We start from the raw sequence: 576,716 nt of genomic DNA, 5'->3' as shown, positions 1-576,716 counted from the left end.
AAAGCCCTCAGAAAATACTGTGGCTCTTGGGCTTCCAAACACTATTAATTTACAATTCCATAAAAACGTGCCTTAGATTCCATGGCCCAGTAAAATTTTCGGAAGTGTCAGAAAACACCTGATGCATAAAACGATATTAGTTTAACGACTCCGTCGAAATTCACTGAGGAGAAGTGGTCCATTAGCACGGTTAGTCATAGTTAGGAGGCATGCCATTAGAGATGTGTAGCATGTACTTGTTATAAATACACTTCTACAGTTATTGGCACGTCTTACAATTAACTACTGTGATGGCATGGTAAGTGATTATAATCTCCCAGATACATGATGGGTCTTCATATACCTCTTTCTCTGACATCCTCTTAGTCATCCTTCACTTAAAATAACCTGTTTCTTGGGATTATATTTGGCACGACAGGCCTGAAATACACAAGGATCACGAACATGATATACGTTTGATGACTTCAGGAAGCATGATATTTTCTTATTTCACTCATAGTGATTTTACTTCTACTAGTCCCCATACGTGTTCTAGTCTGCATATTACTTTTTTTACCAACTCCTATCGCTCATGGATGGTACTATCGCTGTAAAATGGTTTATTGGCCGCGTACCATGCGAACAGTACATACACAAAATACACAAACAAATCATACACTTCTGATTTCAGATGTATGCAATTCCTTGTGAACTGTGTCATCTACACTACTGGCGATTAAAATTGCTACACCACGAAAATAACGTGCTACTGACGCGAAATTTAACCGACAGGAAGAAGATGCTGTGATATGCAAATGATTAGCTTTTCAGAGCATTCACACAAGGTTGGAGCCGGTGGCGACACCTACAACGTGCTGACATGAGGAAAGTTTCCAACCGATTTCTCATACACAAACAGCAGTTGACCGGCGTTACCTGGTGAAATGTTGTTCTGATGCCTCGTATAAGGAGGAGAAATGCGTGCCATCACTTTGATAAAGGTCGGACTGTAGCCTATCGCGATTGCCGTTTATCGCATCGCGACATTGCTGCTCGCATTGGTCCAGATCCAATGATTGTTAGCAGAATATGGAATCGGTTGGTTCAGTGCGGTAATGCGGAACGGCGTGCTGGATCCCAAAGGCCTCGTATCACTAGCAGTCGAGATGACAGGCATCTTATCCGCATGGCTGTAACGGATCGTGCAGCCACGTCTAGATCCCTGAGTCAACAGATGGGGACGTTTGCAAGACAACAACCATCTGCACGAACAGTTCGACGAGGTTTGCAGCAGCATGGACTATCAGCTCGGCGACCATGGCTGCGGTTACCCTTGATGCTGCATCACAGACAGGAGCGCCTTCGATGGTGTACTCAACGACGAACCTGGGTGCACGAATGGCAAAACGTCATTTTTTCGGATGAATCCAGGTTCTGTTTACAGCATCACGATGGTCGCATCTGTGTTTGGCGACATTGCGGTGAGCACACATTGGAAGCGTATATTCGTCATAGCCGTACTGGCGTATCACCCGGCGTGATGGTATGAGGTGCCATTGGTTAAACGTCTCGGTCACCTCTTGTTCGCATTGAAGGCACTTTGAACAGTGGAGTTACATTTCAGATGTGTTACGACCCTTGGCTCTACCCTTCATTCGATCTCTGCGAAACCCTACATTTCAGCAGGATAATGTTGCAGGTCCTGCACGCGCCTTTCTGGATACAGGAAATGTTCGACCTCTGCCCTGACCAGCACATTCTCCAGATCTCTCACCAATTCAAAACGTCTGATCAATGGTGGCCGAGCAACTGGCTCGTCACAATACGCCAGTCACTGTTCTTGATGAACTGTGGTATCGTGTTGAAGCTGCATGGGCAGTTGTACGTGTACACGCCATCCGAGCTCTGTTTGATTCAATGCCCAGGAGTATCAAGGCCGTTATTACGGCCCGAGGTGGTTGTTCTGGGTACTGATTTCTCAGGATCTATGCACCCAAATTGCGTGAAAATGTAATCACATGTCAGTTCTAGTATAACATATTTGTCCAACGAATACCCATTTATCATCTGCATTTCTTCTTGGTGTAGCAGTTTTAATGGCCAGAAGTGTACCATTTCCACGAAGAGAATGTCGACCAAGCCTGACGCAAGGGCACGTCTAAGCAAACCTCTCGATCACCAAGAACGTATAATAGCGTCAGCGCTTCTGCTAATTGCAAATGCATATTGCGCGACCCTGCGATCAGTAATCCAATTTAACTTCTAATCAAAGCAGAAAGCGATCTACATCTGTTTGCAATCATTGACACATGTCTGTGGCGCTGCCTTGGGACAGATAAATCATTACTAACAAATTCTCTCGTCACACCGCGACCTTGCAACTGGCATACATAATTATTCACAGATGTGCGGAAAATTCTGCTTGTATGTTGTCTGATATTCCAACTTTTAGCAGTTACCACACATCACAGCGTCCAATATTCCATGTAATTCACCATCTAAGACCCCCCCCCCCCTCCCCAACGTCATAGTACGGAAACTGACACACATCACATGCTATTTGCACATAAATTGTACATCTAGTCAACACACGCACGATGATCACACTTATAATATAGATATCTTATAGACGAAATCCACACATACACAAATTTCACGTCCTAAACCTATGTGTAACACAAAATGTCCTCTGTTCTACTTAATAATCTTTGCGTGACGACTTCCATTCGCCTATTTCACGGTCAAACCCTAACTCTCCCAACAATTCCCGAAATTTGTTCTCTGCACACATGCATCTACTGGTCAACACGATTCCTCTTCACACCCGTTGTTGTAATTTGACGAAACAAAGACGTAGAACGTCCTTTGATTTAAACGGATCATCTAACATGCTATTTCCCTTGACCATAACCTCGAAATATTCTCTTGTACTGTTCCATTCCGATCTCAAATACTTCGGCAACAAGAGTAATTCACTTTTTCCCGTTTATGCTCTACTACCAGTCAGTATCAGTATTCCTCAATGAAACGTCGTTCGCAGCTCGTGGTCTAGTGGCTAGCGTTGCTGCCTCTGGATCACGGGTCCCGGGTTCCATTCCCGGACGGGTTGGGGACTCGCTCCCCGAGGACTGCGTGTTTGTATTGTCCTCATCATTTGATCATCATCATCATCATTCGCGACAGTGGCTAGATTGGACTATGAAAAGAAATTGGACTTTCAGGCGGCTGTCAGCCGTGATACCGTGAGGATGGGCTCGGCGCGCCGGGCAGCGCTCCGCAGCTGTTGTTGTTTACCCGCCAGCGCGCGGTCGCGTCGTTGTATTGCCTTATAGTATCCGTACCGACACGCCATGACGTTCTCATATCGACAAGCTACAATCTTACTAACGTTCAACGCATCGTACACGAGACTGAAGGCCCTTGATATTGAACGATTTTTTCGAGGCATCATGCACATAGAACCACAAGAGCTCATAGGCATTCATTTGTCTATTGTATCCAGCACAGTGTACCTCAAACTGATTGACGAAGCAGCCTGCGACAGACTCCTCCAACGATCTGCAAACAGCTTACGCTTCTGTCACGCAGACGGTAACGTAAGCGTGGTAGGAGTTGACCATGCTGGTCTGGGGGTGCGTAACGTGCGCATCTTTGAACTACCGTTTGAAGTTCCTGCCAACCTTGTCGTTGACGGGCTGCAGCCATACGGTACAGTTCTGAGCCAGACAGAGGAGAAATGGAACACATTCGAATCGTACCCTGCCCTTAACGGGGTACGACAAGTGCGCATAGAATTTAAGAAGCACGTTCCATTCTTATGTTTTCGTTGGTGGCCTCCGCGCAATTGTTATATATGACGGCCAACCGAGGACCTGCTTGGGCTGCTGTCAGGAGGGCCATGTTAGAACTGTCTGCAGCGCCGCCTCGTTCAGGTGCCCAGCAATGAACTTCCCCAACGATGCACGATGACCTCTCTCTCGCTAACGTATGTGGAGGCGGCACGACATGATGTGATGGGTGATCAAAACCTGCTACCTCCACAAGCCGCTGCGAGCTCCGTTGGAGAGTCAGCGCCGCCGCCAACGGCGACGACGACGACGACGCCCCAGCCAAATGGTACGGGGGTTCCTACAGCCTCTGCCCACCGCGGCGTCGTGGGCACGCAGTCGCCGTCACTGTCGGGATCGGACACAGGGATTCCCGGTGAGCGAGAACGTGTCGAGCCCCGCCCTCCAGTGGATGTCGAATCTCGGCCCCGCAAGCAAAAATCACCCAAGCGACACAAGAAGAGGCGATTGTCAGTCGAAGAACGGCACAGGGGTGTGAAGAAATCGACTTTGTTGACGCGTCTACAGTTGCAATGGAATTCAGTGGCCTCATTCACCAGAAAGCGCCTGAAGATAAGGAACACTCTCCTACATCTGGTCGCCCTGAAAAGGAGGCGCATTGCGTCGACTCCCAAAATGTGGGCTCCTGTGAAAGCGACCAGCCACCACTGACGTCGCAATCCTCTCTTGGTGATTGGGCAGACGATATGGAAGTCGATGACGCACAGCAAACATCGATACCTGCACTAGAGCCCATGGCTGACGTTGAGCCCGGAGGGCTCTGCCAGTCAGGGGATCATAAGGCATAGTAATGCACAGCATGCGGCTGGATGGCTGTGTGGTGTGCGAGATCACCGAGTGGTTGCACCAGCACACTACCTACACCTCTTTATATGTCTCAGTCATACCGTGTGGGAACAGTCAATGTCAGTGGTGTCCACTCCAATGTCAAGACCTGCATATTACACGACATGATCAGAGCGGCAGACTTGGACATTGCCCTTCTCCAGGAGGTCCGTCCCGAGCTGCGTTTAGACCTATATGGCTACACCACCTACAGCCTACCCTCTGGTGATGGTGCAGGAGGAACGGCCATCCTTCTCCGAGATGGCATAGACGCGACGGACGTGAAATACTTGCCGGACGGGCGAGGCATTGCTCTCACACTTGGCGCAGTACGCCTCGTTAACGTCTACGCTCAATCCGGTAATACGCACCGTGGTGACAGGCAAGTTTTCCATTCGGAGTAGGTAGCCCCTCTTTTGCAAGGAAATGTGAATCATTACATAGTGGGCTGCGATTTTAACAGTGTTCTGCGGCCCGAGAACCAGATACCGCATTACGTCCCATGCCCGGCTCTACAAGCACTGATACGTGACCTCGCGCTCCACGGCACATGGCTCCTACATCACGGGAACCAGCGTGGATATACGCACTTTACCAGCCACTCTGTCAGTCGTCTCGACCTGATATACGTCTCGCGTGCCCTCCGCACAGCAACCCGTGATGCAGAACTCTGGCCGACGGCCTTCACAGATCATCTCGCGTATATCTGCACTATCACCTTACCCCGACAATTCACAAGACGCAGCAGAGGCCCGTGGATGCTGAACGTCTCCCTCCTTCCCGAGGAAGCGTGTCGGCAAGCAGTTACTGACACTTGACGTCGTTGTTTCTGGCGCCTGCCCACGTAGGCTTCCACGTTGCTGTGGAAGCTGGAATGTGTCAAACCTGCACTCCGAAAGACACTGATGGCCTACGGGCGTGACAGATCGAACTGCCAAAGGACGACATAGAAATTTTACTATACAGCGTTACGTGAGCTGGCGACGCAACCGCCATCTCCAGAACGTCAGATGTCTGTACAACGCATCAAAGCTCGTCTACTTCGCATAAGGGCAGAGCAGCTAGAAGGTGCAAGACTGCATCCCCAACGAAACGGCATCAGTCTATCACATTGTGCGTGAGAGGCGCCACCGCAAACGTCAGCTCATATCGGCGGTAAACACGGAGGAGGGCGGCCGCACAGTGACGAAAACGGACGTAGCGCACACATTCGCTCGGCACTATGGGACCTTGTACATGGAAGATCCGCGAAACGTACGTGATTATGACGAACTGTTGCACGATTTTCCCGCCCCAAGGGACGTGGCACCTGATGATACTCTGCTGTTGCCCATTACATCCGACGGGCTGACATCGGCCTTGGCACGTGGAGCACCGAACAAGTCGCCTGGGCCGGACGGTTTACCCCTGGAATTCTACCGTACTTTTTATGACCTTTTGGGTGACAAGTGGCTCCAAATGTTTCAAGAACTGATCCGTCCTGATTTAACTGTCCCCACAGAATTCACAGACGGCATCTTGATCCCAGTACCGAAACCGAATGGTGATTGTAGGTGGCAGGACTTTCGCCCACTCACACTCCTCAACAACGACTACAAGGTCTTCGCCCGCATCCTCCCCGCGCGTCTCCACACCGCTATCGGGAAAGCCATCCACACCGATCAGACATGTTTGGGTGGTGTCAGCAACATTCATACAGCGTTAGGAGCATACCGCGACGTAATTGCTTTGGCGACGGTTTGCAAAATACGAGGCGCCCTTGTCGCCGTCGATATTGACCACCGATTCATACTAGCTGTTTTGCAACACATGGGCCGCTCTCCAGAGTCTGCACAGGTGGTCCTTCGACTGGCCCACGGAGCGCGCTCCCGCATGATGGTCAACGGTTACCAGTCTGGTCACATTGTTGTTGGACGGTCGGTGCGTCAAGGATGCCCCCTGTCGGGTTTATTATTTGCGGCTGCGCTTGAACCAGCTTTACATGGTCTACGGCAGCAATTAACAGGCATTTCCATGCGGGACGTGACCTTTCGTTGTGGTGCATTCATCGATGACGTGGTGTTCCTGGCCAGATCAGAAGATGAAATACATATGGCGCTTCAGTGGCTACGCCAGTACGGGGCGGTCGCTGGGAGCGTCATCAACACGAAGAAGACAAAATACATGGATGTCGGAGGGGGGCTTTCCCACGCAACGGCCGTGCCCTTTGACAAGGTGCCCGTACTCAAGTGTTTAGGAGTGCAGTTCCATAGCAATGTTCGCCGCACGGCGACGGCTACGTACCTCCAGCTCCTACACCATACACGTGCTCTGCTGCGGGACAACAAATTGCGTCGCATGGATATGCTCCTCAGAACACGTTATGTCAACTCCTATCTTGTTTCCAAACTGAACTATTTTGCTCGTGTACTTCCCTTGACGGCTACGATGGCCGACAGATTTCAAGCAGCATATGGACATTTCGTATGCACCGGCCTTGTTTTTAAAGTCCGATACGCCACTCTGACACTGCCGCAGCAGGCGGGCGGTATCCGTTTAATTCATGTAGACAACCGTGCGCGATCGCTTTATCTCAACACTATGCATCGCACGTGTACCTCTGCCCACGCCACTCTGACGGGCACCCTGATACAGGAAGTGGCACCACCCTCTCTGCATCCCTCGGTTTCTGTAGGACACATTTCACCGGCACTCGCCCACATCAGAGACCGCTTATAAAACACTAATACGACCTATTCTTCAGCACTACTCAAGCGTTTGGGATCCCTATCAGGTCGGATTGAGGGAGGACATAGAAGCAATTCAGAGGCGGGCTGCTACTGGTAGGTTTGATCATCACGCGAGTGTTACGGAAATGCTCAGGAACTCGGGTGGGAGTCTCTAGAGGAAAGGAGGCGTTCTTTTCGTGAATCGCTACTGAGGAAATTTAGAGAAACAGCATTTGAGGCTGACTGCAGTACAATTTTACTGCCGCCAACTTAAATTTCGCGGAAAGACCACAAAGATAAGATAAGAGAGATCAGGGCTCGTACAGAGGCATATAAGCAGCCATTTTTCCCTCGTTCTGTTTGGGAATGGAACAGGGAGAGAAGATGCTACTTGTGGTACGAGGTACCCTCCGCCACGCACCGTATGGTGGATTGCGGAGTATGTATGTAGATGTAGATGTAGATGTAGATGTAGATGTAGACTTCAGCTACTTACGGTCAGACCTTCCGACGACACGGATGCTCAGCACGAAAGACTATTATTGTCTCTATCAACAGCAGCAACCTATAAATACGGTCGCCCACAGACATCCTGAAGTTGCCTGGAACACAGTGTGGCGAGCAGTACACACGCCTTTTCTACTTACAACCGTGCGTTCATTGTGGTACGTGGTTGTGAACAGGAAGTTCGCTACTCGTCAGAGGCTACATTCCATTCATCTGACGGACGACCCCTTGTGTCCGACATGCTCGGTCGTTGACTCTGATGCTCACCGCCTGACTTGTACCGCGACCAGCGAATGCTGGCTACTGACGCAGAGCATGCTGGTATTACTCTTGCGGCGATTGCCGGAGTCTATCTCCCCTGATGATATATTGCGCCCAGACGGCGTATACCTTCCATCAACCAGGACGAACGCCGTTAACTGGCTAACAGGCATGGCCCTTTACTACACATTTTGCGGTGCTCACAAAGACACACTCGAACTTTGGTCCCTACTGATGACGACACATGCAGCTTTCAGCCGCCACCCGAAGTACAGGACCCTTTTCGCAAATTATTTAGGTTCATTATTTGCGGATCCTCCTGCTCACTGGGGCGTTCCGGGTATGAGGCGCTGAAAATGAAGAAGCATCTTCCAGCATGTTGATCCTCTACGGACGGAATAGGGGGGGACCCCTCCCAACAGACGAGAAGACGACTCGGACTCTCCGCTACGGCAGTTGTAGGATCTTTTTTTATGCAATGAAACAAAAATAAATCCATAAATACAATAAGAAAGGTGGCTAGCGTTTCTGGCTCTACATCACGGGGTCCCGGGTTCGATTCCCGGCCGGGTTGGGGATTTTCTCTCCCCGAGAACTGCGTGTTTGTATTGTCCTCATCATTTCATCATCATCATCATCATCATTCGCGACAGTGTCTAGATTGGACTGTGAAAAAAATTTGACTGTGTAAAGTTTGGGACTTTGTACGGGAGCTGATGACTGAGCAGTTGAACGCCCTACAAACCAAACATCACCATCAATGAAACCTCGTCGAAGTTCATCCAAATTTTGACGTGCAAGTGCTCTGACTCTCAGCGTTGTTCCAGATTCTCCACTTAAGTGTGCTCACACGAAGTTTATTCTTTGGTAGTGTTACGAGGACAGCGGCAGAATGTTATCAAACTCACAGATCCAAATTCTTGGGTGAAGTCCTACAGACTGATTCGAAAAAAGACTTACATGCTGCATTCCAATATGCTGTCTACGCACAACATCCACTTCGATAATTGTTCCACAGTATTCAACTAACTCGAGCTCCTTTGTAGTGCAATGGCTATTAACATTCTCCTCACGCCTTTCACATGCGAATTCCGTCCAGTTCTTATTTTCCTCTCTCATATTAGGCTCCATATCCAGACTAGTCACTGCTTTTTTTTGCTTGTTGTGTCTTTACTCTAACAGCTTCAGATCTTTCTTGATTTTATTTAATACCTCCATCAGTGCTTTAACTTTGCTGTGTACACTCAGATGACAAGTCATATGGTAGCGATATGCACATTTACAGCTGGCTGTAATATCGCCTACACAAGGTATAAAAGGGCAGTGAATTGGCGAAGTTGTCATTCGTACTCATGTGATTCATGTGGAAAGGTCTCTGGCGTGATTGTGACTGCACGACGGGAATTAACAGACTTTGAAAGCGGAATGTTAGTTGGAGCTGGACGCATGGGGTATTCCATTTCGATAATCGTTAGGGAAGTTAATATGCCGAGCTCCACAGTCTCAGTAGTGTGTCGAGAATATCAAATTTCAGCAATTATCTGTCACCACGGACAACGGAGTAGCTGACGGCGTTCACTTAACGACCGAGGCAGCGGCGTTTGTGTAGAGTTGTCAGTGCTAACAGACAAGGAATACTATGTAAAATAACCACAGAAACCAATGTGGCACGTATGACGAACATATCCATTACAACAGTGCGCCGAAATTTGACGTTAATGGGCTATGGCAACAGACGAGCGATGCTAGTGCTTTTGTTAACAGCACGACATCACCTGCAGCGCCTCTCCTGGACTCGTACGCAGCTCGTGGTCTCGCGGTCGCGTTCTCGCTTCCCGAGCACGGGGTCACGGGTTCGACTCCCAGAGGGGCCAGGGATTTTCACCTGCCTCGAGATGACTGGGTGTTTGTGTTGTCATCATCATTTATGAAAGTGGCGAGATTACACCGAGCGAAGACTGGGAATTTGTACGGGCGCTGATAACCGTGCCGTTGAGCGCCCCATAAACCAAACATCATCATCATCGTCAGCTCCTGGACTCGTGACCTTACCGGTTGGACGCCAGCCGAATGAGAAACCGTGGTCTGAGCAGATGAGTCCCGATTTCAGTTGGTAAGAGCTGATGACAAGGTTTAGCTGAAGTGCAGACCCAACGAAGCCATGGACTTATGTTGTCAACAAGCTACTGTGCAATAGTGTAGGCTGTATTTACATGGAATGGACTGGGTCCTCTGGTCCATCTGAACTGACCTATGACTGGAAATGGTTAGGTCCGTCTACTTGGAGACTATGTTCCCAAACAAAGATGTCTTGTCACAGAGCCACAACTGTTCGCGATTGGTTTTAAAATCATTCTGGAAAATTCGAGCGAATGACTTAGCCACCCAGAACGCTCGACAAAGGCCCATCCAACATTTATGGGACATAACCGAAGGGTGACTTTGTACACAAAATCCCTCACCGCGAACAATTTCGCAGTTATAGAGAGCTGTAGAGGCAGATTAGCTCAGTATTTCTGTCAGTGGTGTTCCAGCGACTTGTTGAGCCAAGGCCACGTGGTGTTGCTGGATAACGCCGGGCAAAAGAAGGTCCGACATGATACTATGAAGTATCTCATGACTTTTGTCACCACAATCTGCACTGCTCACTTCCTACAGCTAATCTGTGACAGCGCTGTGGTTGTGCTTCCGATGCTGTTGCTAATTCTGAATCTCCTCGGCACAACCCCTCGTCTAACTTTGCATAAATTCTTTCCTAGGCCCGGTGGCATTGTCCCATATTCCACTCCTCCAGATCTGTAAATCGTTCTTCATTGTATTTCCTGTGAATCTCCAAAGTTTGTTGAATTTTGGAAAACCGCTCTACGACTTTTACTTCTAAACGGCGCCAAATATTTCTTACGCGCCACCTTGTCTCTCTAAAGCGATCCTTGGTCCTTCCATCGCTCTAAACATTTTGCTATTCCTGATACTGTCCGCCTCTTGTTGCATCGCGATATTTCCCCATAACTCTTTACTTTTCCGATATATCTACGCCAAATACTCTACATTATTTTATGTATTTTCCATTAACTTGGTATTTGTGAATTCTCTCGATACTGATTCATGGAAAAACACACAATTCGTCACTTTCATTTCTGTCTTTTCATTGGTGGTTACTGTAGTCGTAGTTTCAGCTGTTTCAGTTTGACTAAAGGTTTGTTCCCACATCATCTGTACTTTTCTACGTTTATCTTCCTCGTTCTTTCTCTCATTTTCACATTCGCTATTTCCATGCTGATCAGCTGATCATCCCCGTACCCTAATGTTTCACTGACATATTTCCCAAAGAAGTGTCGCTATCAAGTTAGTGGTAAACATAACTCCTTTGATGCGCCTCCTGCAGTGCGGTGCCTTCGTTTCCTGGTTTCGGCACACTACCAAAGAATATTTCCGCATTTCCTTAACACGTCACATAGACTAAGGTGACAGGAATCATGAAATTCCTTCTAATATCATGTCGGGCCTAATTTTTCTTGGTGTAATGCAGCAGGTCCACGTAGCATGGATTCCAAAAGCCCTTGGAATACCCCTGCAGAAATACTGAAACATGCTGCCTCTATAGCCATCCGTAACTGCGAAAGTGTTGCCAGTGCAGAATGTTTTAAACGAACTGACCCCTTGATTATGTAGCATAAATGTTGGATGGGATTCGTGTCAGGCGATCTGGTGGCAAACTCATTCGCTCGAATTGTCCAAATGTTCTTCAAACCAATCGGGAACAATTGTGGCCTGGTGATATGGTGCATTGTCATCCACAAAAATTCCATCGTTGTCTGGGAACATGAAGTCCATGAATGACTGCAAATGTTCTCCAAGTAGACGCACATCTACATCTACATCTACATACATACTCCGCAATCTACCATACGGTGCGTGGCGGAAGGTACCACAACTACAATCTTCTCTCCCTGTTCCACTCCCAAACTGAATGAGGGAAAAATGACTGCCTATATGCCTCTGTACGAGCCCTAATCTCTCGTATCTTATCTTTGTGGTCTTTTCGCGAAATGTAAGTTGGCGGCAGTAAAATTGTACTGCAGTCAGCCTCAGACGCTGGTTCTCTAAATTTCCTCAGTAGCGATTCACGAAAAGAATGCCTCCTTTCCTCTAGAGACTCCACCCCGAGTTCCTGAAGCATTTCCGTAACACTCGCGTGATGATCAAACCTACCAGTAACAAATCTAGCAGCCCGCCTCTGAATTGCTTCTATGTCCTCCCTCAATCCGACCTGATAGGGATCCCAAACGCTCGAGCAGTACTAAAGAATAGGTCGTATTAGTGTTTTATAAGCGGTCTCCTTTACAGATGAACCACATCTTCTCAAAATTATACCAATGAACCGAAGACGACTATCCGCCTTCCCCACAACTGCTATTACATGCTTGTCCCACTTCATATCGCTCTGCAATGTTACGCCCAAATATTTAATCGACGTGACTGTGTCAAGCGCTACACTACTAATGGAGTATTCAAACATTACAGGATTCTTTTCTTATTCATCTGCATTAATTTACATTTGTCTATATTTAGAGTTAGCTGCCATTCTTTACACCAATCACAAATCCTGTCCAAGTCATATTGTATTCTCCTAGAGTCACTCAACGACGACACCTTCCCGTACACCACAGCATCATCAGCAAACAGCCGTACATTGCTATCCACCCAATCCAAAAGATCATTTATGTAGATAGAAAACAACAGTGGACCTACTACACTTTCCTGGGGCACTCCAGATGATACCCTCACCTCCGATGAACACTCACCATCGAGGACAACGTACTGGGTTCTATTACTTAAGAAGTCTTCGATCCACTCACATACTTGGGAACCAATCCCATATGCTCGTACTTTAGTTAGGAGCCTGCAGTGGGGCACCGAGTCAAACGCTTTCTGGAAGTCAAGGAATATGGTATCCGTCTCGTACCCTTCATCCATGGTTCGCAAGATATCATGTGAAAAAATGGCGAGTTGCGTTTCGCAGGAGCGATGCATTCTAAAGCTGTGCTGATGCATCGACAGCAACTTCTCTGTCTCAAGGAAATTCATTATATTCGAACTGAGAATATGTTCGAGAATCCTGCAACAAACGGATGTTAAGGATATTGGTCTGTAATTTTGAGGATCCGGCCTTCTACCCTTCTTATATACAGGCGTCACCTGCGCTTTTCTCCAGTCGCTCGGGACTTTACGTTGGGCAAGAGATTCGCGATAAAACCGAATTGGAATCCCATCAGGACATGGCGATTTATTTATTTTCAACCCATTCAGCTGCTTCACAACCCCAGGGATGTCTATCACTATGTCCTCCATACGGGAATCTGTACGAGACTCAAATGGATGTATGTTTGTACGATCCTCCTGCGTGAATGATTTCTCAAATGCTAAATTTAAAATTTCAGCTTTCGTTTTGCTGTCTTCCGTTGCCAGGCCAGCCTGATCAGTGAGTGACTGGATGGAAGCCTTCGACCCGCTTACCGATTTTACTTAAGACCAGAATTTCCTTGGGTTTTCAGCAAGATCTTTTGCTAAGGTATGACGGTGGTAGTGATTGGTTCAGTTGGACCACAGGACTCAGTCCATTCCATGTAAACACAGCCCCCAGCATTATGGAACCATCCCCAGCTTTCACACTACCTTGTTGACACATTAAGTTCATGGCTTTGTGGGGTCTGCGCTACAATTGAACCCTACTATCAGCAGTTACCAAATGGAATCGGGACTTCCCTGACCACACCATGTTTTTCCAGTCCTCTAGGGTCCAGCCGATAAGGTCACGAGCCCAGGAGAGGCGCTGCAGGCGATGTCGTGCTAAGGCGTTCCCGTGGCTCGTCTGCTGCCACAGCCTATTGATGCCAAATTTTGCCGCACTGTCGTAACGGATACGTTCGTCGTACATCCCACATTTATTTCTGCTGTTACGTCACGCAGTGTTGCTGGACTGTTCACACTGACAACTCCACACAAACGCCGCTGCTCTCGGTCGTGCAGTGAAGGCCGTCGGCAACTGCGTTGTCCGTGGTGAGAGGTAATGCTCGAAATTTGGTATTTTCGTCACACTATTGACACTATGAAGCTCGTAATAATTAATCCTCTAGCGATTTCAGAAATAAAATATCCCATCCGTCTAGTGCCAACTACTATTCAGCGTTCAAAGTCTGTTAATTCCCTTCGTGCCACCATAATCACGTCGCAATTCTTTTCGGATGAATCACTAGAGTGCAAATGACAGCTTCGGCAATGCACTACCTTTTATACCTTGTCTATGTGCACATTGCTGTCCGATGACTTTTGTCATCTCAGTGTAGTGGATAATGATTATGAACCCTGGTATAGGAGAAGAGTGGACGCGGATATTTCATATCCGGCGATATTAAAGTCACAAATGGTACGTAGGATCACAGACCAAACGAAAAATATATTGAGCGAAAAATATTTCCCGACAGTGCCAGATTCTTATGCTGGCCTCGCCATTTTGTATGATCGGTACAAGTTGCTGCTCAAATTAACAACCAACAGCGCTTCCATAAGTAGATGTACCAAGATTATTAACTTGATCCATAGACGATGGGTCTCCATACGTAAACAATGAGTTCGTCTCCACTTTCTCTTCCGAAGACATAACGAAGCACATTCTTGACAGTCGCGTGCGGAGTGTCCATAACGTCTTCACATTTCACAGAATGCGGGTACAGGTTGCTTACAACGTCCACTATAACCAGTAAGGCTGGACGGAGTGCACCTGCTTGGACGTAAAATATCTATCTCATGTGTGTTTCCCCTGTACCGATGTACAGTCTAGTTTCCTTTACTAACCTCACTAAAACGATTTTGATACACTCCTGGAAATTGAAATAAGAACACCGTGAATTCATTGTCCCAGGAAGGGGAAACTTTATTGACACATTCCTGGGGTCAGATACATCACATGATCACACTGACAGAACCACAGGCACATAGACACAGGCAACAGAGCATGCACAATGTCGGCACTAGCACAGTGTATATCCACCTTTCGCAGCAATGCAGGCTGCTATTCCCCCATGGAGACGATCGTAGAGATGCTGGATGTAGTCCTGTGGAACGGCTTGCCATGCCATTTCCACCTGGCGCCTCAGTTGGACCAGCGTTCGTGCTGGACGTGCAGACCGCGTGAGACGACGCTTCATCCAGTCCCAAACATGCTCAATGGGGGACAGATCCGGAGATCTTGCTGGCCAGGGTAGTTGACTTACACCTTCTAGAGCACGTTGGGTGGCACGGGATACATGCGGACGTGCATTGTCCTGTTGGAACAGCACGTTCCCTTGCCGGTCTAGGAATGGTAGAACGATGGGTTCGATGACGGTTTGGATGTACCGTGCACTATTCAGTGTCCACTCGACGATCACCAGTGGTGTACGGCCAGTGTAGGAGATCGCTCCCCACACCATGATGCCGGGTGTTGGCCCTTTGTGCCTCGGTCGTATGCAGTCCTGATTGTGGCGCTCACCTGCACGGCGCCAAACTCGCATACGACCATCATTGGCACCAAGGCAGAAGCGACTCTCATCGCTGAAGACGACACGTCTCCATTCGTCCCTCCATTCACGCCTGTCGCGACACCACTGGAGGCGGGCTGCACGATGTTGGGGCGTGAGCGGAAGACGGCCTAACGGTGTGCGGGACCGTAGCCCAGCTTCATGGAGACGGTTGCGAATGGTCCTCGCCGATACCCCAGGAGCAACAGTGTCCCTAATTTGCTGGGAAGTGGCGGTGCGGTCCCCTACGGCACTGCGTAGGATCCTACGGTCTTGGCGTGCATCCGTGCGTCGCTGCGGTCCGGTCCCAGGTCGACGGGCACGTGCACCTTCCGCCGACCACTGGCGACAACATCGATGTACTGTGGAGACCTCACGCCCCACGTGTTGAGCAATTCGGCGGTACGTCCACCCGGCCTCCCGCATGCCCACTATACGCCCTTGCTCAAAGTCCGTCAACTGCACATACGGTTCACGTCCACGCTGTCGCGGCATGCTACCAGTGTTAAAGACTGCGATGGAGCTCCGTATGCCACGGCAAACTGGCTGACACTGACGGCGGCGGTGCACAAATGCTGCGCAGCTAGCGCCATTCGACGGCCAACACCGCGGTTCCTGGTGTGTCCGCTGTGCCGTGCGTGTGATCATTGCTTGTACAGCCCTCTCGCAGTGTCCGGAGCAAGTATGGTGGGTCTGACACACCGGTGTCAATGTGTTCTTTTTTCCATTTCCAGGAGTGTATATTTCTGCCTAATGTAACGAACTGATACTCAACATTTAGTCTCTCAGGCAACTTATAGTTCACTAATCCGCCATACACGAAACAAAATCCACAAAAAAACCTATTAGAATTACAAAACACTTCACGAAACACAATAAATTTGTAACCAGACTCAGACACATTAAAATATTTCCACCAACATTTGGAACGAGGAGAACTCAAGGCAACGATGGACTTTTACTCATCAACCTTTCCTAGTAAGAAATACAAATTAGAAAAGTGCATTCAACTTACAGTTAAATTAAAATTCTTGATGTTCATGTAATATAAAGTGTTTGTCCTTATCTTTCCGGTGACGAATACAGTCAGTTAAAAGAAAGTTTGACTACAAAAATTAGAAGATCACGATCTATAGAAATTAATCCAGGCCAGAATCTTATCCTGGTGACTCATAAGGCGGCTGTGTAAGTCATAAAACTGCCAGAGTTTGGTCTCCTGTCCCATGGTCGACAAGATCTTATGTGGGATATCGGTTGTGCTGTAGTGCATACCCCGATGAAGCTGAAGTCCGATCACTGGTGACCTACTGAGAAGAGAACCACCCGATGTGGTCACGCAGATGAGTTAAAAGACTAATAATATCCCGAAACGGATACATTTTACGGGATGTGGTTGTCCAGTCAAACACCACAATATGGCAAGCACACTCCTTGAATACTGCTCAGCAGTGTGGGATCCGTACCAGATAGGGTTGATAGAAGAGAGAGAGAAGATCCAACGGAGAGCAGCGCGCTTCGTTACAGGATCATTTAGTAATCGCGAAAGCGTTACGGAGATGATAGATAATCAGCAGTGGAAGAGTCTGCAGGAGAGATGCTCAGTTGCTCGGTACGGGCTTTTGTTGAAGTTTCGAGAACATACCTTCACCGAAGAGTCAAGCAGTATATTGCTCCTTCCAACGTATACCTCGCGAAGAGACCATGATGATAAAATCAGAGAGATTAGAGCCCACACAGAAGCATACCGACAATCCTTCTTTCCACGAACAATATGAGACTGCAATAGAAGGGAGAACCGATAGAGGTACTCAAGGTAACCTCCGCCACACACCGTCAGGTGGCTTGCGGAGTATGGATGTAGATGTAGTAGACACCACGCATATAGATGTATTAGTGAGAAGATGGATCATCTAATCTATAGCGAAAACCAGTGGTGACTATCACAATCAGAGATATTCTCGTTATAGTAAAACACATGAGTTACTCACTGACAATAACAAATCAATATGAAGTACCTAGACAAGGACTTCTAATTGTGAACTGTAGCCTTAGCACGAGTGGGTGAGCGCGGTAAATGCAAAGTTATGCAGATAATACACGAGTATGACAAGTGACTCGAAGCATGGTTAGTAAGTTACAGGAAGAGCACGTGAGCACGTAAAATGTTGGATCGAACACCAGTGAGATCACGAAAGCGCATACTTAAAGCAAGCTAGCTGTCTGCGAAATGTTAAAATGGAATATCGGGCTCCTGAAGGGAGTGGACTGATATCGCACCCACACATTATTGCTGACTGCAACAATGGCACATCTTAACATAAGCGCAGCGTAAGCGGAAAGCAGCGGCTGTAGCGGCTGGCTATTCAGAGTTCAGATAATTTTTTGTGCTTAGTACTCGAGTGGCAAGACCATTGTGTGCAGCCGCAAGGCTCCTCTCATCAGTCACCCAACAGCCTCTGTCATTACTCTTCCGTATCCCTGCGTTAAGTCATTACTCTTCAAAACCCTAACGAAAAGTGTGCTCTTTTAGGACGTTCCTTAATTTGACTGCTTTTTTGCCTGCTCAGGAACTCGCCGACCAATAATGCCAACAATTTTGAGTTCTGTCCGATAAAATTTAAGTAAAGATATCAAACAATTTGCTATTCCTGCGGAGTTTTATTATTTTCAACGAACAGTGCTCCGTGGTGAGGAGTGCGAAAATGACTGCCACTACATGGCACAATATTAAAAAGGACCTATCAAAAGCCTGACACGTAGGTAAGTCCAAGGAACTGCCCGCTCTACGAAAAAATACAGTAGGAACCAACCATCCAGTATCGCTGGGTTCTGAAAGTTCAAGCCGAACGTTATTTCGAGGCATCGTGACGAATATTCATATTGCGCTCTGGGAAGCGACACCTGGCTAGAGATTTCTATCTCGTTAAAGGCTTGTGCAGAGAATTCTATGTTTTTTCGATAAAAGGCGACCGTCCTAAATCTTGACTGGATGGCCTGCAATGAGGGAACCGAATGCTTGTTCGTCTACCTGTAACTGCCCCTTCGGCTGGTCTTTGGAACATTTTTATGGTAGCCAGCTTCTCCTAAAAGCATCCTTATCCACCGCTAGCTAAGTCCGTAGGCATCTAACTGATCAGTCCCTCCACAGTGCTAAAGAGAGAAGCCAGAAGAAAGCAATAAAAGGAACAGTCACTGGAGGTACTGAATCTCGACAGCAATTGTAATATGTACTGTCGGTAATCGACTACTTGATGTAGGGGAATGAGCTTGAAATATTCTATAATATGCTGGGGAACAGTTTCACAGATGACTGGTCACGTAACAAATCGAACAGTTCACCTGCATGTATTGTCTGCAAGATGTTTCCTGTGCGGAAAGCAAACTGTGTTTCACACGTGTGGTTTTTCTGAATCCTTATTGATCGCTGAATTGAAGCTTGCTTTCCTCCAGCATCGTCATAATGCGTCAGCTTAGAATATGCTACAGCATTCTGAAATAGATGTTGTTAACAAAAGAAAAATTAAATAAGATCGCAATGGATAAATCTTCTCGCATATCTCGATCGTCTGTGCCAGGTGATAGCCTCAGTTTCATTAAGTTATAGCTTGTTTATGAAATAAACGTAAGGAAAGGCTTGATGGGGAACAGGACCACCTGAGTAGCCAATTTTAATCGTGCTTCTGGTGTCCAGGTAGAAAGACGTTTCGATTCGAGGCTACTGTCCATGGTTATCGAGCTTCGAGTGGTGACGATGTGCTGTCCATGTAGTCTGAGAACGTGTTGGCTCGACCGTACTATTAATTTTACCTTTTTACTGCAAAAGTGTCATGAGTCTTGAGATGGCCCCAATTGCATTTGCATCTGAGGAGGCTCACAGAGACCGTTGCTTTTAGTGGCAGGTCTGTTGTGACCCACAACAACTAGCATTACTTTCGTGGACTTCATTGGCTTTAGGCCACGCGTTTTCTCATCTCATCCTCTTGGAAACCCAGGCGGTATCTTCATGTATGGTTAACAAGTATTGACGCAATTTCTGTAATACACTTAAGAGTCATAATGTTATGACGTCTGACCACTGCAAGACTTAACGCCGTCTGGTGCCGTTGTGGAAATTTCACACGGCGAGGAAAGTACTTAAGTGGAATAAAGACAAATGGTGAATCGCTCTAGCGGAAGCACGGGCCGTAAATGTGGAAATCCCCTGATATAAGCGCATGTGAGAATGAGCAGAGTCTTTTGGATCGATGTCTGTGAACGGCGAAGCTGGTTGGCTGTCTACGTGCTACTGCCACGAGCATTTACTGAGAGTGGTTGAAGGACAGTGACACAGAAGTAGGCGTCAAGGTGTTCGACGTCCACGCACTACAAAATGCAGAGGTCGGAGGCTGGGTCACACGTCAAAGTAGGATAGGCGAAAACCATGTTCCAGATCCGACGCCAGAGTACAGCGCTTGTGCAGACATAAGCAATTCACTGAAGATTGCTTAACAAGGAGATCTGCTGTAGTCGATCCCTACATGTTCACATGTTGATGCAGTGACGACGTCAGTGTGCACGGTATCATCAAGGTGGACCAGTGGAAACGTCTTGCCTCTTCGTGTGAGTAAAGTTTCTTCTTTCAGTAGGTCTACAATCGTGTGCAGGTACGCTATCATCTAGGCGAAAAGCTGCTTGAAACATGCAGCATGTCACGAACGCAGGCTGGTGGGGGTAATATTAAGCTGTTAGGGACTTTCACCTGGACTTCTATGGATCTTGTGTTAGTAATCGAATGAACCTTGACAGCTGTAGTCTTCGTGAACATTAATCTGTACCATCTGGATCCCTTCTAGGGAGAAGTCTTCTCTGGCAGTGATGACACCTTTCTGCAGGATAATTGTCCATGTCACAAGGCCAGAAACGTGATACAATGATCTTTAAGGAGAGCGGCATGATTATGAACTGACGTTGATATCTTGGCCACCAAATTCGTCTGATCTGAATCCGATGGAATAAGTCTGAGACGCTAACGCCCAAGAGGACAAACATATTGCTCGCTCGGCAGCGTTACACCACGTGCCATGAGTCAGGAAGTCAGCTTATTTGCATCAGGATAGTTCGACGACGTCTGGAACACCAGGGACAGCGAGCAAGGTGATCAACGCTGAGAGAGGACGCCGTCAGTGGTTTTCTCAGTGGTAAATCCGGGCAAAGGAATGGCATCACGTCGGCATTTCAGTCCAGTTCCAGTTCTGCGGACAGCATCCTGATGGAATTATCCATATCTGAAGACCCTGAAGGAGAATGAACGTTGCCTGATTGAATTTTTCAACTTCATATCGGTCCAGTACCTGGTGTGATGTCATGTGATGTGATACGATGGTATGAGATGCCACTGGAGCGCAACGCGATCACCGCTCGTTTTCAAATTCGATAACTTGGATAGCAGGCTACACAGGTACGACTCGTTAATGTCAGTGACTGTGTCATATCTTCGTCTCTGTAGCGATATCTTTCATCAAGAACAACTGTTGCCGCAGTGGTGGCAGCTTTGAGTACCAAATTTCACTCCTTCGACACTCCCAAATTACCCACAAATTTAGTCACGCGTTTTTCCTACTATATGTTACATGCACAATAATAAAAAGCTGTTATAACCGATCCTTCCCGGTGTTGAAATTTTCTTGTCGGGCGGTATAGTAAAGGTACCGAAGAGAGAGAGAGAGAATAGCTTAGTCCACTAGCAGTAATAACAAAGAATGTCTTACAAGGCGAGTTTCAGACAGCGAAAACAAGTACATTAATTTCATTTATGGCTGAACTAGTGACACGTCTATAAATTCCAGAACGAACTAGAACATGTGAAACACGATTATTGGAATTCAATAAATAAAATTCTATCATAGACGTCAAAAGAAAGATCCGTTGCAAAATTCATTGCATTTCCAGTCCTAATTGACAGCAAGCTGATGATCCATAACAGATCGTACAACATCTTAAGCAGAGATTGAGGATCCTAAACATTCATAACATTTCTATACAGGATTTCCATCACAGAAAATATTTATAACGGTCTTTTGAGAGGTACATAACGGGATTTACATGCATACTTAATATGGATTAGATTCATGTCGCAGTCGTTATCACAGTGCAATCCGGAAAATGATTAAATTGGAGACTGTGATTTTAAGCACGCAGCTATGAAAGAAATATACTATCATGAAGCATGATTTGACTTTCAAAAAACAGCAGCACTGCTTAAAGGGGCCGTAATATATGAGTATAATGGCATTAGCGTCATAGAAGATAAAAGACTGAATATTACATTGTTCGCTAGGGAAATATAACGCCTGTGTTCCTCATTTGCCTTATTTAGTAGCATCAGATTGCTTCCAGAAATAGCTGGAGACTTCTACAGCTCCAAAAACCTGAGACAAGAGGTACTAATGCCTTCAAAGTTTTCGATGATATTTTCATGTAAATACCACCGCTAACATAAAACTGCATACACACGTGACGAAAGAAATGGAAGTAAGAAAGATGACATCTACATATAAAGAGGTGCACTGGATTTTGTTTGGCTTATGTGGCTTAAAGGTTCTTCTTTTTCTAGGATTGCTTGATGCTCTGGGAAAGGTTACAATCAAAAGTGAAGCTCAGATTAATTGCTCATACATAAAAGAAGTTATTTTCAAAACTTAAACTATTTTAACATTATTAATGAATAGGAACAATAACATAGGCCTACTGCTTTGAGGTTCTTGTTAACGGTAGTACTAGAACATAAAAAGAACATATAACAAGGAATCTTAATAATAAAAACGCGCCTACTCTCCTTTTCAGTAGCGTATTTTGTTTGAAGCAGAGCTTCATCTTCTTCAGTGCTTCAGATGTCTACTGATGGATGTTGAGTGTGACGTCACGCTACAGAAATGTCTAACTGTGGTATTTATAGGTGTAACGACCTAACGGTTCAGTTTGATATCATCAGTTGTACTAGCATCGATCAGTGAAAACTGTCTTTAACCACCTACCCCACGCTATTTCTCCGCCTCATCGTTTAAGAAAATTTGTTGTTTTCCTGCATGTAGTTAACTAATCAAGATTGTGTGCCTTTATTAACTGAGTAATTATTAACATTTATCTATGAATTACGATCACTTTTTATTAATTAGTTTAGCTGAAACAATATGCTGCAAATGGAAAAATTGTAGAATAAACTATTACTAATATGAAAAGCAGGAGAGCTATTTTGGTTGTTTTTACTAGCGCACAATACTAACGAGCTAATCAATGTAATATTTTACAGTGTGCCTAAATCGTGACCTAGCTCTAACATGTAGATAAATGTTTGCTCACATTTTCGCTGACCGTAAGATATGAGAGATGTACTATTCTTTACTGTCATAAAATAATTCTTTTAAACTTCACTAGTAATCTGTGCATAATTCTTTCAACAGCAATAAGCTCAACAACTCACGTAATTTCTGCTTACTTTTAAACTTTCAAATAGTTTTGTTTTCATGAAATTCTGTTGACTTGAATTAGTATTGACCGCGCTTAAGTACTGTTACTGTGTTAGCTTTAAATCAGCAGGAACACTTTTCTTATAAAATACTGCAATAAAACTTTTCTTACTTTAGTGACTAGCTATATAATTACCTGATAGAAGTAATATATCTTATTCTGACCTCACACACATCGCATCTTTTTCCTGCTTAACTGATTCTATATACAAATTATTATACTGTGTGGCTGAAGGCCTTTGATGTATCAAAGCGTTGCACTAAATTGTAAAACATTCAGTCTGCGAAAGTTCACTGTAACCAAGTACTGTGAAGCAGTGCTAACTTTACTTTTATAGGCAAGTAAATAAAGCTCCTTATATGCAGGGACAGAGTTACAAGGATTAATAGAGTGCTTTTCAGCAACACTTATTATCGCAAACAAACAAATACAATATTTCAACCTTTTTGCTACAGTTTTCAAAAAAAGCAATAGTTAGATCTTGCCTTGTCAAGTCCGTGCTCGACGACTTTAGCTCTCAAATAGGGTTACTTTTTACATGTGGCCCCATGTATTTTTGATCACTTTCAAAAAAGCTCATTCTTTCCGCTGTGATTATTCTGTGATTTACCACTTCTCTTGCTGTACGTGAACTGAGATATGTATCAAAGGCTGGCAAATAATATTCAGAGCAGAACCATCTTCGTGAATACTCTGTCCCAATTTTCTTCTCGCCTCACGAAGTCGCCAAGCCACATACTTTTGACAGCACAAATTACTACACTTTATACACGTAGACTATACTTCATCCCCAAAATAGTTTTACTTATCGCTGCTCAGTGTTTCACTGAGCACGTACGATCATTTTCAACATAATCCAACTGATAGCTGCACATAGTTATGAATTTTAGATGGGACCACTCACTCGAGATGTTAATCACTGTACGCCGTGACCCCGACTGTCTTTGTTCCTTTCTGCACAGAGGCGCGCGCACTAAGCTGTAAAGCGCTCCTCGGCCCCAGTACTTTACCGTCACAGATACGATACAATCAGTACCGATCGGGTGAAACTTCCTATGAATTTTTACAAAGGTACTTCGTTCGACATAGCATTTAATAAGTTCACTTCACAAAATCATCGCAGAAACATTTGCAAAATTAATTAGAAACTTACACAGAAGAATAAAAATCGAGATAATTCAATTTAAAAACTTTAAAGATATTTTATATTTTTTTAGTAAATTTATATATACCTTACACAAGACGTTGTTAATTGAAATTCGCAAACTCATGGTAGAACGTAAAGAAAATTACGGTAGAATATATACAGAATTGGTTAAAAACTATAACATACTTGTGACTTTTGCTGCTGCCGTTGCCTGTGACATCGCCATGGAGTATCTTCCTCATGTTACTGTACTCGTATTGCTTATGTATTTTTCAGAGAACAAAGTAAGTTGGAAGGAATATCACAAGAAGTTTCGTCTGTTCAAAGATGATAAACAACTTGCATGCCACGCATACATATCATATAATATTTTAATAATGCTATTGAAATATTGTCATAAAAATAATAATACCGTTCATTCTTGCTAAAGGTTAAAATCAAAGATGAAAACTAATATTAATGGTTTCGTATAGAGTATGGTCTAATAACTTGTCTGATGTGACAAAATTAACAAAGGTCTTTAAAAAAAATAGTAATAATATATAGGTGACATTAGACGGAGAAATGTGAGACAGAGAGTATGTGTGAAAAGAAATAGAGGTGGTGAAAATTGTAACAGTATAATGTGTGTGTTCTATATAGTGCGTCTGAGAAATAGAGGGCATAATTTCCAGTATACATTCCCCAAATTCATCCAATAACAAAAGTTCATTACATTACGTGTCAAGAAATAATTGGTTTCCGAGTTATAGCCTTCAAAACAGTGATACCCATAGGAAAGTTTTCCTTCCTGCAGGTTGCGTTTATCTACATCCACATCCGTACACCGCAGACCACTGTTAAGTGCATGGCAGAGCATACTTTCTATTGTACGAGTACAAGTTACTATGGCTTCTTTGTTTTCCATCCGAATATAGAATGTGGGAAGAACACCTTTATGCTTGCTGTAATTAATCTCGCTTGTCCTGAAGATCCATAGTTGAGAAATATGTAGAGAGTTGTATTATATTACTAGAATCGATATTTAAAATCGGTTCTTGGAAGTGTGTAAATGAGCTTTCTCGTAGCAAACAAATAATTCTGAGGTAATAAAGAGCATCAAAACAGATACGTCGGGGACTGTATACTGTAACTCCCAAATCCCACAAGAATAATCGAAAAATATACCTATTCAAAAAGCAGATAAAAATTAGCTTAGCGCCTTCCTGAGAGACAACCTCCATTCCTTCCAAATTAATAATGTAAGTGTTGACTAGATGTTGCTTGAATTCAAAGAACTAATATCGGCAGCAATTGACAGATTTGTACCAAATAAACTAACAAATGACGGAGATCATACCCCTTGGTACACAAAACGGGTCAGAACACTGTTGCAGAAACAACGATAAAAGCATGCGGAATTTAAACGAAAGCAAGATACCCAAGATTGGCGTTTTCTGCAGAAGCTCTAAATTTAGCGCGGACTTCAATGCGAGACGCTTATAATAGTTTCCACAACCAAACTTTGTCTCTAAGAAAATCTGAAGAATTCTGGTCGTATGTGAAGTACGCTGGCTGCAATATACAATCAGTGCCTTCTCTGTGTAGTAGCAATGCAAATACTATCGATGACAGTGCTGCGAAAGTAAATATTCCAGAATTCGAATCAAGAAATTTGCGAACACGAGTAACTTAGACGTAGATATCCTCGGAGCAGTGGAGCATCTCAAATGACTTAGCATGAGCAAGTCTTTCGGTACAGATTGTAAACGCCCACGAATTAGTCTCTGCCTCAGTCGCATGCTGGGTCAACAAATAAAAAATAATTAAAGGCTCTATGCTCCCTATTAAGTCCTGCATAGGTGCCTTCAGTAGTGGTTTCCTTCAAATTTTTATGGGTAGGTTAAACCCACCCACTAAATGTTATTAATACCACAGCAGTAACTCGCAGGGGCCTGTAATTTCGTGAAGCACACGAGTTTTGAAAACCAGTACTACAGAGGGTAACCTGCAGAATCATTAGAACACGATAAGCAACTGCAAACATCCTACACTGTAGAATTTTATCAGTACCATCAGTAGGCTGGTTACGTTGCATTGTGACTAAATGAAAACTGCACAAAACACGATGGACAGTACATCACTATGTTAATGAGCCAGAAAATCTAAGTGCTCTTGTGAGGTAGTATATGTCGCTGATGCTGTGTTATGTGTTAATTAGTTTATTGATTACGTGTTACGTGTTCAGCTGATGGTGTGCACGATATTTCGCTTCGTGTTACAAAACGTTATGTGACAAGACATTCTTTCTTTACAACATGTGGTATCTCTCTCCCTCTCTCTCTGTCTCTCTCTCTCTCTCTCTCTATTTTACGCACGCATGCAAACACAAACACACTCATACACACACACACACACACACACACACACACACACACAAATATCAGCCATGCAAGAGTCCTTGTATTGATTATAATGTTATGGAGTGCGTTCGTTGTCAAAAGTAACGATAGCGAGCAGAAAAAAAACATGGAAATTGGATATTTAAAAATATAATATCTCCTCCCAGCTCGATCGTTTGTTAGTGTTCTCTGTAGCTTAAAATTAAGTATGAACGTAACATATGTGCCCAACATGCAGAAGACTAAGTTTATAGGTTTAAAAAAGCCAAAGATTCCTTTCTTACACATAATAATTCGTAGCACGTTACTTTTAAAGCATAATGTTGAAATAGAATGGTAATGGGTAGAGTGTATTAACAACTTGCTCCAGCCGGGACTGAGCGAACTTTCTGTCATATAAATATGTTAAGAAAGGTATACAGTCGTTTAATGATAGCTAATAAACTATCAGATATAAGTTATGAGCAGACACTATGATGATATTACAGCATATTTCATTGTCATTTAATAGTGTCAGAAGTGATTTTAACATTACAACAAAATGTGGGGGTCATTCTGGTACTTATGTCTCATCAGAATATGTACTTGACTACAATAGTAAAAAAAAATGCATTCATACATACTTTTAAAATATACATATCAAATACAAGAGCTGTTCGAAAAGTAAGTTTAGATGATGTATCAAATAACCACCATGACATTAAGAGGCAATTTATATCGTACAACTGTCAACTAGGCGACTCCTGATTTTCTCCCGGTGTATACAATATTCAAATAACTGATGAGAATGCAGCCAGATGAGGTTGTCGACAACCCCAGCAGGCAGTTTCGTCTTGAAAATGAGAGGATGTGCACCTGTTGAATTATCGCCAATTGCCGATGTCACAAGGCTGTAGTCCCGTAAGTTATTTGAAAACTGTCAACTATTTTTCAGCGTAACAGATCTTCTACATTAAGGTACGAGGTGCATTCGAGTTCTAAGGCCTCCGATTTTTTTTTCTCCGTACTGGAAAGAGATAGAAACATGCGCATTGTTTTAAAATGAGGCCGCGTTCATTGTCAATACGTCCCAGAGATGGCAGCACCGTAAGGCAGATGGAATTTTACCGCCAGCGGCGAGAATGAGAACTGTTTTAAATACTTACTTGGACAGCGTGCAATCATTCGTTTTCTGAAATTGCGTGGTATGAAACCAACTGAAATTCATTGACAGTTAAAGGAGACATGTGGTGATGGAGTTATGGATGTGTCGAAAGTGTGTTCGTGGGTGCAACAGTTTAATAAAGGCAGAACATCATGTGACAACAAACCGAAACAACCTCGGGCTTGCACAAGCCGGTCTGACGACATGATCGAGAAAGTGGAGAGATATGTTTTGGGGGATCGCTGAATGACTGTTGAACAGATCGCCTCCAGAGTTGGCATTTCTGTGGGTTCTGTGCACACAATCCTGCATGACGACCTGAAAATGCGAAAAGTGTCATCCAGGTGGGTGCCACGAATGCTGACGGACGACCACATGGCTGCCCGTGTGGCATGTTGCCAAGCAATGTTGACGCGTAACGACAGCATGAATGGGACTTTCTTTTCGTCGGTTGTGACAATGGATGAGACGTGGATGCCATTTTTCAATCCAGAAACAAAGCGCCAGTCAGCTCAATGGAAGCACACAGATTCACCGCCACCAAAAAAATTTCGGGTAACCGCCAGTGCTGAAAAAATGATGGTGTCCATGTTCTGGGACAGCGAGGGCGTAATCCTTACCCATTGCGTTCCAAAGGGCCTACGGTAACAGGTGCATCTTACGAAAATGTTTTGAAGAACCAATTCCTTCCTGCACTGCAACAAAAACGTCCAGGAAGGGCTGCGCGTGTGCTGTTTCACGAAGACAATGCACCCGCACATAGAGCTAACGTTACGCAACAGTTTCTTCGTGATAACAACTTTGAAGTGATTCCCCATGCTCCCTACTCACCTGACCTGGCTCCTAGTGACTTATGGCTTTTTCCAACAATGAAAGACACTCTCTGTGGCCGCATATTCACCAGCCATGCTGCTATTGCCTCAGCGATTTTCCAGTGGTCAAAACAGACTCCTAAAGAAGGCTTCGCCGCTGCCATGGAATCATGGCGTCAGCGTTGTGAAAAAATGTGTACGTCTGCAGGGCGATTACGTTGAGAAGTAACGCCAGTTTCATCGATTTCGGGTGAGTAGTAATTATAAAAAAAAAAAAAAATCGGAGGCCTTAGAACTTGAATGCACCTCGTACTTGTCATATCGAGGAACAAGATTTTCAACGTTCTGATAGAATTCTCCGACATGTGAGATAACGCACGCTTTGACACTCTCTAATTCTTTGTCATCTTCAAACCACTGTGATGCTATCCACTTTTTGAACCTTCAATAAGGTGGAAATCAGTGTATGACAAATCAGGGCTGCATGGAGTGTGGTGTGCTGTGGTCTTCGATTAGGTCATGATTTTTGCTTCTTGTATTTATAATCTCCTCTAAGTCTGATAATATTAATCTCCATTCCTTTGCATTTGCAGCTTTCTACAGTGTGAGATGGAAAAGATAACAGAATACGGAAAGCAGAAATGAAGACTGTGACAGATTTCGAAAGTACCTGTCGTCAATAGCATTCATTATTTCGCCAGTGACTGTTAGAGCAATAAATAAAATTCTTCTCTCATGTAAAATATATTAAAACTCTTAAAAAACCATTACTTTTTGTTCAAAATTTTTTGTATGGAATTCCTCTGACTTTTTAATTTATAAAGAAAATATATTACTTGATAAAAAATGATCTTTTTCCCAATAAACTGGTAAACGACTTTTCATTAATACATAAATAGATGTGAATAATGTCAGAAAACCATAACCTTTTATATCTTAGAAGTTGCACTGACAAAGTCCCTACAACATCACGTAAATATCTGAATCCAATTACATTAACATCAAGTTACCAGTTACAAGAAGTACGGCGACAGTGCCTTATTGTTGCTCTGAGGGACAATGGCTTTTCTCTTGTTATGGCTTGTTACCAGGTATTCGACAGTGCAGCCAGTCTTTAAGGCATGACACATTCCCTCCTTGACCTACTGTTATATGAAAAAGAGAAAACTACAGGTAATGTAGTCACATAAGCTCCTGCACACAATTCAAAGATAATAAAATCTTGAGTAATATATGTCGAACATACAACAGGTCAGCGGGTTCGATAAACGAGTGTCACAAAGCAATTTTTTACGCTACAGGAGTATGAATAATGAATTTGGAGTTGAAGTTATGAAGCAAGTATGTGTGCTTGTGTCAGTTTGTGGCCTAGATTTATCGTGCACCAAGGCATGCTAGAACTCAACATCCCACGATTTTTGTGTGCTGGATGGGTCTTATGAGATATTTTAGAGCAGCACAATAAATTTCGGAATTTTATACTAGTGCCTCTTCCCAAAAAGTCAAAAGGCCATTATTAGTTAGCTAAATGTCATGAAGAGGAAAATCTGCAAGTTTCATCAGCTGTGCTGTATCCAGCTGAAGACACTCATTGATGATTAGATCCCACTGAGTTACCAAACTACGAAGATTTTGACTGCTATGATGTATTCACACATTTTCTATGGGATTAACATTATGTGAGCCAATTAAAGTGCAATAGGGTGACTGAGTTATTGTCGGATGTGGATTGTATGGGACGATGTGCCCCCTGGTTCATGTTCATGGTAAACTAAAATGAGTAGACCACATCTGTATGTAAGTTGGGAAATAGACAAATGCGTATATGACAGCACACTCTGATGCATGCATCAGGTGGCAAAGTGTGCTACTAGCCATAAGTAATGTCGCCAGCTGCCTGCAGTCGATGGGGTTGGACTGCGTGCCTCATGTCAGTTCAGTGTGTTTAAAAAGAGATGGCACGCTGTGTTCAGCTCCCATACATGCAGGGTTATTGGAGTCTTAACTCTACTGCTGCTTTTAGTTTTTCAGGTTCAAATGCTGCACATATCTATGCTACAGACTACCAAAGTCGTAAAATATCGTTCTTTTCGTCATCTGTGTTAGCAACGTTCTTGATTGTTACGATTTGACTTGTAAATAAGTATAAACGTTTTTCGTTCTCAAATGCGTTTGACACATGCCTGACGAATCGGAGTGAATGTATGCCGATGTTGCAAACTCTTAGGAATGATGTTTAAGGATAAAGGTACCAACGTGGGGCAAGGGACCCTGGTCCAGAAAAGAATGAGTTGAAAGTTATAAACGCAAATCGTTCTGATACTTCCCAACTGGAAAACATGTATTGGTACTTTTGTTGCTAAAATTTCAGGAGAGGCAACTCTTAGACGTGGTAGTATGGACCAAAGCAAGAAGAATATGTATCGTAAACATTAACTATAAAATGCATACCTTAAGCGGTATGAGCACTTGTCTATCTTTGGCACTGTGATACGCATCCTCTGTTGGACAAGCGCCAATAGCTCTTAAGGTGTGCATTTTGCAGCTCATATTTACTGTGTGTTTTTTCTTGTTTTGGTCTATACTACCACCTCAAAAAATGTGGAAATAAAACTTACAGCAGAAGATACGTATTTTACAGTGATGAATACTAACAAGTGCTCATAGCTCTTGGGGTATGCATTTTAGAGCCCTCGTTTACTAGATATTTTTCCATCTGTTTTGATCGATACTTGCACCTCTGAAAGTTGCGTACCATTCAACCGCATCGACAATGGTACCAGTAAATGTCTTTCACAGACAGCAGTATCAGAAAAATTTCGCTTATGACTTTCGACTCAGTCGTTCTTGGATCAAGGTCTCTTCCATCCAATTGATACATTTGCCCTTCTCTGTGACCCCTGGAAGTTTTTAAGATCATCACGTCATTACCCTGTATAACTTTAAACGTTTCTGATGGGACTAGTAGCTACGGTATTGATGAGACATCTTTGTTTAATAACTGCCACTCCACCTACATATTAATAGTTTGGTCGTGAATGTTGAAAACATGGGAGCTGAAACTTTTTTTATATGGTCCTGATCCATTTGTACAAATTCTTCCACAAGTACGTTTCAGGTTTTTAATTTCCCTGCAGAATATATGTGTGGACAATTTTACACAGACATCATTTTAAGCTTATTATAATTTTGAATTTCTCAGCGTTTTTCAAGAGGAACTAAGACATAATTGTGCTTATTAGGGGAATCGGAACTAGTCTTTGGTTTTTGGATAGTGTAGTGGTGATGGGACAGTGGCCTGTGGCGCTGGGGTCAGTGTAACCCTGGTCCAGTGTGGCAGAGGGTGGAGCTGTGCAGCACTCGTGAACATAACAACCAGGGAAAGGGAGTTTCCCCACATTTTTATTTGAAATAAATATTCAGTTGTTCCCATCGTATCTCTACTACACGCAGTTTTAAACTTAGGAGAAGAGTGTTCTTACCACAGGTGAACTCTAAACTCATAGGAGTGGGGAAAGCCAATGATTTTGAATTTAGCACCATTTTATACTTAAAGTGCGATTCTAAACGTAGAAGACGTGAAATCTGACGATCATGCAGCCTATACCTGCATCATTAGGTCGGTCATCTTAGGATATAAGCTATGTATATATGGACGGTCTAAAAATTGTGCTCGTATCCTGAAGAACACCGTCTTGGATCAGCATCTTGGACTGTGACATCATAGAGGCTGTCCTCGTTTCTCCAGGCCCACTATCTGGCACCCACGGAGACTGTGCTCATACCTCCAGCTCAGCTATCTTGGATTGTGAAGTCATAGGACTCGTATATCCAGGTCCGTCATCTTGGAACGCCATCTTGTATTGTGGTAACTACTGCGCAGGACACTTTGATCTTCCTTTGATCTTCAAGATGAGCATGTGATCATGAGGGTCATACATGTGTCCTTTATACACACACATATTACCGTCAATAACTGTGAAGGTATGATGTCTTCAGTCATGTTGCCCACATGACGTCATCAGTAACCTTGAATGTATGAAGTCGTCAAGATGACGGTGGGTGGGAAATTTAAGTAATAAAGAGGGATAGATATTTTTACAGCAAATTACACTGCAGTATTTTTATGTTAGATTTAATTATATTACAGCAGCTTCTTTGGGTGAAAAAACTTACGTAAGCTTCATTCAGTACACAGTTCTCTCAGCCATGTTCATGATGCAACTGCCAGTTTCTGTATAGTAACATATAGCCTGCGTATATGTCTGTGAGGAGCCTGACCAAATGGCGACGAGCCATCCGCACAAAGGAAGCACGTGGCTTTGAAATCCGACGCGCACGGCAGTACGCCGCATTGCACGCGCGAGATGAACATTAGCGCGTGGCTGCTGCTTTGCCTCTAAAAGGGACTCATAGGGAGCCAGGTTCGCGGCTGTGGCCCTGGCATGTGGCAGTAACATCCGATTCACTCAGACTACTGCTGTCAGCAACTCTCTCTTCTGTCAGCTGCAGTGCTGTGCGCACTGCATAATTTACTTCAACATATCCTGCACTGTTAAAAAACCATCTGAACATTAACAGCTGTTACATATGCGCCGCACCATTCGGCAACACAGCAAAATTAAAAGACACGTTACCTGTGTTCACATGTTTGCATCACTCCGTACACGTACACTATGTTACAAAGTATTTCAGAAATTGTGTGTCTTTGCGAAAGCATTGTTTCCTTTTCTTCTTATACTTTTGCAACTAGATAGGTAGAGTGGTGGGGTATTTGGTCTTTTGTAGTTCTGAGCTGTAGAAACCGCCTGCTACAGGTCGGAACACGTAAATTTCTAGTAGATACGTTCTGAGGTTCGTTTCATGACCTGCTCGAATTTTAAATATCTCAGCAGGCCAGTTTGGAGTGAAGGCTGTCACGAAAGCCGACTTAAGTTTAGCAATTCTAACAAAACTGCCGACTTTGAATTTAGATTTTCGTGGATCTGTCATGTTGCTCTGATTATACGCAGCAGACAAAAGACTTATCTTTCATGTCATTAGGTTCCATATTAATTGTTGTATGTGTTGTGTGATTACGCTGACTGACTAGATCTTGCACTATATCAATTCACTTGAGAGAATCCTCTGCAGTGAAACGTTTAAAAATCATTCCTTTCAGAGTTCAGTTGAATCGTTCCTCAATTGAAGCTTTCAAGTTAGAAATTGGTGAGTAGTGATTTATTTTACGTTTTTCCATTAGCCTCTAGAGATGAGTATTATAAAATTACCTAAGTCTGTTTGTGAATGTTTTGTGATTCTACTACTTTTTTGCATATTTTTCTAAACGAATCTGGACCTTAGTACCAGTTTTACTCTTCAGAGCAGCGACCCATGCGTATTTGGAGTACACGTCAGTTACTGTTAAAAATACAGGGTGACAATTACTGAACTACAAGGAAAAAAAGTAAGTTAGTTACAAACTACGGCATGCACACACTTTATTCAATATGTAAACGTCACTACAGATATTAGGATTTAGGTTATGACATGTCCGATACGTCTGCCATAATTGGCGATGATGTGGCGCAGACGAATAGCGAAATTCTGGATCGATGCTGTCGATGACCTCCTGAATAGCTGTTTTATGCTCATAAATGGTTTTGGGGTTATTGCTGTAGACGTTGTATTTAATACGTCCCCACAAAAAGGAGCCACATGTGTTCAGGTCCGGAGAATATGGCGGCCAATCGAGGTACATGCCAGTAGCCTCTTGGTACCCCAGAGCCAGAAAGCGGTCACTAAACTGTTCCTCCAGAACATTAAACACTCTCCTACTTCGATGGGGTCGATCTCCATCTCGCATGAACCACATCTCGTCGAAATCAGGGTCACTTTGGATAATGGGAATGAAATCGTCTTCCAAGTCCTTCATGTATCGTTCGGTGCTGACCTTGCCATCAAGGAATATCACACCGATTATTCCGTGACTGGACATTCCACACCACAGAGTCACCTGCAAAGGGTGAAGAGATTTCTCGATCGCGAAATGCGGATTCTCAGTCCCCCAAATGCGCCAGTTTTGCTTACTGTCGAACCCATCCAAATGAAAGTGGGCCGACAACAACTTGTTGGGTGCGCATGTGCATGCGCATACTAATTCTCACCATGCCCCGCGGCCAACCGTACAGTTTTTAACGTCCTAACGCAAACCGTTCAGACGTTATCACGATTTTATTTCATATAGTTCAATAGTTGTCGCCCTTTATTTATGATGTGAATTTTATTTGGAATATGATATTAGGTCAACCAAATCGGCCTAATGAAGGTTATCAATTCCTTTTGTGGTAACCGTTCTCCTACCACAAAACTTTGTGTGCTGAGTGATGGAGTTCTACAACTATTCCAGCTTTGATGTTGATTACAATGAAGTCAGCAAGCTCTCGCTGAAATGTTGCATCTGCAGTAAAGAAGTTCTTTGTATATAGTTCTGAAGAGGAGGTAAAGTCAAAATAAAGGACATACAAATTTTGTTATTAAAAAAATATTTTTTTGTTCATTTATTTTTATTTATTTATTTATTTATTGTTCCGTGGGACCAAATTAAGGAGAAGTCCCCATGGTCATGGAACGAGTCAATACATGAAATTATAACACGATATTAGAAACAGATAAAATGAAATATAAAAAAAAAACATATTCAGGTGACAAGTCGTAAGTTTAAATGAAGACAATCAACAATGTAACACTGGAATTTGCTTAATTTTTTAGCTCTTCCAGGAGCTCCTCGACAGAATAGAAGGAGTGAGCCATGAGGAAACTCTTCAGTTTAGACTTAAAAGAGTTTGGGCTACTGCTAAGATTTTTGAGTTTTTGTGGTAGCTTATTGAAAATGGATGCAGCAGAATACTGCACTCCTTTCTGCACAAGAGTAAAGGAAGTGCATTCTACATGCAGATTTGATTTCTGCCTAGTATTAACTGAGTGAAAGCTGCTAACTCTTGGGAATAGGCTAATATTGCTAACAACAAACGACATTAAAGAAAATATATACTGTGAGGGCAATGTCAGAATTCCCAGATTTTTGAATAGGGGTCGACAAGAGGTTCTCGAACTTACACCATATATAGCTCGAACAGCCCGTTTTTGAGCCAAAAATACCCTTTTTGAATCAGAAGAATTACCCCAAAAAATAATACCATACGACATAAGCGTATGAAAATATGCGAAGTAGACTACTTTTCGTGTTGAAGTGTCACTTATTTCAGATACTGTTCTAATGGTAAATAAAGCAGCATTTAGCTTCTGAACAAGATCCTGGACATGGGCTTTCCACAACAGCTTACTATCTATCCGAACGCCTAGGAATTTGAACTGTTCCGTCTCGCTTATAATATGCCCATTCTGTCTGATCAAAATATCGGTTCTTGTTGAATTGTGAGTTAGAAACTGTAAAAACTGAGTCTTACTGTGATTTAACATCAAGTTATTTTCCACAAGCCACGAACATATTTCATGAACTACATTATTTGTTACTGTTTCAATATTACACACAAGATACTTCACTATCAAGCTGGTGTCATCAGCAAACAGAAATATTTTTGAATCACCTGTAATACTAGAAGGCATATCATTTATATAAATAAGAAACAGCAGTGGCCCCAGCACCGACCCTTGGGGAACGCCCCACTTAACAGTGCCCCATTGGGACTGAACATCACTACCACTCTCAATATTGCGGAGAATTACCCTCTGCTTTCTGTTCTTAAAGTAAGAGGAGAACCAATTGTAAGCTACTTCGCTTACTCCATAATGGTCCAACTTCTGCAGTAATATTTTGTGCTCAACACAGTCAAAAGCCTTCGTTAAATCAAAGAAAACACCTAGCGTTCGCAACCTTTTATTTAATCCGTCCAAAACCTCACACAGAAAAGAGAATATAGCATTTTCAGTTGTTAAACCATTTCTAAAACCAAACTGAACATTTGACAGCAAATTATGTGAATTTAAATGCTCCAGTAACCTTGTATATACAACCTTCTCGATAACTTTAGCAAACACCGATGGCATAGAAATAGGTCTAAAATTGTCAACATTATCAATGTCTCCCTTTTTATAAAGTGACTTCACTACCGAGTATTTTAATCGGCCAGGAAACCGACCACTCCTAAAGGAAAAGTTACAGATATGGCTAAGTACTGGGCTAACATACATAGAACAATACTTCAGTATTCTGCTAGATACCCCGTCATATCCATGAGAGTTCTTGGTCTTTAGTGATTTAATTTTTAACTCAATCTCCCTCTTGTCAGTATCATGGAGGAGCATTTCAGGTAACAGTCTCGGAACACTTTATTCTAAGAGCGCTATATGATTCCCTGTTGGGACTAGGTTTCTATTTAGTTCACCTGCTATATTCAGAAAGTGATTATTAAATACTGTACATATATGCGACTTATCAGTAACACGGACATTCCCACTATGCACTGATTCTATATCCTCGACCTGTCTCTGCAGACCAGCCACTTCCTTTACGACTGACCATATGGTTTTAATTTTATCCTGAGACTTAGCTATTCTATCTACATACCACATACTTTTTGCCTTCCTAATAACATTTTTAAGCACCTTACAATACTGTTTGTAATGGGCTGCTGCATTTAGATTTTGACTGTTTCTAACATTTTGATATAATTGCCACTTTGTTCTACAAGATATTCTTATCCCTCTAGTCAGCCACCCAGGCTGCCTGTTTGTGCTAGTACCCTGTTTTAAACGTTCTAACGGAAAGCAACTTTCAAAGAGCATGAGAAAAGTCTTGAGAAAAGCATTATATTTATCGTCTACTGTATCAGCGCTATAAACATCTTGCCACTCTTGTTCCTTTATAAGGTTTACAAAGGTCTCTACAGCAACTGAATCAATTTTCCTGAACAGCTGATGACTATATTTAACACGTGTTGCAGCACAAAAATCTTTTAAAGTTAAAATTTGCGCATCATGATCTGAAAGGCCATTCACCTTTTTTGCTAACAGAATGCCCTTCTAGTAATGAGGAATGAACAAAAATGTTGTCTATGGTTGTTCTACTGTTCCCTTGCACTCTCGTTGGAAAGAATACGGTTTGCATAAGATTATATGAATTAAAGAGGTCTACCAGCATCCTCTTACTTGCACAATCATTTATACAAGTAATATTGAAGTCACCACATATAACTAACTTTTTGTATTTCCTATAAAGTGAACACAGAACCTCTTCTAGCTTTAGCAAAAATGTTGTGAAATCGGAGTCTGGGGATCTATAAATAACAACAGTTACAAGTTTAGCTCCGTTAAATTTAACCACACCTGCACAACATTCAAACACCTTTTCAGTGCAGTACTTTGAAACATCAATTGACTCAAATGCGATGCCGTTTTTCACATACATGGCCACTCCCCCACACCGCAAAGAGCTCCTCGAAAGGCAGCCAGCCAACCTGTATCCTGGTAAAGGAAGCCTCTGAATTATCTCCTTATTTAAGAAGTGTTCAGATATACCAATAATTTCAGAGTCAACATCTATAAGCAGTTCACTAACTTTATCTCTAATACCTTGTATATTTTGATGAAATATACTAATTCCCTCATTACTCGGATACCTAAGCTTTTGACAAAGTGATTCCCTTGTTAGAGAGACTTCCCTTAAGCAGGAATACCTACCAGCTGACTTCAATCTAAAAAAGGTGCAGCTCTAACACCCACTACTGCAGGAATTTTCCCATGAGTGATCCCACCAACCCCACCTATGCTGTCACCTATAAGCTTTGCCAACCTCCCCTTCCCATACCTGTTGAGGTGCAGGCCGTGTCTAGTGAAACCCGTCCTGCTGATAGACTCCACCGACACCACTGAAATGTGACCCATGCTTTCTGTCATCAGCGCACCCCCAAGTCTCATGTTTATCAACAACGTCATTGACTTCAAGACATAAATTTTAATATAAAACACACCGCATTTCTTTCATTGTTTAAAACATGGTCCATTTCACTCATTGGTGTCATCTTGGAGATCTCTCAAGTGGCAGTTACGCCACCACTGTACCAACAATCTTACACTTAACTCTGAAGTCGCTGGTTCGCATTTGTTAATACCCATTATCAGTGTCAGAGCAGGAAGTAAGGGACTCCGCTTGTCCTCAATATTACGTATGTCATATTGTGTTAACAAGTCTTTAAATCCGCTTCACTTTTTCCAAGCCAATCAGAAAGACTTGTGTCTCTGGTGCAATTACTGAGCGTATACCATTCAGCGTGTCTCCAAAGGTACAGTAGCTGAGCCTCTACTGTCGTGGCGCTGAATTGCTGTCAACCATTTTGTGGAAGTTAGATTCATCTCGCATTAGGGCGTCGGCCACTGTAGAATAAAACGACCAGAAGCAATTAGTTATCTTCGGGCACCACCCAACTTCGGAAATACAAGTTCCTTCTGAACAAATAGAGCGACTGTAATGCGGAATCCGTGGTCCTGAACAAAAAAATGACAATAAGGCATTTAATGCTAACAAAAAAGAATCCTAAGCTTTGAAAAGGTTTCTTTTTCATCCTTAGCTTCAGCAAAATGTCCAGCAGCTACTGATCTGTTGTAGTTCTTAAATGGTTCTTACATACATCATCATTAAATCACCTCATGTTGAGAAACTGCGAGATTCCTTTCATATAAAAATCATTAAACCTCATACATATATGTGTTACACAGCAGGTTGCTGGTGTGATTTCTATAACTAAGTAGTGAATAACCAGGTAGTATGCTATCATATTTTTTGGAATGGTGTTTTTTGTTTGCATTTCAATCCTCCTATCAATGACAGGCGTTTTCAGTGCTTCATCATCTTCATGCGAATGATCGGTGAAATACGTGGGGCATTTCTGGAATTCTGTGCGACGCATGAGTGGATTTCTCCTTAGTCCTGTCTCTCGATTACATAGCAACTGAAAACAGCAAAACATTTTACAAGTTTGCGCATTATTTTTTGTGCTGAAATAAAGTGAATAGCTCTGTTCAGGATATCTAGACGAATTCAGGTATACCTACAACTTTGTTATGTCCGCTGCGTCGAATAGGCTGAAATGGTTGTAATCAAAATCCTGTTTGGCTGGAAAGCTAAAATTACGTATCTTGCTGTTTAGAGCGCTGTACTGAATTTAGCTTGCCACGTCCTAGTACTGATTTCTGGTTCTATATACTCAATTAAATCTCAATGACGGAATAGTAGAGAGAGGATTAGATCATTTTTTAGAAGTTGCATGGCGATGTTTGCTCTTTCTCAGACACACTTTCTTCCGGAATTCCCCAGTACATTTTCTCGAACACAGTTTGGACTTCATCTCTGCATTAACTGAGATAATTTAATTACTGTCCTGTCTGCTGTGAATCAGTACAAGTTCATGGCGAGCGTTTAAAATAATCTTCCTATAATCCTCTGGAGTACAGTACTGAGCAGGATACAGAAACCAAAACGTCCATCAGCACCAACCAATTCTTTTAGTTCATTTCTTTTTCACAATCTACCTTTTGCAATGTGACTCCGTCATTTAGTGTAAAAGACGCATATCCTTTCATTAGCATTGCAGTTCCTGGATTGTGCACATGATCAAAAATTTGGTTATTCAAAAGATATTGATTTCTGAACGCAAGTCAAGTACGCAGTTTTTATTTAAATCAATATCAGTAGCTTTCAGCCCCATTCTTCACTGGGAAGTCTTCCTTCAATATACAGACAACTCTGGCATGAAGTAAGTTAGTGTTTTCATTTTGTACCACAATAGATACAAAATTGTTGTGTGCGTAAACTGCTTGACGCAATGGTTTGTATTTATGATATTCGGAGCTAGTTATAGAACTATCAGTAACAATATAGTCTCTCACATTCATTGTGTGATTCATCATCAGCATCTTCTTCAGTCACTTCAGCATCGAATGAGAGCTCACAGTGAATAATGTTGGTATCATAGCAATCTGATCCCTAATGATGATAGTATCTGACAATTTTGAGGAGTCAGCACATTATTCATTTTCTCCGTTTCTTCTTCTTCTTCTTCTTCTTCTTCTTCTTCTTCTTCTCCATCTTCCTTGTATTCTTTTTTCTCTTCAAACATAACATTATTTCTGAATACGATGTCCATTACGTTCCCTTATGTGTACTCGAACAGTTATTTGTTTACCGTCTAAATCCACAAGATTTCCATCTAGATCTCTGATTGACACACTTTATTCTGAAACGTATCCTATCACGACTGGCATGTAAATGGGTCGATTTGGTGTTTCACAACCTCATATCCAAATGGTACTGCAGGCCGCAACTGATTTATTTGTAGGAACTGCATTGTGGAATGAATCTCCAGAAATGTTACAGTCAAAGCATGGAACGTTAACGTTTTGAATATTTACTGGACTTCCTGCTGTCTTCAAGATCTCTTTTTCAGTTACATCTCTCTCAAAAACTAAAACGGAGTCTATATCAATAGCCCACGCGAAATGAACAAATCGTTACTCTTCATCATGCATCGTTTGAGTATATTATTCTAACTGATCTTAATTTTTACATTGATTTTCTTCTTTTCCTCTGCATTATGTGCGCGTTCATTCTTGATGTTGTATGACTATCTCCCTCAACAAGTTAGAATTACTGTCATTAATTGCATAAGTTCGATGTTTTAAATTGACTCTTTTCAGATTTTTTCTCATCGCATATTTAATTATGGAAGTAGAAGTTATTTTCCTCGAAGTAATATTCGGTACGAAACTGTAGATAAAGAAGTTAAGATAATTTCGTATGCATCCTGAGATAAATTTAGCGTGGGGTTAAAAGCAGCAGTTACAACAGTGTTTTTACCCTACAGGCTAAACGTCACACCAAGCTCGATGAATTCCTTTGTGATACTGTCAGTATGTGCTACAAACCTCGCTAATTTATCTGGAGTTTAGAAACTTTAAACAAAAGTGACCATAGCTGTGACTTTTAGATGATAGAAACGTGCTGCAGTTTTACTTTATTGTATAATTTTTGAAATACCGCACTTTTTCCAGTGGAGGCACTAAGCTGCCGAAGCTATCAAGATAACATACAACATTACCCCTTTTCTTGTAAAATACCCAAAGTGAAACGTTAATTTTCAGTCTGGAGATTAACAATCGCACTCTTGTCTTTTTTTTTAGATGTTTTGGGTTAAGTATCTCTCAAAAAATACCTCTAAAATGTGATATCTCCAGTTTATTAGCATAATTTTCTGTGTCAGTATTTGCAAGTGTTTTATTTAGAAGACTGCTTAAGGTGAACTTTTTTTGCCTTAAATATAGACCACAGCCGTTTTTCCTATATGGTCATAAATACAAGAACTTCCCTTCAAGAAATGCTATTACTTCCACTATAAGATTGTGCCTTTGCATCTTAGCTGGTTGTCTGCTAGCAGCTTTCACTTCATTTACAGCTTTAATGACTCCTGCTGCACCTCCTACCAATCCTCCAAATGCAGATAATGTAGTAGATATTGTAATGGGAGGTGATATTCTATCCGTTCGGGAAGGGGTATCATATGCTCCCTGTCGAGCAATTTTTCTATTGGAGCAACTTGTGAAGTATTTTACGAGCGACTTTCACAGCTGCTATGCCATTACTGTCTGGCTTCATACACTTTATACTAGTTCCAACTGTTTCATACGTTCTGTTCATTACGTTCATTCTCTGTATTCTTCTTCTTCCTCATCATATTCTTCTTCTTCGTAATCTTTTTCATACCCATACCCATTTTAACTTCAGCTTTCAGTGCACCAGTCACTATCAAGCAGCTAATTTTTCACTGAGGTTGGCGTATTTCGCCTTCACTTCTATGCCACGTCTTCCAGCCAGAATCTGATCCACTCGGTATCTGTCTGACAAACTGTATCGGTACACTGCATAATCCATATCATGGTCCCTGGATGCAGCATTTTATAGATTGATTCCAACATCTTCTCTATTTACTGTTCCACCAGCTTTGTTCCTGGCACGCAGCATGGGTAGGCATGTATGAGTAGTTCTACAGGTAAGTTGTTACTAACACGATTCAGGAGAGATCCACCTTACTTTCCCTTCCCCTTATTGTTCATCGCTAGAATTCCAACTCACGAGTGATACAATGCTCTTATAAATTGTTACAATGCAGAAAAATCTTTAGTGTGTACGAAGGTACGATTCACAAAGCACGCACTTCAACTACCCATCAATCCTACTACTGACGAAAGTGAGTTACAGACACAAAATCGCAAACATACCGATCTATCTCCAGACAAAATTGGATGCATTATATATCGTCCATCCAATTGCGGAAAAACGAATGTGATCATGAACCTTATCCTTCATGAAAATGGTCTCAGATTTAAGATACATACTCATATTCCAAATCACTTTAGTAATATAAATATAAATTTGGAGGACAAGTGTTTGAAAAATAGAATATTGTATGTTTCACATTTTCGAGCACAGAAGATGTAATCTCGCCCGAAGAAGCGCGACCGTTTTGGATTTTTGTTTTCGACAACATTGATTGTAATAAGCAAGAACATATGAAGGCTTACTTTTCGATTAATCGCCATTACGGTGTAGACAGCTTCTATCTGTGCATAACATACAGCAACATTCCGAAGCAACTGATGAGAGACAACGCTAATGTGATTACCATTTTCAAACAATACTAAATTAATTTGAGACATGTTTTCAGCAATCATTCAATCCAGATACGACTATTGATGCATTCCACAAAATGTGTAAATAAACATGGGAAGAGAATGCACACAATTTTCTGATTATTACCAAGCATGATGATTTAAGTAACAGGCGTTATCGTATTAATATCAGTAGTGTAAAACTGAGATGTTTGCCGAATTAATTATTGTTTCCTTTTTTTTAACTATTCACTGTCTTGAGGAAGTTTTTGGGGGTGTCGGGTTACTTCTGATCACGAAGTGTATGTTAATGAAATAATGTCCATTGAAGAAGAACTTCGAGAAGCGTCAATTATCGCCTGAAATTTACAATAATAGCTGCCGAAAATATTTAATTGAAGACATTTGTTGTAGCTGGGATTCACAGTCACAAAAAACTTTTTGAAGGACATCATATTTACGCCAGTGACTTGTAAATTTTTACTAGACACTATTGCAATTTCGGCCTTAGGCCATTATCAAGTGATATTACGGCTTTAAGCCATGTCAACGTGATGTAAGCTGACACATTTGTATGTCTTTTTTTTTTCCTTTATTGTCATTTCCATTCCCCATCGGGGGCGGGCTGGCAGCAGCCTAAGCGCTGCTCTTCAGCTAGTTGTATGTCATTGTCAATCCTGTTAAATACATTCCTGTCGTCGTTACGCATTGTGAGCGCACGTATTCAAACATCGTAAAACATCATAATCTGTAAATGCACATGTTCGTTAATCCGTCACTAGTCACACATGCATATGTGACTAGTGATGGGTTAACGAACATGTGCATTTACAGATTATGTTGTTTTACGAACATCATAATCTGTAAATGCACATGTTCGTTAATCCGTCACTAGTCACACATGCATATGTGACTAGTGATGGGTTAACGAACATGTGCATTTACAGATTATGTTGTTTTACGATGTTTGAATACGTGTGCTCACACTGTGTAACAACGACACGAATGTATTTAACAAGATTGACAACGACATACAAATGTGTCAGCTTACATTACATTGACATGGCTTAAAGCCGTAATATCACTTGATAATGGCCTAAGGCTGAAAGTTCAGTAGTGTCTAATAAAAACTTATAACAGTCACTGACGTAAAGATGAAGTCCTTCAAAAAATTTAATTGAAGATTCAACTGCAGAATGAAATGTCGCACGTGAGAACATTCCACCATTAAAAAATCTCCACAAAGCTACGTTTCGCAAACGAAAGATTGGGAAACTATTCAACTAATTATTGTGTGGAATTTTGTATATATACAGTCCGCAGCTCGTGGTCGTGCGGTAGCGTTCTTGCTTCCCACGCCCGGGTGCCCGGGTTCGATTCCCGGCGGTGTCAGGGATTTTCTCTGCCTCGTGATGACTGGGTGTTGTGTGTTGTCCTTAGGTTAGTTAGGTTTAAGTACACTCCTGGAAATTGAAATAAGAACACCGTGAATTCATTGTCCCAGGAAGGGGAAACTTTATTGACACATTCCTGGGGTCAGATACATCACATGATCACACTGACAGAACCACAGGCACATAGACACAGGCAACAGAGCATGCACAATGTCGGCCCTAGTACAGTGTATATCCACCTATCGCAGCAATGCAGGCTGCTATTCTCCCATGGAGACGATCGTAGAGACGCTGGATGTAGTCCTGTGGAACGGCTTGCCATGCCATTTCCACCTGGCGCCTCAGTTGGACCAGCGTTCGTCATGGCCGTGCAGACCGCGTGAGACGACGCTTCATCCAGTCCCAAACATGCTCAATGGGGGACAGATCCGGAGATCTTGCTGGCCAGGGTAGTTGACTTACACCTTCTAGAGCACGTTGGGTGGCACGGGATACATGCGGACGTGCATTGTCCTGTTGGAACAGCAAGTTCCCTTGCCGGTCTAGGAATGGTAGAACGATGGGTTCGATGACGGTTTGGATGTACCGTGCACTATTCAGTGTCCCCTCGCCGATCACCAGTGGTGTACGGCCAGTGTAGGAGATCGCTCCCCACACCATGATGCCGGGTGTTGGCCCTGTGTGCCTCGGTCGTATGCAGTCCTGATTGTGGCGCTCACCTGCACGGCGCCAAACACGCATACGACCATCATTGGCACCAAGGCAGAAGCGACTCTCATCGTTGAAGACGACACGTCTCCATTCGTCCCTCCATTCACGCCTGTCGCGACACCACTGGAGGCGGGCTGCACGATGTTGGGGCGTGAGCGGAAGACGGCCTAACGGTGTGCGGGACCGTAGCCCAGCTTCATGGAGACGGTTGCGAATGGTCCTCGCCGATACCCCAGGAGCAACAGTGTCCCTAATTTGCTGGGAAGTGGCGGTGCGGTCCCCTACGGCACTGCGTAGGATCCTACGGTCTTGGCGTGCATCCGTGCGTCGCTGCGGTCCGGTCCCAGGTCGACGGGCACGTGCACCTTCCGCCGACCACCTGCGACATCGATGTACTGTGGAGACCTCACGCCCCACGTGTTGAGCAATTCGGCGGTACGTCCACCCGGCCTCTCGCATGTCCACTATACGCCCTCGCTCAAAGTCCGTCAACTGCACATACGGTTCACGTCCACGCTGTCGCGGCATGCTACCGGTGTTAAAGACTGCGATGGAGCTCCGTATGCCACGGCAAACTGGCTGACACTGACGGCGGCGGTGCACAAATGCTGCGCAGCTAGCGCCATTCGACGGCCAACACCGCGGTTCCTGGTGTGTCCGCTGTGCCGTGCGTGTGATCATTGCTTGTACAGCCCTCTCGCAGTGTCCGGAGCAAGTATGGTGGGTCTGACACACCGGTGTCAATGTGTTCTTTTTTCCATTTCCAGGAGTGTAGTTCTAAGTTGTAGGGGACTGATGACCGTAGATGTTGAGTCCCATAGTGCACAGAGCCATTTTGTATATATACAACTGGCAATGGATGTTGGGAACAGATGTCGAGAGATTGTGTTAGATTTCAGATGAGAATTCAAAACGTAAGCACAATTTTAGAGGCGATATTACAACATGGTCGTCACAGATTGTGAGACCTTACGAGATGAACGTTTATTCTTACATAGCACATTTTATTTATGCTCTAATCTGGTAGGTTCCATGCTGTCTACAAGTTGTATCTGCTCCACCACTTAAAATATGACAGCAGAGAGGTGGAGCCCTTCCACGCCCACACCGGCATGATGGCCAACACAAAAGGTCTACTGCCATCTCTGCATAAGGGTTAGTATTCACTAAGGTGAGGTGTCGCAGGATGTGGGTACTGCGATGGTTGCGTACGTCTGGTTAGGATTAACCATTAATACGTGCTCATCTGGAGATAGATTGGTCGAAATCTGACGAAGGGTAGCGGTTTGAAGGGCAGAGGAAAGAAAGTGCCAAGGCAAGAGCCAAGGGAAAAAAACCTCTGCGAAAGTTAGGTCGGGCGGCAAGAGCAGTAGCGGTTGTCTTGCTGCCTGCGATAGGTTGTGCAAGGATAGGCTGTGTTAGTAGTGGGTATCATGCATGTCGATACCTTGACGTTGTGCGTTTGTGCTGCTCGGCGGCTGGCGCTGGGTGCTGGTACAGAGTCCTCGTTCAGCGTCAGCAACCTGCAACAGTTAGGTTTGTTATCGATCTTGTGTCCGATAGGTCATATACCGGAGGCACAGTGTGAGGGAATGTTGGCAGATTGTTTGTGCGTCTGTGGGCGAGCTCGTCGGTGTCCCTGCTGTGGCCTGTTGGTCGGCTCTAATAGCAGCTGGTAGTTGCCAGTCAGTGTTGCTGATATGCAGGGGCTTGCCGACGTTTGTCGATGTTTGCGTATGTTAGTTTACCATAGGTGGCTATGCCCTAGCTAGCAGTGTCTTTGGTCGCTTGTGCTTCCACCTGTGGTTGTGATCGTAATTTCCCAGAGTGAGGATGAAAGGATTGTTCGAGTGTGTCGAGTTCCTGTATAGTCGTGTGGCGTGCATGACAATACGTCACATTTATATTAAAACAATTAACTGTTGTCAGTTTGGTGTGTTTCGCAGCTACACTGTAGGGCGCAGACGCAGAAGAGAGGGTTTGGGTTTCGAAATGGTACGGCATACATCCATTTACAGACACAATAAGGTGCACTCGCTGAAGGCGGCACAAGCCTAGCGCCCGGTGGCTGCATAGCTGTCATGGCGGCTAGGGTTCAAGTTTATTCAGTGGAATATGATGACTGTAGCCACGCGCCGCAACTTTCGCAAAGAAGCAGCAAACGTTTACTCGCTGACAAGCTCAGACTTGATAGGACTTGACGAGATGGTGAAATATGGAATTTCATCACTGTGAATGTGCAGACACGTTTGCAGCTGCTCTGGAAATACTCTGAAGTATTCGGGACAATTGGGTTGGAAGTAGAGATTATAAAAATGAGAGCACCCACTCCTGGAGGATTATTGATGCCGAACCATCCTAGCCGTTGTTTCTACACTTTCTTTGGACACGCGACCAACTGTACAAAAAGAGCGCGCGCGCGCGGGTGCGTGTGTATGAGTATGTGTGTGTGTGTGTGTGTGTGTGTGTGTGTGTGTGTGTGTGTGGGTGGGTGGGTGTTCTGGATGGCAAAAATTTACACAGTTAAGGTGAAAAAGCTTAGGTGATTTTTTTCACCCGAAAAAGTTACTGTGGTGTAACTACACATAATGCAAAAACATGTTGCGCTGTCATTGGCTGTAAAAATATTTAGCCATCTTTACTCTTTAAATTACCACTCAACGCCATCTTTCATATGTAAATTTCCCACTCACTACTGCCATCTTCAACATTTAAATTTCCTGCCCACTGCCGCTTGATATCATACATTCAGGGTCATTGATGACGTCATGGGTGCAGCGTCATTGATTACATAATGCATTCAAGATGGTTGATGACGTCGTGTATTCACGTGATGGACGTGTGTGTGACCTTCATGATCAAGTGATCACCTTTAAGGTTAAATGTAGATCAAAGCGGGCTACTGCGATGTCATAGAGGTTGTGTTTCTATTTTCAGGTCTGCCATCGTGGATCATTATATTTGACCGTAGAGGCTGTCTTCAGTTCCACCATCCTGAGAACTGAACGTGATCTTCCACGTTGGCTTTTTAATTTCTTTCACCATGGAAATTGAATTTATCACCATGTTTTTGAGTTTCCCGCCAATTTACTCATAGGACAGTTGCCCTGTCATGTCAGGTAATGTCAGAAGATTACTCAGGGGACGAAATCTGGCAACAACGCATGAGTCATCGATGACGTCGTAGAGGGGGGATGTGTGTATGGAAACTGGAAGACCTATATGACACCTTAGATTGTGCTGACACTGGTACAGCCGCTCTACTTACACAGTGTTGCATGGCTGCAAGTGTTACACCAAATACCTGAAAATACAATGGACAGTCAGCGTTAAAATATCAACAAAACGGGAAATATCATTCACAGTGAGGTCATAAGCACATCCAAACACCGTTCTACCGCTCTATCACGTCTCCGAGTCAGCCGATGTTACTGTTCTGATTTCATACAACTGGCTGGCATATTCACACGAATTCATTGTTATGACTTGCATCAACAGTGGAGTGTCTCATGACTATTTGGTACAAGTTCTGCATCACCTGCTGCGCTACAAATCTACCAGTGTGCTTCTTTAAGGGAGTGACTAATATTTTATCCGGTACGTTTTTTATGCCCATCGGGAATTTGTACTAGTGTTGCTTGGCTAGTCAGATTCATCTAGCAGACAGAAAAGGCGGAAAGTGAAAGAGAAAGCGAGGTATGGGATGGCCAGTGTTAAGCTGATTAAAAGATTCGATCAGTGGCGGCGCCTGGAATACTCGTATTCTCATTACTCAGGATGGAGTGTCTGTTAACAGCATTCCATGATACATGCTGTTGATAACGGAGTTGTTTTGTGCTCCAGAGATAGTCGAGTGAATTCAGGTCCAGCCATCTTGTGGACTTCTACTGTTAAAGGAATGAAGAGCACTTCTCGGGCATTACAAACAGCAATATTGGTGAACGCTACAGCAGAAAATAGGGAAACGAATTGTTTAGAAAAATAGACGCGTGAAATTCTGCGGACTATCATCTATCGCATAGCTGATGTACTAACGCGGTCAAATCTTAGCACAATCCACATTAGACTTTCCTGTTGTAACAAGTGGTATGTTTTTTGTTGTAACGTGACTAGTGTGTACACAGCTCTGGCACAACCACACGATAATCAAGAACCAAATTCTGACCATCAGATTAAGTATACAAGAATTTTCTGCAATAAAGAATTAACAAGCATGACGGAGCCAGTGGGTTACGAACAGGCCAGATTTCAATATAAGACAAAAAGTGTGAGTTTCGGTGTTTTACTGTCTCATGGTTGCTAACTTTTAACATGTGAAGCATTTCGCATACTTAACCTCAGTGTGAGAACTTGTTTCTTGGAGCTAGTCTCTTGGCACGTCATTTAACACGCATAATATGTGGCTGGGTCAAACTTAATATTACACTAATTAGTTATTAAACGATGAAATCAGCAGTCCACGCATACTTAAAGACTTTGAGGTACACAAAGTTCTTAAAGGAATTCAGAAATAAATCAACAAAACGAGGATGCCATGGGTCGACTGCAGTGTCATTCACAACTCATAAGAATGAGGCCCCCCCCCCCCCCCCCCATGAACCATGGACCTTGCCGTTGGTGGGGAGGCTTGCGTGCCTCAGCGATACAGATGGCGGTACCGTAGGTGCAACCACAACGGAGGGGTATCTGTTGAGAGGCCAGACAAACGTGTGGTTCCTGAAGAGGGGCAGCAGCCTTTTCAGTAGTTGCAGGGGCAACAGTCTGGATGATTGACTGATCTGGCCTTGTAACACTAACCAAAACGGCCTTGCTGTGCTGGTACTGCGAACGGCTGAAATCAAGGCGAAACTGCAGCCGTAATTTTTTCCGAAGACATGCAGCTCTACTGTATGGTTTAATGATGATGGCATCCTCTTAAGTAAAATATTCCGGATGTAAAATAGTCCCCCATTCGGATGTCGTTAACAGGAGAATCAGAACTGGCGTTCTACGAATCGGAGCGTCAAACGTCAGGTCCCTTAATCGGGCAGGTAGGTTAGAAAATTTAAAATGGTAAATGGATAGATTAAAGTTGGATTTAGTAGGAATTAGTTAAGTTCGATGGCAGAGGGGAACAGGGCTTCTAGTCAGGTGAATACAGGGTTGTAAATACAAAATCAAATAGGGGTAATGGAGGAGTAGGTTTAATAATGAGTAGAAAAATAGGAATGTGGATAAGCTACTATGAACAGCATAGTGAATGCATTACTGATAGACACGAAGCCCACGCCCACCACAGTAGTACAATTTGATATGCCATATAGTTCCATAGACGAGGAGCATACTGAGGAAATGTATGGTGATATAAAAGAAATTATTCAGATCTTTAAGAGAGCCGAAAAACTAATAGTCATGGCGGACTGGAACGCGATTCTAGGAAAAGGTCCGAATTCCGGGTATAACCCACGATGGATCTTTTCCGTCCTCGGCACATACTTCTCCAGTCACGATTTACAATCCTTCAGAACCTTGCTCACAATTCCTCTGCGTCCGCTACGCTATAACTAAACGATATCAGTTCATTGTTTAAGTGGGAAGCAGCTGTTAGCATCGCACTTAGTCAATGAATTGACGTTATTTAGTTCTAGTATGAAGTCACTGGGAACAGGATCATTGCTCACGTGTTAAGAGCTTTACGTTCTGTTTCACTAGCTGTGTTGATCATCTAACAATTTTTTTAACAATTATCATAGTTCTGAATGTGAGCAACAAGCTGAAAGACACTGCCTGTGGATGGCATCATTTATAGATGCACGTTGTCTAGATATTACTTTACAGGTTATCTTTTGATAAATAACATGTTTTCATATGTCTTCCAGGACCTTGTAACATAAAAGTTGTGGATTAATGACCACAGCCGAGTTTTGTTTTCATGTCCCAGTATATTCTATTGCCAGTCATCTATCGTATCAACACCATTTCTGAGCGCCTCCGATGAGAGTAGGTTCTGCCTTCTACAGTCGTGAGGGATTTAAGGAATTGTGCTCCCCTTTCTTCCCACCACTTCACGTGTAGTGTGGGACCGAAACTATCTGAACATCTGGTAATGAGCCTAATCTTGGAACCGTGATGAGAGCAACTTACTGTCTCAGCGCCAGACACGAAGCAACACCATCATCTAGGCACTGAAAAGAAAGCTGCATACCGTTGGGTTCCAATCCTGGTAGTGCAGGAGTGGCTAACAGTTCATATATACCCTGGCTCGCATGCCACAGCTCTCAGCATAGCTGCACACTTTCCCCATATCTGCACCACGCTGAGTGGGAGGGGGTGGGTGGGGGGAGGGGGAAACAGGGAACGCGGCGTATTTAGATATCAATGCAGTCGCACTGCATAGACTTGGTTTCATATTTCTCAACAACATAGACCACAAACGAAACAAATTCTCAGTATTACTTAATTATTTTTGATGCGCTGAAGTACAAAATGTTGGCATATACAAAGACGCAGCAAATTCACAGAATTTTGCATTCAAGCTGCCACGTAATGACGATAACTGGAAGAAGATCTTTCACACACAAATGTTTATCGAAATATTGTAGCACTTTTGATAGCACAATGTAGAGAAGAAGAAACTCTACCTGAGGAAAAGAATTTAGATGTCCTGGACATTTTTAACGCAAAAGCATTTATTTTCAGAATGGGGATTACACTGCAGATCAATCAGTTACATCTACACATGCACAGGGGCTTTCAACTGAAGTGGCAAACGTTCTCGAAAACAGATGTAGAACTGGTAGTGTTCTCGAAAAGTTAAGGAAACTATCCTAGTAATTCTTTGAAGGTCACAAAGAATTCTTAAACGTTAATGTGAGTGAGCTTATGGAACTGGACTGTGTTTAAAATATGTTCAAATGTGTGTGAAATCGTATGGGACTTAACTGCCAAGGTCATCAGTCCCTAAGCTTACACACTACTTAACCCAAATTATCCTAAGGACAAACACAGACACCCATGCCCGAGGGCGGACCCGAACCTCCGCCGGGACCAGCCGCACAGTCCATGACTGTAGCACCAAGACCGCTCGGCCAATCCCGCGTGGCAGACTGTGTTTGCCGGACTTGCCTTTCCTACAATGCGTTTTTCTTTTTAAATGCAGCCCCATCAAGTAAGTTGCTTCTCACATAACACTGTCTTACTGTGGGCGGTGTGCAGTCAAATCCATTTAAAAATCGAGCTCTGCAGTCCATTCTAGAACTTCTAATTTTCGTCCCTGCACTTATTTTTCCTCCATAAATTCAGAAATAGCGGGTTTCAAATTGGAAAACGTTCCAGGCATGCCCTTTGAATTCAACAACGAACTTTGCATTAATATATAAATCTCCATATTCTTTATTCAGTTCCATTGAAAACTATTGTACCTCATTGTGGAATAACACGTGCAATTTCAGAAATTTTTCTGTTCGTGTCATCCATTTCTTGGCACGTTAAATGCCTGCAAATTTAGCATGAATTGCTTCTTGATGTACAGGACAATGAATCCTGTTTGTCAATCGCTGTAATTTTTTGCTCTTTGATTTTCATCTAAATCTTTAAATTTTTTTTGTATGGCATTGTATGTCGTTTCATAGCAAATTTGCATTACAGATATTGAGAATTATCATCCCTCTCGTCTGTGATCCACATTCATATATTGAAGCTTATGCCGATAGATAGCTAGACTGCCTCTGGGCTGCTACTGGACCTGTGAACGTTCTTCATGCCGACGAAACGAACAGCGAAGCGTAAACAGCGCTGACGCCACGATTCTGCCGAAGTGAAGAGAATTGCACCGACCGAAAAATGCCACACCGTCTTACTAAAGGAAATGTCGCGCTGTACAAGTTACTTGCAAGAAGGATTGAGCAAATCTGAGACATGCTGAACCTCGGCTCGCACACGGCCCGCACATCGGGCTCGTTGCAGTTTGGCATACAGTGGCCAGCCCTGTTGCTGTGTGTATCAGATTCCCAGCAGAAGTGGGCGACTAAGCGCCTGTAGCTCTATAGTTGTAACCAAATGACTAGCACCAGCCGTCGCCAAAAATGTAAACACGCGCAACCAGCTACCAGACTGAATGTCTTAAGGATTAAATTCTTCTTTCCCTTCTCGGTCACAGTTACTTTGCGTCTTAATATTCTGTCTTTTCTCTAAGTGGATGAGTATTTGCCTACTGTTATACAAACGTCGGACACTTCTCTTAACGGAAAAAACTCAAAAATATGTTCAAATGTATATGAATTCCTAAGGGACCAAACTGCTGATGTCATCGGTCCCTAGACTTACACGCTACTTAAACTAACTTACGCTAAGAACAACACACACACTCATGCACGAGTCGGGAGGGACCGCGCAAACCGTGCATGGCGCCTCAAACCACGCGAGCACTTCGAGCGGCGAAAAACATAAAACCTGGATCTCAGCACTAGTAATTATGAAACATTACGTGATGATGATACATATGACAGGAAGTATTGTACGAATTTTGTGAATTTACCGCTTTTAGCCTTCAGGATAACGATGTAAGAAGATACTGATGGTAATTTGATTAAACAGTTCCATTAATGTTCCTCTGTTGGCTTCCGAAGAGACGCGAGATGTATGTTTAGCGAGAAGTAGGTATTCATGGTGTGGGTGAATGGAAAGCTGATTTGCTGTAAGATTGTGAAACTACGTTTTAACTTATCCCAAACACCAAGTTTTCAGTCTACATAACATGAGTTTAATTTCTGTTCTACAACGTACGTACAAGTCAAGACATACCCGAACAGCCTCGATGATTGATGATATGTTAGCAATGCAAATGCCCACTTTGAAACCTCAATCCTCTAGCTTTTGCTCTACTCTTATTGGTTAAACGTGTGTTTTATTATAAGCCCAAGATGTTTATGCTACTGTACATAGTCGTATTTCCGGGCTTTGACTTTTTAACCTTTCAAGTAGACCACTGCGCATGGAAATTTGAATCATTTCTTTTTAACTAGTGTTGCAGTCCTTTGCTGTTAAGTCTATCACCTGCTTTATCATACCTATTTCTGTTCTTTTTGAAGGCGATACTCGTAAGAATTCTCTCTATTTGTTTGTGTTGTGGATGTTCCTTAATATTTATTTCCCGTAGGTATATTAGCTAGAGGGATAATTATCATGTATGCCTTTGGGCCAATAAGCTGAGACCGCACTGTACGATTTTAGACGTTTGAGGACATCCTCACTCCTTTACTGTATAGGTCACAACAAATTATTATTTTATCATAAAAAGCAGTTTCAGTATATATCCCCGAAGTGAGGAATAGTACTTTTTAGATGTTTATGTATTTGGATTATGTGTTGCTTGGAAACTAAAGAATGTATAGTCTCCCTGGAAATCCCTTTTCTAGAGTGCTACTTTTCACTCGTAAGAATTAAAAATAATGCACTTGTTCGTAGTTCTCATGTGTGCTGCGATTTTTAAACCAACAATTTTTGTTGTGCGGTTTTTGTAAAATTTTCCTGCAACGATTTTGAACGAAATTTATACGTACTGTCTCCTAATCTGTGTGCCTTTGTAACATTTTCCTCCAACTATTTTCTATGGAATTTGTACGTACTCTGTCCTTGCCTGTCTCTTTTAACCATAAACCTTAGCACTGAAATTGGTGGCTAACGTCTTTTGAATTTAAGGCTTGCTGTGGTTACACAAGGAAACTCACTCAGACTCCATCAAAATTTTAAATTGCATGCAATGTGTTATCTTGTTTCTGTTACCCGCCATTAGAAATAAGGCGCTGCAGTCATGGACTGTGCGCTGGTCCCGGCGGAGGTTCGAGTCCTCCCTCGGGCATGGGTGTGTGTGTTTGTCCTTAGGATAATTTAGGTTAAGTAGTGTGTAAGCTTAGGGACTGATGACAAAAATGTTCAAATGTGTGTGAAATCTTATGGGACTTAACTGCTAAGGTCATCAGTCCCTAAGCTTACAAACTACTTAACCTAAATTATCTTAAGGACAAACACACACACCCATGCTCGAGGGAGGACTCGAACCACCGCCGGGACCAGCCGCACAGTCCATGACTGCAGCGCCTCAGACCGCTCGGCTAATCCCGCGCGGCGGAGTGATGGCCTTAGCAGCTAAGTCCCATAAGATTACACACACATTTGAACTTTTTTTTTGAACGTTAGAAACAGGTGCACACATGCTGCCAACGTTATTTCGAGTACGGTGGTGCAGTCTCGTTGGGAATATTCTTACACATTCTCAATGCAGTTCTGATCTCTCCCTATGTGATTTCCATATCTTCGGAGCCATGGAGAAAGACATTCATTGGCGTCAATTCGCTTCGGACGAAGATTTTCATGCCTGGGTAACAATCATGGTTACGTATATGTTGTTCTGGACGTAAAAACAGTCGTCGGCACTGTGGTGGGTTTTTAGCATTACTTCTAGAGAAGGACAATTTGATACTAACTCACACACATGATATTAGAACTCTTTATTACAATTTGAACAAGATTAAATACGTAACATTGTAACAATCCACGACCACAGCAATGTAATTTGTATGTAGTACGTTCGCTGAAAAACTAATGTATCACCTAATACAGTACAAGACAATAGTCTCTTTTCTTAAAGTACAACAGTCTCTAAGCTTTGCTGCATAGTTTCTGTCTAATACAACTCTCGCAGTGCTGGCTATAGTGAGACGACGTTTGCAGACCGGGCTGAGCGGCACACCGCTCTTACGTAAGAAAGCATGCTGCAGCGGTGGCGTATGGAACTCTTGACGACGTGTCTATGCCGACTTTGCTTACTCGTTGCTGCGTCTGGCAGCGACTATGCTTACTTGGGGTTGCGTCGCGAAGTACCAACTTCACCATGGTAACTCATTCATAGGACAATACAACAGTAGGCAACCATGAAGACACTAAACTTTTTGTCTCACGGAAGGGGGGGGGGTAATATCGTAACAGTTATGGCGATAATAAACAGTTTACTTACATTTTATGCATCTGTTTCGTTTCCATTTGACTGCCCCTCATAGTAAATTCAAATCAAGGCTTACAATTACGGGTCAGATCTAAAAGTGAGAAGTTAAATTGTAATTATATATAAGTTTCCTCCTTCCAAATGTAAAGACAAATAATTGTAACACATCCTTACATAACATTTACGTCCTCAATGTGGGCAGCTGTATTTCTAAAGGGGGTCTGTCAAACTTGTAAACACCGTAACCGCAACCCCTGCGGAAGGGGGAAGGGGGAAGGGTAGTACAGGAAAACGGTTCAAATGGCTCTGAGCACTATGGGGCTTAACTGCTGAGGTCATCAGTCCCCTAGACCTTAGAACTACTTAAACCTAACTAACCTAAGGAAATCACACACATCCATGCCCGAGGCAGGATTCGAACCTGCAACCGTAGCAATCGCGCGGTTCCAGACTGTAGCGCCTAGAACCGCTCGGCCACTCCGACCGGCGGGTAGTACAGGAGGAAGACATACTCTGAGGATATTTTACGATTTTTATACAGAATTCTATTTCGAATGTAGCTGTATTGTCTTTCAAACACTCTTCCAGCGAAAGTTAGCACAGTGCATAACAGAATCTCTGTCATCATCATTACGCCACCCATTCCTCTTTTGCTGGCACAAAAAGCTGCGCTAGTCACCGAGGCACCAACAGGAAACGTGGGAAGTGAGTCACATCAATGGTTGCTGGCTGAGTCTTGGAGGGCAGAGCACAGTGTTGCGAGTCCCTTGATGATGATGATGATGATGTTTGGTTTGTGAGGCGCTCAACTGAGCGGTCATCAGTGGCAGTACAATGTCCCAATTTTTTTCACAGTCCAGTTTTTTACACCGTCCAATCGAGCCATTGCCACTACTAATGATGAAATGATAAGGACAACACAAACACCCAGTCCTCAGGCAGAGAAAATCCCGAACCCGGCCTGGAATCAAACTCGGGACCTCGTGATCCAGAGGCAGCAATGCTAGCCACCTTTTTTTTTAATTATCAGAATGGCTTGGTACTATCATGACACTTCAGTAGACCATAGTCAAATCATCATGTAACATAAGCTACAAATGGGAGAAGAATTATGATAACAGAATAATAATAATAATTAAAAAAGAAAAAAAAAAACGAGAACGTAGCCGGCAAACCACCACCAATCTGACATAATATGTATCAACAATTATTTTTATATGTTTTTTAGTAATTTTTTAATTTTTTGTGTTTTTTATTTATTTTTATACTTTGTAGTACAATCTAAAAGTAGAAGGAACACGAAACCAGATTACATTCGAAATAACAAACTAAGAAAAATCCCAATTTGATTACAAGGATTTTAGACGCTCATGTGTATCTATACTTAATCTATAAACATTTAACAATAGAACTGGAGCGATGCTGAAGCAATACACAAAACATAACGAAAAGGGAAACCAGGAGAGGACAAGCCGAAGCAAATCAGATGGGAACACACATAACACAGAAAAACACTGATCAGAAAAATTAAATTAACCAACACCTTGCCGACGGAAAGCAAGATTCAACATGTTGCCGAAGAGGTCTCGATATCGAGGCATTCGCAAGCATGTCCAACAGACAGTGATCATGTACTGCATGAAGTTCATGTGATCTTCCCCCTCGCCTTCTACAGCATAATGAACGAAGTGTCCCAGCAACCACATAACGGTATGGGTTTTCGACCATGGAAAGAAAGAAGAATCTGGGCAAAATATGGTGCCCGTAGTGTATGCACCCTCAGAAGATAAGTAAGGAAGGTCAATTGTGTCCTAATCCAAGACCAGTTTGCCATATGACCTCCACAAGTAAAGCGATGTCGTACCGTATCTGGAGACATACAACGACTACAAAAATCCGTTGCACTAAGCCCAATACAGAAGAGTCACTCGTTCGTTGGAATCAAGTTATTTACTACCTTATACCACGAGGACCAAACTGTCGTCCAGGTTGTATGCAGCGATTCTCTTTCAACGTGGTTCGGGCAAGGGACTGCTTGCCATCGAGTCTTTAGGAATTTCATGATGAGGACAGGTCTCCATAAGATGTCAGTCCCTAAATAGCTCACTCAAGATAGAAGTCAGGAATGTGTTTCAACATGTAATTTATTGGACTAACATCAATAGGGGGTTGAAGACTAGCAGGACGGACACACAGAATTAAACGAGACGTGAATGTGTGAGTTTCTCGAGTCAGCGTCTCAACAGTACGTCGAACATACAGCATCTGCTTCTTCCTTCGTCTATCATTCAGACCAAACCCCCTAAAGGAACGAGGCTTCGTGATCACCTCATACCGAAAGCAAAATATATGTCTCTTCCATAAGAAACTCCGCAGCTCGTGGTCGTGCGGTAGCGTTTTCGCTTCCCACGCGCGGGTTCCCGGGTTCGATTCCCGGCGGGGTCAGGGATTTTCTCTGCCTCGTGATGACTGGGTATTGTGTGTTGTCCTTAGGTTAGTTAGGTTTAAGTAGTTCTAAGTTCTAGGGGACTGATGACCTCAGAAGTTAAGTCCTATAGTGCTCAGAGCCATTTTTTGAACCATAAGAAACGACCAGACAATTGTTATAGTTTCTTCGCCATCATCGAGAGAAGCGGATAAACTTGGGCCACGTAATAAGCTTTGCATAAGACATATGTATCCAATATTCGGACTTTCTGGAGCAGGGTAAGAGAACGCCTTGCATGCTCTAGTACCGCTCCCTGAATTTTTTCCGTAACGGAAGCCCAGTTGAGCTTCGCCATTTTGAGTGGACAACGATCAATGATGATACCGAGAGATGTATGCCGATGCACCGCAGTAGCCCATGGAACAACCGCGTCATCAAAATCTCGCAAGGGAAGAAGCTTGCATTTACCTTCACTATGTTTTTCACCTGAACTCCGACAAAAATCATCGATTACAGCCTTCAGTCGAGGTATCTCAGCAGGACTGCGAAGTAGAACCATCACGTCAGCCGCTTATGCACGAACAGCTATAGTACCACCGGAAACCGTCCAACCTGTCAGCTATGATTCTAGCATCCGAAGTAGCGGCTCCAGAGACAACACAGTCATTGACAGCGGGCTTCCTTGAGGCACTCCCCTACGGATATTGATTTGGGGCATCAGTTGACCGCTAACCACCACCGAAGCCGAAATACCAGTAAACAGATTTGAGAGAACTCGCCATGTGTCAACAGTGAAACCAACTGCCTCCAGAATACGAAGCAGAAAGTCGTGATTAATACGATCAAATGCCTTATCGAAGTCTAGAAAAGCAAGGGTACCAGAAACGGACGTTACAGCAGCAACCAAAACCACGTCATGACACTCGACTATAGGAGTAAGAATGGTACGACCAGGTACGCAGTTTTGATCTTTTGCAACAACCGTCTCCACCAGAGCCAACATCCTACTGTTAATTGCCCTCGCCACAGTCTTATAATCAAAGTTTAACAAAGTAAGTGGGCGAAAGGTATCAGGGGCAGCTGGACCACTGCGTTTCGGGATTAAAACAATTTTTCCCATTTTGAAAGAGGTCGGCACTACTCTACCCTGTAACACTTCATTCAAATGGGAGGTAAAGGTAGTACCCAACAATGGCCAAAAGCGCACTTAAAATTCCTTGGGAAGTCCATATAGACCCGGGTACTTTTGAGAAGGCGATCCCACAATAAGTTTGTACACTTCCTCAGGCTGAAAGGCGGCTAGGTCGTTGCATTATGTTCAGGTGTAATTGTCGTATCCAAGATGCTGACAAATGGGTCGTAAACGGTTTCATTGGACGCATTGATGTCGTATATGCCAACACAGTACTGGTGTAGATACGCACTATATCAGGCTGCACCGTTACAATACGTCCATCATTTGTCGTGAGAGAATGAATACAAACGCGTCGGTGACGGGTCGGCAAATGATATAAGGAAGCCAGTTCTTCCGTTACCAGTGAACGCGGCTTCGGTCGGATTTTCAAACCTTCCATTTGTATTCTCTTCAAGTGCAATAATTTTGCTTTTACACGCCTAACATCCGCAATTCGCACCGAGCGGGGTGGCGCAGTGGTTAGACACTGGACTCGCATTCGGGAGGACGACGGTTCAATCCCGCGTCCGGCCATCCTGATTTAGGTTTTCCGTGATTTCCCTAAATCACTCCAGGCCAATGCCGGGATGGTTCCTCTGAAAGGGCACGGCCGACTTCCTTCCCAATCCTTCCCTAATCCGATGAGACCGATGACCACGCTGTCTGGTCTCCTTCCCCATACCAACCAACCAACTCCGCAATTCGCAGAGGGGCGTGATCCGAAGCAGCATTAAGTTCAAGCAGGATGGAATAGTAATATTCGTTAGTTCTCCGAAAGTCCCCCGGCTTGGAAGCACAGAAAATTATCAAAGTTTGCGTGAGCCTCGGTTTTGCTAGCTGTGTCCACCAGTCAAGAGTGGAAGAGTATTTCCCAGTGGACCGTAGAGTACTCTCTCACACGACTAGAGTCACGTACCGGCCGTTGTGGCCGAGCGGTTCTAGGTGCTTCAGTCCGGGACCACGCTGCTGCTACGGTAGCAGGTTCGAATCCTGCCTCGGGCTTGGATGTGTGTGATGTCCTCAGGTTTAAGTAGTTCTATGTTCTAGGGGACTGATGACCTCAGATGTTAAGTCACATAGTGCTCACAATCATTTGAACCATTTTTCGAATCACGTATCGAGTGAGGGGTCAGCTAGGTTTAACATCCACGGAAGGTGAAACAATTTGATTGGTTGCCGTTCAAGATTGAGAGCTGTGGGCAGAGCACAGTGACCCGTAAAGGAATCTGAGATGACTTCAACATTAATAATACTATCGCTCAGGCAGTCTGATAAGTAAAACCTATCTAGCCTGCTACTAGAAGTCGCAGTAAAGTGGGTAAATTTAACTAACGTCGGGTATTTACATATCCAGACGTCTTTTATGCGTAAAGAGTGGACCGATTCATGTAATACGCGAGAGAAATTAAAATTAGGAGATTGATCTACAGGACGCAACACACAGTTAAAAATCACCACCCAACAGAATACCAGGAGGACTCTTACGCAACAGATAAACAATATCCTCTTCATAAAAACTCGAACGATCCACTGCGTGACCAGCGCCAGAAGGGGCATATAAAAGAACCAAGGTAAGATTAAAAAGTTGACAACCTATGCCCCTGCCAGAATCCAACATTTACACCTTAGCAATAGGAATGCCTCCGCACATGAATCATAAATGAACAGACACAGCGAAGCCAATCGCAATTCAGATTCCACACGATTAACGTTTAAGGAAAGGAAGGTGTAGGCTTGGGTTATTGATCACAGCTGGACAGGGATGTACGGAACCTCCGAGTAGAATTAGGTAGACTGCTGAGAGTCAAGGTCCATTGCGGAATCCTCAGAGGAATCAGGCATCAGGAGACCAGAACCCCCGTCATCGCAACCTTTTATCTTAGATTTCTTACGTGCCACCACACGGTCGGTTGTATACGCTGTTTCTGTCGGCTACGTGGGATGACAGCTTTTGCAGACGGAGTTGGGGGGACATAGGCAAGCTATCCTCCCCCAATAACTAGGGTCATGTAATGCAGTTCCAGTTACTAAGGCGGAAGCATTCTGTGGAACTACCAATACAACAGGTGATACTTGGTCGCTAATTTTATTCTCCTCGGGAGCTTCTGTAATCGGCAAATGCAGGAAACCGTCGGCGGCTGAAGACGAAGGAATAGGAGGACATTGCATCGTCTCAGACTGTAACGGAGTACACAAAGACGACGGGGGGACTCCGCTCCCTCTCCACACACAGGCAGCTCAGAGGGAGGCACTTCGCGAGCAGGAGGAATGCTGGAGACAACTTCTTCGCCACTCACCGGACGGGAGGTATCGTAGCACCGAGAGGAGCAGGGGACACAAACGATGCGGAGGAGGCTGGCGCAGAAGGCACAGCCAAATCCTCACCATCACCTTCCTGATTACGACGTAGCTTGTTTGTCACCGTTATTTGTTGTATCCTTGGGCCAATAGGATTTTGAACCTATCGCGGAGCTAAAGGCGGAAATTCATTGACACTATTATCAGAAGTGACTGTTTGTTCAATGTAATCCGAAGCAGACGTATGGCCAACGGCGGGAGTGGAAGGAACAAGATCAACAACCGTCAATTTATGACGCTGCACTAATAACAACTTTAATACAAAAACCGCGGACAATTAGACCGAATGTGTCCACTTTCATTACATAGGAAACAGGTTCCCTCTTGATCACTATACATGACACGGACGCGGTAACCACACACTTGTAAATGGTATGGAATATTGGATTTGACATGCATTTCCACGGAACGAATTCCACTATAACACTGTAATCTGTGCTGAGTAGACCAGGGTTTAAGACGGACGTTTTTCACGTTAACATAAGGAGTCAATATGTCCTTTAGAAAGTTGTCATAAACTTCTGGCGGGAGGATGAACACTCGAACATTGGTTCAAAAATGGTTCAAATGGCTCTGAACTTAGAACTACTTAAACCTAACTAACATAAGGACATCACACACATCCATGCCCGAGGCAGGATTCGAACCTGCGAAGGTCGCGCGGTTCCAGACTGAAGCGCCTAGAACCGCTCGGCTACAACGGTCAGCATCTGCGAGTGACACTATACTAACGGAATTATCGCGATCCCTGAACTGTAGTTGAAAACTATGTCGCGACAGTAATCTTTCAACGTAAAGGGGATCCATAGAGTTCACGTAAAACACGTACTCGTCTGCATCAAAATAAGCGGTGTGGACCTAATCAGAGTTCACATGAATTGTGTCGACAAGCCAATCGTGGATTTCTAGAGACCCGGGCTGCACGTGTCGCGCTGTTTTATAGACAGTAAAGCTCGCAGTACCTTTTCGTGGAATACACGTGAATAACAAGGTAGCCGTAGCAGATCGGCCGACTTCGCTGCAAGTAGAAGAACACAAACAGACAGTAAAGGCTGAGCGGAGGCGCTGCGGCTCACTCGGCAGACAGAACAATACTAACGAGGAAAACTACACACAAGGGACGCTGCGGCAAGTGAAATAAACAAGAACCTTCCCTCTCGGCGCTCGAAGTGGAACTGAGCCATTGGACTACCCACTCCCTTGCGTTCGAGCCTTCTTGTAGAGCAGACAACTTTAAGCCTTCTATCGCTGTTTCTCATGATGTTTAATTTCTGACAGTTTCGGATTTAGTACTGGTAATATTTTCACAAACTTAGACAATTTCTCTACTTCTCTCGTAGGGACTTCATCAGCGAAGTGCAACCGCAATAAATTCTAAGCGCTGTGATTCCGCTGCAAACTTTGTAATTTAACGTCTGATTAAGAGTCTGGAATGTTGGTTCCTAATGCAGAACTTAACTTGTTCAAGTAATTGGAAAACTTTACGTTACATCTCAGACTTCAATTCGGTCAAACTTATCAATCTTAAATTTGTAGAACTCTGAAGCTGTCCTTGTTGTTGACTGCTCACTTAAAGAAGACGCAAGTTTGCTTATTTAGAAGTTATTGATTGTATTACGATAGAGCAAGAAGCATTACCTGTGTGACGTATACTTTGCTTACAATAAAACTTTTATGGTGTGTCTGATGTATTTTCGTCTGATATTTTCGTGGGGCGGGATATACCAAAATTATATATAAATCGTCAGAGATGACAAAGGACTAGGAAGAGCTGCTGAAGAGAATGGATAGTGTTTTGAAAAGAGCGAATTAAGATGAACGTAAACGAAAGTAAAACCCGAACAATTGAAAGTAATCCAATTAAAACAGGCGATGCTGACGGAATTAGACCAGCCTGGACAGCTGCGTGTGTTAACACACTGCTTCCAGGATTAGATGGGCACAAAACGAGCGGATTTCAGCGACAGGTGACAAAAAGGGAAAAGAGTTTCACAGGATTACTATCCAGTCTAAGGACATTTTAGGATTTTTATACACAACTCTTTTTCGAATGTAGCTGCGTTGTCTTTCAAACTTCAGCACTCGCGGTCCCAACCTGTGCTCTACATCAGGCACAACCTTGACACCGTTGCCTGCAGTTCTGGGAACTGGCGATCCGGCCTCACAGTAGGCACAAAAACGCTCGGATTTCTGCAACGGCCTTCTTTCGGGAAGTCCGTGAGCTTTCTGCGAACCGCTGGCTGACGCGCTGCTCCGGCAGAATGGCGCGCTCACGTTCACCATCCTGCTGTCTTTCTCACTCAATTAAAAAAAAATTCTGTAAACGAAAATAGTTTGTACGTTAATTATAGCTCTATATGTCAGATTCGTGGTGTAGTGGCTGCAATTCGTTAACTGTCATAGTTGTTGTGAGATTTCCGGTATAAGTGACACACTGCATGAAATTCGAATGCACTGCAGTGAAGAATAGGGATTGCTATAAGTTTGATTTTGCTGCATGGCTGGCTCAAATGGCTCTGAGCACTATGGGACTTAACATCTATGGTCATCAGTCCCCTAGACCTTAGAACTACTTAAACCTAACTAACCTAAGGACAGCACACAACACCCAGCCATCACGAGGCAGAGAAAATCCCTGACCCCGCCGGGAATCGAACCCGGGAACCCGGGCGTGGGAAGCGAGAACGCTACCGCACGACCACGAGATGCGGGCTTGCTGCATATTAAACCACATATTGCTGTATATGAAATTTAGGTAGCACATTGATTTTTTTTTTCTTTGAACTTGGTATGAGATAAATATCTAATTCCAATCTCGAGAAAATGAACTGTATGTAGCACGTCCACTTTCGCACACACACATGCGACAGTCAAATATTCACGATATCCCTCATATACAATAAACAGTTCAAGATATCGAAACGAGATTTTTGCAAATGGTGGCACGCGATAAGGGGAGTATTTTGCCATATGATAAACATGTGTAAATTTCTTATCTACCGAGATATATGAGTAACTGTTCGGGCAGTTGGGCCACCCCCAACGACGAGGGCCAGTGTGCCGGCCAGCCTGGATGTGCTTTCTGGGATGTTTTTCACACCAAACGCCGGCCGCGGTGGTCTAGCGGTTCTGGCGCTGCAGTCCGGAACCGCGGGACTGCTACGGTCGCAGGTTCGAATCCTGCCTCGGGCATGAGTGTGTGTGATGTTCTTAGGTTAGTTAGGTTTAAGTAGTTCTAAGTTCTAGGGGACTTATGACCTAAGATGTTGAGTCCCATAGTGCTCAGAGCCATTTGAACCATTTCACACCAAACTAGGTGAGTACCAGGCTGGTATCCACGATTGCCAAAGTTAGACACTGCATAAACATTTATAAAAGAAATGGTTCAAATGGCTCTGAGCACTATGGGACTTAACATCTGTGGTCATCAGTCCCCTATAACTTAGAACTACACTCCTGGAAATGGAAAAAAGAACACATTGACACCGGTGTGTCAGACCCACCATACTTGCTCCGGACACTGCGAGAGGGCTGTACAAGCAATGATCACACGCACGGCACAGCGGACATACCAGGAACCGCGGTGTTGGCCGTCGAATGGCGCTAGCTGCGCAGCATTTGTGCACCGCCGCCGTTAGTGTCAGCCAGTTTGCCGTGGCATACGGAGCTCCATCGCAGTCTTTAACATTGGTAGCATGCCGCGACAGCGTGTACGTGAACCGTATGTGCAATTGACGGACTTTGAGCGAGGGCGTATAGTGGGCATGCGGGAGGCCGGGTGGACGTACCGCCGAATTGCTCAACACGTGGGGCGTGAGGTCTCCACAGTACATCGATGTTGTCGCCAGTGGTCGGCGGAAGGTGCACGTGCCCGTCGACCTGGGACCGGACCGCAGCGACGCACGGATGCACGCCAAGACCGTAGGATCCTACGCAGTGCCGTAGGGGACCGCACCGCCACTTCCCAGCAAATTAGGGGCACTGTTGCTCCTGGGGTATCGGCGAGGACCATTCGCAACCGTCTCCATGAAGCTGGGCTACGGTCCCGCACACCGTTAGGCCGTCTTCCGCTCACGCCCCAACATCGTGCAGCCCGCCTCCAGTGGTGTCGCGACAGGCGTGAATGGAGGGCCGAATGGAGACGTGTCGTCTTCAGCGATGAGAGTCGCTTCTGCCTTGGTGCCAATGATGGTCGTATGCGTGTTTGGCGCCGTGCAGGTGAGCGCCACAATCAGGACTGCATACGACCGAGGCACACAGGGCCAACACCCGGCATCATGGTGTGGGGAGCAATCTCCTACACTGGCCGTACACCACTGGTGATCGTCGAGGGGACACTGAATAGTGCACGGTACATCCAAACCGTCATCGAACCCATCGTTCTACCATTCCTAGACCGGCAAGGGAACTTGCTGTTCCAACAGGACAATGCACGTCCGCATGTATCCCGTGCTACCCAACGTGCTCTAGAAGGTGTAAGTCAACTACCCTGGCTAGCAAGATCTCCGGATCTGTCCCCCATTGAGCATGTTTGGGACTGGATGAAGCGTCGTCTCACGCGGTCTGCACGTCCAGCACGAACGCTGGTCCAACTGAGGCGCCAGGTGGAAGTGGCATGGCAAGCCGTTCCACAGGACTACATCCATCATCTCTACGATCGTCTCCATGGGAGAATAGCAGCCTGCATTGCTGCGAAAGGTGGATATACACTGTACTAGTGCCGACATTGTGCATGCTCTGTTGCCTGTGTCTATGTGCCTGTGGTTCTGTCAGTGTGATCATGTGATGTATCTGACCCCAGGAATGTGTCAATAAAGTTTCCCCTTCCTGGGACAATGAATTCACGGTGTTCTTATTTCTATTTCCAGGAGTGTACTTAAACCTAACTAACCTAAGGACATCACACACATCCATGCCCGAGGCAGGATTCGAACCTGCGACCGTAGCAGTCGCGCGGTTCCGGACTGAGCGTCTAGAACCGCTAGACCACCGCGGCCGGCATTTATAAAAGGTTCACACACTTTCAAATGGACAACACTAGACGCAGACATCTGGGATACACAAATTCCATCCCGGTAGGTAAATTGTTGGCTACAGGAAGTACATCCTGTCATCCTTTAACATTAACAGTGTCTCATCGGGTAATTAACATGGCGACCTAGTGCAGGTATGGGATAAACGCAGAAAAGAAGAAAATGCTGAGGGAATTAGATTAGTAAATACTGATAAGTCGTTCACAGTAGGGAATGACATTTGCAAATGGCTCTGAGCACTATGGGACTTAACTGCTCAGGTCATTAGTCCCCTAGAACTTAGAACTACTTAAATCTAACTAACCTAAGGCCATTACACACATCCATGCCCGAGGCAGGATTCGAACCTGCGACCGTAGCAGTCGCGCGGTTCCGGACTGAAGCGCCTAGAACCACTCGGCCACCGCGTCCGGCAATGACATTTGCAATTTGGCAATTAAAATAACGCATGATGTCCAGAACAGAGAGCATGTAAAATGCAAACTGAGAATAGTAAGAAAATAATTTCTGTAAAGGAGGAAGTGGTTCCTAGTGAATATCAATTTTTACGTTGAGAAATCTTTTTTGAAGAAGCCTGGAGCATAGCATCGCATGGACGTGAAATGTGGATGACAAAGTGTTCTGACGAGAATACCTTTTATAATGTGATGCAATAGAATAACGCTGACGATTAAATGGTTAGATCGAATAACTAATAAGAAAGTGTTGAATCGAATAAGGAAGATAAGAAATTTATTGCACAACTTGGCTAAAGGAATGGATTGGTTGATAGTATACCGAGGCATCAAATAATCATCAGTTTGCTGATGGAGAAAAGTGTGTGGGGATATAAATTCTAAGCGGATACCAAGGCTCGAATATACTAACCATGCCCACATTGATGTAGTTTGCAGTAGTTGTGGCGAGATGATAGAGTCTCGCACATTGTAAGCTAGAATGATGGTGGCAGTGTTACTAAATTAATTGTTCTACCCTCTCGCAATAGCGTTAACACGTGTCTTTGGTTTGCATGTGTCGCTTAACGACTGCTATAAGTATGAAATAGGTCCTGGTGGGTTGTATAGGGTTAGTGGATGCGTCTACCATTAGAGTACGTGATAACGGAATTTAACTCATCCTCGCTTTACTGTTTACTTTAAATATTTGCCTTTAGTGCAGATTAACAGCACAATCAAAAGAAACGTTTATCAGAGTCAATTTACAAGTAGCACAAAGAAGTAGAGTGAGACCAATGTACAAGGAGCACATCGAAGAGAAAATAGTACAGGTTAACAAAGAATTCACAGGACGAGCTGAGTTTTCACATTTAGAATAATTTAAAACAAAGAGTGGATGGAAATAGAAAAATGAGTAAAACTGACCATGACTTCTGTTGGTAAAGTACATGGGGTATTGAAAACTAAACTTCCAATTGGTCTGGTAACGGAATTTTGCAGTCAGGGCGTATTACCAGTTCAGATTTACACTCACGCGCCAAAACATTATGACCAATGCCCAACGCAAGACTGAATGCCGCCTGCTGGCGTTGTGGACACGTGACGCGATAGCGAAAGTATACCTATAACTGGAGCAGAGACGAATGGAATATCATTCGGACCGCAAATTCGGTTATCCACTGACGTAAGTGACTTTGACAGAGAGCAGATTGCTGTGTATCGGCTCCAGGGAAAGAGAATCTCGGAAACTGCGAAGCTGTCAGCTATTCGGGTGCTACTCTCGTAAGCATCTATGGAAAGTGGTTGAAAGACGGCGAAACCACGATTAGGCGAGGAGGTTTTGGGGTCCACACGTCATCACAGAACCCGTCGGGCAAGACAGTTCGCCGGGTGCCGGTCTTTCATTCAATTTGACGCCACTTCGGCGACCTTGCAGTCGCATTATGAGAACAGCACAACACCCAGTTCCTGGGCGGAGAAAATTCCCCGACCCAGCCGGGAATCGAACCCGGGCCCAGAGGATTGACAATCCGTCACGCTGACCATTCAGCTACCGGGGGCGGACTTAGAGCCGATGACAGAGTACAATACTGGTACATTTACAGATTTTTCGGAGCACACCGCACAACACACATCGCTGAAGTTGGAGCTACATAGGCAAGGAGCCTTATATGTTATGATGTTGATCTAACAACCTCGTCAATTACAGGTGCAGTGGGCACGGGATCATCAATATTCGACCATACATGAACGAAAATGTGTCACTTTGTCTGATGAATCGCGTTTATTGTTACATTGGGCCGATGGCCGTGTCCAAATACACAACTGACCAGGTGAAGAGCTGTTAGAAACATACACAGCGCTACGGACACAGGACAAAGGTCCTTTTTATTTTATGGGGGACATTCGCATGGTATTCCATGGGATGTATGTTAGTAATCGAAGGCACCATGACCTTGATGCGGTCCACCTGCAATGATTCGTATTTTCTGTCTTTCCTGATGGTTATGGGAACTCCACCAGGACGACTGTCCGTGTCACAAGGCTACAGTGGTTTAAGGAGCATGATAATAAACTCACTTTGACTTCTTGGACACTAAATTAGCATAATCTGAACCAGATGGAACACACCGAACACACCTGCGACGCTCTAGGGCGCTAGAACGGCGCCCAGAAATCGCCGGCCCGAAATTGGGTGAAATGTGTGTAAACATCTGGGGTCACATACCTCTGGAACACTATCAAGTTCTCGTGGTATCCTTTCCACACAGAATCCCTGCATTATTGATTTCCAAATGTTTACCAACACAGTGTTACGCAGTTAGTTACAATGTTTTGGCTTATGACTGTATATGAAAACCATTCAAAAACTGCAGGTTGACGCATGAACATTTGATAAATACATATTGGGAGTTACTAGAAAAGACACGGAGAAAAAGGCATGGGTGAGGTAACGGACAAGACTGGAAAATGTAGTTCGACATCTATTGAATATGATGTGTCACGCATGGAATAGGACATGTAGTGAGACGAATGTATTGCTAGTGGAGCACACCACAGAATTTCTTCGCTGGTTCCCAAGAGATAAGGAATGGCATAGGCGACAACCTAACAAAAACCAAGCGGGGTGGCGCAGTGGTTAGCACACTGGACTCGCATTCGGGGGAAGGACATTTCAAATCCGCGTCCGACCACCTAGATTTGTTTTCCGTGATTTCCCTAAATCGCTCCAGGCAAATGCGTGGAAGGTTTCTTTGAAAGGACACGGCCGATTTCTTTCCCCATCCTTGATACAATCCGAGCTTGTGCTCCATCTCTAACGACCTCAATGTCGACGGGATGTTAAACCCAATCTTCCTTCCTTTCTTACAATCTAATAAAAAGTGGGTAGGAAACAGAAAAAAATTTAATAACAGTGCGGATGCGTGTAACTGAAGAAATAATGCGTGGAAATATCTAGTGCAAGCCTTTTTGCAGCAATGGATGATGATGATGATGATCATGATGATGATGATGATGAAGATAACGATGACGATGATAAGGACGTAAATGTACCGCACTGTCGCTATTAAAGTTAAGTTTTTCCAAAATGCAGTTGGAATTTTGCTACGATACTTTTGTTAGTTATGACTTAGGGCTTGTAATTAAGCTATTTTTAGGCCTGTAGCAAAACCAGAGCTAATTGGAAACTGGAAATATAAAACATTACTGCTAGTCTGCAGGGTGAGTTGGAATCAGAAATCACTGCTCTGCCCTCCCTGCCGAGAGGCCGTGGGCTGTACGAAACTGAATGGAAACGCTTGACAAGAAACAGTCGTTCTTCCTTGTGGCCCAGACAGGGACGTGTGCCAAGACTGGATCGAACTCCGCAGCAGGGTTAACGACATTCGTCTGGAGCAGCAGGCATTTGTTCCTCAGACACAAAATGTGCAGCAGTTGGAGCACGGCGATATGCATGACATATCAGAAGGTTCACAGACAGATTTATTAGTCGAATCGCTTCCCTTTTATTTTTGATGATTATATGTACAACACATTATCAATTTCCGAGGAGTCTCGGATCCAAAGAAGGGTGGGGTGGTCATTGTGTTCACAGACAGTGAAGACCGCCCCCCTCCCCCTCCCCCCCGACCCATCACCCCACTGAAATAACTGAACCGTGAATATGCTCTTGTTTCCGAGTTCTATAACCCTATCTTGATATATCCAATCAATGTCTCATATATTCATTTAAGTACTTGTATATTCAGAATGAAGCACTCTTGTGTTTCATACGATTGATTTTTCTTGAATCCGTACTCATTCTTCGAGAAAAGTCATAATATCTAATCTTAAAATACGCAGTAGGATCCTGCAGCAGACAGACGTCAATAATATTGGGCTATAATTCTATGTATCAGACCTTTTTTGCCATTTTTGTAAACAGTGGTAATATGCACTCGTTTCGAGTCACGTAGGAATATTCCCTCAGCAAAAGAGTTTTCAAAAAACTAAAAGCAAATCTAACGAGAACTCCGTCAGATTATGGTGCCTTGTTCGCACTTAGCATACTTATTTGTTCTTGAACACAAATAATGGTTATTTCAACGTCTTCTGTACTGGCATCGGAGGAGATGGCAGCAAAGTTTTACTTTGCTGTTGAGGCATAAAAAGACGTAGTACTCGGTAGTATGTTTCATATGATACGAAAGTTATATAAGACGTCTGTTCTGGGGCATTTGAGACGCAGTCGTATACTTTGTACAATTCAGTTACTAGTAGGACTTGTAGTTTTTGAACTAGCAATGAATTGTTAAATTATTGGGATCTGTACTAGCTTTCATCTTAAGTTTTACGCAATATCAACTGCTGTTTAATATTTATTATTCTATGACCTTGTTGAAGCATGCTTTGTTGGACCACCATTTCTGCATAACATTGCTTTATTTCTGGATAAAGTATCATACTTTTGCAACTCCAGACATTTAGTACCACCTACAGTAATTTGCAAATAGTCTATTTCCCAATAATATCATAATTTACTAGATTATTTAACTATTGGATGTACGTCTCGATCCTACCACACTATCGATCTACATTATCAGTGAGAGCCATAAGTAGCTCAAATACCGATTCTTATTGCTAACTGACACTATTGACATGGTTATTATGAATAATAGCCAGCTACACTGCTATGTAAATTGTTTATATTTTGTAACATTCACGATGAGCCCATTTCGGCAAATAGCTACCGTCAGGTGCTCTGTAAATACATAAGTAAGCAATGGTCTTCATATAATGGTCTTGTAGCTATGATCTGAAAAACTATAATACATCATTATATGTTTTTACCTTACATGTAACATCGTTACTGTCATGTCCGGTCTGTTTTAGAATTATTACTTTCTCTCAGGTATTCACTGGAGATGTATATCGGATTTTACTTGTTTCCCATGTATGCTACTTCTCCGACAGCGCCGCGCGGTTTGAGGCGCCACGTCACGGATTGCGCGGCCCCTCCCGCCGGAGGTTCGAGTCCTCCCTCGGGCATGGGTGTGTGTGTTGTTCTTAGCGTAAGTTAGTTTAAGTAGTGAGTAAGTCTAGGGACCGATGACATCAGCAGTTTGGTCCCTTAGGAATTCACACACATTTTAACATTTTTCTGACAGCTTGAATGACAGTGCGTCAGCGATATAGTTATGGACTAGAATGTCTCACTACTGAGTGTATAGGAAGAGTAAGAAGCCAGGTAAGTCACAAATTGTGAGTCTGAGCAGTTTTCAGCCATTGGCGTGGAAATATCCCCTTGCGCAAAAACACGTTTTAATTCTGGAAATTAATATATCAACTTTTCGTCTGCTGGCTTCAATTTCATCACCAAACCGATACACGAGAGACTGAATGGAAGGTTTGGATCTGTACACTGAATTAATGTGTCACCAGAACTTTCTAAATTTTTCTGATTGATTTTTAAAAAGTATCTAACTGTGTCAGTTATTGTAATTTTTCTTATAGATCTGATACTCTTTATTAGGTTTTACGTATTAATTTCCTTGTGATCTCTTTTGTAGTGGACGAATAGAGGTCTCTGTTTTGCAACATTCTCAAAAAATATTTCAGATGGCTCTAAGCACAATGGGACTTAACATCTGAGGTCATCAGTCCCCTAGACTTAGAACTACTTAAACCCAACTAACCTAAGGACATCACACACATCCATGCCCGAGGCGGGATTCGAACCTGCAACCGTAACAGCAGCGCGGTTCCGGACTGGGGTGCCTAGAACCGCTCGGCCACAGCGGCCGGCCAACATTCTCAGAATGTTATCATTAAACCAAGCTAAGTCTTTGTCGTGTCTGGTTACTTCGCCGGGCATTTAGTTATCTAGAGCGCGGTTTGAAACGCCTTTCAGCTTTTAACCATAACTGCTTTGTGTCCATTGGATCTGAAATAAATGTTCTCAGTTTTTACTTTAAGTACGTTATTAGTGACTGACGGTCAGTTCCACATAACACAAATACTCTTTTAGATTTCTTGATCATCTTTTATCCTTTCGTGACCATCGTTCCTGTAATAGCGTCATGATCTCTAATCCCTATCTCATCGCGACATTATTGAAAAGACGGTGTTTTTTAGTAACTAGGAGATCAAAAATATTTTTCCATGTGTAAAATGGCGGCCTAGACGTTTGAGGCAGTTTTGGAACATGTACTCATATTTACTATTACCTCACAAGACTGTTTGTCTTTACCACCGATAACGTGTGCGTATTTTTCGCAGTCGATACAGGTCAGGATAAAGTCACGAACTACTGTTGCCATATGTCACATGTTATCGACAGTTTCACTACTCTCTACATCGGATTTCAACCAGCCAGGTTCCTAGAATGACGTGGTGGTGACTGCTTACTAGGAGAACTGTGAGCTTTGCTAAGAATACTACAGTAGTTAACAACCAATACAAACAATCCGTGCATTCGCTATCCGTTTTTTTTTTGCAATAATTTCTTTATGCATTGAAGAGCCAAAGAAACTGGTACACCTGCCTAATATCATGTAGAGTCCTTTCTAGCACGCAGAAGTGCCGCAACACGACGTGGAAGGAACTCTTCTAACGTCTGAAGTAGTGCTGGATGGAACTGACACCATGAATCCTGCAGGACTGTCCATAAATCAGTAGAAGTACGAAGGGGTGGAGATCTCTTCTAAAGCTTTGTGTCGTGCAGTCATCAAGGGTACACCAATAGGGCTTCGGCTCCTAAAGCCCATGTCGATGATGTTTCGTTGAATAGTTCGCACGCTGACACTTGTTGGTGGCCTAGTACTGAAATCTACGGCAATTTGCGGAAGGGTGCACTTCTACCACGTTGAACAGTTCTCTTCAGTCGTCGTTGATCCCGTTCTTGCAGGATCTTTTTCCGGCCGCAGCAGTGTCGGGGATTTGATGCTTTGCCGGATTCCTGATATTCACGGCACACTCATGTAATGGTAGTATGGGAAAATCTCCACGTCATCGGTACCTCGGAGATGCTGTGTCCCATTGCTCGTGGTCCGACTATAACACCACATTCAAACTCACTTAAATAATGATAACTTGCCATTGTAGCAGCAGTAACCGATGTAACAACTGCGGTCGTGCGGTAGCGTTCTCGCTTCCCACGCCCGGGTTCGATTCCCGGCGGTGTCAGGGATTTTCTCTGCCTCGTGATGACTGGGTGTTGTGTGCTGTCCTTAGGTTAGTTAGGTTTAAGTAGTTCTAAGTTCTAGGGGACTGATGACCATAGCTGTTAAGTCCCATAGTGCTCAGAGCCATTTGAACCATTTGTAACAACTGCGCCAGACACTTGTTGTCTTACATAGGTCTTGCCGACCACAGTGCCATATTCTGCCTGTTACGTACCTATACCAGTTTCTTTGGCGCTTCTGTGCAAGGGAAACCAGTCTTCGCCTAACCTAAAATTATGTACATTCCACAAGTTATCTGCTATCTAAGTTTTCGGTACATACTGCACTGCTAATCTATCCAAAGTGACTTCAAAAGAGGCATCTACAGTTGATCTCGTCACAAAACCAGCGAAGCCTCTGGATTGGTCCATCTACTTGGCTCCAGGTTGAAGAGCCTCCATCGGCCCGAGGGAGATTACATTTTCGTCTCTCTTAACACGGGGTGAGTCACTAACTATTGCCACCTAGAATAACCCGAAAAGTATGATAGTAGCTGAAAACTTTGTGGGACAAGTGTTGCATGGGACAACGGTGGACATAATATGACGTTGGTCTTTTGTTGCTAGCGGGGGTCGCGTCAGAGATATGGTCAAATCTTTTTGTTTTTTTAAATGTGATGCTATAGATTGGTACCTATTTTCCGATAGCAGCTATCGAGACGAATCTAATGATGTGTAACAGTAAGGTCTTTGATGGTCAACGAAGATCACAAAGGTGGCATGAACGTCTATTTACAGAAGGTGTTCCAAGTGATGACTATTGGTATCAATGCAGTGCTGCAATCTTCTTATCATGGATTGAGTGGTATTCCTTATCACGTCGACACTTAATGAAGCACATGATATGTACAAACGATTAGTGTTAACTTTAATGAGCACTTATTTGTTAGTCCTACTCATGCAGCTATACTTAAAACTCTGTCATTATCAACAAAAATGAAAGGGAGTGGACAGTTTCTTCTTCTGTGATTATTCATAATGTGTAGGTATCATTTAAGACGTTCGGTCTTTGCATCCCTTACAAATGTGGCACTGATGATGACAACAACAGTGAACTCAATTATTATAAGAAACCTGAACCACGTAGCATCAACTAAGGCCTAAAGGTGGCGCATTGAAGAGCCGAACTGGTAGTTACAGAATAAATAAAATCACAAGGATGGTTGTGGGCGTTTCATTTTATTACAGTAATTAACGGCCGTGATCCCCCAGACCTCCAGTGCAAAGGATGGACACACAAAAACATGTAGGCACGTCTCAGAAAGACCACTATAATATTCCATATTTGGAAGGATAATAAAATAAAAACTCATAGTGTTCGAGAAACATAAAAACTGGGGTTTTTGATAGGCTGCACATGGGCAAACTTTATACAAAAACATAGAAAAATCGTCGACTGTTATCACATGAGAAATTAGATTGCGCCCTGATAAATATGAGTTGCAAAGACATCAGTTACCTCACATTTATTTGAAAATGTCTTTTTAAGGCTACCATCGCAGTCCGAACAGACTGCTGGAATGTGATCCCTAACGTGCTCGACCTATTCATGTCAAACTACGAAATTGGAGTACCACAGTAATGAGCAAAATATCAGTAAACACGAAACGCAGCTCCGCGTAATTAGATACAAGAATACTGTCGGCCCCTAATGTGCTCGACCTATTCACGTCAAACTACAAAATTGGAGAACCATAGTCAGAAGCAAAAAGGGTAGTGCAGAACCGCGATTCATCTCTCAACACAATGCGGCGCTATTGCTGAACAGTTCTGGTCACGGTAACAATCAAGTCGCAGCCGTTTGTGTTGTGGTTTTATCGGTAACCCATGCGTGGGACGGTAATTCCCTAGTCCGGCTACTACTATCTCCGACAATTGGTCAGGACGCCGGAGAATGTTACAGGGTGAGCATTACTTGTTCTCAGGTGGCAACTACGGTGCGGAAATACTCCCTTGTGGTGGTCAGACATGGTCGACAGGAATCTTTACGGTGAGTATGCCTTCCCCCACGTTTCCCTCCAGTCCAACTGATACATGTGTATCGATTGGACCCGTCAGTCGGCCATGTAGTATCGATATGGCTAAAGTCAGAGGTCGTACTCGTTCGGAGCATAGAAAAAGCACTCTGCCCTTGCTCTTGAACAGTGAGCTTCGGATCGTCAACAGGAGAGGTTACCAGTAAGGAGGTTTGGCGGAATCACGTGCGGTGAACGCGGCCGCGCCTCGGTAGTCGGTATTCGTCTGTTGTTTTGATACACCGGAGAGCTGTGAAAGCGGGCCAATGAGGTGCCCGTGTTCGACTGGGAGTGCACCACGAGTGTTTGAGTATTACTGTGTTCTGCTACGATCCACCACATTAACTGCATGTTGAAAATTTTGTCTGCTTGTGTTTTGAGAAGTGTGGCGAGTGGCCACTTCGCAAATCTGAAGCTGTACCCATCGTCTTTAGATCAACATGTCAGTGTGCCGGCCGGAGTGGCCGAGCTGTTCTAGGCGCTACAGTCTGGAACTGCGCGACCGCTACGGTCGCAAGATCGAATCCTGCCTCGGGCATGGATGTGTGTGATGTCCTTAGGTTAGATAGGCTTAAGTAGTTCTAAGTTCTAGGGGACTTACGACCTCAGCAGTTGAGTCCCATAGTGCTCAGAGCCATTTGAACATGTCATTGTATGTTATTATTACCTTGTTCTGTTTAAAAAATATATATGTGGCTAGACCCTCGAAGTAATTACAGAAACCTTACTAGTTTTGTTAAGAACATTGTAAGTGGCTTAGTGCCGCCAATCGGTTATGTTAACTGTTTTCTTAATTTGAGTAAAACGATCGCGATTTGGAATAGCAATAAGTAAACCGGTTGAATGCTCTAAGTATCAGTGTATGTTTCTTGAATGATGTTAATAACTGTTTTGTAAATCTACCGTCCAGTGGCTTTCCACTCAAGGATCGCTGTATCCAAGATTTCCCGCTCTAAAAGTTTTAAAAGTGCCGTTAGTTCCAAGTAATTCCATCGAAAATACACCAATTCCGAACCACACCCCTCTTTCTACCACTAACATCGGACCCCTTTCACATCTGAATACTCCACAAATCTGTATAAAGCACGATTCAACCGGTCGATCTAATGGAGATCCGAAATGAGGTCCCTTTCAAACTCTTTCAAGTACAGATAACGCTATCTCTCACGAGTATGCGTCAACTCCGTGTCCTTCGAAATGATCACTCAGTATGTGACGCTGTTCACGCCACTCATATACAATACTAGGCCTGATACTAAACGCGAACTAGTACAGTTCGGTGACCGTTCTACCTGTCACGGAGAATGCAACTCTAATGATCTACATCCCCCTGATGGTGTGTGTGTGTGTGTGTGTGTGTGTGTGTGTACGACCCAAAGTCCATTAACATTTGAAAATTCAGTACTTGACGGAATAATGCAAGTAGAGAGATAATAATTTACAACTAAAAAATATACTTGAAATGACGTGAGATTTTATTGTAACCCAAAAAGTTTGCAAAATGACCAACAGATAGCACTTCATATCATACAAAAGCAATGATTAGCATTACATTTACTTTTCAGCATAAATTATATTCTTCATAACAATTACTTAACATATCGCCCGTCATTCATGAGTAACACCTTTATTCGAGGCACAATATTGTGAACAGTACTGTACAGCATACCAATAGATGTGGTCAGATACTTGTGACTTCAGGTAACCCAATAACTAAAAATCACATGGATTGAGATCTGGTGATCTGGCAGCCAAGTTTGACGGAAGTGGCGGCTCAGCTTGCGACTCTCACCAAACGATGTGCGCGAGAAATCTTTCACACCTGTAGTAATACGGGGTGCAGCGCCATCCTGCTTCCAGCAGGGGCTTCTCAGTCTGGCTAGGTATGATGTGATTGTTTAACATATACGCGTACCTCGCACCAGCCCCACCCCGTAATTCATCGAAGAAAAGGGGTCCGATCACGACTGATTTGGTAAATCCACACCACACCGTGACTTTCTCGTCATGCAGTGGGGTTTCCATGACACTTCTAGGATTTCGGCAGCCCAGATTCTGCACTTTTGAGTGTTGACAGACTCGGAATGGGCTTCGTCGGTCCACAACACGTTAGACAACCAATCGTCATCTGCTTCCATTTTTTGAAGTCCTCATACCGCAAATGCTCTCCGCATCACAAAATTGAAGGCTAACAATTCATGACGCTGGATTTTGTAGTGATAGCATTGGAGGGTACGCTTTAGTGCTCTCCAAACAGTAGTTCCTGGGATGCCGGTGCTACTTGTGACTTCACAAGAGCTGACTCCACCATGCGGAAGTGAACCCGCTTATGTCACCATTTCATCCTGAATTGTCCGAACAGCACTTGCGGTTGGTGGCCCACTAAGGATCAGATCGTCTGAACAACCCATGGGTCCAAACCTGGTGATCATTTTCTTCATAAGGACACTTGTAACATAACTTTTACTCGTTTGAATACCCATGCTGGGTGATAGGGCCGTAAAGCTTCAGCAGCGGATTCTCCATTCTGATATTAACTTACTTACTTACTCCTCGACTCTACAGCCCTTCAAGGGCCTTGGACTGCATCACAATATCCTGCCATTCTATCCGAGCCATGGCTTTCCGTCTCCATCCTCTGACACCCAGCTTTTTCATGTCTTCAGAATGAGATTTTCACTCTGCAGCGGAGTGTGCGCTGATATGAAACTTCCTGGCAGATTAAAACTGTGTGCCGGGCCGAGACTCGAACTCGGGACCTTTGCCTTTCGCGGGCAAGTGCTCTACCAACTGAGCTACCCAAGCACGACTCACGCCCCGTCCTCACAGCTTTACTTCTGCCAGTACCTCGTCCCCTACCTTCCAAACTTTACAGAAGCTCTCCTGCGAACCTTGCAGAACTAGCACTCCTAAAAGAAAGGATATCGCGGAGGCATGGCTTAGCCACAGCCTGGGGGATGTTTCCAGAATGAGATTTTCACTCTGCAGCGGAGTGTGCGCTGATATGAAACTTCCTGGCAGATTAAAACTGTGTGCCGGGCCGAGACTCGAACTCGGGACCTTTGCCTTTCGCGGGCAAGTACTGGCAGAAGTAAAGCTGTGAGGACAGGGCGTGAGTCGTGCTTGGGTAGCTCAGTGGTAGAGCACTTGCTCGCGAAAGGCAAAGGTCCCGAGTTCGAGTCTCGGCCAGGCACACAGTTTTAATCTGCCAGGAAGTTTTTCATGTCTTCTTCAACTCCATCCACCCATCTCTTTCCGGGGCGTCCCCTCCGCAATCTGCCTTCAGCCTTGCCATCAAAAATCTTCTTACATGCTCTGTCTTCTTCCATTCTGACCACGTGCCCTGCCCACCGCAGTCTTCTTAGTTTAATGGTAGTGACAATGTCAGGTTCTTCAAAAAGGTGTTGTAGTTCTGCATTCGTACGAATGCGCCAACCTTCTTGATCATATATTGGGTCACATATTTTACGTAGCACCTTTCTCTCCCGTATGCTACGGATCCTTTCCTCATTTACAGTCATGGTACACGTTTCGGCACCATACAAAACAATTGGTCTTGTAATTATTTGTAAATGAGGATTTTGGATAGAAGCGAACTCCTAAGCATGGGTAATGCGGCAAAGTAGCATCTGTTACCTGCTGCTATTCTGGCTTTCACCTCACTGACAAAGTCATTTGTCTGAGTGATAGTCGACTCAAGGTACTTGAAGTCTCCCACCCTTTCAAACACCCTATCGGCTATCCTGAGATTTGGTAGGTTTTGTTGTTTGGTCATTGCCATGTACTTGGTCTTTTCGACACTGACTGTCAGGCCAGGTTCCCTTGCACCTTTCTCCAGTTATTGATAGGCTTCGCCTAGCACAGCAGTGTTTCGTGCGAGTAATGCCACATCGTCAGCGTAGGCTAGGTACTGTAGTGAACGATTTAAGAAGGTTCCTCCTTTATTTAACTGAGTCTGACTTATGGCTTTTTCTAGGCAGAGGTTGAATAGCAATGAGGAGATATTGTCACCCTGTCTAAGTACCTTCTTGACTTCCACTTCTCTGGAGATATCGCCCTGTGTTTTTATTTAGTAGGGAGATTCCTCGATAGTTCTGGTAGTTTAATTTATCTCCTTTTTATGTATGGGGCACATTATAGCTGTTTTCCACTCCTTTGGCATGCTCTCCTCTTGCCAGATATTCAGTATTATTTTATGAATTGCTTTCCACAGCATTCCCCCACCATATTTGAGAAGTTCGGCCCGGATCTGATCTTCCTCAGGGGCCTTATTGTTTTTTAAGGTCTTAATGTCTGGTGTTAAAACCGCTGGTCCACAATAAGTCAGTTCCACCAGTTCCTCTCGTTCTAACCCTTCTACTTCTAGGTTCAGTAACTCTTGGAAGTATTCTGCCTTTCTTTGTTCCTACACATATTTGTTCTGGCTTGGAACCCGGTCTTTCCTTCTTTAATCTTTTGGTACATTTCACGACTTTGCTTCTCCTAGCTGTTCAATTTCTTCCAGTTTTTTCTTTTCTAGTGCTTTTTTCTTCTGTCTGCATACCCTCTTCGGTACACGGCGCTTTTCATTATATTCATTCAGATTTGCTGGAGTTCTTCTCTACAATAATTTCATTCGTGCTATATTAAGTTCCTCAATTCATCTCATACATTCTTCGTCAAACCAATCTCCCTTCCTTTGAGCCAGTTCATGTCCTAAAACCTCTCCAGCTGCCTCGATGATTGCTGTCTTACATTATTTCCGCATGACTTCTATATGTTCAGTTGATGTGTCGGTCTCATTCTTAATCCCTTCTTCTATTTTCGTCTGATATGCTCTTCGTATTTCATCTAACTTCAGTTTCTTAATGTCAAACCTCTTTTGTTTGTGGCCTTTTTGTTTACTTAATAGTGAGATCCTTTGTCTATATTTAATTCTCACTAGGTGGTGGTCCGAACTGCAGTCAGCTCCACGTTGGCTCCTAACATCCATTATGTCCGATCCGTATCTCCGATCAATCAATATATGGTTTATCTGATTTCTGGTTTGTCCATCTGGTGAAATCCATGTTTCTTTGTATATTTTTTGTTTGAGAAACATGTACTGCCGACAGTCATGTTTTTGCTTACAGCAAAATTTACAGCCCTAAGTCCATTGTCGTTTGATATTTCATACAGGCCATGTCTTCCTATGGTTGGCTGAAAGGCCTCTTCTTTTCCTATTTTTGAATTCAGGTCTCCTGTTACTATCTTGACATCCTGTTTGGGAGCTTGATCATACAGTTGTTCTACCTTGCTATACAATTCGTCCTTTTGTTGTTCATCTACCTTCTCTGTGGGCGCATGTACATTTATCATCGTAATGTTGAAAAGTTTTCCCCTTAATCTTAATATGGACATCCGTTCATTGATTAGTTGGAAAAATATCAACGCATGTTTCAGTTCTTTAGCGACCACAACACCTGTTCGAAAGGTATTCATCCTCCCGCCACTACAGAAGATAGTGAAATTTCTTGCGTCCATTATGTCACTCCCCTTCCACATAATTTCCTGGAGAGCCAATATTTTTATACTGCAGTTGTTTACTTGCGTTAGCAGCTGACGTAGGGCTCCAGCTTGGTACAGGCTCCGCACATTCCATGTTCCTATGTACATATCTCTTATCCTTTTTTTGTATGCTGGGGTCGTCATCCAAATATCTGTCCGGCTTATTCCTTTGCTAGAATTCGCAACAACTGATGTTTTACAGGGGGAGATTGTTAATCTTCCGCCCAACCGTTTGGGGGGCTGCCCCTTACAGCTCGCAGGGTAGCTGGCTCCATGTTCAGAGGCGCATCCTTAGCCTTTGTAGATCCCTCTAGTAACTGCAAGGCAGCACGTGATTTGTATCTGGTTTACTCCCTTAGGGAGACTGGCTTCACCACGCCTCTAGAGAATTCCCTGCCCTATTCTGATCTTAAAGCTTCAATATAAAAGTCTTTTCTGGAAAAATCAACAAGCCGCCACTCTCTCACTACAGTTCTTTTTATATACGATTCTCAAGTGGTGTCGCTGACGTGATGCTGTCCAGTGCCATCTGTTTTTGCACTCGTTTTTGGTTTTAATAAAACCCCATGTAATTTCAGGGACGTTTGTCAATTCGCACCTCTCTACCTAGATTACTTCGTGAATTAATGGATGTTCAAAAGCTAACGGTCTCTCAGATCACACTGTACATTAACTTACGACCATATCTTCTGGGTGCTTCACTGTTTTTGGAAGGCAGTCTATGAGTGTTTAATTTTGTAAGCATTTAGCGCTCCATTCGTTTGATATTACGTCTTGGAGCAATACAGGAGTACTTTTTCTAGTATTCATCAAAGAAGAAGTAACAGAGCGAGCTCACACTGCAGATGGGAGCACAAAGAATCCCAGCGGTACTGCGTCGCTTTTACGCCAGAATTGGCCGAGGACGGTGGTAGCGAACTTACATCTCTCACTAGGGCGGAGAGGAAACAAGTTTCGTGTGGTAAAAGATTCTGGAAAAGTCGAAGGGTCAGTCTTAACTGAACCAGTGGTAGTTTCGTCGGCCGACACAGCGGTTGGCTGGTGAAAGTCTACAGAGACAGCGGTGATGGAGTTACACCGGCGGGCAGATGCGGCAGGAAATGGGGTCAGAAAGTCCTAACGAGTGTGACCTGCTTTTAGCTACTTCAGAGCCCCATTACAGCAGTCATCTTATCCTTTTCGTCTTAAACATGATCGAAGCATCTACATCATCATCTCTGTGTATTTTTAACTTCCTTTACAAATAATCTGTCGTTAAATCTTCTAAAATTTATGAAACTGTCTTATTTTAAATGATATTCTTGTGTTCTATGTACAGTACTGAAGACTTATTTAATAACTTAGTTGCTTTTTACATTTTACCACCATTGTAAAATTTTGACTGATAAGTGATCGTTCCCATCCGCAGTGTGGAAAATCCAGAAGAAACGCAGAGGAAAAGAAAAGTAGACGTACAAGCAGAGAGTGATTGGCAAGCGTCAAACGCGGCGATTCTACCAATTTGAATTCAGTTCTCCTGCAAGAATGCTACGAAAGTGTTGCATATGATAACAATTGCTCAGTATGGTGACAGCAAGAAACTGTCTTTATTTGTGTAATGTTATGAGCATAGCTACTAGTAACAGATGTTATTTGGCTTTTCCTGCATTATGCGTATTGCAAATTAAGAAAGATTTTTTTACCTACTACATTTCGTTTTATTGGGGAAACATCGTCAGTGGTGATTCTGTAAAAGTCATCTCAAGCATGAAGTTTTACGAAATTACAGTGAAGTGTAACTATAAACCAAATACACTTAAAGAAAATGTGGGCTTTGAAAGGCGACAAAAGCGCGCAATGAAAGTGATGCCATGCTCTATTCGACTGGAACTTCTGCTTGCAAATAGATGAAACTTCAGTTTCATGGAAACATGTGTAAAGGAGCAAAAAGTAACGAGTAAATAACATCTCATTCGTGAGCAAAGCTTAACGGTAATCGAATGTAGTGTCTCAAAAGAATTTACACCATTACCATTTATGATGCTTTACCAATGGAGTGAAACGCTTGCCGTAAAAACTGGTTTTAATTTGCAACAAGATGAAGAAAGGGAACTCCAACGCATACTTGTTATATCCCAGCTGCTACGTAAAATGGCCATTCCAACTAACATACACTTTCTGCTTCATTACCATTTGCTGCATATTTTAAGTGAATAAATTAGGTTTCCTTATAGCACTTACAAAATATCTCGTTGAGCCATTGTTGATATACTTTTGTAATCATCCTACACGCCGAATGTTACTCATCTTAAATTTAGGAAGCTTATGGCTTCTATTAACTTTTTCCTTCCAATGAAGGTGAAAATGTCATGTGGCAGAAGTAACTTTCTGTATGTGTGCCTGTCAAAGAAATAAAATAATTTAACATAAAAAGTAGCAACCATACTGTTGTTCAAGAGCAGTGTACTATCCCAGCGATCAAGTAATTTAATAGTCTTTAGAGCAATAAGAGTAATATATCAAGATTTTAAACTCTGAAATTAACTACACGGCAGATATTTTAATTGCACTTGAAAAAAAAATTATTTTTTTTTTTTTTGTGGTTGGGTCTTAATCCATCATCAAAAGTCAAGAAAAATTCCTTTATTCAAACTGTGTTTAACTATTCAGTTTTACATATAAAAAGTAACTGGAACATGAATTAATACAAGTGAGATAAATTCAACTGTCTATTTTAATTTCCTGTGTTAAGTATAAAAAAATGTATTCAGTAGTTTTATAGAGTTTTTAATTTGTAGTTGTAAGTTTGCTGTCAGTGCACTGAATAACGTTCTGTTCTCAAGGTGAAATTAAATTTTGTACGTTGTAGCAAGATTCTTTGGTGTTTACTAACATGAAGTTATGTAAGTCTGTAGGAAAGTACTTAATGGACAGCAAAAACCGTTCAGAGATTTATCTCCGTATTATTAGGATATAATAAGTATTGCAACCGCAGTTCGTTGTACAGGAACAAATTTCCATATTGTTGATAAGCTGTGGTAGAGTGGCGTTTGTTATTGTACCTGATGGAAAGCAAAACGAATTTGTCGTGGCCCAGCGAGTGCATGTCGTATTAATTGGAATTATGTTGTGTGATCCGCACAATGTGGCTATAGAAAGATGCAAGGTCGTGCAATACATAATAGCAACAACACATGCACCATGTGATGAGCCAGCGGATAGTGTCGTTCTGCCAATTTTGTAAGTAGCTTGTCATTGGGGCGTGGATTAATAATTTAGCATTCATTTTCGTGCTTATGCATGTATAGCGAAAGCTATTTTACCATTTAATTTAACACGCGCTGTTTGCAGAAGACTAGAAAGTATGGTGGAAATTGAAAAGCGTCGAAGCTGTGTGTTTCGTTTCTTTTCATTCCGCGATTCTGTAATATATCAATTAGCTACGTTTTTGATATGCAAATTAGAAGCAGTTTGATACGCAAATTAATAACATCTCAATTAAATCCAATCGAAATTAGTGAAATTACGGAAACGCATGTTTATTTGTATCTGCAATATAGTGACTGATTGCGTAGGTGATTTCCGTTTTTTCTTTTATTTTTGCACTTGCAGATGTACTGGTTACAGCTTAAGACGACTTCAGACAACTGTGTCCACCCCGGAGTAGACAGGACACTCCAACAGAGGGACCCTCATAACACCCGCTGGGCTTAGGAGGTCGAGATAAGGCCTGTCGGCAGGCCGGTGGGACCAGATCAAGCCATCTTAGTTTCCCACGCTAGAAAACAGTGCGTCATGGACACTAAAAAATACGACACATAAGTTGGTTGAAATATCATGCCGTAAAATTCTCTTACACAAGTTTATGGAAGTTGGACACCACTAAACTTGAGTGGTATGGCCGCATTTTTTCTGTTTTGGTGGAAGTAAAGCGGTGTTACTTTACTTTTTTCGTTGATGGAACAATAAATGTAGCTCTCCTGGTTGGCAATTGCCTACTTGAGGCCCGATAAAAATTAGCAGAACAGACGCGCTCTATGCTCTTTAGACTCTTTGGGTTCTGTTTCCGGTAGACAGACTTCAGTTTCTGCCTGCAGTAGAGGCACTTCTGGTTCTGATCTCAGCTGGGTTACAGAGACTCCTCGTTCAGACCTTGTCCAAAGACGATGCAGCAGCTGCCAGCAAACAGGCGCACAGTGAGCCATCGGCAGCACCAGCAGCCAACACATTCACACGGCAGGGATGGAGAGATTTGCGTGCAGTACCGGCCGTATAATTTGTGATGAAATGGGTAACACTGCATAATTTCACTGTTGGATTCAATTTGGCCACTGGGGCAGGCACATCTGCGCAATAACTTCACTTCTGTTACCAGAATGATAAGTAATCACTGTTGCCGAGTTGTGGATTTTGCTCAGTCAGTTTTAATATTTTAGGAAGCTGAATTTACCGTCACACACTTTCCTGTCCCAAACTTTACCAACCTCAGGTTATTTCAATTTTGATTTTTCCTTTTATTGTTAGTGTCTTTACATTAGCTGTAAGCGTTTATTGAAGTATTTGACAATGTTTAAAGTGAATCAGTTATTGTTAATAAACTCAGGGATTTATTTTACCTTTCATAGTTAGTCATCCCATTGCATTAGAGAAAATCTGTGATTACCTTCAACCATCGAGCCATTGCTGAGCCGAAAATTAGTGTTTATTAATTCCGTTGCAAGAAGTTTAAATAGAAGTGTATCATTGAGTACAGATCTATGTAGGCAACTTGATAGCATTGTTTATCTCTCTTTAACAGAGAGGAAAACCTTCAAATGTGTGTCAAATCTTATGGGACTTAACTGCTAAAGGTGATCAGTACCTAAGCTTACACACTACTTAACCTAAATTATCCTAAGGACAAACACACACACCCATGTCCGAGGGAGGACTCGAACCTCCGCCGGGACCAGCCGCGCAGTCCATGACTACAGCGCCCTAGACCGCTGGGCTAATCCCGCGTGGCAACAGAGAGGAGCTCTTGCAAAATGTATCTCGGGTAGGATCAGTTTGAGTTCCTAAGAACTGTAGCAACAAGTGAGGCAATACTGACACTATGAATCATCCTAGAATATAGGTTGAAAAAGGCGATACACATTTATAACATTTGTAGGTTTAGGGAAAGCTGTAGACTGGATTACATGATTTGAAATTATGAAGATAGGAGGGATAAAGTACAGGGTGCAAAGATTATCTACAACTTTCGCAGTTATAAGAAACAAGCTACATGAAAGCGAAGCAATGGTTGAGAAGGGAGTGATGTTATTAAATCTGTACTTTGAGAAAGCCATGTGGAAGGGAAATTAAAGTTCAAGAAGAAATTTTGGAATCTTTTACTGTACGCCAATGAGGTTGTATTGCTGCCGGAGATGACAGAGAACTTGAAAAGATCAGTTGAACGGAATGAGTAGTGTCTGGACTAGAGGCTGTTACATGAATGTCAGCAAAAGGAAAACTAGGGTCATGGTAATCGAATTAAATTGGTAGGCTCTACGGGAATTAGTAAATGTTCTCTGAAAGTATTTTTTTTAAATGTAACTTTGCATGGAAGTGAAACGTAGCCGGTTATCAGTACAGACTAAAAGAGAATAAAAGTTTCAGGAACGATGTGACACACATGAATGTTGGAGATTAGTTGGATAGACCGGATAAATAATGAGGAGATACGGAATAGAATCTGAGAGAAGAGAGCTTTATGGCACAACCTGACTAACCCATACGCTGCTGTGGACGTGTATACAAGTCCTGCTACGCCGTTGCCCAGGTGTTGCGGACGTGTATAAGCGCGCCGCTTTGATTTTGCTACAGTGCTGTTACTTCCATAGCTCAATGAATAAAAAAAGTTTCGAGTATTTATCATACAACATATGTACCTCACTGAGTGCTATGATTTTCAAACACCTTCGTTTCGCTGTTTTGAATTGTTTATGTGATATAAGGATTTTTATGATCACATGATTCGACAGGCACAAGCCTGTGAAGAGACGCGTCACCCGCGACTGTCCTTCAGCTATAAATCCCAATAACTCTAGAACGAAATGAGATATTCTTCTGCTCTCAGTTTTAAATAAAATTTCGATATATTATCAACGTTTCATTCACTGCAATGTGTAAGCTAAAATCAACCATATGCAAAGTTTAAGCAATGAGTTTTTTACCTCTGAGAACTCTTTAAAATTTCGTGCAATGTTTTACTTAATGAGCGAGAGAAGAAACAGTGACAAAAATGATGGTGCCCCTCTCACGGATCCCGATTCTGGAGCCATGGCTGAGAGCCAGTACACTGGCAGAGCCGAAAAGCATTCTCCGCCTGTCTACGCGAAAAATACTACCACACTACTTGTTTCGTGCCAGATACTTGCAGTTACGTAAATTAATTTGTGCAGAACACGTTTTGCTAGACGCATCACCGATACCCTTTACAAGTGTTAGCTGTGAAACTCTGGCCACATACACACTTACATGCAGTTAACATAGAAGATGCGTAGAAGCAATAAAACCTGAAAATGCAGTAGCGGATAGTAAGAACAAATATCAACAGGAGCAAACTACCTTCTAAAATAATAAATAAAGTAAAGCACAATAACGGTTATAAATAAAACGCACAAAATCGTGGACATTCTGTTGTATTAATTTATATAGTTACCCGGTTTTTCTGTCACACCAATATTGAAGACAGGTAGTAGGAGTAATCTACTAAATTACAGGTCTGCTGGCGTCTGTGTCCGGTTCTAGGTACTTCAGTCCGGATGCGCTGCTGCTATGGTCGCAGTTTCGAATCCTGCCTCGGGCGTGAATGTCTGTGATGTCCTTAGGTTAGTTAGGTTTAATTAGTTCTAAATCTAGGGGACTCATGAGCTCAGATGTTAAGTCGCATAGTGCTTAGAGCCATTTGAACCATTACAGGTCCGTGTCATTAACGTCGACATGCAGCAAAATTTTGGAACATATATTGTGTTCGAACATTATGAATTACCTCGAAGAAAACGGTCTATTGACACACAGTGAACACCGATTTAGAAAACATCGTTCTTGTGAAACACAACTAGCTCTTCATTTACACGAAGTGTTGAGTGCTACTGACAAGGGATTTCAAATTGATTCCGTATTTCTGGATATCCGGAAGGCTTTTGACACTATACCACACAAATGGCTTGTAGCGAAATTGCGTGCTTATGGAATATCGTCTCAGTTATGTGTGTGGATTCGTGATTTCCTGCCAGAGAGGTCACAGTTTGTACTGTACTGATGGAAAGTCATCGAGTAAAACAGAAGTGATTTCTTACGTTCCGCAAGGTAGTGTTATAGGCCCTTTGCTGTTCCTTACCTATATAAACGATTTGGGAGACAATCTGAACAGCTTTCTTAGGTTGTTCGCAGGTGATGCTGTCGTTTATCGACTAGTAAAGTCATCAGAAGATGTAAACAAATTGAAAAACAATTTAGAGAAGGTATCTAAATGGTGCGAAAATTGGCAAGTGACCCTAAATAACTCGCTACATCTGACAAAGTTAGATATTTCAAAATCCTCAAAAAAATAAAAGTCTTCTAGCACATGAAAAAAAAGATTCGGATAATATTCAAAATGGACAAACATAAATACGAAACATGAATTTATCCACAATTCCACAAATTTCCTCTTAAACAAGAACTTGCCAAGAAGTGAAATGACCTCACAAAGTCCACACAACCGAATTTACACAAATTACACTGAGGTGACCTAAGTAGCGGGAAGGCGATGAGCACATATACAAATATCGTTAGTATCGTGTACACAAAGCATAAAAGGGCTGTGCATTGGCTTAGTTGTCATTTGTATTCAGGTGATTTATGTGAAAGGATTTTAGACTTGATTATGCCCTCACGACGGGAATCAACAAACTTTGAGTGCGGATTGGCAGTTGGTGCTAGACGCATGGCATCTCATTTCGTAAATCATTAGGGAATTCAATATTCTGCAATCCACAGTGTCAAGAGTATGCCTAGAATGCCGAATTTCAGGTATTACCTCTCACCACAGACAATGCAATGGCCGAGGGCCTTCACTTAACGACCGAGAGCAGCGGCGTTTGTGTAGAGATACCAGCGCTATCAGACAAGCAACACTTAAGTGAAATAACCACAGAAATCAATGTATGACGTACGACAAACCTATCTGTTATGACAGTGCGGCGAAATTTGGCGTTAATGGGCTATGGAAGCAGAAGAACGACCCAAATGCCTTTGCTAACAGCACAACATCGCCTGCTGCGCCTCTCCCGGTCTCGTGACCCTGGACGACTGGGAAACGGTGGCCTGATCAGATGAGTCCTGATTTCAGTTGGTAGGGCCGATGGTAGTGTTCTACTATGTAGGCAGATCCCTCGAAGGCATGGACCTAAGTTGTCAATAAGGCACTGTATAAGATAGTGTGGCTCCATAATGGTGTGAACTGTGTTTACATGGATTGAAATGTATGTTCGGCTACTTGAGGACCATTTGCAGCCATTCGTGGACGTCATGTTCCCAAACAATGATACAATTTTTCTGGATGACAATGCGCCATGTCACCGGGCCACAGTTGTTCGTGATTGGTTTGGAAAACGTTCTAAACAATTCGTGCGAATGATTTGGCCACACAGATCGCCCGACATGAATCCCAACGAACATCTATGGGACCTAATCAAGAGGTCAATAGGTGCACATAATTGTGCGCTGGCAAGTCTTAAGCAATTATGGACGTCTATAGAGGCAGCATGAATCAATATTTCTGCGGGGGTCTTCCAACGGCTTGTTGAGTCCAAGTCACGTCAAGCTGCGCGCTACTCTGGGCAAAAGGAGGTTCGACACGATGTTATGAGTATCCCACTGCTTTTGTCACCTCAACGTATGTTTCATACAGTTTACTTCTATATTAATTTAGTTTTATGTGGTTTACTTTCAATAACAGAAACAATCAAATGACGAATATACACGTCACCTAAGTGACATAAACAATGCGAAAATTACACAAAATAGAGATAATTGGAACCTACAGTATCGACGTCTTTGACAACAAAATACTTCTCTGGTAATGTAAAGCACATTGCCTCACCTGTAACAAGGCGCGGGCCTGCTAAAATTTTTGCTTCAAATGGCTCTGAGGACCATGGTACTTAACATCTGAGGTCGTCAGTCCCCTAGAACTTAGAACTACTTAAACCTAACTAACCTAAGGACATCACACACATCCATGCCCGAGGCGGGATTCGAACCTACGACCGTAGCGGTCGCGCGGGCCTGCTAAAACCAAGTAGAAGATAAAGTAAGTAAATTATACGTAAGTACTCGGAAACCTAACGCAAAATCGTGAATACATTCCACAGCACAATTTATTGTGTATCTTTTGTAGGATCGTTGGAGTTTGGCACGTAGCCTGATACTGGTTTGGTAAAAATAAAAATAAACAATGAAATATGTAACCTTGTCTATGTATATACATACATCGCCATTCATCAACTTGTTACAGACTGCAGGAAACCGTAAATATGAAACGTTTATACATAATACAGTATTGAATTTTGTTATTTACAGTTTAAAATAGTTTTCGCAGATAAATCTGATATGTAATTTATCTACGGTTTGTATTCCTCTTTTTTACATGTTATGAAGACGAAGGATTTTTCTCATGTTGTTAGCGGATGTTGAACTGAAAAATCTTGGTTGTACTTTCAACCTTCTCAGTTTTTCGACTTTTAGGAACACCATTTTTTTTGTTGCACTTTTTTTGCACTTCATTCTTCTAAGACTTCACGAACATTTCACGGTAGGAACGCCCTGTGGTTTCACCTGTTTCTATGTCCTTTTGTGTTCATTTATTTTTCGTGCAGCTTATGAGCACTGGAAACCTTGTGGAAGCATTATTTTTATTAAAATTTTGTATTTATGTGTATCTGTGAGTGAGTGAGTGAGTGAGTGAGTGTGTGTGTGTGTGTGTGTGAGAAAGAGAGAGAGAGAGAGAGAGAGAGAGAGAGAGAGAGAGAGAGAGAGAGAGAGACAAAGTGACAGAGAGAAAACGTCTCAGACGGAAATGTGCTTATATCATAAAAGTAAATAATAATTGATATATAACTGCTGCTTGTGCAGATAGCCACGCAGAGGAACATATAAAAAGAGGTATATGTTTTAAGAGATGCTGTGCTGTAATACACAGAGGACGAGAATTTGTTTCTTTCCTGGTCCTCCATCACTACGATACCATCATACATAAAGTTGAAAAAAATTTCATGTTTTCCTTTTCTTTTTGGTTATCCATCTACAACTATACAGGGTGGTCCATTGATCGTGACCGAGCCAAATATGTCACGAAATAAGCGTCAACGAAAAAACTACAAGGAACGAAACTTCTCTAGCTTGAAGGGGGAAACCATATGGCGCTATGGTTGGCGCGCTAGATGGCGCTGCCATAGGTCAAACGGATATCAACTGCGTTTTTTTAAATAGGAACCCGCATTTTTAATTACATATTCGTGTAGTACGTAAAGAAATATGAATGTTTTAGTTGGACCACTTTTTTCGCTTTGTGATAGATGGCGCTGTATTAATCACAAACATATGGCTCGCAATTTTAGACGAACAGTTGGTAACAGGTAGGTTTTTAAATTAAAATAACGTAGGTACGTTTGAACATTTTATTTCGGTTGTTCCAATGTGATACATGTACCTTTGTGAACTTATCATTTCTGAGAACGCGTGCTGTTACAGCGTGATTACCTGTAAATGCCACATTAATGCAATAAATGCTCAAAATGATATCCGTCAACCTCAATGCATTTGGCAATACGTGTGACGACATTCCTCTCAACAGCGAGTAGTTCGCCTTCCGTAATGTTCGCACATGCATCGACAATGCGCTGACGCATGTTGTCAGGCGTTGTCGGTGGATCACGATAGCAAATATCCTTCAACTTTCCCCACAGAAAGAAATCCGGGGACATCAGATCCGGTGAACGTGCGAGCCATGGTATGGTGCTTCGACGACCAATCCAGCTGTCATGAAATAAGCTATTCAATACCGCTTTAGCCGGCCGGAGTGGCCGTGCGGTTCTGGGCGCTGCAGTCTGGAGCCGAGCGACCGCTACGGTCGCAGGTTCGAATCCTGCCTCGGGCATGGATGTGTGTGATGTCCTTAGGTTAGTTAGGTTTAATTAGTTCTAAGTTCTAGGCGACTGATGACCTCAGAAGTTAAGTCGCATAGTGCTCAGAACCATTTGAACCAATACCGCTTTAACCGCACACGAGCTATGTGCCGGACATCCATCATGTTGGAAGTACATCGCCATTCTGTCATGCAGTGCAACATCTTGTAGTAACATAGGTAGAACATTACGTAGGAAATCAGCATACATTGCTCCATTTAGATTGTCATCGATAAAATGGGGCTAATTATCCTTCCTCCCATAATGCCGCAACATACATTAACCCGCCAAGGTCGCTGATGTTCCACTTGTCGCAGTCATCGTGGATTTTCCGTTGCCCAATAGTGCATGTTATACAAGCGTTATGTACGCCGTGTACTTCATAGATCAGCTACACTTTCCCAAACCCCTCTCTGTACTGATAAGAATCTGAAATGTTTTCTAAGGAATTAAAATTCGTCTCAGGTAGAATTATGGTTTCTTGTATTCTGATTTACTGGAGCCACGGCATGATGTATGAGAATGAACGATGTTCGCAGCAGCGTGAGACGCTTACCCGTAGGACGCAGCTGAAGCATCCCTGATGCTTCCGATTAGAATCGATGCTCACCTTCTCAAGGAAACTATTTCCACCGGGAGATATGGAAACGCTACGCGGCCAACAAACACAGTTATCGACAAGGCCACGCGAACTGCGAGGGAACTTCCGAATGCGCCGCGCTCTTCATTTTGTATGTGCGCCTAAGACGACTGCAGTTCCAGTTAAGACCCAAGTTCAGACTTTAATATTTGCCTCTCTCCGGATTAATTAGGTCGTAGCGTTTCGTATCATCCAATGGCTACACCGTAAACGACTGCTCGTAAAAGGATGAAGGTAAATTGGAATTTACGAAGTTCCAAAACCTTTGGACGTAAAGTATGTTCTTTTTTTTAGGAATTGATAACTGGCTCGCAGAACTTTGCTGTCGAGGCGTTTTCCTTCGAGAATACAGTTTCAGCAGTCATCTGCCGGAGTCTATGTCTAAGGTGTCTCGTTTGCCGCGGTAAGCTCTACACTGCGTTTTCCTTAAGCCTTCCGCGGAAGTTTATGAGTGAAATCTATCTCCTACCTACTTCAAAAAGATACAGAAACGAAAGAAAGAAATATGGTTAGAAGCTAAGTACTGCATTAACTGGTGCAAAAAATTTTCGAAATCCACCTGAGTTGTAAACTCAGCTATCACCAAGACCGTTTACGATAATGAATTACGTTACCTCCCAGATCAACGGTAAGAAAGTCTTCGCCTGGTGAAATATTGTCTTTTGTCACATCGATATTTGTTACATTTTTTTTTCAATCGTATGACTAGGGGCTCCCCGTCGGGCAGACCGTTCGCCGAATGCCGGTCTTTCAATTTGACGCCACTTCGGCGACCTGCAGTCGATGAGGATGATAGGATGATGATGAGGACAGCACAACACCCAGTCTCTGAGCGAAGAAAATTCCCCGACCCAGCCGGGAATCGAACCCGGGCACAGGGGACTGACAACCCGTCACGCTGATCATTTTTTTCTTTTCTTTTTTTTCTTTTTTTTCTTATTGTTCATTATTGATCGTTGTGTTTGGTCGTTGCGGACGTCGCAGGACATTCTGTTCAAGTTCGGTGGTTGATCCTTCCACTCAGTTTTTTTTTATTACAGAGGCCAACCGGCTCTCTGACCGAACACGCTGAGCTACCATGCCGGCTATTCCATTCAGCTACCGGGGTCGGACATTTGTTACCATAACTTACAGAGATATCATGCGAACTTCGTGTATGACCTTGGGCATAATGCAGGAAGCTCTATGAAGCTTTTTGCCGATGATGCTGTTGTATACAGAGACGTCCCGACGCTAGATAATTCCAGCAGAATGCAGGCTGACTTACTGAGGATAGACACTTGGTGCAGGGATTGGCATAAAGTACATAAAAATGTAACGTATTGAGGATAAATAATGTAAGACTGGTCATTTTTTGACTACATAAACGCCAAATAGGCACTGGAAACAGTCACAACTATTAACTATCTTTGAGTATGCCTATGGAGTAATTTGAAATGAAACGACCACATCATAATAACCGTAGGAAAGGCAGATGTCAGAATAAGGTTTATTAGAAGATGCTAAGGAAGGATAGCCCATCCAATAGGAGGAAACCATCGTTCAACATATACTTGAGTATTTCTTGTCAGTCTTGGCCTCCTACCAGATAGCACTGATAGGGAAACTAGATCCTACACTTACCGTAATTTACGGGCGGTTGGTTAGTAGGTGCGGAGTTGGCACCCGATAGCGTTCCATTTGGGTTTCATCGGATTCAGATAAGCTCAATTTGATGGCCAACACATCAACGTGAGTTCATATCAGCACGCTCCTCAAACCATTTCAGCGCGATTCTGGAGTTATTACACGGGCAGTTATCCTGCTAGAAGTTTCCATCGCTGTGGAGGAAGACATTCAGCATAAGGCGTTACAGGTGTTCCCCAATAATGTTCACGTCGTCCACATCTGTCATGGTTACTTCGATTACTACCGCAGCTCCCATGGAAGCCCAGCATGTTTTGAGCAGCCTTTAGCTGGATAACGGCGTATCTCTCCACGACCATTGACCCGGTTTGAAAATAAATGGAATTCATCCGACCACGTGACACGACTCCATTGATCCGCTGTCCAATCTCGATGATAACCTGCGCACTGTAATCGTAACTTACGATGTTGTTGGGTCAGCATAGGTTATGGAGGGGTCTTCTGCTGCGCAACACCATGTTCAAAACTCTGCACTGAACGGTGTGCTCCAAAACGCTTGTGCCTGCGCCAACACTGTACTCTGTCCTCAGATCTGCCACAGATCTCTGCCTGTCCTGCTGTAAAGATCCTCCGATCCCTACGTTCTGTGATGAGGTATGGGTGTACTACTTCTTGTCACCTACTCGTGGTTTCAGCATTCTTCAACCACTTTCCATAGATGGTCACAATAGTAGCACGCGAACAGCCGACCATCTTCGCCATTTCCGAGATGCTCGTTCCCTGGCACTAGGCCACAACGGTGTGCCTTTTGTCAAAGTCGCTAAAGTTAGTGGATTTTGGCATCTGCTATGTACTGCTCTTACCGCGTCGCGCGTGCTCAGCGCCACCAGGCAGCATACAATCTCACTGTGGGCAATGGTCATAATGTTTTGGCTCATCAGTGAATATCACTGACGCTTCCAGAATGAGATTTTCACTCTGCAGCGGAGTGTGCGCTGATATGAAACTTCCTGGCAGATTAAAACTGTGTGCCGGACCGAGACTTGAACTCGGGTCCCGAGATCGAGTCTCGGTCCGGCACACAGTTTTAATCTGCCAGGAAGTTTCATCACTGACACTTGTCTTGTCTAAGACTGCAGATGTTCCTATGGGAAGATTTATTCTTCAGAGAGAGTTGTAAAAAGACTAGCTAGTAGAAATCAAATGTTTGTTTTGGCTACCCGTTACTGAAAAAGAACACAAAAATTAAGCAATATGCCAAAGCAACCAAAAGAAGGAATCACTAAAATATGGTGTAGAACACGATTCAGTTTCGCAGAGGTATATCTCTGCCAAAATGGTTATTCTGTCATTTATTGGTCGACGAAATCAGAGACTGAGATTTCACAGAATAACCATCTCTCGACGAAGTGGCATACAACTGAATTCGCATACTCGTGAAGTGTCCCTGGTGTCATCCTATTGCTAATGATAATAAACTACAGCTGATCTAAATCTCTGACTAGAGAAATATTAGTACAAGAGTAATGTGAACCTAGCTCATTAAGGGGAACTGTCATATATTATGAAGTGATTAATAAGGAATTAAAAGTGAATACCTCTGTTTTCTATGGTTATTCAGTTGATCTGTTTCCACTGAGTGGTTTCTTTTCTTTTCGCGCTAATATGTGGCAGGTAAAGCAGAAGAGTCCTCAAAGTGCTTCGTAAGATATAGCACTCCTTCAGACCACAATTGGCCCATCGGGACCATCCGACCGCCGTGTCATCCTCAGATGAGGAGGCGGATAGGAGGGGCATGTGGTCAGCACACCGCTCTCCCGGTCGTTACGATGGGTTTCTTTGACCGGAGCCGCTACTATTCGGTCGAGTTGCTCCTCGGTTGACATCAAGAAGGCTGAGTGCACCCAGAAAAATGGCAACAGCACATGGCGACCCGGATGGTGACCCATCCAAATGGCGGCCACGCCCGACAGCGCTTAACTTCGGTGACCTGACGGGAACCGGTGTATCCACTGCGGCAAGATCGTTGCTCCCTTCGTGAGATATAATGGGAAAAATGGAAACTAGATAAATTACTGTATACAAGCAATGTAATAACTTAAAGGTAAAATGAAACTACCACAACAAGATGCTATTGTGAAGAATGCCTTATGTTTACGTGTGTATTAGTTCTGTAAGTGTACTCGGGTAACGCTGAAGCCCGAATTTAATTCGAGATTATAAGTTAAATTGGTTGAGTTAGGATAATAAGTGATTCCTTTAATTTGTGAAATAAGTAATCTCACTTGCTACCTCAGATGTCTGGGAACATCAACGAAATGTAAAAGCGTTCACCTCTTACAGAGAGAAAAATTAAATTTAGGGTAATTTTGGGGTCAGGCGCAAATCCAGGGTTCAGTTCTTGGAAAGGGGTCAGATGTAACATTCTGTCTCGTTCACTTTCAACAAGCCACAGACCCATAAGATTTTAATAATAACAGGAACAGAATGTTTTAATGCAGTAATAAGGATAATAGTAACTTGTTTACACCCCTAGACAGTACACCGCTGTATCATAACTGCCAAGAAGTTGCAGTTCAGAGAAATACATCATCTGAAAAGCATTCGTTCAAATACTTGAGAAGGGGGCCGAACCGCACAATAACCCTGGGTTCTGTGTGAGGCGCGGTGGAGTGAGTAGACTGCTGTTGCCTGGGCCGGCCGCTGTGGTCGAGCGGTTCTAGGCGCTTCAGTCTGGAACCGCGCGACCGCTACGGTCGCAGTTTCGAATCCTGCCTTGGACATGGATGTGTGTGACGTCCTTAGGTTAGTTAAGTTTAAGTAGTACTAAGTTGTACGGGACTGATGACCTCAGATGTTAAGGCACATAGTGCTCAGAGCCATTTTGCTGTAGCCTGTTTTGGGGTTGTGTACAACTGAGGGCTACGGCAGGGACGAATCTTCTCCGTCGTTTCTAGGTCCCCAGTTCAATACATACATAAATACATACATGCAGTAACTAATGGTGAGGAGATAAAACACATATTGTGTGGAATTACTTATATTAATTCCATAAAAATCATTCCTCCGTGCTACGCGGCCGAGAACACAAACAGGAAAACTGCACTGAAGAGCCAAAGAAACTGGTACATCTGCCTAATATCGTGTAGGACCCCCGCGAGCAAGCAAAAGTGCCACAACACGACCTGGCATGGAGTCGACTAATGACTGAAGTAGTGCTGGAGGGAATTGTCACCGTGAATCCTGTAGGTCTGTCAATAAATCCGTAAGACTACGAGGGGGTGGAGGTCTCTCCTGAACAGCTCTTTGCAAGGCATCCCAGATGTGTTCAATAATGTTCACGTGTGGGGAATTTGGTGGCCCATGGAAGTACTTAAACTCAGAAGAGTGTTACTGGAGCCACACTGTGGCAGTTCTGGACGTGTGGGGTGTCACATTGTCCTGCTGGAATTGCCCAAGTTCGCCGGATTGCACAATGGACATGAAATGATGCAGGTGATCAGACAGGACGCTTACGTACGTGTCACCTGTCAGAATCTTATCTAGGCGTATCAGAGGTCACACATCACTCCAACTGCACACGCCCCACACCATTACAGAAACTACACCAGCCTGAACAGCCCCTGCTGACATGCAGGGTCCATGGATTCATGAGGTTGTCTTCATACCCGTACACGTCCCTCCGCTCTTTATAATCAGCAACGAGATTCGTTTGACCAGGCGACATGTTTCCAGTCATCAAAAGTCCAATGTCGGTGTTGATGGGCTCAGGCGATGCGTAAATCTTTGTGTCGTGCGGTCATCAAGGGTATACGGGTGGCTTTCGGCTCCGAAATCCTATATCGATGACGTTTTGTTGAATGATTGACACGCTGACACTTGCTGATGGTCCACCATTGAAATCTGCAGCAATTTGCAGAAGGGTTGCACTTCTGTCACGTTTAACGATTCTCTCGAATCATCGTTGGTCCCTTTCTTGCAGGATCTTTTCCAGCTGCAGCAATGTAGGAGATTTCATGTTTTACTGGATTAATAATATTCACGGTACACTCGTGAAATGGTCGTACGGGAAAATCCCCACTTCGTAACAACCTCGGAGATGGTGTGTCCCATTTCTCGTGCGCTAACTATAACACCACGTTCAGTCCCACTTAAATCTTGATAACGTGCCATTGTAGAAGCAGTAACCGATCTAACAACCTCGCCAGAGACCTGTTGTCTTATATGGGCGTTGCCGACTGCAGCCCCTTATTCTGCATTATTACATATCCCTGTGTTTGAATACGCATGCCTATACCAGTTTCTTTGACGCTTCAGAGTATATTACAATAAATATTAGCCGCGACTACTTAGACCGCACACGACAAGCAGCGCAAGGGCGGTATGAAACAGACATGACATTAGTGAGCTGTTTAAGCTGGAAAAGTGGGAAGTAACAGTGAAAAAAAATGAGCAGTCGGTTACGTAAGTCTAAGCTCAAGTATGTTTCACACCGCGCCTGCGCTATGGGTCGTGGGCGGCCTCAGTACTCACGGCTAGTATTTACTAATACACAGCTTTCCTTTTGTGTTCCTGGTCGCGTAGCACGGAGGAGTCGTTTTTATGGAGTTAATGTAAGTGATGCCACGTAATTCCTTTCCCACAATTTTTATTGTATTGTTGTGTGCATAGTTCCGCGTAGTCAGCGCGTACACAACTTCCCCACTAGAGCGCGCCCCGCTAAGCACAACAGCGCAGGCGCAGCGCTCGTCCGTCTCCACACTACGAGATGGCGTTGTCTTAGAGACGGACCAAATTCTGCTTCCGCCGATCCGCGTATTAATAAGTAACGCAGCCAATGAGATTGCTGCTAACGCAGAACTTTTTCTCCTCACGGACCACACTCGCGCAGTGATACCTGTAGTAAAGTTTCAGTCTGCGCCTAATAAGATTATCATATTCCTGTGCATAGCCATGAAGAGAAATGTATAGACACTTTCTCAAGTATCAGAGATATGTGAGAATAAGATTAACGTACCAAGACCAAAGGAACTTCAGATTGTCAATTGTAAACAGCATCCAGAATCAAGTTACGTAATGTCTACGATTTTTATTATTTTAGTAAATGTGTGTGAAAATTAATCAAGTTGTGTTTAAAGTTGGTCACCGTCAACCTGCTACTCTAAGCGTGCAAGTGGCATTTCTATCGTCTGACCTAACGGCAGAAGATAAACACGCCACAATAAGACCACGAGACATATTGCTGACACTCGCCTACTTCGCTAGAGCGACAAGTCAAATAATCTGATGGTGTGTGTACTGAAGGTCTTACAGTACGCACCCCACATGTATTTTATATGTTTCAATATTCTGGTGACTTTTGGTGTCCGGTCGTGATGTCCGTTTTGTCGAATTTCTTAGGTGCCTTTTGTCCTATTGACACGGAACATTTGGTTCAAATGGTTCAAATAGCCTTGAGCACTATGGAACTTAACATCTGAGGTCATCAGTCCGCTAGACTTAGAACTACTTAAAGCTAACTAACCTGAGGACAGCACACACATCCATGCCCGAGGCAGGACTCAAACCTGCGACCGTAGCAGCAGCGCGGTTTCGGACTGAAGCGCCTAGAGCCGCTCGGCCACAGTGGCCGGCATCATATTGTTCCATGACAGCATTGGTGTGAAGGTGACCTCAAATGGTTAAGTGATTTTATATGTAAATAGCATCATGTTCTGTCTTTTAATTCATTTTAATTCAGAAATTTTAGCTACATAGTTCCTTATCTGATATTTCGGGATTGAGAACCAATCCCATTCTCCTGTAGCACAATATTTCCATTATTACAGATTACACCAGGTGATTGAACTTTAAGTGTTCCGAAACCAGTCGTGTACACAATAAGAGATTAGGTGTTAAGAAATCGTTGTGTGGATTATTCATTTTAAATTTCGGGAATGTTGTTGTCCACAGACGATTGCCTCACAGATACTGCTAATTTATGCATGAGTTGTCATGCCGATACAGGCAACCATCGGCTCCGAATTGTTCCTCTACTGTACGCAGCACACAGTGCTGTAAAATGTGTTCATATCCTTCTCTTACTAGCGTTTTCTTAAGCGCAATAAGAGGACCACACCCTAACCACGAAAGACATCCTCATACCGTGACACAACCTCCTCTGTAATTCACTGTTATTGCTACACATGATTGCAGGTAACATTCCCTTGGCATTCGCCACATTCAAATCCTTCTTCCTCATTGTCACAGGGAATAGCCTGATTCGCCACTCCAAATCGCTTGTTTTCAGTCATCCACTGTCCAGTGGCGTCGCTGTTTGTACCACCTCGGGAATCGCTTAGTACTGACCTCAAAAATGCCTGGCTTATGAGTAGCTCGATGATAGTACCCCGTTCTTTTTAACGCCTTTCGTACAGTGTGCTACCTGGACTGCCGGTAGCACTTCGGAACTCACGAGTGATAGCTTCCGCTGATTTCATGCGATTTTTTACAGCCACCCTCCGCAATGTTCGATGGTGCCTGACTGACAGTACATGACGTCTGCTTGATCTTGAGTTAACTTTGGTTGTTCCTTCGAGGTTCCCACGGAGCGAGGTGGCGCAGTGATTAGCACACTGAAATCGCATTCGGGAAGACAACGGATGAAATCCACGGCCGGCCATTCAGATACAGTTTTTCCGTGATTTCCCTGGATCGCTCTAGAAAAATGCCGGAATGGATCCTCCGAAAGGGCTAGGCGGATTTCCTTTGTCATTCTTGAAACGATCAAAGCTTGTGCTTGAGCTCCATCTCTAACGATCTTGTTGTCGACAGAACGTTAAACCCTGATCTTCCTTCCTTTTTTGCTTTTCCACTTGATAATCAAATCACCAACATTCGACTTGGGCAGCTTTAGAATGGTTCAGATGTCCGTGATGAATCTGTTACCCAGGTGACATCCAATGACTAGACCACGTTCGAAGTCACCGAGCTGTCTTGGCCGAATCCATTCTGTTGTTAATGCGTCTCTATTGACAGCACAAGACTCCCCTCTTTATTTAAACTGGCGGTTCGGCTACTCGAGTCGTCTGTTGGTCAATTCCGCGTTACATAAGAGTCGTCCGGATATTTTTGATAAGATAGTGTACCTCCGCAACGGTGCACTTTCGACCCCTTGTTACCACCAAGAACATGGTACTGGATTCGATATTCCCAACACTGCTCTGAGTTTATAACAAGCGAGAATGGAGTACGTAGCGATACATGAAGAGACTCATTTTTCTCTCGCTCAGTATCCAATCGGGGAAGACCCGGGAGTTAGTAGTATTTATAGGAAGTAAACTCTGCGATGCACAGTGGCTTTAGGTGTATCTACAGAGTGTTTCAGGAGGAATAGTAAGTATTTTATGGGAGGTGCTAATGTAGAATAATTCGAATAAAACTATACATATAAGATGTGTTCAATTTTTATTGATTACAGAAAATTCGTTGATAGAATGGAACCCAAAAAAACACTCACAGGAAGTGATGACTTTTTCTCGGCTTATCAGCCGAGTGATGGTGTCTTCTTGTCGCAACGTTTCAATGAGTCTCGTACCAATCATCTTCTGGCGAAGAGGGTAGAACGTAAACCTTCAACAAGGACACGCAGAATTTCTACACGTAGGGGGTATCATTGTCCCATATACAATAACATGGCAGATATTATGTATCTATGGTCTGTATCTTTATTGCTTACAGCGGACTCATCACCTTCGTGAAGAAAATATTGATATACGCTTCTAATTTTGTCGTTGGCAACTTTGAAATCGCTTCGCCAGAAGATGATGGGTACGAAACTCATTGAAATATTTCGACAAGACGACGCCACCACTCGTCTAATAACCCGAGAAGAATTCATCAGTGGAATACGCTGGAAAGACTGCAATCGCATAAACTCACAGGAAGCGTTAAGTAAAGCAAATTGTTATGTTCAAAGATGAATTTTATAAATTCCATAAGTCTTCAATACACTTTCGAATTCTCTAGACATTACCATACGTAGCTTTTCTGATATCGTCTTTGAGTTCTTTTGTGAAGGGAGCTCTAGTCATAGTTTCAAACATTAATTTAAATCTTTTGTGTACTTTTTATTTGTAGACGTCGCCTTTCAACGATCCTCACAAGCAACCATCTAAAGGTGTTAAGTTCAAATGGCTCTAACCACTATGGGACTTAACATCTGAGGTCATGAGTCCCCTACACTTAGAACTACTTAAATCTAACTACCCTAAGGACATCACACACATCCATGCTCGAAGCAGGATTCGAACCTGCGACCGTAGCAGCACCGCCGTTCCGGACTGGCCTAGAACCGTTCGGCCACAGCGGCCGGCAAAGGAGTTAAGTAAGGGGACTTGTTGGCCCAGAAATGTGACCACTTCTGTAGATCTATCTTCCAGGGAACGTCAGGTTTAGATGATCTTGGCGAATCAAGTGTGTAATGATCTAATCATACTGGAAGGACATACCCATCCTTGTAGTTAACATAATCTATCTCAATAATGCCTTTTAAGAAAAGTGGCATGTCGGTCTTCACCATATCACCGATCTGTGTTACGAGTGTTGTTGATATTTTCACGAATGAAAGAGGCCTCACCAGTAAATAGTACTGATTGGATTACTCTGTGATTTGAAATTGGCCAACGACAAAATTACAAGCGTATATCTATATTTTCTTTTAGAAGATGATGAGTCCGCTGTAAGCAGTAAAGATAGAGACAGTGGATACATGATATCCGCCACGTTATTGTATATGGAACAATGATACCCCCTATGTGTAGAAATCCTGCGTGTCCCTGTTGAAGGTTTACGTTCTACCTTCTGAATAATGTCATCTACTCATCACACACTGTCCATCTGCATATTCCGCTTTATATAAAAAAAAACAATAAAAAAATGAACACCTAGCTACTGCCCAATCTCAGTCTCTCAGTAAAAACACGAAAAACAACCACTCTGGAGTATAATACTCCGCAATTAGGAACTCTTCTACCGTTTTCTCCACTACAAAACCAGTATATAAATGCCATATCAGCATAATCAGCACTGCGATATACGTGCGGCATACTTAAATAGTACAGCAGAAGTAGCCAACAAATGACAATCACAGTTCAAATATTCAGTTTTGTAATCTCAAGCACAATTTCACAACTTGAGCTTCGAAATTAAAATGACAATCGATGAATGAACTCGTCGAAATGACAAATAATCTCCGTAACAAATAAAAATTGGACAATCAATATGTGGAATGTTTTATTCTATTTAATCTGTGCTTCCACAACATAAAAAATTCCCTATTCCCGCTAAAACAGCCTGCATATGTAGATGTCGAATAAACATGTCCATTTCACCAATCGCTTGGCCACTGCTGCTGCAATTAAACCTCCGATAATCGGAGTACGCGCGCCTGGATATTTCAGCCGCATTCCTGCATGCCTCAATACACCTCCGCCCAGCCCGCGATTAACCGCCATCGGCGCCGGTCGACCCGCGTATCGAACGATTCAGAGTATCGCACGAGCTTTCCTCGCAATAGAACGTGTATTTATTTCAATGTTCAGCTAAATGAGCTTTTAAGTCAATGGAGATCTTTCGAAGAACGATGTCTCATTTTCTTTTTCAAAATAGGCGCCATATAATTTTACTCTCTTCATTCAGGGAAACACAAAAGAGCAAATTGCGTCTTAGAGAAGTTCAACATTTTGTGTTGAGCAAATTTTTCAATTGTATTTTTGTCACATTTTAATAAATCCATTATCATAATTGTGACCTACAGTCGCGGTAGTAACTACCAATGCTTCCTTTCAAGAACAAACATTCTGCCCATTCTTATGAAGTACACTCCTGAAAATGGAAAAAAGAACACATTGACACCGGTGTGTCAGGCCCACCATACTTGCTCCGGACACTGCGAGAGGGCTGTACAAGCAATGATCACACGCACGGCACAGCGGACACACCAGGAACCGCGGTGTTGGCCGTCGAATGGCGCTAGCTGCGCAGCATTTGTGCACCGCCGCCGTCAGTGTCAGCCAGTTTGCCGTGGCATACGGAGCTCCATCGCAGTCTTTAACACTGGTAGCATGCCGCGACAGCGTGGACGTGAACCGTATGTGCAGTTGACAGTCTTTGAGCGAGGGCGTATAGTGGGCATGCGGGAGGCCGGGTGGACGTACCGCCGAATTGCTCAACACGTGGGGCGTGAGGTCTCCACAGTACATCGATGTTGTCGCCAGTGGTCGGTGGAAGGTGCACGTGCCCGTCGACCTGGGACCGGACCGCAGCGACGCACGGATGCACGCCAAGACCGTAGGATCCTACGCAGTGCCGTAGGGGACCACACCGCCACTTCCCAGCAAATTAGGGACACTGTTGCTCCTGGGGTATCGGCGAGGACCATTCGCAACCGTCTCCATGAAGCTGGGCTACGGTCCCGCACACCGTTAGGCCGTCTTCCGCTCACGCCCCAACATCGTGCAGCCCGCCTCCAGTGGTGTCGCGACAGGCGTGAATGGAGGGACGAATGGAGACGTGTCGTCTTCAGCGATGAGAGTCGCTTCTGCCTTGGTGGCAATGATGGTCGTATGCGTGTTTGGCGCCGTGCAGGTGAGCGATCTCCTACACTGGCCGTACACCACTGGTGATCGTCGAGGGGACACTGAATAGTGCACGGTACATTCAAACCGTCATCGAACCCATCGTTCTACCATTCCTAGACCGGCAAGGGAACTTGCTGTTCCAACAGGACAATGCACGTCCGCATGTATCCCGTGCCACCCAACGTGCTCTAGAAGGTGTAAGTCAACTACCCTGGCCAGCAAGATCTCCGGATCTGTCCCCCATTGAGCATGTTTGGGACTGGATGAAGCGTCGTCTCACGCGGTCTGCACGTCCAGCACGAACGCTGGTCCAACTGAGGCGCCAGGTGGAAATGGCATGGCAAGCCGTTCCACAGGACTACATCCAGCATCTCTACGATCGTCTCCATGGGAGAATAGCAGCCTGCATTGCTGCGAAAGGTGGATATACACTGTACTAGTGCCGACATTGTGCATGCTCTGTTGCCTGTGTCTATGTGCCTGTGGTTCTGTCAGTGTGATCATGTGATGTATCTGACCCCAGGAATGTGTCAATAAAGTTTCCCCTTCCTGGGACAATGAATTCACGGTGTTCTTATTTCAATTTCCAGGAGTGTAGTTACGCCACAGGATCTGTTAGCGCTTGAGTTTTCAAAACATTACTATATGTAAAACAAAATGTATTTCTTATTTTTTTCTTTAATGAGATATTTGAAGGCAGTCCATGGGCATTTGAACATTCAAGGAAAAAAATTCACTATAGGCCTCTATCGATCCCCCAGATCAGAACACAGTGCTTTCATCTCCAGACGTGACGCTGTGTTAAACTCTCTTCTTGAGAAAGACATGAAGTTGATTCTGTGCCAGGATTTGAATACAGGTTTATTAGTACAGGGTGACAATTATTGAACTACATAAAAAAAGGAAATTAGGTACAAACTACAGCGTGCACATACTTCATTCAATATGTAAACGTCACTACAGATATTCAGATTTAGGTTATGACATGTTCGATATGCCTGCCACCATTGGCGATGATGTGGTGGACACGAACAGCGAAATTCTGCATGACCCGCTGATGTGTCAGAACATCAATGTTGTCGGTGACCTCCTGAATGGCTGTTTTCAGCGCAACAAAACGGAGTCGCATGTGTTCAGATCCGGAGAATATGCCGCCCCGAGGCCCATGCCAGTGGCCTCTGGGTACCCCAGAGCCAGAGTGCCGTCCCCAAAGTGCTCCTAGAGGACATCAAACACTCTCCTGCTTCGATGGGGTCGAGCTCTGTCTTGCATGAACCATATCTTGTCGAAATCAGGGTACTTAGGATAATGGGGTGAAATCATCTTCCAAAACCTTCACGTACCGTTCGGTAGTCACCGTACTATCAAGGAATATCGCACCGATTATTCCGTGACTGAACATTGCACACCATACAGTCACCCGTAGAGGGTGAAGAGACTTCTCTATTGCTAAATACTGATTCTCAGTCTCCAAAATGCGACAATTATGCTTATTAGCGCACCCATCCAAATGAAAGTGAGCTTCGTCGCTAAACCAAACCATGCATACGCATACTAATTCCCATCATGCCCCGCGGCTAACCGTGCAATTTGAACATTCTAACGCAAACCGTTCAGAAGTTATGACGATGTTATTGTATATAGTTCAATAATCGTTACCCTGTAAGTACCTGGGCTTTCGGAAGATAGCTGCGCGAAAACTACAAGAAATACAGAAAATAACACATGTCAGAGGATAGACCATCGCTCCAACTTCTTTTCTCACGTTACAGGTGCTCAATGTAGGCACCATCTGTACAGCGGCAAATGTCAATACGTCATTAAATGGCAGACCCTAACTGCCCGAGAAGACGTGACAGCTCCCCATATTGGAAATCTGTTCACTCCACTGTCTACCTGTAGGTGCGAACTAAGTCAATGCAACAATGTGAAGCATATGATTTTTCTTCATTTTCCGACACACCTACGCCCTAATGCGACTACGCCACGACCCGTATTACGAATATTAACTTGTAGAGATGCTCTGTCCACTGAAAAGTATTATATTTTATGCCTTGTAGTTTTCATGCAGACATATCCTGAAACCATGGAGGTTATTACAAATCACACTGTTTAAACTTTTTGCCCGATTCTCCAGAAAAAAAAGAATGATAATGGACGTACTTAAATCTTAAAACTTGGTACAGACAGTACAATTTCCAAGAAGACTTCGGGGAACAGCAGCAGGATCATAGACAATATCTTCAAAGTCTGTTGTCTAGTTGAAGTTAAAAGTGTGAGGGAAGTTAGTAATGACCTGTCGGATCAATATGCGCAGATAATAATAGTGAAATTATTCAAGGCAGAGTCATACAACAAACTAATAAACCAAAGATTCCACCTGCAGTGCACACATATACAGCCGATCTCGTATGGCTAACTTCGCAATATGTCTACGATACAAATGACTTGAACGACAAACGTAATACATTTATTCAAACATTTATCACTTTCTTTAATAGGTCTTCCGCATTAAAATATGGGGAAACACATTCAGCACAAATAAGCTATCGATATTGATACTGACATTGGCATTAGAACATCATCTAGCAGGAAACAGCGGGTATATCCAAAACTGATGGATAGTCTGAACCCGGTAACAGAATTTCACTACAAAAAAGGGTGCTCAAGATAATACATCTCTTTTGTGTGAAAGTGAAACTGTTGGTGATGCACTAGAGTTGTGAAAAACACACTGGTGTGCTAAATTAAAGGACTAAAGTAATTTTCACATGATGTGTCGCTGCCGAGTAACACAGCTCGATAAAACTTGGACCATACGTAAAAAGAACTGGTACAGTATAGGGCAGAAGGTAACTGAAATAAATGTCCAACAAGACTAACAGCAAAGACGCTTCCATGCAAAGACAATAATTACGCTGAAGTCACCGTGAGGCATGATGATCCCCTAGACATTACAAAAGGCGGGACATGGTTCATAATATGGTTTGTGATCACCACAGAAGGCAGTGAATGCACTGCAACGTGTTCCCATGCTGGACACAAGGTTGAGAAAGAATATTTTCGGTAGAGCGTTCCATTCCTCCATCAGCACGGTTTACAAAAGTGGGATGGTCGTTGGTGTATGTGTACGTACTGCAATACGCCTCCTTAACGCATCTCCCATGTGCTCGATAGGATTTAAGTCGGGGAAACGGGCAGGCCAGTCCATTCGCCGAATACCCTCCCGTTCCAAGAGCTCCTCCACCTGCGCTGTTCGATGCGGCCGCGCATTCTCATCCACAAAACTGAAGTTACCGTAACATCTGGACCACCGCCGGCCACTGTGGCCAAGCGGTTCTAGGCGCTTCAGTCCGCAACCGCGCGACTGCTCCGGTCGCAGGTTCGAATCCTGCCTCGGACATGGATGTGTGTGATGTCCTTAGGTTAATTAGGTTTAAGTAGCTCTAAGTTCTACGGGACTGATGACCTCAGACGTTAAGTCCCATAGTGCTCAGAGCCATTTGAACCATTTGAAACTGGACCGCCAAAACGATTGTCTTCGACACTGTTCTTGGTGTATTACGGGTTCCCAATTGTCGTTAAATGAGGGCAGGTCCAGCAGAGCTTCTTACCAAGTTGTGTCCAGAATGAGAGCACGTTTTAAAGCTAGCATTGCCGTCCGTGGTGATCACACAACCTATTAAGAATCATGACCAGCCTTTTGTAATGTGCAGGGGTCCAACACGAATCGTGGTGACTTCAGAGTAATCACTGCCTTGAATAAAACTACCTTCTGTACTATACTGTAGCAGTTCTGTTTATGTATGGTCCTAGTTTCGGCAAACCATGTTGCCTGACAGTGACACATCACGCGAAAGCTACTTTCGTCCATAATTTATGCACACCACCTTGTCAACAGTTGGAAAATAAAAGCCTGCCACTGTGGCCAAGCGGTTATAGGCGCTTCAGTCTGGAACCGCGCTGCTGCTACAGTCGCAGGTTCGAATCCTGCCTCGGGCATGATTGTGTGTGATGTCCTTAGGTTAGTTCGGTTTAAGTAGTTCTATGTATAGGGAGGGGACTGATGACCTCAGATGTTAAGTCCCATAGTGCTTAGAGCCATTTGAACCATTTGGAAAATAAAACTGAAATTTTATTGTTAAAGATAAGTATGCTGAGCTCTTGAAAGCTGGTGATCCGATCCAACTAGTTCACCTGTAGCTACAGGAAAGAAGGAAAGGTGAAACTTGAATCAATTATTAAGTCACAAAGAGCAAAGACTCCCATGAGTGTAATGAAATTTCAAATAGGGCTTTGAAGAACAAAGCTCCGTACGTTAGTTCTATATTCAGTCACCTGTTGAAACGCGGCTATTTTTCGCAACGACTCGTTTCATTCATAAGTTAATATGACCCTATCCTCTCTCACTGGAGACCCTTTGGTTGCGGCATCGAATCAGACGCTTGGAGTTAGAATTTGCTTTTACTGTAAGTTCAGCTTCAGCAGTGGGTAGTCCCAGTTTCCTTGTGTGACTGTCTTGGTTCTCGTCTTCCAGACAGACGTCTGTTGCTGCATTCACTTCATGTTGCTGCACATTTCTGTTGATGAGATTGCTACACGTTTTGACTTAGGTAATGCATTGCGAGTATAATCAGCTGCATTCGTGTTGGACGAACTTATTCTCTTATGTCACGGTTACATACAGTAAATGTTTTATTGTACTTGGCTCTCTGACTGAAAACGGAACTTAGTTCTTTGGGAACGGATTTGAATCGACTGCCCAAATGGACCGGGATATCCATGCGTTCTATTGGCATTCATGACCATACTAAATACTAAACCCTCCACTCATTCAACAACAAGTTATTTCGATGCATTGAAACCATTATTTTATTCACCACGGAAAGTGGTCTACTTCTGTTGTAACTTAAACTTCGGTGTGAATAAACGACTTTCAGTTTTCCTCGTCCTAATCTGAAAATAAATTGGTTTTACTAACAGAGCAATTTCTTAGTGAACTTCGTATCTACATGACTATTTTTTTCCGAAAGAGCCTTTGTTTCTCCTACAGCCACGTGCTTATGTAGCATCATGACCTGCAACAGGTCACACTATGATTCTATGCCATGCTTAACTGTACCGCCTATTCACATATGCACATTTCTCAACGCTACGAGAGTCATTATATATTATGCAAATTTCGGTATTTTTAGGTAACTAGTCATGCAGGAGATGTTAAATGGCAGCAACGCAGCCAGCACTCGCTACACATCATCTCTCACGAAAATACTCATATAAAAGTTCTTTTTGTATTCAGATGTTTGTATTTGAGTACTGTTCCAAATTGTCACAAATTTTACAAACCGAAAAAAAACAAGTGTACGTCGAGGACGATTTCTTATGAAGGATCTCCAATACAGTAAGAGTTAGCAATCTGTGCTCTTCCTAGTTGACGTTTTCTTCTGCTTTCTGAGAACTAAGCAACCATTACGACGTACAGTTATTTCCTTCTGAACCTTAAGAGCCCGTTTTCCGTAGCGCTTGTGAAAGTTAACTTTTAAACTTAAACAAATGTCAAATACATCTTCATCTGGGATTGTGCAGAAACGGTTGTAAACTATTGCAAATAGTTCAAAGTCTGGTTGATTTGTTAAAGCACAGGAAACGACAGTTCGCCTTCACAGCGTGTTTCAAGTGTGGTGAGTTCCGTTAGTGAAACCACTCCATAAAGAGTGTGAAAGCGATTACGTAGATATCACTCCTTTTCTGCCACTGCTTTCGAATGTTTTTGGAAAAGAAATGTATAAGACAGTAATGGAACATCTCGGCACATATAATTAACTGTCGGAACCTGTATCTGGTGTCAGAAGAAAGGGTATCCATAGAAAATGCAATTTATTCTTTCCCGTGTGAAGAACTATTAGTTCTAAACAAGTTGCGAACGGTTGGTATTTTCTTTGATTCGGTAAAAGCATTTCATTGCATGTATCCTGTATTACCTCTGCGTAAACTGGAACATTATGAGATTTGGGGAAATGCCCAACAGTGGTTCACTTCATATCTAGCAAGTAGGAAGCAGAATTTTGTCCTCCAGTATCAACAAAGAAGGAAGTGGTCTGTATCTAACTGGTGTCGTGTAAAGTGGTTGGTGCCACAGGATTATTTTCTGGGTCTATTGTTTATATGATGTACATCAATTATCTGCCACTAAACGTCACATGACACAAAATATTTTCTGTTTACAAACGATGCAAGTGTTATTGTGAAAGGCGTCCAACGTAATATAAATGATTTAGCTAGAAGGATACTCAGTAACATCAACACATGACTTTCAGAGAAGAGATAAACGCTGAACTGTAAGAAAACGCAGTGCACACAGTCACTGACACGGAACCCGTGTAAGGGGGAAAATTTACTGTCAGAATGATGTCATTCTGTGAAGTCGAACTTTTTTAATTCTTAGGATTGAGGGTAGATGAAAGCTTTTTTGTTTGTATCACGTCCAAGATCTTACGCAAAAAGTGAATGCTGCTATCTTCATTATAAGAGTGATCTTCCCTGTCTCTGACCTTTAACTGCGAAAGCTTGATTACTTTGCTGCTCTTTTACTCTATTATTTCGGATGGTGTTATATTTTGGAGGACCTCTGTCCAATCAGCAACAATATTCTTGGTCCACAAAAGGGTGGTCAAACTGATATGTGGCGTCAGTTCGTGAACTTCTAGTATGCCGCTACGCAGGTATCCCGGACTTTTAACTTCGTCAACCCTGTACATCTCTTCCATCTTGGAAACTGTTGTTGACAATACTGACGCATTCAGAAGAAACTGCGACATTCGTTGAGTGAATACTACACAGAAAAACGATATGCACATGAATAATATGTCCTTAAGCGTCACACAGAAAGGTGTGCGCTATTTAGCAGGCCTCATTTTCAATACATTTCGACAGAACTGTAAGAAAAAAACGAACAATAAACTCAAAGTATTAACATTACAGTTTTCCTTGGAGCACAACCCTTCTATTCTGTACAGGAGTTCTTTGCAGTATTTAAGAACATTTCTCTGTGGCGTTTTATTTATTCATACGAGGGCCTCCCAATCAGTAATGCAACATTCTTTTTTTCTCGGCCAGTTTCGGTTAAAAATGCGAACTTTGTTCTGGGACATCGTGGAATATTACTGCTTCAGCCCCTGAGGTTTCATGAAGTTCCGATTGGTGGCAGCGCTATACGTAGCCTTCAGAATGGCGTCTGTAACGGAGATGCGTTCCAAGCAGAGAGTTGTCACTGAGCTCCTTTTGAGCGAAAACCAGAGTATTACTTACATTCATAGGCGTTTGCGGAATGACTACGGAGACCTGACAGTAAACAACAGCATGGTGAGGCGTTGAACGAGGCGTCTGCAATCATAACAAGTCGTGCAGATCTGTCCGATCTCTCCTGTGCCGGCAACCTGCTAACAGTTGTGATTAAAAAAATGTTGGAACGTGTCGACACTCTCATTCGAGGTGATCGGCTGATCTCAATCAAACACCTCGCTGCACAACTGTACGTCTCTGTTGGTAGTTTGCTGACACACTCGTCCACCAGTTGGGGTACTCAAAGGTGTGTGTCCGCTGGATTGCTCGCCGCCTAACAGGAGACCATAAAGTTCAAAGAAGGGCCATTCGTGGCACAATGAAGGGTGCACTCCGCGGGAAGCAGTAAGTGGATGAAAAGCAGTTTATTGATGCAGAACGATATTCACTCCAACGTCGAGCAGTAAAGTGGTACAATATGGGTATACGGGCTCTCCCATTAAAGAGGCGTAACGCCGTCGCATTGCACGGAGATTATGCTTAAAAATAGGGGTTTGTAACCAAAACAATGGAAAATAATATGGAGTATTGGAAACCTGAATGACACCAAACTGCTTTCAGAACAAAATGTGTTGCGTTACTTATTGGACGTCCCTTGTATGTTCCCTTACAATCTTATTATGTTTTATTAATTTTTCGTTTACAGATTTGCTAATCAGCGTTCTATAAACTATATACCGACTCGTAACACGAAAAAATAGCGGTGGCTGTCATGGATCCACTAAACAAGATAAGTAGATAAACATGCGTCGAATGTACGTGTCATCGTTTTCGGTTTCAATTAATTTACGTAAAAGTATTGTAAAAATTGATGGTTTTTGCTTTGTTTTAGGCCTAAAAACTATGACAGGTGCATTTTTATTTTTATTTGATTGCTTATCTGCAACTACATTAACCTGTACAAATCGGTATTTATAATTGATGCACTTTTAGGAGAGCAATGGAAGCAAGATTAATATGCTAATGCTATAGTTTTTGGTCTAAAATTGAAAAGCAGTCATTAACTTCGTATAATAGTTTTATAGAAATAACTCGAGATACGTTAAAAATGACACTCAGGCCTAAACTGGTGACCCAAACTATTATGACCACTGCCCGCTGACCAACCGAATGCAACCAGTTCACTTTGCTGGTGTGTGACGCGTTGTATGTAAGTGTAGCGGAGACAAATGGGGAATCATTCTAGCGACGATATAAGCCGCAGATGGGGAAATCCACTGAGATAAGTGATTTTAACGAGGAAAGGTTGTTATTGGCCTGATGTCTGGGAACCAGCATCTCAGCCGGCTGTTCGCGTGCTGCTGTCGTAAACATACACTCCTGGAAATGGAAAAAAGAACACATTGACACCGGTGTGTCAGACCCACCATACTTGCTCCGGACACTGCGAGAGGGCTGTACAAGCAATGATCACACGCACGGCACAGCGGACACACCAGGAACCGCGTAGTTGGCCGTCGAATGGCGCTAGCTGCGCAGCATTTGTGCACCGCCGCCGTCAGTGTCAGCCAGTTTGCCGTGGCATACGGAGCTCCATCGCAGTCTTTAACACTGGAAGCATGCCGCGACAGCGTGGACGTGAACCGTATGTGCAGTTGACGGACTTTGAGCGAGGGCGTATAGTGGGCATGCGGGAGGCCGGGTGGACGTACCGCTGAATTGCTCAACACGTGGGGCGTGAGGTCTCCACAGTACATCGATGTTGTCGCCAGTGGTCGGCGGAAGGTGCACGTGCCCGTCGACCTGGGACCGGACCGCAGCGACGCACGGATGCACGCCAAGACCGTAGGATCGTACGCAGTGCCGTAGGGGACCGCAACGCCACTTCCCAGCAAATTAGGGACACTGTTGCTCCTGGGGTATCGGCGAGGACCATTCGCAACCGTCTCCATGAAGCTGGGCTACGGTCCCGCACACCGTTAGGCCGTCTTCCGCTCACGCCCCAACATCGTGCAGCCCGCCTCCAGTGGTGTCGCGACAGGCGTGAATGGAGGGACGAATGGAGACGTGTCGTCTTCAGCGATGAGAGTCGCTTCTACCTTGGTGCCAATGATGGTCGTATGCGTGTTTGGCGCCGTGCAGGTGAGCGCCACAATCAGGACTGCATACGACCGAGGCACACAGGGCCAACACCCGACATCATGGTGTGGGGAGCGATCTCCTACACTGGCCGTACAGCACTGGTGATGGTCGAGGGGACACTGAATAGCGCACGGTACATCCAAACCGTCATCGAACCCATCGTTCTACCATTCCTAGACCGGCAAGGGAACTTGCTGTTCCAATAGGACAATGCACGTCCGCATGTATCCCGTGCCACCCAACGTGCTCTAGAAGGTGTAAGTCAACTACCCTGGCCAGCAAGATCTCCGGATCTGTCCCCCATTGAGCATGTTTGGGACTGGATGAAGCGTCGTCTCACGCGGTCTGCACGTCCAGCACGAACGCTGGTCCAACTGAGGCGCCAGGTGGAAATGGCATGGCAAGCCGTTCCACAGGACTACATCCAGCATCTCTACGATCGTCTCCATGGGAGAATAGCAGCCTGCATTGCTGCGAAAGGTGGATATACACTGTACTAGTGCCGACATTGTGCATGCTCTGTTGCCTGTGTCTATGTGCCTGTGGTTCTGTCAGTGTGATCATGTGATGTATCTGACCCCAGGAATGTGTCAATAAAGTTTCCCCTTCCTGGGACAATGAATTCACGGTGTTCTTATTTCAATTTCCAGGAGTGTATATGGGGAGCGGTTGAAGGACGTTAAAACCACAAGTAAATGACAGAGTTTTGGAGGTCCAAGTTTCGTTACAGAACGTGAAGGCGACAGGCTTGCCTGCACTATAAAGAAGGACGAGCGGCTAACGGTGGCGGATCTGACGACGGAGTAAAATACTATAAAATGTCGAATTGAAACACCCTTAGCCGTCTAAATTTACAGTTGTTATTTTATTCGAGCAATCAGTTGCAACGCTACATGATACCGTCTTCAAGCCCCCTGACCGACGTGTACGAAGAATTCCACATCTGGTCCATTCAGAAAGGGGCCAGCGTTCAGTGACTGGTATCCGTAGATTTCTTTTTAACAACAACGATCTTTTCTATCATCACTATAGTCGGCAAGTGATGATCGAAGGGATAGCTGTTTTAAGAAGAAATCTATGGATGCAAGTCACTGAACAGTGGCCCCTATTTTGAATGGACCAAAGGTGGTAATCTTCCTGCAAGTCGGTCAGGGAGCCTGAAGATGGCGTAACGTAGTGCTGAAACTGGCTGCTCAAATAAAATAGCAACTGGAAATTTAGACGGGTGAAGGTGTTTTGATTCGACGTTTTATATTGAACAGTCGAGGTCGCGCAACCATCTGCGTAAATATGGATTTACAGAGTGTAAAATACTGATGCTACAGAAGTGTTTCGGAATACGCCGTTCAGCGCATCTTGTCGAACATGGCGCTCTGCCGCAGACGACCGCTGTGTGTTCCCACGTCAGCCCAACGGCATCGTCAGTTACGACTGAAGCTGAAAGGCGTCATCGAGATTGAACAGTGGAGCAGTGTACTCGTGTCGTCTGGTGGGAAGATTCACGTTTCTTGTTACACCTTTTCGATAGTCATGTCCGGTAAACGGCTACTCGAAACATGCACCACGAAAGGGACGCAATGCGGAGGGGGACGTGTTATACAATGAGGCTCATACACCTTGGCTTCCATGGAACCTATAGTAGTAATCGAAGACACGATAAAATCTGTGGTCCCACGTACCTCCGGAAACCTATCAAAGACTTGTCGAATTCATGCCACGCAGAATTGCTGATGTATTGCATTCCAAAGATGGACCAAAACGCTATTAAGGATGTAGCCATAATGTTTTGGCTGATCAGTATTGGTGTCGAAACATAACTCGGTAAAGAATAGAAAAAATAAATACGTTGTGTTTGACAGAATACCGAATTTTAATAACGAAATTTAATTCGTAAACTCGGAAGGAACGTCAACAAGAGCTTCGAACGCCAGTCACTTACCGCTGAGCGTCTGCTCTGTCGCTTGTCAACTTGGTTATACAAGAAAATTCAAGAATCGAAAGTTTTGATTGTGTGTAAAGTATCACAGAAATAAGATAAAAAATTTTTGGAAGACTTCTTTATTCAGCGTCGCATCCTGGAAGGGTTATCACGACCGGCGCTGCTTTCAAGACGAACCTCGGATAAAGATGTTGCACTTTATGCCTTGCATCATTTTGAAAGAGGTAAAAGCGTGGCTGATGGAATCATACTATACGCTTCTAGTCATCTATCCAGTTTGTGTTGTTGAGCCCTTTGAAGGCTTGCTGTTGTGTGTCGCTGGATGCAATGGCCTTTTGGAGGTACCCGTCCCCAAATGTCCACTCGCTGCGTTCTCTCGGAAAGTGATCTACATTCATTGATAGGTTTGTAAACGACTGTGAGTAACAAGGCTTTAGACAAGTTTCCCATCACTGTTGGTTAGGATCTCATTACGACCAATCTTTCTACGCCGTTTTACTTGGTAGCGAGTGCTACACCATTCTCGTAGACACGTTGGGCAGTCCTAGATGATACACCAATAAATCGGTCAACATCGTTGACGGTGCTCCTGGGCACGTCCAAACAGGGTAATTCCTTTTTGCCATTCTTTCACGACTCGAAGTCGAAACATCTTACTGTGCTGATCCATAAATCGACTGGCTCATTGGGGGTCACGTGACCGCTTGGTATCAGTTCTATAAACAAACAAACGCCGTCCGGACAGGCTTTGAAGGCCCATTGCTACCGACTGGCCGCCGTGTCATCCTCCGATCTTAGGTGTCACCAGATGTGGATACGGAGGGGTATGTGGTCAGCACACCGCTCTCTCGGCCGTTGTCAGTTTTCGTGACCGGTGGTATAAGTTTTATAGCGCTCCAAAACAGCCAGTGTGCGTTTTAAAGAGCGTGACTAAAGATTTGTCTAGTAAGCTTCGTGCGATATACAGTTTACATCATACTTCCAACATGCTTTTGTAACGTGTGAGTTGCACATGTTTTGTTATATATGGGGTTGGTGCGTAAGTTCGTAGCGTTTTCCCAACGTCTTTCCGAATACACGTAACAGAGATTTTGAGGCAACAATAATATATTCTCTATCATTATTTACAACTGCCAATCAACGCTGGGGTAAATTTCGATTCCATGACTGTAGAAATCACGTAGTTTTGAGGCAATGAACTAGTCGAGCCATGTTCGGAGCGCATTTTCATCCGGAAAGAAAATTCCTTGAAGGCTGTTCGATATAGAGCAGTAAAGGTGAAAATCTAAGGGCATAAGATCAGGTGATCACAACACAGTCTTCCTGTTCGTTGTTCTTAGATTGTGTCTGCAAGACGTCTCAGTTTCGACAGTTAATGTCAGCAGTAATGCTTACACCTCGGGGAAGCAATTCGTCGTACACCACACCGTCGTTGTTCCACTTGATGCATAATATTATCTTTTGTCGATAGACACAGGTCTTTGTACGTGGAATTGCTGCTTTGTCTGAGCTGAAACATTCCTTTCTTTTTCTTATGTTAACATAAAGACACCATTTCTTGTCAGCAGTAACAAAGCTGGATAGGAATAATCGTTTACGAGTCAATTGATGACGAGCAACCAGAGTTGCACATACGGCCAGCCGCAGACTTCTCTGATTTTGGTTTATAGTATGCGGCAGTCACGCACTTGGTTTCTGGACTTCCTCCATTGCTCGCAAATGTGGCACAATAGTGGAAAAAATCACAGTTCACCATATTCACAAATCACAGTTCTCGAGTACACAGGCGTTGATCATTGTGCATTAATGTGTTATCTACACTCCTGGAAATTGAAATAAGAACACCGTGAATTCATTGTCCCAGGAAGGGGAACTTTATTGACACATTCCTGGGGTCAGACACATCACATGATCACACTGACAGAACCACAGGCACATAGACACAGGCAACAGAGCATGCACAATGTCGGCACTAGTACAGTGTATATCCACCTTTCGCAGCAATGCAGGCTGCTATTCTCCCATGGAGACGATCGTAGAGATGCTGGATGTAGTCCTGTGGAACGGCTTGCCATGCCATTTCCACCTGGCGCCTCAGCTGGACCAGCGTTCGTGCTGGACGTGCAGACCGCGTGAGACGACGCTTCATCCAATCCCAAACATGCTCAATGGGGGACAGATCCGGAGATCTTGCTGGCCAGGGTAGTTGACTTACACCTTCTAGAGCACGTTGGGTGGCACGGGATACATGCGGACGTGCATTGTCCTGTTGGAACAGCAAGTTCCCTTGCCGGTCTAGGAATGGTAGAACGATGGGTTCGATGACGGTTTGGATGTACCGTGCACTATTCAGTGTCCCCTCGACGATCACCAGTGGTGTACGGCCAGTGTAGGAGATCGCTTCCCACACCATGATGCCGGGTGTTGGCCCTGTGTGCCTCGGTCGTATGCAGTCCTGATTGTGGCGCTCACCTGCACGGCGCCAAACACGCATACGACCATCATTGGCACCAAGGCAGAAGCGACTCTCATCGCTGAAGACGACACGTCTCCATTCGTCCCTCCATTCACGCCTGTCGCGACACCACTTGAGGCGGGCTGCACGATGTTGGGGCGTGAGCGGAAGACGGCCTAACGGTGTGCGGGACCGTAGCCCAGCTTCATGGAGACGGTTGCGAATGGTCCTCGCCGATACCCCAGGAGCAACAGTGTCCCTAATTTGCTGGGAAGTGGCGGTGCGGTCCCCTACGGCACTGCGTAGGATCCTACGGTCTTGGCGTGCATCCGTGCGTCGCTGCGGTCCGGTCCCAGGTCGACGGGCACGTGCACCTTCCGCCGACCACTGGCGACAACATCGATGTACTGTCGACACCTCACGCCCCACGTGTTGAGCAATTCGGCGGTACGTCCACCCGGCCTCCCGCATGCCCACTATACGCCCTCGCTCAAAGTCCGTCAACTGCACATACGGTTCACGTGTACGCTGTCGCGGCATGCTACCAGTGTTAAAGACTGCGATGGAGCTCCGTATGCCACGGCAAACTGGCCGACACTGACGGCGGCGGTGCACAAATGCTGCGCAGCTAGCGCCATTCGACGGCCAACACCGCGGTTCCTGGTGTGTCCGCTGTGCCGTGCGTGTGATCATTGCTTGTACAGCCCTCTCGCAGTGTCCGGAGCAAGTATGGTGGGTCTGACACACCGGTGTCAATGTGTTCTTTTTTCCATTTCCAGGAGTGTATCTTCGTCGAACCACGAACGTCTTCCGGAACGTGGAGAGTCACTAATCCAGAATGAGATTTCCACTATGCAGCGGAGTGTGCGCTGATATGAGACTTCCTGGCAGATTAAAACTGTGTGCCAGACCGAGACTCGAACTCGGAACCTTTGCCTTTCGTGGGCAAGTACTCTACCAGCTGAGCTACCCAAGCACGACTCAAGCCCCTTCCTCACAGCTTTACTTCTGCCAATACCTCGTCTCCTACCTTCCAAACTTTACAGAAGCTCTCATGCGAACCTTGCAGAACTAGCACTCCTGAAAGAAAGGATATTGTGAAATGGCTTAGCCACAGCCTGGGGGATGTTTCCAGAATGAGATTTCCACTCTGTAGCGGAGTGTTTGCGCTGATATGAAACTTCCTGGCAGATTCGTATCAGCGCACACTCCGCTGTAGAATGGAAATCTCAATCTGGAAACATCCCCCAGGCTGTGGCTAAGCCATGTCTACGCAATATCCTTTCTTTCAGGAGTGCCAGTCCTGCAATGTTCGCAGGAGAGCTTCTGTAAAGTTTGGAAGGTAGGAGACGAGGTCCTGGCAGAAGTATAGCTGTAAGGAGGGGGCGTGAGTCGTGCTTGGGAAGCTCAGTTGGTAGAGCTCTTGCCCCCGAAAGGCAAAGGTCCACAGGTCGAGTCTCGGTCCGGCACACAGTTTTAATCTGCCAGTAAGAAGTTTCAGAGTCACTAATGTCAAAACGGCCTTCCTTAAAATGAGGAAACCATTTTCTTACCATGCTGTGTCCAGTGTCATTGTCCCCATACACGGCGCAAATGTTTCTGGCTGCCTCCGCTGCTGTCACCCCTCTAATGAACCCAAACGGAAGAATATATCGGATATGTTCAGATTTCTCCACTTGGTACTCAATTTTCTAGCGTCCATAGCTCCACCTATTATCTCCAACTGACAAAATGTTAATATGTAAACTCAAATAACAACAGTGAGCTACAAATAAAAAATGACAATCGATAAATAACCCATAGCCACCGGAAATCAACATGCAAAACGAAAACGCTACGAACTTAACGCACCAGCCTAATAAAAAGGACATATTATATGATAAAATACGTCTACTGACAATAGTATTGTTTCACTACGTACTTGCAGCCCATCGAGAAAAATTAACAAAGACATGGAGTATTTTTTATTCAGGTCAGAATGCCCGGCAAGACCACAAAGGTCCGTCCTGGCTGTACGGTGCAGTATGTGCCATTAAGGAAAAGAGAGGAATGGAAGCATCGCCTGGCACTACTTCCAAGATGAACCTCAGATAAGAAAGTAGCCAGTAGCGCCTCGTGGGCGCCACCGTCGGTTCTCCAGTGCTCGGCCGTACTGTTTTTAAATTTTCATCAGGGGCGGCACGCAGCAACAGGTAAGTGGCCGCATAATCGCGCGCCATCTCCTGCAGCTGTGGCCCGATCAAGTTTTCATCGCGAGCACTGCCGACTACCCAGCCACTCGCTCCCCCTCACTCCCTCTTTTTTATTTTCCAGCAGGAACTGAAACTGAAAATGCAAATACGGTAAATTCGATTTTATGAGAACGTCATAAAAACTTCAGAATCTCTTATTACTTATGTATGGCCCACGTAAAATTCTGAAAATGCAGAATGTTATTAATTTCAGAAGATTACACAAGTTATATGCAATCCATTATTTAATAACAGACAAGGCGAGGCGCCGTAGTTATTAAGAATATTGCCCTCTTACTTTAGGGAAAAGGGATCGAATTTACGTCAGGTCATCCTGGGTTAAGTTGTTAGCAGCATGAACCATATGCCCCTTTAGTAATGGAAATGACGTGGAAAGAATCAATTCTAGAATACATATAATTATTTGTTTGTTAGTATGGCTACTCGGTTTTCATTTACAGATTACGAAGTGGCAAAGTGGCTTAAATTTCTAACTAGTCAGGAATAAACAAAAACCAGAAATTTGCTTTGCTACTTCTGAGACCTTTTATTTTATTTGGGATGTGATCAAGACTGTTTGAGGCTGCATGCTGTACTCCTTAGTGAGTCACTTACAACTTTAGTAATGAGGAATAAAGGTAACTTTTTTCTGCTAGCGCTCTAGCTGTGGACATTACAGTTCTCCTTGAATTGTGATTTTGTTAGCGAATATACATATTGTGAAGAAGCAATGGAAATACCAAACTCATGACTGGATGACTGTAGCTGAACACCACATTATACTCTCATTGCTCGTTTTGGTGCAGTCAGTCGTTCTTTCTTGGTGATGAGTTACCCACGAAAATTGTGTAATAAGTGGTTAATGAGTGGAAATCAGCAAAACATGTTAAAATGTTGATTTGTCTGCTTCCAGAACTAGTGATAGGAACAACCGAATGAGAGCGATTGATTCGGTCAGTGGTTGGAAAACAGTCGAATCGTTCAATTGTAGCTTTACGTAGCAGTCGAATTACTCATTCAGTCTTCTGAGTTAAAGCAGTCCATTGGAACTATAGAATGAAATCAGTCGATACAGTTGATTTTAGTCTTATTTATCAGTTTGATTATTATTCATTCATTTCTTTCGAGTGAAACGACTCTGTGGGAGCAATCGATTCAACACATTCGATACGGTCCAATGCAGTTATGCATACTGACTCAATTATTCGTTTTTTGTAAGTGCCAACTGGGAGAATGTTTGCTAATGATTGGAATGTCAGCTGAATATGTAAAAGTAGCCCTGTACATTTCACATGATTAAAATCGTTGCCTTCCAAAACAGTGGTCAAGGAATTCATTATCTGTGAAATTAAAATTGAGACAAAATTAGTTCAGTTTAGTACATAAAAATGCGAGAGAATCGGTTTGACAACCATTGACAATGCTAAGTTAATTCCTTAGAAAGCTTTCACAAAGAATCTGGAATATGACTGAAATGAAAGCAGAACTGGATAAAACCATTACCATAATTTTCGCATAAGTCATAACATGGCTGCCGAAGGGTTTGTGTTTAAAACAGAAAGCAATGCAGAAGGGTATGCATTTGCACATAGACTTCCTGTAAACTTGTGTGCAGTTCAGGAAACGATGATGAAGGTGGATAGCGATCAGGCAATCTTCGATTCAAAATAAACCACAAGGGATCAATAACATTGAGATATGGTAACTTTGGTGGCCAAAAAAGATGCGAAACTTCATTCTCGTGCTGACGAAAGCTGTGATGAATGATGTGAGCAATGTGAACGGGGGCCCTATCGTCTTGAAACACAGCATCTTTGTACCGTAGGATAGACCTGATCAGCCACAATGCTCACATCAACCTCACCAGTAATACTACCTTGAAAAATAACCATGGGCCCATGGAATACCACGATTTGCTTAACAAAATCAGCACTGAACCCCAGCTATATTTCACTCTTGGGACGCAAACTTGGCCAGACGTTGGAGACAGTGTGAAAGAAGACTCATCCCACCAAATGATATTCCTCTATTGATCCATATTCCAGGTTTTATGTCTTCATCACCACGTTTTCCTTATACCAGCATTTGCATCACGATAAGTGGCTTTGAAAATCCAAATCGCTCTGGAGTTCCCTCCTTATGGTGTTCTCTTTGTGCTGTTTTGGTGCTGACGGGGTTAGCGACTGCGATATTCTGTTCTTCAGTTGCTTTTACAGCTGTCGTCCTCTTATTTTTCTTCACAATTCTCTTCAATGACTGCCACGTTATGATCACAGACTTTCATTCACAATTCTCTTCAATGACTGCCACGTTATGATCACAGACTTTCATTCACATTATGACTTAGTTAATGATGCCCGCATCTCGTGGTCGTGCGGTAGCGTTCTCGCTTCCCACGCCCGGGTTCCCGGGTTCGATTCCCGGCGGGGTTAGGGACTTTCTCTGCCTCGTGATGGCTGGGTGTTGTGTGCTGTCCTTAGGTTAGTTAGGTTTAAGTCGTTCTAGGGGACTGATGACCATAGGTGTTAAGTCCCATAGTGCTCAGAGCCATTTGAACCATTTTTTAGTTAATGATGTTTTTTTGGGTTCCCTGGTTCCGGTATAAAGTTTCGATCGGTGACTTTAAACACTTCGGTTAGTTATGGAAGCACACACCATACGAGCACTAGCAATTAGCCGACATTCGAATAGACTGGGCTCGAACATAATGCACTCACAACTACACAGAACACTGTTCTCACAACCATGACATGACACAGGTGCCGTTCCTGGTCAAATACAACAGCGTAGCCTGCAGGCCTGGCTAGCACCTTCACTTATGTTGAAGCGTGGATTTATCACGGTGTTGCCAATTTTTTTATCGAATCCCTGTAACCGCCTGTGAAATCCTACTGCCGAGGCTGGAATATTGCTGAAACAGCAGTGTGGAAGACCTCAGTTCGCCGCAGTGTGTAACACCATTATCGATTATGAGTAGTTAGTTCAGTGTAATTATCTGCAGACAATTATGAAGTGTTTATTCTTTACGCGTTAAGTTCTTTGAATTGTTGGAAGGAAATGGAAATTCGTGATGTAAATTTTGTTTTAACTTAACAGTGTGCTAAAATAAAAAAACTTTATTAAATATGTCTGTTTATGAAAACAAAATTGCATGAAGAAAACTGGTTCATACTTAGGGATCTTGTATTGTGAAATAGAAAAGACGTAGGGAATCCCCTTCATTACGGGAGGGACTTGGCGCGCGAGGAAAGGGGGAAGTGGCGGTCAATCTGGCTGGCAAGAGAGAGAGCACGTTAGGCAGTCAGTGGCCAGCAGTCACGTAGTCAACACTGCAGGTGCCAAGTGAGGCATTCTGAAACCAAATCTATGATGGAATGGCCTCTGATGTAGTTCCGGCTGTATAATGGTGTACTCGCATTTGGAAAGGCTCTAAAGATGATGAATACGTCGCTAAGAAGAATTAAATAGAGCTTAAAATCGACAGAAGGAGACCTGATAACCACCACGTTTTTTCTGTTGCGCCTCTGCTTCACCTACCTTGGAAAATAGATATGTATGCCAGTATGATCCACAGTGCTTGTGTGTGCTTTTGCAATAACAATTCAAGTGTTGAAAAATTTGTGTTTGAACTTTGAAACTGTCCTCATAATGATACCAAGCAGGGTCCTAACATAAAAGTTCTGCAGACCGAGTATCCTGTTCATAAAGAAATGCAAATTTGTTTCTGTTTAAATGTGCCTAAGTTTCAGTTTTAAAGTAAATAAAAGTTGCTTGTTAAATCATTTGTTTCATAGATAAAGAGAGAGGAACATTATTTTAAACTTGTTAAAAAGCTTTATTTTGCTTTAAATTGCTACTACTTTGGTTGTGCCAAAGTTTAGTGCTAAAGGGTATAAATGTTTATAGTCAAAACTACTTGCATCACAAGTAGTAAAAGAGGTACATAATCTTGAACCTACTGAAAATTTAACTTGAACCTGAATTTATTTCCGAAGCTAAATAAGAATATTGCTGGTGTAAATTTTTATAAAGCGTTGAGAACTAAATAATCTTAAGTAGGGTTGTAGTTCAGCATTTATGCAATACAAATTGTTTCTGAAATGTGTGCATAGTTGTTTATAAAGGAAGGGATAGTTTAAAGGCCCCCACATTAATCTTTGCTCGTAGGAGAAAGTTAATTTGAATATGGTTCTAGATAATGAAATCAAGAACATTTCCACAGTAGAGTGAAAATGAAATGACTTAGTACAGTGTTAATTTATTGCATTTGTGAAGTGTATGTGTAAGTCAAACATGAACTCTTGTCGAGTGTCACTTAATCTTGAGATACCTTTGGTGACATTTGGTGCTGAAGTAAATACTGATTAAAGTGGTAATTATTGGGCGGCTGCTGTGGCCGAGCTGTTCTAGGTGCTTCAGTCCGGAACCGCGCTGCTGCTGCGGTCGCAGGTTCGAATCCTGCCTCGGGCATGGATGTGTGTGATGTCCTTAGGTTAGTTAGGTTTAAGTAGTTGTAAGTCTAGGGGACTGATGTCCTCAGATGTTAAGTCCCATAGTGCTTGGAGCCATCTGAACCATCTGGTAGTTATTTTCAATAGGAGTAAAAAGTCTCATTTATGTTTCTGTGATTGCCAATCTATGCAGTTGGTTACTACTGCTATCCTCTGTGCAGTTCGTCTGGCCGGCCGCGGTGGTCTAGCGGTTCTGGCGCTGCAGTCCGGAACCGCGGGACTGCTACGGACGCAGGTTCGAATCCTGCCTCGGGCATGGGTGTGTGTGATGTCCTTAGGTTAGTTAGGTTTAAGTAGTTCTAAGTTCTAGGGGACTTATGACCTAAGATGTTGAGTCCCATAGTGCTCAGAGCCATTTTTTTTTTTTTTTTTTTTTTGCAGTTCGTCTGGTTGCTTTGAGTGTTCATTGCACTTCACTAGGAGAGAAAGAATTAAAGTACATTTTGCTAAATTATATTTAAATCCATGGAGGATAATGTTTCCACATTATTGTGCTTAATTAGGCTGGCGACCGTTTATCATTCCATTCACGAAAACTTTCACTACTTTCATTATTTCCTAAATTAAAGTCTTTCTGCTTTCTAGTAATTGCCATAGTACGAAATTCAGGTTCGATACCATCTGTCCATTAGGTTAACACACGGTCAGTTTCAAAATTCCTCCCAGACTGTGTCCCATGGGGGACAACAGCTTCGTCTACTTCTACCCGCTTTATCTGCTGGTTGCTTGTCTGCCAGCTGGTGCTAGACTCGATGGTTCTGGGGCTCGAGTCGGAGTGGTACCTGTACGTCATTCTCATAGCAAATGTATGAATAAAAATTGAAAAGAGAATAAGTAGTACTTGTGTGACATCGACATAAATTTCGACTTTGCTGCTGATTTTTAGTTAGCGACGCCACCACGTAAGTGGAAACAGCGACGTACGCAGATGAGGTGGGACAAAATTGATTTTACAAAGCGTAAGCGACCGAGTTGCCAAGTAATTAATGGCGGCTGACATTAAAGTTACTATTAATTTTCTTCAAAATTTCGAGCCTCAGCATAATAAAACTGCCCTGCGTGTCAAATATTTATTCTTACGACTCATAACAATACCTATAAGTAGCTTATAGGTGCTGCAAGGTAACTGCATACAATATGTTACGGAATCAAGGCAAAATGGGGATGCCAGCTACGCAGCGGCGACGATGACAACCAAAGAGTGTTGACATTGTTTACTCTCGGCGGTTAAACCGCCAATTCTATTGTGTACAAACAAACAGTGTTACAACATCACATAATCACAGGGTATATGGGAAATTGCTAATTGAAAATGAATAACCGTCATAAAGTATGATGATGTTTGCTGATACCTCGTTTCCCGAGATCGTATTCTCTTGTTCACACGGAAAAATGCTGTGCTTACAATTTTTGGCTCATTTTTAATACATTTCAGGGTTATTTCTACCGAATGTTTCACTAAGATTCCTGACACGGCTATTCCAGTGCGTTCTTCTTTTTGTTGTTCTTGTGACCTTCAGTCTCAAGGCATGTTCGATGCATCTATCCATGCCAATCTATCTTGTGCAAATCTCTTCATCTCCGATTAACTAATGCTCACAGTATAAATCTCTAATTCTTCCTCTACCATTTTCAACCTCCACACTTCCCTAAAACACTAACTTAGTGGTTGCTTGAAATCTCAGAATGTGTCCTGTCAACATGTACGTTATGCAGCAAATTTTTTCTATAGCATCACGTTTCAAATGCTTCTAGTCTTTTGTTCTCTGAACAGTTTAGTGTCCATGTTTCACCTCCGTTCGCGGGCCGGGGTGGCCGAGCGTTTCTAGGGACTTCAGTCTTGAACCGCGTGACCGCTATGGTCGCAGGTTCATATCCTGCCTCGGGCATGGATGTGTGTGATGTTCTTAGGTTAGTTAGGTTTAAGTAGTTCTACGTGTAGGGGACTGATGACCTCAGATGTTAAGTCCCATAGTGCTCAGAGCCATTTGAACCATTTCACCTCCGTTCAGTCCGCCCCTGGTAGCTGAGTGGTCAGCGGGACGGAATATCATACCTAACGGCTGGATCGGGGATTTTGTTCGCTCAAGGACTGAGTGTTGTGTTGTCCTTGTCATCATCATTTCATTCCCATCGACTCGCAAGTCGCCAAAGCGGCGTCAACTCGGAAGACTTGCACCAGGCGAACGGTCTACTCGACGGAAGGCCATAGCCACATGGCATTTCCATTTACACCCGTACAAGGCTTCACTCTAGACAAATACCTTCAAAAAAGAATTCTTAGTACTCAAATCTATGTTCGAATGTCAAAAATTTTCCCGAGAAACGCCTTTCTTGTCGTTGCCAGCCAACAGTTGATATTGTGGTTTCACCGCCAGACACCACTCTTGCTAGGTGGTAGCCTTTAAATCGGCCGCGGTCCGTTAGTATACGTCGGACCCGCGTGTCGCCACTATCAGTGAGTGCAGACCGAGCGCCGCCACACGGCAGGTTTAGTCTAGAGAGACTCCCTAGCACTCGACCAAGTTGTACAACCGACTTTGCTAGCGATGGTTCATTGTCTACATACGTTCTCATTTGCAGAGGCGACAATTTAGCTTGCTACGACCTGGCAAGGCGCCATATTCAGTCACTATAATCTGAACAGTGAATATTGTGAATCATGTACCATCAAGAGCGACGCTCATCATTAATGGATTAAAATTAAGTATCAAACTAATTACGTCCGCTTACTAAATTCTCATTCCTTGTCATGTTCCAGACGTTACGTCAGTATAGTTCTTCCCTGCTCACACTAGCCTGCGTGAGCTAAAACGCGTGCATTTCGGCCTCCTCTAGTAACACGGTGTTGGCTTTTCCGCCAACACAACACTGGCGACGAGTAAAAACGGTGTTCTTAACTATATTGCCCTGATTTAATTGTGTAAAGGTTTTGCCACAATCTCCAGATGTACTGTCCGAATTTTATCGCTTCCAGAATCAGCAGACGCATGCATTACTGGATGCCCTTGGACAGCTCGTCCAGGGTCAACGTGCAATGCAAAACGATGCGGCAGCCGCCGCTCCACCGCTCACGCAGCCACAACAAGCAGTTGCACCGATCTTCCGACCTTTTGATGCTGCACTGGAAAGCTGGACGGAGTGGTCACGCTAATTTGGATTCCATCTCGCCGCCTACAGAATTCAAGGTAACGAGCGGCAGCCTTTTCTTTTGTCGTCCGTCGGCGTGCAAACCTACTGTGTGATAGTCAAATTATTTCCCCGACGCGACGTAGCAACTCTGACCTACGACGAAATTTTGCCTGCATTAGATGAATATTTCAAACAATCAGTCAACATAGTTGCGAAACGGTATACCTTCTTTCGTACAAAACGTATGGCAGGTCAGACTAATCGGGAGTGGGTTGCAACCTTGCAAGGCCTTACTAATGATTGTGCTTTTGAGTGTCAATGTGGACTCCCATATTCAGATACTATGGTATGATGCAATTGCACAGAACGTTTCTGATGTTCGTATAAGGGAACAGATTTTGAAACTAGTCAGTCCCTCCCTTCAACAAGTGATGGACATATTGGATCGGCAGGACACACTTGACTTTGCTCAGGAATAATTTAAAACTTCGCCAGCCGTGTGTCAGATTAACCGGCCCGCCGGGCGAAGCTGCACGGAGCAGTAAACAGCCTTCGCGCCCGGCCGCGCCGCTGCCGCCAGGCTCGCAGCCACGTGTGCCGCTCCAGCAAGCAAATGCAGAGCTTAAATCATGCCCGCAGTGCGCTACTAAACATTCGCGTGAGAATTGCCTGTCACGCCAAGATATTTGCTTTTACTGTAATAAAAAGGACATGTTCAGAGTGTTTGCCAGAAAAAGCTCAGCTCGGAAACTCAAACCTATTCCCGGCCCTTTGCTTCGCGCCGGAATCGGAATCGAACCAAGGATACTCAGGCTTGCGAAACTTTGCCCATGGAAATTCATTCCACTCCGCCCAGTGCCACTCTCTCTAACAGTCACTGTGTTCATCCCACACATAGTGTGCGTCGACATCGCCGGAACTCCAGTCAAGTCGCAAGTGATTTTGTACCAGTGTCAGTTCACGTTGCACGAGACAGTCGCTCTTGTTGTCAGCAGGACAATAAACCTTTTGAAGACTTGGACATTAACTGCACAGTGATACCATTCCAGCTTGATACCGGAGATGCAGTTTCACTGATCAATCAAGATACTTACAAACTGTTGGGCACACCTCCATTGCGTGCCTCGAATGTTAAGTTAACTAGCTATTCAGGTCAAGAGATCCCCGTGTTAGTGCAGCCTTCTTCCAACATACAAAGGCCAAACAAAACTTGTGTCATTTTGCGTCCTTCGTTCTTCTTCTGCAATGAACTTGTTTGGTTTCGATTTATTTCAGTTGTTTAACTTGTCTATAGTAAATCAGGTCCTATCAGTGAACGAGACTGTGCCTTCAGACAGTGTATCTTTTCTATGTGAAGAATTTGCAGACATTTTTGCACCAGGCCTCGGTTGCGCTAAGAACTACACTCCTGGAAATTGAAATAAGAACACCGTGAATTCATTGTCCCAGGAAGGGGAAACTTTATTGACACATTCCTGGGGTCAGATACATCACATGATCACACTGACAGAACCACAGGCACATAGACACAGGCAACAGAGCATGCACAATGTCGGCACTAGTACAGTGTATATCTACCTTTCGCAGCAATGCAGGCTACTATTCTCCCATGGAGACGATCGTAGAGATGCTGGATGTCGTCCTGTGGAATGGCTTGCCATGCCATTTCCACCTGGCGTCTCAGTTGGACCAGCGTTCGTGCTGGAAGTGCAGACCACGTGAGACGACGCTTCATCCAGTCCCAAACATGCTCAATGGGGGACAGATCTGGAGATCTTGCTGGCCAGGGTAGTTGACTTACACCTTCTAGAGCACGTTGGGTGGCACGGGATACATGCGGACGTGCATTGTCCTGTTGGAACAACAAGTTCCCTTGCCGGTCTAGGAATGGTAGAACGATGGGTTCGATGACGGTTTGGATGTACCGTGCACTATTCAGTGTCCCCTCGACGATCACCAGTGGTGTACGGCCAGTGTAGGAGATCGCTCCCCACACCATGATGCCGGGTGTTGGCCCTGTGTGCCTCGGTCGTATGCAGTCCTGATTGTGGCGCTCACCTGCACGGCGCCAAACACGCATACGACCATCATTGGCACCAAGGCAGAAGCAACTCTCATCGCTGAAGACGACACGTCTCCATTCGTCCCTCCATTCACGCCTGTCGCGACACCACTGGAGGCGGGCTGCACGATGTTGGGGCGTGAGCGGAAGACGGCCTAACGGTGTGCGGGACCGTAGCCCAGCTTCATGGAGACGGTTGCGAATGGTCCTCGCCGATACCCCAGGAGCAACAGTGTCCCTAATTTGCTGGGAAGTGGCGGTGCGGTCCCCTACGGCACTGCGTAGGATCCTACGGTCTTGGCGTGCATCCGTGCGTCGCTGCGGTCCGGTCCCAGGTCGACGGGCACGTGCACCTTCCGCCGACCACTGGCGACAACATCGATGTACTGTGGAGACCTCACGCCCCACGTGTTGAGCAATTCGGCTGTACGTCCACCCGGCCTCCCGCATGCCCACTATACGCCCTCGCTCAAAGTCCGTCAACTGCACATACGGTTCACGTCCACGCTGTCGCGGAATGCTACCAGTGTTAAAGACTGCGATGGAGCTCCGTATGCCACGGCAAACTGGCTGACACTGACGGCGGCGGTGCACAAATGCTGCGCAGCTAGCGCCATTCGACGGCCAACACCGCGGTTCCTGGTGTGTCCGCTGTGCCGTGCGTGTGATCATTGCTTGTACAGCCCTCTCGCAGTGTCCGGAGCAAGTATGGTGGGTCTGACACACCGGTGTCAATGTGTTCTTTTTTCTATTTCCAGGAGTGTATAAAACACATTTGGAACATAAAGTAAACTCGCAACCGAAATTTTTCAGAGCGCGCAATGTTCCCCACGCATTGCGTGATGAGGTTGCAAAAACATTACACGATTTGGAAACACAAGGTGTAATTGAACGTGTGCAGGCTTCTCTCTGGGCATCACCCTTAGTAAGTTTGCCAAAACCTTCGGGAAAATTGAGACTTTGTGTGGACTTCAAGGCAACAGTGAATCCACAACTAGTGATTGCCACTTTTCCTTTACCCCACCCGGAAGATCTTTTTGACAAAATGTGCCTGGGCAAATATTTTTCGAAGTTGGACCTAGCAGATGCCTATTTGCAAATACCGGTGGTCGAAGAATCCCAGCGCGTTTTGGTGGTTAACACGCATCTTGGTTTGTATCAATTCAAACGACTGCCATTCGCGTGTGCATCCGCCCCTGCATTGTTTCAGCAATATCTACAAACTGTTTGTGCGTCGGTCCCTACTGAAGCAAACTATCTGGACGATATTGTGATCCCCAAAAAGACGGAAGGAGAGCATTTAGCTAATCTCAGAACATTATTTCAAGTCTTGCGACAAAATAGTCTTCGCTTACGGAAGGACAAATGTGTGTTTTTTGCTCGTGATGTGCCATACCTGGGCCATGTACTCAATGCCCAAGGCATACACCCCAGTCCCACGCACCTCCGTGCCATACAAGGCTTGCCTTCGCCGAAGAATTTGAAGCAGCTACAGAGTGTGCTGGGAAAAATCAACTATTATCACCGATACGTACCGCATGCCTCATCCATTTCAGCTCTGCTTCATCGCTTACGCCGTACAGTTGTTCCGTTCGTCTGGACGACGGAATGCGAACGCGCGTTTCGCCGGTTGAAATCGGCGTTGCTTTCCAATACTTGCCTTACGCCATTCGATCCCCGGAAGCCCCTTTTGTTGATGGTGGATGCATCTGATTTCGGAATCGGTGCTGTGCTTGCGCACAAAGATGGATCGCACGATCGCCCTATTGCCTTTGCGTCTAAATTGCTCTCGTCTGCGCAAAGAAATTATTTACAGATCGAGAACGAAGCATTGGCTGTCGTATTTGGTGTTACGAAGTTTCATGACTTCTTGTATGGTCGTTACTTTACCATCATCACAGACCACAAACCTTTGACATCGCTTTTTCATCCGAACAAGCCTGTACCTCCACGTACAGCGCAGAAATCATTCGCTGGTCTATTTTCCTCTCGCAATACCGCTACGATATCTTGTATCGGTCCACTGCTAAGCACAGAAACGCCGATGCGTTGTCCTGTTTGCCTGTTGCTGAGGATAGGGCATTCGATTCCTCCGAACATGTTTGCATGTTCATTGATTCTGAAATCGATGACGTGGTCGAATCGTTTCCGATTGATTTTCGTCGTGTAGCTACAGCCACAACTGCCGACACTGTCCTTGCTAACGTTCTGTGTTTTGTTGCTAGGCAATGGTCCTTGTCAAAGTCACGGATCGGGGACCCGTTGATTCGCTGATTTTTTGCTCACAAGGCTAGACTTTTTGTTCGACGTGGTGTTTTGCTGTTGCGTTCTGATAATGATCAGTCCAGGGTCGTGGTCCCACGTTGGTTACAGTCGTTTGTCTTAAAGCTTCTCCACCAAGGACATTGGGGTATCGTGAGAACGAAACAACTTGCTCGTCAGCACTGTACTTGGTTCGGAATCGATGCCGCGATTACGAAAATGTGCTCTTCTTGCATGGTGTGTGCCGAACAACAATCAGCACCACCGCGGAAATTCTTTGCATTGCCAAAAGCCACTTTCCCTTGGCAACGCTTACACATCGATTTTGCCGGTCCGTTCTGGAATGCTCGATGGTTGGTTGTGATAGATTCATTCAGTAATTTTCCTTTTGTTGTCCGGATCTCTTCCGCGACATCATTTGCCATTATGCAAACGTTATCTGCTAACTTTTGCATTGAAGGTTTTCCACAGACAATTGTTTTGCGACAATGGCCCACAATTCATGTCCGCAGAATTTCAGTCATTCTGCAAGGCCAATGGTATTCAACATCTGACGTCCGCGCCGTTTTTGCCACAGTCAAACCGTGCCGCTGAACGGTTGGTCAGGACTTTCAAGTCACAGATGTTGAAGTTGAAAGAGTCGCATTCTCGGGAGGACGCGTCCGGTCAGCGCCCTGGCGACCCATCTACTGGTTCGCCTCAGCCCCAGGTGTTACCGACGCTGCCTTCCATTTTACCCCATGGCGACGCGCCATCGCCTGTTCTCCCGCCGGCAACGCCCGCAGTGGACGCGTCGCTGCAGCCGCAGGGCGCCCCCCTGGGTCACGCGCCGCCGATCGCTCCCTGTGACCAGTTGTCCTCCGACATGGACCTCTAGCCCGCTTCGGACCATATGTCGTCTTCGCCCGTCGGGTGCCCCGGCCTGATGGAGGTCGACCCTTCGGCCCCTCCTGTCTCTCTACGGGCGCATACACCGCATGTTGGCGTGCACCCTGGTGTAGGTTTTCAGGCGTTCCCTAGCTCCCCGCGGTCCGAATGGCAGGGTGCAGGTGGCACAGCCTCGCTTGTTGTTGGGCTCCCCACCTCGTCGCATACGTCAACATGGGGTCCTCCCCACGGTGGGCGGAGGCCTTATACCACAACCGTTCGCCGATTTGCGGGGGAGGAGTGTGGTGTCACCGCCAGACAACACATTTGCTAGGTGGTAGCCTTTAAATTGGCCGCGGGCCGTTAGTATACATCGGACCCGCGTGTCGCCACTATCAGTGATTGCAGACCGAGCGCCGCCACACGGCGGGTCTAGTCTAGAGAGACTCCCTAGCACTCGACCCAGCTGTACAGCCGACTTTGGTAGCGATGGTTCCTTGTCTTCATACGTTCTCATTTGCAGAGACGAGTGTTTAGCATAGCCCTCAGCTACGTCATTTGCTACGACCTAGCAAGGCGTCATATTCAGTTACTATAATCTGAGCGGTTAATATTGTGAATCATGTACCATCAAGAGCGACGTTCATCATTAATGGATTAAAGTTAAGTATCAAACTAATTACGTCCCATTATCCACATTTTCCGCTCCCACTTTCCGCCATCTCCCGCCCCCAGTCTTTCCGATTGTGTGTAGTTATGTTTTCCTCGAAGTCTGAAGAACGACTGCTCTAGTCCACAATACCGCCACTAGAAGGTGCTCAAAACTCTCCTATAGCTGCCCCACCCATCCCCACTTTCCTCCTCCCTCTGCCCCCACTTGTGAATTGTCAGTGAAAAGGCTGGAATGGAACGTACTGTCTTTATTTTTTGGCGGGAAATGTGTTCAATTGACGAGATGTTGCTGATAGACAGAGAGGAGTTAAATAAGTGTATTACCTGTATGAATTCCGCTGAGGATTGTGTTCATAGCCTCCTACATGAGAAATGGAAGGATGTGATAATGGATGAGCGTAGGGGGAATAGTTTTCAGCAATCATGATGATGTATCAAGATGGACTGAGAATGGATTTTGCAACTCATAGAACTACAATCAGTGCTGGAGCTGTTCTTCTTTTTTGAAATGTCAGGTCAATCCACAGTGCAGGAGAAAACTTTGCCCTATTCCACCAGCTCCGACTGAATGAACCAGGGATGTTCACCTCAGTGTACTGCGCAAAACTGAGGATGCTTGAAATGGGATTTAGTCCCCCTTCTGATTGTGTGTGTATATGTGTGTGAGTGTTTACTTGTTGGTTGCTCTAATCCACAATACCACACGAAATTTGCAGAGAACTTTCCTACAGGCACTGCTAGAATAACTGCATCCTACCGATCTACAGGGCATAGCTGCTGAGGAACCTGGTACACAGATACATGATAAAAAGGGACAGGAAAGCAAACTATTACAGAAATGTAGAAAGTGTTGCCTCGTATCGATCTACAAGTGAAATAGCTGCTCAGGAACTCAGGGTAAGAAGAGATAGGGCAGTGAAGTATCAGTTAGGTGTAGGAAGGCCAATACACACTATCACCTCTGATGGAAAATGTCTCACTGTTGTAATTACAAAGCGCAGTTGTGGTGAAGAAAGATACTCCACTCGCAAACAATGGATCATAATGCAACACACACACACACACACACACACACACACACACACACACACACACACACCACAGTCACACACACACACTAGGTATTGAGAAAAGTCATTGTAATAGCACACCTATCGCAAAAACCTACCCAAAAAGATCTCACCAGGAGAGAGTGGTGTCAGCTGGAAGTATGTTCTCCCCGATGTGCAGATACAAATTAACCAGCCTAGAACTAGTCTTACCTCCTCTCCTACCTTCCCTTCCTCCCTGCTCTCCTCCCACCATAGGTTGCGAATCAGTTTTTCAGGCCTGTTCTAGCTTGTCGCTGATGGTGCACAAGGAGATTCAGCTGAAACTCTTGATAAATACATAAGGTGTGGCTACACAAGCACTTTCCTCAGGTCAGAGCATTGCTTTGACTGGGAAATTCCAGACTTGATTCCTGTTTCTCTCTCTCTGTCTCTCTCTTTCTCTCTCTGTCTCTCTCCTCTCCCTCACTTGAAAACTGGCGAGAAAATCTCAGTCTGCATTGAGCTGCTGGACTGGGGAGATCTCCTGACACGTAATCGGCAATACACTCGAACGATGTATTGTTTATTTATTTAAATATTAATTAAATTATTTAATGAAATGGGTGGGAAATGCTGGACTGTGGTTCTCTTTATATGGGTGGGGGAAAAATTGCCCAGTGTTACGATTCCGTACGACAAAGGGGGAGCTGACAAAATTGCGATATCAGAAATAGCTGGAGATAGTCCATTTGCACTGCTCTATCAAATTAATTGTTTAACAATTTGCGAGAGACAAATAGATTACTTATAACACTTGCCACCACCTTACGATGAGTCTTCAAAATAATATAGGGTGTCCAGAAAAGGGCTCCCTGATTTCAAAATTAAAAATCTCGAAAACAAAGATCGATAGAGGAATGCAGTAAACGGTATGTTCATTGTTGAAAGCTGTAAGAAGTTTATACAGCAGTTTGAAATAATAGTTACAAAAGCTGCTAACAGATGGCGCTGTACGCTGTACAGCTCATATCAGCATACATAAGTGAAATACTCGTATGAAAACAATCTTTGCAAACAATCACATCACAATGTTTTCAAAATGTTCGCTATTGGCACTACAGACGTGGCGCAAACGAAGAATGAAATTCGCCATCACATTTCGTAGTGTCTCAACCGAAATGGATTCACATGCCACAGAGATCGCCGATTGAAGCTCGTCCAGTGTGGCGGGATGCTTCTGGTAGACCATGTATTTCACTGTGCCCCACAAAAAAAAGTCACAGGGAGTCAAATCCGTCGAATATGGAGGCCAATCCATACCTGCACCAGTAAATTTGGGATATTCCAAAGCAATGACTCGATTCCCAAAGTATTCCTCAAGAAAGCGAAACACTTGTTCGGTCCGATGTGGTCGGGCTCCATCTTGCATAAACCATTCAGTACCTGGTCGATCCTCTAACGCTTGCTGTGTAGCGACAAATTGTTCCACAACTGCAACGTAACGTGCACCAGTGACCGTTTCTCGAATGAAAAAAGGGCCAACAATGCCTCTGCTGTATACTGCAGCCCACACAGTAACTTTAGGAGAATACAGGGGTTTCGCTTCACACCAATATGGCTTTTTGAAACCCCAAAATCGCCAGTTCTGCTTATTCATGTATCCATTCAGGTGGAAGTGTGCTTCATCTGTAAACCAGATGCAGCCAACATCAAATCCTTCACTATCAACCATTGTGAGCATCTGATTAGCAAAGGCAATCCTTTGTTGCACAGGTCGTACAGCTATGGCCTGCGTTTGAATTTTGAATGGAAACATGTGTAGGCTCTTTCTCAGTATTTTCTGCGTGCTGGAACGCTTCAAACCAGTCTCAGATGCAATTCTACGGACGGATGACATTGGATTACGCTGAATAATTCCAGAAACTGTGGCGATATTTTCAGGCGTAACTGCGGTTTGCTTGCAGCCAACATGCCCCACTAGATCATCAGTTACGCTGCCTGTTCGTTGAAATTTTGCGAAGAGCGTACGAATGGTTTTCGCATCCGGTCCTTTTGGAACATTAAATCGTGCCTGAAAACTTAGCCTTGTTGCCGTAGGACTCTCTTCTAACCTGTGGTACTCTAGCCCCAGAAAAACGCGTTGTTCAATGGAGTACATGATTTTAATCTCTTCCTTCGGTACGCTAACCTCCTTTCACGTCTCAATAGTGGAACTGATCGCTCTGGGCCTCGGATCACTATTTATACTAGGCTTTACGTATGGCGATTACAGCGCCATCAGTTAGCAGCTTTTGTAACTATTATTTCAAACTGCTGTATAAACTTCTTACAGCTTTCACAATAAACATACCGTTTACTGCATTCCTCTATCGATCTTTGCTTTCGAGATACTTAATTTTGAAATCAGGGAGTCCTTTTCTGGACACCCTGTGTATACACTACTGGCCATTAAAATGGTTACACCAAGAAGAAATGCAGATGATAAACGGGTATTCATTGGAAAAATATATTATACAAGAACTGATGTGATTACATTTTCACACCATTTGGGGGCATGAAGCCTGAAAAATCAGTACCCAGAACAACCACCTCTGGCCGTAGTAACAGCCTTGATTCGCCCGGGTTTGAGGCATTGAGTCAAACAGAGCTTGGATGGCGTGTACAGGTACAGCTGCCCATGCAGCTTCAACACGACACCACAGTTCATCAAGAGTAGTGACTGGCGTATTGTGACGAGCCAGTTGCTCGGCCACCATTGACCAGACGTTTTCAATTGCTGAGAGATCTGGAGAATGTGCTGACCATGGCAGCAGTCGAACATTTCCTGTATCCAGAAAGGCCCGTACAGGACCTGCAGCAGGCGGTCGTGTATTATCCTGCTGAAATGTAGGGTTTCGCAGGGATCGACTGAAGAGTAGAGCCACGGGTCGTAACACAACTGAAATGTAACGTCCACTTTTCAAAGTGCCGTCAATGCGAACAAGAGGTGACCGAGATGTGTAACCGATGGCACCCCATACCATCACGCCAGCTGATACGCCAGTAAGGCGATGACGAATACACGCTTCCAAGGTGCGTTCACCGCGATGTCGCCAAACATGGATGCGACCATCATGATGCTGTAAACAGAACCTGGATTCATCCGAAAAAAATGACGTTTTGCCATTCGTGCATCCAGGTTCGTCGTTGAGTAAACCATCGCAGGCGCTCCTGTTTGTGATGCAGCGTCAATGGTAACCGCAGCTATGGTCTCTGAGCTGATGGTCCATGCTGCCGCAAACGTCGTCGAACTGTTCGTGCAAATGGTTGTTGTCTTGCAAAGGTCCCCATCTGTTGACTCAGGGATAGAGACGTGGCTGCACGATCCGTTACAGCCATGCGGATAAGATGCCTGTCATCTCGACTGCTAGTGATACGAGGCCGTTGGGATCCAGCACGGCGTTCCGTATTACCCTCCTGAACCCACTGATTCCATATTCTGCTAACAGTCATTGGATCTCGACCAACGCGAGCAGCAATGTTGCGATACGATAAACCGCAATCGCGTTAGGCTACAATCCGACCTTCATCAAAGTCGGAAACGTGATGGTACGCATTTCTCCTCCCTACACGAGGCATCACAACAACGTTTCACCAGGCAACGCCGGTCAACTGCTGTTTGTGTATGAGAAATAAGTTGGAAACTTTCCTCATGTCAGCACGTTGTAGATGTCGCCACCGGCGCCAACCTTGTGTGCATGCTCTGAAAAAGCTAATCATTTGCATCTCACAGCATTTTCTTCCTGTCGGTTAAATTTCGCGTCTGTAGCACGTCATCTTCGTGGTGTAGCAACTTTAATGGCCAGTAGTGTATATATGGCAGTTGTACAAGGCAAAGCTGCAACTTCCAGTTGGCCTAAGCCTCCTGTCCACTGGTGCATTTGGCTGCGGGAGACTGGGAGAGAAGCAAGCACAGCCTTGGCATATTGTTCTAACTGCAATTCCACCCCTGACATAAATTCCTCAGACAAAATGGTTCAAATGGCTCTGAGCACTATGGGACTTAACATCTATCGTCATCAGTCCCCCAGAACTTAGAACTACTTAAACCTAACTAACCTAAGGACATCACACAACACCCAATCATCACGAGGCAGAGAAAATCCCTGACCCCGCCGGGAATCGAACCCGGGAACCCGGGCGTGGAAAGTGAGAACGCTACCGCACGACCACTCCTCAGACATTGTTCTTTTCGAGGAACAATATTGAGAACTGACATTTGAAATAGACTGCAGAAGGATTCTGCTGCCGCCAACATACATTTCGTGAAAGGACCATTGAGATAAGATACAAGAAATTAACACTGTTATGGACGCATCTAGGTAGACTTCCTTGCTGTCGCTGTATTTGTGAGTGGAATATGAAATGAAATGACTAGTAATGGTACAGGGTATCCTCTCTTAAGCAGATGTAGATGTAAATTTAGTCTACCTATTAAGATATCAGACCGTCAATTTATAGCTTCATATAAATCAGGAAGAGGCTGACTCTTATTTATCGAGAAAACCAAAGACGGAACTTCGTGGCTGACTGTCTCTTAGTAAAAACCTTCGTATTAGTCTACAATTTTCCCATTTCTGCCACTCCCTGAAAGGTATATCAGAGGTTGTAGTTTACTGGCCCGCAACACTTAGAAGAAGAGGTATAGAGCTCACCTCTCAACTCCTCTTTCGACAGTGTATCGCATACCTGTCATATTCTCACGAACCTTAAAGTCTTCGCTATACAGCATTTCAATCCATCTGATTTTGACGAGTTAGAGATGAAATGAAGTGAGCGTATGGCATCGTTGGCCGTGAGGTCCCTATTCGGGGAAGTTCGGCCGCTAATTGCAATTCTTATTTCATTCGACGCCACATTGGGTGACTTGCGCGCCGGTGATGAGGATGAAATGATGATGAGGACAACATAACACCCAGTCCCCGATCGGAAAAAAATCTCCAGCCCGGCAGGGAATCGAAGCCGGGCCAGCTTGCATGGGAGGCAAGCACGTTACCACGCAGCTTTTTTTTTTTAAATAGTTCTTTGCGTTTTTTTCTTTTTTCTTTTCCAGAGAGCACGCAGCCCTCTGATCGAATACGCTGAGCTACCGTGCCGGCAACCTAGCGGACACGAGATTTCCCCCACCAAGTCACAGAACCATGCTAATTCCCTCGAAAGCGCATCTTGTTCCAACAGCATTGTTCCAGTAGTTATAAGGCTCCACCTGTCACTCACTAATCAGAGAGCTTCCACAAGGAGAAAAACAACACACTAACGTACAGGATGAAATTCACTACCATGCAAAGTATATGTGGATTGCACAAAGACATTCAGAAGCATAGCACCTACAATTCATCGATATCGTGAGAAATACATCACTTGCTTTCCATAACACAGATCTAGAAGTATCACAGAGCTATCAATGCACTCTACATTGAATCATTTATATTGATGTAACCACTCCATAGTACTTCTTACACCTTGATCCGAATTGTGGTGCAATAGTCTCCAGGTGACATACTGAAGGGATTTACAGTCACTCGTCTCTACACCATCATATCCTAGTGAGCGGATCACACCCCCTTTTAAAATCCGTGCAGATGCATTTAAGCTTGACATATTCTTCTGCTTTAGCTCACCGACTGTTCAGTTCTTAGAGCTTGAGTTGCTTTCCTTAAGATTACAGCAAATGACTCTAAACCCAACATACGCAACCTACTTCAGCTCGCTCCACATGGTTACTGCTAGGCGTTTTATGGCAGTTAACATTTTCAGTGACAGCGTAAGGGACTTCTAGTCCTATTCATTAACAACAAATTTAGCTTTGTGCAAGCCAACTACCAAATCCACCACAGGTCTTCCAGCCTGCTTGCAGACAAGTCCATCACCAACAAACATCACCAAAAAAATGCACTGCAAGCAGATTTACAGTGCATGGTGGAGAGTACATGACACCAGTATTATCTGTTACCCTTCCACCTCAGTCCCCAGGCTGATCGAGAAAGAAATTCCCTGTCTACTACCACACATACCTTAATCCACCCCTATGTTTCTGGGAGAACTATGTCGTCTTTCTGAGAGATTCTGTTTTCTGTGACATATTCGAATGGAGTTGGCCAACCTATATGATCCTAGCAGCAGCTGCATAATGCTTTTGCTTCACAGATCAGTTGCATAACACGAACAGATGTGGGCACACATGATTAGTACACAGTATCGAGCTGTCGAATCGGTGATCACCAGTAGGTATCATTTAAACACAGATGGATCTATGTGTGTAAATGTTAGGATAACAGCTAACAATGACCTCAAAGTTATAGTGGAAATAGAGAATGTATAGCGAGGTATGAAGGTGGGGCTCGTTCAACTAGAGTGGAGGGATCTGTGCAGCAAACTGACATATATATCGGGAGGGAGTTGATCACTAATTCCGAAACAGTCTGTCTCGGCATTCCAATCTTCGACAGCAGTAGTGTTAGTGCGTCAATATTCATTGGACTTGGTGTTGCTATATTAAAATTAACAGCTTGAGAGGCATCACAGGACCTATTTCTGAAGCAACAAAGTGCCATGAACACGTATGATCTACATAAAGTTGTGTGCACTGCAGTGGAGTGAGAGGATATCTGTCGTACTGTTTTGCTTAACGTAGTGGCAGCCTTGAAACTGAGATGTGCTGTTCGTGTTTTTGGCAATTCAGTCATTCTAAGATCAAAAAATGCTCATTCAAGATGGTATACCCACTCCAACAGGTTTTGCATGCAATAAATGTGGAAATGAGAGAATACAAAAACATTAATTTACGAAATACTATCACATAGCTCCCAAACGTTTCTCAGATCTGTTTAAGCAAAGTGGTGTTTTTTGTGATGCTCCCTCCCGCCATTAGCAAATGTGCTGTTAAAGCTACAGTCTTCCACGCCATATACAAGCATATGGATCCCCTTCTAACTCCGAAATATAGTTTGCTTAGGTAGAAAAAAATACCCAGTAATCCAGCGGTGCAAGGGAATGAGACACTTAACAGATCAATAGCTAGACACTAACCTTTTGAAGATTCCGTCCTCACATAATGTGAATGTGTTCTATGTTTGGGATAAGCTAATATAATCTCTAGCACATCAGATATTGTACTGTATAATGACGGTGATTCAGGAGACGAATGTAGGAGTATCTCCATTGTGCACAGGTTGCAAGCATCATGCAAAACAAACAGTTTGACCAACTGATATACCTCCCCCAATACCCTCTACATCCACTATTGCTCACTTATTCAGGGTGATTCACGAAGATATGCAAATATTTTAATACGCTATTCTACAAGTAAAGCTAAAGAAAAAAGTTCCTATAAACACAGGTCGGCAAATGTTTAGTTACGGCTAATAAAACATTTTGCATGAAAATTAGCAACTTCGCTGATATGAAACCATCACAAAACTGTGTGAGGTTAAAGTAAAGCACGATTCCCATTTATTTTGTTGTTATTGATCCGGTAAATCTAATAAAATATGTCCCATACGTGTATCTGCAGTTGTTAGAATGGACATTTACAAATTACACATGAAATACAAAATATAAAACATGGTACATTTATGAATATACTTCAACAATTTACAAATAGAATTATAGACTACAAATGGAACACATAAAGTACAAATTATCAGTGGCACAGGTGCGACTGTATATTTACAGACATCTCAACTCCTTGGTGAAGTGATTGTCTTGTGCATTCTTTAAAATATTACAATGAATTTGTTGCACGCATCACTTTCTTTCTTAACACTCTTTACACCTTAAAATTTGGGTTGGTTTTGGTTCCCAATGCTGCTGTCGATTAGTCGTGGTTGATGTTGCTAGTCAGTTGTAGACTTTGCACGATGTTGATGATGATTATCGACATTTACAGTTCGGAGTGTTCAAGTACAAATACCATTACATGGTTGATTCCATGTTGCTTTGTTTTGACGACAAACTGCTCGTCCAAGGCAATGCCATGATGTGACAATATAGGTGGCATAATGCTTTAGTGGCATAATGCTTTCTTGGAACTTGGAACTTCTCGGGCATAGGGACAGGATATGTTATTCAGCGAAAGTTATGCGGAAGGACTACCAGTAATGTTGTTATGAGATATGGTCAAGTCTGAATATATAATTTGATGAGAGTAGCGCCTCAATGGTTGCTGCATTTTGATGTCCCCTTTATGCGTACTCTGTTTGATGGTTTGACCGCCTTTGGTTGGTTTAATAGTTAGAATGAAATAATTGCCATGATTTTGTTGAATATTGTTTTCTGTTGATTGTGCCAAATCTCATACTGGTTTAAGGTATAGGATTTAGCAAGGAATCTTCCTCCCTTCTGCCCTCATCTTGGGACCCTTTCATCTCTTCATTGCTTGCTGTATCTTCATGTCTTCTTTCTTGGAAATTGGAACTTCTCGGGCATAGGGACAGGATATGTTATTCAGCGAAAGTTATGCGGAAGGACTACCAGTAATGTTGTTATGAGATATGGTCAAGTCTGAATATATAATTTCTGAAGTGATATATCTTTTCCACTTATCAGCTTCTCCATCTGGTATATTGAGATAAATATTCTGAGTTTATTTTGCCTGGCGGTTGTACCAATGAGCTGTTGCAGGCAGTTTGCTGTTGTGTGTCGCTGCTAATGGGTTCGCTTGGCCTTCCTCGCAGGTGTGCGGCCTTAGTGTCCCTTTCTGCTACTGGTTTTCCCGTCCTCTCGCTATTGGGGTGCGGCACGGACAATATTCTTCAAAATTCACCTGGCTCGGTCTCCGTACTAATGTGAAGCGTGAGACAGTAAATTCCTTACTTCTGTCCTCGGTTTGTCGCCTATGCCATATTGTGCCATCGTATAAACTCTCACACTCAGACCGTAGCAGCCCGTCGACTTTCTGCTTCTGCCGTCAGCTTGGCTTCCTTCCCCAGACGATTGTAGCGAAGTTGTGATGCGTGACTTCTTGTTTCAATTGTTTTACAGTGACTTTTGCTTAATGTTACTACTTACAGTTTCTTTGCCTAAATTTACTTTGAGTTTTACAGTTGGACATTTACATGAATTATACGCAATGAACGTTTAAATAGTTTTTTCAGTACTTTACATGAGAAATTAAAATACATCTCTGACACATTAAGTTACTCCATTTTCTAACGGTTCTTTTACGTCTTGAATGAGCATGGATTGATAATGTGTAGGTTAGTTAATTAGTACATCATGAAATTAATTTTCTTTTATTTTTTCTAACCTACTTTGATGATTTAAATGGTTAGTGTTATTGTACGTATATTTGAATAGTTACATGTCTGTAGTTCATCCTGTCTGCTTCTTGAGATCTGCTGCTACCTCAAACATATCTACATCCTTTTGCTGTATCATCTGTGGTCCATTTATATTTTAGTTTTCATGGCTAATTGACATATGACCACTGCAAGAATTATCATTCATTATAAACTTTAAGGAGCTGACGTAGACATATTTTTTTCCGTTCTTGGGTTCTCCAATTCTACCGCATTTGCATGAACCATTTTACTGATTAATATGAGTCCCTTATAAACTGGATAAAATTTATGGCAAACCTGTTTCCCTTTATTAGATAATAAGTGAGTTCTAACAAGAACCAACTATCCATCAGTGAATACCTGTGTGGATGCACCTTTGTCTGCTCTGAGCTTCATTTTTGCAGCTACTTGTTCAATGTTTTCGAGTGATAATTTTACTATCTGCTGGTGTGACGGTCTTCTGGATGGAGGGAACTGTGTAATTTCTCTTACCCTATCCAATGATCTTTTATTTTTGAACGCTGTGACTAGTGGTAATCACGTAGTACTGTGCGGCATATAGTTAATAACAGTCTGTAAATGATGTAAATTGGCATCCCATGTGGTATGTCGTGAACTATGGTACAGACGACACCATGTTCCAACATTCTTCACTGTTCATTCTGCACAATTGGCGCTTGGTTTATATCTGGATATGAAGATGGGTTTAATTATATGTCTTTTTAAAGTTGCCAACCAAGGTTTAGATCTATATTGGGGCCCATTATCTGAAATCAATCTTTTTACATAACCTACCTGCTTGAGGAAATCACGTTGTAGTCTCTACTGATCGTAACACCAGTTTCACGTTTCAAATGGATCAAAGTGACATGCTTTGATGTTAACTCTAAAACTACAAAGATAAACGTGTTCTCATTCCTTGTCCTTCGTAACGGTCCCATCAAATCTGTTGCTGCTCGATGTTCTAGTTTTTTCGGTATTATGTGTGATAATGGTGCTCTACTCTGAAATGCAACGTGTTTGGCTCGTTGGCAATCCTTACATTTTTGAGTACCTACCGAATACGTCTTTCCATGTTGGGGAAATGTGCGATCTCTTTAAGTTTCATAAAACATTTCTTCGCCCCAAAGGGCCCATTACTTCAGTGAGTGTACTATATATACTTGTTTACGAGTTCATCAGGAACACATACTGTCCATAAGCTTGTACTTGGGTCTCGTCTGTAGAACAGCAAATAATGCTGACGAATGTCAACCGAGTTTTTGTCTTTTCACTTATGTTTCACCCTTAACACTTCTGGATCTTTGTTGTGTTCGTTTGAAATGTTTGAGAAAGCTATTGTTATATAGTTTTCAAAAGGAACTCCCCTTATATAATATATACCAATTTCGTCTTCATCTGCACCGAACTTCATGTTACTTGGGGTTGCAGCATGTGGACACCGAGAAAGAAAATCTGCTAAGTTGTTTGCTGGTCCTGGGATGTGTTTTACACAGAAATCATACTCTTGCAAGACAAAAATCCACCTTGATAATCTACCATGTGTCAACTTTTCTGGGAGTAAAAACTCAAGAGCTTTATGATCTGTATATACGATAGTTTTCCTCCCGAATAGAAAATATCTAAACTTTCGGAAACCTCAGATTACCGCTAAAGCTTCCAGCTCTGTAATGGAATAATTTCTCTCGCTTTTTGATAAGACCCGACTCGCAAATGCAGTGGTTTTATGCGTTATCTGTCCATCTTGTTCGTAGTGTTGAAATAATACTACGCCTAATGCAACCTTAGCGCTGTCTGTTGTCATACAAAAATCTTGCGTAAGATCTGGGTGTGACAGTATCGGTGCTTCCGCTAACGCCTTTTTCAACTTCTGAAATTCTTGTTCTGCAGTATCAACCCATATCCATGGAGTGTTTTTACCAGTTAAACTGCATAATCATGGTGTAGCTAGAGTGTCTATACAGATGAACCTTTTAAAAAACATTACTAATTCCAGGGAATCTCTGAGTGTCTTCCTATTATATGGTGTTACAAAATTTCTTATTGCCTCTAATTGGTCTGGGTTCGATTTTATTTCCTGTGCATATATGATATGTCCTAGGAAGTTTATGTGTTGTGTTCTAAATTTGAATCTTTCCAAGTTTACTGTTACTCAATGTTCTTTAAGAGTTTTGAATAAAGTATCCAAAATTCCATTATGTTTCTCCCACGACGACTCTGTTAGGAGGATGTCATCCACATAACATGTCAATCGCTCCTGTAACTCTTAGGTAAAATACTTCCTAGACCTCGAATAAAAGCTGCGGATGGAATGTTCAGTCCGAAGGGGAGTCTTTTAAACCTATAACACTTTCCAAAATCAGTAAATGCAATAAATTTCCTGCATTCTGGAGCTAATTCAATTTGCCAAAAGCTCCTTCATAAATCAAGTGATGAGAATACTTTTACATTCTGAAATTTTTGGAACAAATCTTCTAGTCTCTCGGAACTATCTGCTTCTGTAACTATGATTGTGTTAATTTGTCTTGAACATAACACCAAACGTATCGTTCCATCCTTCTTTTTCACAACACGTAACGGGCTGTTATAAGTTGACGGTACTTGTTCCATATCACCTTCTTGTTCCATCTTATTTAACAACAAGAATATAGCACTTCGGTAACTCAATGGGATGTTATATGGAGCTACTCTAAAAGGCTTATGGTTCTTAACCTCGAATCTGTATTGTAGATCTTTAATTGCTCCAGGTTTCGGTTCAAATACAATCGCATGCTTGCATAATATTCCATCTAATTCCAACATTTGATGATCTGTTAACCCCTCTAGACTTCGTATTCTTTTCTTGATCTCTGTGTAAATGTCTTCGAGTATTCCCAAATCCGATTAGCCGAGCGGTCTAGAGCGCTGCAGTCATGGACTGTGCGGCTGGTCCCGGCGGAGGTTCGAGACCTCCCTCAGGCACGGGTGTGTGTGTTTGTCCTTAGGATAATTTAGGTTAAGTAGTGTTTAAGCTTAGGGACTGACGACCTTAGCAGTTAAGTCCCATAAGATTTCACACACATTTGAACATTCCCATATGGTGGATTATCCTGACAAGAAATATCTCCATCTACCTGCATTTGTAACTGTGTATAATTTCCTCACATTTCTTCATGTCTCAGGTTTTCTTCGAGATTTAAGGTGATATCTCCTGCAGTGACACTTCCTCTGCCCATATCCAACACATCTTTATGTTTCCAGAATGAGATTTTCACTCTGCAGCGGAGTGTGCGCTGATATGAAACTTCCTGGCAGATTAAAACTGTGTGCCCGACCGAGACTCGAACTCGGAACCTTTGCCTTTCGCGGGCAAGTGCTCTACCATCTGAGCTACCGAAGGACAACTCACGTCAGGTCTCACAGCTTTACTTCTGTCAGTGTCTCGTCTCCTACCTTCCAAACTTTACAGAAGCTCTCCTGCGAACCTTGCCGAACTAGCACTCCTGAAAGAAAGGATATTGCGGAAACTTCCTGGCAGATTAAAACTGTTTCATATCAGCGCACACTCCGCTGCAGAGTGAAAATCTCATTCTGGAAACATCCCCCAGGCTGTGACTAAGCCGTGTCTCCGCAATATCCTTTCTTTCAGGAGTGCTAGTTCTGCAAGGTTCAGAGGAGAGCTTCTGTAAAGTTTGGAAGGTAGGAGACGAGATACTGGCAGAAGTAAAGCTGTGAGACCGCGCGTGAGTCGTGCTTCGGTAGCTCAGATGGTAGAGCACTTGCCCGCGAAAGGCAAAGGTCCCGAGTTCGAGTCTCGGTCGGGCACACAGTTTTAATCTGCCAGGAAGTTTCACATCTTTATGTTGATTGAGGAAGTCAGCTCCGATAATCATATCGACTGACATCTTTGGTACTATGACCAAATTCGTTTCTATTACGTGGCCCTGGCAGTCAAATGCAAGTCTTGCCTGCCTTGTGACGTTCGACGAACGTCCCATAATTGGTCCGTGTACTTTGACTTTTCGTGCTTTTAACACTAATAAATCATTGTCATTAATGCAACGATTGAATAACGGCTCTGATGTCGCCGTTAATTCAGTCCTACTATCTACTATTGCGTAAACGACAATATCCTTAACTGTTACACGAAGTATCGGACTTATCTCTGAAGTACTCTCGCCTTCGACGTTCTCCATTAATATGTCCTCACCTCCTTCGTAATTTAACCTATGTATATATGTTTCTTACGTCACAGATGCATATTTATGGGCATCCATAGTTGCGTCATTTTACATCAACATGTGATGGTCTTCATCGAGAGGTTGGGGCGAAGTATTTCGCTTTTTTAAATTCTCCAACTTTAGTCTCTCTGCGTCAAGCTCAGATTCTACCGTAACAAATCCAAATTTTAAATCCTTATTTTCATACCTTGCTACTTCCTTTAAGTTTGTGTCCTCGTCACACATCCGCGTGATCGTGTTTAATTTGGATTTTAGAGCTTGGCAAGTATTCTTTAAGTGTGACAGTACTTCACAGTTATATTCTGGGGATTTGTCAGATTATACATTAATTGTGTCTGTACTCGCACCCTGACTCAACTCGTTATCATTTTTTTCTCTGCCACTAAGATTTGTTGATTCAAATTTTCAGCTGTGTCGTCATTTATTACGACGCTGTTTTCTGTGTCTGTTGTGATGATAACGTAGTCTCGGTAAAAAAATGCCGTACTATGTCCTCATATGTGGCAAAATTGTATAGTTTTGAATCTCATTTATCAGATTGTTCACGTACTTTATTATCTGTTCATTTTCGGATCCAGACGAAATATTGGCCCTGTTTTTTTTTTTACTCCATTATCGACTTGTTCTCCAGATTTTGTTCAATTTCCTCTATCCACAACGCCTCAGACTCTTTCTGCTCTTCTTCCAAAGTTTTGTTGAAGGATTTTAGCAGATCTTGTAGCGTGTCGTACTTTTGATCAGGTGTACTTATCCGTATTTCCCTCTTTTTTCTAAGACCTCTATTAACAGTATTTTGTCGGTTAATCCCATCGTCTTGATCAATCGTAGTGTAACCGGTTACAGTAGGATTTGTATTATCCTGCTGAATATCATTTTTCGTCTGTGCAGAACCAAACACCTGCACTATATACATTAATGCTTCGTCATAATCAAATGGTTCATTACTAGGTAATGCTGGGAGCTCATCTTCATCGTCAGTGTCAGTCCACTCTATCTCGTCCCAGCACTTCAGTTGTGACTTCCTCTCTATTCGTAGTATCTGTACAGATACCTTTGATGATCTATCTGTCGTTCCTGTACCCAATTCCAATTCTTGTACATTACACCTTAACCTATTTATTGCTGCGGTCGCCTTGTCATTCGTTTCTGCAGAAAGTATATAATCTGCTTGAACTCCTGCAATACCTAACGTCACTCAATCCTCACGCTTCCCAGGATTTGGTGGTCGTAGTTCAACCTCCGTCTGTGGTTCGTTTCTCCGGTAACTACCCAAAGTATTTGCCTGTGGCTGCATTCTCGCACCACCTCCACATCTGCTTTCTCTCCATGGACCTGGCGATCGCTGATTAAAGTCAGTCTGTCTGTTATCCCTAATTCTCCAATTTACACTCCTATTTTCATCTATGTTCCACCTATTCCAACCATTATTAAAACTACACTCCTGGAAATTGAAATAAGAACACCGTGAATTCATTGTCCCAGGAAGGGGAAACTTTATTGACACATTCATGGGGTCAGATACATCACATGATCACACTGACAGAACCACAGGCACATAGACACAGGCAACAGAGCATGCACAATGTCGGCACTAGTACAGTGTATATCCACCTTTCGCAGCAATGCAGGCTGCTATTCTCCCATGGAGACGATCGTAGAGATGCTGGATGTAGTCCTGTGAAACGGCTTGCCATGCAATTTCCACCTGGCGCCTCAGTTGGCCCAGCGTTCGTGCTGGACGTGCAGACCGCGTGAGACGACGCTTCATCCAGTCCCAAACATGCTCAATGGGGGACAGATCCGGAGATCTTGCTGGCCAGGGTAGTTGACTTACACCTTCTACAGCACGTTGGGTGGCACGGGATACATGCGGACGTGCATTGTCCTGTTGGAACAGCAAGTTCCCTTGCCGGTCTAGGAATGGTAGAACGATGGGTTCGATGACGGTTTGGATGTACCGTGCACTATTCAGTGTCCCCTCGACGATCACCAGTGGTGTACGGCCAGTGTAGGAGATCCCTCCCCACACCATGATGCCGGGTGTTGGCCCTGTGTGCCTCGGTTGTATGCAGTCCTGATTGTGGCGCTCACCTGCACGGCGCCAAACACGCATACGACCATCATTGGCACCAAGGCAGAAGCGACTCTCATCGCTGAAGACGACACGTCTCCATTCGTCCCTCCATTCACGCCTGTCGCGACACCACTGGAGGCGGGCTGCACGATGTTGGGGCGTGAGCGGAAGACGGCCTAACGGTGTGCGGGACCGTAGCCCAGCTTCATGGAGACGGTTGCGAATGGTCCTCGCCGATACCCCAGGAGCAACAGTGTCCCTAATTTGCTGGGAAGTGGCGGTGCGGTCCCCTACGGCACTGCGTAGGATCCTACGGTCTTGGCGTGCATCCGTGCGTCGCTGCGGTCCGGTCCCAGGTCGACGGGCACGTGCACCTTCCGCCGACCACTGGCGACAACATCGATGTACTGTGGAGACCTCACGCCCCACGTGTTGAGCAATTCGGCGGTACGTCCACCCGGCCTCCCGCATGCCCACTATACGCCCTCGCTCAAAGTCCGTCAACTGCACATACGGTTCACGTCCACGCTGTCGCGGCATGCTACCAGTGTTAAAGACTGCGATGGAGCTCCGTATGCCACGGCAAACTGGCTGACACTGACGGCGGCGGTGCACAAATGCTGCGCAGCTAGCGCCATTCGACGGCCAACACCGCGGTTCCTGGTGTGTCCGCTGTGCCGTGCGTGTGATCATTGCTTGTACAGCCCTCTCGCAGTGTCCGGAGCAAGTATGGTGGGTCTGACACACCGGTGTCAATGTGTTCTTTTTTCCATTTCCAGAAGTGTAAATAAAGATGGCCGAAGTATAAGAGATATAAAACGTAAACTGGCAATATAAAGGTAAGAATATCTGGCAAAGAGGAATCTGCGAAAATCTTATATAAATGTGCGTATCAGGGAGCACTTTCTGACTGTAATTAGTGTGGACTGTAATTTTGTAAGGAAGTGAAAAGTAGACGCTGAACATTTCATCAGGAAGAGAAATGTGGTGCTGCAAATAATGGTGAATCGAAATGAGGAATAAATAAATTTATGGCACAACCTGACACTCAAGACGGAAACGATTTGGAGGACACATCCTGAGGCTACAAGGAATCGTAAATTTGGTAATAAAGGGAAGTGTGTGTGTGTGGGGGGGGGGCGAATTATAGAGGGGTATCAGAGCTTGAATATGGTATTCAGGTTCAAGTTTTTATAGGTTTCTGCAGTTATGCGGAAATGAACAAACTTGCACATGACAGACTAGCGTGGACAGTCAGTAATGAGACTGAAGACTTCAGCAACAACAGTAGGTCAAAGTATACGTCAGGATTTTTCAGCATTAGTGTTTTCAGGACCATCTTGGCGCCGCCTCAGTGTATGATATCTTCCTGTTGTAACGGAATGCGCAAACGATCAGAAATGAGCAGCATATGCGAAACTTAGACCACTTCCAGAGGACGCATTATGTCAACAAAAGCATCCTGCCCAAATACAATCATTCAGCGGAGGTCTTCCCCAAGACTACATCCATCACGAAACGCACACAACAATCTGTGGGATGGTTCACATGGACTATAAAAATTTTCAAGATGCCCTTTGACATAACAGCAACCCCATGTTGCATGGCTAAACAAGGTCTATGTAGTCCTCAAAACAGCCCAAGTCGCTATACAGTATGTCTATTCAAAGTTATCCTACTTAGTGATAAATAAGGCTAGAAGAATGAAGGTTTCAGCTACTCAGAAAACAACAATGAAATTATGTGCAATTTAATAAAAATATATCTAATGATACAATTGTATATTTTATTATGTATGGTAAATTTAATGTAACTTATGATTCACAACATTGAATTATAACTGAAACTTTTAACTGTATAAATGAATAAAAAATTAGAAAATTTAGGTTTTGAAAAATTAAAAGTTTTTTCTAAAAGATTTTAATTTTTGAGAACTTGTATTATCAAAAATTTAGTTTTTTAAATTTCAATAAAATTTTTAAACCTGAATTTTTTTCAGAATAAATAAAAGCAAAACAAAATGAACATGTGTGGCTCTGCTGATGACTATGCAGAAGTATTCTCTAAATTATCAGAGGTGAAAAAATTAAACTTTACAATATTTCAAAGGCTGAAATTTTGATGACTAAATATGGAAAAAAGTTTTATTACTTGTTGATACCAAATATAAAATTACTCTATAAGATCATTATACTAAAATCTAGTTAGAAAATGATGGTAAATCAGAAAATATTCTTGGATTAAAATTTATTATCGAAGTAAAAGACCAAATAAAGATCGTTTGAGTCACATTATTGAATTTGCATACATTTTAGATTTTTTAAAATTTAGTTATATTTTTGTTGAATAAACTTATTTTTCAATTAAATGAAAATTTATTTAATGGATATATAAGTTTTTAAATGAGTGAAACAATAAAACTAAAGTGTTAGTTGCATATTGAGAAATTTTTAAATGGTGGAAACAACAAAACTAAAATCTTGTTTTTAAATCTACGAATTTTAGAAAAATGCTCTTTGCACCAGAAACCCCATATATATGTTACTCTTACTTGTGGGTTTAAATCTCACTGGTTGCCATATATTTTTACTCCTTGACCACCATACATTTCTATGTTGTTGTATTAAGTAAAATAAATTATGTTGTGACTAAAGAAAAGGTTTTATCAATCTTTTCGCTTCTGGAAATGGAGGAATGTGGTTGCACTACTCTTCTCAAGGAGCCCTGTTTTCTGATTTTGTGTCCAGGTATATGGTTTAAGACAACTAGGGATGGAATATGAGAGGATCAAAAACATCTCTATATATTTCACAAAACGTATGATTCATCAGACTCTCGGAAACTTGAATTCGGTTCTAAAGTTACGATCCCGTGGCAGTCTGAAAAATTGTGGCAATAATCTGGATGTCTGCAAAATGGGCCAGAAGGCTGAGGCAGCAGATAGAACGCATGCAATGAGGAAGATCGACAACATGGAAAAGTTCCCTGTATACTAGTTCCGAAACCCTTAATAGAATGGGAATTATTTGCTATTCAAACAAACATGCAATATTTCAAAGCAGCTAGACATCAGAAAGCTCCTCTTGTTTGAAGATTTATGGTGAAGTATAACTCTTATAACGATGGTATGTTATTTTTTTCCTTGAGCCGATTGATATTTTTACATGCACATCAAGGATAAAACCATCTGATTTCATCGCCTTAAGTATTGTATGTATTCAGTCGGTTTCCGTTGTAGTATTGTTATCTAATTACTTACTTAACAACATGAGCTCTGTCCTCAATGTATCAAATGTAAAACGTGTTCGTTAACCTACTCACTACAGTTTTGGAGTTTGTTTAGGAAACGAAACAGTATGCTAACAAAACATGAATGGTTGGTGGTAGATGTTGTAATATTTATTTAACGCTTGAAATATGCAAAATAAATGAAAACTGAGTGTTGCAACAAATAAAATAAATCATCAATTAGTCCATTTCAGACGTCTAACGAATATTCAGACATATGAGATTTCCTTTTTTTTCTCTTGTAGGTTTCTAGTTTCTCTTTTGATATTGAAGGAAACTGACGTGAGCCTTATAGTTTTGAATGTATCATATATTTTTACGCTAAACATTTTTCAAACAGTAGTTTTCAATAGGCAGTATGTTAAGTTATGTGTGCAAGTAGTGTGACCTTTGGTTGCTAGTTGCATTGCCATTGCAGCAAGTATTCTAACCTAAACTAGTGAGAGAGTCAGATGTTGAATGTGCTACTGACCGGATGGAAATGGCTTGCAGAGTTCAGAGATAAACATACATAGAAGGATAAACTGTAAATTACTGTTTTTTTCTAAAGATTAATTGAACAAATGAAGATTTTTTTTAATGGTAAAGTGTTGTGGTATTGCTCTGCTGCGTGTAATTGTGATGTGTTTGAAAAAGGAAAGTTTTAGTAATTTTTTCTTTGTGAGTGTGGGTTAGTTAGATTCATTGTTCAGACATAATTAAATAAATTTATTAGCTAACATGGCTTGTGCTCAGAAGTCACAGTTTTACCTCTCCTTTACCAATTTATAATTAAATTCATGGTACAGTAATATTTGTGCTAAAAAAGTCTTTTGTAAAGATCATTGTGATTGTTGAGGAATGACTATACCAGCTTTCGTAATACAGTTTTTAAAGAACAAATTACTTTCAATGATTTAATGAGTTAAATTTCCGCCACCGTCTCTTCACGAATGAATTACATATTTTCTGACTGCGTGTCACTGCATTGCACTCTGCTGATAACAGTAACATTGAAACATGATCTATTTAGAATACTAGCATGTCCCTGCATTGAAATGCGAAAGGCTTTTTCTTTTCTATTTAGCCTACTTGCCGCTGCACTGCATGTTTTACATCCATCACTTCGAGCAGTATCAAGATTCCTTTGCCACAGGTAAGCCAAGATCAACTGTTGGCGACAGTTTTGCCTTGCAGTTAGAACACAGCGAAATCATTTACTGTTGATATCGCTTTTCAGAACTCATTATCAGGTTCACTTAAGCAAAGTTAGGTTCAGATTTAATTTCTGATAAGAACAGTTTCATTTCACAGTATAGTGTTACCTTTGCAAGTGCAGTATTCAGTGTTTGGGATTTGCTTAGTCAGATTGTGTCGTGAATTTACAGGGTATTTTAGTAACAACAGTGTGATTATTTAGTATTTCAAAATTTTTATGGTAATTTATGTAGCATTTTTATTCTGTTATCTCGTGTGCGGGAATTACAAATCTCATACTATGATGTCACACGCTGTAGCACTGCTCACTGTACCAAACAATAGAGTTTCACGGGGCAGCTTATTTAATTTACGGCTGTGACTTTCTAATTAATGCGGTTGAAGTTGATTAAAATACTTATACTATTTCAGTTTTGGTGACTCATTTATTAGACGGCGTTTCCGCAGCTGCACCACTTGCATTGTTCACCATTGCAGCACAGATATACGAATTATAAAGAACAGCAGTTCAGTTTGCTCAAGCTCCAGTTCACAAGATCAAACGCAGGAAAGTTACAATACTTCCTGTGATCAAATAATCGTGCTGTCATAGACTGAATGCAACTGGAAATTAAAAAAGAAATTCTAACAATAATGTGTTTTGACGTACAAGGTTCTGTGAGGATTAATTATTGTGACATTATCAACATACAGCTGTAGTAGCAGAGTTAGTCAATGATTTATAGATACCAATAATTTTAGCCAGTGAGTTCAACTGTGTTTTCGATCAGGATGATCAGGCATCGAAAATCAAGTTTTACACTGAACTGCAAATTTTAATTGCCAAGTTCCACCTTGCAGACATTTGACTGCAAACAAACTTACATCATCTGTCACATACTCCTAACTGTCTTCCTCATCTGCGAGTCAAATTGATAATATATATGCCTATCGGTCTTTAATAAATAGTATCTATATACGAAGTTTGGCCAGTAGTCTTTTAGAAACATTCCGCTTTCCATATAGATGGCATGCAGTCTCTCGGTAGGCAGTGATCATAACTTCAGATATTGATTTATGGACGTAAGGCTGTGGTACAAGGCATAATTCTCTGCCTAACGTTTCGTTTTCCAATGATGGAGACATCTCCAGAGACTCTAGACTCAGGACGTAGTTACGCTCTCAGACAAATCGGATGGCTGAGCTCGTTTGAGACTGTAACTACTTTCAGAGTCATTAAAGCCTCTGATGATGTCTCCAGCGCTGGAAGGAGAAACGTTAGGCGGTGAAATATGCCTTGATCCACGGCCTAATGACCATAAAACAAATATCGGTAATAAAGCAAATACCGGCCGTGAAATCCTGCATTCAGTGATCATGAAGTTTTGAATCATCTGTGAAGAATGTACCATCGCCCTAGCGTGGCAGTATCTCCTATTCGCAATAGAGTATGTGCACAGAATGGCTGATTCAGCGCACTAAAACTAGACTGGAAACATGCTTAGGGTCCTATGCCAAAAAAGAAACTTTGACAACGCCATTCCCAGAAATTTTATTTTACGGATCTTCATGTAGTTTTATAACACCCCTTTGAAACTAAAATGTAACTTAGTATCCATCCGGCGTATCAAATAAAAAATTGTCAACCTTACCAGATAAAACGCTGCCGGTCACTGAATCCGTGCTGGTTGTTTTACAGATCGCAATTTGAAAGGGATGGAACATTTTCTGTTGTCGTACTGAATTTTAGATTAATACGAAGATGAAAGCAAAAGCCGAACGAAATTACAACGGCTGCAGAATTCAGGATTTCTGTTTTGAACATTTGTGCTTAGCAAGTGAAACAGACAATGTGTTTTATATTCACCACCGGTTTCTGACCGATAAATTTTTATTCTTTTGTTGCAGCTAGCAAAGTTAGGTCCGACCACAAAATACTCTCCGTCATATTATTTCGCCTCAACTGCGTACTTCAGCTTGCCTCAAGGTCTCTAATTGTTTGTGTCCTGATGTTCCATATCAGCGGCGCTTTCTGAATGGAGAGGGACGTTACAATAGAAATACATAACTTTGTAAAGTTCTTTCATTTCAGTCGCTGTCCATGCGAGTTTCGCTACTTGTTTGAGCTCGAACGCGCACACAGTAATCTTGTTCGCTACGCACCAAATGATATCAACAAATAAAATTGAATTTTCCACCTCGAAAAGCACTTTTACGAAGTGGATCGTGTCAGCAGTAACGTATGGCTGCATTTGATACGACGCTCGAGACGCACTAAAGAAAATAAGTAACTCGAATTTCTACCAAATAAACAGGAACGTGAAAACTGACGATGTGGGCAACATGGATAGCAGAGATGCTTCTCACTTCGTCTCCCGTTTCATCAAGTTATCTTTTTCCTATTTAACGAATATTGTGCACAATGTCGCGTTTTAAGCATCAAGTTTCGTTGCTTCCATTCCTACTGAAACATACCGAGGAGTCAAGGTCATGCAGGATAAGTTAGCACTATCCAGAAGAAGAGTTCTCGCACAGAACTTTCTGCGACTTCCTTTAAGTTTTCCGAAGAGGTGCCTGTCTCATTTATTTCATTATTCAGACAGGGCACTTCGAATATTATTATTGCTCTCTCTCTCTCTGTCTTATATAGCACGGCATTCATGTACTCAAACACAGCAGCTTTAGGGAGGGAACTTCATAGTCAGAAGGATGAGATATGATATCAGAAAATACTGTAATTATATTCATCTCCGAAGAATCTTCATTTATTGAACAGCACTTCTCCTACTGCAGCACGGCAACAGCGCCTTGTACTACAGGCCTCAGGAGCAACTTACATTAGGGTGACAGAATTTCGAGACATCAAGTGCTCCTTGTGGGTCAAGCCGGAATTACTAGTGATACATGCCTGAGACACCTATGTTTGTGAGGTGTTAACGAATTGTTTAACACAGACACATTTTCTTCGAAATGCATCTGATCTTCTTTGGGTAACATGCACCCAATCTGCTTCGCAATCTATCCCTTATGACGACGCTGTTGCAGAAAGCAACAACTAAAAAGGAGTCTCCCAGTCTAAAGAGAGGGAGACGGGAATCCGGTACCAACCTACTGAATGTGGGCTAGCTGTAAAAGAGGTTACTCTTTTGTCACCGCAAAGGGCTCGACCAAGTTCAGCTAACAATGACTTGGGGTGAACCGTATCTCTCCTGTACTGAATAACATGCGAGCATGACTGCCTCGAAGAATTGGCATTAAGTGAAACCTCGTTTTACGCTGTCATGTCTGCCAAGTCTGTAGGTGCCGTAGGTATGGAATGAATGAAATAATCAGCTTTATTGTCTGCCACCGTTTCCCTGTTAGGAGATAAAAGAATTCTCACATGCCAAGCCTCTGCTCGATGACCAAAGAGCCATCAGACCTGTTCACTTAATTCAAGTGTCTCAGCTGACGGAATTAATAACGTAGAGATTGAAGGGAACACGGAAAAAACTACACGCCAGTAACAAACAGCAGTTTTAAATAAATCAAAGCCTTTTGTTTACCTAAAGCTGAAAAAAGCGAATTAGTCTATTACATAGTTGGAAAGAAATCAGCCACTATTCTGAATTACTTAACAAGCGGTTTTCTTGCTGAAGGGCAAGAAAAATACTTGGAAAAACCATAAGAAAGAATGAAAACTCGTTCTGTTGCTCCTGGAGATTGCTATTTACAGAACTGAAATTAACTATTGGAGGTAAATAATGAGAAGATGTTAACCATGAGGAGTTATTCGCAAAGTCAGGGGCAGCGCGAAAAATGCTTACCATATCAGAATTAATGAAGTCGTAGAACCAACTGCTTGCGGTGCAAGCGGCATAATCACATAATAAAAACGATTGCAGTAGACAAGGGCATTCTATCAGCAAGCATCCTGATTAAAATTGACGGACTCCACAAAAGGCTGCTTCGAAAGTAATGGAAACTAGCACTTGCACAATGAAATGGCGGCAAATCCCGCATTACTGCCATTAACGAAGTGATACCTTCTATGATCTGCATGCGAATGAGGCTCGGAAAGCGTTTTGTAACCTTGGACGCCGTCCAGCACTGCGTCACCTCGTCTCGTCGTCTATAATTAATTTTACTGGGGGTGGAAGAGGAAACGACTCCTGTTGCTTCTGGCCGACAGGGTGGCTCGATCACATTGCGTTGAAGATGGGTAACCTTTTGTGGTGACAGGTCAACGATTGTGGGGCGAACTAGTGTCCCTACACAACGGCGTCTCTACATCCCGAGTTTGATCGTAACGACCGTGAACTTTACTGAATTTCGCCATCTTACGGTTATTCCAAACTAATTGATCGGTGGACATGAATGATGGTCCGCTGTCATCATTCGATGGTTCTCTACTTAGGTAACCCATCATAGTTTCCGTTGGCTGGGTAAAATTGTTATTAATGACTCAATTGACCATTTAATTTAAATGACTTTTTAATTTTTAATCGAGCAAGCCCGGGATTACAATAATTGAAACCGTGATTACATATGCAGTATGAATCTGTAATTGGAAAATAATTAATATGTAATTAAACTCTCATTATTTGTATGGAACTGGAGTCGACGGCTGATGAGGCTTCTCCACATGAGTTATGCGTCTCCAAAAACTCTCTGCGTTAGAATATAATGTCCGGCAAATTTACAGAGAGCGGCCAGTGATTTCTATTTGTAATTTCATCAAACCTTTTCACAAATTTAATTTGATCGAATGTAGGAATCGCTGAGATAATGTTTCGGAATTGCTTGTTGTATGTAACCTTTGATAATAGGTAACAAATTTCCTTCCCATTTTTTGTGTCAGCTGTATGAGGGCCTATCCGTTCAAATCCTCCAGTATCGTACTTTCTTTTGTACAATGTTTCATCAATTAACCTTAATTACCGTTTGACGGTTTCTTCCTTGTCAATGTCTCTACGGACTTCAGTAATTTTGGACTTCCCCTTTCTTCAGCCAGGGTGGTAATGCTCGTTCATTTAATTCCTCGAAACACAGTCAGCGCCTATTTGGTTGTTTGGTTTGTGGGAAGGGACCAGACAGCGAGGTCATCGGTCCCATCGGATTAGGGAAGGATGGGGAAGGAAATCGGAATTGCCCTTTCAAAGGAACATTCCCGGCATTTTTCGTAAGTGATTTAGGGAAATAACGGAATAAACTAAATCAGAACGGTGGGACGCGTCTTTAACTGTCCTCTTGCCTAATGAGAGTCCAGTGTGCTGACAACTGCGCCACCTCGCTCGGTGTGTCTTTTTGTTTGCTCCCATTTTGTACACTACTGTGACGCCATATTGAGTGCCAAACTTTCTAGTCGTCTTGATATACAAGTCGCGCTAGTAAGCAAGCATAAGAAATGGTGGTCAGCCACATGAATACGATCAGAACTTAAATTACCCAAATAACTGCAAGGCACTCATTCTCATTAGTAAAGCATTCTCGTGACTGGAGAATAGCGAAGAGAGTTGTGCCTGGAGGCTAATATACTTAGGAACACACGATGTCTCTTCGTCGGTTTTGCAATATTGTAACATTTTAGAATCGTATGAAGCGACACGCACTAGAGACCGCGGTAAACAGTTTTCAGCATTTCCTACTGTTTCTATTTTTGTGAGACATGAGGTTACGTCTTGTGCAGCGTTTGTAAATATTACGAATTCTACATACTGAAGCCCTAAATAATATATTTGAGCTATATGAAGGACACTGTTAATTTTTCAGTTAAAGAGTTTTATGGTTGTTTGTTCTTTGTTTATTGAGACTTTATGTGGCTCTTGCGACTGAACAAATTTCATTCCTTGTTTCCGGAGATATTTGACATTATGCACTGGCTGGAATAAAAATTAATACACCTGGGAACGCGACGTCGATTTTGATCCCATGATGGCATATATCCTTTAGAGGATAATACACGTACTAATAATGGTCTCCACGGCGCCCACTAACAGATAGCGTAATGGTATAGCTACCAGAACGCCATCTGTGTCTACCCTTTAACAGGGAATGCTCAAACAGAAGGCTCAATGTGGTGCAAACGTGTGAAGCAAGCAAGACAGAGATGCCACAGAGATGCACTCATGCTTCCTACAGACAACTGAGTGAGTTTGAAAGGAATCGAACTGTGGCATTCCGAGTGGTGGGATAATCCTTTCGGCCAATTGCCTCACAAGTTGGACGTGCCAAGTCAGTTGTGCAATGATGATGGTATCCGTGGTCACATGAACATTCTCACAACCCATAGAGTAGAGTCTACACTTCCACGCAGCACAGACACTGCCATGATCGTCCGTGTTGTAAGGGCAGGAGAGGCAGACTGTACACCTACTACAGCAAGGATAAGAGGACTGGTGAGACCAGATGTGACAACACACAACGTGGCAAACTGGTTATTAGCAGTCGGACTGCGGCCACGAACAACTTTAGCCTCTCTTCCACTCAGGTCCCAGCATCGACTTGCACAGCTCGACTGGTACCGTCAGAGGATCGCTTAGAAGGTGGAATGGCGTCCCGTGGCTTTCTGCAATGAAAGCAGATTCTGCCTGAACGCAAGTGATTGTCGTCTGCGCGTACAACATAGACGTGGTGAGCATTATCTCATAGAGTGCACTCGTTCAAAACGCACTGGCCCCACTCCAGGCTTAAATTCTAGGGTGCAATAGCTACAACATTAGTTCACCTTTTGTGTTTCTTGAAGGGACTCTAACCAACGCTTAGTACGTGCAGGATATTGTTAGATTCGTTTTTTTGCTGTTCTTGCAAAAGAAGATGAGCTTGAAAGGTGACGCTGTTTGGACTATATAAAAATCATTGAGAATGTATGCAAAATTTAATTTACTAACATTTATTTTCCCAAGACAAAAACAGACAGAAATTATGCTAAACAAGTTTTATTGTATACCGTAAACAACTAACAGTTGGTTTAAAACCACACTGGACAAGGACCCTGGGCAGCAGAAGTGAGTCAAGTGCTCTGGCCCTAAAAATCTGGATAACGCAATCTGAACTGATCTGACGCTGAGCAGACTTTGATTGATAATCTACAGACGTTTCTGAATATAGGTGCAGCTGAGAACAAGGGACGATTGGGATCTGTATGCTCTGACAAAAGCCGGAGCAGCAGTACATTACCCTGTTTGCTTTGTGGAAAAAAAAAAAAAAGTGGTTCAAATGGCTCTGAGCACTATGGGACTTAACGTCTGAGGTCATCAGTCCCCTATAACTTAAAACTACTTAAACCTAACTAACCTAAGGACATCACACATATCCATGCCCGAGGCAGGATTAGAACATGCGACCGTAGCGGTCGTGCGGTTCCAGATTGTACCGCCTAGAACCGCTCGGCCAAAACGGCCGGCTTGCTTTGTGCAGTGATGTAACTTGTAGCTGGCGAGATGTGTGAGACGGAGGCGAGGCGTAAGGCTGCACCTGTGAATCGATCGCGGCCACGAAAGGAATGAAAAAATCTCAAGGTCTAGCGATGAGGCAGACGGATCGCAATTTACTCTCTACCAGAGCCCTGAAATAACGGTATATTTCAGTGTGTGACACACCCGTTGGCCGGTCGTACCAAGGAAAAAACGAATAAGTGTGCCCTCGGCAAAAAAGTAATCCGAGACGTTTGAAGTCACACTGTCGGTACAGTAAGAACTTCACCAAAGGCTCCCCAGTCTAAACTACTCACAAGTGAAGTCAGTCTCAGGACAGGTCCCAAGCAACAACCACACATGCCAGAGCATCGACCAGAAGTCTTCTTACAAGCCCAAAGTCCAGCACCCGAGTGCCTCGCACCTCTTCAGAAGAAAAAAATCCGTTTTCGCCGCAAGGTGCACGAACGACACCGCCTTCTCGCCGTCTTGAGCCAATCATAGGGCTCTAGAGGCGCTAGATCTCCCCTCCCACATGACAGCACGAAGTCCTGTTGAACCAGGGCAAGACTTAAGAAACCTGCGTCTCTGGAAAAAGAAGAAACCACCAATTACTGGCTTTTTTAAGTTCTCTCGGAGGGGGAAGATGTTTTTCTCCGAAGTCATGTCGCTTCCCACGGCAACAAGCAAACAGATACAATCTTAAAGATCCTTATTTAAATCGCCTGTGCCTTGGAGCTTGTTAGTCCTAGCTGTGAGGTGCAATAAAGATTCTATCTCTAAACGTTTCTCAGATGCTGGAGTTTCTTATACAACTGAGGTGGCCAATGGAAGAGGGTCACAGGCCTATTTTCAGTATTGGCGAACACGAAAACTTGTGAATTTTTGTTATGCGTGGCTCTACACACAATGCCTGGTTTAGCACTCCACTGTGTAGATGCGTCCCTTCAGTCCATCGCCCCCTGCCCAGCCTTTGGCTGGCGCCAGTGCAGGTATGGGAGCATTGTTCTGCTGCAGATCTGTCTTGACAAGCAGCTGCTCTGTATGCCCTGTATAGCTGTGGGCCCGTCCGGCAAGATTTACTGAGGGATGGGCTCCCAACTCCCAAAATGCCATTTCTATGATCTAAGAACCATAAAAATACCTCATGCTTTTAGCGCCGTACCAGGCTCCATCAACGTCTGCTCAGGCCGTTAACTTTCTAGAGTGTCGCTCAAGGTGCGTCAGGTTGTAATAAAGTCTTTAATAATTTTCTATATACAAAAAATAGGTGACAGAGTAACTTGTCCTCTCTCAAGCTGTTGTTCTAACAGGATAATTCTCACCCACACTCTGCCTTTGACAGACAATGTGCTCTTGAAGAACTGCAGCAACTTCCCTGGCCAGTGCAATCTCCTGACTTGTCTCCAGTCGAGAACCTGTGGGATATGATGGGACGAGAAGTGTCCTACGCGACTTCTCAAACGAAAATTCTACGCGAACAGGTCGAGCAGGTGCAGAAGTAGTGGGGCAGTGGGGTATGAGGACAAATAATTTATTCAAAATGGCGGATGGGTATCCCCAGTTCTGTATGATGTAGCTGCCCCCTCCAGCCTATGGAAATGGCGGGAAATTTTGGTGAAAAACAGGGCAATTGGGGTATCTCCACTAACCTAACTCACATATCCCTTCCTCGACTCCTATGGCGTCTCCCCCACATTCTTTTGGAAATGGCGGGAAACAGTCAGTACTGCCCAGCTGCCAGAGGTGAAGGTTAAGTTGTTGTTGTTGTTGTTGTTGTGGTCTTCAGTCCTGAGACTGGTTTGATGCAGCTCTCCATGCTACTCTATCCTGTGCAAGATTCTTCATCTCCCAGTACCTACCGCAGCCCACATCCTTCTGAATCTGCTTAATGTATTCATCTCTTGGTCTCCGTCTACGACTTTTACCTTCCACGCTGCCCTCCAATACTAAATTGGTGATCCCTCGATGTCTCAGAACATGTCCTACCAACCAATCCCTTCTTCTAGTCAAGTTGTCCCACAAGCTCCTCCTCTCCTCAATTCTATTCAATACCTCCTCATGAATTATGTGATCTACCCATATAATCTTCAGCATTCTTCTGTAGCACCACATTTCGAAAGCTTCTATTCTCTTCTTGTCTAAACTATTTATCGTCCATGTTTCACTTCCATACATGGCTACACTCCATACAAATACTTTCAGAAACGACTTCCTGACACTTAAATCTATACTCGATGTTAACAAATTTCTCTTCTTCAGAAACGCTTTCCTTGCCATTACCAGTCTACATTTTATATCCTCTCTACTTCGACCATCATCAGTTATTTTGCTCCCCAAATAGCAAAACTCCTTTACTACTTTAAGTGTCTCATTTCCTAATCTAATTCCCTCAGCATCACCCGACTTAATTCGACTACTATTCCATTATCCTTGTTTTGCTTTTGTTGATGTTCATCTTATACCCTCCTTTAAAGACACTGTCCATTCCGTTCAACTGCTCTTCCAAGTCCCTTGCTGTCTCTGACAGAATTACAATGTCATCAGCGAACCTCAAAGTTTTTATTTCTTCTCCATGGATTTTAATACCTACTCCGAACTTTTCTTTTGTTTCCTTTATTGCTTGCTCAATATACAGATTGAATAACATCGGGGATAGGCTACAACCCTGTCTCACTCCCTTCCCAACCACTGCTTCCCTTTCATGGCCCTCGACCCTTATAACTGCCATCTGCTTTCTGTACAAATTGTAAATAGCCTTTCGCTCCCTGTATTTTACCCCTGCCACCTTCAGAATTTGAAAGAGAGTATTCCAATCAACGTTGTCAAAAGCTTTCTCTAAGTCTAGAAATGCTAGAAACGTAGGTTTGCCTTTCCTTACTCTTTCTTCTAAGATAAGTCGTAGGGTCAGTATTGCCTCACGTGTTCCAACATTTCTACAGAATCTAAACTGATTTTCCCCGAGGTCGGCTTCTACCAGTTTTTCCAGTTAAGTTAGTGCACTTTAAGAATTTTTTGTGGGAAACTGAAGTAAAAATCGGTCCTAATTAAACACCTACATACATAGTGCTATACAACAAGGGCCTAAAACAGCAATACGGCTCAAAATTAGAGATATCATACAACTGGCGTTATCATGATTGAGAAAAATTCTGATAACACTCGAAACTACTAAAAGGCGGACTCAAAACAAGTAGTAACTCAACATAGGATGCTCCCTTCATCTACAAGACGAAAGAAATCTCTGCTGCACTTGTGAATCAGTGGAAAAAAAGCTCAGTCTTAAATGATAACTGAGACAACCCCCTAAACTGATATATTCATAGAAATTACAGAGTGTTAAAAAACGACACCTGCAGTGATGTTAAGAAATCGGACTACACATAATTCTACTGTGGTTTTCACCACGATTCTGGAATACTGAGTGGGCTTAGTTTATATTTGTTGCTGGAGTCAGGGATGTTAAGTCACTTATTTTTTATTTTCCTCACTTTTCGAAGCACAGTTCTATAATGGGAAACCCAACCTGGTGTCTAAGTACAAAAGGAAAAATCAGAACAATTATTCATCTAAAAGCTCATGACATAATTCGAAACCCACAACAGATCTAAAAAAAAAAAAAAAAAAAAAAAACATAGACACACAGCAGATCAAATGCCTGGAAGATTCTCCTAGAATTTTGTGCGCTGTCCTACAGACGAGAAATATTGCTGGAATTTTCGGTGGAATTTCCATGTCCTACAGCTGCTGGTCTGGAGATGTCCTAAAGCGACAATAGGGGGCGGGGGACAGCATCCCACCTGTCTGAACCAGAGGCAGCTGGTCTGCCTGTACATGTCTCTGAAAGACGAACAACAGAGACTCTCTGTCGTCACGGAACTTTCCATAGATGCCTTGTTCTACCCCTGTCTTATTCAACCCAGTGTGTAGAGACTCCTACACCTCTCCCCCTAAAGAGGGGTGTCTTGTGGCTCTCTGACGCCATGGAACTTCCTGTGACTGGAGCATCTTGATGGGCTCATACTGAATTTACCCTCCCAAATGTTGCTGTTCATGTGTGAGCACTGATGGACAAATTATTAGAATTTCAACGGAAAACTATTTTTGGGCAGACGGGAAAAAAACATACAGTAGTCGTATTGGTCAGACAGTTAAACCCTGCAAAAGTATCTACATACCATGAAATACAGAAACTAATGCCAAACACACTTAATCAGTCACACCGCTCTGCTACTGTAGAGGAAAGCTTGAATTTTTCGGTCTGCAAACGATCTCCAACCAGGCTATATCACCACATATGATTGTATCACCATGTCATATCTCTATGTCGCTGTGGTATACACAATTCATATGCTGCACCATACAAAATCATGACACCAGCGTCCTGCATAGAGCTATCGACCGCCATGCGCTCCTACATACACTCCTGGAAATTGAAATAAGAACACCGTGAATTCATTGTCCCAGGAAGGGGAAACTTTATTGACACATTCCTGGGGTCAGATACATCACATGATCACACTGACAGAACCACAGGCACATAGACACAGGCAACAGAGCATGCACAATGTCGGCACTAGTACAGTGTATATCCACCTTTCGCAGCAATGCAGGCTGCTATTCTCCCATGGAGACGATCGTAGAGATGCTGGATGTAGTCCTGTGGAACGGCTTGCCATGCCATTTCCACCTGGCGCCTCAGTTGGACCAGCGTTCGTGCTGGACGTGCAGACCGCATGAGACGACGCTTCACCCAGTCCCAAACATGCTCAATGGGGGACAGATCCGGAGATCTTGCTGGCCAGGGTAGTTGACTTACACCTTCTAGAGCACGTTGGGTGGCACGGGATACATGCGGACGTGCATTGTCCTGTTGGAACAGCAAGTTCCCTTGCCGGTCTAGGAATGGTAGAACGATGGGTTCGATGACGGTTTGGATGTACCGTGCACTATTCAGTGTCCCCTCGACGATCACCAGTGGTGTACGGCCAGTGTAGGAGATCGCTCCCCACACCATGATGCCGGGTGTTGGCCCTGTGTGCCTCGGTCGTATGCAGTCCTGATTGTGGCGCTCACCTGCACGGCGCCAAACACGGAAACGACCATCATTGGCACCAAGGCAGAAGCGACTCTCATCGCTGAAGACGACACGTCTCCATTCGTCCCTCCATTCACGCCTGTCGCGACACCACTGGAGGCGGGCTGCACGATGTTGGGGCGTGAGCGGAAGACGGCCTAACGGTGTGCGGGACCGTAGCCCAGCTTCATGGAGACGGTTGCAAATGGTCCTCGCCGATACCCCAGGAGCAACAGTGTCCCTAATTGGCTGGGAAGTGGCGGTGCGGTCCCCTACGGCACTGCGTAGGATCCTACGGTCTTGGCGTGCATCCGTGCGTCGCTGCGGTCCGGTCCCAGGTCGACGGGCACGTGCACCTTCCGCCGACCACTGGCGACAACATCGATGTACTGTGGAGACCTCACGCCCCACGTGTTGAGCAATTCGGCGGTACGTCCACCCGGCCTCCCGCATGCCCACTATACGCCCTCGCTCAAAGTCCGTCAACTGCACATACGGTTCACGTCCACGCTTTCGCGGCATGCTACCAGTGTTAAAGACTGCGATGGAGCTCCGTATGCCACGGCAAACTGGCTGACACTGACGGCGGCGGTGCACAAATGCTGCGCAGCTAGCGCCATTCGACGGCCAACACCGCGGTTCCTGGTGTGTCCGCTGTGCCGTGCGTGTGATCATTGCTTGTACAGCCCTCTCGCAGTGTCCGGAGCAAGTATGGTGGGTCTGACACACCGGTGTCAATGTGTTCTTTTTTCCATTTCCAGGAGTGTATACCGAAAAGGCACACAGATCCCAAAAACAGAAGCACATCTGCCGTACGTAGTCACGCCGTTAGATATTCCCCAGGAGGTCAGTCAGTCATCCACCGCGGCCAACAGTTACGAGGCAACTGCCCCTCACACGCGCCTCGCCCTCCGCTAACAGCGGCTACCCTCGGAACTGGTGTCCAAAGTCTGGGTCGAAAAATGATGATATTTGCGACACTTTTATGCTGAGAACATACAGTTACATACCAGAATATCCAGAATGTCATGTATTTTCACGTGGTTTGCCCGAATATCATATCATTTACACGACTCTTCTCGATATGAACCACATATTAATATGCTACCGATCGCCTGCACAGTATAATTCTGAAGATAAAGAGTGGAAATTTTCTTAAGGGAGCCGAAACATTGACGTGGGACATGCTGCAAGCCATTAAGTAACTAGGATCTTACCTCGTCTACGAAAATTTTTATGCGAAATCTAGGAAACAGAGGAAAGTGATAGTTTCACTCGTATTTTTGTAACCGCATACTGCTATGTTTTTGATATCGAGAACAGTCGCGTAAATGATATGATATTCCGACAGACCATTTGAAAATACACGAAATTCTGAAAAATTTCATATGCCACTCGGTGATTTCAGCATAAAACTGTGGCAAATGTCATCATTTTTTGACGTGTAAAATCGGATACTACAGCTAACATCGGTTTCAAGTTCTGTAAATTAATTCGCGACTGATGAAGCATTTCTCATCAACAGAGCTCAGAAAGTAAATGTTTTTGTAATCCCAGAGTTTGTAGATGGTCGCAGCTTGTTGCAAAAACAATGGCAGCAAGGTGGCCCAGCGAGAAACAGTACTGTTTGCAGATAGACGCCTTTGTGCCAGAGGAACGAGCCCAGCCTTTGTACATTAGTTCGTAGAGGTGCCGTTGTCAGCAGAGGACGCCCCAATCATGGATCATGCCAACACGTGCGAGGCGCAGTTGCCTCGTGACCATTGGCTGCGGTGGATGACTGACTGATCTCGCGGGGGATATCTAGCAGCGTGACTATGTATGGCAGATGTGCTTCTGTTTTTGGGATCTGTGTATTTTTGCAGTATACATAGGAGCGCCTGACGGTCGGTAGCTACATGCAGGATGCTGAGATCATGATTCTCTATGGTGCAGGATATGAACTGTGTTTACTACGGTGATATAGAGATGTGACATGGGGGTGCAATCGTTTGTGACGATGTAGCCTAGTTGGAAATTGGTTTCAATCCGAAAAATTCAAGCATTCCTCAACAGTACCAGAGCAATGTGATTGTGTAGATGCATTTGGAAATAGTTTCTCTATTTCATGATCTGTTGCAGGGTTCAACTGTCAGTGCATTATGACTACTGAATGTTTCTTTTCCATCTGTACAAAAATAGTTTCCGCTGAATTTCTAGCAATTTGTCCATCAGTAGAAAGTGGAAGACCATGCTCACACACCAGTAGTAGCATTTTGATGGGTAAGTTCAGTAAGAACTAATCATAATGCTCCAGTTACAGGAATTTCCATGACGTCAGAGAGACACAAGACACCCCTTGTGAGGGGTGGTGTGTAGCAGTCTCTACAGACTGGTTTGAACAAGGCGTGGGTATAATATGGCACCTATGGGAAGTTCTGTGACGTCAGAGAGTCACGTGATGTCTTCTTTGTTCGACTGTTCAGAGACGTCCAGGCAGACCAGCCGCCTCTGGTTCAGACAGGTGGGATGCTATCCCCCACCTGCCATTGTCGATTTGGGGTATCTCTAGAGCAGCAGTCGTTGGACATGGAAAATTCACTGAAAATTTCAGCCATTTTTCTCCTCTGTAGGACAGTGCATCGAATTCTAGGAGCATCTTTCAGACAAGCGATCTACTGTGTGTCTGCGTGGTTTTTTTTTTTTTTTTTTTTTTTTTTTAGAATCTGTTGTGGGTTTTGAAATATGTCATGAAATTTTAGGTAAGTAATTGCTCTGATTTTCCCTTCTGTGCTCAGACACCAGTGTGTGTGGGGTGTTTTAGCATGGGTGGATACTATATACCTCAGAACCAATTGTTTTATTGATCTGTAAATGTAATGATGAAACTAACCCTTCAATTATTTTTATTATACACTGACCTACCGAATTTTTCCTGACAAAGACAACTCACACTTAACCTATTCATTTATTACCCACAATGTACAAGCCCAACGCAATCTGAGTGCTATACATCGACAACATGATTCCAATAATTAGCACAGAAAAATGCCCATGAATTGCAAGAAATCCTAACAATAATACACATCCAAAAAATATGAAATTAAAGAAATATGAAACTACCGCCAACTCTATTAATCGCCTAAACTCATTTCAATCACGAATCCATTTTGTGGAAACCACCATTCTTTTATTATAAGTCACTTACCTCACTGAAAATCTTCGTAAGACGAACTTCAGCAATTACAGCAAGTAGCAACAGCGGCCAGCTAAATAAAAAGATTCTAAATACTATAGAATCTAACTACTAGGAGGCATATGGTTAGCAAACGAAAGATTTTGTTGTAGAGCAAACCATGTATTTTCAAATTTTCATCTTATTCATGTGACATCCAGCTCAAAAAATTATATAGTTGTCAATAATTACACTATCCAAACATCAGCCATACATCCATTATCATACTTTTCCTTGCATCTTTTCTTATAAGAAATTTGATCTCACTTTACATTGCGTGTCCAACCAAGACAGAATCTCCACTTTGAAAAACATGTCCACACACTTCCCTATCCACTCGCTAACTGCTAGTCCGTCCAACCGCAGAATCTCCTACCGAGGGCGCAGGGTGCTGTCAGCGATATTAACACAGTCTACAGCGCTGCCAACACACAAACAGGCTACTTACACTCATTTCATGTACTCCATATGCTCTGCTGCACCAATAAATACAGGGTGAATTTCAGACCTCTAAATTGGTCTACTAATTTTCTTTTCTGGCAGAGTATGTTGTATCTGAATAACTGTCTGAACCACAACAACTTGCAGCTTGAGCAATATATGACGGACATTTATTTTTTCGGTTATAGACAGATTAACATTTTCATATGACACTTAGCCTGTATATCAATGGCTGATGTTTGTATTCCTGAGTTTCATGCTGTCATTGGCATTAACACGCCTAATAAACTGTGTATCTGTAATCCTGGGGTAAAAATGACTAGTGGTCAAAGTAACCTAGAAAATGAGTACTCATGCACAGAAATAGTAAGATAGTGGTAGACACATAGATGTGAACAAACAGCCAATCAGTCTTCTGTTTCGATAATTAATCAAGTATCATGCATGACACACGCTGGTAAACTAAAACATAATGACTACTGATCACCGCGACACTGGATGCCGCCTGGTGGACTTGGGGGCAGTTGACATGGTAACGTGTGTAAGGAAGCAGATGCGGATGGGCATCACCCTAGCGAAGACATGGGCTACAAATGGGGAAATCCGTAAAAATAAGAGACATTGACAAATGGCAGATTATTATTACGCAGAGACTGTGAACGAGTGTCTCGAAAACGGTGAAGCTGGTCGAATGTTCACCTGCTAGTCTCGTGAGCATCTACAGATAGACATAAGAGGACAGTGAAACTGCATTAGTCGCTCAATGGTTGGACGTCCACGACTCTTCACAGACGTTGGGGTTCGAAGGCTTGTCTGCTCTGCAAAGTAGGATAGATGGTAGACTGTGGCATCTCCGCCGAAACAGCGCAATGCTGTTGCGCGCACAAGTATTTCGGTGCACAGTGTTCATAGTACGTTGTTGAACACGGAGCTCCGCAGCAGACCACCTACATTTCTTCACGTGTTGACCCAACGGCTTCGTCAGTTACGACTGCAGTGGGCACGGGACCATCGGGATTAGACCCTCGATCAATGGAAACTTGTCGGCTTTTCGTACACTCCTGGAAATGGAAAAAAGAACACATTGACACCGGTGTGTCAGACCCACCATACTTGCTCCGGACACTGCGAGAGGGCTGTACAAGCAATGATCACACGCACGGCACAGCGGACACACCAGGAACCGCGGTGTTGGCCGTCGAATGGCGCTAGCTGCGCAGCATTTGTGCACCGCCGCCGTCAGTGTCAGCCAGTTTGCCGTGGCATACGGAGCTCCATCGCAGTCTTTAACACTGGTAGCATGCCGCGAAAGCGTGGACGTGAACCGTATGTGCAGTTGACGGACTTTGAGCGAGGGCGTATAGTGGGCATGCGGGAGGCCGGGTGGACGTACCGCCGAATTGCTCAACACGTGGGGCGTGAGGTCTCCACAGTACATCGATGTTGTCGCCAGTGGTCGGCGGAAGGTGCACGTGCCCGTCGACCTGGGACCGGACCGCAGCGACGCACGGATGCACGCCAAGACCGTAGGATCCTACGCAGTGCCGTAGGGGACCGCACCGCCACTTCCCAGCAAATTAGGGACACTGTTGCTCCTGGGGTATCGGCGAGGACCATTCGCAACCGTCTCCATGAAGCTGGGCTACGGTCCCGCACACCGTTAGGCCGTCTTCCGCTCACGCCCCAACATCGTGCAGCCTGCCTCCAGTGGTGTCGCGACAGGCGTGAATGGAGGGACGAATGGAGACGTGTCGTCTTCAGCGATGAGAGTCGCTTCTGCCTTGGTGCCAATGATGGTCGTATGCGTGTTTGGCGCCGTGCAGGTGAGCGCCACAATCAGGACTGCATACGACCGAGGCACACAGGGCCAACACCCGGCATCATGGCGTGGGGAGCGATCTCCTACACTGGCCGTACACCACTGGTGATCGTCGAGGGGACACTGAATAGTGCACGGTACATCCAAACCGTCATCGAACCCATCGTTCTACCATTCCTAGACCGGCAAGGGAACTTGCTGTTCCAACAGGACAATGCACGTCCGCATGTATCCCGTGCCACCCAACGTGCTCTAGAAGGTGTAAGTCAACTACCCTGGCCAGCAAGATCTCCGGATCTGTTCCCCATTGAGCATGTTTGGGAGTGGATGAAGCGTCGTCTCACGCGGTCTGCACGTCCAGCACGAACGCTGGTCCAACTGAGGCGCCAGGTGGAAATGGCATGGCAAGCCGTTTCACAGGACTACATCCAGCATCTCTACGATCGTCTCCATGGGAGAATAGCAGCCTGCATTGCTGCGAAGGGTGGATATACAATGTACTAGTGTCGACATTGTGCATGCTCTGTTGCCTGTGTCTATGTGCCTGTGGTTCTGTCAGTGTGATCATGTGATGTATCTGACCCCAGGAATGTGTCAATAAAGTTTCCCCTTCCTGGGACAATGAATTCACGGTGTTCTTATTTCAATTTCCAGGAGTGTATTTTTGCTACACTAGGTCGATGGTCGTCTCCACAAACGCCGCCATCGAGGTGAACGGAGGCTCGAAACGGGCAGTGCGTCACGGACGCAGGCTGGTAGAGCAGTGTTATGCTGTTGGAGACATTCTCCTGCGGCGCTTGCATGGGACCTGTGGTAGTAATCGAAGACACGCTGACAGCTGCATCCCTTCATGCTTGTCTTCCCCGGCGGTGATGTCATCTTTCAGCAATATAATTGTCCGTGTCTCGGAGCGAGCACTGTGATATAGCGGTTTGAGGAGATTTGTAGTGAACTCACGTTGATGCCTCGGCGACCAAATTGACCTGACGTAAATCCTATGGAATCCGTCTGGGTCGCAATCGGGTGCTATCATCGCGTACGCAAATCATCGGCCCGTTATTTGCGCAAATTGCATGACCTCTGCGAAGACATCTACTGCAACATGACTCCACAAACATACCAATAAACTGTCGGATTCCTGATACACAGAATCACTGATGTATTTTGTTCCAAAGACGGGAAAACAAGCTATAAAAAGGTGGTCATAATGTTTTCGCTCATCAGTGTAGCTGAAATCACCGATCGCTTTGCGATTAAATGGTATCGGGGGATCTACACAACCTTCTTGTGAAACACCTTTTTGTATACAATTATGAGTCACAACAGGTTCGCCAGCTGTTGCATAAGGCAATCGACACAAAATGGCACCATTTAGCGTATATTTATGGAACTTTAGCACCAAACAATATATATTATACACAGAGTCAACAGAGAGCTGTAAAACTTCACGTGTATGGGTGGAGAAAGTAACCACCGTAGTCAAAGTATACCCTGTTCACGCTAGCTTAGAACTGCCATTCAACTAAATTACAAAAATCAGACTTTTGCCATCATTCGGTTCGGTAAGAACTTTTAAAATGTTGAAAATGCTGGCAGATCAGACGATAATGAAAAATTTTGGAAAGCAGTATTTTTTGGTCTAGGTTAATGGAATCTATCGAATTTATATTGTTTTAGCCGTATTACTCAAAGTCAAAAATTTTGTTCGTGGGCTCTCCTACTAAAAATTGTGCGGATCGGGCCTTTTAAATCACTGGCGACTCAGTGCACAGACACGCTTCTAGATGAGGGGTGGGCCAATACGCGCGCTCGCACCACTTGTCCTCTGGCACAGGCTCCCTCCACCCCTCTGCTAACATTGCTCGTTTGTTGACGACGCAGGTGCGGCAAGACGGGCTATTCTACTTTGTGTCGTTACTGTTGTCGGTATCGAAATCTCATTGGCCTTCGTGATGGAACAAAATTAGTGAGAAGAAAATGGATGAGGAGGAGTTTAGATACATGTAACGAAAATGATGATCCTAAATGGATATTAGGTCTTGCATTTCTAACCGACCTTACAATACTCCTGAATATAGTGATTACAGCTTTGCAGGGTGGTCATCAAATAATTAACTACGTTTTTGATGCGTGCTATATTGCAGTGCCTGTGTTGTTCTAACGTACTTTGCAATGTCCTTCGGACATACATACATGTTACAAGGAACGGGTACTGCAACGGTCGACAGCCGTACGAAATACGAGAATCATATCTGCATTAGTGAATGTGCTAAACTTTCGCTGCACTAGACATCGGTGCAATGGAAATGTATACAAGGGCCGGACTCGAGCTCGGATCTTCCGCTGGACGCTAGTGGTCGGCTTGACCGCCTCGGTAACTCGAGCACTCTCCCCGGACCGACCCAAACTTCGATATGTCACACATTTGGTCTACATCACATACTCGCGCGGATGGTGTGAATCCCGTAAAGGAAGAGACGTATGATTAACGTCGAAGCCCAGTTATTAGGCGTGAAATACTGTATTTCAGTGCCTTTGTTGTTCAGATGTACTTTTGCCATGTCCTTCAGACATGCGTTACTGGGCACCCACTTTAATCATACGTCTCTTCCTGTACGGTACTCGAAAGTATCTGTGTCTGTTTGTGATATAGACACAAGTTGTGACATGTGGAAGGTTAGGTCGGTACTGGGAGCTGCCTCGGTTGGTCGAAGCGGTCACGGGACAGCTCGCTTCAAACGGACGGTCGGGTTTCGGATCCTAGCCCACGCAAATTTTCATTGTCACCAGTGCTTATTACAGCCAAACCTTACCAATATTTGCAAATGCAAAAATCAGTCCTGTTTTAGAGACCGTTTTGGGTTTTAAAAGAAAACTGCTCTTGTGGATAAAGCAACTTTCAGAAAGGATATTTGCGCACTTTTCGAATGTTGCACTATTTGTAACTTAAATAACTCTTAAAAATGAGACATTAAGCGAACAGTTTGATGAACTTGGTACGCTGCCGCAGGCTTTGTTAGAAAACCTTGACGATACATTTAGTGGCTTATACTGATTTGAAATTAATTTTAAGATTTTTCCAATTTCTTTTGTAGCGGGCGATCGAAGTGCATCTCCTGAAATTCAGTTGGAGCTTATTGACTTTCAGTGTAGTCGTGTGTTCAGGGAGAGCTTTCACATTGCAGAAAATACTGAAATGTCTTGCAAGAACTTTCATCGAGAACAGTTCCCGCAGTTGTTTCGAATAGCTGCTCGAATCAGCCGTATGTTCTGGACTATACGCATTTCTGTTTGTGTGAAAGAGTTTTTTTCCAACGATGAAATTACGAAAATAGACTTTCTGACTGCAGCAATGCGCTTAATGACGAGTAATCTCACTCCAAATATTGAGATGCTAGTAAAAAGACATTTAGAGACGATTGTACAGTGAGGAAAACAGACGTTCCTTTCTATTTCGTAAGTACTAGGGCAGAGCGGAACTTAACACTTCTGAGTAACTTTAAATGTATTAAATTAATAGATGTTCAATAAGGAAGCACGTGTTCTTTGGTTATTGCTTTATCTGGTATTTGTGACCTGGAATTTAAGTCGACGTGAGTGATATTTTATTTTTTCCCCTTGACGACCCTCCCCCCTCGCCACTCCCCCCCCCCTCCACCCGCCCCTCTACTTCTCAATTGAACTGAAAGAGAGAAGCTGGAACGTTTCGTACTGCTTTTAACTGCTGTCAGCCTGCGCAACGTATTACTTCGTTGCGCTCCAGTTCTCATTACAGCATTAAGTAGTGAAAAGAAAAGTTTTGTGCCTCTATCGAGTTTCAGATGGTTAACCGCTTTTCTGTCGTCTGCTGGTGCCTTCGAACGAAGCTGGAACTTTATATTTGCCCACAGAAGGAAGTTTAACGTGAAGTACGAGCTGGTCGCACAGGGAAAAATATCAAAAATAAAATTTCACTCACTGACGAACATAGAAAAATAACTGTTTTACAGCCTTATAACTGGCATGTAAAGCCTCATGTGAAGAGATGGCGAACAAAATTATGCACACTAATGTAAATTCATTTGATTTCCTTCACTACAGAATTGTTATAAGCTAACTTCATTCAACTGCACTTCTGTACAATACAGCTTTGGTCTTTAAGGCTACACTTCCTCAAATACTGTGCACATGATATACTGCGTCAGGAGGATTCCTTGCGTTGTCATATTGTAATAATTATGACAACGCAAAAAATTGTTCTAGCGTCGCTACGAACTAGAACTTCAGTTGTCAATCGTAACGGCAGTATTCAGTGCTACTCGCGGGTAAGAGAATTCGAGATGTGCGCGCAACGTGCCCGCGTGGCGAAACACGTGTCCACACTGCCCGCAGGCAGCCTCGCAGACAGCTCACGTGCCTCGCCTTTCGGTAGGAAGTTTATTTTTAATACATCGGCTATCATTATATGTGATGCAGAACTAGTAACTAGTAAGTTATGGAAAAAAGCACATCTGGATAACTGTGCGTGTTAAAGCGTCGCTTCCAGAGCCGTTTTAGTGCGCCGACCAGCCTCTATGTGACTTTTCGCAGTCACTTAGGAAAGTTTCGCTTACTTTCGCATGAATAAAACTGCACGCAGACAGTTCGGGTACATGTAGAGTCTAAAAATAAAAAAAAAGGACACGCCACGGAGGAGCTATGAAAATTTGACACAAACTGATATTCGTACAGGTAACGACGGAAAATGCAGAACTATAAACTCTGACGGCCGATGGACGTTGCAGCGTGCAATTTTGCCGCGCAGCTGCCAGGCAAGGATAGTACACAGGGGGCGTCTCGATACCAGGTTATAAAGTCTTTGTGAATTTCAATCCGAGCACTTAGGCAGACAGTAACTAAGCCTCGCAGACAGGCGCGTGAAAAATATACGTCGATGTCAGCATTTGAGAAAGGATGTGTAGTTGGGCTCAAAAAAGCCGGTTGTAGTAATCGGCAAACCGCTCGACATTTGAATAGCAGTGATGACATCCTTCAACGACTTTGGCAGGAATGGGTGAACCATGGCCGAACACAGCGTCGAGAGGGAAGTGGTCGACCTAGAGAGACGACAGGACTTAAGGAACGCACAATTGTCGGAAAAGTACTCGCAGCCCCGGATTCATCATTATCATCGATACGACGTGCAGCTACTGCTTCAGTGAGCACAGCGACCATTAATAGGCGGTACACAGAAAGGAGGCTGAACTCAAGGGCCCCTTGCGCCGATTACCACTGACCTCTGCGTATCAACAAACCAGATTGCAGTGGTGTCGGCCCATTCGGCCTGGAATCTCATTTCTCGGGGTAGAGTTGTTTTCAGTGATGAGTCCCGGTTCGAACTGAGCCACGATAACCAGCGAAGACGCGTCTCGAGACACCCCAGACAGCGGTGGGATACAAACCTGACTGTCACCCATCATACAGCCAGAGAGTTAGGAGTGTGGTCTGGGGAGCTAGTCCTTCACAGCAAGGTAATGCCCGCCCGGACACGACGAGAGTTTTCACCGCTTGTCCTCGTGCTTGCCAAACCCTACCTTGGCCGTCAAGGTCGCTGAATCTCTCCCCAACTGAGAAGGTTTGAAGCATTTAGGGCAGAGCCCTCCAAACAGCTCGGGATTTTGACTGTCTAACGCGCCAGTCGGACATAATTTGACACGAGATCCCTCAGGAGAACTTCCCACAACTCTTTCAATCAATTCCAAGCCGAGTAACTAGTTGTGTAATGACCAGAGGTGGACCAATGCGTTAATGACTTGCTCAGGTTGCGAGGCTTTTTCACTTGAGTAACTCCCTAACTTTTCTGCAATTGTAAGATCTTGTTTGCCCATAGATGTACAGCACATCTACCGATTTCCATCCCACTCTGATAATTCCTTCGTGGTGCGTCGTATTTTTGTATTAGAGTGTATTCCGTCCCGAGGGATAAATGGGTGGGAACGGGAAGGGTGTCGGGCTATCCCATAAATTAATCATGCCAAATCAATTCATCGGTATGCCGACCCTGAACTTATCAGGGACAAAGGCACAAGAAAAATAAAATAAACTGATAATGTACAGAAAAAAAGCATGCCACCACCATCTGTCCTGCCCCCCCTATAAAACCCTATACAAGCGAACTTAAAGATCCAATGAGTCTTTACATTTGAGTTATATATTGTTGTTGTATTATGGTGACAAATCCTACATCGTTATGAGATGATACCTGGACGACGATGTTGGGAATGCAGGAGGAGAGCGTAGGTTATCTTCAATCAGAAAGATTCCCAACAATTAGTAATAAACTGATATTTATTAATATGAAGAAATAGTCAAATGATGCTTCTGCTTGTGAAATGTCCAGCATAATTAGACGTTTGAAATTATTAGAAATCCTCGAAAACGTTAAAATCCTGTCACTGTGCCTCTGATTGATGTGTTTGTAGAGTCCAGAGCTGGCCTACGGAGCCTAAGCCTGGGAGATACAAATGAACACTGCAGCTTGTAGACTCGGCGGGAACTGGAGATTATACACGACTCGGCCCAGTGAGGAGAACTGCCCGCCGTAGCTCTGGTATTTAACGAGGCATCGACCAATCGCTACCCACACACGTGATGCCCATGGTTTGGCAGCTGCGGCCGCTGGCGGACCTCAGTATAGTCCGAACTGCCAACCCATACTGTTGGTGCCATAAAGGTCGAGCGCGGCTTATCGATTGTGGTGCGGTACTCACTGGAGTCGTGAATGCCGTCATCACAGAAGAAATAAATAAATAATAAAAAATCGAATCTGTCTAAACCAGCGCCAACTTTACTGCAGTGTGTGACGGGAATTTGATTCTGTCATCCTTTATGGCAGTTGTAGCACTGTTCCTGGAGAAGCCACTCACGACTGTGCCTCTTATATGGACAATTTGTCATTTCTCTTTCATTTTCTGTACCAGGATGGACTCTGTCTCCGTCAACTAGGTGCTCCAACATTTTTAAGGCACTGAAGAGGTACTTAGTTGGATGCAGACGAAGACCTACATCATGGACACACATCAGAACAATTGTCAAGCGGATTAGGCGCTCTTCAAATGTATACGAGAAAACAAAGTCATCTAGGTAGCAAAGATAATTCTTCCAACAGAAACGTTTAAATAGGTTATCCATCACTCTTACAACAGTGACCAAACGACGTAACTTTTGACTCAAAGCGTTCTTAAGGTGTTATGAAAGCAGTCTTTTCATAGTCAGCCTGAGTTACCTCGACCTGTCAGTAGCCAGCTGCATGTTCGTGGTGGAGAAATATTTCATTCTATTTAGACAGTTCAATGTGTCATAAATTCGTAACAATGAGAACACGTCCTTTATTATGATTCTATCCAGTTATCGGAAGATGCAGAAACGCCATGAACCATCTTTGCCCTTTATGAGACCTACAGGACAGAAGCAATGAGTCTCTAATGACAGACTGTTTATGTCTCGCCGCATATTCTTCACTTTCTTCTAAAATCCGCCAATTTTAGGGATTGATCCTCACAGATGATATTTTGTTTCACACCGTGTTATCGAGACTACGTTGTCTCCGCTCAAGACATTAATTTTCCAGGAAAATAACACTGAATATCCAAAAATCGCCGACGCAGGTCCTTCGTCAAGGCGGGACCTTTCGGCAGCATGACAATAGATTCTTTGGTGCGTAGTTCGGAATGGTTGTGTAACATGGTAACCAATCGACGGCACTGGGTCGACTTTCCTGAAATTGTTTTGTTGGCACTATGGACATATCCTTAGATGTTCCACAATTGGTCACCTAGTCTGCCTTGTCTCCACTTTAGCTGTTCGTGGCAGCTTTTGACACAGAGATGTGCTTCTGAATTTTTTATGGTTATAGTCGCTACTGACATACTGTTTTGTGTTGTGAGTAAAAGAATAATTTTGTACTTTATCAGAGCTTCAGAGTTAAACTGAGCATCCAGACTGCTGACTCGAACCTGTCTCGTTATTGATTGTGAGGTAAGTACGTCTTCAGTGGTAGACAGTCGCCCAGAGCAGTAGTTTTCACTTGAACCCTTCATCATCCTGGTGTCCGACTTTTCACAGTTTACTGCTGTTTGCGTTGCCTGAAAGAAGCCCCATTGAAGCATATGTGATGAAACTTCCACTTTGAATGTAAAGAAATATGAAACTTCCCCTTTGAATGTAGAGAAAGGCTGTGCTGGTAAGCTTCTACGTTATTTGATACAGAAACAGTTGAGTAAAACTGAACGTACTCAGACAGTTTTCTCTTTACTTATTCTGATCATTTCTAAACCTACACACAATATTTTAGCGCAACGCAATCTGACTTTCAATAATCCCTACAAAAGAATAGCTCTGACTAACAATACCCTATATCCTTCATGAATCACTTACCTCACAAAAATCTTCGTTACTCGAACTACTGAAATACAGCTAGCGCCAGTACTGCCATCTAAATAAATGATACTAACTACTGAAGGCACTAACTACTGATAGGCATATAGTTAGCAAATGTAAGATTTTGATAGAGAAAAAACAATGTATTTACCTTAATAGTGTTCAAAAGTCATAATATATATATATAACTTCTTGACATCTATTTTGAAAAATTTCCTTTTGCTGTCGGATACACGTCCAGATCGTCCGCTCATATTAACATCTCAAAACTCTGGCATCTCCCTCCCCACATCCACCACTGTTGACGGCTTAACCTCCAACTACCCAACGCTACGCTTTGATCACATCCAACTGCCCAACACTACACTAGCAAATAATCCAAGAATGAGACCAACCAGCTACAGATTGCACACAGCTCAGTCAGCGATTTTAATTCAGAGCGCTACGCTGCGTCACCAACATAAAAACCTAAACAGCCTACTTACAATGATAGCAAAAAATGTTAAGATGTATGTGAAATCTTATGGGACTTAACTGCTAAGGTCATCAGTCCCTGAGCTTACACATTACTTAACCTAAATTATCCTGAGGACAAACACACACACCCATGCCCGAGGGAGGACTCGAACCTCCGCCGGGACCAGCCGCACATTCCATGACAATGATAGCAGCATTATGTTAAAACGACAAATTCGAACAACTCTTTCCTGGCGTGCAAAGAATTTCCCTGTTTTTTGTCGTCTCGCATGGCATTACTTCGTCAGCAATGGGAACATACAGGCGTGTTGTCCTCCGTGCTCGAAATGTCCGTTTTTCTGCTCCGCGACTAAACTGACGAGGCAAACAATTGTTCTGGGTCCTCGCGGTCTTGGACGTTGTCCAATAGTTTCAGCATGAGTCTGGGGTTTCCGAATCTATTTTTCAATGTTGTTTGCCATGTAGAACTGGTGCTAATGATAGACGGGCGTCTTCTTGAGTCACCTGCTCTGGCCTGAGTTCGGTAGTCAACTAGATTAATGCACCCAAGTGGCGAAGCTGGTGAGTGGCAGTCATTCCCCATCATTCGCTACCCACGTTATCTGGTCTCGCTCGCCTTCACGTGGGCGAATACACTCTGACTGATTCAACATCCGTGTGACCCTTCCACACGACTAAGGAAATATGGCGGTTAGCTACGCAGCGCGGGGACTGAAAGAAAATTGGGCTTGTGAACCCTGCATCTCCGTAGCCTATTCCCCCAAGCCTCCCAAATGTAATTGAACTTTTCAATGGCTGACGTCGCTTCATCACTCAGTTTATCATTAACTGAGTTCAATGCTACGAAAGCGTAATTTTCTAAATTTTGATCTATCTATTTTGTAACATACGATGTGTTCCCGCTTTGAGAAAGAACGCATGGTCAATACATAAGGTGAAAAGTGAATTAACTCCTTATTATCAATCATGGTACAATACAAATTTGAATTATTTCGTGATTAACATATTTAAGAACAAAAAACATTTCAGAGAAGGTGAATTCAGGTATTTTTCTAAAATAGTTCAACCAACGCGTTTCGTTAGAAAGTAATACGCCGTATAAAAGAGAAATATTCAGATCTCAGTTGCACATGGGCATTGCATCAAATGCAGTGGCCATATATGAAAATTTGTGCAAGACTGGGAAGCGAACCACATGCTCCACTTCTCTAGAACGGTTGCCTTCATGACCTCAGTCATCCGAGCTCGCATTCCGTTCAGCCCACATTCCCGCATGCCTCACGCCAATGCGACGGCGCGGCTCCTTTCGTCCCTTACCTGCATCTACCTGTGAACTCGTTGCAGCAGATCGCCGGTAGGAAAGCCAAGCAGGAACCTACCGTACTGCAACTCGCACCAGGCTGCATACAACATAATTATTTCAAAGAAACGGGAAAAGCTCTTAATTTTTAATGAAAGGAGGAAATAATGGCAAAACTTCCCTATATTCTGAACCTTGATAATGTACACATTCACTGCCAAGCCCGTGCTAATTATAACACCCTCATGCACAAACCCTTTCATTCACTTTAGCAAGTTTATGGTAACGTATTTCCCGAAATGTGAATAGCTACTAAGCACGGATTGTTCTTAAATGAAAATGCTCGCCATACTACTACTAAGTTTATCAATGTCTATTGTACTCAAGTTCTTAGCCACCGATCTGCTCAATATGCCACGCGCATTCACTGTCTTTTCTCCTAGACAAAATTACTTAAAAAATCCGTACTTCCTAAAAGCCAAACGGGAATAAATATGCATTCATTTTTAAACACCTTTGAAACATGTAGCACAACTAAAACCGGCAAATTATAACTTCCTTTGGAGCTCATACTCCACACGACCATACCATTGAAAGGCTGGGCTCCGACCACTTTACACTGCTGCAAGCATTATATATATCCAAGGGAGAAGATTAGCGAAGAATACTCCGTTCTGATTGGTCAGTTTTCTGTAAGACCAATAGAAAAACGTTATTCTCCCGCGTTAGTCCGCACTTTTCATGCGTAACCAATCAACAAATAACACACTTTCGAACTGTACTTTTTCCCGAAATAAATATTTAACATTCTGATATCTTCAGAATGAGATTTTCACTCTGCAGCGGAGTGTGCGCTGATATGAAACTTCCTGGCAGATTAAAACTGTGTGACCGACCGAGACTCGAACTCGAGACCTTTGCCTTCCGCGGGCAAGTGCTCTACCATCTTTTTTTTTTTTGGCTTTGCTAGAAATGAAATGATAATTAAATGGACACCCTAGCTGCGAGCAGGCGTTGATATACTTCATTGGGGACATGTTGAAAATGTGTGCCCCGTCCGGGACTCGAACCCGGGATCTCCTGCTTACATGGCAGACGCTCTATCCATCTTTTTTTTTTACATGACAGACGCTCTATCCATCTTTTTTTTCCGCTCTACCAACTTTTTTTATTAATATTTTTTATTTTATTTTATGAGTTTTTTAAGATTACCACTTTTTTATTTTTTTTATTTTATTTATTTTTTTTATTTTAATTTTTTCCTAATTTCCAGTGTCAGGCTTACCACCTTTGCTGACATACATTTTGTTGTACTACCGCATAAATAGTGTTTAGAATGTCCATATGTTGACAAATAGTGCCTAATTAGAAAATTAAGTAATTAAGGAAATGAATTAAACTGAAAATGTCCAAATGAAAGACATGAAAGCATTGCGGATAGTACAAATGTAAAAGAAACATGCTCCTGTAGCAATGAAGTGAAATTCGTGTCGGGGGCGACACCTGCTCACGACCCGACGTTCGATAGAACAAGAGAGCCATCTATCGACTCGTTCTCCAGACGTTGGTGTAAGACTGGGTCGTCTTCTCGAAATCAACTAAGGGTCCATAAGTGTGATCGATGTCTATCTCGGCTTCTTCGTCTATCTCATCTCTCACCCGTCACACCCCATCTGGCCGGCGGGTCGGTAAATGTAAGTCGCAAGTAATTAGGAAGTCTTGCCCATATTTCTTACGCTGTTGCAGCTTCGTGTGTCCATCCAGGAGAAAATGCCAAAAATCAATTTTGTCCTTTTCCAATTCGTTATACACGTAGCCCACCACCATTCCCCGTACCCATGTCACTGCATTGGTTTTTTTGGACCGGAAAATAAGATTCTTGGGGGAACAAAAGTGTGTCTGATGAAATTGTGTGAGGGGCGGAGCGTAACAGGAACGCCAATATCTGTTGTGCCAAGTGCCACACTGGATCCGTCCCACTACATGCTAAACGATGTTCATCAGTGTCCACTGTTGCGCAGCCTAAACATAGTGGAGTGTCTGCCAAATGAATCGCGTGCCGCCGTTGATTCGTTGCGAACTCCCTATTTACCACCACATATCATGCTGAGCGTACCGACGTTGGGAGGTAAACGTTCCGTATAACGCGCCATATCTGTCGCCAGTTCTTGTCTGGTGACCGCGCCACTGTTGGAAAATCGTACTGACGAATAACGCCCGTGCCTTTTCATATACGTTCACTAGACTAAGTCCACCCTCTCCAGGTGGTAGCGTAAGCGTTGTGTATTGGATCTTAAATAGGTGTCCCACACTCACGTAGGTTCCGAAAGTTGCTTGTGTCCGTGATGCCATTGTGCGCGTTAAAGGCAGGACATGCGCTACGTGAGTGAGTCTCGGTGCTAGGTATACGTTAACATAGGTCACCTTCTGAATCATATCCAACGCTCTTAATTTCTGTAACAGCACCATTGTCCGCATCAGCTTCAATATGCGTCGGTATTTATCCGCTGCTGTCCGCTGCACATCCGTGTGGAACGTAATACATAGGCATTTTATGGTCTTAACTAACATGAGCGGGCCTTCCTCACCCGGTTGTAATCCTCGACCGACATTCATGCAGCGTGATTTCTGTAGATTAAGCACGCTTCCTGCCGCCATCCCGTAGCGCTGTATCCATGCCAACGCCGTACGTACTTCTTCGCCTGTCCGTGCCACGAGCATCACATCGTCAGCATAAGCGCGGCAATGAAAGGTCAGTTGTGGCAACGTCACTCCCTCCAACCGTCTTCAGAGACCATATAGACAGGGTTCCAAAGCCATTGCATACAAAAATATCGAAAGGGGGCAACCTTGACGAACTGACCTTGAAATAACAATGTAGTCAGTGCCCCGTCCATTCACCGAGACCCTTGATCGCACGCCGTGTAACAGTCGCATGATCACTAGAATGAAGGCCTGTGGGATTCCCAATCTGCCCATCACCGAATGCAAAAAGGTATGATCCACTCTGTCGAACGCATGATCGAAGTCAATTGCGACGAGTGCCCCACGCATCGGCATGCCGCTGCTAATGCGATGATATCTCGGTAGTCACCGAGCGCCGTATGTACGTTACTCTTACCGCCGAGGCAAGTTTGATCTATGAGGAGTCTATCAGAAAGTGAAGACCGCAGGCGAGCCCCAAGGATGCGCGCGAAAATCTTATAGTCGCAGTTCAAGAGAGTGAGTGGTCTATAATCTCCTGGCCTTCTGCCACCGCGTGGTTTGGGTATTGGGATGATGATACCCTCCGTGAATTCGGCAGGTATCTCAGTCTGCGGTAACAGGAGTTCGTTGTACATCTGAATCCAGGTACGTCCCATGAGGGATGCAAAGGCGCGGTAAAATTCAATTGGGAAGCCGTCCTGTCCTGGGGACTTGTTCGGAGCCCCCCTGGCAATTGCATCTGTCAGCTCGTCCTCTGTTATCGCTGTGATGAAAGTCTCTGCATCCAGTGGTGGCCCTCTATCTGGCATTTCCGAGATGACATCATGTAGTGTCTCGTGGTTCACTTGTATAGGTCCATATAACTGGCGGAAATAGTCAGTAAACACATGCGCAATATCACGCTGGTTCACAAGTTGCTGGCCAGTTTCAGAGATTAGTTCCCTGATCAATGTCCTGCGTCGTCGTTGGCGTTCACGTACTACGTGGTGCATGGAGGGGGTTTCGGCAGCAACTGTGTCCGCCAATCTCGCCCGGACCATTATACCTTCCATTCTTAGTCTCGTCAGCTGTAATAACTTGGCTTTTATCCTGCGCATGGCCGTGTGCCTTTCCGGCGATGGTTGTTGGGTCATCAGCTCCATCAGGGCTGTAAAATAAAAATCAGCCGTCGTGCGGTTCCACTCCGATTTGTCCTGCCCGTATCGTATCAACGTTCTCCGTAACATTGGTTTTGCGCATTTAATCCACCACTGGAGAACTGAGGTGTATGCTCGTTGGCGGCGAACGCAGGTCTCCCAGGCCGCCTCTATCGTCCGGCGACATTCAGTGTCACGTAAAAGTGAACAATTCATTTTCCAGTGACCCTTACTCCGCCGTATTTTCTGACGCGTTAGTGAAATCGTACAGACGTACGCCATATGATCCGTAAAAGCCGCTGGCCATATTTCGGCATCCAGTATCGCCGTCCGTAGAGCTCGTGTCACATACACTCTATCAAGTCTACTCGCCGAATGTCCCGTTACAAACGTATAACCCGGTCTGTCGCCATGCTGCAGTTCCCAGGTATCAAGAAGCGCCATTTCGGTAATCAACGCACGCAGTTCCATGCATGGCACATAATGAGGTACTTGGTCCTTTATATCGACGACACAATTAAAGTCGCCGCCCACTATATAGTTATCATAGCGTCCAGCGAACAACGGTGCTATCTCGTCGGTGTAAAAGGTCGCCCTTTCTCTGCGTTTTGTGGAGCCAGATGGCGCGTATAAAATGATGAAACGTACGCCGTCGACAGCGATCGCTATGCCACGAGCCGAAGGGAGGGACATGACGTCCTCCAGTCCTATTCCTTCCCTGGTGAGGATCGCCACACCGCATCCACTTTCATCGTGCACTGAATAATGTGCCTCGTAGCCGTAGAACTCTGGCGGCGACGTGAAACGCACTTCTTGTAGGAGTACAATATCCACTTCCGCAGGGCGTAACATATCTTTCCGCATTTGAATTTTAAGCGGTGTCCGAATGCCATTAATGTTTATCGTGGCAATGCGGTACGCCTGGCGTGTGTTCATCAGTTGTAGGGCGGTGTCATTAAGCGTCTATCTGCACCCACGGCGCTCCTCACCACACTAAGTTGTTCAATATTTCTCGACCCCTCCCGGCCTCTGGCCAGGACTATCCTCAATCGTCGCGTTCGTATTTTCATTCTGCTCTCGTTGGTCCATTTCTTGCGCCCAGTCCCCCAGCATATTTCCGGAACTGGTCGAAGGATGGGAGGCAACGTCGTCACCGCTCTGATGTTGGACAGTTGTCATCACCACTTCTGCCTTCCGGTCACCAGAAGGAGAGTTCAAGTGATCGTCGCTGTGTAATTCCCGCATCGTCATCTCGGTATCTGTTGAATCCACTGGTCTCAGGTCGATACTGTCGTTGTCGTCCACTGTCCCCTCGGGACTATGGCTATCGTCAGCAGAAGGCAGTCGACGCTTCTTTCTTCTCTTCGGCGAACACTGTTTCCGTTGCCTTGCTTCCGCATCGGCTGTTTGGGTTTCGTAACCTCCGTCTTGGTCCTGGCCTATCACGCTCTCGGTGGAAGCACTGGCAGCCACCACGGATGAGCCTGGAGTGGCCGCCAGCTGCATCTCTAGTGTGGTGTCCTGTGTCTGCTGTGGTGGAACCGGTGGTCGGAGTTCCAGTCCGTTGGTGTCCATGTTCTCTATTGGGGGCAGCTGCTGGTGCCCATTGGAAATCTCCCTCACATCGCCTCTCAGGGCTTCCACAAAGGTCAACGGTAAGACAGTCATCTGTTGTGGCGCCTGAACGTCATCATGTGGAGTTTGTACTAAACGTCGCTGGAGGCATTCCGAGCGGACGTGACCTTCTTTCCCGCACCCCGAGCAAGTGCGAGGTTGCCCATCATAGATTATAATCGCTCGACAACCTCCTATGTACAAATAAGAGGGGACGTGCTTTCGCAGTTCTATCCGTATTTGTCTCACCCCATCTAAAACGGGGTACGTGGTAAAACTCGTCCATTTTTCGGCCACATGGGATAGAACTGTACCGTATGGTCGAAAGGCGTCGGTAACAAGTTCAGACGGGACCTCAAACGGAAGTTCGAAGACTCGTATAGTGCGGATCCCCATTCCCGCGTGATCGACTGTAACCGCACCAACATTCCCGTCGGCATGACAGAAACGATACCCGTTCGGTGATCGTTGTAGAAGTCTTTCGCAAGCCGCCTCGTCAACAAGCTTGACATAGACGACGCTAGAAACGATCGATAAATTGATTCCCACGATTTCCTGTGGATCGATTTTTACCTCTTCTCTTAAGAAACGTTCAATCTCGTGTGCCTTTGGTCGTGTGTAGTCGTTCGCAAAACTGAACTTCAAAGTCGTTTTTCTGTATGAGTGTGCCATCTCGTTCTAGACTCACAACACCGCACACGCGAAGCTGCTCCGACGTAAACAAACCGGCGCGCGCACCACAGCGCGGCCGGCAGGCAACACGGTCCGCACTGTGTCACTGCCGAAGGCAGACTGCGTTTTTTTAAGGACATCACACAACACCCAGTCATCACGAGGCAGAGAAAATCCCTGACCCCGCCAGGAATCGAACCCGGGAACCCGGGCGCGGGAAGCGAGAACGCTACCGCACAACCACGAGCTGCGGACACCATCTGAGCTACCGAAGCACGACTCACGCCCGGTACTCACAGCTTTACGTCTGCCAGTATCTCGTCTCCTACCTTCCAAACTTTACAGCTCTTCTGCAAAACCTTGCAGAAACTAGCACTCCTGAAAGAAAGGATACTGCGGAGACATGGCTTAGCCACAGCCTGGGGGATGTTTCCAGAATGAGATTTTCACTCTACAGCGGAGTGTGCGCTGATATGAAACTTTCTGGCAGATTAAAACTGTGTGTCCGACCGAGACTCGAACTCGGGACCTTTGCCTTTCGCGGGCAAGGTTTGCAGAAGAGCTTCTGTAAAGTTTGGCGGGTAGGAGACGAGGTACTGGTAGACGTAAAGCTGTGAGTAGCGGGCGTGAGTCGTGCTTCGGTAGCTCAGATGGTAGAGCACTTGCCCGCGAAAGCCAAAGGTCCCGAGTTCGAGTCTCGGTCGGGCACACAGTTTTAATCTGCCAGGAAGTTTCATTATGATATTTTGTTTATTCTTCACGTTTTTAAATATTTTCAGTTGTACTCCAATTAGCTTTCCTTTTACCATAAACTTACTTAACATATTGTGATACAAAATTCCCCGTCGTCTGAATTCACTGTGTCTTAAAACTTTCTCACACTAGTTCGTACAGCCTTCGTCAGTAGAACCATGATCTATGTATTTATTTTAGACCACATTCACGCATCATTCACACTACTAAAAGCATATACAAAACTGTAAAAACAAAAATAAATAAAAAAGGCCTTCAAGAAATAAACAGAACAATTCACAAGAATCTTCACTTGACCTGTTTCTTAAATATCTCTGTGCACTACTGTCCTCTAGCAGATGAATATTAGAACTACGTACTCGACTGAACCCGCTTCAGACCATCTGTCACTGTGCATGCATGAGTTATTCTCCCGATACGCAGGCTCTAGACAGGAGCGCCACGCCTAGATACAAATGCAGTGTCTCTGTCCATTATCCCCCAGTTGCTCACAGCTATTCAGTTGAGGCCCGCAAGTGTTCGGATGATTGAGTGCATCCACACAGAAGATAGCCTTCTGTCGTCAATGTGCGTACACAGGGTATTTCACAGTTCGCGTTACACACTACTCGAGGTTGCAGATAGGACTTAGATTAAGTTTTACGAAGGAACCCATGTCCGAAAACGTTATCCAAAGATGCTACAGAGCGTCAAAATTATAGGTGTCGGCAATTGTAATGAATGTATGTATATACAGGTTGGTTCCATGATTATGTTACAGACTTTCAGGGATGATGTTGTTGTCGTCTTCAGTCCTGAGACTGGTTTGATGCAGCTCTCCATGCTACTCTATCCTGTGCGAGCTTCTTCATCTCCCAGTACCTACTGCAACCTACATCCTTCTGAATATGCTTAGTGTATTCATCTCTTGGTCTCCCCCTACGATTTTTACCCTCCACGCTGCCCTCCAATACTAAATTGGTGATCCCTTGATGCCTCAGAACATGTCCTACCAACCGATCCCTTCTTCTGGTCAAGTTGTGCCACAAACTTCTCTTCTCCCCAATCCTATCCAATTCTTCCTCATTAGTTATGTGATCTACCCATCTAATCTTTAGCATTCTTCTGTAGCACCACATTTCGAAAGCTTCTATTCTCTTCTTGTCCAAACTATTTATCGTCATGTTTCACTTCCATACATGGCTACACTCCATACAAATACTTTCAGAAATGACTTCCTGACACTTAAATCTAAACTCGATGTTAACAAATTTCTCTTCTTCAGAAACGCTTTCCTTGCCATTGCCAGTCTACATTTTATATCCTCTCTACTTCGACCATCATCAGTTATTTTGCTCCCCAAATAGCAAAACTCATTTACTACTTTAAACGTCTCATTTACTAATCTAATTGCTCAGCATATTGCTCAGCATCACCCGACTTAATTCGACTACATTCCATTATCCTCGTTTTGCTTTTGTTGATGTTCATCTTATATCCTCCCTTCAAGACACCATCCATTCCGTTCAACTCCTCTTCCAAGTCCTTTGCTGTCTCTGACAGAATTACAATGTCATCGGCGAACCTCAAAGTTTTTATTTCTTCTACATGGATTTTAATACCTACTCCAAATTTTTCTTTTGTTTCGTTTACTGCTTGCTCAATATACAGATTGAATAACATTGGGGAGAGGCTAAAACCCTGTCTCACTCTCTTCCCAACCGCTGCTTCTCTCTCATGCCCCTCGACTCTTATAACTGCAATCTGGTTTCTGTACAAATTGTAAATAGCCTTTCGCTCCCTGTATTTTACCACTGCCACCTTTAGAATTTGAAAGAGAGTATTCCAGTCAACATTGTCAAAAGCTTTCTCTAAGTCTACAAATGCTAGAAACGTAGGTTTGCCTTTCCTTAATCTTTCTTCTAAGATAAGTCGTAAGGTCAGTATTGCCTCACGTGTTCCAGTATTTCTACGGAATCCAAACTGATCTTCCCCGAGGTCGGCTTCTACTAGTTTTTCCATTCGTCTGTAAAGAATTCGTGTTAGTATTTTGCAGCTGTGGCTTATTAAACTGATTGTTCGGTAATTTTCACATCTGTCAACACCTGCTTTCTTTGGGATTGGAATTATTACATTCTTCTTGAAGTCTGAGGGTATTTCGCCTGTTTCATACATCTTGCTCACCAGATGGTAGAGTTTTGTCAGGACTGGCTCTCCCAAGGCCGTCAGTAGTTCTACTGGAATGTTGTCTACTCCAGGGGCCTTGTTTCGACTCAGGTCTTTCAGTGCTCTGTCAAACTCTTCACGCAGTATCGTATCTCCCGTTTCATCTTCATCTACATCCTCTTCCATTTCCATAATATTGTCCTCAATCACGTCGCCCTCGTATAGACCCTCTATATACTCCTTCCACCTTTCTGCTTTCCCTTCTTTGCTTAGAACTGGGTTTCTTTCTGAGCTCTTGATGTTCATACAAGTGGTTCTCTTATCTCCAAAGGTCTCTTTAATTTTCCTGTAGGCAGTATCTATCTTACCCCTAGTGAGACAAGCCTCTACATCCTTACATTTGTCCTCTAGCCATCCCTGCTTAGCCATTTTGCACTTCCTGTCGATCTCATTTTTGAGACGTTTGTATTCCTTTTTGCCTGCTTCATTTACTGCATTTTTATATTTTCCCCTTTCATCAATTAAATTCAATATTTCCTCTGTTACCCAAGGATTTCTACTAGCCCTAGTCTTTTTACCTACTTGATCCTCTGCTGCCTTCACTACTTCATCCCTCAAAGCTACCCATTCTTCTTCTACTGTATTTCTTTCCCCCATTCCTGTCAATTGTTCCCTTATGCTCTCCCTGAAACTCTGTACAACCTCTGGTTTAGTCAGTTTATCCAGGTCCCATCTCCTTAAATTCCCACCTTTTTGCAGTTTCTTCAGTTTTAATCTACAGGTCGTAACCAATAGATTGTGGTCAGAGTCCACATCTGCCCCTGGAAATGTCTTACAATTTAAAACCTGGTTCGTTAATCTCTGTCTTAATATTATATAATCTATCTGATACCTTTTAGTATCTCCAGGGTTCTTCCATGTATACAACCTTCTATCATGATTCTTAAATCAAGTGTTAGCTATGATTAAGTTGTGCTCTGTGCAAAATTCTACCAGGCGGCTTCCTCTTTCATTTCTTAGCCCCAATCCATATTCACCTACTACGTTTCCTTCTCTCCCTTTTCCTACACTCGAATTCCAGTCACCCATGACTATTAAATTTTCGTCTCCCTTCACTATCTGAATAATTTCTTTTATTTCATCATACATTTCTTCAATTTCTTCGTCATCTGCAGAGCTAGTTGGCATATAAACTTGTACTACTGTAGTAGGTGTGGGCTTCGTATCTATCTTGGCCACAATAATGCGTTCGCTATGCTGTTTGTAGTAGCTTACCCGCATTCCTATTTTCCTATTCATTATTAAACCTACTCCTGCATTACCCCTATTTGACTTTGTGTTTATAACCCTGTAGTTACCTGACCAGAAGTCTTGTGCCTCCTGCCACCGAACTTCACTAATTCCCACTATATCTAACTTTAACCTATCCATTTCCCTTTTTAAATTTTCTAACCTACCTGCCCGATTAAGGGATCTGACATTCCACGCTCCGATCCGTAGAACGCCAGTTTTCTTTCTCCTGATAACGACATCCTCTTGAGTAGTCCCCGCCCGGAGATCCGAATGGGGGACTATTTTACCTCCGGAATATTTTACCCAAGAAGACGCCATCATCATTTAATCATACAGTAAAGCTGCATGTCCTCGGGAAAAATTACGGCTGTAGTTTCCCCTTGCTTTCAGCCGTTCGCAGTACCAGCACAGCAAGGCCGTTCTGGTTATTGTTACAAGGCCAGATCAGTCAATCATCCAGACTGTTGTCCCTGGAACTACTGAAAAGGCTGCTGCCCCTCTTCAGGAACCACACGTTTGTCTGGCCTCTCAACAGATACCCCTCCGTTGTGGTTGTACCTACGGTACGGCTATCTGTATCGCTGAGGCACGCAAGCCTCCCCACCAACGGCAAGGTCCATGGTTCATGGGGGGGGGGGGGGGTCAGGGATGATGGAGAAGGATAAATGTATCAATTTGAGGTAACAGTTCCTGTACCGGAAACGAACGAGTCGAAAGTTACAAGTCAAAACCATTCTCATACGTTAACATTGTAATACACGTACCGGTACTGTAGTTGCTAAGATAGTAGAGTAGGGGTACTAGTATGGAAAAAAAACAAGGAAAAAGTGTAGTAAACCTTATGAGCTATGAGCACTTGTTCAATAGAAGAAATGTGTTTCACACTAGCGAAGACGATCAAGTGCTCATAGCCTCTCAGGTGTGCATTTTAGAGCCCTTGTTTACTAGACTTTTTTTAATTTTGTCCCGTACTACCACCTCTGAAAGTTGCATACCCTACGTTCTTAGCGACAGTAACACTACCTGTATTCCATTGTCAGAGGTATCAGAACGATTTTCGGTTGTAACTTTCAGACTCGTGCATTTCCTAACCAGGGTAGCTTACCTCAAATTCATACATTTATCCGTCTCAATCGTCCCTGAAAGTTTGTAACTTGATGACGGAACCATCCTTATATTACGCACTTTTTCAGCAGCCGGCGCCTCTGTGGCGTCGTTAGATGACGTTTCCGCACTTGGGTTCCAATAGAAAACGTGATCTACTAATTGCCCACTACAACCTCTAGAAGTGTGTGACATGAACTGTGAAACATCCTGTATGTATTTGAAACTTCCTGGCAGATTAAAACTTGTGCCCGACCGAGACTCGAACTCGGGACCTTTGCCTTTCGCGGGCAAGTGCTCTACCAACTGAGCTACCGAAGCACGACTCACGCCCGGCACTCACAGCTTTACTTCTGCCAGTACCTCGTCTCCTACCTTCCAAACTTTACAGAAGCTCTCCTGCGAAACTTGCAGAACTAGCACTCCTGAAAGAAAGGATAATGCGGAGACATGGCTTAGCCACAGCCTGGGGGATGTTTCCAGAATGAGATTTTCACTCTGCAGCGGAGTGTGCGCTGATTTGAAACTTCCTGGCAGATTAAAACTGTGTGCCCGACCGAGACTCGAACTCGGGACCTTTGCCTTTCGCGGGCAAGTGCTCTACCAACTGAGCTACCGAAGCACGACTCACGCCCGGCACTCACAGCTTTACTTCTGCCAGTACCTCGTCTCCTACCTTCCAAACTTTACAGAAGCTCTCCTGCGAAACTTGCAGAACTAGCACTCCTGAAAGAAAGGATAATGCGGAGACATGGCTTAGCCACAGCCTGGGGGATGTTTCCAGAATGAGATTTTCACTCTGCAGCGGAGTGTGCGCTGATTTGAAACTTCCTGGCAGATTAAAACTGTGTGCCCGACCGAGACTCGAACTCGGGACCTTTGCCTTTCGCGGGCAAGTGCTCTACCAACTGAGCTACCGAAGCACGACTCACGCCCGGCACTCACAGCTGTACTTCTGCCAGTACCTCGTCTCCTACCTTCCAAACTTTACAGAAGCTCTCCTGCGAAACTTGCAGAACTAGCACTCCTGAAAGAAAGGATATTGCGGAGACATGGCTTAGCCACAGCCTGGGGGATGTTTCCAGAATGAGATATTCACTCTGCAGCGGAGTGTGCGCTGATTTGAAACTTCCTGGCAGATTAAAACTGTGTGCCCGGCCGAGACTCGAACTCGGGACCTTTGCCTTTCGCGGGCAAGTGCTCTACCAACTGAGCTACCGAAGCACGACTCACGCCCGGCACTCACAGCTTTACTTCTGCCAGTACCTCGTCTCCTACCTTCCAAACTTTACAGAAGCTCTCCTGCGAAACTCTGGATCCTGTATGTACATATTTATATTTGTGATGTCTGTTCTTCCAGACATGCCCGAAAGAACAGACACCATTTTGTATGATTCAGCAGCAATGTACACAGGATGAAAGAGAGACGTTTTGCTTTCAGCTGCATATTGTTCTAGAGCAGCAGAGCATCTGGGTTTGAGTCTCAGTCCATCACAAATTTTCACATTTCGGCGTTGCATTAAATACAATGCCCATATGCAGCCGAGATCTGTACACATATGCACCTTGACGGCAAAACGATATCTTCTGCGCAGATAGACTCACTCGTCTGAACCCTTGTGGGACTCAGCTGAATAGGTTTGGGCAAACAGGGAGTAATGGACAGAAAAAATTTTGTGATGAGCTGCATATGGGAATTTGGTCTGAATGAGAGTTGTGTTCGGATGATCGAGGTGCTCAGCTTGCCTTTGGAAATGTAGTGGTGTGGACATGCTACTTGTGTTCCACGCATGGAGCGAGTGCTCACCTACACTTAATTTCTTTCGGTCTCTGCTTGCACGCCACCTTATCTTACGCGATAACATGACGAATAAGTACTGCAAATCAAACCTCAGGTTTACATCTGCTGTGGCTATGTCCAACCCAGTGCCCTCAAGATAGGACGATTTTTATTTGAATACGCAAAGATCCTGGCAGCCAACATTACAGGCATTCATCTCTCGATCGTGAGTAGCACAGTCTATGTCAAGGTCATTAACGACGCTGCTTGTGACCACGTCATCAAGAAAACGAGTCGCAGCATCCGATTTTGCTACATGGATGGCAACGTGGGTAACGTCAGTGTGGCCCACACAGACTTAGGCATAAGAACCATCTGTATATTGGAGTTACCTTTTGAATTACTAGCCGAGGAAGTTGTGGTGCTCTCTCCATATGGTACAGTACACAACCACGTTGTGGAGAAATGGATGCGATTCAAGACTTGCCTCATCCTGAACAGAGTCGAGAAGGTCCAGATCGGCCTGCACAGCCATATGCCTTAATATCTCGAAACCGGTGGGTAGTACGCCATTATTATGTACGACAACCAACCCAGGACATGCTCTGAGTACAGCAAACAGGGACATCTGCGGTCCGAATGAATACAGCACAGAATTACACAACTCCCACCCACAGACATAGCGATCACGTCGACACTGACCATAATGCCAGTGACATACGTCGTCATTCTTATATCTCCCACCACCTCATAGCGCTGCACAGACGAAGATTCAGTTACCACTTGCGATGCTCTGGGCATCAGATCTCGTCATCTCTTCGTTGTAAGAGGTGAGGCTAGACACACTCTCCGAACATTAGGGATACACTTCCTACAAATCCACATATTATCCAGTCGGTTGTGCTATGTGTGCGACGGCCTTCCTGTATCCTACGTGACTCTATTCTCCTCAACCAGGGGAATGGCTCTCACAACTTTAGGAACACATCGTTAACATATACGCCCCTTCAGGCACAACTCAGTGCCATGAGCGATCAAAATTTTACTCTGAGGACATTACCCGTCTTTTCCTGTAGAGGTACGACCACTGCATCGTCGGGGGTGACGTCAACTGTGTGCTGCATCCCAAAGACCATGTACCACACTACATTCCGTGTCAAGAAGTCTGTAAGGTGGTGCACGCCCGACGACTCACTGATATGTGGGAAAAGGTGCATGGTGACTGTCCCGGTCACACCTTTCTCACCACCCACTCAGCCAGTCGTCTCAACCGGCTATGTATCTCCTCCGAACTCCGAAATCCGGATGGGTGTGTAGGATGCCGTGTGGTGGCCACTCACTTTCTCGGATCATAGCGCTATGATCTGCGCAATGATCCTCGTTTGGGCCCAAGTTCTCTTTGTCAGGATGTTGACCAACACCGACTGACGTGTGCAAGGTACTACGAAGTATTGCAATTGGTGACAGGCATTCTACCATGTTATCTTTGCACTTCGCCCGTAGTTGTTGAATCACGGATGCTTAACTATACAGTGGGCTCTCACTTCCCACCCACCAAATACAACGCTCTCACATGATTTAAGGATATGTCCGTTGCTTATCTCATCCAGAATGATGAGGAAACGAAACTTTGTTACTGGCAGACGTGCAGGAGACCCACAATCCCGTCGAATGTACACCGCGATACCAAAGCTGCTTCGCCAACTACCTGAGAGGTTTCTTTCCGCCCCTCCCCCCCCCCCCCCTCCGCCTCGCTCTCTGTCAGTTGAGCCGTGACAAGTTCGTAGCAGGTCTTTACGTAACGGACCAAGGCCAGGGAAGCAACCTCATAACTGGCGAAGTACAACATCCTCCGCAGATGGGAGGACTGCACCCCCATTTTGTTCTTGTATCACAAATTTCTTTTTCTGGTTACGTAGTGTAACATCACAGGACGCGCACACAGTGTGTAGCCCAGCTCTTTAGTTCCATACCATGACACTGATTTCTGAAGAAAAGAAAAAGAACCATACCAGCACCTCTTACTGTATTCCGGTATATCCGGCAATATCCTTTACTAGCTGATTAACGCGGCTCGCTAACGGGTGAGAGGGACACCGTGGCCAGGCCTCGGGTTTCGACCGCTACCCAGCTTGCCCCCCAAACCCTGTGGCTTTGTTCCTTTTTGTAGAAAAAAAAGTGGTTAGCTTTCAAGCTCCGCAATCGGCGGGTAACTGGATCGAGTTGCGCTCATTTTCCTTGTTTCGTTTTTAAATGAATGTACAGAGGTATCGCATATTTAAAAAAGGAAAAAAAAGAAATAAAAAGACGTAAAAAAAAGCCGGTCAAAGTTTTAGACTATCACACCTCTGATGCGTGTTCGATTCTTGGGAGTGGAATTGGTTTTCATTCGGTAGTTATTTCGGTGTAGTTGATGATATGGTAATAATTGGAATATTTTTCTTTGCCTTTGTCTTAAGTAAAACTTCGTGAGGTGTGATAAATAATAAAAAAGAAAGAAAGCAAAAAGAAAAGAGGGCTGTTAAAGCGAACGTCCTGCAGAAGCAGAGCATCCACTTTCGAGTCCCGGTCCGGCTCCAATTTTCATATGGCGCCGTTGCATTTTAATGCAATGCTCATATGCAGCTCAGATCTTAATATTTCTCTTTTTTTCTGTATATACGGTTACTGAATCAAAATGGTGTCTCTTCTTTCAGATATGTCCATACGAACAGACACCACACTTATAAATATGTAATACGCTGAAAGCAGTAGAGGGCTTTTTCTATTTGGGCAGAAAAATAACTGTTGATAGCTGAAAGTGAAGAATGTATAAATTGGAAACTGGTAATTGTAGTTTCACCAGAGGCGCCGAATGTTTAAGATCACTTGACTGGAATGAATAATATAATATAATAAAAGGTGTATAACAAATGTCACAAATGACGTAGAATTATATCAGGTGATCCTTATTGAATTGGATTAGGTAATGACTCATTAACAGAAGTAGTAGTGTTTTGCTATTTGAGCAGCAATATAATTCACTGTAGTAAAAGTGAAGGGAGTACAAACAGCAGAGAAGCATCAGTAATAAATGTTTTTTCTGAAAAAAGAGAAATATTGTAACATTGAATAGAAAGCTCAAAATTTGGAAGTATTTTCTAAAAGTATCTGTTTGAAATGCAGCAATGTGTACAGTGTAATGACGGATGATAAACAGTACAGGCAAGTACATAATAGAAGTTCTTGGAAGGTGGTGCTGTGGAAGAATGCTAAAGATTAGGTGGGTATCTAGAGTGATTAAGGAAGAGGTACTGAACTGAATCGGGGAGAACAGAGCCTTACGATAAAATTTCACCTGCAGAAGGGATTAATGTAGTTTATAGAACACGACCTGAGGCTTCAGGGAAGTTAATTTGGTAACGGACAGCAGTGCGTAAGGTAACGATTATGGTGAGAGATAATGGCTATATATAAGTTAGCAGGTTGAAGAGCATGTAAGTTGCTTTAGTTATGTCGAGATGAAGATTATATCACTTTTCGAATTGAGGGCCACCGTATAACTAGCTTCATGATATTTCAGTCTCTAGAACCACTTTTTGTCAAATACTACAATTTTTGGACTTTCAGTCGCTTTACTTCTTATTTGACCAGTTTTTTTTATCATAGTACGGTCTGTATACTAATTCGAAAGACATTATGTAAGTAAATGAAAATATAGTGAGTCACTAAGCGAATGCTTCTCTGTTACGGTAAACTCAGTAGTCTGTTTGCCTGCAGATGTTTGGAACCCAGAGTGGCCCACGGTGCTGAACCAACAGCGCTGGCCGCCGGCACGCTAGAGAGCCGGCCTGTGCTTCTGGTGTTCCCCACTCGGCCACTCGAGCTTAACAGCCAGGCATGCGCCGCTCTGGTCGGATCAGCGTAGGCCCCATTCCAGTAATGCCCTGATTATTCCTCTAGTAGCGATATTCAGAAGATGGTCCTCGAAGGGATTCCGCATCGCGAAATGGACGTGAGAGCGGGTGCGTTCAGAATTAATGTGAAACCTCAGACGGTTTGATTACTGGCGAACAGGGGGCCACGCTGAAGCCATTCATCTGCATAACCTCTCTGACACGTTCCGTTCGGGCTCGAATTTTCCCTTTACTTATAATTATAATATGAGCAATGTGAGATAAAACTTTTGTGACACTGCGCGAGCACGAATTTTCCCAATTTTTACACACTGTCACTCGTCTTTATCAGTCAGTTTTCATGCGCTTGTAGATACCGGCCTCTTGCAGGCTTCTCCATACGCCACTATATTCACTTTTCGTATCCACGTTTTTCCTACTTTTCTCCATATGTTGTCAATCCATCTTGCGTTAAACCATCCTATAGGCGTTTTCTTATCATAATGAATAAAATAAAAAATTTCCTTCGTCCGTTTTCCATCATTCGTTTCACCATATGTCCGACCCATCGTCATTTCTGTTCACTAATAGTCACTATCAGCTCCTAGCTTCTTATGTTTTCTCTTAGTCATTTCTTGGGTTTTATATCCCTTTTTTGTTACGCCCAATATGTAACTTTCCATTTCTTTTTGGGCAACCCTCAGTGCCTGGACTATCTGAGCATTTAACGTCTATGTTCCGTAAGTAAGTTCTGGCAGTGTACACTACTTGTAAAGTAATTCGAAAGAACGCAAATGAATCTATTGTGTGCAAAGGTATTAATAATCAAAGTTGAATGACATTTATTTCTTTGAACAAGTACACTGACGAAACACTTAAAGTTGAACACATCAAAATGCTTACAAAAATCACTTGTAATTAGAATGCCAACTTGAAAAATTTTAGGTATCAACATTTTTGAACTACTAAAACAACTGAGTTCAGTCACATTTGCACTTAGAATTGCTGACAACCTTGGCGAGCGAGAAATGAGTAAGTTAAAATTTTTTACCAACTTTCCTTCAATAATGTCGTATAGTATGATGTTCTGGGAGTATCTCATCTTAAGGAAAGAAAATTTTCGTTGCTGAAAAAGGTATTGTAAGAGTAAAACGTGGTGCTCACTCACGATCTTCTTGTAGACACCTATTTGAAGTGTTAGGCACTCAGACCACTGCTTCAAAATACATGTATTTTCTCAAAAAGGTTTTTCTGAGTACAATCCATTACAGTTGAAGAGGAACAAAGATTTACACAATAACCAGAACAGAATGAAAAATGAGGTTCATTACTTCACATTAAGGTTAGCTTTAACGTACAGGAGACCGCACAATGCCGCCACCAAAATTTTTGTATCATTTACACAATGATATGAAATTCTGACAGGCAGAAAAAATATATTTAAAGAAAAGTGAGAAAATTTCTCCTTGACAACTGATTCTACTATTCTGCAACTTGTTCTACTATTCATGTAATATCTTAAAGGTGATGAGTAGGAATTTTTAATTTCCACCTGTACAGGCTATAAAAATAACCTGTAAACGGTCAGCACGTATCCACAATTATTTACAAATTTTTAATATGAATGTAAAATGTTTCGTTCCACATTATTACGATTAATCGTACAAGTGATCAATGTAACTTGAAACTAACTAACTAAAATTTATGGAAAAATCTATTTGTACAGTCTGCACATTATAAGTTATGAAAGTAATACATTACTGGGTTGCTATCAAGTATAAACGTTTTACTTAAAATTCAGTTTACATCCTGCTAAACTAACATAAACGTAACAAGGCTTTGATTGCAACACGATGTTATAGCAAAAAAAGAAAGTTTAAGGATCGTAAAAAAGGGCTGAAAAGGAACACAGACAGACACAGAAATATAGCACTCAGCGATTTGTACAGGACGTGAGCTACCTTATATGCCAGCCGTTGTGACCGAGCGGTTCTAGGCGCTTCAGTCCAGAACCACGCTGCTGCTACGGTCGCAGGTTCGAATCCTGCCTCGGGCATGGATGTGTGTGCTGTCCTCAGTTTAGTCAGTTTTAAGTAGTTCTAAGCCTAGGGGACTGATGACCTCAGATGCTGAATCCCATAGTGCTCAGAGCTAGAGAGCTACCTTATTTTCCTACATAGCAGACTGGGAGGAACATGTGGCAGCAGCATGACAGCACCCCAGCACGTAGTACAGGTTTTACGACAGCCTGTTTTCACCGATAACTTCCAAATCGATGGACTGGGCAAAGGGGACCTGTATCTTGGCCGCTCAGCTTAACAACTTTGACCTCCTAGACCCTTAAATTCATTTTTTTCTGTTGCGAGAGCTAAAAAGCATAGTCTGTAAGAACCTACCAACTGTACACACCATGATGTGAAACGACGTATTACTATTGCTTGTGCTCCAATTTCTGATGAAATGCTGGAACTGGTGCATGTCTTGACGTTGCAGTCTGGAAGCTTATACAGAAGTCGATGAGTGGTGGTCATTTTGAGCAGCGCTTTCGAAGCTCAATTCTCTTCCTTCTTTCACATACATTGTGGGCACAAAAGTCATGGAATACCTCCTAATGTCGTGTCGGACTTTGTTTTGCCTGGCATAGCGCAACAGCTCGACGTGGCGTGGAATCAACAAGTCTTTGGAAGTCCCCGGCAGAAATAATGAGCCATGCTGCCTCTACAGCCATCCACAATTGCGTAAGTGTTGCCGGTGCAGAATGTTGTGCACGTAATGATCCTTAGATTATATCTCAGAAATCTTCGCTCGGATTCATTTCGGGTGATTCGAGTGGCCAAAATCATTCGTTCGAATCATCCAAACTGTTCTTCAAACCAGCTGCGAGCAAATGTGGCCCGGTGACATGATATCGTTGTTTGGAAACATGCAGCCTATGAATGGCTGCAGATGGTCTCCAAATACACGAACATAACCATTTCTAGTCAATGATCGGTTCTTTGGGACCTGAGGACCCAACCAACTTCATGTAGACGCAGTCCACACCATTATGGAGCCAACACCAGCTTTCATAATGCCTTGTGGGTGGCTGCGATGGGTAGCCGAGCGCTCTGAGACGTCTGTCATGGTCAGTGCGCCCCCCCCCCCCCGTCGGAGGTTCGAGTCCTCCTTCGGGCATGGCTGTGTGTGTCGTCCTTATCGTAAGTTAGTTTAAGTTAGATTAAATAGTGTGTAAGATTAGGGATCGATGGCCTCAGCAGTTTGGTCCCATAAGACTTTACCACAAATTAAATCACTTTATTGAACGCTCCTCGTACACAGAGAAGGACAGCATGAATTGTTACAGGTTTAATTGATCCGTGGGAGAATGTCGCAGAGATGTTGAAGCAACTGAACTGGTAGAGTCCTGAAGATAGTTGTAAATCATCCAGATAAAGCCTGCTTACTAATTTCCGAGAACCGGCTTTAAACGATGACTCTAATGTACTACAACCCCCCTACATATCGCTCCCCTAGGCATCGCGAGAAGCAGATTAGATTAATTACAGCACGGAGGCGTTTAAGCAGTCTTTCCTCCCGCGCTCCATACGTGAATGGCACAGGAAAAATACCTAATAACTGTTACAATGAAACGTACCCTCTGCCATGCACTTCACAGTGATGTATCCTCTGCCACGCACTTCGCAGTGATTTGCAGAGTAGCGGTGCAGATGTAGATGTAGAGGTTTTTCTTAGCGAGCACGGAAAAAAGTAATGCAACATTAACAAGATAATCATAGAAAGACATGCTTGGAGGAAGGCAGAGTTCATTTCTTGTGCCATTTCGCTAGCAGGACGAGTTTTTCTGGCTCATTTAATAGCCCTAATGAGAGCAACACGTGCCGCGCAACTTGTAGACGTGTAGTGGCAGTAGTTCGATGCGATAGGAACGGCCCGGCAACTCTGTACGTGCGACAAATATAACAAAAAAATGGTTCCAATGGCTCTGAGCACTATGCGATTTAACTTCTGAGGTCATCAGTCGCCTAGAACTTAGAACTAATTAAACCTAACTAACCTAAGGACATCACACACATCCATGCCCGAGACAGGATTCGAACCTGCGACCGTAGCGGTCACGCGGTTCCAGACTGAAGCGCCTTTAACCGCACGGCCACACCGGCCGGCAGACAAATATAACAGTCTGAGACGGTTTCCAACTTCCCACACAAAATGTAAGGACGCGGCTTGTGCACCAACTCGTTGCAACTTTTAAAGAACACTGTGACTTGACATATGTTCATCCTGGAGAGGGCCTCGCAGAAGTTGTGTGTTTCCTGCTGCGTGTGAAAAACGTACTCCTGCACCTCTGATCACCGCAGAAGAACCAGCGGAAGATAGCAGAGGCTGCCGCAAGTCGGCTCGAGTCGTGATACTCCCTAATCTGGTTTTCGTAAACTGATTTCCCAAGGCCGCTCCTGGTAAGTCACGTAAAGATTGAGGAAATGTGGTTCTGGCTATCGGATTTCCTCTTCTGCAATCGATATTAGCTCCTATGTAAGCGCTCAACCGTGCTTTAGTTGTCAAGATCCTACTTTTAAAAATCTTGAATAATGCTGACGGAGCGATTTTACGTGTAGTGACGGAAAGGAACGAGTAATTCACTGAGCAGGAGTTAATCCTCTTTTTTTGCTTTAAGAGGAACACATTTTATGCGTATTTTACGCAAAGAGATATAAAGAAAGATATATTTGTAGCATTAGATAAACCGAACTGATTGGCAACAACCCTATGTTATGCACGGCTGGCTAATATGTAAATTGCTACACCCACTTCACCTTTCAGTGTCAAAGTCTCACGTCAGCAATCAATGGATGGTGAGGAAACTTTTTAAATTACATGCACAGGAGAATGAGTGTGTGTCTACTTTTCTAACGAGTCCAAGCCTCCAGAACGTTTTATTAGAATAATCTTCCACCAGAGATTTCGCAGTTTTTCCATATAGTGCGTTAGTTATGTGGGTTAATAATACAAACGACAGTATTATTTGGCATGGATGCAATTTTTAAACGTTTCTCCTTCTGCTTCTTGCGAGTTCACTGCCATCCCTCATGACATCGTATTCTGTCTTTATTAAAAATATTACGAAAGTGCTGATTACCTGGAGTCCTCGTCCGCAGCTCGTGGTCGTGCGGTAGCGTTCTCGCTTCCCGCGCACGGGTTCGATTCCCGGCGGGGTCAGGGATTTTCCCTGCCTCGTGATGACTGGGTGTTGTGTGACGTCCTTAGGTTAGTTAGGTTTAAGTAGTTCTAAGTTCTAGGGGACTGATGACCATAGATGTTAAGTCCCATAGTGCTCAGAGCCATTTGAACCTGGAGTCCTCTTGCAGACTAAATCAGCCAGTTTAGATACAGACATCATTCGAGTAAAAACAGCTGACGCTGTAATAACCGATATTTAATTGGGCTGGTGAATCAGATTCTGACCTAACACGTACACCAAAGGAAAAGCGGTTTCTGAAATACGAAACCATCTTCTGCAAGTTCTGCCGTATGTAGAATTGGCGTTTGTGTCTGTAGACAGGTGCAGTTCTCGGAACATTTTCTATAGTGCAAAGTATGTGTTTTACACTTAGACCTATCAGGTAAGTACAGCTCCTGAAGTGCAGCACTGTGATGACTACAAAAATTATTAGACCAGTAGTATAGATACGGAGGGTCCAAATTTTAGTCTGCTGTTTAATTTATGCTAGCTGAGTACCCGGCATTGCCTGGGTATGTACTCGGATCTATGCTGTCTTCTATTATTTCAGCTCCTCCTTCCTCCCCTCTCTCGCGATCTCCTCCTTTGCCACCCACTCTGTCCGTCTCCTCCTCCACCATCTCTCTGTCAACTCCTCTACACCCTACTCTACATCTACATCTACATCTACATCCATACTCCGCAAGCCACCTGACGGTGTGTGGCGGAGGGTACCTTGAGTACATCTATCGGTTCTCCCTTCTATTCCAGTCTCGTATTGTTCGTGGAAAGAAGGATTGTCGGTATGCCTCTGTGTGGGCTCTAATCTCTCTGATTTTATCCTCATGGTCTCTTCGCGAGATATATGTAGGAGGGAGCAATATACTGCTTGACTCCTCGGTGAAGGTATTTTCTCGAAACTTCAACAAAAGCCCGTACCGTGCTACTGAGCGTCTCTCCTGCAGAGTCTTCCACTGGAGTTTATCTATCATCTCCGTAATGTTTTCGCGGTTGCTAAATGATCCTCTAACGAAGTGCTCTGCTCTCCGTTGGATCTTCTCTATCTCTTCTATCAACCCTATCTGGTACGGATCCCACACTGCGGAGCAGTATTCAAGCAGTGGGCGAACAAGCGTACTGTAACCTACTTCCTTTGTTTTCGGATTGCATTTCCTTAGGATTCTTCCAGTGAATCTCAGTCTGGCATCTGCTTTACCGACGATCAACTTTATATGATCATTCCATTTTAAATCACTCCTAATGCGTACTCCCAGATAATGTATGTAATTAACTGCTTCCAGTTGCTGACGTGCTATATTGTAGCTAAATGACAAGGGATCTTTCTTTCTATGTATTGGCAGCACATTACACTTGTCTACATTGAGATTCAATTGCCATTCCCTGTACCATGCGCCAATTCGCTGCAGATCCTCCTGCATTTCAGTACAATTTTCCATTGTTACAACCTATCGATATACCACAGCATCATCCGCAAAAACTCTCAGTGAACTTCCGATGTCATCCACAAGGTGATTTATGTATATTGTGAATAGCAACGGTCTTTGTCTGTCTTCTCTTCCCTCTCTCTCTGTCCTTCTGCTCCTTCCCCTTTGTCCATCTCCTGCTCATGCACGCATCCATCTCGTCCTCACATCTCTTAGAGTATCGTATCCTCCCTCATTTAAGTGCATCTTCTCCTTCCTCTCCCTCTGCCTACCTCCTCCATCCCTCATTCCGCCCATGTTCTCCACTGCCCACACTCTGTCAATCTTCTCCTCGTTCTCTCTCTGTCCATCTTCTTCTCCTCTCTTTCTGTCCATCTGCTCCTTCACCCTCTCCCCATCTCCCTCCCCCACTCTCTCTGTGCATCTCTTCCTCCCCCTCTATCTGTCTATCTCCTCCTCTTCCCTACCTGTCCATTTCCGTCTCCCTGTCTCTATATTTCTTTTCCCCCTTACCTGTGTCCTTCTCTTCCTTCTAACCTTTCACTCTATCTCCTCCTCCACAGTCCCCTCCCTTGTCTCTTCATGTTATTACTCCCACCTCCGGATGGGGTTGCACGTTCTTAGCCCCATATTACCCCCACAGAATATGTTTCAGGTTAATACGTAATATGTGTACCAAGTTAGAAATCGATCCAGGATTAAACAGGAGCTTTTCTACCTTTGCCTTTGCCGACCTATGCACATGTCACATATGTTTCAAATATATTTATCATGTGTCACACGTACTGGTACACATATTTCATCTTATCTCTGTCGAATTTCGCCCTGCCGTTTCTTTTTCACGCAGTTCAGTGTTTTGAAGTCGTATCTCTGAACTATGTGTCATAAAATGGAATAATTTTGCTCGTACATCCAGTAGTATATGTGGATACTTTCTGCGAAATGTTTTAGAAATATAGTTAGTAGTAAGGAAGTAATAAATTAAAAGGTCATGTCTGATGCGGCAGTTTTACAGCATGAACAGTGGAAATGTAGTGAGCAATAAAATTTATCCTTTCATCCTTTCTTGTGGGGGGGGGGGGGGGGTGTCAGAGAGAAGGATTTGAAATTACTTTTATGTATAAAGTTGGTTCCAAGTCATTAAGCGCACTTATCCTCAGACACTGGAATACAGTTTGACTATTTGCATGAAGTGATCTACTCTTCTTTTTCACATCAAACCCTTTGCGAGATAGGTGGTTCTTACTCCCCCTCCCCCATCCTCACCCCTCTGGGGTGTCATTCCAGACGTTGAGTTATATGTGTGTAAAGTTCCTCTGAAATCGATCAAGTACTTTAGGAGGTGACGTGGGAAATAAGAGTTAATGCTGAAAATTAATGCCTCCGATTTTGTATATGAAATCTCTAAAGGGCTTTTTAATAAAACAAACGTTATAAACATTTTACGTCCCTTTTCTTCATGTCTACATATTCACCCGACGACGAACAGATTTCTCTCAGCGCCGGATCAGTTTGTTGATACCGTCAATGTAGAGTGTTAAACTTAGTTGAAACTACAACCATATATTTACTTGCACTGCTTCATCACTATCAAAGTGAAGTCTTCAAAGATGTTCTCTAAGTTTTGGAAACACACGAAAATCGGATGGGGCCAAGTACGAGGTGCATTAAAGTTCTAAGGCCTCAGATTTTTTTTCTCTGGACTGGAAAGAGATAGAAACATGCGCATTGTTTTAAAATGAGGCCGCGTTCATTGTCAATACGTCCCAGAGATGGTAGCACCGTACGGCAGATGGAATTTTACCGCCAGCGGCGAGAATGAGAACTGTTTTAAATACTTAAAATGGCGACGTTTTCCTTACTTGGACAGCGTGCAATCATTCGTTTTCTGAATTTGCGTGGTGTGAAACAAATTTAAATTCATCGACAGTTGAAGGAGACATGTTGTGATGGAGTTATGGATTTGTCGAAAGTGCGTTCGTGGGTGTGACAATTTAATGAAGGCAGAACAATGTGTGACAACAAACCGAAACAACCTCGGGCTCGCACAAGCCAGTCTGACGACATGATCGAGAAAGTGGAGGGAATTGTTTTGGGGGATCGCCGAATGACTGTTGAACAGATCGCCTCCAGAGTTGGCATTTCTGTGGGTTCTGTGCACACAATCCTGCATGACGACCTGAAAATGCGAATAGTGTCATCCAGGTGGGTGCCACGAATGCTGACAGACGACCACATGGCTGCCCGTGTGGCATGTTGCCAAGCAATGTTGACGCGCAACGACAGCATGAATGGGACTTTCTTTTCGTCGGTTCTGACAATGGGTGAAACGTGGATGCCATTTTTCAATCCAGAAACAAAGCGCCAGTCAGCTTAATGGAAGCACACAGATTCACCGCCACCAAAAGAATTTCGGGTAACCGCCAGTGCTGAAAAAATGATGGTTTCCATGTTCTATGACAGCGAGGGCGTAATCCTTACCCATTGCGTTCCAAAGGGCACTACGGTAACAGGTGCATCCTACGAAAATGTTTTGAAGAACAAATTCCTTACTGCACTGCAACAAAAACGTCCGGGAAGGTCTGCGCGTGTGCTGTTTCACCAAGACAACGCACCCGCATATCGAGCTAACGTTACGGAACAGTTTCTTCGTGATAACAACTTTGAAGTGATTCCTCATGCTCCCTACTCACCCGACCTGGCTCCTAGTGACTTTCGGCTTTTTCCGACAATGAAAGCCACACATTCACCAGCCGTGCTGCTATTGCCTCAGCGATTTTCCAGTGGTCAAAACAGACTCCTAAAGAAGCCTTCGCCACTGCCATGGAATTATGGCGTCAGCGTTGTGAAAAATGTGTACGTCTGCAGGGCGATTACGTCGAGAAGTAACGCCAGTTTCATCGATTTCGGGTGAGTAGTTAATTAGAAAAAAAAAATCGGAGGCCTTAGAACTTCAATGCACCTCGCAGGGGCTGTAAAGAGGATGTCCCATGACAGTGATCCCAAAGCAACGTCGGATTGTACCAGGTGTCGCATCGCATCGTGTGTGATCTAGCATTGTCATGCTCAAGTAGAGGGTACTCCATGTGTGGACGAACTCTTCGGATTCGAAACTAGTTTACAGGACGCTGTTCCTCACGCACCGACATAGTTGCGTTAAACACCTCAATGTTTATCGACACTATTCGGAACCCTCTAGCGGCAGCGAGTTGCAAATATGTTGACATGCAAAATAAAAATGTAGAATGTTAATAACATTTGTCTCGTTTAAAAATATCTGAGTGAGTGTTTTCGCTTGAAAAGTTTTGTGGCACTAGTTTTCAGCACGTCCTCGTACATACATACATACACTTTTATAATATGTACGGATATTGTATTCTTTTGAATTATATCAACTCATTTATGATACCGAAGGAGTAAATAAAGTGAATAGCCCAGTGATGAATCACCACTGTCCTACAGCTGTGTGTGCACCGTCGCAGTACACTCCTACCATTTTAAAGTTATGGAAAGTGTGTTAGACAGAGGACTCTATTTCCTCTCCGTAACATAAATTCAATTTCCACTCTGATATTGGCCCTCCACCAGTCTCTCCTACATCAGGCAAATTAATTCAGAATTCTTCTAATTCTTCGGCATGTAGGATTACAGATTTACTAATCGAGGCTATTCTCTCTACAAAGATTGTCTTTCACATTGATTAATAAATCGTTTTATGTCTTTTTCTGGAAAACAGTTGCTCATTGGTTGGAATAATTAAATTAAAGCAGTTATAGTAATTATTGTTTGCCACAGCCCCCCATATAATGGATAGATCACCAGAAAAAGTGTTGCATCCGGAATGGCTAGGATTCTTCAGAAACATAGGTAACGTCAAAAGTGCTCCAGAAATGTGTGAAAGGATCACACTAGTTTTGTATGTACATAAACTATCTGTCAGATAGTGGGGCAGTAACCCAAGACTATTTTCTATGTGGGAAAGTGTCGCTGAACAGGACAATTACAGTGTACAACGTTTTGAGAAGTGAGGATTATTTTTCTGTTAGAATAGCTCTTTTAGTTTCATGAATAGGTACGTTGCCAAATGTATTTGCCATTTCATCATCTTAGTAAAATGGAATTTTAAAATACGAGAGCCTTTATTATGATTCATTATATTACTTGCTAAAATTTTTTACCTTTTGCTGTAATGGTAATAGTAATGTATCTTTCAGACTATTTATCTTACACAATTGTCCGATTATCTTTATATAATTTAGTTATGTAATACATTGTGTTTCGTATTTTGTAATGAAGTCAGCAGATACCCTGTTTCTATTGGTATGTGACATAATAATATTTGGTGATGTGTGCTTTTGCATGAAACCAATAAAAATATTATCAAGTGTCATCTAATGACTATAGGGAGATTCAGAATCAATTACACAGAATTTCTGCTTTGTCGTTGCTTCATACGTGTATGATAATATAATGTAGATAGTTAGCAGAAACATCATTTCCGTTGTAAAGTGTTAATGTTGTATCAGTTCGTTCAGGCACGTTGCTTAAGTATCTATGTGGAAAGGCAGGAAACGACATGAAATGGAAATATGACATAAGGTCGGTTTTTGTCGACTGTAGTTCAGTAGGAGGATTCTGGGAAAGTGCTGCACACCCTTAAAGAAGATGGAGTACACAATGCTTGTGCAATCCATTGTATAACTCGATTGTTTGGAATATCCACAAGATCAGGTTAAAGGATGACATCGAAAGAATTTTGAGACGCTTTGCTATATTTCTTACCGATCGGTTCGGCGAATATGACAATGTTATGGAAATATTCTGTGCGCTTAGATGTAATTCCTAGGAGGGAAGAAAACGATCTTGTCGCTACTTACTATTGAGGAAGTTCCAAGAACAATCATTTGTGACTGCAGAACGATTTTACCGTCTTTGTCAGAGACAAAGAAACAACCGTTTTCTCCTAGATACATTTACGAGTAGAACGGGAAGGGGATTGAAATGATCGTATGGCATTGATGCCCTGTGGAAGCTAGGCCGTCGAGTTGCAAGTCTTTTCAGTTGACGCCACACTGGGCGACTTGCGTGCCGATGATGAGATAGTGATGAGAACAACACGATACTAGGTCCCTAAGTGGAGAAAATCTCTAACCCGGTTGGGAGTCGAACCTCGGCCAGCTGCATGGCAGGCAAACGTACTGATCACTCAGCTAAGGGGCAGAGAAGGGAAATGACTAACAATGGTACCAAGTACCGTCAGTCATGCACTCTGACTTAGGGAGTACTCAGTCATAAGCCAAAACCTTATGATCATTTCGTTAATAGCATGTTGGGGGTAGATATACTGTACCAGTTCTGACGCCGAGTGCATTGTAGCCAGATATCCACTTCACGTGTGAGGTCACTGATGATGTCATACATGGCTTCCAGATTTCTCCTAATGGGCGAATTGCCCTGTGTGTAAAATCTTGGGAAATTCAAATAAACGGTATGAAATTCAACACTTAAAATGTCACTGTGGAATTAGAGCTGTTGTCCTAAGTATAAACTGGCGAAAATTCAAGCTAGTGCATTGTCCCGTTGGTGTGAGAGTCAAGGACAGACTCTATGACCTCAGAATCCTAGATGGCTGACTTAGAATACCTGGACAGTCTGCATTGTTCCCAGACTTCCAGGGTACTCCCCCCCCCCCCCCACACACACCCACCCAATCCCTCAGGCCAGTTTGAGCTCGCTAGGGACGCTGTCCAAAATCAGGACGAAAGGTGTACGATTCTACCACACGACCAAGCCTGACTGATAGCCAGAAGATGTTCCTAGCTGCCCACTCTAAGCCTGTTGGCTATTTACAGGATGCATAAATGTGTTTTTTTCACCTAATCTTAGTAACCAGTCTGAACATGCCTGCTAACATACTTTCAGCGAGACGAAAAACCACTTAACATGTTTCCCCAAACCCATTATACATTCTGAGCTGTATGGCTATTTATAGTAGCCAAGTCACTTACAGAAATCAAGATGACCACTGAGTTTTTTCCCAAAGTCACACATACAGCTCATCCTACATTACAGTCCAGTTTCCCGAAGTTCGAATCTGTCAACTTGAGCTATACTGGCGAAGGATAGGGGTATTTATGCTTTTATTTTAAACAAACACTGCACTAGGGAAGAGGCATCCACCTTCTGCTCCACCTTGCCCTCCCCTCCTGCCACCATTGCCCCTGCCACCTCAACCCTCTGTGACACTCCACAGTAGTAGACTATAGCTGCACACATGCCTTGCCGCACCACAGCAGAGAGGAGGCTGAACTGTGTGCACTGTAGGGTCAGGCACATCCACTGCCACCATGTTGAGCAGTAAGATCCAAGCACTTCGGCATGTGGAGTACGACCAAATAGAACTTGAACTTAACGCGATACTGTCACACTGCCATTGCTTAAGCATCCGCTGCAGGCGATTGCATAAGCCTGCTCCACAGGGTGGCACACCAGACCACACCGGCAGCCTGCCTCCCCATCTGCCTGCCTGTCCTGATTCTGAGTGTAGTGTGTGACATTAGAAAAAAAAAAAAGTGTGAAATCTTATGGGACTTAACTGCTAAGGTCATCAGTCCCTAAGCTTACACACTACTTAACCGAAATTATCCTAAGGACAAACACACACACCCATGCCCGAGGGAGGACTCGAACCTCCGCCGGGACCAGCCGCACAGCCCATGACTGCAGCGCCCTAGACCGCTCGGCTAATCCCGCGTGACTGTGTGACATTACACATATGGTTGCTAAGCTTTCCCATTTCCCCCGCCACCCACTGATATTAACCACCCACTGCATCCCTGCACCCCACTCCTTCAAGTACAGGGCGCTGGTACTGTATGCAGTCTCTGCTCTGGCTTACAATGTGAAAGAATATGACTACGGAAGGGACCAGACCTGTTTTCTTCTGTTCATAGCTGAGTCAAAAGATGGTTTTCCCCAGATATGTTCATACCTGTTTGGGGGATTATTCACAGCCAAGGCAAAAGACGTTAGTGTCTCCTTACGGGTCCAAGCCTGCCTGTTGACAGAATGTATTTTTCTGCTGTCAGTATGAGCTTCTTCCATTTCTGTACAAGATTCCAACTCAAAAGTACATATAGAATTGTTGCTATTTATGGCTGAAACAAAGGTGTTTATCTAAACCTGCTGGCCTTCATTATCTACTATAATAGTCGAAGCAGAAGAAACTTTGGCCATCGTGCTGTCGTGGTGTAATGCTTTGCGTTTCTGCCTACCAAAGAAGAAGACCTGGGTTCGAGTCCCGTTTGCAGTACCAATTTTGATTCATTTCTTGTGCTTCGATCGTTAAATGACTCAGGGAAACATTTCATTATAATATCTATAAGATCACCTATGGTGCAGCACTTTCCCTTTACGCCCAACGCTGGGGTGCTATTCCATTGTCGGAGAGCCCTAGCAGTAGTGACAATGTGAGGGAAAATAGGAAGAAGATATGAAGTTTGTGTTGGGAAGGGCACTTAACTCATGTAGTTCGTGCAGCAATGTTGAGTCTTGTGCTGTGCTGGTGTAATGGTTAGCATGTCTGCCTAACAAGTAAGAATACCGTGGTTCTGGTCGCAGTCGCAGCACAAGTTTTAATTCATTTCTTCTGCTTCGAACATTATCCTCCTCTTTCCTTTCTCTGTCCATCACCTACTTCCTCTCTCTCCGCCCATCTCTTCTTGTTCCAATTCTCTGTCAGTTTCCCCTCCTCTTCTCTGTGTGTGTATCCCCTCGTTCCGCTACTGTATCCATCTCTTCCTTCCCCTCTCTGTCTGACCATCTCCTCTTCCCCCTTCTCTCTTCGCGTTATCACATCAACCACAAAAGGAGATTGGTGGTTATTAGCCCCACAGTATTTTTTTTCCAGATATTGGATAATGTGTGTACCAAGTTCTGCTGAAACTGATCCAGGTATTCAGGAGGAGGTTTTTCCTGCGTAAGCAACTGTCACATATAGACTACCGAAAAAAATTAATACACCGTGAAAGAAGAAGTCGATGTTTTTTCGATGACGGCATATTCCAACTGGAGGTTAGTAGATGAACTAATAATGGTTTCAACGCTGTCCACCAACAGATAGTGTAGTGGCGTAGCTACCAGAACGCCATATGTTTCTGTTCTTTAATAGGGAAGGCTCACAACCAGAAGGCTCATTGTGTTACAAACGTGAGAAGAAAACAGGCAACCATGCTATGGAGACACAGTCGAGCTTCCTACAGCCAACTGAGCGAGTTTGAAAGGGATTAAATTGTAGCATTCCGAGTGGCTTGATTGTCCTTGCCACACAGGTACTGCCACGTGCCGCGTCAGTTGTGCAAAAATGCTAGTATCAGTGATCACGTGAACATTATCACTCCCATAGTCCAAATTCTGGACGTCCACGTAGCACAGATGCCCGCCAGGCTCGTAGTATTCTAAGTGCAGCAGTGGCAGATCGTACGTCCACCACAGTGCAGATAAAGAGGGCTTCTGAGACCAGACGTGTCAACACGAACTGTACGAACCAGTTATTAGCAGTGGACGCACATCTCTAGTCCGTCTTCCATTCACGCCACAGTACCGACGTGCACGGCTCGACTGTTGCCATCAGTGGATCACTTGGAAGATGGACTGGAGCGGTATAGTCTTCAGCGATGAAGGCAGATTCTGCCTGCACGTAAGCGATGGGCGTTTGTACATATGACGTAGACCTGATGAACGCTGTCTCACGAAGTGCGTTCGTCCAAGACACACTGGTTGCACCCCAGGTCTTATGGTGTGGTAAGCTACAAATCTCGTTCACCTATTTTTGGAGGGTTCGCTAATCAGCGAGTGGTACCTACAGAATGTTGTTAAACCTATTCTTTTGCCATTGTTTCTACAGGAAGGTGATGTGTTGTTCCAATAGCATAATGCTCACCTACGCACTGCCCGTTAAACTCAGCGTCCTCTGAAAGACGTGAACATCTTCCCTAGCCAGCACAATCTCCAGATTTGTCTCCATTCGAGCACCTCAGAACCGCTTCTGCTACTGACCTGTAAATGTAATCATTTCATGTACCCAGTATGCACAGCTGCAACAATAAATCTTGGTTTAATTGGAAACCTCTAAAAGGGTGTACTAATTTCCTTTCTGATATTGTATTTAACATATTTCCCACAGATTCGTACACATATTTTACCTGTATCTCTAGCGAATTTCGCTCTACAGTTCCGTTTTCACCCAGCTAAACGTTTATGACGTCGTGTATCTTGAAATATGTGTCGTACAATGATACATTTTTGCAGGTACATCCAGTGGTGTGTGTGTACGGATATGTGTGTGTGTGTGTGTGTGTGTGTGTGTGTGTGTGTGTGTGTGGATAATATATGCGAAATGTGTTGCGAATAGAATTAGTAATAAGGAGGAAATAAATTAAGAGGTCACGCATGAGACGGCCGTTGTTCCCGCATCTCAGTTCTTATGACGTCAGATCTCCTGAATACTGTGTCGTACAGTCAAATATTTTTGCAGGTGTATTCAGTAGTTATATTTGAATACTGTATGCAAAATTTGTTCGGAATGGATATGGTAGTAAGACAATAATAAATTAAAAGATCATGCTTCATGCGGCAGTTCTGCTGCATGAACAGCGAAACTGTAGTAACTGATAAAAATTTTCCCGTTTGTCATTTTGTACGCGTGCGAGCGAGGAGAAGTCTCATAAATGTTTGAAATTATGTGGAAAGTTTGTTGCAAGTCACTAAGTGCTCTCATTCTCAAATTATGGATGTATATAGTATGGGTATTTGCACGTGCTAAGCTTCGATACTTCTCCACCCCCACCCGTTTCAGAGGGAGTTAGTACTAACCCACACAGTGGTTCTTTCAGGGCACTGATATGTGTACGAAGTTTCACTGAAATCGATAGCAGTGGCTTAGGAGAAGATGTGGTACATATAATATATTTATAATATATATGGATTGTTGCTCTCCAAAATGTGTTAATGCCTGTGCATAAAACGTTTCATAATACGTTGTCTGGCGGTAGTCGGTAACGTCTGTGGCAGTCATGATAGGTGTTCAATGACAGAGAGATAGGAGCATGACTGTATAGACATATGACATTCGCGCGTTTCTCATAATACAGTGATAAGTCAAAACGCTATGACCATTGCCCACCGCGACGTTGGATACCACCTGGTGGCGCTGCGGGAACGTGACGCCGTAAAAAAAGTATTTAAGCGGAGCAGACACGGATGGGGGATCACCCTAGCGAAAGTATGGGCTGCAAATGAGAAAATCCATTGAGATAAGCGACTTTGACAAAGGGCAGATTATTGTTACGCAGAGCCTGTGAACGAGTACATCGAAACCAGCGAAGCTGGTCGAATGTTCATGTGGTACTGTCTTGAGGATCCACAGAAAGTGGTAGAAGGGCAGTGAACTACCACTATGCGCTAAATGGTTCGACATCCACGACTCTTCACAGAACATGTGGTTCGGAGGCTTGTCTGTTTGTAAAGTAGGATATAACCGTGATCTGTGGTATCTCTGCCGAAAGAGCACAATGCTGGTGCACACACTAGTGTTTCGGAGCACACCGGTCATAGTATATTTTTGACACAGAGCTCTACCCCTACGTGTTCACTTGGCACAACGACATTGTCAGTTATGATTCATGTGAGTGCGAGACCATCGAGATTCGACCGTCGATGAATGGAAACGTGTCGGCTCTTCGGGTGAATCACATTTCTGCTACACTAGGTGGATGGTCGTCTCCACAGACGGCGTCATCGAGGTGAATGGAGGCTCGAATCGTGCAGCGTGCCACGGACGCATGCTGGTGGTAGCGGTATTCAAAAATGGCTCTGAGCACTATGGGACTTAACTTCTGAGGTCATCAGTCCCCTGGAACTTAGAACTACGTAAACCTAACTAACCTAAGGACATCACTCACATCCATGCCCGAGGCAGGATTCGAACCTGCGACCGCAGCGGTCGCGCGGCTCCAGACTGTAGCGCCTAGAGCCACTAGGCCGCCGGCGGTAGCGGTATTGTAGGAGACATTCTCCTACAGTTGTATGGGACCTGTGGTAGTAATCGAAGACACGCTGACAGTTGCGAACCACCTGCATCCCTTCGTGCTTGATGTCTTCCCCGACAGCGATATCATCTTGCAGCAGTATAATTGTACGTGTCTCGGAGCTAGAACCGTGCCACAATAGTTCAAGGAGCATTATAGTGAACTGACGTTGATGTGTTGGGGACCGAGTTCACTTGATGTAAAGTCTATGGGACCCATCTGGGTCGCTATTGGACGCCAACGCAGCGTACGCAAATCAGCGGCCCTTTATTTATGCGAATTACAAGACCTGTGCATCTACATCTAATGCCACATACCTCCACAAACCCTACCTGATACGCAGAATCAGTGATGTATTTCGTTCCAAAGGCGGACAAACAAGCTATTAAGCAGGTGGTCACAATGTTTTGGATCATCAGCGTACATTATTGAAACATTCAGTAGAACGTTCTCTCAGGTATGTCGCACTGAACAAAGCTACAAACTCAGTAATTCCGTTATGAACATCGAAAGAGAGATGCTTCGACGTGGCCTGACTCCAGTTTCGCCCGTATTAGTGAAACAAAATACCCTCGTACTGACTGCAACCACAGGGCAGGGTGGCATGTGGTTGCGAGCTCAGAATGTGAGATTAATAGGGGCAGGCTAGAGTTTATTAGGCACACGGCTTTGCAGCAATTTGCGGCCAATTGAAGGCAGGCGGTGAGTGCGGCCTGATTACCCGCGACAGCGACGGCGACAGCGGCGCAGACACGGACCCCAGCTATCGATCGGCCGCTGCAGCGCCCGCACACACCGTGCCGGCCGCGTTTAGGGAAACCGCCGAGGGCCTTCAGCTGCGTGCGCGGACAGGAAATCGAACAACGCACGCTTTGCAGGTGAAGTCACCCTCTTCATTTACATCTATATATATGTGATGACTCTGCAATTCGCACTCAACTGTTCGTCAGAGGGTTCTCAGAACTACTTTAAGATTATTTCTCTATCTGGTTAATTAAATCTTCCGCACTGACTGTTCAAATACTCTATTTAAATGTCACTACCGGTTTCGCATCAGTGGAGATGCATCTTCAGATGATCTGTACAAGAAATTGATACGTTACAGACTTACAGTGGTTTTAAAATAGATGAGTACTACCATAGAGCGTCATATATGAATGAGAGCTGAGTTATTTTTAACAGTCATGATGCAGCGAAGTGATTACTTAGAGCCAAGTCCCATCGTTCATCGTCAAAATAAAGCCGATAGCCCGCTAAAAGCGGTTGTCTATGATTTAATTTAGTGGGATTGCGTGGCACGTATAAGTGACAGGAAGCCGGATAAACCTATTTAAATTTCTGACTCCCCTGCAATTATGGGAACTAACTAAAAAACACCACATTGACATGTGTTACCTTCGACAGAGATGTATAATAGAGCCTTAAATGTATTACCACGCCGTATAAAGAATATAAGTGTGCACGACGACAGCGTAAACACTGCTGATGGATCGGTATGACGAGGCACGTGTGTGATCTGGCACCAGCGCGAGTCTCCGACCAAACAACGCTATGTATGACAAGAAAGGTGGGGGTTGGCTTTACAGTGCGTCTAGTTCACGTGTTGCATGGCGGACGATGAACGATGGGACATGGCTCAGAGCAATCACTTTGCCGTGGTATGACTATTAAAAAGATATCTATGAGTACTCAGCTCTCATTGATTTATGGCGCCTTATGGTCTTTCACATCTATTTCAACACCACTGTAGTTCTGTAACGTTTTAATTTCTTGTACAGATCACATGAAAATCCATCTCCACTGACACGAAACCTGTACTAACTTTTTAATAAAAGTGCTTTAACAGCCAGTGCGGAAGATTTTATTCACCATGTGGAATTTTGGATGCGGTTTACCGACCTCTAAAATATTTCTCTACCGTTCCACTCTCGAATAACACGTGGGAAAAACGAATAGCTAAATTTTTCCGTGTGAAATATGAGTAAGCAAGTGGTACTCAACAAAATATTTTGGCATTCGAAGCAGAGTGTTGGTGACTGAAATTTAGAGAAAAGACCTCGTCGCAATGAAAACCGCCATTGGTTGCGGCTCTAACACGCCTACCATAAAAAATTCGCGACGATACAAAACGAACTGCTCTTCTCTGAAATTTCTCGACGTCTTTCGCCAATTCACTCTGGCAAGAATCCCATACCGTGCAGCCGTATTCCAGTAGACAAAGGACAAGCGTTGTGTAGGCAATCTCTCTAGTAAATTTGTTGCGTCTTCTTTGTGGTCTGCTAATAAAACGCAACGCCTTCCACCAATATATACTATATTATGGTTCCAATTTAAGTGCTTCATGATTATAAACAATAAGTACTTAGTTGAATTAGCAACCTTTAAAATTTTGTAATTTATCGTGCAAGCTAAATTTAATGGAGATTCTTAGTACTGATGTGGAAGACCTCACATTTATTGTTCTTCAGGGTCAATTATGACTTTTCGCACCATGCTGATATCTTGTGTTAGTTATTTTGTAATTCGGTTTGATCTACTGGTTCTTTTAGTTGACCCTGACAGCATTATCTGCAAACAATGTGAGAAGACTGTTCAGATCTGTATTACAAAATGCCTACTCCAGAGCATGATGTCAGTTGCTGGTTGATTATCTGATTTCTTTCAGGGGAAACAAAAATTTGATTTTCAATATGTGATACAATTATAGACCGAATCTAAAAAATTACAATTCTGTCATGATATACTCATTGAGAGGTGCAATATTACCAGGGCTATTCGGAAAGTAAGTTCCGATTGATCGCCAAATGAATTGAAAGACGTGCACTTCATTTACCATTCAGTGCCCGTATTTCATATTCCTAATCCCAGCATTCTGGTATTCGGAGATATAATAATTCAGGCCCTGTTAATTATTTCTATGGGTTGCCTGATTTATTTGACAATGTTTACAGTTTTTCTCACACTGATCTGTGAGAGGAGCTTGGCGATAGGAATTTTCTTTATTTACGGGCGAGGGCAGCAGTCTTCCTAGCAGCCATGGTGACTTCCCGTTTCCCATCCTTTTTCCGATCGCCAGGGTAGCACGTGGTGTCATTTGAACGGTCAGTAGTGGCCCAAGTTTCCCCTGTTCTCAGTTCCCCAACCTGCCTTACCAACCTTGTAACTCCTATTTCTGCTCGATTTTAACGTCGCGAGGTCGCCTCCCTGTGAGATTCCGGCCCTCTGATTGACCAGTTCAGGTGCGCGCCCGTTTTTCGCGGGTAGGCGCCAAACGCTCTCCGCGGGTGGATAGTGGAAAAAGGGCCAGTAGGGCAGTTCTAGTGTGACTGTGCCTAAGCTCGGAGGTGCTGCTTGCAGGAGATGTCTTTTTACTGATGTGCGTTCCTTAAATTACGGTTTACGCAATTTTCCCGGGTTATAAGACTGTAGGTTTCCTTGTACAGTTAGGCATAATGTGCGAGATGTGTTGGTTAGTCACAGTAGCTGCAATACGGCACTAAAGTGTATACTTTCATGCTCACTTTTCCGCTTCGTCTGACAGTAGCTCTTTCAGTTCTCCCATACAAAATTCGACTCAGAATATAGGTCTTCCCAGCTTGAAAACTTGTGCCCTTTGTCCGACGCCACGTGGTGTGGGTCTGGCGCCCCTTCATGTTTCGTTAATGTAGTCGGACCGCGAGCCAAAGTTATCTAGAATCGCTGTATGAATAGTTTCGCGTCTTGCTGGTTTTATCTCTTTAGTACATGAGGCTACCTAGTGATTCACCCCCAGTATCATCTTTATTAGTCTTTGGCTGATTCATGGTGGTGGTCGTTGCATGCCTGCAAACCCCTTCTTTAGTAAATTGAACACCATTTGATAATACGGCGACCGTTCCTAAAATTCCTTTTCTCCTGCTATCGTGGCTTATTATGAACGTACGTTGGGGCAGGCTACTGAACTCAATTCTTTCTTCCCCCACCCCTATCTGATTGCATAATTGTTCAATATTCAACTATTAAATAAATGAGTCTTTTAATCTTTACATTATCCCTTTCATTACGTGAAATCACCCTTAGTGTCACAGTAGAATAATGCAGAATTATAACGGTTTCTATAAGGTCGTGCAAGTCTCGCACCTGTAATGATAGGATAAAGACTCAATATCACGCGCCTGGCACTATCACTGCACGCATGGCACCGATAATAGAATAATAATTTTCAGTTAACCCCCATTGATAAACTGGGAAGTGTTCACGGCTCAGTGTGAGTACATGAGCACTAAATCCACTTGATGTGGCGGAAGTAGTGGCCTCTGTTTTACCTTGCTGGTTTAGAAAAAAAATATCAAAATTATAACCCCTTCAGCAAGGGATAGTAACATGTAAAAATAAAACAAGCCACTGATTTTAGGATATCACTTTGAACATCAGAAATATCTTATCTGCAACAGTTAGCTACATCTACCAGCCACTGCTCTACATAGTCACCACTCCGACTTAGACATTCGTCGTAGCGTTGTACCAACTTTCCAATACTCTCGTCATAGAAGGCAGCCGCCTGTGCTTCCCGCCGATTCTCTAAGCTCATCCATAGCTCGTTGTCTGTGCGAAAATGTTGTCTTCATAGCCAGTAGTTAATGTGAGCAGAGATGAAACACAGAGGGAGCCAATTACTGGCTGTAGTGCAGGTGATCAAACACTTCCCATCGAAAATGCTGCAGGAGCATTTTCATTGCCCCTGCAGATTGTGACAGAGAATTGTTACAAAGTAGGAACCTTATAACACTTCTGTAATATGGGCTGCATTACATCAGGCGAAATCTCTCACTCGGACCTCATACTTGGCGGGAGACACTATTTTCTATGCATCTTTGTGTTCACCGTGAGCTCAGAACTGAAAAGAGCAAAGTGATGTAACCGACAGGCATACCAGAGAAAATGTCGAACATATATGTGCAAAGCTTTATTAGATTTTCACAATAGTTTCCATTTCTTGACCGGTCGGAACTTACTTTCCAAATATCCCTCGTATGTTAAAGGTTTAATTTGATTTTAAACATTTTATACAATTATTTACCAAATTTAAAAAATTAAAATTCTGTCTTGATGTACTCATTGGGAGCTGTAATATTCTGTTAAAGGTTTAACATAAAAAGCTGAGAATTAGAGTTATAAATTGTGTATATATTTTGAAGTAGCATAACTCACGGCGCGTGACTTTAGACTTCTTCGCAGTGGCACTGTACTGCCCTCCAAGAACTAAAATCGAAATTGCTGAGTGGCATAGTTTGGTTAATCAGCCCGACCCTCGTTTCCTGTTCTGTGGAGATTTCAGTGCGCACCATACGACCTGGGGATGCGAAATGAACGACAGATATGGATCGGCTGTTTTGGACATCTTTGATGAATTCAGTTTATTTATTCCTAACAACGATTGCCAACTTTCATCCTGGCGCCTGGAAGACTGTCTTTTACAATAGACATCACCTTGTGTACACCGAGTATCTCCCTAGAATTTAAGTGGGAGGTCTGCCCTACCCGCTGGGGTATGATCATTTTACCATTCGAATAAATATGATAAATAAGATGAAACATGGAGTAAAAGTAGACTGAGAGTCGTATATAACATATATCAACTAACACAACCACTCAGGTTTATTGCAAGGGCCCGTAGACGAACATTCCAAACTGTTAATTTGTCTGATAACTGAGGTGGCAATGCGAAGTCAAACCGATCTAGAAGTCGAAAGGTCTTTCTGATCCATGGTGGAATCAGAACCGATCAAGGCAAGTTGCTAAACCAAAGCGAACTTACAGTTTTATGACTTGGACTCTTTGTCGACAGCCCGCATCTCGTGGTCGTGCGGTAGCGTTCTCGCTTCCCACGCCCGGGTTCCCGGGTCCGATTCCCGGCGGGGTCAGGGATTTTCTCTGCCTCGTGATGGCTGGGTGTTGTGTGCTGTCCTTAGGTTAATTAGGTTTAAGTAGTTCTAAGTTCTAGGGGACTTATGACCACAGCAGTTGAGTCCCATAGTGCTCAGAGCCATTTGAACCATCTTTGTCGACAGTTGACTGACGTGGGCAAGCCATGTGGAATATTTTATTTCCTTTGGTCGGTCTATCACTCAGTATCCTACGAGCGGTATCCCGCGTATGGTGGTGAGCTGATGTTACAATTCTACTCACTCTTGGTATGATTCGGTCTATATTGGATTATGGGTGCATGTTATATGACAATGCCTCTTCTTCTCTACTAAGCAAGATCGATACTCTATGGTACACCTGTGAATGAGCTTTTGTTGGAAGCAAGGGATATGCCCATTCAATTCCGGAGGACTTTCTGGACTTGAAAATTCATCCTTAGTAGGGCAGTGCAAACAGTTAATTCTCTGCTTCAAAATCTTAATTGCGTCGTTGAGGACCACGGGTATGTCGATAACATTCGAAGGAGGAGGACATTTCTACTAATTCGAAGTTCCAGACAGCAAAGACATGTGATACCACCCGTCGTTAAAAGACTCTCTGCCTCCTGCATTTAGTTTGGAATACGAAGTACTGAAGTACTGCCCCATAATCGTCTATCCGCCTAGAGGGTCGAATCGAACTTTCACTGCTTCTGCTGGCGTTTCCCATCTGACTGCATCAGTGTGGCCCTCATCGATCAGAATATTCGTTGACGGCTCCAAAAAAGGAAAGGGCACCGGCTTTGCTTATTTCTGCGGAGATCCACTATCTTGGGCTATGTTGAGGCTTCGTACGGAAGCCAGCATATTCACTGGCGAAGTTCTTGCAGATGAGGTACGTCCTTCAATATACGGCAAATCACTTCGACGATATCCTTATTGTTACGGATTTGAGGAGAGCACTGAGAAACCTGTAAAAGCAGTGATGAGCCTTCAACACTGACAGTGTGAAAGTCAACATAAATATATCCAGTTATTATGGCGGACCACCTGGCGAAACAAAGTTTGATTGATGGTCACAATTACTACAGTTGCCTTCCACATACAGAGTTCTTTGCTGGCATCGCTGAAAACGTCCATCAAGAGTGGTCACAGGCTTAGGAGATCTCACAACGGTCCTAAGGAGGGCATTATGCCGCAATACAGCCGAGTGTTCCACGAAAAAACAGGTTCCCACAAATCAAGCTATCTAGATGTCACACCACAACTACAGAACAAAGAGCATCCAGCTGGGTCACGGCTATTATCCTTCACATCTCTACAGGTTGAAAGTTTAGCCACGTCCGTACTGCAACGCCCACCCAACTGTGATTGCAGACCTCAACCATGTGATACGAGTATGTTCAAGCTATGAGGTACAAGGGTGATCAGGCTATGACAGACAACGCCGCTAGTTTCTTAATGCCTTGATCAGACCATGAATTTCCCAACCTACGTCTGTGACAGACCTGTTTCGACAGCTGTCCACAGCGGACTATGTTAGTATTGTCCGGTTTCTGCAAGAAGCGGATATCCAGTTGTAATTCAGACACAGACGATCCAGTGTGAGGAGCTGTTACGTGTGGACAGTTAAGTGTGTGAATGTATAAAGTGTTTCATGAAGTTTACCTGCCAGCCGGAGTCGCCGTGCGGTTCTAGGCGCTTCAGTCCGGAACCGCACTGCTGCTATGGTCGCAGGTTCGAATCCTGCCTCGGGCATGGATGTGTGTGATGTCCCTAGGTTAATTAGGTTTAAGTAGTGCTAAGTTCTAGGGGACTGATGACCTTAGAAGTTGAGTCCCATAGTGCTCAGAACCATATGAACCATTTTTGAGGTTTACCTGGAATTAATGTAATTTTAATGCCTATGCTGTAAACAGGGTGTTACAAAAAGATACGGCCAAACTTCCAGGAAACATTCCCCCCACACAAATAAAGAAAAGATGTTATGTGGACATGTGTCCGGAAACGCTTAATTTCCGTGTTAGAGCTCATTTTATTTTCGTCAGTATGTACTGTACTTCCTCGATTCACCACCAGTTGGCTCAATTGAAGGAAGGTAATGTTGAACATGTGCATTTACAAGTACGACACAACATGTGGTTCATGCACGATGGAGCTCCTGCACATTTCAGTCGAAGTGTTCGTACGCTTCTCAACAACAGATTCGGTGACCGATGGATTGGTAGAGGCGGACCAATTCCATGGCCTCCACGCTCTCTTGACCTCAACCCTCTTGACTTTCAGTTATGGGGGCATTTCAAAGCTCTTGTCTACGCAACCCCGGTACCAAATGTAGAGACTCTTCGTGCTCGTATTGTGGACGGCTGTGATACAATACGCCATTCTCCAGGGCTGCATCAGCGCATCAGGGATTCCATGCGACGGAGGGTGGATGCATGTATCCTCATTAACGGAGGACATTTAGAACATTTCCTGTAACAAAGTGTTTGAAGTCACGCTGGTACGTTCTGTTGCTGTGTGTTTCCATTCCATGATTAATGTGATTTGAAGAGAAGTAATAAAATGAGCTCTAACATGGAAAGTAAGCGTTTCCGGACACATGCCCACATAACATATTTTCTTTCTTTGTGTGTGAGGAATTTTTCCTGAAAGTTTGGCCGTACCTTTGTGTAACACCCTGTATATGCTATTTTATACTAAATCTGTGGTTACTCACTTCTCTGGCTCACTTCTCTGGCTAAATGGTTACTGCCAAAGACCAATCAGTTAAGGCACTCAGCCTCGTGATACCAGTTGAGTAGCTACTTGACCGAATAGTAGGAGCCCTGCGGTCTGAAAAGCCGGCAAAACGGCCGGAAGAGTGGTGTGCTGATTACATGCCCATCCATGCCGCAACCACATGACCCCGCAAGGCAGGTGACGGCACAGTGGCCGGTGGACATCCCCTGGGCTTTCGCGGCCTGGACATGGGTCTCATTAATATTATGCTAGAAATTGAGAATGAGGCCACTTAGTGACTTGGAACAAACTTTCGCCTTACTTTCACACGTTCATGAAACTTTTACTCGCTTACAACCTCCACAAAATGACGAAAGGAAAAAAGTTTATCACTTACTACGTTTTTACTGTTCGGGCAGTAAAACTGTAGTATCAGGTATGCCGTTAAATCCACTACTTTTTACTGCTAACTCTATTTACAATACATTTTGCAGACAGTATCCACATATATCACTTACTGAATCTGAAAAATCACATCATTGTGTGACACGGCGGTACGCCAATTTACACATGGGAGTTCGATTCTATAACGAAACGGGGGTGGGTATTTACTGGTGTCTGGTTGTCTCTTAATTCCTTCATATGGATTGTGCTCTTCCTTGTGGAGTTCTATATACACACTTCAAAAAAAGTTTTGCATCACCCCGGTTCCCAGAATTCCTGAAGATAGACGTTGACTGTGGATATTGTATCACAGACACAGTCCCTTTGACTGTTCAGAGATGTCACTAAACTCGCCCAAAGATGTAAACAACCATCCATGAGCAGCGCCTATTAGACGAAGGGGGTCCGATAGCCGATCAGTTCCAGTCATTCCACCAGGAAGGAGGTACACGGCTCGTGTTGTCTGTAGTTCAACCATGCCTAGACGGTTAATACCGCGGTTCGATAGCGTCCGCATTGTTACTTTGTGCCAGGAAGGGATCTCGACAAGGGAAGTGTCCAGGTGTCTCGGAGTGAACCAAAGCGATGTTGTTCAGACATGGAGGAGATAAAGAGAGACAAGAACTGCTGATGACATGCCTCGCTCAGGTCACCCAAGGGCTACTACTGCAGTGGATGACCGCTATCTAAGGATTATGGCTCGGAGGGATCCTGACAAAAGGCCACCATGTTGAATAATGCTTTTTGTGCAGCCACAGGACGTCGTGTTACCGCTCAAACTGTGTGCAATAGGCTGCATGATGGTCAACTTCACTCCCGACGTCCATGGCGAGGTCCATCTTTGCCACCACGACACCATGCAGCGCGATACTGGTGGGCCCAAAAACATGCCGAATGGACCACCCAGGATTGGTATCACGTTCTCTTCACCGATGAGTGTCGCATATGCCTTCAACCAGACAATCGTCGGAGACGTGTTTGGAGGCAACCCGGTCAGGCTGAACGCCTTAGGCACACTGTTCAGCGAGTGCAGCAAGATGGAGGTTCCCTGCTGTTTCGGGTGGCATTATGTGGGGCCGACGTACGCCGCTGGTTGTCATGGAAGGCGCCGTAACGGCTGCATGATACGTGAATGCCATCCTCCGACCGATAGTGCAACCATATCGGCTGCATATTGGCAAGGCATTCGTCTTCATGGACGACAATTCGCGTCCTCATCGCGCACGTCTTGTAGATGACTTTTTTCAGGATAACGACATCACTCGACTAGAGCGGCCAGCATGTTCTCCTGACATGAACCCTATCGAACATGCCTGGGATAGATTGAAAAGGGCTGTTTACGGACGACGTTACCTGCCAACTACTCTGAGGGATCCACACCGAATCGCAGTTGAGTAGTGGGACAATCTGGACCAACAGGGCCTTGATGAACTTGTCGATAGTATGCCACGACAAATACAGGCATGCATCAATGCAAGAGGATGTGCTACTGGGTATTAGAGGTGTGTGTTTTCGATCGCGCTGCATTGCGGCCGACGGCATTTGAAATTCACTAGTGGATTTTTGAGGATTTGAAATTGCACGAAGATATAGTCGAAAGGTTTCAGTTGGACTTTGTGCAATACTCGTTATTTGTCAAATTTAATTCGAGTGAAGCTTACGAGAAATTCGTTAAGGAGCATGTTGGCATGAGACAATTTCGTCATACTGATGGTAGTATTAGTAATGTCCAGATTGTGCCTTCGGGATACGGAGTGAGAACTGTCAGGGTATTTAATGTGTCACCTGAGTGTCCTAATGAGCTTGTTGCACGTTCTCTGTCTCTGTACGGCGTTGTTTTGTCGGTTACCAATGAAAAATGGTCAAGTGCATATGGTTACCAAGTTAACAGCGGCGTGAGAAGTGTACGTATAGACTTAAAAAAGCATACACCTTTGTATGTTGCCATTGGCGGCTGTCGCGCGCAGGTTACTTACATTGGTCAACCTCCTACGCCAGCCGGGGTGGCCGAGCGGTTCTAGGCGCTACAGTCTGGAACCGCGTGACCGCTACGGTCGCAGGTTCGAATCCTGCCTCGGAAATGGGTGTGTGTGATTTCCTTAGGTTAGTTAGGTTTAAGTAGTTCTAAGTTCGAGGGGACTGATGACCTCAGAAGTTAAGTCCCATAGTGTTCAGAGCCATTTGAACCAACCTCCTACCTCTTCGATCTGCCATTCGACAGAACATCTGCGGATGAACTGCACACATCGATGTCCAGTTCAGCTTCCGCGGGAACGTCCTGCAGGCGATAGTGAAAGGCTTGTTCCATTATTGAGTGAGGTAGTCGCGGGGATTATACCACAACTCCGGCAGCCGGAACATATTAACGAAGCGGCACTACCAGCACTGGTGGAAAGCAGTGACAAAGACAATCCCGGTAGGACGGATAACACTTCGGCCCCGTCATCCACGCCAGGAGAGTTACCGCTGGATACCGACGCTTTGCCGGCCTCCTCTGAAACTCAGCCGTGTTAGACGCAGGAGCAGGTGCAGATCAGTTTGCCTGAAACCCACCTACCGAGACAGACTGCAGCAGACACGAAGATAGGACGTCGAAAGAGAAGTAAAGGGAGTAGAGGCAAAGAGGAAAAGTCGGATGTTATCATAACCGTACCCATGTCAGAAAATGGCAGCGAGACTGAACATCAGTCTTCTTGCTCAGTGCGCTGCGATAACACCGCGAGGCAAGAACGCATTCGTGAACAAACTAAACATTTGAAGGCACTTCTGAGTGCCGGGAGGGAACAGAACCATGTATCAGCTTAGAGGAATAGGGAGCAGAGCAGCGAGCAGCTCCCGCAGGAACTCGCTGACGTCGGTCGCAGCCCCGAGTGATGGCCAGGCGGATGCGGCCTCGTTGACAGACTCAGCCGGCGGTGGCGGGCAGGGCTGCGCGCGCACCGCACATCACCCTCCGCCACACACCGTCAGGTGGCTTGCGGAGTATGGATGTAGATGTAGACGTTGCAGTGAGCCGTGGTGGCAGCAGGACGAGGAGATGCAGCAGTAGCGGCTTTCGCGCGTGACCATCGCGCTGCTACCCTCTGCCACTCCCTGACACTTTATTGCTCTGATGTATCGCCTCATACTCCAGTTGTTGCAAAATGAGCCTGGTTTGAAGCTGTCGAGAAGGATGAGCCCAACACTCAGACCTCATCGCCCTATGTGCCATTATGTGCGATAGCCGAACGTACAATATTACCACACTTAACATCAATAGCATCCAAAGTGCGGTGCAACTCCTTTCGCTAATTGACTTCTTGTATGGTACCAGCATTGACATTGCCCTGCTACAGTCTTTGAAGTGCCCGGTTATGTACTTATTGTTAACGTCAATATGCTGGATGCCGTTGACACTGCCATACTTTTGCGCGAAGTACGTAGAAGAAACCAATTTATTGACACCTAGTCAACACGGATTCAGAAAATATCTTTCTTGCGAAACACAACTAGCTCTTTATACTCATGAAGTAATGAGTGCTATCGACAGAGGATGTCAAATTGATTCCATATTTTTAGATTTCCGGAAGGCTTTCGACACCGTTCCTCACAAGCGTCTTCTAACCAAACTTCGTGCCTATGGAATATCCTCTTCTGATGGCCGCGTGGGATTAGCCGAGCGGTCTGAGGCGCTGCAGTCATGGACTGTGCGGCTGGTCCCGGCGCAGGCTAGAGTCCTCCCTCGGGCATGGGTGTGTGTGTGTTTGTCCTTAGGATAATTTAGTAGTGTAGTAGTGTAATTTAGTAGTGTGTAAGCTTAGGGACTGATGACCTTAGCAGTTAAGTCCCATAAGATTTCACACACATTTCCCCTTCTGATGTGCGATGGATTCGTGATTTCCTGTCAGAAAGGTCACAGTACGTAGTAATAGACGGAAAGTCATCGAGTAAAACAGAAGTAATATCCGGCGTTCCCCAAGGAAGTGTTATAGGCCCTCTATTGTTCCTGACCTGTATTAACGACATAGGAGACAATCTGACTAGCCGTCTTATATTGTTTGCAGATGATGCTGTCATTTACCGTCTTGTAAAGTCATCAGATAACCAAACGAATTGCAAAATGATTTAGATAAGATATCTAAATGGTCCGAAAAGTGGCAATTGACCCTGAATAAAGAAAAGTGTGAAGTTATTCACATGGGTACTAAAAGAAATCCGATAAATTTCGATTACGCGATAAGTCATAAGAAGGCTGTAAATTAAATTAAATACTTAGGGATTACTATTACAAATACCCTAAATTGGAACGATCATCGTTGTGGGTAGACCAACCAAAGACTGAGATTCACTGGCAGAGCACTTAGAAGGTGCAACAGGTCTACTAAAGAGACTGCTTACACCACGCTTGTCCGCCCTATTCTGGAATATTGCTGTGCGGTGTGGGATCCGCATCAGATGGGACTGACGGATGACATCGAAGAAGTACAAAGACGGGCAGCTCGTTTTGTATTATCGCGAAGTAGGGGAGATAGTGCCACTGTGAATTGGAGGGGCAATCATTAAAACAAAGGCGTTTTTCAAAAAATGGTTCAAATGGCTCTGAGCACTATGGGACTTAACATCTGAGGTCATCAGTCCTCTAGAACTACTTAAACCTAACTAATCTAAGGACATCACACACATCCATGCCAGAGGCTGGATTCCAATCTGCGACAGTAGAAACAGCGCGTTTCCGGACTGAAGCGCCTAGAACCGCTCGGCCACAGCGGCGGGCAAAGGCGTTTTCTTCTCATGAAATTTCAATCACCAGTTTTCTCCTCCGATTGCTTAAACATTCTGTTGGCACCCACCTACATAGGGAAAAATTATCATCACGATAAAAGAAGAGAAATCAGGGGACGCAAAGAAAAATTTAAGTGTTCATTTTTCTCGTGCGCCCTTCGAGAGTGGAACGGTAGAGAGACAGCTTGAAGACGGTTCATTGAACCCTCTGCCAGGCACTTTATTGTGAATAGCAGAGTAATCAAGTAGACAATTGACAAAGGGTGGTTTGCGTTTTGAGTTTCTATTGTGCGGTCCAGTTACTTCTTATGTGTCGTGATTTTCGTCGAGAGAGCGGCGGCACTGTCTCCTCTCCGCAGTATTCAACAACGGCATAAGCGGTTTCAAGACTCTAGTTCTTTCGTAACGTATCGTTTCTTGGCCGAGCTTACGTGCTCATCCTGTTGCCTATTATGTACCTAGCGAGATGGAGCAGTGGTTAAAACACTTGACTCGCATTCGGGAGGACGCCGCTTCAAACCCGCGTCCGGCCATCCAAGTTTAGGCTTTCTGTGATTTCCCCAACTCGCTTGAGGCTAATTCCGGTATGGTTCCTTTGAAACGAGGCGATCGATTTCTTTCTCTATCATCGAAACGTGTACAGGATGTTCATCGTCTCTAATGACCTCGACTTCGACGGGACATTAAACTATATTCTCCTTCTTCGGCTGTGGTCGCTACGGTCAGGTTCGCTTTACACAGTGAAACGTGATTTACTTTGTAAGAAAATTAAGCACCTACAGCCGCTCTTATGATGTCATTTATTATGAAGCTACCCGTATCGGCACTTCAGTGCACTATCTTCAGACCTTAGCTGATGGTGTCGTGGTGATCACCATCCGTATACCCGATGCACCCATGGCCAACAACATCACTGGTTTATGCAGGCTACCTGTAACTGTGATGTCGTTGACAGTTGATGGTCGATCATATGCAGTATCAAGTGAAATTTGTGACTGGATCGAGATTTTCCTTTTTTTTTTTTTTTTTTTTTTTTTGCTAGAGAGAACACGGCAAACTATTTTATCGAGAGTATGTAGAAGTAACTTCATGTGTGGTCCAGGAAGGGTTTTCTGGCACCCTTGCTGTTCATGTTCTACATTAATGACCTTGCAGACAATATTAACAGCAACCTCAGACTTTTCTCAGATAAGGAAACTATCTATAATTAAATACTGTCTGAAAAAAGTTGCTCAAATATTCAGTGTTGCAAAGATTGGCAACTTGCTTTAAATGTCCGCAATAGTAAAATTAATGGCCTCACTAACGCAGTATTCTATGACGAGTCAGAACTGGAACCAGAATTCATACAAATTCCTGCATGTAACATTTTGTTGGGATATGAAATAGAACCATCACGATCAGTGATGGCTAAAGGAGGTCGAAGATATCGGTTTGTTGGGAGAATATTGCAGAAATATAGTCGGCCTACAAAAGAGATTGCTCACAAATCTCTTGTGCGACCCATCTTAGAATATTTACACAAGTTTTTTGAACCTGTACCAAGTGCGATTAACAGGGGATATTCAACGTTTACGTAGAAGGACAGCACGAATGGTCACATGTCTGTTTGATCCTTGGAGAGTGTTAGAGAGATGCCGAGGAAATAAACTGGAAGACACTTGAAGACAGAGGCAAACTATCCCGCTAAACCCTGCTTACAAATTTTCAAGAACCAGATATAATTGATGACTCTAGGAATATACTAAGCCCCCTACGTATCGCTTCCGTACTTATCGTGAGCCAAGATTAGGTTAATTACAGAGCGCGAGAGCCATTTAAACAATCACTCATCCCGCACTCCATACGTGAATGGAACCGCAAGAAGGCCTAATAACAGGTACCGTGGGAGTACCCCTGCCATGCACTTTGCAAGGCTTGCAGAGTATAGATGTCGATGTAAAGGCAGACATCGCCAGTTGTGCGTGAATTCTGGCCACGGTCGCGAATGTGATTTCGCGCGGCGCCACTGACGAAAGGAGCTTTCCAATTTACGTTTGAGAAAGGGTATACATCGTCCACGGGTCTTCTGTCAAGACGTAGCAAAAATGCAACAGAGTTCTCTCCTTGTTAGCTTACTGTTCGCGCAAGCTGAGAGCTAGCCATTCCTCATGTGTCTGTGCACCGTGTTTTGTGTTTCAAACCATACAGGTTTCAGTTCAAAAATTGGTTGAAATGGCTCTGAGCACTGTGGGACTTAACATCTGAGGTCATCAGTCCCCCACACTTAGGACTATTTAAACCTAACTAACCTAAGGACACCACACACATCCATGCCCGAGGCAGGATTCGAACCTACGACCGTAGCAGCAGCGCGGTTCCGCACTGAAGCGCTTAGAACCGCTCGGCCACAGAGGCCGGCAAAGGCGTTTTTGTTGCGACGGGATCTTCTCATGAAATCTCAATCACCAGGTTCCGGACTGAAGTGCCTAGAACCGTTCGGCCATAACGGCTGGCCAGGTTTCAGTTGCTGCAAGCTATTTATCATAGTGATAAATATCAACTGGTAGAGTTTTGTGATTCATACTGGGTTGGAGATGGAAAATAATAATATCCTTCCACGTTTAGTGTTTCGCGATGAGACTACCATTTCAGTGGCAATGCGAACCACTTAAACGTAAGGTTGTGGGAAACGCAGCAGCCTCCTATCATAGAGGAACATGAGAGAGGCTCCATTGGTCGATGTGTCCTGTGTAGTCTCCCGAGAAAAAATATAGCTTAAAAGATGGTGCCTGGATTTGTTGCTAATCTGGCTTTTTCTACAACTGTGAGAACAAGCCGAAAACTGCATTTTTCAACGTGACGGAACACCTCCGCAAAGCACCTACGTGTAAGAACATTCCTAAATGATGAGCTGTCTCTACGATACGGATCTCATACTGCACGATTGTCCTCCAAGGTCTCCTGTTGTCATGGTGTCTGATTTGTGTAAGCCTCTGTCTCTATTCTTCCCCTTGAGACAACTTCGTTTGAACTGTGACGCAGCGTAGTAGTAGCAGTGAATGCATTAACTCCAGACAGGTTCACGTAAGTGTGGGACGCATTTAGCTATTGTCTGGCTGTTTGCTGTACGTCCTGTGGGATGAACGTTTAAGCTTACGAAATGTGAGGGTAAGCTTTGATCCTAAATATAACTGTAAAGCGTACCTCATGGTTGTATGTGTGTGCATGTAACAGACATACACTTGTAAAATGGAATGGTTCTCTTGAAAAAAATATGTTTTTATTCCTGTGCGCAAGTTAAATTTATCCCAAGTTTCTATCTTTATTCAAACAAGAGGTATAGTCTTGTGAAATCGGATGAACCTTTTTGAAACGACATGTACAGTGGTTTGACAAGCAACTTTCTTACTTAAGGAGATCTCCAGTATATTCAGATGAGGCAATTTGTGTGTTCCTGAGGTATGTCAAGCACAGCCCTCAACCCTTGGTTCGAATGTAAAGGTTCTGGCTTCAGAAACCGGTGTATAACACTGACGTGCCGCGAAACACGCCTCTGAGAAAATTTAGAAGTTAGGTCGTGCGTGTGTCTAATGGACAAGGGTATCGGACTATAATTTCGAATTTGGTGAAATGAATAGAAAAACCAAACGGGCTTTAATCTTGGGAGTTAACGAAAGTGGTAAAAATCATAAATTAATTTAAAAAATGAACGGTCGCCAGCTCAATTAGGCACATTAATTTGGAAATATATATTTGAGAAAATTGGGTATTAGTTATTGACGTTACTTTCGTTAAGAACTCCATTTCAGTAGCAAACAGGATACAAACTGACACAGTGCTCTCTGTACTGTGGGTAGCAGCAGTTACCAATAACATACAAACCAGTAAATTATGGGGAGTAAATCTGCGCCAAGCTCATACTAATGCCAGCCACACTCAAGAGTATTACTCAATCAAATGCTGAGACGTCACTGAATGAATTGCAGAACTAAATTTGCACATGAGGGGCGGAAAACACAAAGAAAGGTGGTACAATGCCTTAAAACGTTAATTTACAGAATGAAAAAAAATTATAATAAAGAAATATCTATAGGATCTATAGAAATTTTGTTTGCTGTTTCTCTTCCCATTCCCTCTTTAGTATAGTCTTCACGTGGAAACGAATAAGGAATAAAAGCAATGAAATTTACTGATGTGTCTATAGTATTTGACCTAAACGTTTTTTTATGTATGTGTGTGTGTGTGTGTGTGTGTGTGTGTGAGTGACCGTGGGAGGGGGACAGAGAGAAAGTGAGAGAGAGAGAGAGTGAGAGAGAGAAAGAGAGATATTTTTTGATAAATAGGGCTGAGGGAAACTGTTGTACTGTGATAAGCTGGAAAAATTTCACGCTATCTTTGATTTTTGAATTTCCCACAATCCGCCATCTTGGATTGTGATGTCACGTTCAAAGTCACATTCACGGTCATAGATTATGGCATATCAAAAATGCCTTCACCAGATCCTGAAGCCAGGATCTCTAGTTACTGACCCACGCCTGAAGGGTGTGCCAGAATAGGCACTGCATTCCTATTTCGGTAGCGCAAAATGTAGCTCAAATATTCATTCGTAGCTCAGGTTTTCGGGTGATAATGGAAAGCTTAGATGGTCTGGAGTGCAAGCGCTGTTTCAGTTGCTAAGGGATACGTCTCATCCAAAGAGAGGTTTTTTAATAGTAAGAGTCGTATCACACTCCCCTAAAGTACGTCCAGCGCTGCTTTTGCCTCTTACGACATCTCCCCTTTAAGAGCGGCAAATGGCTAACAACTGCTCCTTCCACTCGCGTAGCTGGTCTGCTATTCTGCGAACGGAATATTGCATTTGTCGGGCTTCGGTATTCGTAGCAGTTTCTGGAAAGTGCTTCCATGACGGAATTGATTTTTGTTTGGAGCTGTTTTGCAGCAGAGAGGTGCAGTTCGCCGCCAGTCTGGCAGCGGGCAGGTGAATTAAGCGCTGCCTGCTCTTTCACAGGGAAGCTGGCGCTCAGCTGTTCTCACCCGCTGTCATCCGCTCGTCATTACTTAATACTCAGACAGCAGCATCGTGACTTGCTGCCACAATTTGGCATTCTCATGAAGATAGTGGGCTATATGATCGCTGAACAAATATCCCTGTTTCTGAAGTTGCAACTTTTGGTGCTTGTGCCATTTTCCTCTATTCAGATGCCGACACTCCGCCACGTTTTTCTTGTTCGTTAGCATAATCATCGCGTTTCAGTTGCCCTGCAGTCCTATTTCTCTTCCGTGGAAATCATGCTCCCGTCTGCTGAGTGATATTCGTAAAATTCACCGTCCTTTTGGCTTAAAATTCTTTGAAAATTTGTTATTGTCCATTTTTAGAAAATGTTCCCACTATTTATGACTTGTACTGTGTCACTTATATTGAAAATATCAAGCTTTCTCTTCCCCATCAGTTCTTAATTTTTTTTTAAGCGGCAGCTTGAGCTCCCCTCTGATTTCTTTCTTGTCCAGTTCTAACTTCAAAATGTTAACATGGGTACTGCCAGCACATTAAGCAACTTATTACGATGTTGCTTTCTGAGATTCCTGCTTAATGTCAAGTTCATTTATCACACGTTCTTTGAAATTTGCTTATTTTATTGCTAAACACCATTCTCTTGCAGTTCAATACATTATACCTTTAGTAAAAAGACTGTGTAGCTGTATAATAATTTTAATAACTACTTTAGCTTCTAAAGCTGTTCCCCTGAAAGCCCATCATCTTGGTGTTTGTTGTAGATACCTTCAGGTTTAAATCTTTGGCTATCTTTTTCCATTTATTCGCTGCTAACTGCAAAATTCATTCTGTATAGCTAAAAATAACCTGGTCGTCTGAATATAAAAGGGTATTTAAAATCACATTGTCCACTTTGAAATATTAAATATTTTATCATTCCTGTCAAAAACGTATAAAAGTGGACAGTTGACAGTTGTAGAATTACAAGCATTTAGACGAGAGCGTGCTGAAAAGAAATGCCTCCGAATTTTTTGTATGAAAACTCTTAAGGCTTTGTAAATAAAACACACGTTATTAACATACCACGTCCTTATTCTTCACGTCTACAAATTTGCAACTCTGCCGCTAGAGTACTCCGAACTGTAGCGTGTAACATAGCGGTGTGTAACGTCATTATGTCAGGACGTGAGAAACAGTGTGCTGCAATTGATTTCGAATTCGAAGAGTTCGTCCATACATGGAGCATCAGTATGACAATGCCAGACCTCACATGAGGGCTGTGACGTCATCTGCAACAATCCGACGCCTTCGGTTCACTATCATCGTTCATCCACCATATAGTCGCGACATGGCCCCATCCGATTTTCATCTATTTCCAAAACTTAAAGAACATCTTCGAGGACTTCTCGTAGATAGTGACGAAGTGGTAGAAACACAGGTACGGTTGTGGCTCCCTCAACAAAGTCAACCATTCTACAGTGACGATATCAAAAAATTGGTCTCTCGTAGGGAGAAATGTGTTGCTCGCCATTGTTACTGTGTTGATAATGGAATATGTAAACTTGAAGAATAAAGATGTAGAATGTTAATAACGTTAGTTTTAGGTTTAAGAGTTTTTATATGAAATGTTCGGAGGCATTACCTTTCAGTGATCCCTCGTAGCTACAGTTTGATTTTGGTTCCTGTATCTTTTACACGTTTATATAAACTGTGAGATCATAGAATCAGGCTGTGTGGTGCCAAAGCAGTTAACGGAATACTGCCGGACTCTTATGATGATCTTGTTCTTCGGTATCGTTGCCACGCATCCACAGAACAGCTGGCCCTCGAATGCCAGCTACTTACTACATGACACTTAAGTTATAATCTGCTTTTTATTATTTTATACTTCAATTTTACATCGATAGATTCAGTCTACAGAACTTGGCACTGTAAATATAGTCCATGGCATCAGCAGTGAACCGTCTTCGATAGTCAGTAGCGCCTCTCGTCGTTATGGCTTGTTTGCGAGCCCGCGTTTGTTTGAAGGAGGTTCGCTCATCGTGTATGAACACCAATAGGAAATATCACAGAAATGCAGTGTAACATAGCTTCTACCCTTGACACCAAGCGAGACGGAAGGACGGCGGTTGAAATCACCGTCCACCCACCTGTATTTAGATTTTCCGTAATTTCCCTAATTTGCTTCAGGGAAATGCCAGAATGGTTGTTTTTAATAAGTCACGGCCGATTTCTTTCCCGGTCCTTTCGTAATATAAGCTTGTGTTCCGTCTCTGATTGTGCTGTCGACGGGGTATTGAACTCTAATCATTCATTCTAGCCTAGACAGTGACCTTCATTCGAAAAGGTCGAGAATCAACAAGTCTCTTCAGGTATGGCACACAGCTGCCTTTCATCGATAATTATAGGTAGATTACGTATAACTACTAATTGTGAAGATGCTGGTTGCTTCTTTCGTCCGCTGTTCCAAAATGTCCCAGACATTCTCATTGGGATCAAGACTGTGTGACTTACCTGGCCAGTTGAGGTGTAGTAGGGTGCCTGTGACTTCGTGAAACAAGTAACGTATGGTTCCATCTGTCTCGTTTTCATTTGCCTGCCTGTTACTTTTTGAGTGATGAACGTATTTGTGTTTTGAGATTACTGAGACAAAAAGAACTATCACATGACACAACATTTATTAAAGCAGACAAATACCATATTTCATCTGCGTAACAGTTTTGTTAAATGAGTTTTTTAAACTGCGTCGGTAGAAATTTTAATAAGTTGTGAACTATTGTCTGTTACAAATCCATGCCATTCATTAAATTATTTACTTGACTATAACTGAGAACTTCCCTCGAACGTAACACTAAAATGTACATCGTACCAGCAACAGTGTAGAAGAGTGATAGAACCTGCAAGCAATTTAAGGGCGAAGGTACCTGTAAAATGATGGAAATATTGTTTTATTGATGTGAAGTACACTTTGTGTAAATATAAAAGTACTGTGCACCAAATCATTATTTAAAGTTCCTGTATCAGTTTTATTGGCACCTAGCAGAATGAGACACACATACTTACTCTGTGGCTTCTCTTCTTTGAATTCATAAGTGTGTGTGTGTGAGAGAGAGAGAGAGAGAGTACAGGCGTGAGTGCCTTGATAACTTCAGTGCGGATGCACAATTTGGTCCGAGCCTTTTGCGAGGATACAGGACTCGCTGAAAGCACTTAGGTGAATGCAGAGTTGACGTTACTACCGTGTGACAGGTTGAGTGTTTGGGTCGGCTGAAAACCGTATCCGGATGGCTAGGCAGTTAAGAAAACTACTTGCGTTCAGCGGGAGAGCCAGGTTCGGTTTCTGACCTGGCACAAATTTTCAGCTTTCACCATCGAATTATTTCGGTTCCCGATAGCTTATGGCGTCAGCCTTTCCTTCGAAATTTATTTCCGTTGCTTTGGGCCTTCAGTTATTGCCTGCATTGTTTGTTGTCTTACATTCGGTAGTTTACCATATTAATAATTTAACACGCGTTTATTTTCATGTTGAGCAAGTAAATGCCAAGATCCACGTCCTAAGTTTTTTCAAGACATGATCTGGGGGACCTGAAAGGAAGACAATAGTGAATGCAATGAAAACAATATTTAGTTTACACTGATCAGCCAAACCATTATGACCACCGACATACTATGGGTATAAACCCGCCTAGGCGTTTAGAGCGTCACCTGGCGTGGAAGGACTGCTATTCAGACAAACAGACGGTACATGTACTACCAGTGAGCGTGTTGTCCGTGTGTAGGAAGGGGAAGGCACACGAGCTGTCTGAGTTTTACCGAGAACAGACTGTGATGGCCCAGCGGCTCGACACGAACATTTCGGAAAATTCACGACTTGTCGGGTGTTCGACGAGTGCTGTGGTGACTGTCTTCAGCACGGGTCGAAAACAAGGTGAGACCATGTCCAGACTACGTTGGGTTGGACGGCCACTCCTCATTACAGATGTCTGACGTGGTAGGCGGGGCAGATTGGTAAAACAGGACAGGCGGTGAACTGTGACGGAACTAACATCAGATTTTGATGCTGGGTCGAGTACAAGTGTGTCTAAATACACAGTGCACCGGACACTACTAACGATGGGCCTACGCAGCCGACGACCCATGCATGTGCCAATGTTAATACACGACATCGGCAACTACGACTGAAATGAGCACGTGACCATCGGCACTAGACGTTGGCGCAGTGACAGAGCGTTGCATGCTGTGATGAATCCCGATAACTTCATCATTATGCCGATGCGAGGGCGCGAATCCGTCTTCTTCCAGGGGAACAGCTCCTTGACGCCTGTTCTACGGGACGGTGTCAAGCTGGCGGCGGCTCCATAACGCTCTGTGTAACATTCACGTGGGCATCCATGGGTCCAGTGGAGCTCGTGAAACGCAACATGACGGCTAAGGAGTATCGTGCACTGGTTGTAGGCCACGTACACCCCTTCATACGATCACGTTTCCCGACGGAAGTGGCATTTTTGAACATGATAATGCACCATGTCACAAGGACAGGAGTGTGATAGAGTGGTGCGAGGAACGTAGTGGGGAGTTCCAATTGATGTGTTGGTTCCCCAACTCGCCGCATCTGAACATGAAGTCCATGAATGGCTGCAAATGGTCTGCAAGTAACCGAACACAACCAGAGGACCCAGTCCATTCCATGTAAACACAGGCCACACCAGTATGGGGCCGCCAACAGCTTGCTCAGTGCCTTTTTGATAACTTGTGTCCGTGGTTTCGTAGGGTCTGTGGCATACTCGAAGTCTACCATTCGCTCTTACCAACTACAATCGGGAATCATCTGATCAGGCCACCGTTTTCCAGTCGTTTAGGGTCCAATCGGTATGGTCACGAGACAAGGAAAGACGCTGCAGGCGATGTCGTGCTGCTATAGCCCACTAACGCCTTATTTCGCCGCTCTAACGAATACGTTAGCCGTACGTCCCACATAGATTTGTGTGCTTATTTTACGCAGTGTTCCGTGTCTGTTAACACTGACAACTTTACTCAAACGCTGCTGCTCTCGGTCGTTAAGTGATGAGCGTCGGCCACTACGTTGTCAGTGGTAAGAGGTAATGCCGGAAATCTAGTATTCTCTTCACACCCTTGGCACTGTGGATCTCGGAATATGGAATTCCCTAACTATTACCAAAATAGAATGTCCCATGCATCTAGCTCCAGCTACCATTTTGCGTTCAAAGTTGTTAACTCCAGTCGTGCGGCCATAATCACGTCGGAAACCTTTTCACATGAATCACCTGAGCACCAATGAACACAACCGACAACGGAAGTCGTCTAACAATGACCTTCACAGATATGAGAACTTTCACTGGTCGATATCAGGTCCGGCAACAGAAGGAGGTAGATTCGGAGCAGTGTTGTCAACATAAACCTCGTTTCTTTATTGGCCTCCGTGCCTGTGATTCCCAGCAAACTTTCTGGGTAATAGGCCGCGTATTAGCTTCCAACTCTGCGGTAGAGGAAGGAGCGAACAGGAAAACTTAAAAACTGAATTAGGTGTAGCACTAGCAGAATAGGATACCGGCACACATCATTCATTATGCATGTAGTTGAAACTATTAAAGGCATGATAAATAACGCGTCACGTAAAGTGTGAATTAGACACACAACACTGAGTAGAATATAGTTGTTATGTTGAAGATGATTCCCATATACAGTAAGTAACAGAATCAATGGATCACGTTCCGAAAACCCGTAATTGTCTCCCACTCTGACACATAAGTTTGAAATTGGGCTCAAAGGTGTCTACAGACTTCCTCTGTATTGGTGCAAAAGCAGGGTACTATTAGACGTCACCCTTGGCCTCGAGGCCGCTTCAAACAACAAGGTATCGACTGATATGAAAAATAGGCCCCAGCTCACAAGTTCATGTGACCTTTAAGGTGTTTCAATCAAGTCACGTTGGTACCAAATTTCACGACAATTCTGCTCAGTACCACCAGGGACGTGTCACGCCATGGGAAGCCCCTCTTACTCGCATTTCACCCCTACTTTTGACGCCGGGCGAGCATGGTAGCGCAGTGGTTAGCACTATGGACTCGCATTTAGGAGGACGACGGTTCAAACCCGCATCTGGCCATCCTGGTTTAGATTTTCTGTGATTTCTCTAGACCGCTTAAGACAAATGCCGGGACGGTTCCTTCGAAAGAACACGCCCGCTTTCTTTCTCCATCCTTTCCTAATGCGAGCTTGTGCTCTGTCTTTAATGGCCTCGTTCTCGATGGGACGTTAAACACTGATCTCCTCCCATTTTGACGCCTCAGCGATGGAGGCAAAGACCACGACACCCAGAGATGAAATCACGCAGTTTTCTTACGAGTTGACGAGGAAAAAATTTCAGATACATCAAAGCTAAGATACGACTCGAAAAGACCTCAGGGGGTAGCACAGAGGTCGAAAATGACAGTTCTCAGTGTGGTGAGCAACAGGATGACTTTCTTGACATCCACACTGCTGACACCATGAGACGTTTCCACCCTTCTCTAGTGAGATCGTGGGACTGCAACCGCATTGAGAGTGATCGCGCCCGTTGGAGTGCAGTGTGACCGATATTTTTGCTCTCGTGTACAGGTTGCAACCACCATGGACATTTACAAATCATTAGACGGGTTTTGAACGTGATCTGAAGCAGAAAAGGGTGCTTTTGCTTTTCCAACCCTCCCGTTTAGCGTCCTTCTGTAGCGTTATCACGGAGGGGTGCGACATTGACACACGCGTGAATAAAACGGCTAAGTCTCCCTTCAAGTATCCCCAGTTCGGCAATACCTTCGGTGACGCCCTCCAACATTTATTGAGAATTTTAAAAATGAACGTGTACAGAGACAACCTGTAAAGGAGTCAGAAGCGTTTGCAGGCAAGGATTCAAGCGGTCGCCTACCTATAGGAGCCTGGGGCTACATCCTAGGCTCTCTCTGTAAAGTAGGTGTGTCAAATTTGAATCAGGCGTGACGACTGCGTGTCAGGGGATGGCCTGAGGATGATACTGTATACCGAAACCGGTAGCCAGCAGGAAAAGTAAGTAGACTGCCACTGTAGACAAAAGCATACACTTTTTCAATACTGTACTGGTCCCTTTTCCACCGGCAATATGTGGGGAACATACAATAAAAGAGAAGTTATAGCCCTCACAGTTATCCGAACCTCTCAGTGAAACTGATTTGCAATTAAAATTAGCTAAACAGAATATTTTGTGCTCATCTATATTGCCAAAGATAATTAATTTTCTTGCAACCTTGTACATCCGAGCGCGGTTTCTGTCAACACAGTCATTATCTGCTAATGATGAGTCAAATCTGACACACCTACTTGGGAAGCAGGCGTGACTAGTGTGTGCCAGGGTGATGGTACTCCGTACCGAAACCGATAACCAGTAGGTAAAATAAATAAATTGCGACTGCAAACACAAATATATGAACTTTCCCTTTTGTTGTCTCCTAAAAGAACCATGATGAGCATGAGCAAGTACTAGAATATCGTTTTTTAAATTTTGTACCCTCGTCTAAATTTCTAATCTTCTATTAGTATTCTCTACAAAACTGAGGGAGCTACTCTGTTTTGATACCAGAATGGCTTTTAAAGCCATCTGTAATGAAATTTTGATCATGAGAGCTGAATTTCCTATAAATTTTTTTCTTTGTTTTGAAAGTTTTTGTGGTATCCCGAATTGGTTGGTTGGTTTGGGGGAGGGGACCAAACAGCGACGTCATCGGTCCCATCGGATTAGGGAAGGATGGGGAAGGAAATCGACTGTCCTCTTTCAAAGAAACCATTCCGGGATTTGCCTGGAGTGATCTAGGAAAATCACGGAAAACCTAAATCAGGATGGCCGAACGTGGGTTTTAAACGTCGTCCTCCCGAACGCGAGTCCAGTGTGCTAACCACTGCGCCACCTCGCTCGGGGGTATCGCGAATTTAGTTATAGACTACCTCAAAGGGTTTTCATTACCACTATCAAAAGGTTTTCTGGAGTCAATAAACAGATTATGTAGGTCTTCATGTCACTGATGTGTCTTATCAAAAAGGGATCTTAGTTTAAATACTTATTGCACAGTAGATCATAATGTTGATGAAAAACGTTAGCAGAATATTTGCCATAGGGTGTATATGAAGATGGCCCTTATTTTTCAACTTTCTGAAAGCTTAGCTCCCATCCGTCTCTTTTGTTTCAGTCAACAAAAAACCGGTGTGTGCAAAACTTTATGTCAACCTAACGACCTCAAGACAACCCTTATCGGCCATGAAGTTTCGAATTTTTGCTGTGTGAGTTTTGTTGCGCAGGTTCTCTTTATTATTATTATTATTATTGTTATTATTATTAAATGAAATCTTATGATTAAAGATCCTTTTTCAATAATTCAGTTTTAAAACTTAACTCCCGGCTCTCCGATGCTTTTACTCGTGGGCAAATCAGTGATAGGAATGAGGTTTTCTCATTAATGGCTACTGCAGAAGCTTTCATGCATGAAATAGGAAACTTGGTTGTAAATCGACCTTCTTTTCAACGTCTCAAAAACAAATTTATAGAAGCGAGACATCCAGGAATTCTCGTAAATGATCGCCAAGAATTAGTCTTGCGCTGGGAAGGAAAGTTGCTTCCGGCGCTCAGTTGTGTTGAGGAGGTAGATAGACCGCCCTTCAATGCAAGGAGCAGTTGTTGACAGCGACTGAAAACCCAACATCTTCAGGAGGAGATCAAGCAATGGTTGATTACCGGGCAGATGAGAAGTGGGGTATAGTTGAGAAATTTAGGCACTTTGCAGTGATACAACGGCAAGTCGGCCGGTGTGGCTGAGCGGTTCTAGGCGCTTCAGTCCGGAACCGTGTGACTGCTAGGGCCGCAGGGTCGAATCCTGCCTCGGGCATGGATGTGTGTGATGCCCTTAGGTTAGTTAGGTTTAAGTAGTTCTAAGTTCTAGGGGACTGATGACCTCAGATGTTAAGTCCCATAGTGCTCAGACCCATTTGAACAACGGCAAGCTATACAGGCCGAGTAAATGGCGACTGTACAAATTTAGAAAAATTGTTCAATCGTGACCTGTCAGAACTCCACCGTCGTCATCACATTTTTGAATTGGTGTTGAGGACCTGTTTCGACTCACTGATGCGGGCAACTTTTGACCCCGACATGGAACTTTCAAGAAGTGTAGAGTAACTTAGTCGAAACTCGGCAAGAATGCTTACATAACCGGTGGCAGTTAAGTACCTGATGACGCACGATCTATTATTCTGGGATTTCTTGAAAACCAACTTTCTATGAAGAAACAACCGCGAGGTAATTACCAAGAACTGCTGCAGTTATCGATGATCTTTTTTGGCTGCATTTCAAAGAATGGGACATCGTTTCGCATCCTAGGAGCTGTAACTGATTCTAATGGACGACAAAGCCCTTAATGTATTCAAGTTATCCGTGTTTCAAGGTCAGTTTTACTTATCTTATGTAGAGAAGAATTAATTATCAAGAATATTTATCTTTGTTGCACGCACGTACATTCGAGCATGGTTTCTGTCAACAAGGCAATTAAGAGACCTTACCATTATTTCCTAGTCATGAGTCAACTGATAAATTATGACGATATTGCTCCAGTAATCGGTAAGGCTGTTGCAGAATTATTTTCAAATAACCTCTGGTATTTAGCTCCAGAACTGTCTTTAGTTTTGTTTGATGACATTGTTGCAACAAAGGACAAGGAAAATATAACTCACGTTGCTTTGGAATTAGGAAAAGAAGAGAAACAAAAAATCGTGTGAATATTGAATTTTGGTTTTTTGTAACCCGTGATACGAAAAGTTTCTTCACGACATTTTCTATCACTACCGATTGTCCTCGAAAAGATGTTTCAACATAGAAAGATAACTCCTATAACAAAAGTGCAATTTAAAACTTGAGGAAATGGTTGTTTTGAATGATATTGCACAAAGAGGTGTTCAAACTCTTTCAGGACTACAATTATATTCTCAGAAAAGACGAACGTGAAATTTTTTTTATGATTGTTGCTGGTGACTGTAAAAACTTCCCACCTGCTACTAAAGCTTCTTTTGGGTATAAATAATATTCAGTGTTCATTCAATGAAATTATCTTTTGATTCTACAGAAATGAATGTTGTAAAATCAGTATTATAAATAAATCAATTTCAAAAATTTAAAATATGTGGATTGCTAATATTTCTTACATTTTTCGTGTTTCTTTTTAATTCTTCAAATGAAGTGATATGGCTGGCCGGAGTGGCCGAGCGGTTCTAGGCGCTATAGTCTGGAACCGCGCGACCGCTACGGTCCGGCAAAAGAAAGTTACTAACGAGGAAACGGAAATTGCTACTCTTGCCGCTGTGGTTTGAGATCCTTGTGTTAGTTCGCGTCAAATCACAAGGGAATCTGCATGAGCCAGAGTAGTGTTGTTCGTGTTCTGCATCGCCATAAATATCATCCTTACCACATCAGTCTCCACCAAGAATTAACTAGTACGGATTGTATGCGTAGCAGTGAATTCTGCTGATGGTCTCAACTTCAGACTCAGACGGACGACACATTTATTAATTTGATTTTATTTACTGACAAGGCTGCTTTCACGAACCATGGAAATCTTCATTTGCATAACATTCATTATGGGATAACTGAAAATCCATCTTGGCTGCGGCAAGTTTCACACAAAAACCGTGGTCGGTGAATGTATGGTGTGGAATTCTGGAGGGCAGAATTATAGGCCCCTATTTAATCGAAGGAAATCTTAATGGTAGGAAATGCACCACATTCCTGCAAGGAACATTAGGTCTGTTATTGGAACAAGGAACAGAATGTGGTATCAACACGATGGGTGTCCGGCACATTTTTCGCCGATGGCTAGAAATAAGTTGCAGAGACAATTCCCAAATTGTTGGATTGGACGCGGAGGAGATGTGTAGTGGCCATATTGTTCGCCAGACTTGACACCTCTGGATTTTTTTCTTGTGGGGATTCGTAAAAGACATTGTTTATAAAGACATTCTAACTACACCTCAAGATATGCGAGAGAGAATTTTGTCAGTGCATGTGCTTCGATAAGTGCCGAAGTGATAAGGAATACCACTCAACACTTGATAAGAAGATCGCAGCACTGCATTGATCCCAATGGTTATTGTTGTGGACTGGCAAGACAGCCAATCCACTAGGAGGAAGCCGAAAGGCACGCGTTTAAGCTCACGCAGGCTGGCGTGAGGTCTGGAACAGGTCAGGGATATGAGACTAGCAAAAATAATACGTAGCTGCTGGAATACTTAACTTTAATCCATAATTGGTGAACATCGCTCTTGACGGTACATGTTTTACAGCATCAATAGTAACTGGTAATGGCGCCTTGCTAGGTCGTAGCAAATAACGTAGCTGAAGGCTATGCTAACTATCGTCTCGGCAAATGAGAGCGTAATTTGTCAGTGAACCATCGCTAACAAAGTAGGCTGTACAGCTGGGGCGAGTGCTAGGAAGTCTCTCTAGACCTGCTGTGTTGCGGCGCTCGGTCTGCAATCACTGAAAGTGGCGACACGCGGGTCCGACGTATACTAACGGACCGCGGCCTATTTAAAGGCTACCACCTAGCAAGTGTGGTGTCTGGCGGTGACACCACAGTTATCGCTTCGAACACCTCCTGTGAATGGACGTTTATGACACCTTTGTGACGTTCGTTGACCTTCAAAGACCTTACTGCTACACATCACTGGATTCCTCTCGATAGTCGCTATCAGAAAATAAGTACCAAACTATAGAATCCCGTTTAAAAAACATAGTTGACCGTTATATCTCTGAAGGAACCCCACCTATCATCAAAAAAACAACGTCATATTATGGCCCCTGTTGTCCCGTGCAATTTTTGTCCCACAAACTTTTCAGCTCCTATCAGAGTTTCGGAGTTATTCTTGGTGGCAACAGTTAGTGACTCACACTGTATTAGTAAATAATATTTCTCTTGAAAATGAACAAGCGAGTTAGCAGTTTTTGCTGACAATACCTGTGTTGTAATAAATCTCATTAGAGAGAAAGCAACAGAAGAGTTGTTAAATGATCTTTTCCAAAGAATTATTGAATGGTTGTCTGAAAATGGACTCTCTCTAAATTTTGAAACAAATAGACGCTACATTCAGTTCTGTACAACAAATACAGTCATACCAGAAATTGATGCAACTCATGAGCAGCAGTCAGGAAGTAGGGTAAAATACTCCACAATTTTGGGCGTTAGTATTGATGAAAACTTGAACTGGAAGAAGCATATTATTGAGCTTCGCAAAGAACTAAGTTCAACTACTTTTGCCCTTCGTATAATTGCTAATCATGGAAACAAACGTAACAACCTTCTGGCTTATTTTGCATATTTCCACTCAGTAATGTCGTATAGAATAATTTTCAGTGGTTATTTGCCACTTAGAAAGCAAGTATTGATTGCACAAAAGCGATCAGTAAGAATAATATGTGGTATTAACCATGGACGTCAGGTAGGCGGCCGCGGTGGTCTAGCGGTTCTGGCGCTGCAGTCCGGAACCGCGGGACTGCTACGGTCGCAGGTTCGAATCCTGCCTCGGGCATGGGTGTGTGTGATGTCCTTAGGTTAGTTAGGTTTAAGTAGTTCTAAGTTCTAGGGGACTTATGACCTAAGATGTTGAGTCCCATAGTGCTCAGAGCCAGCCATTCAGGTAGGCACTTCTTCAAGGATTTAGGAATTTCAACTGCGCCGTCACAGTGCGTATTTTCGCTAATGAAATTCATCATAAATAATGCAGCACAGTTTGAGGAGAACAGTTGTGTACATATTTACAACAATGGAGGGAAAACTGAGCGTTATTACACATTGTTAAAGCTGTTAGTGGCTCAGAGAGGAGTTCAACGTGCAGCAATAAAAACTATTGATCATTTGCCCAATAACATAAAATGTCTGACAGGTAGTAAAGCAAAGTTTAAATCTAATTTAAAATCATTTTCCATGGGCAACTCCTTCTATTCCACTGACAAATTTCTTCTTAATAAGTGTAGCCAATAAAAAAACTCGTTTTTTCGTGTGGCTGCATAAGTACAAATAAAATGATAATGTGTCCATTAATGTTAACACTAATCATGTGTACATATCCTGTACACTGACTCGTTCCAGATCATTTCGATAAAAGGATCGTTGATCTGTGGAACATGTAACTAACTATATAACTAAACAACCAACCAACCATGTTACAGGATTTAAATGTTTGGGTTGGATGGGATTGAGCTTCTGTTAAGGATAAGATATTCACTATTTGTCAAGCGAAAAAAATCTTCCAGTTCTTCCTTCTTAGTACTAACACCGTTGGAAATAAACATAGAAAGTGTGAGGTGTATGCGCAATTACCTGGGGGCAAAGACCTTCATAGGTCTTTGAAAGAAGATGAGTAGTTGTGAGAGAGTGTTCAGTGAATATTTAAATTTTGGATAAATTTCCTTAATGATGATAAAGATGTTCTGGTGGAGTGATGTTATGAATTCTGATATGCTCGAAACAATTGAGTGATGTCGCCAAAGTTGGATGATTCTTGTGCTGATGGTGAGGTGGGCTTCTAACACTAGTTCAGGCTGAAGACTGACCAGAAAGTTGTGATGATGTCGTCCTCTTAGATAACCTAGAAGAGCCCTTCTGGTTGTCCAATTTTGGTGGCAGAGAGGCAGTGGCTGGTCGTTGTTGGAGTGCTTTAGATGCTTATTCTTGTCCAGTGTGTTTTGAGAACTTGTTGAAAAGTGAGCACACTTCCATTTGGTGCAATGCTCGCCTTTGCAGTACACGAACTTAGGCTTCTGCATAGTTGGTTTAGCCGGCCGGAGTGGCCGAGCGGTTACAGGCGCTACAGTCCGGAACCCCACGACCGCTGCGGTCGCAGGTTCGAATCCTGCCTCGGGCATGGATGTGTGTGATGTCCTTAGGTTAGTTAGGTTTAAGTAGTTCTAAGTTCTAAGGGACATATGACCACAGCAGTTGAGTCCCATAGTGCTCAGAGCCATTTGAACCATTTGAACCATAGTTGGTTTATTGCCGATTTTGGACAGGTGGTGGCTTGTGCATTGGCTCATCTGGTCAGTACTGACCAATAGTTGGCTGTATCAAAGAAGCGTTGGCATTACTTACATTATGGTGGTCCGTCCGTCGGACGATACATTTCGACCTGTATTTTGGTGTTCATTATGGAGCGAATATCGTAAATCGAGGCACTAGTTGGTCGAGGTGTAAGTGAGACACAGTGCACAATTTGTGCCTTTAGCTTGCTAGTTCATTCGCCATGTGAATTGAATTGATGACCGGTGCCTCGGTGAATCTCATGATTCGGACTTCCTTTTCAACTTCCGCGAAGCAGCGGAAGCCGCCCGAATCGTGGCAGGATGCCCCTGACCGCACGGCTACCCGGCGCGGCAGGGGCAAGTGCTTAATAACAACTTCGAGTGTTTTCTCTGTTGGTGAACGGTGAGTGAAAAACGGAATTTCGGACTTCTGAAGTCATAGTCCAGGAATTCAAAGTGATACTTGATTGTACAGCCGTTGGATATCGCCTGGATAGGCTTACTAATGTGTTTCTCCAATTTCGAATTTAACGTCAGATAGTTCCCCGAGTACTGGACTGTGATATGAGGTATTTTATTATCTCGTGTAGATGGTTGTTGTGTCTTTAGAGGTGCACGTCCTTGAGGCGTTGTATCGCCAGTAGGGTGGCTGGTGACTTCCATTAGCTCCGTATCCGCCTACAGTGGGTTGAATTTGTTTAGTCAGGTCTTCTAGTTGTTCAGAATTTTTCATTTTCAGAACAATTACAAAGATTGTTCATCATTTCGGTCATCTTGGTGATCCTCGTCGTCCGTAGACTGGTGCACAGCATCTGATTCGGATACAGGTGCGTAACTCTGCAGCTCCTTTCCCCCAGATGGGCCTTCGTCGTCACGTTCAGGTGCAGTTTTCCAACGTCGGGCGGCCCTGTCTCTGGCGAGTTGGTCACGCCGTGGTGGTCTTCATTAGTGATTTGTTGAGTCTTGTCGTCCGTGGAAGGTGGGATATTCACAGAGAATAGCTCATAGGTTGTAAGAGCTACAGTCCCACCAGCAGAACGATGCCTTGGCAATTATCGGGACCTTGGCCTTAGAGGATATGGACTTGCCACCCTCCGTTGTCTCCTACTCTTGCAATACCTGCATGTAGCGCGTGCATTGCCTGATTCGACAACATCGCAGGTGCTTCTGCCGGTTTCAAGGTCGTTGTAACTGGAGCGGCCGATGGGGCGCCGGCTGGGCACGCTCGGTTGAACGGCGATCGACCGACTTCGGCGAGGCAGAAGCAGCTGACTCGGCTTTGCGCGCTCCGCTGTCTGTTCGCCGCGGCATCGCGCATTCGACTGAAGGTTGCCATAGCGACCCCAATGACATCCGACACTTATGGTCGACATATGTCAGCAGTCGCAAAATCAACGCAAGGTTCTATAAGACTGTACAATACGAGACTGGAATAGAAGGGAGAAACGATAGAGGTACTGAAGGTACCCTCCGTCACACACCGTCAGGTGGCTTGCGGAGTATGGATGTAGATGTAGATGTAGACTGTTTATCGCTTGCAGACGACCTTCTGTGTTTGCTTCTTGTTGCATTAAGATATTGTACGTTTATGATCGCTTTGTATTAATCTAATCAGTGATGTTCCTCTTGAGTATGATTTCAAACGAGGAGTGCTTTTAGGAAAAATTTGGAAATTTGTGGTAAGTTCTATGGGACCAAACTGCTGAGGTCATCGGTCCCTAGGCTTACACACTACTTACTCTTACTTAAAGTAACTTACGCTAAGGACAACATACACACCCATGCCCGAGGGAGGATTCGAACCTACGAAGGGGAGCCGCGTGAAACGTGGCAGGATGCCTCAGACCGCACGGCTACCCCGCGTGGCGAGTGGTTTTAGGTTTCGGTTCTGGTGGGGATCACAATTAGTTCATGATTCAAGGTGATTTTTAAAATATGTTCTATTTTCAACGTTTTTCTTTGGGAAAGGAAGGATGAGACTGGCACTTAAAGCCACTTCAGAGATTTTTTCTCTTTTTTTCCAGTACGTGGGCTACTTTCATACTAGATTAGCCATGTTGACAATTACTGCCTTATTTCCTCCCTGCTCCACCCATTTTTTAAAGTAAATGTAAGTTGCCATTTCCTCAAGTTTTACTGTGCCACAGAGGGCTAAGGTTTTAATGATAATAATAATAATAGCAATGAAGTATAGAGGAGGTCCCAAGACGAATGGTCAGTATTCAGATATATGATGAGGGGATCAGTCGACCCAAAAATATCTAGTAAAACTGGGCACTAAAGTGCAAAATTATGTCTGGAGTACTTTCTCATATTCAACACTTCCATATTTTGTGAGGATGTAATACGGATCAAAACAAAAAAAATTGCCTAGTAAACATGGACTCGAAGATGCATACCTTAACAGCTATGACCACTTGTTCAATAGATGAGATGTGTTTCACAATAGTGATGATTAGCAAGTGTTCACAGCTCTAAAGGTAAACATTTGAGAGTCCATGTTTAGTAGACTCATTTGCTTCGAATGGTCGTTCCTGTCATATGCCTGAATGTTAAACATTTCTCCTGGAAAAACTTGCATAATATATTTTAGTATAATTTATTTTCTTCAGAGCTTAGGATATCCGTATCGTATAATTTGAAAGATACTGAACTTCAGATAAACATGTTATCAGAAAAGTGTTTGTCAGAAGATTTGAAATATTCGTGTGTCATGCAATTTATTTATGAACTATAATAGGATTAAACTTTTGTCAGCTTGGGTCACTTCATAGTTTATAGGATATAAAAATGTAACGCATAGCAAGGAGTAAGAATTCAGTTCCCACGCTGGCTGAAATAACCGCTGAACCATTTGGCGTTGCCAGTGGACAGTGGAATGTGGCGCTGTTGCTAGCTGTGAGACACGATAGTTACATCAGCGCACGATACACAGGGAAAGCACAGATATTCTAGAAATAGCATCAGCTGTGGCAAGGATAGCCGCGTAACCAGCGAAAGCATCGCAGGGCGCCAGGATCGCGTAGGAAGCAGCTCAGCTCAGCGCAGTGGAGAGAGGGGGGTGCGAAAGAGGCGCGCGCGCAGTGGTCAGGAGTTGGAGTGTGTGTGTGTGTGTGTGTGTGTGTGTGTGTGTGTGTGTGTTTTCGGACATTATGAGCCCTCAATACCGAGGTCATCAGAGGCCTTACACTTATCAAAAGAAACGAATGTGGAGATAAACTCTAAAATCGTTGCACACGCATGCACTCGAAATGACCACACAGTTACTGATCTCACATGCGCTAAAATAAATTAAAAAGAAGGAAAGTAACTTCACATGAAATTAAAACACAGAGAAAACAAAAGACAGTAGAACTAAAAGAAAGTTGCAGGGAAAAGTGACTCGCTGACCACTTACGAAAAACTTTTGGGAGCCAGCCACCCCGTAAACATGTAAAAAAATCTCACTAAAATCTTGTTAAAAATTTTGGACTGTTCACGAAACTTTAAAACTTGAACCAAATTCGTTGGAACGTCACTTAAAATAGTGGACAGGTCCTTCGGAAAACCCACCGTGGCTCGCTGGTCGGAAAATAAAACACAGTCCAATAAAATGTGGCGAACGGTTATCTTTACGTCACAAGCACCACAAGAGCAATGGCCTATGCGAAGACGAGTAAGAAGTATCTCGGCCCTTCTACGTAGCTGGAAGGAAGTACACCACGGCCGAGTTGTGGGCTTTACTATACGGAGCTTATTGTCAGTCTTTTCCAGCCAATCGTCTTCCCATCGACGCATGGCTTTGTACCTCAACAGCCAGGTGATAACATGCAGAGGGGTGGCTCACTGAAATACTGTACCCAGTTGTTGTAGTTGAAGGAGGTTATTCTGTATTACTTTATCTGTTGGGTACAAACATTGGAGAGAGTGAAGGCCACTAAGAAAATCGGAACAGACATGAAATTTAGCACTGGAACAGCGTCCCATATCCTCCAGTGCTCGCAAGATCGCATGTAGTTCTGCGTCGAAGACAGTAAATTCTTGAGGCTGTCGTACTTTGAGGATGCGGAAATACGACAGAGCAACCAACAGAGTCCCACTACTTAGATCCATCCGTAAAGAAAGTTACATAGCTGTGGTGCTCATATAAAATGTTGGAAAATATCGCATTAAGAACAGAAGCAGGAGTGGAGTCTGTCTTGTAATGCACTAAATCTAAAACGTCGCTGGGCATTTGCAGTAGCCAGGGTGGCAGACGACTAAAACCATGGATTTGAGTTGTACGTGCTCGACATGTAGTGACTGCAGCGCGCGCTGCACGTGGATCCCATACAGCATTGTGGCTCATGGACAGTTGGAGAAAAGGCGTTCCAGAGGCGAATGAGCGACAATATGGTATGCGGGTGAAGATGGAGCTGAGAGGAACTTACATGCCTGACGCATCATGAGGAGTTTACGCTGGATGAGATTCGGTATGGGGCTGGTCCTATAGGCACCAACGGACAGGTGAATCCCCTGATGGTGTAGAGCGTCAATGATCTTCATATAAGAAGACATCACCGGCCGCTGTGGCCGAGCGCTTCTAGGCGCTTCTGTCTGGAACCGCGCTGCTGCTACGGTCGCAGGTTCGAATCCTGCCTCGGGCATGGATGTGTGTGTTGTCCTTAGGTTTGTTAGGTTTAAGTAGTTTTAAGTCTAGCGGAGTGATGACCTCAGATGTTAAGTGCCATCCATAGTGCTTAGAGCCATTTTTTTTTAAGACGTCGCCGATTCATACACTGCGCACCCATAGTCCAGCCGGGAATGCACGAAAGCCCTATAAAACTCCATCAGACGCGCTCTTTCCGCTCCCCAATACCTGTGGCTAAGGCACTTGATAATGTTCAATGCCTTCAGAGTTATGGCTTTCAGGTCTCGCAGGTGAGGCAAACATGAGAGTATGGAGTAAAAATGAGGCCCAAAAACGTCACTGAATCTCTAAAATGTTGGATGGTGTTCCTCATTTGCAAGGCTGGTAAATTAAAAATCCAACGAGAACGACTGAAATGAACACACATATATTTACCTCCAGAAAGCTGAAACACTGTCTTTGCAGCCCACTCATCTAACCTGCGCAATGTAAGCTGCAACTGACGGCTTGCTGTTGCAACGCTCGAGAAGGAACAGAAAAGAGCAAAATCATCCAAAAATAAGGAGAATCGTATAGGACCTCTTACCGTAGATGTGATACTGTTTATGGCTATGACAAAGAAGGTAACACTCAAAACACTGCTCTGGCGGACACCATTCTCCTGCTCAAAACGATCTGATAGCGAGGCATAAACTCAGGCATTAAAAGACCGCTGCGACAGGAAAGACCGTATGAAGATGGGGAGATGGCCATGAAAACCCCACACTTGCAGTTTTGTGAGAATACAGTGTCTCCAAGTAGTATCGTACGTCATACTGATACTGAAAAAATGCCGAGACAGTGATATTTACGTAGGAAAGCCTGCTAAATAGCCCCCTCTAGCGGGATCAGATTGTCGACAGTGGACCGCTGCCATATAAGATTAAAACTTGCAAGGAAGATTTTCTTTAATGTTGTGGGCAAATGTCTAAACATGCAGTACTGGATTTGGTCATGAGTGGGTGCAAAATCATGAGTCTCAGACAGACTTGATTCCAGCTCCCACAAGGAGAAAGGGTAGTTGTAAGTCTCAGGATTGTTGGACCTAAAGTCTAATTTTCTGCTCTTTACAGCCGCACGGCAGCGACGAAACAGTGGATCCTGGGTGGCTTTGGCAGTGGTTTCTGTAAAATTCTCTGCCAGCAGCTGAGCGAAGTCTCTGGGCGTTGTTTGCAGACATCACTGTTTCATCACGGTTGCTATTGCTAAACGACTGCGTTTACCGTAAATAGCTTCCCATACTTCAGTAGAACCAGTAGAACGATTTATGGAGTCCAGGAACGCTTGCAATGACCTTCTCTTGCTCTCCATAATTATGTGTCGAGCCTTGGCTCTTGCTACACGACATTCTGTGAGATTCTCTGCTGGTACTTAAACCGTTGAAGGAGAGCACGTCTGGCCTGGAGTGCTGAGTGGCACCAAGTACAGGCTGCCTCCGAAGATAGTCTGAGGACTTTGGGATGGATAAGTCAGAGGCATGATGGATCACTTGTGTAATGTAGGCCACCTATTCCTAGACACTTTTGCGGCGTTAAAACACAGCAAACTGCATCAACAGTGTCCACTTTACCCTGCTAACCATCTATTTTGGTGGATACTCTTGAGGTAACGCTTCATCCAATACGTTAAGGCGGAGTGGGCAGTGGTCACTAGAATGTAGGTCATCAATGACTTCTCACTGAACAGAGGTTACGAGGGCTGGAGGGCAGAAGGAGAGATCAATGACTGAGAATGACTCAGTGGTGGCACATAAATGGGTGGGAGATGTTGTGTTGAGGATACACAGCTCGTGAGACGTCATGAGGCTTTCCAAAACCCGACCTTGTGGGCAAGCAGAGGGCGAGCCCCACAAAACATGATGGGCCTTGAAGCCCCCCCCCTCCCCCGCACACCACAAAACATGATGGGCCTTGAAGCCCCCCAGTAGAAGAAATGGTCGGGGGAGTTGGTCTATAAGATTTGTGAGAGTCCCAGAGTCTACTGCATCTTGTGGAGATAGATAAAGGGAGCAGCCAGGGGAAGAGCAGAGGAGTAGTGTGTGGTATTGAGCAACACAGCAACCCCTTCCCTGGCTCTTTCCCCAGTCAGGTCATCCTTGCGATACTGCATATAGCCCCATGGTACAGGGGCATTAGGTGCTTTAAAAAGTGTTTCTAGCAAACACAAGCTCAGGGGGTGTTGCTGCACTAAGAGTTTCAGTTCCTCACTCTTGGGGGGAGATTATTGCCCCAGTCCGACATCAAGCTCCATTACCTCTGCAGAAGGTTCGAGAGAGACGTCAGATTGAATGACATTGCCATCGTCGGACTATGTACCTACTAGCTCCTTCAGTGGGCGATTCTTCGCCATCGACTTCGATTTTTTGATCTGGGGCGACATTGGAGCCACAACCTCGGAAGTTGTAGTGGTTGTAGCAGCGCTGGGAAGTGCAAGACATGACCTGTGAAGGGGCAGGAAGTTCCACGATGTCGGCAACCACGGCCTTTTCTGAATTTCCGGGTGGAGGGTCAGGCTTCAAAGGAAGTGCAGCAGCGCAAGTGCATTGACATATGATGGTGGTAGTGCTGACAGTAGCTACCTCCATTTGTTTTGTGGCATCAGTTTTCAGGACAGGCTGTTTGAGAACGGAAGAAAAGGAGGCAGCGAACATGGGGGGGGGGGGGGGGCTGCATGAACCAGTATAAATTCTTGGCTTCACCATACAGGATGCGCTATGTCGTTTTGATCTCCTGGATCTTTCCTTCCTCAAGGAAAGCTCTGCAATCCCTGCTCCACACATGGTGATCTCCAGAGAAGTTGACACACTATGGAGGAGAGGAACCACCAACTCCGTCGTGGGCGGCGCGCCTTTACCGCATTTCCCACAAGTGGTTTCTCCTTTACAACCAAGAGTAGTGTGCCCAAAGTGCTACCATTTGAACCACCGCATTGGATTTCGAAATAAGGCTGTAAACTTGCTCCGATAGTTTGATGCTGTTAAAAGTAAGGATAAAAGAGTCTGATTTTACAGGATCGCCATCTACACGTTTCATAACATTTTGCACGTCGGCAGTGGCTTCCATGGACCACTCGGTTTTCAATTCTTCTCGGGGAATATCAACTACATCCCTGTATGTCACAGCACCTTTGCTGTAGTTTAGTGTGTTGTGCTATTCAGTTTCTGCCGAATACTCCCAGAGGCATCGAGGTTCTTGAAGGTCCTTTACTTGTTGGGAGCCAGATGTTTCAACCATCAGAGTGCCATTGCTCAAGCGCTTAACAGATTTAAGCAATGACTTCTAAGCCTTTCTGTATGTAAAATGGTGAAACTTTCTCTAAACTACCCTCTTTTCCTTTAACTATAAGAAATAATTATGTGAAACGGCATGCATTCAGTTACTACTGACTGAATCAGGAGGACTGGCAACACGAGCCCTCTTGTTAGACTTCATGTTGGTACCTTCCAGCGGCCCACCCTTTACGCTGGGAGGGGGAACAGAAAGCATCCATTTCGGTCCCACGAGCAGCTAAGGAAATAAGGGTCCACTCAGACAGAGCCCCGCATGCCAGAGTAAGCCTTATACAGCTGAGGTGTGGCAGGCTGTCCAGAGGTTGCCCGCTAAGGACTGTTCCACCTCAACAGCCATGCATCTCATCAGCGCATAGCATACCTTGAGAGTGAGGGTCTTTTTTTTTTATAGATAGTTATTCCATCATCGCGATCCGACCCAGTTCTTCTCTGAGACAACGTCCAACCTCCGCGCCGCACGATGCTCGCTGAAGCATGCCAGATTGTACGGTGTCAGAGGACTGGCGGCGCTTACCAGACCCGCAGCTCAGGAACCCCATGGTCGCCAAGCCCGTACTCAGTAAACGAATGATGAGGCCCTGAAGGCCAGGAGTTCGATGCGCGGCAAGAAACTGTAGTGTTACGTGCACCGTAGACTACTGAAATCTACAAAAAATAAGTTAAAATACGTTTCAGGTGTATAAAAACTGCAGTAATGATAATTTAATGTTGCTTACAAGTGCCAGAGGAAGTCAAAAAATCAGAAGGTTTAACCTAAGTGAAAGTGCAGAGGAAAATATGGTTGAAGGAAGCATAGATTTATCAGAGAATGCTGATATGTTTCCGCCTGCGAAATCTAAGGAAAGACCAGCAATTAGAATGAGTAATATGGTGGGGAGAACAGAAAGTACCATTAGGAACTTTAGAATGAACATAAAACATAGCTGAGTAAAGGCTTGGGCAGTTGTTAGTGAGTGAATGACCAGTCTGTCCGGACAGACCCAAGGGTACCGACGGCCCTCGTGCCATGCTCAGCCCACAGGCGTCACTGGATACGGATATGGAGCGGCATGTGGTCAGCAGACCGCACCGCTCTTCCCGCCCTATGTCAGGTTACGAGACCGGAGCCGCTACTTGTCAGTCAAGTAACTCCTCAGTTTGCCTTAGAAATACTGAGTGCATCCCGCTTGCAAATAGCGCTCGGCAGACCAGACGGTCACCCATCCAAGTGTTAGCCCAGCCCGACAGCGCTTAACTTAGGTGATCTGACGGGAACCGATGTTACCATTGCCGTTGGCGCATGACCAGAGGAGATGAAATTAACAAGAATTTTCGACAGGCAGTAACTGGTCGATATGTGTGAATCGGAAGTCAAGGGAAAGTGCAAATTGGCTGGTTCTTAATTGTAATCCTAATGAGACAAGGGAAAACGAGACTCACAATAATGGTTTTAATAGCGGTAGGAGGTTGGAACCGAGAAGGAACGAAAAATTACGGCAACAGACGATATGAGGAACCAAATGAGACAAACAGTAATGATAGGATAGAGAGAGATCAAGAAAGAGATGGCTACGTAAGAAAAAACTAGAAACGGGTTCGTGTGGAACCTGAACACGAACTCACGTGACTGACGGACCACTGGCAATTAAACATTTGATAAAAGAAGATTCTGAGGATAAGAGAGAAGCCCTCTTTTAGGAAAACTAAGTTACAAGTAAAGAGGATAATCAATCTATAGCAGATATGGAAATTAACGGTATTAAGGCAGTTGCTGTTATTGATGCAGGTAGGGAATTGTGTGCAGCAGCAGAGGGTCTCTATGACTAAATAGTAAATAAATAAGAAGTACGGATATTAACATTGCGCGGAATTAAAGTTATTGGCGTAGAAAAGTAAAATGATACGGAATCAAGTATTACTGGAAGTAAGAGTACCAGTAGTATTGGAGGTTAGTGCCACTGTGGTTCCAGATTTTTGCATTGGACTGATAATAAAGGCTGATTTATTGATGGACCAGGAAGCCGTTATGGATTTAGAGAAGGGTAGCATGATCGCGACGGTATATAGTACTCAAAACGAAATTAAAATTGGTAATATAGTTAGTGCTGAAAAGAAGGCACAAGATAAATACTCTCTGAAAATAGTTTACAAAGAGGAAAGTATTTTACAAAGAAGATGGAATCAAAATCAAAATAAGGTTGGAGTAGAACTAGCAGATGAGACAATAAATAAAGCAAAACATATTGATGTTATGTATCCAGATGGGAAAGGAGAATTGGAAAATCTACTGTTAAAATACGAAGTGATGTTTTCTAATAAACCAGGATTACTGAAGAAAGAACCCTCATCAACCATTTAAATTAAGACCACATGTACTACTATTAGCGAAATGGGAGGCTGCAGGTAAAGAGGTACAGGGTAACACTGGACGCTAGAGAATTAAATAAAGGAATAGAGTCTGAGGATGACAGGCCGGCTCTCTCGAGAAATTGTTACAGAGATTTGAAGGGGGTAGTAAGTTACCTGGCAACTGGTGGAACCAGATAGCTGAAAGAGGCAAACAATACATAGCTTTCGTATATAGAAGCAGATATTACCAGTTAAAGGTGTTACTGATGGGTAAGAAGTCTGAAACTGTGATCGAATGCTCCTTGAAATTTCCAAAAAGAACTGACATGGATTTGGAAGAAAGGTGTAAGCTAGCGTTGGAGTGGTTACTTGCAACAGGAGAGTCTCGAAAGGCGAGACATGGCAGAAAAGCGATACTAAAGAAATTATGTAGTGGGAGATTTTGTATTAATTAGGGCCCATAGAAAATCGTTTAAGATAGACTCTGAGATAAAGAGAGTTAACGAAATTTTTGGTGGGCCTTATGTGGTGAGCAGGATACCACATCCAAACGTAGTGGAAGTGACAATACATCACGTAATTCAGTGCACGTAGTAGCACAGTAAGAATGTAAGAGTATTAAGAGAAACAATAGTTTTAAGAATTTTGCGGTGTGATGTGTTTAGTTCTTTGTTTGTATACAAAAAGAAGCAAGAGTTGAATGAAATCCACTAGAGCCAAAAGTCAGGCATGTTGTGGCGTCGGCAAGACATTTAAAGAGACCACACATTTCGGACAGTGGTAATGGCCTCTGAAAGGCATGGGCAACCACTGAGGCCAGAGTGTGAGAATTAATGAACGTCGACATGACTTATTCAAAGATGTGTTTGTAAGTAAACAAAACAGGTGAATAGTATTGACTTCTAGGAATGTGGATAAAAGAACTTCATACGAGTAGTAGGGCAAGGAGAGCGTCACCCCAAACTAGGTCACCCCAAGGGCCGGCGTCACCCCAAATCCAAGATGGCGGCCGTAACCCCCAGGGGCGGCGTCACGTGACGTCAGCTGATGACGCGATTGACGTCAGCTGATGATGCGAGTACCGTTATCCAAAAATGGCGAGAAGATAGGTCAATTGAGCTACCTCCACTAACCTAAGTCACCCCATCCTACTAACTCGCAAGAAATTTGAGTTTTGGCGGGAAGATAGGTCAATTGAGCTACCTCCACTAACCTAAGTCACCCCATCCTACTAACTCGCGAGAAATTTGAGTTTTGGCGGGAAGATAGGTCAATTGAGCTACCTCCACTAACCTAAGTCACCCCATCCTACTAACTCGCAAGAAATTTGAGTTTTGGCGGGAAGATAGGTCAATTGAGCTACCTCCACTAACCTAAGTCACCCCATCCTACTAACTCGCGAGAAATTTGAGTTTTGGCGGGAAGATAGGTCAATTGAGCTACCTCCACTAACCTAAGTCACCCCATCCTACTAACTCGCAAGAAATTTGAGTTTTGGCGGGAAGATAGGTCAATTGAGCTACCTCCACTAACCTAAGTCACCCCATCCTACTAACTCGCGAGAAATTTGAGTTTTGGCGGGAAGATAGGTCAATTGAGCTACCTCCACTAACCTAAGTCACCCCATCCTACTAACTCGCAAGAAATTTGAGTTTTGGCGGGAAGATAGGTCAATTGAGCTACCTCCACTAACCTAAGTCACCCCATCCTACTAACTCGCGAGAAATTTGAGTTTTGGCGGGAAGATAGGTCAATTGAGCTACCTCCACTAACCTAACCCTCCTCCTCCTAGGAGTTGGACATAAGTCTTTATTTAAACAATTACAAGCAGTACCACCATCAATTTTGTTAGCCATCCTCTTGGAAAATTTTGCTGAGCGCAGTTGGTATGGTGTCGCCCCCACTAGAGGCTGCTCAATTAATTCGAATATAATTTCCACAAATTTGTTTAAATTTCTTTAAATGTCTATAAATTTGTTTAATTTCCTTTAAATTTGTTTAAATTTATTATCTACCTACAGCATTAGTGTAGGTACGAGAAGCTGAGATATCGATAGCTGTATTACATGCACTGGAAATAAGTCTTTATTTAAACAATTACAAACAGTACCACCATCAAGTGTGCTCGCCATCCTCCACGAATTTCTAATTTTTTTGCTGTAAGAGCTGACATTCAATTTTAATATAATGTATTATCTACATCATTAGTTTCGTGTTACCGTCACAAGAAGCTGCTGTTCAAGATATGTAACGTTGTCGCGTGCTGGTACTACGAACAAGACTCGACTACCCTACTCTCACACCGCCGACGTCAGCCGGGCTCAAACATTATCACTTTCTATCGCCCGCATGCATTCGGCACCCGCTGACGAATGCCGGACACACCAACATTCTCACTTCCTCTAAGAAAACTTAGGTCCGCCTGGGCCAGCCTTACGTGAGGCCGAAGTCCCACAAAGCTTTACATAGATAAGAAAAGGGGTTCGCTACGCTTTCAACTAGTTTCAGTTACTTTTCAAGGTCATCCAACAACATTCCTTACATACATCGAGGGACGTATGTCACCTAGTTTATTACCAAGATACAAAACACTCACCCTGCCGGCGGTCTGGAGGGAGGGAAAATAGGTGAAAAACGAGTCAGCATGTTCTGGGCTGCTGGAGAGAGGAAGGAGGCAGTTTATTTTATTTTATTTTTTTGGGCAATTTATTTAGTTACGGATTTCACCTAATTTATTTATTACGCTGATGCAAAACACTCACCCTAACATGCTTGGAGTCACAATATACAGTTTACAGATCTCGAAAGTACTCCTAAATAGTGCATTACGCTTATGTGCAGAGACGCACAGTGGCTATCACACTAGACTCGCATTCGGGAGACGCTCGCAACGTTTAAACGCCTGAAAATAATTCAATGTACAAACACTCAGTGCAAGTAAAACTTATCAACCACTCGAACCCTTATTCTAGGATTGGAAATTCTCGAGATGCGGGAAACTGACCCAAATATCCATTCTAATTACATAATTAATCACAAAGATCGGTCCTAATCTAACTACTATATGCATAGCGCTGCGTAATGACAGCTTAAAATTGCTAAAACTAACTATAAAACCCACCTTGTCATGCTTTAATTACACAACTATATGCATAGCACTGCAGAAGAAACGCAATACTACGCAAAAACCTGACAAATCGTTTTATCCTGTTTGAGAAAAGAATTATACCACTCGAAACCAGTGAGAGAAACTCTCAAACTCTACACTACACCTAAAAGCTAGGGAAAAAAAACGTTCAACTCACTAGATCCTGCTGTTCGACTGAGATAAGTTCAAAAAAGTCTGTTAGCTCCAATCATATACCATCTATCTCTGTTTGACGTCAGAGTTTACTACACACGCCTACTAAAAAAATCACACTAACCGAAGCCGATGGGAGATCCTCGTCTGAAAAGACCGCCTTCTCATCCATATACAATCACAAACTACGTGATCGAGCTACTACGCTAACAGTCTTATGGCATCTGTCCCTCCCCCCCTCCCGCCCCTACACCCGAAATGCCTTGCCGCGAAAGTCCCGCTTTTCCCTTCAGGTGCATCCTGTTCGTCCCTAATGCCAACGAATCATAGCTGGCACAGCCCCACAACGCCTCGCGTTCACAGACTTTGTTTTTACGTCACGTAGTACGCTCGAGCAGGCCGGACGAGAGTCACCGTTCAGCGTTCGAGTATTATTATTATTTATTTGACATCAATTTGACGCTCCTACAATAAATAAAAACATTTCGTCACGTAGTACGCTCGAGCAGGCCGGACGAGAGTCACCGTTCAGCGTTCGAGTATTATTATTATTTATTTGACATCAATTTGACGCTCCTACAATAAATAAAAACATTTCCGATCACAATAAATGTCCCATTTTTTCATCAAAGTCCAGTTTTATGAGCAAAAATCACGTTAGACGTAGAAACTCATCACCTCTCCGAACACATTCACCTCTAAACCGATATTTCCACTCACGAATACAGATTTATTATTTATTTGACATCAATTTGACGCTCCTACAATGAATCAAAACATTTCCGATCACAATAAATGTCCTATTTTTTCACCAAAGCCCAGTTTTATGAGCAAACATCACATTAGACGTAGAAACTCATCACCTCTCCGAACACATTTACCTCTAAACCGATATTTCCACTCACGAATACAGATTTCCGTGATTTAGCAGATTCCAAATCACTCTCTATAATTTACAAAGTCAAATAACGTCTTTTTCATATCTAGACAACCGGCAAACGTGTCTTCCACCTGCTAGATGCACACTCCACAATCGACCTCCTCTCAAATAAATAAAGAAGTCAAATGCGAAGAAGCACTCGACCGAACAATTCTGGAAATAGAAATATCTGTACCATTCTTATCGCTTAACATACTCTCCTCTTTGCTATCACAGTATTCCACATCAAATCCAAGCCTTCCTCACCGCTGGACATAGTCATATCCTTTACACACATCTCAGAACACAAGCACATACTTTATAAACCAGATGCTCATAATTTAGGAAATTATTCTGCTAAGGAACGGTTATGAAACCAGTATTTTCAACCCCCTCAACCCACCGCGGCTTGATATTTATCTAGTATTTGTAAAGCATTCTCTCTCTCTCTGTATGCCATGTTAGAGGTTCCGTAATATATCGACTGGGCTATAGGCGATGCTTGATTGAGAAGGATCGCAAACAGTGGATGATGTCGCAAAAAATCTACACTAGCTGTTCAGATCTCTAGTGCTACGCTATCCGCTAGAAATGCAGTATCCGATTTTGAATCAAGTCCTCGCATTCAAGCACATAAATGCGTAGGATCCTATGGAGAAGTCCTTTATTACAGCCACTAATGAATCATATTTCTAGCACTCTCATATCTCGAAACGACTCACCTTTCTCGAGCCGATCTGCTACAGTAAAATACTAACTTCGTTTCAGTTAGCCCCCATGAAACTGCAGCAATTTCTCCAGCTTTACGGATCTGATCGTTCCAAATTAAATCGCAGCTGAGTGGGAGTCGGGGAAAAATATATCTTCCATCTTCTGCAACCCATGTAGAAACAAGCTAATCTGCATTACTGCGACAGGACAGTGTTTTAACCATTCGATGGAAACTGGAACTGCTAGAAGGACAACGATTTTTTCTAGCTTACTGCAGTGCGCCCTCCCGAACTACATACAAGTACTACAGATCCGCGTCCATTCACATCTATCTTCTTTATTTTGTACCATCCAACAGAGAAATATCACCAACTATGAAAGCTCCACTAACTTCATCCCATAGACAACACGATAAGTTTTTCATCGTATCTCTCTCCTACCATATATCGAAAACTAAATACTGTTTGCGTGCAGTCATCGGGCACATGCAACGGTCCTAATAAAATATACACGTTTTGATCAACTGCACACCTCAAACCAAACTGTGTTTCGCTTAAATGATTGTATTTATTCAGGTAATTCATTAATCTGTCTTTCATAATTGCTTCTATTATGTTTGAGAATGCTGACAGCAGGGAAATGGGCCGGTGATTTTCTGTGTCTTTCGCATTATCTTAACTGCTCTGGAAATGTCCCTGATTTGAAGGATTCATTTATTATATTTGTCAAGGGGCTTTAATTAATCCCTATGTATTGTTTCAAAACACACATTGGTACTTCATCTAAGCCTACTGACTTTTTATTTTTTAGTTTTTGAATTGTTTTACTGACTTCATTCTCTGTTGTTGGAAGTAACATCATTGTATTCAGATCAACATTATTTACAGGTGTTATATTTGTTTGGGCGAATTTTTGCTGTAACTTATCTGCAATACTTGAAAAATATGCCAGCCGGTGTGGCCGAGCGGTTCTAGGCGCTTCAGTCTGGAACCGAGCGACCGCTACAGTCGCAGGTTCGAATCCTGCCTCGGGCATGGATGTGTGTGGTGTCCTCAGGTTACTTAGGTTTAAGTAGTTCTACGTTCTAGGGGACTGATGACCTCAGAAGTTAAGTCCCATAGTGCTCAGAGCCATTTGAAAAATACTCGTTTACACAGTTTGCTACGTGCTGTGAATCATTTATTACTTCATCCCATTCCCTTAGCCGTATGTTATTCTGCGTTTGTTTGCCCCTCCCCGTTTCCTTTTTATAACATTCCAGACTGCTTTGCTTTTATTCTCTGCATTATATATTATTTTGTCATTAAGTGACTTTTTTGCAACAATCAGAATCTTCCTGTAGATATTTTTGTATCTATGATAGAAATTTAAGAATTCTGGATCATTGCGAATCTTTTTCATGGAACTGAGGTGTTTAAGTGTTTGGGAGGATTTCTTAATACCTGCTGTTATCCATCTGTTTTTGTGAGATGTTGATAAATGTAAATGCCTTTTCAAAGTTCAATTTAAAGAATTTGGAGAATTTGTGGCCGAGAAATCAAAGTGTTTGCCCATCGAAGTCGCACCTGCTGGTGGATTCTGCACCTGCGAGTCTCACGGTCATTTTCTGTCCTCTACGCAGGCGACTAATAGTGTCCACCTTCTTGCCGGCCGGAATGGCCGAGCGGTTCTAGGCGCTACAGTGTGGAACCGCGCGACCACTACGGTCGCAGGTTCGAATCCTGCCTCGGGCATGGATGTGTGTGATGTCCTTAGGTTAGTTAGGTTTAAGTAGTTCTAAGTTCTAGGGGACTGATGACCTTAGAAGTTAAGTCCCATAGTGCTCAGAGCCATTTGAACCATTTTTTTTTTTTGTCCACCTTCAAGTCGCAGCCTGTTGGTGGAGTATCCTCGTCGTCAAACGGCGAAGATACATAGTATCGGCTTCGACATCTTAACAGACCAAAGAGCATTTACAGTGCATTTATCGTGGCATTCGAGCAGCGAACTAGCCTTTGTGTATGTTTACTAAATGGGGGACTGGCGTGCATTTGAGTCCCGACTCGCGCATCGTATCGTGGCCATCTATAATTAGAATTCAGAGACAAATGGTTCAAATGGCTCTGAGCACTATGCGACTTAACTTCTGAGGTCATCTGTCGCCTAGAACTTAGAACTAATTAAACCTAACTAAGCTAAGGACATCACACACATCCATGCCCGAGGCAGGATTCGAACCTGCGACTGTAGCGGTCGTTCGGCTCCAGACTGTAGCTCCTAGAACCGCACGGCCATTCAACAACAACCACAGTGCCTACCTATCCCCACATTTCAAGCAATCATAATTGAAAGCTTTTATAAATTTCATAATTTTACATAGAAAAGTTCTGACTAGCAAACTTGATAAAGAAAATATGAAGTTGTATTAAATTAATATCCAGACACTGCGTATTGATTCAAGTTACAAACAAATTTACGAGATGTCACTACTGACTATGGCAAATGTTAGGTGCACCTGAACCGTCTTTAGTATTTAGAAAATCAAAAGTAACATGTGTGGATGAAGAAGGAAAGAAGATCGAGGGCATTAGAGACGGAGCACAAGCTCGGATTGAGCCAAGGATGGGGAAGGAAACCGGCCGTGCCATTTCAAAGGAACCATAGCGGTATTTGCATGGAACGACTTAAGGAAATCGCGAAAAACGCAACTCTGGATGGCTGGACGCTGGTTTGAACCGTCGTCCTTACTAATGCGGGTCCAGTGTGCTAACCACTGCGCAGGTACGTGTAGATGAATAAAGCCACGGTATCACAAGGACTTCGAGTTAGGCACTTATTTGAGAACCTATTCTGTATGCTTGGGCCTTCGTCAACAGTCTACAGCGTGATACAGTGTTGAATGCTTTCCACAAATCTAGGAGTATATAATCTACCGGTGGGCGTGCACCCGTGATTTATAGGATACGGTTCATGAAAAGAGCGAGCTTTGTTTCGCACCGGCGATACTTTCTAAATCTTTGCCGACTGATGAAGAGAAGATTATTTCTTTCTAGGAAACTCATCATCAGCAGCCCATCAGTAGTAATACTGGATAATTCACCTCAGGTTCTTTTTACACAAAGTTTTAAAGAAGGATTCCTACTGGACGCTTGTATGTGTGTGTGTGTGTGTGTGTGTGTGTGTGTGTGTGTGTGTGTGTGTGAATTCTTACGGCACCAAACTGCTGAGGTCATCGGTCCCTAGACTTACACACTACTTAAACTAACTTACGCTAAGAACAACACACTCACCCGTGCCCAAGGGAGGAGTCGAACGTCCGGCGGGTGGGGCCGCGCAGTCTGTGACATGCCGCCGCTAACTGCGAGGCCACTCCCCGCGGCTCTTGCACTTGAGGGTGGGCCGTGCAAAAGCGAATGAGGCATTATGGAGAGCCAATCGATATCTTTATATCGTTCGCCAATATCTCAGCAACACCCTTTTGAGAAGGCAAATGAATCTACGTTGTTGTGTCGTATGACGCACTCGACCAGTGGGACTCTCTTGACGTATTCTTGTGTAGGAGCCTCAAAGATCTCGTTCATACTCAACCAGTTCTTGTGAGTCGTGAAAGAAGTTAAACCCTTTCTGTTTTGTGAATGGTTCATGACATGGCAAGGAGGTTTATAGCAAATGACAAAACGCAGAGTGGATCATAATTCTGTTGCGTAGTTGATAATAGAAGCTGAGCTATCTAAGCAAGCATTATTTGTGTAAGAATACGTCTTTTTAACAGAATTCGAGAGCTCTTTAAAAGACAAGTGCAATCGTATATCACTTGATAATTGATCAGAATACACGAACCGTGAACCTTGCCGTAGATACGAGGTTTGACTGAAAAGTAATGCCTCCCCCTTCGTAACTCTTCAACAGTTGCCAGCATTGGTATGCGGCAGGTACTGGCTTGTTCCGTAGCCTCTTCTCTATAGCTCCACTTTACCAGAAGCCTTAGCACTTAACGGTTGTGTTACAGTGTAAAATATGGAACCCTGCGCAGACGGTCGGTCAATGCGATTTAAGCAACGTGCAATCATTGAATTCTTGACAGCAGAAGGTATCACCCCAAAGGAGATACATAAGAGGCTGAAAGCAGTTTATGGCGAATGTGTTGATTTGAGTACTATGCGTCGTTGGGCGAGTAGGTTTAAAGATGTTGAGGCGGGAACATCTGATCTGCGTGAAAAACAAAGAGTTGGACGTCCTGTGACAGCAACCACCGAGTTTCACAAGCAAAATGTTGACAGATTGATTCAGGACGATCGTCGTATCACGCAGAGAGAAAATGCAAGCACAATCGGCATTTCACAAGAACGTGTGGGTCACATTATTGCTTTGCTTTGCTATCGGAAGATCTGTGCACGATGGATACCCCGGATACTGACTCCTGGACTGTGGTTGCGGAAACAGAGTGTCGACTTCTTTCGTGACGGCTTCAGAAAACTTGTTCATCGTTGGCAGAAATGTATCCAACTGGCTGGTGATTATGTGGAAAAGTGAATATTGGTAATTAAAGCTAACATTCTAAGGATTGTTTATGCGTTCGATTCCCATCCAAACCCAATTAACGAAGGTGGATGCACTACTTTTCAATCAACCCTCGTAGATGGCTCATGTTCCTCGTCGATACAGATAGCCGTACCGTAGGTGCAACCTCATCGAAGAGGGTGGACTATCATATGGTTACTGAAGAGAGGCACCAACTTTTTCAGTATTTGTACGGGGTGTAAGGTAGCCACGCGACCTTACTTAGCATAATTGCTTATTTATTCACTTAGGTCACAAGTACGTCAGGTATCAATTGTCGAGAACGAAGCGTCGAGAGCAGTGTTCCAGAGATACTAGCTTTTTGGTTCCATATTGCTTGCAAGGTATTAGTTGAGAGTATCGCTTTCCGCAGCGAGCAGCCTTTGAACAGAAGCCGTAATTGCAATGATTAGCGAGAAAGTATATTTTTATTATTAGTGGTTATAAAATAAGAGCTGTGTGTATCCTGTATGTGTGAATATTACGACAGTTTTCGTGTTTACCGCACCAATCAACCTGGATTGAACTGTATTTTGATTTTCATAGCTCGACGTTTATTCATCAGAGTGGCGCGTGAGAATAGGTATTTTAGTTCAGTTTTTACCCAGCATTCCTTTGTGAGACATTGAGGTGATCGCATCATATTTATGTTGAAGGAAGATGCATTTGTCTGTGTTAAAATTCAGCAGTAACTTTAACTACAACGGAACTTCAGTTCACTTCAGTATCAGTATCCAGCCCTGGAACACTGCTGTAACATCTGTCTTTTTAAGATGATCGTCCTTATCTATTAGTCATAGTCATGAACTAACTTTAAGCTGCTTTCTTTATTTCAGTTAACGGTGTCGGAGACGATAGGGAGTATTACAGCAGCTAGCAACGGAAGATTAATTAGTCGTAATGCAAGAGTTAGTCTAATAATGAATACGAAAATAAGGAAACGAAGGAAAAACTGTGAACGGCATAATGAGCGGATTGTCGTCGCCAAGACAGACACAAAGACAAGATCCACCACAGCAGTAGTAGTAGTAGTAGAAGTAGTAGTATATATGCCTATTAGACACACAAATGATAAAAATGTAATTTTACCGTTGAGCCATCGACATATACCTGAGGACGTGAGAAGGCCCTTACTGATATAAAAACATCGCCTCCCATAAGATCACGTGAATTTAATTACAGGTGTCACGCAACGTATAACAAAATCAACTGAATTTACTAAACACCGCTGGCCCTATCGTACGTGAAATGTGGGTGATGTAACTCACAAATTTACTGTAAGACCGCAGCAACTGATATTATCATTCTCCAATCCTCAAAACACCCACACTCACAAAAACAAGCAGCACTTCGATACATGATCCGTAGACTCAACGCAGTGCCAATCAACAAAGAAAACTACCGAAAAGAACTTGACATAATAACACAGATAGCCAAAAACAATAATTACAATTAACACAGTCAGAAAACTAAAAAACCAAGGTAAGAGTAAAATAAATGCAGAAAACATAAAACCACGGACAATAACACAATAGAACCAAGCACTATTACGAACACCCAGTACCATGACAAGTACATAGAATAATCAGGAAAAAATGAGAGAAAACACAAGTTGGTACGCAATGTTATAAAAACAAAAACTCACACATAAAATCACTGACATTTTCAAAAGACAGGGCACAAACATAGTATACTCAACAGACAGCTCTAACCAAAAATATACCCCAAAACCGACAAAAGACATAGATATATACCAGAAAGCGGGTATATGTCGAATACAGTTGTGATGGCAGATACATAAATCAAACAGGTGGAACATTCTATGTCAGATACAAAGAACACAAACGAGCCTGGAAGTACAGGACAAACCACTCCACAATTACAAAACACGTATGAGAACACACCCACAACCCAACCCCTAGAGAATAAGATATGAAAATAATTAGAATCAACAATACAAAACGTCTCCTAACCCTGCAAGAAAATTAGCACATACAGAAAACCAAAGCAGAAAAGAAAGCCCTGTTTAATGACCAAGTTCACGTGACAAACAACTCACTGTTTACACTAATGGGTAAACTAGTAGAGTAACACTACAACAGAGAATTATTATCGTAATAGTAATACCATCCAACCCTTTTCCATTCACGCGCGTACGAACTACTCAACAAAACATTTAAACCAAAACTCAAATCAGATGAACACCAAAACTTTCAACCACTCCCTGACAGCTATTACTTTCATATTCAAACGTTCTACAGCTCGCCAACAGAAATGAATACACCCATTTTTTTTTCAGCATATACCGTGTGATCAAAAAGTCAGTATAAATTTGAAAACTGAATAAATCACGGAATAATGTAGATAGAGAGGCACAAATTGACACAGATGCTTGGAATGACATGGGGTTTTATTAGAACCAAAAAAATATAAAAGTTAAAAAAATGTCCGACAGATGGCGCTTCATCTGACCAGAATAGCAATAATTAGCAAAACAAAGTAAGACAAAGCAAAGATGATGTTCTTTACAGGAAATTCTCAATATGTCCACCATCATTCCTCAACAATAGCTGTAGTCGAGGAATAATGTTGTGAACAGCACTGTAAAACATGTCCGGAGTTATGGTGAAGCACTGGCGTCGGATGTTGTCTTTCAGCATCCCTAGAGATGTCGGTCGATCACGATACACTTGCGACTTCAGGTAACCCAATAATCGCACGGACTGAGTTCTGGGGACCAGGGCGGCCAAGCATGACGAAAGTGGCGGCTGAGCACACAATCATCACCAAATGACGCGCGCAAGAGATCGTTCTCGTGTCTAGCAATAAGGGGTGGAGCGCCATCCTGCATAAACATCGTACGTTCCAACAGGTGTTTATCAGCCAGGCTGGGGATGATGCGATTCTGTAACATATCGGCGTACCTCTCACCCGTCCCGTTTAGCAGTTACAAAACCAGAATCACGCATTTCCTCAAAGAAAAAAGGCCCGATAATGGTAGATGTGGTAAATTCAACCCATACCGCGACTTTCTCGTCGTGCAATGGAGTTTCCATGACAGTTCTAGGATTTTCGGTAGCCCAAATTCTGCAGTTTTGGGCGTTGACAGACACTCGGAGCGTGAAATGAGCTTCGTCAGTCCACAACACGTTACTCAACCAATCGTCATCTTCCGCCATCTTTTGAAACGCCCACATCGCAAATGCCCTCCGCTTCCTAAATCGCCAGTTAACAGTTCATGATGCCGATGGATTTTCTACGGATTGCATCGGAGGGTACGCCTCAGTGCCAACCAAACAGTAGTGTATGGAATGCCGGTGCGACGTGCGACTGCACAAGCGCTGACTTCCCAGTGCATAGACGAACCCGCTACAGTCTCCATTTCTTCCTGAACTGTCTCTGCAGCGTTACGCCTTGTACTCGGTCGGCCACTACGGGATCTATCGTCTAAACAACCCGTGGCTTCGAACTTCGAAATCATTCTCGCCACAGCTGCGTTTGTCAACGGACTTTTACCTGTTTGAATCCCCTTCCTATGGCAATAGGATCGTAACGCTGAACTAGCACATTCCCCATTCTGATAATACAGCTTCACTAAAAGCGCCTTTTCAGGTAACGTCAACATGCTGCGACTGCTGGCGCATCTGATTCTCTCTCTCATTACAGCTCCTTTTATACATTACTGTCATGCGCAGTCACTGACGTTTTGCTGTCCAGCGCCATCTGTCGGACATTTTGTGACTTTTGTTTTTTTGGTTCTACTAAAACTCCATGTCATTCCAAGCATGTGTGTCAATTTTTACCTCTCTATCTACATTATTCCGTGGTTTCTTAAGTTTTCAAATTTATACTGACTTTTTGATCACCCGGTACTCCGTAACATTGGCCACATGTATATGAACAAACCAAACAGGACGAGACAAAGTGTACACAGTAGATACGACTGTAAAGCACAGTTTTCAGTAAAATATCTACAACTAGTGACAGATGACAAATAGTGCTCCACAGCCGTTAGCGCAAACAATACGAACATTGGGAAGAGAAAAGTGCATACCATGAAAACCTGCTTATGTGTCGTAAGTAAAATTATACTGCGACGTCCACCATGTGACGAGATGAGAGGAAACGCAGATGCTAACCAAAACCTCGAGAACTGTAAGTAATCATTTACTTATGTAAAAAAAAAAAAGTGAAGTTTTTTATAATCTACAAATATCGCATGTTAAAACAAAACTGTATCAATGTAGGTTCTGCTGATGATGCCTTAGTGTAAAAGGCGAAAAGTGTCTGGAAGAAATAAAATATATTGCAGTACGAAAAGAAGGTTTTCATTTACAAAACGCCGGCTGCTGTGGCCGAGCGGTTCTAGGCTCTTCAGTCCGGAACCGCGCTGCTGCTACGGTCGCAGGTTCGAATCTAGCCTTCTGCATGGATGTGTGTGATGTCCTTAGGTTAGTTAGGTTTAAGTAGTTCTAAGTCTAGAGGACTGATGACCTCAGATGTTATGTCCGATTGTGCTTAGAGACATTTGAACCATTTATTTGCCACACAAACAATTTGCTTTTCCTATGATTTGTTTTACGTGATCATTCCAATTTAGCGCACGCAGGATGGTTAGTCAAAGATATTTTACAATAGGTACGGTTTCCAATGATTTGTTACAAATAATGTAATGGAGCAGTTGTGCATTCCTTGACGTGTATCATTATGATATGCATGACTCATTAGGCAGTCTACATATTTAAATTGTGATACCTGCTCAATTACTCATGTGTGTTGTTTTGTCTTCAACGATGTTGTGAGCCGGCCGAAGTGGCCGTGCGTTTCTAGGCGCTGCAGTCTGGAACCGCGAGACCGCTACGGTCGCAGGTTCGAATCCTGCCTCGGGCAAGGATGTGTGTGATGTCCTTAGGTTAGTTAGGTTTAACTAGTTCTAAGTTCTAGGGGACTAATGACCTCAGAAGTTGAGTCCCATTGTGCTCAGAGCCATTTTTTGAACGATGTTGTGCAGTTCCTCTGACAGGCCGTAACGTTCGTATTGTGAGGTTGATTTTACGGTTGTATCTTGTAAATATTTGCTTTGATCCGTGTACCACTAGTTGGAGGTCATATGCACTTTCGTGTATTGCTGCTCTATGTTCTGCAAATAGTGATACACTTAGGTTAATGTGTTTATCAAGTTTAATTCTTGGCCAATTCCCTTCATTCCAGTCTCTAATGGCGTCGTCATTATAACCGATAAAAAGTGGTCCAAGTAACACCCTTGTCTCATTTCTTGGCTGCATTTTATCTCATCTGTCCTTCTCTCTCCTAATTCTGACAATTTTTTTTTCACGATAGAAGCTTTTGATTATTTTTGAGCTGTGGTGGGTAGCTATTATCATGCATTATTGCCCACGATTTATTTCGATCAGCTTCATCAACAAATTTCTCAAAATCTGTAAAACGGATGTGGATTTCCAGACTGAATTATTTTCATTTCATTTAGTCGTTTTATTGTAGAAATATTGTCATCACACGGAGGTTGTTTTCTAAATCCAATTTGCTTTTCTTCAGAGCGTGCATCAGAGGGATGTGCTTAAATGAAAGTGACTGTCAAGAGAGAAAGGTCGTTAGATTAAATTAATTAGCAAAGTTACATTGTGGGTGACGAGATGATGAGGCGAGAACGAGTCGAAAAATGCTTCAGTGGTCTAATAGAGGCAAGCGAGCTATACGTGTCCAAATCATTTAATAATTACACTGGGGGCGTAAGACTCTGCTGTGTACTGGGAGAAGGTGGAAAGGTTTCAGACGCCACAGTCTCATCGGAAATGGCGACGCAGCGTTTGGCGCACAAAGCAACCCCTTCCACACACCGCCGAGATAAGGAAGTTCGCGGCGTAACGGCACCTCATCCCTGCTCTCCGCTCGAACGATTCTAGCGCGAGAATTCTGTGTTGTGAAACAGCGTCCACTGTTGTCGAAGTTTGAACGACCGCCTCCGAAGTAGGCTGAACATTGTGTGGAGAAGCAAGTGCGTTGGATAGCCAGCGACAGCTGCAGGTTAGCACTGGGTGCCGGAGATAGTGGGACTTCTTTCGCATCACCTCATTTCCTCTGCTGAGAAAAGCGCTCCATTGGGCAACAGAATATTAAAAATTTTGGTAAAGTGAAATTATTTGTTACTGATATGGTTCATAAGCAAGAAAAAGTAATGAAGAGTTTGAACTTCATCAAATCTGTCATCATTGCGAGTTGTTTGCTTATTGCTAAGCTTCATGAGCCCATGAACCAAGCGTCTCCATCCAAGATGCTCACCAGCTTCTCTGAAATCCTGCAGAAGAAGTAGACTACAGATCTTCGTGACTTGTGACAGCGAGAGCGAGAGCACCAGCAGCAGCACAGTACTGTTTGTATAAAGCGGTTATTTTGCATTTTGTTTACGACCTTCCACTAAGGAAGGGATTCTATTTGTGTTTATCTGCTCTGCATAGTAACTAACAGTTCTTGATAAAACTTTACGTAGTTTTCGTGTTAGATTTCTTAGTGTTTTCTTGATCGTTTAGAACAGAAAGCGCCCTAAAACCGTCATTTGTTTGTTTCGCGGCCGTTAGCCACTAGTCACTTGAATCAGCAGTTGTCTTGTGACAGCGAGAGCGAGAGCACCAGCAGCAGCACAGTACTGTTTGTATAAAGCGTTTTTGTACTTATTTGCTGCGCTTAGCTTTTAAATAGTTTTTCTGGGAAAACCTAGCGTAGTTTTCGCGTCTCGTATTTCAGTGAGTGTTTCTTGATTATCAGAGTAGCTCATCAGAAGATTATCTTGGGAATTTGTCACCGTATAGGGTAGGGTAAACATAGTCATGTGTAGGGACTGTGGTTGTTGTGAGCGGACGCAAGGAGAATTGGCCACTCTTCGGGGGCAGGTGGAGGCTTTGTCTGTTAGGCTCATCGAGCTCGAGGCGCAGGCGTCGGCTCGTAGTGGCGTTGGGGCAACTGTGGTGAGACCTATGCCTACTTCGGTGGCCTTGGAATCACATGGAACCCCTGATGTCGCTGCGTCTTCCGGCAGTGAGCATCTTACCGGTCAGCCATCACTCCAGGGTGAATGGCGGACAGTGGTGGGCTCTCGCGTGCCTGGCCGAAAGGCGAAGGTGGGATCTGGCCGCGTGGCGGCTGCCTTACCCCTTTCCAACAGGTACGGGGTGCTTCCTAGTGGTGATGACATCGTTTCCGAGCCACCACAGGATGCCTCGCCTGTTGGGCCAGTGGCCGATTCTCCGGCAAGGTCCCGACAGTCACAGAGGGCGGGCCTATTAGTTATAGGGAGCTCCAACGTTAGGCGGGTTATGGAGCCCCTCAGGAAAATAGCGGGTAGGTCGGGGAAGAATGCCAGTGTGCACTCGGTGTGCTTGCCGGGGGGTCTCGTCCGTAATGTGGAGGAGGCCCTTCCGGCAGCTATTGAACGCACTGGGTGTGACCGGCTGCAGATAGTAGCACATGTTGGAACGAATGACGCCTGCCGCTTGGGTTCTGAGGCCATCCTTGGTTCCTTCCGGCGGCTGGCTGATTTGGTGAAGACAACCAGCATCGCACGCGGAGTGCAAGCTGAGCTTAATATCTGCAGCATAGTGCCCAGAGTCGATCGCGGTCCTCTGGTTTGGAGCCGTGTGGAGGGACTAAACCAGAGGCTCAGACGACTCTGCGACTATAATGGTTGCAAATTCATCGACCTCCGTTATTGGGTGGAGAACTGTAGGGCCCCCCTAGACAGGTCAGGCGTGCACTACACACCGGAAGCAGCTACTAGGGTAGCAGAGTACGTGTGGCGTGCACACGGGGGTTTTTTAGGTTAGAGGGACCCCCCCCTTGGGCGAAACGATAAAATACCTGACGGCTTACCAGAGAGGACATTATCATCGTTGATAAAGAACGTCCGTCCTCAGAGACCAAAAACAGGAAAAGTTAACGTAATATTGGTAAACTGCAGGAGTATCCAGGGCAAGGTTCCTGAATTAGTATCTCTTATTGAAGGAAATAGTGCGCATATAGTATTAGGAACGGAAAGTTGGTTAAAACCGGAAGTGAACAGTAACGAAATCCTAGACACAGAATGGAATATATACCGCAAGGATAGGATAAACGCCAATGGTGGAGGAGTATTTATAGCAGTAAAGAATTCAATAATATCCAGTGAAGTTATTAGCGAATGCGAATGTGAAATAATCTGGGTTAAGCTAAGTATCAAAGGTGGGTCAGATATGATAGTCGGATGCTTCTATAGACCACCTGCATCAGCAACCGTAGTAGTTGAGCGCCTCAGAGAGAACCTGCAGAACGTCGTGAAGAAGTTTCGTGATCATACTATTGTAATAGGGGGAGACTTCAATCTACCAGGTATAGAATGGGATAGTCACACAATCAGAACTGGAGCCAGGGACAGAGACTCTTGTGACATTATCCTGACTGCCTTGTCCGAGAATTACTTCGAGCAGATAGTTAGAGAACCAACTCGTGAAGCTAACGTTTTAGACCTCATAGCAACAAATAGACCGGAACTTTTCGACTCCGTGAATGTAGAAGAGGGTATCAGTGATCATAAGTCAGTGGTTGCATCAATGACTACAAGTGTAATAAGAAATGCCAAGAAAGGAAGGAAAATATATTTGCTTAACAAGAGTGATAGGGCACAAATCGCAGAATATCTGAGTGACCACCATCAAACGTTCATTTCTGAGGAAGAGGATGTGGAACAAAAATGGAAAAAATTCAGAAACATCGTCCAGTACGCCTTAGATAAGTTCGTACCGACTAAGGTCCAAAGCGAGGGGAAAGATCCACCGTGGTATAACAATCATGTACGAAAGGTACTACGGAAACAAAGAAAGCTTCATCATAGGTTTAAGAGTAGTCGAATCATAGCTGATAAGGAAAAGCTGAACGAAGCGAAAAAGAGCGTAAAGAGAGCAATGAGAGAAGCATTCAACGAATTCGAACATAAAACATTGGCAAACAATCTAAACAAGAACCCTAAAAAGTTTTGGTCATATGTAAAATCGGTAAGCGGATCTAAATCCCCTATTCAGTCACTCGTTGACCACGATGGCACCGAAACAGAGGACGACCGAAGAAAGGCAGAAATACTGAATTCTGTGTTCCGAAACTGTTTCACTGCGGAAAATCGTAACACGGTCCCTGACTTCAGCCGTCGCACGGACGCCAAAATGGAAAATATTGAAATAAACGATATCGGAATTGAAAAACAACTGCTATCACTTAGTAGCGGAAAAGCATCCGGACCAGACGAGATACCCTTAAGATTCTACAGTGATTATGCTAAAGAACTTGCCCCCTTTCTATCAGCAATCTATCGTAGATCGCTGGAAGAACGTAAAGTACCTAGCGACTGGAAGAAAGCGCAGGTCGTTCCCATTTTCAAGAAGGGTCATAAATCAGATGCGAATAATTATAGGCCTATTTCGCTTACGTCAATCTGTTGTAGAATAATGGAACATGTTTTGTGTTCTCGTATTATGACGTTCTTAGATAATACAAATCTCCTTCATCATAACCAACATGGATTCCGCAAACAGAGATCATGTGAAACTCAGCTCGCCCTATTTGCCCAAGAAATTCACAGTGCCGTAGACACTGGCGAGCAGATTGATGCCGTATTCCTGGACTTCAGGAAGGCATTTGATACGGTTCCGCACTTACGTTTAATGAAAAAAATAAGAGCTTACGGAATATCGGACCAGGTTTGTGATTGGATTCAGGATTTCCTAGAAGAAAGAACACAACATGTCATTCTTAACGGTTCAAAATCTGCAGATGTAGAGGTAATTTCGGGAGTACCGCAAGGAAGCGTGATAGGACCTTTATTGTTTACAATATACATAAATGACTTAGTTGACAACATCGGTAGCTCCGTGAGGCTATTTGCAGATGACACGGTTGTCTACAAGAAAGTAGCAACATCAGAAGACTCGTACGTACTCCAGGAAGACCTGCAGAGGATTAATGCATGGTGCGACAGCTGGCAGCTTTCCCTAAACGTAGATAAATGTAATATAATGCGCATACATAGGGGCAGAAATCCATTCCAGTACGATTATGCCATAGGTGGTAAATCATTGGAAGCGGTAACGACCGTAAAATACTTAGGAGTTACTATCCGGAGCGATCTGAAGTGGAATGATCACATAAAACAAATAGTGGGAAAAGCAGGCGCCAGGTTGAGATTCATAGGAAGAATTCTAAGAAAATGTGACTCATCGACGAAAGAAGTAGCTTACAAAACGCTTGTTCGTCCGATTCTTGAGTATTGCTCATCAGTATGGGACCCTTACCAGGTTGGATTAATAGAAGAGATAGACATGATCCAGCGAAAAGCAGCGCGATTCGTCATGGGGTCATTTAGTCAGCGCGAGAGCGTTACGGAGATGCTGAACAAGCTCCAGTGGCGGACACTTCAAGAAAGGCGTTACGCAATACGGAGAGGTTTATTATCGAAATTACGAGAGAGCACATTCCGGGAAGAGATGGGCAACATATTACTACCGCCCACATATATCTCGCGTAATGATCACAACGAAAAGATCCGAGAAATTAGAGCAAATACGGAGACTTACAAGCAGTCGTTCTTCCCACGCACAATTCGTGAATGGAACAGGGAAGGGGGGATCAGATAGTGGTACAATAAGTACCCTCCGCCACACACCGTAAGGTGGCTCGCGGAGTATAGATGTAGATGTAGATGTAGACTTGATCCATCCACCTGCTCGCTGCTTTCCCCTTTGGTCTCGTGCCTTCGATCTTTCCTCCGTGATTATTTTCTCTGAATTTTCTCCATCTCTTCTCACAAGACGGTAAAGTGCTGTAGAATTTTTTGGCTGACACGAGAAGAAAAGCTCCTAGAGATACTGAGTTGCTCGGTATCGGACACATAGGTCTTCGTTCGGTCCATTCCATGCTCATCGTCGTGCACCAGCACCAAAGTTCAAATGCGTCAGTAAGCTGCTTGTCCCTGGCGTCAAGGGTTCATGTTTTGCAATGCTAGAAGAAGACGGAAAGCACAAGTATTCGACTAGCCTTATCTTTGTGCTGTTCCTTATCATCCTCTTCTGCCAAATCTTTGTTAGTTCCTTCGCAACCACTCGCACTAACGTAATCTGTTTTCTTACCCCATATTCACAACTTCCTGTAACGAAGATAGTTCACTCAAGAGAGATGAAAGAATGTACGACTTCCAGGTCCTTTAATCTACTTGTGAGTTTGTAACCTCCTCCTCACTTATCGACCTTAATGACAGTGAAAAATTAAACCGTGTGTACCTAATGGAAATTTGGGAAAGCAATCGTCACCGAAGTTAATCTGTCGGTAAAGAGGGAGGAAAGGGGGTACATCTAAATGAAAGGAAAAATGCAAATGAAACTGGTGGAAATTAATTTTGAAAAGGGGTAAAGTTAATAAAGAAAGAAAATGTGCGGCCGTGAGCTTTGTTTCTGAAGCACATCGAAATTCAGTAAAATACGGTTAGTCTTGGACTACCTCAACAATCATTTCAAAAGCTACTTGAATTTACGCAATTTAGAAATAAGAGATTTAACTTTGAACTTGAATTAAATTATTCTGAACAATTAACAATAGTAAAATTTAGTACGTACCAAGCTGAGCTGCAGTCACAGGTAAGCTAAAATACGGTAACAAAACTCGCACTCTTAATTTGTGCTTGTGTAATCTAAATATTGTAGCCAGCTATGAATACCTTAACTGAACTTTGAAATTAAAGCAATGAAATCGAACGATATTACTTTAATGCTGGCGTTTGAATTTCAACGACACTCGGGTTCATTCCGGAAAGGAAGGGACCCTGCTTGGTAATGCAATTGGGACAATGAGCAACAAAGGTTCATGCTACGTTGCTGTAATTTAGTGAGAAAAATTTAACAGTTTGAAAATCTGAGGTGTGCCATACAGTTCTAAAACTTTACGTGCTACCAGTCTTCCTTGTTGGTTGATTGAAGGTTTGAAGTCGTCGATCGAGGAGGTGGCGACAGTCACTCATTGTCGGCCTTCGCTATTGCAGAAGCTGGATATTGGCTCGCCTTCTTCTCGACACGGTCTTCAGCCCAAACGGGCTCTTGATGTGTGCCAGCTAACGCTCCCGTCCGCGACACCATGTCAGAAACTATCATCGCAAGTCGAGCGCAATTACATGCTGCCAAACCCCGAAAACGCGGCAACTCGCGGGAGCGTCACACAACACACCTGCTCCACTGCCCTCCTCCAGCCAGACTCTCCCTCTGCCCGCGCTCCACGCGGCAGAGTTAACACTCCCATAGATCCTAAACACTTTGGTTCTCCACACGACCTATCGATGTAATCGTTCGATAGCATAGTTTTCCCTTGGCCAGACCCAGCTTAAAAATAAAAATAATATTTACAAAACAAACCAATTATACATCGACATAAATGCATAAATGAGTGTATATATATATATATATATATATATATATATATATATATATATATATATATATATATATATATACAAATAGTAAAACAATTACAATATATAAAGACACAGAAATGTCATATCTTCAGGTAACAAAATAAGGAAAAAATTTATAGTACAATAGATGGAAATAGGAGGATATGCATTTCCGGCTTTACAAGTTGGACCTATGCTTCTCAATCAATTATTATACGTTTGAGCTTCCTGAGATTAATTGCTAAACCATGTCATAGACTGACGTTCTTTACTTTTGTTAGTGGCTCAGCAAATTCATATTCGCTGCTGGTTAAAAGCACGGTGTCATTAGTAAATCGGGCGTTATTAATACCTCTTTCACCCATTGAGATGCCTTTGGTCCAACTATTAAGAGCTTTCCTAACGATATGCTCGGCATAGATGTGCAGTTGTGGAGATAGGACACAACCGTGTATGACACTTTTTGATATATTGAAGAAATCAGACAGTTTTAGAAAAAAATAGATAGGATAAAATTTAGAATTGCAAAGTTGAAGTTTTAATAGTAAATGTTTCTCAGTTTAAAGTGCTTGTATGAAAGTTTCTGTAGCGTTACGTTAATTATTTTTCAAATTATTCAAGATATTGTAAATCTTGGCCTAGAATGAATTAAAATACCACAGATTATCTACCGATTAGATATAAGTTAGAATCTAGATATTTCATGATATTTGGGCTATAAAATGTTAACGATCTACAAAATGTCAAGGGAATTAATATATTATCGACGAAAGAAAGCGTATTTTGGGCGACAGTGACTACTCAAGGTCTTATTTAAAAATTTGTACTAGACGTATTTACTGGAATAGAGAATCAAAATTTAAATAATATGTTCTTAAAACATTTATGAACTGTAGAAACAACCAAACAGTAGGTACAATTACAATTGGGAGAGTTATTAGAAATTCACTGTGGCAGAATGGGACTTCTCGATTACAGAGTTGGCCGCACTGGCGTCAAGGATCTAGTTTTCCATTTCCCGTCCTCACTGAGGGCATATAAGCAACGCCGACAGAGCATTCAGAGTCAGTGGCAGTCAGTCTGCAGTTGGTAGTCGATCAGTTTGTTAGAGCATCGCGATGTGTTGACTTGTGACGGTAGCTGCAACCATAAACACGTGCCTCAAGTGGCTGCATGTATAGAAACTAGATCGGACCTCATTCGCACTGTATGTAACTGAACTTTAATGTGAACGTTAGACAAATATTTGCCTCATTCGTTTCGTTTCCGTGAATTTGTGTGTACCACCCATACTCATAATCTACATGGGGAGTTCAGTATTGGACTGTCCACTTTTAGGCGAACAAAACTATCTCTGACTACACCGGCTGATGTATAGTATAGATTTTATTACGTGCAACATTGACTAGGATTTAGAATCTGAACAGCGTCAGACGCTGGGGAAACCACACAATTTACGTGAGATGTTAATATTTTGTGCATCTGAAACAAACGGAATTTGGATATATGAATTTTTGATTGGAACAGTGGTTAAACAATTACAGGAGCTATTTCCCTGTTAACTAATATTATCAAGAAAGAGCCGTTTATCAGCTATGGAGAGTCGGAAATGTCGACAAGAGGAATGAAAACTGCAGGTAATTCATTTATCTACCTTATTGGATCACAAGCCCTTGTTGCGTGTGTGGACAATAATAAAATATTACGACAATCTAACAAAAAATTAATAACTACTTAAATCAACCTACCGTCCCACATTCGCTGAAAAGTTTGTTTCTGCTTAGCTTTAGTGTAGCATATGGTAAGTAAGCTGCGCGTCATAATCGTTGCATAGTGTAAACGAATGTTAGCTTACTGCCTACAGCAAGAGCACTGCTTATGACTTACTTAAGGTAATTAATATTTGATGTGTTGTGCGCTTGAGTACTGCAGGTCAAAATCAGTAAACAATACGTTGTAATGGACAATTTCCGAGAGCCAGTCTGCTATTACTTTTTGCATCAAAGATCGAGGAAACTAATTATCAATTATCGAGAACCGTAACAATATCCAACAAATGTTTTCACACGAGTTTGCTCACGTATAGACCGCTCATAAATGTTCCAGAGCCAATTTTAATGAACAACTCACCTTTACGCTAAATAATGTAACATCCTCAGAGCACACGTATTGGCTCTCCTAAAACTAGTCACAGATTCTGTTTACAAAAGCTTTCCGAGGCTGGTTTAAACTTTAACTGAATTTCAATAAGACAGAATCTCCACTCGTTTCCCGAACATACATACTGCTGGTGGGAAATATATACTGAGTGAAAGCTTGTCCTAGATCGTTGCATAATGACATAGCTTGAGTGCTTCGCGCTTGCTCGCTCAGGGCGCGCTCATGATTGGTCCTTTCAATTCATCAATGATACGTAACATTAAACGAAATCTTTAGCTGTAACGGGTGAATCACAGTTTGCTACGCACGCTTCAACACGACTCGGCTTCGTATGCCGTTTGTGGGGTGTGGTATTCTACTGATCTTACGTGATCGCTAACTTGCGGCAGCTTGAGCCTTTATACACTGAATGATAAAATATTATAAAACGTGGACTGAAGTGAGACGTAAATGCCACAACGTGCGGCCTGGATGTGCTCTCAAAGGACACACCGCCTACGCCCTATGACGTTACGCAGACGGCTGAAACAGGGGACTGGTGCGTGGTGTTTGGAGTTTAACTGCCTGTGAAACTTTGGCCATTAAAGCCCGAGCTAACAGCCCCTGGCAAGCGAGCAGTTGGCAGCATTTACTTAGCGAACACTCTGCCATACACCTAATGTGGAAAAACAGGCCGAGCTAAAAGAGGCTGGCGGAAATGGGCATCGGCTTTTACTGTACCCACTTTCTAGCAGGTCACTTCGGGATTTCATGCGGCAGATTTGATATACGAAAGGCTACGAACATGAAGAAACAGTGAACAGGTTACGCATACACCTATATAAAAGTGAAGGGTAATTCTGAAATCGCTATGACTTGCCCTCTATCCAGTTCCATTCACGAATGGTTGGCGGGAAAAAACTTGTGTTAGTATCCTGTCTGAATTAAAATTTCTGTGTTTCACCCGGCAAAGTAGATGCTCGTGCTTTCCAAGCTGGGGCAGGCTGCGACATTTACCGATCAGAACTATGATGCCATGGCTGTCTAAAAAGACGGACTGTATCTCCTTTCCTTTAACATAGCAAATAGAACTAAAAATGACGCGTTTTCGAGAGATTTTTTAATGCGGTCTACGTTAGCTTCGCTGCATACTTAATGTTTTTCGTGCGAGCTCAACCCGCAGCTTATATGAAATCGGGCAACGATATAGTGATGTCCCGTGGCGTCACACGTTCTCTGTTGTGATTTGTTGACAGAAACAAACCGAGCAGTTTCCATGCTGGTTTGAGTGATTAAAAAGCGAACATGCCTTATTTGTAAGTTATGCTAATTACGAAAATGTACACTTTACGTGGTACACGATCCTAAAGAACTATCCAAAACGCGTCATTTTTAGTGCTGTTTGTTGTGCTAAAGCGTCACAAAATATGAAGTTGATAGCTGAAGGTGTTACAATACAGTCACATTGCACCGTTGAAATTAAACATTTACCGTTGCCTGGAATTCACCCTTTCGGTTCCTCATTGTTGTTTAAATCGGATCTGAGAACACCAAGTTCCTTCACTTTCACCCTACGTTCATTTTCTGAGGTTCTGTATAACAAACTGCACTCTGAATTCATATTATGCTGTTTTCAGACTCGTGAAATCCTACAGTTATTCTCATGAAAAATAAACTCAGTAGGACTCAGGCAAAATACATGCTAATAACGCACTTGATTTCGCAGAGTCCATCAACAAGTAAGGAAATTCTTAGCCACCAAAGATAACGGGACATGTTTTGAGCATTTACGTTTTCTAATTTTTCGTGAAATTCTCGCTCGGTGGTGCCACTGTTTTCTATTGCACTCCAGCAAGACGGTTACGAAGCATATAACATGCCTTTCGTATAGTGGATAGAATCTTGCATCACTGTCAAAGTTTCCACACTTACACCCATTACAATGCGTATTTACGTATAATGATGTCTTCCAGCAGGGCTCCAAGCATTTAAGTACAATTACGTGGCGTTTCGGCTGTGACTTTCCTACATACAGCAGCATCGCTCACATACTGTCTCATCAAGCTTACCACATTATCCACCAGACTGTTTTGAATTAGCAGTTAACGATTTACCAAGTTTGGTCTTTCTTTCCATTTGTTACCTGAAGTGGAAAATAAACTGTAGAGAATCTAACTTATTCAACGTACAATGCTATGAGCTACATTTGGTGTTTTGCTTTCGAGAGCAAAGACGAATAAGTTTTGTACTTGCCCAGCATACAAACATGCTAGACTATGTGATCAAAAGTATACGGAGAACCCCAAAAACACACGTTTTTCGTATTAGGTGCACTGTGCTGCCGACTACTGCCAGGTATTCCAAACAGCGACCTCAGCAGTCATTAGACTTCGTGAGAGAACAGAATGGAGCGTTTCGCGGACCTCACGGACTTTGAACGTGGTCAGGTGATTGGGTGTCACTTGTGTCATACGTCTGTACGCAAGATTTCCACACTCCTAAATATCTCTAGGTCCACTGTTTCCGATGTAATAGTGAAGTGGAAACGTGGAGGGACACGTACAGCACAAAAGCGTACAGGCCGACTTCGTCTGTTGACTGACAGAGATCGCCTACTGTTGAAGAGGGTCGCACTATGTAATAGGCAGACATCTATCGAGACCATCACACAGGAATTCCAAACTGCAACAGGATCCACTGCAAGTACTATGACAGTTAGGAGGGTGGTGAGAAAACTTGGATTTCATGGTCGAGCGGCCGTTCATAAGCCACACATACCGCCGGTAAATGCCAAACGACGCCTCGCTTGGTGTAAGGACAGTAAACATTGGACGATTGAACAGTGGAAAAACGTTGTGTTGAGTGACGAATAATGGTACACAATGTGGCGATCCCATGACAGGGTGTGGGTATGGCGAATGCCTGGTGAATTCCATCTGCCAGTGTGTGTCGTGCCAACAGTAAAATCGGAGGCGGTGGTGTTATGGTGTGGTCGTGTTTTTCATGGAGGGGGCTTGCACCCATTGTTTTTCTGCGTGGCACTATCACAGCACAGACCAACGTTGATGTTTTAAGCACCTTCTTGCTTCCCACTGTTGAAGAGCAATTCGGGGATGGCGACTGCATTTTTCAACACGATCGAGCACCTGTTCATAATGCATGGCTTGTAACGGAGGGGTTACACAACAATAATATCCCTGTAATCGACTGGCCTGCAGAGAGTTCCGACCTGAATCCTATAGAACACCTCTGGGATGTTTTAGACCGCCGACTTCGTGCCAGGCCTCACCGACCGACATCGATAGGTCTCCTCAGTGCAGCACCCCGTGAAGAATGGGCTGCCTTTCCCCAAGAAACCTTCCAGCACCTGACTGAAAGTATGCCTGCGAGAGTGGAAACTGTCATCAAGGCTAAGGGTGCGCCGACACAATATTGAACTCTAACATTGCCGATGGAGGGTACCACGAACTTGTAAGTCTCTTCAGCCAGGTGTCCGCATACTTTTGATCACATAGTGTATGTGTTGGTGTTCGTGCCCGAAGTAGGATTCTCTTGGCCTTGTACTTTATCTATTATCATATTGTACACTAATCTTACTGGAAATCAGAACTTCTTTAAGCTGAATGGTAAGTTATTGAAATGGGTGGAAGGGGCTGGTTGGTTGACTTGGGGGAAGGCACCAAACAGTGAGGCCATTGGTCCCATCAGATTAGGAGAGGATGGGGAAGGAAATCGGCAGCTCTCTTTCGAAGGAACTATCCCGGCATTTGCATGAAGCCATTTAGGGAAATCACAGAATAACTAAATCAGCATGGCCTGACACGGGTTTGAACCGTCGTCCTCCCGAATGTGAGTCCCGTGTACTAACTACTGCGCTACCTGGCTCAGTGAGTGGAATTCGTTGTTTGTATACTGACTTGGTTGTTTCTTTTGTTGTTAATATTTTCGCTTGTATGACGTAATTTTCAAGCTCTTTTTGAGGACGCAAAGGGTACACTTAACGAACTTAGTAATTCTGTTGGGAAGTTTTAGTTCTAGTGCTGATTCACCATTGTATCAATGAACTTAAATATTCTCTCTCCCTCTAGAATTATATTCTGTATTCACTGATTTGTATGTTGAACTACGTCACGTTTCATTGGTAAAACAGTTCGCTCACACAGCCTTTCTTTAATTACGTAGTTTCTCTCTCTAAGCGTATACAAGTAATGCAATATGTGCTGTTTTATTACAGAATATTCTAGAACATTCATTAACTTTCGAGAATATTGATGAAAGCTTGTGAATGTTCGCTTGGAATATGCATTACTGCGAAAGAGACATTAGATGTCATAGCGACCACTATGATATGTTGGCGATGACTTGCTCATATCTTCACAGCTACAACAGCTACCACAGCACAATCACTACAGTGCACTACAGGGAAACTATGGTGCGTGGTTTTTGGAAAAATATACGTGTCGGAATCTTTATAAGCCCAAACAGACACTCCACTCCTTCCACCGTTCGCTTCGGCGATTCGTAATGAGGTCAGAAATGTGACTCTAGATGAGACTGAGATGTAGCGGCTCTGACTTTGAACAACAAAACTAGGAAATTGTCTGTGCTGTCCAGCTTCATTCTGTACCAGTACCAGAACGTTTTCTGGTCACTGAAACTCACATGAAACGTAAATCAGGTATCTAACGAAAGGCTAGTGCATCCGATATGCGTGCCACTAACACAAAAAATTATTATTAATTACAGGGACTGTCGACAGCCAATCCAGGATCTGCTCTGCTGGCGTAAGTGGGCAGCACTATGTGACATTTCGAGGACAGCCGGAAGTGTAGAGGCCCCTGGAAACATGCCTGACGATTACCATTGATTCTGGCCTCCAGGTAGAGTAGATCTACAGGAAGGGAATAAGTTACTTTCAAAAGGCTTTTGTAATGATGCAGATCACATGCACTGACTGAAATCTTAATATCCAGATCAAAGATAAATTAGAATTTCTTAGGTTGCACAGTCTGTAAGTTTTTTTACTCGAAACCTCTTCTCATAATGTGACCACAGGAAATTGCTACGTACAACCACATGTCCAATGAAGATAAAAGTAACCCTTTATTGTAAGTGGAGTTCAGTAGAACACAGTGTGTCTCTCAAGAACTACCTCACAGTGGTACACCGCAGTCATCAACCGCTTTCAACAAATTAGGGTTTCTAGGAATCTTGAGAACAATGCAACAGAACTCAATATTGTCTTTTTGGAGGCAACTGCGCTGGCTGTGGCGAGTCAAACAGTAAGCGACTATTTCAAAACGATTCTTTGGCTTTTTAGAGTCCATTACGAATAAAATATCGAAGGCCTCAACACAATGGTCCTCAAAGAATGTGGGCGAGGAACACATGAACTACAACCTCCAGTGACTTCTCAGTCATTAGAGACGACTACAGGATTTATCTGACGCTTTAAGCTAGTCCTCAGGAAAGTGGAATCTGTAGATACTGGCGTATCTCTCAGGAATGCAGCCCAGGGGAATTGGGGTCAGCCATGTTTGGTCAGTAGAAGGACAAAGTTCATGTGGTCCCACTCTGCATCGTTCCAAAATTTTTTCAAGATGGCGGATCCAATATGGCGGCGATAGATATGGCAATGTCACAATAGCGTCATGGTGGGAAGTTCAAATTTTGACGTGAAACTAGGTCAATTGGGCTACCTCCATTAACCTAACCCCCTCCTCTTCAGCCCAACACTCCACAAGAAAATGGCGGCAAGTTCAAATTTTGGCAGGAGAAAAACGTCAATTGTGCCACCGCCACTAACCTAAGAAAATGGTGGGAAAATAGTTCACTTGAGTTACCACCACTAACCTAAATCATCGGACCATCATCTCTTCCTTGGAAGAACTCACCCTGTGCTGGGCTGCTGGGTAGGATGGATGTATGTCTTTATTTTGCATGCAGTGTTTATTTAATGAATTTGAGCTGTCATAGGCAGTAGCTCCATCCAGTGTGTTCACCATGAGGTCTGGAGTCCAACAGACCTAGTACACAGTACAGCCACCAGAGGTCACTGTCATCCCTCCAATGATGTAATCCTCGATGACGGTCTGGGGGAATAATGGCGTGAACCAATAGAAACCCTTAATCCAGTCACGTGTTAGACTTCAGCTAGTATGATGCCGGTATATGGTAACGTCATTGGAGGGATATAGGGCAGGCTCAGAAGCTCTGGGACCTCAGTATCGCTCAGTCAGCTTGCAGCAACAGCAGCAGCACCAGAAGAAGAAGAAGAAGAAGAAGAACCATGAAGCTTCAAGAGCAGTCGCAATCCAGCACAGCCCTGCAGAATAGGAAGAAGCAGAAAAGTAAATATTCCATATCACATCTTTGCTTGTGGTTAGCATTGTTATCATTATTGGTTGTTTTTGCATCTTGGTCGCTGTGTAACGCTTTCTCCTCTTTGTTCAGCACTAGCCCTCGACACATCCAATCCTGCAGTGTCAAGCGCCAACATGTCGACGTCTGCTGCCCTCGGACCTGCAGCAACCTCAGCTGGCATCTTGTCAAGACATACACTGATCTCTGGCCCTGCGGCAGCAACAACCTCCAGCATGTCTGAACCTGTAGCGACCACGTGGGATCCTGTAGCACACATAGGCCACTTTCTGGAGCAGGACAAGGAGCTATTATTGTCCGTCCCACTCATCGATTTTTTGGTTGAGGACACGTAATCTGCTAACAAAACATCGAACGATGCTGGTGGTCTTAAACAACAGCAAGACGGAGGACAGAACTGGTCACCAACATACGACGCATCCAAGCAGAACATCCCTGTGCTAGTGCAGGCAAAGAGTCCAGATGCAGTGGATAAGAAGGCATCAAGTGTACCCATGCTTTTCAGTTCTACATGCAATTTAACTCCCAGCGGGACGAAACGTTTAATCATTGGTACAAAAAAATGGTTCAAATGGCTCTGAGCACTATGGGACTCAACATCTTAGGTCATAAGTCCCCTAGAACTTAGAACTACTTAAACCTAACTAACCTAAGGACATCACACACACCCATGCCCGAGGCAGGATTCGAACCTGCGACCGTAGCAGTCCCGCGGTTCCGGACTGCAGCGCCAGAACCGCACGGCCACCGCGGCCGGCAATCATTGGTACATGGTTCATATGGTTCTGAGCACTATGGGACTCAACTTCTGAGGTCATTAGTCCCCTAGAACTTAGAACTAGTTAAACCTAACTAACCTAAGGACATCACACACATCCATGCCCGAGGCAGGATTCGAACCTGCGACCGTAGCGGTCTCGCGGTTCCAGACTGCAGCGCCTAGAACCGCACGGCCACTCCGGCCGGCCAATCATTGGTACAGAAGCACATCATGACTGGGGCTTGCATGAGAGAATAGAAATTCAAAACGCATCTAATGGTGTTAAGGTGCCAATTTCTGAGTTCGACTGGGACGAAATGTGTCGTGCAGAGCGCTTCATCAATTAGTAGATGACTACAGAGTATTATCCAACTCGTATCCCCCCCTCCCTCCCCCACAGAGATTCGCCTTACTGGTGTGACACTATCTATTACAACAGGGTAGATGACTCTGCACTATGTGTGAAAACGGGTGACAAATGTGTATATCTATGGCACGCCACAGTTATAAAATTATACGATCTGGATACTGTGCTATGCCTTGCATTAGAGAGATTAAATCATTGGTTGCCGTGCATTGACTCTCCATACCATGATGTAGTAAACATCTTACGTGTGCATAGTGTACCTGTTGATGATTTGGAGGAGTATTTTGGTTTTCACATGAACGCTGAACCAAAATAGAAACAGATTAAATGTGTGTGTGAAAAACCCAGGGTACTACGAAGTATTCATTGGGTTGAGGGAGATACGCATCGAATTTGTTGCATATCAAAAAGCTTTGTTTGGGAAGTACTGTACAGTTGCGAAGAAGAAGATAAAGAAACAGTCTGATGATTTTTAAGTTCCGATCGGTCAACAAATGGAAACCACTGTGAAAATCTACTAAAGATTTGCACAAATGTGTTCGACAGCGTCTCTATTATGCCTGTCGGATGCATCACTTCACTCTTTTCAGTTCTGAGCGCACGGTGAGCACATAAAGATGCGTAGAAAATAATGTTACCCGCCAAGTATGAGATCCTGGTGAGAAATTTCGCCTGATGTTATGAAGCCCACATTACATAACTGTCATAGGGTTATGAAACTTCCTGGCAGATTAAAATTGCGTGCCGGACCGAGACTCGAACTCGGGACCTCTGCCTTTCGTGGGCAAGTGCTCTACCAACTTTTTTTTTCATTTTTGTTCGTTGTTGATCGTTGTGTTTGGTCGTTGCGGACGTCACATGGCATCCGTTCAAGTTCGTTGTTGATCCTTTCACCCAGTTTTTTATTACAGAGGCCAACCAGATCTCAAACAGAACACGCTGAGCTACCGTGCCGGCTGTCAACTGAGCTACCCAAGCACGACTCACGCCCCCTCCTCACACCTTTACTTCTGCCAGTACCTCGTCTCCTACCTTCCAAAATTTACAGAAGCTCTCCTGCGAACCTTGCAGAACTAGCACTCCTGAAAGAAAGGATATTGCGGAGACATGGCTTAGCCACAGCCTGGGGGATGTTTCCAGAATGAGATTTTCACTCTGCAGCGGAGTATGTGCTGATATGAAACATTCTCGCAGTAGTGCTTGGGTAGCTCAGTTGGTAGAGCACTTGCCCGCGAAAGGCAAAGGTCCCGAGTTCGAGTCTTGGTCCGGCACACAGTTTTAATCTGCCAGGAAGTTTCGTATCAGCGCACACTCCTCTGCAGAGTGAAAATCTCATTCTGTCATAGGGTTCCTACTTCGTGACAATTCTCGGTCGCAATCTCCAGGGGCAATGAAAATGCTCCTGCAGCGTTTTCGATGGGAAGTGTTTGATCACCCGCACTACAGCCCGTAATTGGCTCCCTCTGTACTTCATCTCTGCTCATATTCACTACTGGCTATGACTACAATATTTTCGCCCAGACAACGAGCTATAGATGAACGTAGAGATTTGGCGAGAAGCACAGGCGGCTGCCTTCTATGACGAGGGTATTGGAAAGTTGGTACAACGCTGCGACGAATGTCTAAGTCGGAGTGGTAACTATGTAGAGCAGTGGCTGGAAGCTGTAGCTAACTGTTGCAGATAAAATAATTTCTGATTGTCACAGTGATTTCCATTTCGCGATCAATCGGAACTTACTTTTCGAATAGCCCTAGTATGATATTTAAATAAATAATGAATGTATATATAATCTCAAACTATGTTTGTGTTTTATTTCATACCTCTCTCATTATAGTCCAAGTATTATGCTTATTAAGATCACTATTTTTTAATCGTGCACCTACAATGATGCAGCAGCAGTAGACAATTACCCCAAACATCGCCTCACCAGTCATTGACAAATGAATGGTCAAGTTATTCTTCATAGGTACAATATGGTAAAATATATATATAGCTGATTTCTCTGTGTAGACAATATAGTTCAGCAGGTTAAGTGATAGAGATATAGTGGCTACACATAGTATTACCGTCTCTTAAAGTGTATCTTTCTATATATGCCAACCACACGTCAGTACCTGGCTTAGCTAGTATCATGGCAGGGTGGGTGAAACATCTTCATCACAAGGACTTTGTTGTCGGTGACTAGTCCTTCCTGATAATATACGAGCAATTACTGCAGGTCCATCCAATTGTGGAAAGACTAATATCCTCATGATGCTGCTGACAATGTAGATGGAGTCCGATTTGAACACGTTTGTGTATTCTCAAAAACACTATTTCAGCCCAAGTATCAGCTACCACAGGAGATATTGCGCGGTGTAAAGGGTGTTACATACACAACATTCAGTGAAAGCGGTGATATCCCCGCGCCATAAAAAGCAAAGCCAGATACTGTCTTTATATTTGACGATGTTGCTGTGGAAAACAAAGACCAAATTCGAAAATATTTCTGTTTCCATCGTCATATAGCTGGTGATATATTTTGTCTAAGCCAAACATATTCCACAATCCCGAAACAATTGGTTAGGGATAATGCAAACCTCATTATAGCCTTTAAGCAAGACAATCTGAATTTAAAACTCATTTATCAGTCACATGTAGGAACTGACATGTCGTTCAATGATTTTGTAAACATATGTGCTGATTGCTGGAATCATTCACAGTATGGATTTCTCGTTATTGATAAAACAAGAAAACTGAATGATGGTAGGTACAGACGAAACTTTCAAGGGTTTCTGTATATATAGCCTTGTAAGGGAGGTTAGTACATTAGTATACGCTGGACCGTGGACAAATACACGCGCATGTCTACCTCTCAACCCAAGAGAATGGGTGTACACAGACAGAACATTCCCCTGTACATGGATGCGAAAATTCAGGCTATTGTGCATAAAGTTGGAGGTATGCGCAGGGAACTAGAGACATATTACCAGACTGTTCTGAGAATGGTCAATGCGTTAAATGAGTTGGTTAATGAAATCGGTAAAAAAGTTACTGACTGAACTGAAAAGGTCGAAGCTATTGAGGGAAAAATATATGTAGAGTTCCTTGTTGTTCCCGGCCGATGTGGCCGAGCGGCTCTAGGCGCTTCAGTCCGGAACCACGCTGCTGCTGCGGTCGCAGGTTCGAATCCTGCCTCGGGCATGGATGTGTGTGATGTCCTTAGGTTAGTTAGGTTTATGTAGTTCTAAGTCTGGGGGACTGATGACCTCAGATGTTAAGTCCCATAGTTCTTAGAGCCATTTGAACCACCCTTGTTGTTAAGGGGAGCAGTCACATAATACGAGGAAGAAGAAGGGCGGATTTATAAAGCTTCATGCTGCGGAGACGTCTGATTGGTATATACCGAGATGTCAACGAAGGAGAAAATCATTCAGACGCGGAAAGCGGTTCGAGAGAAATTACGGTTGCTAAGTTTAGGGCATATGGATCGCCATCAAACACTAAGAGAGACCTTTAAGCCGGTTACTGAATCTCTCAGCTAGCTTTCAGTAAATACAAAACCACACGATAACGATGGTGTTACCATTGACGAATTAATTATCCGTTACGCCCCTGGTCACATAGATAAAACACTCGTTAGCAGAGGGAGACCGTGCTTGTTAGGCATGCATCCTATAAATGTAACTGATGATACAATACAGATAGGTGATAAGCGATTTGAGAGAACGCCTGGTTTAATCTTTTTTTTTCCTTAGACCTACCAAAAACCTATAAATTACTCATTTAATGATAGGGAAATGCACCGTGAAATACCATATTTGACTGACGTACATAAGATCAAAAAAGCCTGAGCAACAATAAATATAAAACCACTAGAAAACCAATACTTGATGGTGGAAACAACAACAGAAGGGGCGGCGGCGGCGATGGTATTGACATTGAGAATAAAGCATTGAACAATCAAATCCCGCAGTATATATATATTAAGATGACCCCAACGAGCTAATAGATCGACTACCGCTGCTCATGACATCAGCTGCCGTAGGTAATACAGCTCATTCGAATGAGGCTGTTTCAGTAATCTCTGAGCTTAGAGGGAGAGGTATCATCGAATAAGTATGGAGACAGTAGTTCGAGAACTGCAGAAACCAGCACGCAAACATACCCTTGTAGGCATGTTATGATTAAAGGTAGATATGAGGGAATATTCACATGAGAATAAAGGATTCAAATATATTTTAATGGTTTTTGATACATACTCCAAATTTGCCTGGGCACTACCTCTTAAAACAAAAAAGGGTAGAAATGTCGCGGATGGGTTTGAGCGATTGATACAGACAGGGAAGGATCGATGCCCAGACAACCTCCAAACCGATCATGGAGGAGAGTTTTACAATAGGTATTTCAAGACCGCGATGCAGCGGTGCGGAATACGTCACTACTCAACATTCACTCACCTGAAGGCAAGTATCGTAGAGCATCTGAATCGAACAATAAAAGGTCGAATGTGGATGCGTTTTAGTCTTCGCGGCTCACACAAATGGAGAGATATCCTCCCAGAAATAATTGCTCAGTGTAATCGAACAAGACATAGCTCAATAAAAATGAGACCAATCGACCTACGTGATAATGGACTCATGGGTACGGTGTACTATCGCAGACAGAAGTTTAATGTAAGTAATTTGGTATGTATCTCAAAACACAAGACAGCATCTGAGAAATCATACTTACCGAACTGGTCAACAGAGATATTTACAGTTTCTAAGGTGCTGGCTGGCTGTAAGCACTATAGGACTTAACATCTGAAGTCATCAGTCCCCTAGACTTAGAACTACTTAAATCTAACTAAACTAAGGACATCAATCACATCCATGTCCGAGGCAGGATTCGAACCTGCGACTGTAGCAGCAGTGCTGTTCCAGTCTGAAGCGCCTAGAACCGCTCGGCCACAGCGGCCGGCTCTAAGGCACAAAGAATGAATCCTAGAACTTATATACCGAAGGATAGTATAGGCGAAGAAACTGCAGGCTGCTTCTACACCGAGGAATTGCAGAAAAGCTCAGAATCGGATGTGTTTCTCGTTAAGAGAGTGATGAAACTTCGGGGAAATAGAGCACTAGTCAAATGGCTTGGTTTTCCTGCAGCACAAAACCGTTGGATTGATGCCAACGATTTGCTATAGTATGGGGGCGCACAGTCCACAACCACTGCAGTAGCATAACATTCGTGCTAGGAGAATTATTAGAGGAGGTGGTAGTATTCTACAAAACTGCCAGTGGAATTACACATTCCGGGGTATAACTACTGTAGACCTGGAACAAAGCTTCAGAAACTCTTGGCACGAGGTGATAAGGAGGTTAATCTACTCGACGAAGCGTGCGTGGAACTTGACATTGCATACGCTGCAAATATTGATCTCTCAAATCGTCACATTGCAGGTAGGATTTTAACTGACAAGGCTTAGGCGATATGGAGAAGAAAGGATATTGGTACAGGTCAACGACCGCGCGGGATTAGCCGAGCGGTCTGAAGCGCTGCAGTCATGGACTGTGTATCTGGTCCCGGCGGAGGTTCGAGTCCTCCCTCGGGCATGGGTGTGTGTGTTTGTCCTTAGGATAATTTAGGTTAAGTAGTGTGTAAGCTTAGGGACTGATGACAGCAGTTAAGTCCCATAAGATTTCACACACATTTTTTGAACAGGTCAACGCATCGCAGCAATGCAGTTGATAAAATTATCCTTGGAAAAATTAAGTTGGGTTTAGGAGTGATGAATTTCAAGCGAGCTATGAATGCTGCACGTTGCGCACTAAACAAGAAGAACGAGAAGGGCGGGAAGCAGAGCTGTTTGAAGAACTGTGTTCTGGCAGCGATATATGCAGAAAGGTGCAGGTAGAAGAAGAGGAGGTTCGCTTAAAGCACCTCGAGTCCTTCCAGTAGCCAAGACGTCTGGTGGTTTTCTTCCATTTCTCATCCTAGCCCTCTCCGAACTCTCGGCGGTAGGCTCCCTCGCTGGTAGAGCTGCAGTTTTATCATGAGCAACAAGTGAATGTGGTAGCAGCTTGGTATCAATTCTTTAATTGCAAAAAACTGTCAGAACAAACTTATCGCGAGTGGGTAACAGATTTGCAGGGTATGACAAGGAAATTCAAATTCAAGCATGCTTGTTGTGCTTTATATTTAGATGTAACGTTGCGTGTTGCGATCAAGGAAATTCAAATTCAAGCATGCTTGTGGTGCTTTATATTTAGATGTTACGTTGCGTGTTGCGATCGTGTACAGTGTACCTGATGTCAAACTCAGAGAACAGATTTTGCAACTGTCCAATCCATCATTTCAGCAGGTAGTGCTAATACTAGATCAGTACGATTCCGGTGCCTTGTCAGCTCATACATTTGGACAGCCAGCTATTTGACGGGTTGAGTCCCTTGCTACCGATCGGCCCATTCAGCGGCGGCAGCCGCCCACCATGCCAAGTAAACAACCTTCCACACCGCATAAGCAGTTCGCTAAACAGGAGGCTACACAGGCGAACAGAATTAAGTCTTGCCCTTGGTGTTATTAACAGCACAAACGCCAAGACTGTCACTCCCGACCAGCTCAGTGTTACGCTTGTGGTAAGAGAGGACATGTACAATCCATACAAGAAGTAAACATAATAATTAGGTCCACTCACAAAGCTCTAGTCACAGGACCCATGTCATTAATGCAGTATATTCAAAGACTGCTACAGGCATTCGCAGAACTGGCACGCTAGCAGTTTCTTCAGTGATACACCAGTTGAACAAACTTTTTGTTCGATTACTTCTTTGTGGGAAATATGTGAAATTTCAATTGGACACGGCTGTCTCTGTCAAATTACTAAATCGTCACATTTATGAACTGTTTGGCTCCCCAGAGCTGTCTAAAACTAGCACGAAATTGACGGCTTTTAATGGATTAGACATTCCTGTTTTCAGAACATGTACTTCGCCTGCCATGTATCGCTCGTACACGCGAACATTGACTTTTACATTGATAGAATCACACGATTGTGAGAACATATTTGATCTTGAAACTTTTGATTTGATTGGCTTTAACATTCAGGACAATGTGTTGTCAGTGTCTGCATTCCATGCTAAACGAATTCCAGGAAGTCTTTTGTGAAGGTTTAGGCGAAGCTAACAATTTTGTTGCAAATATTACTCTGAAAGACAATGCTCAGCCAAAATTTTGCCAGGCCAGGATTGTTCCCATTGTATTACAGGACAAAGTCGCTGCTGAAATTAAAGAATTGCATTAATCGAGTTATTGCGTCCTTATCAGCTAGTTCAAAATGGTTCAAATGGCTCTAAGCGCTATGGGACTTAACATCTGAGGCCATCAGTCCCCTAGACTTAGAACTACTTAAACCTTACTAACCTAAGGACATCACAAACGTCCATGCCCGAGGGAGGATTCGAACCTGCGACCATAGCAGCAGTGCGGTTCCGGACTGAAGCGCCTAGAACCGCTCGGCCACAGGGGCCGGCTACCACCTAGTCAATGGGCAAGTCCACTGGTTTTGCTCTCCAAACCTTCAGGTCGCATTCGCCTCTGTGTTGACTTTAAATCTACAGTCAACCAACAAACTGTGATTGATACTTATCCCTTGCCACGCCCAGAGGATCTCATGGACAAATTAGGCGCTGGACGCTACTTTCCAAAAATTGATGTGCGCGACGCATATCTTCAGGTATCACTGGATGAAGACTCTCAAAAAGGGTGTGTTGTGAATTCTCATTTGGTCTTGTTTACATATTTTCATTTGTCTTTTCGCAATGCTTCTGCACCCGCCATTTTCCAACGATATTTAGAACAGCTGAGTGCGCAAGTGCAAAACTGTTCAAACTATTTGGACGATACTGTAGTAGCAGGTCGTACAACTGAAGAACATATTGCAAATTCATGTGCTTTGTTTCGTGTGTTATCTGATGCAGGACTAAAGTGTAGACTGGACAAGTGTGATTTTTTAAAACCTGAGTTGCAGTATCTTGGTCATGTCATAAACAACTTAGGTGTACATCCTCTGGAGCTGCATTTGTTAGTCTACGAGATTTGCCAGTTCCTTGCAATGTCACGGAATTGCAGTCTCTCTTAGGGAAAATAAACTATTACATTCGGTTCATACCGAATGATGCGCAAACAGTGGCTCCATTGATCGCTTGCGTCCCAATAATGTCCCCTTTGTTTGGCCAGGTGTGTGCCAAGTAGCTGACCAAAAACTTAAAGACGCATTGCTCAGTGATCGATGCTTACTTCAGTTTGATCCGAGGAAACCAGTTATATTGCAGGTTGATGCTTCCTCTTACGGAATCGGTGCAGTGCTTTCGCACAGAATTGGTGATAAAGGCAGACCTATTGCTTTCGCAGCAAAAGTGTTGTCCAAAGCTCAGTTTAACTATTCACAAATTGAGAAAGAGTCATTGGCTATTGTGTTTAAAAATGGTTCAAATGATTCTGAGCACTATGGGACTTAATATCAGAGGTCATAAGTCCCCTAGACTTAGAACTACTTAAACCTAACTAACCTAAGGACATCACACACCTCCATACCCGAGGGAGGATTCAAACTTGCGACCGTAACAGCAGCGCGGTTCCGAACTGAAGAGCCTAGAACCGCTCGGCCATAGTGGCCGGCTGGCTGTTGTGTATTTTGTCAGAAAATTCCACCACTATTTGTATGGCAGAAAATCCTACTTAGTGACGGATCACAAGCCTTTGGAGCCCTTGTTTCATCCGACGAAACCGGTTCATGTGCTAACTGCCCAAAAATTGCAAGGATGGGCTTGGTTGTTATCTCAATACCAGTAAGAGATTGCGTATTTACGACAGCTCAACATGGTAATGCGGACGAGCTTTCACGTCTTCCGATTGGCTCTGATACAGACTTTGACGCTTCTGCTGCATTTTGTTGTCACATCGATGCTCAGGTTACTGAATTACTTCAGTCTTTTCCGCTGAACTACAACAAAATTGCATAGGCCACGGAAATTGATCCAGCTTTGAACATTTTGCTAACATACATTCGCACATCTTGGCCTCGTTACATGCATAGCATACAGAACGCTGTAGTGCCCCGGTACTTTGCACGGCGGCATATTCTCTCTGTGCAGAAATGTGCGATTCTTGTTCAAAATGACAGTGGACAGTCAGGTGTGTTGATCCCTAAACCTATGCAAAAAGAAGTGTTGCAGTTACTTCACCAAGGACACTGGGGGATTGTTTGTACAAACAGTTAGCGTGTCGACACTGTACATTGCAGTGTATGGACGCCCAAATAGAAGAGATGACGTCACAGTGTCACGCATGTGCGGAAGATCAGTCCCTTCCGCCACAAAAATTCTCTTTTTGTCTAAGTCGCAATCGTCATGGCAACGTGTGCACATACACTTTGCGGGGCCTATTTGGAACATGCGTTGGTTGATTGTAGTTGACTCATATAGCAAGTTTCCTTTGCTGTACCAATGAACTCGACAACGTCACGTAGCACAATTCAAGTGTTGTCCCCTATTTTTTGCCTCGAAGGTTTACCTTAAGTAGTAGTGTCAGACAACGGACCTTATTTCACGTCAAATGAATTTGAAACGTTCTGTGAACGCAATGGCATACAGCATCTAACTAGTGCGCCGTTCCATCCACAGTCAAACGGCGAAGCGGAACGTTTTGTCAGAACCTTCAAGCAGCAGGTGGCCAAACTTCACTCCGCACACGCCAGGGATCAATCATTGCAACAGTTTCTCGCCTCCTATCGTTCGCACCCACGTGATGGACCATTGCCGGCGGAATTGCTTCTCGGCCGCCGCCATCGGACACTGCTCCACCTTCTTCACCCTCCTCAGCATCCGGCGCCGACGGAACGCCGCAAGTATCGCTTCGCGCCGCATGGTATTGTCTTTTAAAGAGTTTTTAGCGGCTGCAGACGGTGGGCGCGAGGCGAGATCGTCCGTCGACGTGGAGTTTGCATATACCTTATTTCAGATCTAGATGGCTTGCAGCGCCGCCATCAAAACCAGCTTCGCCTCTGTCATTTACACGATGATCTTTCCGTGTCTCGTCCCCCAGATTCACGGATCCAGAGGACAGCGTGGCCACAGCAGCCGCCAGAGGGTGTTATCACGACACCGCGGGACGACCCCATGGAGACGAAGCCTTCGCCTCCTCCGCCTCCTCTCGTCCTACCGTCCCGCCGCCTTCTTCTGGATCATGGCAGCAGGAGGAGGACGCGTAACCTTCTGGCCGTTTTCCGGAGGACGTTTCCGCCAGAGCGAAGGCCGGATGGTGGGATACGACCGGAAGCTCGACGTTCCCTGTGGCCACAGCTTCCATTTCCGCGATGCGCCCACGGCCCTGCCTCCCCCTCCGTGGTCACACTCCCTCCACGATGACTGTCCTTCGCCTTGGGGGGGGGGGGAGGGGGGTTGGAATGTTCTGGCGTTACCACAAGCGCTGGCACGAAGATGAAGAAAGCAAGAGCAGAGAAGGCGTTGAGACGACGTCAGCCAATAACCCACTGATTAGGACCGAACCACGACTGGAGTGGCCTCTACAAGAAGAGAATATAAGCACCACTCCTGCTAGCCTCGGCCGCACGGTATTAGCACGGCCTAGCAGAAGGCGCTACGATAGCAGTTATTAGAGATCAATATCCATTGCTTGTATGAACATTGTCTATAGCGAAAGACATTGACTGTTTGCATGTCGCCCATCTCTTGCGAAACCGTTGTAAATTCTTTATTTTAATAAAAACTATTAATGTGATTTGCTTTAATTGTATAGCTATCCGAGAATGCAGCATCCTTTAGGCACCCTATAAGCGACGAGTGGGCAGGACTATATAAGGAGGAACTTTAAACATTCCTTCATCATTTGAGGTTCAGATGCAGTGTCGTACACTTTGACGTTAAAAGAACGATAATCCGTATTGTGTGCAAATTACTTCTCACCAATTGATTTGAACATTGGTGAATGGAGTATTGCACTGATTGGACTGCAGATGAACAACAGCATCCCAAATATCACCGAGAGTAACAACAAATTGCATCTGGTTATTAATGGTGAAAAAGAAATTGTGGAAATAGAAACAGGTGCATACGATATCTATGATTGAAACGAAGTCTTAAAACTGTTTGGAAAATGTATTGATCTACGTGCAAACATCAGTACACATCAGTATCTGAAGTAAGAACTGTAAATGCAACAACTGACTTTAACCAGTAGAAGGATCCTAGTAAATTTTACAAGGCAGATAAGACCGTGGACATACCGCCCGTTAGCACAATCCGAGTGGAGTGTAACGCTGCAATGAACTCCTACCTCAACGACAGTCTGATTCATACTATTTACGGATTCTTCCCCTCAGATGCAACGGGGTATAAGATTGTTGAGACTCCTGCCAATGCAGTATACCTTCCAGCGGCAGCTCAGACACTGGACTATTTGGAGCTGCGTATTGTGGAGAGAATAATCAACTTGTTGACTTTCGTGGGAGGCAATCATTGTAAATTGTACATTTAAGGCAGGATGGGCGTACGGTATAAAAATAGTGTACGCAATCCACAGCAGGTAACTTCGCTGTCGAACCGCAAAGAAATAACACGTGCGAACTACGAGTTTCTTAAACTTGTTGGCTCGAAACCTCACAATGACGTCCTCACCCAATATAACCAGTACAGTAGAGTATGAAGGGAATGCTTCTCGCATAATCCTTAGGCTTCAACCACATTTAAAAAAGAACGATGAAATTAGGATTGTCATCCAACACCAAGACGCACTAACGCTTTCATACAAGAGTTTCATATATCTAGAGGGGTCATTCAAGAAAACCGATGGCAGTGGAATCCAAGCTTACACATAACGATTTAGCATTCCTGTTCCATGAGATACGCTATGAACTCAATGCGTCTGAGATCGGCGATACACGCAATGTTGGCATAACATCAACCCTTAAAACATAAGTCTCTGCGTCACCCACGGATCTGCATAGTTTAAAAAAATGCAGGATGTTTCATAGACGATCCAGAGGATAGAAAAGTTGCTGCGTACAAGCGATTTACTGCCTGCATACCCCTAAAAATGCTTATGGGCTACTTTGAGGACATGACGAAGATTATTATAAACGCTAAACAGGAACTCATTCTCGTACAGAGCGCGACGGATAATAATTCATACACTCAAGGAGCTCAAGAGGACAATATGATAACAATCAGCAAGATAATATGGAAAAAAGCCTCACACCAGTGTATCAGACAAGGAGCGTTTGAAGCTTTTAAAAGTTCTGAATTCCCGCACATTGCCGTCACTGACATTTCACTCGTAGGAGGTTTTCGAGTACGCAGAGTTACCGACTGGGAGCGGACAAACATGGGCTATTGAATCCTCTTCGCAGCTAGAGACACCTAGATTCATCATACTTGCATATCAGACTGATAGAAGAGAGAATATAGCAAATGATTCCACTGTGTTCCTCAACTGCAAGTTAACTAATAACAAAGTCTACCTAAAGTCCGAATTCTACCCCTATAACAATTTACACCTTCAGTGGAATGAAGATGTATGCAGTCTAACATATGACATGTATGCAAGGTTTCGTGCTTCTTACTATGAAAGTGCTGAAGCAGAAGGAGGAGGGTGTCCACTCAGTCCACGGAAGTTCAAGGAGCTATCCCCGTCATCGCAATAGACCGCTCGAAACAGAACGAGATAATTAAGTCTGGACCTATAGATGTGCTAATTGAATTTGAATCTTCGACAAATTTCCGAGAACACACCGCTGCATATACTCTAGTTCTACATGACCGTGTGATCAACTACTGCCCGCTCACCGGTGTTGTGCAACGAGCTGTATAAATGAACAGGTGGTGCACCATACCTAGAGCATTCCATAATGACATTTCAAGGCGTGAACATCACTGCAGACGCTCAGGGTCTGGTGAGCGTAGACAGCTCACATGTAAAGATGTTGCATTCGTAGCATACGTAGAAGATGCGGGAAGAACAGAGACATTCTCAGCAAACATAGCATCACTGAGGTCTTACAAGTATGTGACGTGTTCTAAGACATGGGAGAGCGCAAAGTGGTTAACACATTTCTACCATGCAATTCACTGGGATTATCTTGGCATACCCTATAAAGATATGGTGACGTCGCTTCAATTATTCAACCACACGTATACCATCGTCTAGGTGAAGGGGAAGGAGAAGAACTCATGGCGTCGAATCTGTAAGTTTGCTGCTGTTCAAGACCTGGAGTTCGACAGGTGTCCTTCTCTCCATCGACTCAAGAAGAGGAAGAAGAAGAAGATGAAGAAGTGTGAAAATAGTGTTGCTGTGTCTGCTTATGAAAATGTAAAATTACTTTTAAGTTGGATGAGAAATAAATGAATTTTTACCTCACATACCCTGTGTTCTTTTCTTCAACTTTGTTCCCGCTTTGACAGTGTACAGTTTTAACCACATGCTATGTCTGTGCTTTTCTTCAAGCACAGTAGATATAAGTTTAGACATGTCTGTGTTATAATTTTGGTAGCGGACACAGTTACTTGCCTCATGCTCCGATAACCCAATTTGTGCTGCACGATAGGTGTAATTCCATGCAATGTATGTTGTTATGTTCCATCTTAAACTTCACCTCCTTAATAGCACTCATCTTCAGCAAAAATGATGTCATTTGTGTTCTGCACAGCCTTTATATGCATATAAACACATGTTTTTTGTAAAGAATAACAACAAAAGACGTATAGTGATGATTTTTTTCCTTCGTTTATTCAGTTCACACAAATACAATATAGTTCTTGAGACACAATATAATTCTTGAGGTACAATGCAGTTTTGAGGTACAATATAGTATTCTTGAGGTATAGATTGACTCTGCTATTCCAATGCAGAAATACTTTTTTACTTACACCATACAACAGTAACACTGGTCAGAATTTTTTTAATAAATCTACGCTAAAAACTAATGCGTAGATACTTTTTTTTACAACTAAATTACACAGCCTAAGTAGCATAGCTTTCTCATTTACTATACACGCTTAGAATCCAATTTCATCAACCACAATAGCAATGGTTTTTACAATAGCAAGTCTGATGGACTGCGAGCTATGTAGATATATATACATTTACAAACAATTCTGACTTAGATGGCTAGCGGCAGGTGAAGAACTTAAAAACCATTTTATTTACAAGACGTACATGTTGCGTATATACATACATTGCGTATGAACAAATCAATAAATAGACAAATATTTCTCTCTTTTATGCTTTTTAATATTTGCTATTCTTTTTTCAATTTTTTCCTTTCTTTCACACACGTTTTTTGTAAATAATAACAACAAAAGACGTATAGTGATGATTTTTTTCCTTCGTTTATTCAGTTCACACAAATACAATATAGTTCTTGAGACACAATATAATTCTTGAGGTACAATATAGTATTCTTGAGGTATAGATTGACTCTGCTATTCCATTGCAGAAATACTTTTTTACTTACACCATACAACAGTAACACTTCTTTCTGTTTTTTATCATTTTTTCCACACATGCTCTTTATCTATGTATATACACGCGTACATAGCGCACATAAATATTTACACAGCATTCACACAGATTACATACACTATGATAAGAGGATCATACTACCACTCTGCAGACACACTCTCTCTCTCTCTCTCTCTCTCTCTCTCTCTCACACACACACACACACACACACACACACACACACACACATTCTCTCCAACTCTCAGTCAGAGTCCCCCACAACTTCACTCGCTACAACTGAGGAGTGTGAGTACGGTAGAGTTATAATCCCGTCATCACAAATGACCGATAACCTTCTTGTTTTGTGGAATAATGCCATAAAGGTTATCGGCCGTGTATAAGGACGTGTCAAATTCATTACCGTGGTACCTCATTACTTCATGTGGATCGCAGTTCTTCACCCAACAGATGAAGCTATCTGTATCCATATAAGGTAATTTAGGATCTGCGAAATGAGTTTTCGCAACCTCATAATGAAAGCGGTACATGTGAAGTTTGGATAGGTCTAGTATGCTCATCCGCACATGTAAACTCTACTACATTCTTCGCTATCTCCACAGCAACAAAGTTCTTATTAAATATGGTGACCCGCTTAAAATTCAGTTTGGCAGTGCATTTTCTCACGCCATAGCGCTCATCCTGTTCAGTTCTAATCAAAATTTCACGTCGTTCCCTCAAGTTCTCCACTGTTTTACAGAAAATTGAATTATTTATTAATTTATAAAAATCGTTCTCAAAGTCACACTCGCAGATTCTCTCTGTCTCGCATTCAAATAAATATACTCCTTCAGCCAGGGAGATTGTTTGAAGGAAATACCTCGGGTGATTTTAACCAGTTCCATACCCAAGCTGAGACATAACTGGAGATTACGATGATGAATAATGTATCTCCGCTTATCCCCCAGCGTTGTCATCAGTTTTAGCGTGGAGCCGCCTCGCGGAACTAGTTGCTCTGGCCACAACGACAAATCGGCATGGACATCATGCAAATTAACAGTGTAGGTGAGTTCTGCCTCCACCACATATCCTACATCAGAGACAGCTGCCATACCCGCCATGATTTTTCCACCTAATCCCTAGTATTCGTCTTCAGGCAGCCATCAAAACTCACCAATAGGCAGTGATCGCTGCATAGCGTGCCCGTATAAGTTATTTACGTCCAGGTACATTGTGCAACTCAAATCAAGGGAGGCGTTGAACCTGTCACCCATTCGCGGGTTATTTGCCTTTGTGTGCGTATGGACACTTTGGCAAAGTCCCCCACGCTCAAAGGAAAGAAGCATGTAAGTTTCGGTCAATAATTCAATTTATTGAGCATTGCGTCCCAAGACAACCCAGGTACTGTGTAATAAAAGGAGGGTTCCAGAGAATATGTGACCATACATAGACTCCGGAATTCCTCGAAGACGTCCGCAAGCAAGTGCACGTCTGTGTCCATGTAAAGCCATGCGTACTCTCCTAAAGTGGACATGTTGAATTCCGGCCAGACATTCACGGCATGCTCATAGTCTGCAATCATTATGGCATCGCCTGTAAGGTTGCTGGAGAATGTGATTATGTCGAGTAGACTGGTTTCGTTGAGTTTCGCCATATTATCCATATATTAGTATGGGCAAACCCCCTTCCCAGTCACAAGTCGAAACTTTTCCTCGTCGGGAACTGCAGCTCGAGTAATATGCATATCCTCCCGAGGTAGAGTTTCAAAGAGCTTCTGGAGTGGCGCCTGCATAAAACATAGCATATCAAGGAAGCGGAGCGTAATTCTTGGCGTCATTCGTTTGGAGAATGAAATGTATTTCTTGATGCTCCCAGGTAGGACACTGACCTGATTTTTCTCCCAACCGAAATCAGCTAAGTGCTCAACTAGAAAGTGAGTGTCATACCCGCTTATATTACGGAAGAAGACGGATATGTGCTTATTAGCTGGTATTTCAAATTGCGCGCATTGTGAGCTGCACCCCGTAAATTCGCCGTAAGATGGCATTGGTCCCTATGAGGAGTTTCCGCTTTTCTGTCTAACGGCATACCACAGAAATTGCAATCAACCACGTTATTGTACAAATCTTCATTCTCCTTCTATTTGTTCATGGGAACATTGTCGCTGTAAAGCTTATCAACTTCCCATGAAAGTTTTTCGAGTTCAGTGAGCAGCCAAACCGCAGGATTATCCCAGACATTAGATTTTTAGCGGCTAAGACTGGAACCATAGGAAGATACAGTTTGGTACTCTACAGCATATGGTACGTGTTTTTCTGTATAGGTGGTATGTGAGGCCGCTGTGTCGCCTTTAGAGTGACTCACAGGTGGGAGGAGGCATTCAAAGTCGGCGTACACTACAAACGTACATCGTTCCTGGTGGTGAGCGTTCTTAAACTTTATGAATTTGTTTTCCTCTGTAGACGTAGTAACATGTACCGGGTCCTCGGAAGCACAATCGACTAGATGCACCGTTAATATCTTGTCTGAGGAGAAATAATTCAGGCACCTTAAGCTAATATGTTTTACACTATGATTAGTTGATAGTTGGGCGGAAAGGAGTCGGGACATGTCTTTGATCCAAACACAGTGATAATTATCACCCTTAGAGAAGACAGCATGTTTACAAGCAGCTAACACTCACCGGCAGATTTTGAGAAATGGAGGGGTCCGACGACAGTATGCTTGTCTCGCTCATCTGATTTGCTTCTCTCCTGCAGACCACAAAAATGAACCGATATTCCGGTATTCTGCACCTCAAATGTAGTTTTCTCCTGGATCTTGATGGGGAAATCGATACCATCAAAGCTATAACACTCACGAATATTATCATCTACATGGCATGTACTGGGACGCTCAGGATAATCCCTACGATCGTAATTTATTTTGTAAGCCAGGGTCGATCACGCAAAACGAGCCTGATCGTTTCTATTTGCGGCAGTAATGCTTGCCCTCTTGTTAGCTATATCTTTACGGAGCTTGATATAGATTGACCCTCCATTTACCGGGTCATAGATATGTGCATGGATGTCTAGGTGCACTATTAGGCTGAGTGCTTTAGCTCACCATCTGACCTCCAGCTCGGAAAACAGGGCCAGTATAGCGCTCAACATACGTTTACGAAACCACTCGACGACTGACGTGCTCCACGTCGCTTCAGTCTGGAACCGCGTGACCGCTACGGTCGCAGGTTCGAATCCTGCCTCGGGCATGGATGTGTGTGATGTCCTTAGGTTAGTTAGGTTTAATTAGTTCTAAGTTCTAGGCGACTGATGACCTCAGAAGTTAAGTCGTATAGTGCTCAGAGCCATTTGAACCATTTTGCCCCACGTTATCACGCCATTTTCCCCCCAAAGATAATGAAGAGTTGTCTCTTCAACATCAGAACCAACTTTTTTTTGGGGGGGGGGGGAGGGGGTGCGAGATAGAGAGCACTGCACTGCATTTAATGGCAGATACCGCGGATGATTGACTACTTTGAGAAGCTCCGTCTCAACGACAGGAAGGCATGCCCTTAGAAAACCAACAGGGTCGCGTTACCCTCCTGCCGCGTTCTCGAACCTCGTGAACGAGATTCGCTTCTCAAAGGCGTCTGCAATCAACGAGTAACTGCGATATGGTATCACTGACCTGATGTCCTTCAATAAAAGGACAGGAGAGAGAACTGCGACTAGCCACAGGTCTATGTCTATTACTATTAATGCTATTCTGAGCCCATCCAGTTGATGATGGTTTTGGGGAGGGACAAGTCGGTATGAGCCGAGGTACACATACCTTGTGTTTAAGTTGATTCTGATGAGGCTGATATGATGAGAGAATACTGCGGTGCTACCGGGTCAGACGGATGGGAACAGCCAGGCTGCTGCGGTGATGGTTCCCGATGCTGTTGCTGCTGCTGCTGCTGCATACCCGAGCCGGTGACTTGAGGGATGGTGGTTCGTTGCTCGTCCCACGGATGCCAGAGCGGCTGTGCCGGGGCAGCGGCGGCGGCGGCATCTCGCGCGGAGCCCTTGTAGGCGATGCGTGCCTTACCAGACGCCACTTTGGGCAGGAAGACAGTTTAGCGACCACCGGTATGCGCACCACACTGTGTTGCGGCTGCGGAGTCGCTACCGCAGTAGAAGAAGAGAGAGAGAGAGAAAAAAGCTAAGTATATTCCTTACCACTGCTGGCGCAATGAAATAATTCCGACGATCACAAGGTTATAATCAGAGCGAGTAATTACCTTTTTCGGTCTGGCTCCAAGGCATTAACACTTCATCGGGCGACTCCACCACATCCTCAAAGAAGTGATCATCATCATCATCATCTAACAGGGCCAGATCACTTCGCCTTTCCTCCTCCTCTAGTTCAGTGGACCTTTGTCTGACCCAGTCAGGCATATCATCGTCCCAGTCAGAATCGGCATCTGGCAGTTGGTCTGTCTTGTCTAAAACAACAACAACAACAAACAAGATATATAAACCGACAAAACAAGTATGAGATAAGAAAATTTTGAATCGCTACTATGCAAGAACAAATTACAATGAAAATTATACTCACGTGGCAATCCTGGCTGTGAACCCATCACAGGAGGCTGGACTTCGAGAGTCTGCCGTGGTCGTCTCCCCTCCCGTCTCCCTCACACTCCAAGACAAAATCCTGGAGTTGTACTATAACGAGGAGACGGAATTAGTAAGGCTATTTTAACATACACACGAAAATTTACACTCAAAATACAAATTATTTACTCACTTGATAATCCTGTCTCCAGAACTCTACGCCTCTTGCCGACAACGGTGGGATACCAACCTGACTCTCGCCCGCCCTACGGCCCGACAGCCGTGTGATGATCTGGGGTGCCATTTCATTTCATAGCAGCACCCTTACAGCACAGTGGTACGTCGACATACCCTATGCGCTGTTTTGTTGCTCTTCACGGCAAGCCTTGCCCGTCTGCACAGGGCGAGAGTTTCCACCGCTTGTCGTGCTTCTCCTTACCTTGGCCTCCTTCAGAAGGAGCAACTCTGTCAATTAATGCCAACCCGAATAACTGCTTGCATAACGGTCGGAGGTAGACCAACGTGTTATTGACTTGCTCAATTTCTGAAGTTCTTCCAATTGAATTAATCGTACAGTTTTTCTGAATTTGTAATCATTTGTTCGGCTATACGTGTACATCACATCTGCTGATTTGGATCCCATTCGGACAATTGCTTCGTGGTGCGTCATTTTTTGTCTTACAGTGTATTACAAAGAACAGGGTAGAGCACCACTGTATTTAATGTTACCCAGTGGCAAATACTGACTTCCCAGATGTGCACTTTTGAACAGACTGCTTTTATTTTGACAAATTTTTAGTTTTTATTTTAATCTTGAATTTGAGCCTAAGTACGTTCGCAGATGGTATACGCAGGTGGTGCATTAGTTAATTTTCTAGCAGTTAAGAATATATCGAGCAGTCAGGTCTAGTGGCTTTCTATCTATAGAGAGTTATGAACCGATTGGGAATTCCGCTCCCAATTGTCTCTACAGCTGGCATTTGCTCTTCTCATAACAGAATTACGTGCATGGTCTCTTATGTAACAGTTCTTCACCTTGTGGTGTGTCGCTAGGATGCAAATAAAATCCGTTCTTTAGAAATACGTCTGGAACTGGTGAGTGTCGCTTGTTTCGTGGAGCAACTAGTGTGGTAGTTTTAAGCGGCTTTCCTGAAGGCGGACCAGTAATTAACGTTTCTGGCCCACAGCGCACAAGGCTTTGACCGCGAGTTCCATCCATGTGATAAATGGCAAAAGAGGAAGTTAATGTCAAAGAGGGAAGAAGCGGAGAGCTTGTGCGTCATTAAGGGCGCGATTGGGTTGGCGCGCACAGCCGCCGCCCGGAAATGAGATTCCTGCGCCGCCAGAGACCAGTTTCTCGAGAACTGCTGCGCACTGCGCACAGCCCACTTTACGAATGGCCCCTACTTTCAAAAAGTAATAGGCACCATAATTCCATAACACCATTCTAGTTCGGACATATATGTTCTCTCAGGCATCTAAATCAAATAAGTTTTCCGGCCACCTGCATATCAACGAACGTGGATGAGTTTATTTGAAAGGTAGCAGTGAATAAGACACTTCCAAAAAAATAGAAAAAAAAATAAAATAAAAAATAAAAAAATCAATAACTACACTAAAAGCAGACTTCCGTTCCGTGGGCAGTATAACATAGTCTAAGACATGATTTTGTGCCTAATGCCGGAGACATCATCAGGGGCTATAAAAATTCATAGAGGTGTCTTCTGATTCAAACAAGCTTAGCAAGCCGAAATCTTCACGTATTTTGGAGCTTACAGTGCGTTGTTGAGCACTAAGGTACACAAATCGTCTATTTTAATCCTTCTTCCTTTCTTTTAAAGTCGCTTTTGTGCTTCTGATTTTTTATGATCTCTCTTAACGTTCTGGCATAGTAATGGTTGAACCTTGATAGAACTATGGTCTTCGAGAAACGAAATTTTTAGTTCCCTAGTTTCACTGTGTGATCTGCTACCGAAGATTTATCAGTGTCTTCTGAACGGCAAATGTCTTGTGGTCTTTAAGAGAGATGTAAATCCTTCTGTAATTGTTCCTGTGTTCACTTGACGGCATGTCAAGGGGATTTTGCATACTTTCGCTGTAGCTAACGGCGGGCGTAGGTCTTTTGCAGTATTGAAATATTCTTGTTGTCTTAAACACTGACAATATCGTCTATTCTTAGTATTCTACTGATACAATCTGTGACTATTTTTATAAATGAGAGGGAAACTTTCCCATTAGTTGGTTCTTTTTTGCTGGGAGCTCCAGATATTGTCAAGATATAGTGCCCAGTTTATTTCTGTTGCAGAGTGGTCATTTTTTCTGAAAGTAATTCTTAAATGACCAAGCTCTTTCTTCGAATAGTGTGACTCACTGATCTTTCAGCCCCGTCTACCTACGGATTAATCATTCCTTCTTCTGGTATAGTAATTGTGTACATGTTTGTTCCTTTTGACAGTGGTGAGGTATTAACAGTGAACTTCAAGAGGGAACATATATGCTGTGGAGTAGTAGCCAAAATGCCTAACTCCTTAAGTAGTTGTCTACAAGACGATCGTGGGTGTTCGCCACATATTATTCTCACAAGACGATTTTAACAATGATAAATTCCTTTCTTGAAAACAAATTACCTCGGAACATTATTCCGTGAGATGTTACTGAATGAAACTATACAAAACATGTAAACAAACTAATTTGCCTCTCTCCAAGATTTATAACAAATCGAGGTGCAAATGTAGCTGAAATAAGTTGTTTTAGTAGTTCAACTTTGTATCTTTCCATTTTAAATTCTGCTCAATATGGATACCTAATATTTTTGAAATTTTCACTATTGCTGTTACAATTGTTATATTTATCAGTGGTTAAGGACAGGCTTCAGTATTCTTTGTGTTAGATACGTCATTACCCATTTATGTAGGAGGATACTGTGATTTCCACATTTCGTTTTTTAACGATTGCAAATCTTCGTGGGTGAAAGTGTAAATGGCATTCCTAGTTGTGCAACTCATCTGAAATTCGAACTGTGACTTACTGTGTATATTATTGTTTCTCAGGACAGATGCTATTCATCAGCACATCACCTGAAAAATTATGGACAATGATATCAGTTGTAAAACAGGTCGATAGATACTTACATCTCTACTGTCAACTTTCGTACAGAGGTGTTTCAGAAAGGCCCATTTCACTCTTTCTAGAAAAATGGGATAAGTTATTGATACATTACACATTCCATAAGTACAGTATTTCTTAGCAGGAGCAACTTTTTAGTATTGTGTCGGAAGGACCATCTAATTAAAATGAGATTTTATTTTTGGAATTTTTGGAAATTTTTGGTAAGGTCTTATGGGACCAAAGTGCTGAGGTCATCGCTCCCTTAGCCTATGCACTACTTAATCTAACTTAAACTAACTTACGCTATGGAAAACACACACACCCGTGCCGTAGGGAGAACACGAACCTCCGACGATTTTATTTTTGAGAGCTTATATAATTTTCTTAACTTGAAAACCAAAAATAGGTGAGATGTCTATACGAGTGATTTTATGAAAGTTGTTTGTTAAACACACTATTCAGGTTTTTCTCGTGAACTGCTAGTCCCAGTTTTTTGCTTCCACAGTTCAGAAGTAATTATTAAACACACTTGCTATCTGTGACTGATGGTTTGTAATCGTTATGTTTAAATCGACAGCGTTATTATCCCTTTCTGTGGCCAGTTGTTCTGTCTCTCCTTCAAACAATTTTGCCATGGAGAAGTTGGAAACTTGGCTCAAAGGTGCCTGCAACCTTCCTTTGTAATGGTGCAAAAGAGTGGGGCCCTGCGACGTCACCTTCAGGCTCGGCGACGTGTAATGTTCCCCTCCAGCTTGGCCCCTAAACAACGAAAAAATCCAAATCCACAGGCGGTTCCTCCGAATTTTTACAGCGACGTTTTTCGTGTTTTGTTGTTTGGTACTCAAAGTAGACCACTATGCCTATTCCATCTAGGTATTTGATCGGGGTTGCGAACAGGATTACAAACTGTATTCGAAATCGAATGACCCAAGTGAAACACGCACTTGTTATCCAGAATTTCCGAGCTAGTTTGCAGAGCTGTGTATATAAAACCAAGAATAAGTCCGTGTACACTGAAGAACCAAAGAAAGTGGTACACCTGACTAATATTGTGTAGAGCCCCCGTGAGCACGCAGAAGTGCCGAACACGACGTGGCATGTGCTCGACTAATATCTGTAATAGTGCTGGATGGAACTGACACATGAATCCTGCAGGACTGTCCATAGATCCATTAGAGCACGAGGGGGTGGTGGTCCCTTCTGCAAGGCATCCCAGGTATGCTCAATAATGTTTATGTCTGGGGGATTTGGTGGCCAGCGAAAGTGTTTAAACTGAGAAGAGTGTTCCTGGAGCCACTCTGTACCAATTCTGGACGTGTGGGGTATCACATTGTCCTGCTGGAACTGGTCAATTTCGTCGGAACGCAAAATGGACATGAATGGATGCAGGTGATCAGACAGGATGTTTACGTATGTGCCACCTGTCAGAGTTGTATCTAGATGTATCAGGGGTTCAATATCACTCCAACTTCACACGCCGCACACCATTACAGAGCCTCCAACAGCGTCAACGGTCCCCTGCTGACATGCAGGGTCCATGATAGGTTGACGTTGTCTCCATACCCGTACACGTCCATCCGCTCGATATAATTTGAAACGAGACCAGACAACATGTTACCAATCGCGGGCAAGTGCTCTACCAACTGAGCTACCGAAGCACGACTCACGTCCGGTACTCACAGCCTTACTTCTGCCAGTACCTCGTCTCCTACCTTCCAAACTTTACAGAAGCTCTCCTGCGAAACTTGCAGAACTAGCACTCCTGAAAGAAAGGATATTGCGGAGACATGGCTTAGCCACAGCCTGGGGGATGTTTCCAGAATGAGATTTTCACTCTGCAGCGGAGTGTGCGCTGATATGAAACTTCCTGGCAGATTAAAACTGTGTGCCCGACCGAGACTCGAACTCGGTACCTTTGCCTTTCGCGGGCAAGTGCTCTACCAACTGAGCTACCGAAGCACGACTCACGTCCGGTACTCACAGCCTTACTTCTGCCAGTACCTCGTCTCCTACCTTCCAAACTTTACAGAAGCTCTCCTGCGAAACTTGCAGAACTAGCACTCCTGAAAGAAAGGATATTGCGGAGACATGGCTTAGCCACAGCCTGGGGGATGTTTCCAGAATGAGATTTTCACTCTGCAGCGGAGTGTGCGCTGATATGAAACTTCCTGGCAGATTAAAACTGTGTGCCCGACCGAGACTCGAACTCGGTACCTTTGCCTTTCGCGGGCAAGTGCTCTACCAACTGAGCTACCGAAGCACGACTCACGTCCGGTACTCACAGCCTTACTTCTGCCAGTACCTCGTCTCCTACCTTCCAAACTTTACAGAAGCTCTCCTGCGAAACTTGCAGAACTAGCACTCCTGAAAGAAAGGATATTGCGGAGACATGGCTTAGCCACAGCCTGGGGGATGTTTCCAGAATGAGATTTTCACTCTGCAGCGGAGTGTGCGCTGATATGAAACTTCCTGGCAGATTAAAACTGTGTGCCCGACCGAGACTCGAACTCGGTACCTTTGCCTTTCGCGGGCAAGTGCTCTACCAACTGAGCTACCGAAGCACGACTCACGTCCGGTACTCACAGCCTTACTTCTGCCAGTACCTCGTCTCCTACCTTCCAAACTTTACAGAAGCTCTCCTGCGAAACTTGCAGAACTAGCACTCCTGAAAGAAAGGATATTGCGGAGACATGGCTTAGCCACAGCCTGGGGGATGTTTCCAGAATGAGATTTTCACTCTGCAGCGGAGTGTGCGCTGATATGAAACTTCCTGGCAGATTAAAACTGTGTGCCCGACCGAGACTCGAACTCGGTACCTTTGCCTTTCGCGGGCAAGTGCTCTACCAACTGAGCTACCGAAGCACGACTCACGTCCGGTACTCACAGCCTTACTTCTGCCAGTACCTCGTCTCCTACCTTCCAAACTTTACAGAAGCTCTCCTGCGAAACTTGCAGAACTAGCACTCCTGAAAGAAAGGATATTGCGGAGACATGGCTTAGCCACAGCCTGGGGGATGTTTCCAGAATGAGATTTTCACTCTGCAGCGGAGTGTGCGCTGATATGAAACTTCCTGGCAGATTAAAACTGTGTGCCCGACCGAGACTCGAACTCGGTACCTTTGCCTTTCGCGGGCAAGTGCTCTACCAACTGAGCTACCGAAGCACGACTCACGTCCGGTACTCACAGCCTTACTTCTGCCAGTACCTCGTCTCCTACCTTCCAAACTTTACAGAAGCTCTCCTGCGAAACTTGCAGAACTAGCACTCCTGAAAGAAAGGATATTGCGGAGACATGGCTTAGCCATAGCCTGGGGGATGTTTCCAGAATGAGATTTTCACTCTGCAGCGGAGTGTGCGCTGATATGAAACTTCCTGGCAGATTAAAACTGTGTGCCCGACCGAGACTCGAACTCGGTACCTTTGCCTTTTGCGGGCAAGTGCTCTACCAACTGAGCTACCGAAGCACGACTCACGTCCGGTACTCACAGCCTTACTTCTGCCAGTACCTCGTCTCCTACCTTCCAAACTTTACAGAAGCTCTCCTGCGAAACTTGCAGAACTAGCACTCCTGAAAGAAAGGATATTGCGGAGACATGGCTTAGCCACAGCCTGGGGGATGTTTCCAGAATGAGATTTTCACTCTGCAGCGGAGTGTGCGCTGATATGAAACTTCCTGGCAGATTAAAACTTGCCCGCGAAAGGCAAAGGTACCGAGTTCGAGTCTCGGTCGGGCACACAGTTTTAATCTGCCAGGAAGTTTCATATCAGCGCACACTCCGCTGCAGAGTGAAAATCTCATTCTGGAAACATCCCCCAGGCTGTGGCTAAGCCATGTCTCCGCAATATCCTTTCTTTCAGGAGTGCTAGTTCTGCAAGTTTCGCAGGAGAGCTTCTGTAAAGTTTGGAAGGTAGGAGACGAGGTACTGGCAGAAGTAAGGCTGTGAGTACCGGACGTGAGTCGTGCTTCGGTAGCTCAGTTGGTAGAGCACTTGCCCGCGAAAGGCAAAGGTACCGAGTTCGAGTCTCGGTCGGGCACACAGTTTTAATCTGCCAGGAAGTTTCATATCAGCGCACACTCCGCTGCAGAGTGAAAATCTCATTCTGGAAACATCCCCCAGGCTGTGGCTAAGCCATGTCTCCGCAATATCCTTTCTTTCAGGAGTGCTAGTTCTGCAAGTTTCGCAGGAGAGCTTCTGTAAAGTTTGGAAGGTAGGAGACGAGGTACTGGCAGAAGTAAGGCTGTGAGTACCGGACGTGAGTCGTGCTTCGGTAGCTCAGTTGGTAGAGCACTTGCCCGCGAAAGGCAAAGGTACCGAGTTCGAGTCTCGGTCGGGCACACAGTTTTAATCTGCCAGGAAGTTTCATATCAGCGCACACTCCGCTGCAGAGTGAAAATCTCATTCTGGAAACATCCCCCAGGCTGTGGCTAAGCCATGTCTCCGCAATATCCTTTCTTTCAGGAGTGCTAGTTCTGCAAGTTTCGCAGGAGAGCTTCTGTAAAGTTTGGAAGGTAGGAGACGAGGTACTGGCAGAAGTAAGGCTGTGAGTACCGGACGTGAGTCGTGCTTCGGTAGCTCAGTTGGTAGAGCACTTGCCCGCGAAAGGCAAAGGTACCGAGTTCGAGTCTCGGTCGGGCACACAGTTTTAATCTGCCAGGAAGTTTCATATCAGCGCACACTCCGCTGCAGAGTGAAAATCTCATTCTGGAAACATCCCCCAGGCTGTGGCTAAGCCATGTCTCCGCAATATCCTTTCTTTCAGGAGTGCTAGTTCTGCAAGTTTCGCAGGAGAGCTTCTGTAAAGTTTGGAAGGTAGGAGACGAGGTACTGGCAGAAGTAAGGCTGTGAGTACCGGACGTGAGTCGTGCTTCGGTAGCTCAGTTGGTAGAGCACTTGCCCGCGAAAGGCAAAGGTACCGAGTTCGAGTCTCGGTCGGGCACACAGTTTTAATCTGCCAGGAAGTTTCATATCAGCGCACACTCCGCTGCAGAGTGAAAATCTCATTCTGGAAACATCCCCCAGGCTGTGGCTAAGCCATGTCTCCGCAATATCCTTTCTTTCAGGAGTGCTAGTTCTGCAAGTTTCGCAGGAGAGCTTCTGTAAAGTTTGGAAGGTAGGAGACGAGGTACTGGCAGAAGTAAGGCTGTGAGTACCGGACGTGAGTCGTGCTTCGGTAGCTCAGTTGGTAGAGCACTTGCCCGCGAAAGGCAAAGGTACCGAGTTCGAGTCTCGGTCGGGCACACAGTTTTAATCTGCCAGGAAGTTTCATATCAGCGCACACTCCGCTGCAGAGTGAAAATCTCATTCTGGAAACATCCCCCAGGCTGTGGCTAAGCCATGTCTCCGCAATATCCTTTCTTTCAGGAGTGCTAGTTCTGCAAGTTTCGCAGGAGAGCTTCTGTAAAGTTTGGAAGGTAGGAGACGAGGTACTGGCAGAAGTAAGGCTGTGAGTACCGGACGTGAGTCGTGCTTCGGTAGCTCAGTTGGTAGAGCACTTGCCCGCGAAAGGCAAAGGTACCGAGTTCGAGTCTCGGTCGGGCACACAGTTTTAATCTGCCAGGAAGTTTCATATCAGCGCACACTCCGCTGCAGAGTGAAAATCTCATTCTGGAAACATGTTACCAGTCATCAACAGTCCCACGTCGGTGTTGGCGGGCCCAGGCGAGGTGTACATGAGTTATCAAGTGTACACGAGTGGGTCTTCGGCTCCGAAAGCCCATATCGATTATGTTTCGTTGAATGGTTCGCACGTTGACACTTTTTGATGACCTAGCATTGAAAATTTGAGGAAGGGTTGCACTTCTGTCACACTGAACGATTCTCTTCAGTTGTCGTTAGTCCCGTCCTTGCAGGAACTATTTTCGGCTTGATGTCGGACATCTGTTAACATATTTCTGTATTTGAATACGCATGCCTAGGCTATACCAGTTTCCTTGCCGTTTCGGTGTATATCTATTGACATAACTGATTCGGACAGCAGCAGAACAAAATTATTAAATGTGGTCTTTCATTTTTAGTTGCAACACTACACTGAAGCGGCAAAAGTCATGAGATAGCGACGTGCGTATATACAGATAGCACCAGTATCGCGTACGTAAATGGGCAGTGCATAGGTGGAGCTGTCATTTGTACTCAGATGATTCGTGTGAAAAGGTTTCCGACGTCATTACGGCCACACGATGGGAATTAACGGGCCTTCAACGCGGAATGGTAGTTGGAGCTAAAGGCGTGGTTCACCCCATTTCGGAAATCGTTAGGGAAATCAATATTCCGAGATCCACGGTGTCAAGAGTGTGCGGAGATTAACACATTTCAGGCATTACCTCTCACCACGGACATTTCAGTGGCCGAGGAACTTCACTTAATGACCGAGAGCAGTGGCGTTTGCGTAGAGTTGTCAGTGCTAACATACAAGCAACACGGCGTGATATAACAGCAGTGATCAATGTGGGACGTACGACGAACGTATCCGTTAGGGGACTGCGGCGAAATTTGGCGTTAATGGGCTATGGTAGCAGACGATCGATGCGAGTGTCTTTGCTAACAGCACGACGTCGTCTGCAGCCCATTTCCTAGGCTTGTGACCATATCGGTTGAACCATAGACGTCTGGAGAACCGTGGCCTCGTGAGATGAGTCCCGACTGCCGTTAGTAAGAGCTGATGGTAGGGTTCGAGTGTGGCGCAGACCCAAAGAAGCCATGGACCCAAGTTCTCAAGAAGACACTGTGCAAGTTGGTGGTGGCTACATAGTGGGCTATGCTTACATGGAATAGACAGGGTCCTCTCGTCCAACTAAACCTATCACTTACTGGAAATGGTAATATTCGGCTATTTGGATACCATTTGCAGACACTAATAGACATCATGTTCCCAAAAGTATCATAGAATTTTTATGGATAACAATTCACCATGTCACCGAGCCACAATTGATCGGAACTGGTTTGAAGAACATTCTGGACAATTCGGGTGAATGATTTGGTCACCCAGACCGCCCGACAGGAATCCCATCGAACATTTATGGGACGTAATTGAGAGGTCAATTCGTGCACGAAATCCTGCACCTGCACGGCTATAGAGAGCAACATGGCTCAATATTTCTGCAGAGGACTTCGACAACTTGTTGAGTCCATGCCGCATCGAGTTGCTGCACTACCACGGGAAAAAGGAGCTCCGACACGATATTAGGAGATATCTCATGACTTGTGTCACCTGAGAGCATAATGAGCTGCTGATCCTTTGGTAAACTGTAGTCGTGGTCACAAATTCATAGCTATCTGTGGCAGTGACAGAGGCCATACTACACATTCGATTGTTGAGTAATATACTGTGACACGAATTTATCTGTCGTCGCGTTGTTAAGTCAGCAGGAATTATTGCAAAGGTCGGCCTGCATCACCGGCCTGGCGTGGTCTCTTTTCTTACTGAGCTTTTCCTCTTGCCCTGTAAACGAGACGTCGAAGTAAATGTGTGTATTCTGTGTTGCGGAGCATCCTACACTCCATTCTTCAAAATCACTGGTCATGTGCATCGGTACCAAACAGGGATAGGGAAGTTCTTTCGAGTGAACGAATAAAAAATAACTGTATCGATTAAAAACCAATAATGAATGAAGTTTATTGCTTTATAGAAGAAGGCTGACGATTAAAAATGAAAATAAATAAAAATACGCTGATCGTTCGATCGGCACATTGCGAAGGTTTTCCTAGCATTTTGTTACTGATTCAGGTTCTGGCTGTTTGTAGAGAATATAAGGAAAAAACTGAAGCGATACACACTGATAGTCCAACGACATGTGTATCAGCAATTACCCTTGCCTTAGATCACGTGGCAAGCATCTCGACACAGAGCAAACATGAGACTGCTTCGTTTACCTCTCTGTCATTGTTCTGGTGGTAGTTCACCCAGGCAGTTCTCAATAATGAAATACAAAGCCAATTGAAATTATAGCGCGGAATGACCTTCCTAGCATTGAAAAATTAAATTTACGATGTCGATGTCATATAAACGCAACGACTATTCAGATTGACTTCATCAGTATGCAAAGAGAATATTACGAAAATTTAGCAAGAGCACTCAGCACCAATCCCGCAAGTGAGTAAACGATCAATAGCTGTGAGGTGCCCACGTCACTATCAGCGCACACTTCTACTCTTTGGTGTTTGGTCACCGGCCCTTTTTATGTCAAAGAGTGTACACGACATGTGTCTGTTGATTTACACCTTTGACTAAACTGTAACAGAAGAGCTCTGTCTTTTCCTGTGTGCAATAATATAACTAACTAAATGTTTACGTTGTTCACACTCTGGTGAATTACTAATCTTGGTTTGATACCAGCAGAATCTCAAAACGGTACACAGGATTTGGCTGATGAAGGAGACAGTTACATGTTATGTCTGACAATAGCATAACAGTCAGAGGAGTAAGTACACAGAGAAACACAACCAATAAGAAATGAGCAATGAATGTCAACATCAAGACAATCTACGCCGCTGAGTGCTAACCATTCTTGGCAATAGTTAAATGGCCCTTTTCTCAATAAATATTTGTTTCCTAACACGCTATCTTTGTAAACTGATGGAAATGGATAGTTTTACGACATGAACGGCTTGTTTGGACGTCACAAAATGGATACTCCAGTATTTCCTGTGACAAGTACAGAAAAATTCCATTCCTAAAAATAAAAAAATTGTTTGAGTATATGATGGCTATTGGATGTGTCTAACACTACTACAAGTTCTCAGGTGCAAATCCCAATAAAGCGTGCCCATAACACATGTATGTGCAGCTTATCACCATATTTGGGACTATAAGGAAGGTCGAATGGTTCTTGTGAGACCATCATACCGAAAGTGCACAGACCCTTGGTGGTGAATAGACAATATCTGAAATCCGTCCAGAGACTACGGGCAGAGTGTTACCAGAAACCGTCTGTAACAGACAGCAAAGACTTGCATGGTGCAGAGCCAGAGTTGATAGGGACACTAGGTGGCATACTGTAGTTTTCATCAACGGGTTTAGCTTATGTTGGTGACAGAACGACGCCAACGTGTCCAGGAAGTAGTGATCTTGGAGACTCATAACCCTCCAACTCTTGAAAACATTGGTGAGGAGCTATTCTGCAAGAACACAAGACGGATTTCGTAATTGTGGAAGAGAGGTACTCGCCAGTATGTGTCAGGAATGGTAAAGCTCTATTGTCATGCACTTCACTAGCAAGCTACTAAATGACATATTCCAGCAGGATAAAAGAAGACCGCATACTGTAGCTCTCACCGTAAACCCGTTGAGGAATCTACGGATCCAGTCTCCGAATTAGTCACCCATAGAGTGGGGTGCAGTTGGCAGATGTATTTTTTCATGCAAGCCTCCAATTATTCTTCATGAAATTACGGAGCGTGTGCTTCAGGCATGGCAAGAAATTTCTCAGGATGACTTACGGAGGCTGAACTATTCGATGCTGAACTTGACAAATAATCTGATTTAAACGAACATTGAAGTGGCAGTTACAATACCGTAATTGAATTACTTCGTAAGCTGCCCATGTTGATTAAAATTCCACTAGAGCTCAAAACAGAACAACATTTAAATCAGAATATCCAGGGATCAAAAGCCAAGTAACTGTGCGCAATAGCGAAGTCGTACATTGCAGTGATCCAGTACGTATAAACGTCCACAGGCAATGGCAGGTTACGACGACCGGTTCAGGCTGTCACTGGCTGCTCGAAGATCTGAAATGCCGTTGCAAGGCCGATGGGTTTCTGCTGTCGGTTGAAAAAAATATGGAAACACGAAAAACACAACACATTACATCGCCTCATACAACGCAGGAAAACCGTTGGCACTCGAAACAGATTCGTTGTCTTGGAATGGATAAATACAGGACCTGTATGATCTTCAAGCAAGTCTTATACTATTCTTCCAGTAAAATAGTGTCAAGGTCACGTAATTATGATGGAGGTGGGTAGCGATCACGCATCCTCTCTCCAAAGTAGACGACAAAGGCTCAATAATATTGAGATATGATGTCTGTGGTGACCAGGGGATATGCGAAACATCATCCTTGTGCTCAGAACACCAGTCGTGGACGATGGGGGCAGTATGGACAGGGACACTGCTATCTTGGAACACAGCACCACCGTTGGACCATGGGATGGATCTGATGTGCCACAGTGGTCACATAACACTTGATAGTAATGTGACCTAGACTACAACCATGGTCCCATGGAATATGACGATACTCGTATGGCTGTCCATATCATCACAGAACACCCCCCATATTTCACCCTTTGTACGTAAACGCGGCCAGAAATAGTGTGAAACAAGACTCAGCTAACGAAATGATATTTTTCCATTGCTCCATGGCTTCGGCACCAGGTTTCCTGTTATTGTCATTTGAATCACTGATAAGTGGTTTTCGAATTCCAGTTAGCTCTGAAGTTACCTGCTTACGAAATTCCTGCTTGAGCTGCTTTGGTGCTAGAGGCTTAGCGAGTGTGACATTCTGTTCTGTAACTACCTTCTTAGTTTTCGTATCAGTCTTCTTCAATGACCGTCCGTCACGTTCGTGTAATACATACTTTTGTCCGTTTTCTAGTTTATCGGACGATGTTTTTCCTCATTCTCTGCCTGTGGTATAAATCTACGATGCGGTGTGTCATGGAACACCAAACACTTCCGCTACCTGGTTACGGAAATACCCACCGTACGAGCACCAACAATTTGCCCACATTCAATTTCATAGATCTCTGGCATAATACACTCACAACTACACGGAACACTGTTATGACCACGACTGACACTTGCAACGTGTTTAGAACATTGCACAGTTGCCGTTCGTATTCAAATACAACAGTAAAATCTGTAATCTTCGATGGCATTTGCATTTATGTTCGAGCATGTATTCCTCCCGATATATCCGTATCTTTGACTAACCACTTGCCACTCATCACACTTGAGGGCACCATTCGACGTGTTGCGAGAACCTAATAGTTGGGTCCACATTGTCTCGGGCGAGTCTCCTAGCGAAGGCCAGTGTACGCCAGTTATTGCGCTGTCAGTATCGGTTTCTGTGTCATAGTCTGAGTCTCCCTTAGGGTTCCATGCCAAAATTCATGCTTCTTGGGGGTGGCATCTCATAGTGATGATGATAATGGTGATTATGATGATGCACATCAGCAACGAATGGCATCTCCTAGTGATGATGATAATGGTGATGATGATGATGATGATGATGATGATGCACATCAGCAACGAATGGAATGGAAGTTGCTACCAAACTCTCATGATCTTTTTCCTTTAATTCAATTAACACTTTTTAATCAACGAAAAGTTACGTAAAAAGTCCCGTCAAACTTATATCTTAACAGTTCTACAATGACTGTTGATCGTTGATCAAAAGGACTGCCACTGATCAGCCAGAACATTATAAGCACTTACCTAATAGCCACCTTTGGTACGGATAACAGCAGCGACGTGCCATGGCATGGGAGAAATGAGGCCAGCGTATGTCGCTGGAGGCAGTTAGCTCCACATCTTCACACACAAGTCAGCTAACTCTCGTAAATTCCGGGGAGGGGGCGATGAGCACTGACGCCACGTTCAATCACATGCCAGATTTGTTCGATCGGGTTCGGAATTTGAAAAATTGGGGTCGAGCACATCAACTGGAACTCGCCACTGTGTTCCTCGAACCACTCCATCACTTTCCTGGCCTTGTGGCTTGGCGCATTATCTTCTTCAAAAATGCCACTGCCGTCGGGAAACATGATGGTCATGAAAGAGTGTATGTGGTCTGCAACAAGTGTACGATACCCCTGGGCCGTCATGATGCCTTGCACCAACTCCACTGGACCCATGGATGCCCAGGTGAATATTTCCCAAAGCATAATGGAGCCGCCGCCAGCTTGTCTCCGCCTCGCAGTACATGTGTCAAGGAGCTGCTCCCTGGTAGACGACGGATTCACGCCCTCCCATCGGCATGATGAAGGTTACGCAAGTGTGGAATAGTGCCTTTCTATCCGACGACGATGGGCCACCAACAATACTGTGTCCACAAGAGTTTAGCCAATAACGCCCCTTCTTCTGCATCAGCTCGGGAATATTAGCCTATGACGATGGCCCAGCAATGCTAGCCAGAAGAATTTTAACCAATACTCCTACTTCTCCACCACAAACGCGGGAAATTCCCCCTTTTTAAGTGAACGCGACAGCAGTATTGGACACCGGAAGATCCTGAAGATCCCAGCAAAGGGTTCGAAACGACGATTATTTTAGAGGAAATATGACGCGGCCTAACAATCCAGAAGATTTTAACTTTAGTCACAACGGCCACAAGAGCCTGCAGACTTACATAAAACGTGAAAATGCTTACATCCGCGCTTTGCAATTATCAGAGACGACTTAATAGCTTGCAACTTAACGGCACACCACTTTATAGTAGTTAAAACACAGTTTTTCCCCCAAAAATATTTTTACGGCACCAATCATAGACAACACAAATGCTCAGTTCAGAGTCTCGCTATCCTCTCCTCCATGCTAATGCACCCCAGCTGTGCAGCCAATCGAGAGACTCTTGTTATTATGACTTTTAAATTTTAAAAAATGGTTCAAATGGCTCTGAGCACTATGGGACTTAACGTCTGAGGTCATCAGTCCCCTAGAACTTAAAACTACTTAAACCTAACTAACCTAAGGACAGAACATACATCCATGCCCGAGGCAGGATTCGAACCTGCGACCTTATCGGTCGCGTGGTTCCAGACTGAAGCGCCTAGAACCGCTCGGCCACGCCATCCGGCTTTTAAATTCAAGTAGCTGTTTTAAACACCTTTGGATAACGGCAATAAATTAAATTTTAAAATTAATTGTAACAGTACTTTCTCCCTGTTAACTAACACATATTCGTAAACATGTTACTTTCCAAAGTTACAATGGTATCTGCTTCCCATCTGCTTACAGTTACATATCGAAGTTTATCAATCGACCACAAAATATCGAAAACATTTATGAAAACAAATCAATATTATTACATTTCGGCGTAAAGTATGATTCTTCTATTACATAGTTTATTCATTTAATATTCGTTATGAGAAGAACATATCCACAAAAGTTTATAAATATCGAACTGTTGACTCGTGGTGCAACACTTTCAGTTTCCGCCTGCGTAGTTTTGCACAGCACAGACTCCTTTCCTTAGACACTCAGTATATTAAATTAACAGTTGCACAGTGCAGTTTGGAGCGGAAAGTGAGAAAGTGGCAGAGAGGATTTTTGGGAATCTCATGCCAGCGAGCGCGAGAGTCTCGTGGTATGACGGCGGGAAGTGGCGATCGATGGAGTTCATCAAGGCGCGTGGCAGGAGGCCGCCTAATGAAAGGGAAGGAGCGCCGCTAACGACTTGCTTGCCCCGGCGAGTAACTGGCCTACATCCGTCAGCCCGGGCACCCGAAAATACCACGGAAGTAGGTGACTAGGCCACACTTTCCTCCAGAAACTGAGAATCAGAATTTATACATACTCCTGGCAGGACAGCTGATGGAAAGCTTACGAAGAAATGACGCGACCAGATGTAGTAGTAGTACATACGTTGACGCCGACAACATTTCATTAAGAATCATTACACGAAAGTGCAGAATTGCTTAACTCGCAGAAACTCTTTGCACCCTTGTACTGGGCCCTTCTTTAAGAAATGGTATTTGATGGCGAGCGCAGAGAGCACCCTCAGGAACAATCATGACGACAGCCACCAAATGGACATTAATTTATGTCTTCTGACAACGCTCGCCCGTGTCTGGTTACAGGCACAACGCTGCTGAAGTAGTCTCGCGCTATGCATTAACAAAACCTTATTCTTGGGCAGCATTTACAACCTACATGGTAGTGATAACGTTCATGGCGCTAAGGAATACAAATATCTGAAGCGTGAAGCACTTCTCAGGTTAACTCAGTTGCATTTTCAGGTAAAATTAAATACGATTGTTGCTACACATTATAGATTTTGTCATTATTCATACAGAAAAATGACGCGTGTGGAAGGACACGGCAACAAAAGCTAAACTGAACATGGGTCCACAGAGCTGTTAGCGAGACAGATCCCGGTGTGCCACTGATTTAGCTATTAAATATTGTGCTAGTTAGTACAAGTATGTATGAAATGTAAACTTTTAAATTCAGTCCCACTGTAATTTTATCCGATGTCTACCTCAACAGAGAACATAGTGCTCCTTCAGTACGTTAGATGTGATAATTTACTGTAGGCTCTTACCTGTTTAGGGAGACATTCCTCATGACATTTTTGCGTTTTGATGGTATACTTCACTCGTCTCTGTAGAGTGTTGCGAATTATTTCCCATAATTAATTCTCGCAAATCTTAGTAAGGCTGTAGAGTTCGCTGCTCCAGTTCTTCAATCGTATGGAATGGAGTGCTATACAGTTCACCCATGAGATAATCCCAGAAAGATAATTTAGGAAGCCTGAGGCTTCATGACATTGGAGGAAAAGTACAGACCCTGCTGGACCTATTCATCTTGGGCCATACTGACTCTAGATGTCGTCTTACATCAGCAGCATAATGGGCTAGTGTACCATCATGGATGTACACCGTTCCCTAACCATGGATTGTTGGTGGAATTTGAGTCGAAACGTTTGTATTTCAAAACTACACTCACTGAATAAAAATCGTAACACCACGAACGAGTTGTGCGACATAAACGAAGGTCAGTAGGCGTGTTTCTACATCTGAAAGACAATTTCTATTCAGTTTCCTCGCCAGTCGAATAAGAAGGTCGATAGTATATCTCCTATGAGGGTGCAAATCAAGTTTGCTTTAAATATGCGCTGTAAAGGCCGTGATCGTTAGTTGCCTTCGAGATTGGACGTGGTGAGTTGATGTTAGTCAAGATTGCCTTTAAGGCAACAAAAACGCCGTTGTCAACACCTCACGGATTTCGAATGAGGTCGTGTAATAGGGATACGAGACGCTGGATGTTCTTTCTGCAATACTGCAGAAAGACCTGCCAGGAATGTAGCCACTTTACGTGATTCCTGGCGTTGGTGGTCACGTGAATGAACGGCCGCAATGAGACCATGCTCCGGGCGACCACGTGGCACTACCGAGAGGGAACACCATCGTGTTCGGCGTATGACTCTGGCAAATCGTACTTCATCTGCAGCAGCAATTAGTGCAGCACTTGGCACCACAATGACACAAAGAACTGTTACAAATCTGTTACTTCAAGGACAGCTCCGACCCAGACGCCCCGATGCGTGCGCTCCGCTGACCCCAAGCCACCGCCATCTGTGGCTTCAGTGGTGTCAAGCAAGGCCTAATTGGAGAGCGGAGTGGAGGTCTGTTGTGCTTTATGCTGGTTCTGCCTCGGCGCCAGTGGTGGGTGTGTGTTGATTAAAAGGCGGACAGTTGAGGGCCTGCAACGAACCTGCCTGCGTATTAGACATACTGGACCTACACGTGCTGTTATTGTCTGGGGCGCGATTTCGTATGACACCAGGAGCGCTGACATGGTTATGCCACGCACCGTGAGTGCAAATTTGTACTTCAGGCTCGTGATTCGACCTGTTACGCTGCCATACATGAATAGCACTTCAGGGGATGTTTTCCAAGAGGAAAACGCTGGCCCGCATACCACTGTTGTAACCCAACAAGCTCTACATAGTGTCGACATGTTGTCTTGGCTTGCTCGCTCTCCAGATCTGTCTCCAATGGATCACTTATGGGACATCATGGGACGATGTCACCAGCGACATCCACAACTTGCGTTAACCGTTCCCGTATTGACTGACCAAGTACAACAGGTATGCAACTCTATCCCACAAATTGACATCCGGCTTCTGTACAATACCATGAATTCACGTTTCCGTGCATGCATTCAACATTCTGGCAGTTACACCAGTTATTAATGTACCAGCGTTCCACATTTACAATGACTTATCTCGCAATTACGTTAACCTGTGATCTTGTCGTGTTCATCACTTAAAATATGTTATCTAAAAAAATATATTCCCGAAATTTCATCATTGTACGTTAATTATTTTTTGGTGTTGCTATTTTTTCCGTCAATGTACTTGTATCAATCAGGACAATATTTCATACTGAATTCAGTTGTACCTCTTATACATACTTTCTCGATTATCTTGGCAACGATTCGCTTGTAGAAGCATGTTTACTGGAACATTTTTACTCGTGTCGCCATATACTACCAACATTGTCAGTAGATAGCAAATGGGCATTCTAGCACAACTATCGAAATCGACCACTTTTTACCAATTTTTATGCTATTTTAAGGCCATTTCATATCAAAATTGACTTTTTGATCATTTTTTGGTGTTAACTACATCTGAAAATAGGGAAATACCAAAAAGTGTCCCAAATAAGTTATAGGCCTATGAAATGATTAATCTAACACAAATATATACAATGAAAGAATATATACAATACAACATATACTATTGTAATATACATACAATATATTAATGAATAATATCTATAACAATATATACAATATGATATATGTACAATAAACAAATATAAAATATATACAATATAAAAATATATACAATATCTATAATATACAATATCTACGATATACAACTATGTAATCTGAATTAACATATACTATAATGTCCAAGTGGTAATGTATTTATTCCATCACCCATAATATGCCTTTTATCATCATGTGGACTTAATGCTATCTTATTTAGTTCAACTGTATATATTTCATGTTTAATGGTTCTAATTAAATTTATCATCCTTAAATAAAATATTATATATAAATGATGGAGCAATTTCAAAAAGTAGTTCAAATTGATATACCTGATGAACGTATACCAGATGAATATAACCAACCTGATTTTTGTCAGAATTGTTATCAGTGGTGTAGTTATAATAATCACTGCTATAATTGTTATCCTAATAAAGTAAGTGTTCATAATAATAAAAAATATAGAACTAAATACTTTCATAAACATTTACTAAATTTGTGTAAGTATGATAGTGATGGAGTATATGTGTTTATGTTTAAACCAGATGAAATGGATCGTATAGAAGAATTATTTAATATATTCAACCATTTTTATAAAGGTAAAGCACTACCATATATATATTTTATTGCTAAAATAGCTGATTTGTTAAATATTGAACATAAATTAAAAGTAAGTAATACAAAACATAATACTAAATTATGGAAACAATTTTTAGATATGAAACCATTTGAAATTATTCAAAAACAAAATGAATATGATGAGTACATGGAAGCACAAATTAAAGCTAATACAATATATGTACAACCAAACAAAATTAGATTAGAAAATTTAGATGGATCATATGTTTAAAAGTTTTCAGTTAATATTCTGTGTTGTGTATCATATGTTAGATTTTTCTTAACATACATAATTATATAGGCAAATGTATTATCTGGTATTTTATCATTAAATGTAGCACATAATTTCATTGTTGTTTTTTGTACTGTTACTACATTTTTTCTACGAGTCATATTAATAACATATATAGGATAATTACTAATAAAATTATATGGATTAACATCAACATCACCTTTTAATTGTGTAATTCTTTTAAATTCACGAAATGCATCATATGCTTTAAGATAATTATTTGGTGGTTCAATATTCCACATTTCCTCTGGAAATATTTCATTACGTCCATTTTTCACATAAATATTATGTAGTTTAACATGATCAAATAATGATGAATCAATCAACTGATTATTTTTACGATTAGTTTGAAATACAACAAATATAAAATAAGGCATATCAAATTCTACTGAATTATAATAATTTGTAATATCTAATTCAATATTTTTCTTACCATTTAAACCAGCTATTTCAATAGTCTGTAATTCATAGAATGATATTGGTATTTTAGGATTATTTAACATTATTTCTCTTTGTTCAATTTCGTAATTAGGTTCATATTTTACAATTGGTGTTCTTATTTCCATATAATCAACTACAATTTTACCTTCATTTGGAAGTGTATCTTTTATTTCAACACCAGCATCATTATAATCAGACCATCTAAATATACAATCATTAGCAGTTGAACTCCATGTAAAACATACAGTTAAATCACCTTCCCAAATTACTTCTTTATAATCTTTAAAAAATCCACCAAATAACTCTAATGGATATAGTACTTCATTCTTCTTACTTTTAATTTTACCATTATTAATTATATGACCTTCTATACATATATTATCTAGAAGTGATGAAGTTAATCGTGTTAATACAGATGATGAAATAAATGGAAGTTCTATTACTGATAAAATATTATTTCCTTTTTTATAGTTATAATATCAAATAATTTAGCAACATAGTTATCAATTAGTTTTTTATTTGATTTTCCATCGTATGTTGGATAATCAGTTCCATCTGATTTAACAATATTAAAACTCATATATAATTGTGAATGATGAGGATGTAACCAACCATCACCAACATGAATATTAATTTCAGTAACCTTGTTAGGAACACAAAGATTATTTTTTGTTTTATCATTTACTGGAAATGATTGAAATTGATAGCTTTCAATCTTATTCATTTATAAAGAACAAAAATACATCATTTCATTTCCAAAATAACTGTTACTTGTGCACCATTAAAATCAATTAAATTGTCATTTTCATCAGTTACAGTTACTTCTAAATCTTGTATTTTATCATGAATAGGAACAAATAATGGATGAGATGGTTCATATATTATAGGTGCACCAAATTCAACATTCGGTTTAAATGAAGCAATAATATTTGTTTCTTTATGAAAATGATCACCATTTTTTACAAACATACCATCAGCTAAATTAAAATTAATATTAATTAATTCAAATGGAATAATTCTAGATATATCATTTGCAATTGATTTTTCTTTTGGATTAATTATTTGATTATTAAATCCTAATAAACTACTTATATTACTATTTTTTAAGTCCATATATAGTTTTGTATCACTTTCAATAACCACTCTCTTTAATATTTCATCTTCTTTAACATTTATATTTAATTTTTTTGTATGAATAAATTTTTCTAAATTTTTTAAACTATATTGTCCAACAGGAAATACAATTGTTTCATTATCACAATATAATTTATTATTTTTAGATGTTATATTAGGTGTTAAAAATGTTGTATAAAATGCAACTAATGCAACATGTTTATATTCATTTCTAATAGGTACATTTAATCTTTTTTTAAGTACTGATGATTTACCACTTAATTGAAATATTCTACTCATTTATTAGTAATTAAATGAACAAAATAGATTGGGAACCAAAAATAAGATTAAAAGAAAAGAAAATAATTAAAAAACATGGTAAACTATTACCTAATTCAATTAGATGTGGTATTATTGGACCAAGTGGTTGTGGTAAAACAACATTAATGATAGATAACTATTTATTAGCACCAGGATGGTTCAATTGGAATAAAATAAACCATGTGTATATTTATTCTAAAAGTTTAGATCAATCAAAATATTAACAACTAATTAAAAAATGTAATGAAATTGAAGATATAATTGGTCATTCATTAGCAACATTTATTTGTAATAATGATGATATTATACCATTAGATGATTGTGATGATAATTCAGTTGTAATATTTGATGATTTTATATTAGAAAATCAAAATATTGTTAGAGAATATTTTACTAGAGGCAGACATAAAGGAATAGATTGTTTTTATTTAGCACAAACATATTCAAAAATACCTAAACAATTAGTTAGAGATAATCTCAATTTCTTAAATGTATTCAGACAAGATGACACAAATCTAAACCATATTTATCATGAATTTGTTGGTGGTGATTTAAAATTTAATGATTTTAAAGAATTATGTTCTAATTGTTGGAATGATAAATTCAGTTTTATAACAATAGATATAACAAGAAAATCTAATGATGGAAAATATAGAAACAAATTTAAAGAATTTATAAAAACGTAAACACAAACACAAACAGAAACACAAACACAAACAGAAACACAAAAACAGAAACAGAAACACAAACACAAACACTTTTTTCTGTTATATAAATGTTTGCTAAATATGATCCAGCTGTAATAAAACAAGCTAAAAGAAATAGAATGAAAGTAGTTGAATTACAACAAAAATTTAAACTATGGAAAAAACAACCACTTACAGAATATGAAAAATATAAAAAAGAAGATCAACCTGTTATTGATGCAATTAAAGAAGTAAAACAAGAAATTGGTGGGTTTGGTGATAATGTAATAAAAGCTATTGAAGAAAATAGAAAAGTTGAAAAACAACTAATACCATATCATGATTTATTTCCAATTCCAGCCACACCATCTGAATCATCATTTGAAAAAAGTCTATTTCATGATAATTCATCATCTGTAGATACACCAATAAACAGAAAAAAATTAGAAGAAATAGAACAAAAAGAAAAAGATAAAATGATTAAAAAAGGTCAGTTATTAGATTCACGAAATATAGTACATATCGGACCAAATTTAAAAAAATATCTTATGAATGTTAAAGATAACATTTTTGGTATTAGACCTGAAAATGATGATTATTTTATTGGAAATACAAAGGTTACATTTGGTTATGATGATATAATTATTAATGATAAAAATATATTAGTACAGATGGTTTACTAACATTATTAACTCAAAAAGAATTGAATGATACTGATTATACTCAAGATGATCTAAATAACTATAAAGTAATAGCAATTAACACAAATCTGATATATGATCAGGTACAGGGTTAAAAAAACGATGCAAAAAATAATGAAAATGTATCCAAAAGCATTGAGTAATTTTGATTTAGAAAATGTGGCTAAAAAACTAAAAATTAAACATTTTAAAGGTGTTTTTATGATAGATGAGTTATCTAATAAACCTAAAAATAATGAATGTGGAATAGTAAATTTAGATACATCTAATCATATTGGTACACATTGGATAAGTTATTATAAAAACAATGATAACAAATATGTATTTGATTCATTTGGTGGTAATATACCATATCAACTAGTTAATTATTTAGGATCAAATAATTTATATTATAATGCATTGAGAATACAAAATTATGATGAAATAGTATGTGGCCATTTATGTATATTTGTGTTAAAATTATTATCAGATGGTTATAAATTCAGTGATGTTTTAGATGTAATAAATGGACATTTTTGAAATAATATTGCTAAAGATGATCTTTCTGATATACTTATAGATTTAGATAAAATTAGAAATAAATTTGAAAGAATAAATAACATTTTTAAAACATTTAAAAATTATATTGATTTTAATGATAAAAGAATAGTGAATGTAAATGATCCAATTGATGGAAAAGATGTTGTTAACAAAAAATATTTAGAAAATGAATGTGTTACAAAACCTGAGTATACAAGTATTCTAACACAATTTAGTAACTATGTTAATATATCACAGTTTAATGAAAAAATTAATCAGATTCATCAAGATAACTACAACACTTTTAAGAATTTCTTTAATAAGAAAGAAACAGAAAAAATATTGTCTGATTATTTCACAAGAATAGATTTACAACCTTATATTGGTAAAATTGAATCTTTGGAATCTAAAATATATGATAAACAATCTATTAAACACACATTTAAAATAGTTGGTGAACAAATTAGATATTATTTTGATTACAAATTTAAATTGAAGAAAATCATAATTAGTGGTAAAGATATAAATGAAAATCTACAGACAGAAATATTTGACATTGGTTTAATTACATATAATGAAAGCCATTTAATCAATGCAGAAAACCCATCATTCATCGTTGATAAAGGTTATTTCCTTACAGTAAAACTAAAAAGTACGACTGAAACTGTACCATTAAATGCTAAAATTTAAATTTTTGGTGAATTAATTACATCTCATGATGATGACGATTTTTAACCTATATAAATGAATGATCATATATATTGATTGAAGTGTAAAACATTTACAGATACACATAATTTACATAGATCAATAACTAAAAATGGAAGACAAAGAATTGAAGGTATATGTACTATATGTAAATCTAAAAAAAGTAAATTTGTTAAAAAAATTTAATTGTAACAAAAGAAGGTATTATAAATGAATTACATAAACCAGTTAGACGAAATTTTATTAGAAGAAAAATAATAACATACGGAATAGATGATTTATGGCAGGCTGATTTAGTTGAAATGGATTCAGGTAATTTAAAAGGCATTTCTAAAGTAAATAAAGGCTATAAATATATATTGACTGTTATTGATATATATTCTAAATATGCATGGGCTATTCCAGTTAAAGATAAATCAAGTGATAATGTAGCAAATGCATTTAAGACTATATTAAAAGATAGAAAACCAATTAATCTACAAACTGATAATGGAAAAGAATTTTATAATAAATTATTTAATGACTTAATGGAAAAAAATAATATTAATCATTATTCTACATTTACTGAAATTAAAGCATCAGTTGTAGAACGATTTAATAGAACATTAAAAGAAAAAATGTGGAAACAATTTAATATTCAAGGTAACTATAAATGGCTTGATATTTTACCAAAATTAGTAAATGAGTATAATAATACTAAACATAGTACTATAAAAATGAAACCGATAGATGTTAATGATAAAAATTATAAACCTATTGCTACAACTATATATCCAAATAAAGCTAAATATTCTATTGGTGATAAAGTTAGAATAAGTAAATTAAAAGGAATATTTGAAAAAGGCTATACCGCTAATTGGTCAACTGAATTATTTGAAATTGATGATGTTATATATTCTGATCCAATTACATATAAATTAAAAGATGTTAAAGGTAATTTTTATGAACATGAACTACTAAAAACAAAATATCCTGATGTATATCTAGTTGAAAAAGTATTAAGAAAAAAAGGTGTTAAAGTATATGTAAAATGGTTAGGATTTGATAATTCACACAATAGTTGGGTAAATAAGGAAAATGTAATTACATAACTAGTATTTAAAAACTGTATCTGGATTTATTTGTTTTACAACATCAACTGACTCATTCCATATTTTTTTTCTTTGATTTAATTTTATATCCTTTTGATTCAATTAATTGTTCAAATGATTTTCTATTGAAATTGGTTTTATTATGGTATTCATCATATATTTCAGAAATAATTGGTATTAATTCATCTTTGGTTAAATCATCTAATAAAATTGGTTTTATTTTATGTATATTACTCCCAATCTGTAACTGTAGTATTATCTCTTGATCGATAACAACTAGATCGAAATCGATTGGTTCTTTAGTTAAAATATTGGTATATATAGTACTCCTATGTGAATTTATTGTATCAACATATTTATCTGTATCTTGACAAAACAGTTTTATATAATATGATAAAACTTCATAGTGCATTTGATACATTTCTTTATTTTTATCTACTTGGTGAACACGAAAATATTTCTCAACAAAAGATTCAATTAGTTTATAATCATAAAACTCTTGAATAAAAATATAGAATAATTTATCATCATTTGGTCTACCACTATTATAAGTTGAAAATCTATTTTTAAGATGTAATTTAGATAATACACCACCAACTTTAAAATAACTTTTTGTAGCATATATCTTTGATGAAGCAATGTATATAATTTGATCTTTTTTCATTTCAGCTACATCTGATATAATATTTTTTAGTTTTAAACATTCTTTATCTTTTTCTTTTAGTTTATTTTCATATTCAATAGTTAGTTCATCTTTTTCTTTTTGTATTTTATATTCATCATATCTTCTAATTGATGGTAACACATCACTAGTTACCCATTTTTTAAACTTTTTAGCTTCATCTTTTTTGGATGATAAAATTAAAGAATATAATCCAGATTCATTAATGTAAATTGTATTTTTTTTCATTATATGTTAGGCCCAACAAAATGGTGGGTCTAATTTCTTTTATATATAAATGGCTAACCTAATAAAATTAGCTATATCATTTTCTCTATCAGTATGTTATCCTGATGATGATGTATCTACATTTATAAATCAATTGACAGATGATAGTTTACAGTACCTTTTTGATCTAAATGATGTTGAAGTATGTATTGTTTATGAATATTTTAAAAAACAGACTACATTTTAATACATATAAATGAGGTTGATAGATGTTATATTTGAACTTGAACAGTATAACATACATTTCTATTTACATAATAATCTTAGAATAGGTTATATAAAACATGAAAAAAGGTTGTATACAACATATAGAATAACTATTTATAATTATGATGAAAAAATATTTCTAAATTTCAAAGAATCAATTACGTCATCTGACTGGGAATTTTATTCAACAATTGATAATCATATTATTGATTTATATTTCAATAATGATAATGAATATATAAAGATTGAATTTTTTAAGTGTACATAAATAAAAGTAATTCTATTGTTGTTAATAACAAAAATAATACCAGAACTAATAGATGTATTAAATAATACAATACATAAGCTTGAACATTTTTCTACTATATAAATGGACTTAGCAATAAAACTAAACAACAAGAATATTAATATACCATTGAAAAAGCTATGTGATATAGAACAAAATCATAAATATGTTATTACAAATGTTGATATTATTAACACCAAAATGGGTTATAAAACATTTCTTGAACTTGATAATGAAAACAAAATAATACTACCAGATAGATATGCTAAATTAATAGGATGGGATGATTGTAATACAATGATTGGTTGGAATATTGTTTATAAAGGTATGATAGATAAATCAGATAAAAAGGTACATGTAATTGAATTTTTACCAAATTGAGTTTTTTGTACCTAATAAATGGACAGCATCAAAAAGTGCAGTCGATGTAAAAATCTAAAAAACATTAATGAATTTTATCTTGACAAAAATAGAAAAGATGGTCATCGTAATGTATGCAACCTATGTGCTATATTTTATACTAGACAGTATATAGAAAATAATAAAGATAAGATATATGAAATAGTAACATGTGAATGTGGTAGAAATTTATGTAGATGTTATCTTAAAAGGCATGAAAAATCATTAATTCATAAAAAACTCATGGACATTAAAAATACTGAATAATAATTTTATACATAAATAGTTGTGAATATATATATCTATTAATAATAATTATATACAGAAATAGTTCTGAATATATTTCTATTAATAATAATTATATACATAAATAGTTCTGAATATATATAGCTATTAATAATAATTATATACATAAATAAATCTGAATATATGTAGATAATAAAAATATATAAAAATAGTTATGAAAACAACTGAATCTACAGACACTAAAAATACTAACTAATAAAAATATATATAAATATTTGTGGAAACAAATGAATACAAATAGGTATTAAAATACATAATTATAAATAGTTCTGGAATTAATTTAATATATAGCTACTAGAAATATAAAGAATATAGAGACACTAAAAATTTTGAATAATAATTATATACATAAATAGTTCTGAATATATGTAACTATTAATAATAATTATATACATAAATAGTTGTTAAAATAACTGAATAGCAATTATATATATAGCTACTAAAATACTAAATTATAATTATATACATAAATAAATCTGAATATATATAACTACATAAAATACTTAATAATAATTATATACATAAATAGTTCTGAATATATATAGCTATTAAATAGATATATTTAACTGTATCTATTTGTTACATATTGACTATATAAATAGACAACAAAAATTTTAGTTTTCATCTTCAATAAATAGATATATCTGTATCTATTTGTGAAAATACAGCTACTAAAAATACTTAATAATAATTATATACATAAATAGACAACAAATAGAGACAACAAAAATAATAGTTTTCTTCCTTAATAAATGGAGTCAATTAAAGTTAATGAGCTTAAAGCTATCGCTCAAAGCTTAAACTTTAAAGGTTACTCTAAAATGCGTAAAAATGAATTGATGCAATTATTGTATCCATCTACTACAAATGTATGTGATAACAATCATAATAAAAGAAAAAGAACGACTAAAAAAGTACATTTGTATAATATTGAAAATAATGATCCATCATCAATGAATGTTAATGAACTTAAAGCATTAGCTAAACATTTAAATCTTAGTGGGTATTCTAAATTGCGTAAAAGTAATCTATTAGAATTGATTCAAAATAGTCAAACAACATTTCCATTTGCTACAGATATATTTGAACAACCTAAAGAAAGAAAAACACATAAATATCATTCAATTGAAAAAGCATTCCAAAATAGGCTACAAACATACAACATTGAAAACAATATTGAAATCAAAGACCCACAACATATTATGACATCAGCTATACCTATTATACATAAGTTAATAAAAGATAATCTTAAAATATACATTGGATTAAAAGTTAATTTAATATTGTATTGTGAATTCAAATTGAATACTACTAATGAAATAAAAGAATTTAGATTCTCAACATACAACTATACAATTACAAATGATAGAGATTTAACAAAATTTTATACAAATGGTAAACGTGAAATGTTAAAACGTATGTATGATTTTCAAGATAGAGGATCAGGTTGGATGTTAAATAGAATAATTGGATTACAATTAGGCATTAACAAATATACACCATTACGTGGTTCATCTTATATGGAATTACCACTTAAAATACGAAGTAAGAAAGCATGTGTAAATGTTAAAAATAATGATCAAAAATGTTTTCTATGGTCTATAGCATCAGCATTATATCCAGTTGATCGTAATCCTGATCGAGCTAGTAATTATAAAGACTATATTAATGAATTAGAAGCTAAAATTGGTTCAATAGAATATCCAGTTAAAATTGATAATATACCTAAATATGAATGTAAACTTAATATATCGATTAATGTATACGCATAGAATGAAAAATATGAAATATATCCATTAAAGACAGCTAAAGATGAAAAACCAAAACATGTTGATTTATTATACATGAAAAATAATAATGAATCACATTATTGTTGGATTAAACATTTATCACGTTTAGTTAGATGTCAGAAAACAATGCTTCATGGTAAAATTCATCTATGTAAAATGTGCCTACAACACTTTAATTCAGAAGATAAATTAAATATACATAAAATCGATTGTTCAAAACATGAATCATCTAAAATTATTGTACCTCAAAGAGGTGAATATATAACATTCAAAAACTATAATCATACAATGTATGTTCCATTTGTTATATATGCTGATTTTGAAAGCTTATTATTGAAAATGGATAAATGTACACCAAACTAAAATAAATCATACACACTGAAATATCAAAAACATGAACCATCTGGATTTTGTTACTATGTGAAATTTATACATGGTCATTATAAAAATCCAGTTGTATATAGAGGACAAAATGCAGCTAAAACATTTATAGAAATGATAAAAAATGAAGTAGATGAAATTGGTGAAATATATTCACAAATTGAACCAATGAATAAGTTAACAGATGAACAAATAAAAATACATAATGAATCTAATAATTGTACATTATGTGGTGAAGTATACACACCAGATAATAAAAAAGTACATCTTCATGATCATTTAACTGGTAAATATATAGCACCATTGTGTAATGAATGTAATCTTAAACTTCAACAACCAACATTTGTACCAATATTCTTACACAATCTAACTGGTTATGATTCACATTTATTTATTAAAGAACTTGGTTACGATAATAAAGATATTGATTTGATACTGAATAATGAAGAAAAATATATTAGTTTTGGTAAACAAACAAATAAGTTAAAAATGAGGTTTATTGATACATTTAGATTTATGGCATCTTCATTAGATAAATTATCATCGAATTTATCAAAAGATAAAATGCTTAATATTAAACAATTCTTTAATGATGATGAAATAGATTTAGTTATTAGAAAAGGTGTTTATCCATATGATTATATGGATGATTGGAATAAATTTAATGAAACACAATTACCATCTAAAAATGAATTCTATAATAAACTAAATGAATGTAATATAACTAATGATGATTATAAACATGCACAATTAGTGTGGAATAAATTCAATATTAAAAATCTACGTGAATATCATGATTTATATCTAAAATCAGATGTGTTAATATTAGCTGATGTATTTGAAAACTTTAGACATACATGTATGAAATCATATGATTTAGATCCAGCATGGTATTATACAGCACCTGGTTTATCATGGGATGCAATGTTAAAAATGACTAAACAACCACTTGAATTATTACATGATTATGATATGATTTTAATGGTTGAAAATGGAATAAGAGGTGGTATATCACAATGTTGTAAAAGATATGTGAAAGCAAATAGTAAATATCTAAATGATTATGATAAAAATAAAGAATCAAATTATCTAATGTATTTAGATGCAAATAATCTATATGGTTATGCTATGTCACAATATCTACCTTATGGAGGTTTTGAATGGTTAAATTATCCTGAATTTTATTTAAACTATTGGGAAAAATACATAATGAATATGAAAGATGATTCTGATACTGGATATATATTAGAAGTTGATTTAGAATATCCAACTGAACTACATGATAAAAATAAAGATGTACCATTAGCACCAGAAAACATGGGTAAACTATTAACTACATTATATGATAAAACAAAATATGTTGTACACTATAGAAATTTAAAACAATATCTATCATTAGGAATGAAATTAAAAAAGATACATCGTGTTTTAAAATTTAATCAAAGTGATTGGTTGAACAAATATATTGCTTTTAATACAGAAATGAGGAAAAAAGCAAAAAATGAATTTGAAAAAGATTTCTATAAACTAATGAATAATAGTGTGTTTGGAAAAACAATGGAAAATATACGTAACAGAGTTAACATAAAATTAGTATCAGATGGTAGAAAATGTGATAAATTAATAGCTAAACCTAATTTTAAACATAGAACAATATTTAATGAAAATCTAGTAGCTATTCATATGAATAAAACTGAAATTAAATTTAATAAACCAATTTATATTGGTATGAGTATATTAGATTTATCAAAAGAATTAATGTATAATTTCCATTACAATGTAATGAAACCTAAATATGATACAAATATTGAATTATGTTATCAAGATACAGATAGTTATATATACAATATAAAAACTAATGATGTATATGAAGATATGAAAAATATGATTTAACATTTTGATACAAGTGATTATGCAACAAATAATGTGTACAATATACCACAAATGAACAAAAAGGTATTAGGAAAAATGAAAGATGAATGTAATGGTAAAATTATGAAAGAATTTATTGGATTAAGATCTAAAATGTATGCATATAAAGTAAATGAAAAAGAAACTAAAAAATCTAAAGGTGTTAAGAAATGTGTTGTAAATAATAGAATAACATTCGATGACTATAAAGATTGTTTATTCAATAAGAATGAACAATATAGAACTATGAATTTAATTAGAACCATTAAACATGAAATATATACAGTTGAACTAAATAAGATAGCATTAAGTCCACATGATGATAAAAGGCATATTATGGGTGATGGAATAAATACATTACCACTTGGACATTATAGTATATGTTAATTCAGATTACATAGTTGTATATCATAGATATTGTATATATTTTTATATTGTATATATTTTATATTTGTTTATTGTACATATATCATATTGTATATATTGTTATAGATATTATTCATTAATATATTGTATGTATATTACAATAGTATATGTTGTATTGTATATATTCTTTCATTGTATATATTTGTGTTAGATTAATCATTTCATAGGCCTATAACTTATTTGGGACACTTTTTGGCATTTCCCTATTTTCAGATGTAGTTAACACCAAAAAATGATCAAAAAGTCAATTTTGATATAAAATGGCCTTAAAATAGCATAAAAATTGGTATAAAGTGGTCGATTTCGATAGTTGTGCTAGAATGCCCATTTCCTATCTACTATTGTCAGTTTTCACTATCAATTATAGTACATCTTGTATATTGAACACATATATTTAACGTATGTTTCCATTCTCTTTCAATATATTGCTCAGTTAGAATTGATATATGTTATTTACTTTTGCGTAGACACACTTAACTGCTATGCAGTAATTGGTGCAGAATTCATAATTTTCGTTCATACTGCAATCTACAAGGGACACGGTGATCTCAATAGAGTCAAATAAGACTATTGGATCTCCTTTAGAGAATGGTAATCCATAACAGAATGTACAGAGGGTGGTGAGACTTGAGTTTTATCGAGGCTGATATAGGACAAGAGGGCAGTGGAGTTTGTGTTCAGAACGGAATTGAGAAATGTTTAGTTTTATCTCAAACAATTTTTTTATGCGACGAGCAAATTTTGGACTGCACAAAGTATCTAGGAACGTTGGCTGACCTTTATCTGTAACCATATTTATGTCATTCATTTTCTGTGAACTTGCTTCGTATCTTCAGACCAAGTTGCACTGGTTTTCTTCTTCTGCCGTATTCCTTCATGTTAAACACTCCGTTGTTGAACCATATATCGAATATTTTCCCTGTTCTGGACATCTTCTTGTGTGATTACTGGCAATTTTACCCTCCACTCCGTTTCGTGGTCTAATTCATTTAGACCTACATTCATAAAATTCAGCTATCTGTCTTCTCGCTGCGCGGGATTAGCCGAGCGGTCTCAGGCGCTGCAGTCATGGACTGTGCGGCTGGTCCCGGCGGAGGTTCGAGTCCTCCCTCGGGCATGGGTGTGTGTCTGTCCTTAGGATAATTTAGGTTAAGTAGTGTGTAAGCTTAGGGACTGATAACCTTAGCAGTTAAGTCCCATAAGATTTCACACACATTTGAACTTTTTTTTTGTCTTTACATCTTTTAATCGTCTCTCATTTTCATGACATGGAAGTAAATTTATAATATGCTCTTTCTATTGTCGCTGGGAGTGTCTGTGTAACATTTGATATCGTAGTTATTTCTTAATATGAATTGATCCACTAAGCATTTCGGTCAGAGGAATTGTCTTACAATTTTTGGTTTTCCATCTTTCAGTATTTTCGATAGCTCGTGTACTAACAGTGCCGCGGAAGCGTCATTGCAAGGGAATGGAAAGCACCGATTGCAGTGTATCTTACATAATTTTGAGAACGATATGTTGTTGTTGTTGTGGTCTTCAGTCCTGAGACTGGTTTGATGCAGCTCTCCATGCTACTCTATCCTGTGCAAGCTTCTTCATCTCCCAGTACCTACTGCAACCTACATCCTTCTGAATCTGCTTAGTGTATTCATCTCTTGGTCTCCCCCTACGATTTTTACCCTTCACGCTGCCCTCCAATACTAAATTGGTGATCCCTTGATGCCTCAGAACATGTCCTACCAACCGATCCCTTCTTCTGGTCAAGTTGTGCCACAAACTTCTCTTCTCCCCAATCCTATTCAATACTTCCTCATTAGTTATGTGATCTACCCATCTAATCTTCAGCATTCTTCTGTAGCACCACATTTCGAAAGCTTCTATTCTCTTCTTGTCCAAACCATTTACCGTCCATGTTTCACTTCCATACATGGCTACACTCCATACAAATACTTTCAGAAATGACTTCCTGACACTTAAATCTATACTCGATGTTAACAAATTTCTCTTCTTCAGAAACGCTTTCCTTGCCATTGCCAGTGTACATTTTATATCCTCTCTACTTCGACCATCATGAGTTATTTTGCTCCCCAAATAGCAAAACTCCTTTACTACTTTAAGCGTCTCATTTCCTAATCTAATACCCTCAACATCACCCGACATAGTTCGACTACATTCCATTATCCTCGTTTTGCTTTTGTTGATGTTCATCTTATATCCTCCCTTCAAGACACCATCCATTCCGTTCAACTGCTCTTCCAAGTCCTTTGCTGTCTCTGACAGAATTACAATATCATCGGCGAACCTCAACGTTTTTATTTCTTCTCCATGGATTTTAATACCTACTCCGAATTTTTCTTTTGTTTCCTTTACTGCTTGCTCAATATACAAATTGAATAACATCGGGGAGAGGCTACAACCCTGTCTTACTCCCTTCCCAACCACTGCTTCCCTTTCATGTCCCTCGACTCTTATAACTGCCATTTGGTTTCTGTACAAATTGAAAATAGCCTTTCTCTCCCTGTATTTTACCCCTGCCACCTTTAGAATTTGGAAGAGAGTATTCCAGCCAACATTGTCAAAAGCTTTCTCTAAGTCTACAAATGCTAGAAACGTAGGTTTGCCTTTCCTTAATCTTTCTTCTAAGATAAGTCGTAAGGTCAGTATTGCCTCACGTGTTCCAGTATTTCTACGGAATCCAAACTGATCTTCCCCGAGGTCGGCTTCTACTAGTTTTTCCATTCATCTGTAAAGAATTCGTGTTAGTATTTTGCAGCTGTGGCTTATTAAACTGATTGTTCGGTAATTTTCACATCTGTCAACACCTGCTTTCTTTGGGATTGGAATTATTATATTCTTCTTGAAGTCTGAGGGTATTTCGCCTGTTTCATACATCTTGCTCACCAGATGGTAGAGTTTTGTCAGGACTGGCTCTCCCAAGGCCGTCAGTAGTTCCAATGGAATGTTGTCTACTCTGGGGGCCTTGTTTCGACTCAGGTCTTTCAGTGCTCTGTCAAACTCTTCACACAGTATCGTATCTCCCATTTCATCTTCATCTACATCCTCTTCCATTTCCATAATATTGTCCTCAAGTGCATCGCCCTTGTATAGACCCTCTATATACTCCTTCCACCTTTCTGCTTTCCCTTCTTTGCTTAGAACTGGGTTTCCGTCTGAGCTCTTGATGTTCATACAAGTGGTTCTCTTATCTCCAAAGGTCTCTTTAATTTTCCTATAGGCAGTATCTATCTTACCCCTAGTGAGATAAGCCTCTACATCCTTACATTTGTCCTCTAGCCATCCCTGCTTAGCCATTTTGCACTTCCTGTCGATCTCATTTTTGAGACGTTTGTATTCCTTTTTGCCTGCTTCATTTACTGCATTTTTATAATTTCTCCTTTCGTCAATTAAATTCAATATATCTTCTGTTACCCAAGGATTTCTACTAGCCCTCGTCTTTTTACCTACTTGATCCTCTGCTGCCTTCACTACTTCATCCCTCAAAGCTACCCATTCTTCTTCTACTGTATTTCTTTCCCTCATTCCTGTCAATTGTTCCCTTATGCTCTCCCTGAAACTCTGTACAACCTCTGGTTCTTTCAGTTTATCCAGGACCCATCTCCTTAAATTCCCACCTTTTTGCAGTTCCTTCAGTTTTAATCTACAGGTCATAACCAATAGATTGTGGTCAGAGTCCACATCTGCCCCTGGAAATGTCTTACAATTTAAAACCTGGTTCCTAAATCTCTGTCTTACCATTATATAATCTATCTGATACCTTTTAGTATCTCCAGGGTTCTTCCATGTATACAACCTTCTATCATGATTCTTAAACCAAGTGTTAGCTATGATTAAGTTGTGCTCTATGCAAAATTCTACCAGGCGGCTTCCTCTTTCATTTCTTAGCCCCAATCCATATTCACCTACTACGTTTCCTTCTCTCCCTTTTCCTACACTCGAATTCCAGTCACACATGACTATTAAATTTTCGTCTCCCTTCACTATCTGAATAATTTCTTTTATTTCATCATACATGTCTTCAATTTCTTCGTCATCTGCAGAGCTAGTTGGCATATAAACTTGTACTACTGTATTAGGTGTGGGCTTCGTATCTATCTCGGCCACACTCATGCGTTCACTATGCTGTTTGTAGTAGCTTTCCCGCATTCCTATTTTCCTATTCATTATTAAACCTACTCCTGCATTACCCCTATTTGACTTTGTGTTTATAACCCTGTAGTCACCTGACCAGAAGTCTTGTTCCTCCTGCCACCGAACTTCACTAATTCCCACTATATCTAACTTTAACCTATTCATTTCCCTTTTTAAATTTTCTAACCTACCTGCCCGATTAAGGGATCTGACATTCCACGCTCCGATCCGTAGAACGCCAGTTTTCTTTCTCCTGATAACGACATCCTCTTGAGTAGTCCCCGCCCGGAGATCCGAATGGGGGACTATTTTACCTCCGGAATATTTTACCCAAGAGGATGCGATCATCATTTAATCATACAGTAAAGCTGCATGCCCTCGGGAAAAATTACGGCCGTAGTTTCCCCTTGCTTTCAGCCGTTCGCAGTACCAGCACAGCAAGGCCGTTTTGGTTATTGTTACAAGGCCAGATCAGTCAGTCATCCAGACTGTTGCCCTTGCAACTACTGAAAAGGCTGCTGCCCCTCTTCAGGAACCACACGTTTGTCTGGCCTCTCAACAGATACCCCTCCGTTGTGGTTGTACCTACGGTACGGCTATCTGCATCGCTGAGGCACGCAAGCCTCCCCACCAACGGCAAGGTCCATGGTTCAGAACCATATATAAATCTTTATTCCATCCAGTACAAGTTTTGCGCTGTCAGCTTTACGTAATATTTCTCATTAATTATGAATGGCACTGGAGAGTTACGTTTATTGTGGATTAAATGAAGTCATCGAATTCAATTGTATATGCATCTGTAGTATCGAATTTTGTGTTGAGGTCTCCATACACGCCTTTTTCCCTTGCTGCTGCATATCTGAAATGTGGCAATACATATATACGGTAGTAACTTCAGCTACTAATCTTTTGCCTAGTTATGAATGCAGTTTTCCATATGTTATTACTTATGAGTCTTCGTGATGTGATTATCTTTAGATTTCAGCTACTCACTAGTTTGTATACTGTCACACCTTTTGACAGTTGCTTAAGTAATACAAAAAATAATAATCTTGGCCATGCGCCATTGTAAGCTGCCAACAATAACAATAAGATTATATTACGAGGTTGTTTCAAGTGTTACTGCGATTTGTCTGGGCTTACAGACTGCTTCTGGTAACCGAGGCAAAAGTTAGAAGCAGACTATAACGAGGAGTACCCTTCAGATTGTCATGGCTTTTCAGCACTGTCCTGTAGAGACACTTTAGTACTGATGGAAAATATTCACTTGAAGAAAGTAGCTATGTACTGATCTAAGAGGAATTACTGTTACCAAGCTCAAAATGCCAAAGGGTCGCAGTCAACAGGCCGGAAATAGATGAGAAAACTGATCATCTCCTTTTGGCAATAACTCTGGGATGACGCTGAAAAATAAAAGTGTACCATGAACCTCTTGCAGTAAAAGCACCAACTACAGCACGGAACCCATTTTCTGACAAGCCACTGTCCGTACGCCACATATACTACTGAGTCAAACTTTATGACAGCTCCTTTACTAACAGTGCCGCGGAAACTTCATTACGAGGGAATGGAAAGCGTAATTCCGTGTTGGTCTACCTCTGGAACGCATACATTCAACATGTACTTGGCAGATTTCCGCAGATATGTAGCATACATCACGTGCTTCACGCAAATTACGAGACAGTGGCTTGTGAGCGTGGTGCTGGCACCCGATAACATCCCAGATGTGTTCCATCCAGGCATGTCAGGCGGACTTCCTGGCCAAGACGTCAACTTGAGTCCATTACCATGCTCCTCAAATCACTTTAGTACGTTTCTGGTCTTGTAACGCGTGCACTTATCCCGCTGGAGGGTGACAACCCCGCCGGCGAAGACTTCAGGCATGTAGGGAGGCAAGTGGTGCGAAATAACGTTCACGAAGTTTACAGCTTGTCATGATGCCTTCGATTACTACAAGTCCCGCTGAAGACATTATATTGCCGCCAGCCACCTGCGTCGGTGGCGCACTGTAGGTTTCGAGCCACTTTTCACCAGGATGATGACGAATCCGGACAAGACCATCGCCCTCGTGCAGGAATAAACTAATTCATCCAATGAGACGACACATTTCCACTGAACCACGGTGGAATAACGATATTCATGTTCCGACTGCAATCATAACTGTTGCTTTCACTGGGACAGCGTGGGAACACGTAAGCTTCTAGTACTACAGAGCTCCATGTTCCAAAACTTGCACTGAACGGTGTGCTCGAAAACACTTGTGCTTGCAGCACTCTGTTATTAGATGTGCCCAGACTGAAGCCTATCCTGATTTACGGATCGGACAAGCCTCCGATATTTCAAGAATGAGATTTTCACTCTGCAGCGGAGTGTACGCTGATATGAAACTTCCTGGCAGATTAAAACTGTGTCTCGGACCGAGACTCGAACTCGGGACCTTTGCCTTTCGCGGGAAAGTGTGAGTCGTGCTTGGGTAGCTCAGTTGGTAGAGCACTTGCCCGCGAAAGGCAAAGGTCCCGAGTTCGAGTCTCTGTCCGGCACTACAGTTTTAATCTGCCAGGAACTTTCATATCACCGCACACTCCGCTGCAGAGTGAAAATATCATTCTGGAAACATCCCCCAGGCTGTGACCAAGCCATGTCTCCGCAATATCCTTTCTTTCAGAAGTGTTAGTTCTGCTAGGTTCGCAGAAGAGCTTCTGTAAAGTTTGGGAGGTAGGAGATGAGGTACTGGCAGAAGTAAAGCTGTGAGGACGGGATGTGAGTCGTGCTTGGGTAGCTCAGTTGGTAGAGCACTTGCCCGCGAAAGGCAAAGGTCCCGAGTTCGAGTCTCGGTCCGGCACACACTTTTAATCTGCCAGGAAGTTTCAAGTCTCCGATATCCTCGTTCGGGACCGATGACCTCGCTGTTTCATCCCCTCCCTCACCCCCCCCCCCCCACCTCCAAGTCAACCAACCATCCTCGGTCTGCGACGAGGCGTAGACGTCCAACAACCTGTCGCCTGCTCATGCGTTAACCGTCCTTCATCTACTTTCCGTAGATGCTTGCGACAACGACACGTCAGCTTCGTGAAAATGCCTAGATACTCGTTTCCCTTCCTTAAAGTCGTTTATGTCACTGGATTTCACCATACGCATTCAGTGTCGTTGATAGAATGATTACTCACTCCCCTCTCCTCCGCTTACGTATTTTTCCTACAACGTTATGCGCCTGCTAAGCCAGATGGTCGCATTCACTATCGCAGTATGTGGTGGTCATTATGTTTTATTTCATCTCTACATATACACACCAACAAAAGTTTTGCATCAACCCGACATGTCATGCAGGTGTGTTGCTAATTTGACTGCTCCTGTATCGATCCGGAGATCATTCCTAACGTTGTTTGTAAACATATACACAGCCACCATCAGCGCTACATAAGGGTAGAATGACGCACTCGAATGTATTGTAGCATTTCAGTTGAAAGTAGAGCACCAGTAGAAACACATTAGAGACGTCTCTGGAAAAGTGAATGTACATCCACCATGCCACGAAGGACAGTCACATCCAATGATCCGATCCGCATCATCACGATAAGTGCGGAAGGCTTGTCAACCAGGCCAATTGCTCCACCTGTGCACCGCACTCAAATTTATGTGGTGCGGAAATGGAATCGGTTCCAATTGGCAGGTAATATAACTGACTTACACAGCACAGGCCGTCCATGTTCGACAGGTACAAGGATTGAGCGATATATTCTGCATACCAGTCAAATGAAACGGGGACGGAGTGCTCCAGAACTGAATTCACCGTTCGAAGAGGCTACAGGACATCGTTCATCGCATAACTGTCAGCAGACGATTATATAATACCATCTCCATTCCCAAGACCATGGCACGCCCCGCGCCGTACACCACAACGCCACAAACTCCGTTACAGATGTACATAAAATAATGAAGGATGAACGCCCAAAAATTGGCTTTAGGTGTTATTTACGGACGAAACTTGGAGCTGTTCGTTCCCAGATAATAGCAGACAATGTGTACGAAGACAACCCTGTAATATCGAACGCCTCAGGCAGTATGTGCCACATGTGCAACAAGATCGTGGTGGAGCGATTTTCAGGGGAGACCACCGTACAGCTCTTGTGACAGTTGAGCGCAATCTCACTGATATGCGGTACATGGACGAGATTGTACAACAAATAATGGGACCGTATTCCCGAGATTTTGGTGACAGTTTCATCTTGATGGATGAAATTCATGTGCACATTCGTGCTGTTCTTGTGAAAGCGTTCCTGCAGTATGCTAGGGTCACCAGAATAGAGTAGTCTACGTCTTCTGCGGACATTAACCCAAACGAAAATGTATGAGAACGATTGAAACAAGCTGTTTTAGGATGCCAAAAAGGACCACGGACCCTGCGCGACTTACACAGAACCAAGACTGAGGAGTGGGGAAATTTTTACCAGAGCCGTCTTGATGATCTAATCGATGGTTTGCCACGATGGATTCAAGCCTGAAACCGAGTAAGGGGACGCTCCACAACGTATTAACGTTGCTCGGGCGTGGCTTCCCACATGGGAAACTGAAGTTTTTGTTTTTACACAATTTTTTAAATTTTTTTTATTTTTTTATTTTTTATTTGGTGATGTGGACAAATTGAAAATAAATGTATACGCATGCTTCAGAGCCAATCTTAGTTTTCTGCCCCATGAACTTAGAAATAAAGGGGCATGCAAAAATTTTCTGTGTGTGTGTATTATTAATTGAAGTTGCCTGTCGCGTTTTTCTGTCTGCATTTGAAGGCTAATTTCCGGACTTAAGCTAGGGGATTTTGATTTTCAGTAATAGATAGGCTGATTCACGAGGAAGGTTTCTGTGTACAAATAAAAAGTATCTAGTCCAAATTATCTCTTTGTGTGAACGCTAATCTCAGGAACTACAACAGCGATTTTGATACGGTTTTCACTAATAGATATAGTGACTTAAGAGGAAAATTTGTGTATATAATTTGTTACCGTTACCCCAGACACGCCGTCCGATAGTAGATATCTAGTGATACCCGTGCAAAGCAGGAGGGTGGCTGGTTAGTGCGTAATTATTGACAGAAAAACTGCCTTCTTAATAATACTAAATAACAGGCTAACAGCACTAAGTCGTTAAAATTTGTACCGAATGTATCTAAATACAGGTAGAAGCGTTATTATCTCTGTTTCGCCTCACATCAGTTTCGACGATCGTTTCCTTGAAGCACAGCTTACAGGAAACACCAGATAATCGGCGGCTACAGCACAAAGTGTGAGAGAAACAGAAAAAGAAATTCCAGAACAGACGAGCGCGCCAGAAGGATATCGGCTGCGCGGCGTTCGCAGTCACACTTTATCCGATTTTGAAAATGGTATTTCGCTACTGATATATTTATTTACTCCGTAAGCACTGCTCACGACACTCACTCAATCCACCATACAGTTAAATTAATTACAACTGCTCAAATAAAATTGAAATATTGGTATACAAGAGCTTAATCCTCGTTTTAGCTTGTGTTTATCAATTAGCCGATTAAACACTCGTCAAAATATTTGTACCGGTCTGTGCATTATGTGAGATAAGCTTTTTGAAATTATCGGTCATTAATGAAGTAAATCCTTCCTTCGTTCGGTTGCTTGAAGCATAAATAAAACTGAAGCATGGACTGACTAGGAAAAATGTCGGTTTCTGCCCGAAATTCAAAAGAATTATTTTAGCCCTCCTACGTTGTTGTCAATTGATGACATCCTTCTGAAGAAAAATTAGAAAAGATCAAAATATATATTTCTGATGTTTCGTAGGAATAATTATGGTTTTACACTACTGGCCATTAAAATTGCTACACCACGAAGATGACGTGATACAGACGTGAAATTTAAGCGATAGGAATAAGATTCTGTGATCTGCAAATGATTACTCTTCAGAGCATTCACACAAGTCTGGCGCCGGTGGCGACACCTACAACGTGCTGACATGAGGAAACTTTCCAACCGATTTCTCATACACAAACAGCAGTTGACCGGCGTTGCCTGGTGAAACGTTGTTGTGATGCCTCGTGTAAGGAGGAGACGTTTCTGACTTTGATAAAGGTCGGATTGAAGCCTATCGCGATTGTGGTTTATCGTATCGCGACATTGCTGCTCGCGTTGGTCGAGATCCAATGAATGTTGGCAGAATATGGAATCGGTGGGTTCAGACGGATAATACGGAACGCCATGCTGGATACCAACGGCTACGTATCACTATAAGTCGAAATGACAGGCATCTTATCCGCATGGCTGGAACGGATCGTGCAGCCACGTCTCGATCCCTGAGTCAACAGATGGGGACGTTTGCAAAACAAACAACCATCTGCACGAACAGTTCGACGACGTTTGCAGCAGCATGGACTGACAGCTCGGACACCACGGCTGCGGTTACCCTTGATGCTGCATCACAGACAGGAGCGCCTGCGATGGTGTACTCAACGACGAACCTGGGTGCACGAATGGCAGAACGTCATGGTCGCATCCGTGTTTGGCGACATCGCGGTGAACGCACATTGGAAGCGTGTATTCTTCATCGCCGTACTGGCGTATCACCCGCCGTGATGGTATGGGGTGCCATTGGTTACACATCTCGGTCAACTCTTGTTCGCATTGACGGCACTTTGAACAGTGGACTTTACATTTCAGATGTGTTACGCCCCTTGGCTCTACCCTTCATTCGATCCCTGCGAAACCCTACATTTCAGAAGGATAATGCACGACCGCATGTCGCAGGTCCTGTATGGGCCTTTATGGATAAAGAAAATGTTCGAGTGCTGCCCACGGCCCGCACATTCTCCAGGTCTTTCACCAATTGAAAACGTCTGGTCAATGGTGGCCGAGCCACTGGATGGTCACAATACGCCAGTCACTACTGTTGATGAACTGTGGTATCGTGTTGAAGCTGCGTGGGCAGCTGTACCTGTACACGCCATCCAAGCTCCGTTTGACTCAATGCCCAGGCGTATGAAGGCCGTTATTACGGCCAGACGTGGTTGTTCTGGGTACTGATTTCCCAGGATCTATGCACCCAAATTGCGTGAAAATGTAATGACATGTCAGTTCTAGTATAATATATTTGTCCAATGAATACCCGTTTGTCATCTGCATTTCTTCTTGGTATAGCAATTTTAATGGCCAGTGCTGTAGTTTCCCCGAATTACATAGTTCAGAAAATTTCGATCATGGCAAGTTGTATCTTACGACGCCATTTGCTGTTGCAATGGCAATAATAACAATTGTTAACCTACTTCTAACTCTTACAATTATAGTAGCGATGAACGTAGGAGGCTTAGATCTACCTATAATCGCGTTTCTACGTGAAAACCTACGGCTTAGTAAATATAAAATTTTACGGTTCACGAACACAGAACTTGTACTACTAAGTGTCAATGAACTTGGGCTGCTGCTACGTCTGCACTGCTGGTACTAGTCACAATTACGTTCAACGTCTGTGTGTAAGCTTCAAAGGATTTTCAGTTTTGTTTCGTAACTACGATAGGCAATTGCCCTACAGACCAATAACATAACAAAAGAATGTAAGAGAAAAGTAAATAAATGATGAAACTTCCTGGCAGATTAAAACTGTGTGCCCGACCGAGACTCGAACTCGGGACCTTTGCCTTTCGCGGTCAAGTGCTCTACCAACTGAGCTACCGAAGCACGACTCACGCACGGTACTCACAGCTTTACTTCTGCCAGTACCTCGTCTCCTACCTTCCAAACTGTAAAGTTTGATTGTTTTGTGTGAAATTATTTTATACAATCTCTCGTTGTGTTACAAGAATGGACCTTCTAAATAAAGTATCAGTATATTAAAACACTGGCCTATGACATCTGGATACAACCATCGCCCCACAATGAGAAAGAGGAAAGCCAGTACTACCACATGCAGAAAAGCATTATTATGGTCGTAGGTTGTGTTCCAAAAATGAGCAACATAGAGACGGAAGTGATGACACTTTCTGCAGGAGCTGACCACCATTTTGCAGGACAATGCTCAGGCACGTTCAGTGCAAGCTGTTACTGATTTGTCTGACTGTTGGGGCTGCTAAGTGCTATACCACCTACTGCACTCCCCTGACTTAAGCCCTCGTGAGTTCAGCTCGATTTCTAAACTGAAGGAAACACTTCACGGCATTCGCTTCAGAACTGCTACAAATTCGTCGGGTGATTGACCGTGCCGCTCGAACTGTCAACACAACTGGTACTGCTAAGAGTGTATTACGACTTCCACATCGCTGGCAACGGGTTATGCACAATGGTGGTGACTACTTTGAAGGTCAGTAAAACTTTGAAACACGTATCTATTTTGTACGAGCTGTAAATAAGCAGTTGGCACTATTAAAGTTCCAACCCTCGTACAAAATGCTTCAGAACCATATACGGGTGCATCTATTACCAGAGTTGAACTCACGTTGAACTTCTAAGTGAAAATAAGCCTTTTCAACAAAGATCAAAATCATCAAACATCGTTACGAAAACTACAGTTTTCCTTACAGTTCGCTTCACTGTTGCCGCTCGATCTCACCATATTCAAAATCTGCAAGTGGCGGCAGACGTGGCAACAAACTCTATCATTGGCCCAGTACCTACAGCTCATCTCTGTCTGCATCTAGGCGCTACAGTCTGGAACCGCGCGACCGCTACATTCCCAGGTTCGAATCCTGCCTCGGGCATGGATGTGTGTGATGTCCTTAGGTTAGTTAGGTTTAAGTAGTTCTAAGTTGTAGGGGACTGATGACCACAGATGTTAAGTCCCATAGCGCTCAAAGCCATTTGAACCATTTTTGTCTGCATCTACGTTCAGCTCAGCCAGTTGAGAGCCTCTCATACCGCCAGCACAGAAGTTACAATCTGACAGTGGAGACATCTGGTCAGAGAGTCTGGACGTGAAGATATCTTTAACGGAAGTAACTATCTGCAGAACGCAACCACCGAGGAAAACTATAAGACCTGAGTTTTTTAGCGTTGAGTAAATTTAATTAGCTGAATACTAATTCTTGTGAATACTGAACAGTAAGATGTTGTCCTCTCTTTCTTTCTTGCAGTTCAGTTGTTTAACCAGTTAAAAAATTTGTTCGTCGTGGTACTTCAAAATGTGTCCAATTTACTCCCTCTCTTTGCCTTCTGTCGTGTGTTGCCTTGTGTGGTAGAACCTCTGTAAGCACAATCACGCTCCTTACTGCCACTCATAAATCATTTAGTGAAACAACATTCGCTGTTATTACGCTTCTTCAATTGTTTGGTTTGATGTTACCTGGGCAGATGTTCTTCAGCGAAGTTTGCTCCCCACTGCACTGTTTCCCTCCACCATAGCAGTTCTTCTGGGATTCTGACAGTGATGATACTTCTCGTGAAATCCAAACTGTGTTTCCGGCCCATCATGGCGACGCAATCTGCTTTGTCTGACTTCAGACGTTCAGTGCCAATGTGGCTTTGTTTTCATACAGTCACTACAAAAAAAAAAAAAGAAAAAGAAAAAGAAAAAGAAAAAGAAAACACAGCTAGGGCTGATTTATAACTGCCTCGCTTTTCTCATCATATGGGGAGGCGAGTGACTATTCTGCGAATAGCACTAGGGTGAGCCGCCTGGGGTTTCATGGCCTTAAAGCGTGTCTCTAGTCTTTTTCGGTGTTAATCCTCGTTCCACAGTGGCTTCTCATTTAGCTATGCACGCAGTTCAATATAGGACGTCAAAATTTAAGTAATTACGTGTTGAGACACAAAGGAATAACAGACATTGGCTGCTTGTGCGCATTGATTTAAATCTGGGAGAAATTGAAAATCTGTGCTGGACTGCTGTTCGTACTCAGTTGTCCTGCTTACTAGGCAGATGCTCTGATCATTGAGCCATCTGGGCACAGTGTTCATTACAACAGCACGAACTACTCTAGCACGCCTCCCATCAGATCCAAATCAATGCCCACACACAGCCAACGTCTGAAATTCCTTTGTGTCTTAATTCATAGTGGCTGCTGGATCAGAACGGTGTCTGTTCTTTCGGAAATGTTAATTGTTGGTAGTTACTAGTGCTCATGGACATTTCATTATCTGGTGCGGGCTAATCTATTCCATTTAATTTAACTCACCCTTCCAGGATTTTCACAAGTTATGGGACAGTTTGGTAAAAACGGTCACATAACATCAAAACAGCCAGAGCAGCACGAATGTTGGAACATATTTTGTGTTCGAACATAATGAATTACCTCGAAGAGAACGGTCTGTTGACACACAGTCAACACGGATTTAGAAAACATCGTTCTTGTGAAACACAGCTAGCTGTTTACTCACATGAAGTGTTGAATGCTTTTGATAAGGGAATTCAAATTGATTCCTTGTTTCTAGATTTCCAGGAGGCTTTTCACACTGTACCACACAAGCGGCTTGTAATGAAATTGTGCGCTTACGGAATATCGTCTCAGGTCTGTTACTGGATTTGTGATTTCCTGTCAGAGAGGCCATAGTTTGTAGTAATTGATATAAAGTTATCTAGTAAAACAGAAATGATTTCTGGCGTTCGCCAAGATAGTGTTATAGGCCCTTTGCTGTTGCATACCTATATAAACGATTTAGGAGACAATCTGAGCAGCCGTTTTAGGTTGTTTGCAGATGATGCTGTCGTTTATCGACTAGTAAAGTCATCAGAAGATCAAACCAAACTATTTGGAAAAGATATCTATATTGTGCAAAAATTGACAGTAAATAACTAAAAGTGTGAAGTCATCCACATAAGTGCTAAAAGGAATCTGTTGCTCTGTTAAACTTCGGTTACACGATAAATCAGTCAAATCTAAAGGTCGTAAATATAACTAAATACCTAGGAATTACAATTGCGAACGACTTAAACTGGAAGGTTCACATAGAAAATGTTGTGAAGTCTAACCAAAGACTACGTTTTATTGGCAGGGCACTTAGAAAATGTAACAGATCTACTGAAGAGACTCCCCACACTACGCTTGTCCGTCCTCTTTTAGAATACTGCTGCGCGGTGTGGGATCCTTACAAGGTAGGATTGACAGAGTAAATCGAGAAAGTTCAAAGAAGGGTAGCATGTTTTGTATTATCGCGAAATAGGGGAGAGAGTGTCACTGAAATGTTACAGGATTTGGGATGGACGTCATAAAACCAAAGGCGATTTACGTTGTGGCAAAATAGTCTCAGGAAATTTCAATAAATGTGAAAATATTTTGTTGACGCCGACCAACATAGGGCGGAACGATCATCGTAGTAATATAAGGGAAATCAGAGCTCGCACGGAAAGATATAGGTGTTTGTTTTTTCTGTGCGCTCTACGAGGTTGGAATAATAGAGAAGTATTGTGAAAGTGGTTTCACGAACCCTCTGCCAGGCACTTAAATGTGATTTATAGAGTATCCATGTAAATGCAGATGTAGATGTAGACATGCTGCAGTGCCAGATAACAGACACAGGGGCTGCTGTCGGGAGAGAAGCCAATGAGCTTAGCGTTGAAACTGAATTCTACAATATGCTATCACTTTGATTACGGATTTGTGTTTAGGATGCATAACACCCAAAGAGCCTATGTTTTTTGCTTTTTCAGCGATTAGTTTGGGAGTTATTGGCATTTTATTGTGGTTTCAGTAAAATTGGCATCCATTACACGATTATTGCTAGAAACACCAAATTTGGTATAAGTGTTCAATTATACATAGATTCACGGGCTTAGTGTCACATTGTGCAGTTGTGAGTTTCAGTGATAAAATCTTTCACTTTTACTTACGTTGAGCCAAGAGATTAAATAATTTTGATAAACATATTCAAGTGGAAAGAATTTTTTGGAGATATACAATCGGTGGTGTTCAGTGTTTTAAAATGATGCATTATTCATCACAGCCAACAACAATGTAAAATTATACTACTTCGCTATGGATGCAGGTCATGTAAATTTCCGTTGCTTGATGAAACAAAAAATTGCTATAAACCAATTGGAATTCCGCTACAACATATTTGTTACACAGTTCTTTTCTTTTCCATATCCAGTTACATCTGGAAAACTGAAACAAAATAATATACTAAGTAGGTAAAGCAGTGAAAGTTGACAGACACAAACAGGTATTCAAGTCTCAAACTCCATACAGTGTATGTGCGAAAACCTGACCTAAAGAAACAAAAAGGTTTGTATTATTTATTAAAATATAGCCCCAATAAAATTGTAACTAGCAGCCGCATTTGTGGCCACTTTATATTCGGTTACAGATATGCATCAAATAAAATTGACCCAATTTTTTATTCAAACCGGTTTTATTTTCCCCAAACACAGCTGCCTTATCAAAACTGACCCTTCGTCATGGAAATATAGCTGCAAAGTCATAAATACTGTCATTTTCTACTGAAATTTGTGTAGACAACTTCAAATTGCAGATGAATGCCCGTTAAATGTCAATTTACGTACTCTGCAAATGGTTGAGATACACATTGTCAACATCAGCACATTTAGATACGTATGTTGGCCTTGCAGGAGTCACATATAGTTGTATTTTAACTTTTTCATTTGAAATTACCATCATTTCCACAGCAAAAATCAGTAACCTATTGTCATAATAAAAAGTATATGCAGTGGGCATCAGATAAAAACCTGATAACTGTTTGACAACCTTTCTCAGAGAAATTACACATTACACATTACCATGTTTTACTGGTACGTACACACAATGTTGTCGCATGTAAATGCAAAATGTAAGAAGACTGTATGCATAATAGGAACAAAAGACATGTCAAGTTGCTTGCTGTAATTTATATAGCGCATTCACAATGCACCTAATCTTACTGATATATCTCATATACAGTTGGTAAACACTAAGCAGTGGGCATCATATAAAAAAATCTGATAACTGTTTGACACTTTCCTCAGAGAAATTACACATTACGGAATACATTATCATGTTTTAGTGGTACGTACACACAATATTACTGCATGGAAATGCAAAACGTAAGAAGACTGTATGCATAATAAGAACAAAAGACATGTCAAGTTGCTTGCTTTAATTTATATAGCGGATTCACAATGCACCTTATCTTACTGATATATCTCATATACAGTTGGTAAACACAGACTGAACTGCTTCAAATACCAGTTAATATCTATGAAATTATGTAACAAATTGTAGTTAAGAGTGTGAAAACAATCAATACAGTAGTAGTGGGGACACAGTCATGTCAGTGAAATACCCAGACATAAAGTTAGAAATGGGACGAACAAACAAGGTAAGTTGAATGGTGAACCTCAGAGAATTATAGGGATGTGTAGGAGACCGCAAGTATTTAGGAGTAATCAACGTACTTGTATTATGGAAATGGAAGAAAGAAAATTCGACAACTGACATGATTTTATTGCCCGAAACGTATATTGGCATATACAGAACGATCCGTGTTTTCCTTTCTAGTATATGAACAGCAGTATGTACTCCTCACGCAGTGTACCAGCTTCAAGGGCAGCAGGGAATGGATTACATAGGTCTTTGTTTGATAACTGAAAGGCGGCTCTTGTGTCATCAATTTGTGGTAAGGTCTTATGGGACCAAATTGCTGAGGTCAACGGTCCCTAAGCTTATACACTACTTAATCTAACTTAAACTAACTTACGCTAAGGACGACACACACACACCCATGCCCGAGGCAGGACTCGAATCACCGACGGAGGGAGCCGCGCGGACCGCGACAAGACGCCCAAGACCGCGCGGATACCCTGCGCGGCCCGTGTGTCATCAGTTTCGTCTTGCCTTCACATGCCAAGTAGCAGTTGATGGATGTATTTATTATCCAGGTTAGGGGTGAGGAGACAAGTATTTCTGGCATGTGCATTTGAGTCGGTTCACTGATATAGGAAGATTATTTGTACGCACATGTGTAGACATATTACAAGTCAGGATTTGTTACAAGTCGCATCTTGCTGAATAATAACTTCTGTTTGTTGAAACAAACCTTGACTTCTGTGAAAAACTACACACGCATTTACTTCGACTAGCTGGAATATAATATGCTTGGAGATTAAAACCATGTGCATGTGCAGACATCACCATTTGCTGATTAAGCAGAAAGACTGATATTAAAAGTGAAACTGCTAATTGTAGCAAGTTATTGATGTTTTTATTGTTCTCTATACATATTTCATCAAGAGATTTTGGATGTATCTGCCTTTCACTTATACACGTAAGTGTTAATGAAATTTCTACCAGTAGTCTCAATTGTTATTTATTTATTATTGTTTTAGAGCGTACAGAGAATCATCACCATCTTATTTTTCTGCCAGATAGAAATCATAAACGGAATACTGTAACATCTCTGTTTTGCCATCTGCTGGTGAAGCAGAGGAGCTGCTACGGACTATTCAGTAGCCTATATATTGTTGTGCAGCAGAATAATTTTATTGCACATATTTAAATTCAGTCCTTTGACTGCACTAGACATGTTTACAGGCATCCCTGCTACTGTCCTTCTGTCAAGTGGTCTAGACGTGTGTAGGTGCGCCACCTTTCCGTGCCTTGGTGCTCCTGATGTGTTAACGTGGCCAGCCTCTCCGGTCTCTGTGCGATCCGGACGCGTTATCGCACGAGGAACTTAGCGGCCAGGTAGCCGGATTTCCATCCTGCGTGCTCAGCAGCTTTATATCTGTCCGCCCCCTTAGTTGAGTGGCCAGCGCGTCTGACTGCCTTGCAGTGGGCCTGGGTTCGATTTTGGACCGAGTTGAAGATTTTCTCCACTCGAGGACTGGGTGTTGTGTCGTTCTCACCATTATTTTACCATCATTTCCAAGCAAATCGCCCCACATGGCGTCAACTGGAAGGACTAGCACCTCAGTGGCCCGGTTTCTCAGGCGGGAACTCCCAGCCATCAATGCCGTACGATCATTTCGTTTCATTTCTTGTGCGTTTGCTGCTATGATTTTATTTCTGTTGCCGTTTTCATCTTCGTTTTGACTGAGAAAATAACACGACATTGTGGTTCTACAGTGAAGAATCCATGAAGGTGGTGACAAACAATTACACCTGGTACTTGACACCACAGGTTAAAAGAAATTGTAGTAGAGTATCAGACACCCACATATAAAAACCGTTGCAAAAGTTCCGCTGGAGATACTAGTTGTCAAGCTGATATAATGCATTCTAAAGGCTGTAAATAAATAAAAGTTCTCGATGGAAACTGAAATAATTAAAACATTAAGTTACTTAGCGGTTACATCTTGGGACATAACATCAAACAAATTTCGGTTAAAGCGAAGTACCCCACACAGAATATTGTGAATATCAAAGGGTGCGATGCCACAATATTATTTCTGACGAGATATAAAATACTGTTAACAGAACTACATCTTTCCATTGCAAAATATTGTAGTTATGTCTATATGTCAACAGATTAAGAAAAGTTTCGGGTATTAGCTCTTCACTTACCATCGAGTATTAGTGGTCCATTCGTGAGGTTTAGTATCTTCTCTGTTATAACTATAAATTTCATTTCAATGAAATTGTATGACTTTTCCTAATTTGTCAATTTAGTCGCAATTTTGGAAAAAATTATAAAATTTTATCTATGGCTTCGTGCTGAAGTGTTGGTGCATGATTCCTACCGTACGGACCTCGCAGGCCGTGCGATTGGAAACAATTTTTCAACAACCGGATGCCTCCGCGCAGTGTCTGTTACATTTGCTATTGTTGACTCACGTTGTTAAGCTTTCAGTGTTCAACTGTCCTCCTTGTTATAAGCACATGTTTATTCTGGTGCATTATTTCATAACAGTTGCCTGTTATACAAACTGAAAATGTTACGGAGAAGAGGACTATCAGACGAGGAGATAACGTCCCCGCAGGCTGATCAGAAAGCCTCCCCGGTGCGTCTGACAAACAGGTTTCAGGTACTGTCTCTGGCTGAGTCAGATGCAGCTGCCTGCCCTGTTTCAGAGGATGATTCTAAGCCTTCAAGGTCCGATCAATCGCAGAGGTTGGGCTTATTGGTAGTTGGGAGCTCCAATGTTAGGCTAGGCTCGTAATGGGGCCCCTTAGGGATATGGCGGCTAAGGAGGGGAAGAAATCCAGTGTGCACTCCGAGTGCATTCCGGGTGGAGTCATTCCTGATGTGGAAAGGGTCCTTCCGGATGCCATGAAGAGCACAGGGTGCAGCCAGCTGCAGGCGGTGGCACATGTCCGCACTAATGACGTGTGTCACTATGGATGCGAAGAAATTCACTTTGGATTCCAGCGGCTATCTGATTTGGTGTAGGCTGCCGATCTTGCTTACGAGATGAAGGCAGAGCTCACCATATGCAGCGTCGTTGATAGAACCGACTGCGGACCTTTGGTGCAGAGCCGGGTGGAGGGTCTGAATCAGAGGGTCAGACGGTTTTGCGACCGTGATGGCTGCAGATTCCTTGACTTGCGCCATAGGGTGTTGGGGTTTTGGGTTCCGCTGAATAGGTCAGGAGTTCACTACACTCAGCTGGCGGCTACACGGGTAGCGGAGGCTGTGTGGCGTGGACTGGGCGGTTTTTTAGGTTAGAAGGCCTCGGGAAAGTACGGGGTGGGCTGCAATCTCAAAGGGTGCATGGCAAATACAGGACGTGCTTGGATCAAGGAACGGTCGGAATTGTAGTTGTAAATTGTTGTAGTTGTGCAGGGTAAGTCCCTGAGCTTCAATTGCTAATAGAAAGCACAAAAGCTGAAATCGTTATAGGTACAGAAAGCTGGCTAAAGCCTGAAATAAGTTCTGCAGAAATTTTTACGAAGTCTCAGACGGTGTTCAGGAAAGATAGATTAGGCAGAATTGGTGGTGGAGTGTTTGTGTCTGTCAGTATTGGTTTATCTTGTAGTGAAGTCGAAGTAGATACTCCGTGCGAATTGGTATGGGTGGAGGTTATACTTAACAGCCGAACTAAGTTAATAATTGGCTCCTTCTACCGACCCCCACACTCCGATGATATAGTTGCTGAACAGTTCAGAGAAAATTTGAGTCTCGTAACAAATAAGTACCCCACTCATACGATTATAGTTTGTGGGGACTTCAACCTTTCCTCGATATGTTGGCAAAAATACTTGTTCAAAACCGGTGGTAGGCAGAAAACATCTTCCAAGATTGTCCTAAATGGTTTCACCGGAAATTATTTCGAGCAGTTAGTCCACGAACCCACGCGAATTGTAAATGCTTGCGAAATTACACTTGACCTCTAAGCCACAAACAAACCAGAGCTAATAGAGAGCATCATGACTAATACAGGGATTACTGATCACAAGGTCGTTGTAGCTAGGCTCAATACCGTTTCTTCCAAATCCACCAGAAACAAACGCAAAATAATTTTATTTAAAAAAGCGGATAAAGTGTCACTAGAAGCCTTCCTAAGAGACAATCTCCGTTACTTCTGAACTGACTATGCAAATGTAGACGAGATGTGGCTCAAATTCAAAGATATAGTAGCAACAGCAATTGAGAGATTCATACCTCATAAAGTGGTAAGAGATGGAACTGATCCCCCATGGTACACAAAACAGGTCCGAACGCTGTTGCAGAGGCGACGGAAAAAGCATGCGAAGTTCAGAAGAACGCGAAATCCCGGAGATTGGCTAAAATTTAAAGACGCGCGAAATTTGGCACGGACCACAATGCGAGATTCCTTTAATAGGTTCCACAACGAAACATTGTCTCGAAATTTGGTACAAAATCCGAAGAAATTCTGGTCGTATGTGAAGTACACAAGCGGCAAGACGCAGCCAATACCCTCGCTGCGCAGTGCCGATGGTACTGTTACCGACGACTGTGCCGCTAAAGCGGAGTTATTGAACGCAGTTTTACGAAATTCCTTCACCAAGGAAGACGAATGGAATATTCCAGAATTTGAAACACGAACATCTTCTAGCATGAGTTTCTTAGAAGTAGATACCTTAGGGGTTGCGAAGCAACTCAAATCGCTTGATACGGGCAAGTCTTCAGGTCCAGATTGTATACCGATTAAATTCCTTTCAGATTACGCTGATACAATAGCTCCCTACTTAGCAATCATATACAACCGCTCGCTCACCGATAGATCTGTACCTACAGATTGGAAAATTGCGCAGGTCGCACCAATGTTTAAGAAGGGTAGTAGGAGTAATCCATCGAACTATAGGCCTATATCATTGACGTCGGTTTGCAGTAGGGTTTTGGAGCACACACTGTATTCAAAAATTATGAATCTCCTCGAAGGGAACGATCTATTGATACGTAATCAGCATGGTTTCAGAAAACATCGTTCTTATGCAACGCAGCTAGCTCGTTATTCGCACGAAGTAATGGCCGCTATCGACTGGGGATCTCAAGTTGATTCCGTATTTCTAGATTTCCGGAAAGCTTTGGACACCGTTCCTCACAAGCGACTTCTAATCAAGCTGCGGGCCTATGGGGTATCGTGTCAGTTGTGCGACTGGATTCGTGATTTCCTGTCAGGAAAGTCGCAGTTCGTAGTAATAGACGGCAAATCATCGAGTAAAACTGAAGTGATATCAGGTGTTCCTCAGAGAAGCGACCTGGGACCTCTGCTGTTCCTGATCTATATAAATGACCTGGGTGACAATCTGAGCAGTTCTCTTAGGTTGTTCGCAGATGATGCTGTAATTTACCGTCTAGTAAGGTCATCCGAAGACCAGTATCAGTTGCAAAGCGATTTAGAAAAGATTGCTGTATGGTGTGGCAGTTGGCAGTTGACGCTAAATAACGAAAAGTGTGAGGTGGTCCACATGAGTTCCAAAGGAAATCCGTTGGAATTTGATTGCTCGATAAATGGTACAGTTCTCAAGACTGTCAATTCAACTAAATACCTGGGTGAAAAAATTACGAACAACTTCAGTTGGAAAGACCACATAGATAATATTGTGGGGAAGGTGAGCCAAAGGTTGCGTTTCATTGGCAGGACACTTAGAAGATGCAACAAGTCCTCTAAAGTGGCAGCTTACACTACACTCGTTCGTCCTCTGTTGGAATATTGCTGCGCGGTGTGGGATCCCTACCAGGTGGGATTGACAGAGGACATCGAAAGGGTGCAAAAAAGGGCAGCTCGTTTTGTATTATCACGTAATAGGGGAGAGAGTGTGGCAGATATGATACGCGAGTTGGGATGGAAGTCATTAAAGCAAAGACGTTTTTCGTCGCGGCGAGATCTGTTTACGAAATTTCAGTCACCAACTTTCTCTTCCGAATGCGAAAATGTTTTGTTGAGCCCATCCTACATAGGTAAGAATGATCATCAAAATAAAATAAGAGAAATCAGAGCTCGAACAGAAAGGTTCAGATGTTCGTTTTTCCCGCGCGCTGTTCGGGAGTGAAATGGTAGAGAGATAGTATGATTGTGGTTCGATGAACATTCTGCCAAGCACTTAAATGTGAATTGCAGAGTGATCATGTAGATGGAGATGTAGAAATTGTTCGAGCAGTCTTCTGATTCTGAAAACACACCTAGTGAATATGAATATTCCAGTGATGATGCTTATGATGTAGATGTCGCTGAAAACTCAGAACTACATGAAGATGATGATTCTGAAGGATCCCTTTACGAAGATGGAGAAGAACAATTTAGTACAAAGTCTGTTGAGTGTGATTTGTTGGTTTCTCGTCATGGGAATTAAAAATGGGCTACAGCTCCTCAAGCTGGAATTTCTGGTAGGCAGAGCAAAAAGTATGTACTGAAAGAGGATCAGGGACCGACAAGTTATTCGATTAGAAACTGTGATAAAGAAGATTACTGCTGGACGATGAAAGTGTATTGGGGAAGGAAGAAAAAACCAGAGCCGTTCGACTTGGAGGGAATGTTGTGAAAACACCGATGTCTGCTCTTGAAAAGTTTGGACGTATTATCACCTGTGATAATTTTTTTACAACTCTCGATTTAGCTCATTATTTGCTCTCAAAAGATCTGACATTAGTAGAGACTACCAGAAAAACAAAGGTGAACTGCCTGCCGACTTTATTACACCTGAAGGACGTGAAGTATACTCTGCATTATTGACTTTTCAACAAAATGTGATGATAGTCTCTTATGTTCCTAGGAAAAACAATGTTTTAGCGTCATTAGCTCTCTTCATGAACAACCAATGGTGTCATCATCACAAGTATAGAAGCCAGAAATTATAATGACATACAATGCCACAGAGGGCGGGTTTGACACCATGGACCAGAAGACGATATTCTACAGTGTGAAGAAAAAAACAAGGCACTGACCACTGGTGGCTCTATGCAACATGATCGACGTAAGTGTAAGGAATGTATACATAATTTGGATGATGCTGGCTACCAATAAAAATATGAGATGTTGGACTTATACAGTATCATCAAATTCGGAAAGCAACTAGGAGGGGTAAGGAAGTCAATGAATTCATTAGTAGCACCTGATCGAGTAAGGGCAGTAAAACAACCAGCTTAGAGAAGGAGATAATGTGAATATTGTGTAGCGAAGAAAGATGGAGAAAGTCAGATTATATCTTATAAGTGTACCACACCTGTATGCTCGAAACATTCTGCTGTTGTCTGTAGAATCAGCTAAAATTTGCAATAAGATTAAAGCTACCAGTAAAAGTATAAATACTGTGTATTCTAAAACCAAAACTTTAAATAAATAAAATTATTTTAAAAGTATTCATACCTCAAAGGTCATGCACATCGTAACCTGAGAGGCCCGACTGGTAGGCAACGCTACAGAGATTTTCTGGTTAGTTGAGAGTTAATCATATGGAAATATACACACTTATTTGCTTGCTATCATCTGCGGAAAACCTTGTTTCAGTATCTTGAACCGTTTATGAAATACGAGAGGTGTTACAACCACATTATTCATGTTGTGAACGGATAGAGCACTAGCACAAAGCGCACAACCCTTCCGTAAATATGAAAACCAATATATTGAGAACTGTGACATATATGGCTCTGCTCGCAGCTTTAAATACAGTTTTCATATGTTAGCTACATATCATACACAGTAATCAATGACGTAAAACTAACTATATGCGAAGACGACATAATGTGTTTTTATCCCTAAAAAAATCTTAAAATATTGTGCAACACTGTAGTTCGTTGGATGTAGCATAGTAGTTAAAGTCACTAACGAAAAGTAATTCAGTACTTTATCGAGCGAAGATATCATGCTATAAGATGCGAAGAATCAAATTTTTTCGCTAAATAGTTTTTTTTAGATCGGGTGATATGTATTTCGTAGTGGTCAGCATGTCCACCAAGTGTGTCGCTAACAATTCGTGTAACGGTCCCGTACATGTGAAACCCAGTAATTTGAAAACAGTGACATATATATCGCTTTGATCTCCGCTTTAAATAAAATTTTCAAGTGTTATATGTATTTCGTATGCAGCAATCGACCTCCGAAAACGAACCATACACAAAGCAATGTCTTTCCACCTCTGCAAAAATCTTAAAATTTCGCTCGTTGCTTTATTTAACTGAGTGCAGCATAGTAACTAAAACGAATAACGAAAATAAATTCAGCCCGTTATCGGGCGAAGGTTACATACTGTAAGAAGTGAAAAAATTAAATTTTTTAAAACCGTATGAGAAGTATTTCATTAGTGGCCTACATATCCGATCAGCCGCATCGCTGACAGTTGGTGGATGGAGTCAAAAACCAAGGAGCGTAAAAGTTATTACCGTGATACCCTACGACCGCCGATGTATCAGGCCCACATCACTGATAGATTAATCCTTTCCTACCATATACAATATGTGATCAAAAGTACCCGGACACCCCCGAACATATACGTTTTTCATATTAGATGCATTGTGCTGCCAGGTACTCCCTAGCAGCGACCTCAGTAGTCGTTAGACATCGTGAGAGAGGAGAATGGGGCGCTCCGCGCAACTAACGCACCTCGAACATGGTCAATTGTGTCATACGTCTGTACGCGATATTTCCGCACTACTAAACACCTTAGGTCCACCTTCTCCGATGTGATAGTGAAGTGGAAACGTGAAGGGAAACGTACAGCACAAAAGCGTGTAGGCCGACCTCGTCTGTTGACTGACTGAGACCGCCGACAATTGAAGAGGGTCGTAATGTGTAATAGGCACCCATCTATCCAGAACATCGCACAGGAATTCCAAACTGCGTCAGAACCCACTACAAGTACTATGACGGTTAGGCGGGAGGTGAGAAAACTTGGATTTCATGGTCGAGCGGCTGCTCATAAGCCACACATCACGCCGGTAAATGCCAAACGACGCCTCGCTTGATGTAAAGACCGTAAACATTGCACGATTGAACAGTGGAAAAACCTTTTGTGGAGTGACGAATCATGGTACACAATGTGGCGATCCGATGGCAGGGTGTGGGTATGGCAAATGCCCGGTGAACGTCATCTGCCAGCGTGTGTAGTGCCAACAGTAAAATTCGGAGGCGGTGGTGTTATGGTGTGGTCGCGTTTTTCATGTAGGGGGCTTGTACCCGTTGTTGTTTTGCGTGGCACTATCACAGCATAGGCCTACATTGGTGTTCTAAGCACCTTCTTGCTTCCCACTGTTGAAGAGCAATTCGGGGATGGCGACTGCATCTTTCAACACGATCGAGCACCTGTTCATAATGCACGGTCTGTGGCGCAGTGGTTACACGACAATAACATCCCTGAAATGGACCGGCCTGCACAGAGTTTTGACCTGAATCCTAGAGAACACCTTTGGAAAGTTTTGGAACGCCGACTTCGTGCCAGGCCTCATCGATCGACATCGATACCTCTCCTCAGTGCAGCACTCTGTGAAGAATGGGCTGCCATTCCCCAAGAAACCTTCGAGCACCTGATTGAACGTGTGGCTGCGAGAGTGGAAGCTGTCATCAAGGTTAAGGCTGGACCAACACCATATTGAATTCCAGCATTACCGATGGAGCGCGCCACGACTTTGTAAGCGATTTTCAGCCAGGTGTTCGGAATCTTTCAAATGGTTCAAATGGCTCTGAGCACTTATCTTCTGAGGTCATCACTCCCCTAGAACTTAGAACTACTTAAACCTAATTAACCTAAGGACATCACACACATCCATGCCCGAGGCAGGATTCGAACCTGCGACCATAGCGGACGCTCGGAATCTTTGATCACATAGTGTAGGTATATGTAGGACAGCAGGTTTATGGGAAAGTAATTACGAAAAAACACTAAGCTTCTGGAATGAATCAAAAGTGACACGTTGCTTTCGTTATAGGTGTCTAACATTCTACTAAAAACTCCAGGAAAAATTTAATTCGTAGGTGTGAAGCTATATTTACATAACTGCATGTTTGTCTGTGGTGTGGGTCATTTCAACAGAAGTTTTAAAGTGAAAAATTTACATTGTAAGAGTCACTCTATGTATTTTGTATCGGGGACAGTGAAACCCAGAGCGGCAGACGAACTCGTCATGTCCAGTGCTCCAGGAATATACAGCGCAGGGGAGCCGAGCTGTGCAGCAGAACCAATACACACGTAACTGACAGACTGCCGTCACCCAGTGCAGGTAGCGGTATAGAGCGACAAAAAAGCCACGCTCTCGCAGAATGCTGCGAGCACATTTTTTACAGTTAAAGGGTTGAAAAGAAAAAGTTCTACCATGAAAACTCAGAAGCGTGTAGGGGGCTGGGCTGTTGTGCTAAATGGTATGTCAACAAGGCGTACTGTCAATGCAACAGACGTCAGAGCTAAGAAGGCAGGACATTAATCATTACTGTGCTATATAAGAAAGCTCTGTGAGATAACGCTACGTAATTTCACCACCTGAGCACCATACAAAAACATATGTTGGCAGAAAGAACTGAGCTCGGCGACACAGAATAACTTCTCAATTACCACACCAAGGCAAAGAGCGCTGAAGGCTCTGAGAAAACAGGAAAAATATGCTCATACACTCAGAGTCACCGCTTTATAAGCATGGGCTCCGCTCTTTAGATACCAAGACTTTCGGAGCTTAAGAACACATTTTGCCCTGCTGCCATTCCGTCCGTCTCACTAGAATCAGAGGGAATGACAGTAAACTGAGTTTCATCGAAACCACGAGAAGCTGGCCAATGATGGCCAGCCTGCTAATTGCTTACTGACTACAATACCGAGATGCAACCGACCTGATGCTTACGACAGCCGTGGTCTGCTGTTGCTGTCTGCTGGGTCATGGTCCTCCAACACTATAATCATGTTAAAATCATTGATGATGTTGTTCAGTGGGTTTGTATGGATTCACAATATGTAGTCATATAAAAGCCAGTTATGATTGGTTTAAGGATCCCAAATAATTTCTTGCCTCTTGTGTCCCAGTTTATACCAACAGAAGGTTGGGCCGAGTTGACCAGTAAATTCTTACTTCCCCAGTCCACTGACATCTACATCTACGTGATAACTCTGCAATTCACATTTAAGTGCTTGGCAGAGGGTTCATCGAACCACAATCATACTATCTCTCTACCATTTCACTCCCGAACAGCGCGCGGGAAAAACGAACACCTAAACCTTTCTGTTCGAGCTCTGATTTCTCTTATTTTATTTTGATTATCATTCCTACCTATGTAGGTTGCGTTCAACAAAATATTTTCGCTTTCGTAAGAGAAAGTTGGTGACTGAAATTTCGTAAATAGAATTCGCCGCGACGAAAAACGTCTTTGCTTTAATGACTTCTATCCCAACTCGCGTATCATATCTGCCACACTCTCTCCCCTATTACGTGATAATGCAAAACGAGCTGCCCTTTTTTGCACCCTTTCGATGTCCTCCGTCAATCCCACCTGGTAGGGATCCCACACCGCGCAGCAATATTCTAACAGCGGACGAACGAGCGTAGTGTAAGCTGTCTCTTTAGTGGAATTGTTGCATCTTCTAAGTGTCCTGCCAATGAAACGCAACCTTTGGCTCACCTTCCCCACAATATTATCTATGTGGTCTTTCCAACTCAAGTTGTTCGTAATTTTTACACCCAGGTACTTAGTTGAATTGACAGCCTTGAGAATACTACTATTTACCGAGTAATCAAATTCCAACGGATTTCTTTTGGAACTCATGTGGATCACCTCACACTTTTCGTTATTTAGCGTCAGCTGCCACCTGCCACACCATACAGCAATCTTTTCTAAATCGCTTTGCAACTGATACTGGTCTTCGGATGACCTTACTAGACGGTAAATTACAGCATCATCTGCGAACAACCTAAGAGAACTGCTCAGATTGTCACCCAGGTCATTTATATAGATCAGGAACAGCAGAGGTCCCAGGACGCTTCCCTGGGGAACACCTGATATCACTTCAGTTTTACTCGATGATTTGCCGTCTATTACTACGAACTGCAACCTTCCTGACAGGAAATCACGAATCCAGTCGCACAACTGAGATGATACCCCATAGGCCCGGAGCTTGATTAGAAATCGCTTGTGAGGAACGGTGTCAAAAGCTTTTCGGAAATCTAGAAATACGGAATCAACTTGAGATCCCCAGTCGATAGCGGCCATTACTTCGTGCGAATAACGAGCTAGCTGCGTTGCATAAGAACGATGTTTTCTGAAACCATGCTGATTACGTATCAATAGATCGTTCCCTTCGAGGAGATTCATAATTTTTGAATACAGTGTGTGCTCCAAAACCCTACTGCAAACCGACGTCAATGATATAGGCCTATAGTTCGATGGATTACTCCTACTACCCTTCTTAAACATTGGTGCGACCTGCGCAATTTTCCAATCTGTAGGTACAGATCTATCGGTGAGCGAGCGGTTGTATATGATTGCTAAGTAGGGAGCTATTGTATCAGCGTAATCTGAAAGGAATTTAATCGGTATACAATCTGGACCTGAAGACTTGCCCGTATCAAGCGATTTGAGTTGCTTCGCAACCCCTAAGGTATCTACTTCTAAGAAACTCATGCTAGCAGCTGTTCGTGTTCCAAATTCTGGAATATTCCATTCGTCTTCCCTGGTGAAGGAATTTCGTAAAACTGCGTTCAATAACTCCGCTTTAGCGGCACAGTCGTCGGTAACAGTACCATCGGCACTGTGCAGCGAGGGTATTGACTGCGTCTTGCTGCTTATGTACTTTACATACGACCAGAATTTCTTCGGATTTTCTACCAAATTTCGAGACAATGTTTCGTTGTGGAACCTATTAAAGGCATCTCGCATTGAAGTCCGTGCCAAATTTCGCGCGTCTGTAAATTTTAGCTAATCTCCGGGATTTCGCGTTCTTCTGATCTTCGCATGCTTTTTTCGTTGCCTCTGCAAAAGCGTTTCGACCTGTTTTGTGTACCATGGGGGATCAGTTCCATCTCTTACCACTTTATGAGGTATGAATCTCTCAATTGCTGTTGCTACTATATCTTTGATTTTGGGCCACATCTAGTCTACATTTGCATAGTCAGTTCGGAATGAATGGAGATTGTCTCTTAGGAAGGCTTCTAGTCACACTTTATCCGCATTTTGAAATAAAATTATTTTGCGTTTGTTTCTGATGGATTTGGAAGAAACGGTATTGAGCCTAGCTACAACGACCTTGTGATCACTAATCCCTGCATCAATCATGATGCTCTCTATTAGCTCTGAATTGTTTGTGGCTAAGAGATTGGGGAAATGTTCACGATCATGAAAATCACGTCTCGGTCACTGTGTGATAACATCAGTGAATGGTATTCAACCAGTATTACAGACCAACTGTTACAAAAACGGACTGCATTCGAAGTTTGCGATTCTGATTGGGCATGAAAAGAAATTGTGAACTTTGCATTAAGGTGAATATAAATAAAGGCTTTTATATGGGAATGCATAAAAAATTAATAAAAGAGTTTTCAAACAAAAAATTGTGATAATTGTTGTAATTGTTTTTGCATTGATTTGTTCTGCAAGCGGTGCTGATGTTCAAGACCATAAAAGTGGGTCAAAAGCTGTGAGCTGTCTGGGGAAGTTAACCTTGTATTACTGAGCAACTGTTTCACCAGGTATCCAGCCTAGCTTACCATATTCCCAACCAGACTAACATTAATTATAATCTATTAATAGTCATACGACCACCGGTGATATATATATAAAAGAGAATTTAAATAAAAAGAAAGAAATCAGTTTATATTTGGAAATTTATTTTAACATTGATCATTGAAATTTCAGCATATTAAACTTGAGTCATAACTAAGCTGGTGCCTTATTTAGGATTGTGAAAATGTGACTTTGTAATCTTACGGAACACATCAAATATGGAGCCAAGATTGGGAGACTGCATACAACACTGCATTTATAAAATAACACATGAAGAACGTTGAAACATATGCAAGAGGAAATTAACCACAACCAACCGATTCAATTTTCACCCAAAGAAGTTACGTTCGTAGCGCAATCCTGTCCGTCATGAAATTACCACACACTGCTATACTAAATTCATACTAACTCTCTGTGAAATCTTCCCGAAAAGAATAGATGAGGGCTACTTTGATGCTTACACCATACGCTTCACGTGGTCAACTTGTAACTCCACAATAATTTTGATAATTAAAATAAATTACATGGAAACGCAATTTACAAAAGAAAAGCCTCGAACTCGTTACTATCGGCTTGCTATTAACCTGATGGGTCAAGCAATTGTATAAGCACGTGGTACTGGTCTCACAACGTACACCCCACGTGGGTTGAACATAAAGAAAAGTTGCTATATTGAAACACATTGCCAAGACGAGACATTATAATCTCATCCACATTCGCATTTAAGATTGATGATCTTAGTTAGAGTTACTGATCAACACGTGGTTCCACTTTACTCACAAAGTAGTGACAGAGCAACTACCGGAAGACATTCTGAACTTCACACTCGAATTACACTGCGTTGCAATTTAAGATAACATTAGATATTTTAGAGCTAAACCTGAAGTAAAGGTGATTAAATTTTCAGTTAGGCTGATCTTAAGAAATCCATTGTCCTACGGACTTAGCAGACATGCGCTTAGCCAGAGATCTTACCACTTCATACGCTCGCCGCGGACAGACTGCTGTGGTCGCTTCCTGAGGGTGGCTCACAAATACAAACGGAAGTGGCCAGAGGGGCAGCTTCCTGTACCAACATGACAAGGGACGGGCAGGACCATACTAAGAATAGAAACCTCTCTGCTTTTAGAAAGCGTAGCTACCTGTTACGACGTTGGTCCTACTGTTCTCTAGCAGACAGGCTTGTCTGCTACCCTCAAGCATGCAACTAGAAATACATTTGCTCATTCATCCTCTCACACAGAAGGGAAGGGGGATGACAGTATCTTATCATATACAGTATATAAAAGAAAGCGAATGCAGGTTCCGTATGAGACCGTGTGACATGAATTACATATAAACTGTGTTTTAAAGTGTAGTAGTGTGACAGATCATTCTTGTTTATGTGTAAAAGTAACACGTTTCACTGCTCAGTCTCCTCCCAGATAGAAACACCACAGTAAATTTAGAAGAGGAATTTATGCCGTAAATGACAACAGATTTCAGAAATTAACATGAAAGGAATCCAACAGAGACCTTTCATAACCCCAATGCTCCGGGAAAAGACTGTTTATGGAATTTTCTGGCCATGCTAGGACATTCCCAAGCAGGCTTCCCACACCCAACTTAAACTAAAAATGTAAAGAAAAGGGAAATGGTCACCAGATACTTGCTAAAATACAGTAATTTCAACACATCTTTAGCATTTACCAATTTCAAAGAGAAAAATATCAATTTGTGACACCTATTTAAAAGATAGTGTGGACCTAATTCGGTCAGCAAGTAAAAACAATGGTTCCTGTGTCATTAATATGAAAACAATTTCTGGTTGTTACCCTTATGGAGTTCACCAGTATTTGCTCATTGCAAGAGCCAACTGATCACAGGAAAATTTATGACTGTTTATTAACAAGTAAAATTTATGAAAATAGCAAAGGTGCCACAGCAATAAAAAAATCAAAATAACATCAGTATTATAAAGCAGAACATTACAATGCACAATACACAAAAGCAAAAAAAAAAGATAAGAGAAAAAAACATATTTACAATGTGGTTATCGAAAGAAAATTCTATATCTTATAAAACTAATAATTTGTAGAATTGAAATAACTTTGTGGCACTAATTTAATCACTCTACTATATTTCAGTTAGTTAGCAAACAGTGAGCACTGTGTCATTATACTGAAACTACAATTAATTATGGGATTGTTACCCTTAAGGGGTTCCTCACAATAAATATGCCCTATGCAAAGGCTAATCGTTCACAGTCCAATGAGAATGAATAGCTATCTGACTGATAAACGAAGCAATGACACAGGAATGAGTTTACGAAACAAAATATTACAAATCTAATACCTCACACAAGAACAAACATTGATCAACAAAATAGCTCTGAAAGTACAATAGTCAACGTCTAAAAAAACACCAATAAATAAAACACCTGCAAAATACAAGAGTGAAAGTCTAAAAAAAAAACAATAAATATAACACCTGCAAAGTACAAGAGTCAGTCTAATAAACACCAATAAATCGAACGCCTGCAAAACACACGAGTCAAAGTTTCTCTGAAAGAACACACGTATATGCATTGGACTAAGAACTGTATATTCACTGTTCACTGGCACACTCAGCAGTTCCACTGTTCCGAGGCACAATATAATGGGTGGGGAGGTGGGGGTGGGGGGGGGGGGGGTTCGTCGCCACAGCTGTCAGTAGGGATTTCTGTCCATCTGTTGCGTGCAATCCCGCCGTCTCTGCCCTCTCATGAAGTTTCTCTTGGTGGCCCGTGTCACGTACATCGCGATTTGGTTCCATGTTTGTGTTGTCAAATTCGTGCGGTATCCTCGTTTGACACGCCAGCTTGATATTCCTGGGCAAGGATGACACTTATTAGCTCTTCTTTGTGCCACCCTTAGCTACCAGAGAACATCGCACTATGATTTACTGTCGCTTGACAGTGGGCATCCGCCAGGAAATGTTGATAGGCGTCGTTGAAGTCTGCCAGTTTCTCTGGACAGTATGTGTCAAAAGGCTCCACGCCCCTTGTGTTGTTACATTCTTGAGTTATCCTCAATTGGCTTGCCGGTTTGATATTCCTGGGCAAGGATTACACTTAATGGCTCTTCTTTGTGCCAGCCTTAGCGACCAGAGAACATCGAACCATGATTTACTGTCGCTTGACAGTAGGCATCCGTCAGGAAATGTCGATAGGCGTCGTTGACGTCTGCAAGTTTCTCTGGACAGTACCTGTCAAAAGGCTCCACACCCCTTTATCCCCTGTCTTTTGTCGTTTCACCGTGGCTGTCTCGTCACGGTCGCGTGCGTGTCGTGCGTTGCCAGCAGATGGATTTCCGCGCAGTGGACCGCTCGGCCATCTCACGTCATCGCCTCCACGGAGGGTCGCACTGGTGCGGCCGGCCATTAGCTCCGGGTGCAAGGGAAAGTGTTTGCCGCGTACCCTTCTTTTGTGGTCGACCGCGCTCCTGAAGTAGCCCGGTTGACAGTGTGTCCTGTTGGGAAACCCGCCAGTTTACAACTAGCCCTCCTCCTCGCTGCTCCTGCTGTCTCGTGAGAGTTTAGCCGGTTCGCTTTGACGTTCTCAACTGCATTCACAGAAATTGTTCATCATAGTTATGTGATTACAAAATGTCATACATAATACCACTTAGTATTGTCTTTCACAATTTTTAAGAACAAAAGTGAGACTTAATTTTTTTAAGTAAAAAAAGTTAGATGAATCGACAATTAAAAATAAAAGTTAAATGACTTGACAATATAAAAAAAATAAAAGTGAAATGACTTGACAGTATAAAAATAAAAATTAAATGAACTGACAATATAATACCTAAATCCACATCACTAATGTGGTTCACTTGCGTTTTAATAAATCAAATGCTACTAATTAATTCACTAAAATGAATAGGATTATGCCTTGTGCAAGTATAGGTCAGGGCAGCATAGGGTTCACATGTTATTTACACACACACATGCACACCTGTTGTCTATACTACAAACTAACTACCCATAAACATGTATTACTCAAAATTCTACTTCAATCCACTACTAGTTAAGCCAACAAGCTACTTCAATGCTACTTCAACACTGTGTTTATACCACTACAACATTGTTCTAAATCGTCCTCTTCTTGACGCTCGCGGCATACGTCTTGTCACATGATAAACATGGAGAAACGTTCCTTAAACATACATAGTAGAAAGAACAATGGTTATTTGCACGTCAAAACATTTATACCAGTTCACACACCTAATAAGAGACTCGCAATTATACGTTAATCATACTCATATGTTTATACATAAAACAGTAAGACAATTTCATATAAAATTACGTTATCACAAGAATTAATCACGCAGATGACTCTGAGAAGGGTAAAATTTTTTTTATCCTACAGGTTAGATTACATTTTCTTACCAATTTTGCTCCAATTTCGTTCCTTCTTTAAGTTACTTTTCGCTTCCAAATCAGTTATTTCGCCTGTGGTGGTTATTCTGGATTCATTTCTCATGAATGGCAACATTGTGGTCTCCTCTGTTCTGTAAAACAGTTTCATCTTAACATATTGAACTTACAACAGACACAAAAGATCCGAATCCTCCTGCAGTTTAAATGACAAATGTTTTGCTTCCTCCTTTTTACATTAAACCAAGCTTTCCTTCGGTCCCATAATCAAAATTATTTAATCTTCCTCTACCTTCAAGAGGGAAATTTCCTCAGTACAAATCATATAGGCTGCAGTGCATCCCGCACCAGTGAAAACAATAAGCTGTAATGCTCACAGCGTCAACAAAACACATAAACGTCGCTTTTCTAGGACAAGTATTAACGCAGAATAATTTTTCATGCTCTGGCTCAACATCAATCAAGACTACAGAAAGGATCCATATTTCTGTTCCATTCTCCATTAGCTGAAAAACTGCTCGTATTTGACTACCACAATAATATTTCAGGGCCACGTAAATTACACAAACCACAATTCTTCTTTCACCTTGAAGGGAATCAATATACTGACGAAATCCACAGACAGCACTTTACATACTGAGCTATAAAGAACAAAAAAGACATATATCATCAATATTAACATATCATCGCATATTGGGAAGCCAATGGTTAAACAATCGTATTATTGCATCCTGTTTTCAAGATTCTAAACTTACTCATTCCTTTCTCAGAGTTCCCCTATCTTAAAATATTCATACAGCACGCATACTATAGTATGAGATCCTCATTTATACTGACAGATATAGAATAGTAATAGATTGATAGTAACACTGAAAGTAGAAAATCGGAAACACGGCTACTAACAGCTGGGGACCTGGACCCATAATACCCACAGATCGGATATTCCCCTGAGTTTTGCATTAATTCAACACAGATCTTGCTTCTCTCAGGAGCGACTCGTTTCAATTTACACAAAAAAACATAAACAGCATTTCACTCGTTCACAAAGAAACCTTTTATCTTCACATTTGAACCAACCTAAATCCTAATTGCACAAGGAAAGAATAAAAATTTAAAAACATCACTTCAATAAATCACATAGAAATATCTTTATCATCATTTTTACCAACATATTATTCAAATTGCATATGTCACAAACTTAAACTAATCAGTTCTTTCTCCTCTCTATACACCCTATGTACTCATTTCCCACGTCACTCATTTGTTCCGATTGGGTGCCTTCTGCGCTGATCATTTGTCATTGTCGGTTTTGTTCATTTCCATTTGCTGGATTATGTCTAGGGTTGGCCGGTCGAATTTCAACATCATAAGGTGCTCCGCCTAAAGTCCTATTCCCACCGTATTCATCGTAGTATCGATTCTGGTTGCCGTACCTGTAGCGTTCACGATCTTATCCACGTCCTCGATCATTTCCGTTGTTCCACCTGTGTTCGCGACTGTTACCCCAGTTTCTATACGGCCGGTCCCGATTATTGTTCCGTTCGCGTCGCGACGACCAGTCACGCCGTTGATTAGTACTACGGCCACGACTGCGATCGCACTGCTGTGCCCCGTAATATCTTTGTGCCTGATTAGGCGGGCATTCTGCTGTATTATATTCCAGGTCTTGGAGAAGTGTCTTAAACGTTTCCACGTCCTCTTTGCATCGTCCCGCAAGAATGACGTGGCGCAAGTGCATTGGCAATTTGGTGATGCATATCCTAATTAGTTCCGCAGGCCCGCATGGGTCGTACAGATATTGATTTTCCTGCAGCATGTGGTCGAATAGGCGTGCTGGGCTGCCGAAACCAGACCGGTTCAAATTTGGCAGCATAATTATGCCATGCTTGACCCTATCTTGTGCCGCTTCCGACCAATAGGCGGACAGAAAGGCTTGTCGAAACTCCCGAGTGGAGTTACAGTGACGCACTGCCGACCTCATGCGAATCGCCGGTTCGCCTTCCAAATAGCCACACATATATTCTATCTTATGTGAACTTGCCCAGTCAGGGGGAAGACAGAACTCAAATTGCTCGAGCCATGCTCGTGGATGTATTCCTTTTTGCGAATTTCGAAATATCTCAAACGTTCTCACCGTAAGGAAATGTTTGAAATCAAATCCCCGCATTTCCTCCCGGCCCTTGAATGTTTCTATTTTTCTCATGTCTGCCCCTCAAAATACATTCTTCCCTGTCGTTAAAATCTCCCCCGTGGCCGGAGTCCTTCTCTGCACTGTTCGTATGTCTATTTTTAGTGCTATTGGCGAGTTCGGAATCACACCCAATGCGGCTTTCCAGATGCGCCACGTGTTCTTGTAATTCGCCTGTTACAGATTTGTGCCGCCTGTTCACTTCGAACTGTCCCTTCTGAAATCTAAGAAGCGAACGCACTTCTTCGGTCTCTGCGACCGCTACATGTGTAGTATTGTTATCGCTCTCCGTCACCTTCATCGTGCCTACGATGTCCAATAATGCCACAATCTTATCATGTATTTGTCTGTTGTCCTCCGCCCCAGTCTGCTTCAATTGTTCTACTTGCTGTTCGAGTGCGTGAATCGCTTGACTGTTGTCCGCTACTGTGTTGCTAACGGACGTGGGACAAAGCGTTTCCGCCTCCTGGACCCTTGAGAGTACCTGCTGGCGTTCCCTTTGGCATTCTTCTCTCAGCGCTTGGAAATTCCTAAGTAGCTGTTCTTCACACTCTTTCGATTCCCCATCGCGACTCTGCTTGCCCTGTTCTAAAGCTTGCAGACGATCATCGATTTGTTGAAATGTACGGCCTAATTCTTTCATAATATCGCTTTTTATTTCACTTGCCAGATTGTTTATTCTTTGTGAGATATCATCGGACACTCTCTGCATCAACTTGTCGACTTTATTTGTCTGCTGGATTAGTTTTTCGTCTATTTGTTCGCCTAGCTCGCGGATCGATTTTTCAGATTTCTGCGTCATTTGTTCGCCTAGCTCACGGATCGATTTTTCAGATTTCTGCGTCATTTGTTCGCCAAGCTCTCGGATCGATTTTTCGATTATTCTTTTTGTTCTCGGAAAGATTTTTCTGATTTCTCTGCGTTTTCTTTATTTTGTTGCAATAAGGCTTTCATGAGTTCTCCCAAATCAATTTGGTTAGATGGAGGCAAATTAATTTCTGGCTCTGATGTGAGCCCGTTCGTCCTGTTTTGCATTTACTCTGAAGTATTCCCCAATGCATTTTCGGAACCGGCTGACGCGTTAATATTCGAAATCAAATTACCCCCTTGGCCCATGTTGCTTAAGTTGTTGGACCGCCTACTTTTAGCTTGGTTACGTGACTGCATTAGTTCAATTTATACCTGGTACGCAACACACTAATCAGAATAAATGCAGACTAGCTTACCATATTCCCAACCAGACTAACATTAATTATAATCTTTTAATAGTCATACGACCACCGGTGATATATATATATATATATATATATATATATATATATGATCAATGATCAATGATCAATGTTAAAATAAATTTCCAAATATAAACTGATTTATTTCTTTTTATTTAAATTCTCTTATATATATATAAGAGAATTTAAATAAAATGAAATAAATCTGTTTATATTTGGAAATTTATTTTAACATTGATCATTGAAATTTCAGCATATTAAACTTGAGTCATAACTAAGCTGGTGCCTTATTTAGGATTGTGAAAATGTGAGTTTGTAATCTTACGGAACACATCAAATATGGAGCCAAGATTGGGAGACTGCATACAACACTGCATTCATAAAACAACATACGAAGAACGTTGAAACACACGCAAAAGGAAATTAACCACAACCAACCGATTCAATTTTCACCCAAAGAAGTTACGTTCGTAGCGCAATCCTGTCCGTCATGAAATTACCACACACTGGTATACTAAATTCATACTAACTCTCTGTGAAATCTTCCCGAAAAGAATAGATGAGGGCTACTTTGATGCTTACACCACATGCTTCACGTGGTCAACTTGCAACTCCACAATAATTTTGATAATTAAAATAAATTACATGGAAACGCAATTTACAAAAGAAAAGCCTCGAACTCGTTACTATCGTCTTGCTATTAACCTGATGGGTCAAGCAATTGTATAAGCACGTGGTACTGGTCTCACAACGTACACCCCACGTGGATTGAACATAAAGAAAAGTTGCTATATTGAAACATATTGCCAAGACGAGACATTATAATCTCATCCACATTCGCATTTAAGATTGATGATCTAAGTTAGAGTTACTGATCAACACGTGGTTCCACTTTACTCACAAAGTAGTGACAAAGCAACTACCGGAAGACATTCTGAACTTCACACTCGAATTACACTGCGTTGCAATTTAAGATAACATTAGATATTTTAGAGCTAAACCTGAAGTAAAGGTGATTAAATTTTCAGTTAGGCTGAACTTAAGAAATCCGTTGTCCTACGGACTTAGCAGACATGCGCTTAGCCGGAGATCTTACCACTTCATACGCTCGACGCGGACAGACTGCTGTGGTCCCTTCCTGAGGGTGGCTCACAAATACAAACGGAAGTGGCCAGAGGGGCAGCGTCCTGTACCAACATGACAAGGGACGGACAGGACCATACTAAGAATAGAAACCTCTCTGCTTTTAGAAAGCGTAGCTACCTGTTCCGACGTTGGTCCTACTGTTCTCTAGCAGACAGGCTTGTCTGCTACCCTCAAGCATGCAACTAGAAATACACTCCTGGAAATTGAAGTAAGAACACCGTGAATTCATTGTCCCAGGAAGGGGAAACTTTATTGACACATTCCTGGGGTCAGATACATCACATGATCACACTGACAGAACCACAGGCACATAGACACAGGCAACAGAGCATGCACAATGTCGGCACTAGTACAGTGTATATCCACCTTTCGCAGCAATGCAGGCTGCTATTCTCCCATGGAGATGATCGTAGAGATGCTGGATGTAGTCCTGTGGAACGGCTTGCCATGCCATTTCCACCTGGCGCCTCAGTTGGACCAGCGTTCGTGCTGGACGTGCAGACCGCGTGAGACGACGCTTCATCCAGTCCCAAACATGCTCAATGGGGGACAGATCCGGAGATCTTGCTGGCCAGGGTAGTTGACTTACACCTTCTAGAGCACGTTGGGTGGCACGGGATACATGCGGACGTGCATTGTCCTGTTGGAACAGCAAGTTCCCTTGCCGGTCTAGGAATTGTAGAACGATGGGTTCGATGACGGTTTGGATGTACCGTGCACTATTCAGTGTCCCCTCGACGATCACCAGTGGTGTACGGCCAGTGTAGGAGATCGCTCCCCACACCATGATGCCGGGTGTTGGCCCTGTGTGCCTCGGTCGTATGCAGTCCTGATTGTGGCGCTCACCTGCACGGCGCCAAACACGCATACGACCATCATTGGCACCAAGGCAGAAGCGACTCTCATCGCTGAAGACGACACGTCTCCATTCGTCCCTCCATTCACGCCTGTCGCGACACCACTGGAGGCGGGCTGCACGATGTTGGGGCGTGAGCGGAAGACGGCTTAACGGTGTGCGGGACCGTAGCCCAGCTTCATGGAGACGGTTGCGAATGGTCCTCGCCGATACCCCAGGAGCAACAGTGCCCCTAATTTGCTGGGAAGTGGCGGTGCGGTCCCCTACGGCACTGCGTAGGATCCTACGGTCTTGGCGGGCATCCGTGCGTCGCTGCGGTCCGGTCCCAGGTCGACGGGCACGTGCACCTTCCGCCGACCACTGGCGACAACGTCGATGTACTGTGGAGACCTCACGCCCCACGTGTTGAGCAATTCGGCGGTACGTCCACCCGGCCTCCCGCATGCCCACTATACGCCCTCGCTCAAAGTCCGTCAACTGCACATACGGTTCACGTCCACGCTGTCGCGGCATGCTACCAGTGAAAAAGACTGCGATGGAGCTCCGTATGCCACGGCAAACTGGCTGACACTGACGGCGGCGGTGCACAAATGCTGCGCAGCTAGCGCCTTTCGACGGCCAACACCGCGGTTCCTGGTGTGTCCGCTGTGCCGTGCGTGTGATCATTGCTTGTAAAGCCCTCTCGCAGTGTCCGGAGCAAGTATGGTGGGTCTGACACACCGGTGTCAATGTGTTCTTTTTTCCATTTCCAGGAGTGTACATTTGCTCATTCATCCTCTCACACAGAAGGGAAGGGGGATGACAGTATCTTATCATATACAGTATATAAAAGAAAGCGAATGCAGGTTCCGTATGAGACCGTGTGACATGAATTACATATAAACTGTGTTTTAAAGTGTAGTAGTGTGACAGATCATTCTTGTTTATGTGTAAAAGTAACACGTTTCACTGCTCAGTCTCCTCCCAGATAGAAACACCACAGTAAATTTAGAAGAGGAATTTATGCCGTAAATGACAACAGATTTCAGAAATTAACATAAAAGGAATCCAACAGAGACTTTTCAATGTTCAGTCAAATAATGATAATTACAGATTCAAGTGGACAAACATAGTTTCTTTCCACCCAGAAAATGTTGTGTCAGGCATACAATAAGCTGCTCTCCTTGGCCACATGCAATGAACTTTGTAAATGTTTCATTTGCTATTGAACTGAAGCTTGCGAAAATAGCTGAGAAAAACAATGTAAATGTTTCTGTTGTGTGTGGTATTCAGTACTCTGAGCACAACTGGATGATTGTAGGAGGGACAGCAGAGCATGAAAGAAAAGAGCTCAAAGTGCTTCCATTATACAGGGTGGTCCATTGATCGTGACCAGGCCAAATGTCTCACGAAAAAAGCGTCAAACGAAAAATCTATAATGAACGAAACTCGTCTAGCTTGAAGGGGGAAACCAGATGGCGCTATGATTGGCTCGCTAGATGGAGCTGCCATAGGTCAAACGAATATCAACTGCGTTTTTTAAAATAGGCACCCTCATTTTTATTACATATTAGTGTAGTACGTAAAGAAATATGAATGTTTTATATTAATCGCCCAAGCTTTTTTCATGATGACCAAAGTTTCCCACAAGAGTTTTTAGAAGTGTCACCAGATATTTGGCCAGTCCGTAATTGTGTTAATTTATGGCATCCAGTATTAACCCCAGAAAGAAGCGTAGTAGGTAAAAATTGTAGAGGTCGACGGAAGCATAGATACAGTAAGCAGGTTCAAAAGGATGTAGAGTGCAGTAGGTATCCAGAGATGAAGAGGATTGCACAGGCCACACTGGTGTGGAGAGGTGCAACACACCTATCTTCGGACTGAAGGCCACAACAACAACAAGTTACATCCTGCACAACTAGCCTGAATTATTTTTTCGTATCTCGCCAATTAACTAACTATTTTATATCAGCTGTAATACTTTTAACGCAACCACGTGGATCACGTCCGTACTACAGACCCTGCGACTCGACAGATTTCTCACTGCTGCCTCAAACAATGACTGATGACCACAATTACCATGCTGAGGAGCAAAGAGAACAAACGGCGGAAGAAAGGGTACACTACGCCTAGCTAAGGTAGGTGCTACACTTACACTCCCCATACTAACTTGTTTGGCGAATTGACCAGAGAAAAATGGAAATATCTGGTAAGATCTAATGGAACCAAACTGCTGTTTGGCACCAAGCTTACACACTACGTAATCTAACTTAAACTGACTTACGCTAAGGACAACACACTCCCATACCCGAGGGAGGACTCGAACCTCTGACGGGAGGAGCCGCGCGAGCCGTGACAAGACGCCTTAGAGCGCGCGGCTACCCCGCGCGGCATCCAGAGAAAAATTAGAAATTACTGAGAAATGATGAATCTCTGAAAATCAAAAATGACACACAAAACCTGGAAACTCCGATAATGGACCAACGATTGCACACATTTAAATGACAAGTAAAGTAATGAAAGTCATTCTTTATGCTACTACATTCATCCTACCCTGCTCTTAAAGTTACAAGTACTTGTTTACAATATGCTAACAACTGCATTTTGTTAAGAAGACATTAATATTTTTGATAAATAAGATAAAAATGAACAAGAAAATAAGGAATACATAATTTAGAGCATTTCAGCATGTTATCAAACCACAGACAAAGTCACATGAGTAGAATTCAAAAGCAGTTATATACACTCCTGGAAATGGAAAAAAGAACACATTGACACCGGTGTGTCAGACCCACCATACTTGCTCCGGACACTGCGAGAGGGCTGTACAAGCAATGATCACACGCACGGCACAGCGGACACACCAGGAACCGCGGTGTTGGCCGTCGAATGGCGCTAGCTGCGCAGCATTTGTGCACCGCCGCCGTCAGTGTCAGCCAGTTTGCCGTGGCATACGGAGCTCCATCGCAGTCTTTAACACTGGTAGCATGCCGCGACAGCGTGGACGTGAACCGTATGTGCAGTTGACGGACTTTGAGCGAGGGCGTATAGTGGGCATGCGGGAGGCCGGGTGGACGTACCGCCGAATTGCTCAACACGTGGGGCGTGAGGTCTCCACAGTACATCGATGTTGTCGCCAGTGGTCGGCGGAAGGTGCACGTGCCCGTCGACCTGGGACCGGACCGCAGCGACGCACGGATGCACGCCAAGACCGTAGGATCCTACGCAGTGCCGTAGGGGACCGCACCGCCACTTCCCAGCAAATTAGGGACACTGTTGCTCCTGGGGTATCGGCGAGGACCACTCGCAACCGTCTCCATGAAGCTGGGCTACGGTCCCGCACACCGTTACGCCGTCTTCCGCTCACGCCCCAACACCGTGCAGCCCGCCTCCAGTGGTGTCGCGACAGGCGTGAATGGAGGGACGAATGGAGACGTGTCGTCTTCAGCGATGAGAGTCGCTTCTGCCTTGGTGCCAATGATGGTCGTATGCGTGTTTGGCGCCGTGCAGGTGAGCGCCACAATCAGGACTGCATACGACCGAGGCACACAGGGCCAACACCCGGCATCATGGTGTGGGGAGCGATCTCCTACACTGGCCGTACACCACTGGTGATCGTCGAGGGGACACTGAATAGTGCACGGTACATCCAAACCGTCATCGAACCCATCGTTCTACCATTCCTAGACCGGCAAGGGAACTTGCTGTTCCAACAGGACAATGCACGTCCGCATGTATCCCGTACCACCCAACGTGCTCTAGAAGGTGTAAGTCAACTACCCTGGCCAGCAATATCTCCGGATCTGTCCCCCCATTGAGCATGTTTGGGACTGGATGAAGCGTCGTCTCACGCGGTCTGCACGTCCAGCACGAACGCTGGTCCAACTGAGGCGCCAGGTGGAAATGGCATGGCAAGCCGTTCCACAGGACTACATCCAGCATCTCTACGATCGTCTCCATGGGAGAATAGCAGCCTGCATTGCTGCGAAAGGTGGATATACACTGTACTAGTGCCGACATTGTGCATGCTCTGTTGCCTGTGTCTATGTGCCTATGGTTCTGTCAGTGTGATCATGTGATGTATCTGATCCCAGGAATGTGTCAATAAAGTTTCCCCTTCCTGGGACAATGAATTCACGGTGTTCTTATTTCAATTTCCAGGAGTGTATTAAACATATAAGATAAACTAACATTGTCTGTATATGAGTATACAAAAGAATGATGTATATTTCTGTCTATATGAAGACTAGGGAATGTACAGCGGGATATTATGATGTGTCAGGTGCACAAATTTTTCAAACAGGAAAAACGAAGTAGTGTCAACACTAGTGTTACTATCGTTAGTTAATGCATATTCGTAAATATTTCAACATTATTTGTATGACGAAAAGATTTCACACACTTATGTATGAACATCAAAACTATACGGAAAATATGTAGTCACCTGTGTTATACAAATGAATAGTATCATTTAGTGTAATTCCACACACTAAAACAAAATACTAAAAGAATTGTAAATGAAACAAAATAACTTGAAATGAACATCACATAATGAAAAGGAATTTCACGTTGAGTGAAATCGAAAACTTATTTTAAGTTGGTTTTCTGTTTGGTACAGTATTTTACACCATACTTCCACTATTTTTGTGTTGACTCTGTAGGTGCCACCTTCGATGGGGAGTCAGTAAGGTGTGCATCTTTCATATCTTACGACGGCACTTGTCTTGAGAAATTTTGTGTGTTAGTAGATGCGATTCGCACATTTCTTTTCTCTTCCTGGTACGGTAGATGCCATAAAGCAGGCCAGCAGTGTTGTGGGCGATAATTGGAGCTGTAGTCAGCTGCTGGTCGGTGCGTCGTTGGCGCGCTACGCCCTTCTGTGTGCTGGTTGAGCCATGTTCTCGCCCCAGGACTTTGCCGCGGCGCACGTTGTGGCCGCCGTTACTGACTTGGTTGCTGAAATCTACGGCCGCCCCTCAACCCCCTGTTCTTCTCCGCTCTCCCTGCCGTTCCGCCGCTCCGTGGCCCGCACATGAAAAATGTAGCAGCCAAGTGCCTAAGCCTGTGTTCACTTTTTACACACACATTCTGAGTACGAGGCACAGTAACTTCATACTCCCCTTTTAAGCCAAGAAAATTAGAGTACTGCTACCCAAAAGTTAGTTGAATTTGTGAAATTGTTTCAATTATTCAAGTAGGCTTCTGATATGAACGATCTGAGTTTTCTCTGATTTCTGAGTGGAACTTCGGCCGTGATGCAAAGAAAACAACCAAAATTGCTGGATTTTCCTGATTTTTCGAACTTACTCCGAAACTAACCGTTTAGTCGAAAAAGCCAAATTTACCAAAAATTTTGAGTATTAAATTATGCATTGGCTAAGTACCAAAAGTTTGCTATTTGATTAAATCTCCTATAGATACGCTACGTCACAAATTGACCAGTTTTCACACTTTGCCAGAAACAGTCGTTCTTCGCTGAAAAAAGTGAAAATGCTGAGGAACAGCCAATGTAATGCGAAATTTTATAAGAGAAAAGTTGTAGAGCATCAAATTTTGTTTTCAAAAAGTCAAAGGAAGTGACCAAAAACCTAACTGGAAAGTAAATAAGTAAGTTATTCACTTATTAGTAAATCGACAACTCACGACTAACATCACCTTCCTACTTTCTTTCAATGAATTTTTCCAATATTCACTAATTTTATTTTTGTTGCGGGTAAAAAATCCCTACTCTACAACCTACTGAGATAATAGCATTGAAACCATAAAAGTAACAGCATAGTACTGAACATCCCCTTAGAAAAGTTATGAAAGACTGTGCTGGTAAACTTCTACGTTATTTGATTTTCAAACAGCTGAGCAAAACTCAACGTACTCAAACCGTTTTCTCTTTACTTATTCAGATCATCACTAAACTGACACACAATATTTTTAGCGCAACGCAATCTGACTTTCAATAATCCCTACAAAAGAATGGCCCTGACTAATAATATGCTATACCTTTCATGAATCACTTACCACACAAAAATCTTCGTTACTCGAACTACTGCAATACAGCAAGCACCAATACTGCCAGCTAAATAAAATATTCTAACTACTGAAGGCACTAACTACTGATAGGCATAGTTAGAAAATGAATGATTTTGACAGAGAATAAACAATGTATTTCCCTTAATAATGTTCAAAAGTCATCATGAATTCATGACATCCATCTTTACAAATTTCCTTTTTTTGGCGGACTCACGTCCAAATCGTCTGCTTATAGAAACGTCTCAAAACTCTGGCATCTCCCTCTCCACATCAACCATTGATGGCGGCTGACCTCCAACTGCCCAACGCTACGCGCTGTTCACATCCAACTGCCCAACACTACAGAAGCGAATATTTCAACAATGATTCCAGTCAGCCACAGACTGCACACAGCACAGTCAGCGATTTTCATACATAGCACTACGTGGCGTTATCAACATAAAAACCTAAACAGCCCACTTACATAGCCCCATGCTCCCCACAATAAATTTTACAAATTGTTTTGAGCAATGACCTCTAGATATTTGCTAAAAAATTCATATTAACGCTAATAAATATATCAAATGCACACTATTATTGATACACTATTGGTCAAAAGCAAAAATTGTACTCACAGTACATAAAGACAGTCCTGATCATTCATTACAGTAGTAATTGCAGTTTTTTCTCAAAGTCCGAACAGTAAAAGAAGATGCACACAGAAGTAGTGGATTTCCATGCAGTCTTGAAGAGGTAGTGTTGTCCTTCCAACTGGAAGATAGTGCTGACTCTTGACGTGCAGATTGGTAATGGGCCACAACAGAGCAAACCCACAGTAGAGCCAATGAAAGTTTTGAAGAATATAGGTAGGAAGATCATCACAGAGCAGACACACTGTGGTCCTGGTAGAGATTGCGGTATTGGTGGGCCACCAGAGCTGCACACCCACTGCAGTCCTTGAAGAGATAATGATATTGGTGGGCCATCAAAGGTGCCGACCCGCTGTGGTCCTGGGAGGGATGGGCAGCATCCATCCGTTTTGACTGTGCGGGCGCATGATCACCGTCGAAGAGTCTTGCGGATAATACAGAAAGTCCATGAACCACTACTTGTGCACTCACAGACTTTTTGGAATGTCCTTAGAACCAGCAGTGCTGTTAATCAGAACCTTGGTGAATTATCAACACATGTGCGAGCACTAACACTCCCTTTCTTTTCTTTAACTTCTCACATATTGTGCATATACTATGACCAAACAGAAACGCGTGCAGTGAAGTGAAACTTAATTTGAAGAACTGGTATCTATACAATTATAAATTTACAACATAAGAATACAATTACAAAAACAAAATAAATAATTAAAGAACATAATACTACAGATAACAGAAGTAGTAATATGGGCTTTACAAAAGAATAGAAATAAGCATATACATCGGTGCTACAGGAATTCTGACATAAGTAAATAAACGAGAATATCCAAACATTAATTTGACGTATGTTCATTAAAGGAAAACATAGCAGAGTAAATAATATCCAAACATTTTTCCAAAGTATTTGAGGATAACGTTATTCATCATAATGAATGTAGCTTAGTATTAGGAAAATTCTACAACACAGCTCTTATCAGATAAAGACATAAAGACGGGAATAACACAAATACACAAGGGTACACAAACACATAGCGGAATAACGCAAAAGGAAAGGACAGGGTTTGTTTTCAGTGTAACACTTGGTACTGCAGTCCAACCCAAAACTTTATTCCATTGATCTTTCCTCTTATTTCAACATTTGTTCCCACAAAAAATATCCTATCCAAACATGCTTCCTGTATTTATATGTTTACATATTTCTTACCTCATTATTTATTTTCCATTATCTTACCTCATAATTTGTTTCCATGAAAATCCTACCTGAACCTGTTGTCCCTAAACCCTACTGTTTTGTTCATATGTTCTTTCAAAATAATTATTCTGCATTGTACAGTACTTTTTTGGCCAAACCTTTTTCTCATAGCTTCTCAATGCACTTCTTCCAATTCATCACTACTCATTCTCTCGTACAGCCTACACCTTCTTAAGCTAACTTAAATCTACTGAGCTCAGATATATATACTAGAGAACGAGGCAATGCAGCAGCATAAAACAATTAACACAAACAGCAATGACAAAACAATGCAAATTGGCAAAGCAAGCAGCAGTATATCTAAATTAGCAAAGCAAATGCAAGATTACAACTAATATGAGCCAATGTGCAGCAAGAAGAAAAATAAATCAATATTAAGATTGGCTTAATGCAATGTAAAATTCAGTAGGACAATGCCTGTCAAACAGCAGCAGCAAATGCAATAACTTATACCTAATCGTGACAAAGTTCAAGTAGAAGAAATGTTACAGGAAAGATAGGAAATGTCTCATACCAATGTCACATCTTAACACTAGAGTGATTCATCACAATAACTTACTCTACCAAACAAGATACCAAATCGTTGAAAAAGTTATGTATGCAATTCCTGTGAAGGGAAATATCTATTTCTACTCTCTTCTTTAAAAAAAAATAGATCATAAAATTATTATTTAATGCATCTGTAGACAGAAAACATTTCTATTAGTACATCTATTAAATTTTATTTTAACCAGTGCTGCAGTGCAGCTAGAAACAAGATATTAAACAAAATAAGCAAATATACCCATAAAGTAAAGCATGAAATCCCATTCACTAGTCACATGGCATTTCATTAGGCGTTAAAGAAATCTCTCAATTAGACAGACAGTAGACGTAAGATGCTTCTCATTATTTCACTAAGCATTTCAGTAAATATCAGAAATTACAAGCTCCAAAGTTTAATCATAAGTTTTCAAGTATGAGTGTGTCGTATTTGCAATGCTTTCTGCAAAGAAATGTCAATAGTGAGGTTAATGGCCTCTTTTTTCTCCACCTGTGCCTCTGAAAGGCCCACACTAATGGTTTTTTTTCAGGTGCCTGTCACGGAGCTGGGTGCCCACAATGCATTACGTCAAGGTTACCTATCTTCTTTACTGAAGTATTTACGACAGCAGTTTCCGATACAGTGACAGTCTCATATAAAATAAAAAAATTCACAGGTTGAAAAATTAGAGTAGAAACGTGTAAAAACGAAGTTTCATGAATAGCAGTATTGTAATACTCACATTCATGCATGCACACACATTTCATAAATATTAAAGCACGATTCTTGGTTTCCATAATCCTTTTTCACAAACCAGAGTCCCTAACTTCTACTCATTATTCATATACATATAAACATGTAATCACATTCCTCACATAGCATCTGCTTATTGATCGTAAGCATATCTCAACAGCATATTACACATCGTTGTCATAATAATAACATCGTAACACCTCAGTCAAATCTAAAAAACATCGTAGCTTTCTTCAATAATTTTAAAACCTAAAAAAAATTCTCTGCTCATTTCAGTAGTGCCATCTACCTCAAACATACTTCAAAAATCATGTTCCCATACCAAATACATCATTCAAAGCTCTCATAGTATCACAATGGTTCCAAAACCATATGAACAGTTCACAAAGTACAGAAAAAATACAATTTCGTAAGTGTGAATTCACTGACGTAGTAAAAAAATGTTTGTATCTCTTAAATTATCAGATAGCTGTGTAATTCTGTGTTAGAGAAATATGGTACTGATGTGTAAAGTTGTATAAGCAAATACCATATTAGCTAGGACTCCTAGCGCTTGCCACACGCTTGGTACACAAAGCAGTCGTGTACCCCCTGAGGATTAATGTAATTATACCCTCAGGTGTTACAGATTACAGCAACGGAATGAAACGTCTCACCGAAAACCTTCTTTGTATCTTTGTAATTCAAGAATCTTTCTAAAAATGTTCCAAGTACAAAAATTTAATCACTCAAATGCGTTTCCTGTGGCTCTAAACTGTGTCTTGCTGTAAGATAATTTCTGTCATTACTTGACGGTAAAAATGTACCAAGTGTAGTAGTTATCATCCTCCATAAGCAATGTTAGGCAGAAGTCAATGTACTTACATCGTCATAGACAAGAGTGAAATGCTATGCATATAGATATCGTAGTTATTACGCTTATTGCCGAGATCGAGAAAGTACTATACTGTAACATATTGTTGTGCTACAGAAAAGGCTGTCGCATTGTAACTATACCATAAAATTTACAACTAAAACATGTTTTACATTCCAGAATAATACAGAAAAACTGTGCAGATATAAAACAGGAACATTGCAAAAGCAACAATGCAAACTGCGTTACTCATTAATAGTGACGTGATATAATCGTGTAGCTGTCAAACAAACCAAATACTAAGTCATCTGTAATCTCTCAGAAAGTACTTTAAATCCAGAATGTATTTTCAAGTAAACCAAAATGTTGCATTAAAATCTCATTAGCAGTATATGTTCTAAGTATGTAAGCCTTATATTCATTACGTAATCGTGCAACTAACTAAGAAGAATATACACACAATAACACTGTGTCATCTGTTCACTATAACAACGCATTCGTAATTACTGTCTAAATAAGTTATCTAGGTTCTTGACTGGATAGTTAACTTCAAAACATTGTTGCATGTTAACAGTTTCTAAGTGTGACAAAGCGTACTAGTAACGTGAAATAGAAATATTATAGCAACGACTAATTCAGAAAGCAAGTTATCTCTCAATAAACGGTTTTTCATGTGAAGTATGGTGTAAACCTTTACTCTTCCTAGTACGCAGAGTTTCAGCTTCAACGCAATTATCATGTGGTATACGTCGGATTTTATAAGATCCATTGTAAATCAGAAAGAATTTTGTGACTCAAGTGTTTCTTCTTATGTGACAATGAATGAGCCTCAATGAGATCTTTCTGACCAATATATAGTTTCTTTGCATTTGCTTTGCCGTGTAGTCTTCTCCTTTTGTCGACAGCAGAATTTATATTTTTAATAGCAAAATCAGTTATGTCTTTGTGTCGTAGTTTACGTGTATTCGGAAAAGGTGCAAGCTCTCTGATTCTGTTTGGTGGTTCTTCATTCTTCAGTACAAGAAAAGGTGGTAAAGCAGTGGAGTCATGAGGCAATTCGTTCAGCACTTTTGAAATAAGTGTAAATATCTGTCCCAATACTGATGCTTTCTTTGACAATAAAGTCTGCAAAGCTTATTGATTTCTTTCATAATACGTTCAGACGGGTTATAATGTGGTGAGTACAATGAAATGAAAACAGGTATGATTTTATGATTCCAGAGCATGCGTGACCAAACAGCAGATCTGAATTGCGGTCCGTTATCTGAAATGACTTTAGCGAAGTGACCAGCTTCTCGTAAGAAATTTTTAACAAAGGTGTTGAATACAGACCATCCAGTGGCTTTACGTAATAGAGTGAAAGAAACAAATTTTGAAGTAAGTTCAACAGCTACTAGAATGTACGAAAATCCATTCGATGTTCTGACAAGGGTCCCAAGAGATCAACAGCAGCAAATGCTTTTGATTTAGAAGGAATGATAGGAAACAACGGAGCACGATGTGAGATGGTAGATGGTTTAGCTTTTTGACAAAGTTTACAAACAGACAAGACTCTCCGAATTCTCTTTTCCATATTGTTAAAATAACAAGTCATCTGAAGAATAAGATAACATTTTCGTGGATCAAAATGTGCGTAGCTGAAATGAATGTACCAGATGAGCTTATTAACAAAATTGTCAGGAATGCAACGTACCCATAGATTGTCATTAACAGTGCAACGATTGAAGAGTATGTTGTTTCTAACCAGATAATACTGCCCGATCTGTGTGTGTGTCTTTTCATGCCATTTACTTTTGATGTCTTTCCAAACTGAATCTTTATCTTGTTCATGAGCAATGTCCTTTAAAGATATGGTGATGAAGTTTTCAAAGGCGACTTTTTGAATGTAAAGAATACTGAAATTTTTTTCGAGGTTGCCTTCGGTGTTACTTTTCTGAAGCCCAGCCGGTGCGCGTGACAGTGCGTCCGCAACAATGTTCTCCTTGCCATGAGTGTAGACTGTTGTGAAGTGGAATTCTTGCAGAAACAATGCCCAACATGTTAACCTGTCATGATTTAATTTTGAAGGCTTAAGAAATTGTAGTGCACGATGCTCACTGTATACTTTTACATGTTTACCAGAAAGAAAGAAACGGAATTTGTTAAACGCCTAAAAGATAACTAAAGCTTTTAATTCAGTAACGGAATAATGTTTTTCAGATTTTGTTAGCAAGCGGCTAGCAAAAGCAATGATTTTCTGAACAGTAGCGTCACTTTCTATGGCTTCTTGGAATAAATGGGCACCAAGACCGTCTCCAGAAGAATCCGTTCTAAAACAGAAATCTTGTGACAGATCTGGATGAGCCAGTATTGGTGCGTGAAGTAGCGCTTTTCAAATCATTGAATTCCAACTGTGCCTCTTCGCCCCAGTTCCAAATAGTATTTTTTCTAGTGAGAGAACAATGTTTTGGTGTTACTAGAATTTGCATATTCAAAAAACGACGGTAAAAATTTACGAGACCTAGAAAACTGCGGTTTTTTTTTTTTTTTTTTTTTCTGGATGGAACTGGAATGGATCTGATTGCTTCTTACTTTTGAGGATCCGGCTGAATGCCTTCAGAAGAAATAACGTGTCCCAGAATCTTCGCCTTTGACCTACCGAACTGAGACTTTTCCAAGTTAACTGTTATTCCAGATTCTACAAAAATACGCAACACACTGTTGAGGATGCGATAATGTTGTTCCCATGAGGCTTCTGCTATTAGAATATCGTCCACATATAAGGTGATATGATGTTTTAAGAACTCAGTTAATATGGAATTTAGCCCACGAATGAATGCTGCTGAAGAATTTTTAAAACCAAAAGGAAGTTTCCAAAACTGATAACAAACGCCGAAACAAAGAAAAGCTGTGTATTTTCTACACTCTGGATGAAGTTCGATCCGATGAAAGCTGGATCTGAGATCAATAGAAGACAACACTTTTACACCAATAAAATTTTGAAGAAGTTCTTCCAAAGTTTGTGATCTGTCTGTTGCAGGAATGATGATAGTATTGATTTGTCTCGAATCTAAGACAAAACTGATCGATCCATTTTTCTTCTCAACAACATAACTGGTATTGAGATCCCATGATTGTTCCTGTTTTGTGAGTAAAAACTGTGGAATGTGCTTGTAAAATGTCGAAGAGGTCCTGCCTATCAGTTTCATTACAGTTCTCAATTGTTTGAATTTTATTCTGAATTGAGTCATTAGTATCAAATACGTCGTCGATATCATCCCTGTCAATACTTGCAGAGTGATTGTCAGTGTCAAGTTCCGCAGGAAATTCCGAGCTGTTGTTTAACAAGAGGTAAAGCCGATTAATTTCCTCGTCATGGTTGGAGAGCCAATCTACAAATTTCAAAGCTATTGACTTACCTTTTCCTCTAAACGTATTTCAGCATCGTGAAAGTTTACGATTGCTTTGTATTCACTCAAAAAGTCTACTCCCAATATAATTTCCGTAGACAATAATATAACAATAAGAAAGTTTATAGTGAATCTGTGGTTTTGACAAAAGAATTTCTAAGTTGGTTTGGTGGTGTACATCTACACTTTTTCCAAAGATTGCACCTAATGTCTTCCATTTTTACGTAATTAATAGCCGTGGCATCTATGTCGTCAGCTTCATAAGTACGTTTCGTGGCTGGCACCAGTGTGAGTCATTTTCTACTGTCTCTTTGTTGTCGGATGTCGTTATTGGGATTTGGAGATCTAACCTCTACAATTTCAACTTTTCGAGAGGGTCCTGCCCCGTTTGAATCCCGCCAGTTCTGATTAAATTCTGGTCTGTTGTTAAGATTATATCGTCTGTCGTCATGTCGGTAGTTTCTTGTCGGTCACGTCATGGGGAATTTCTCCCTGAGTCGTAACTGCGCAGTGGGCTGATGCGTATGAAGTTGTTCTGTCTCCATTGATAATAATAGTTCTAATTCCCATATTGTCTGTTTCTATGATTGTCTCTGTCATAGTCATTATTGCGGAGAGGCGATCCTTCCCTGTAGTTATTACTACTCTGCCAACGGTTGTCATACGGGTGGTGTCTATTTTGGTCACGATTTGCGTTGTAAGAATAGCCTTGTCGTGTCCAGTTATTGTTTCTGTTGTCACGGAATTGTGACGGACGTGACATGTAATGATTGTTTTCCTGGTTTCGCGTCCCGTGATTGTCTGTGTCAGTTTCTAATAAGTGTAAAAGTCTCTGAAAACTTTCGATGTCGACTTTACAACGTCCTGCCAAAATAATATGTCTTAAATGTTTAGGCAATTTGATTAAGCAAATGCGGATGAGTTCTGAGGGGTTGTATGGGTTTGACAGGTACTAATTCTTGTGCAATATGTCTTCAAAATATTTGACAAGACTTGAAAATTCAGATTGTTCAAAGTGTTTCATCATTAAGATTCTGTGTTTTATTCGGTCTTGAGTAGCTTGAGACCAATATGCTGAGAGGAAGGCATGATAAAATTCTCCTTCACTGTGACCATCGTGAATGACCGATCGCATTCTTACAGCTGGTCCATTCTCTAAGTAGCTACACAGAAAACAGTGAGAGAATTGATGAAGCCATGCTTGTGGATGAATGTCGTTGCCGTTATTCTTAAATGTTTTGAATTTACTTGTAGTAATGAACAACTTACAGTCAAAGACATCATGACGGCTAGTCGCATATCGGTCATTGTTACGTCGTGTCGGCGGTTCCATCTCAAAATTCGGTGCACCTTGCCAATTTCTTTCATAATTTCCAAAATGCTCTGTGTTATTATTTTGTGGCTTTTCCGTATTTCTATGTCCCTCTTCCCGTATTGGAGCGCGAGTCTCCTGTGACATATATAATTCCTGTATTACTTGTGCCAACTGATTTTGTATTTCCCGGATTTCTCTTTTGTGGTGCGCATTAATTTGATTCTGATTTTGTTTGAATTTCCTAATTTGTTCTAACTCTTCTGTATCAGATATTGTCTTGTGCCATTCAGATTATTATCTACTTTCGTAAATAAATTATTTGGCCGATCAGAAAGTTCGACTACTTTCTCTGATAATGAACTGATTACCTCCGTGTGTCTTCCTGAACCAAGTTTTAGAATATCTACTGTGTCCTGAATTTTTGCAAGTTGCGTAACCGAATCGGTAGATGCAACTGAGTCACTTTTAGCTTGCAAGGTGTTGCGATTTTCATGAACAATAGTTTGCAGTTCTTTTATGGCTGCTCCGTGATTCTGTAATACATTTTCATGTCGCGAAAAAATAGGTTGTAAATGCTCACAAATTTGTGTTTTTACGTCATTACAGACTTTTTGACATTTCGATTTGATTTAACTCAGCAGTAAAACCTTCACGTGTTTGTTGAAGTGTTTCTTTAATTTGTTTCTGATTTTGTTCCATTTGTTGCTGTGATTATTTTTGATTTTGTTCAATTTGTTGCAATAATTCCAATAATAATGTATTAGTGTCTGGAACACGTTCCTTTGTGCCTATCGGCAGTGCATTTGCACCGGCAGCATTAGTATTTTAAAAGCAGAAAATGTGTCTTGACTTAATTGAGAAAAATATGAGGACGCAAAACCTGAATCTACAGTATTTGCAAAATTTTGTCCTGTCATTTCGGATTCCTGAGGCGAGCTGTTGCCGACCGATCGATGGACAATGCTTCCCTGTTCACTAACTGTTTCACTGTCTACACCATTATTTGCCGCCTGGTCCGTTTCCCTATGCACAATTATCAAATTACTATTCTGAATATTTGTTAATTCGTTACACGGTGGTGCTAATACACTACTCTCGTCTTCACTGTCATTTCTCGATTTACTTTGCAGCCTAGTGTTACGTTTTTCGCAAGCCATAATTATCACGTATTTCAGACGATAACAAGAAAAGCACACTTTGAAGAGCAAAAATAAGAAAACACATTAACATAGTACTGAAAATAATATCTAATTAATTTCAAACACGGCTGCGAAATACTTGGTGCAAGTCTACATGCGTTCCACAACTGTTTTACTGTACAACAATGAAAAACTACAACTACAAAGGAAATTCTCTCTATAGTTATTCGCTAGCAATAAACAATAACTACACAAATTACTCAAACTACAAGTAAAAAATCAGAATATTTCAGTGAGGTATCCTCGGCTGTGGGTCGACATATGAAACGCCCCCTTAGAAAAAGTACGGAAGGCTGTGCTGGTAAATTTCCACGTTATTTGATTTTCAAACAGCTGAGCAAAACTCAACGTACTCAAACAGTTTTCTCTTTACTTATTCTGATCATCGCTAAACTGACACACAATATTTTTGGCGCAACGCAATCTGACTTTCAATAATCCCTACAAAAGAATGGCCCTAACTAAAAATAACCTATACTTTTCATGAATCACTTACCTCACAAAAATCTTCGTTACTCGAACTACTGCAACACAGCGAGCACCAATACTGCCAGCTAAATAAAAGATTCTTACTACTGATACTACTGAAGGCACTAACTACGGATAGGCATAGTTAGCAAATGAATGATTTTGATAGAGAAAAAACAATGTATTTACCTTAATAATGTTCAAAAGTCATCATATATACAATTCATGACATCCATCTTTACAAACTTCTTTTTTCTGGCAGACACACGTCCAGATCGTCCACTTATAGTAACCTCTCAATGGCATCTCTCTCTCGAGATCCACCACTGCTGGCGGTTCACTTCCAACTACCCAAAACTACACAAGCGAATATTTCAACAATGAGTCCAACCAGTCACAGACTGCATACAGCACAGTCAGCGATTTTCATACAGAGCACTACGTGGCATTACCAACATAAAAACCTAAACAGCCTACTTACAGTATTAATATACTGTATATAGCAGAAAAATTGTTTACAACGTTATTAATGAAAAAAAACGTTAGGTTTTATTGGGTATACAGAAATTTAATTTAGTTAAAAATACGTTGAGGTACATATGATTATATGCTAGTTCGTAGAAATAATACATCAAAACAAAATATCTTAGAGAAAAGGTTTAATGTTCAGCTATGTAGAATATGGTTTTCTTAATTTTACAGTATTACTTATTTACACACTTGTAGGATGAGGGTCCAAGTAGCATTAACTCTAATTCTTTCATTCTTCTCTATTCATATCCTCTCTGATATCTCTTGTTCCTTCTTCCAAAATGTCGTTTTGTATGTCACACACTCCAATGTTAATAATAGAGATGTCAGTTGGAACATTGGCGCAGGTTGGCCTTCGTATAGTTTGCAAACAGTGGTACACTTAATAGTGTTTTTCCTGCAAGAACAGTCTCTATGGCACCCTGTGCCATACACTGATGAACCAAAACATTATGACCACCTGTAACTCTGCAGGCTTTCACAGCGATCTAATGACATCTTGGGATGTCGGGTGTTCTGCCGGATATGAGTGTCGTTATTGCACGATATTTCGGTAACGTATCTCGTAACCTTCATCAGGTGCGACCTGAGACTGCTCCTAGAGTGTTTCTTTTCTTTTTTTTTTCCTTTTTCGTTCCCACCCTGAGGAGGTGGGCTGTTGGAGAGCGTGCAGTTTGCTCTATTCAGCCATAGGGTTTAAGTTTATGCTGTTTTGGCTCTGTTTACTTATTTTGCTCGCATAGGGTGGATGGGGGGGGGGGGGTTCTCCCAATTGGGAATTTATTTGCAGGAGATTGTTGGGGACAGTTCCGGTATTCACTTTAGCGGCCAAGGAAAACCTGCAAAACCCGGCCAGAACTGCTTATGTTTGGCTTCTCTTTTATTTTCCATCCTGCCAGCGTTGGCGCTGGCGTTCACGGCGGACAAGAGCTGCTTCGCGCCTTCTGTTGCGGTCCTCTTCTTACCTTCTTTCTCTCTCTACACTTCCTCTTCTAAATTGTTCTTTGCCGGCTTCTGCCTTTCTTCTTATGACCCCCCGACTTTGTAGGAAGCTCATTGCTCATTTGGTGTTCATCTCGCTCAGCCACACTCGGGATCGTTCTGTCCAGGATCACGCTGTTCACCATGTAGTCGCTGTAGATGACGATGAAGGTCTGGACCTTTGCGTCCTTACGCGTTGTGGGCGCTGCACTGGCTGCCACTGCGGCCTGCGTGGCTCGGCTTGTTGTCATCTTCTTCGGCCATGCCGTTTGGGTGGCCTGGTCTTGGCCTGGATGGGCTTCATTCGTGGTAGGCGCCTCGTCCTTCTGCTACTCGCAGGCCTGTACTGCCCGCGTTTCCGTGTGTGAACTGCGGCGAAAGGATTCTCGAAGAGTGAGGCAATCGGCCTCCATCTCCGCATGGAGTACCGTGCGGAATCTGGTTTCCGCCTCCCTGAGGGCTGTGTCGACGTCGGGACCAGCTGTCTGCCCCCACGCTGCGCTGCGCCGCCTCCCGCCTCCACCCCCTCTGCCCCGGGTGGGGGCCGGCGGCCGCACGTGAGCGGGAGCCGCCGTCGTCCCTCCTCCAGGTGCCGCAGTTGACTCTGCGGCGTTGCCCCGCTCTTTTGTGGACGCCTCTGCCCTCCCGTCGCTGCTGTTTGCAGCGGCAATGGGGTGCTGCCGTCTTCTTCTCCTTCTATGGCGTTTCTCCTTGCACTGGGCCGCAGTTTTCGGCGCTTTGGCGGGATTTTGGCCATTGAAGGCCTGGCATCCGCGCCAGTTGGCGACGTGCTCTCCGCTGCAGCGGGCGCAGGTCGGCTGGTCGTCCCTGGTGCTGACACATGTGCGGCTGTCATGCTGACCTCCGCACTTGACGCACCTCACGCCGTTGCGGCAGTGCTTGGCCACATGCCCTTCTTCATGGCACTTGAAGCACTGTGGCTTCGTCTCCAGGTGAGGGGGGGGGGGGAGTTTCCGGCTCCCCGCGAAAGCCTAACAGCTTTCGTATGCCGAATATATCGCCACCGTTGTCTGCCGCTGGTGTGGCGACGATGAACAGTGGCGGTTCCTTCTTGTTGCTTCTGTTATGCAACCTGACGGTTGCGTTGAAGAAGCCTTGGCGGCGCAGTCCTTCTCCGACTGCGTGCTCCGTCAGAACCCAGAGCAGGCCCCTTAGGAGCGCCTTAGTTACCTGCTTATGACGAATTTTGGGATCCATCGTCTTCTTCTGCCGGGCGTCCACTATATGGGCGGCCACAAGGTCATTCAGGGCCCTGTGGACTTGGTCCAGTCTGTGGCCTTCCCCCTCCACCGGCAGTTGCAGGCGTTCTCTCTGCGGTCCGCGCCCGCTCGCTGCGACCTGATGGAGCGCTGCCATTACGTTTTCCGTACACTGCGGTTCCCGGCATTCCCTCTATGGCCTGCGCCCATCACACCCGCTCCTGGCTGTTCCATCTTCGGCCTGGTGCATTTGGAGTTCTTTCTGGGTTGCCAGGCGTTCTCCCTGCGGTTCTCTCCTGCTCACTGCAATCTTATGGAGTGTCGCCCTTCTGTTTTCGGCCCGCTGCGGTTCTGGGTGTTCCCTCTGTGGTCCGTGGTCCGCGCCTGTCGGACCCGCGCCTGGACGTTCCATCTTCAGTGCAGAGAGGCTGGCACTCTGTCTGTGGATCGTTTTCAATATACACGCCTTCAGTTCTTCTATTCATAGAGTGCTGGAGCTGTCCTCCAGCTCCTCTAACAATTCCAGAGCAGGACTCCAGGCTCTGCTTAGCTGGTACGCCATGCCGTGGTTCGTGAGATTGTCAGTTACTTTTATCTCTATCGATTCCCTTATAACACTGTCCCAAAATCTGGGTGTCTGTGCTAGAATCTTGGTTTCATCATAATCCATGGCATGATCTACTTCTAGACAGTGTTCAGCAATGTCTGATTTCGTCACCTGTCTTAATCAGGTGTGCCTTCGATGTTTCTTGCACCTGATATCCACTGTTCTTGTCGTCTGGCCAATGTAGGTCATACCACATTGACAAAGTATATTGTAAATGCCTTGTTTCCGTAACCCCGGGTCGTCTTTAACATTTCCCACCAGTCCTCCGATCTTGCTGGATGGACAGAAAGCACACTTGATGTTGAGTTTACAGAGGATTTTACTGATTCTGGCAGAAATAGAAGCAACATAGGACAGATACGCCGCCTTCTTTGCTACATCTTGCTCTGCTTCTGGAATGTGTGGTGTAGTGACTGGTTGGAGTGCCATCTCAATTTGTTTGGTAGTGTATCACTTTATGCAGAACACTGTTTTAAGATGCTCCATTTCCGTTGGTAGACACTCTTGGTCTGTCAGGATACGTGCTCTATGGACCAATGTCTTAATAACCCTGTTCTTCTGCGCAGGGTGGTGACAGCCGATCGCCTGCAGATATAAATCAGTGTCTGTGTGTTTTCGATACTCACTGTGGCCAATTGATCAATCTGCTTCCCTTTTAACTAGTAAATCCAGAAACGGCAGCTGGGCATTCTTCTCCAGTTCTATGGTGAACTTGATATTTGGGTGGCAGGAGTTAAGATGTTCATGGAACTCATTGAGGCTGTCCTTCCCATGAGGCCAGGTCACGAAGTTGTCCACATAGCCGGCCGGAGTGGCCGAGCGGTTAAAGACGCTACAGTCTGGAACCGCACGACCGCTACGGTCGCAGGTTCGAATCCTGCCTCGGTCATGGATGTGTGTGATGTCCTTAGGTTGGTTAGGTTTAAGTAGTTCTAAGTTCTAGGGGACGTATGACCACAGCAGTTGAGTCCCATAGTGCTCAGAGCCATTTGAACCATATTTTTGTCCACATACCTGAAAAAGCATGGGGGTTTATATTTGGCTGTCTCTAATGCCCTCTCCTCAAATCTCTCCGTAAATATATTGACAACTACAGGAGACAGTGGGCTGCCCATAGCCACTAGTACACCTTCAGTTTGCTCGTAATATTGGTTCCCATACAGGAAATACATGGATGTCTGTGAATGCCTGAACAGGTCCAAGAGAGCACCGTCAAACTTTTCTGCAACCAATTCTAGTGGGTCTTTCAGTGGTACCCTGGTGAACAGTGATAGCAAATCAAAACTAAGCGTCTGCAGCTCGTGGTCTGGCTGTCGCGTTCTCGCTTCCCAAGCACGGGGTTCCGGGTTCGATAACCCGGCGGGGTCAGGGATTTTCATTTGCCTCGAGATGACTGGGTGTTTGTGATGTCCTCATCATTTCATCATCATTCCTGAAAGTGGCGAGATTGGGCTGAGCACAGGTTGGGAATTTTTACGGGTGCTGATACCCGCGCAGTTGAGCGCCCTACAAACCAAACATCATCATCATCATCAAAACTAACCATGATGTCCGAATCTGTGAAGCGTAGTTGCTTGAGGCGTTGAAGGAAGTCTTCCGAGTTTCCCCACATACGGTGACAGCAGATCTTTCAAGTACTTGGCTGCTGCATACGTAGGTGCCTCAATATTATTGACAATTGGGCGTATGGGCACGCCATCTTTGTGTATTTTCGGCAATCCATATAGTCTAGGTGGTACTGGTGCTTTTGCCTGAGTGGTCTGATGATGTTATCGGGCATTCCCGTCTCCTTCAGAAGAATCCTGGTCTTCTGGTCCACCTTGTCAATGGGTCACACTCCAAGGTTCTATATGCAGGGTCCCTCAGAAGTTGGCGTATTTTCTCATCGTAATCCACCCGCTGCAGAATGACTGTAGAATTCCCTTTGTCTACGACAGTACTACAATACTGTTGTCTTGCCGCAGCTTCGTGAGTGTATGCCTCTCCTCAGTTCTAATGTTCGATTTTGGACGCTGATATCCGGCAGAAGAACTCAAGATGTCATTATGGCCACCTGCTTCATAGATTGTTTGTCCGTCTTTGGAACGAAATACATCACTGATTCTGCATATCAAGGATCAGACAGTTTGTTGGTAGGTTCGTGGAGGTATTTTCTCGTGAATGACGGGCCTCTGATATGCGTACGCAGTGATAGCGCCTACTAGTGGCCCAGCTACTAGCGACCCAGACGGGTTCATAAGGATTTACATGAGGCGAATAAGGTTGCCGAGACATCAACGTGAGTTCACTATAATGCTCCTCAAACCACTACACCACGATTCTGGCTCCGAGACACGGGCAATTATACTGCTGAAAGATGACATCACCGTCGGGGAAGACATTAAGCATGAAGGGATGAATGTGGTTCGCAGCTGTCAGCGTGTCTTGTATTACTACCACAGATCTCATGTAAACGATGGAGAATCTCTCCCATAGTCTAATACTGCTTCCACCAGCCTGCATCCGTCGCGCACAACATATTTAGAGCCGTCGTTCACCTCGATGACGGCGTTTGTGGAGACGACCATTGACCTAGCGTAGCGAAAATGTGAGTCACTCAAGCAGCCGACACGTTACCGTTGATCGAGTGTCGAATTCCGATGGTACCGTGCCCACTGGAATCGTAACTGACGATTTCGTTAGGTCTACATGTGAATACGTAGGGGCTATCTGCTGTTGAACTTCGTGTTCGACAACGTGCGATGCACGGTGTGCTTCGAAACACTTGTGCTTACACCAACACTATGCTCTTTCGGCAGAGATGCCACAAATCACCATCTATCCTACTTTACAGAGCAGACAAGTCTAAATCCCACATTCTGTGAAGAGTCTTGGACGTCGAACCATTTTGCACCTAGTGATAGTTTCACTGCTCTTACCTCTTTCCGTAGATGCTCACGACAGTAACACGTGAACTTTTGACAAGCTTCGCCGTTTTCTAGACAGTCGTTCACAGGCTCAGCATAATGACAACCTGCTCTCTGTCAGAGTCGCATATCTCAATGGATTTCCCAATTTGCAGCTATATCTTCGCTAGTGTGATCCCCTGTCAATGCCAACTACGCTTACATGTATTTGTTACCGTGTCACGTGCCCGCAACGCCACTAGGCGGTAACCAAGGTTGGGGTGGCAATGGTCGTGACGTTTTGACTTATCGGTGTAATTGCATTAAATGGTTTTCAACAGTTCCGAAGATGTTGCTTCTTTCATAGTGGAAACTGGCAAGAGCCCGTGTTTTGAAGCCTTCCAGCACCCGTGGATCTTGTTTTTCCAGGCTTTCACTTGCAAATACACTATGTGATCAAAAGTATCCGGACCCCTAGCTGAAAAGGAATTACAAGTTCCTGGCACCATCCATCGGTAATGCTGGAATTCTATATGTTGTTGGCCCACCCTTAGCGTTGATAACAGCTTCCACTCTCGCAGACATACGTTCAATCACGTGCTGGAAGGCTTCTTCGGGAATGATGGCAGCCCATTCTTCACGGAGTGCTGCACTGAGGAGAAGTAATGACGTAGATCGGTGAGACTTTGCACCAAGTTGGCGTTCCAAAACATCCCACAAGCGGTCTATGTTATTCAGGTCAGGACTTTGTGCAGCCCAGTCCATTACAGGGATGTTACTGTCGCGTAATCACTTCGCTACAGGCCATGCATTACGAACACGTGCTCGATCGTGTTGAAAGATGCAATCGCCATCCCCGAATAGTTTTTCAACTGTGGGAAGCAAGAAGGTGCTTCAAACATCAATGTAAGGCCTGTGCTGTGGTAGTGCCACGCAAAACAACAAGGGATGCAAGCCCCTTCCACGAAAAACACGACCACACCATAACACCGCCCCCTCCCAATTTTACCTTTAACACAATACACGCTGGCAGATGACGTTCACCGCGCATTCACCACATCCACACCCTGCCATCGGATCGCCACATTATGTACCGTGATTCGTCACTCCACACAACGTTTCTCCTCTGTTCAGTCGTCCAATGTTTACCCTCCTTACACAAAGGGTCGTTTTGCATTTACTGGCGTGATGTGTGGCTTATGAGCCGCCGCTCGACCATGAAATCCAAGTTTTCTCACCTCCCGGCTGACAGTCATAGTACTTGCAGTGGCTCCTGATGCAGTTTGGAATTCCTGTGTGCTGGTCTGGATAGATGTCTGCCTATTACACAGTACGACCCTCTTCAAATGTCGGCGGTCTCTGTCAGTCAACAGACGATGTCGGCCTGTAAGCTTTTGGGCTGCACGTGTCCCTTCACGTTTAAATTTCACTTTTACATCGAAAACAGTGGACCTATGGATGTTTAGAAGTGTGGAGATCTCGTGTATAGACGTATGACACAAGTGACACACAATCACCTGACCACGTTCGAAGTCCGTGAGTTCCACGGAGCGCCCCATTCTGCTCTCTCATGATGACTAATGACTACTGAGGTCACTGATATGGAGTACCTGGCAGTAGGTGGCACTGCAATGCGCCTAATGAGGAAAACATTCATTTTTGTGGGTGTCTGGATACTTTTGATCACATAGTGTACGTTCACAGGTAATGGTGCCGAGCAGTTGCTTCTGTAGGAGGCAAATAGATGAGGATTAATGTTGTCTCTGATACACATTTTTCAAAGATTTGAGAATGAAGCACATTTAGTGGCTTTCATGCGTCTTCGCAGTAGAGGGCTGCTGTGAACTTCTATCCAGCCTCATCAATCTCTTCAGCAGTAGCACTGGAATTGCTGAACATCTCTGCTGCTTTCTCTAGGTTTTTTTCATCTTCAGTGCCTTGAGAAGTTGCAGTTTTCCTTTGCCGGGTGTCTTGCGGTGCTTAATACGGAAGTGCTCGTGTTCAAATTGTGCAGTCACTAAATAAAGTAGGTGCTGTTTTTTTATCCGTTCGAAAGAAACCATGTAAAATGTTACATGGTTACTAGAGTTGTATCATCAAACGTGACAGTTCATTAAATTTTGCATCAAATTGGCCAGTTCTTATATGCTCCTTGTTTTATAGCGACGAAACGAGTGTTTTGCAAAAAGAGTGAAAAATAGTAGTTTTGTGACTTAGCGTTTCTATAGGAAAATGTCATTCAATAACAATGTTTTGCTTCTGAATCGATGCCAGATTTAATGTTCTACAATTTTGTTCACCTTCGAATTTTCGATTAAACGCAAAATTTCGGATAAATTAGAAAAAAGAGAAAACAAAAAAACTCTCAAATTTTCGTGGTTTTTTTTCACCACGGCTGAAGCTAAATTCAGACACCAGGAAAAACTCAGCTTATTCATATCAGGCGCCTACTTCAGTGACTAAAACAGTTTCCAGAATATAATTGATTTTGGAAGGCAGCCCCGTTTTCGGATTTCATTTTACTGGCCTGCTTGTTAATGTAACTTATATTTGTACCCTGAGTGCAGTTGTTTTAAAACTGATTGTTCCGATGGTAATCATTGCCCCTAATAATATACTTTCATTAGCTTAGCTGTAAGCACTTTCTCTTTAAGTTTACTGATAGAGCAAGTGCTATCTTTTATTGTTTTCTTCCAAAACTAGCGTTGCTGCGTACCTAAGTTTTCAATATTCGGAACTAAACGTTGCAAGTTACTGTCTTCATATTTGTGTCAATCATAAAATTCTAGCAAACATCACTATTCTTTAATCACCTCATCATTATAGGGACTTTTAGTTGGTCTTCCATTTTTCTTCTTTTCGTTTCTTTTCCATCCATAATAACAGCTAATGTTTGAAGTCCTTGTGAAGCTTGTAAACCTTTTGTTTTGTGCTCTGTAGCTATTTGCTCTTTTGTTTAGGCCGTTGTCATTCATACTTGCTTTACCATATTTACCCAAACTCAGAATTGTCAAAGCTAGTGTGGATTTTATAGCCTCACCAGTCATTCTGTCTCCTCATGAGCCTCAATCGACTTCCGGGGACGAGAACCATTCCTTTTCAACTTCTGTATTTTCATTTTAGCAGTTTCAAACTTTCTTTCTTTGTAACACAGCTTGGCTTTTAAATATTTGTTTCCAGTCCTTTTCATTTTCAGATCTTCCGTTCGTGGTGTATAGGTTTGATTACAATTCAAGGCATTTATACTGTAATTATCAAAATTGTTCTGGATTTGATGCTGGAAGTTCAGAATTCATCTTCAGTGTTGATAGCTGGTCTGCATCTTTATGTAACGTTTTGAATGATCTGATAATATTTGTATTGTACTTGTTCACGTCTGGTTCAAATGGTTCAAATGGCTCTGAGCACTATGGGACTTAACATCTATGGTCATCAGTCCCCTAGAACTTAGAACTTCTTAAACCTAACTAACCTAAGGACATCACACAACACCCAGTCATCACGAGGCAGAGAAAATCCCTAACCCCGCCGGGAATCGAACCGAGAACCCGGGCGCGGGATGCGAGAACGCTACCGCACGTCACATCTGGTGTCTTTTATTTAAGTACATCTCCTGAAGTATCGCCACATTATGCGACAGGATAATACACTATACCATTTAAATGAACGTTCTGGTCATCGACATTTGGATCTATAATTTCTTCGTTAATATTACTCTCAGATGCTACATTGTTCACAATGGCTCATTTCGTCTTGTTCACTTGAGTTTCAAGCAACCTTATCTGCACCATTTCGTCTCTCTGCTGCTTTTGGGGTCCTGGTTTCATTTTCTTTGTATGTTTCTTCTGCTCTTAGTTCCACCACTTCACCTGAGTTTCAATCTTGTTTTTGTGAGTAGTTAATTCAGTCTCGCTGTTTGTCATTACTTGTGTTTCTACTTGTAAAATTTTCACTTCTCCCTCTTGAGCTATTTGCCTGCTCTTTCGTTAATGCCTGTAGTATTCTTTATGGCTATATCCAAAAGGTCGACTGGTTCTAGAAATTTATACTTCTTGTCGTGTCGGATCTTTTTAAAAATTCCTGTTTATATAATTCCGACTGACTTAATTTTCCTTGGGGCGTGGCCTAGCTGTTTTCCTGGTTCCGGTTCTCTCCTTACCATTTCCACTCCACGGTCTGCGAGTTTCGTCTTCTCCTCTCGCCGTGATGTACTGCGCCTCGTCACGTGTCTCTCCGTCCCACGGTTTCAGTTGTCAACTTGCGTAGTGATCAGTTACTCTTTATTCTCGCCGCTCTCTTAGCCTCCGGTTCTCGTGGTACTCTGCCTATCATGCTAGGCGCCTGTGTCCGTCTACATCTACATCTACATCTACATGATTACTCTGCAATTCACATTTAAGTGCTTGGCAGAGGGTTCATCGAACCACAATCATACTATCTCTCTACCATTTCACTCCCGAACAGCGCGCGGGAAAAACGAACTCCTGAACATTTCTGTTCGAGCTCTGATTTCTCTTATTTTATTTTGATGATCATTCCTACCTATGCAGGTTGGGTTCAACAAAATATTTTCGCATTCGGAAGAGAAAGTTGGTGACTGAGATTTCGTAAACAGATCTCGCCGCGACAAAAAACGTCTTTGCTTTAATGACTTCCATCCCAACTCGCGTATCATATCTGCCACACTCTCTCCCCTATTACGTGATAATACAAAACGAGCTGCCCTTTTTTGCACCCTTTCGATGTCCTCCGTCAATCCCACCTGGTAGGGATCCCACACCGCGCAGCAATATTCTAACAGAGGACGAACGAGTGTAGTGTAAGCTGTCTCTTTAGTGGACTTGTTGCATCTTCTAAGTGTCCTGCCAATGAAACGCAACCTTTGGCTCGCCTTCCCCACAATATTATCTATGTGGTCTTTCCAACTGAAGTTGTTCGTAATTTTAACACCCAGGTATTTAGTTGAATTGACAGCCTTGAGAATTGTACTATTTATCCAGTAATCGAATTCCAACGGATTTCTTTTGGAACTCATGTGGATCACCTCACACTTTTCGTTATTTAGCGTCAGCTGCCACCTGCCACACCATACAGCAATCTTTTCTAAATCGCTTTGCAACTGATACTGGTCTTCGGATGACCTTACTAGACGGTAAATTACAGCATCATCTGCGAACAACCTAAGAGAACTGCTCAGATTGTCACCCAGGTCATTTATATAGATCAGGAACAGCAGAGGTCCCAGGACGCTTCCCTGGGGAACACCTGATATCACTTCAGTTTTACTCGATGATTTGCCGTCTATTACTACGAACTGCGACCTTCCTGACACGAAATCACGAATTCAGTCGCACAACTGAGACGATACCCCATAGGCCCGGAGCTTGATTAGAAATCGCTTGCGAGGAACGGTGTCAAAAGCTTTCCGGAAATGTAGAAATACGGAATCAACTTGATATCCCCTGTCGATAGCGGCTATTACTTCGTGCGAATAAAGAGCTAGCTGCGTTGCACAAGAACGATTGTTTCTGAAACCATGCTGATTACGTATCAATAGATCGTTCCCTTCGAGGTGATTCATGATGTTTGAATACAGTGTGTGCTCCAAAACCCTACTGCAAACCGACGTCAATGATATCGGTCTGTAGTTCGATGGATTACTCCTACTACCCTTCTTACCCACTGGTGCGACCTGCGCAATTTTCCAATCTGTAGGTAAAGATCTATCGGTGAGCCAGCGGTTGTATATGATTGCTAAGTAGGGAGCTATTGTATCAGCGTAATCTGAAAGGAACATAATCGGTATACAATCTGCCCTGAAGACTTGCCCATATCAAGCGATTTGAGTTGCTTCGCAACCCCTAAGGTATCTACTTCTAAGAAACTCATGCTAGCAGCTGTTCGTGTTTCAAATTCGGGAATATTCCATTCGTCTTCCCTGGTGAAGGAATTTCGGAAAACTGCGTTCAAACTCAAATCCAATTTCGTCAATATGCGCTAATATTCTGTGCAGTGTTTGGCCGTTAATCTAATGGTACTAGACAACCTGTTTCGAAAATAGTATGGTAGGCTCGTTTCATCCACTTTATGGCCAATCCTTCCCCCCAAAAAATTTTCTAAACGTTGTTTCTACTCTACTTCGTTTTCTAAAGATAATTTTAATGCGCCCGCCCGTAGACTGGCTGATTTGTTTCGTTGATATCAATTTCTGTCGCTCTGACAAATATCATGAATATGGAATTGAAGAAGCAACAGAAATAGCTGCATAAGAGTAATAGGTGTTACCTGCCACATCTGATTATAATTTAGACGCACCGCCTGGTAGTGGAAAAGCATGAGAAATTTTTTAATCGTTAAAATAGTTAATGAGCTTTCGCTTGGTAGTTAAACCTTTATTGCCGGCACGACTAAGGAGTGCGGAAGGCACCCACGTCAGGAGAAAACACGACTCGGTGGGATCCGTAACATGGTTTCGAGTTGCGTGGACTATTTACTTTTTGTGTCGCTTCGCAATAGGTGTTGTGTTTATCAGGTCAGTGGGGGTGAAAGCTTCAAATGACAGACACCACTAAAACTCCGAGTGGTTTGTCTGTGACGCATCATGTTGCGTACCGACCCAACACATACTTTCTTCTTGTGTGCAGGAAGACTTGTGAGTTAAGAATTTGAGAATTGTTTGTGCATCGGCTTGTCCCAACAGAGTGGCACAGAGTTCGTCAGTTGCTCGCAAGTTCTTTGTAGGGACACCGGCTCAGTCACCCTTTGAGTGGTTTGGAGTGGGTAACGCAATCTTTGCCCTGCCAAAGCCGTTTATCAAGACTAGAAGAAGGCATCCACGTGCACCATGAAGTCAGTTGCAACGCCCAGCGACACAACTCCTGTGCTTGTCACAGTAACTGCACAATGGAATTTCAAAGTTCCTGAATACAGGCATGCTGGAACAGGGTAGAGCCATGCCAGCTGTTAAACAGCATTCTTTCTCTCTCTCTCTATGTCTCTTTCTCTCTCTCTCTCTCTCTCTCTCTCTCTATCTATCTCTCTCTTTGTCTCTATCTCTTTTTTACTGTGTGAAAGCTTCGAGATGGATATCTTAATTTTTTTGGATAGGGATTCGAAGACTCTGTCTCACCTAGTCTCCTCGACCAACCCCTAATTAAGTGTTTTGATTGACTGAGGAACTTTCGGTGGGAATTTGTTTGCGGAACACTCAATAGAGGAGGGAAGAAAAGTTTTCGAGACTCCAACATCAGATATCAACGAACGCAGATGTTCTGACTCTCGGTTATATTTCGACCTTGACAGATGCTGCGTTCAGACTCTATTAGCGACTTTTGATTTGGTAAGCACTGCTCCACTGGATCGAATGTGGGCTGGCATTCTTAATTTGAAGGAATTTTACAGTGGCATATGATTTATTCAGTTCCACGCCAGTGATTCCATTAGTTCCTTTGTCTGATTTGTAACAGGACACCATCTTGGTGAACGACGCCAGCTTGCAGTTGGGAAAATGGTGCAAAATTATCAAACACTTTTTTGACTGGCCTCCATCAACTAATGCAATGTTTCTTGTCAGGCTTTTCTTGCTTTTGGATTTTTAAAACAATGTGTGTCTATGCGTGCAATTTATTTTGTGGCTTTATGTTGTGTTCTCTGTTGAGTCTGTTGTGTCACAGCGTTGCTAAATCAACATTGGAACTTTTGGAGGGGTTTCTGTATGTACGAGTATTGCCCAGAAAGTAATGCACCGCATGTTTTTTTCAACAATTCTTTATCGAACATAATGAGAATTACACACACAAAAGAATGGTATTTTATCTACACACCCCATTTCTCCTCGTAATCTCCATTCCGTTCTATGGTCTTCCTCTAGCACGAAAGAAGGGCATGTATGTCCTGTCGGTACCAACCCTTGTCCCCATGTTGGAGCCAGTGCTTCACTGTGTGAATCACCTCCTCATCACTCTCAAAATGTCTTCCACGAATGACATCCTCTATTGGCCTATAGAAGTGGAAGAACGAGGGGGCTAGGTCAGGGCTGTCAAGTGTGACAGTAGTGGATGCTCTCCCCGACCACTGCAAATTGTGGAGCTCCGCCGAACCGCCTTCTGATGACCTCAGCCTCCGTGCCCAGCGACTAACAGTACTTCTGTCGACAGCAGATGCTCCATAGACTTTTCAGAAGCGTTAGTGAATATTCTCCACAGTTTATTTCTCTGCAGTGAGAAATTCAATGACGGCACGTTGCTTGTAATGCACATCACTTACAGACGGCATTTTGAAACTATCCTGCAGTTACGCTATCTCTCGGAAGTGGCGACAACTAGGCGCCTCACTCAGGAGACTACAAATAATACATACGTACCGTTTCGCTTTCGCAGCATTGTTTTCGGCTGAGAAGAAGAAGGTACTGCATTACTTTCTGAGAAATCCTCGTATATTTTGATAACTGACGTGCGGTTAAACTTTTGGGAAGGTAGTGTCAGATCTTGTTTCGGCTAAAGTGTAGGCTGATGAGGACACGCAGAAAGAGTAGAATGAAGGGAGCGTCTTTATCTATGACGAAATGTATAGATATGGAGATGACTAATGACGAACATGTGCAACTAAACGATGGGCAGCTGGTGCTACCAGCAATGCGATAAATTGCACGTGGGGAAGAAGCAGGTCAGGGGAGTTTAATGAACGAAAAAAATTTTAAGGGAACTGCAGGTTTAGTTAATGGGGAAGAGAGGCTGAAGACGCTCCCAGAAAGCCTATTCCGAAATGATTCTTGAGAATGCAGAAGAATTCGTTAGTGAAATTTTTTACTCCAATCCAAATAGCAAAGCTCGCTTGAGTGCACGGTAGTTTCTCCAAATGGCTGCTTCGTCTTCTGATAACTTGACAATAAAACACATTTTTCACGCTTTCGGCTAGGCATCGTATATAATACTCTTGAAGCTCCCTGTGAATACAACCGGATGTAACTGACTGTCTCGGCTAATTTTGTTGAGTAGAATACTTCTTGTAAACTTTATTAGTGGACCACATATCGTTACTGCACCCAAATTATTCTGCTGAGTTCCTTCCTTTTGTACACATTTGCACACCACATCTGATATCCTCCTCCGTAATGCTGTACATTGTTTCCAGATTAGTTATGCACTGTTTTTATGGTGGTGATCTTCATGTCATTTTCTGGTGTTTCCTCTACTTTCGACTCTGAAACCGCCTCGCATTTTTGTATATAATTTATATATGTTTTTAATTTAATCTGCTCCATTATCTTCGTTGTTACTTACACTTCTGAATGTGGATTTCTCTTATTTTTCTCTCGGATAATATGCTTGACCATTTCTATAGATTTACCACACTTCTTGTTGAATGTCTCACTATACGTATAACTCAGTTCTTGTTTTAATTCATTAAACATGATTTCTTGAATGTTTCTTAAGCCTTGTAAAGCATCTAAAAACTTTTCTGTAGCCGTTTCCATCACTTTTCCGGCCTCGTCTATTCCTACTTCTTTTTGTTGCCTTGCTCCTATCGTTTTCTTTTCCGGTATGCATGGATCTGGCATACTACGATGTTCTACCTGCAGGACACTGTACAATGTGTCCTCGCTCGCTGATCCAAAAATCTAGAATCTTTTGACTCGTATTTATAGTGTGTCTTTACGTTTAAAAACTGATCAGCTTTTATTTCTAACAAAACCGCTTTATTGCTCCATATTTTCAGCCATTATGTGTTTCAACACTAAGAAAAATAATTTCAGCACACGCTAAATATCATATTAACATATCCACAATCCTAATACGATAAACGACAACTGTTTCTAATGTTTTTTTTCCATAGCAATGCTAGGTGCAGCTACGAAAATGTGCTTTGCTGAGAGTGACACTAATTTTTTCTGAAATTCAAAAATGCAGGTCTGTGTGATGTCATGGCTAGTTCGCTGGAAATGCATATTGCTTCCGTTCAGCTTCATGCTCGTTCCCGTCCCCTAATTAACTGCACATCATGTGCTTCCTGTTGCGTGAATGCTCACTTGTTTGTGCAGCTGCGTTGTTATCCGGCACAGTTTCATCAGCTAAAGTTTCGTCGTAAAACGTGTTACCATTTTCATCTGACCGAATTTTAGTTATGCCCCTGTTTTCTGTTTTTATTCGCTACTTCATCTCTGATGAACATATTCGTGTCATAATAAGCTACATTTTAGCTTCCTACTAGTGACTTTTTATCACATTTTAATTACCTTCTGAGAATCGGACTATTTAATTAGCAGTAAACCTCACTTCTGCTGACTGTATTCTCTTCTAAAAATGACCGTCTTCCCTAGCCAATACGACAATGGTTGAAGTAATTAACATCAATATGTATTATTTATGACCAATAATATTACTAATAACAGTTCAAGTGAATCTTCAGGACATTTTTGGAATTTATTTTCAACTATTTGAGAAAATAAGATTTAAGATCGTATAACATACTGCTTGAGAATGAGCCACCGCCCATTACCGGCAGTAGTCAATAAAATATAAAGAAGCACCTCTGGCGGGTTATTATTACAATAGCGTGCATTAGCAACCGTGGTTCCAAGTTTTTGCATGCATACTGTTGAAAGTATAATCCTCCTTTTCATATACGAATTACATTAAGAATGACTATCCCCACCATTTTATTAAAAATTCAGTGCTAGGTACATTCTGCGTAAATCACTCGTGATGTCTTTTCGCCACTCTCCAGTTAACTAACTGTATCGTATCGACTTTAATATCCATAACATGAGTGCGCATCTCATCTCCATTCTACAGTCCCCAACTCGACGGACTCCACAATGGTTCCCCAAACAATGACAACTGCCAGCACTCGCCATGCTGCGGTTCAAAGATAACTACCGGCGGAAGAAAGAGTACACCGCCCTGGATAAACCAAGCAGTACGCCCACAGTTATTCTGGGGGCACCCTGCGTCTTCAGCAAGACAGCAAATGTGTTTACTCTGTCTTCACTTGAGGTCAACCCAGCTGAGCATATGAGGTCACTACTGACCGAGATGTGCGCACCTCGGACTTACTTCTGTACCATCCCTGTGAATTGCAGTCGGTTTTTGCGTCGTCATAAACCAACAAGATTCCCCAACGCTTACATATCTTACGACACCGATACGAAACAACACAGCTGTTATAACGGGAAATACGACGTCAGTGCTATTATGTAGGTGTCCCTCTAATTCAATTATTCATGACTGCATTCAGAAGCCAGTGAAATGTAGATATTTTGGCAATAGAAAGTTACACGCCACACTATGGAGAGGGATGTAGCGGTTCCCCTCTCAATCAGAGCCAGTGGCTATGACAGATTTCACCGAAAACAATGTGAAAGTAGTTATATAGCAATAAGTTTAAGTTAGTTCAGTCATGGGCTACAGTATACCAATATTATGGTTCACCAGGGATATTGCTTAAATGGAGATCTTACGTCATCGATCATCATCAGCTATTTCAATCATACCTAAGTTAAGCTTCACCTTGCATTTGGTAGAGTAGATTAGACCTTCCGTGGACCCGTTTTTCTGATGAAGGGCAGCCATTTGTGGGGCTGTTATCTCCTTACTATTTTATCAATTTCTACACATGTCATGTACTTGACATTCTCATCGAATATAACAGTTTATCAGATGGGCATCTACAGCCGAATTTTTGAGTGTTGAATAACAACTTCTGCTACTGCTGTAAATCCCTTATTAAAGGCACGACTGGTTTCGTAATTCTAAATTATATCATCAGGTGCAAATCTGAATAAAAAGAAGAAAGAGACCATAAACAATTTTACACAAAGATCATGTGAAAGCGACAAAAAGTGTCCAGGTGACCAAATACTTACATTAAGTGCTCAGGCCACTTTTATAGTCCTAGCCCAAACCCTATCTTTAAAATTTTGGAAATTTCACAAAAAAGATAGTCAAATAATGGATTAAATAACGTGTCATGAAACTGCAACCTATGAACAAATGGGACGAGAGAAAATATTTCAAACGCAGGGTGAGGGGGGGAGGGGAAGAAGGAAACAAAGTATAGAGTTGTCAGCACCACAGATGAAGCCGCCGCGACGGACTTAACGCTATGACTGCCATACACGGACTGATGAATACCAAAACATAGGCTCCAAAGAAAGCGGCACATGCGCGATAGTGTGAATAATCTGCAGTAAACTTTAAGAAAATGGTTGGGAACAGGGTGTATGAAAATAAACGTACTAAAAAAATAGCAACTGTCAAGTAAATAACATATGGACATAAGTCCTGTTGTGGGTCATTTATAAAAATATTTAGAATTGAAAAATTCTTAAAACTTTTACAATTTCTTTACCTTCTTTAATTTAATAAAATTTAAAAAAAACGTCTAAAAGTGGTAAGGGGGAGAGGCTGGATGATTCAGGCTACAGAGGCCAACAACGGAAAAACTTTTTTGCTGAAATTCCTTATTATTATGTTTTTTAGGGTGGGAAATCAAAATATGAAACATAAAAAACTGTATCACCTGCCATTTATTCGCATTTTATGGTTAAATTTATTAAATTAAGCAACTTTTTGAAGAATTTAACAGCTTTTAGGTATTTAAAATAATTTAAAAAGGAGATATAATGAATGTAGATGACTTTTCACCAGGACATTAAAGTGATGGAGAAAACGCTACCAAGGCCGCTATAACACCAACATGATGGGGGACTACTGCTGGTCACTTCACCGAGAAGTTCAGCAAGCGACTCATTGTAGAAGAAGTCACACAAGAAGCTTCAAAGAAAAACGAGAAATCAAATACAAACTAGTTTCAGCTGACGAGTGATATCTCTATTAACACAGATCATTGTTTTAAGTACCTTACTGTAAATACAAACCATGCTTATGTTGTAACAAAGCGTTTCATTAATTTCCCCATTTACCGTATAGCATAGGATTTTTATACTATAAAGTAAAAAGCATATTGCTCGAAACCCATGAGTGACACAAAAAAACTAAGGCTAGATTTGGGTTCACCTCATAAAAATCTATAAAGATCAGCTATCAAATTAAAAAAGTTTTTCAAAACAATATTTCGTTGGCCTGTGCTATTCGTGTAAGTAATCCAAGTTGGCCAATATGGCTTGGTTCCCTAACAATAGCATTTTAACGAAAAAAAGGAAGAAATCCTTATGATTTCTTCGACCCAGGGTCGTTAGGATATTTCATCTAAATGACTCCCTTTGCAGGAGAAGGTTCCTAGGAACATTTCTTATCACAGGATACTGCACTATGGAAGGGTTTTAGATAGAGTGAGTCTACAATTGGCTATAAAAGATATTGTCCAAAAACATTTTATTCCTAAGAATAATGGGCTGAGGTCTAAACACAGGGAGGGGACGAAACGAGAGACCCGCAAGCCATCAGGTGTTTACAGCATCACCTATGGAGGTTGTCAGTCTGAGGATATAGGCCAAACTGGAAGGTCGTCTGAAGTTAGGTTTAAGGTACATATTTCTGTTTTTCGTTCCAGTTCTAGTTTGAGTTCGTATTTATCCGTAATGGGTCAGTCATTTTCTCGTTTTACATCTGGTCTCACAATTCTGCATATCAAACGCAAGGGTAACGTTCCTAATATCATGGAAGAGCTGAAGATATTTCGTGCGTTAAGAAATTCTTGAAATCAAACATTAAACTCTCAAACTGAGTTCAGACCTAAAGCCATTATAGCCAACTTTGAGTACTTAAATGAATAGCCTGGTTTATCAGTCCTCTTTCTCTTACCTTGTCTTCCTTCGTCTCTTTACTAGGGCTATTCCCCCTTTTAATTTAAAAAAAATTAAAGAAATTGTAACAGTTTCAAGAATATTCCAGCTCTAAATGTTATTTTTATAAACGACTGACATCAACTTGTAGGCATTTATCCTTATATCTCTAAGTTATTCACTTGTCAGCTACTATTTTTTTCTGCTTTTATTTTCGTACTCCCGGTTCCCAACCATTTCCTTAAAGTTTATTGGAGGTTATTTAAACTGTTAGTGTCATATGATCGTTGTGTACAATTGTCTACGGTCTCTACCTTCTTTTTATTCAGATTTTCAACTGATGATGTAATCTGAAATTACGAAAACAGTCCTGTTTTTCATAAAGGATTTACAACGGTGGCAGTTTCTTCGAATTGCCTTTCCAGTGCTGTAGAAAAAGTATATAGTTACAGTTACAAAAAGAACATTGTCGGCAACTTAATTTAGCAGCTATATTTGTTAAAAACGTTAAATACCCGCCACATTGACCGATTCTGAGTTTAGTTTTGTAATAAATCGTGTATTGTTGCCAACGCCTTTCCCCCTTCCTCGAAATTACACTGCCTGATAAAAAAAGGAGCAACAAGATGACGTGGTCAGATGCCAATGTAATTTCGTACTCGTACGCATCATTGTTGGTTGGTTCATTCGGGGGAGGGGACCAAACAGTGAGGTCATCGGTTCCATCGGATTAGAGAAGGATGGGGAAGAAAGTCGGTCGTGCCCTTTCATAGGAACCATCACGGAATTTCCCTGAAGCGATTTAGGCAAATCATAGAAAACCTAAATCAGGATGGCCGGGCGCTGGTTTGAACCGTCGTCCTCTCGAATACGAGTCCATCGTGTTAACCACTGCGTCACCTCGCTCGGTCGTACACACCATCTGCGGGATTATAACTGAGTAAGAGTTGCAGTTCTTTGTTATAGATAGGATGGCAACCAGAGTGCATTAGTTGATCACTATGAAGGACAAAAAGATGCTGCCTACTTGTGTGAGACAGCAAGGAGTCTCATTGCTGGTGTGCATTTCGCCAGATGGTAGAATCGCGTAATATCCAAATTTGTGGGTCATTCGGATGTGACAGTAGCCCAGTGTGGGTCTGTATGGACACCTCTGGGCAGGCAGGCACCCTCGTCGTCAAGTTTCCGGTCGATCACGTCTGACCACCACAAGGGAGGATCGCCGTACTGTGCACCGAATACATCGTAACCCCATCACATCTGCGCCTGCCAGCGGAGAACAAGTAATGGACTCCCCGCAGTATTCTGTGCCACCCTGCATAAGTGGTCAGAAACTAGCAAAAGCCAGACTAGCGAATTACCATCCCACGTAATGGCTGTGTTGACACTACAGCACAAATGACTGTGTCTGGTATGATGAAGTGACTAGGGAGGACGGACTGCTGATGACTGGCGTCTCATTGTATTCACCAATGCATCCCGGTTCAACACCACCCCAGGTGACCATTGTCAACATGTATGGAGGCGACCTGGGAGCAGGTTCAATTAGTCAAGTATTTTGGAGAGGCACATCGCTGTTACTAATGGCGTCATGGTGTGAGGATCCATTGGGTTTGACTTTATATCACTGCTGCTAGTGAGTAACGAAACTCTGGCAGCGCAATGGTAGAACATGAACATCCTGCATTATCACATGTTGCCTCACATGTAACAGTACTGTGCTGCCATTTTTCAACAGGACAATGGTCATCCACACATGGCACAAGTCATCGTGAACTGTTTACATAGCGCTGAGGTAGTCCCATTGCTATCGAGATCCGTAGATCTGTCCCTGATGGAATACGTGTGTAACGAGCTTGGACGTCAACTCCACCCTAGTGCCAGCATCCAGGATACCGAGGACCAGGTGCAACAGTTGTGGACCAGCGTGCCTTAGGAGAGGATACAAGGGCTGTATGGTACTTCTTAGAAGTGAATCTATGCTTGCATCCATGTCAGAGGGAGTGCAACGTCATACTGATAAGCGTGGTAAGTGGGTTCATACTGCCAAGGTCTTTGTAAATTTGACTCCATATTGCAAGTACTTAAAATAATATCATATACGCTCTTACGCCGTGAATATTCCTCGTCATCTTCTGAGTGCTTCACTGTTTTTCTCAAGCAGTGTAATATGATGGAATTACCGTACGATACTCCGCCTTGTAAATCTGTTTTGGCTCGTCTAGCGGCGTGCTAGTACATCGTCGGCCAAGGATTTCAGTGTGACCCACTACTTTAGACATATAAAATAAAAGAAAATAAAAAATACACCTCTTCATTTTTTCTAGCGATAATTAACATTTTATGACTGCAACTTGTAAATAGTGTGTCGACATCTCAACGGATCCGTTTACAAGAGGCCACGTTTAATAGATGAAAACACTGACTTATGGCTGCACAGTAACGAAACGAAGCGTTGCTGGATGAAGGCGGTGTAGGGGAAGAGGGGGCAATATCGCCGAGCGGAATTAGCGGCTATAAGGCCGCAGCTGAGAGCGCTCTGGCGAATAAGCAGCGGGCAGACGCGATGCTGCAGATGGCCACACACCAGCCTGTCATAAACTTTATTAAAAAAAGGAGGACTGAAAATAATCCGCGTGCTTCCTGGGAAGCTGTAAAATGCGAACAGTCCCGCAAGCTAGCTCAGTAAAAACGGATCCAAATTCCGCTTAGCTACTACACATCACCAAGTGCACAGAGCTTCGTACGAGGTAACTCGTGTGTATGGCAGTACATAACCCTTCCGTGTAAGGCGTGTGCTGTGGAGAATAGCTTTAATGCTCTCGCTGGGATCTGCAGGACTCCACTATCCAGAAAAATCAGGTTAAATCCAGATCAGCCACCACCGCCCAGCTTTCCATTGGAACACTACCGCTCGGTTACGTTAATGTCGCGATTCTTCGAACAGTGCTGCTTACCCGACAACTTTGACTTACATATCTACATCTGTATTCACATGTATATTCCACAAGCTACTGTATCGTGCATGGCAGAAAGAGTATTGCATCAATATTATGTATTGCCTATACAACTTCATTCCTGTACGTAACGAAGGAAAAATGACCATTTGTATGCCCCTGCGCTCACGTTCAACTCACTTATCTCCATTTCACGATCCCTACATGAAATATACGGTGGTAGCAGCATAATGGTGGCACAATCTTCTTAGAAATCAGGTTCTCTATATTCATCCAACAGGGTTTCGCGAGAAATATGTCGTCTTTCTTCCAGCTATTCCCTGAACATTTCAGTCACAATTCTGTACACAGTTGTGCAAAACTTAAGGAGGAAAGTAACTTTTACCTGATGTACCACTGCCGAGTAACATACCTCCATGAAACTAGGACTATACATACAAAGAACTGCTAAAGTATACTGCAGAAGGTAACTGAAGCAAATACACAATGAGACGAGCAGAAATGACATTTTTATTCAAAGCCAACAATTACACTGAAGTCACCGTGATTTATAATGGACTCCCGAAAATTACAAAATGCAGGACATGGTTACTAATACGGCTTGTGATCAGCACGAATGGGAATGCATGCTGTGCAACGTGCTCCAATGCTAGCCACAAGATTGGTAAGGAGCTCTTGCGGTAGGACGTTCCATTCCTCCGCCAGTGCGGTTAACGAGAGTTGGATGATCGTTGGTGCACGTGGGCGTGCTGCAGTACGTCTCCCCAGAGCATCCCATGTGTTCTCGATGGGATTTAATTCCGGGAGTGGGCAGGCCAGTCTATTCGCGGAATATACTCTCGTTCCAAGAGCTCCTCCACCTGCAATGTCCAGTGAGGTCGCGCGTCGTCATCAGCCAAAAATTAAATCACGATGGATTGCACTCTTGAAAAGACGCACATTGGGAAAGAGTACAGTGCAACAATAACGATGATCGGGGAGTGTACCGCGTTCAGGGATTTGTAGGTCAGTATTCACACGCATACAACATTATGCACGTTCAAATAATTTATGGGAATGCTGCCGGTTGGCGTCATCGATAACTGCCGTCATTTCGACAGGAGCACACCCTGCCATTTTCAAGGCAATATTGCAGCAAACTGGTTCTTTGCTTGTTGGAGTTAGGGATCAAACTACAAGGTCATCAGTCCCTTCATTCTGTATGTATTGTTGCAGCCACATGTATTAAGCTTGCTTCACGCAGTGGAGAATGGCAAAACAGAGGCAGCCGGCGATCGCGGTATTGCGAAGTAGGCGCGGCATAGATAGCCTTGCTGACAGTTGCAGTCTACCAATCGGCTGACGCAAGAACGCACGCAGACCGAGCGCCGAGCGAAGCCTGGAGAGTGCTGAGTAAGTGAAGTGAGGCCAACACGCTAAGTTACGCTGCAATATACTGCGGGAGTAATAACAACAAGCTGCCACCGAGGGTAAAAAACGTCCTCCTTCCAGATATAAATAGTGGAGCGCAGGCAGCAACGGACAGAAGCCATTAGGAAGCAGTTCGGATCTGAGGACGGATGTAGTCCGTGTCCAAATGTTCAATCTTCGTAGGTGACGATTCCGGAAGTCTGTTCCAGCTCGCAGGAGTCATCCGTTCGCCGCCAGATGTCAACTTCAGCTCTGGAGGTCGGCCCGACTTCGGTCGGCACCATGGCTGACTAATAGCGAGAACTTCCAGCAGGACTGGTCGCAGCGCGATCTTGGTCACAGGCGCCGCCGGGGACTAACGCCCAGACTTCATGGCAACCCAGAGCCACGGCGTGTGGTCCATCCACGACGGGACCTCGCGAACATCGCGACTGACGGCTTCCCAGCCGCCGGTGTAGCAGGTGTCGGCAGCTGACCTCACGGGGACGCGACTCCGTGGGCGTGCCCGTACAGGGGGCGCCGAGCGGCGACGAGTTCATCCTGACTTCAGCGGAGCACTGGTGGCGCGCGTTGCGCGCATTGCCGGAGAACCTACAGCAGCCAGGCGGAAGGATCCGCAGGGCTGGGCAGCGACGATGAGGGAGAAATTGTAAAGAAAGCTCAATAAATAATTGTAAAACTCCACGGTGTCTCAGTCTTTGGCGCAGCCACTGTGTCTGCTGCTAACAAGTACTGCAGAAGTCGTAACAAGTAGCAAACGGCCATAACAAGTACTGCAGAAGTCGTAACAAGTGGCCATCTGACATAACAGTATCGAACCAGAAATAATCCTTGCAAGAAGGATAGAAAAGTCAAATACTGGGAAGCCTGGATATAAGTAAGATACAATAAGATAGAGATAAAATCAAGGAGAAGTAGCAGAGGGTGAGAGGGGTCAGGTGGGTGAGCCAATCTGATAGAATGCAGGTGGAGGTCCCCATAGCATGATAATAGTTGGGAGAGACACGCTCTGCGTGCCACCAACACTACCTCACCGTCCATTAGCCCAAGGAAACAACCAACACAGATTAGACCAACAGCATGGACCGCCATGGGAGCCTGAGCCAGAGCAGGTGAGAGGTGCGCGTCCATCCCCGCAGGCAGTCAATGAGGTCAAAGTGCCCCACCTCGTAGAGACGAGCAGAAACCACCTTGACAGGCGAAACGTAAAATCAGGTCAGCCGCTTTGTCAGGAAATTTAAGATATCGCCGCAAGGCAGCCAAATTTTGGCAGTTTAGTAGGACGTGAGCCACTGTCAGGTGGGAACCACATTAGCAGTAAGGTAAGTTCTCGAGGTGCAGAATGTGGCTGTGGATCAGCCAACTGTGGCCTCTGCATAGCTGACAAAGGACAGTGGATTCCCAGTGAGCAGGGCAAAATGAAGACTTCCACGTGGCTGTGGTCTCCTTTATTACCTTCAGTTTGTTTGGGGAGTTCAGGCTGAACCATTCCAAGTTCCAGACTTTCAACAATATATGACGTAAAATTGACTGAAAGCATCGATCTACAGCCTGAAGGCTGCTCAGGCAGTCGCTCCAGATTAGAAGCATCTTGGCAGTGCAAGAACGAACATTTCTAATGGCTCGTTAGATGACCACCAATTCAGCAGTGAAGATACTGCATCCATTTGGCAAGGAGCGTAGTTCACTGCGCCTTGCATGTATGTATGCAAAACCAGTTTGTCTGTCGACCTAGAGCCATAACCTGGAAATGCATCAAGGATGTCCAGGAACAGGTGGCAGAACACCATGGGGTCAGCTGAATCTTTCGATCCAAAAGATAAACTGAGATAGACCTCCTTACAAGGAAAAGGGACATGGTGGCGTGGATGCTTAGTGGAGCTGCAAATATATATAGCATAATTAAGTAGCTGTTGTTGGCACCTGATCTGTAGTGGAGGGATCCCAGCCTCCATGAGTAGGTTGTTCACAGGGTTAGTTAAAACGACTGCTGTTGCAAGTCAGATCCTGCAGTGGTGTATCAGATCCAGTGACCACAATGCTGAGGGTGATACCAGACCTTACACCAGACTCTCATAATCAAGATGGGACAGGATCAGGGCTTTGTAAAGCTGCAGAAGGGTAGTGCAGTCTGCACCCCAGCTGGGTCACTGAGGCAGTGAAGTGTATTTAGGTGTAGCCAGCACCTCTGCTTAAGTTGGTGAAGATGGGGAAGCGACATCAGATGGACATCAAAGACCAGTCCCAGAAAGTGACAAGTCTCTACCACATTGAGTAATTGGTCGTCGAGGTAAAGTTCTGACTGTGGGTAAATAGTGTGATGGTGACAGTAGTGCATAACATGAGTCTTGGTGACGGAAAACTGAAAGCAGGGAGTGAGGAGGCATGATGTGCCTTGTTAATAGCGCCCTACACTAGGTGTTCAGCAACACCCACACAAGAGGAGTAATAGTAAAATCAGGAATCGTTGACGTTCAAGAGGGTGACATTGAATACCCCACAGCTGCTCCTAGACCATTGATGGTCACTAAACAGAGAGGGATACTTAATGAAGAGCGCTGTGGAATCCCATTCTCTTAGATATTGGGGGTACTGCTGGAAGCACCAAATCGAACGTGGAGTGTATAATGCGTCAAGAATTCTTCACAAAAATCTGAAGTGGAATACGGAGACCCCACTCATGTCAGATAGCAAAAACGTGGTGTCGCCATGTGATGTCATAAGACTGTAGTAGGTCGAAGAAGACAGAAATAAAATATTGATGTTAGTAAAAAGCTGTCTGGATGGCGGAATTCAGGTAAAACAAATTATTACTAGTGGAACGACCTTGGCGAAAACCGCCTTGAGACACCTCAAGAGTCAAGGAGCCAACACAGCTGCTAGCTCATCATGCACTCAATCAACTTAGAAAGAACATTGGTGAGCTTAATTGGGCGATAGCTGTCCATCTCTAGAGGATGCTTATCCAGTTTCAGTACTGGGACCATGTTGCTCTCCCGCCATTGAGATGGGAGCTCATCCTCGCTCCAGATACAGTAGAAGACAGTAAGGAAGTATGATTGACAATCCACTGATAGGTGTTTAAGCATTTGGTTGTGGATGCAGTCTGGTCTTGGGGCTGTACCTGGGCAAACGTCTAGGGCACTAAAGAATTCCCACTCACTGAATGGAGCATTATGGGGCTTGAGGTGGTGTATAGTAAAAGATAAGTGCAGTCACTCATTTCACTGTTTAGGGACACGAAAGGCAGGATGACAGTTCTCAGACATAGAGGTTCGTGCACATTGCAGAGTAAAATGTTCAGCTGCAGCTTCTGGGTCAGCAAAAACAGCACCATCGAAAGAAATACCTACACCTGCAGAGGACTGGTATTCATGTAGGTGTCTGATCTTTGCCCAGACATCCGAAGGAGGTGTACGAGGCACAATAGTTGAAACATACTGTTCCCAGCATTCTTGCTTCCATTTTTTTTATTAAGTGGCAGACCTGTGCACAGAGCCATTTAAAGGCAATGAGGTGCTCCACTGAAGGATGCCGGAAGGCATACCTACGATCTCTAATGGCTTCGTCGATTTCCAACGGCCACCAAGGCACTGCCTTCCATTGGGGGCATCCCAAAGATTAAGGGGGCTAAGTCAACTGCCAATAGAATTTCTGCTGTTGCATTCTGAACAGCCTTGTCTTTGCCTCCGTTTAGTGGGAAGCACAGAACGACATTGAAGGTGAAAGAATTCCAGTCAGCAATATGGACAGCCCATCTAGGTGGACGTCCAGTGAAATGACGCCAAGGGAGGGAAAGGAAGATTGGGAAGCGGTCGCTACGACATAGATTATGGTTCAGCCTCTAGCTGATGGATGGGAGAAAACCAGGGCTGCAAACAGAATGATTAATGACCGAGTAAGTCCCATCTGCCACACTGAAGTGTGTGGAGGCACCAGTATTCGAGAGACAGAGGTTGAGATCAGCCAATAAGTTTTCGATGTCTTTAGTGCAGCCGTTGATCGTGGTTCCACCCCGTTCCACCCCACAAAGAGTTATGGGCGTTGAAGTCACCCAAGATTACGAAAGGTGGGGGGAGCTGAGAAACCAATGCAGACAATACTCCACCATTGAGAGGGAGATAAACATTACAGGTTGTAAGTCCTGAAATGCTCTTAACTGAACAGCCACAATCTCCAAAATTGTATCAAGCATATACAGAGTTCAGAATATATTAGCAAACTCCGCTGATACCATATCATAATCGACATGCCCGGTAGCCATATTGCTGGAAACCAAGTTACTTCATAGGTAATGGGAAAGCAGGTAAGGAGTTTCAGAGATGTTGTAGCTCCGCCAGGTACTGGAAAAAACCACTACAGTTCCACTAGAGAATCGTTCTACCTGTATACTGTGAGGGTGTGAAGGGACCAAAGAAGCAGGTTATGTCACAGGGTCACCGGCTGCCACTCGTTCACAGGGTATTGTATCAAGACACACAGGTTCAGAGACATGTTATGTGGTGCGACCTGGAGACTCAGGGGCCACCATGATCACTGCCACATCTATAGAAACAGAAAATGTTGGATCCAGTGGCGTGTGGCCACCGGAATTTCATTCATCTTGGAAGATTTCTGTTTGTCTTTCGATTATTTAAGGGGTTTGGATGACTGGGAGGACTTCCCTGAATTAGTTTCAGGGACTGAAGAAGATCGTGAAGCCCTACGACCAGCAGTCTGTAGCTCCTTGAGCCAGAAGCTGTTATCCATTTGCAGACCAGAAGAAACCTTGGGGGGGGGGGGGGATGTCCTCGAGAAGCGGTATGAGGGTGACGTGTCTCTGGCCAGGACATGGGGATCAGGGTCTCCAGTAACTTGGCAGCTGCCGTTCCCAATGTGGGTGTGGGGGAAGCAGCAGGACAGGGCTGGCATGGTGGAGTTGCCCTGAGAGCTTGCTGTAGGATGCATAACGGAGGGTAATACCATTGGCAGAGAGAGCGACGTCGTCAGAGCTATAGCATATGACATTTTCATGTGTGCAGGATGTAGATGCTCATACTTTTTCTTGGCCTTTTGGTATGTCAGTCTATCCAGAGTCTTACATTCTTGTACTTCTTATCTGAGAGTCAGTTCAGTCTGCGGAGAAGGGATAATGGTGCTTTCCATGATTGATGGAGATGGAGGGGGGGCATGGAGGGTGGAGCACAAGGAACAATGGTTGGAACATTTACATACAACAGCAGCCGTCCTCAGTCCCTGCAGACTGGGCTGGTGTTGCAATGCAAAGACATGTGCCTGAATTTCACATATTTGAAGCACCGTTGGAGGGGGGGGGGGGATATACCGTTTCATGTCACATTGGTACACCATCACCTTCACCTTTTCAGGCAACTAATAGACCTCAGAGGCCAAGATGGAGGTCCTGATAGCAAACCTATTGTCCTTTGCCCCCTATGGATACGACAAATAAAGTGTACACCTTGTCGCTCCAATTTGGCCTGTAGTTCATCATCAGACTGCTGGAGGAGGTCACGATGGAAAATAATGCCTTGAACCATGTCTAGACTATTATGGGGAGTGACATTCACCGAAATATTACCCAGCTTGTCACAAACAAGCAACACCTGTGGCTGGACAGGGATGCTGTTTGAGTAAAAAATGACCCCTCTTCAATTAGGTGTTGGCTACAACTTCCCCAAACTTTTCCTATACAGTCTCTACAAAGAATAAAGGCTTTGTGACCAAAAAAAGAATCCCAATCGGTCCTTGTACAAACCAGGTACTGTGGGTAGTATTTTTCTTTTTGTCGCTTAGCCCAACATTCCTCCCATGTTGTAGCCAGGGTAGGAAACATTCTGAAATAGTATCTCTCTGCACTGAAAGAGTACTTTCCCTTGGAAGAGACTCCTGAGGCCAAGTGACCACCAGTAGGAGAAAGTTACATCCACTTCATATGCAAGTCATCTGCCATTGTGCTTCCCACTCCACATGTGGGCTCTCCCCCTCGGCGCCACACAACTTCCACAATGGCTACCGGGCTAGTAGTCTGTTGCTGTGACTCCCTGTGCCTCAGTCACGATGAACAAATACTCCTTGGCGTAAACAGGGAGGTATCTGCTCAGGCACCATCAGTGCAATCCCTGTATGGTCACGGCGTTACTACCATGCAGATGCTTGACGAATCCCACACGATGGGATCGCTGCCGTTCTGGGTTTCGGGCATACTACTTTATTGGAAAGAAAGGGTCCTAAGGTGCAAAGGCACAAAAATGAACAGACACCACATTGGGTGACCTTCCCTGCACGATACACATTTCTGAAAAATTTGGGAATGTGGTGGCAGCTCAAACGTAACAATGGGGATCATGTATTTAATATGAAACGGTATAGATAATGTTGGAAGTGAAATGGAAAACCTTGGTCCTAAATGATGCACCATGTTCAAGCGGGATCTACAACAGAAATAACATCTGATGGAAAGGTAGAGTGGGAAAGGGATACTGGAAGCATAAGCTCGCAGCATGGAGAGGGAAGTAGTGCTGCAAAGGTTGTGTCTTCGTGGTATTCAGGCATGTAGTCACACAGGAGACCCCTAGGTTGTTGCAGCAAGTAAGCGCTGTGCAAGCGAATTTATAAACTCAGTTTTCAGAGAAAATCCGCAAAGATAAAACACACACACACACACAGACACACACACACACACACACACACACACACACACACACACACACACATGCACTGTAAACACTAGTGCCATCACAAACCACAGATGACCAACATCAGAATTTGTCAACAGTGAAATTAATGATCAAAGGATGAGGTTACATGAGCATTGACCCTGTGTTCTGTGACAAGTGCGAAAGCAGGATTCGATGCAGAATTTGAACGAAACCATCATCTATATTAAGGTGATTTGCCAATTTAATTTCAACAGCTTCTTTAATAACACTATCCCAATAGGTGGAAGTGCATGCCAGTGTCTCCATGTTGCTATATCCCATAGGATGATCAGTGCCAAGATAATGTTCTGTAGTGGAGGATTTGCTCGGATGTTGTAAAAATATGCACTACTTATGCCCAGTACACCATTCCTCTGCAGTCCTGATAACCTGGCCAGTTTATGACATGTCACAACTGCAAGGAATACGACAGACACCCACCTTACGCAAACCAAGATCGTCCGATACGGAACCTAAAAGGACCCTGATATTAGATGGTGGTCGACAAACACACTTCATATTTTCGCAAAATAAAAGCAGCAGCATTCCGTCTCCAGGCCACAAGTGGCCCATCGGGACCATCCGAGCGCCGTGTCATCCTCAGTTGAGGATGTGGATAGGAGGGGCACGTGGTCAGCACACCGCTCTCCCGGTCGTTAAGATGGTTTTGTTTGACCGGAGCCGCTACTATTCGGTCGAGTAGCTCCTCAATTGGCATTACGAGGCTGAGTGCACCGCGGAAAATAGCAACAGCGCATGGTGGCCCGGATGATCACGCATCCAAGTGCCAGCGCCTAACTTCGGTGCTCTGACGGGAACCGGTGTATCCACTGCGGAAAGGCCGTTTCCCACTTAGCAAAATAAGACCAATCCTACTCTAACAGCTCCTTGCGTAAGAGAAAAGGCGGTAGATTTTGGAGCCATCATGGTATTACAAAATTGTTAAGGCTTTCGTGGCCACTTGTTGACAAACTGCCTATTGGCTTCTGTCTCGGGTTCTTCGGCCGACGTTCATCTAATGATTTTTCTGACGTTTCACCAGCAAGAGTGGCTGGCATTGTCAAAGCTTCACCCTCCATTGCCGGTGGTGAACTGGAGCCGAGCTCGCGGCCGTAGACTATATGTACCTGGCGCACCAACGTCCGAGGGCTTCTCCGCGGACATTTCCGGTGCGGTTCTCCTCTTACTACCTGCGACGGTCGTTCGCTGCAGTACAGGAAGCCAGGATCCGTTTACCTTAACGCTTTCCTCTTTCTTGTTCAAACTGTTCGCGTGCTTTTGTATTTCTACAGCTTCTCTGAACAAGCGCGTGTGATAGTGCTTCTCTACAGCCAGGTACATATAGTCTGCGGCCGCGAGCTCGGCTCCAGTTCACCACCGGCAATGGAGGGTGAAGCTTTGACAATGCCAGCCACTCGTGCTGGTGAAACGTCAGAAAAATCATTAGATGAACGTCGGCCGAAGAACCCGAGACAGAAGCCAATAGGCAGTCTGTGATCATGGTGTTATCATCACTCCACCGGTGCACAGTTGGTTGATAGCGCAATTCAGGTCTAATCTTTCACTATATCCATTTTGACGAAAGGTGACTTCGAGATGGCCTAACTCAGTTGAGAGGCTCTCAGGATCCAAGATGACATGGGCGCTGTGCTCTTACCCCTTCAGCTGAGCCGGATGGTGACGATCAGCCTGCATACAGATGTCACTGTGATTAGGCTTCCAATAAACGGCATGTTCCAACGTAACAGCCTACTTCCTCCTGACCAGTACATTAAGGAAGGGAAGACAGCCATCCTTTTCCATCTCCATTGTGAAACAGATATTTGGGTAGATTCAATTCACTGTATTCTAAAAAGTTGTTCAGATTCTCACTACCATGAGGCAAAACAACAAAAGTATCGTTGGCTGGCTGCTTTTCGAGGAGGTCTTTGCGGTGTGGGGGAGTAGCCATGTATGCGAAAAACGGCATCGCATTTGAGTCAATTGATGTTTCAAAGTACTGCACTGAAAAGGTGATTGAATGTTGTGCAGGTGTGGTTAAATTTAACGCAGCTAAACTTGTAACTGTGGTTATTTATAGATCCCCAGACTCCGATTTCACAGCATTTTTGCTAAAGCCAGAGGAGGTTCTTGGTTCACTTTATAGGAAATACAAAAAGTTAGTTATATGTGGTGACTTCAATATTAATTGTATAAGTGATTGTGCAAGGAAGAGGATGCTGGTAGACCTCTTTAATTCATATAATGTTACGCAAACCGTATTCTTTCCAACGAGAGTGCAAGGGAACAGTAGAACAACCATAGACAACATTTTTGTTCATTCCTCATTACTAGAAGGGCATTCTGTTAGCAAAAAGGTGAATGGCCTTTCAGATCATGATGCGCAAATTTTAACTTTAAAAGATTTTTATGCTGCAACACGTGTTAAATATAGTCATCAGCTGTTCAGGAAAGCTGATCCGGTTGCTGCAGAGACCTTTGTAAACCTTATAAAGGAACAAGAGTGGCAAGATGTTTATAGCGCTGATACAGTAGACGATAAATATAATGCTTTTCTCAAGACTTTTCTCATGATCTTTGAAAGTTGCTTTCCGTTACAACGTTTAAAACAGGGTACTAGCACAAACAGGCAGCCTGGGTGGCTGACTAGAGGGATAAGAATATCTTGTAGAACAAAGTGGCAATTATATCAAAACGTTAGAAACAGTCAAAATCTACATGCAGCAGCCCATTACAAACAGTATTGTAAGGTGCTTAAAAATGTTATTAGGAAGGCAAAAAGTATGTGGTATGCAGATAGAATAGCTAAGTCTCAGGATAAAATTAAAACCTTATGGTCAGTCGTAAAGGAAGTTGCTGGTCTGCAGAGACAGGTCGAGGATATAGAATCAGTGCGTAGTGGGAATGTCCGTGTTACTGATACGTCGCATATATGTACAGTATTTAATAATCACTTTCTGAATATAGCAGGGGAACTAAATAGAAACCTAGTCCCAACAGGGAATCATATAGCGCTCTTAGAAAAAAGTGTTCCGAGACTGTTACCTGAAATGCTCCTCCATGATACTGACAAGAGGGAGATTGAGTTAATAATTAAATCACTAAAGACCAAGAACTCTCATTGATATGACGGGGTATCTAGCAGAATACTGAAGTATTGTTCTATGTATGTTAGCCCAGTACTTAGCCATATCTGTAACTTTTCCTTTAGGAGTGGTCGGTTTCCTGACCGATTAAAATACTCGGTAGTGAAGCCACTTTATAAAAAGGGAGACATTGATAATGTTGACAATTTCAGACCTATTTCTATGCCATCGGTGTTTGCTAAAGTTATCAAGAAGGTTGTATATACAAGGCTACTGGAGCATTTAAATTCACATAATTTGCTGTCAAATGTTCAGTTTGGTTTTAGAAATGGTTTAACAACTGAAAATGCTATATTCTCTTTTCTCTGTGAGGTTTTGGACGGATTAAATAAAAGGTTGCGAACGCTAGGTGTTTTCTTTGATTTAACGAAGGCTTTTGACTGTGTTGACCACAAAATATTACTGCAGAAGTTGGACCATTATGGAGTAAGGGGAGTAGCTTACAGTTGGTTCACCTCTTACTTTAAGAACAGAAAGCAGAGGGTAATTCTCCGCAATATTGAGAGTGGTAGTGATGTTCAGTCCCAATGGGGCACCGTTAAGTGGGGCGTTCCCCAAGGGTCGGTGCTGGGGCCACTGCTGTTTCTTATTTATATAAATGATATGCCTTCTAGTATTACAGGTGATTCAAAAATATTTCTGTTTGCTGATGACACCAGCTAGATAGTGAAGGATCTTTTGTGTAATATTGAAACAGTAACAAATAATGTAGTTCATGAAATAAGTTCGTGGCTTGTGGAAAATAATTTGATGCTAAATCACAGTAAGACTCAGTTTTTACAGTTTCTAACTCACAATTCAACAAGAACCGATATTTTGATCAGACAGAATGGGCATATTATAAGCGAGACGGAACAGTTCAAATTCCTAGGCGTTCGGATAGATAGTAAGCTGTTGTGGAAAGCCCATGTCCAGGATCTTGTTCAGAAGCTAAATGCTGCTTTATTTACTATTAGAACCGTATCTGAAATAAGTGACACTTCAACACGAAAAGTAGTCTACTTCGCATATTTTCATACGCTTGGTATTATTTTTTGGGGTAATTCTTCTGATTCAAAAAGGGTATTTTTGGCTCAAAAACGGGCTGTTCGAGTTATATGTGGTGTAAGTTCGAGAACCTCTTGTCGACCCCTATTCAAAAATCTGGGAATTCTGACATTGCCCTCACAGTATATATTTTCTTTAATGTCGTTTGTTGTTAGCAATATTAGCCTATTCCCAAGAGTTAGCAGCTTTCACTCAGTTAATACTAGGCAGAAATCAAATCTGCATGTAGAATGCACTTCCTTGACTCTTGTGCAGAAAGGAGTGCAGTATTCTGCTGCATCCATTTTCAATAAGCTACCACAAGAACTCAAAAATCTTTGCAGTAGTCCAAACTCTTTTAAGTCTAAACTGAAGAGTTTCCTCATGGCTCACTCCTGTCGAGGAGCTCCTAGAAGAGCTAAAAAATTAAGCAAATTCCAGTGTTACATTGTTGATTGTCTTCATTTAAACTTACGACTTGTCACCTGAATATGTTTTTTTTGTATTTCATTTTATCTGTTTCTAATATCGTGTTATAATTTCATGTCTTGACTCGTTCCATGACCATGGAGACTTCTCCTTAATTTGGTCCCACGGAACAATAAATAAATAAATAAATAAATAAAAATAAATAAATCGTCAACATACCTGAAACAACACGCAGGTTTGAAGGCCGACGGCTGCAAGGGAGGATCCTCGAAATCTTCCATAAACAAAGTGGCAATAAGAACTGATATCGGGCTCCCCATCGCAACTCCGTCCATCTGCTCGCAGTACCGGTCACTAAATAAAAAGTAACTGAATGTCAACACATGTCGAAATAGATTCGGCAATTCAGTGCAAAATCTAACCTCGGTCAAATGTAACTGCTCTGACAAGGGAACACAAGTGAAGGGAGAGACCACATCAAAACGTACTACAATATCAGAACCATTCAAACGCATTCCCTCTAATCGACGTAATAAATCCGCCGAGTTCTTTATGTGGTGCTCAGTCTACTATATGGCTCAACAGAGTAGCAAGGTGTTCTGTTATTCTGTTGACACAGATTACTGCCAATTTGTTTATGGAAGATTTCGAAGGACCTGCCTTGGAGTTGTCGGCTTTGAAACCTGCGTGTTTTTTTAGATATGTACACCACATTTTTGTTGTATGGTGTCATGACGTTTTAGAACACCTGATTGACTGATTGATTGATTGATTGATTGAATGAGGTGCGTTATGTGACTATACAGCGTGTTCACCAGTTCCGCGGTTCAAAAGTTACGTGCGTAAGAGAGAGAGGCATCCGTTAAAAACGGGTTGATACAGTCAGTGGGGGTCAAACTATAAAGCGAGGAACCTAAAAACACACACTGTAGAAGACATAAAATGGTTGGCCAAATCTAAAAACATGAAAAACAGGGAGATAAAAGATCAGTCTTTGTATGGTGGAGTGGTCATAGGTCCCACACCCAGAAAACAGGAAGAGAGATCCCATCCACAACCACCCTATCCCTGCTCGAGGAGGAAAGCAAAACCTTACAATTGGAAATAAAAATCACTTTCATGAAGGAAACTGAGGACCGTTTCCACCATCCATGTATCGCCTGCTAATATTAAAGATAAGACATCTGGAAGCCTATACTTAGCACGAAGGGCCAAAAAAGGAGACATTGTGACAACATATGGGATACCGTTAGTCTGGCTCTATAACAACGTTGTGGTGGTTGCTCGTTATGCAAGAGAAAATAATGGATAAGCCTAGTATGACCGATGCGTAGACGGCATAAGACAGTGGACTCCTTCCGAGAGGAGTTGAAGGAAGAGTGTCAAACTGCAGTAGTCTCCTTGATTGTGTAACAGGCGCTGATAACCTCGTTGTTGTGCGCCCTAAAACACTAATAATAATCATCATCATTGATTGTGTAAGGTCTACTACTGAGAGCAGTAGCACATCAGATGTCATTCCACTTTTGTGCAAAGGGAGATTTAATGTGAATTCGCATATCTGCACCTGGTTTCATTTTAGGTATTGGGGGCAGGGGGCAAGTATCTACTTCTCTAGCCAAATGGGCAGCCATTTCAAAAACATGGTTCAAATAGCTCTGACCACTATGCGACTTAACTTCTGAGGTCATCAGTCGCCTAGAACTTAGAACTAATTAAACCTAACTAACCGAAGGACATCACACACATCCATGCCCGAGGCAGGATTCGAACCTGCGTCCGTAGCGGTCGCTCGGCTCCAGACTGTAGCACCTAGAACCGCACGGCCACTCCGGCCGGCTGCAGCCAGTTCATTCCCTGGGACGCCCATATGAATTTTCATGCAGAGAAAGACAACTGAGCAGCACATACCTTGTTTACATAGAGGACAGGTTACACGGGGTGGTCAGAGAACCGTCGAATGGCGAGTGCATAAGAAACCAGGAGTTCGCTCCATCTTATTTGTAAAGTGGGAATTCCCACCTCTGCGAAAGGCACCAATAGTCAGATGCACCCAATAATGCTGAACAGGAGAGTGGAAGGAGCTGCCACGTCATAAATCTGAAAACCATAATCTAGTCTGGACAAAACAACAGCGCAATAAAGATGGAGAACAGTAGCATGGTCTGCATCCCAAGACGTGTGGGCCAAGAAGAGGAGAATATTAAGCTTCTGCATACAGGTAGTTTAGGTGGCGAATATGAAGCAACCACATCAGCTTTTTACCAAGAAGAAGGCCTGAGAAACGGGACTGCGTTACAGCATGTAGACGATCGTCGCCTAAGTAAATTTCTGGATCGGGGTGTACTCTAGATCTACGACAAAAATGCATAACCCACATTTTGGAGGGAGAAAACTGGAAACCATGGGAAAGGGCCCACGCAGAGGCCCATCAGATGGCGCCTTGGAACTTGCGTTCAGCCGATGCTACCAAGTGGGAGCTGCACCACTCGTCGACTTAAAACGCTGGGGTAACAAGAGGCCCAACGGAGGTTGCAAGCCCATGGATGGTGATGAGAAAGATCGAGGGCTGCTGAGTGAAGCGCCAGCTTGAACCTGGGATAGCCGATGGAATAAAATCTTGCGGAAAAATGTCGGAAGGGGACACGAAAGCCCTAGTCATGGTGGTAACGAAAATGTGACGGCGCCAAGCCGTGTCGTATGCCTGATGTTGGTCAAAAAGGCAGCTAAAGGTGTTGGAAGTTTGTAAAAGCCTGTCAGAGTGTTGCTTCCAAACTGAGTAAATGGTTGGTTGTGAAGAAATACTGATATGGGGACAAAAGGCCCTGAGATTTCAGTACCCAACATAATCGGAAGCTAACCATCCTCTCAAACAGTGTGAAAAGTACGTTAGTCAGGCTAATCGGTCAGAAGCTGTCGAGAGACGATGGATTCATCCTGGGCTTAAGGATGGGGATAACTATGCTGTCTCGCCATTGCGAGGAGAAGGCCACTTGAGCCAAATGCGATTCAAGACTCTGTGCAGATGTTGCCTCTTGGTAACATCCAAATGTTGAACCGTCTTGTTGTCGATGGAATCCTGGCCTGGAGCCATGCCATGTGAAGAGCTAAGAGTCTGCAAGAATTCCCATTCAGTGAAGGATTCATTATGGAATGCAACTTGGTTGGGGTTGAAACAGAGGGGGGTTTCTTCAACCCCTCGTTTCTGCTGGAGAAAGACAGCAGGATAGAGAGAAGACACCAATACTGTCACAAAGTGTGTCACAAAAAGTTCTTCAAGGTCCAGTGGATCAGTTCACATAGCACCCAGTAGGATGATGCCCTGGATAATTGAATGTCACTGGTGGTGCAAAATGCTGTGGAGCTTGGAGCAAAGCTGCGATGAAGAGGGCCATGTCCTAGCATTCCTTTTTACTCTGATTAACAAAGTAGTGAGCCTTAGCATGGAGACGCTCAAAAGCAGTAAGGCTGGTCGTAAACGCTGTCGTTTAAATCGTTTAGGCGCCCATCAGCCTAGCGACTGCTACGGTCTTGGTCCTCCACAGTACTGGCCGGCGACGAGGGAGACCTGTGGATAGAAGGGTAGCGTGGCCAGCGCCATAAAAAATAGTGGCTAAGACGCCTTGCACGACCGCATCAATGGAATCCGAGGGAGAGGTGTCGAAGTGCACAGTAGATGCGTATATAAAGGCCAATTGGCTCTGTGAAATGCACAGCGTGGGGGCCTGTCTGCCTGGCGGCGACAGGGGAATGATAGAATCACCGGAAGGTGGTCACTGTCTCAAAGATCATCATGGGGCGACCAATGTAGGGACGTCACAATAACAGGGGTAGAGATTGTGACATCTACATGAGAAAAGGCGCCATGAGTGGCATTGAAGGGTGTAGGGTAACCATCCTTGTGGCGACAAAAATCAATTCTGTAATAAGTTGGTCAACCAGAACACCCCTACCCATAGAAGTGGCAGTCCCCTACAGGGCGTGGTGTGCATTGAAGTCTCTAAGGAGGAGACATGGGGCAGGAGTTGTCGTATTGAGGTAGGAAGGTCAACATAAGGAATTGGCCTACCTGGAGGGTGGCAGTCATTGCAAATGGTGATTTCTGGGATCATTTATACTTGTACTTTTGCTTCCAGGCTGCTATGATGGGGATCCACTAACTAATGACATAAGTGCGAACCAAAGTGACACCCCTCCACACGTTATCCCGGGGATGGCATGGTTCTGACAGAACGCCCAATAACCACGGAACATTGGAGAGTGCTCATAATGGAACTATGTTTTTTGAAGAGGAAGACAGAACATAAGAAAAAGGAAACAAGTAGTTGTATTTCCAGTAGGTGACAGTAATATCTGTTGCAATTCCACGAGATTATAGTGGGGCGACCGTCCACGTTAGACATGAAGAAGCTGAGGAGAGATTAGGTTACTAGCTCAATCTCCGTCACCGACGAGGATGGGCTGACATTAATAGATAAGATGTCAGACTCATGTTCTGAGGTGGGATACAGCACCTCTATGAGCACTGGAGGGGCCTTGTCCTGGGACGTATGTTTCCTCATCATCTATTTCTGACGTTGAGAAGGACAGGCTTCTGCAAGAACGGAAAGAGATAGGGCGATCTTAGTGTGCACAGATGGTGCTTATAGCCTAAGAGATGCTGTGGTGTGGGTCCTAGGGGGGGGGGGGGGGTCACCGGTGGCCGCAAAAGGGGGTGGGGCACATCGCACATCTTCTGTCATGGAATGGAAGGGCGTGGGAAATGCAGGGGGGACAGGGGGGCTGGGGTAAGGAAGAAGTAGGATAGGAAAAGGATGTAACAGAGTAAAAAGAGGAAGAAATAGACACAGTATGGAGTGGGTCTTATTTTTGACGAGTCTTAGCATAAGATGGACGATTCGGGGACTTGTGCCACTGCATCTTCATTTTTATCTTTTAAGCTGGGTAATCTGCTGAGTATGGAGAGTGGCGGTCACGACAATTCACACACACAGCTGGTGGAACACAGGGGCTCCATCATGGAGTGGGTGTCCACAGTCACCACACAGAAGGCCCGCCATTCAGTAGGAAGACATATGCGCAAAACACAAGCACTGAAAGCACCTAATGGATGACGAGACATACGGCTTCACGTCACGTCTTTAACACTTAACCTTGACCTTTTCTGGGATGGCATCTCCCCCAAAAACCAGAATAAAGGCGCCAGTATAGGTGCAGCTGTCTTTACGACCCTTCTGCACACGTGAAATGAAATGAACACTGTGTCGCTCCAGACTATCGTGAAATTCATTATCAGTTTTCAGGATGAGATCCCTATGAAAAATCACTTCCTTGACCACACTCAGAGACTGGTGACACCAGGAAATCACCAAGACGATCACAAGCACAAAGAGCAGCAGATTGGGGAGCAGAACAATCTTTTATCAACAGGGAGCCCAACCGTATCTTACTGAGAGACTCCACGTCGACAAACTTGTCTTCTCCACAAAAAACAACGGGTTTGTGGCGGTGAATGTGTGCCCATCCATCCTGGTACAGACCAGATAGCGGAGAAATTGTTTAATTCCAAGAGAGCGAGCTTGACCCTCCTACCAGGGTGTAACCAGAGAAAGGAAGGCTGCAGTATTATAGTAAGCAGCATTCAATGAACCATTACCATTCAAAGAGACGACAGTTTGAGAATGGCTAGATTTTTGCTGCTTCGTGCACCAAGCATCCCCCTGATATCTCTCACTCCAATCAGGGGCTCTCTCCATGGGTGCCACCTAGTCATAGCAAGGACCACTTATTGCCAGGAATTCTGACACTCCAAGGAGAGAATCAGCCACTCCTTGGCAAACATGAGGAGGCAAGAGCTCAGGTATCAGTAATGTGATTCTGTGTTGTCAGGAGGCTCAGCCAAATGGGTACATAACAGCCCCACCATACAGACTACCTACACATGGTGGTGACCTAGCGGGGTAGAGGGGGCTACTGTGGGAAAGGATGGGGAACAGGGAGATGGGGAGAGAAATCCACACCATAGACGATAGGGAGGGAGTTCTTCCCAAAATGGCTCACACTAAAGACAGGAAATTACAAGAGGAGGTCAAACCTCATGGGGGGGGGGGGGCAAAGCGCTGAAAAGGATGAAAGAGAACAGACAGGAGGAACAAAACTACAAGAAAAACAGGGAACCCGATGGATAGCCATAGTTGACATTAAACAACACACTGAGAGAAGGGTACGAGGGAGCAGTGGGGAAGGAGAAAGGATGGGGAGACAGGCGCATGGTGAAGGAAATGTAGCCTGGAAAGGAAGAATGGGCTGCAGTAGCGCAGAGCCCCATGTGCGCCACACACGAACTCACAAAAGAACTGTGAGACCCCTGGGGGATGCAACACCTGAATTCGATCCCCCGAATATTCGTTTTTCCTTAACGTGTTGGTCAAGAGGAACTTTGGTACATGTCGTTTATAAGAAGCCCACTCACACTGCTGAATTCGATCACCCGACTATTCGTTTTTCCTTAACGTGTTGGTCAAGAGGAACTTTGGTACATGTCGTTTATAAGAAGCCTACTCACACTGACCTTTATAGGCTGACAGCTGTAACCATTCGGCTGAACGTGAAGGGGTACTTCATACCTTAGTTCACAGAGCCCATGTCATCTCGGACAGTGAGGTTTTGTCAGCTTCATTAGTCCATCTCGAAGTCACTGGTCGTCAGAATGCTTATAGTGAAAGACTGTTTCGACGTGTGTTGTGCAATCGACCAACAGTGCACCCGGCGAGTGATGATAATAGCGAGGTGACACCAAAATCTACGGTGTTTTTGCCTTACATAGGGAGCATTTAGAGCAAGGATGGTCGTATTTTCCGGAAATATGGCGAGAAGTGTGTTTTTCGACTGCCATCTAAGATCAGGATCCTTTTACATTTTGAAAAGGACGATGTTGGTGTGCATAAGGCGGGAGTCCACCGTGTTCCTTGAAGTTGTGGCATATCATATTGGTCAGACTATCAGGACTGTGGACGAACGGTGTACTGAGCATAAGCGGCATACACGCTTACAACAACCGAGCAAATCCGCTATTACAGAAAATCGTTTTGGCACCAGTCATCCAGTGGAATATAACGACACGGAGATTCTGCCATGCACTTCCAGTTATTCGTGTACTGTTATCAAGAAAGCTGTTGAAATTAAATTTGCAAGTAACCTTATAAAGAGAGATGGTGGTTTTTGCTTAAATTCTGCATCGAATCCTACTCTCTCACTTGTCAGATTGGATGCAACTACATCCGTTGATTGCTAATTTCACTATCGATAATGTCTGACATCTGTCATCTCTGGTTTGTGATGTTGTTAATGTTTAGAGCGTATAGATGTTTGTTTGTTTGTGTTGTGTGTGTGTGTGTGTGTGTGTGTGTGTGTGTGTGTGTGTGTGTGTGTTACTTTTGTGGAATTACTCTGAAAACCGAGGTATTAAATTCCCTTGCACAGCGCTTACTTGCTGCAGTTTTGCCTTGAAAATGGCAAGGTGTGCTATTGTCGAAATATCGGTGGTTGTAGAAAAAGTCATCAAGCTACGTTCCCGTAAATTACTTGAACGTTGTAGACCCTTGAGTAACATTATGCCTGTCCGCACTGTAACACTTGGACCACCGAAACGATCATGATCGAGAATGCAGGACATATCCTCTTATAGTGGAAGGCGGTAACACGTAATCCACCCAGGAACATTATCGAACATTGTTATTTTGGTGGTCCAGGTGTTCTGGTGTGAGGAGGCATAATACTGCATTGGCCTTACCGAACTGTGCAGGTGAAGGAGCTTTTGGAACTAGAGGACATTCGGGAAATGATCTGGTCTGCCCGTGACCCCGGCTTAAATCCATTGAACACATGTGGTATGTGTTGGGGAGACGTATTTCTGCACGACCACATGCATCAACAACCACCCAGCAGTTAACAGCATTGATGGAGGAATGAGACACCCCACCACAAGCATGCCTTACGGAACTTGTGGTCAGCGCTGGATCACGTTGCATAGCGTGCATTGCCATGCAGGGTGATCACACGCTCCATTGAAAACCATGCCCCGCCTTTTGTTATGTCCAGTCGACCATCTAAACGACGGTGACTTCAATGGTATTACTATCTTTGAATAAATGTGTCATTTCTGCTCCTCTCATTGCATATTTCTTTCAGATACGTAGCGTACTACACTGTAGCAGTTCTTCCTATGTAGGGTTCAAGTTACATCGAGCTATGTTACTTGTTAGTGAAACATAGAGCGAAATGTCTAACTTTGCACACCACTGTATGTCCTACATCCACCGCTAACGATCCTGGCAACGTGTCTTCCAATTCGTTCGATATCTGTTGTCATGGCTACTTGGTGAGGACAAACAAACCTCAACACTACTTTATAAGAAGACAAACTAGAGTCTTGTACAAGCCTTCCTTTAAATATTCAATGTAATTTGCACTTTGTTGGAAAGCTAAATTCACCTAATACTGATTTCACGTGATTATCACATATCATTTCACTTTTTAGTGACATTACCAACGAGGAAAGGAAAAAATATAGTTAGTAAAGTGTTCATTCTCTTGAATATGTTTTAGTGTATCGTTTTACTGACGTTGGTATAGTTTGAATAGACCCAGTGCAAAACTTGATTTTACTCTGCAACGAATTCCCAGTCACCCACATACGTCATTGCATTTTTAAATAGTAATTCGAAAGTACTGGAAAAATTTGTCAAAATCTGTGCAGGACTCTTAAAACAAGGCATCTCAGCTTCCTTATTCTCGAAATACTAACAAAATGCCAAATCACTTCTGGCCATTATAATCTTATGCAACGAATATTAATGCAGTTAACTACATTCGAGTAAGAATTTGAAAGTATAAACTACAAAAAAAGTTAACTGATATTTTGTTCCAGTCGAATAGTCGTTGTTGCAGATGTTCATTATACAAACGTCTGTTTTCCACATGTTCGATTCTGCTATTCCCTTGTTTTGGCTGGATTTATAAGGACATTATTAGACATCATATCCTGCTTCAATTACTTCAAGCTTAATTTTATTCGTAAAGTTGAGAGTACAAATCAATATACTTGTTGACAATATCAGTCGTCTTACTCTTAAAACATGCTAACTGGGAATGACCACGACCTGCTGTATCTACGAATCTTGACAACATTGCCGCTAAAAGAAAACTGATACAATTGAACCATTGGCGTAGTACACTTTTTTCAGATTTACAAGATTTCTTGTTTTATAGTAAGTTACTTCTAAGAATTAAATTCTTATTTGATTATGAGTAGGAAATGAAGTATTAACTCTCTTGTGCAATTTGTATACAACGTTTATTTATTTATTTCCTCAAATAGGCGCACATTTCTTCATATAATTTATATAATTTATATAATTTATATAAACTGATTTAAAAATCACATTTTACAGATTTCTTACGTAAATTATACAAGAAGTATGTACTTGGGCCAGGAAATGAAAGTCAGTAATATTTTCTGTTAATATTTCTGTTTCGTGTATTTTCATCAAAAGAATTTCATTCTAAAGCTGTTGTAAATTTGACAGAATTTTTCCGTTTCTAAACAAGTTTCCAGCGAAATGAACGTAGGTATATAATCAATATAAATTAAGAATTAAGTTTGAAGAGTCGAGTAGTACAGTTACATTACAGTGTGAAACGCCCTACATAACTTGCTTTCCCAATTAATTGGATGAATCCGTTGTATTATCTTTCTCGAGCTTGGTAGTCTAGTGGTTAAGTGCATGCCCGGCACCTTTAATGTGAGTTAAAAACTTGAAAAGATATTCTATCCACTGCTATATGTACTTTTTCTGTATAACTCGTAGGTTTCACCCAACCGTCTTTTGATATCCTAGAAGTAATTACGAATGACCTTATGTTAGTGTCCAGTATTTGCTTATATTAAATTTCTATTTCCTTATGTCAGCCAGCCTTGCATCGAACTTAAGCTTTTACTCCTGTCTTATGAACTGTCATCGTATTTGTTGGTGTATGGTCCTGATTGCCTCTGTTTCCTTATATGCTGGGGCGATATTTGGCGCGCACTCTCGGGTAGCAACCCACGGGAGCAGTTTTAGGTGTCCTTACCACTCGCCGATGCTCAACGGCGCCATTATTATAGCCTCCTGAGGCGATATAGGTTGTTCCTAAGTGAGGGCTTTTATCTGTGAGTGACACTGCTGCGTGGCGTCTCCCGCTCTGAACAGCACACACAGAAACATACGCTCAGAGTATAAGCCCCTGGCAAATTTGTATTTAATAGCTATACAAGAGATTTTTATCGTTACTACCTGTATTCTGACAGTGATATCAGGCAGGCTGGATAACGTACACGGCTGAAGGACTTAAGTGAAATCCACGTGTTTGATGAAAGAAATGGCGACCTCTGATGTTTTGATATTTTATTGTAAAAAGGCACAACACAAAAATTATAGCCTAACTGTAACTAGAGTATATCTGCAGCCGTCATTTACAGTCAGTATTACTATATATGCACACAAAAATGAAAAATTAATCAATATTGTGTTCTATAAATAAAACTTGACCCATTTTAATCGATGTGAGTCTGTTTGTCTTCTCATTGTTATTTGTCGTCTTTTGAAAATGTTCGTTCACAGAGCACTGAGGTTGCTGTGATACTTAATACCTTTAGAATCAATTGATACAGCGTTGGGTATAGCAATTTTTTTGTTCCCACCAATTTAAGGGATCGCTGTTTATAGGCAAACATCCCCCAGCTAAATATTTGTCAAGTTCAATAATTACCGCACTTTCCGGGTTGTGACTTGCTTGGACCGGACTAATAGCTGCATCGAACTTCTCCCAGACTGAATAAGTCTCACGCGTTACGGTGGTAACTGGGCTATGTTTGTTCTTGTTGAACAACCAACGCTTTCATTTCTGCAGTAACCTTCATATAACGGTCCTGAAATGTTTTGTCGTCTGATAATCCTTGCCATATGAATCGGGGATCCAATAACGTTGCCTGACTAATCATTTCGTTGCTAGAGATAACCCCACACACCCCTGATAACCCTTTAAGTAAATTATGAGCCAATGAATCTACCTCTTGAGGATATTGTTTATTTTTGCCTTTAAGGAGTTTACTTGCTGTTTCATTAATCTTGATAAGATTTTCTTTTTGAAGAGTGAGATTGTTTTCTCTGAGGGCACCTCTTTGGTTATCTCATCGAAAACTTTCAAAACTTGTAAAGCCTGTTGCATTATCTCTCAGTCTGTATCTTTTAAGTTTAAGATGAGTGATTCTCCACCTATGATATCGATGCAACAAATTATTGGATCTTTGTTTCAAGTAAATCTTTGCAACCTTCCATCTGCTGGGGACGTCTTGCTTCAGTTTCAGCCGGTCTTTTACTAAACTTTCTTGCCTTTCAGAAAGTTTGCTTAAAGCAAAAGAGCTCTTCTTGAAAAACATAACAAACCTTTTGACCCCATCAACGGTTTCCTGTATGGGCTTCTGAACTGTGTGTTGCACAGTGAGGTTTAAGAAATGTGCAAAGTATGAGATATGTGGTATTTTCTGAAGCACTGCAGGTAACTTCGTATCTGACGCATTGTGTATTATTAGGGCAGTGATTTTAAAATCTATATTCTTTTTGGCGATAACAGACTTTATCCAGTTTGAGATTTTTTTTGCAGTGTGCCTTTCTTCGAATTGTGAACACTCTAAAAGGTATGACTTTAGTTCACTCTTCTGGTCTATGAAATGTGCAGTGAATGCATAGAAACTAATGTTATTTACACTCGTCCACTCATCAGAAGTAAGGTAAACTGCGTTTTTTGTGGCCAAACAATAATTAATTTTATAAAATAACTCATGATAAAAATTGGGCATTAGAGTGTTTGACAACGTTTTTCTACTTGTTAGACTATAATTTGACAAAGCAAATACACATATAAAATTTTTAATTCTGTGTCTTTGGGATGGGGGCATCGCAAAAGAAAATAAATCAAGACTTCGTCCAGAGCCTGACGACACTGATGGGTTGCATACAGCTTGAGACTCAGTTTACCTTTGAGGGAGGATACCTTCATCCGAGGTGGAATCACACTGTCAGTATGGGGGGTTCACGAGAAATTATTTCTCGAATTTCTGCATCGATCGATGGCGATTTGATCGGTTCCCGGGGGTTCTGCAAGATGCTTCGACTTTAGTTGTTTCTCCTCAGGTTTGACGATGAGTCAGAAAGAAGGCATGGAAATTATCTGCTGAGAGTAACGGCATTTTTCTGTTTTTTCTATTTTGCTAAAATGGTATCGTACATCATTCGTAATTCCTCTAGGCGTAGGCGATGTGGTTGACCTACAGTTGTGCAGCACTGAAAAGTACGCTGTAACAATTAAAATATTTAGTATTGACATAGACTTCTTAAATACTATAAGCTTAAAGTGAGAACAAATGTACATGCAACGCATTTTACAATCAGAAGTTATAGAGTAGGATGTAGGACATTTTACCTACAAGACCTAGACCCACAATCGTGAATTTTGTATCTTATACAGAGAGGTCTGAAATAGACATAGTGATGAAGAAACTAGCGAAGTTAAGTCCGACAATATGCGAGGATTTCAATGCTGAGGAAAAAATGAACCAGTGTAAATGAACTCTAAATAACATATCTACTCATGAAACCACTATTTCTCCAGTGTGTCTGTATTGTTGCTGTAGAACATAGTTGGCCATCACTTTCAACTCATTTCGACGAACTCCGCCATGTATTTCAAAACATCAGCATCCATGCCTTGCTTCTAACGATCCTCACACCTGGCTCAAGTCAAGCATGCTCTCTAGTTCCGTAAATATAGACTCCACTGCCCTAAGATACCACAGAACTAACAGATGAGGAGGTGGAGTAGCGGCGTACAAACGCTGTGACTTATTACTGACCGTGCTGCGTCCACTACAGACCTCCGAAAGTAGGCGGGATAGGCCGTTTCAGAACTGACGTTTCAAAATTCAATTCCACGTAGAGGAATACAAATAATGCTAGTAACAGTAACGTAAATATTCTGCCCCTTCACTGTGAATTTCAAGTGTGTACTTTCTTCTTCAAATGTAACCCTATTTAATCTTTCACCTACCCGTAATTCAACCTATAGTCACAGTCTCATTCATGTATTTGGCACAAAATTCACAAGCAAAGTGATTCATACCCGGAATATCAGCTCACAACATCATATTCATGACGTACTTTCTCAAATATCCAAGGGATGAACAGTAACTGACTACATACAGAGACAATATGAAGAGCAATGTACCTGAACTAGCAGTGGAGGCACAGCTGATAATTTGGGAGACGACTTCTATTACATACCTGGACATGAAAGACAAACTCTATAGATTTGCTACAAAACCAACTCGATCACACAATAAATATGCTCCCCCAAAGACCGGAAATCTGAAGGGAAAACCTACACCTTCGCTAACGAGCATACTGAAACAGTTCGTAGATCTCACAGACACTGCACATCGGACTTAGAAACGATTTCCTGTCCTTCAAAATAAAATTAATTACAAGCAGAAAACAAACAGAGTCAATTAATCTGAGAGAAACGACAAATAAGGCACGCCAATACATTAATGTACGACATAAATATCAGATGTTCTATGGTAAAACTTGTGTGATCTAGGGAAGTATAGGCTGCAGCTGATCCCATCGTCCCAACCGAGGAACTAAAACAATACTTGACTTTAGCGATAACCGCCATTGAACCGCAAACAAAACTTAGACGTCTGATTATTTTACGGAGGTAAATGACGGTACTGGCGAAAAATTCTATTTTGAGCTGACAATGACGTTGAAAAATCCTTTAGATCAGCATTTCCTGTACATGACGGAGTCGCAGTCCAAATGATCAAGCTGACCCACTGCTGGTCATAATAACTTCTGCTCCCTAGACGTTGAAGCTCTTGCCTGGACAACACAGCAGAAATATTTGTTCCCATCAGCGCAAAATCCTGTCTGTGAAGCACCACTACTCAGTTATCTTCTACAAGTTCACCTCAGTATCAGGAGCTCAACTCTGGAACGAATTCCCTCAGTAAATTAGAGAACCAAATAACATAATCATCTTCAAAACATTGATAGTGACATATTTATTAAACCAACACAAATCTCTCCGTCTGTTCTGCACACACCCTTTACCCCTTTACTACTAAGTGCCCTAGCAGATACTAATCATTTTCCAAATACCCTTTACTATCGCTACTGTCGTCACTGTTATTATTGTTTTTAGCAGTAGTAGAGCTAGTATGATTTCTATTAGTTCTTTGTCAGTACTATTATTCTAAATATCACTGGACAAATTCAAATCTCCTTTCAAATCATTTTTAGTTTTATTTGACTTCGTTACTAGAAAGCATTCCGATAAAACAAAGTAAATAAAAATCTGGACTTAATGGTTTGCGCGAAGATGAGTAAGAGACAACACAAGATAGAACAGAAATTAATGCATTAGAAGATACAATGTAAAAAATTAGAAATATAAAAACGCTTGACGGCGATGGAATTGACACAGAACTGATTAAACATAAGTCTCCCGTACTGATATCATTTTTCAACTATATCAACAAATGTTGGAAAAATAAGAAAATTTCAGAGGACTGGAAATTAACGTACACCTATTTAAAAAATAGTAGACAAGAGTAATTGCAAAAATTATAACGGCATCTCTCTGCTAAACATGGCGTGTTAATATGATCTATAATAATAACTTCGAGACTAGCAGTAATTATTGGAAATATTCTGCTATAAGAGCAAATGGGTTTTAGGAAAGGTAGATCAAGCACAGAGAATACCTTTGTTGTTATATAACTGTTTGAGAAACACATAGTTCAGTAGGAAGACACAGTTACCATTCGTAGTCTATGTGAAGGTTTCACCGGAAGCAGCTACTAGGGTAGCAGAGTACGTGTGGCGTGCACACGGGGGTTTTTTAGGTTAGAGGGACCCCCCCTTGGGCGAAACGATAAAATACCTGACGGCTTACCAGAGAGGACATTATCATCGTTGATAAAGAACGTCCGTCCTCAGAGACCAAAAACAGGAAAAGTTAACGTAATATTGGTAAACTGCAGGAGTATCCAGGGCAAGGTTCCTGAATTAGTATCTCTTATTGAAGGAAATAGTGCGCATATAGTATTAGGAACGGAAAGTTGGTTAAAACCGGAAGTGAACAGTAACGAAATCCTAGACACAGAATGGAATATATACCGCAAGGATAGGATAAACGCCAATGGTGGAGGAGTATTTATAGCAGTAAAAAATTCAATAATATCCAGTGAAGTTATTAGCGAATGCGAATGTGAAATAATCTGGGTTAAGCTAAGTATCAAAGGTGGGTCAGATATGATAGTCGGATGCTTCTATAGACCACCTGCATCAGCAACCGTAGTAGTTGAGCGCCTCAGAGAGAACCTGCAGAACGTCGTGAAGAAGTTTCGTGATCATACTATTGTAATAGGGGGAGACTTCAATCTACCAGGTATAGAATGGGATAGTCACACAATCAGAACTGGAGCCAGGGACAGAGACTCTTGTGACATTATCCTGACTGCCTTGTCCGAGAATTACTTCGAGCAGATAGTTAGAGAACCAACTCGTGAAGCTAACGTTTTAGACCTCATAGCAACAAATAGACCGGAACTTTTCGACTCCGTGAATGTAGAAGAGGGTATCAGTGATCATAAGTCAGTGGTTGGCTCAAATGGTTCAAATGGCTCTGAGCACTATGGGACTCAACATCTTAGGTCATAAGTCCCCTAGAACTTAGAACTACTTAAACCTAACTAACCTAAGGACATCACACACACCCATGCCTGAGGCAGGATTCGAACCTGCGACCGTAGCAGTCCCGCGGTTCCGGACTGCAGCGCCAGAACCGCTAGACCACCGCGGCCGGCTCAGTGGTTGCATCAATGACTACAAGTGTAATAAGAAATGCCAAGAAAGGAAGGAAAATATATTTGCTTAACAAGAGTGATAGGGCACAAATCGCAGAATATCTGAGTGACCACCATCAAACGTTCATTTCTGAGGAAGAGGATGTGGAACAAAAATGGAAAAAATTCAGAAACATCGTCCAGTACGCCTTAGATAAGTTCGTACCGACTAAGGTCCAAAGCGAGGGGAAAGATCCACCGTGGTATAACAATCATGTACGAAAGGTACTACGGAAACAAAGAAAGCTTCATCATAGGTTTAAGAGTAGTCGAATCATAGCTGATAAGGAAAAGCTGAACGAAGCGAAAAAGAGCGTAAAGAGAGCAATGAGAGAAGCATTCAACGAATTCGAACATAAAACATTGGCAAACAATCTAAACAAGAACCCTAAAAAGTTTTGGTCATATGTAAAATCGGTAAGCGGATCTAAATCCCCTATTCAGTCACTCGTTGACCACGATGGCACCGAAACAGAGGACGACCGAAGAAAGGCAGAAATACTGAATTCAGTGTTCCGAAACTGTTTCACTGCGGAAAATCGTAACACGGTCCCTGACTTCAGCCGTCGCACGGACGCCAAAATGGAAAATATTGAAATAAACGATATCGGAATTGAAAAACAACTGCTATCACTTAGTAGCGGAAAAGCATCCGGACCAGACGAGATACCCTTAAGATTCTACAGTGATTATGCTAAAGAACTTGCCCCCTTTCTATCAGCAATTTATCGTAGATCGCTGGAAGAACGTAAAGTACCTAGCGACTGGAAGAAAGCGCAGGTCGTTCCCATTTTCAAGAAGGGTCATAAATCAGATGCGAATAATTATAGGCCTATTTCGCTTACGTCAATCTGTTGTAGAATAATGGAACATGTTTTGTGTTCTCGTATTATGACGTTCTTAGATAATACAAATCTCCTTCATCATAACCAACATGGATTCCGCAAACAGAGATCATGTGAAACTCAGCTCGCCCTATTTGCCCAAGAAATTCACAGTGCCGTAGACACTGGCGAGCAGATTGATGCCGTATTCCTGGACTTCAGGAAGGCATTTGATACGGTTCCGCACTTACGTTTAATGAAAAAAATACGAGCTTACGGAATATCGGACCAGGTTTGTGATTGGATTCAGGATTTCCTAGAAGAAAGAACACAACATGTCATTCTTAACGGTTCAAAATCTGCAGATGTAGAGGTAATTTCGGGAGTACCGCAAGGAAGCGTGATAGGACCTTTATTGTTTACAATATACATAAATGACTTAGTTGACAACATCGGTAGCTCCGTGAGGCTATTTGCAGATGACACGGTTGTCTACAAGAAAGTAGCAACATCAGAAGACTCGTACGTACTCCAGGAAGACCTGCAGAGGATTAATGCATGGTGCGACAGCTGGCAGCTTTCCCTAAACGTAGATAAATGTAATATAATGCGCATACATAGGGGCAGAAATCCATTCCAGTACGATTATGCCATAGGTGGTAAATCATTGGAAGCGGTAACGACCGTAAAATACTTAGGAGTTACTATCCGGAGCGATCTGAAGTGGAATGATCACATAAAACAAATAGTGGGAAAAGCAGGCGCCAGGTTGAGATTCATAGGAAGAATTCTAAGAAAATGTGACTCATCGACGAAAGAAGTAGCTTACAAAACGCTTGTTCGTCCGATGCTTGAGTATTGCTCATCAGTATGGGACCCTTACCAGGTTGGATTAATAGAAGAGATAGACATGATCCAGCGAAAAGCAGCGCGATTCGTCATGGGGACATTTAGTCAGCGCGAGAGCGTTACGGAGATGCTGAACAAGCTCCAGTGGCGGACACTTCAAGAAAGGCGTTACGCAATACGGAGAGGTTTATTATCGAAATTACGAGAGAGCACATTCCGGGAAGAGATGGGCAACATATTACTACCGCCCACATATATCTCGCGTAATGATCACAACGAAAAGATCCGAGAAATTAGAGCAAATACGGAGACTTACAAGCAGTCGTTCTTCCCACGCACAATTCGTGAATGGAACAGGGAAGGGGGGATCAGATAGTGGTACAATAAGTACCCTCCGCCACACACCGTAAGGTGGCTCGCGGAGTATAGATGTAGATGTAGATGTAAATGAGGAGAAGCTATGGGAGATGATGAACAAAAGAGAAACATTTTTGTATGCAATAATGGTAGCAGAAAGCGTGCAACAAGGAACAGAAATCGCGATTGCAGGAAATGGAAAATCGAAGATCAAGCCAAATTTTGCGTGTAAGAGAAGCATGCAGTTTATCTGTGATTATTTTTGGTATTTATATTGACGATATGCTTAGGAAAGTGATAAGACAATTAAGTTTTATACTTCAACCAAAGGAACTATTCTATTTGCTGAATATCAGATTGTGACTGCTGATAGCGAGAACACATTCACACAGCTGTTCATTTTTTATCCACAACAGCTAAGACATACAATTTGTTAGTATTTTCAAAGAAAACAAAATTTATGGCTTTCAGGAGCCAGCAAAATAATAAATGATCATAAAACAGAAACAGTAAACTTGTTCAACTTCATTGGAAATACTGTTTCATTCATGACAGAAGTGGACACTCAAAAACAGATAGCAAGATTAAATTACCTTAATGGAACAATCAACAGAAACATCAGAACGAAAGCAATAAAGGAAACTCTAATTGATTTCTACAAAATGATGTGCGTGCCAGCTATATCATGTGGAAGTGAGTCGTGGTCTGTAACAAAAAAATTAACGATGAATACGAGCAATGGAGATCTAATTGCTAAGAAGGCTAGGTGGGTACATTCTGTCTGACGGGAGAATGAGGGCAGACATCAGAAAAGAACTAAGAATGAAAAGGTTAAATGGGCAGATTGAAGAATACAGAAGCAACTGAAAGGGCAATGTTACAAGAATGGAAGACGACAGATTACCAAAATAAATTATGGTTATTACCCAGTAGGCAGAAGATATTTAGGAAGACCGAGTAAAATCAACAAATTCAACCAAGAGGGCGTAACAGGAAAATGCCTAATACATGCATAGAGAAAAAGAAGAGATATCATATTAAAAATATGATTTTTTAAGTCACTGTGTTTTTAGTAAGTTTTGTAATTACATATGAAACTCTGGCATGCTGTAAGAGAGGTTCTGTAGGCACTCATCCATTCAGGTTAAATAAATAAATAAAAAATTAAATATAATGTACAGAGTGTCCCAGGATGAATAGTCAATATTCAGATACACAAATCAAAAAACGTTTTGCATCACCTTGGTTCCGAGAGTTCCGGAAGCTGTACAGAACATTGGATTAGAGATCAATATAAACATGATTTCCGCCCTTTTTGTAGGTCATGAAAACCACACCTTTCATGTTGTAACACCATACAGCGAGACCTTCAGAGGTGGTGGTCCACACTGCTGCACACACCGGTATCTCTAATACCCAGTAGCAATTCCTCTTGCATTGATGCATGCTTGTATTCGACGTGGCATACTATCCACAAGTTCATCAAGGCACTGTTTGGTCTAGATTGTCCCACTCCTCAACGGCGATTCGGCATAGATCCCTCAAAGTGGTTGATGGGTCACGTCGTCCATAAACAGCCCTTTTTAATCTATCCCAGGCATTGTCGATAGGGTTCACGTCTGGAGAACATGCTGGCCACTCTAGTCGAGCGATTTTGTTATCCTGAAGGAAGTCATTCACAAGATGTGCACGAGGGGGGCGCGAATTGTCGTCCATGAAGACGAATGCCTCGTCAGTATGCTGCCGGTAAGGTTGCACTATCGGTCGGAGAATGGCGTTCACGTATCGGGCAGCCGTTACGGCGAATTCCATGACCACCAGCGGCGTGCGTTGGTCCCACATAATGCCACCCAAAAACACCAGGGAACTTACACCTTGCTGCACTTGCTGAACAGTGTGTGTAAGGCGTTCAGCCTGACCGGGTTGCCTCCAAACACGTCTCCGACCATTGTCAGGTTGAAGGCATATGCGATACTCATCGGTGAAGAGAACGTGATGCGAATCCTGAGCGAGCCATTCGGCATGTTCTTGGTCCCACCTGTACCGCGCTGCTTGGTGACGTGGTTGCAAAGATGGACCTCGCCATGGACGTCGGGAGTGAAGTTGCGCATCATGCAGCCTATTGAGCACAGTTTGAGTCGTAACACGACGTCTTGTGGCTGCACGAAAAACATTAGTCAACATGGTGGCGTTGCTGTCAGGGATCCTCCGAGCCATAATCCGTAGGTAGCGGTCATCCACTGCATTAGTAGCCCTTGGGGGGCCTGAGCGAGGCATGTCATCGACAGTTTCTGTCTCTCTGTATCTCCTCTATGTCCGAAAAACATCGCTTTGGCTCACTCTGAGACACCTGGACTCTTCCCTTGTTGAGAGCCCTTCCTGGCACAAAGTAACAATGCGGACGGGATTGAACCGCGGTATTGACCGTCTAGGCCTGTTTGAACTACGGACAACACGAGCCGTGTACCTCCTTGCAGGTGGAATGATGGAACCGATCGGCTGTCTGACCCCCTCCGTCTAATAGGCGCTGCTCACGCATGGTTGTTAACATCTTTGGCCGGATTTTGTGACATCTATGAACAGTCAAAGGGGCTGTGTCGGACGCACAGTATCCACAGTCAACGTCTATCTCCAGGAGTTCTGGGAACTGGGGTGATGCAAAACTTTTTTTGATGTGTGTATATGACAGGAACTATCATTTGAAGCAAAAATAAACTTTTCGTGAGACAACATTTTTGATATACATTGTTATTTGCTTTCCTTATTATTCAGTACATTGTTATTGTTCACAATATACCACAGTAGTGCAGATGAAGTCGCGACGAATTATTTGACATCAGATGTGCGGTCCCTGAAGTTGCGAAATTACCTCAAATTGACTTACAAAAGCTACCTACACCTCAGCACATGCACGTCGCACGAGATTTTCAGTATTCACTTGTTGTCTTCACGTAAACTATAAGTCCTAGGGAAAAAATGAATAGGATATTTTTATAGAGAAATTTAATGTAGTTTAATTTTGTACTGCAACCCGTTTACATTGAAGGCCGCTGATTTCGAGTTATTCCAGAAAAATGTGCAAAAGTAAACTGAAATGTGTTCTTATGTCCATAAGTAGTTTTTTGCTTCAGATGATCATTTCTGTCATACACCCGAATATTGACCATTCCCCTTGAGACAGCCGGCCGCTGTGGCAGAGCGGTTCTAGGCGATTCAGTCTGGAACCGCGCTGCTGCTGCGGTCGCATGTTCGAATCCTGCCTCGGGCATGGATGTGTGTGCTGTCCTTAGGTTAGTTAGGTTTAAGTAGTTCTAAGTCTAGGGGACTGATGACCTCAGATGTTAAGTCCCATAGTGCTTAGAGCCATTTGAACTCCCTGAGATAACCTGTACACTTGCACTATCATACAAGTAAAAATAATTATGTAATTTACATAACGTTATTTTTGTGAAGGTCTGAGCTCAGACAGGGAAGCACTAAGTCAAGAAAGCTAGCTCCAAGTTGTATCACGGTGCCAAGAGTGGAGAGATCAGAGAGATACCTCAAATCGCCATGTGATCTGTTCTGTGAGATGTCATTCACGAGATTGGTGGGGAGCAGTGTGCCACATTGCACTACAATCTCTAAGAGTAGTGGGGAGCAGTAAGCTAGTGAGCCACCTTGTGATCCGACCTATAAGTTTGGTGGTGTGCAATGAGCAGGGGAGATGGATTATGCTCTGATTGGTGAGAGTGGTAGTGAGCACTGAGCCTTTGAGAAGGGAATGGTGCCGGGTCACTCTGTGATATGCTCTGATCCTGCGCTGGCTGCAGTCCCTAGCTTATATGATCGCTGGCACCACATTCTGACTGTGATGCTAAGTCAAACGACAAGAAGTAAAAACCACTAAAAGTACGTAATCTTATATTGAGCTTCCGAAATTTGAGATTTTTTTTTTCTAATCAAGAAGGGACACATGAGCCAATAAGGGTTTTTCCTGCCTTAATGTATCGTTTAGAAGAAATGATATTTCGTCCAGCTCGGTACCTGCATGGTCAGCATGACGGATTGCTAACCGAATGCACTTGGTTTCAATTCCTGGCGAGATTGAACGTAATTTTTTTCTCCTCAAGAACTGGGTATTGCGCTGCTTTATTTTCGTATCTTCATAATTGGCATTACTATTGAGATGTCTGAACGAGCATGCCCCCAAAGCCAATTAAATGGTAAAATCCATATGTGCACATGGTCTATTAGACATTTCTTGTAGCTTGGGAAACGTTGTCTTAATGATGTGCCGTGGGACGCTGTTGCAACAGTTTACTGCAAAACTTTCTTTCCACTCATTACTCCCACCAGAGATGGATTTCGAAAGTGGATGAGCTACCACTCATTTTTTTTCGAATCACTCATCGCCAACTCTTTAGAAGGATCTGTCTGTTTGAATCAATTGAGATGCGGACTGCCCAGCTCTAGAGAGAACGGCTGTGCTGCTCGAGTGTTCCGCTTACTCGTCAGCTGCGCCTGGTCATGTGCACTGGTTGTGACGCGACTCCCGCTCGAATTTTTAATCCTCCACCATCATTTCAGACACCACGAGCAGATTTGGTAAGCGTGTCTAGTTATAATACTTCGCCTCAGTGCACGCAATAATGATATTTTGCATTTATACACTAAAAAAGTTCGCAACACCAAGGAGGGGCTGTGCGACATAAACGAAAGTTGGTAGTCATGTCTATTCAGATTTCATGACAGTCACATAAGAGTGACGCAAGTAGCGCCATTATAAGCGTGAAAATCAGGTTTCTTTAAATATACGCAGTAACGGTCGGGAGCATTAGTTACCTTTGAGATTCGACGTGGTGAGTTGATGTTAATGAAGAATGCCTTCCTTAAAGCAACAAAGACTCCGTATCAACACCTCACTGACTTCGAACGAAGTCGTTTAATAGGGCTGCGAGACGCTGAGTGTTCCTTCTACGATACCGCAATAAGACTTGGTAGGAATGTAGCCAATATAGACGACTGCTGGCAGCGGTGGACAATGTACGTTCGTAACAGTCGTAGGGAGACCAGGCTCCGCATGGCCACATGACACTGCAGATAGGGAAGGACATCTACAGCAGCAATCTGAGCACCAATTGGCACCACAGTGATACAACGAACAATTCCATATCGATTACTTCAAGGGTAGCTCCCACCCAGACTCTCCATAGCGTGCATTTCACTGACCTCAAACTATCACCGTCTGCGACTTCAGTGGTGTCAAGCGAGAGCTCATTGGAGGGCTAGGTGGAGGTCTGTTATGTTTTCTGATGAAAGTTGGTTCTGCTTCGGTGCCAGGGATGGTCGAGTATTGGTTAGAAGGAGGCCAGCTGAGGGCCTGAAATCATCCTGTCTGCCTGCTAAACACTCTGGACCTACATCTGGAGTTATGGTCTGGGGTGCGATTTTGTATGACAGGAGAAGCACTCTAGTGGTTATACCAGGCACACTGACTACAAAATTGTACGTCAGTCTGGTGATTCGACCTGTTGTGCTGCCATTCACGAACAGCATTCTACGGATTGTTTTCCAATGAAATAACGACCGCCCACACACAGCAGTTGAAACCAGCATGAGTGTCGACATGTTGCCTTGGCCTGCTCAATCACCAGATCTGTCTCCAATACAGCATATATGAGACATCATCAGGTGACAACTCCAGTGGCATCCACAAACATTGGTGACCGTCCCTGTATTGACCGATCAGATGCAACAGACCTGGGAATCCATCCCACAAACTGACATCTGGCCCTGTACTACCCAATGCATGAACGTTTGCATGATGGCATTCAACATTCTGGTAGTTACACTAGTTATTAAAGCACAAAAATTTAACATTTGCAATGCCTTATATCGCACTTACATTAATTTCTGTTCATGCAGATGATAAGCACTTAAATATGTGATCTAGAGAAATGTAGTCCCGAAATTTCACTATTCTACATTGATTATTTTTGGGTTTTGAGATTTTTTCCGTCAGTGTAGTTTCATTTTGTATACGGCGATGGATGAAACTAGGAAAATAGCACCTACATGTTTTTCATTCACCTGTCCGTTGAGCAGCCAGTAATGAGGCCAGACATCCTTTGTAGTTATTAGGATAACCTTATTTTTCGCTTTGGAATATTATGAATATTGTAACGACTCTTCCTTATTATTTTTTTCCGGAAGATAATCACTGATATACACATAGTTTTGCCGGCTACGGCTGTGATCTGCAATCACCCTCAGATCGACAGATAACAAAATAAATGGTTCAAATGGCTCTGAGCACTATGCGACTTAACTTCTGAGTTTATCAGTCGCCTAGAACTTAGAACTAATTAAACCTAACTAACCTAAAGACATCACACATATCCATGCCCGAGGCAGGATTCGAACCTGCGACCGTAGCGGTCGCTCGGTTCCAGACTGTAGTGCCTAGAACCGCACGGCCACTCTGGCCGGCGATAACAAAACAATACAAAGCAAAACTAAAACGTAGGAAAACATTATACAACGAAATGGTTCAAAGAGTAGTGATCGTATAGTTTCGCCGGCCATAGTAACCGAGCGGTTCTAGGCGCTACAGTCTGGAACCGTGTGACCGCTACGGTCGTAGGTTCGAATCCTGCCTCGGGCATGGATGTGTGTGATGTCCTTAGGTTAGTTAGATTTAGGCAGTTCTAAGTTCTAGGGGACAGATGACCTCAGAAGTTCCATAGTGCTCAGAACCATTTGAACCATTTTTCGTACAGTTTCGTAAGTTGATGGCGTTGATTTCCACGCACTGGTATCCTATGCGTACAGGGTAAAAGTTGTTTTACATCTTATGTAGTATGACAATGCATGCCCCTATAAGGAATCTTCCCCCAGTGGTGGGCCAAGTTATCATTCTCCTTCTACTTTTCAATTTTCTGTTTTCCTTGGCATAGGTTTCTTATTCACAAATCTGAAGATAGTAGTAAATCACAGCCGAAAACCGATAACTGTAACTGTAAAACAGTGATTATCGTGTGATAAGTCAAAGAGAAAAAGGATTTTTTTAATCACAGCACTCTTTGACAACAGAATTATATCTAATTCCACAAAGTACTCCTAAGAAGTTCTCACCCGTATGTGAGGCTTAGCCGTTAAGTGACCAAGCGTGTAGAGATCATTTGTGTTTCACTACAATTTTAGTACTATCTACATCTACATTCTACATTTATACTCCGCAGGCCACCCAACGGTGTGTGGCGGAGGGCACTTTACGTGCCACTGTCATTACCTCCCTTTCCTGTTCCTCTCGCGTATGGTTCGCGGGAAGAACGACTGCCGGAAAGTCTCCGTGCGCGCTCGAATCTCTCTAATTTTACATTCGTGATCTCCTCGGGAGGTATAAGTAGGGGGAAGCAATATATTTTATACCTCATCCAGAAACGCACCCTCTCGAAACCTGGACAGCAAGGTACACCGCGATGCAGAGCGCCTCTCTTGCAGAGTCTGCCACTTGAGTTTGCTAAAGATCTCCGTAACGCTATGACAGTTACCAAATAACCCTGTGACGAAACGCGCCGCTCTTCTTTGGATCTTCTCTATCTCCTCTGTCAACCCGACCTGGTACAGATCCCACACTGCTGAGCAATACTCAAGTATAGGCCGAACGAGTGTTTTGTAAGCCACCTCCTTTGTTGATGGTCTACATTTTCTAAGGACTCTCCTAATGAATCTCAACCTGGCACCCGCCTTAGCAACAAGTAACTTTATATGATCATTCCACTTCAAATCGTTCCGCACGCATACTCCCAGATATTTTACAGAAGTAACTGCTACCAGTGTTTGTTCCGCTAACATATAATCATACAATAAAGGAGCCTTATTTCTATGTATTCGCAATACATTACATTTGTCTATGTTAAGGGTCAGTTGCCACTCCCTGCACCAAGTGCCCATCCGCTGCAGATCTTCCTGCATTTCGCTGCAACTTTCTAATGCTGCAACTTCTCTGTATACTACAGCCTCATGGAACTTTCGACACTATCTACTAGGTCATTTATATATATTGTGAGAAGCAATGGTTCCATAACACTCCCCTGTGGTACGCCAGAGGTTACTTTAACGTCTGTAGACGTCTCTCCATTGAGAACAACATGCTGTATTCTGTTTGCTAAAAACTCTTCAATCCAGCCACACAGCTGGTCTGACATTCCGTAGGCTCTTACCTTGTTTATCAGGCGACAGTGCGAAACTGTATCGAACACCTTCCGGAAGTCAAGGAAAATGGCATCTATCTGTGAGCCTGTATCTAATATTTTCTGGGTCTCATGAACAAATAAAGAGAGTTGGGTCTCATGCGATCGCTGTTTCCGGAATCCATGTTGATTCCTACAGAGTAGATTTTGGGTTTCCAGAAAAGACATGATACGCGAGCAAAAAACATGCTCTAAAATTCTGCAACAGATCGATGTCAAAGATATAGGCTTACCGTTTTGCGCATCTGCTCGACGAACCTTCTTGAAACTGGGACTACCTGGGACTACCTGTGCTCTTTTCCAATCATTTGGAACTCTCCGTTCCTCTAGAGACTTGCGGTACACGGCTGTTAGAAGGATGGCAAGTTCTTTCGCGTACTCTGTGTAGAGTCGAATTGGTATCCCGTCAGGTCCAGTGATTTGAGTTGCTTTTCTATTCCTTGGACACTTATTTCGATGTCAGCCATTTTTTCGTCCGTGCGAGGATTTAGAGATGGAACTGCAGTGCGGTCTTCCTGTGTGAAACAGCTTTGGAAAAAGGTGTTTAGTATTTCAGCTTTACGCGTGTCATCCTCTGTTTCAATGCCATTATCATCCCATAGTGCCTGGATATACTGTTTCGATGCACTTACTGATTTAACGTAAGATCAGAACTTCCTAGGATTTTCTGTCAAGTCGGTACATAGAATTTTACTTTCGAATTCACTGATCGCTTCACGCATACGCTTACGCTAACTTTGACATTGTTTAGCTTCTGTTTGTCTGAGAGGATTTGGCTGCGTTTAAACTTGCAGTGAAGCTCTCTTTGCTTGTTGTTGAACCACGGTGGGTTTCTCACGTCCCTCACAGTTTATTACCGAGTTAAGCAGCGCTGTGGTTTGACACTGGCTTTGCATTCGAAAGGCTGGCGCTTCAATACTCGGCGCGACACTACATGGTTACATGACGAAACTGAAATACCGAAATTAACCGCAATCGGTCACTGAAACAAATTCAGTGGGGACAAGTGAAAATTTGTGCCGGACCGGGACTCGAACCCGGTTTCCCGCTTTACAGGAGCAATCTACTGAATGGCTTCGGCTGTTCGAGCAAGCTTCACGTCCAATTCAAAATTCCAACTTATAGCACACTACATACGTGACGTCCCCTGTTCATTAAGCCCATTGCTCGCCGCCTCACGCTGATTCCCGCAAGAGGTCGGTCGAAGAGTGCATCTGCACTGAATGACCTTTAGTTGCCATGAAGTTGCACATATTAATATATGTTGTGACCAAAGCAACTGTTTCTTAGAAGACCAGACGAGCTGTTTGCTTCCAATTCCGTACATGTGCTCTGTCTCTAATAAGTTCGTTTCCGCCGGGATGTTGAACAATGATCTTCCTTCCGTCTACACCAGTTATTATTTCTGAGCTACTAGATTATCAGAGGACACCTCCCTTTTTCTACTACAGTAGTGATTTGAGCTAATAGTAAATCAATTTTCTTATATAATGTATCTCCATCACAGTTCATAAGACTTTGTGAGTAAGGCTGGAAACACACTTATTGTTGAACCTAAAATATTCTGTTGCAACACTTAACAATAAACACGTTCACTAGACGAAATATTAGCCACCTCTTTATAAGAACACGCTGGCCGCATCGAGAGTTGTAGATAGTACGGAACTGGTACCAGACACTCATGTGCCCCTCCACTGGTGTTGTAAGTCATCGCACTGAAGAGGTGTGTACGTGCCAGTCGGTGGAACATGTGTTGGGTCGACGTGGATACTAGGCAGGAAGACTCCTGTTTGGACGTGACCGTAAACAAGGTGTGAACGAAACTGCCCCATTCACTGATGCATCAACGCGGATTACCACGGGGTGTCTGCAAGATATTGTGTACCACGCGCAGCCATGTAGCAGGGCGTAAGAACAGTGACTGTAAGAAAATCATAAACGACCAGCAACGGAGACGCGCGTTTCGCTCTGTCATTGATAATCGATTTCAAACTCGTCAGGAATTCTTTGCTGTCAGTGGATGCAGGCCCATTTCAACTACTTTCCGACCGAAAATTGCGAAGGGAATTGTATGCGATGGACTTTTGAAATCGGATACTTCGCAAAAGGCCATGCCAATCTTGGCAATTAAGCTGCACACATTCAGTGGGACGAACAGCACAGAAACCTTACAGTAGTTTACTTGAAGCGCGTGCTGTGATCCACAGAGTCGTGAATTTTTTTTCTTTTTTAAGGTTACAAGGCATCGACTGTATCGACAGGCCAATAAGGTGATTAACCCGCAATATGTTGAGGGTGTATTTCAGGCGTCAGATGGTTCTGTAACCTTTTTTTTGGGGGGGAGGGCAAGTTTTGCCTTTTCATCTACGTTTTCATGATGTCTATGTTGTGGTCACTCTCGTCTTCCAATATGACAATCATGTAAATAGGGCTGCATGCATACGTTCCTGGTTTGACTCACACTAAGGAATCCTAACACACGTGAAGTGGTCCGCTGAATTACTCCATCTTAATCCCATATAAAATATTTGGGGCCGTTTGAAACAAATTCTGAAACGTAGAAGTCAACGTCCCCACGATTTTGTAGTTTTTCGGGATCTAACCGTCAGTGAGTAGCTTCAGATGTTATGGCATTTCTGAAAAGTCTTGTGGACTCTCTTCTTGACCAATGTGAAGGCCACAGGCGGTGCTGCATGGCATTAGCTTCATATCTCCTCATCTCCTGGGGGGTACAAATATTTTGTCCAGTGTGCTTATTTTCTGTCAAGGTGATGATACAAACGTTGTGAACGTCCCTTTCAATTACGATGGGAGAACATGTGTTTGTATATTTTTCTTAGAAGTTTGAATAAAAGATAAAATACTGATGGCCAGTTCAAAATACCTTGAAGGTAATGTACACTATGTGATCAAAAGCATCGGGACACCTGATTGAAAATTACTTATAAGTTCTTGGCTGCCTCCATCGGTAATGCTGTAATTCAATATAGCGTTGGCTCACCCTTAGCCTTGATGACAGCTTCCATTCTTGCAGGCATACGTTCAATCAAGTGCCAGAAGGTTTCTTGGGGAATGGCAGCCCGTTCTTCACGTAGTGCTGCAGTGACAAGAGGTATCGATGTCGGCCGGTGAGGCCTGGCACGAAGTCGGCGTTCCAAAACATCCCAAAGGTGTTCTATAGAATTCAGGTCAGGACTCTGTGCAGGCTAGTCCATTACAGGGATGCTTTTGTCGTATAACAACTCCGCCACAGGCCGTGCATTATGAACGTGTGCTATATCGCGTTGAAAGATGCAATCGCCATCCCCGAATTGCTCTTCAACAGTGGGAAGCAAGAAGGCCCCTAAGACATCAATGTAGGCCTCTCCTGTGATAGTCCCACTCAAAATAACAAGGGGTGCAAGCCCCCTCCATGATAAACACGACAACACCATTACACCAGCGCCTCCGAATTTTACTGTTGGCGCTACACACGCTGGCAGATGACGTTCACCGGGCATTCGCCATACCCACACCCTGACATCGAATCGCCACTTTGTGTACCGTGATTTGTCACTCCACACAACGTTTTTCCACTGTTCGATCGTCCAATGTTTACGCTCCTTACACCGAGCGAGGCGTCGTTTGGCATTTACCGGCGTGATGTGCGGCTTATGAGCAGCCGTTCGACTATGAAATCTAAGTTTTCTCCCCGCCTGCCTGTTACAGTACTTGCAGTAGATCCTGATGCAGTGACGGTCTAGATTGATGTCTGCCTATTACAATCACGGCCCTCTTCAACTGTCGGCGGTCTCTGTCAGTCAACAGACGAGGTCAGCCTGTACGCTTTTGTGCTGTACGTGTCCCTTCGCGTTTCCATTTCACTATCACATCGGAAACTGTGGACCTAGGAATGTTTACGAGTGTGGAAATCTCGCATACGTATGACACAAGTGACACCCAATCACCAGGCCACGTTCGAAGTCCGTGAATTCCGTGGAACGCCCCATTGTGCTCTCTCACGATGTCTAATGACTACTGAGGTCGCTGATATGGAGGACCTGGCAGTAGGTGGCAGCACAATGCACCTAGTATGAAAAACGGCAGTTTTCGGTGGCGTCCGGATACTTTTGATCACATAGTTTATCTGCCTTTGGTATGTGCTTCATGATGAAATTTTTATAAAGCCATCAGTGTTTCACTTTAATCTTTACTTTATGTAATTGGATCAACATGTGAATATATTTCGATTCCCAGTTGGGTGATAGTCAGGTATCAGGTTAGTACACCAATTGCATAAAAGCAAATGAATGACAGCAATCACAAGGTCGAGTCACATTAATGTGACCACAGCCTGTGCTCGACGTCAACGTGCAATAACCAGTCACAGACGCAGATTGCAGCATAAGGAGAGGAGGGGGCGAAAAGGGGGGGGGGGGGCAGGAGGGATGCAGAGAAAAGTGCCGAGGTTGTCATAATGAGGAAACGGAAAGATTTATCTGACGTCCAAAAGGCATGTTCAATGGCTTTCGGGCCATGTGTCATAGCAGTTCCGAAACGGCTAAGCCTGTAAACCGTTCGTGTGCCTCCGTGGTTAAAGAATACCATGAATGGGAAAATGGCGCCATCCGAAACCGTTGCCAAGGCAACGGTTGTGCACGACGGGCCGTAGATGACACAGATGAATGACTGCTGCGGGCAAATAGGCGTGCAACTGTTGAGCAGCTGACCGCCAAGATAAACCAAGGCGCTACAAACTGAGTCTCCTCAACCACCATCCAGCGAACGTTGCTGCATATGGGCTTCCACAGCAGGCTCCCGGTTCATTCATCCATGCTGACTGCTGTTCATCGGCGACGAAGGCTGGAAGTTGCAAGCCAATAACGCAACATGACGTCCACTGAGTGACGGCAGTGGCTTTTTCGGATGAACTACGTTTTGTGATCCATCGGATAGGTGACGTTTGCCGTTACGGCCCTGCAATGATAGTCGGAAGGGATCGTTACGGTCTGGAGAATGTTTTCGTGGCACTTCCTGTGTGATCTCGTCATTCTGGAAGGCACAGTGGATCAAAAGAAGTGTGCGTCTATTGTTGGGAACCATGTCCGCCATTTATGCAATTAGTTTTTCTTCAGTACGATGGCATATACAAGCACGACAATGCAGCAAGTCATACAGCTCGAAGCATGGGTGCGTGGATCGAAGAGCACCAGGATGAGTTAACCGTAATCGTCTGGCCAGCAGGCTCCCCGGATTTAAATCCAGTCGAGGATCTATGTAACTATTTCGATAGGCCTGTTCGCGCCATGGATCGTCAACTGGAAAACGTAGCACAGCTGCCCATGGTACTGGCGTAGCAAGCCTTCACATCCATGTCGGTACCTTCCAGAACCTCACTGACTCTCTTCTTGCACGTCTCGCAGCGGTCTGTCCTGCAAAATGTGGTTATTCATGATCCTGACAGGTGGTCACATTAATGTGGCTGGACAGTGTACATGCACTGAAAATGGAGTCCAAATATTCAGAAAACTATATCAAAATAAATCACGTCTGGTGAAGTCAGGGTGAAATTCATTTTCTTCATACAATGAAGAACGCAAATGTGGGTAAACTGCATTGAAAAAGTTGCAAGTACTGTAAAACAATTAATGGTGTTGAGAAATAATTACAATCAAGATAACTGCCAATGTAACACTTTTCGGAGAGCATACAAATTACAACAAAATTCGTCCACGTCCTCAACGTCGCTGGCGGATACATTTTCGAAACCACGTAGGGGCTCAATCGTAAATTCGCACATCTCATTCACATTATATTGCGTTACACACAGAGCAAGATACTGCCTCGTCAAAATTTCATTTCTCCCATTGACCTTCAGCAGTGGCTATAAACCGAAACCTCGAAGAGAGAGTGGAAGCCCATTGGCAGCGGGCAGAAGGCGGGACAATGTGGAGTGATCGATGTAAACAGCCTGGGGCGCCTGTGGTTGTGGGAGGGTGAAGGGTGTCGCCAAACGGATGCCTGGTCTTCAGCGAGAATGGCAGCTTCCGAGAAGGAAGGCGTCTTGTCAAACGAGGCAGCTCGTCTTCTGATGCCTGCCTGCCCTCTCCTCCCAAAACTGGTTCCCGTTTCCTTTCGCCCAACACGAAATCACGCTGTAAGGAACGCACTGAATTCTTCACGCGTTGTCACTACTAAGCATGTACAGAAGGCAAATAAAGTACATCTGAATGGAAACGTCATTAATGGCATCCAGAACGGTAACACAGGGCACAGTCAGATATTAATGGGAGACTAGTTGATCTCTTAGAAAATCTCGTAATACCACTACGCTTAAAATTGCCACAAAAAAAGCAAAGCGAACAAATCAAATTTAAAAGCCACAGCTATTTCAGAACCTCTATAAATATATTTGTACCGAAAAAACGGTAATGTATGTACTGGAGAAAGGCGAGTTTAGTATAAGAACGTACATCGCTTTTGTTAGCTATGAAAAGGCTTTACGTAAAGTAAGTCGGGAGGAGTTGTGGCCGGCCGCTGTGGCCTAGCAGTTCTAGGCGCTTCAGTCTGGAACCGCGTTGCTGCTACCGTCCGGGTTCGAATCCTGCCTCAGGCATGGATGTGTGTGATGTCCTTAGGTTATTTAGGTTTAAGTAGTTCTAAGTCTAGGGGACTGATGACATCAGATGTTAAGTCCCATAGTGCTTAGATCTACTTTAACCATTTTTTTGAGCAGTTTTGGAGCCTAGAGCAAAATAATCCATGTCAGAAATATTTGACTCATGTAATACGGAATACATGTAAGGGACCAAAATTTTGTAATATCTATGACATAAACTAGCACAAAAAGGTTTATTTAATCAGGAGCGGCGGCGAGATTGTAATCTTTCTCCATCGGTCTTCGACATATAAATGGATGAAGAAGTCAGAAAATGGAAATAAAATACTCACCCTAGAACAAAAGTGAGTAACACATAGAAGCTGTTTCAGATAATGTGTTTTTCTCTGTGACCTACAATATAATAAGTGAAAGGAATATTTGTTTGTACAGGTAAACCTAAGAAATACAATATTGCAGTGACTGAGATGTTAAGAAATACGTTGCAGGGTTTCTTCAGATATACATCCATGGTCGAAGTAACAGGCACTGCGGCCACTAGAGTCATCATGAAATTCATTTAATTTAATCGCAGTTACAAATACAATCACTGTATAATGGAATAACAATAATGAAAATTTGCGCCGGACCTGGACTCGAACCCGGATTTCCCGCTTTACAAGAGCGGTCGCCTTGATCGGTTTGGCTGTCCGTGCAGGACTCACAGCCACACCCAAACTTCTATATATCCTAGTGTCTACGTCCAATAATGCTAGCATACAAGTCGTATGATTCTCGCACGCTCGTCTTACAGCCTTGCTTTGGCATGATACACCGTAGGACAGTGTCTGTATTTTACAGGGTCTATATAGTTAGATGCAATGTTCCTTCGGTCATACGTGCATGTCCGTTGGAACACTGCATCGTATTTCTTAACAACACAGGCACAGCAATATCTTATTTATCCAGCCGTACCACGAAGTGACTTTCAATTAAAATGTCCCCCCCCCCCCCTCTCCCGGTGTGGGAATTACAGTAAGTGTACGAATACAGGTTGTGACTTACGAACGCCGAAATGTGGAAGTTTGGGTCAGGGCACAAGTCGTGCACTGATAGGCAAAGCGACGATGGACAGAGCGGGCTTGGCCCTTTTTTCCATGTTTGTCAGAGCGACGGCCCTGTTTGTAAGCTCTCACGTGAAGATGTGGCGCCGTTGTCTTACAAGCCTGCTGCTGGAGGCCTTAGTAGCGACCTCCCTCTCTCCTCGGGTACTGTTACAGGACGTCCCGGTGCCTTTCTTCTACGTTGGTCAAGTCTTCCTTGAACTAAGTTACATCCACGCCGCACCATTACCCACACGCCTAAAATAGGCGAAGGCGATAAAACTGTGGTGACAAAAGTCATGGGATACTCCCTAATATGGAGTCGGATGCCCTTTTGCGCGGCGTAGTGCAGAAAATCAACATGGCATTGACTTAACAAATCGTTAGAAATCCCCTGCAGAAATACTGAGCCAAGCTACTTCGATAGCCGTCCATGATTGCGAAATAGTTGCCGGTGCTAGATTTTTTGCACGATTTGACCTCTCGATTACCTCCCTTAAATGTTCGACGGGATTCATGTTGGGCGATGTGGGAGCCAAAATCATTTGCTCTAATTGTGTAGAAAGTTCTAACAGACCTATCGCGAGGAACTGTAGGCCTGTAACATGGCGCATTGTCATCCACAACAATTATATTTCTGTTTTGGAACATGAAGTCCATGAATGGTTGCAAATGGTCTCCAAGTAGCCGAAAACAGCCAGTTCCAGTCAGTCACCAGTTAAGTTGGACCAGAGGACCCAGTCTATTCCATATAAACACAGCGCACACCGTAATTGAACTTCACACCAAACATAAACATAGCCAAAGACTTGCAAACAAACAAAAATTACACGAAGCGAAATGTAGTGTGAGGAGGGCTATGCGAGAGGCGTTCAATGAATTCGAAAGTAAAGTTCTGTGTACTGACTTGGCAGAAAATCCTAAGAAATTTAGGTCTTATGTCAAAGCGGTAGGTGGATCAAAACAAAATGTCCAGACACTCTGTGACAAAAATGGTAATGAAACAGAGGATGACACATTAAAGGCCGAAATACTAAATGTTTTTTCCAAAGCTGTTTCACAGATAAGACTGCACTGTAGTTTCTTCTCTACATTGTCGCACAGATGACAAAATGGTAGATATCGAAATAGATGAGAGAGGGACAGAAAAACTATTAAAATCGCTCAAAAGAGGAAAAGCCGCTGGACCTGATGGAATACCAGTTCGATTTTACACAGAGGACGCGAAGGAACTTGCTCCCCCCCCCCCCCCCTTCTTGCAGCGGTGTACCGTAGGTCTCTAGAAGAGCGTAGCGTTCCAAAGGATTGGAAAAGGGCACACACACACAAGTCATCCCCGTTTTCAAGAAGGGACGTCGAACAGATGTTCTGAACTATAGACCTATATCTCTAACGTCGATCAGTTGTAGAATTTTGGAACACGTATTATGTTCGAGTATAATGACTTTTCAGGAGACTAGAAATCTACTCCGTAGGAATCAGCATGGGTTTCGAAAAAGACGATCGTGTTAAACCCAGCTCGCGTTATTCGTCCACGAGACTCAGAGAGCCATAGACACGGGTTCCCAGGAAGTTGCCGTGTTTCTTGACTTCCGCAAGGTGTTTGATACAGTTCCCCACAGTCGTTTAATGAACATAGTAAGAGCAGGTGGACTATCAGACCAATTGTGTGATTGGATTGAAGAGTTCCTTGATAACAGAACGCAGCATGTCATTCTCAATGGAGAGAAGTCTTCCGAAGTTAGAGTGGTATATATATATATATATATATATATATATATGACCTTGTGGATAACATCGGAAGTTCACTGAGGCTTTTTGTGGATGATGCTGTAATATATCGAGAGGTTGTAACAATGGAAAATTGTACTGGAATACAGGAGGGTCTGCAACGATTTGAGGCATGGTGCAGGGAATGGCAATTGAATATCAATGTAGACAAGTGTAATGCGCTGCGAATACATAGAAAGAAATATCCTTTATCATTTAGCTACAATATAGCAGGTCAGCAACTGGAAGCAGTTAATTTCATAAATTATCATTGAATAGGCATTAGGAATGATTTAAAATGAAATGACCATATAAAATTAATCGTCGGTAAAGCAGATGCCAGACTGAGATTCATTGGAAGAATTCTAAGGAAATGCAGTCCGAAAACAAAGGAAGTAGGTTACAGTACACGTGTTCGCCCACTGCTTGAATACTGCTCACCGGTGTGGGATCCGTACCGGATAGGGTTGACAGAAGAGATAGAGAAGATCCAACGGAGAGCAGCGCGCTTCGTTACACGATCATTTAGTAATCGCGAAAGCGTTACGGGGATGATTGATGAACTCCAGTGGAAGACTCTGCAGGAGAGACGTTCAGTAGCTCGATACGGGCTTTTGTTGAAGTTTCGAGAACATACCTTTACTGAGGAGTCAAGCAGGATATTGCTCCCTCCTAAGTATATCTCGCGAAGAGACCATGAGGATAAAATCAGAGAGATTAGAGCCCACACAGAGGCATACCGACAATCTTTCTTTCCACGAACAATACGAGACTGGTATAGAAGGGAGAACCGATAGAGGTATTCAAAGTACCCTCCGCCACACACCGTCAGGTGGGATGCGGAGTATGGATGTAGATACGGAGCCACCATCAGCTTGTAGAGTGCCTTGTAGACAACTTGGGTCCATGGCTTCGTGGGGTACGCGCTCTACCCTATCGTCAGCTCTTACCAACTAAAATCGGGACTGACTCGACCACGCCGCAGTTTTCCAGTCGTCTGGAGTCCAGCCGATATGGCGAGGAGACGAAGAGAGGCGCTGCAGGCAATGTCGTGCTGTTAACAAAGGCAATCATGTCGGTCGTCTGCTGCCATAGCCTATTAACGCCAAATATTCTAACGAATACATTCGTCGTACGTGCCACGTGGATTTCTGCGGTCATTTTACGCATTGTTGCTTGTCTGTTAGCAATGACATCTGTAAGAAAGCGCCGCTGCTCTCGGCCGTCCGTCGTGAGAGGTAATGTCTGAAATTTGGAATTCTTGGCACACTTTTGACACCATGGGGATCTCGTTTATTCAACTCCCTCACGATATATGAAATGGAATGTCACTTGCGTCTAGCTTTAAATACCATTACGTTAATTCCCGTCGTGCGATAATAATCACGCCGGAAAGAGTTTCACATGAATCGCCTGAGTATAAATGACTGCTCTGCCGATACACTGCTCCTTTACATTTTGTGTACGCCATACTACTGCGTATGTGCACATCGCTATTCCAGGACTTTTGTCAACTCAGTGTACACAAGACAGAAACTGTGTAAGGCACGGACCGTGTTTGAAAGAAAATACCCTCATATTGAGTGTTGTGGTCTGTGGCAGGTGGTGGGCGCCGCCGCTCTTAATACGGACGTTCCCTCCGATTGCTACCTAGCAGTTAATGGGAAGCAGTTGTGCCAGTCTCACTCACATCAAATTCAACTCACTGACATTCCATTTTGTGTCACCTGTGGAATGATGAATATGGTTGACCAACGCCTTGCCTGCAGATCAGTGAAGGATGTTGGAATTTGGTGCACCAGATGTAGGCTTTCCTTACATGTGTGAGTAGCAGGACAAAGCTAATGTTGGGGGACTTTTGATATCAAATTGGTATGCCAATAAATTAAATATATCAATTAAACGACGTCTCTCCTTGCCATTAACCTATTCTTCTGGTAAGTGGTTTATGACCCCATGAGGTTTGATTTATGACCCCCTGTGGATAATTAGTGATTTTGAGAAACACACATCCTTCCCATTCCCCCTCTTTCCCCCGCAACTCTGGGAAAAGGGACACTTGTTCAGTTCAGAGTGACATCTCCTACCCCTCGTGGGAAATTCTGCAGCCCTACGCTTCCCCCACTTCCCCCTTCCTTAACCACCTTGAAATCGGTGATAAAAAGACTCAGTCTGTGTTGAGTTGCTGGAGAGGAAGGATATGACGACACAAAACTGAAATTAATATCAATTTACATAATAACCCTGCAGCCTTCCTCCTTCCCAACCCTCAACCTCCTCTTCCAGAAACCCTGCGCCACTTTTGATATAAAAAGATGCAGTATGTGCTGGAGTGAAAGGATCTCACAACATGAAAATCAAAACAATGTCAATAATTGTAATATATTGCTGTGCCATAAATAAGTACAGGCGTGGATTTGGGAATTCTTGTAAATTTTGCGCAGCTATGGCTGGGAGGAAGTAGTTAAGGGAGCAACTGGCACATCAGGTAGCTGGCATTGGCGATGTTGATATTTTACAAACGATTCTTCTAGGCAGGTTTATGACACCACTCACAGGGTAGATACAAATGTGAACTAATCAGGACAGCACAGAGCACCAACGTGCTGTGAAGAACCCATACATTGCTGTTACAACAGCGCCTAGTGACGTGCGTGTAGGGGCCGAAGTGGGCTGAAGACAGCTGACGTTATTATCAAGGAGCACTCCACTTGCCCCCTCGACAGGAACTACATGAGACGCGTAGGAACGGACGTATAAATAAACGAGCTCGGAGGCCAAAAGCCATATCGTCCATGTCTAGAACTGGAGAGAATGACTACTGTTTGAGTTGCAGGCCAACCACAATGACCTTTTAGTGATGGATATCAGCGGCCAGCCGTCCTGCTAAAGCTGCCTACAACCTCTGCTGCACGGACGGGTCATAGCTGTGGTGGGCACATCGCAACTCGGAGCTGGATGAATGCAAGGAGCGTAAGGGCTGCTAGCCTCTGCGCTCTGGGTGACATTGTCCAGTGGACTGCAAGCAGTTGTCCGCTGGGGCAATGCCAGGGCATGAACTGGAAACCTCCTGGATGCAGAGGTATTTGGGGCAATGAACGAGCTGCTCTGGGTGGATGACTGAATCTGCTAAGGCTCACTATAACAATGGTGGTTGGCTGCTTGTGTTCGGCACTCTACACAGGGTCCAGGGACCGTGCTTGAGGTAGTAGTCAGCCTTCTTCTGGGCTACGGGCACAATTAACGCATGCAGTGGCCACTTAACTGTGGTGCGAGTAGGATCACAACGTCCACAAGGCTGGGCAACCGAAAGCATTCGCATTGGTGCTGACCCACGCACGTTGCATGGCACCATCACTGAGTTCAGCACAAGACCCGATGTGTACTTTCGATATAATAAAGTCAATGACACGCTTGCCTGTGTTTCTCTGCATGTTTTGGCAGGAGTCATCCATCTTTCCCAAACCATAGCTCTCAGTCATTCTGTCATATTAAAATTCTTCAGTCTCAGGTGTTGTAACAGTCTGGTGTCTGGAGGTGTTGGTTTCGCTTTCCAACACATTACATTGCATCAGAGAGTTTCCGTCCACGTCCAACGTTACGTTTTGGTGAGAGAGTTGGTTTTGGTTAGTGATGAGTGAGGCAGTGGTGCTTGGCGTAGGTACCATCACAGCACAATGTCGTGCAGTAAGACTAGGTTTCGTTTATATTATTTTTTATGTTTGCTCTCGTTGTCAGAGTTAGTTGTCTCAGCTAGAGTAAACATGTTTACAGGTACTTTTGTGAAGCCACAGGAACCCGCGGACTTACTTTTGTTTAAAGGTAATGTTGGACAGGATAATTTAATGCCAGTGAAGGGTCCAGTTTGCAATGTGCACCAGTTCTGTAGCAGTCGTTTTTCTGTGTGTAGGCGTACTGGTCATCTGTCTAGTAGTTGTACTAAGTGTAGATGGCGATGATTCCCTGGAGCAATTAATTTGTTGGAGTTGGAGTGTTTTGGGGGAAGAGACCAAACAGCGAGGTCATCGGTCTCATCGGATTAGGGAAGGACGGGGAAGGAAGTCGGCCGTGCCCTTTCAAAGGAACCATCCCGGCATTTGCCTGGACCGATTTAGGGTAATCACGGAAAACCTAGATCAGGATGGCCGGACGCGGGATTGAAAATTAATTTGTATTTACATTCTATTGTGTACAGTTGAATGGGAGTTTGTGTTGATAATTAACTGAAACCCTCAGCTGCCGACAAGTGTTGTTGACATACTTCGATGGGGACAGCTTTTACGGGAAGCGTGCAAGGGATAAGTCCCTGCAGTCGCTCTATTCATCTGTGTCCTCGGTGGCTCGGATGGACAGAGCGTCTGCCATGTAAGCAGGAGATCCCGGCTTCGAGTCCCGGTTGGGGCACACATTTTCAGCTGTCCCCATCGAGGAAGTCAACAACACCTGTCGGTAGCTGAGGGTTTCAATCAATTTGTTATGACATTGTCGGGGGATACATCGCTCTGGCCAGAAGGGTATTTCAGGGTATTACACGTTCAAAATTTAACATCATTAGATGACAAGTCAACCCAGAGCTTTTACAGTCATTGGACAGATTAATAAAAGTCTCAGCAAGGGGAATTTCGATGGAAAAAATGTGGCATCATGTACACCGTTTCCGGGAAGAACAAGAGCACAAAGTATTAGTGGTGAGCGTATCGGCCATCAGTTGTAGCGTGTTATTAGCAGGCTTTTGCATATTGTATTTCTGAGTATTTCAGAAGAGGGCACAGGTTGCGAACGTGCCAATATACCAGTTACCAGTAGAATGGTTGACGGTCATTGGTCAGGGAAGCAGTCAGTTTTGGTTCAAATGGCTCTGAGCACTATGGGACTTAACATCTGAGGTTATCAGGCCCCTAGACGTCGAACTACTTAAACCTAACTAACCTAAGGACATCACACACATCCATGCCCGAGGCAGGATTCGAACCTGCGACCGTAACAGCAGCGCGGTTCCGAACTGAAGCACCTAGAACCGCTCCGCTACAGCGGCCGGCCCGCAGTTAGTTTTAAGGTCTTAATTAGTGTATAAGGTTACGATAAGGGATTCATGGTAGTAGTAAAATCTTAGCCGAAGTCCTCTGAGGTGAATTCAGGAGAGTGTCCTCAATGTGAAAATTATTAGAGTTAAGGTAGTGGAGAGGGAACGCGATTTTAAAGATACGGGACTAATATTCTCGGAAGGGAGGAGGTATGCTGGGCAACGAATGAGTGCAGGCGTGGATTTATGGAATTCTTGTAAATTTCACGCAGCTATAGCTGGAAGTCAGTAGTTGAGAGACCGATTGGCACATCGGATGTCAGGCACACGTGATGTTCATGTTTGCAAACGATTGTTTAAGACACCACTCGCAGGCAAGAAGGCACGGCCCAGCAGGCTTGCAGGCAAGAAGGCACGGCCCAGCAGGCTGTGTATACAAATGCAGGGCAGCGCAAGGCACCGACGTGTTGTGAAGAAGCGATGCATTGTAGTTACAACTGCTCCTAGTGACCTGCGGGTAGGGGACGAAGAGGACGTGTAAAGCTGACATTGTAATTATCAAAGAACTCTCTACTTGTCCTTTTCAGAGGTACTTCGTCAGAGATGTAGGAAAATAAGTACAAGTAAGCGAGCACGGAGGCTCAAAACAGGCAGTCGTGTCGCCATTTTATCTGTGAGTAGAACTGGAGAGAATGATGAGAATGATGACTGCTTAAGTTGCAGGCCAACCACGACGACCTTATGGTGGTGGATATTGGCAACCAACCCGTCAGCTGAACCAGCCTCCAACCTCCGCTGCACGGAAACGTCTTTGTTGTGGTGGGTAGCGTCGCACGTTGGAGTTGTACCGGCGCAAGGAGCGAGAGCGCTGCTGGCCTCCGCTCTCTGGGTGACATCGTCCGGTGGACTGCAAGTTGCCATCCGCAGGGGCGTAGGTAGGGTACGAACTCGTGGCCTCCTGGGTGCAGAGCTGTCTGCCTCACTTCAGCGCTCTACATGGGATCCACGTGTCGCGCTTGAGGGATCAGTTAGCCGTGTTCCGAGCCACGAGCACAGTTAACGCACTTGTGCATGGCGCTAGTAGGATTACTACCCCCGCAAGGCTGGCTAACCGGAAGCCGACGCTGCAGGTTCTGGCATTCGCGTTGACGCTGACCCATGCTCGCAGTGCGGTTCCATCGCCGAGTTCAGCGCAAGGCCGTGTGTACCTTCGATGTAATACAGTCAATGACACACTACTTGACTGCACGTTTCGGCGCGAGTCATCCTTCACTCCCAAACCATACCTCTCGGTCGTTCTGTCATATTACAAGCCCCCGAGCTTAGGGGTTGTAACATTATTGTTCAATTCAGTTTGCATTATCTTTACTTGATCTGTTTTCAGGAGACAGCACTCGCCGACTTAGGTAGAGCTCACATCTGCATCCCCCCCCCCTCCCGCCACTTCTTCCCAAGAACTAATAACGGCAAGCATAGAGGAATGTAATGGAGTGTGGTACATTAGCCACTGTTTTAGGTTGATCCTTCATGTGCCTGTCATCAGGGCGCCACCACGAAGGTCAAAAACCAACCAGTGTCCTAATTACAGATCACAATACGCAATACCACCAACCACAGACCTGTAGTCGGCCCCAAGCAAAGAATCTGCTGGTGGCTTTCCTTTGATCAGGAAACTCCAGGTTCAGTTCCTGTCTCTTTCTCTCTCAAGCGGCTTGCTCCTGTTTGTGTGAGAACCAGTATGTCCAAACATGCAGATTGAGGTGTTCCTACTGGCCATTTCTGGGAACAACGGGAGAGTCAGAGCAACTGCAATGTAAAAAATGGTGGGAATTAGTCCATTTTCACTACTCTATCAAATTAATTGTTCAACAATGTAGAAGAGTCGAACAGATCACTAAAAACACTCACCACCACCTGAATATATCCGATGTCTTGTATGCACTGGAGTTTGAGAACACGAGCACCCTCCTCCAACACATTTCCCCCTTATGCTAAACGTATCTTTCGAAAAAAAACCTTCTGATCAGAGAGCGTGTGCTGTCCGCCGTCTACCAGGCCGCACCATGCCCCATCCAACACAATGCTCGCGAAGATTTAATAATTTTCCTTATTTCACAAGAGGTTGTTAGATGAAACTTAATATGACCAAAATTTTTCAAAACTGATTCTTCCATGTACTGCCTGGCTTTTTCTTTTGAACTATTTCACCATTTTTTTCTCCTACACTTAAATGTTCAAATGTGTGTGAAATCTTATGGGACTTAACTGCTAAGGTCATCAGTCCCTAAGCTTACACACTACTTAACCTAAATTATCTTAAGGACAAACACACACACTCATGACTGAGGGAAGACCTCCGCCGGGACCAGCCGCACAGTCCATGACTGCAGCGCCTTAGACCGCTCGACTAATCCCGCGCGGCTATTCGACTAATTGTCAGTGCATTAATACACCACTCGTACTGTTTTACTACTGCGTTTTAGGTTTTACACCTTATCTCCATGGTAATCGGCGGGATTGTTCTGTCATCACATCTCTGGAGTGCCATGTACTTCGCCATCACCGAGCGAGGTGGCGCATTTGCCGGCCGCTGTGGCCGAGCGCTGCTGCTACGGTCGCAGGTTTGAATCCTGCCTCTGGCATGGATGTGTGTGATGTCCTTAGGTTAGTTAGGTTTACGTAGTTCTAAGTCTAGGGGACTGATGACCTCAGATGTTACGTCCCATAGTGCTTAGAGCCATCTGAACCATTAACTTGTTCATTTATTGCCCTACTGAATGAAAATGAGATATATCGTCCATTCTTCCAACAAGGCAGCACTACTGCTCATACTATATACCAGTCCCTACGACTTTCAGATGAAATCTTTGGAGACAGAGTAATTACGAAAGGTCTCAGGACCTCGCACTCACCGGTTCTGTTCCCGCCCGACTATTTCTTTTGGGGCACAGCTAAGAGATTTGTGTATCGAAATAAACCAAAGACAATAGATGAACTGAAGACAGCGTTATTAGATTATCTATATTCGATTACACGTGAAACATTGGTTAAGATGTTCGCAGATAAATGTAAGCATTATAATACGTTTGTTTGCACGGCCATATTCCGCAGCAGAATTACGCCTTCAAGAAAGAGGAAAACATTTCCAGCACCTACTATGATATGAGTACAGTGTACTTCAGTTAATTATTGTAATTAATTAATTTCATTTTTAATTATAATGATGTTGAAGCCCATCTCCCAGCCGTTAGCCGTGAATCACGTCCCCTAGCTTATACAGCGACGTGAATGTGCTGCCAACCTCACACGTCCCGAAAGGCGAAACTCGCCACTGCGGAAAGACTTTGCGGACGCACTGTACGAAAAGCTTTTTAAAAATCTGTCTATGCATATTAGTTATGAATGTGAAGCGTGTAATTTTGACGCCTGTTTACCTCTAAAGAATATTAACGTTTAACGTTTCAGAAACATGGTCTGCAGATGATTTTTGACAAAACTGAAACCGGTTACCATATGACGAATGATTTTTAGTTTTTGATGTATTCTTGCGACCACGATTGGTGAATATTTTAACTATCTATCAGATAGCTACTGATTTACAGCAATGTTTTCTAAAGTTATGAAGAAAAGACACCAAAATTATCCATATGTATCGCTATTTAGTCAGAAAAATGACTTAAGAGGCCAAAGTACAGAGACGAAACTTGTTAACGTCGAATATAAGGTTGAATAAAAAGTTAGGAAATCTTTTCTGAAAGTATTTATCTAGACATTATCCTTGTATGGAAATTAAACGTGGACGATAAGCTATTACAAGAAGAGAATAGAGTCTCTTGAAATGTGGAGCCGCAGAAGAATGCGTAAGATCATGTTGGTAGATCAGATAGCTATTGGAGGGCGGGGTGCTGAATCGAGTTGGGGAGAATAGATATATGTAATATATCTCGACTAAAAGAACAGTTCGTTTTATAAGCAGCATTCTGAGGCATTAAGGAATCGTCAGTTTGGTAACGAAAGTAAGTATAATGGGAAATTTGAGAAGGAAACCGACGTTTGATTATAGTAAGAAAATTGAAATGGATGTCGGTTGCAGCAGGCACGTAGAGATGAAAGGCTTGTTCGGGACAGACTAGTGCAAAGAATTGCTTCAAATTAATCTTCGACCTAAAGACGACACCAACAACAGTTAAACTGCTGCAAAAAGACTTTTGGCAGTTGTGCTCGTAGTGTAAAAATTCTTCTGTGTTACAGTAGTTCATTACGTAAATACAGTTCAGTAAGTTTAATACACATATACATATTCTTAATAGCTACAAAAAATTGAATCAGTGAATACCATCAAACTGTAATTCAAGCTCACGTTGCTATAATATTACAAGATTACAGATATATAACAGTTGCAATCTGTTTAGTCTGTAATTACCGTACAGCTCTTTTTCAACATTTGTTTTAACAACAGTCTCGGTCAATGTATTTTCCCATACATTGCAAGGTTGTTTGTCTCTAGTATTAAATTCATGCTTTGCGTTATTTGTTGACAACAGAGATGTCTTAAAACAGCAGAAAACACTTATTAATGTATTTGAGTAAAGCACATGTCAAAAAATTAAGATTTTTTTTTGTTGTTGTTACGTGTCTACAAGGAACAGAACTATCGCAAGATATGAGTCTTATAATACACTACTATTGTATTCTGAAAATACTATCCCTGCAAGATGATTTTCCACAAGAAGTGATTGCATAACACATTAGTGAATGTAAATGAACAGGATAAACTAGTTTCCTCATTCTTAATCACCTTCAGCAGTAATCATTTGTACTACAAATATAGCTGAATTAAGGCGTTGCTTTAATTACAGGATGTTAGTTTTCCAGCTATGGTTGTGATCTACCTGTAGTCACAAAAACTTAACACTAGCCACTTTGCTGGACGGGGTGGCCGAACGATTCTAGGCGCTACAGTCTGGAACCACGCGACCGCTACGGTCGCAGGTTCGAATCCTGCCTCAGGCATGGATGTGTATGATGTCCTTAGGTTAGTTAGGTTTAAGTAGTTCTAAGTTCTAGGGGACTGATGACCTCAGAAGTTAAGTCCCGTAGTGCTCAGAGTCATTTGAACCATTTGAACTAGCTACTTTTTGTATTTTATTAATTCAGAAGACAATTAGCATCATTCATTGAATATTGTAAGAGGTATTGCTCTGTGTGTACTGAGTCTTATGAATTTATTCATAGTCCATTTATCTTGAACTAGCTATTAATGTTTTCAAATAATTCTTTAGCTGTCTACTGCTAGTACCAGTACTACCTTTCATTCCTTTACATCTATCATTTTCAGAAACGGCAAAATTTAAGTCTTCTGACACGAGGACAGATTTACGTTAGAACGAACATCCTGCATGAAATTTTGATTACAGGACTATTTTGTATCTCTCATTGTGGTGGTAAGTGTCGTTTTCTGGAAAACTCTGCGAACGTGTTCTAGAAGTCACTGTAGAACCCAAACGAGATGCTGATGTCTTAATTAAAAATACAAGTGAGTACTTTCAAGACAATGCTGAGCCGAGCATGAACGACCATAAAACGCGCAATGAAGAATTGCAAGTTAATGACATGTCGTAACTTCACATTCTATAATATCGGTGCTGAACGCCACGTCAGTGAAACTTTTGAAGTTGACCACGGGTTCACCAATATCGTAGCCAGCGTTCTGCCACGCATAACTAGCTTTGGTCAGCACTCTTGCGCAAATCATTGATTGTAAATGACAGAATGCATTTTTCATGGTAAGTAATCTGTCACGCAGTTGTCGCTGCAGTAGTTTAAAAATTTCTGTTATTCTCTTGGCATATGCTTTATACTGCCTGAAGAAGTTGATGTCCACAGTTTGTGCGCAGTTTGTAGTTTTAAGTGGAATTATTTTTGAAACTATATCTTTTTCTCCACAGGATTCCAGTAGCACTTGTTCATACTTTTAACCAGACGATGCGTCACAAAGTAATATTGATATTGTCGGCAAATCTGGATTCAAAACTGACAGAAGAAACGTCTTCAGATGTGCTTTCGTCTTCGTCCCGTTCACACTTTCATCTACGAGACATTTGGAGGGTACTGCTTTTCTATTTCCCTTGACACACAAGGTTCAAACTTTCCATTTGGTTCTTGGAAGTCCGTATAGAGTTTTCCTGCCAATCATACGTCCATTTATTAGAACATCGATAGTGTATCTGTGTGTTGCACCATTAACTGACTGCAACGTCGAGACAGTGTTTCTCTCTCCTTTTATGGATAACTTTCTTTCGGAAGAGAGCTCATAGTTAAACTGACTCTGATCACAGTGCCATACAAAAACTATTTGGATGTTTTCTGTCGTTATATTCACATTCACTTCAGAAACAACTGTTGGAGCTCTGTGAATCATCTCTTCTTCGTAGTTTTTATTTTTTCATGCTTCGAGCTTGCTTGAGGTTATCCTAAACTCCTTCTTCTAAATAGTTATAAATCCCAGCGACGATTTATGGTTTGTATGTCCGATGCCCAGTGTTGTAAATGCCAATAATGTACGGAAGGACCACATACTCGTGCTTCATCAAACTCCGTCATTAAATGCTGTTTGATTATATTGAATGGCAGAGTACGATTTCCTTTGAAAACAGCATTTCCTTGTCTTTTCTTTGCCACATAGTCCAGTACGCTTATAATATTGCTTTTAGCATTCAGTTTAGTGTACCTTTTCAGGAGTTTGTCATATGTGTGACGTGTTAATCATCGTATATGTCGTCTAGTGTATTGTCCTCAAACACATTATGAGTTAAAATTTCTTAGCAGGGGAAGGTTGGAATTCACCTTCACTGCTACCGTCACCTCATTTCAAACTTGCCGTATCACTACCGCTTGCAGTGAGGTGTTCGTCATTATCATTACTAATATCATAATTGTATTAGTGCTACAACAGTATCTGTTCCTAAGCGGTGATAATATTTTTGCCCTATAGTACATACCAGAAAACATGCGAATGTTTCAGTTTCCACACCAGTACCGCCTTCACGAAGAAGACTTCCTCGTAACTTCATCTCAACCAATCGCAATACGTTAGCAGGGTTGACTAGGAATCACCGACCCACCTGACGCTACAGTAAACAAATAACTTCACAAAACGCTGCTTCACATCCACATTGCATCGTCTCTACTGGTCTCGACTGGTGTAGTGGCAGGTAAAGGTCGAATTCAGCATGTCATGCTCAGCGGCCTCTAATGGACGACTGCAGAGGTTTGCAGATTAACGAATGTCACCGATGTAGTAAGGGACATCCGTCTCGGGAATGTGGTGTAAACTTGCGTCTTCGAGGCCAAATACTTTCCTTGTCAGAAACAACAAAGGATCCAGAATAGAACCCTGTGTTACTCTATGCCTGACTGCTTCATAATCTGAGTGGAAAATGCTACGCGTTAGACATGGAGCTGCAAAAGTGAGTAAATGTCACTGGAATTTGACGCTACTCGCAGTATACGTTTATTTCAGTGCTAAATGTTTTATTCTTTTCTCTTCTGAGCAAGGTAACACTGCTTTCTGTATTTCATACTTTCAGACATTATGTGATTGGAAAATATTAACGGAGAAAACAGAAGTATGCAGATTTGTGCAGACATAGAATTTACTGCAGGTATGATGCTAACTCCTCGCGCGGTATTATTGATTACACGGAATAGCATGGACTGTGCCCTTCGACTGAGTACACATAAGTAAAATCAATAGCTTCAAGTCGCCTCAGCGCAGTGCCGCAAGTTCTGCAACAAGGAACACACAGAGGTAAGGCAGACTTGGTGGAATGAGTAGCTCCGAATCTTTATTTTAAAAGATGTTTTCTAGTTTTTACTAATTGCCACATTTCCTGCGAGGGTGGACCGTCTAGCTTGCAGCCACTCTCATGTCTCTTCGGAAGGAGAAAGTCTGAGGAATAGAAATTAGCTAAGTTTGGCTAAGTAAACGTTACTGATTGTCAACACTGAAAACGACGAAAATACAGCTCTGTTTCACTTAAGAAAACATTAAATTAAGGAACTGGCCATATCAATAACGGTTATTGGTGTAACAAAGCTACGAACATGTTTACCACACAATGTGAACTTGATTATGGTTATTCCAGCAAAAACGAAAGTTGTGTATTCGTTCAAACATGTTCCATCACAGTTGTGAAATCCTATGTGGTCGTTTATTTACTTTTTCTGACAATGTAAATTATAGAAAATTTGTAGCTTCTTAATATGTCAATACTACGTTATTTTAGTGTTTACATTATGTTTAAGTCTAATAGTCTCATACCTTTAGATCGTATTTCGTTGTTATGTGACTGTCCACCCATTCCAACCACATATTTATAGTTAATGTAGCGTACCATGTGCACCCAGGATACTTAGTTTCTTCAGAGGAAAAGACACGGGGGAAATAAACCGTAACATATGTCAACATTGACATTTGCTGTTGTGCAGGTGGATCTCGGCATTGTGAGATACATTTCTTCAGCTTTTTAATTAGTCTTACTGTACAGTTTTCTTCTTGTCGATCGACAACTGTAAAAAAAAAAAAAACTACATGTTTTAGCTACTTACGAAACACAGTGAGACGAACCTTGATTCATGCTTATTATGATGTTTAGCTGTATTGGCATTCACACATTTATTTTCCTCATGCTCATTCAACGTTTTCCGATGGTTTTCGTTTGGCAACACAATTACTGAGGCACTTCACTGACACGACACTGGTGACAATCATCCATCAAGCAGTTTTGACTGTGATCGTCACCGGCCAATGTGTCCGAGCGGTTCTAGGCGCTTCAGTCCGGAACCGCGCTGCTGCTATGGTCGCAGGTTCGAATCCTGCCTCGGGCATGGATGTGTGTGATGTCCTTATGTCAGTTAGGTTTAAGTAGTTCTAAGTCTAGGGGACTGGTGACCTCAAATGTTAAGTCCCATAGTGCTCAGAGCCATTTGAACCATTTTTTTGAACTGTAATCGTCGGGTTCATAATTGGTTAAATTCTCTTAGTTTCTTGAATATCATTATTTTATAACACATCTACAAACTTTTTGCTGTGTATAAACAGTTGCCAGATGTGGTAGTTTTCTTCTACTGTCAAAATCTGCTACAAGTGTTTGAAAATTCACTTTTCTTTAGGAAACCATTGTGAGATGGCAAGAACTATGCCCCTTACATGAAATGTTAAAAGATCACCGAATTCGCGTTGAGCGAACAGTTGGCCTGAACAAAAATGACTGACAAGGCACAATGCATCTTGTAGAGGGTGTAGTATGGACGTATTGGAATAATTAATGTTGTGTGATGGTTTTAAAGTAATTCACACGGCATGAAAACTTTGTGGAAACGCGTCGATTTACTGGAGGCTAGTTTATCCCAGGGAAGTATTCAGAGTTTATGGCAGTCGGGTGGCAGCGCGCGCCTGGGAAGCGGCGAAGGGAAGCGACAATAGGCAGCTTAGGGTGGCTCAAGCTCTGAGAAAGCGGTAACGGGGTGCGGCCTCCAGCTGCCTTAAGATGAGTGACAGTGATGGGGTGGTTGACCCCATGCTGGTGTACCAGGAAGCAGACGCAGAACTTGTATGCCTATTGTTAAATGTCCTTCATCCCATTTTCAGTGAAACATGCGAGTAAGCCGCTCAAAGCTACGGTGGAGCGGCCAACAGAGGCCGAAATATGCGTGTTCATGACTATAGCAACTTCTCGCTGAATTCACTGTCTGCAGAGTCTGAAGTAAATCAGGTGAAGAACGACAGAATGAAATACACCGGCCTCCGATGGGAATGTAGGACCAAGGAATTTGAAGTACTCCCCTGGGAGTCAGAATTTCGGAAAAATTGGTGTTTTATGCAGATGCTAACTTAGATGGGTGGACAGGGATGAGCTAAATAGCAGAAGTTGAGAGGAAGGGAAATTTTGTGGGAATTTGTTCACTTCCCAGAGCAGGCATTGGTCGGCACTGGGAAGCGATGCATAATTAACGCGACTTGCGCTGCAATTGGCATAAGTGATTTTGCTGGAGGGGAAACCGAGGCGAAGAGCGGACTGGCAGAAGTCTCCATAGAGGTCTTCCGTTCTCAGCTTGCCTAGAGTGTGGACGTGGCGTTCTTTACTCAGCTTGCCTGACAGAGAGTGAGCATCTCTGCAAACGGAACGATTGAGCTTGGAGATAGAAAGTTTTCATTCAGCTATGTACTGAGCAAGATAGCTGGGAGTGAATAGACGAGCGCAGCCTTGCAGCACCACGAGGCTGGCCGACGTCCGCACAACGACGCCGCCCCGCCACGCTGAATTCGGTGATATTACGCCCGCTCCGGCTTCAGTTAGGCCACTGATTAATTTGTTGGATCACGTCGGCAAAGCTTCCACGAGGGTTTCAATTGTAGAACTCTTCTCGCACTTCGCATTACGCCTGGGTCAGTCGATAGGAATTAATTTTGATTTATCGTGCTTTACTCCACGTAAACGCAGTTTATTCCCACTACCTGTTAGGAGAGTCATGTAATGTGATGATTGAAGGTCGTGAGTTAAAATAAATTTGTGCTAATCGACTGCATCTGTTTTCAATCAAGTAGTTGAAATCCCAAGTCACCTTCTTACTTAATTTTATATTCAACATTTGCATCTGGTGTTCAATAACTGAATATAACATCAATGTGCACCCCTTTTTAATTAAAAGGGCTCAATTCTGAATCAATTAATGTCAACACTGCCACCGCAGTTCAGTCTGGAGTCACACGGCCTTATTACTTTATTTGCGTTATCCGATATTGCGGCAGTTTTGCACTCTCTGTTGAACTGTTAGTCAATTATCTGGGGTGAACACACGCCAAAACCAGATAAGTGACAGGTGGGGTGTTACATCATATTTACAGACTTCGTGCAACACTCATGAATATTTTTATTTACTTATTTAATCTGGTAAGTTTTGGACCTTCTGACTTTCTTTCAATTATAATCAGGAGTTCTACGAGAGCGTGCTGAAAAGTAATGCCTCTGAATTTTTTGGGTGAAAACTTTGAAAACTTCTAAAATAAAACAAACGTTATTAATATTCTCCATCTTTATTCTTCTTGTCTACATATTTATTTCTCAACAGAGTCATCCTGGCGGCGAACACATTTCTCTCAATGAGAGACCAATTTGTTGATAAAGTCACTGCAGAATGTTTGATTTTGTTGACGGAGCCACAACCCCACCTATGCTTGCACCACTTCATCACTATCTAAGGCAAGTCCTCGAAGGTCTTTGGAAACAGATGGAAATCGGATGGGGCCAAGTCGTGACAGTATGCAGGATGGTCGATGACAGTGAACCCAAGGCGTCAAATTGTTACAGATGTCGCAGACCTCATGTGTGGTCTGGCACTGTCGTGCTGAGAGGGATGGTGCTCCATGTGTTTACGAAAAGAGCTGCAGAGTACGTTGACACGAAGAATATAGATGTAAAATGTTAATAAGGTTTATTTTATTTAAAAATCTTTAAGAGTCTCACCTTATAAATCCGGAGGCATTACGTTCAGTACGCCCGCGTAATAAAGCTATAAGACAAGAAGTCCTTTATAGGTCGGAAACACAACTTCCTTCCTGGGGCAAAAGGGCGTTACAAGATTTGGGAAAGGTAGAATGAAGAATCCTAGGAAAAACATTAAGTTCAATAAAGAACAAAGATGACAATTGGGTTTTGAGGCGAAATAAGGAAATGCATACTGCTCAAAAGAATTACGGGAACATGTCTTTGGGTGTCTGCCATACCCCATTGAGAAATAATTGAATACTGGCTGTGTTACTAAATTACACTTTATCTTTCACAAATTAGGTACACAACAAAACGTCATTATATGCTCGATCTTTTACATAAGAAGAACTGAAATGTCTGACAGGTTTCGAAAACAAAGTGAAAACAATCATTCATCCCACCACCCTTGGTGCTTCTCATTGGAGTTCGAGAGCTTCAATAATGTACACGCCTTCCCTGAGTGTTTATCACTGCCTGACACCTGCGTGTAAGTGTATGGTCACCCTGTGATATTCGTTCCTATTCTTCAATGAGGTCTCATGCGAGTTCTTGGAGAGTCTGTAGTGGAACAGGACGACAACCAACAGGTCTGTGCAGCATGCCTCACAAATGTGTGACGGGGTGTAGGTCGGGACTCATTGCCCGCGCTTCCATTACTTCAGTGTCCAGGCTTCGCAAGACGTGCTGACGCTGTCACATAGACCCTGGCATGTGAAGGAATTCAATGCCACCACCGTATGCAGCAGCTACCACATGGTCTACAGGATTTGTTAGATGTACCGCCTGTCGGTAAGGCGACCATGGGCAAAGTCAAGATAGGTATGGCTGTCATAACTGAAGCCTCCCCACAATATCACAGAACCTTAGAAATTCATCGATTTCCTGGACAACGTTTGACAAGTACTGCACGTCACGGGTCCGCACACCCACACGGCCATCACCTTGTGTCAGAAGATATCTGTGAAAAACGCGTATGGCCGAAGTTGTCTGTTGATATGGGAACGGCAGAATTGTAGATGAACTGCAAGATGTCGCCATGTGAAGCTGGGTAGTCGAACAGGACGCCTAGGCCTTAAGGTCCTTAGTTAGCCTGTACGGATTAAAATTTTTAAAAAAGCCGAAAGATGGGTTCGACCAGATCTCTACCATTGCTTGCTTATTAGCATGTCGACTACGCCACCGAATTACGAAATCACTATAGAGAGAAAAGTCTATGACCGACGGCCTAGAGGACGCGCACAATTACGGCGGATTAAAACTCATATTTCTTCCCATATCCACCTGGTTGTCATGTTATTCTGCCTGCAATATTCATAAATAAAAATTACAATATACATGAACATGTTATAAGCCAAATAGGGAACTACCATGTCCAGTCAGTAAGGACATGGGCTCATGAAATTTCCGTTACCAGTAGTGCAATGTAAATTCACAGTAATTCTCCACATAGCGTAAAAATTATCCCGTCATTACCACTTTTTAGTAAAACCGTAAGGTCATTCTTAGTTGATCACCGTCCCTATTCTGCAGTAGACTCTTACAACATGTGAAACACAAAACTTAAAATAAGAAAGTGCAAATATACACTCCTGGAAATTGAAATAAGAACACCGTGAATTCATTGTCCCAGGAAGGGGAAACTTTATTGACACATTCCTGGGGTCAGATACATCACATGACCACACTGACAGAACCACAGGCACATAGACACAGGCAACAGAGCATGCACAATGTCGGCACTAGTACAGTGTATATCCACCTTTCGCAGCAATGCAGGCTGCTATACTCCCATGGAGACGATCGTAGAGATGCTGGATGTAGTCCTGTGGAACGGCTTGCCATGCCATTTCCACCTGGCGCCTCAGTTGGACCAGCGTTCGTGCTGGACGTGCAGACCGCGTGAGACGACGCTTCATCCAGTCCCAAACATGCTCAATGGGAGTCAGATCCGGAGATCTTGCTGGCCAGGGTAGTTGACTTACACCTTCTAGAGCACGTTGGGTGGCACGGGATACATGCGGACGTGCATTGTCCTGTTGGAACAGCAAGTTCCCTTGCCGGTCTAGGAATGGTAGAACGATGGGTTCGATGACGGTTTGGATGTACCGTGCACTATTCAGTGTCCCCTCGACGATCACCAGTGGTGTACGGCCAGTGTAGGAGATCGCTCCCCACACCATGATGCCGGGTGTTGGCCCTGTGTGCCTCGGTCGTATGCAGTCCTGATTGTGGCGCTCACCTGCACGGCGCCAAACACGCATACGACCATCATTGGCACCAAGGCATAAGCGACTCTCATCGCTGAAGACGACACGTCTCCATTCGTCCCTCCATTCACGCCTGTCGCGACACCACTGGAGGCGGGCTGCACGATGTTGGGGCGTGAGCGGAAGACGGCCTAACGGTGTGCGGGACCGTAGCCCAGCTTCATGGAGACGGTTGCGAATGGTCCTCGCCGATACCCCAGGAGCAACAGTGTCCCTAATTTGCTGGGAAGTGGCGGTGCGATCCCCTACGGCACTGCGTAGGATCCTACGGTCTTGGCGTGCATCCGTGCGTCGCTGCGGTCCGGTCCCAGGTCGACGGGCACGTGCACCTTCCGCCGACCACTGGCGACAACATCGATGTACTGTGGAGACCTCACGCCCCACGTGTTGAGCAATTCGGCGGTACGTCCACCCGGCCTCCCGCATGCCCACTATACGCCCTCGCTCAAAGTCCGTCAACTGCACATACGGTTCACGTCCACGCTGTCGCGGCATGCTACCAGTGTTAAAGACTGCGATGGAGCTCCGTATGCCACGGCAAACTGGCTGACACTGACGGTGGCGGTGCACAAATGCTGCGCAGCTAGCGCCATTCGACGGCCAACACCGCGGTTCCTGGTGTGTCCGCTGTGCCGTGCGTGTGATCATTGCTTGTACAGCCCTCTCGCAGTGTCCGGAGCAAGTATGGTGGGTCTGACACACCGGTGTCAATGTGTTCTTTTTTCCATTTCCAGGAGTGTATATACACAATGTGATCGAAGGTATCCGGACACCGCCAAGAACATACGTTTTACATGTTAGGTGCATTGTACTGGCACCTACTGCTAAGTACTCCATATCAGCGACCTCAGTAGTCATTAGGCATCGTGAGAGAGCAGAATGGAGCGCTCCGAGGAAGTCACGGACTTCGAACGTGATCAGGTGATTGGGTGTCACTTGTATCATACGCCTGTACGCGATATTTCCTCCATTCTAAGCATCCCTAGGACCACCGTTTCCGATGTGATAGTGAAGTGGAAACGTAAAGGGACACGTAATACAGCACAAAAGCGTACAGTCCGAACTCGTCTGTTGACTGACAGAGACCGCCGACAGTTGAAGAGGGTCGTAATGTGTAATAGGCAGACTTTTATCCAGACCATCACACAGGAACTCCAAACTGCACCAGGCTCCACTGCAAGTACTATGACAGTTAGGTGGGAGGTGAGACAACTTGGATTTCATGGTCGAGCGGCTGCTCAGACCGCACACATCACTCCATGAAATGCTAAACGTCACCTCGCTTGGTGTAAGGAGCGTAAACATTGGACGATTGAACAGTTGAAAAACGCTGTGTGGAGTGACGAATCACGGTACACGATCTGGCGATCCAATGGCTGGATGTGTATGTGGCGAATGGCCGCTGAAGATAATCTGCCAGCGTGTGAATTCCCAACAGTAAAATTCGGAGGCGGTGGTGTTATGGTGTGGTCGTGTTTTTCATGGAAGAGGCTTGCACCCCATGTTGTTTTGCTTGGCACTATGACAGCTGAGGCCGACATTCATGTTTTAAGCACTTTCTTGCTTCCCACTGTTGAAGAACAATTCGGGTATGACGACTTCATCTTTCAACACGATCGAACACCTGTTCATAATGCACGGCATGTGGCGGAGTGGTTACACGACAATAACGCCCCTGTAATGGACTGGCCTGCACAGAATCCTGACCTGAATCCGACAGAACACCTTTCTGATGTTTTGGAACTCCGACTTAGTGCTAGGCCTCACCGACCAACATCGATATCTCTCCTCAGTGCCGGCCGGTGTGGCCGTGCGGTTAAAGGCGCTTCAGTCTGGAACCGCGTGACCACTACGGTCGCAGGTTCGAATCCTGCCTCGGGCATGGATGTGTGTGATGTCCTTAGGTTAGTTAGGTTTCATTAGTTCTAAGTTCTAGGCGACTGATGACCTCAGACGTTAAGTCGCATAGTGCTCAGAGCCATTTCTCTCCTCAGTGCAGCACTCCGTGAAGAATGGACTGCCATTCCCCAAGAAACCTTCCAGAACCCGATTGAACGTATGCCTGCGAGAGTGGAAGCTGACATCAAGGCTAAGGTTGGGTCAACACCATACTGAATTCCAGTAATACCGACGGAGGGTGCCACGAACTTGTAAGTCATTTTCAGCCAGGTGTCCGGATGCTTTTCGTCACGTATATATATATATATATATACATATATATATATATATATATATACCAGTATGATGAAAGTTATGGTGATTCTCGTGTTCGACTGTGATGGTGTTATCCTAACGCAATACGTTTCTCCACGGCAGACCGTCAATGCACAGTATTCCTGTTCGTTTTTGGAGCATCAAATGCGACCAGCTTTGCGAAAGAAGCGGCGACACTTTCGGCGCAAACCACCCACCATTTTGCACGACAATGCGCGGGGGCATACAGCGCAAGCTGTGGCTGCTCTGTTCGGTTGATGGGACTTGGAATTACTGTACCATCCACCATACTCCCCGGACTTAAGGCCTTGTGACTTTGATTTGATTCCGAAGATGAAAGAACCCTTTCGTGGCATTCGCTTCAGAACTGTTCCAGAGATTCGACAGGTAGTAGACTGCTCCATTCGCACCATCAAGAGAATAGGCTCTGATAACGGTATACTACGCCTTCCACATCGCTCGAAACGTGTTCTACACAATACAGGTGACTACTCTGAAGGACAGTAACAGGTGCAAACATGTATCTCTTTTGTATCGGTTGTGAGTAAATAGTTGCCACTATTTAAGTTCCAACCCTCGTATGTATGTGTATATATACCGAGAGAGAGAGAGAGAGAGAGAGAGAGAGAGAGAGATAGAGAGAGAGAGAGAGGGGAAAGGACGGACACTGGGAGCTTCTGGTGGACACAAGGGGGCATTGGTTGAATCCCGAGGGCTGACGACAAGACAGGCCCGCGCCTGTCACTGTGCTGATCCTACACATGGTACTCGCATTCATTTCTTTTTTATCTTTATTTATTTTTTGTAATGAAGCCTTACAACTTGCTACTCTAAACGGAAAGAAACAAAATCAGACTCAATCGTACATTGTTTCTACCACTAAAAGCCTTTCCAGTCGTGGCCTGCAACAATTTTTATTTATTTTTTTATTAATTAACGTCACGAGACCGTGGCCTCTTTTGCAACGTTCAATTGGCCGTAACCATATACTCGTAAAAGAAACAAGGGTCCGGGTCATACCTGCTCCCCACCACGTAATAAACATAATGTTCGACAAGCCACATAACCGTCTTATTCTTCGTTCTGGAAAAGAAGGTTGAATCGGGTCGTAGGAGAATCTCACTGGAGATTGCCGCTTCCGTCGTCCTGGCAAGAAAGGCGAATTGTCGGTGGAGCCAATTCCAGTGACTGTGTCCGCAGGCGACCAACCGATGACATAATGTACCCGTTTCATTACAACGACTGCATCGGTCTGTCTCACTAAGGTCAATGCCCTCTATATGGTTCGTATTACACTGGTGAGACACACAATGATCTTCCCCCTTCGACAACGTCGCAAATCCTCCACCGTCATTGTTGCATGCATGCTACCACCTTCTGAAGTTAAAAAATATCCAGCAGACCCTCACCTGCACGTATTACCCAAGGTATGTGTGAACGGTGAGAAAACACTTAAAAATTTGGAAATTTGTGGTAAGGTCTTATGGGACCAGACTGCTGGAGTCAACGGTCCCTAAGCTTACCCACTACTTAATCTAACTTAAACTAACCTACGCTGAGGACAACACACACACACATACCCGAGGCAGGACTCCAACCTCCGACGGGGAGAGCCGCGCGGGCAGCGACTAGACGCCTCAGACCCGCGGCTACCCCGCGCGGCAGAAAACACTTAAGCAGGGCGTGGATTCCTGTTACAGGGAATCGAATCAGCAAATACAATCGCGTTCGCCCGATTTTTATGTGGTAGTAAGAAGAGTAGGTTTTGTCTGCGGGGTTCCATGATTAGCTTAACTCAGGCCACAGCTCGATCAATGCTTCCTGTAACCGGATAAGTATTATCCAGGCGACAAAACATTAGCATTCAGTTGTCAATGCAACTTGTGATGTTTACCTTCTTCTAAGTTTGATGCTACCCCACGTGCATCCCATGCACTATCCGTTAATGCTTGCAACACCCTTGTCGCTACAATTCCCTTTTTCAGTACGTCTGCCTGTGCTTGCGATCTTGCCAAATTCTGATTCGTTGCGTCATCCGATGCCCTAACGTTATCCGTTACTGTACTCATTAAGTTCTGTAACAACCGCGTGTTGTTAAGCACTTCACTCGCTGAATTCGCTGTCTACGTAGCGTACCTCTCTTCTGCGTACTTACTTCCCCGTGACAGCTTTTTTACTGTTTTCACAGTTTCATTCAATTCTCTAATATCACAATCATGTGCCGTTCCAAAGACTGTTTTAAACATTTTACCACCAGCATCCGACCATCCTCTATTCCTGTGTGTATATTGCACAATTGCCGGTCGGGGTGGCGCTACAGTCTGGAACCGCGCGACCACTACGGTCGCAGGTTCGAATCCTGCCTCGGGCATGGATGTGTGTGATGTCCTTAGGTTAGTTAGGTTAAATTAGTTCGAAGTTCTAGGGTACTGATAACCTTAGAAGTTAAGTCCCATAGTGCTCAGAGCCATTTGAACCATTTTTTTGTTGCACAACTTCCGCTATCTGTCTCATTTGTTCTCATATTTGTTCGTAGAATCGACGCAGTTTATCACACTTCTGACACTGCCTTGACTACACCAATGCCCTTGGCACTTTGCGAAAGTCCACCGAACGTTCGTGGAGACAAGGTTATGAACAGCTTGGTACCACGAGAACGCCACTTCCATCGCAAAAATTGGTAGGCAGACATTGTACCAAACTACCTCCCAATTTGTCACTGGCGATACGGGCTCCATAGAGGAAGCGGAATTTGGAAACGCCCAGTGACTTAACAGGATTTTGGCAGAGAGATGCGGCGCAGATGAATATCAACCCCCAAAATATCTGACATCAAGAAAAAATTCAGGAATATGCTTTAATTTATTATTTATACTAACATCGTTTTTTGGAGGGCTTGAGCTCGCAGCTCGGAGACAAGGATACAGGCGACCTGTAGGTGACTGGGGACGCGAAGACACGCTGAAACAGTACGTCGAAGAAATAAAGCAGAAGCCTTGATCCGATCGTCAGGGAGGCCCAAACCTCGCATCAGTCAGGGTCTCGCCGTGAACTCATAGCGCAACCGAAAAATAGAGATTCTCTCGATAAACTTGCCCGATAATTGTTGTAGCATCCGCGACATCATCGCAGGAAGGGGAAATATCTGGGAAACAAAACATTCTTTGCTCAACACGTAAGTTTCCAAGTCCCGAACCTCAAGAGGTAACGAGAGGGAGCGGCGCTCATGTTCAAGGATCGCTCCTTGACTCCTGTCAGTGACGAACTTCCATTTAAGCCATCTTCGTCTGACAACGATCAATTATAATGCCCAATAATCTATGGCGGCCACAGCCCATGGAATCTCAACCGCGTCAAGATCCTGCATACTGAGTAACCGACACATCTGGTCGTTAATATGTGCTCCCGTAAGACGATGAAATGCATCCAAAATGTTCTGAGCACCGATATATCGTCATGAATAAGAAGAAATACCAAAATGCCGTTGGTATATGCGCGAACGACGGACCTTTCTCCAAATAATAACCAGCCACCCAGTCGAGCAGAGCGAGGTGGGACGGAGTAATAGGACCATTCACGTCAATAGACTCCTGGATACAGTAAGTAGGGAGGTGAAGATCCGTTGTGTGGCATCATTAAGACCATTATCTGTCAATAATCGCAACAGAAAATCATGACTAGCTCTATCGAACGCATGATTAAAATCAATAAAAAGTAAAGCTCCCAACACAGGAACAGCGTAAGCAATCGAGATAAGAGCACGACATTCAGTAACGGGAATCATGATAGTACGACCCGGGAGTCTAAATAACACGCGACAATGTCAGCAAGCAAAACTGACAACTGGCTATTGATCGCCCGCACTATGATTTTATAAACAAAATTGAAGTAGCATTATCGGTCCGAACTGATCCACGGACAAACGCCCCGTCTTTCTGGGAATTAAAACAATTTTTCAGACCTTAAAGGAAGGCGGGATGTGTACAGCTTGCATCACTTCATTCATCATAGCTGTTATCGTATCTCCTATCAGAGACCAAAACTGAACATAAAATTCTTTGGGAAGCCCATCCAAACCCGGCGATTTTCGGGAAGAAGAGCGAACTACATTGTCAGATACCTCAAACGGTGAGAATCTCCCAGAAACTCCGCATGGAGAGCTGTCGTAACAACACTATCAAGGAGGGAAGTAAAATCAGTAGACCCTATACCATCTGACGCCACTCCAGTGTAAAGATCGGAAAAATACCGGGAAAGTTCACGCATTCTATCAGGTAGGGATGACCACTCAGGACCATCTACAGAATGAATGGTAGTGCGACACGTCCTTTGAAATCGAGTGAATTAGATGACACAGAGACGCCAACTCATCTTGGAGAATCGAACGTGGCTGAAATCGCGAACGAAGACCATCTAATTGTAGTTTTTTGAGTTGCAGGAGTTTCGCCTTCACACGTTGAACTACCATAATTCTTAAAGGAACGCCTCGGGAGCTATCATTCAGATCACGAAGGGCAGCATAATAAAATTCCCTAGTCCTACTCATTTCAGCCGCTTTACCAGCGGTAAAACGCATGAGTACTGTGCGAAGCCAAGGTTCAGCAATGGCAACCCCGATGCCATAACTGAGGGATAATGCATTTGTGAACGAATTGCCCGCCGCCACACATCAGCAATGACATCCAGAGAAGAGTGCGCCAGATGCAAAATATTTGGTTTATTTGGTTTTGAAATAGGGCGAGAAAGATGTACCCGCTGCGGGACGTGGTTAAGAGTCAAATGGGTCTGAGCACTACGGTACTTAACTTCTGAGGTCATCAGTCCCCTAGAACTTAGAACTACTTAAACCTAACTAACCTAAGGACATCACACACATCCATGCCCGAGGCAGGATTCGAACCTACGACCGTAGCGGGTTAAGAGTCAATTAAACACCACAGTGGTCAGTGAAGCTGGCAGCATGGATTACATCAATTCACAAAAGTTGGTTACATGGGGAAGCAGACAAATAAAAACGTTTCAGCCGACTGCTAGAAGTGGCTGTAAAATACGTAAAACGCACTAATATGGGATATCTGCAGATCCAAGTACCCTATTGACTTAACGATGCTACCATATCATTAACTTCACAACATTTATAGTTGTAAGTCTGATCCCCAGGGTTGGGATGTTTTGAAGGAGACCAGACAGCGAGGTCATCGGTCTCATCGGATTGGAGAAGGACGGGGAAGGAAGTCGGCAGTGCCCTGTCAAGGAACCATCCCGGCATTTGCCTAGAGCGATTTAGGGAAATCACGGAAAACCTAAACCAGGATGCCCGGACGCGGGATTGGACCGTCGTTCTCCCGAATGCGAGTCCAGTGTGCTAACCACTGCGCCACCTCGCTCGGTCTGATCCACAGGACGTAAGACGCAGGTGAAATCTCCAGCATCTCGGGCTTTTAAGATGTAAATAAATGACATTTTCCTTATAAAAGCGCGAGTGATCAGATTTACGACCAGGTCCAGGTGGAGCGTAAAGATAAATTAAGACGAGATCATAAAATCGACACCCTATACTCCGACCGACGTCCAGGGTTTCAAAGGAATATCGTCCCTATAAAGCACGGCCATGCCAATAGAACTTTCTGACGCAACATCAAAAAACCTAGAATACGCAAGGAGACAAAACGAATCAAATAGCACTTCTTGCAAACACATATCAGTTCGGAAATCATAAATAAACTGTCGTAACGTAGCAAGCCGTAGTGGAGAACTTATCCTGTTAACATTTATGGTAAGAAACGTACAGGGTTGCGTTAGTTAACACACGTAATACATAAAAGTAGAACTGGACAAAAATGTGCGCATCACGTGCCGCTCTCCATAGCACCGGCAGACGGCGGAGACGAAGGTACAGGATTTGAGTCTTCTCTGCCGGAAGGTGCAGATTCCATTGAAAACGTCGGTTCACACCACTTTGTGACAACATAACTTCTTTACGTGGAAGTATATGGGGTTCATCAAACTTCATTACAGGGGTCGGTGGAGTGGGAGGGGGGGGGGTGGAGGTGTCCACACTTCACCTAACGGAATGCGAGAGACACAACCGGGAGCGATGAACATCATCGTCAGATAGGAAGAGACAAACAATCCAGCGTCTGAAGCTGGCTGCATCACCTGACTACCCGGAAGAGAATCCGCAGTAACCTGTCGCTCCATTCTATCAGATTGAGGGAGGGATCGCATTTCACTAGAACAATGGCAAGCTGAACAGCAGACGATATCTCCGATAATTCACCGGATCACGCGGGAACTGACGTTTCTACGCATGCAACATTCATTTCAACATCAACAGAACCAGCCTCGTCATCCCTGGAGAAACAAGAACCGTAATTATCGTCAGTATTCAAAGCATCAGCACTGGAAGAAGCACCTTCCACCACCACCTTCTCAGAGATACGAGATTGGTGAGGGGTGACTTAAAAATCCTCACCATCCTGAGTCCGCCGGCGTTTAAATTGTGCTACCGGTGCCAGCGCCTTAAGGGCAACAGGTACTGAATCTGAACGTGCCGGTAACGGCGGAAAGTTGCGCGGAGTGGATGGTAATGACTCCCCAACGTCCTCTAAAGCTGGAGAAGTACTGATAGCAGATTGCGAAGGCCTGAAGATGGCGCATTGAAGCGCCGAAACTCTTAGCTACACAATAAAAAAGATCACAAGGACGGCTGTAGGCGTTTCATTTTCTTACAAAAGTGAACAGCCGTGGTCCCCAAAACGTCCAGTCAAAAGGATGGACATACAAAAAAATTCTCTATTCGTGTCGTTTTGCAGCTACCTTGTTCCCTTTTTAGCATAACTGCTGCAACTTACGTCATTAACAAACTGCCTTATCCACTCTTCTCGATTCTTTCCTTATACCATAACTTCTACTTTAGTTTTTGGCAGCGATTCGTGTTATAATATGCTCCCATTCATCGCATCCCTTTCGATATGTTCATTATTAAACATTTTTTCTCATTCACTCTTTACTGGACGTCTTCATGCCTTACTAGATCAGTTTACTTTATATTCAATAGTCTCCCGTAATACGACTGTCCACCGGCTTCTAGTTGCTTCAATTCTGTCTTCCCTCTTGTCAAAAAATCGCACCCATTCATAGTTCTGCCCCAAAATATCTTTTAATGGATCTTTTTCAGGTCGTTTATATTGCTGTGTGTGTAGACATATGGCACACGACAATACAACGGGAGAGTGCCACCAACCACACACTTTTCGCGCCGTGGCGCCACACTAAGTTCCGACCTGATGTCGCCTAGATGGCGCCCGTAATGTTGTTGTTGTTGTTGTTGTTGTTGTTGCTGCTGGTTTGAGGCAGCTCTCCATGCTAATCTATCCCGTGCTTGCTTCTTCATCTCTGAATAACTGCTTCAACCTACATCTTTCTGAATCTGTTTACTGTATTCATCTGTTTGTCTCCTTCTACTATTTGAACCCTCCCCCCCCCCCCCCTCACTTCACGCCAATACTAAATTGGTGATCCCCTGATGTCTCAGTCTGGGACCGCGTGGCCGCTACGGTCGCAGGTTCGAATCCTGCCTCGGGCATGGATGTGTGTGATGTCCTTAGGTTAGTTAGGTTTAAGTAGTTATAAGTTCTAGGGGACTGAAGACCACAGATGTTAAGTCCCATAGTGCTCAGAGTCATTTGAACCATTTTTTTTTTTTGATCCCTTCTTTTGGTCAAGTTGTGCCTCAAATGTCTTGTCTCCTCAATTATATTCGGTACTTCGTCATTAGTTACGGGACCGACCCACCTAATCTTCAGCATTCTTCTGTAGCACCACGTTTCGAAAGCCTCTATTCTCTTTTTATCTAAACTGTTTATCATCCATGTTTCACTTCGCTACGTGACTGCACTCCAGACAAATACCTTCAGAAAAGACTTCCTAATACTTAAATCTATATTCGATGTTAACAGATTTCTCTTCTTCAGAAATACTTGTCTTGCCATTGCCAGTCTACATTTTATATCCTCTCCACCTCGGCCATCATCAGTTACTGTGCTGCTCAAATAGCAAAACTCATCTACTACTTTAAGTATATCGTTTCCTAATCTGATCTTTAGCGTCACCTGATTTAATTCGACTACATTCTATTGTCCTTGTTTTGCTTTTGTTGATGTTCAACTTAAATCCTCCTTTCAAAACATTGTCCATCGCGTTTAACTGCTCTTCCAAGTCTTTTTCTCCGTCTGACAGAATTACAGTGTCATCGCCAAACCCCAAAGTTTTTATTTTTTCTCCCTGGACTTTAATTCCTACTCCAAATTTTTCTTGTTCAGTGTACAGACTGAATATCATTGGAGATAGGTTACAACCCTGTCTCACTCCTTTCTCAACTACTACTTCCGTTTCATGCCCCTCGCCTATTATTACTGCCGTTTGGTTTCTCCACAATTTCAAAGAGTGTATTCCAATCAATACTTAGAAAACTTTCTCTAAGTCTGCAAATGCTACAAACGAAGGTTTGCCTTTCCTTAACCTATCTTGTAAGATGAGCCGCAGGGTCAGTATTGCCTCGAATGTTCCTACATTTCTCCGGAATCCAAACTGATCTCCTCTGAGGTCTTCTTCTACCAGTTTTTCACTGATAGTTCGGTAATTTTCGCACCTGTCAGCAACTGCTTTCTTCGGAATTGGAATTACCACGTTCTTTATGTGTGTCCTCGGGAAACAATTACTGCAGCTCCCCCTTGCTTTCAGCCGTTCCCAGTACCAGCACAGCAAGGCCCTTTTGGTTGACGTTACAAGCCCAGATCAGTCAATCATCCAGACTGTTGCTTCTGCAACTACTGCAAAGGCAGCTGCGCCTCTTCAGGAACCCCACGTTTGTCTGTAATGTTGAACCATTATCTGATTCAGCCATGAAACCTTCAGAGTGGCAGGTCCATCTGTCGCTAGTTCTGTCAGTCGTCACAGAAGGCGCTGATACCGGAACTACTTTTTTGCTTTGGCAGACAAGATCGCAAATTCAAGACTACTCCGCCGGTTGCGGATACATGGAGACGCACGACCACATTCAGCTATTTCCTGCAGTTGCAGATCGAGTTGCCCATCCAGTTTCGGTTCGTCAGTTCTTCCATGTTACAGTTCCATTCTACACTTCCAGCCGACATTGATCATCCGTTGCCACCGCAATAGTAAACCGTTATTTGTGACTGATCATCCTACAGTTAAACATTGAGTAACTAGTGAAACTCAGATTAAAAAACTCACTTTGATAACTGTAGTAAACAGCGGTCCAAGCAGAACTCTGTAGACCAGAAAGGTAACTTCCAATGTCTTAGGCTAGTTAAAGGATAGGGATCGAACTCCAGTGCCATATACATACCAACATTCGAAGCTGAGTATTGCACATACATATTACTTTACAGTGATAAATGTTTATTACATGTTTGATATTATGTTGTTCTCAAAAATGTTTTAGAGATTTGGCTCTGTAATGTAATGTGTGTATGGCATTAGTGGCCGGGATCCCCCTTCTGGCGAATTCGGCCCCTTGGCGCAAGTGTTTTAAGTTGACGCCATTTCGGCGACTTGCGTGTCGATGATGATAGAATGATGATGAGGAACACACACACACACACACACACACACACACACACACACAGTCCTGAGCGGAGAAAATACTCGACCACACCGGGATTGAACCCAGGGGCCCGAGGTCGAGAGTCAGCAACGCTAACAGCAAGATCACAACGTGCTGACGACATTACGCCCTATTATTACATACTTCACCAAGTACCTCGTTCCCTTGTACAACAACGAATGCTCTGTGGTAGGAATTTCGCTCCCTGCTACCTTTCATGTCGGCTGCTAGACTTGCTTTAATGAATACAACATAAATATTTCGCTGATAACAGCTGTTTCCTTTTAGAGCAAATCTTTTTGTCCTCAGGAGTTCCTCCTAATGTGTCTTTCTTGTGTTTTCCCTCTTTGTGTGTTCTATTTCTGAGATTAAAATTCGTCCAGGTCCTCAAGATTCTCTTGAACACTTTTAACATTAGATATCCAGCATGTCCACCTGCTGTGACCAACGTTACCTTAGTTTTCTTTTTGTTTGTGGGTGTATTATATAACCATCGATTACCACTCGGTCAGTTTCAGTAAGCGCCCGACTCAGTACCTGTGCACTTTCAGTGAATACTGCTATCTCATCAGCGAAATGAATCAACTTGGTTTTCAGTTCAAGGTGAATCATTTCAACAAAAAAGTAGTGTTATACTTCCCAAGATAACGTAAAGTGTAATATATATCGAATATCTTATAAACACAGCGTTAGCCATTAACATTGGAAGGAAAGATAGCGTCTAATGAAATTTTACACATTTTGCGTGTACAGTGTGCTAGGAGGAACACATAATCAAATTTGTAGATGATTTTTAGGTATAGTCTATGCGAAATTTAGTATACTGCGCTGCCATCTATGGCAGCAACAGTGACACTATCCTGGCTGGTCACCGAGTCGACCTGAGCTTTGATGACAGATGCATGTACGTGGTTCCATGTTATTTCAGCTCTATTCAAGTGTTCATCAATAGTGGTTGTTGGCGTGTGGTTGCCTACCAATCTGTCGACAATCCAAGTCAATGTGTTTTCACTCGAGAACGGGCTAGCCAAGGCAACAGTAAAATACCATTCGTATCGAAGTAGGTCAGAATAGCACGGGCAACATGCAGTTTTGTGTGTCACCGTGTTGTAAAATAACGCCATGGATACGTCGAAGGTACGGCACCGGCACCTGCTTACACACGTCAGGAATGAAACATCTGCCGACCAAAATACCGGTTTTACGAACCAGAGGTGATGGTATTGCGTACCCAGAGACATTTCATCACACCACGTCAAACGCTGGGACCATATGACGATGATGAATGCAATCTGGCAGCGTTATTTCTCCTTTGAAGCTCCACACAAGGATAAATGCATCTTGTTGCTGTGCGTAAAATCGGTAATCGTCTGAAAAGACGAGAGTTGTCCCACCCATGCACCCAGTATTGTCATTAGGCGTACCACTGTCGGCGCCCCTCTCTCTGTTGACGCATCAAGGGAAGTCGTAACAGTGGCTGTCACTATGACAGTCCGTAGCGCTCCAGACGTCGTCGCACTGTCCCACAAAGAGTGTGACTTTTCTGTTTGGTCACGCCCGGCCGAGAAAACACTATGTCTTTGTGTTCGGGCTATAGACGCCATGGCCCTTGGGATCCTGGTATGGCTCTCATGCACCAGTCTATTTCGTATTCGCGTGACAGCAGTGGTATCGCATCATGAGTAACCTGCACTGTTAGACACATTAATGTGACCACCTGTCAAAAACAAAACAACCACCTTTTGCAGCGAGGATCGCTCCGAAGCGTGCAGGAAGAGAGTCAATGGGGTTCTGGAAGGTGATGTGGAGTTATGCCGACTCCAGTGCTGTGGCTAGTTGCGCTAGGTTTCTCGGTTGAGGATCCATGGCGGGAACAGCCCGATCAAGGTAGTCCCACAGATTCACGACTGGGTTTGAATACGGGGAGTCTGGTGGCCAGGGGATTACGGTAGGCTCATGGTGGAGCTCTCCGAACCGTGCAAGTATACTGCGAGTTGTGTGAAGCGTTGAATTCTCCTCATGGTAGATGCCATCGTGCCAACGAAAAGGAATCTGCATATAGAAATGGACATGGTCTCCAAGGGTAGATATGTACTTGTGTTGATCCATTGTGGCTTCAGGAAAGCCGGCCGCTGTGGCCGAGCAGTTCTAGGTGCTTCAGTCTGGAACTGCGCTGCTGCTACGGTCGCAGGTTCGAATCCTGCCTCGGGCATGGATGTGTGTGATGGCCTTAGGTTAGTTAGGTTTAAATAGTGCTATGTCTAGGGAACTGATGACCTCAGATGTTAAGTCCAATAGTGCTTAGAGCCCTTTGAACCATTTGAGTTTCAAGAAAATCGATACCACGCAGGGAATGTCACGCGAACATCCCACAGACTACAACTGCTGCAGGATGTTTGCTTTCACATGCTCCAAGCCGTACACGATAACGGCCATCTCTCTGATGGAGCCAAAAACGTGATTCATCTGAAAAAGCCACTAGTCACCACTCATTGAGCGTCTGCTTGCAGTATTGGCACGCAGATTCCAGCCTTCGTCACCGGTGAACAGTGTCAGTACCTGCTGCAGGGTCTATAATCAGCAACGTTCGCTGAACGTTTGTTGACGATACACTGTTGGTAGCCCCTTGGTTCGTCTGGGCGGTAGGATGCTCAACAGTCGCACGTCTGTTCGTTCGTACACATCTCTGCAACCGTCGTTCACCCCTGTTATCTACGTCCCATGGTGTACCACAGTTCTCTCGGTGGCGGATCTGGATAGCGCCATTTAACCATGCACGGTATATTTTAACCACGGCGGCCCACGAATAGTTTACAAACTTATTCGTCCACTCTTGACTCGAAAGCCAATGACCATGCCTTTTTATACGTCAGATAAATCGCTCCTTTTCCGTATTACGACAGCGATTGCACTGTTTTCCGCGTTCCCCCGACAGGCTTTATCTTCCGTCTAGTACAAGTGCTGACAACTGCCGTCTGTTAGAGGTTATTGCACGTTGATGTCGAACATAGACCGTAGTCACCTTAATATAACTGGACTGTGTACAAATCGCGCTCTTGATAGGCCATAGTCATGCCACTTTCGGATTCTGAGACGTAATGGAAGACAATTCTCCTCCTTACTTGAGGCATAATATTATCTTCTCACCAACATTCTAACTGATTTGTAAATGAGAACTCCGTCGCCCAATCTTCCCTCATATAAAGAAAACAGATGGCCTTAATTCTACCTACTTGTGCTTTCGAGCTGAAATGATAATCTTTTGCACGTCCTAGCATGTACGACGAATCCTTTTTTCGAGGTCCTGTCGGTCACGAAACCAAAACAACAGTGAAAATCCAATGAGGCTTTGCGCAGATGTCTTGCGCAGTGTCTCTAGTATGTCCGTCGATCGCGTCGCATTGCATTTTTCAGTTCTGAGCACACAGATAGCACGTAAAGATGCCTAGCACAATGGAGTCTCCCTCCAAGTGCGGAGTGCGTCCTCTCATTCTATTTCTTCATGCTGATATGTTCCGCCTGACTCTGTGCGTAGCAGCTAAATACGGCAATGATTCAGGTAAATTGTAGCAGGACGTAGAGATGTTCATAACGCACGCTCTGAGGGAAGGAAGCGATTGTCAACAGCTCGGACTTGGCTTTCCCCTACTTTCATCTGTTTGCTCACATGAAACGCTGGCTATGAGGACAGCATTTTGACACAGACAACGGCCTGCAGACCAGCGTAGAGTTATGGCGGAAACATAAGTGGCTGCCTTCAATGACGAGAGTATTGGAAAGTTGGTACACCGCTGCACCATATGTTTAAGTAGGAGCGGCGACTATGTAGAGAATTAGCCGTAAGGTGTACCTAAATGTTGCAAATAATACATTTTTGATTATTAATATGGTTTCCATTTCGCAATCGATCGGACACTGAAAAAAAAAGTATTCCTCGTAGTATAGTGGATGCAAATACTCGTATGACATTCGTTGCGTGTCGCCTTCATGGTGTTGTAGTTTTGACTGCCAGCAGAGTATAGGCGTAGAAACGAGTTACATTTGAGATATTCAACGTTCTCTTTTAAGTACAGGTCTTTGTTTAAGAGGATCTTGTATTTCATAACAAAATGTGGGTAAAACAGGCTTCTTTATATATTATAGGCCTGTATCGTTGATTTCAATCTGTTGTAGGATTATGGAAGATGGTCTACGCTCATGAATTGTGACGCTTTCGGAGAACGAATATCTCCTCTATAAAAATCAGTATGGATTCCGCAAACACAGAGCTTGCAAAACTCAGCTCACTCCGTTCCTCCACGACATCCATAGCGTTACAAACAACGGCGCTCAGGTTGATGCCGCGTTTCTTGACTTCGGAAACGCGTTTGACACCGTCGCGCACTGCCGTTTACTGAAAAAAGTACGACGGACCACATTTTCGACCGGACCCTAGACTTTCTCTCAGACAGAACTTAACCCCTCGCTCCTCACGGAACAAAATCGACAACTGTAATTTCCGGAGTACCCCAAGAAAATGTGATAGTACCGTTAGCTTTTACAATGTATATGTCTGATCTAGTAGAAAACGTTGGAATATTTTTAAGATTGCTCGCAGCTGACGCTGCCGTCTATAAGAAAGTAGCAACGCCAAAAAATATTATCGATTTGCAGAATGACCTGCAAAAGTTTCATGAATAGTGCAGGCCCTGTAGTTGACGCTGAACGTAAATAAATGTAATACAATGCGCACACTTAGGAAAAGAAATCCACTGCTCTACAACTATACTATTGATGACAAATTGGTGTAAACAGGATTGTCATAAAAAATATTGTAGAGTAAATATCCAGAGAACTACTTTAAGTGGTATGACCTCATAAAGCAAACAGTAGGAAAAGCAAAGGTCACACTGAGATTCGTAAAAATAATCTTACAGAAATGTAACTTATCGATGATGGAAGTAGCTTATAAGGCGCTTGTTCCACAGATTCTTGACTATTGCTCATCAATTTATGATCCTTAGCAGGTAGGACTTATAGAAAAGATATAAAAGGTGTAACGGTGTGTTTCATGACGGGGTCGTTTCTTCGGCGCAAGAGCGTTACAGAGCTGCTCAACAAATTCTAATGGCAGGCGGTGCTAGAGAGGCATTGTGTATCACTGACAGATTTGCTATAGAGATTTTGGGAGAGCACTGTCCGGAAATATTCGGAAAATATATTACTTCCTCCCACATTCATCTCGCGAAATGACAAAGACGAGAAAAAACGAGAAATTAGAGCTTGCCGATAATCATTCTTCCCACGCGCCATTCACGAGTGGAACAGGGAAGGGGGGATCAGTAACTCTGTTATATACCGTTAGGTGTCTGTCGAAGTATGATGTAGTTATAGATGTAGATGTATCGTGCAATTTCATAACCTTGGTGCCGTTTGTAATACGAGACAGGAGCACAGTCGCGAGCGGAACAGGCGGTTTCTCTCAGTCTGATTGTTCCGAAAGATAGCGAGTGCGGGTGAAATGGATGGCGCGCAGGCAACAGACGGCGTTTTGTAGTCCATTCCCGCTTCCATTAAGGGCGCAACAGCGGCTATTATGCGGAAGTCATTTATTGTGCTTCAGAATGGCCTCCCATTGCCGGGCCACAAAGCACACCCCACATTTATTCTTCACGTCCTTTTTTTATCTTCACAACGTTCACGTCGAATTTTTTGTTTGCTAATGCACATTGACCGTCTTTCGAAATCAATGTGACACTGAAACTTCCTGGCAGATTAAAACTGTGTGCCCGACCGAGACTCGAACTCGGGACCTTTGCCTTTCGCGGGCAAGTGCTCTACCATCTGAGCTACCGAAGCGCGACTCACGCCCGCTACTCACAGCTTTACGTCTACCAGTATCTCGTCTCCTACCTGCCAAACTTTACAGAAGCTCTTCTGCAAACCTTGCAGAACTAGCACTCCTGAAAGAAAGGATACTGCGGAGACATGGCTTAGCCACAGCCTGGGGGATGTTTCCAGAATGAGTAGAGCACTTGCCCGCGAAAGGCAAAGGTCCCGAGTTCGAGTCTCGGTCGGACACACAGTTTTCATCTGCCAGGAAGTTTCATATCAGCGCACACTCCGCTGCAGAGTGAAAATCTCATTCTGCAAACATCCCCCAGGCTGTGGCTAAGCCATGTCTCCGCAGTATCCTTTCTTTCAGGAGTGCTAGTTCTGCAAGGTTCGCAGGAGAGCTTCTGTAAAGTTTGGTAGGTAGGAGACGAGGTACTGGCAGAAGTAAAACTGTGAGTATCGGGCGTGAGTCGTGCTTCGGTAGCTCAGATGGTAGAGCACTTGCCAGCGAAATGCAAAGGTCCCGAGTTCGAGTCTCGGTCGGGCACACAGTTTTAATCTGCCAGGATGTTTCATATCAGCGCACACTCCGCTGCAGAGTGAAAATCTCATTCTGGCAATTTGACACTATTTGACCGTAGACACTGTTTTGGGCACATGCCCCTGAAAAACAATTCAAGCAAGTATTTTTCCAAATTCACTCCATCATATGCATATTTTTTTGCTGAATTCTTGAAACGTTTTCGTGGGATTCATATTTCATAGACGAAAGAGGCGGTTTATTAAGGTAGCATGTCAGTCTACCAGAGACGTCAATACTGCGCATCGATGCAACCAGTAATTAGACGCTCCCTCATGCTTGGAAAATTTCAGGTGGGCAGGAAGCTGAGACCAATGCGTACCACTCATGGTTCAACTCCTCCCTAATTACGTCGGATAAGCGTCAAGGATAATCTTTTCTGTGACTGTCAGAAGAAAGAAGAAGGAGATGTTTGCCAGTTGCCGTTTTCCTACAGTTTCTTCAAATGTCAAAATGTGTATGAATACCTAAGGGACCAAACTGCTAATGTCATCGGTCCCTAGACTTACACACTGCTTTAAACTAACTTACGCTAAGGACAACACACACACACCCATGCCCGAGGCAGGACTCGAATCTCCGGCGGCAGGGCCCGCGCAAGTCGTGACATGACGTCTCTAACCGAGTGACCACTCCGTGCGGCGCAGTTTCTTCGAACCACAGCAAAACTGTTAAATGCAAAACCTGGTGAAATAGAAGGTACCTCCACTACGAAGTGCACCTGTTTCATTCCATCATGAAAATACACAAATTTACAAAGTCTTTCTGATTTTATGTGAGACAGGAACGCGAGCTCATGAAATGTTTTGTGCTGTCTGCTGTTACTACCACACTCTGACCTCCGGTTTCATGCTTCCCAATTTCCCTTGTCAGTTTTTATGTGTTATATTTTGTCGAACGTTGGTATCATGTCAATATTCCTTGGCTATAAGTATTATGTATCTGTGCATGTTAATATCCTCAGAAAATTATTGAAAATTTTTATGCTTTGGTAGAAAATGCTATTTTGAGTTTTGTGTCTGTTCCTTCTTGGTGTATGTAAATTTAGTCTATATCTTGACAGAGCTGTTTGTGCAGTAATTATCGAGGTAGTTTTTGATGTGCAGCTGATTGGTAAATACACTGATCAGCCAGAACACTATGATCACCTACCTAATAGCCGATATGTCTACCTCTGACACGGATAACACTGACGACGCGTCGTGGCATGGAAGCAATGAGTCCTTGGTAGGACGCTCGAGGTAGTTGCCACCACTTTAGCACGCACAAGTCACCAAATTCCCGTAAATGCCGGGGAGGGGGGCGATGAGCCCTGACGCCACGTTCAATCACATCCAACTGTGGCGAGTTGAGATGACAGCACGCCAACTTGAACTCGTCACTGAGTTTTTCGAACCTCTCCATCACACTCCTGGCTTTGTGATGTGGCGTATTACCTTGTTGAAAAATGCCACTGCTGACGGGAAAAGTGATCAGCATAAAGAGGTGTACGTGGTTGCAACCACTATACGACACTCTTTGGCTTACAGGGTGCCTTGCACGAGCTCCACTGGACCCATGGATGACTACGTGAATGTTCCACAGAACATGACGGAGCCGCCACCAGCTTGTCTCCGTTCCGGAGAACAGGTCGCCGGAACATAATCAACGTTTCTATCTTTCTCATTTCTTACTTTATTTAAGTGTTTTCAACATCACGAGCGTATTTCTAAGTGAATATCTGTTAAGAAAACCATCATTAATTAATAACTGCCACCTAGCGATACGTAGCCGACTGATGATGTCCGCAAAAATGACTCATTTTTTTGCAGTTTTGCCGCAGGAATTTTTCGCAAATGAGGAGCAGGCCCCCGACGACACGACAGTTAATAAACGTACCTCTAGAACTCTACAGAGGGACCGATGTACAAGGACTGAGACGTTCTATTTACGTCGCGTGCCGAACTATTCCGTTCACCGTAGCGGTAGTAGTACTTTATTACCAACACAGTGGCCATCTATGAGTCGGTGTCTCATAATATACTAACTATCACGAGAATCAGGTGTTTTTCTTTTCATACCGGTAACACTGTAGTGCTCACTTTGTGTTCCATTTATTAGTTCACTGCGTTTGGTAAGTTATCTACAATGATACTAAACTCATTCAGAAATGTTTGTTTAAACTGTTGTACAATTTGTGTACCATCAGAAACGACCTATAAAGATTATTTTGGGATCCTGTACATGACAGCTGGACATATCTTTATTTAAGTTATCTTTCCTTTTGTAACGTAACAAATTATTAAGTCTTGTCATCTTGCACTGAAAACATAGTTTGCCGTCGAACAGGGAGGAGAGCAGATGTTGATTCTCATGCTGGCACAGCTGACGTTGGCTACTGGGCCGAGCGAGCCATGTACTTGACTGACGCTGCGTGAAATATGTTACACATACTCTCTATGAATGTGAAGAAGTACTATTAAATATTAACACGGCCAAAATTTCAAATCAATAACTTCCATACTTTTGGAGTAATAAATTTTTACCTAAAACACATTGTAACCGTGTTGGCTTCAGAAACTGAGTTGGGGACTGTAATGTATTTATATATAGCATCAATTCAAACTACAAGCAAGAGGATAGATTCATATAATCTAATTTTCTGGAATTTTCTTTAGTTTCGTTACCACAGATTTCTGACGCAATTAAAAGAACTTTGGAAAATTATTATTTCATCGTGTTTTGGTTGTGTGTTTTTGAGAGACTGATAGAGTGAATGAAGGACATACATAAAGTGATAATGTGATATTTTATTAAAACTGTGTAAATGTACGCGTGAGAAATTCGTTGTGCTATAGGGGAATTTGTGATGTATATCTGCGTGAGCTTAATTTTGTAGAAGGCAGCCAGAAGGGGCGTTAGTATTAAATTTATTAGTAATTTATTATTTGGATAAGAATCGTATTGTTTTTTCATTAAAATTTTGTTTAGTTTCGGAATTACGAGATTTCTAGTCTAAATTACTTGTGATAATCTGATCGGCTGACATTAGGAATACCGAGATTATAGAAGTGCTCGAGATGATCTGATTGATTGCTTAATATACTAGCCAATAGGAATTCATCATTTCCTGCTGGGTTGAGTAGAGCTTTGTATTCAGATCAACGAGTCGAAACAGTCACTCTGCAGCTGTTTGCCGGCCGTGGTGGCCGAGCGGTTCTAGGCGCTACAGTCTGGAACCGCGCGACCGCTACGGTCGCAGGTTCGAATCCTGCCTCAGGTATGGATGTGTGTGATGTCCTATAGTGCTTAGAGCCACTTTTTTTTCAGCTGTCTTCTGGTAAACACCCACGTTAAACCGCGCTGATCAGATTTATACCAAAATGAATAAATTCGCCCATTTGATCGATTCTCGTGTCGTTGACGAAAATTGACTACAGTGTTGAGTATTTTCCGAAAGTTTGAGCTTCGTGAAATATTCGGGTGTGAAGATTTCACGTCTTCCATAAATTCCTCGTGGCGTATTTCGTGCAGATCACAAGACATTATGGAGAGCACTTATTTACAAGAAGCCTACTGAACGACTGAATGTGTTAACTCGCAAGCAGTCGTGGGCCAGTGACGGTTCAAGACGTACAAAATATCGAATCGAAATAATTATCTTCTGGCTGCATTCGGGTGTGAACCTGCAACAGAGACAGTCAATAACATTGCATAATTGATGTTGGGATGTTAAATACAGACTTGATAGCCTTTTTCCTTTTATAAAGACAATAAATAACTTAAAAGAAATTTTAGACATTTTTTTTCTAACGAGTCATGTAAGAATCCCGAACGCTCGCTAGTCTAACTAACTTTCAGCTACTGCTCATGGACTAGAATTATGTGGTCTTTGCGTAATAGGTATTTAGTCGAGTTTTCGTCAACGCCGCTTTTGTCGACTAAACCAATATCTACCATCGCAGAGTGGCTGGCTCTGAGCACTATGGCACTTAACATCTGAGGTCATCAGTCTCCCAGAACTTAAAACTACTTAAACCTAACTAACCTAAGGACGTCTCACATATCCATGCCCGAGGCAGGATTCGAACCTGCGACCGTAGCGGTCTCGCGGTTCCAGACTGAAGCTCCTACAACCGCTCGAGCACGGCGGCCGGCTCATCGCAGAGCGAAAGAGCAGACAACCTGAAACCTACCCAGGTAGGTGGACTGATAGTTTACAGGATAGTAAGAGACCAATCCGCCCCGCCGCACTTTCTATATTTTATGCTTTGAAGCTTATTTAAAAACGTCTTTGCTTTTGATATAGCGTCCTTTATTATTTTAATAGACAGCAAGTCCTAAGGGCTCGCCTCTCGTTCATTTTTATTATTGTTATGAGTTTAATGAGATGGGATGACATTGACTGCGCGCTGCGTGCCTCTCCGTCTAGTTATACTGTATAATTACAGGTCACGGGTCTTCCTTTCTGTTCACTAAGCTTTCGTGTTCTGTCTGTGCTGCCGTTACGTGAAGAGAAACGTTCTGCACAGAAGCGTACCCGAGGGCGGCCCTAATGAGACGTTATCGGGAAATGCGGAGCCGGACTGCTTCGGATATATGAACACTGCACACAGTCAAATTTGACAGAAACCTGTGATATTTGCACCCAGTTTAGCTGGAAACTACCTGCTAACTACGTCACGGTCTGCCTGCGCCCCGAGTTCTCACTCGCACACATCCGCCGTCCGTAGAGGTGTGCTGCGCGACCCTGACCAAGCTGCGTCGACGCCGCCATGCAAATGACTATGTGAACAACATATCATACTACCGAAAGAAGAGCAAAAGTGTCACCAATTGTCTAAATAACGCTCTATGATATTCCCTCTTACATACACATACGACACTTTTTACATTCTACTTCTTCTTCTTTCATGATGAATATCTGCATGTACATATACATGAATACTCCGTATTTCGCAGTTAAGTGCCTTGCAGACGTACTTTCGCACTATTTCTCCTCCGTTTCACTCTTGAAGAACACGCAGGAATGACGAACACCTAAGTCTTGCTGGAGGAGCTCTGATTTCTCTTTTTTTATTATGATCATCATTTCACAACCAAACATTTCCACACTAGGGGGAGAAAGTTTGAGATTGAAAGTTCGTAAACAGAACTCATCGCAACGAAAAATGACATCCTTTTAATGATTGTCACCCAAACTCGCGTGTTATATCCGTGACTCTCTCAGCTATTCCGCGATAATACAAAACGAGATACCCTTCTTTGGACTTCTTCGATGTCCTCCGTCAATCCAATCTGGTAAGGATCCCATACCGCACAGCAATACTCTAGCAGAGGACAGACGAGCGTAGTGTACAGAGTCTCTTTGGTAAACGTGTTGCAGCTTCTGTTCTGGCAATAAAATGCAGTCTTTACTTTTCCTTCCACGCAAGATTATATCTAGTTCCAATTCAATTAGTTCGTAACTCTTATCCCTGAGACTTAGTTGAATTGACAGCCTTTGGATTCGTGTGATTTATCGTGCAACCGAAATTTAAAGGATTCTTTTTAGTACTCGTGTAGATGACTCCACGCTTTTCATTATTTACAGTCAATTGCCACTTTTTGTACCATACCGATATTTCAGCTAAATCATTTCGCAGTTGGTTTTGATATTCTGATGACTTTACTTAACGGTAAATGGTAGCACCATCTGCAAACACTCTAAGATGGCCGCTCAGACTGTTTGGGAACGGCAGGGTCCCTGTAACATTGCCTTGGGGAACGCCAGATTTCACTGTTGTTTTACTCCATGACTCTACGTCAATTACAACGAACTTTGACCTTTGTGACAGGAAATAACGAATCAATTCGCCCAACGGTAACGATACTTTGTAGCCACGCAATTTGATTGGAACTTGTTGTGAGGAACAGTAGCAAAAACCTGCAAATCTAGAAACATGGTTTAAATTTAAGATACCCTCTTGATAACACTCATTACTGCATGAGAATGAAGAGCTAGTTGTGCTGCACAAGAACGATTGTACTAAATCGGTGCTGACTATGTGTCAATGGACTTTTTTCTCGTAGGCAATTCATAATTTTCGAACATACTATAATTACGTTCCAAAATACTGCTGTAAATTGACGTCCGTGACATGGGTCTGTAATTAAGCGGATTACACCCATTCCCTTTCTTGTGTTCTGGTGTGATCTGTGCAACTTCCCCGTTTCTTGGTACTGATTTCTCGCCGATCGAGCGCTTATATTTGATAGCTAAATATGAAGCTATTCCATCAGCATACTCTGAAAAGAACCTAATTCGTATACGGTATGGGCCGGAAGACTTCCCTTTATTAAGTGATTTGAGTTGCTTCACTACACCGAGGATATCTACTTGTAAGTTAGTCATGTTGGCGACAGTTCTTGATTCGCATCCTTGATTAGTCTTCTTTAGTAAAGGAATTTCGTAAATCCGGATATAGTAATTCCCGTTAAGTAGCATTGTCACCGGTAACATTACCATGCGTACTCTGTCCTAACAGGAAAAATAGTTATGCCTTGTCAGCTTGAAAAAATTGTTTGTAGTTTTGTTACGTAAGTTGTGAGAAGTCGGATGTCCGAGCCTGAGCGCGGTGAACGTAGTGCTCAGCAGATCGTGGAGCGCGGGTGCCCTGAGTGTGGACTTAGAGATTCTTCGTACTGCTGATGGCAGCACAATGCACCTAATACGTTCACCCATGCTGTGCAGATGTCTACTGTCAGCATCTTTATGGTTGCAGCACATAGCGAATTTTCGGTTTATTTACACTCTCAGTCGCAAGTATCTTCAACTTCCAGCAGCAGTGTAATCTCAGAGTCAGTAAGGTAGTGTTACCATTGTTACACGAGGAGGGATTTTTCACATAGGGAATTACATCCCTTAATGCAACTTTAACATCAGAACATTAGTATTTAGGTAATTGTGATCTCCAAATGATTCGTAGGATCTGTTTTGTTTGTTATTTACTCATAACATAATATTCCATGCATAATTCTGTTGTATTAAATTAGTCATTTCAATGAATAGAGTTTCTTATTTCAGTAGAGAACGTACCCCGTTAATTTACTAAATTTCATTTATTTTTGTGAGATATTAGGTGTTAATTGTTCTTTTATCGGAAGTTGCTAGCTCAGGTTTCACCACTACGGTCAGAAAATATAAATCTTGCAATATGTCATCATACAATATCACTTGTGAGATAATATACTACTTTTCACATGATGCAGTCATGAATCAACTGTAAAAATACAGCCTTCCAGCATATTTGAAATTATTTTCATTCTTTTAAATTTATCTTACACTATATACACACGTCAAAAAAATGTTTTTCGTAACCTCGATTCCGAGAGTTCCGGAAACTGTACAGGAAATTGGAATAGAGATCAACATAAACATCATTTCCGCCCTTTTTATTGCTCATGAAAACCACACATTGCATGTTGTACCACCATAGAGTGAGACCTTCGGCCGGAGTGGCCGAGCGGATCTAGGCGCTACGGTCGCAAGTTCGAATCCTGCCTCGGGCATGGATGTGTGTGATGTCCTTAGGTTAGTTAGATTTAAGTAGCTCTAAGTTCTAGGGGACTGATGACCTCAGAAATTAAGTCCCATAGTGCTCAGAGCCATTAGTGAGACCTTTCAGACGTGGCGGTCCACATTACTGTAAACACCGGTACCTCTAATATCCTGTAGCACATCTTCTTGCATTGATGCATGCCTGTATTCGACGTGGTATACTATCCACAAGTTCATCAAGTCACTGTTGGTCCAGATTGTCCCACTCCTCAACAGCGATTCGGCGTAGATCCCTCAAAGTGGTTGGTGGATCACATCGTCCATTAACAGCCCTTTTCAATCTACCCCAGGCATATTCGATAGTGTTGATGTCTGGAGAACATACTGGCCACTCTAGTCGAGCGATATCGTTATCCTGAAGGAAGTCATTCACAAGATTTGCACGATGGGTGCTCGAATTGTTGTCAATGAAGACGAATGCCTTGATATATGTTGCCGATATGTTTGCACTATCGCTCGGAGGATGGCATTCACGTATCGTACAGCCATTAGGACGACTTCCATGACCACCAGCGACGTAAATGTGCCCCACATAATGCCACCCCAAAACATCATGGAACCTCCACCGCCGGCCGGTGTGGCCGAGCGGGTCTAGGCGCTTCAGTCTGGAACCGCGCGACCGCTACGGTCGCAGGTTCGAATCCTGCCTCGGGCATGGATGTGTGTGATGTCCTTAGGTTAGTTAGGTTTAAGTAGTTCTAAGTTCTAGGGGACTGATGACCTCGGATATTAAGTCCCATAGTGCTCACAGCCATTTGAATCATTTTTTTGAACCTCCACCTTGCTGCACTCGCTAGACAGTGTATCTAAAGCATTTAGCCTGACCGGGTTACACGTCCCCGACGATTGTCTGAAGGCATATGCGACACTCATCGGTGAAGAGAACGTGATGCCAATACTCAGCGGTCCATTCGGCATGTTGATTGGCCCGTCTGTACCGCGCTACATGGCGTCGTGGTTGCAAAGAAGGACATGACCGTGGGCATCGGGAGTGAAACTGTGCATCATGCAGCTTATTGCGCACAGTTTGAGTCGTAACATGACGTCCTGTGGCTGCACGGTAAACATTGTTCAACATGGTGGCATTTCTGTTAGGGTTCCTCCACCCCGTAATCCATAGGTAGCGGTCAGCCACTGCAGTAGCAGCCCTTGACGGGTCTGAGCGAGGCATGTCATCGACAGTTCCTGTCGCTCTGTATCTCTTCTATGTCCGAACAGCATCTTTTTGGTTCACCCCAAGACGCCAGGACACTTCCCTTGTTGAGAGCCCTTCCTGGCACAGAGTAACAATACGGACGCGATTGAACCGCGGTATTGACCGTCTAGGCATGGTTGAACTACAGACAACACGAGCCGTGAACCTCCTTCCTGGTGGAATGATTGAACCTGATCTGTTGTCAGACTCCCTCCGTCTAATAGGCGCTGCTCATGCAGGGTTGTTTACATCTTTGGGCGGGTTTAGTGCCAACTCTGAACAGTCAAAGGAACTGCCTGTGACACATTATCCACAGTCAACGTCTATCTTCAAGAGTTCTGGGAACCAGGGTGATGCAATTTTTTTTTTTTTTTTTTTTTTTTGATGTGTGTATTATATTCTCTCATCGTGTGACAAGCGAGCTAATAGACGCTTTTACATTATTAAATTCGTGATTCATTTTAAAATTAGATGTAATGCTAGTTTTAGGTATGGTTAGGTTAGGTTAGTGGTGTTTAACGGGCCGCCGACAACGAGGTCATTAGAGACGGAGCGCAAGCTCGGGTTAGGGAAGGATGGGGAAGGAAATCGGCCGTGCCCTTTCAAAGGAACTATCCTGACATTTGCCTGAAACGATTTAGGGAAATCACGGAAAACCTAAATCAGGATGGCTGGAGACGGAATTGAACCGTCGTCCTCCCGAATGCGAGTCCAGTGTGCTAACCACTGCGCCACCTCGCTCGGTTTTTAGGTATGTATGAAAGTCAGCTACATTTGTCATTGCCTGTAATTGATTCTTTACTAGAGCCACTGGCGTCAAAAATTTTAACATTTACTTTGTCTGTAACCCTCTTAGTACACCTGGGGTCAATATGACCCCAGAAGCACATTGGAAAGGTATCTCCCTTGTTTTTAGAAGTATTGGTTCAAATGGCTCTGAGCACTATGGGACTTAATATCCAAGGTCATCAGTACCCTAGAACTTAGAACTACTTAAACCTAACTAACCTAAGGACATCACACACACCCATGCCCGAGGCAGGTTTCGAACCTGCGACCGCAGCAGTCGCGCGGTTCGACTGTAGCGCCTAGAACCTCTCGGCCACCCCGGCCGGCTCAGAAGTATTCTTTTAAAAATATTCTTCTTTCTCCCTCTGAGTCAATTGTATCCAATAATGTTTTGTTCATTTTTATATTTACAAGACCTTTAAATTTTTGTGCAGTGAGTACCACTAGGGTCAATATAACACCAATTTAAATTGTTTGTTTGTTTCTTATATGTAACATATATGAAATATAATGTGACTGTTACACTAGACAGCTGTTATACAAAAGAACTCCAACAATGAAAATAATATTTCTCCCTTGTTTTCAAAACAATTCTTTTGAAAATCAATCTACCACTGAGTCAGTTGAGTTCAATGATGTTTTATTCATTTTTATATTTACAACACATTAAAATATGTTCACGAGTTTTTGAACTGAGTGCCACTGAGGTCAATGTGACCCCAAACTAGATTTCTTTTTCTTTCTTGAAAATAACTATAATAATATCTATTACGTTGAATACCTGAAATTATATGTTCTTTCGTTAGTTTATTAAAATATTGGAAAACTTGATATCTTTATGAGCCCAGTGGTACTCAGTGAAAGAAAACAATTCTGGTAGTAGGAGGGTTAAATATACACTTTTCTTTTGTTCTATGTATTGACTGCACATATACGTGTTGCTGCTGTATTCGTTGCCATACTTCTTCCCTTTTTTCGCACATTTAATAAATCAGTTCGTTGTTTCATGAATATATTTGTATGCTTTATTCATATTTTCTTCTATTTACATCAGCTGATGGCTGCAAAGCAGAAACCGGTCATTAATTTTAATATAGTGAAATTTCTGCCTGAGTAGCATATGAACAGGAAAACTGCAGGAATGGCAGAGAAAGGCCACTGTGAATGCAGTATACAAAAAAACACAGTGTTTTTGTGTCCGTCTAACCGTAACACGCATCGCATAGCAGATATATGAGAACCTGCAGGGCAAAGACTGCGAACGTTTTGTCAGCAGACTACAAATGGCCTCTGCCACAGCTGACTATTTCACCTGAATTATCGCTTTACCAGGCACCGGCCGCAGACTCAGTTTTCAGAGCGTCTACTGACATGTTTTACGCATTTTCTTTCTTTGAGAAGTGCATCGTTAAACCAGACGTCACATCATGTTTTCTTTCTTTCTTTCTTTTTTACAGGCTAAACAGAAGCACGTTCATTCAGCTACACATACAATGCAAACATCTTTCGAGATGGAAGCGGGTGATATGTTATTATTCAGCACTAGTGTGCAGCAGTTTTCGTTTGTATTATGGCCATGTGATCTCATTGTTACGTCTTATCACGTATTCTCCATTATGTAAGACACACATGTTGCTAGAGGTTTTATAGTTATGACATAAACAGTGAAAACTTTAATGGCTGAAGCAGAAAAAATACATCTACAAATTTCTTTCTGAAAAGTAAAATAGTAATTGGTTGAAACTTCTAAACCTCTTGAAATAAACGCAGGTGTGAGACAAATTGATGGCGTTTCTTCAGTCCCTTATGTATAATAAAAAATAGTAAGAATGTGGAATGGAATTTGGAAGAATATCTTCTTCTTTCAAAGGGCTAAGCCTTGTCTCTGCAGCTACAGCTTCATCTCTTCAGCAGTCCCCTTCATCTCCATGTATGAAGAACATCGCATCTCACTTGTCACGTCAATCGAATAGGATTATCTCGGTCATCCGCTCGTTTCCTTCTCTACGATCCTGCCTCGAAAGTGTCTATAAAAGAATATCATGTCTAATTAAGTGACCACAACACTTTTTGCCTTGCATCGGTATACAACTTTCAGTACTTATTTCTTCTCTCCTATTTCTTGTAGAACCATTTCATTTGTTTTTCTGTCAGTCCAGCTACTTTTGTAATTATTTTCCGGAATCATGTTTCTGCAGCTTTGGGGCGAGCTTTGTCCAGTTTTACAACGTCCAAATTTCTCATACGTGCCAGGACACCCCATACAACGATCTTAACAAATCTTTTCTTAGTCTCGAAGCTGATGTGGTTGTTCAGCAGAAGCGGAAAGAATATCAAGTAATACGAAAAAGGGGAAAGAAGGAAATAATATACTGAAGTAAACTGCTTCTCATTTACAGATAATTTTGCTGCACTATCTCGATACCTAGCACATGTAGCAGCAAAAATGAATCTCTTGGTAAACATAGTAAGTAGAGCAGATGAAGATATCCTCTACAGGAAACCAAATTTACCACTGACATAACAGGCATACAAAATTTTTTACAAAGACGTTCGTAAAATAGAAAAAGTAAAAAAGATCAGGTACCTAGGAGAGATAATTCAAGAAAACGGCTTAGAATGATGAGATATATAAAATGGTAAGATCATATGTAATAACAACAAAAATATGAACAATAAAAAGTGAATATTAATAAATGCAAAAATAATGCCTCTGTAAACTGAAACTAAAAATTACTGTAACCAATCACTTCGTTATTTCAGTTGATATTCATACAGAGGGTGGACGAAAATATGGAAGCACCAGAAACACAAGACATTACCATGCCTAGTGTGGTGTAGGAGAACCGTTGATAGTCACAACAGCTAAACTGAAACTACAAATTACTGTAACCAATCACTTCGTTATTTCAGTTGACATTCATACAGAGGGTGGACGAAAATATGGAAGCACCAGAAACACAAGACATTACCATGCCTAGTGTGGTGTAGGAGAACCGTTGATATTCACAACAGCTTAAAGTCGTCTCGGAATAAATAAATACAGGTCCTGTATGATTTTTTTTCTCTTTATTGAATTTCCATTCGAGGTGGGGGGGGGGGGGCTGGTCTGGCAACAGCATAATATGCCGCTCTGCAGCCTACAGTAGAGTTTAAAAATATAATGAGCAGAGAATAAACCATAAAAACAGGCGATAAAACGGTCACTGTTTAAAACTGTAACAGGCTAAAAGTTGCAGAAGTTAAAATATAAAACAAATTGTTGGTGATGCTGATTAAAACACATCGTAATTAGACAGGAACAATTAAAAAAACATGGTGGCAGTCTGTTTTTAGGTCGCAAGAGTTAAAAAACACGCCATTGAATGATGGTGTCTGATCACAAGACGTAAAATAGCGGGACCCACAACATAGACACATCACTGAAACACTGCACTATAAAGTAGACACGAATGCAGATGGTAGGGGGGAAGGGGGGGAGGACCTGGACAGGAAATGGGGAACAAAGAGGGGAGGAGAGGAAAAGCAGAAGGGGGGAACCGATGGAGAGGCAGGATATAGAAAAGGGGGAGGGGGGGGCAGAGCAGAAGCGAGAAGGAGTTAGGAAGGCAGTGCAGGGGAAAGCAAAAATACTCAGGGGAGAGAAAGGAGTCAAAGTGAGGGTAGGTGGGGAGAAAAGAAACAGGATGGAAGGGGGGCAGAGGGAGCCCAGGGAAAGGACAGAGGGAGGGAGGGAGGGGGAGGTGAGGATCAGAGTTGATAAGAGGGATAAATGGAGGGAGAGAGAGCATCATCCGGGATGGGGAGTTCAGGGATGCCACCTTGATAAATGAGATGAACTATGTAGAGGTGGAGGGTAGGGGGGGACACAACAGTGAAGGCACAGTAGCGGACAGGGATCGGAGAGGAGAGGAGCAACCAGGGGATGGGAGGATCAAGTGGGTGGGACGCATAGATGACTCAGATATGTTCAAGGAAAAGGAGCAGATGGGGGACAGGAATCAGGTCATACAGGATCCTCTTGGCGGACGGGAAGCATATACGGAAAGTGAGACAGAGTGCATGGTGCTCGAGAATCTGGATGGACTTATAGAATTTGGAGGGGGGCGGGATATCCAGGCAGGACTGGCATAACAGAAGATGGGATGGATTAAGGATTTGTAGGTGTAGAGGATGGTAGAGGGGCTCAACCCCCATGTCTGGCCAGAGAGGAGTTTAAGAAGACGTAGCCGGTGGTGGGCTTTGGATTGGATAGAGCAGAGATAATGGATCCACGTGAGCTGACAGTCAATGTTGAATCTAAAGTAGGTGAGAGTGGGGGAGAGGCAGACAGAACAGGCGCAGATGGTAAGGGAAAAATCAAGAAGCTGGAAGGAGCGAGTGGTTCAACCTATAATCATTGTTTGGGTCTTGGAAGGATTGATTTTGAGGAGCCACTATTTACACCATGTGGCAAAAAGGTCGAGATGATTCTGGAGGAGGCGTTGGGACCAGTGAAGGGTAGGAGTGAGGACAAGGAAGGTGGTGTCATCGGCATACTGCTGGAGGCGGACGGGAGGGGGAGGGGGGTGTTGGGACAGATCTGCTGTGTACAGGAGGTAGCAGAGAGGGAAGAGGACAGAGCCCTGGGGCACATGCGGAAGGACAGAAGGTGTGAGAATCAACGTTATGGATGGTAACATAGGAGGGGTTATGGGAGAGGAAGGAGACAATCAGACGGACATAGTTGGGTGTAGGTCTAGAGTTTAAACAGAAGACCAGGATGCCGTACACGGTTGTAGACCTTTTCAAGGTCTAGGGAGACAAAACTGGCAGAGCAACGGGACTTAAGCTGGAGAGAGAGGAGATGAGTGAGGCGTAGGAGTTGGTCGTCGGCAGAGAAGGAAGGTCGGAAGCCACATTGCGTGTTGGGGAGGAGGTGGTGTCGGTGGAGATGGTGATGGATTGCTGGGTAAGGATGGATTCCAAGAGCTTGCTGAGTGGGAACATCAGGATATGGGACGTTTTCCACAGGTCAGGGTAGAAGCCAGTAGCAAGGCTTATGTTGTAGAGGGCAGCAAGGACTGCAAGGGAGGAGGTAGGGCAGTGTTTAGATGGAAGTAGGTAACGAGGTCGTGGCCGGGGGTGGTGTTGCGTTTAGTGTGGAGTATGAGGCTGATGTCCTGTGTAGTGATCAGAGTGTTGAGTCATGATGGTGGTGTGTGGCCCAAGTACTGGAAGCTAGGAGCAAGAGGAGGAGCAGAGGTGTCCGTATGTGTGATGAACTTGTGGAAGAGGGAATAATCAAATTGGGGATCATCTGGAATGTAAAAGACCTCGGATATGTGGGAAGCAATGTGGTTGGCCTTACTGAAGTTGTCTGGTATGGGGCGGTCATCAAGGAGGAGAGGGTAATGAGGGTTAGGACGGTTCCTAGTAAGGCAGTGGAAAGCAGACCAATACTTGGAAGACTTTATTGGGAGTATGGCGTTAAGTTGTGTGCTTGTCTGTCGCCAGGCACGGCGTTTCTTTGCAGTAAGCATGTTGTGGATGTGTCGTTGTAACTGTCAGTGGCAGGTGAGTGTGTCCCAGTCACAAGTGCGGAGGAAGGCTCGGTAGAGGTGATGGGAGTCATGAAGGAGAAGGACGACCTGTGGGGTCAGGGTTGGGTGGTGAGGGTGGATGGATTTGGTAGGGATATGGGTGGCTACAGCGTCAGACAAAGTCTGGTGGAGGAAGGCAACGGTGTGGGAGATGTCGTTGGGAGAGTGGAGGGTAGGGTCGTGGCGTTCGACTTGGGTGTGTGAGTCCTGGCAGGCATCCCTGTTGGCGCTGGAGTAATTGTGGACAAGTTTAGGAGGAATGTCAGGGCAAGGAACAGGGCAGGGATGGCTACTATCAGAGATAGTGAAGAGGATGGGGGCATGGTCGCTGCCAATTAGTTCAAGGACTTCTGTGGTGATGCTCCCAAGGAGGTTGGGAGAGGCCAGGATCACATCAGGAGCGCTGTTCGATTTGGGTCGGGTGTGTTGGGAGAGTGGAACCAGGTCTTCCTGGAGAGTGGTGATAAACTGATGCCACTGCTGGAGTTCGGCAGGAGCACAGCTGTGGACATTGAGGTCTGTGGCAATCATGTAGGTGGAGAAGGTGCAGTCAGTGTGGGACAGGAAATCGTATGGGATGAGGGTATGAGGGTGAATGTAGATGGTGGCACATGTGATGGTAAGGGTGGGGAAGAAGAAGCTGAGGGTGAGATGCTTAGGGGGATTGTTGAGGAGAGGTTGGGGCTGAACAGGGAGGTGCTTGACGTGGCCAATAGCAACCCCTCCACGCGCTGGTGGGTACGTGTTATTGGTATGGTGTAGGGTCTAAGGGGCTGTGGACACAGAGATATGGAGTTGGAGAAACGTTTCATTCAGGATGAAGGCATCCACGCATTGTCAATTGAGGGTGTGGAGGAAGAGGAGTTTGTGGGTGGACAGGGAGCGGATATTATGGTAAAGGATACTGTAATGTTGTCGCGCCATAGTAGGGGAGATTTAGATGATGTGGCGAGGGGTACTGTATGATTCTCAGGGAAATTTTATAACGTTATGCCTGTAAAATAGTGGAAAGTGCAGGTAACGATCATGGAGGTGTATAGCTATCACGCACCATTCTATCCAAAGCAGACCACAAACGCTCAATAATTTTGAGATCTGCTGACTGTGGTGGGAAGGATAAGTGTGATAATTCACCCTACTGCTGAAGAAACTAGACCTGGACGATGCGACCTGTGTGAACAATGAGCTTGTCGTGTCGGAACACACATTACCTTTGAGGAACAAACATTGTACCATGATCGGCCAACATGGTTACATAACCCTTGGGAGTAATACGATATAGCCAAGTGAACGTGGGCCCATGGATACCACGACATAGTCGCACAAATCATCACCGAATCCACACCATGTTACACTATTGGGACTTAAACTAGGCCAGAAGGTGGAAACAGTGCAAATCAAGATTGATCCGACAAAATTACAAAAAAAGGCTCTAAGCACTTTGGGACTTAACATCTGAGGTCATCAGTCACCTAGACTTAGAACTACTTAAACCTAACTAACCTAAGGACATCACACACATACAAGCCCGAGGCAGGATTCGAACCTGCGACCGTAGTAGCAGCGCGGTTCCGGACTGAAGGACAAAATTACATTATTGCTCTACAACACAGTTCAGGTTTTACGGCTTTGGCACCACGTCCTCCTCATATGGGAATTTGCTTGAGTGATAAGTGGTTTTGGAACTCTAAATCGTCCTGCAATTCCCTGCTTTTGGAGTTCCCTTCATGATGTTTTGGTGCTGACAGGGTTCGCGAGAGCGAAATTCAATTCTTCTGTGACTTTTTCAGCTCTCATCCTCTTATTTTTCGTGATTATCATCTTCAATGAGGGTTCTTCATGACTGCTCAACACAGTCCTACGTCCACTTTGTGACTCACAAGTACACAGAACACTGGTCTGACCACGACTGACACTTGCAATCTATTGAGGGCTTTTCAAAAGTGCTGACTGTGGTCAAATAGAACAGTGCAACCTAATGGCTGTCTATAATCTGTATTTAAGGTCAAGCACACATTTCTCGTGGTGTTTTCATACTTTTGTTCAACCCCAGTAACACACAGCAAAGTCTGACCTAAAATCTTCGCATTTAAAGATAATGTCCCTCCACAAGTTAATGCTGTCAACGAATTATAAATTAGATAAACTGAAAATACACTGATGGGAAAAGATCCCAACACCGAGAAGGTGTGATTCGAGGTAAACGAAAGTTGGTATGCATGTTTCTACATCTGAAAGATGCCGTATGCTCAGATTTTGCGCCAGTGGCGTGAGAGTGGCGCTAGTAGCAACTGTTGTTTCCTTTAAATATGCACTGTGACAGACGTGAGTTTCAGCTCCCTTTAAGACTGAACATAGTGGGCTGATGTTAGTCAAGAATGTCGTTAAGACGACAAATACCGCATTATTAACAGCTCAATGAATATGAACGACTTTGTGTAACAGGGCTACGAGAAGCTGTATGTTCCTTCTACGTTACTGCAGAAAAACTTAGAATGAATGTGATTTCTGGCAGCGGTGGTCACCGTAAGGTACAGCTCCGGATGGCCACGTTGCACTACCGAGAAGGAAATCGTCGTATTCGGCGTATGGCTGTGGCGCATCGTACTGCGTCTACAACAGCAACTCGAGTAGCAGCTGGCACCACAGTGACACGACGAACTGATACAAATTGGGTACTTCAAGGACAGCTCCGTGCTATACGCTTTGTAGCGTGCATTCTGCTGACCCCAAACAAAAATGGTTCAAATGGCTCTGAGCACTATGGGACTCAACTGCTTTGGTCATAAGTCCCCTAGAACTTAGAATTACTTAAACCTAACTAACCTAAGGACAGCACACAACACCCAGCCATCACGAGGCAGAGAAAATCCCTGACCCCGCCGGGAATCGAACCCGGGAACCCGGGCGTGGGAAGCGAGAACGCTACCGCACGACCACGAGATGCGGGCTGACCCCAAACCAACGCCATTTGTGATTTCAGTTGTTTCAAGTGAAAGCTTATGGGACGATGGAATAGAGATCTATTGTGTTTCCTGGTGAAAGCTGGTTCTCCCTCGGCGCCAGTGATGGCCGTGAATTGGTTAGAAGGAGGCCAGGTAAGCGCCTGCAACCAGCCTGTCTGCAGCTTAGACACAGTGGACCTAAGCCTTGAGTTATGGTCCGGGGTTTGATTTCGTGTGACAGCAGGAGCACGTACTCTGACAAAAAATTTGTACGTCACTCGGGTGATTCGACTTGTCCTGACATTTACGAAGGTTTTTATTTATTTATTTATTTTTACAACAGAATAACGCTTACCCACATAACGCTGTTGTAACCCAACTTCCTCTACAAAGTGTCCACATGTTGCCTTTGCCTCCTTGACCACCAGACCTGTCTTGTCGAACACATACATGACCTCATGGGATGACGTCTCAAGCGTCATTCACAACCAGCATTAACCATCCCTGTATTGACTGAGCAAGTGCAACAGGCACGGAACACCATATCACAAACTGACATCCAGAAGCTGTACGACACAGTGCATGCACGTTTGCATGCTTACATTGAAGATTCGGCAGTTATACCGGTTATTGATGCACCAGTACTTTGTATTTGCAATGGCTTTTCTCGCGCTTATATTAGCCTGTGAACTTGCAACATTAATCAGATAAGTATTTTAAGTAGACAAATGTATTCCAGAAATTTCATTTCTCTACAGTAGTAATTTCTTAGTGTTGGGGATTGGTTCAAATGGCTCTGAGAACTATGGGACTTAATACCTGAGGTCATCAGCCCCCTAGACTTAGAACTACTACAACCTATCTAACCTAAGGACATCACACACATCCATGCCCAAGGCAGGATTCGAACCTGCGACCATAGCAGCCTCGTGGTTCCGGACTGAAGCCCCTAGAACCGCTCGGCACCACGGCCGGCAGTGTTGGGGATTCTTTTCCATCAGTGTACTAGCGAGAAGAATCACGAGGAAAATTTTGGATCAATAAGAAGCACAGACTCTTGAAAATTAAGTAGCGATGGTGGAACATATCCAAAAAGTAGAAAAAATAACAATAAGCAAAATAAGAAAGATATTTTTGGACATTTATACAAGTAGTTGATCTTGAAATATTACTGAAAAAGGAACTGACAACATGCTAGTTTAGAGAAGTTAATCCGTCGACGGAGTTAAAACCTACGTTCTTTAGGAGATATATAGGTGACATCTTTGTAATATGGCCCAACAGCACTGTATCTCTTGATGTACTTTTAAAAAAGTTCAGTTCTCTTGATCCTAACATCAAATTTAAAGGGTTTGGACAAAAATATGGGAACAGTGCGAGATCGGAATATTACTGAGACTTTGTGCTCTACTTTGGAAAGTAGAGTGCGTGATCGCTATCCACCTCCATCATCGTTACCTGAAGCTGCCACTATTTTGCAGAAGGAATGTTACTATATTCCCTTCAAAACCATACATGTCTTACATTTATCCATTCCGAGAGAATTGGACGCTCTTTCCAATGCCAGTGATGTCCCTACACCGTATTAGGCACAATAATAAGTTACGTTTGTGGTGTTCCCTTATTTTTGTCCATACGCCTCCCCCCCCCCCTCGTGGAACAATGGACATGGAGAAAGGCAGTACGTCTTGTTACGGAGGAAAGGAGATTACATCTTGGGCCACGCTTTGTATTGCAAAGTAACAGACACCAACTGTCATTATCTTTCGCAACGAAGTGTCGTGCTTAGGACTTTCGCCCACAGCGTACGAGCAATGTCGGATTCAGACAGCTTATCCAATGACCTGCGTCACCTCCGTACCGTATTTCTGCAAAATGATCGTACTTTACACTCAACGTATATCAGACATTGAAAAAGTTCGGAGAAAGCAAAGAACAGAAAGAAATGGTCGTCTAACCACATATCGGAGGTGTATCTTCAAAAATAAGAGATTTACTGAACAGATATGAAGTCAATTGTGTCTTCTGAAAATCAGAGCACTATAGGCTTTGTTAAAGACAGTTTTATTTTCAGAAGGCCAGTCGTTTATAAGAAGAATTCCCTGTAGCTGCGGGAAGTCATACTTTATACAGACTTGTCACGTCGTGGAAAGTAGATGTGTCGAACATAGACGACACACGCATCTGGAGTAATTTAGAGAACTCTACAGCAGAAGAGAATTGCCTCAGTACATGGTTTACAAAGATACAAAAATTCTCTCTTCCATGTATTTTTACTGGCAAAGCGTCATTAATGAAATGGTCGAAATTCGCAGATAAACATAGCTTGTGAACAACAGATAGAGGTTTCCAACTTAGCAGAGACAGAGCGTGGCTTATGAGCTTTCCGAACTGTGGTCGCAACTCTTTATGAAATGAATTCGCAAATTGCGAATACGATTGTACAACAGCCACACGATTTATTTGTAACGTATGAAAATTTGTGCGTGATTGGGATTTCCCACCGGCCGCTGTGGCCGAGTGGTTCTAGGCGCTTCATTCCAGAACCGCACTGGTGCTACGGTCGCAGGTTCGAATCCTGTCTCGGGCATGGATGTGTGTGTTGTCCTTAGGTTAGTTAGGTTTAAATAGTTCTAAGTCTAGGGGAGTGATGACCTCAGATGTTAAGTCCCATAGTTCAAATGGTTTAAATCGTTCTGAGCACTATGGGACTCAACATCTGAGGTCATCAGTCCCCTAGAACTTACAACTACTTAAACCTAACTAACCTAAGGACATCACACACATCCTTGCCCGAGGCAGGATTCGAACCTGAGACCGTAGCGGTCGCACGGTTCCAGACTCGGCCACACCGGCAGGCTAAGTCCCATAGCGCTCAGAGCCGTTTGATATTTTTGGGATTTGCCGCTTTATGCGAGCGGTTGCCTTAACCACCTATGCCATCCCAGCACGCCTGCAGGACCCACCCAAACTTCCGAATGTTCTAGTGCCCACGCCCCATAATGCCCACATGCAAGCCGTATGATTCACGCACAGGAAGAAACATTATTTATCTCATCAGATTGCCTTTGTTTAGCATGCATGCATGTCCGAAGGAACATTGTATCGAACTATACAGATACTGTAAAATACAGACATTTTTCCTACTGTGTCTCCTCTACGTTTCTCAAGTTTGAGCCAGATGTTCTCATATCGTTTTGTAAGAAAGATATTGGTGGTTGTCTTTTATGGAAATTATAAATTTATAATTATATTATATTTTTATAGATTTCCTAAACACAAGGTGCATGTAGCCTTCTTATTGAGCTTGTTGTTTAAGTGAACATTGCTACTGTGGTGACTTATCTCTGTTTCTTTTGATGGTACTATCAATAATGCTAAATCAGTTAATAGTTAGGGGACCTGAAATAATTTCCTCGCATATGCTGCCCTAAGCGCTGAAATGTCGACATTCCTGCGTGGTGGATAAAAGAAAGTTAAGCAGTCTTAGATAAGACATGAACGGGAAGAGGTGGCTCGAAAATATTCCACCAGTATTTGGACTTAAAAATTCACTAAGAGGAAACTACGCATGTCACTGCTTTCTAACGGAGAATTAGGACAGCAGCAACCGGCCGTTCAACATCATTACTGCCTCGAAGTTGTGCAACGATTCGCCAAACGAGCGTTTTGCGTGCTGTCTAGCACTAGTGTATCAACGTCGATGACGCTAATATTAACTCGGGGAAAACCGGTACCCACTGCTGAACCTATATCGTGGAAATGTTGCGCGCAACGTATGAAAGAACAGTAACAGCATAGAAAAACATCGATTATTTTTTATGGATACAAAACAACTGACTCACTGTCAGACTGTCTTAATTTTCCTTATGTATGCATTCCAGAACAAAAGATGGTGTTTTCGATAACACCCAGACGCCGTTTTAAGATCAGAGCTAATCCACAATGTTGAAAGACTTTGCTGTTTACGGTACTATAAGTGATTTGGTGTATAAGTGCAGCAAGCTGTTTGTGTGTCAGATGGCTTCTTAGATATTAGTTATTTGCGTATTCTGTAGACAGTAATTACACTACTGGCCATTAAAATTGCTACACCACGAAGATGACGTGCTACAGACGCGAAATTTAACCGACAGGCAGAAGATGTTGTGATATACAAATGATTAGCTTTTCAGAGCATTCACACAAGGTTGGCGGCGGTGGCGACACCTACAACGTGCTGACACGAGGAACCGATTTCTCATACACAAACAGCAGTTGATCGGCGTTGCCTGGTGAAACGTTGTTGTGATGCCTCGTGTAAGGAGGAGAAATGCGTACAATCACGTTTCCGACTTCGATAAAGGTCGGATTGTAGTCTATCGCGATTGCAGTTTATCGTATCGCGACATTGCTGCTCGCGTTGGTCGAGATCCAATGACTGTTAGCAGAATATGGAATCGGTGGGTTCAGGAGGGTAATACGGAACGCCGTTCTGGATCCCAACGGCCACGTATCACTAGCAGTCGAGATGACAGGCATCTTATCCGTATGGCTGTAACGGATCGTGCAGCCACGTCTCGATCCCTGAGTCAACAGATGGGGTCGTTTTCAAGACAACCATCTGCACGAACAGTACGATGACGTTCGCAGCAGCATGGACTATGAGCTCGGAGACCATGGCTGCGGTCACCCTTGGCGCTGCATCACAGACAAGAGCACCTGCGATGGTGTACTCAACGACGAACCTGGGTGCACGAATGGCAAAACGTCATTTTTTCAGATGAATCCAGGTTCTGTTTACAGCATCATGATGGTCGCATCCGTGTTTGCCGACATTGCGGTGAACGCACATTGGAAGCGTGTATTCGTCATCGCCATACTGGCGCCTCGAGATGACTGGCTGTTTGTGTTGTCCTCATCATTTCATCATCATCCAGGAAAGTGGCGCAATTGGACTGAGCAAAGATTGGGTAATTGTACGGGCGCTGATAACCACGCTGTTGAGCGCCCCACAAACCAAACATCATCATCTCTCATCTCCATACTGGCGTATCACCCGGCGTAATGATATGGGGTTCCATTGGTTACACGTCTCGGTCACCTCTTGTTCGCATTGACGGAACTCTGAACAGTGGACGTTACATTTCAGATGTGTTACGACCCGTGGCTCTACCCTTCATTCGATCCCTGCGAAACCCTACATTTCAGCAGGATAATGCATGACCGCATGTTGCAGGTCCTGTACGGGCCTTTCTGGATACAGACAATGTTCGACTGCTGCCCTGGCCAGCACATTCTCCAGATCTGTCACCAATTGAAAACGTCTGGTCAATGGTGGCCGAGCAACTGACTCGTCACAATACGCCAGTCACTACTCTTGATGAACTGTGGAATCGTGTTGAAGCTGCATGGGCAGCTGTACCTGTACACGCCATCCAAGCTCTGTTTGACTCAATGCCCAGGCGTATCACGGTCGTTATTACGGCCAGAGGTGGTTGTTCTGGATACTGATTTCTCAGGATCTGTGCACCCAAATTGCGTGTAATCACATGTCAGTTCTAGTATAACATATGTGTCCAATGAATACCCGTTTATCATCTGCATTTCTTCTTGGTGTAGCAATTTTAATGACCAGTAGTGTACAATCTCTCACTGCGACGTTGAACTGGTTAATTTTAAAGCTATAGTACATCTTCTCAGCGGAAAATATGAGTACATGCTGAACATACAGGTGATTTCTTAGCTTTTTTTGCACTTATACAATTATATTTAACTGTGTTGAATGTCTTTCGCTCCGTTGACTAAAAACCAAACACACACACACGCACACATACACGCACGCAAACACTAGCAAGCGCGGAGACAGACGATACTAATACACATTCAATATTTCTTCTATTGAATAGAAGGAGTCCCCAAGCAGGTATTATCTCAGTTTGTCTTCGCCGTTTACTTAATTATTGTGCATTAAATTCTTTACATCACTAGATTGGCGGTAAACATTTTTGTGGGTGAATTCTTTTTTCTATGGTACACGAAGACTGAGTGATGTAAATTTCTTCGCCAGTCTTATATTTACGAACTTTTTGGATATTTTGTCTATTGACAGCAAACTTTTTACGGGAGTGACAACACTGCTACTGAACATAGTCGGAGCGGGTACTTCACAAGCCGACGGGGAAACAGAGCCCCATGAGTGGAATGAACTCTCTGTGCGAACTGAACTACGGAATGCGGAGCGTCCGAACCCTTGTAAATACACGCACGGCAATATACTCAGCAAGAGGCTTGCGCGGACGGCTAATGGCTGAGCACATGGTAACTCTCGGCACGAAGCGCACTGCTACTGTGCCCGCGACGGTTTAACTTCGCAGGTGCACTCGCCTGCTAAGCTTACTGCCCCTCGCAAGTAACGACGTCCACGAGAAGCACAGGCCGTGGCGCGTCCGTCACAGCAGGTGACCCTGCGAGTGCCAGCAGCCGTCTCCGCCGGGGAGCGATTAACTATTTCAGACAAGTTCAAAAGTTCTTGACCGTGCTTTTAAATGTATGCAAGCTCTCGATAGCACACGACAAAGTTAAGATCTTTAGTGGGTACCTTTTCTGTGACATATTAATTTCCTGTGGCCTCTGCTCGGAGCCGAGGGTTCGCGAAGTGTGGCGGATAAGCCGGCTAGTGTGACGTAACAAGTTCGTTGCGTGGGGTCCCGGTATACCGATGCCTCTTCTTTTAATCGTCTTCTTGTTTTTCCTGGCTGCTTGAGATCTCTTGATGAAGAGACACGATATAATGAGTTCCGTTGTGATACAGTGAAGTTATGCAACAGTTGGTGATTTGACTTTTGAAACTGCCGGTTTATTGACATTAATGAATCGGTAGTTGGAAGAAGGGAATAAACACCGAAAATAATAAATCGAGATTTTGCCGAATTCGAATCGTGAAAGGGTACACACAACCATAGAATACAAGAAAGGAACGAACACCATTCCATCAAGCCTTGAAAAATCAGGTCTGAATATTCCGTAAGTTGGAAGAAGGAAACAATGACTGGATTTATTTCTGTCTTCCAACTACTGCCACGCATGGCCAAGACATGGCAGCAGGGCACGGAACAAATTCGTTCTTGCTCCATCTGCTGGATATATTTTTAACAAGTTAGTTTGCAAACAGTTGGTTAATGCGATAACGCGTTCGTGTAGAGATTTTAATAATCACTAATTTCTTCGTATTACAACATACTTTTATAGTGTCATCGATTTCCGAGATTGATTCTGAAGTGGCTTCATCGTTCATAAACAAGCGGAAAAAAGAGTTCGCAATGTTCACTGCTATAAACGTGAAGTACAGAAGAGACAGCGTCTTCTTGGTCAACAATATGTGAGTACCTCCACAAGTAAGACTATTCCTGCAAAATCAAACACCAACATTTCGTGTTCTTCTAAGTAGAAATGTACAGAAAACTCCCCTACTGAAAAGAAGAAATATTTTCTAGACAATTTATATGATGGACGAAACAAAAGTGAACGAGATACATTCCTAATGGGTCTGATAATACGACGTGATCCAAAACGCCGCCGTTCAAACGTCGAAAACCCTAAGAAACGAGATAACATTTTCGATTTCTTTGTTCTGAACAATATCAACAAAAGAATTCAAGTTTGTAGGCGTGCATTTTCCGTTTTATATCCCATCAAACGTAAAGCGCTTTTCCGTTTGGCTACTTTAGTTGCTTCTGGAAAATCAGCAAATGATACGCGTGATAAACATATGAACTGGGGTAATGTGTTACATCCACGAATACTAGGTGCTACTGATGATCATGTAAATGAGTTCCCAATACACCATTCTCATTACTGCAGGAAGGAAATTAAATATCTAAGTGCTGAGCTGGACATAAAAACTTTGCACCCCCTGTTTTGTGAGAAATATGCGCATTATGCATTTAGTGTCAAATACGATTTTTATCGGAAATATTATAATGAGAACCATGGATATCGATTTGGGAGCCTCCAAAATGACGTCTGTAGCACATGTGAGGAATTGGAAACGAAGATCAAATCGCCAGTTCTCAGCGACACCGCAAAACGTGTCCCAGTCGCTGAGAAAATGGTCCATTTACGTCGAGCCAAGAAATTTTACTCCAAACAAAAAGAAGTGTTGCAACTGTGCAACGAAAAAGAAGAAGTAGGGTGCCTCGTCTTTGACTCCATGCAAAATGTTCCACTGCCGAAAACTCCGGTGCAAGAGACGTTCTATCTAAGAAAGCTTTGGTTGTACGTTTTCTGTATCTATGATGTGAAAACAGGATCAGCAAATCTCTACACATATCCAGAAGGTGTGACTAAAAGAGGCCCTGATGAGGTATGTAGCCTACTTTGGTTGAAGATTCAGGACATGAGTCCAAGAGTTATAGAACTTCATATTTTTAGCGATGCTTGCGGTGGACAAAACCGAAATAATACTGTCGTCAGGTTACTACTTGCCTTGGTATCACTTGGCCGTTTTGCTACAATTCACCAATATTTTCCTATTCGTGGACATCCGTTCCTGCAATATGATAGGATCTTTGGTGCCGCCAATTGTAAGATTAGGAAAATGGACATAATATACACTCCGGACGAGTACTGTGAGTTGATACAAACAGCAAGAGACTCTGGATGTTCTGTGAGAAAGGTGACTTCAGATCAAATCGTGAACTATAAGGATTGGTGGCCAAAGTTCTTCAGGAAATCAACGGAAAGTACTGACAAACATTCAAACTTTTGTATTTCTAAACACCGACTCCTTCAATATTCAACTGATTCATAGGGTTCTGTAATAGCCTCCGAATTCATTGATGGCATCCTTAAGACAAGATTTGTCCTTCAAAAACCAAAGTTATTCGATAAAATAACGCTTCCTACAGAGACTGCATACACAGGAAAAATATGTATAAATGAGGAAAAAATGCAAGACGTAGAGAAGATAATCACCTACATACCTACAGAAAAGAAAGACTTCTACGAGGACTTAATGACCTGGCCTACCACCTCAGATCCAGCTGATCATGACGATGAGTAATTTTTGTGTCCACGTTTTTGCTCTAAAACTTTCTGCGCATTCTTGGGGTCAAATAGTTGATGCCCTTTTAAACTTTTCAGCTTTATACACTTTTCCAATAGCCTATAGTGTTATGTTTTTACAATTTTGAATAAAATTTGAAAGGCATTATTGGTTTATTTCTTTGTTTTTAGTCACATTTTCAATCAGTTGGAAGAAGGAAACAAATCCATGAACTTTTTTTTTAATTTTACGAGTCAAAGTACAACACCTGGAAATTGTCCTAACACTGCAAACGGATGGAAATGTTGTTTTGTATGTGCAGTAAAAAATAATTTCTGGTTCAATGAAATATTCATAAGTTTACAGTTTTTTTTTAAATTTTCCAACAAACAGGTTTATGGAGTTATTTCCTTCTTTCAACTGCCGAGTCATTCACGGAAAGGAAAACACTCTCATACTCTCATGCGACCACATGCAACATTTTGTGTGTGTAATGGGACTTACTGCGTCGCAAATCGTTCTGATAAATTAATTAAGCTGCATTAAAGTGTTGCTGGGCAACGTAATCAACACGGTGATATGTATCTCAATTAAAACTGATCCTCGATATTTTAGATAAACTTTCAGTTTTTTTTTCAAAATCAGTACTTGTCTCAAAATTAACTTCCAACTCAGTGCATTAAGTCCAAGCGCATTTGTAACTATTGTGTGTGATTTACAGGACAGCTCGATTACGCACTGGCGTGTAACGTATTTTAAATCGGGCGTGAAAGTTTCAGTTTTTCCTAATGGGCTAAACGACTCTTTTGTAATAACGTGATCTCACGTAAAGTCTAACCGGAACTGGATTTGTCTCCATTCGAGTCAAGTTCATAAAAATGAAATTTACCGCACGTGCCAACGAACTGTACACGCGCACTTTTGCACTCTGTGATAACTCGTCTCAGAGTAAAAGCCGCACATAAATTCACACTCTTTTCATGCATACAAAAGTCAAAACACCTTTATATTAAACAGATAAATTATGGCATACAATTACTAATTAAACATTTCCGATTCTGAATAAACTTCAAGAATTTGTATTTCATAATCAATACAATTTATCGCCTGAGAGAAACTATTAGTTTACTAAAACGGATTCAGATTACAGTCAATTCGTGTCTGGACGATGACATCACGAATCGACACTTGCTTGGAGTGAACGAAATACCTGTACTGAAAAATGCTATCCGTTGAGTGATTTACTGACTCTTACGACAAATTTGGTACTCCTTGCATCGCTACATCGACAAGTAAACACTTCCGCCAGCGGGTCTACCTCTATGACGAGACGCGTGCGCCTTTCATCGCAGGCTTCTGAACTACTCCATAGTAGGTCATCTGCCTCCATCGTGACATCCGCAGGCGGGAATACTAAAAAATGTAATGTGAAGCTATTTTCAGTATGACCAGCTGTTAAATGAGTTGTCTACAATAGGTTATAGAGTTGACGCTATATATCAGTCGTGGTGTACGTATCTGTGCAACAAACATTCTTTTCCGCAATAACGAGTTACCCCAGGATATATGCCACAAAACATTCGAGAAAGAAAATAGGAAAAATAAGTCTCTATCTGACAGTTTCATCTATAACATCTGTTGTTACACGTGATGCAACAGTTGTAGAGCTTAGACGTTTGAGAAGATCTATAACATGCGAGTTTTCGCTCTGTTTCTCAGCAATATACACGTCAAAGAATTTTGATTATTCTGTATCATTTACTGATTTACCTTCATGTACAGTTTCTAATGAAACTGCCTTTTGCAGTACTGAATAGCATGTATTTTGTTTCATCTGAATTCGGGAACAGTTCATTTGGAGGGAACCAGTCATTACTTTTTAAGAAAATACTACGTAGATTTTCAAATGTTAGGTATTTTCTCTGCCTCGTGCTGACTGGGTGTTGTGTGATGTCATTAGGTTAGTTAGGTTTAAGTAGTTCTAAGTTCTAGGGGACTGATGACCATAGATGTTAAGGCCCATAGTGCTCAGAGCCATTTGAACCATTTTTTTTCCAAATGTTGGAGTTATTCTGTTAACCAACATGATAATACTTGCATTTTTTGTAAAGAGAACTATTTCTTAATTTTGGATATATGATGAGAGATCATTTATACACATCAAGAACAAGAACGAAACCAATGTCGATCTCTGTGACACCAATGTCGTTTCATTGTATAAACACGATGAGTTTTATAATGCAAAAGTCCGCACTCTTTTGGTTAGACAGGATGAAAACCAGCTGCCAGCCAGATGTGTAATACTATAATATTTGACCATGTTTGGAAAAATTCTATGAAGGCACGATAAAACACTTTTAACCATCACAGAAAATATCAGCGGGCAACATTTTGGCGCTTAAAATTTTGTGTAAACTAATTTGTGGATTGGAAAATAGCTTGTCTTTTAGAGAGGCCCTCTTAAAATCCAAACTGAGACTAAGTATTTCATTTTGAGGGAGGTATGTTTTGCTTCTAGCATATATGTCTTCTTAAAGAATCTTCCAGAGAAAGATAAGTACTGAGACTGACAGCTAATTATTAATATCTAACTTAGTACTTTTCTTTTAAATGGATCAGATAACAGCACATTTCAGTCTGTCTGGAAATATCCCCTGTGATATCGAAGTGCTGCATATTTCACTCGATACAAGACATATATGTGAAGAACAGAAATTTAGTACTTTACTTGAGATTGTGTCAACTAATTGAAAGTTTTTGGTTTTAAGGGACTGACAGTCTTAATTTCTTCAGCAGATTATGAACTACTTATAATTTTCGTGTGTGTATGAGGCATTATTTCTCTCATATTTCGTATTGCTTTATCCCCAGAACTGGGCATGCCAAACTTCTCAGTTTTTTCGTGAACTGACTGTTAAGTAGGATGGCTACTCGACTGCTATAATTTTTTTACAATCGTGTTAACCAACTAGGATCACGTTAACAACCTAAGTTCCTCTTCTTCCTTTGTTGTTGTTTCCTAATTTTCCAGTATTCCCTCATTTTCTCCCCATGGAGTCACTTCCTTTCTTCTGTCCATGTTGTTCCCAATTTTTTATTTCTTCTGCTTTGAAAGCCTTCAAATTTTGTATTTTATCTTTAAAGCGGTGTCTTTCTGAAATTTCTGATTCTTTGATGTTGTTTCTTTCTAGATCTTTCCTTACTTCTGAAGTTCATGCTATTGTTAATGTCTTCTTCCAGATATATAGGAGTATTTGTTTTGTTAGTCTATTTCCATCCATTCTGTAGAGGTGTCGGAAAAAGGTTAATCTTCGTTTGGTCATTACTTCAGATATTTTATCTATATTTTTGTAGATCTCTCCATTACTTCTTACTTTCCAACCATCTGCAGTTTTTATTGCACCCAATATTTTTCTAATAATCCTTCTTTCCAGAACCTCTAGTTTGTGCAACTTATAGTTCATCCTTAGGCATTCATTTTCATATAAACATTCTGGTCGTACCATTGTGGTGTAGTGTTTTAGTTTGGTTTCCCTGAATATACATTTCTTGTTGTAAATATTTTGGTTAGACAATAAACTCTTTCTATTTTGTTGATTCTTACATCTACTGCTGATTTTTGTAGTCTATTCTGTTGTATACTTTCTCCAAGATATTTAAATTTATTTACTCACTCTATTTTACCTACTTGTTTTCTATGAATTTTGGGGCATTTTTATATTTGTCACGAATTTTGTTTCTTCAGCCGAAATTTTGAGACCAGTTCTGTTTGCTATTTTTTCCAGAAGGTTTATTTTAATCACTGCTTTTGTCAGGTTTTCTGGAAGCATTGCAAAATCATCCGCAAAAGCCAAGCAGTTTATCTTAATTCCATTTGTTTTACTTCCTAGAGTTATGGGTTCAAATTTGCTACTTCTTAGCTCCGAATTTCAGATCCTTACAATTTTTTCTGGAACGCAATTAAACACTAAAGGTGGTAAATCATCACCTTGCCTAACACCAGTTTTTATTTCAAATGGCTGAGATACTTCTCACATAAATTTGACCTTAGATGTTGTACCTGTTAGTGTTTCACGAATTATATTTGCTAATTTTGATTTAACATCAAATTCTCTAATGACCTTATCTATTGTTTCTCTGTCTATACAATCAAATGCTTTCTTGAAATCAATAAATTACACTATTATCGGTTTGCTGTTTAACATTCTATGGCGAATTATTGACTCTAACTTAAAAATTTGTTCTGCACAGGTTCTTCCTTTTCGAAAACCACCCTGATATTCTCCCACTAGTTTGTCTAAAGTATGTACCATTCTGTTCAGGAGAATTTTCGATAATATTTTGTATGCCACTAGCAGAAGTGATACTCCTCTCTATTTATTGAGATTTTGTTTGTCTTCATTTTTACGTAGTGGGTGGATTAATGCTGTTTTCCATTCAACTGGAATCTTTTCAGTTTTCCAAATGTTCTCAAAAAGCAGCTTTATATCCTTTATGGTTTTTGGTTCTGACCACTTCAGTAATTCTGCTGTAATGGAGTCTTCACCACTTGTTTTATTGGTTTTGAGTGTTTTATGGCTGCATGAATTTCTAACTCTGTTGGTGGGAAATCTTCCTATAGGTTTTGAGGTGTCACTGGAAATTGTAATTTATCTGTTGGAATTGGACAGTTTAACATCTTTTTCAAAAAAATGTAAAATTTCACAATTTTCTTTGTTATTTAGTCCCATTTTGCCATTGCTATCTTTGCAGCAATTACTTGGTGCCTGATATCCTTTAAGTATGTGGTTAGAAGTTTGGTAATAATTTCTAGTATTATTTCTGGTGAAATTTTCTTCTATTTCAATAAGCTGAGAATTTTCAAAGTTTCTTTTGATTTTCCGGATTATTTTTGATGTTTCTTTTCTTTGTTGTCTGAATTTTTCAATGTCTTCCTGTTTTTCGAACGTCACCATTGTCTCCATTTTTGAGCTCTTTGTATTAGTGCCTCTTCACACTCCTCATTCGACCATGTCTTCTCTTTATTCTTGGCCAGTCTGCTTCCCAGTTATTTGCATCTTGAGTTCACGCCAATCACCTTCTTTACTTGTCCCAATTTCTTCTCTAAATATTTTTATATTTTCTTTTGTAACATTAGCTGTAGTGGTGTTGTCTCTGATCACTTTCATGGTTACCTTTTTTTTTAGATGGGAGAAATTTTATTTTAATCTTAGACAGATGATGATCTGAATCGAATTCCCCCCTTTCTATTTTAACATTCATAATTTCCGTGATATACGTTTTAGATATGGCTTCGTGAATCAGCTGAAATTCTCCTAGGTTTTGATTTGGATGTCTCCAAGTTTTGGCTTTTCTTGGTAGTTTGCGGGAATGTGTGGACATTTTACACATATTGATCAGTCTTTCATCACTTCTGTTTGTTCTTGTTTGTGCTGGATATTCACCTACAATAGTCATAAATTTCTTTTCCCTCCCAATTTGCGGATTGAAGTCACCAAGAAGTATTTTAACGTTCTCTTTAGGTATTATATAAATTTCAGATTCTAAAAGATCCCAGAATTGATTTGCTTTCTCCAGATTTCTTCTGTTGTCAGCATTTGTAGGTGTATGACAGCTTGTGAATGTGTAACTTTTATTCTTCCACTTTATTGTTAACATGAATATTCTTTCTGAATTCGATCTAAATTCTGTTACACTGTCAACGATTTTTTTTGTTTCCTTAAAATGCTGTTCCAAACATCAGCATGTTTTCCATTGTTCTCGCTGCTGGTTTCTCTTTATAAATTCTATAATATTGTGTATCAACTACATTCTCATCTAAGAATCATATTTACTGGACTGATGTAATTTTTATATCGTTCTTCTGCAGAAATAGTTTAATTCTTTTTGTTTCCCAATTTTTCATAAGAGGATTTACATTTTATGTTCCAGAGTAGTACTTATTCTTGAACTGAAATTTGGAAGGCCTTTCAATATATTCAATCTCTCCTTCACAATAAATTTAGGGACTCCCCAGAATCGTACGTCCCACTGCATTACACGATGCAATGGTGGATGCCCTGGGGTATAACATCGCATCCATTGTGTTAACTTTCCATTCTTCGACTTGAAGCTGTAAATTGTAAAGAGTAGGGAATCCAAAGTTATCCCTGAATTCCCAAAGTAAGACCAGGTTGTTAGCCTGGAATATTACTTATTCAGCCACCACTTACGTGTGGAACAGACGCTGTCGGCGTGCCGCCACGAACATGTGGAATCGTTGTGCCCTCTGTTCATTTTGGCCTTGGACAAGACCATATCAAATTCCATTTTCTCCGCCTTTGCTGCCGTTGAGGTCTTCACCGTATCCCCAGCAAGGGGCCCTCACCAGGTACTATCACCCTTCCAGGTGAACCAAGGTTTTTCAACGAGGTGTTACTCCTCCCCCACCTGCTTTCTCAGCCGGGCTTGGGACTGACTATGGAGGAGTTGACTGCTCTGATTTATTATTTGGTTGATTTCTTTAATAACAAGGTGCACATACCTTAACTAATTTCTGGGTTCATCTTTAATTATTGCCCATACATATTTTAGTATCTGAATTACTGACTTCACACATTCTACTAAAGTTGTTTGATTTTTAAATTACTTTCCTTAAGACAGAATGGTATTTCTTCTAGTGGTGTAATCAGTCTTGCATTTGTGGTTGAGTGAAACTATTTCATCCAGTTTCCTTTTCTTGCAAATGTTATTTTGATTCCTTTTTGTATTCCAAAACTTTTTTGATGTCTTATAATTTTAAATAATATTTGTTTCCTGCTATTACAAGTTTAGATAGTCAAAGTTCCACCTTAGGTGATGTGCACTCCTCGTCACATAGTTACACAATATGGACAGTTATATTCTCATTTTGATGGGAGTCAACATTGAATTTGAGATAACAAAATATACCAGTGTCCATCACAAGTTTCAAAATCTCCTCCAGTCATTCAGATTTAGGGTTTTGCAGGTTTCCAAAGACGCTTAAGGCAGATGTCATGATGGCTACTTTGAGAAGGACATGGTCATTTACTTTCCCCATTCTTCTCCATCCCAAGCATTTACCCCCATCTACAGTGAGCTCATTACCGATGGGGCGTTAGCACTGCTACTACTACTACTACTACTACTACTATTAATAATTCTATTTATCTGCAGATTACTTTTACAGAGATACTAGATATGTCTTGGTATACCGGTTTAAGAAAAGAAAAACAATATCTTAATTGCAGTATACAGGCAGATATACATTTACCAGTCTAGTTTGACAATGATAGGATAGCAAGTCGGCCGTAACTTTATCAAAGCATTTACCTGAAATAATATAGGGAAAGCATGGAAAGCGTAAATCAAGATGACAGAATGAAGTAGTGTACAATACAGTTTTACAAAGAAGTTATTATGTGAAAGTCTAGTGGTACAGTGTTCATTCATTTGTCACTGCTTGGTCACTGCACACACTATACAGCCTATACATATTGTTTCGTAATGTAACGCTGCGCACACTATCTGCTAACGTCAGAACCATTGTGACGATGTGTCGTTTCCATTTTATGCACCTAACTTCCCATTTGCTTGCCTGGAAAACTGAGTCTGCATACCTCTGTATCGAGTAAAATGTTCAGCAGAGAAAGAAGATATTATTAGTATTATACATCAAAGGCTTTAAGAGTCATATTTTCCAGAAAGGTTAATAAGAAGGAAACTCTTATTTGAAATTACATGTGTTTAATTATCGGTAATATCATTTATATGTGATACATTTTTACTAAACTCCCACTCTCTGTTACCTAAATAATCCTATGAACAGACTGTATTAGTTTCTTCTACTAGTCTCTTTAATATCCTTGGGCAGCCACCCTCAGTTGCCGAGTGGTCCTAGTCGTTTCAGTCTAGAACCGATCAGCTGCTAGTGTCGCAGTTCCGAATCCTACCTCGGGCATGGATGTGTGTGATATTCTTATGTTAGTTAGGTATAAGTAGTTCTAAGTCTAGGTGACTGATGATCTCAGATGATAAGTCCCATAGTGCTCAGCGCCATTTGAACTGTTTTTTTTTAATCTCCTTGGGCAGTTTATTCTACAGTTTTATTCCTTGATAGAAAATGTTATTTTTAGTTACATATTTGTTGTTTGTGTGATCTCTCTACCGAAATCCTTATTGTAGTAGTCATGTTTCACAAACAGTTTGCTATGCACATAAAATTATTGGTATCTTGTGAGACAATCACCGAATATTTTCATCATGCATTAGTCTTTATTTTTGTTATATCTCAGATGACTTTGATTCTCACAATACCATTCCCCAAATCCAATACAATGTTAGATAGTTCCAGCATCATGGGTGTAACTATGAGAAGCTTGAAATCTTTATATGTATCATTCTCCATTTTAGTCATATCTCTGTACAACAAGCTACTTGGTATCATGCATCTCATACAAAATTATCGAATTCTGGTTCTGCTTTCTGTCTTCCATGTTTTATGCTATGAGGGGTGTCTTTTTAAGTAAGGTCCGTTTGAACATAAGTACACAACGAAAGGTTATTTAAAAAAAATTATTTTCAGAAAGCACATACTTCACTCTATTTCTCGACATAGTTGCTAAGTTTGTTCAAACACGTATCATACCTCTCAACCAATTTTAAAATTCCCGCTTCATAAAATCTTGCTTCCTGCTCCGATAACCAAGAGTTCACGGCCGTTTTCACGTCGTCGTCATCTTTGTAATGGTTGCCACTGAGGTGTTGCTTGAGGTGGAGGAACAGATGGTAATCGCTTGGCGCAAGATCAGGACTGTAGGGTGAGTGGTCTAAAACTTCCCAGCCAAAACTGTCCAAGAAATCGCGGGTCTGACCTGCAGTGTGAAGTCTTGTATTGTCATGGAGAAATACAATTCTCTTTGTCAGCATGCCGTGTCTTTTGCTATGAATCGCTCTGTGTAGTTTTCTCAGGGTTTGGCAGTATGCTTCTGCATTGATAGTGGTTCCCCATTGCATGAAGTCAACCAACAAAACACAATGCCCATCCCAAAACACCGACGCCATTATTTAGCACTGGGACAGAGTCTTTTTGGCCTTCATCTTTGCAGGCGAGTGTGTGTGTCTCCATCCCATGCTCTGTTGCTTTGTTTCAGGTGTGATATGCGAAACCCATATATCGGTTCGAGTTACGATCTGACTCAAGATGCCATCACCTTCTTCATGATAACGAGTAAAGAACTTCATCGCACACTCAAATCTTTGGTTTTCCTGGTGCGCTTTTAGGAGTTGTGGGACCCAATGGGAGCACAGTTTCCTAAACTTAAGGTATTCATAAATAATGATGCAAAGCACTGATCTCGATACATCAGGAAATTCGTTTGAGAGACCTGTTATTGCGAAGCGCCTGTTCTCACGAATCCTCGCTACAACTGAAGCCACCAAATCGTCTGTAAACAAATAAGAGCGATCGGAGCGGCCCTCATCATGGATGTTGTCACGGCTATCTTAGAATTATCGTACCCACTTACACGCTGTGCTTTCACTCAAAACAGTATCACCGTACACTTCGCAAATCTGTCGATGAATTTCTGCAGCAGACAGGTTCCTTGCTGACAAAAACCGTATCACTGAGCGAAGCTCATACGCGGCGGGCGAGTTGATAGTCTTAAACATTTTGAAAGCACAGAACAGAACCGTACAGGTTAGCTACAGAGCTGAAACTGAGTACAGTTGTTTCCGAGGCATGCCGGAACGCGACGCACGCGCTCTTTGCGGTGTGCGCGCGAACTACTAGTGTCTACAACAAAACGGACCTTACTTAAAAAACACGCCTCGTAACTTGACTCTGAAGTTTGTGGATCTTCTCAGGGCCAGTTAACTTCTTTTACAGATCTAAGAATTTATTTATTTTCTTACCTGTCCTATTTTTTTGTCACCATACCATTCTAATGATTTAGCACTAACGTGATACTGCGGTAAATAAACTTCAGATGCCGTTTATAGGCTCACATCTCTGTAACACCCATGTTCGTTACCACTATTTCTATAATGTGTAACCCATATTCTGTGTCATTGCACTGGAACTCTGAACTTTTTGGAACTCTGAGACGCAGCTGCAGGGACATGGGCCGTCTGTGAGGCATAGACTGCAGTGGGTGTGGCAGACTGTGCAAAAATTAGCTTGGCCCATATCTGTGTAGGTGGCGTGGTAAAGGAGGGGACAACGGCAGTGGTGGGGGTTCCACTATGAATGACCACCATGTAGTAGGGGAGGTGAAGTTAGATAAATGGAACATACACAGAAAAGGGCAAGTGACGTTGTTGGTAAGTTACAGTTAGCAGGTCTGCAAACAATAGTATTAACAGGTTATGTCAGTTCATGTAATAATTTGACAAATATTAACATTCAAATACAGTAGTTTCTCAGTAGAGCATCGAAGGAGAAATAGTCGCATACTCAAAGGATCGACCAAAACAAAACAAGTCGATCATACCTTGCCGGCCGGAGTGGCCAAGCGGTTAAAGGCGCTACAGTCTGGAACCGCACGACCGCTACGGTCGCAGGTTCGAATCCTGCCTCGGGCATGGATGTGTGTGATGTCCTTAAATTAGTTAGGTTTAAATAGTTCTAAGCTCTAGGGGACTTATGACCACAGCAGTTGAGTCCCATAGTGCTCAGAGCCATTTGAACCATTTGATCATACCTTGCCAGTAGGAAATCTCATAAAAAAGCGTGAAAATGTAGGACTACAGATAATATCACTTACTATGTCTAAAATAAAGAGTCTGTGGCACATGGAAATCGTGTGTTAATCCCCTGACAACTGGATTTTCAATATTATATAAAGTTTCTTCTCTTTCTTCGGCATATTACGTGAAGTAGTGAAGATCTGGGAAGTTTCCGTAAGAGCGTGCAAAAATTTAACAAGATGTAGAACAATTTCAGGTGGGGTCGGAGAAGCCAGCTTATGGAGATAATAGGAATAAAAACACATTACTGAGTAATTTTTTATTTAAATTAGGTACAATTAACTGTAAATACCCTCACTGACACAATGAACGTACCATTTGTACTGTATCTTACAAGGTTTGCTGAAACTGAGGGTCATCAACCTCAGTGCAAGCATGACATCGGCGAACAATGTTCTGAAGCAAACTGACAAATATCCCTGCTGTGTTTCGAATCACATTACAGGCAGCTACAATTCTGGGATCTAATTAAATTTCTGTATCCACTGGGGTCTCATGCGCAAATGACATTAGATATCCCCATAGGAGATATTCAAAGGTATTCTCGTCAGGTGACCTCGTAGGCCATGGAATAGGACCTCCCGTTCCAAACAAGCGACGAGGAAATACAGCACTGAAATGGTTGCGGAAGTTGCGGACATCCACACTGAAATGAGGTGGTGCACCGTCATGTTGTATCCACATCCTCTCACGAACAGCCAAGGTTACATTCTCCAACAACTCTGCAGCAGAGTGAAAATCTCATTCTGGAAACATCCCCCAGGCTGTGGCTAAGCCATGTCCCCGCAATATCGTTTCTTTCAGGAGTGCTAGTTCTGCAAGGTTCGCTGGAGAGCTTCTGTAAAGTTTGGAAGGTAGGAGACTAGATACTGGCAGAAGTAAAGCTGTGAGTACCGGGCATGAGTCGTGCTTCGGTAGCTCAGATGGTTGAGCACTTTCCCGCGAAAGGCAAAGGTCCCGAGTTCGAGTCTCGGTCGGGCACATAGTTTTAATCTGCCAGGAAGTTTCATTTCAAATACAGTTTTAGCTTGAAGAAAACGACCTGAAAAGTGGGTGACAACTGAAACCTGACTCCCCATTTATGAAGCTGATACAGAGGGTATGATAATTTAGCTGTACAGCATGTGGTATATATTTACCATAGTAACTTATCCTGGCCAAGAGCGACTAGACACCCTAAAATCTTTGGGCTTAGGGACGTTATCAGTCAACGTTGGCTGTAGTGTGCCTGACCTGTACTTGCCTGGTGTACTATGCATCCAGTCGGTAAAACTACACTTACTTTACTCAAATGTGAGTCCACGAACCTTAAATCTATTAAATAGCTGTTTTTAATTGTTCAGGTGTTGTACCTGGGTAGGCGCTGTGGTTAGCATGTCATCTGAAGCTTTCGACGCTTGTGAAACAAAATGCTGCCCAAGGTATTTTTAAATACGTTGCCTGTCAAAAAAAGTGATGCATCCAGAAGACATGGTTCGATGCCAATGTAACTTCACACACATACACACCATCAGAAGGTATATGAATGATTAGAGCTGCAATTCTCTGTAACAGGTAGAAAAGCCACCAGAGAGTTGTTCATTTTTCGTGTTGTTAACGGACCTGGTTAGGTATATAATGGGTTTAACGGCGTCAAACGCTGAGAGGAGACTGTGAAGGGCACAGAGACGTCTCGTATGAGACACCGTTGTCACCTCCTCACAGAGCCTGAAAGGGGCCTAACTGTGGGTGTTCATTTGGCCAACTGGTCGCATGGTGCAATTCCAGATCTATGGGGCATTCAAATGTGACAGTGGCCCTATGTTGAACTGCATGTGGACTTGAGAGCAAGCATTTCGTTGTTAAGGTTGAAACGTCCCCTTAGAACAATTTATACATGACTGTGCTTAAACTGACACACAATATTTTTAGCGCAACGCAATCTGACTATCAAAGATCCCTGCAAAAGAATGGCCCTGAGTAACATTAAACTATACCTTTCAGAAATCACTTACCTCACAAAAATCTTCATTACTCGAACTACTGCAATACAGCGAGCGCCACTACTGCCAGCTAAATAAAAGATTCAAACTACGGAAGGCACTAACTACTGATAGGGATAGATAGCAAATGAAAGATTTTAATAGAGAACAAACAATGTATTTACCTTAATAGTCATAATATATATAGCAGTTCATGACATCAATTTTTACAAATTTCAAACTCCGCCATCTCTCTCCTCACATCCACCACTGCTGGCGGCTCACCTCCAACTGCGCAACGCTACGCGCTGTTCACATCCAGCTGCCGCTGCCCAACACTACAATGGCAGACAACAATGCAAACTAGCCACAGACTGCACACAGCACAGCCAGTGATTTTCATACAGAGAGCGCTACGTGGCGGCGGCGTTACCAATATAAGAACCTAAACAGCCTACTTACATAGCCCCCATGCTTCCCACAAAAAATTTTACAAAATATTTTTGGGCAGTGGCCAATAATGATTTGAAAAATTTTTCATAATTACAATAACAAAGATATCAAATGCACACACTTATTTATACAGTGTTGGTCAAAAGCTAAAATTTTCTCACAGTCCATAAAGACAGTCCAGATTGTTCATCACAGTAAAATTTCAGTGTTTTTTTTTTCAAATTCTGAGCAGTAAAAGACAATGCACACGGAAGTAGTGGATTTCCATGCAGTCTTGAAGAAGTAGTGTTGTCCTTCCAACGGAAAGACAGTGCTGACTCTTGACATGCAGACAGGTAATGGGTCACAACAGAGCAAACCCACAGCAGAGTCATTCGAAGTTTTGAAGAATATTGGTAGGTAGGTCATCACAGAGTAGACCCCACTGTAGTCATGGTAGAGATTGTGATATTGGTGCGCCACCAGAGGTGCAGACCCACTGTAGTCCTGGTAGAAATAATGGTATTGGTGGGTCATCAAAGATGCAGACCCACTGTAGTCCTTGTGGAGATGGCCAGCAGCCATCTGTTGTGACTGTGCAGGTGCACAATCACCATCGAAGAGTCTTGCAGAGAAGATAGCAAGTCCATAAACCACCACTTGTGCACGCACAAAGTTTTTGGAATTGTCCTTAGAAGTCTTGCAGACAATACAGCAAGTCCATAAACCACCACTTGTCCACTCAAGAAATTTTTGGAATTGTCCTTAGAACCAGCAATGCTGTTATCCAGTCCCTTGCTGAATTATTAACACACGTGCAAACACTAACAGTCCATACTTCTCACATATTGTGCGTTACTATGACCAACAGAAATGTGTGCAGTGAAATGAATGCTTACAAGTTACTTAATTTGATGAACTGGTGTCAATTACAATATTATAACATGAGAATACAATTACAAAGGTACAAAATACATCATTAAAGAACATAACAATACAGATAACATTTGTAGTACAAGCTTCACAAAAGAATCGAAATAACAAATACATCAGTGTTACAGGAATTATATCATAAGTTCATACATAAACGATCAGAATAATTATTGAAACATCAACTTCACACATGAGCATTAAAACAAAACAGAATAAATAATGTCTAAGCATATTTACAAGGTAAATAACATATTATTAATGCAAATTATATTTGAGGATAACAGTATTCCTCATCATAGTGAATGTAGCTTAGTATTAGAAGAAGAAAAAATTCTATGAAACTACACAGAGACAGGAAGAAAACAACTACACAAGGGTACACAAACACATAGTGGGATAACACAAAAGGAAAGGACAGGGTTCGTTTTCAGTGTAACATTTGGTACTGCAGTCCATCCCAAAACTTCATTCCATAGATCTTCCGTCTTATTTCAACCTTTGCTTCCACCAAAAAAATCCTATCCAAGCATGCTTTCTGTATTTATTTCACATATGTCTTACCTCATTATTTATTTCCAAGAAAATCCTACCTACACCTGTACTTTGTTCGTATAACTTCTCAGTGCATTTTTTCAAATTCATTGCAACTCATTCTCTTAGAGGCTACCCCCTCTTAAGCTAACTTAAATCTCCTGAGCTCAGATGCTAAACTAAGGGATGAGGCAATGCAGCAGCATAAAACAATTAACACAAAAATCAAGGACAAAAATTTTAAATAGGCAAAGCAATTGCACTGTGCAGCAAGCAAGAAAAATAAATCAGTAGTAAAACTAGCTTAGAAGAGTAACACAATTTAATATTCAGTAGCACTATGCCTGGCAAACAGCAGCAGCAAATATAAAAAATATAAAAAATATAAAACTTTTATCTATACATGACAAAGCTCAAGCAGAAAAAAACATTACACTAAAGACAATAATGCAGACAAGGGAAATGTATATTCACATCTTAATGTCTATGTAATTAAAGTAGTGCCCCACAAAAACTAATTCTACAAAAAATTACCAAGTACTTGAAAAGAAATTTATTTTGCCAGCTAAATAAATGATTCAAACTACGGAAGGCACTAACTACTGATAGGCACAGTTAGCAAATGAAAGATTTTAATAGAGAACAAACAATGTATTTACCTTAATACTCATAATATATATAGCAGTTCATGACAAATTACAAAACTCCGCCATCTCTCTCCCCACATCCACCACTGCTAGCGGCTCACCTCCAACTGCGCAACGCTACGCGCTGATCACATCCAGCTGCCGCTGCCCAACACTACAATGGCAGACAACAATGCAAACTAGCCACAGACTGCACACAGCACAGCCAGTGATTTTCGTACAGAGCGCTACGTAACGTTGCCAATAAGAAAACATAAACAGCCTACTTACATAGCCCCCATGCTCCCCACAAAAAATTTTGCAAATTGTTTTGGGCAGTGGCCAATAATGATTTGATAAAATTTTTCATAATTACAGTAAGAAAGATATCAAATGCACACACTTATTGATACAATGTTGGTCAAAAGCTAAAATTTTCTCACAGTCCATAAAGATAGTCCTGATCATTCATCATAATAGTAATTACAGTTTTTTTTCACAAAGTCTCATTAGTAAAAGAAATTGCACACAGAAGTAGTGGGTTTCCATGCAATCTTGATGAAGTAGTGTTGTACTTCCAACGGAAAGACAGTGCTGACTCTTGACATGCTGACAGGTAATGGGCCACAACAGAGCATACCCACAGCAGAGTCAGTCGACGTTTTGAAGAATATAGGTAGGTAGGTCATCACAGAGCAGACCCACTGTAGTCCTGATAGAGAGTATGGTATTGGTGAGCCACCGGAGGTGCAGACCCACTGCAGTCCTTGTAGAAATAATGGTACTGGTGAGTCAGCAAAGGTGTAGGCTCACTGTAGTCCTTGTAGAAATAATGGTACTGGTGAGTCAGCAAAGGTGTAGACCCACTGTAGTCCTTGTAGAAATAATAGTATTGGTCGGTCATCAAAGGTGTAGACCCACTGTAGTCCTTGTAGAGACGGCCAGCAGCCATCTGTTGCGACTGTGCAGGTGCACAATCACCATCGAAGAGTCTTGCAGAGAAGATAGCAAGTCCATAACCACCACTTGTGCACTCACAAAGTTTTTGGAATTGTCCTTAGATACAGCAATGCTGTTATCCAGTCCCTTGCTGAATTATTAACACATGTGCAAACACTAACAGTCCCAACTTCTCACATATTGTGCATTACTATGACCAACAGAAAAGTGTGCAGTGAAATGTAACTTACAAGTTAATAATATCATGAACTGGTGAAAATTACAAATTTATAAAATGAGAATACAATTACAAAGGTACAAAATACATCATTAAAGAACATAACAATACAGAGAACATTTGTAGTACAGGCTGTACAACAGAATAGAAATAAACATATACATCAGTGTTACAGGAATTATGACATACGTAAATACATAAAAGATCAGAATAATGATTGAAACATCCACTTCACACATTAGCATTAAAACAAAACAGAATAAATAATGTCTAAGCATATTTACAAGGTAAATAACATATTTTTAATGCCAATTATATTTGAGGATAACAGTATTCCTCATCATAGTGAATGTAGCTTAGTATTAGAAGAAGAAAAAATTCTATGAAACTACACAGAGACAGGAAGAAAACAAATACACAAGGGTACACAAACACATAGTGGGATAACACAAAAGGAAAGGACAGGGTTCGTTTTCAGTGTAACATTTGGTACTGCAGTCCAACCCAAAACTTCATTCCATAGATCTTTCGTCTTATTTCGATATTTGCTCCAGCCAAAAAATTCTATCCAAGCATGCTTTCTGTATTCTGTTCACACATTTCTTACCTCATTATTTATTTACCATTATCTTACCTCAACATTTTTTTCCAAGAAAATCCTACCTAAACCTGTTGTCCCTAAACCCTACTTTTTTTTGTTCATATCCTCTTTCAAAATTCTTTTTTTGGCCACACCATTTTCTTATAGCTTCTCAATGCATTTCTTCCAATTCATCATAGTTAGTTTCTTATATAGTCTACCCCCTCTTAAGCTAACTTAAATCTACTGAGCTCAGATGCTAAACTAAGGGACGAGGCAATGCAGCAGCACAAAACAATTAACACAAACAGCAATGACAAAAAAAAATGGAAAATTGCAAAGTAAGCTACAGTAAATCTAAATTACCAAGCAATTCAACATTACAACTAATATGAGCCAATGTGCAGCAACAAGAAAAATAAATCAGTAGTAAAACTAGCTTAACAGAGTAATACAAAGTAAAATTTAGTAGCACTATGCCTGGCAAACAGCTGCAGCAACTTATATCTAAACATGACATAGCTCAAGCAAAAAAAACATTACACTAAAGACAATAATGCAGACAAGGGAAATGTATATTCACATCTTAATGTCTATGTAATTAAAGTGGTGCACCACAACTATTTCTACAAAAAAAATTACCAAGTACTTGAAAAGAAAATGATATATGCAGTTACTGTTATTAGTCCCTTCTTATTGTTCTTTCGATTCCAAGAGCTCCTTTTTCGAAGAATGTGGGTCATAAAATAATTATTTAATAGATCTGTTGACAGAAAGTGTTCACATTATCAAATGCATTTAATTTTATTTTATGAAACCAATGCTGCAATACAGCTGGAAACCAGATATCAAATGAAATAAGCAACTATGTACAAAGTAAAGCATAAGAACATCATTCAGTAGTCATGAGGCATTTCATAAGTTAGTAGAAAAATCTCTCAACTAGAGAGACAGTAGTCATAATCAGGTGTATAGACATAAAAATATTTCTCGTCATTTCATTAGGCATTTCAGTAAATATCATAAATTAAGAGCTCCACAGTGTAATCATATGTTTTCAAGTTCGATCATGTCGTTTTTGCGATGCTTTCTACAAAGGAACGTCAATAGCGAGGATAATGGCCTCCCTTTTTTTTTCTCCACCTGTACCTCTGAAAGGGGCACACGCTAATGGCTTTTTTCCAGGCGACTGTCGCCCAGCTGGGTGCCCACGACGCATTACATGCAGGTGGTCACTTAACTTTCTTACGGAAATATTTACGACACCAGTTTCCGCTACAGTGACAGTCTTATATAAAAATATTTCACAGGTCAAGAATTTACTTTGCAAATGTGTAGAAACAAAATCTTATGAATGTAACAGTGTCCAAAAAATTTTCGCCGGCATTGTGATACATTCACGCATTTACACACATTTCGTAACTCTTAAAGTACGATTCTTGGTTTCCAACAACCTTTTTCACAAACCAGAGTCCCTAACCACCACTCATTATTCTTCACCTTATTCGTTGACACTTCTTCAACATTTCATCGTAACAGATATGTAGCATAATCAAATAACTCATATAGCATCAGCTTATTAATCATAAACATACCTCCGCAGCATAATACACATCGTCGTCATAATAATATCATAACACCTCAGTTAACTCTCAAAAACGTTGTAGCTTTTTGCAATAATTTCATAACCTAAAAAAATTCTCTGCTCATGTCAAAAGTGTCATCTGCCTCAAACGCACTTTAAAAATCATAATCCCATACCAAATACGTCATTCAAAGCTCTCATAGTATCACAATGGTTCTGAAAAATATGAGCATTTCACAAAGTACAAACAAAATACAATTTCATAAGTGTGAAGTTATCCAACTGTGTAATTACGTAAACATAATGTTAGTTGTAATTTTGCATTTTATCTGTTAATTTAGATTTACTGCTGCTTGCATTGCTGTTTGTGTTAATTGTTTTGTGCTGCTGCATTGCCTCGTCCCTTAGTTTAGCATCTGAGCTCAGTAGATTTAAGTTAGCTTAAGAGGGGTAGACTATATAAGAAACTGACTATGGAGAATAGGTAAAGAATGCATTGCGAAGTTATATGAAAAAGATTTGGGCCAAAATGAGTATTGTACAATCAGAAATAATTATTTTGAAAGAAATATGAATAGAATACAGGAAGGAGGTATAGATAGGACTTTTTGGGAATAATGATGAATGAAGGGAGATCTCCAAGAAGCAAAGAAAGTTTTGTTTGCAAAATACTGCAGTAAAACAAACCCTGTCCTTTCCTTGTATTATTCCGCTATATGTTTGTGTACCTTTGTGTATTTATGTTCTTCCTGTCTTTATATGTTTATCTGATAAGACTTATGTTGTAGAATTTTTCTAATACTCAGCTACATGAACTATGATGAGGAATACTGTTATCCTCAAATATAATTTGCATTAATAATATTTTATTTACTTTGTAAAGATGTTTAGACATTATTTATTCGGTTTTGTTTTAATGCTCATGTCTAAAGTTGATGTTTCGCAAGTTATTCTGATCTTTTATGTATGTACTCATGTAATAATTCCTGTAACACTGATGTATATGTTATTTCGATTCTTTTGTATAGCCTGTACTACAAATGTTATCTGAATTCTTATGTTCTTTAATGATGTATTTTGTACCTTTGTAATTGTATTCTTATGTTATAATATTGTAATTGACACCAGTTCATCAAATTAAGTAACTTGTAAGTTCCATTTCACTGCACACATTTCTGTTGGTCATAGTATATGGACAATATGTGAGAAGTTGGGACTGTTACTGTTTGCACGTGTGTTAATAATTCAGCAAGGGACTGGATAACAGCATTGCTGGTTCTAAGGACAATTCAAAAAAGTTTGTGAGTGCACAGGTGGTGGTTATGAACTTGCTATATTATCCGAAAGAAAATAATAACACAGGGCACTTCGGAAATTATGAAAGGAATTTGCAAGGTACACCGAATTTTGAGATGGAACTGCCGAAACGACGTAACAATGACCGACATGCGACTCGCTGACATGATGATTTTGACTATAAGTTGTTCATTACTACACGTAAATTCAAAACGTTTAAGAATTCTGCCAACGACATTCATCCACAAGCGTGGCTCCATCAATTCTCTCATTGTTTTCCTCCCAACTGGTCATTGGAGCACAGGTTAGAATTTATGTGTGGCTACTTGGAGAATGAACCAGCTGTAAGAATGCGATTGGTCATTCACGATTGTCACAGTGAAGGAGAATTTTACCATGCGTTCCTCTCAGCATATTGGTCACAAGCTACACAAGACCTAGTAAAACATAGCATCATGATGATGAAACACTTTGAACAATCTGAATTTTCCAGTCTTGTCAAATATTTTGAAGACATGTTGCACAAGAATCAGTACCTGTCAAACCCATACAGCCCCTCAGAACTCATCCGCATTTGCTTAATCAAATTACCTGAACATTTACGGCATATTATTTTGGCAGGACGTTGCAAAGACGACATTGAAGCTTTTCAGGGACTGTTACAAGAATTAGAAATTGACACAGACAGTCGCGGGATGTGAAAACAGGAAAACAATCACTGCAGGTCACATCCGTCACAATTCCGTGACAACAGAAACAATAAATGGCCACGACAAGCCTATTCTTACAACGTAAATCGTGACCAAAACAGACACCACCCGTATGACAACCACTGGCAGAGTAATAGTTACAGAGAAAGATCGCATTTCCATAGTAATGAATATGACAGAGACAATCATAGAAACAGACAATTTGGCAACCAGAACTATTATTATCACGGGAGACAGAATAACTTCAGACGCAACGCTCCAGCGCGCAGTTACGATTCAGGGAGAAATTCTCCACCACGTGACCGACAAGAAAGAAACTATGGAATCTACCGACATGACGACAGACGATATGATCGTAACGACAGACCTGAATTGCATCAGAACTGGCGGGATTCAAACAGAGCAGAGCACTCTCGACAACGTGAATTTGTGGAAGTTAGGTCTCCTAATCCCAGTAACGACGCGCGCCAACAAAGGAACAGACAATGACTCGCACCGCAGGCTGCCGCGTGCGCCGGCTGGCTCAGAGAAAAATAACATAGACACTAACCTTGAGAAAAATTCCAGTATTCTTTACCGACGGATACCACATGATAATTGCGTTAGAGTTAAAACTGTGTGTACTAGGAAGAGTAAAGCTTTACATCACATTTCACATGTAAAACCGTTTATTGAAAGATAATCTGCTTTTTAACTTAGTCTTTGCAATTTTCACTTCACACTACTTGTACAATTTGTCACACTGAGAAACTGTTAACATGCAACAATGTTTTGAAGTTCAATACCCACTCAAGAACCAAGAGAACTTATTTAAACAGAAATTACGAATGCATTGTTATTGCGAACAGACGACACAGTGTTACTGTGTGTGTACATTCTTGCTTGTTAGTTACACGATTACGTAACGACTATAAGACTTACATGCTTAGAACATATACTGGTACTGCTAATGAGATTTTTATGCAACATTTTGGTTTACTTGAAAATACATTCTGGATTTAAAGTACTTTATGTGAGATACCAGATGACACAGTGATTAGTTTATGTAACAGCTACACGATTTTATCACGACGCTACTAATGAGTGACAATTTACAATGTTGCTTTTGCGGTGTTTCTGTTTTATGTCTGTACAGTTTTATGTATTATTCTGGAAAGTAAAACATGTTTTAATAGTAACTTTTGTGGTATAGCTACAATGAGACAGCCTTTTCCGTAGCACAACAATACGTTACATTATAGTACTTTCTTGATTACGGTCAGGTACGTAATAACTACGATATCTATACGGAAAGATTTTCACTTTCGTTTATGATGAGGTAAGTACATTGACTTCTGCAGAACTTAGCTTTCGGAGGACGATAACTACGACACTTCCACAGAGATTATCTTACAACAAGACGCAGCGGAAAAACGTGGCGGCGGCGATACCAATGTAAGAACCTAAACAGCCTACTTACAAGGTACCACTTCACCGCATCTGACGAGCACAAAGGAGGATCCCAGTATTATGAACCAAACACGTCATAATCCCTTCACATTTGTACCTGATATCCGAGACCAAGTAATGATCTCTTTGTAGTTTTCTGGGTTACCCTACACCATTGGTCGGAAACAACCAGCAGCCAGACTAGAGAATTACCATCCCAAGAATAGACTGCCATTAATACCACAACAGAAACGGCTATAATGGGAGCGGGGTCAGTTCAGGATGCATGCAGTGTCGATTTGTGGCAACGCGTGTTTGTTCAGCTATGAATCTCGGTTCTGCACTACCCTGGATGACAAATGTCGGTGAGTATGACAGCGACCTGAAGAGTAGTTCCATTTTTCCAACGTTATGGAGAGGCACAGAGTTGTTACTCCCAGCGCTATGTTGTGTGGAATCATCAGGTATGACTTGAGGACGTAGGTGGTGGTGACTTAGGGAATTCTGACAGCACATCCATACTTCATGGACATCTTGTGTCCACATGTGTTACGTCCCATGCGACAATATCGTGGTGTCATTTTTGAACAGGACAATGCTTTTGCACACATGGTACACATGGTATATGAGACGTAGACGTCCTCCTGTGGCGAACAAGATCTCCAGATGCGTCCTCGATAGATCATATGTGTGACCATCTCAAATGTTAACTCCGTCCCAGTGCCAATATTGAGGATGTAGTTGTGGGTCAGTTTGTGTCAGAAGAGGCTACCATGGCCTTGCCAACCGATTCAGTGTTCACATAACAGGCAAGAGAGTTTGCAACATCATACTGAGAAATCGGTTCATACTACCAAGGTCCTTGTAAAGTTGACTCGCTTTTGTAATTACTGAAATACCATCACGTACCATCTCAACCCATAAAGTATCGTTTTACTTTCTTCCGTTCTGTGTGCTTTACTTTTTTTGTTAAACGCTGTATTTCAAGAGCACTCCTAACACCGAGAGTTGCAGAACGAATAGCTTAATAGTTGCCAGAAAGTGTTTTGATTCTTCATCTAAAGGTAATTGCAAGTAAGCGCCAGTTAAGTCTACCTTAGAACAGAGCTGCCCCTGATAATTTTGGTAGCTGCTATATGGGACGCAGAATAGATGAAATACCAACATTAGTCTTTAAAATCTCCATCAATTCGAATTGTGAGGATGGATGCTTCAGTTACCGACATGTGTTATGTCCAACCTGATTCCCAAATCTCTGTCATACCATTGTACAATCTATCTGAAATCTTCCAGTGTCTCCAGGTCTCATTCAAGTATACAGCTTTCTTTCATGATTGTTAAACCAAGTGTCAGCTATGATTAAGTTATGCTCTGCGCAAAATTCTACCAGGCGGCTTCCTCTTTCGCTTGTTACCCCCAATCCATATTCACCTACTATGTTTCCTTCTCTCCATTTTCCTACTCTAGAATTCCAGTCACCCATGATTATTAAATTTTCGTCTCCCTTCACTATCTGAATAATTTATTTTATCTCATCATACATTTCATCAATTTCTTCACCATCTGCAGAGCTAGTTGGCATATAAACTTGTACTACTGTAGTAGGCATGGGCTTCGTGTCTATCGTGGCCACAATAATGCGTTCACTGTGGTGTTCGTAGTAGCTTATCCGCGATCCTATTTATTTTATTCATTATTAAACCTACAGCTGCATTACCGCTATTTGATTTTGTATTTATAACCCTGTATCCACGTGACCAGAAATCTTGTTCCTCCTGCACCAAACTTTACTAACTGCCACTATATCTAACATCAATCTATCCATTTCCCTTTTTAAATTTTCTAACCTACCTGCGCGATTCACGGATCTGACATTCCATGCTCCGATCGGTAGAACGCCAGTTTTCTTTCTCCTGATAACGACGTCCTCCTGAGTAGTCCCCGCCCGGAGATCCGAATGGGGGACTATTTTACCTCCGCAATATTTTACCCAAGAGGACGCCATCATCATTTAACCATACAGTATGGCTGCAGGCCCTCGGGAAAAATTACGGCTGTACTTTCCCCATGGTTTTAGCCGTTCGCACAGCAAGGCCGTTTTAGTTAATGTTACAAAGCCAGATCAATCAATCATCCAGACGGTTGCCCCTGCAGCTACTGAAAACTACCGGTAATTATACGATTTACTATGTCATTTATGTAGCTACCAAAACTATCGAACCGTAGTTTTGGTAGAGTACAACTCTAAGAAGAAGTAAACTGCTAATTGGTCTTTTGAAACAGTTGGCTGATTACTGTACGACACGAAACAATTAGTTTCCCAAAGTACAGTGGTCGATACGCCAGTGCATTTCAGATATAATCAGGGATGCGGAAACCCCGATATCTACTTGTAAACCCACGAGCACATTGTCGATAGCCAATTGAATTTATGAGTTTGAGTGCACTTCTCGAATCGACATATTGCACTGGAGTGTTGTAGTGCAGTGCGTTATTACACAGTGGCGGGAGCCGCTGGCGTCACTTGCCTACATGGTCACGCTTGTTGAACGCAAAACGCGTGGAGGAGTACTGTGGGCAATAGCGCCAACTCTGATTGCAGAAACAGTCTTTGCAGGCTTTCTTTGTTGTCACTTCTCTTTGCGATCTATCACTACTGTTAATATCATTACTATTAGTCGAAATTTTATCAAGTGATCTCTGTTTTAAAGTCCGTTGGTCACCGTTTCACGAGAAAACACAGTGCCAAGTTGTAGACCAAGGGAAATTGGAAGCCACTCACTATGGTCAATAATCTGATCTATAACCACATAAGAAAAGCGACTGCAACGCTCGTTCGATTCTCTGAATTTTATGTAACTGATCGTTGAGAGCACAACGAAAGCACTGTCACATTGAGACCAACAGCTTAGGATTACAAAAGGTTATATTTATTACCAGCTGAGAACCCGGCATTGCCGGGGTATTCATTTTCCTAATTTGCTATTGGAAATAAAAACAAACAATTAATTGTGTTTGTAGTGTATAGTTTCTGTACACTAGGCGCAGCTGATTCGTGTGTCTACAACGCGATTTTGTAAACATCACTATGGCAGCATCCCTTCATAGCTCTATAGACGGCCACTGTTTTCGTCTAAAGCCGTTTGAGCTCCGCAATTGAAAGCTGCCAAAAGCACTGACAGGTGTCGGTGATTTCCGTAAGCTGACTCGGCTGTAGGAGTGTTTTACTAGCAAAGAGTAAATGTATTAAAAATTCATACGTGATGCGGTATTTTTTCACGCATCTCAGTTTTTATGACGTCCTATCTCTTGAACTACATGTCACACAATGATATATTTGTGAACGTACTTTCAGTAGCATACGTGGATACCCTCTGCGAAATATGTGTCGAATACAGGAAGTAGCGGAGACGTAATAAATTTAAACGTCATGTATGATTTGACAAAAAATGGTTCAAATGGCTCTGAGCACTATGGGACTCAACTGCTGAGGTCATTAGTCCCCTAGAACTTAGAACTAGTTAAACCTAACTAACCTAAGGACATCACAAACATCCATGCCCGAGGCAGGATTCGAACCTGCGACCGTAGCGGTCTTGCGGTTCCAGACTGCAGCGCCTTTAACCGCACGGCCACTTCGGCCGGCTATGATTTGACAGTCCTCCCACATCTTAGCGTTTATAACATCATATCTCCTGATCTTTTAGGGGATTGTTCTTGGCGTCAGATTCATTCTTAACATCAAAACGTCAGAAAATGTTTTATGAACATTGTTCAGAGTATCTAACGTTAGGGGGGTATGAAAGAACTCACTGTAGTGATTGCTGGTTGTGTAATTTACCTCAAATGTGCTTATTTACACACTGTATTGTTACCGTTGGTAATGGTATTTGATTCATTTTGTCTGTTCCTCGATTATTTTGTTTTAGAGGAACTTCTATCACACAACATAACAAAACTGTATTCAGTGTCTGAAATGACGGATGTGCACTACGTGATTGTATGGTCCAGTAGATGGGATGTCGGACACAGCACAAGTACGCTGTTATGACAAAAGTCATACCTCCTAATACAGTGTCGGACCCCCTTTTCCCGGCGTAATGCAACATCTCGACGACACATGGACTCAACAAGTCATTGAAACTTCCGCGCAGAAATACTGAGCAGTGGTGCGTCTGTAGCCGTTCATAACTGCGAAAGTGTTATAGGTGCACGATTTTGAGCACGATCTGACCTCTCTATTATGTCCCATAAATGTTCGATGGGATTCATGTAGAGAAATGTGGGTAGCCAAACCATTAATTTGGACACTCAAGAACATTCTTCAAATCACTCGAAGAATCAAGCCCGGTGACATGGGGTATTCTCGTCCATCAAAATCCCATCTCTGTTTCAATGGCTGTAAATGGTCTCCAAGTAGCAGACCATCGAGAATCCCCACTCCATTCCATGTAAACACAGCCCACACCATTATGGAGCCACCACCAGCTTGCACAGTGCCGAGTTGACAACTTAGGTCTATGGATTCGTGGAGTCTGCGCCACACTCGAACATTACCATCAGCTCTTACCAACTGAAATCGCGAGTCATCTGACCAGACCACGGTTTTCCAGTCGTCTACGGTCCAACCGAAATCATTACGAGCTCAGAAGAGGCGCTGCAGGCGATGTCGTGCTGTTAAGAGAGACACTCGCATCGGTCGTATGCTGGCATATCTCATTATCACCAAATTTCGTGGCACGGTCCTAACAGTCATGTTCGTCGTGCGTCCACGTTGACTGCTGAGGTTATTTCACGCAGTGTTGGTTGTCTGTTAGAACTGACAACTCAAAGCAAACGCTGAGGCTCTCGTTCGCTGCGTAAAGGCTGTGAGCCACTGAGTTTTCCGAAGTGTGTTTGATGTCAAGAATAAACCTATAAAATTTTTGAAATATGTTTTTATACGCCCTGTATATGCTGCCAATCCAAAATTTACAAAAAAATGACGTTCTCTAAATCTAAGACTTAAATGTCTCTAATTAAGAAATAACGTGACATTTAGAGAAGTTCACACACATGTGTCGCAAAATGTGAACGAAATGATTTGTTCCACAGTGCTGACCAATTTTGATTGTTCAGTCACATTCAGGTAACATGTGCGTATGTCCTTACATATAGTAGTAACAGGGTGTACATTATGCCATACAAGAAACAAAACATGAAAGAATACAACAACAGTATCGGAATTTCGTAAAATATAGTAAAAAGCATACTGATAATCCAGGCTACAGTGCGCATATATATGTCAAGAGTCATTATAAAGTAGGGCTACCTGGAACTGCGCTTTTCATTGTTGTTCTTGGGATTTGAGTTTTCTGGAGTGCTTTCTTATGATTCATTATTTGTTGTCGCATCATATAATTATGATCTCTTAATGGAATGTTATACAAAACGAAAATAGGTATTGGAATTGAGCGAACAATTGGCACTACGCAGCAGCGTGGAATCTAATATTTTGTGACAAATAAATTGGCACACTCAGTGCAGAAGAATCGAACATTTTAGTCGATCAATGAAACCAAAAATTGGCAAAGATCACATTTTTCACAGTAATCGTTATTTAGCACACCCAAAAAATAACCTCAGCGTTCTGCAAGGCGGTTAATGGTTGGTTTCTTAACAACTTCGTAATGAAATGAGAGAATTGAAACAAGTTACTATAACAAAAAACACCACTTTAGCCTAACGCCACGTGAATATACACTGGTGTGCAAAACTTAAGGACGAAAGCAACTTTCGCATGTTGTGTCAGTGGCAAGTAACATGCTAGATTAAAATTGGGATCTATTACGAAGAAGTCCTACAATATAGTGTAAAAGGTAACTGAAAGAGTGCAACGGCCTTTCCGCAGTGGATACACCAGATCAGCCAAGTTAAGCGCTGTCGTGAGTGGCTGGCACTAGGATGGGTGATCATCAGGGCCGCGATGCAGTGTTGCAATTCTTCGGGGTTTACTCAGCCTCCTGATGCAAATTGAGGAGCTACTCGACCAAACAGTAGCGCATCCGGTCAAAGAAAACCATCACACCGACCGGGAAAGTGGTGTGCTGACCACACGCCCCACCTATCCGCATCCTCAGCTGTGGATGACTCGGCGGTCGGATAATCCCGATGGGCTACTTGTGACCTGAAGATGGGAAAACGGAGTGCTTTTTAACTGAAAGAAGTACCCAATAAGACGAAATAAATGGCATTTTTATTCAAAGACAATAATCACCCTGAAGTTACTGTGATTTATGACGGTCCCCGAGATATTACAAAAGATGAGACGTTGTTCTTAATAGAGTGTGTAATCACAACGGACAGAAATGTATGCCCTGTAATGTGCTCTCACGCTGACCATAAGATCATTAAGAAATTCGTGTCATAGGGCGTTCCATTCCACCGCCAGCGCGGCTGACAACTTCTGGGTGCATGTGGATGTGCTGTAATACATCCCCTGTACGCATTCCACACGTATTCGATGGGGTTTTATCCGGCGCAATAGGAGGGCCAGTCCCTTTGCCGTATATCCTCTCGTTCCAAGAGCTCCTCCATCTATACAGTTCGATGTGGTTCCATATTGTCATCTATACAAAAGGGTCCTTTTACTCCTGAAAAGACGAACGCTTGGAAGGAGTAGAATGTCACTATAACGTTGGCCAATGAGTGTACCATGTTCAAAGATTCAAAGATGTAAAGGTCAGTCCGCTCACACAACATTGTACCTCCCCATACCATAACACATGGAGCACCAAAATATCCATGTTCGACAATTTTCCTGCGTGCATCTCGCCATATGATGGTACATCCAGCATTGTCGAACATGATATCTTACAATCATTGTCTTCCAAGTGTTCTTGTCAATCAAAAATAAAGAAATTGAAGCAATAGTATAAGTCTTCCATGCTCAAGAAAAATTTTCCTGTACCTGCGGAGAACTCTTTGTCTAGCATTCAGCTAATATTGATTGAGTAGTTTATTTATAGTCGTCTAGTCTGTGAAATCGTAAATGTAGTCAATTTATAAAATGGTTCAAATGGCTCTGAGCCCTATGAGACTTAACATCTATGGTCATCAGTCCGCTAGAACTTAGAACTACTTACACCTAACTAACCTAAGGACATCACACAACACCCAGTCATCACGAGGCAGAAGTCAATTTATAACTGACAGCAAGTCCTACCCGATGTTACGTTCTACCGATTAGTAGCGCGTCTGTAGTTTTTGATATGGTTATAATAAACAATTATACACGTAAGTATTAGTAGCGTTGGTATATAAATGGGGTAATAATTTTATGAAATTCGGCTCTTTACTGCGATTTCAACATTGTCTCCACATTTTCTGTGGCATGACTGTTAGCGTTTTCAGTGTTATTAGTGAATACTTGAAGCTTTAATTTTGACACAGTAAGAATCTCGTCAGTCTGCTTAGTGTCCATAATCATGCGGTGATGCAGTTTACCCTTGCTGCTACGGGATTTCCAGGCGGCTTCCATCCAGCTGTCCGCTGCACTTCACCCCACATCCTCTTCTCCTTTCTGGAACGACTTGGAGCCCACCCCTGTACCTACCTCATCTGCCCGCGTCATGGTAATTTCCCAGCTACGTGAAGCTCAAATAAACCTACTGTTCTCTGATTATTTTTTACATAGCTGACCCACTGCTCGTTATGTTACAACTTGAGCACGTAGAAATTTTATCGTTAATTATTTGGGCTTGCATATTTAGTACACCACATAGCCACACTTGCGTCGCATCACTTCGCTAAACCGAATCAATATAGAATATAAAATAGAATGTAGAGGGTAGCCCGTAGGAGTGGAAGCACACAACTAAAACAAAAGGAGATGGAAAGAAAGCAATTTCGTGCCATGCACATGAAAGGGGACAGGAGAAGAACCTTGTTACTAACATTTTTGAATCTGCCGTCTTGGATGGCAATCATGTGACATATGAGATAGAAAATTACAAGAGAAACATATTGAGGCCTTTCATTTTATGATAGATTTTTGATACTCGAGTTACGTGGCGTGTTGTACACAGGAAGGCAAATAATGATGATAACATATAAAGGCTACATAATGTGCTCGATGTGTTGTTCAGCACGTTGCAAGATTTTTGTTATCCGCTTCACCAATACCTCATGAACTTTAACGAACAGACGTACCAGAATGCGAGGACAAGCATGAAAAATCCTCTCTCTGATGTGTGCAGGGTGCCAGATCTTCACCCAACACACAATTTCCTTCATATGTCTTCATAGACAGCAATATAGTGGTCTCAAATCCAGGGAAGGTGGCTACCACTCCACAAGCACGATGGTCACGCACCTCATTACGGGTGAACTGTCTGATCATCCCTGGATGTAGATACGAGGGTTACTTGAAAAGTAAGAAACGATCGGTCGCGAAATGGAAAATACAGTGAAAATCTGCTGAAGTTTTGCACAGATGCGTTGGGCACTGTGTCTAGTATGCCTGTCGATCGCATCATGTCGCTCTTTCCAGTTCTGAGCTCACAGTGAGAACGTAAAGATGGCTAGAAATTAGCGTCTCCCGCCAAGTATGAGGGCCTGGCAAAAGATTTCACCTGAAGCTCTGCAATGTACATTACATAACTGTCATGCGGTTCGTTCTACACAATTCTCGGCCGCAAACTGCAGCGGCAATGAAGATGCTCCTGCAGCGTTTTCGATGGGAAGTGTTTGCTCACCCACAATACAGCCCGTAATTGGCTACCCCTGAGGTTCATCTCTGCTGAAATGATCCGCTGGCTATGAAGACAATGTTTTGACACAGACAACGAGCTGCGGTCAAGAGTAGAAAATTGTAGAAAAGCACTGGCGGCTGTCTCCTATAACGAGGGAATTGAAAATTTGGTACAACGCCACGACAGATGTCTAAGTCTGAGCGGCGACTGTGTCGAGAAGTAGCTGGAAGGTGTAGCTAACCGTTGCAAATAAAACAGTTTTGATTTTCATTGTGGTTTCCATTTCGCAACTTATCGTTCCTTACTTTCCGAATAGCCCTCGTAGATAGGTCGAGGAGATCCGGTGGAGGTGCAGCCATTACTCACGATCACCAGAATTTCACTGTTCTGTACAAAACAGGAAAACGAACTAAGCTATGCTCAAATAGTTGGAGCAGGTAATCATCTGACGGCAGCAGAGCCGGCAGGCGGGGGTGAAGTTCTCGACACTGCGCTCCGGACAGCACCAGTAAATAAGAGCAAGACTGATCTCCATAATTTGACGAAAAAAGTGAACGAACACAAGGTGTTATCACAGACATCAGCATTTCTTCTAAGAATATTAGTGCGTTTGAAATTACGAAATGTACATGGTAATACGCAAGTGAGGAATCACCCTTGGCCAAAACGGATGGATGAACGGAAATTAAAAGTCAAATAGTAGTTCTAACATGGCGGCCATTTAGGAAGTCGCTATCTTCGATACTGCTCCTAATTTTCCAATGGGAATGAGGTCATAATTGCACATCAATCATGCAGAGGCATATGCCGCTAGATAACCAACTGCATGGTCGTCACAACTATACCATTACGAGAAATGATCAAATATTGAATCGGTATGAAAATGGAAAGACAGCCGTCGTAGATGTGTAAAAATCAAGAAAATTAGAATGTCTCGGTACTCGCAGGCCATAAGTTAGAGGACAATGTACGTACATCAAGCATGCAACAGATCTAGAATATTAGAAAATTTATTCTTCTCTAATAGAACGGCGGACAAGAAATTTTTAAACCGAAGTTGTGCAAAACGCTAGTGATATACAACGACAGAAAGTGCTGAGTGCAGAAGCGCTACTGAATTTTGTTATATCATCCTCAAGGAGCCATATAATTGTATTGTATTGTATTGTATTGTATGTTAACCGGGGACCTAGAAACGACGGAGAGGCTACGTCCCCGCCGCAGCCGCAGTGGTCCACAACCCCACGACGACTACCGCACTCCACTTCACCCCTCCGCCGCCCCACACCGAACCCAGGGTTATTGTGCGGTTCGACCCCCGGTGGACCCCAGGGGGAACGTCTCACACCAGACAAGTGTAACCCCTATGTTTGCGTGGTAGAGTAATGGTGGTGTACGCGTACGTGGAGAACTTATTTGCGCAGCAATCGCCGACACAGTGTAATTGAGGCGGAATAAGGGGAACCAGCCCGCATTCGCCGAGGCAGATGGAAAACCGCCTAAAAACCGTCCACAGACTGGCCGGTGCACCGGACCTCGACACAAATCCGCAGGGCGGATTTGTGCCGAGGAGCAGGCGCTCCTTCCCGCCCGGAAAGCCGTGCGTTAGACCGCACGGCCAACCGGGCGGGTTGAGCCATATAATACTGATCACGCAGAAATCTTCAAAATACAACACATAAAAAAATATGTGCTTAACTATCACCTAGAAGAAGAAAACAAACGGAACTACTGTATATACACTCTCCAGTCACATTAATGTGACCTCCTCTCAAAAGCCTGAATAACCACCTTTTTCAGCATGAACCGCTGCGAGATGTGCAGGAAGACAGTCAGTAAGGTTCTAGAAGGCACCGACAAGGATCTAGAGTAATGTCAGCTGCAGTGCCGTGGCCAGGTGCGCTAGCTACCTCGGTTGAGGATCCGTGACGTAAACAGCCCGATGGAGGCGTTCCCACAGATTTTCGATTGGGTGTGAATCCGGGGAGTGTGGTGGCCAGGGAGTACGGTAATCTCATTTTGGTGCTCTTCGAACCACGCACCTGCAGTGGGAACTGCGTGACACTTTGAATTGTCCTGCTGGTATATTCCATAATGTCGAGGACAAAAAACTACATGGTCCCCAAGAGCAGATGCATACTTACAATTTGATCCACGATGCCTTCTACTGTACAATGACGAGGCACCCCAGACCATACCCCATGTAAGATGTTTTCTTTAAGGCGCTTCAAGCCGTAAACGTCAATGGCCATCCGTTTGATGGAGCATAAAACGTGATTCAGCTTTCAACAGTACCAGTCGCCACTCAGTGGACGTCCAGCTGCATATAGCAGCCTTCGTCGCCGATGAACAGCTGCGGAGGCTGATAAGCAGCAACCTCCACTGAACGGTCGTTCAGGGGACACTGCAGCCCCTCGGTTCATTTCAGATCGTTCAAATGGCTCTAAGCACTATGGGACTTAACATCTAAGGTCATCAGTCCCCTAGACTTAGAACTACTTAAACCTAACTCACCTAATGACATCACACACATCCATGCCCGAGGCAGGATTCGAACCTTCGACCGTAGCAGGCACGCGGTTCCAGACTGAACCACCTAGAACCGCTCTGCCACAGCGGCAGACTCTTGGTTCATTTGAGCAGTCAGTTGCTGAATAGTTCCTTTTCTATTACCCCGTAAACATTTCCACAGCCGTCGTTCAACCTTGCCATTATGTCCCGTGGTGCACCACAGTTACCTCGGCGCTTGTTTCGAAATGCGTTATTTTGCCATGCACGGCATACTTTAACTATGGCGGCACTTGAACAATTCATAAACTCAGCCGCTTCTGAAATGATTCTACCCTTGGCCCGAAATCCAATGATCACACCCTCCTGGACGTTAGATAAATGGCTCCGTTTCCGCACTACGACAAATACTGCTGGAGAATAATTGGGGAAACATTGATATAATCCAGTGTACAAATATTGCCTTTGCCCAAAATAATAAAGGAAATTTTAATATCTACATCTAACAGATTAGCAACGACAGCTGTTTGGAGTTAAACCAGAAAAGTAGCAAAGGAACGAATAGTGGGTAACGTTTAATCAACGTTAGACTTGAAGCTTTGTACATCTGGCACCACTTCAAATATTGTCCACAAAGTGAATGTCTTGGCACTCCTCGAAATTACAAGACCAATAAACCTGCTACCCCTTCCCCCTTAACGAGGAAAAATAATTTCCAGCAGAGACATGTAAAGTAATGAATCATGAAAAATATGCGAAACTAACTCGAAGAAAAAGAACTCGACTCAAATGAGATAAGCAGTGAAATAACACCGACGAAATGTATACTGATGTCAATTTAGTATAAATATGAGGGAACAAAAGCAAATGAATTCATAAATCAGATGTGAAGGCAGCGTGGTACAAAATATTAAATAATATGGTGGTCACCAACAAATTACTTCGCACAAGGAGGCGGCATGAAACTAATGCAGGCAGCTTATAGGCATTCTTATTTACAGATTTAAATGCGGTGAAGAAAAAAAAACTGGGAAATGTGCCACAAAAACCACCAGGAGTGTACAAAAGATTTAGATCTAAAAAAAAAAAACGGTAAGGGCAAAAGGAAAATACTGTTCCCGAAAGAAGAAACACTCATTAATATGGCTGAAGGAAACATCTGTATCTTATGTTATCAATAAATACTGAGCGAATAACAGAAGATTTTATCATCTACACGGTTACCGAGTACATGAAAAGTTCGAGAAACGCCAACCGCACAAAAACTTACGGAAATATGCTACACACAGTATTGTCAAAATCAGTATCTGGTGGAGCCGGCCGTTGTGGCCGAGTGGTTCTAGACGCTTCAGTCTGGAACCGCGCGACCGCTACGGTCGCAGGTTCGAATCCTGCCTCGGGCATGGATGTGAGTGATGTCCTTAGGTTAGTTAGCTTTAAGTAGTTCTAAGTTCTAGGGGACTGATGACCTCGGATGTTGTCCCATAATGCTGAGAGCCATTTGAACCATTTTTTCAGTATCTGGTGGACAAGATTAAATTAAACCCTGGAGTTAGAGTAAAGGTATCGACAAGGAAAAAAAGTCCTCTCAAGTAAACCGTACATTGATTCTTGAGTCATCGGCCTAATAAGAGAGCTCTTTAGTTGGCGTGAATATAAAGTTTAAATACGAAGGTAAAAGCTTAATTTCGTTTAAAAGAGTATATGTACACCAATAAAAGGAGATGAGGATAAAACTATTTATTTAATTATTTATTTCATACACTTAATTTTGGTTTTATTTATTCGGTGATCTGTAAGAGGTGATCGTGTGCCGTAAAGTATCAGCGAGGCAGTGAATGGACACCACGACTACAGAGAGACAGCCAAAGCTGCATAGAACAAAGAAGGAAGAAAAAGAAATGGAATGGGGTAAAGAACCATAGAAAAACAATGGTGATGGATCCAGAAGGTAGACGTGGTAAGAAATGGGCGGCTATAATGTAAACAAAAGGGTGTCAATTCTAGAATTCAAATTCATAGCTCTTGGGTTCGATCTCCAACCAGTCTTGTAATTTTTTATGTTTTTTATCGCTTCTGTCATCTCTGGCAAATAATTGTTACTGTGAAAAATCACAAACTGCAGCGTGCAATCGAGTCCACATTCTTCTTTTACTTGGTTTTCATCCCATTGGCCTATTGAGGTGGATTTGGCAACGTGGTAGACAGTGGTCAGATGCCCTTCTCTGGCTCAAGTGAGCCACGAAAAGTTCTTCGTGTGCGAATCCCTAACAAAATATTAACTTTAAGAAACGCTCCACCGGAGAGCCAGATTCCACAAACACACAATCAAGGCTGAGAAGAAGATATCTTTGTTCGAGTTAATGCTGCATTCAAAGATGCACTTTCACGTTCAAAGATGATACACGATAGGATACAGCAAAAGAGTGATTATCACTTTGGTTTCTCGGGAGATTGAAAGCTTTCCCAAATGAAGTGGAATCCTTTCATCGCGTAAGTACTAACAATATTCCTGTAACTTTAAAGTTAATTGTGATATCAAAACTTTCCAAACCTTTTTAACAATTTCAATTTCCTAGAAAACTAAATCTGCGTCTATCCTGCTAAACACCAAGTCAGTTTTAACGTAATTCATTACCATGGTTTTGGACGTTTCATGACCGTAAATTCGCAAGAAAGCAGGATGTAAACAATTTTCTTCTTCTCTGCATTTCTGATGGCTCTAAAACACACACAAATACGATAATTTCTGAAGATTTTTCTATCAATATGCATCAAAAACGTTGAAGAAAACAGCTTGATCCATCTCTCTGAATCTCCCGTCCTATATGTTCCAATGGAGCAACATTGCGTATCCGAGTGAAAAAATGTGTAAACTTTGGTGTCGTAAAATCAGCTCAGTGACTACCATTAGTTGCTTCAGGTGATTTTCACATTTAGAAAGTGTGGAGGATATGTGCTTTATGTCTTCAATACATTCATCAGCAGAGTGGCATGGGGGGTTGTTAACAACAGCACTTCTGAAAATATGAGATGGAGAATATCATGATTGAGACAAGACATCTAATAATTTTGTGATAGTTAAATCAACGTTTTAGAGAAGTTCTCGGATGGTTGTCCCATATCACGTTCCTTAATAGCAGTAGAGTGCTTCCAGTTTTCCTTTCAATGTTCCCGAGTTATGTTATTCACCCATGGTACAAGACTGGAATATGAAATGGTTTTATTTCGGATAATTCCCGTAGATGAAGCATATTTTCTCAAACGATTAAACTTTTCATTTAGAATAATTTTGGGGTGAGAAGGTATCCTCACAGAAGGTCACCATTATTCTTCTAAAAATTCAAATATTCTATGTCCCCTGGAAAATCAGTGCTTATTTTGTAGTGGCATTTTCTGCTGTAAATATGGAAGTTCTGTGGCAATGAAATGTTTCCGCGAATGCGTATCAGGACTACATCAGCTGTTATCACATATGCAGACACCGTTTATATTTCCAGTGGCATGTTCCTGTTGCATATGGATTCTTTCTGAACTGGGCCAGAACTTCTGGCCATCCATGCAAATCAGTTCCCGACTGTGCTTCAAACGCTTTACGTTCGTCTGCGATTGCACACCCGCCTGCGCAAGAGAACTAGCGCTGCGCCCAATTTCACGCGAGTGCCGTGGAATGGAACTGTGACGCACTTTCTCGTTTTTCTCTGAGAGGCAAACTCGCTGCGCGCCAGCGGACGTGGAAATAAGGTTTACTTCCATAACGCCACGCAAATCTGCCAATTTCGG

The 576,716-nt window shown here is 42.9% G+C and overlaps 2 non-coding genes across 2 annotated transcripts; both read right to left on the bottom strand.

Annotated features, from left to right (window-relative positions):
- Positions 1–79,801: 79,801 nt before the first annotated feature.
- Trnas-cga (transfer RNA serine (anticodon CGA)) lies at positions 79,802–79,876 on the bottom strand. The gene has a single exon. It is a non-coding gene; the product is annotated as a tRNA-Ser (tRNA).
- A 118,134-nt stretch (positions 79,877–198,010) lies between these two features.
- Trnas-cga (transfer RNA serine (anticodon CGA)) lies at positions 198,011–198,085 on the bottom strand. Its single transcript has one exon. It is a non-coding gene; the product is annotated as a tRNA-Ser (tRNA).
- Positions 198,086–576,716: the final 378,631 nt, after the last annotated feature.

This window comes from Schistocerca cancellata, chromosome 4 (assembly GCF_023864275.1).
Source record: "Schistocerca cancellata isolate TAMUIC-IGC-003103 chromosome 4, iqSchCanc2.1, whole genome shotgun sequence".
NCBI classification, from domain to species: Eukaryota; Metazoa; Arthropoda; class Insecta; order Orthoptera; family Acrididae; genus Schistocerca; species Schistocerca cancellata.
Note: the sequence above shows the minus strand (reverse complement) of the source record. Positions and strands in the feature narration are given on the sequence as shown.